At 53.7% G+C, this 536522-nt stretch overlaps 139 protein-coding genes across 139 annotated transcripts; 69 read left to right on the top strand and 70 right to left on the bottom strand.

Annotated features, from left to right (window-relative positions):
* Positions 1 to 1942: 1942 nt before the first annotated feature.
* Positions 1943 to 3218, top strand: TRIREDRAFT_55584 (uncharacterized protein; the record flags this gene model as incomplete). The annotated part of the gene is made up of 4 exons (XM_006962290.1): positions 1943 to 2005; positions 2081 to 2689; positions 2749 to 3001; positions 3073 to 3218. Coding segments are annotated over 4 exons (1071 nt in total), but the record flags the coding sequence as incomplete, so codon positions are not given.
* Positions 3219 to 3742: 524 nt separating this feature from the next.
* Positions 3743 to 4141, bottom strand: TRIREDRAFT_55276 (uncharacterized protein; the record flags this gene model as incomplete). The annotated part of the gene is made up of 1 exon (XM_006962083.1): positions 3743 to 4141. One exon carries the CDS (start codon positions 4139 to 4141, stop codon positions 3743 to 3745), a length of 399 nt encoding a protein of 132 aa, XP_006962145.1.
* Positions 4142 to 5432: 1291 nt separating this feature from the next.
* Positions 5433 to 6725, top strand: TRIREDRAFT_103703 (uncharacterized protein; the record flags this gene model as incomplete). Its single annotated transcript, XM_006962289.1, has 1 exon — positions 5433 to 6725. One exon carries the CDS (start codon positions 5433 to 5435, stop codon positions 6723 to 6725), a length of 1293 nt encoding a protein of 430 aa, XP_006962351.1.
* A 785-nt stretch (positions 6726 to 7510) lies between these two features.
* Positions 7511 to 8705, top strand: TRIREDRAFT_55886 (glycoside hydrolase family 16; the record flags this gene model as incomplete). The annotated part of the gene is made up of 4 exons (XM_006962288.1): positions 7511 to 7605; positions 7675 to 7892; positions 7992 to 8434; positions 8556 to 8705. Coding segments are annotated over 4 exons (906 nt in total), but the record flags the coding sequence as incomplete, so codon positions are not given.
* A 1666-nt stretch (positions 8706 to 10371) lies between these two features.
* Positions 10372 to 11522, bottom strand: TRIREDRAFT_120140 (uncharacterized protein; the record flags this gene model as incomplete). Its single annotated transcript, XM_006962082.1, has 3 exons — positions 10952 to 11522; positions 10810 to 10891; positions 10372 to 10743 (listed from the first exon to the last, which is right to left on the bottom strand). The coding sequence occupies exons 1-3, from the start codon at positions 11470 to 11472 to the stop codon at positions 10372 to 10374; spliced, it is 975 nt and encodes a 324-aa protein (XP_006962144.1). The 5' UTR covers positions 11473 to 11522.
* A 954-nt stretch (positions 11523 to 12476) lies between these two features.
* Positions 12477 to 14870, top strand: TRIREDRAFT_56064 (uncharacterized protein; the record flags this gene model as incomplete). Its single annotated transcript, XM_006962287.1, has 5 exons — positions 12477 to 13400; positions 13471 to 13579; positions 13652 to 14095; positions 14146 to 14689; positions 14786 to 14870. Coding segments are annotated over 5 exons (2106 nt in total), but the record flags the coding sequence as incomplete, so codon positions are not given.
* Positions 14871 to 20210: 5340 nt separating this feature from the next.
* Positions 20211 to 23280, top strand: TRIREDRAFT_55709 (uncharacterized protein; the record flags this gene model as incomplete). Its single annotated transcript, XM_006962286.1, has 5 exons — positions 20211 to 20427; positions 20571 to 21868; positions 22069 to 22159; positions 22253 to 22927; positions 22991 to 23280. 5 exons carry the CDS (start codon positions 20211 to 20213, stop codon positions 23278 to 23280), a joined length of 2571 nt encoding a protein of 856 aa, XP_006962348.1.
* A 3906-nt stretch (positions 23281 to 27186) lies between these two features.
* Positions 27187 to 28534, top strand: TRIREDRAFT_74807 (uncharacterized protein; the record flags this gene model as incomplete). The annotated part of the gene is made up of 1 exon (XM_006962285.1): positions 27187 to 28534. The coding sequence occupies exon 1, from the start codon at positions 27305 to 27307 to the stop codon at positions 28532 to 28534; it is 1230 nt and encodes a 409-aa protein (XP_006962347.1). The 5' UTR covers positions 27187 to 27304.
* Positions 28535 to 29862: 1328 nt separating this feature from the next.
* Positions 29863 to 33867, top strand: TRIREDRAFT_74804 (tubulin cofactor D; the record flags this gene model as incomplete). Its single annotated transcript, XM_006962284.1, has 4 exons — positions 29863 to 30033; positions 30106 to 32948; positions 32999 to 33026; positions 33098 to 33867. 4 exons carry the CDS (start codon positions 29863 to 29865, stop codon positions 33797 to 33799), a joined length of 3744 nt encoding a protein of 1247 aa, XP_006962346.1. The 3' UTR covers positions 33800 to 33867.
* A 924-nt stretch (positions 33868 to 34791) lies between these two features.
* TRIREDRAFT_103695 (uncharacterized protein) lies at positions 34792 to 35595 on the bottom strand (the record flags this gene model as incomplete). The annotated part of the gene is made up of 1 exon (XM_006962081.1): positions 34792 to 35595. One exon carries the CDS (start codon positions 35593 to 35595, stop codon positions 34792 to 34794), a length of 804 nt encoding a protein of 267 aa, XP_006962143.1.
* Positions 35596 to 44951: 9356 nt separating this feature from the next.
* TRIREDRAFT_103694 (GPCR protein, PTH11-type) lies at positions 44952 to 46605 on the top strand (the record flags this gene model as incomplete). Its single annotated transcript, XM_006962283.1, has 2 exons — positions 44952 to 45286; positions 45414 to 46605. 2 exons carry the CDS (start codon positions 44952 to 44954, stop codon positions 46603 to 46605), a joined length of 1527 nt encoding a protein of 508 aa, XP_006962345.1.
* A 967-nt stretch (positions 46606 to 47572) lies between these two features.
* TRIREDRAFT_55185 (uncharacterized protein) lies at positions 47573 to 48479 on the bottom strand (the record flags this gene model as incomplete). The annotated part of the gene is made up of 3 exons (XM_006962080.1): positions 47573 to 48115; positions 48212 to 48289; positions 48387 to 48479. 3 exons carry the CDS (start codon positions 48477 to 48479, stop codon positions 47573 to 47575), a joined length of 714 nt encoding a protein of 237 aa, XP_006962142.1.
* Positions 48480 to 49538: 1059 nt separating this feature from the next.
* TRIREDRAFT_74797 (uncharacterized protein) lies at positions 49539 to 51401 on the top strand (the record flags this gene model as incomplete). Its single annotated transcript, XM_006962282.1, has 4 exons — positions 49539 to 49795; positions 50047 to 50349; positions 50434 to 51201; positions 51258 to 51401. Exons 1-4 carry the CDS (start codon positions 49643 to 49645, stop codon positions 51399 to 51401), a joined length of 1368 nt encoding a protein of 455 aa, XP_006962344.1. The 5' UTR covers positions 49539 to 49642.
* A 1518-nt stretch (positions 51402 to 52919) lies between these two features.
* TRIREDRAFT_74795 (uncharacterized protein) lies at positions 52920 to 54001 on the bottom strand (the record flags this gene model as incomplete). The annotated part of the gene is made up of 2 exons (XM_006962079.1): positions 52920 to 53753; positions 53874 to 54001. The coding sequence occupies 2 exons, from the start codon at positions 53999 to 54001 to the stop codon at positions 53228 to 53230; spliced, it is 654 nt and encodes a 217-aa protein (XP_006962141.1). The 3' UTR covers positions 52920 to 53227.
* Positions 54002 to 57187: 3186 nt separating this feature from the next.
* Positions 57188 to 58807, top strand: TRIREDRAFT_37593 (GTP binding protein; the record flags this gene model as incomplete). Its single annotated transcript, XM_006961949.1, has 1 exon — positions 57188 to 58807. A coding segment is annotated over one exon (1620 nt), but the record flags the coding sequence as incomplete, so codon positions are not given.
* Positions 58808 to 59120: 313 nt separating this feature from the next.
* Positions 59121 to 61531, bottom strand: TRIREDRAFT_55981 (uncharacterized protein; the record flags this gene model as incomplete). Its single annotated transcript, XM_006962078.1, has 2 exons — positions 59121 to 61266; positions 61347 to 61531. Coding segments are annotated over 2 exons (2331 nt in total), but the record flags the coding sequence as incomplete, so codon positions are not given.
* Positions 61532 to 63031: 1500 nt separating this feature from the next.
* TRIREDRAFT_55545 (uncharacterized protein) lies at positions 63032 to 66311 on the bottom strand (the record flags this gene model as incomplete). The annotated part of the gene is made up of 3 exons (XM_006962077.1): positions 63032 to 63369; positions 63441 to 66120; positions 66204 to 66311. 3 exons carry the CDS (start codon positions 66309 to 66311, stop codon positions 63032 to 63034), a joined length of 3126 nt encoding a protein of 1041 aa, XP_006962139.1.
* Positions 66312 to 71461: 5150 nt separating this feature from the next.
* On the top strand, positions 71462 to 76550 carry TRIREDRAFT_44878 (uncharacterized protein). The gene is made up of 5 exons (XM_006961971.1): positions 71462 to 72281; positions 72338 to 72484; positions 72596 to 72617; positions 72741 to 76118; positions 76228 to 76550. The coding sequence occupies exons 1-5, from the start codon at positions 71753 to 71755 to the stop codon at positions 76460 to 76462; spliced, it is 4311 nt and encodes a 1436-aa protein (XP_006962033.1). The 5' UTR covers positions 71462 to 71752; the 3' UTR covers positions 76463 to 76550.
* Positions 76551 to 82291: 5741 nt separating this feature from the next.
* TRIREDRAFT_103683 (uncharacterized protein) lies at positions 82292 to 84022 on the bottom strand (the record flags this gene model as incomplete). Its single annotated transcript, XM_006962076.1, has 7 exons — positions 82292 to 82396; positions 82645 to 82662; positions 82949 to 83112; positions 83247 to 83394; positions 83698 to 83718; positions 83797 to 83889; positions 83960 to 84022. The coding sequence occupies 7 exons, from the start codon at positions 84020 to 84022 to the stop codon at positions 82292 to 82294; spliced, it is 612 nt and encodes a 203-aa protein (XP_006962138.1).
* Positions 84023 to 89897: 5875 nt separating this feature from the next.
* TRIREDRAFT_2322 (uncharacterized protein) lies at positions 89898 to 91040 on the bottom strand (the record flags this gene model as incomplete). Its single annotated transcript, XM_006961884.1, has 2 exons — positions 89898 to 90935; positions 91026 to 91040. 2 exons carry the CDS (start codon positions 91038 to 91040, stop codon positions 89898 to 89900), a joined length of 1053 nt encoding a protein of 350 aa, XP_006961946.1.
* Positions 91041 to 95999: 4959 nt separating this feature from the next.
* On the top strand, positions 96000 to 96731 carry TRIREDRAFT_56026 (uncharacterized protein; the record flags this gene model as incomplete). Its single annotated transcript, XM_006962281.1, has 2 exons — positions 96000 to 96403; positions 96455 to 96731. Coding segments are annotated over 2 exons (681 nt in total), but the record flags the coding sequence as incomplete, so codon positions are not given.
* Positions 96732 to 97199: 468 nt separating this feature from the next.
* Positions 97200 to 97975, bottom strand: TRIREDRAFT_55201 (uncharacterized protein; the record flags this gene model as incomplete). The annotated part of the gene is made up of 5 exons (XM_006962075.1): positions 97200 to 97328; positions 97413 to 97475; positions 97544 to 97631; positions 97796 to 97811; positions 97942 to 97975. Coding segments are annotated over 5 exons (330 nt in total), but the record flags the coding sequence as incomplete, so codon positions are not given.
* A 1256-nt stretch (positions 97976 to 99231) lies between these two features.
* TRIREDRAFT_120127 (zinc finger protein) lies at positions 99232 to 100829 on the bottom strand (the record flags this gene model as incomplete). Its single annotated transcript, XM_006962074.1, has 2 exons — positions 99232 to 100554; positions 100611 to 100829. The coding sequence occupies 2 exons, from the start codon at positions 100827 to 100829 to the stop codon at positions 99484 to 99486; spliced, it is 1290 nt and encodes a 429-aa protein (XP_006962136.1). The 3' UTR covers positions 99232 to 99483.
* Positions 100830 to 104059: 3230 nt separating this feature from the next.
* TRIREDRAFT_74782 (uncharacterized protein) lies at positions 104060 to 105602 on the top strand (the record flags this gene model as incomplete). The annotated part of the gene is made up of 4 exons (XM_006962280.1): positions 104060 to 104082; positions 104209 to 104430; positions 104511 to 105315; positions 105372 to 105602. The coding sequence occupies 4 exons, from the start codon at positions 104060 to 104062 to the stop codon at positions 105480 to 105482; spliced, it is 1161 nt and encodes a 386-aa protein (XP_006962342.1). The 3' UTR covers positions 105483 to 105602.
* A 531-nt stretch (positions 105603 to 106133) lies between these two features.
* TRIREDRAFT_2319 (uncharacterized protein) lies at positions 106134 to 107073 on the bottom strand (the record flags this gene model as incomplete). The annotated part of the gene is made up of 2 exons (XM_006961883.1): positions 106134 to 106521; positions 106634 to 107073. 2 exons carry the CDS (start codon positions 107071 to 107073, stop codon positions 106134 to 106136), a joined length of 828 nt encoding a protein of 275 aa, XP_006961945.1.
* Positions 107074 to 108478: 1405 nt separating this feature from the next.
* On the bottom strand, positions 108479 to 111814 carry TRIREDRAFT_120125 (uncharacterized protein; the record flags this gene model as incomplete). Its single annotated transcript, XM_006962073.1, has 1 exon — positions 108479 to 111814. The coding sequence occupies one exon, from the start codon at positions 111812 to 111814 to the stop codon at positions 108479 to 108481; it is 3336 nt and encodes a 1111-aa protein (XP_006962135.1).
* Positions 111815 to 113538: 1724 nt separating this feature from the next.
* TRIREDRAFT_120124 (uncharacterized protein) lies at positions 113539 to 116751 on the bottom strand. The gene is made up of 4 exons (XM_006962072.1): positions 115827 to 116751; positions 115501 to 115563; positions 114926 to 115438; positions 113539 to 114856 (listed from the first exon to the last, which is right to left on the bottom strand). The coding sequence occupies exons 1-4, from the start codon at positions 116693 to 116695 to the stop codon at positions 113620 to 113622; spliced, it is 2682 nt and encodes an 893-aa protein (XP_006962134.1). The 5' UTR covers positions 116696 to 116751; the 3' UTR covers positions 113539 to 113619.
* Positions 116752 to 119633: 2882 nt separating this feature from the next.
* Positions 119634 to 120982, bottom strand: TRIREDRAFT_55887 (uncharacterized protein; the record flags this gene model as incomplete). The annotated part of the gene is made up of 4 exons (XM_006962071.1): positions 119634 to 119975; positions 120046 to 120508; positions 120588 to 120635; positions 120753 to 120982. 4 exons carry the CDS (start codon positions 120980 to 120982, stop codon positions 119634 to 119636), a joined length of 1083 nt encoding a protein of 360 aa, XP_006962133.1.
* Positions 120983 to 122685: 1703 nt separating this feature from the next.
* On the bottom strand, positions 122686 to 125872 carry TRIREDRAFT_44868 (uncharacterized protein). The gene is made up of 3 exons (XM_006961970.1): positions 125655 to 125872; positions 122909 to 125568; positions 122686 to 122835 (listed from the first exon to the last, which is right to left on the bottom strand). The coding sequence occupies exons 1-3, from the start codon at positions 125851 to 125853 to the stop codon at positions 122770 to 122772; spliced, it is 2925 nt and encodes a 974-aa protein (XP_006962032.1). The 5' UTR covers positions 125854 to 125872; the 3' UTR covers positions 122686 to 122769.
* Positions 125873 to 127555: 1683 nt separating this feature from the next.
* On the bottom strand, positions 127556 to 128721 carry TRIREDRAFT_74774 (uncharacterized protein; the record flags this gene model as incomplete). Its single annotated transcript, XM_006962070.1, has 3 exons — positions 128573 to 128721; positions 127852 to 128488; positions 127556 to 127780 (listed from the first exon to the last, which is right to left on the bottom strand). Exons 1-3 carry the CDS (start codon positions 128599 to 128601, stop codon positions 127556 to 127558), a joined length of 891 nt encoding a protein of 296 aa, XP_006962132.1. The 5' UTR covers positions 128602 to 128721.
* Positions 128722 to 129363: 642 nt separating this feature from the next.
* On the top strand, positions 129364 to 129950 carry TRIREDRAFT_103671 (uncharacterized protein; the record flags this gene model as incomplete). Its single annotated transcript, XM_006962279.1, has 2 exons — positions 129364 to 129739; positions 129877 to 129950. The coding sequence occupies 2 exons, from the start codon at positions 129364 to 129366 to the stop codon at positions 129948 to 129950; spliced, it is 450 nt and encodes a 149-aa protein (XP_006962341.1).
* A 2929-nt stretch (positions 129951 to 132879) lies between these two features.
* On the top strand, positions 132880 to 137097 carry TRIREDRAFT_74771 (uncharacterized protein; the record flags this gene model as incomplete). Its single annotated transcript, XM_006962278.1, has 3 exons — positions 132880 to 133404; positions 133497 to 134376; positions 134437 to 137097. Exons 1-3 carry the CDS (start codon positions 133184 to 133186, stop codon positions 137095 to 137097), a joined length of 3762 nt encoding a protein of 1253 aa, XP_006962340.1. The 5' UTR covers positions 132880 to 133183.
* A 774-nt stretch (positions 137098 to 137871) lies between these two features.
* TRIREDRAFT_34277 (uncharacterized protein) lies at positions 137872 to 138244 on the top strand (the record flags this gene model as incomplete). Its single annotated transcript, XM_006961944.1, has 2 exons — positions 137872 to 138046; positions 138159 to 138244. Coding segments are annotated over 2 exons (261 nt in total), but the record flags the coding sequence as incomplete, so codon positions are not given.
* A 440-nt stretch (positions 138245 to 138684) lies between these two features.
* TRIREDRAFT_103669 (uncharacterized protein) lies at positions 138685 to 140157 on the bottom strand (the record flags this gene model as incomplete). The annotated part of the gene is made up of 2 exons (XM_006962069.1): positions 138685 to 139968; positions 140026 to 140157. The coding sequence occupies 2 exons, from the start codon at positions 140155 to 140157 to the stop codon at positions 138685 to 138687; spliced, it is 1416 nt and encodes a 471-aa protein (XP_006962131.1).
* A 2378-nt stretch (positions 140158 to 142535) lies between these two features.
* On the top strand, positions 142536 to 143330 carry TRIREDRAFT_103668 (uncharacterized protein; the record flags this gene model as incomplete). The annotated part of the gene is made up of 2 exons (XM_006962277.1): positions 142536 to 142580; positions 142686 to 143330. The coding sequence occupies 2 exons, from the start codon at positions 142536 to 142538 to the stop codon at positions 143328 to 143330; spliced, it is 690 nt and encodes a 229-aa protein (XP_006962339.1).
* A 2737-nt stretch (positions 143331 to 146067) lies between these two features.
* Positions 146068 to 146781, top strand: TRIREDRAFT_55871 (uncharacterized protein; the record flags this gene model as incomplete). Its single annotated transcript, XM_006962276.1, has 1 exon — positions 146068 to 146781. A coding segment is annotated over one exon (714 nt), but the record flags the coding sequence as incomplete, so codon positions are not given.
* A 979-nt stretch (positions 146782 to 147760) lies between these two features.
* On the top strand, positions 147761 to 148783 carry TRIREDRAFT_2316 (uncharacterized protein; the record flags this gene model as incomplete). The annotated part of the gene is made up of 5 exons (XM_006961882.1): positions 147761 to 147929; positions 147987 to 148075; positions 148128 to 148160; positions 148213 to 148576; positions 148656 to 148783. The coding sequence occupies 5 exons, from the start codon at positions 147761 to 147763 to the stop codon at positions 148781 to 148783; spliced, it is 783 nt and encodes a 260-aa protein (XP_006961944.1).
* Positions 148784 to 149444: 661 nt separating this feature from the next.
* Positions 149445 to 150743, top strand: TRIREDRAFT_55073 (sporulation protein; the record flags this gene model as incomplete). The annotated part of the gene is made up of 1 exon (XM_006962275.1): positions 149445 to 150743. The coding sequence occupies one exon, from the start codon at positions 149445 to 149447 to the stop codon at positions 150741 to 150743; it is 1299 nt and encodes a 432-aa protein (XP_006962337.1).
* A 586-nt stretch (positions 150744 to 151329) lies between these two features.
* Positions 151330 to 152161, top strand: TRIREDRAFT_120120 (uncharacterized protein; the record flags this gene model as incomplete). Its single annotated transcript, XM_006962274.1, has 1 exon — positions 151330 to 152161. Exon 1 carries the CDS (start codon positions 151493 to 151495, stop codon positions 152159 to 152161), a length of 669 nt encoding a protein of 222 aa, XP_006962336.1. The 5' UTR covers positions 151330 to 151492.
* A 575-nt stretch (positions 152162 to 152736) lies between these two features.
* TRIREDRAFT_55478 (uncharacterized protein) lies at positions 152737 to 153408 on the bottom strand (the record flags this gene model as incomplete). Its single annotated transcript, XM_006962068.1, has 1 exon — positions 152737 to 153408. A coding segment is annotated over one exon (672 nt), but the record flags the coding sequence as incomplete, so codon positions are not given.
* A 1373-nt stretch (positions 153409 to 154781) lies between these two features.
* TRIREDRAFT_55790 (uncharacterized protein) lies at positions 154782 to 156677 on the top strand (the record flags this gene model as incomplete). The annotated part of the gene is made up of 1 exon (XM_006962273.1): positions 154782 to 156677. One exon carries the CDS (start codon positions 154782 to 154784, stop codon positions 156675 to 156677), a length of 1896 nt encoding a protein of 631 aa, XP_006962335.1.
* Positions 156678 to 160398: 3721 nt separating this feature from the next.
* On the top strand, positions 160399 to 161530 carry TRIREDRAFT_103660 (uncharacterized protein; the record flags this gene model as incomplete). Its single annotated transcript, XM_006962272.1, has 4 exons — positions 160399 to 160522; positions 160718 to 160966; positions 161124 to 161179; positions 161429 to 161530. 4 exons carry the CDS (start codon positions 160399 to 160401, stop codon positions 161528 to 161530), a joined length of 531 nt encoding a protein of 176 aa, XP_006962334.1.
* A 5754-nt stretch (positions 161531 to 167284) lies between these two features.
* Positions 167285 to 170341, bottom strand: cre1 (carbon catabolite repressor protein). Its single transcript, XM_006962067.1, has one exon. It carries the CDS (start codon positions 168966 to 168968, stop codon positions 167760 to 167762), a length of 1209 nt encoding a protein of 402 aa, XP_006962129.1. The 5' UTR covers positions 168969 to 170341; the 3' UTR covers positions 167285 to 167759.
* An 8648-nt stretch (positions 170342 to 178989) lies between these two features.
* TRIREDRAFT_103655 (uncharacterized protein) lies at positions 178990 to 180611 on the top strand (the record flags this gene model as incomplete). Its single annotated transcript, XM_006962271.1, has 5 exons — positions 178990 to 179050; positions 179131 to 179338; positions 179559 to 179817; positions 179919 to 180203; positions 180279 to 180611. The coding sequence occupies 5 exons, from the start codon at positions 178990 to 178992 to the stop codon at positions 180609 to 180611; spliced, it is 1146 nt and encodes a 381-aa protein (XP_006962333.1).
* A 552-nt stretch (positions 180612 to 181163) lies between these two features.
* Positions 181164 to 182054, bottom strand: TRIREDRAFT_55422 (uncharacterized protein; the record flags this gene model as incomplete). The annotated part of the gene is made up of 1 exon (XM_006962066.1): positions 181164 to 182054. One exon carries the CDS (start codon positions 182052 to 182054, stop codon positions 181164 to 181166), a length of 891 nt encoding a protein of 296 aa, XP_006962128.1.
* Positions 182055 to 186963: 4909 nt separating this feature from the next.
* TRIREDRAFT_103653 (uncharacterized protein) lies at positions 186964 to 187710 on the bottom strand (the record flags this gene model as incomplete). Its single annotated transcript, XM_006962065.1, has 4 exons — positions 186964 to 186966; positions 187173 to 187355; positions 187561 to 187602; positions 187663 to 187710. The coding sequence occupies 4 exons, from the start codon at positions 187708 to 187710 to the stop codon at positions 186964 to 186966; spliced, it is 276 nt and encodes a 91-aa protein (XP_006962127.1).
* Positions 187711 to 188634: 924 nt separating this feature from the next.
* TRIREDRAFT_74765 (uncharacterized protein) lies at positions 188635 to 190420 on the top strand (the record flags this gene model as incomplete). Its single annotated transcript, XM_006962270.1, has 3 exons — positions 188635 to 188756; positions 188816 to 189717; positions 189779 to 190420. The coding sequence occupies 3 exons, from the start codon at positions 188635 to 188637 to the stop codon at positions 190090 to 190092; spliced, it is 1338 nt and encodes a 445-aa protein (XP_006962332.1). The 3' UTR covers positions 190093 to 190420.
* A 483-nt stretch (positions 190421 to 190903) lies between these two features.
* TRIREDRAFT_103651 (uncharacterized protein) lies at positions 190904 to 192401 on the top strand (the record flags this gene model as incomplete). The annotated part of the gene is made up of 4 exons (XM_006962269.1): positions 190904 to 190953; positions 191006 to 191565; positions 191606 to 191668; positions 191734 to 192401. 4 exons carry the CDS (start codon positions 190904 to 190906, stop codon positions 192399 to 192401), a joined length of 1341 nt encoding a protein of 446 aa, XP_006962331.1.
* Positions 192402 to 195161: 2760 nt separating this feature from the next.
* TRIREDRAFT_21468 (uncharacterized protein) lies at positions 195162 to 196174 on the top strand (the record flags this gene model as incomplete). Its single annotated transcript, XM_006961920.1, has 2 exons — positions 195162 to 195567; positions 195636 to 196174. Exons 1-2 carry the CDS (start codon positions 195288 to 195290, stop codon positions 196172 to 196174), a joined length of 819 nt encoding a protein of 272 aa, XP_006961982.1. The 5' UTR covers positions 195162 to 195287.
* A 2058-nt stretch (positions 196175 to 198232) lies between these two features.
* On the top strand, positions 198233 to 200772 carry TRIREDRAFT_120114 (uncharacterized protein; the record flags this gene model as incomplete). Its single annotated transcript, XM_006962268.1, has 5 exons — positions 198233 to 198322; positions 198402 to 198588; positions 198717 to 198911; positions 198964 to 199156; positions 199221 to 200772. 5 exons carry the CDS (start codon positions 198233 to 198235, stop codon positions 200770 to 200772), a joined length of 2217 nt encoding a protein of 738 aa, XP_006962330.1.
* Positions 200773 to 200814: 42 nt separating this feature from the next.
* TRIREDRAFT_120113 (uncharacterized protein) lies at positions 200815 to 202407 on the bottom strand (the record flags this gene model as incomplete). Its single annotated transcript, XM_006962064.1, has 1 exon — positions 200815 to 202407. One exon carries the CDS (start codon positions 202405 to 202407, stop codon positions 200893 to 200895), a length of 1515 nt encoding a protein of 504 aa, XP_006962126.1. The 3' UTR covers positions 200815 to 200892.
* Positions 202408 to 203301: 894 nt separating this feature from the next.
* TRIREDRAFT_55067 (uncharacterized protein) lies at positions 203302 to 204173 on the bottom strand (the record flags this gene model as incomplete). The annotated part of the gene is made up of 4 exons (XM_006962063.1): positions 203302 to 203493; positions 203545 to 203599; positions 203659 to 203843; positions 203907 to 204173. The coding sequence occupies 4 exons, from the start codon at positions 204171 to 204173 to the stop codon at positions 203302 to 203304; spliced, it is 699 nt and encodes a 232-aa protein (XP_006962125.1).
* A 320-nt stretch (positions 204174 to 204493) lies between these two features.
* Positions 204494 to 206562, top strand: TRIREDRAFT_44849 (uncharacterized protein). The gene is made up of 5 exons (XM_006961969.1): positions 204494 to 204684; positions 204754 to 204889; positions 204957 to 205140; positions 205194 to 205906; positions 205971 to 206562. Exons 1-5 carry the CDS (start codon positions 204613 to 204615, stop codon positions 206306 to 206308), a joined length of 1443 nt encoding a protein of 480 aa, XP_006962031.1. The 5' UTR covers positions 204494 to 204612; the 3' UTR covers positions 206309 to 206562.
* Positions 206563 to 206680: 118 nt separating this feature from the next.
* On the bottom strand, positions 206681 to 208277 carry TRIREDRAFT_120110 (uncharacterized protein). The gene is made up of 3 exons (XM_006962062.1): positions 208210 to 208277; positions 207846 to 208107; positions 206681 to 207695 (listed from the first exon to the last, which is right to left on the bottom strand). Exons 1-3 carry the CDS (start codon positions 208220 to 208222, stop codon positions 206843 to 206845), a joined length of 1128 nt encoding a protein of 375 aa, XP_006962124.1. The 5' UTR covers positions 208223 to 208277; the 3' UTR covers positions 206681 to 206842.
* A 908-nt stretch (positions 208278 to 209185) lies between these two features.
* On the top strand, positions 209186 to 210897 carry TRIREDRAFT_56002 (uncharacterized protein; the record flags this gene model as incomplete). Its single annotated transcript, XM_006962267.1, has 3 exons — positions 209186 to 209590; positions 209667 to 209875; positions 209934 to 210897. 3 exons carry the CDS (start codon positions 209186 to 209188, stop codon positions 210895 to 210897), a joined length of 1578 nt encoding a protein of 525 aa, XP_006962329.1.
* Positions 210898 to 217464: 6567 nt separating this feature from the next.
* On the bottom strand, positions 217465 to 218862 carry TRIREDRAFT_28781 (NDT80/PhoG like DNA-binding domain-containing protein; the record flags this gene model as incomplete). Its single annotated transcript, XM_006961934.1, has 1 exon — positions 217465 to 218862. A coding segment is annotated over one exon (1398 nt), but the record flags the coding sequence as incomplete, so codon positions are not given.
* A 10795-nt stretch (positions 218863 to 229657) lies between these two features.
* On the top strand, positions 229658 to 231234 carry TRIREDRAFT_74751 (uncharacterized protein; the record flags this gene model as incomplete). Its single annotated transcript, XM_006962266.1, has 2 exons — positions 229658 to 229796; positions 229913 to 231234. Exons 1-2 carry the CDS (start codon positions 229712 to 229714, stop codon positions 231232 to 231234), a joined length of 1407 nt encoding a protein of 468 aa, XP_006962328.1. The 5' UTR covers positions 229658 to 229711.
* Positions 231235 to 231452: 218 nt separating this feature from the next.
* TRIREDRAFT_55636 (uncharacterized protein) lies at positions 231453 to 237046 on the bottom strand (the record flags this gene model as incomplete). The annotated part of the gene is made up of 14 exons (XM_006962061.1): positions 231453 to 231687; positions 231771 to 232151; positions 232242 to 232947; positions 233017 to 233132; positions 233249 to 233320; positions 233384 to 233504; positions 233581 to 233940; positions 233997 to 234159; positions 234226 to 234399; positions 234499 to 235247; positions 235316 to 235532; positions 235629 to 235953; positions 236170 to 236687; positions 236822 to 237046. 14 exons carry the CDS (start codon positions 237044 to 237046, stop codon positions 231453 to 231455), a joined length of 4362 nt encoding a protein of 1453 aa, XP_006962123.1.
* Positions 237047 to 237671: 625 nt separating this feature from the next.
* TRIREDRAFT_56118 (uncharacterized protein) lies at positions 237672 to 238239 on the bottom strand (the record flags this gene model as incomplete). The annotated part of the gene is made up of 3 exons (XM_006962060.1): positions 237672 to 237815; positions 237942 to 238009; positions 238143 to 238239. 3 exons carry the CDS (start codon positions 238237 to 238239, stop codon positions 237672 to 237674), a joined length of 309 nt encoding a protein of 102 aa, XP_006962122.1.
* Positions 238240 to 238924: 685 nt separating this feature from the next.
* Positions 238925 to 240258, bottom strand: TRIREDRAFT_56074 (EH-domain-containing protein; the record flags this gene model as incomplete). Its single annotated transcript, XM_006962059.1, has 3 exons — positions 238925 to 239646; positions 239716 to 239950; positions 240022 to 240258. 3 exons carry the CDS (start codon positions 240256 to 240258, stop codon positions 238925 to 238927), a joined length of 1194 nt encoding a protein of 397 aa, XP_006962121.1.
* Positions 240259 to 241046: 788 nt separating this feature from the next.
* Positions 241047 to 242241, top strand: TRIREDRAFT_120106 (sopentenyl-diphosphate delta-isomerase-like protein). The gene is made up of 3 exons (XM_006962265.1): positions 241047 to 241313; positions 241384 to 241722; positions 241783 to 242241. Exons 1-3 carry the CDS (start codon positions 241112 to 241114, stop codon positions 242016 to 242018), a joined length of 777 nt encoding a protein of 258 aa, XP_006962327.1. The 5' UTR covers positions 241047 to 241111; the 3' UTR covers positions 242019 to 242241.
* A 3603-nt stretch (positions 242242 to 245844) lies between these two features.
* TRIREDRAFT_74745 (uncharacterized protein) lies at positions 245845 to 247184 on the top strand (the record flags this gene model as incomplete). The annotated part of the gene is made up of 3 exons (XM_006962264.1): positions 245845 to 246179; positions 246250 to 246496; positions 246561 to 247184. 3 exons carry the CDS (start codon positions 245845 to 245847, stop codon positions 246774 to 246776), a joined length of 798 nt encoding a protein of 265 aa, XP_006962326.1. The 3' UTR covers positions 246777 to 247184.
* On the bottom strand, positions 247183 to 248083 carry TRIREDRAFT_55902 (uncharacterized protein; the record flags this gene model as incomplete). The annotated part of the gene is made up of 2 exons (XM_006962058.1): positions 247183 to 247893; positions 247967 to 248083. Coding segments are annotated over 2 exons (828 nt in total), but the record flags the coding sequence as incomplete, so codon positions are not given.
* A 1160-nt stretch (positions 248084 to 249243) lies between these two features.
* Positions 249244 to 252704, top strand: TRIREDRAFT_21461 (uncharacterized protein; the record flags this gene model as incomplete). Its single annotated transcript, XM_006961919.1, has 4 exons — positions 249244 to 249712; positions 249796 to 251882; positions 252023 to 252192; positions 252481 to 252704. The coding sequence occupies 4 exons, from the start codon at positions 249244 to 249246 to the stop codon at positions 252566 to 252568; spliced, it is 2814 nt and encodes a 937-aa protein (XP_006961981.1). The 3' UTR covers positions 252569 to 252704.
* A 12825-nt stretch (positions 252705 to 265529) lies between these two features.
* TRIREDRAFT_56077 (uncharacterized protein) lies at positions 265530 to 267883 on the top strand (the record flags this gene model as incomplete). Its single annotated transcript, XM_006962263.1, has 3 exons — positions 265530 to 266131; positions 266452 to 267252; positions 267418 to 267883. The coding sequence occupies 3 exons, from the start codon at positions 265530 to 265532 to the stop codon at positions 267881 to 267883; spliced, it is 1869 nt and encodes a 622-aa protein (XP_006962325.1).
* Positions 267884 to 269304: 1421 nt separating this feature from the next.
* Positions 269305 to 271676, top strand: TRIREDRAFT_21460 (DNA mismatch repair protein; the record flags this gene model as incomplete). The annotated part of the gene is made up of 3 exons (XM_006961918.1): positions 269305 to 269397; positions 269488 to 269667; positions 269730 to 271676. The coding sequence occupies 3 exons, from the start codon at positions 269305 to 269307 to the stop codon at positions 271674 to 271676; spliced, it is 2220 nt and encodes a 739-aa protein (XP_006961980.1).
* Positions 271677 to 271864: 188 nt separating this feature from the next.
* Positions 271865 to 273970, bottom strand: TRIREDRAFT_55252 (uncharacterized protein; the record flags this gene model as incomplete). The annotated part of the gene is made up of 2 exons (XM_006962057.1): positions 271865 to 273508; positions 273581 to 273970. 2 exons carry the CDS (start codon positions 273968 to 273970, stop codon positions 271865 to 271867), a joined length of 2034 nt encoding a protein of 677 aa, XP_006962119.1.
* Positions 273971 to 274713: 743 nt separating this feature from the next.
* Positions 274714 to 277099, top strand: TRIREDRAFT_56150 (uncharacterized protein; the record flags this gene model as incomplete). Its single annotated transcript, XM_006962262.1, has 6 exons — positions 274714 to 274954; positions 275087 to 275431; positions 275505 to 275573; positions 275644 to 275829; positions 275904 to 276278; positions 276339 to 277099. The coding sequence occupies 6 exons, from the start codon at positions 274714 to 274716 to the stop codon at positions 277097 to 277099; spliced, it is 1977 nt and encodes a 658-aa protein (XP_006962324.1).
* A 371-nt stretch (positions 277100 to 277470) lies between these two features.
* TRIREDRAFT_33502 (uncharacterized protein) lies at positions 277471 to 278040 on the bottom strand (the record flags this gene model as incomplete). The annotated part of the gene is made up of 3 exons (XM_006961942.1): positions 277471 to 277532; positions 277652 to 277831; positions 277959 to 278040. Coding segments are annotated over 3 exons (324 nt in total), but the record flags the coding sequence as incomplete, so codon positions are not given.
* A 757-nt stretch (positions 278041 to 278797) lies between these two features.
* On the bottom strand, positions 278798 to 280744 carry TRIREDRAFT_55814 (uncharacterized protein; the record flags this gene model as incomplete). Its single annotated transcript, XM_006962056.1, has 1 exon — positions 278798 to 280744. One exon carries the CDS (start codon positions 280742 to 280744, stop codon positions 278798 to 278800), a length of 1947 nt encoding a protein of 648 aa, XP_006962118.1.
* Positions 280745 to 281327: 583 nt separating this feature from the next.
* Positions 281328 to 281881, top strand: TRIREDRAFT_103625 (uncharacterized protein; the record flags this gene model as incomplete). The annotated part of the gene is made up of 2 exons (XM_006962261.1): positions 281328 to 281330; positions 281429 to 281881. 2 exons carry the CDS (start codon positions 281328 to 281330, stop codon positions 281879 to 281881), a joined length of 456 nt encoding a protein of 151 aa, XP_006962323.1.
* An 851-nt stretch (positions 281882 to 282732) lies between these two features.
* TRIREDRAFT_42068 (uncharacterized protein) lies at positions 282733 to 283729 on the bottom strand (the record flags this gene model as incomplete). The annotated part of the gene is made up of 3 exons (XM_006961956.2): positions 282733 to 282890; positions 282982 to 283345; positions 283505 to 283729. Coding segments are annotated over 3 exons (747 nt in total), but the record flags the coding sequence as incomplete, so codon positions are not given.
* Positions 283730 to 287536: 3807 nt separating this feature from the next.
* On the bottom strand, positions 287537 to 290335 carry TRIREDRAFT_74731 (AP-2 adaptor complex, beta-adaptin subunit; the record flags this gene model as incomplete). Its single annotated transcript, XM_006962055.1, has 5 exons — positions 287537 to 289013; positions 289069 to 289433; positions 289490 to 289565; positions 289642 to 289826; positions 290291 to 290335. The coding sequence occupies 5 exons, from the start codon at positions 290333 to 290335 to the stop codon at positions 287537 to 287539; spliced, it is 2148 nt and encodes a 715-aa protein (XP_006962117.1).
* A 1415-nt stretch (positions 290336 to 291750) lies between these two features.
* Positions 291751 to 292228, top strand: TRIREDRAFT_55237 (uncharacterized protein; the record flags this gene model as incomplete). Its single annotated transcript, XM_006962260.1, has 2 exons — positions 291751 to 292061; positions 292156 to 292228. Coding segments are annotated over 2 exons (384 nt in total), but the record flags the coding sequence as incomplete, so codon positions are not given.
* A 389-nt stretch (positions 292229 to 292617) lies between these two features.
* On the bottom strand, positions 292618 to 293901 carry TRIREDRAFT_38341 (uncharacterized protein; the record flags this gene model as incomplete). The annotated part of the gene is made up of 1 exon (XM_006961951.1): positions 292618 to 293901. A coding segment is annotated over one exon (1284 nt), but the record flags the coding sequence as incomplete, so codon positions are not given.
* Positions 293902 to 295756: 1855 nt separating this feature from the next.
* TRIREDRAFT_103618 (t-SNARE protein) lies at positions 295757 to 296970 on the top strand (the record flags this gene model as incomplete). Its single annotated transcript, XM_006962259.1, has 3 exons — positions 295757 to 295903; positions 295975 to 296648; positions 296730 to 296970. The coding sequence occupies 3 exons, from the start codon at positions 295757 to 295759 to the stop codon at positions 296968 to 296970; spliced, it is 1062 nt and encodes a 353-aa protein (XP_006962321.1).
* Positions 296971 to 298963: 1993 nt separating this feature from the next.
* TRIREDRAFT_74725 (aspartate/other aminotransferase) lies at positions 298964 to 300773 on the top strand (the record flags this gene model as incomplete). The annotated part of the gene is made up of 3 exons (XM_006962258.1): positions 298964 to 299169; positions 299439 to 299498; positions 299703 to 300773. Exons 1-3 carry the CDS (start codon positions 299056 to 299058, stop codon positions 300771 to 300773), a joined length of 1245 nt encoding a protein of 414 aa, XP_006962320.1. The 5' UTR covers positions 298964 to 299055.
* Positions 300774 to 304076: 3303 nt separating this feature from the next.
* TRIREDRAFT_55990 (uncharacterized protein) lies at positions 304077 to 304994 on the bottom strand (the record flags this gene model as incomplete). The annotated part of the gene is made up of 1 exon (XM_006962054.1): positions 304077 to 304994. One exon carries the CDS (start codon positions 304992 to 304994, stop codon positions 304077 to 304079), a length of 918 nt encoding a protein of 305 aa, XP_006962116.1.
* Positions 304995 to 310124: 5130 nt separating this feature from the next.
* On the bottom strand, positions 310125 to 310794 carry TRIREDRAFT_103614 (uncharacterized protein; the record flags this gene model as incomplete). Its single annotated transcript, XM_006962053.1, has 2 exons — positions 310125 to 310279; positions 310665 to 310794. The coding sequence occupies 2 exons, from the start codon at positions 310792 to 310794 to the stop codon at positions 310125 to 310127; spliced, it is 285 nt and encodes a 94-aa protein (XP_006962115.1).
* A 1050-nt stretch (positions 310795 to 311844) lies between these two features.
* TRIREDRAFT_103613 (uncharacterized protein) lies at positions 311845 to 312802 on the bottom strand (the record flags this gene model as incomplete). Its single annotated transcript, XM_006962052.1, has 3 exons — positions 311845 to 312027; positions 312313 to 312339; positions 312623 to 312802. The coding sequence occupies 3 exons, from the start codon at positions 312800 to 312802 to the stop codon at positions 311845 to 311847; spliced, it is 390 nt and encodes a 129-aa protein (XP_006962114.1).
* Positions 312803 to 313544: 742 nt separating this feature from the next.
* Positions 313545 to 314726, top strand: TRIREDRAFT_44814 (uncharacterized protein). The gene is made up of 5 exons (XM_006961968.1): positions 313545 to 313778; positions 313863 to 313934; positions 314095 to 314153; positions 314213 to 314281; positions 314346 to 314726. Exons 1-5 carry the CDS (start codon positions 313759 to 313761, stop codon positions 314516 to 314518), a joined length of 393 nt encoding a protein of 130 aa, XP_006962030.1. The 5' UTR covers positions 313545 to 313758; the 3' UTR covers positions 314519 to 314726.
* A 60-nt stretch (positions 314727 to 314786) lies between these two features.
* On the bottom strand, positions 314787 to 315258 carry TRIREDRAFT_72137 (uncharacterized protein). The gene has a single exon (XM_006962051.1). The coding sequence runs from the start codon at positions 315175 to 315177 to the stop codon at positions 314878 to 314880; it is 300 nt and encodes a 99-aa protein (XP_006962113.1). The 5' UTR covers positions 315178 to 315258; the 3' UTR covers positions 314787 to 314877.
* A 977-nt stretch (positions 315259 to 316235) lies between these two features.
* On the bottom strand, positions 316236 to 318207 carry TRIREDRAFT_120088 (uncharacterized protein). Its single transcript, XM_006962050.1, has 2 exons — positions 316534 to 318207; positions 316236 to 316448 (listed from the first exon to the last, which is right to left on the bottom strand). The coding sequence occupies exons 1-2, from the start codon at positions 318111 to 318113 to the stop codon at positions 316322 to 316324; spliced, it is 1707 nt and encodes a 568-aa protein (XP_006962112.1). The 5' UTR covers positions 318114 to 318207; the 3' UTR covers positions 316236 to 316321.
* Positions 318208 to 318684: 477 nt separating this feature from the next.
* On the bottom strand, positions 318685 to 320976 carry TRIREDRAFT_21453 (uncharacterized protein; the record flags this gene model as incomplete). Its single annotated transcript, XM_006961917.1, has 1 exon — positions 318685 to 320976. The coding sequence occupies exon 1, from the start codon at positions 320947 to 320949 to the stop codon at positions 318685 to 318687; it is 2265 nt and encodes a 754-aa protein (XP_006961979.1). The 5' UTR covers positions 320950 to 320976.
* A 391-nt stretch (positions 320977 to 321367) lies between these two features.
* Positions 321368 to 323823, top strand: TRIREDRAFT_120086 (uncharacterized protein). The gene is made up of 4 exons (XM_006962257.1): positions 321368 to 321557; positions 321970 to 322066; positions 322327 to 323113; positions 323191 to 323823. Exons 1-4 carry the CDS (start codon positions 321496 to 321498, stop codon positions 323748 to 323750), a joined length of 1506 nt encoding a protein of 501 aa, XP_006962319.1. The 5' UTR covers positions 321368 to 321495; the 3' UTR covers positions 323751 to 323823.
* Positions 323824 to 326734: 2911 nt separating this feature from the next.
* Positions 326735 to 330277, top strand: TRIREDRAFT_21452 (uncharacterized protein; the record flags this gene model as incomplete). Its single annotated transcript, XM_006961916.1, has 1 exon — positions 326735 to 330277. The coding sequence occupies one exon, from the start codon at positions 326735 to 326737 to the stop codon at positions 330275 to 330277; it is 3543 nt and encodes a 1180-aa protein (XP_006961978.1).
* A 1275-nt stretch (positions 330278 to 331552) lies between these two features.
* Positions 331553 to 333363, top strand: TRIREDRAFT_74711 (uncharacterized protein; the record flags this gene model as incomplete). The annotated part of the gene is made up of 2 exons (XM_006962256.1): positions 331553 to 331824; positions 332307 to 333363. The coding sequence occupies 2 exons, from the start codon at positions 331553 to 331555 to the stop codon at positions 333361 to 333363; spliced, it is 1329 nt and encodes a 442-aa protein (XP_006962318.1).
* Positions 333364 to 336666: 3303 nt separating this feature from the next.
* Positions 336667 to 338373, bottom strand: TRIREDRAFT_21450 (uncharacterized protein; the record flags this gene model as incomplete). Its single annotated transcript, XM_006961915.1, has 3 exons — positions 336667 to 336780; positions 336976 to 337860; positions 337966 to 338373. 3 exons carry the CDS (start codon positions 338368 to 338370, stop codon positions 336667 to 336669), a joined length of 1404 nt encoding a protein of 467 aa, XP_006961977.1.
* Positions 338374 to 339057: 684 nt separating this feature from the next.
* TRIREDRAFT_103599 (uncharacterized protein) lies at positions 339058 to 340017 on the top strand (the record flags this gene model as incomplete). Its single annotated transcript, XM_006962255.1, has 1 exon — positions 339058 to 340017. The coding sequence occupies one exon, from the start codon at positions 339058 to 339060 to the stop codon at positions 340015 to 340017; it is 960 nt and encodes a 319-aa protein (XP_006962317.1).
* A 361-nt stretch (positions 340018 to 340378) lies between these two features.
* On the top strand, positions 340379 to 342128 carry TRIREDRAFT_120081 (uncharacterized protein; the record flags this gene model as incomplete). Its single annotated transcript, XM_006962254.1, has 2 exons — positions 340379 to 340518; positions 340649 to 342128. Exons 1-2 carry the CDS (start codon positions 340451 to 340453, stop codon positions 342126 to 342128), a joined length of 1548 nt encoding a protein of 515 aa, XP_006962316.1. The 5' UTR covers positions 340379 to 340450.
* Positions 342129 to 342278: 150 nt separating this feature from the next.
* TRIREDRAFT_103597 (uncharacterized protein) lies at positions 342279 to 343508 on the bottom strand (the record flags this gene model as incomplete). The annotated part of the gene is made up of 2 exons (XM_006962049.1): positions 342279 to 343277; positions 343353 to 343508. The coding sequence occupies 2 exons, from the start codon at positions 343506 to 343508 to the stop codon at positions 342279 to 342281; spliced, it is 1155 nt and encodes a 384-aa protein (XP_006962111.1).
* A 1284-nt stretch (positions 343509 to 344792) lies between these two features.
* TRIREDRAFT_74701 (uncharacterized protein) lies at positions 344793 to 347384 on the top strand. Its single transcript, XM_006962253.1, has 2 exons — positions 344793 to 344850; positions 344907 to 347384. The coding sequence occupies exons 1-2, from the start codon at positions 344814 to 344816 to the stop codon at positions 347135 to 347137; spliced, it is 2268 nt and encodes a 755-aa protein (XP_006962315.1). The 5' UTR covers positions 344793 to 344813; the 3' UTR covers positions 347138 to 347384.
* Positions 347385 to 349506: 2122 nt separating this feature from the next.
* Positions 349507 to 351011, top strand: TRIREDRAFT_38441 (uncharacterized protein; the record flags this gene model as incomplete). Its single annotated transcript, XM_006961952.2, has 3 exons — positions 349507 to 349743; positions 349818 to 350050; positions 350108 to 351011. Coding segments are annotated over 3 exons (1374 nt in total), but the record flags the coding sequence as incomplete, so codon positions are not given.
* A 1362-nt stretch (positions 351012 to 352373) lies between these two features.
* Positions 352374 to 354249, bottom strand: TRIREDRAFT_103594 (uncharacterized protein; the record flags this gene model as incomplete). The annotated part of the gene is made up of 3 exons (XM_006962048.1): positions 352374 to 353342; positions 353466 to 353769; positions 353921 to 354249. 3 exons carry the CDS (start codon positions 354247 to 354249, stop codon positions 352374 to 352376), a joined length of 1602 nt encoding a protein of 533 aa, XP_006962110.1.
* A 518-nt stretch (positions 354250 to 354767) lies between these two features.
* On the bottom strand, positions 354768 to 356141 carry TRIREDRAFT_120079 (mitochondrial acetoacetyl-CoA thiolase-like protein; the record flags this gene model as incomplete). Its single annotated transcript, XM_006962047.1, has 3 exons — positions 354768 to 355910; positions 355992 to 356033; positions 356088 to 356141. 3 exons carry the CDS (start codon positions 356139 to 356141, stop codon positions 354768 to 354770), a joined length of 1239 nt encoding a protein of 412 aa, XP_006962109.1.
* Positions 356142 to 356945: 804 nt separating this feature from the next.
* mus8 (ubiquitin-conjugating enzyme E2 2) lies at positions 356946 to 358128 on the top strand. Its single transcript, XM_006962252.1, has 4 exons — positions 356946 to 357143; positions 357200 to 357264; positions 357339 to 357563; positions 357641 to 358128. The coding sequence occupies exons 1-4, from the start codon at positions 357102 to 357104 to the stop codon at positions 357762 to 357764; spliced, it is 456 nt and encodes a 151-aa protein (XP_006962314.1). The 5' UTR covers positions 356946 to 357101; the 3' UTR covers positions 357765 to 358128.
* A 1546-nt stretch (positions 358129 to 359674) lies between these two features.
* TRIREDRAFT_55060 (kinesin) lies at positions 359675 to 362694 on the top strand (the record flags this gene model as incomplete). The annotated part of the gene is made up of 3 exons (XM_006962251.1): positions 359675 to 359791; positions 359897 to 362328; positions 362463 to 362694. 3 exons carry the CDS (start codon positions 359675 to 359677, stop codon positions 362692 to 362694), a joined length of 2781 nt encoding a protein of 926 aa, XP_006962313.1.
* Positions 362695 to 363624: 930 nt separating this feature from the next.
* TRIREDRAFT_55375 (uncharacterized protein) lies at positions 363625 to 364698 on the bottom strand (the record flags this gene model as incomplete). Its single annotated transcript, XM_006962046.1, has 2 exons — positions 363625 to 364572; positions 364633 to 364698. The coding sequence occupies 2 exons, from the start codon at positions 364696 to 364698 to the stop codon at positions 363625 to 363627; spliced, it is 1014 nt and encodes a 337-aa protein (XP_006962108.1).
* Positions 364699 to 366018: 1320 nt separating this feature from the next.
* Positions 366019 to 367391, top strand: TRIREDRAFT_74693 (uncharacterized protein; the record flags this gene model as incomplete). The annotated part of the gene is made up of 2 exons (XM_006962250.1): positions 366019 to 366283; positions 366409 to 367391. The coding sequence occupies 2 exons, from the start codon at positions 366019 to 366021 to the stop codon at positions 367227 to 367229; spliced, it is 1086 nt and encodes a 361-aa protein (XP_006962312.1). The 3' UTR covers positions 367230 to 367391.
* Positions 367392 to 368207: 816 nt separating this feature from the next.
* On the top strand, positions 368208 to 370102 carry TRIREDRAFT_44781 (RNA pol II transcription initiation factor IID, 18 kDa subunit). Its single transcript, XM_006961967.1, has 3 exons — positions 368208 to 368240; positions 368923 to 369012; positions 369094 to 370102. The coding sequence occupies exons 2-3, from the start codon at positions 368923 to 368925 to the stop codon at positions 369922 to 369924; spliced, it is 921 nt and encodes a 306-aa protein (XP_006962029.1). The 5' UTR covers positions 368208 to 368240; the 3' UTR covers positions 369925 to 370102.
* Positions 370103 to 370209: 107 nt separating this feature from the next.
* On the bottom strand, positions 370210 to 373960 carry TRIREDRAFT_55454 (uncharacterized protein; the record flags this gene model as incomplete). The annotated part of the gene is made up of 4 exons (XM_006962045.1): positions 370210 to 370327; positions 370430 to 371463; positions 371507 to 372725; positions 372819 to 373960. The coding sequence occupies 4 exons, from the start codon at positions 373958 to 373960 to the stop codon at positions 370210 to 370212; spliced, it is 3513 nt and encodes a 1170-aa protein (XP_006962107.1).
* Positions 373961 to 375255: 1295 nt separating this feature from the next.
* On the top strand, positions 375256 to 375814 carry TRIREDRAFT_55550 (adaptor protein complex AP-2 small subunit; the record flags this gene model as incomplete). Its single annotated transcript, XM_006962249.1, has 2 exons — positions 375256 to 375287; positions 375415 to 375814. 2 exons carry the CDS (start codon positions 375256 to 375258, stop codon positions 375812 to 375814), a joined length of 432 nt encoding a protein of 143 aa, XP_006962311.1.
* An 814-nt stretch (positions 375815 to 376628) lies between these two features.
* Positions 376629 to 378745, bottom strand: TRIREDRAFT_103579 (uncharacterized protein; the record flags this gene model as incomplete). Its single annotated transcript, XM_006962044.1, has 2 exons — positions 376629 to 377099; positions 377348 to 378745. 2 exons carry the CDS (start codon positions 378743 to 378745, stop codon positions 376629 to 376631), a joined length of 1869 nt encoding a protein of 622 aa, XP_006962106.1.
* Positions 378746 to 379919: 1174 nt separating this feature from the next.
* TRIREDRAFT_120070 (Hypothetical protein) lies at positions 379920 to 381143 on the bottom strand. The gene is made up of 2 exons (XM_006962043.1): positions 380976 to 381143; positions 379920 to 380855 (listed from the first exon to the last, which is right to left on the bottom strand). Exons 1-2 carry the CDS (start codon positions 381000 to 381002, stop codon positions 379932 to 379934), a joined length of 951 nt encoding a protein of 316 aa, XP_006962105.1. The 5' UTR covers positions 381003 to 381143; the 3' UTR covers positions 379920 to 379931.
* Positions 381144 to 382413: 1270 nt separating this feature from the next.
* On the bottom strand, positions 382414 to 385778 carry TRIREDRAFT_55575 (uncharacterized protein; the record flags this gene model as incomplete). The annotated part of the gene is made up of 4 exons (XM_006962042.1): positions 382414 to 382622; positions 382718 to 385015; positions 385096 to 385292; positions 385420 to 385778. 4 exons carry the CDS (start codon positions 385776 to 385778, stop codon positions 382414 to 382416), a joined length of 3063 nt encoding a protein of 1020 aa, XP_006962104.1.
* Positions 385779 to 388085: 2307 nt separating this feature from the next.
* On the bottom strand, positions 388086 to 388795 carry TRIREDRAFT_103576 (uncharacterized protein; the record flags this gene model as incomplete). The annotated part of the gene is made up of 4 exons (XM_006962041.1): positions 388086 to 388186; positions 388266 to 388370; positions 388444 to 388660; positions 388742 to 388795. 4 exons carry the CDS (start codon positions 388793 to 388795, stop codon positions 388086 to 388088), a joined length of 477 nt encoding a protein of 158 aa, XP_006962103.1.
* A 799-nt stretch (positions 388796 to 389594) lies between these two features.
* On the bottom strand, positions 389595 to 392941 carry TRIREDRAFT_21444 (uncharacterized protein; the record flags this gene model as incomplete). Its single annotated transcript, XM_006961914.1, has 5 exons — positions 392481 to 392941; positions 391627 to 392415; positions 391381 to 391577; positions 391267 to 391291; positions 389595 to 391159 (listed from the first exon to the last, which is right to left on the bottom strand). The coding sequence occupies exons 1-5, from the start codon at positions 392566 to 392568 to the stop codon at positions 389595 to 389597; spliced, it is 2664 nt and encodes an 887-aa protein (XP_006961976.1). The 5' UTR covers positions 392569 to 392941.
* Positions 392942 to 394420: 1479 nt separating this feature from the next.
* Positions 394421 to 395293, bottom strand: TRIREDRAFT_120067 (ubiquitin system component cue domain-containing protein; the record flags this gene model as incomplete). Its single annotated transcript, XM_006962040.1, has 2 exons — positions 394421 to 394910; positions 395021 to 395293. 2 exons carry the CDS (start codon positions 395291 to 395293, stop codon positions 394587 to 394589), a joined length of 597 nt encoding a protein of 198 aa, XP_006962102.1. The 3' UTR covers positions 394421 to 394586.
* Positions 395294 to 396360: 1067 nt separating this feature from the next.
* Positions 396361 to 399333, bottom strand: TRIREDRAFT_74682 (uncharacterized protein; the record flags this gene model as incomplete). The annotated part of the gene is made up of 9 exons (XM_006962039.1): positions 399057 to 399333; positions 398548 to 398652; positions 398276 to 398420; positions 397473 to 397927; positions 397253 to 397398; positions 397005 to 397174; positions 396704 to 396913; positions 396510 to 396651; positions 396361 to 396429 (listed from the first exon to the last, which is right to left on the bottom strand). Exons 1-9 carry the CDS (start codon positions 399067 to 399069, stop codon positions 396361 to 396363), a joined length of 1455 nt encoding a protein of 484 aa, XP_006962101.1. The 5' UTR covers positions 399070 to 399333.
* Positions 399334 to 399587: 254 nt separating this feature from the next.
* Positions 399588 to 401035, bottom strand: TRIREDRAFT_74681 (uncharacterized protein; the record flags this gene model as incomplete). Its single annotated transcript, XM_006962038.1, has 6 exons — positions 399588 to 399911; positions 399972 to 400470; positions 400526 to 400622; positions 400690 to 400701; positions 400782 to 400865; positions 400930 to 401035. The coding sequence occupies 6 exons, from the start codon at positions 401033 to 401035 to the stop codon at positions 399588 to 399590; spliced, it is 1122 nt and encodes a 373-aa protein (XP_006962100.1).
* A 485-nt stretch (positions 401036 to 401520) lies between these two features.
* On the top strand, positions 401521 to 402913 carry TRIREDRAFT_55592 (uncharacterized protein; the record flags this gene model as incomplete). Its single annotated transcript, XM_006962248.1, has 2 exons — positions 401521 to 401736; positions 401813 to 402913. Coding segments are annotated over 2 exons (1317 nt in total), but the record flags the coding sequence as incomplete, so codon positions are not given.
* Positions 402914 to 404172: 1259 nt separating this feature from the next.
* TRIREDRAFT_56141 (uncharacterized protein) lies at positions 404173 to 406679 on the bottom strand (the record flags this gene model as incomplete). The annotated part of the gene is made up of 6 exons (XM_006962037.1): positions 404173 to 404383; positions 404597 to 405396; positions 405462 to 405893; positions 405981 to 406123; positions 406168 to 406207; positions 406323 to 406679. The coding sequence occupies 6 exons, from the start codon at positions 406677 to 406679 to the stop codon at positions 404173 to 404175; spliced, it is 1983 nt and encodes a 660-aa protein (XP_006962099.1).
* An 8671-nt stretch (positions 406680 to 415350) lies between these two features.
* On the top strand, positions 415351 to 417367 carry TRIREDRAFT_21442 (uncharacterized protein; the record flags this gene model as incomplete). Its single annotated transcript, XM_006961913.1, has 4 exons — positions 415351 to 416250; positions 416338 to 416449; positions 416612 to 416738; positions 417130 to 417367. 4 exons carry the CDS (start codon positions 415351 to 415353, stop codon positions 417365 to 417367), a joined length of 1377 nt encoding a protein of 458 aa, XP_006961975.1.
* A 552-nt stretch (positions 417368 to 417919) lies between these two features.
* On the bottom strand, positions 417920 to 421756 carry TRIREDRAFT_2269 (uncharacterized protein; the record flags this gene model as incomplete). Its single annotated transcript, XM_006961881.1, has 5 exons — positions 417920 to 418184; positions 418305 to 421393; positions 421453 to 421573; positions 421632 to 421672; positions 421730 to 421756. 5 exons carry the CDS (start codon positions 421754 to 421756, stop codon positions 417920 to 417922), a joined length of 3543 nt encoding a protein of 1180 aa, XP_006961943.1.
* A 549-nt stretch (positions 421757 to 422305) lies between these two features.
* Positions 422306 to 426262, top strand: TRIREDRAFT_2268 (uncharacterized protein; the record flags this gene model as incomplete). The annotated part of the gene is made up of 6 exons (XM_006961880.1): positions 422306 to 422481; positions 422559 to 422649; positions 422707 to 423209; positions 423348 to 423769; positions 423998 to 425574; positions 425636 to 426262. The coding sequence occupies 6 exons, from the start codon at positions 422306 to 422308 to the stop codon at positions 426260 to 426262; spliced, it is 3396 nt and encodes a 1131-aa protein (XP_006961942.1).
* Positions 426263 to 426965: 703 nt separating this feature from the next.
* On the top strand, positions 426966 to 429094 carry TRIREDRAFT_120064 (uncharacterized protein; the record flags this gene model as incomplete). The annotated part of the gene is made up of 2 exons (XM_006962247.1): positions 426966 to 427412; positions 427516 to 429094. Exons 1-2 carry the CDS (start codon positions 427051 to 427053, stop codon positions 429092 to 429094), a joined length of 1941 nt encoding a protein of 646 aa, XP_006962309.1. The 5' UTR covers positions 426966 to 427050.
* A 653-nt stretch (positions 429095 to 429747) lies between these two features.
* On the bottom strand, positions 429748 to 431193 carry TRIREDRAFT_21441 (uncharacterized protein; the record flags this gene model as incomplete). Its single annotated transcript, XM_006961912.1, has 3 exons — positions 430832 to 431193; positions 430499 to 430724; positions 429748 to 430395 (listed from the first exon to the last, which is right to left on the bottom strand). Exons 1-3 carry the CDS (start codon positions 431002 to 431004, stop codon positions 429748 to 429750), a joined length of 1047 nt encoding a protein of 348 aa, XP_006961974.1. The 5' UTR covers positions 431005 to 431193.
* A 732-nt stretch (positions 431194 to 431925) lies between these two features.
* Positions 431926 to 433356, top strand: TRIREDRAFT_44764 (uncharacterized protein). Its single transcript, XM_006961966.1, has 2 exons — positions 431926 to 432438; positions 432536 to 433356. The coding sequence occupies exons 1-2, from the start codon at positions 431947 to 431949 to the stop codon at positions 433277 to 433279; spliced, it is 1236 nt and encodes a 411-aa protein (XP_006962028.1). The 5' UTR covers positions 431926 to 431946; the 3' UTR covers positions 433280 to 433356.
* A 377-nt stretch (positions 433357 to 433733) lies between these two features.
* On the top strand, positions 433734 to 434543 carry TRIREDRAFT_103563 (uncharacterized protein; the record flags this gene model as incomplete). The annotated part of the gene is made up of 1 exon (XM_006962246.1): positions 433734 to 434543. The coding sequence occupies one exon, from the start codon at positions 433734 to 433736 to the stop codon at positions 434541 to 434543; it is 810 nt and encodes a 269-aa protein (XP_006962308.1).
* Positions 434544 to 435338: 795 nt separating this feature from the next.
* Positions 435339 to 436292, top strand: TRIREDRAFT_55245 (ribokinase; the record flags this gene model as incomplete). The annotated part of the gene is made up of 1 exon (XM_006962245.1): positions 435339 to 436292. One exon carries the CDS (start codon positions 435339 to 435341, stop codon positions 436290 to 436292), a length of 954 nt encoding a protein of 317 aa, XP_006962307.1.
* A 210-nt stretch (positions 436293 to 436502) lies between these two features.
* TRIREDRAFT_103560 (uncharacterized protein) lies at positions 436503 to 438475 on the bottom strand (the record flags this gene model as incomplete). The annotated part of the gene is made up of 3 exons (XM_006962036.1): positions 436503 to 437394; positions 437463 to 437565; positions 437656 to 438475. The coding sequence occupies 3 exons, from the start codon at positions 438473 to 438475 to the stop codon at positions 436503 to 436505; spliced, it is 1815 nt and encodes a 604-aa protein (XP_006962098.1).
* A 1022-nt stretch (positions 438476 to 439497) lies between these two features.
* TRIREDRAFT_55263 (uncharacterized protein) lies at positions 439498 to 440841 on the bottom strand (the record flags this gene model as incomplete). The annotated part of the gene is made up of 4 exons (XM_006962035.1): positions 439498 to 439578; positions 439664 to 440478; positions 440590 to 440684; positions 440780 to 440841. The coding sequence occupies 4 exons, from the start codon at positions 440839 to 440841 to the stop codon at positions 439498 to 439500; spliced, it is 1053 nt and encodes a 350-aa protein (XP_006962097.1).
* Positions 440842 to 441473: 632 nt separating this feature from the next.
* On the bottom strand, positions 441474 to 442954 carry TRIREDRAFT_21440 (uncharacterized protein; the record flags this gene model as incomplete). The annotated part of the gene is made up of 3 exons (XM_006961911.1): positions 442688 to 442954; positions 442197 to 442439; positions 441474 to 441978 (listed from the first exon to the last, which is right to left on the bottom strand). The coding sequence occupies exons 2-3, from the start codon at positions 442349 to 442351 to the stop codon at positions 441474 to 441476; spliced, it is 660 nt and encodes a 219-aa protein (XP_006961973.1). The 5' UTR covers positions 442352 to 442439; positions 442688 to 442954.
* Positions 442955 to 459905: 16951 nt separating this feature from the next.
* On the top strand, positions 459906 to 461771 carry TRIREDRAFT_27689 (uncharacterized protein; the record flags this gene model as incomplete). Its single annotated transcript, XM_006961933.1, has 6 exons — positions 459906 to 459978; positions 460038 to 460347; positions 460407 to 460465; positions 460539 to 460578; positions 460635 to 461138; positions 461198 to 461771. Coding segments are annotated over 6 exons (1560 nt in total), but the record flags the coding sequence as incomplete, so codon positions are not given.
* A 5188-nt stretch (positions 461772 to 466959) lies between these two features.
* TRIREDRAFT_35454 (N-terminal binuclear Zn cluster-containing protein) lies at positions 466960 to 470264 on the top strand (the record flags this gene model as incomplete). The annotated part of the gene is made up of 4 exons (XM_006961946.1): positions 466960 to 467172; positions 467314 to 467495; positions 467645 to 469418; positions 469482 to 470264. Coding segments are annotated over 4 exons (2952 nt in total), but the record flags the coding sequence as incomplete, so codon positions are not given.
* A 960-nt stretch (positions 470265 to 471224) lies between these two features.
* On the bottom strand, positions 471225 to 471968 carry TRIREDRAFT_103555 (uncharacterized protein; the record flags this gene model as incomplete). The annotated part of the gene is made up of 1 exon (XM_006962034.1): positions 471225 to 471968. The coding sequence occupies one exon, from the start codon at positions 471966 to 471968 to the stop codon at positions 471225 to 471227; it is 744 nt and encodes a 247-aa protein (XP_006962096.1).
* A 1397-nt stretch (positions 471969 to 473365) lies between these two features.
* TRIREDRAFT_120060 (uncharacterized protein) lies at positions 473366 to 476161 on the bottom strand (the record flags this gene model as incomplete). Its single annotated transcript, XM_006962033.1, has 1 exon — positions 473366 to 476161. One exon carries the CDS (start codon positions 476159 to 476161, stop codon positions 473798 to 473800), a length of 2364 nt encoding a protein of 787 aa, XP_006962095.1. The 3' UTR covers positions 473366 to 473797.
* Positions 476162 to 482698: 6537 nt separating this feature from the next.
* Positions 482699 to 483290, top strand: TRIREDRAFT_120059 (uncharacterized protein; the record flags this gene model as incomplete). The annotated part of the gene is made up of 2 exons (XM_006962244.1): positions 482699 to 482760; positions 482863 to 483290. The coding sequence occupies 2 exons, from the start codon at positions 482699 to 482701 to the stop codon at positions 483242 to 483244; spliced, it is 444 nt and encodes a 147-aa protein (XP_006962306.1). The 3' UTR covers positions 483245 to 483290.
* A 479-nt stretch (positions 483291 to 483769) lies between these two features.
* TRIREDRAFT_120058 (dehydrogenase) lies at positions 483770 to 485178 on the bottom strand (the record flags this gene model as incomplete). The annotated part of the gene is made up of 2 exons (XM_006962032.1): positions 483770 to 484927; positions 485161 to 485178. The coding sequence occupies 2 exons, from the start codon at positions 485176 to 485178 to the stop codon at positions 483770 to 483772; spliced, it is 1176 nt and encodes a 391-aa protein (XP_006962094.1).
* A 952-nt stretch (positions 485179 to 486130) lies between these two features.
* Positions 486131 to 487411, bottom strand: TRIREDRAFT_120057 (uncharacterized protein; the record flags this gene model as incomplete). Its single annotated transcript, XM_006962031.1, has 3 exons — positions 486995 to 487411; positions 486618 to 486865; positions 486131 to 486555 (listed from the first exon to the last, which is right to left on the bottom strand). Coding segments are annotated over exons 1-3 (801 nt in total), but the record flags the coding sequence as incomplete, so codon positions are not given.
* Positions 487412 to 489165: 1754 nt separating this feature from the next.
* On the bottom strand, positions 489166 to 491290 carry TRIREDRAFT_56140 (uncharacterized protein; the record flags this gene model as incomplete). Its single annotated transcript, XM_006962030.1, has 3 exons — positions 489166 to 489250; positions 489362 to 491146; positions 491226 to 491290. Coding segments are annotated over 3 exons (1935 nt in total), but the record flags the coding sequence as incomplete, so codon positions are not given.
* Positions 491291 to 493439: 2149 nt separating this feature from the next.
* TRIREDRAFT_120053 (hsp70 family protein, mitochondrial precursor) lies at positions 493440 to 495755 on the top strand (the record flags this gene model as incomplete). Its single annotated transcript, XM_006962243.1, has 3 exons — positions 493440 to 493580; positions 493650 to 493854; positions 493960 to 495755. The coding sequence occupies exons 1-3, from the start codon at positions 493554 to 493556 to the stop codon at positions 495753 to 495755; spliced, it is 2028 nt and encodes a 675-aa protein (XP_006962305.1). The 5' UTR covers positions 493440 to 493553.
* Positions 495756 to 497304: 1549 nt separating this feature from the next.
* Positions 497305 to 499484, bottom strand: TRIREDRAFT_120051 (signal recognition particle, 68 kDa subunit; the record flags this gene model as incomplete). The annotated part of the gene is made up of 3 exons (XM_006962029.1): positions 499132 to 499484; positions 497899 to 499044; positions 497305 to 497827 (listed from the first exon to the last, which is right to left on the bottom strand). The coding sequence occupies exons 1-3, from the start codon at positions 499320 to 499322 to the stop codon at positions 497305 to 497307; spliced, it is 1860 nt and encodes a 619-aa protein (XP_006962091.1). The 5' UTR covers positions 499323 to 499484.
* A 4982-nt stretch (positions 499485 to 504466) lies between these two features.
* TRIREDRAFT_42752 (uncharacterized protein) lies at positions 504467 to 504742 on the top strand (the record flags this gene model as incomplete). Its single annotated transcript, XM_006961958.1, has 1 exon — positions 504467 to 504742. A coding segment is annotated over one exon (276 nt), but the record flags the coding sequence as incomplete, so codon positions are not given.
* Positions 504743 to 505316: 574 nt separating this feature from the next.
* TRIREDRAFT_44747 (uncharacterized protein) lies at positions 505317 to 508417 on the top strand. The gene has a single exon (XM_006961965.1). The coding sequence runs from the start codon at positions 505347 to 505349 to the stop codon at positions 508119 to 508121; it is 2775 nt and encodes a 924-aa protein (XP_006962027.1). The 5' UTR covers positions 505317 to 505346; the 3' UTR covers positions 508122 to 508417.
* Positions 508418 to 508751: 334 nt separating this feature from the next.
* TRIREDRAFT_21437 (Hypothetical protein) lies at positions 508752 to 512195 on the bottom strand (the record flags this gene model as incomplete). The annotated part of the gene is made up of 3 exons (XM_006961910.1): positions 508752 to 509518; positions 509629 to 511589; positions 511736 to 512195. 3 exons carry the CDS (start codon positions 512193 to 512195, stop codon positions 509105 to 509107), a joined length of 2835 nt encoding a protein of 944 aa, XP_006961972.1. The 3' UTR covers positions 508752 to 509104.
* A 993-nt stretch (positions 512196 to 513188) lies between these two features.
* On the top strand, positions 513189 to 513997 carry psa5 (non-peptidase proeosome, subunit alpha 5; the record flags this gene model as incomplete). The annotated part of the gene is made up of 2 exons (XM_006962242.1): positions 513189 to 513728; positions 513824 to 513997. Coding segments are annotated over 2 exons (714 nt in total), but the record flags the coding sequence as incomplete, so codon positions are not given.
* Positions 513998 to 514601: 604 nt separating this feature from the next.
* Positions 514602 to 517796, bottom strand: TRIREDRAFT_55274 (uncharacterized protein; the record flags this gene model as incomplete). Its single annotated transcript, XM_006962028.1, has 6 exons — positions 514602 to 514946; positions 515035 to 515683; positions 515761 to 515823; positions 515876 to 516425; positions 516573 to 517508; positions 517655 to 517796. 6 exons carry the CDS (start codon positions 517794 to 517796, stop codon positions 514602 to 514604), a joined length of 2685 nt encoding a protein of 894 aa, XP_006962090.1.
* Positions 517797 to 528532: 10736 nt separating this feature from the next.
* Positions 528533 to 530074, top strand: TRIREDRAFT_55029 (uncharacterized protein; the record flags this gene model as incomplete). The annotated part of the gene is made up of 2 exons (XM_006962241.1): positions 528533 to 528813; positions 528907 to 530074. The coding sequence occupies 2 exons, from the start codon at positions 528533 to 528535 to the stop codon at positions 530072 to 530074; spliced, it is 1449 nt and encodes a 482-aa protein (XP_006962303.1).
* Positions 530075 to 536522: the final 6448 nt, after the last annotated feature.

Genomic DNA, 536522 nt, shown 5'->3' with positions numbered 1-536522 from the left:
ATCAGCCTCGATGGCTTGCTCAAGGGGCGCAACTCTTCAGTTGCCCAATGCTCGGCATCCTGTTCTTTTTGAAGTCACCTGTCCTTCATCCAGATCCGCCCAACGACCGCTGAGGAGTTATCTCACTCTCGAAACAATGAAGCCTCCAATGCTCTTTGCAGATGTAGGTGGTTCAGCTTGGGCAGCCATATTGAAACATGGCACGCCACGGCACGGAATTGAGCCTTGACCTGGCTCCTGTGAACCTCGAGAGCAGCCACGGAATCCCGCGAGAGAGAACGGCGACCCTGGCAATGCCACGGCGGCTAAACTTTGTGCTCTAAAACCTCGAAAGCAGACAGAAGCAGGGCTATCGGGTAGCTCGAGGTTTGGCCTCCAACAACTGCGCCCCTTCTGTGCACATCCAGTCCCGCCAGCATCAGGATGGCTTCTTGGTATTTGGGTCGCTTTGGTTGAGCTGCTTCTAGTCGAGGTAGCTCTGACCAAAAGCGGAGCATCATTCTCGCTACCATCGCGCGCCATGGAGGTTTCTGGTCATGGCATAGGCACTTGCACCATGGAACTCTACCATGTTACAATGCCCTGAAAATTGCTTTTGGTCTTTATGGTCGTGGCATAGCAAGTTAGAGGCTTGTGGGACCCATGACGAGAAGAACTATTCATTGCCAGAAACCCCCATGGCGCGCGAGGGTAATTACGTACCTTTAGCCAAATGTTGCTCGCCAGATAGCTGCCCAGCCAGGACATCTCTTCAAGTTGTCGTCGCCGAGGCATTGCCTTGCTGTAAGCCAATTAGCATGTTTTGGCCAAGGACGTGCGAGCCGATCGGATACCAATCCTACCGTTGATGGCTGAGGAAATCAGAAAGGTGAGGAGATCAAATTGGATAAGTACAATCGACAAACATTTTAGCCATGCCATACCCATCATGTCCCTTTCGCCTAGAAGCCGAGGGTAGACGAGCACCAGTCCGCGACACGGATCCCTTTGTAAAAGCCTCCTGTAAAGAACAGCGCTTCAGTCAAGTTCATTTGAAGAGATTGTTTGTACTAGGTACTCTCTCAAATCATGTACCATTTTATTTCGTCAATATGGCTCTGTTTGGCCGATTTGAGCGTTGGTCGTCTTGATCGAGGATAATCGGGAGTGTCTGACGGCCAGGCCAGCTGCTGTGTCCTCACTGCTCGATTCCACCGTAACCTCAGGATGTTATCGTAATGTCTTTTTTGTTTTTCTTCTTCCTTTTTTTCTAGTCGAGGGCAAAGTTTATTCTCCCCAGCCGTAAACTGGGGAATGAGCTGCGCATGAAGCCTGCCGCTCTTGACATACAGGATCATGAGGCAAGTTCGGCCCAGAGTTCTAACGGCAGGCGCGGAGTCCAGGTGATACGAACGGAAGGCATTGCCCGTACTGTGCACATAGCTCATCAGTCCGCACGGAGTCTGATTCCGCAACAGGCTTACCACGCACCAACACGGACTGGAATTGGCCTGCTTTCCAACGCCGATAGCACTCCGCATAGTGCTAGCCATACAGTGTGTCGTCTCCGGAGATAACGACTACGGGTCACGCACCTCGGAAGCTGATATGGCATCATCACCGAAGCCGTCTCTGATTGAGAGAACCTGACGCTTCTACCCTCTGCCTCGACACTGCCAAAGCTGCCTCTTCACCAGGTAGGCAAGGCTCACGGTAACCATGGCTCATCTGACGACACTGCCAAACGAGATTCTTCACAATATCCTGCAGTGGCTGTCGCCAAGGGATCTCGGATCGCTACCCCGCGTCTGTCGGGCGCTTCACGGCTTCGTGACGGGGAACCAGAAGCTGTGCGAGGACATTTATCTGCATACTTTTGTAAGCGATTCAAGGAGTTTCTTCAGAAATACGCAAAGCTTGAGCTGATGATGGGAGCCAGGATTCGCCTCCTAATGATGAACGGCTCGATTGGGAGACTGAGCTGCATGACGTCGTCAGATTGGAGAACATCTGCCTCCGTGAAGACGTCGAGGACAAGGCAAGTTCTGATAGTGCCTGTTCGCGGAGAGGCATCTTCTAACACTTTTCTTGAACAACGCAGGAGGATGAGCTGAGTTTTGTATACGAGGTGGTCAACAGGTTGCTCAAGCACGCCTCTCCCACTGGCCATGCCGTAGAGACCTCCGACACTCAGCATGCGTCTCGCAACGCGGATTTTCTGAAGACCCTCTTTGAAGACGAGGGCAACCAGGTCGCCTTTCTCCAAAAGTCGTCTCTGTTTGAGAGAGTCTACAGAACCCAGCATCACCAATTACCCCCTACGGTCTTAAACGAGGCACAGCGCCAGCAGAGCGCAAAGCTGCACTGCTTATACGGCAGGCCAATCCTCAAGACCGGAAGACTGCGGTCTGCAAGAACTTACCCTTATGCCTGCTCCAAGGTCTATGATATTCGGGAATACACCGATGAGTCTCGATGGGGTCCCTTTATGGACGATGGGAGCGACAATGTAGACTGGGAGAAAGTCGAGGCCATCCAGATCGTTCTTGGTAACAACATTTACGTCAAGAAGCTCACTCGGCTGTTTAGCGATATCTGGGACAATCCCTTTTCTGGTTCGTGGAAAGGCAGCTTCATGTCTACTCCCAATCTCGACAAGTCATCGCTAGATGCCATGGATCCATATGGCGTGACAGGGACTTGGTATCGAGTACGTTGCCATGGTCCGGAATACACCACATGCATCTATAGGGGCTAATTTTGTCACAGATTGTTTGTTTTCTTGATTACAATGACTTCTTCAGCTACAACTTCACCAATCCCGAACGCGATGAATCCCCTCTTCATACTCTCGACGTTGGGGAAGCCACCCGTCTCATCATCATGAGGATCCACGTTACCAAGATTGAACAACCCGGGCCGGATTCGGAATATTCTTCAGAGCTGCCAATTGTACACTATGAAGGCATCTCTCGCCCACTTGACGATTCGTGGGATGACAATGCATCTTCAGATTTGCGAGGTAAGTATCCCAGTCGCCGCCCTCTTCTTCTTCCCCCCAGTATACTGAAGCTAAAGACTTTACTTCGAAAGGAACCGTTGGCTTGACTAGGGAGGGCGAGGTGAGATGGACGTCGGTGTCTATTTTCCAGGGGCAAGAGAGGTGGAAAAGTGAGGGGGTGCAGATTGGTGGGCCGCGATCTGCTCGTGGCGTGATAGGAAATTGGTTTGACAGGTGAGGCAACTGCACCTTTTCAGATCTCATTCAGACGCGAAAAGCTGACGCATCTGATCTTTTGTAGAGACTACGATCCCCATGGACCCTGTGGCCCGTCTGCCTTTTGGAAGGCCAGCGACTCGGAGACGGCACACGGCAAGCATGCAGTTCTCCCAAGGAACTTTCTTTTATGGAGCGCGTTGCTGCAAATGGAGGACTCGGACGACCCTGAGGGCGACATGGAGTATACCATGGAAAATGAAGAGGAGGATGAGGAGGACGAGACCGAGTCCGAACCGGTAGCGAACGAGCTTCCGGAGCTGCTGATGGATGCGGAACTGGAGATTATCGAAATTACGCACATGGAGGAGCCGGGGCCGTCGTCAGGAAACTGAAAGGCATTTAACTCTTCCTGGTATATACTCATTGCTTGGTGGACGGTTGATTTTCCCCATCTTTATTCTATCATATCATAAATTGTAGTGAGCTCTTATAGCAAACCTCTATATTTCTTGACCAAAAATGCACAAGACTATTCACGTCACTTTAGAGCTTGGGATCCGGGTCAACATTCGCCTTGTTATGCTCGCAAACGCAAAGTAGTTCCCCGTCACTCTTCCTCCTCATCGTCCCCCTGAGGGCACACAGCCTCTTGCCAACCTGGAGCATCTCGCACTCGATGAGGACCTCCATGCCGACGGGCGCGGGCCGCATGTACGTGACGTTGAGGGTGCGGCTGACGCCCATGGTCTGCCAGAAGCCGGGCTTGCAGACGAGGGTGAGGAGCAGGGTGGTGCAGAAGTCGAGCAGGGAGGCGGCGGCGCCTCCGTGGAGGTTGGCGAAGCCGTTTGCGTGAGAGGGGTCGACGGTGAAGGAGAAGGTGATGGTGGGGGTGGGGAGGGATGAGGCGGAGAGGATTTTGATGTGCGGTAGGAGGTGGTGCATCCAGCCCTTGGGTTTGATAGTCAGCTTTATTGTTTAAATGGGGTTTTTATAGGGGGTGTTTGTGAGATGGAGGAAGGGATGGTGATGGTGACGGTGTTGATGTTTTTGAGGTGGGATACCTACCTTTTGGTCTCGTTGGGAGAAGAGGTCGAACCAGGCTTGGACTTGTCCGAGATCGGTGTCCTCATGGGGCACTTCTTTGTCCTTGCTCATCTTGAGGGCGGGCGCGGATGGTGTGTATAAGGCGGATATGTGTGAGGGTGTGTTGTCTGATGTGGTTGAGCTGCGGTGCCTGCTGGCTCGATCTTGAGGTGCTGCAATGTGCCGGTATAGATGGGACGGGATATCTATGAAAGCACTATGATGTGTTATATCGTGTGGATTTGATAGCGCACTGCCTGGATGAGATGGCGATGTGGATTGATGCCTGGTGAGGAGGATGAAAGTGTATGTGTGAGATGAAGAGTGTCGATTTGGGTGCTGAGGCATGGGGGCTGAAGCGGACTGACGAATGAACCTCGGCTTGTTAGCGTGTTTGCGAGTACTTGTGAGCGGCATCAGCCCGTCCATACATGGATCGAATTTTACGGAAAGACTGCGAACTACATTGCACAACGTGAGTTAATGGATTATCCTGCTACACTGGGAGGAATTAGATCTCGGCAGTATCTACGATCGAGAGAAAGACGAGCGTCTTGTGTCACAACAGGAGGCATGCGCATGCCATGTTCTTAAGCTCATACTCCTACAATCAGATGGTATGATAAGGTACCCTGGAGAGCGGCAGGTAAATTGCCCATTTGCCTGCAAGCTCAACGATCTTTAGTTCATCTCGACGCTTCTGTACTCTTCCAATTTTGACTATATATACAGCTTCAGTTACTGCATTGAAGTTGCGCCTTGTCGTGTCGGTGGATTGAACCTGGGGAATCCGGGGCTGATGGCGGCACTTTTGCCGAGGCTCACTTCTTCACATGGCTCTAGCGTTCAGCCGGATTGAGATTACAGCCTCCATCCCTGCTGTGTGACCTGTTCAGCTAAGCATCTTCACCTCACCAACAACATCATCATCACCACCAACTCCTCCCCGTTGATACTACTTCACCCCTGACGGCCGAAACCCCTTCGTCCTTTGCTCTATACGACTCTCACCTCCTACGGTATCGGATACAGTTGACGATACATAGTCGTCATCGGCGGCGGCAACCATCGGGAGCCGGCTCCTATCAGCAACACAAACCAGCAGCAGGAGCAGCAGCTTCAGCAGCTTCAGCTTAGCCGGCCGCCCGCCATGGAGTTCATCACGGCGCTCAGGGGCACCTTTGACGGCCAGAAGCCGTCGCTGTTCGAGGTGCTGTCGGAGCAGCAGCTCAACAGCCTGCTGCCGCCGACGCTGCGGTACCTGCTGACCGTGGCCACGCACCGGCACCCGCGCTACCTGCTGCGCATCCTCAACTCCTTCGACGAGCTGTACGCGCTGCTGATGCTGGCCGTCGAGCGCCACTACCTGCGCACCCGCGGCGGCTCCTTCACCGAGAACTTCTACGGCCTCAAGCGCGAAAAGGCGCTGCACGGCGAGATCCCGCGCGCCAGCCTCGCCGCGCCGCACCTGGTCCGCGAGACGCTCAAGCTCACCACCAGGGACGTGTGGCAGAACCTGGCCGTCCTCGTCGGCGTGCCGTACCTCAAGCGCAAGCTCGACGAGTCGTACGACATCAACGCGCCGCGGGCGCTGCTGGGCGCCGCCTACACGCGAATGCCCGACAACCCGAGCCTGCGCGATCGCTTCATGCACTACTACCGATGGTTCCTGCGCAACGTCTATCCGCACGTCAACGCGGCCTACTGCTTCGCCATGCTGGCCTTTAACCTGGCCTACCTGTTCGACCGAACCAAATACCACAACCCGCTCATGTGGCTCATTGGCACGAGGATACGGAGGATGACCGGGGCGGATTACCAGGCCATTGAGAAGCTGTCCGAGGCCGCGAGCAACGCTGCCAAGCCCGGCCCGCGATCTCTGCTGTCGACGCCCAAGGAGCTGGCGTCCAGGGCCATGTCCAGCCTGTCGATGCTGCTGCCCCTGAGTATCTTTGCGCTCAAGTTCCTCGAGTGGTGGTACCAGTCGGACTTTGCAAAGCAGCTGTCGCGAAAGGCGGCCGAGAGCATCGAGTTGCCTCCCCCGATCGTGTCTGGAAAGGCTCCCTTGCCCAAAAAGAAGAAGAAGACGACGACGATGACAGATGACAAGGCTGGAGAAGAAGACGAACAGGACGAGGCCGTTACAGAAAAGGAGGCGCCGATTGCCACCCCGTCGATGCTGCCCATTTTCGTTGTTCGGTTTCCAGAGGACTCGTCGCTGTGTCCCATTTGCGAGGGCGAGATCGTGACGCCGACACTGTGCCAGACGGGCATCGTCTACTGCTACACGTGCATCCACCGATGGATCGAGGGCATGCACCCCAAGCAGGAGGAATTCATGGAAGATCGACAAGGCAAGTGGGAGAGTGGACAGGGCCGCTGTGCCGTCACGGGGAAACGAGTCCTCGGCGGCACAGAGGGTCTGAGAAGGATCATGGTGTAAATGGGTTCTGGTAATGGATGGTTGGATGGATGATCATAGGACAAGCATAAAGAGGTGGATAAGAACAAAGACAGCTTGGTGCCCGAGCGATCATCGGGATGTATAATTAAGGAAACAATGTACACTCAGGATTTTCAGCAAGCGGGAAGCGAATGCAGATGGATATAGTATTATTGGGATATACTAGTCGATGGGTGCATATCAAGGCGTTATTTTTGGGCGACATACCGAAGCTGAATAGACTACTACTAGAATAAATGCATTGTTTCAGTTCAAGCCTTCGCCAGGCACGCATTGAAAGCGTTGGCCTCGTGCCTGACATGAACAATGAAGAGCTGACGAAGAAATGTTGGCAAAAGTCTCACTCTCTGGAATGGCTCTCGTGAGCGATTCCGAAAGCATCGTCGTGATGGCCTGGCAACGAGGCGACTAAGACTTGTCCTTTCTAATTGCGCTCGAGACAATGCGCAGACTTTTCGAAACTCGTTGGTCTCCCGGGGAAATAATGGATGAGTCTTTAAGTGCTGGTCGTAAGGCGTGTTGATGGCTGTCCGGATCGAGGTTTCGTTAGAGTGGTGGTTTGTCTCACTTTAGACGCGGAGTTGGAGGAGACAGTCATCGAGACTCGAGATGGCATTCCAGACGCGTTTGATCTTGCTACGAATATTCGCGTGGTATATATTGTGATTTATGTCTTCTTTTTGGTACTCAACCTTTCTTTCCTATCTTATCCTTCTTCTCAGAAGCCGTCTTCTACGAAAGCTGTGGCAAACAGCGGAGTGAAGATGGCGTATCACCTAACTACATCGTATGCCGGAGAGGCTCTCCTCTCTGGCTTCAACTGGTTCAATGGAGTAGACCCATCTCATGGATTTGTTTCGTAAGTGCTTCTGACTGAGACCATATGTGTTATTGTTGCATATGACTGATGGACATGTCCTGTGTGTAGTTACCAAAGCAGACGCGATGCCGAAGCCATGGGCCTATACAGCATCGACGAGAGATCAGGCGTCGTCAGACTAGGCGTAGACAGCACCAACGAGTATTCGCTCTCTGACCGAGGCCGGCCGAGTATCCGCATCGAGAGCAAGGCGACGTATGATCACGGCCTGTTCATTGCCGACTTTCTGCACATGCCGCCCTCGCATTGCGGCTTATGGCCAGCGTGTAAGTCGACAAACTCCAACCACCACCACCTAACCTGAGCCAGTATAGCGAGCGCCCTTTTGAAGAGATACACAAAGCTGACTCTTGACATGCCCGCAGTCTGGACATATGGCGACAACTGGCCCTACGACGGCGAAATAGACATCATCGAGGGCGTCAACACCGCCCACACAAACATCCTCTCCGCCCACACCGCCGACGGCTGCACCCAGAGCCCAACCATCGACGGCCTCTATAGCGGCCAACTGATCAACACGGAATGCGCCGTCGGCGAGAACAACATTGGCTGCGGCTTTCATCCCTCGGCGGAGGACACTTCTTCGTACGGTGACGGCTTCAATGCCGCTCACGGAGGTGTGTATGCCATGGAGTGGGATTCCGTGCATATCCGCATCTGGCATTTCGCGCGGGGGGAGATTCCGCGGGATATTGAGGAGAAGAAGCCGGATCCCGAGACATGGGGGCTGCCGATTGCGGTGTTTGGGGGGGAGAGCTGTGATGTTGATGAGTATTTCAAGAGGATGAGGCTGGTGCTGAATATTGTGAGTCTATATATATCTCTCTCTCTTCCTCTTCTATATGATGAGAGGAAGACTACCAAAGAGCAGGGGAGGAAGAAGAAGAAGAAGAAGAAGAAGAAGCCATGTACTGACACTTGCACAGAACTTTTGCGGCGATTACGGTAATGCTGTTTGGGGCATCACGGATCAGTGCAATGCGTTTGCGTCGACATGTCCTGAATATGTGGCAAGTCATCCAGAGGCCTTTGCGAATGCTTACTGGGATGTCCGGTATATCGATGCCTATCAGCTTCGTATTGGTGGCCACAGACCGCATCCAGGCCACCCGAAGAACCCAGATCGCCCTCATCATTCTGATCAACCTGATCAACCTGATCAGCCAGATGAATGGAATCAGCCAGACCATCCGGATCAATGGGACCGTCCAGATCATCCAAGTGACCCGGACTCCTGGCGGAACGAACAGGTAACAACAACAACCATGACGACGCGCTGGACAGAGACCGTCACCGCATACGCCACCGGATATCACCCTCACGATCCTCAAGACGTTGACAGCAACGATGGCTGGAGAGACCATGTTCCCGCCCACACAACCGCAGCCATCGAGCCCGTCGCCACGAGAGCCCCCGTCAACCCCGTCAAGATCAACGACTACTCGTACCTCGGCTGCTTCTACTCCAGCACCGACTTCCCCTGCTTCACCGAAGTCGCCGACAGCCTAGACATGACGCTCGAGACCTGCATCGAGCTCTGCCGCCCCAGGACCTACGCCGCCGTCTTCGACTCCCACTGCTTCTGCGCAGACGACCTCGACGCCGGCACGAGGGCCGCTAAGAGAGAGGGTCTCTGCAACCGCGAGTGTCCGGGCAACAAGCTCGAGCAGTGCGGCGGCTTGATCGGGCCTCGTGATAACGATGGGCCGCGGGAGAAGTTTGTGACGGATGAGACGCCGAGGCATGCGCTGACCGTGTATGCCTTTGTGGCGGAGGAGAAGCCGGAGCAGCCGCCGGCGATGGCGCCCGGGTCGAATGGGCCGTGGAGGAACGAAGGGGATAATTGGGAGAGTGAGGATGAGGGGACGGCTACGGAGGTGGAGGAGGTGGCTGTCTTTCCGGTCTCGGAGGAGGATGATTCGAAGTGGAAGGGGGGTGACTGGGAGCATGATGGAGGAGACGGATATGCCTGGAGCGAGCAGTGGGGAGACTGGAAGGAATCTCAAACAGAGAAACAGGTCAAGCCCGACATCACAGAGGTTGTGGTTTCGGTGACGGAGACGGTGGTTGACTGCCCTGAGGGAACCCCAACGAAAGAAGCTATCGTGATACCGACGTGGCTGCCCCCTGTTGAGTCGAAGCCTTGGGTTCCTTCTGATCCTTCTGATCCCCCTTCTCCTCCTTCACCACCACCTCCTGAGCACAACGATGATGATTACTTCCACCACGATGCAGCACCGCCTCCGCATGAAGACTACGACCAGTCTCATCACGATCCTCTTCCACCACCACCACCACCGCCACCTGCACACAACGGGACCAACAACCACTTCCATCCATCGTCGACATCACCAGACTCGCCTGTCAACACGTTTGTGCTTGTTGCAGCAGCCTCGATGGTGTACGGTGAAGTGGGAAGGTACTTTGCCATTATGGGGTCAGGTATATTGGTTGTCGTCATGGGCTTGCTCTAAGAGATATATACACATATATCGCGGCAGCAATGACATGCGGAAACAGACTAAAAATTTCCTTTGTATACCAGGATACCCATTGGCATAAAGTGCGCATTGTACCAACAGGCATTAATCGGATGGTTCTCTTACCTAGGTAGTATAGAATGCAGCGTTTAGTTTGGTATAATTGGTAAATTGACACAGTTCGACACTCGGGAGCGTTTGACCCTGCAAAGGCATGAGGAAAAAATGGACATTGTATCTTTGAGGGTATATGTGGCAAGTGCTATATATCTACAACGATAGCCCTACTCTTGACCTTACCAGTGCTCCCATACATTTGCGCAGCATTCACCATCAAGCAGCCGCCCTGGTTGCTTCCCGGGCCGCCCATAATCCACTTCCACAGCACAGCATGGACACCATGCCACAGCACGTACAGATGATCCCACCATGCAGCATTCGGGACGAAATCCCAAAAGGGACCTCGCGGCGGGCGAGAGAGCAGCCGCTCGTAGGCGAGCTGCATCTCGTCAAAGAAGACGGATTCCTTGCCGTAGCCCCAGTGAACGTGGCCAAAGACGTGGAGACGAGGCTTGACGCGCCACACTTCCTGGAGCAGATGAGGGTCGCCGACACCGAGATCCATGTGATGTTTCTGACACACAAGACCACGTTAAGATTCTCAGGTCCAAAATGACAATGAGGATGAGGAGTTCCGTACCGGAGGACAATGAGTTACGAGAATATCAGTCTGCGGTGGGATTCTGCTGAACCACGGGGGATTGGTGGGCTTATACTGGAACCTATGTCCAACAAGTCAGTACTTGATGTGCGCAAAACCGAGCTCTCTCTCTTCAACTCACGCAAAGCTGTCTGGGCCACATTCCGGGACGTCGGGCACGCCAAACAGAGTCAGTTTCCGCCCCTTTACTTCCTGCACAGTCAGGCCGCTCTCGAGATAATGGAGCCCATCCAGGTTGACCGTAGCACCGGCTTTGACGTCCGAGTCAAGACGGCTTCGCGTATCGAACCAGCTGTCGTGATTTCCAGCAACGACAATCTTGACCTGATGGGGCTGGCTCTTGAGCCAGTCGATCTGCTTCTGGATGTCTGCAGCGGTTCCGGAGTTGGTCAAGTCGCCAGCGTGGATGAGAATGTCACCTGGAGGGATATCAACGAATTGGTCGTGAGTGTCGGAGATGCAGACGACGCGGATGGCTGGTCTGTTACGAGGGGGAACGAATGGGCGCCCACGGAGGAAGAGCAGGATGTGGTAGAGCTTGATGGTGATGAAGGTCAATGGCGAGAGGAGGAGCTTGTCGAGGAGGGTGAGGCGCTCCCATTGGTTCTCCCGGCGGAGGCCGAGGAACGTGAGCAGGCCCATGCTGGAGCAGGAGTGGTGATGGCTTCAGTTGGAAAAGAATCGCTACTGATTGGCCGGCATTTTGATGTGTAGATTGTATTTCAGCTGGTGTAGTGGAAGACTATCAAGATCAAGGAATTGAACAGGATCGAAAGGCTGGAGGATGACGCATATGAGCTCATGGTGTCGATGCTGCGTGCTGATTGGCGGACAGCCAGCCCTTCCCGGGAGAGGCTTAGCCCGGCTTTTTCCTGGAGGCTGTTGATCGGAAATCTGGCGGATCGTCAATGGCTTGCCAGAATGGCTTCACATGACGATGGTTATTTTCAGCTGAGAGGGTCTTTGCCTCTCTTCTCTTTGTTGTTCTCGTTCTTCCTCTTCTCTTCAATTTCTACTTCTTCTTCCCTCTCCCTCAATTGCGTTTTCTTCCATCTCGTCTTCATAACATTGAGCTGTCCTCTAAATCATCCATTGTTCTCTCCAAAGCTAAGCCTCATCAGGGCAGCTGCACGGCCAGTGACGTCTTCGCCCTTTGTTCCCCACACCAGCTCCTGAGCAATCTTGCTTCCTTACCTACCTTACCTTATCGATTGAACACGCATCTGCTGTATCTTGCCTCATTACATCCTCTTTCGCCTTCTCTCTTCAGTCCTCATACTCAACCAACTTCCTATAGCCCACCTCAAATACTACCTTACGCGCATCATCTTTTCTTTAGCACGATCAATTGCTGCAAAGCAAAGATACCGAAGCCTTCCTTGACTTCTCACCGCACGTGTCTGCCGCGTGTCCGACGTCATCACCATGTCGAGCCTGCGGGGGCTGTACGGCAAAGGAGACGAGCAGGGTGGTGAGGGCAACTTTGGGTAAGCATCTGCTTGAGATCTGCCGTCCTCACCTACGATCTCTCTACGATCTCCCTACGATCCCTGACCATCTCGCTAACAGCTCGCCAGGGTTGATTATGTGATTCACTACCGGATACCACCCAAAGGTAGGTACCTAGTCAGCTTCACCCCTTCCGAATTGTTCTGTACTCCATCGCTTACACACCTCTAGAGAAAGCCAAAGCAGAGGCTGCCTTTGTCCAGCTCATTGAAGCCCTCACAAACATCGGCCTCACTACGGCCGTTCGCAACGGCGAAAAGGACTCTCTCCTCGTCTTCACCAGGCTTGCCTCCAACGACCTTTTGGCCCAGCAGGCCTACAGCTCTCGCCTCCAGGACTGGCTGCAGGGCGTTCGCATCTCCGGTCCAGGCAACGACATTGCAAAGGCAATTCAGGACGAACCCGTGACTGAAGCCGAGAGACTCCGGCTCGTCTATCTTCTCATCTCCAACTCTCGAAATGAAGGCGGCGCAGGCATCACTCCAGGCCAAGGGCAGTGGAAGTATGTCGAGGCCATCTTCCCGCTTCACGACAACGCCTTCAACAAGGAATGGCTGCACAAGTGGAGCAAGAAGTATGTCCTGGAGCAATCCGATCTAGACGAAATTCGAGACCGGTTTGGTGAGGGCGTTGCCTTTTACTTTGCATTTCTCATGGACTACCTCCGCTTCCAGATATTCCCCGCGGCTGTGGGCTTTGCCGCATGGATGCTGATGGGCCAATTCTCCACGTTTTACGCCATCTGCAGCTGTCTCTGGTCCGTCGTCTTCTTCGAGTATTGGAAGCGTAAGGAAGCCGACTTGGCCGTCACCTGGGGTGTTCGTGGCGTTTCAAAGATACAGCACCACCGCCCAGAGTTTAAGTGGGAGTTTGAGATGGAAGATTCAGTCACGGGAGAGCCAGTAAAGGTTTATCCACCTGCCAAGCGGCTACAGACCCAGCTCCTCCAGATCCCCTTTGCGCTCGTCTGTATTGTTGTACTTGGTGGGCTGGTCGCTACGGTCAATTCTCTCGAGATTTACATCAACGAAGTGTATGGTGGTCCAGGAAAGCAGTATTTGGTGAGTTTATTGAGGACTTTGAAGTACCCATTTCATTCCTTGGGGACAAACATTGACTGTTGCGTGATAGGGTTTCCTTCCCACCATCTTGCTTGTTGTTCTGACGCCGACCTTTTCCACCATTCTCATGACAGCTGCCAAAAGGCTGACGGACATGGAAAACTATGACACTCTGGATGGTAAGCTACCTTACTTTCAAAGACAAGCCAAGCTGTCACTTTGGGCTGCAACTAATGAGAATTCTCCCCAAGCGCACCACGCTGCTCTGGTCCAGAAGCAGTTCGTACTCAACTTCATGACATCTTATATGGCCTTGATCTTCACGGCTTTTGTCTACATCCCCTTCGGCCATGTCCTGCACCCGTTGCTCAATTTCTGGGGCAAGACGGCACAGACACTCACGATGAGCGAGAAACCAATGACGACCAGCCAGTTCGAATCGAACCCTCAGCGGATTGCTAACCAGATGTACTTCACCACGGTCACCGCTCAGATCATCAATTTCCTCACCGAAGTCGTCGTGCCCTACGTCAAGCACAAGGCCACTGTCAAGGCCAAGGAACTCTCAGAGAAAGACGCGGTCAAGACCAACGATCAACCTGACGAAGCTGACTTCCTGAAACGTGTGCGCAATCAAGCTGGCTTGGAAGACTATGATGTCACTGCTGATTACCGTGAGATGATAATGCAATTTGGTGAGTTGACTGTTCTGTACTCCCAGTGAAACGCCACTAACGAGAATCAGGCTATCTGTCTCTCTTCTCTGTTTCGTGGCCTCTGACAGCCTGCTTCTTCCTCATCAACAACTGGATCGAACTTCGATCTGACGCCTTGAAGATTATTATCGGCTGTCGCAGACCCATCCCGTGGCGAGCTGACTCCATCGGACCATGGCTGACTGCTCTGGGCTTCCTGTCGTGGCTAGGTAGCATCACCAGCGCTGCCATCGTTTACCTCTGCAGCGGAGACAGGCAAGCTGGTTCCGGATCCTACATCACTGCAGGTGGAGCTCTCCTCAGCATCCTCCTGGCTGAACATCTCTATTTTGCAGCTCAACTCGCCGTGAGGACTGTCATGGGCAAGGTGGAGAGCCCCGGTCTCCAGCGAGAGCGCAAGGAGCGCTTCCAATTGAAGAAGAAGCTTCTGGAGGAGACAGTCGGTCACGTTTCGAGCGAAAAGGCTACCGTCGCTGTTCCAGGGGCTGAGAAGACGGAGCAGATCACGAGAGAGACCCTGGAGGAGGAGGCTCGGCTGGCCTCACTTCATGGGCATGGAACACCCGAAGAAAGGTAAGCAGCTTCGTATCACATCGGCGGCTTGGCTCTTGGACAGATTCGCTATACCCAGTCGAGGCGACTCTCAGTTGTGGCTGACACGGTTCACAGGTTCTGGCAGCGCCAACGGGGCATGCAGGACACAATCTTGGTCGGACGGAAATTGATCGCAGAGCAGACTAGTGGTCGGTCTTGAGGCTGATGAACCTGCATAAGGGGCATCTGCGTTAATCTAACCGGTGTGGGGGGGCTGCTTTACGTTCTGCAGCCGTCGTACAGCAGAGGAGCTACGGATCACTCATACACTGCGCTGCCGAACGGACTAATGTTCACTATTGGCTCTGAACATGGGGATATGCCCCGTTACGATACCGAGAACCCTCTCGAGCGTGGGAGCAAGGGACAATGTGGAGGCTGCTGAAGGTGGGGCCGGCGATGTCGAAGCAGCAACACGTGCTTCAGAGCTCGCGACCGATACGGAAGACGGAAGCCGGGAGGCGGGAGCCGGGGGTCAGTTGTTTGATTACGGGTGTGGTTGTTTATCTGATGGTTCGTCAAGGACTTACGGATTAGGGATCGGAAACTGAGTCTGGATAGCAGCTGAATAGATCGTTCTCGAACGGCGCAGAGTCTCCCTATGCAAGCGATGAGTCTATTTCGTAGTTCGTGCCCGACTCGTATCAGTGTAGTTGCTGTGCCATGCCATACCATGCCATGCCATGCTTTCATCGGCATGGCCTCACCTGTGGAATGACGGGATCTGATCGTGTTCTCGTTGGCGTTGGCCGCTGGACTTTGGACGATGAATGCGGTGTAAGTGAATGCACACCCTCCCTCGGCCCAAAGTGACGCCCCCTCCACCAAGGACAGTCATCAGACAAGAAGGAGGGGGGAACGGCGCGTTTAGGTCCTCTTGAACAATAGGAAGCCCGTGCGGCAAGCCATGCGCCATCTCTCTGCCCAACAAGGCGATTGGTCACGAGGCGGAGGCGGGGAAGAAAAGGTGCGCGAGCAAACAACTTTGAACCAGCATCAACATGCATTCACAGACAGATCGGATCGGCAGAGAGTGTGGACAATACGGATTAGACTACGACTGATTAGCAGAAGAATTTGAAGCAGCTAGAGGATTTGTAGGACTTGGGGATAATGGGGGGAGGCAAATATTTATATCTCTCGTCGTTTCCGCCACATTGGAGCACAGACTAGGAAGTGATCTTTTGTATAGCGATCTCTGGTGCCGGCAGACTTGGTGATTTTCATCTTGCTCTTGATGAGAAGGAAGGTGGGATTTCTTTTGATTTGAGGCGGTATATGAGGCAAGAGAATAGTTGTCACCGACTTTTTGGGTGCGTTTTGGATGCATATGTGATGCAATGGAGGTTTGATGTGATGAGATGGCGTCCGTACATATTCACATAACAATAGGTTGGATAAGGCATCCGAGCTGCATCAATCAATACACGTGGTTGGTAAGTATTGGCATACGGGATATAGATATCATCACCCAAGAAATGTAGAGCTGGATTTCGTGCTCGATGATGTCAGGAAAATCTGATCCTGGGGGATGTGTGATTCTGCAGAGGGCCTTAATTCCTTGGGAGTTTATCCACAATCCATATGTTGGAAATCTCGTGTGACGATCTCATAAAGAGCGGAGACCTCATGGTTGGATTCAGACAACGTGTACAGATACATGGTGCGCACGGGCAACCGTGACGATTGGAGATATCTACTATGTAGAGAGATGGGGAAGTGTACCTAGCAAGCCACTTTCTCCGTGTACTGAAATTGGTGACAGTTGAATGTGCTGGATGATACTGGCTTCAGTTGGGCGATTGATAAAGGACGGGAGTTACATCTGCCTTACAGATATGGGCTATGCCGAAATGTAAGTGTTCAATTGTACTTTGAAGTATGCTTCGCGACTCAGTGGAATCATACATATACTTCAGGTGACCGCATTGACTCTACCGCCGGTGTAAGTGTATCTAAATCGGTGGCTCTCGCTTCGAACCACTGCTCAAGGCTGAGAGATGGGTCGGACATGGAGATATCTTTGACATATCAGGGGAAATGATGGCTTTGGATACTTAAGCAAGTGTCGTAGTCGTCACCTGTATGAAGTTACGATAGCCTCAGTGTAGCGAGCAAGCTACCCACCTTAAGGTTCTTCGACACGTGTGTGCCTTAAGCTCCATATCATGTTCATGGAGTACACGCATTCAATTTTCCCCATTTTAGCTCATTGGAAAGCCGCCACTTCTTGCCGTTAGGAAGTCTCACTCCGAGGACAGAAGTGGTAAGGCTGCTGAACGGGAAACGAGCACTGGATCGCTGCTAAACATCACACGACGTCCAGGGCCATGAGAGGTGCATGTGCGAACAGAGTCCGGCCCGACCTCTCCGGACCCCGGCCAGCCTTTCCGATGAGACCCTGGACGCGGCCGAGAACCCTGGCTGATAATGGTGGCTAACCCGCATGAAGGAAGCGTAGCCGACTGGGTGGTGGTGTCCAGCATGCTCCCCAAGAGGTATGATCGAGACCACTTCCTGCGAACGACACACGGGTTGGTAAGACATGGGGGGGGGGCTGGACTACATGTGGGAGCATGCAAGGTACAGACTTGGAGGATCTAGTACAACTATCTACTAGGTATCCTGTGACTGTGACTGCACACGTAGGATTAGGAGGTTCGCCTCGTCGTCTTGTAGGTATGATTTGAGTTTTCCAGTGTGATGAGGCATTGGGACTCTCGGTGCATTCCCTCATGCAAAAGACCACATGGAGTGCGCAAACATTGCACATATGATCTCGGTGTAATATTTCCCCAGTTCTTACTGTGAGCATCGCGCATGAGCAACGCCTGTTCGAGCTAATGTGTAAGTAATGACTGGAATGTGACGAAACGTGCCTCCAGTCGCTCTCGGCGGTCAGGGGCAAACGGCAGAACATGGAGCAGAGAAGCAGGCCGGCCAGAGGGGAGCGCGAGCATGGTAATATGAGTTATCACTAGGTAACTATCTGTGGTCGAAACGTTACCGTTGTGTGGCGGGTTCATGGGACGGTCGTGCTCATCGTTGTGTGTGTGTGTGTGTGTGTGTGTGTGTGTGTGTGTGTGTGTGTGTGTGTGTGTGTGTGTGTGTGTGTGTGTGTGTGTTGCCTGTGCTGCGACTTCGAATGAAGCATTCACATGAATTTTTCAGATTTAGTTCATGAATTTTGGCGTCTCCAATGGTCGAATTGAGCTATGGCGAGTCAATTGGCCTCCAATCTGCCGATGGCCAAGCTCCAGGGCCTCGATTGGTGATGAAGCAGTGTCGTGTAGGGCTCATACTGATAGCTGATAGCACTTGCCCTCGGCAACAGAATCAACTTCCTTCCTTCTGTCACGTCGGGCGGGTACCTCTTGCCTTTCGCCTCTTTTTCCCAACAATGCTTTGTCAACCTACGCTTGTTTCTCTTCCCCAATCTTCACTTCACTCACGGATTCCCATCGTTAGCCTCGCCACAATCCAGGAGCCAGTCTCAGAACAAAGGGGTGGCGGTGAAAAGGACATCGCTGGACGACTTGAACGTGAAAAAAAATACAGCAGGGAACGAGCCTCGACAGAGGATATCCGACGCTCAGCGGCGCCCCTGCGGCTGATTGGGGCAGCCGCACACCCCCGTCGAGAGCTATTGAAGCCTTTGCCGTTTGCGACACCGCGCCGTTGTGCCAGATCTTCCCGATGGCATCAAAGCCAAAACGAAGATAAAGAACCGCCGACGCCACTGGAGGCTTCACATTAGACGCTAGAATACGAGCAGTCACCGAGAATGGTCTTGCGGCTTGGGCCAGCCAGTTACCGGTGAGTGGTAATGCCATGTTGGAACAGGCAACTCAGGACGGGACGAGACGAGTCGCAAACGCAGACTGTACTGTATGCACGAACCCACTGACAGTGTACATACTTCCGGCAGCTCTATCTCATCCACGCACGAACGACGAGTGCATATGGATACAGCATCCATCTCCACATGTGGTGCCATGCCTATCACTACCAGGTACTATGACTTACTGGTCCGGCTCGAACTGACGAAGAAAAGGCAGCTCCATGACCAGTCTACATATCAATGCTTCGTACGATACGGGTGGCCGCTCCAGCAAAGAAGCTCCAAAGAGGGGAAAGGGTATCCGCAATGGCTACCCCTGGTCTGCAGATGAGCGAGCTAGCAATAGTCGATGGCTCGAAAACGTGAGGCTGCCGCAGCCCCGGCTCCCCATGATGCGCGTTGTCAAGCTACCGGCGCCAGCCCACTAATCCCGAACAAGCGCCTCTTTGACAGCTCCCACCAATGCAAGCCGGCCTTTGCGCAACGTGGACAGGGCGTCCAGGGTCCCGGGCTCTGTGAACGACTCCGAGCGAACAAGGGTCCAGGCAGGATCGTGACACTAGACAGCCCTCTTCCGAATCAGCCCACCCGCGATAATTGCGAAGCCTTGTCCAATCGACGCTGCCCTCGTGCTTCTAAGCCCCCAGGGCACTTTGTCCAGGCACTCATAGGCCGGGCAGCATCCCCTGGCTGGCCCTCGGTCGATGGATTCCCTTTGCGCTTCTGCGCAGCTGCCCAGACGGAGCAACTCTCAGCAAAGGACTTGGACGTCGCCTGCTCGGCATACGAGCATGTCACCTACCAACTGTACAGTGGCGAGATGTGGTTGGACAAGAGGTCACCGTCCCATAATCGAGCCGGTTGCATGCACCATTTGGCTCCAGGCGGGTACCTGTCCATTGAGCGAATACAGCAACGGGCCCAAGTGCTGTGGATGAACCAGTACTTGCAGCCTTGAAGTGTCACAAATCTAGTAGTCCATGGGCATGGACCAAGCACCAAGGATGCTATATCGACGCCTGGGTGGCTGCAGCCAAGGCCAAGATCTGGCTCCGGAACCCTTGGCATCCATCATTCAGCCTTGAGACTAGGACTGCTCCCCAAGTGCTGCTGCTTTTCAGCTCTTTCATAATGTACATTCGCCTCTCCTCCTGGCACTCCTTCAGGCTCCAGGGATTTCTTCTTTTTCTTTCTCTTCTACCCATTGTCCCTTTCCAATCACCGCTTTCCCTTTTCCTTTCCCTCGTCCTACGTTGGATCGCATTCTCCTCATCCGTTCATTCGCTATTCCACAAAGCACCTGCACATCTCGAAGAGCAAGCCTGGGCTGTACCATTCTGATACGCTTCACTTTCAACGCTCACTGATTAGTCTCATGCGGCAAGGCTCTCGGTCCGGGACCCTGATTTATGACCGCCACGCCTAGCAACCAAGCCGACGTGGACTATCGGCTTGCTATAGCAGTTGTTATCCTCTTTTAATCTCCGCCACCTACTTTCTCGAGTCGGTTTACGCTTGGCACCGCACGTGTTGTACGGACCCGACTCCTAGCGAGTCTGCTGTGTCGAGGTTGTCGTCATCATACAAAACCCCCCCGTCACTCGCCCCGCCGGCGTATCGACACTGCTCGTCTGAGAACTCGTGCCCTGGATAGCAACCATGGAGGACATTGTCGACCTCATCCTGACCCCGTTCAAGGACATCGTTGACAAGGGGAGGACGGCTGTTCAGAATGCGGGCGACACACAGCCCATGCTCAAGGCCTCCCAGGCTCTGCTCAAAGAAGGCGAGCGAGCCCTCAAGAAGATAGAGCCGTTATGCAAGAAACACTTTGACGACTTTGGGCCAAATTTCGTCGAAGCGGTAAAAGACAATGGTAAGCTTCCCCAGTCACTTTGATGGACCCCATCCGCTTGCAGGCCGATGGAAGCTGAGATTGTACGAAACATACAGAGGCCATTGCCCAATTCAGAGTTCAGCTTACAGAGCTGTTGTGGGAGTTTGACGACTATATCGAAGCCGACGACTTCGATGCCGACAAGTTCACTGAGCTTCAAATGATGTCACGGACAGCCGCGCCCAAAATCTACGATATCCTACTGAAGATGAAGCTTGAGCCGCCGACTCATTTCAGCCAAGAGCACTTCATGTCGCAACTATCGCCCCCGTCTTCGCCGCATCCCACGCCGCCCACGCTGATGCCACCAATGCCCACGGCACCACCTTCGATCGCCGGTGCAAGCTCCGCTGGCAGAGACTCCGTGTCAAGTTCCAGGACAGACAACAGGTCTGCCATAGATACAGCGCCAGTTGAGAATGCCAACGAGCAATTGAGCGTCATGCTTGACAAGGCATTCAACAGTGAGCATAACGGCCTCAACCTGTTATCTCAGCCACCCCCAATGCCACCTCCAGACAGGGGGCTGCCTCTACCACCTCCTCGGCCGCCGGCGGCAGTGGAACAGCTCCCACCTAGGCCACCATCAACGAATCCCTGGGACATAAGGGTCAAGACTGTTGCTTCCGACGATGAACGGCCGCGCGATGCACCTCTCACACGCCGGAGACCGCCTGTAGAGCCACCACTTCTGACACCGGTCGAAGGAACCTCACCGATCAGCCCATTCACCACTTCGAGGAACTTTTCAATACCACGTCCCAACTATCCAGACACCCCTCGCAGCTCTGGACTACTACAGGAATACCCGCCCGAATCAGACGAGAAGCATTCATCTCAGAGCACCCTCAGCAGCCAGTTTTCAAATTTCAGCATGAGCCCTACGCAGTCTTTGCGACCCCGAGCACCTAGCAACCATAGTGCCACCACCTACAGCAGCAGCACCCCGACCATACCGGAAGAAATGAGGCGGACCAAGGATATGAGATCGAGGAGCTCCTCACGACAACGTCCCGCGCCCGCCATGTATTCGCCAATGCCGTACAGAGCGAAGCGTCTGCGCCAGCCATCGCAGCCCGCCTCCTCGGAGGAGAGCATGGATGATGCAAAGACAATTTGCAGGAGCAATTCAGTGAACGACGCTGTGCAGAAACCGTCAGATCGAAGAATGTCGGCAGACGCCGAGAGCTTGATTGATCCGGACCCTCTCCCAATCAGCAGCAAGGGATCCGTTACCGATAGAGGCTTCTCAGCTACCGCACAGCAACAACAGCAACCACTGCCACAGCAGCAGCAGCAGCAGCAGCAGCAGCAGCAGCAGCAGCAGCAGCAGCCTCCTCAACCAGGGCTTGAGCTTGTTCGCCACAACACAGGCCTGGCCGCCGGTATAGACAGCGGTTTGATTCCGGTAGACCCCTCCGTCCCAGGAGCTGTCCTGGCGAATCTGCCACCACAAGACCTCTCCATCGACAACTTGAGCTCCTTTTACTTGCAAAAGCAATTCTGTGCGGGTGCCACAGACGTGATCAACGGGGGAGTAGGCGTAAAGAGGCAGAAGAAACCCGTGGTTGTACTCCCTCCCTCTTGTAGCTGGATTGCTTGCTAACTCAATTGTTATAGGGTTTCTCGATGACGGCCGTTGTTGCTAAATGCACACATTGTTTGTATGAGCTCGATTTTAAGCACCTCGAATATGATATCAATAAGCAAGGTATGTCCATTACAAGCCGCGCTATCATCCGGACGAGCAGAATTGCATCAAAAGGGCAAGTTCCGATATCAAATGTCTAACTTGCGTATCTAGACGAGGGAAACTACACCAAACACGGTGTCGGCTATCGATTGCGCTTCTTGCAAAAGAGTCACTTGCACGCCAAGCGGGTTGACGATATCATGTATGCCTGCGTTTTCTGTATCCACACCAGCCAGACCTTGGACCAGAGCGACGCCACTGTCTTCACGTCGACAGCTGCGTTGTTCAGCCACTTAGCCCGGCATCCTCGGCCACTCCCAGACGTCCCTGGCATCTCCGTGGTGGACCAAACTGAGATACCGCCTCACCTAATCAACGACTACGATCTGTTCTTCATGAACCCCCCGGAACCTCATCCGGTGCGCGAAAGAGCTGCAGAGATTGCCCATCTTCCTACCGCCCATGCAAAGGAGTCAGCCCGAAGACTTTTCGGCCAGAGACTGTTACCTGACAGAACTCCAGCCTTGGAGTTTATCCAAGGCGCGAAGATCACCGGCATTACGTGGCCCGCTCGATATAACGGAGAATGGGCTTTCGGTTGGCATGACGGCGTTCACGCATCGATTCCAACTGACATCATCAAGTTGGATCGCCCTCCTTTTGGCCATATCAAGAGAAACGCTACGAGCCGCATTCGGGCCAAGGCCAAGTGGAAGTTTGCACCAAAGGAAAAGAACGAGGACTGGCTAAAGTTTGACAAGGACGAGGTTATCAGCAACATTACTTGTAAGTCGCAGTACCGTCTCCGAATAACGCAGTCTGGATCAAGGCAGCTAACAGGAGGCTCAGGGTCCTATCCTGAGTACTGGTGCTGGGCAGGCACCAATGCAAAGGGCAAATGGGGTGTCTTTCCCCAAGCGTTCCTCGACTCGAACTCGCTGCAAGAGATTGCGTCGGTCATCAGCTCGGACCGCGCCAGTATTCTCAGTAACGAAAAGAACAAGTCGACTGCCATTCTATCCAAGTTTCCCACACGCACCATGAGCGGGCGGCCAGCAAGTGTCGCCGGATCGACGAGCAGCGGCGAGAGGTCAGTTTTTGGGCACTCACGAAGCCTGCGTCGATCGCGGGAGTACTGAATGGTCGAGAACACCCAACCACTACAGCAACCACAGGTCTTATGCGATGAATCTGAAATCTTGGGCGCCAACAGAATATGGAATAATATAGCGGGCGTTGAGGGGCTTGCGACACCGACTCTCTACGAAGTCTCCTCGCTTTGTGGAACATGTATTTGATATCGCTCCGCAAAAGGGGAATATTGGGAGTACTATGGGAGGTTGTTTCTGGGCGCCGTGGGCACATTGTGGTTATGATCTTCTTCTCGTCTATTTCACTCCTGTCTATCATTTACTCTGCAACTCAGAGATGTGGAAAGTGTCCTGAGCGTTATCGCTGAAGACAATTTGTGCTATCTCGGCCGCATACTTTTTAGTCATGTCTAGGTATGGGATTTGATCTGTATATCGATTGACCGCAAGTAATGTACTACATCTCGCCAATCCTTCCTGTGCTCGAACGACAAAGAGGCAGAGATAGCATGCGCCACTCCTGTAAGATTTCGTCATTACTCGGCAGATTGCAGCTTTGTGTTGTGATGCTTTAGTCGGTATTCATCCAAGTATTGTATGCGTCTCCCACCCCCAACAGGGCATCGAGTCCGAAGACACGGCGTCTGCAGTGCTTGGCTCGTCTTCTCACCAATTTGCACAATAGAGGCAACGATTCGTTCTCCGAGCTTCAAAGGGGAGATTGGGGCCAGGCATAGTATTACATGTTCACAGCCTTTGGCCAATACTGTTATTCAGCTCTCTGCTTGGCTGGACGGACGGGCGAATTGGTGGTAGTGCATCCGTGCGTCCGTGGCATAGCTCATTAACGAGGTGCGCGAATGAACCATTGCCCTTCACGTTTATTCAAACAAAATTCTCTCGTCCAGGCGAAAGCGACAAGCATGCCCGAAAGGGATCAATAAGGACGTTAGGCGAGCAAAAAAAAAATCGACAACCGTGTCGTTGATTGGCAGGTGCAGGGGTAGGAGACGGCTGTTCCCTTGTTGCTGCCCAGTTCCTGGAAATGAAAGGACACAGGCGTCAATGCCCTGAAGATAATGGGGGGGCGCCAGCCTGGAATCTAGAAGAGCCCCTTGTTTCTTGTCTGTTGCAGGTACGAGAACGGAAGAGGAAACAAGGGGGCTAAATTTAGTCCTGTCTGGGGTTTTAGTATTTGGTCCTCCGGGGAATTTTCCATTTTTAAGCGCTGGGCTTTTTTTTCGAGATCCAGGGCAATTTTTTCAGGTGGTTGATCCACCAGTTTGGCGATTCGGTGCTGACAGATGGAGATGGGCGGCAGTGCTGGGGTAAATTGCTGTGCGTGCGTGCTCGGTGTGAAGTTGCGCACTGGAGTCGAGGGCGGCAACTGTGGGATTGTCAGCAGAGTCGTGCCGCGGCATTGCGAGTTGAGTGAGGCTTGGAGGTGGTGACGGCTGTTCGCAGCATGCTTCGATTGTTGGCTCTATGTTTTCGACAATTTTCGACAAAGAGAAGATGGCTGCCTGGTATCACCACAGCTGAAAGCAGTCATTTGGTCTCACATCTTAAGGGCGCCTGTCGGATCCGGGCGTATAACGGAAAAGGGGGCAGGAGCTCGTGTCGTGCTGCTTTGTTTCTCGTGTTCAACTGGCCATGCGTCTCTTCATGTCGTGCTCGGTTCACAGAGGGGTTGTGTTGCGCAGAAGGAAACAGGCACATAGGTGCGCACGCTTCTATATCCTACGTTTCATTCAGCGGCCAACATGCGCTGTTCATGGTTGTCAGCAGTCATTGCTTGTAGTTTTGTCTTGTTCTCTTTGACAAGTGTGGAAGCGTCGTGTGATCGACAGCAACCTGGTTTCGGCAGCTTTTCTAGAATATGGGTGTTGTGGCGGATGCCATGTGCCGCCGCATGTGGTTACGATGAGTGCCCAATTAGTATCGCAATGCCTTGGTATGAAAGGGCTGTTGACGAGTTCGAAGCTGTGTCTGCTGTTACCCTGGTGTCAAAGAAGATAGAGAGACAAAATACAAGACAAATGTGAAAGGAAATGACTGCATTCATTGTCTTTCCTCATTCAACGTTTGTACATACCTCAACCCCAAGTTTGAGACACATCAGCTTGCTCCGCCCATCGCTCTGGATTGCGTGTCCCGCAGACGGTAGTCAGACATCCAGACCCGGGCATAGGAAGGGAGAAGGGAAAAGGCACGCGAGGCCCGTGAATGAGGGGTAGGTAGTATGCGGAGATGGAGGCAAACTGCAAGTCTCGTGGCTCCGCGAGGGTGTATCATTGTATCACTGCTGGTGAGATGCGAGATGCCAATGCCAGCACCACCAACGATATCGGCGAGGTCGCGTGGGTGAATTGAAGAGGAAAGCAGATTGAGCTGGAGGGCAGCGTCATGGTCACGCAGATCAATATCGAGATGTGACAAAGTGTGGAATAATGATGAAGCTTGTATACGAGCTGATGTTGCCCGGACAAGAAGTGATCAAAGGTTGTAACCGAGGAGGAGGAGGGATAGAGGGAAAAGAACTCAATTAAATCATTGTGGTGTTTGTGACATCATGGAGTGCAGCGTCAATTACTCATACCTTACCTACAGAGCACATCACTTGTGAAGAAGCAAGCACGGTGGCCGTGACGTGACTGCCTCAAGAGAGACCGCCTTTTTCTCTCTCTTACACGGTCATACACGGCAAGACCACGCCTGTGTAGCTTCCTCAACGAGGCTCGCTCCCGCAACCTTACATAATGCATTTCCATTGCTTGATACCTTACCTTATTCTGTCTTTTCCGTCTTCAACTTCCCTTCCTCCATTCAAGCCTCATCGCGTGAGCTTCTGATACGACTCTCCTCACCGATTCGACCTTATACCGTGCGAGATGCCGATCCTCGTGATGCTCTCCCACAGCAGATCGGCGTCGATCAGCTGCCACGCAACCCCCTCAACGGACTTCCTCCTACACACCACGCACTTTGCATCGAGTGCTACCGACTAGATCCAGCTTAAATAATGGGCCACCAGCCCACAGCATATCGCCCTGATCTAATCTATGCGCCGGCCGGAGCTAAACAGCGCCTTGTCTTACATCTTACACACGGAAGAGAGGGAGACAGAGACACACCGAAAGAAAGGCAAAAAACAATCCAGTCCAATCGTGCCACTTGAGGCCTCAACTCTGTGAAAGGCTCATTCTCATTGAACCTGGTAGCGCTTATTGCCCGTCGTCTAAGAGGCTCTTGGCACCAGGCCCCGCGTTGTCTCATACGAGAGCAGCAACACCAGAAGATAGACCGCAAACGGGCAGCGGACAAAGCGCTGCACGCATAACAAGCTGCGGTTGCGGTCACGGTCACATCATCATCGAAGATGCCCCTCCGAAACGCCACTGCCGATGCTGCGGCATGGCTCGGCCGCTGTGAAGCCACCATCGGCCTGGACGCCACAGTGCCTGGCTCGCCGGGCCCTGAATCCTGTGTGCCCCTGACGCCGTCCCAGCAAATGGCAACCGCTGGCGACGGTACAGGCGGCCAACAAGCATGCTTGTACGATATCGCAATGGTTGATGAAGGGGCACATGGTGAAGCCTGAACCCATTGCTGCTGCTAACCAGTTTCATGCAGCTCTAGCTACGCGGCGGATTGCCAGGCCGAAAAGAATCGCGGCAGGCATGCCGAGCCGCCAAGCTATCACCATCGTGGATCCAAATCCGGACCCCTGCCCCCTGGCCCTTCTTCATCTGCCAGTGCAAAGCTTCGTCCGGACCCGCCACGGAGCTCCCTCGCATCCCTGATTCACAAGCTTTGCTCGGTACTCGTGTTTCTATCCATTGCCTTGTTCGTCTCCAGCCTGTTAGCATTTGCTTTATTAACAGCCCACGGCCCCGGCTTCGATGCAGCTCTTCCTGATGTTCCGGTATCCTCTTTCTCTTCTTCTCCCTCCCCTTCTTCTTCCCCCCCATTTGCTAACCCTTCCGCTCATTTCTCTTATAAGACGCAACTACCGGCTTCTCAGCTGGAACAGTCCCCTTTCTCTTCTCACGGTAACAACATTCTTTACATCATGGCCCTCCCTAGCTGGATCTGGAGGCATACTTTAGCCTACTCGGCCATCCTTTCGTCGCTCCTTCACCCCACCTATGCCGCTCCTTCTACTTCTCTCTCAGCTACAAACTATGTCGCCAACTCCGTCACGGCCATTCGGGAGCTGAACAACGCCTGGTACGATGTCGAGACTGGTCTCTGGAACGGTGCCTGGTGGAACAGCGCCAATGCCTTCACCACATTGTCTGACTTTGCTCTGCTGCGCCTGGATGAGGCCAACCAGCTCAATGTTGGCGGCTTCCTTCGCAACACCTACGCTCAGGCCCAGGTGGTGAGCGTTTCCGTTGCCAAGTTCGTCAACTCTGCGGGCCTTCCCCAGACTCTCCACTGCATCAATGGAAGAGGATGCTCAGCCTCGTTTGCGGCCACCCTGCCCACCAGCCTCTCGAAACGAGGGTTTGCCAACTTCATCGATGAATTTTATGATGATGAAGGATGGTGGGCTCTCGCCTTGCTCCATGCCCACGACGCCACCGGTGACCAGGACTACCTCAACTCGGCTATCGAAATCTTCAATGACATGCAGACCGGCCTGGGAACCCCTTGCGGCGGCATCTACTGGAGCAAGGACCGCACCTACGTCAACGCCATCGCCAACGAGCTGTACCTTTCTGTCGCCGCCTCCCTTGCCAACCGTGTGCCCTCCAATGCCACGTACCTCAACATTGCCACTGCGCAGTGGCAGTTCTTCAAGAACAGCGGCATGATCAACTCCAACAACCTCATCAACGACGGCCTCGACTCCAACTGCAAGAACAACGGCCTGACCACCTGGTCCTACAACCAGGGCGTTATCCTCGGCGGTCTCAGCGAGCTCTACAAGGCCACGGGAGACAAGTCTCTCCTGACGACTGCTTCTGCCATTGCCAACGCTGCCATCAACGCCCTGTCCGACTCTAACGGTATCCTCGTCGAGGCTGACAAGTGCGAGCTCAAGCCCGGCAACTGCGGCTTGGACGGCCAGCAGTTCAAGGGTGCCTTCATCCGCAACCTGCGTTATCTCAACGAGCTGGCCCCAAGCGACACGTTCAGAAAATTCATCCTCCGCAACGCCCAGTCCATCTGGAACAACGACCGCAATAGCCAGAACAAGCTCGGCCCTGCCTGGACCGGCCCCTACGTCGCCGCTACGGGGCCGTCCCACAGCAGTGCTCTTGACGCCCTAGTGGCGGCGATTGCTGTTTCATAGTTCTTCATCACTCCATGATTCCCCCCCGACTTGGCAATTTGGCTCCTTCTTCTTTCCTTTTTCACTCCTCATTTGCTACTCCTTTAGCTTGCGTTGAATAGGGCCGTCTGGTGACGACAAATACTTCAGGATAGGCACTTCTTGCCCCAGTCACAGTCGAGCCAGGCGTTTGCTGTGGATATGGAGTTTTCTTCAGTGGCTGTTTCTGCGCGACGAGCACGCAACCGTTTTTGGGCACCATTAATGATTAATTCATAATGTTGTGAAACATTCTCTCGTTTTCCCTTTCACCTTTGCTTGAGACGGTGCCTTATAATATGGGCCACATGGCAAACATCCCTTGTCACCCTACCGCGTTTCAGCATGGAGGGTGGCGAGGTCATGATTCGCCGGCGATAGCTAAGCAATTTTACCACTTTGCCAAGCTTAATGCGACCGAGAGCAGCAAATTGTGTGAGCCGAATTGACTCTAGCTCCTCCATCGTCGGCTACGAGCTTCGCATCAGAGTACCTCGGGTACATATATGAATGCATCTGCTGGGGGGGGTGATGAGGGCAAAGATAATGTGGATGTCGACCATTGGATGAAGTGCGGCATCGACGGAAACAGAAAAAAAAAAGAAAAATTCAAAAAAAGTCTCGAAACAAAAACAGGAAGTTTAGGCGCAGAGAAACCGGGAAATAAGCGACTTGGCGATAGACTATAGACTCGATCTAACGTAAATCATATTTAATATCCAACTTATGTATTTGACAGTCTAAACACGACAAAGTGTATTGTTGTGACGATGGTCCTTTGATCTGGCGGTGACGACCTTGGAACGCAGACTCCGATCCTACTCCGTACACCGAGGTGGACGATCATGACTGGTGCTGAAGCACTCCTGATCGATCGCAGGTGATGCAGATCTTCGGAGCGGCGGATCTTTCAGATGCAGACTGCCTACCCTGTATTTCACAGTGTATCTAACATATATACTGTAGTATACACTGTCCTCCTATCACAGCATGATGAACCACCACAGAGGAAGCACACGATATGCGATAGTATGTCCTGAAGCGGGTTCGACGTTCAGGCAGCCACCAAACATCCACCGGCTTCTCAAAGGCCAGCACGCAACGAGAAGTGTTCATCTAGAAGCCGGATCGCTGTTTTATACAGCTGCCTAGAGGCAATCAAACTCATCGTCGCCGCCTGCCTGGGTTGACAAAGTGGTGCCTAACGCTCTCTTTTTCCATATCCCCTCTCTCGGGTTGATGTAAAGGGGATGCTCACCCAGTCTTGTTTCTGGCCATACTGAACCATACGCCCGCACTCAAATCTCAAGATGGACGCCTCGGAGAATGAGATTGACGTGTATCTGCACAAGCATTCCAAAGTCCTGCTGGACGAGCTGGATCAGAGCCTCGCCACTTGTCTGCGGAAGCCGGATGGACGAGGGGGAACGCGCATACGGCGATGGGTGCGCATTAGGGAGACCTTGAAGGCTACCTGCGTTGTGAGTCTCCCAGATACTGGAGGGTAGCATTTGGTGCACAAGGTGCTGACCGAGGCTTGCTTTGCTTTGTAGGTGCTGGATCAGTTCCAAGAGCTGCCTCAGCTGCTGGATCCCCATTTGCCCAAATGGATCCCCCTGCTGGCAGAGTCATACTTGGAGTATTTGCAGACGCGACATCGAATCAAGCGGGTTCCTGAACAGACGAACCTTCTGGCTCCCCTCGACTACGCAATTTCCCGTATCCTGTACTCGTTCTGCAAGGTTCGTGGGGAAAAGGTCATTGTGCGCTTCCTCAACGTCGAAACCAAGTACCTCGAGCTCATCCTCTCTGCCGTCGAAGAAGCCGAGACTCACGCCAGCCAGGAGAAGAAGAAGGATCTCTTCACGGAACGAGCTGCTGGTCAAGGGTGGTCGTGGGAGCAGCGCTACATTGCCCTGCTTTGGCTTTCGCACCTGTTATTCGCGCCGTTTGACCTGTCGACGATTTCCTCTGCTGACCTGGATGAGGGGGGAGTCCCGCCGATTGCCGGTTTCAATTGGCCTGCGAATGTGCCGGGCCTTACGATGAGGGTCATTCCTCTGGCCATCAAGTACATTGCTTCTGCGGGCAAGGAGCGGGATGCCGCCAAGGCTCTCCTGGTGAGGCTCGCCATGAGGCGGGACATGCAGCAGATTGGAATCCTGGAAAGCCTTGTGCAGTGGTCCTTGAAGTCGCTGCGGCCGGCAAAGGAAGCGGAGATTGAGAACCCGTATTTCTACATCGGGGTGCTCTCGTTCTTGGCCGGCGTACTGCGATCTGCATCCGAGACGTCAGACATGGACAAGTATCTGTTTATGATATTCGAATCTGTGCTTGAGCTATCTACTAGCGAGGATGGCGTCTCAAAGACCATCATGTCCCAGGCATCTGCACGCAAGATGATGCTCAAGGTGATTCGCTCGCTCGTCGTTTCGCTGTTGCGCTCTTCCCGACGAGACATGAAGACCACGGTCCTGGTAGAGAATGCAATCGGATACTTCCTCGAGAGCCTTTCGGACAACGACACCCCGGTTCGCTTGTCTGCCAGCAAGTCGCTCAGCATCATCACCTTGAAGCTGGACCCGGACATGGCTTCCCAGGTCGTCGAGGCTGTCCTGGAATCCCTCAACCGCAACGTCCTCTGGAACAAGGTGCCGACCAAGTCAGGAGACAAGCGCGTCCGCGACTTGTCTGCCGTGAATCCTCTTGAATGGCACGGCTTGATGATGACCTTGTCGCACTTGCTCTACCGAAGATCGCCTCCGGCTAGCCAGCTCTCCGACATCTTTCACTCTCTCCTTTTGGGATTGACATTTGAGCAGCGCGGCATCTCGGGAGCCAGCGTGGGATCCAATGTCCGTGATGCGGCGTGCTTTGGCATCTGGGCATTGGCTCGCCGATACACAACCGACGAGCTCCTCGCCGTCTCTACCAAGTCTGTTTACGCGGCAAAGTCCCATCCTCCATCGAGCTCCATTTTGCAAGTTCTCGGCACAGAGCTGGTGACGACGGCGTCTCTCGATCCCGAAGGCAACATTCGGCGCGGGGCTTCAGCTGCGCTACAGGAACTCATCGGCCGACACCCAGATACCGTAGATCACGGCATTGGCGTCGTGCAGTGTGTCGATTATCATGCCGTAGCCCGCCGATCGCGCGCAGTCCAGGAAGTTGCTCTCGGTGCCACGAAGCTGTCTGGCCAGTACGGAGAGGCCGTCGTTGATGGCATCTTGGGCTGGCGAGGAATCGGCGACATGGACACGGCCTCGAGACGAGCCGCTGGCGCCGCCTTTGGCTCTCTTGTAGTACAATTGTCCGACACGGCGTCAGAGACGCCGTTTGCTCGCTTTGAAAATGCAATTGACGAGATAATGGATCGTTTGAGCGGTCTGCAGAAGCGACAGGTCGAAGAGCGTCATGGCTTGCTTGCGTGTTTCGCTGGGGTGGTGGACGGCTTTCCCCAGCTTGCACAGAAAGCTCAGCCAAGAACGCTTGATCAGGCCGCTGCTCGGAAGATCCTGAGCTACGTGTCTGGGATTCTCGAGGATTGCAACAAGACGGAGTATCGTCGACCTGAGCTCATCGTTGAGGGAGCGAGTCGCTTGGTTGTGGCTTCTCTACCCATGATTCAAGCTGCATCGTCGAGCGGCCTCTCCTACAACAGTCTGAAGACAGGAAGCGACACGTTGTCTATGGACGAAGAGACAAATCTTCTACATGTTGCTTCTGGATTTAGTTCCACGCGTCAGGTTCCCGAGATTGAGACATTGGCCTCGAGGCTGCGAGATGTGATCCACAACTGGCTCAGCCGAAGCGAGCAGGAAACCGCCGAGTCTGCTTCCACAGCCGGTCTGATGCTGCTCTTACTCTCCTCACAGAATGAACGTGACCAGATATTGGAGCAGTGGGCACGACTGATCGCAGCCAAACCCGGGAGCCGGTCGGCAGCCACTGGCAACGGCTACTTTCGCGTCATGGCCATGGCCCAGCCCCTTGCATCCACCTCACTGGAGAACAACGGAAGTGAAATTGTGAGCTCTGCGTTTCTCGAGCGATGGAGGGTCGACAGCGAAGTCGAGACAAGGGTTACCATCCTCCACAGCCTTCTGAGCAGCCGCATTCTCAAGGACAGGCCAACTGTCTTCCTGAATCTCCTTGCGGAGGGCTTGAACGACTACACTACAACGGCGAGGGGCGACGAGGGGTCCTTGGTGCGATTCCAGACGCTCAAGGCTATCCATGTTCTTTGGGAAGATATCGGTGACTCCACGATCCAGACTAACTGGACGGAGATGTCTGTTCGTAAGCTGATTTACAACGTTTTGCGGCTTTCTGCGGAGAAGCTGGATCGTGTGCGTCGGGTTGCCAAGGATGTTGTTGCACTACTCATGACGGAAAGGTAAGCTCTCCCTCCTTGTAGCCTCGCCCCTGTCTTCAGAAGTACTCGAGTCAAGGTTCAAATGCTAATCCGTTTCTCGTTATTCCTCATCCAGCTCTACTGATGAACCCGAAGACTCGAACCCATCACGAAAGACTTACTTTACAAAGCACCTCAGCTCCTCATCAAAGGCCTACTTTGCCCTTCTTCTCAACCTCATCCCCAAGAACGCTCTCCACCCCCATGTAATGACTATCCTGAACGGCGACGAAAACGCATGGATGGCCGGCCTCATGGCAGGCTACGTCTCCTCCGCAGACACCGGCAACGAAGATCTCGTCATCGCCAGCAGAGCCGCCCTCACGGACCACTGCGAAGAATCAGCAGACAACCTGCAGCGCGTGTGCTCAGCCCTGCTGCACAACCTCAAGACATGCCAGGGCCAAGATCGAATCATCGTGCCGACACTGGAGATGATTGCATTCCTATTCCACACGGGCCTTTTCCAGCGTTGTCCGGACATCAATTACAAGAGTCTTTGTTTGCAAACGCAAAAGGCTGGATACAAGACGGGCAACGTGCGCAAGATCACGGCTTGCATTGCCGTGTATGGCGGGATTGCTGGCTCGACGGAGAGTGGTGATGCCGGGGTGAAGGAGGCGAGGAGGAGGCTTGGGGCGCTCGTGTCGCATCCGTGGCCGAGGGTTAGGAGCGCGGTTGTTGATGAGCTTTGGGGGCTTGTCGGGGAGGAGGATGAGGAGGTTGCGGAGGGAGATGGGGGTAAGAGTGGGCATGGGTTGACGGGGGTGGATTGGGCGAGTGCGGACAAGGGTCGGATCAAGGCTCTGGTGACTGAGTTGGGGCTGGAGTAGATTTGTTCTTATATATTTTGTTGTTGATAAGAAATTGTTTTTGTCTGAGGATATGGTGAGTCATTCTGCATAGAGCAATGAGTTCTGGGCTTAGATCAGAGTAAATATTAGAGAGATAACATGATCTTTTCCCGCAACCCAAAATATAGCATAATAGTATATGTTCTTTGAGAGAGATAAAGAATTAATAAAGGCACCTTCCGCAATTAATCAACTAGGAGAAGCTGTTGTCAAGAATCTGCGTTGCAAGGGTCCACGTTGTGCCCCCCATTTCTACCCAACTTTGATCTCTCAGGAGGATGAACAGACAAGGACGCATAAGAAGTTGTTGTTGTGAGATTTGATTTCGAAAAGCTTCTGGACCGAACTTTTTTTATCTCTCTTATAGAACAATTTAATACTGATCGGTGTCTACATGACGTAACAGTCCTTGAGGCTGGGCATCTCGTCTCTCACAATACGACAGGTCACCCAGCATAGGCAAATTCACGACGATAACTTGACGTCCAATTTAATATATAGGTCTCTTGTCCGTCTGTCATGTCTCGTCAGGTACGTTGAAGAAAAAAAATGAGATCAAGCAATGGGGACGATAAGAAGAGGATCGTGACAAGGTGCAAGGGGCATCAATCTAACAGGGTGAAGGGGTCAAGAGATAGATAGCTGTACGATAGTTCCAACATCAGCTCGGAACTGGGCTGAGAGGGGAGGACTCATCTCTCTGTAGAACATGTCAGATAATCAAATCGTGACTGGCCAGTGATGTCCCTTCAGATAATGTCCCTGGTTATCATTTCATGGAGATAGAAGATATTCCTTCTAGTAGATCTAGTAGCCAGACTTCACACGAGAGGGAACAAGTATCAGAAATCAAAAATATGAATTTCTCTTCTGCAAAGCAGGAATTGACTATCTAGTAATTTCCGTCGGGCCCAATATCGCCTCCCCAATCGCACTCAAGTCTCAGATTCGCACTCATTTCCCATTCGCACTCAGGCCTTTCCGCTGGCTCCTCCGGCGCCAGCACCGCCCCCGAAATACTTGCTGGTGATGGTCTTCTCGGGAGCAGCCCTGGCCATCTTCCGGGCCAACGGGCTGGAATCGGCTGGTTCGTCCGACGTCTCCAGATTAGATTCGATGACCACGGGTGTAGCAGCGGCCGTGGTCTCCTCGGCAGCGGCACCCAGCTCTGCGCTGCCCTCGCGCTCACGTCCGGCAGTGGTGGTGGCAGCAGCGGTGGTGGTAGTCATGTCCATGGGCGTCGGCGTGGTGCCCAGCTCGATGCTGGCCTCGCGTCCTCCAACGGGGGCGGACTCTCCAGCCGCGTCGTCGCCGTTGTCGTCATTGTCGTTCGGATTGGCCTTCCAAGCCTTGTTGACATCGAAGCCCTTGAAGACAGACTCCTCGGGCGCAGCCTTGGTCTCAAAGCCGCCAACCGTGTTGTAGACTTTCTCGCTGAACTTCTTCACCATTTCGGCTCCGCCGACATGCTTGAGGAACGACTTTGTCTCTCCAACGTCGACTGGGCGGGCGTTGCCGGCGGACAGGTGCTCCAGCATGTAGACTGCGACGTACGCAATCGACGCGATCCCTGCGATGTTTTCATTGGTCTCCTCATTGACCCAACGCATATTGCCGGGGTAATTTTTCAGCGAGTTCGGGCGCTGCTCCTCCAGCTTGGCCCTTTGGGCAGGGGGCGATGTGGGCGACGAAGATGACGCCTCGGGTGCTGGGGTCTCAGCGATTTCCCGGTGGTCATCCTTCCGATGCATAGGGAGCTGGCGCTTGGGCGCCATGTTGATGGTAGTAGTTGGTCGTTGTAGGCTAGATACTTGCCCGGTCAAAGTTTGTCCAAGTAGAAGAAGTAGATTGTCGAAGCACTTACTCTGAGTTGTCACAGGCTTGGTCGTTCAAAGTTTGGGAGGTTGTCTTCTTGCGGAAGACGATGTGAGGAGGGTTGTGGAAGGAAGAGAAGAAAGGAGTGGCAGCGAGGGACGAAACGAGGAATTATATAGACGAGCCCGGACGAGAGCCAGTCTGAGTCCAAGTGAATTGTGAGTTGAATCTCAACCAGACCAGTATGCTGACCGCCTTCCCTGGATGCATAATGCCGATAACGATAGGTGCTCATGGAAGCATCTGGAGTTGGAAATCAGCATTCACTCACATTGCTCTGCGAGCACGTTGTGATTCACTCTCCTGACATACCATGAGTGAATATGGCAACACGTTATAGGACGGGAGCAGACATGGACAATGACTCACTTCCTCACAGATGTGCCCCCTTTTTCTCTTGATGGTCTTGTGGTGCATGGTCATCTCACTTCTCTTGATGACCCCTGAGAGCATTGCTTCAGATCATGCCATTTCCTCTTGCCAGTTGGACCTCGAGGATAACTCTGAGGTAGCATTTCCCTTGACTATGGAGTAGACCTATAGATTCTCAGTATAAATTCAAACAACGATTTCAATAGTAGCTTGCCAGCGTCCAGTGCCTCAACAGCTCAACGCCAAGTCTGCCATGGTGAAATGAGGCCCTCAGGGCAAGCGTAACGCCTATGTGCATATGACAATAATGATTGTCGTGGCTGTCATGCCCAGATCTACTACTGCTGCTTCCCGGATGGTGGGCGCCGAATGCATGATGCCGCTACCGTCACCGCCTGCTCCAATATGTGAGCGCGTCGAGAAGCTGACGGCCATTCACTAAAGCTGGGTGACGACTTGACGAAGCTGGCCAGAGCTCCAGTGAATTGCTGAGAACAAATTCTCTGCAGTAAGTCTCTCCTAGTCGTTGAGATCTTCTATGCGTCTATGTTGTAGTAAGATCCATGAAAGCAGGCTGGGGATACTGAACGGAAACTCGTCGGGAGAGCACAGCAAGTGAGTCGATAATGACGAGCCCAGGATCGTTTTCTCCATTGTGGGAGCAGGCATCTGCAATGCAGCTCTCCTTGCAGTGGATATCTGCCTCCAGCCCGCGGTTCTACAAGGTCAAAGAGGGCACCTTGATAATGCCGGCAAATTCCATCATGCGGGATCGCGTTCTAGGTAATTAGCATCGAGTCTGTACTCATGATATCCTCGGGATTCTTGGCCACGAGCGCGTCAATGCAATCCAGCTCTCAAGATTGTGGAGACCTATTTTCCAATTCTCAGCTCAGCAGGATCAAGAAGGTCAACAGAGGCTGGCAGTGGCACTGCCAGTAACAAGCAACCGTGCTTGGACAAACACCCAAACAACGCCAGCCCCTTTGACCCCTGATACTCACACTCGTGGCATCCAGCAAGCCACAGACTCAGCGTGGCAGGACATTGTAAATCAAGCCACCACAGAGCAGCTGCGCAAATAGAGTTTCCCATCACCTATTGAGAAAATGTCACCGAGAGCCACTCCGTCACATCACACTCATCACATCAGCTCAGTGACATTGAGAGTCCCCAAGCGATTCATGCAGCAGCTCTTGGTGGGCGTGGGATGTGTCAGTCAGTCTCATGGAAGACGTCTAGCCTGCTTCTAGCCGGAAGTGTAACTTTGCAGGGGGTTTAGCAAGAGGCCAGCCTCAGCCTGTGACATTCACCTTGATCATCGGCTACATCGTGCCATGCAAGATTGTGAAGCAGTCATGTTCCAATTCCGGAGAAGTGTACTGAAACTCGGTGGCACTTCATCGGGAGGAAGAGATCTAGATGTCAACTCTCAACTTGCAACTTGAGGAACCCAGTCAGGGTATGATACAGAAGTTTTCAATAGCTTTCCATTGAAAACACGTGGGAGTAGCCAGCCGCTGGACGTTTATTAGTAGCAACGTGTGCCGAAATCAGGAATTTGTGGAATTTGGGTGATAAATCTCACATTGCTTAGAATGTCTGGACCTTGTGGGTGCACTATTTTTCACCTGTACTATGAATGGGGGGGGCCTGCGTCCATCAGCCATGGATGAAAGAACTTCGATGGGACAAGTTCACCAGGAATGGCATCAACTCCAACGACCTGGTGAGGCTGCCGTAGGTAGTGGCGTAGCATGGAGTTGGAGCACCCTGCAAAGTGAGATCAGAAGGATCTTGAAGAAACAGTATGCAGATACTAGCTCGACCTGGCGCATAGTGCTATCATGCACGAGCTGTTGTCACGAGATGGTGAGAATGTCCCAGGCATGCGGAGTCGAACCGCAGTCTGCAATCTGCCAGCTCGTTGCAATAATCGCCTGACCGTGAAGTCTCTTGAACTGGTAATAATAGTCCAACTGTTGCCGGGAGTTAATCCAGCCACCACTTGGGAATGAGGACTGTGAATGCGGGGTGAATCTGCCACAAAACTGAGCAACGACACAATCTGATCTGGGCATCTAGGGTACGACGGTGGATCATGAGGCTCGATGTGAACTAAACGTGAACGGACATTATGGCGGCCATACTCGAAATGTCTCTCGGCATGGACTAATGAACCAAGTCGCAGTCTGATGGATGAGAATCCATAGGAAAATCCTACCACTAGTATTCCCCATCATTCACCGAGCGGAAAGTTTTTGGTTGGATTGCCAAGACGAATATCCATGGGCTTTGAGAATAAGCCGATGACGTTGAGGCGCTTTCGGTGCATGCGAGTTCCATATTGTCCCATCTTTCTGCTCAAAAGACGTCTCAAAAGAACGCCCAACACAATGATGGGCCGTTCATCACGCAATGTTGGCATGCAATCCATCTCCCATTGTGTAGATCACCACCTCAAGGGAAAGAGACCGAAAAGGATCCTGATGGATAACGGCGTGGCGTTTGTTAGCAATGTGAGATGTGGAGAGAGGCACCCGGACGCTGTGTTGGTCATTATTCCCGTAGTGTTCGAGGCGTTTTGTGAATCATTTGGATGAATGAATGAATGCAAGGCCGGCAATTCGGGCTGAGGTAGTACCCGCAAGGGCTATGAATAGCTCATGGCAATTGCTTTTTTGCATTCGTTGGTTGAAGCTCTCGAGGAGCTTTGAACGCAGACCAACAGCGGCAGCGGTAGTACAATAGTATTACCTAGCAGAGCAACAACGACAACAACCTTCCAGCTGTATGTAGGTGGTCAACAATGGCAACCTGTCAATGACAACCAGTCAATAGGAAAACCCATTGATCGAGAGGGCGCACAAAGTACTGTACTGTACCTTCATCCGGACGGACTTCAACAATGTCAACTCGCACGAGAAGCGCGTCGGTCCGCCGGATAGAAATTTCTGCTGTTGGTGGCGCCAAGGATTCGCTGCCGCTTTTGTACTGTATGTGTATGTGTACGTGTACCTGTACAGGACAGGTAAGATTGCCGTGTGAGCGCCAAGGAGGGAGTTGCTGATATCAGCGCTCTCCTCAGTCCTGCAGCATTGCCGACGGTAATTGCCGCTTCACTGGATTTGAGTGGTAACTCTAGAGCTTTAGTCAGAAACTGTGCGTCGGCCACAAGAAGCCATGTCACGTGCGCGCAACCTCAACTTCTTCCCACTGCATTCCATGTTCAAACAGTACGAAGTAATACTTGGGATGGGAAAAAACGAGGTCATCATCGAGCTCGACACAAGCTCGTAAAAGTTCATTTGCTTGCAGGCTCAAGGACTCTGTGCGCTGGATGGGTCGGCGTGGTGGTACCTTACTCGGGAAGCTCTCCGAATGAGGCTCTGGGGAAGGCAATGATTCGCTCGCGGCGTTCCTCAAGGTCGCTCTCCGGAATCACGGTTCCGACAACACATCGAAAAGGGAAGAAATCTCTGAAAAGGGAAAATAGCAAAAAAATGCCACAGTTGCTGACGACAAAAATCAAGTAAGTACCTAGTATGGAGAGTCTCCATATTACAGATCCAAAGCTACAGCAGCAGCGACAACTCTGGTAGTTAGTAGTAGTAGTAGTACTAGTAGTATCCGCCTATCGGACCGCTCCTGCTCCTGCTCCTCCTGCTCCTTGCCAGGTCTCCGCTTCTCCCGTGTCAGAAATGAGACAGGTGCAGAGAGGGTCCTTCCTCCTACGAAGTGACGAAGTACAGGTGAGCCAATCAGCGCTGTGTCGCAACGTGCATCGAGCTCTGATAGGCACGATAGGCGAACCGAGAGAGTGCAAAGGTAACTGTTCTCCCCCTATCTCTTTCCTTTGTGATCTTTGTGGCATAGGTACAACGGGACACTCGTAGGTTCGGAACTCGTACGTGAACTGTGAATTGCTTCCGACGTACCTATGTAATACCATTTCAGCTGGAAACCTGCGGACGTGTGCTATTAACAGCCGTCGGACCTGACTCCCCGGGCGACAGCGCCACAGCCACGTGATGGAGATTGCAATTGCGCTGCTACGGCACGGGAGGCGCCAACATTCTCGCGTGCCAGCTGCGGGAGCGCAGCGCCTGTGGCATGTACATACCTTACTCCAATCCGTATGCGTACAAGTACTCGTACTTCGACCTCTACAGGAAACGGGTTGAATGACAGCTGAGGTTCGAGATGGAAAGTTCCGTGTACGTACCGTCAGATACCGATGCTACTGACTTCCAGTGGGGACTTCTGCCACCGCCACCAGCCTGATCCGATCAAAGCGTTTTTAACAGGCTTTCAAGCCTACGATAAGGTAAGGTAAATAGTGCGGATGCAAGCGCAGGTGCTTGTTGATCGGCTCCTTCCAGGCTCCTCTGATCATCAAGCGCAAGTGTGCAGCCAGGAAATGTTGCTGCCTGGAGGGGCAGGAGGAAGAGGCAGGAAGCAGGAGGCACCTACTACTACCTAGTATTACTGAGGCACCAAGTACAGCTTCCAAGCTGGAAGCAAGTTTATACCGGCAATTTGGGTGACAATGGCCAAGCTTTTCTGGCACAGTGACATGTCCCCGCTTCACGGCTTACTTTGACAAATCAGATGGATGACGTATCGGGTCCGAAACAACAATTTTCTGCGCCTCCACTCTCGACCAGAACACACTCTTCTTTCGCTGGTTGAGATGACTTCAACTTGTAAGCTCAATACGACCACAAATTCTTCAATCAGGGGTACTATTACTGAGATTCTTACCCAGACGCGGATCTCCAGTCCGTGGGCAATTAGGGTATTACCATGTGAACTAGGCACCCGGCGCCCGCTGCATCCAGCCGGCTAGCTTTTGCGCTCACCGCAATTGCCTTCCCCTCCACTCATCCAGTTCTCAGGACTCAATCTTCCGTTCGTGCTGCAACAAGAGCGCGAGCGCGGGACACGGGACAAGGGACAAGGGACAAGGGACAGTCTCAAGTGCAGCAGCTGCAGGGTGGGAAGGGGTGTGCTCGTCCCCCCAAAAACTGCCCGAGGGAAGTTGGTTCGTCTCGATTTATGACACTACTAATGCAGTTGATTCTCTCAAATGTCTGTCTGTCCATATTCTGACATGTCTCTGCCTTTTTTCATAGGGCTGCCTTTATTCAGGTCCCTAATTCCATGCAGTTGGACGCGACCAAAATCGACACTTGAAGTGGAGGAGGCCGGGCTATGAACCCCATCACGATCTCATCTCAGCCAACCAGACCATTCCCCTCCCATTTGTGCTCCCTGCACCGGCTCCTAGGTTCGTGGACCGACCAGCGGGGGAGGAAAGAGAGCTTCCAGGAGCCCACTTTGAGCGACCCACGCCTCATGCTGCTCCGTGCATGATGGAGGAGCTCCATGGCCTCGGCTGCTCCCAGCGCTGTGGAACGGCCATGAAAATTGGATGCCTTTTGCAAGTTTTTGCTTGCTGGGCGAACTGAAGGGACCCATTTCAGCCCCAGAAGGCGTGCCGGGTCACACTCTGGGCGACAGCCAATCCTCAGCAGTCGAAATGTCTCTGGCGGTGGGGCTCCGACGAGACTTCACGGGTATTCCAAGACTCGTCGAAGCACATGTGCTCCGTCTGCGCCCCTGTGCCCTGTTGAACCTGCGTGCCTTGGGGCTTGGGCGAGCAGTGTCGCCGAGGGTATTCAAAGGTAGGTACCAGTTGTCCAACGTCTCGAACTGGCCGAAAAGCTGAGCTCATTGGAACGTATACGCCGCACATGTGACGCACTGTACAACTCCTTTCCACTCGGTGCTTTGCAGTACCGATCACAATATCGTCTTCAATGTGCAGCCTGACTGCGCCTGGGCAAATGCCGGCCCGAGGCCGTCTGTGGACATCACCCAAGGACGTTGAAGCTGACGATGGAAGAGGCACCGCTCAGGCCACTCTCCCGGTTCCATCGCCTCGTGGCCACGCGCCGCCAATTGAACTGTGGCCGGGGGTCAGAAGCGCAAGTACCGCAACATCAGCTCCAAGACGCAGGTACTTGCCCACTCCGCAGGCTGCACCTAGTGCACTAGGTTTCTGCACGTCAAGATCGGCGTACTCCATACATTGAGCCTCGCCCGGTTAGCTCTAGATCGAATGTCTCAGAGGGGTTACAGCGCTTGGTTGGTATGCGGAGGGCTCGCACACATCAGCCACCAGGATACCACTCGTGAGGCGAGCACTCAGCCTGATGACGGCCACTTGTTGGGTGACGGCCGTTGTACTGTACAAAGAGGTACCTGAAAACGAATCTGAGACCTTGGGGGGTCAAGCGGACAGACAGCAGCTCGTTGCAACTTTGCGACCGGAGCCAAGGATGCGAGGTACGTGAGGACGGTTCTGAGAGCAGCACATCATCCTGAACATGAGCCGCGCTCGGTAGCAATTCGCCAAACGGGCACTGACTGATCCTCGCACGCTCATTGAGATATCGGCTGATCCTAAGGTAGGCAAGCGCTCAGGCTAGACGCATCCTGTCCATACCTACAGTATGTAGTACTGCAACGGCAGCGATATGCAGCTCCGCTGTTCATTATCTCGCCCTTTTCGCGCCGTTTCTCATACAGTACGAACTGTCGTCTCCAACTGGCCGCCGTTCTTCTCCTTGCCTCTGTGGCTTTGATGGCGTTTCTCCCACAATAACGTCCAACTGTCCAGTTTCTAACCATCTCTGAGGAGGGAAAAATTGCCCTTTTGACTTACCGAGCTCCGGCCGATAGGTTGGCTGCTGGTCCCGCCAGTGTGATTGGTGACTCCGACGACCATGCATGCGTCTCTTATCCTTTCGCATCCCCTTTTTCAATCATGATACTACTAGTATCTGCAGCAGGGTTGGTGTCTGTCTGGGGAGCATGAGATAAGCCAGTCTGCCCAGCTTATCATTTGATACGAAAGGGACGAATGAGTGAGCGTCGCAATAGTCAGCGGTGGCCGATATCAAGCCATCCATCGTCAATAGACAACTGCACCTAGGCAGAAAGTCGCTTGCACTAACGCCAATTGGAGTTGCACCACAGGGCTTCCCCCTCCTTTCTCGCTCTTGGGTTCCAGGTCCTTCTCTGGCGCCGAAGGCTTGCAGCAGCTGGGAACAAGGAGGGTTGGATTCCACACGGGGCTGCAGCAAATCGTGCGTCTCCTGTGTCTCTTCACTGCCAGTCTCTCTATAACCAGGCCAATCCGAATGGCGCAGCGCCACTTGCGGTCCACAAACCCCTGCCCAGTTTACTGGATCGAGACATGCGCGGTCCTTGTGGCCACTCATGAGCTAAAGTGGCTCTTCGCTAGCAGCCAGCCCAGCAAGAAGAGAACTTCCTTGAGGATAAGAGCCCGGGATCGAGGCCTCGGGTCCGCGTTCACCAGGGCCAGGCGAAAGGATCCTGTGTGGCCTTGAGGTACGAGTTACTGCTGGGGAACAGACGCGTTCTGAGTGGTTTTGTGTGTACTACTTGGAACCCATCTTGGCATGACTGAAGCATTGATCTAGAATCATTTCACTCTTGCCAATAGTACTTACGGAGCGGCACCTCCTGCGTCTAGCAGATGGCCGGCCTATGACAAAGGAGAAGGGGGACATGGAGACATGGGAGAGACGGACAGGCACCGCGACGACAATAAGAGCCTGGCTCGAGATAATAATACCGAAGCAGCGACAGAACAATCATCCTCTTCTGCGCCTCTTGTGCTAGAACCTGCCCAAGTCGCGGCTAATTGGCGAACGTCGACTGATGCGCGGCACCAATTATCTCATCCATATCCTGGCGCAAGCCACAGAACCGGTACGACCTGGAACAGGCCTAGCCACTGCCACCCTCCTCGTGCTTGCTGTGCATCCCTCCATCGCGGCGCATCGCCAACAAGGGTGTCCAGGCTAGTGCTTGCGGTTCTGCTGGTCTGGATGCACTAGGAGTCGTCCAGCAATTTGGAGCAGCGCCTGCTCGTACTAGCTTGTACCGGTACGGGGGCTGTTGGACAGGTACAGTCTTCGCCTTCGCCTCGTCTCGCGTCTCGCCCACGATACGATGCGCCACCGCTATCCGGGGCCTGCGCTGCCCTCTCCAGGCCCTCTTGAGGTCCCATCTCCCGCTCCCAGGCTTATCATGGATTGACATCCTGCGCGCTCCTGTGAGCCTTGCCTTGCCTTGCCTTGCCATCTGACTCCGAGTCTGGCCCTCGCTTTTGTGCCTGCGAATACGTACCTACCTCACCTACTCGTTGGTGCAGCCATCCATGCACATTGGCATTGCATTATCTCTGTCGGCTTGTCTCCCTCCTGCTTCCCACATCTTCCACTGTGTCTGATCTACCCTCCGCCCCCAGACAAGGAGATTCTCCTCATTCACTTCCTTTTCCTTCTCTCACCTCCTCTTTCGCTCTCCCACTTTGACTCCCCCCTCTTTCTCCCCTCCATACTCCTTTTCATCACCTTTTTTCTTCTTCCGCGCTGTCCTGGGATCCTCCCCCGATGTAACCGCCGCTGCGGCCACTATACTTGCAGCGTTCATGCAGCAACCCCTCCGAATCCCGCTATCCGCCTCGACGCTCCCGCCTACAGCGCCAGACGCAACAGCGGCCTCATGCCCCCGGTAGTATTACTGGACAGCGACTCCCTGCCTTGTGCGATTCTTCAGCGGCGGCTCGCCCCGGACGTTCGCGACTCGACAGCAACGCCGACACCAGAAACGGCCGCATCGCGAAATCTCTAACAAGTCTACGAGGAGAAACCCTCTCCGAACCCGAAACCCGCCCTTCCTCGCTCGTCGAGCCCTCTGCGGAGGTCGACGGGCGCGGGCCCTGCAAGCGAGCAGACGAAACACAGACAGGAGCGCACCGTGAGCAGACGGCATAAGAGAGCCTGCCATGTCTATCTACTCTGAGCCGCCGTCACTGCGGCCCTTTCCGGAGGACAAGCCCTCGCTGCTCGTCTGCTGGTGGGCAACCATCTTCTGCGCCCTCATGATCCTGCTGCGCATCGTTGGCCGCTTCATCCGCACCGAGAAGCTCTTCAACGAAGACAAGGTCGTCGCTCTCGCCCTGATTCCGCTATTCTTGCGCATGGGCTGCGTCCACTTCATCCTCACAAATGGCACCAACAACTCCGACTTCACCGGGGTTGCCCTCACTTCCGAGCAGCTGCACAAGAAATCCGTTGCCAGTGGTCTCGTTCTGCTGGCTCGCATACTCTATGCCGCGACGTAAGTAATCTTTACAAACATTTTATGCTTCGCGTGCGCGGGGGTGGACAAGTGGTCAGGCAGGCCGCGACAGGCCCATGGGAAGGAATCGTGTTGGAATCGCTTACTGACTGGTTGTCAATAACAGGCTATGGATTCTGAAAGGCACCATTCTCGAATTCCTGGCGCGTATCACCGACCTGACGTGGCAGCGATCGCAGCGATACACGTTAATCGCCATCCGATGCGCCCTCGGCCTCACCTTCATCGCCGTCGTCATTAGCGATCTCGTCGAGTGCCACCCTTTTCAGCATTACTGGCAGGTCTTGCCTGACCCTGGCGGTCAATGTCGTCAAGGCTTCGTCCAGCTCATCACCTTGGCCACCTGCAACGTCCTCACCGACCTGCTGCTCGTTATATTCCCCATCCCTCTGATCATTCAGAGCCACATGACGCTTGTCCGAAAACTCCAGCTCCTTCTCCTCTTCTCTCTCAGCTTGTCAGTTGTTGGCGTGACCCTCTACCGGGTGCCACTCATCATCGACGCCCATGGCCGCCAGTCGTACCGATCGCTCCTCGCGTCCGTCGAACTCATCTTCGCCACTGCGTCTGCAAATGCCCTTGTCTTGGGCTCCTTCGTCCGAGACCGAGGCGTCAAGAAACAGAAGCCCAGGCGAACCTCCACCGCCGCCGAGTCGTTTGAACGCCCTACTGTGCGAAGGCCAACGATGCAGCGCCAGTGGGGCAGCGATGAAGACCTGGTGAGGGATCTTGGACTGGCCGTTGAGCCCGAGCTACGAGAGCAACCCGACACGCCATCTGATGACCTGTACGCGCCCATCCAACCGATGCGCTCTGTTGGACATGATCGCCAACAGCGAGAGGACAGCGCCCACGACAGCGCCCATGACAGCGGACAACAGAGCGCACAGGAGAGCGGAGACCTGTTGATTTATAGGACTGAGTCTCCGCACGAGTCCAGGAAGCTCTCGCTGTTCGATGTGGGTGGCCTTCTCGAGGACTCAGCTGGCACAAGTAGTGCAAGTTACCGCAGAGGGAGCAGCTACACTTCATCCTCCATGGACGCAAGCACCTCCCAGAACCCTCCTCAGCCGTCCAGAAAGGCCAGCGCAAGCGGCGTTCGGCGTGGCTCAACGGCGCTGCTGCAGGACCTGGGGGGTCTCTTGTCCCCTCTCAACTCAAAGTCGTCGGGTCGGTCCAAGCCGAGGACAGGCACCGAGCTGCAAACCATCCCGCAGTCTCACCAGGAACATCACACTTCAGCAGGAGAATCCTCCAACCTCGTTCTCATGGACCCTGGCGGCCTCTTACGACCGTGAAAGCGATAACGAATCCTACGGCAGCCGCACCCACCTGCCGTTTCTACTTAACGACCTAATCTACGACTGGAGTCACGAATATCTCATTCCTATTGGAGGAAACGCCTTTTCTGTCTCATATTTCACCCGCTATACCGTTATATATTCAGCCTATTCTTCTTCTTAGATGATATTCGTCAAGCATGGCGTCGACGATGGTTCTCTTTCCTGTTGTATATGCGTATACATATGGTACACCTGTTTTTTGTTTTTTTTTTTCTTAACCGGGTAGAGTACCAGGATGGAAATGGCGTCGTTTTGGTGGCTTTTGAATATCCAGTTTGGAGGGCGAGCGAGCGCCTGGCAAGCGATGAGACAAGACGGAGCTGGATGTTGCCTTTGATTTTTCTTCTTCTTCTCTTTCTGCATTGGTACTTTGATTGCATATACCCCGGTGATTAGCACCGTTTTGTTGGATGATAAGAGAGGCTTTGGAGGTCTCCGCCTCGAGTGGTTACGAAGGGACGAGGAACATGTGGTACATAGATGTGCTGAGAGAATTGACACGAAGATGAAGCGTATACAATATCGATTGAGATCCATTTTTGTTCATTTTCTCTGGTGTTGCAATGTGAACAACCACAACGATTCACTCTCGGAAAGCGCCATGTGTATTATGAATTTGATAGTAAGGTATTTATTGATTTGTTTCTTGTAATTCTAGTGATTAGACCCCGTAAACGCCAGCTTTGACACTGCAAATGCAAACAATAGATACAAACAGCATCACCACCGCTGCTGCCGCCTTCATCCAAGCAAAGTCTCGGGTTTTTTTCTCTTTTCTTTTTCCTTCTTTCGGGGACTCTTTCAGGATGCTCGATAGCTGAGTCCAAATGTTGACGCCTTCAACCTGCCATCCTCCCCAACCACCATCGGAACCACCCTCTATCCCAATCGTAACCGTAATCTCTCGATAGAGCAAAACACTCTAAACGCAAAGTCGGTAACTGGCATACCGACCCGCCGTCTCACTGACCCGGATAATCTTGACAACCTGCCCCCTCTTGAGCCCCAAATACCTCGCAACGGGATCCTTTTGCAGAATACGCGGCAGCTGCGTCTCCTTGAGCCGATACCTCTTGAGCAGGGCAATCTTCTCCTCGCGCGAAAGCAGCACGTGCCGGGGCACGAGCTCGTGGTGGGTGATGTTGACGAGCAGGTCGTCCTCGAGGAAGCACTCAATCTTGGCCAGGTTCTCGACGCTGGCGAGGGACTTGCGGGCGGCGGGGGACAGCGGCACGTGCGTCACCATGATGCCCGTCTTGTAGTTGTTGGAGATTGTGTACTTTGCAAACTGGCGGATCTGACCGACGCCAAACTGCTTGTCCGTCAGGAACTCGACCCAGATGGGGCCGCAGTCGGGGACGGGGTCCGGGTTGGAGGGGGTTGCGGGGGGTGTGTTCTTGCGGAGCATGGAGTCGCTTGGGCGGGCGGAGAATTGGAGTTTTGCGCGGCTGTTTTTTTGCGTAAGCTCATTAGTATCTCATGTCGTTTGTGGGTAAAATGTTTGGAGTCTGGAATGAGTTGATCGTTATTGGGGGGAACCGGGGGAGAGGCCGTACTTTACGGTGCCGTCGGGGTGGCAGTATTCGTCGCGGAATCGGTCGAGGGAGATGTTGACTTCGTCTTCGGCAAGCTCGTACTCCTAACGGCCGGATGATGAGTATATAGCCCGCCGCAAAGAAAGAAGCATCATTTCAACAGCAATCTCGGAAGAAATGCTGGGAGAGAGAGAAACGCACTCGGTCCGCAACCATCTCGTGAACAGTCCTCCACGCGCGCCAGAGCCGCACCACCTCCTTGGACTTGGCATCGTTGGGCAGATCGTCAATCATCGTGTCCGAGGCTGATCGCTTTATGGTATCAAAGAGGATTCGATCCGAGAAGAGAAAGAAGGATGAGGCCCGCGATGCCGTGATGCGTAGGTTAATAGCAGGCGGCTTCTCTCGTCGTCGGTTTCGGCTTTGCGCAGGGGAGGTTTGGACTTGTCAAAAAATTGTTTGGCGCGACAGCCTTGCATTGGCCGGGCCTCTTTTTTTCTGGGCTCTGGGGGCGTTGCCCATCTCTTGGCTGACTGGCTGGCTGGCTGGGCGGGCGTTGATAAGGATGGGTCACGTGAGCTGGCTGATAAGAGTCTGTGGTGTTCTTAAGAGGATACTCTACTCTGTACATGTGATTGAATGAAATAGGTACCTAGCAGAGCTTTCCGAGTAATGACGGATGGGTGAACTCGGCTACATACCTAGATTCTGGCGCAGCATATTCTTTGCCTGGACCGAGTGTTGGGCTTGAATATTGCAGCGCCTCAATCTCAACATCGCTGCAAAAGTCTTGTGGTTGAAAAAGAGGCCCCGGCAGCATTCGGCGGTGGTGCTGCGTCTCCATGTCCCCCATTGGCCGCCAATATCCACCGCCAATCCCCCAGGAACCAAAGAGGTGCTAACTAGCACTGCCAAAGTGGCCTGGAGATGGACCAAACCGCCGTAATTAAGCTGTTAGAGTTGCTCGCTAGGGACGATTTGGCACCACAGTGTCCTCAACCACCGCCCTTCAGTGGGAAGCCACAGCATCACAATCCTCAACAGGAACCGCCCAGCCTCGTAGAAAATAGACTCAATTGCTTTCTTTGGCTTTCATACAATCTGCCATCGCCAAAACTCAAATCAATCCTCAGTTTTCTGTTGAATCCGTGTGTGGGCCCTGCGCTGCCAATGTGAAAGGTGGTGCGTCCCAGGGCAATTTTTTTTTTCTGCCAGGCTCACCACCAAATTATTTGGCAGTTTGTCTGGCGGCTTCGGCTTTTTTTTTCTTCTTGCATTTCTTCTTTTCCTTCTCCTCGTTAACAGACGGCGCTCTTCTTGCCAATTCTTCCTCCTCCTCCCTCTCCCGTTTCTGCTTTCAGTCTCCGACTGGGAGATTGTGTGACGGCTTTTCCTTTGGCCTGTTTCCCTTCTTTTTGAGCAAATTTCCCTTCGCTCTGTTTCCTCTTGTCGGCACAATGACCACCGCTGCCGCCTCTCCCGCTGCCGCGGCCGATGCCGCCCCTGCTGCTTCTGCGCCTGCGACTCGCCCGACTCGCCCGGACGAGAACGCCTTTAAGGAAGCCCTCGCCAAGGCTGAGAAGGAGCACAAGGCTGCCATGGACAAGTTTGTATGTCCTGCTGTGTTGTGATTGCCGTTTTCCTGGCGTAATCCTGTCCCAATGCCTCTCTGTTCATCGGACACTTTCCCCGGTTGTTGGGGTACACCTTATCGATTCGCTCCCTTCACCCCCAACAATAGCAGCAATACCTGGCTACCTTGAGCATGCCCGGAGAGTTTCTAGAGGGTAGAGGAGAGGCATATAAAGCAACGGAACACCGCTTGAAAAGCTGACAGACCTGTGCTAACAACCATCATCAGAACGCCATCAAGGCCAAGATCGACGTTGCGCTCCCGAACAAGAACAAGGACCAGCCCAGCGCCACCCAGAAGCGCCGCCAGGAGCTCATTGCCCAGGCCAACGAGATCCGCCAGAAGCAGGCCGGTGGCAAGAATGCCCGCACGTCCAAGCTGGACCAGATCAAGCGCCTGGACGAGCAGCTCCGCAGCCGTGTCAACGAGCAGAAGGCGGCCAAGGCAAAGGTCCCCTTCAAGAGCGTCGAGGATGTCGACCGCCAGATTGAGGCCCTCGACAAGCAGGTCAACTCGGGCACCATGAAGCTCGTCGACGAGAAGAAGGCCCTGGCCGACATCTCCAACCTGCGCAAGCTGCGCAAGAACTTTGGCCAGTTCGACGAGGCCCAGAAGCAGATCGACGACCTCCGCGCCAAGATCAAGGAGATCAAGGACTCCATGGAGGACCCCGAGCAGAAGGCCCTGTCCGAGCAGTACAACAAGATCCAGGCCGAGCTCGACGTCATCAAGGCCGAGCAGGACGAGGCCTACAAGAACCTGTCCAGCCTCCGCGACGAGCGCACCAAGCTGCAGGCCGAGCAGCAGGAGAAGTTTGCCGCCATCCGCAAGCTCAAGGATGACTACTACGGCCAGAAGAAGGCTTACCAGGCCTACGAGCGCGAGGCCCGCGAGAAGCAGCGGGAGCGCCAGCGCCTGGAGCGTGAGCGCTACGTCCAGGAGCGCAAGAAGGCCGATGCCGAGCGTGTCCTCGCCGAGGCCAGTGAGCCCGCCTACCTGGACGAGATCCGCCGTGCCAACAGCCTGCTCGCCTTCCTCGATCCCTCGTTCAAGGCTGAGAAGACGCCCCTGCTTGCCAACTCGGGCTTGACCGCTCAGGCCCAGCGAACCGTTGACGAGTCTGGTCTTAAGGGCACCAAGCTCGTCCGCAAGGAGGACCGCGAGGACGAGTACCTCCCTGCCCAGTCCAAGGGCAAGAAGGGCAAGAAGGGCAAGTCCGGTGGTGCCCAGAAGGGATTCAACTGCCCCCCGTCCGTTGTTGAGGACTGCGCGTTCCTGTCTCTTGACCCTCCCATGCGCGAGGAGGACGTTCCCGAGTTGGTCGAGAAGGTCAAGGCCAAGCTTGCCCACTGGAAGGAGGATCAGGCTGCCCAGACCCAGCGTGTACGTGCTCATTTTACCTTTTATTTCGCTCAAAGAAGTGAACTAACTCGCCACAGAACATTGAGAAGGCCAAGAAGAAGCTCGAGGAGCTTGAGAAGAACGAGAAGAGCGAGAACTCCACCAACGGCGACAAGGTCGAGGAGGCCACCGCCGAACTCAAGGAGGCCTCTCTCGAGGAGAAGAAGGAGGAGTCGTCATAGTAGACCTCTCCTCAGCCTTCGCTCCATGAGCCCTACAGAAGGAAAGAGAGCATCAACAGCTGCTGATGCCCTTTTCCTAATCCTCCTTTTTCTTCTTGAAAAGCTGCGTTTATCATGTTTAGGCTGACCGCGCCGCCGCCCCTCGTTCCTCTCACACCACTGCTTCATCATTATCTTGTCTCTCTTTTACAAGCTTGCGCGCTTCTCCCAGGTCAGCATCGAGAAATGTACTTCTTGAACAGAAAAAGGAAGGAAAGGTTGTTTGTTTTGTTATCATTTATTATGCGGGAGGGAAGTAGTCGAAAAATAAGGGGGAAATGGGATGGATGGGACATGGTGGGTGAAAAGAAAAAGAGAAGTTGCTGGGCGGACAAGCGAAAAAAAGTATTGACAAATTGGGTTTCTTTCCTCCTCCCTCTTACCTGTTACCCATATCATTACGCACCAGCAAATCCTCCGCATCTTCGGGTATGCCTTTTACTGTCACCTGGGCCATTCCTCTTATGCCTTTTGTGTGCCTGTATACCCCCTTTTTTCATTTATTCGTCAGTTCTCTTCTTTGTACCGGGGTATATCATGTCTACTAGCAATCGAGCAAGAGGAGTTTTCCGGGCACGAAATACACGCATTGCGACTTCACCTATCTCATTTCACTTTACGATTTGGACAGAATTGTCGGGGAATGGCTTCCGGCATCATGCATGGGGGAACAAGGCAGCATTCTGCACAACAGTGGAACACCATGTGCTTTGCAATTTTGAAGAACAACTCCCACCTAGTAAAGCCTTGAGAAACCCCTGCCAACACCTTTTTGCGTGAGGGCTTTCTCGGTGAATGTACTGGTCCTCAATGGCCCGTCTGCTTTCAAACAAGCGTGGCTTGCAGGCGAAGCTGCATATCATCTGCATGTACGTATGCGCTCCTCAGGAGACACAAGAGAAGACAAAACATAATGCCGTGTGCAAGCCATATCACATACGACATGTGTACACTGCATTATTATTCCGCTTATTCAAAGTCCACGGCCACACTACCTACATACATACAATGTCGGAAAGAGGGGAGAACCACCAAAGTCTGTTTGTGAAGCTAAAAAGAGAACCATGTATGTATCTAGATGGGCCGTCTCATGCGGGTCGTTAGGACGGCGCATGAATCACAAGGTAAGGAGGTCATGCAGGTCTTCACCGCAAGTACTACTAACTTGGTAGATATTAGTATGCACTCGATCGTGATGACGAGGTTGATGATGTGCGTTATCGCATGATTGTATGGTTGAACGAGGTGCAGGAGGGGAACTGAGGGATTGATGTTTTGGTTGTAGACAGACAGATGCCTTAATGTCCCGTCTTGCCTTGACTACCTGGTATGAGGTAGTATGGCAACCACGAGCAATGTCACATAGTGCACAGAAATACTCGCTATAAAGGCTTAATGATGGCTTTTCAATGCTATAGGAGACAAGTTGTTCGCTTCCTTGATGCATCTTTTATACGCCAAAGCTGAATGGTATCCGAAATTCTCGTAGATGTAGCCAAGATGTATATGTATAAGTATGCGTGAGTAAGAAAGATAAATCCCAGCGTTTCGTGACTTTCGTAAGCAAGGCTACCCCAATACCATGCAATCATGCCATTTCCATTCCAGACAAATGAAACCAGAGGGTGATCGTACATGTCGTGATGTTTTTTTTGGTGCAGGATGAGATGTGAAAGAGCGAAAAATGACGTGTCGACAGCTTGTGCCCCTGGCGGGTTGGGTTTGCGTCGTAATGGTATACTGGTCCGCTTATATTGCTTATTTCTTTTCGTATTGTTATATGCTGCTTATCCAAATGGTGCATAGTATGACGAAGACGGGTGATGCTGCGGAGGCGGCGGTCTGAATGTCCTCCGGTCTCGTGGTGTGGTGGCCGGCGCGGGGGTCCGGCGCTCCATGAGGGCATCGCGGTCGTGGAAAGACGAGGGAGGGGCTATGGCGGGAGGAGGAGCGGAACCGGCGCTGGCACTGATGGAGCCGGCCCGACGACTCGGCTTTCGAGGTGGAGCAGTCAAGGGAGGGTTCTTCACGGCGGCCTCGTCGTCCGCGGGGAGGGTGAGCTCGATGAGGCTATAAAAGTATTCGAGGACTTCGGGATAACGTTGTACGCTGGCCTGCCAATCCTCGTCGATGCCTCGCTTCAGGGTCGCCTGGGCTTCGGCGATCTGGTTGGGATGTGGCGGCGCATTATAATGGTAGAAGGCGTGGGCAGTGATGTGGTCGAGGTGAGCCGAGTGGGCCGTCTTCCGTCGCTCGGCAAGTTGACGGAAATACTCGAGTATATAATCTTGAGCATGGGCCCTTACCCACGAACTATAGATGAGACAAGTCAGTCCATGCTATAGGCCATGGCATTGAAGGCGGTCAGGGCAGAGCATCGCGGAACAGTAAGATACAAGAGACAGCGGAGGGCAGGAAGATGGTAGAACCAACCGTATGTCGCCGTATATGGACCGCATCATGCGTTCCTCGGCCTGCTTAACGGCCACCTCGAGGCCCTTTGCCTCGCAGTCACAGGCCATCGAGGCCGGAGCGTGGCATATGGCGCAGTCCGGATCCATTCTGATGACGGTCTTGCGCACCTTGAGATCTCTGGTGTGCATCTTAGCAAAGGGTGTGTCTCTTGGTCAGGTGAGGAGGCGCTGTTTAGGTTGAGGTGCGATGAAGCAAGTGTTCAAGGCGAGACGGGCAGGGAACAGAATACGGGCTAGTATTACACGAAGCAGAAGGCATTCAGGCACGCGGAAGAGAAAGGGCACGGTGGGCTTGTTGGCGGGCTCAGATACGTGGTTTCGTCAACCGCAGTAGCAAGGCCTCACTCCCCCGTTGGCAGGCCCATAGACGGGCTTCATGAGGGACGCAAGTGGGAAAGCTGGGTGGTTGTGGTAGGGTGACGGATTGGAAGGTTAAGCAGGAGAGAAGAGAGGAGCAGGAGAGGAGGAGAGGAGAGGAGAGGGAAAGAGAAGGAAAGAGAGAGCAGCAGAGGGTGCGAGGGAGAGGGTAAGAAACAGAGAGACTGACCGACCGGCTGAGGAAAAAGTTAAGACAAGCAGAGGCTGCGATAGGCTCACGCCAAGCGGTAAAGGGAATGGAGGCAATGCCAACAGCACGAACGGCAACAGCAGCAGCAGTTGTGCCAAAGCAGAAGACGGGCGAGTTGGGGGATGTGTCCTGCAAGCACGCGCGCGAGCACAAGCACAAGCACGAAGCAGCAGGCTGGCGGCGTCGGACCCAGGATGAAGCTTTCCGGAGGGAACCAGAAGGAGGGCCTTTGGGAGGGACAAGATCTCAAGGTCCGGGACCAGAGACCAGAGCGTGGGGAAAGAATCCAGAGGGCAGCTGCAGCAACGACGAGCGTGTGCTTTTTGGGGTCGAATGAGGAGGCGGCAGGGGGGCGACGGGGCCAGCTGTCGTGGCTCGAATGCGGGATCGAGGAGCCTATGCAGGCTAGCCTAACGAGCAGCGAACTGGCCCAACGGAGATCGCAGATGCCCAAGCAAACTGAGAGGGCGAGGGAGAGAGGCTGCCGAGCAGGTGACGTCTCTTTGTGCCGTAGCAGAGCAGGGAGAAGACGGAGAGTGGCTGTGAAGACGTAAAAGAGCAAGTAGAGCAGAGTAATTGACGCTGTCCGTTCGAGTAATATCGCTCTCTGGCTGTAAACAGAACGATGCCCGTCTCAGGACAAGCTATACAGTACAAAGCGCAGCAGTGGCGATCCCAAAGAGGGGTGATGTCTGCCGTGGCCGAGACCAACAAGTGACAGCTCGTCGCCTGGTAGCGGTGCTTTCAAGTTGTCCCTCGTGCTGCTTCTTCGTATGTACCGTAAGTATGTCCTTGCAACGTGGAAAAGGTGGCGGTCGATAATCTCGCAGGTCTGGATATGTGGCCGACGGCGTCTCGCTGTCCGTGCAGCAATGGAGCCCGCTGGTGTCACACAAAGCAGAGACACGGCACGCACACAAGGGTCGAGCTGGCGCTGGCTTGTTGACCGTGGTGAGGAGAAGAGTCTCATGCAGCGAAAACTCAGCAGGCGGATGGAGCCGGCAGGATAGAGTGAAGGGCGGGCGACGTGCGTCTCACCAATCGGGGTCGAGCCTAGCGAGGGCAGAACCTGGCTGGCACAAGTACGCGATATTCCTGCCTGCAGCAGCCCCGTCCGTCTCCGTATGTACCAGCCGCTTTTCTCTGCTAGTAATCCCAGCAGATTTTCTTTTCCTTCTCTCGCCATTCACTACTTCACTCTTTCGTCTTGTCTGTTGCCTGCAGGCATGCTGATTTGCTGTAGCGTGCCGTTATGTATCATGTAGGTGCTTGCTGCGGGCAAACGAGTGGGAGCAGTCCGTCAGGCAGCCCAACCCTGCGGCGGAAGGTAATTTCTTTTGGTTGGCAAGCCGAAGCAATCCTGCTGCTGGTGCTGCTGCAAAGTAGGAACGCAGTACATACTGACCAGCATGTTACAGCACGAGTGCTGTAATAGTAGTACTAGTATGTGCTTCGCAGCAGCAAGAGATTTTGACCGCACTCTTCTGCATGGGCGAGCGGGCTCGAAGCCACGCAACCGTCAAATCACGCGGGGCGGGATATGCATGGACGAGGCCCGCCGTTGGCCGGACTGAACCCTTGTGGACTGAGCTCGACGAGGCTGGCGAGAAGCTAGAGGAAGCCCTAGCAGACCGGCGACGGGTCACGATGGGGGTTGATGATGCTGGAAGCTGGTGACATGGCTGCGAGATGATGTGAGGTGCTGCCGGCTGCTAGTATCGCCTTGCGTCTTTGCATCCGTGCCTTGTCTGCTCTGTCTCATCGTGAGTGCGTTGCCCATGGCCATGTCCCCAACGTTCCAAGCGACAGGTACAGGTGCACCTACCTACATACATACCATTGGCGATCTCCCCAGCCGCAGCAAATCATAGGCCGTCGAGTTCCGGGTTGTGCGTGCTTTTCTCTGCTTGCCTGTTTGCCTGTCCCATTTGTACATACATGCCCGGGTCATCTGAAAGCGACAGGGTTCAGTTGTGTTGTCTGGCTTGGGAGCGGGGGCGGGAGACGGGAAATCGAGCTGAGGGTTTCATCAGCTTTTTCGTCCGTCAATTGCCAACTCAGCAGGTCGAGCTGGCAGCAGCAGCTTCCCGCTATGCACTCAGAACGCCTTAACTGCACCACTTTCGTCACCAGCTGCGATTATTATTATCTGCAAATATTACCAAGCAACTGATTCAGAGTACCTGTGCATAATGCATGCATAATAAAGTGTCATCTCCTGTCATGTCATCTTGAAGCACGCAGATGCTTCCACTTCATGATTCAACCCAATATCATTTCAGTGAATGTGGAAGCCGCTGATCGGCCTCTTACCCCGCCACACCCGCCATCGGTCGGCGCTGGCGGGGTCCATCCCGGCGTTGTCCTCCGCTAAACTACAGGCGTCGTCGCCACCAGAACCCCTGCTGTGTTGTTTCTTATCTTATCAGCCGCATCATCGTGAATTTTCTGGCACCTCGCATTTTGCGTCCGATATCAAACCTACCTAGATTCAACAGAAGCAGACATGGACAAGCAGTTCCAACTTCTCGCATAAACTCAACAACATGCCGCCTCGGTGCCCCGGAGCGTCTCACCTGCCGCTGGCCCCGTTCCTCTACCCAGCTCTCTTCCGCCCTCGATCCGCCCATCCTGCCCTCCTCCGAACAGCTCTCAGCCGTCACTCTTCTTCGTCTTCATCTGCATCGTCCTCCTCGATATTGAACAGCCTACCCGAGTCGCGACTGAATCCCGCACCAGACGACTATGCAGCGCCAAGCTTCGCTGATAAAGCCGAGCTGACAATCTATGCCGGCCGCGGCGGCAACGGCTGCGTCTCCTTCCAGCGAGAAGCCTTCCTTCCCGACGGCCCTCCCAATGGCGGCGACGGAGGCATAGGAGGCAATGTCTATATCCAGGCCGCACACGGCGAGACTTCGTTGCATAAACTCGCCCGAAGGCGCTTCATCCGTGCTGGACGCGGAAGGCACGGGCAGGGCAGTGGGAAAGGCGGCATGCGAGGCGAAGACGTCGTCATCACCGTCCCCGTCGGCACGATTGTGCAAGAGATTGAGCGCCATGACCCAGCTGCCGAGGAAGAGATTGCTCTGAGGGCGTACCAGGCGCTGAAGAAGCAGAGGAGACGCGAGCTCTTGGCCCAGCAACAGCGCGAGCGAGAAGCCGAGCGAGAAGCAGAGCAAGACGCTGAGCTAGAAGATGAGCTAGAGGCCGAAGAGGATGCTTTAGACGAAAGACGTCGAAAGAAGAACAGCCCCGAGGACGACTACGATCCAGACGCTGATAACCCCGAGCGCGAGAAGTGGCTTCTCTACCCCGGCATGTCCAAGAGCGAGATGAAGTCCGCAGAGTTCCCCAAGCTGCCCAAGCGGACTCGCTTCTTCCAGCAGCCTCCCCCGCCAATCTATCTCGACCTCTCTAGACCGACACCGACGCCCATTCTGCTGGCCGTAGGCGGCATCAATGGCCTCGGAAACCCCCACTTCACGTCGAGAAACCACCCGCGACCCGTCTTCGCCACCAAGGGCGAGGAAGCCGTCACCATGAAAATCTCCCTCGAACTCAAGCTCCTGGCCGACGTGGGCCTCGTGGGACTTCCCAACGCCGGCAAGAGCACTCTCTTGCGAGCTCTCACAAACAGCCGCGCGCGGGTCGGCAACTGGGCCTTTACCACGCTGCAGCCCAACATCGGCACCGTAGTCCTAGACAAATACTCTGGCCGCCCCAACGTCAAAGCCCGCCGCCACCGCTACCCGTCGTCCTCTCCAGATGCCACCAGCACCGATGATTCTACCCTGGGCGATCCGCGAACCCGCTTCACCGTTGCCGACATCCCAGGTCTCATCGAGGGAGCCCATCTCGACCGCGGCCTCGGCATAGCCTTCCTCCGCCACGTCGAGCGCGCCGGTGTCCTCGCCTTCGTCATCGACCTCAGCGCCGGCAGCGCCGTCGCCGCCCTGAAGGCCCTCTGGCGCGAAGTCGGCCTCTACGCCGAGATGCGCCAGGAGGAAGAGCGCTCGCGCGAGTTCGAGGCCCGCGTCGACTGGGACCTCGTCTCGCAGGCGTCGCGCGGGCCGATCAATCTCATGGGCGCCTCGTACGGCACGCCGCTACCCATGCAAGAGGCGCAATCCAGGACCCCGACGCTGCACATTGCGGGCAAGCCGTGGTACGTAGTCGCCACCAAGGCCGATCTGCCGGAGACGAGGGAGAACTTCAAGGAGCTGGAGAGGTATCTTGAGGATGTTACGGAAGGGAGGGAGCAGCATCCGAGTGGTGTCGAGGGCGCCTGGACCAAGAGCTGTGCGGCGATTCCTGTGAGTGCGATCAAGGGGCAGGGCGTGGAGAGGATTGTTGACTGGACGGTTGGGCTTTTGGATGAGTAGGCGAATGAATCACGATGGAAGACGGAGGTTTTGTACGAATATGTATGATGGCATTTTGTATAGCACATAGACGACACTGTAAAACATCGACAAATAGGTAAATATAAACGACAAATAAGCTTGTAGATTGACTACCTCGTACCGGGTGATACTACAATTCTCTTCCACATATGGCCCATCTTACATGCTTTCACCCATCTGTCGGGGGTTTTCTTTGAAAGCAACGAAAATTCTTCCAACATCCCATGTTCACTAATTAATCATCGCCCTCAGGCGTAGGAAGATCCTCCACATCGATATCCTCCAACTCCTGTTCCTGCTCCTGCTCCTGTTCCTCCTGCTGCTGCGCCTCCTCAGCAGCCTTCTTCTCCTTCCGCTGCAGGCTAATGTTAATCAGCGGCGAAGTATCATTGAACACTCTCAACAGCATCGCCGCGCGGTCCTCCTTGGGCAGCATCAGGTTCAGCGAGTGAATGCTCTTCCACAGCGGCAACGCCATCCTCTCCTGCCACTCCGGGTCGTCGCCCTCGGGCTCGACCCGCAGCACGCAGCAGCCCATGCCGATATCGCGCACCCGCTCGCCAATTTCGTCAAAGTTCTGCCATCCGCCGTCGCTAATCTTGGGGAACATCTCAATGAGCAGCTTGTGCAGCGTCTCCTTCTTGCGCAGGTGCACGACGCGCGTCTCGCCCACGTAGCCCTGCAGGATGGGCATGCCCTCCGACTGGATGCGCCAGCGGCAGACCTCGGCCGAGGGCGCGTCCTGCTTCATGAACATGCGCACGCCGCCGTGGATGAACTTGAGGCCTCTACCCTCGTTCTCCGTCAGGATGTCGCGCGTCAGGGCGGTGGTGTAGTAGATGGCCTTGGCCGGCTCGCCCATCTCGTTCCTCACCATGTATCGGTCCGTGGGGAAGCGGCTCGACAGCTTGTAAAACTCCTTGATGTTCTGGATGGTTGGGTGAGAGGGGTCGAGGTACTTGAACGGCTCCTCCACCGGTCCGTTCTTCTTTGGCTTGCTAGGGCGCTCCTCGCGCTGAGCAACAGGTTCGGCAGCAGGGGCAGGAGTGGCGGCTGCTGAGTTTTTCTCCTCCGTCTTGGCCTTCTTGGCAGGCTGCTCCGTATCGGCATTAGCGTCGAGGGGCCTCTTGTTGTCTGTGGCAGGTTCATTCTCCTCCCCGGTTTTGGCCTCCTTGGCCTCGTTCTCGGGCTTCGCCTTAAACTCCGACTTCTTCTCCAGAACGGTGATGAAGAAGCCACCGGTATCTTGCAGATGGGGGTACACCCTCATGCACCGCTCGAGGGGCAGCTTCGTACCCTCGGGATCAGGGAACATGGACGACTGAAGTCGGCCAGGGACAACGCCGTCGTTGCTCTCCTTGGTAAACTTCTCAACCTCTTCCCAGGAGTTCCAGATCCTGCCACTCTTGTCCATGATCTTCCACGTCTTGAGGCCAGGGCGTCGTACGAGGCCAGGGAGCTGATCGCTAGCGTCGACAATCTCGACATTGTCCAAGCCACCACATCTCTCGATCGCGGCTGCAATGATGGACTCGTTCTCGACGGGGTTCATGCTGCATGTGGAGTACACGACGCGGCCGCCGACCTTGAGGAGCTGCAGGGCCCGGACCAGGATGCGAATCTGGGTGACGTGCAGTCCCAGGGCACTACCTGGCTGCCAGTCCTTCCACAGGTTCACGTTCTTTCGGGCTGTTCCGTCACCGGAGCAGGGCACATCGGCCAGGATTCTGTCAAACTTGAGATAGACAGGCTTGGTCGGTTCGGGCGAGGGCAGCTTGATGGAGGGGAACTGGGTAGCGTCGTGGTTCATAACGAGGAGATTGGGCGAAGACAGTCTCTTGAGCTGATGGACCAGGAGATGGCCGCGCTTGTAGTCGGCATCGTTGGCAATCAGGAGACCCGTCGCACGACCGGCATCAGAGGGGTCCGCCTCGAGGTCGGCCTCCGCTTCGTCCTTGGTCTCGTCGCCGAGGTCCAGGCCATCTTCCTTGGCATACTGTCGCAGCACCTTCCTCACGCGAGACTCCTCGCCAACGTGGAGCATCTCCAGCAGCTGGGCAGACTTGCTTCCAGGCGCGGCGCACATGTCCAGGACCGTCATGCCCGGTCGCAGATCCATCAGCAGAGGAGGAATCATGCTGACGACTTCCTGTCTGCTGATGTTGCCGACGCTGGTCTCGGAGACGAGGAACTTTTGGAAAGCCGCAAAGGGCGGGAACTTGCGCACGACGTTCTTGGGCGTGGTCATCCACCAGGCAAGCTCGTCGGGGTACCAGGGGACAGGCTTGGGAGGGTCGACGGGCCGGCCATCCTGATGCTCGATCTTGACGATTTCGGGAATGTATCGGGTCCGCAGGAGTCTCTCGACGGCGAGCGCATGGCTAAGTCACAGGAAATGTTAGCGACGAGCGCGCTGAAGGGGAGGAACAGGACGGCCTTTGGCGCGCAAGGCGCAACATACCCCTTGGAGCCGCAGAAGCGAAAGCTGTTGGGCAGCTCGCGCCTCAATGCATCCCAGAACTGCGTCTTCTCCTCCTCGGGCAGCTGCAGCAGCGCGTCGTAGAACTCTTGAAGCTTCGGGTTCTCCTTCTTCAGGGCAGGGTAGTCTCTCCAGCTCTGAGTGCGCTCGCCTCCGCCGCGTCCGCCGCCACCTCCACGACGGTTTTTACCCTGCAGACGACGGGTGACGAGTCAGTACTGGTCAATTGCAGTCAAGTGATCTTGTTGGTTCGGCGGGAAATCTCACTCTGAAGTTCTTCCTGCCCATCGTTGCGATTCGAGCTGCTCGGATGGTTGCGCAGTCGCGATGGTTCAATTTGGAAATTTTTACAAGATAAGGTAACCGGCAAGGTAGAAAATCCAGATGCCCCGCTATGCCGCGGGTAGGAGTGCGCTAAAGGCAGAGGATGGGTGGCGCCAAACTCACAGGCCAGAGGCGCTAAAAGCATTTGATGGTGGAGGTTCAGGTTGACTGCAGTTGGAGCATCTCGGCATCTGCATCTCAGAGGCATCTGGAGCTGTACTGTAAGCAGATCAAGGGGCATTGCAATCCATTTGATCTGCTTCCGATTGTGCAAAAGCGAAAACGTTGTTGATATACCTCATCAAAGACTCCAGCTTCTCCAGAAATATCCTCGTGAAAAGCACTTGAATCATTCTAGGCTATCCGTTTAGCATGGAGATAATAGATATTGCTTTAGTATGCAGTCTTTTGTCCCATGCCGATGCCTGCCCGTCTTAATTGCCCAGATTAAAAGACCCCCATTGGATATCTGTCGAACAGAAAGGCAATGGCTTGCCTCATGCTGCCAACAGCGGAAGCCAACATCTCCATCTTTTCCCTACATCTCCGTTGGTTGCTTTCTCTAACACTTGAGGCTACCTTATGTACATCTCTCCACGACGCCATTGAATCCATGTACCTTACTTTGTCAACAGCCAACCTCAAATCCCCCCTCCACCTCACCACCAACCAAAACGGTACACACAACCACAAGTCACCCTCACCCTCACCTCACCTTTCAAGCTCACCCTCAATTCACTCAGCCCTCCAGGCAGCAGTCACGACACACAGCAACCTGCCCAACCTCACCGCCCGCCCGCGCGCACAGACCATCACCCATGGGGTATATATTCTCTCGCTCCCTCCCCATCTTCTTTCTATCTCTTTTCTTCTTCTTTTTTCCTTTTCTTCATACTTACCTTGTTTCGCATCCCCAAGATCAAGAACCTGGGGATGCAGTGAGGAGGGCCTGCATTGCACACCCGCGGAGTCAGCTCCTCACTCCATTGTCCTTCGGGGCCATGGGAGGCACAATTTTTGATGTTGCTTCACTCTTGTTGTCGTCGTTTTTTCATTGTGCTGCTTTCCTGCTTGCGGGGGCCATGAAGAAGAACAAGACTTGCTGCGTTGATCCCCTCATCGAAGTGTTGTTGTGACGTGAGGTGATCTGACGTGGTGCCTTTCTGGCAGACGAGTGGCCGTCGCCACGTTAGGAGGAAAAGATAGCTACTACTTAGGTAGCAGTCGTCTCAGTCGACTAAAGGTTCATTCTACGATCACTTGTGATGCCCGCCTACTCAGTTATAAATATTACAATGCTTCATTTTCATCCGCTCGTCTATATAAACCACGGAATACAGCTATTACGTCCTCGGGCTTCTCAAAAAGCTCACCACGCCACTGCAATATCCAACCAAATCATCCAGCCTGTTGCATTCCTTCTCCTGATCCGTCTTCCACTCCTCAAGAGCCTTCAGCAGCGTCTTGCTCTCCATCACCATATCAAAGTGCAGCCGCAGGAACACGGTCATCCACGCCTGGGTGAGCTCGTAGTCCTTGCGCGCTCGTAGCCGTGTTGTCAGGGCTCGGATAAAGTGGAGTAGCTCGTTGGAGTCGTCGTCTTCGCCCAGAGAAAGGGAACGAAGTTCGAGATCGGCGCTTGAGGGAGACAGAGACTTGAGGTGCTCGATGAAGTCGTCGTCTAATGCCACGAGAATGTCAGTGATTGTTCAAGAATGGTAAACGTTGGGAGGAGATGATGAGAAAGCTTACAGTTGCCATTCGCCGCGCCAGCACGCAGCTTCGACGTAAATGTCTCCTCGAAGCGAGCCTTGTCAAACTTCGAGATGCGAGACTTGCTGCTGTTCTCTGCTTCCTCTGAGCCGTCCTTGAGCCCGGGCACTTGAGTGCCCGAGGTCGAGGGCAAGAAGAAGGGCGCTTTTTCGGGAAGCTTTGGCGCCTCTGTCGGCTTGTTGCGCTCCTTGATCAGATCCAGATGAAGCAGTGTCTGCCACCTACTCTTGGGCACCAAACTCAGAGTCATGAGATCGGCGCTGATCTGATCGACGGTAGGCGCAACGATACCCGAGTCCTCTTCTTCTGCCTTGTCATCCTCGAACGCAGCCTCCAGCAAGCCCTGGTTGCCCTCACCAGCTGTTGTGGGGGCAGCCACCAAGCTGATCTCCGCTTCGGATATCTGGCGAGTCGGGACATGCTTGTACAGCGTCTTGTTCGTCCAGATTGTAACGCCAGGGCTGTCCTCGAGAGCAGCAGCGAGATACTCGCCCGTGTACGACATGGCGATAGCTTTGCACGGCTTCTCCAGTCGGATAGCGTCGATGAGATGGCTGGTGGGCAGATCCCAAACTCTGATGACCGAATCGCCAGAGGCGGCAATGATCCATCGGCCGTCGTTGGAGAAGCAAAAGTCGTTGATGACATCTTTAGGGCCCCAGAACTCTCGAATAGTCTTCTTCGTCTCCAGGTCAACAACGCGAATGGACAAGTCATCGCAAGAAAAGGCCAGGAGATTGTTGGCGGGATGGTATCGGCAACCGGTCGGGAGTGTCATTGGCGCCCAGTCCAGCTGCTCCAGAAGGGTTCCCGTCAAGAAATCCCAAAACTTAATCTTTCCGTCCAGCGAACAGGACACCACCGTCTTGTTCATGGCGTCGACCACCAGGCCGGTAACAGCCTTGGTATGCTTGCCCACGCCGGCGGGATACTTTCGGTTGCCTTCGCTCTGCAGCTGAACAACATCATCCGCCTGACGGAGCTGCTGCATCTTGAGCTGACGAGCTTGTGCCGGCGTCAACTTGGAGGGAAACCGTTGGCGGTGTACACCTGACTGGAGATTGTACATGTCGATGCCGCCAGCCCCTGAGCCAACCAGCGCAAACGTCCCGCAAGGGCTAATGGCCACGGTTGTGACGTCGGTGCCATCGCCAGTCGGAAATGCCCAGCGACCTGCCCTCTTTCGGCCCCAGAACCAGGTACGGGCGAAGGCATCGCCCTTGTGAGCGGTGACTACGCTTTCCCAGCCCGTCATTCCGCTAATCTCGGCGTCCAACTTCTTCTTGGGATCCCGGCTCTTCTGCCAAATCTCCTGCTTGCCAGGCAGAGCGCCCATGCCACCGTCGCGGTTGAGCGAGGCAGCAATACACGTGATTTCGGGGGCTTTGAGGTCTTCTAGCGTAGTTGTTGGGCCATGGGCCAGAGCATTGGCAGCCAGGATACCAATCTTCTTCGCCTTCTTGCGTATGTTACCCTGGCTGAGCTCGGTGCTCTGTCCATCGCGACGCATGCTCCATCCCCACAGGCTTCGGTCCTTACCACCGCTGATGATCCACTTGTTTCCAGCTTCCGCACCGTCAAAGTCGGAAGGCAAGAATTGCAGGCAGTTGACTGGTCCAGAATGTCCACTGCGCGAGTGCAGGATCTTCGGGATGGGGGAGAAAGGTGTCTCATCAAAGATCCAGGACTTGAGTGAGTTGTCTCGGCCACTGGATACAATCACTGCCTGCCCTGACAGGAACTCTACCTTGCTGATACCGCCACGGACAGCATCGCCTTCGCCTGAGGGTGGATTGTGGGCACTGCGTAAGACTCCCATGACACGACCTCCACGGTTGAGGTCCCAAAAGGTGATGTCGCCGGATGACGGAGTGGCTGTGGCCATGACACCGTCTTTTCTACCGTCGTGTCCAGCTCCCAAACCATCTGTTCGGAACGAGATCGAGGTAACCGGGGCGTCAGGGTTTCCGGCCTCGACTTGAAGAGCGCGCTTATCGGTAAGAACATTGGTAATAACGAGGGTGCCGCTCGAATATGCGATTGCCAGCAGGGAGAGCGCCGGAGTTGGCTCAAGGCAAGTCACAGCGCCAGAATCTGGGGAAGGAGGTAGAATGGTGTAGATGAGTTTGGCAGTGCTGACGTTCCAGATCTCAACCCAGCCATCTTTGCGACCAACAAAGATCTTGTTGAGATATGTCGGCATGGTGACGACGCCGCCGGTGATTTCATGGCCACCCTTGGCGGCGGCCATGGTGTGAATAGTCGTGTAATGCTCGAGCGTTGCTGTTTTGTAGACCTCAATTCTCGTCTTTGCGCAAGCAATGAACCAGGTGCCGAATATCATGATCTGCTGGATCGGCTCCTTCAGGTCGCTTGGGAGGGCAACCTCATCGACCTTTCTTCCTCTCTGGAATACCCAGAGGCCCTGAGTCTCGCCATCCTGAGACCCTCCCCATGCTGCAAAGACCTTCTTTCCATAGGCGAACGTGGCGGTGATATCGGCGGGCGTTTGAGGCCGGGTGACGAAGACTAGGTTGAGACCGCGGAGCAGATCATAGGTTTGCAGAGATCGGCCGACCGATGTTGTGATCTGGAAGGTAGTCTTTCCTAGCGGAAAAGACGTAAAAGGTATACTCGACGGAGCGACAAGGCCGACAGTCTACATGATCAGGGTGTTAGACATTGTGGTATTGGAGGCTAAAAGCTGCCTTTGAATTGATATAGCGAAGAGGATCAACATACTCGGAACGGAGCAAAAATTCGCGAGGAATTGCTCGGCTGGGCGGCATTGGCCAAGGTTGAGACTTTCTGGCGCTTTGCCAGCGGCCCTTCGGGATCGGAATGCGGCATCTTTGCGCTGGAGTGTCGTGCAGCGTTTTCGCGATCCGTCGGCAAGAGCAAGTACTCGACGAACCAGTCCGTGGATCTGGAAATTTTTGGCGGTGATGGAATACTGCCGGTTTCTGCCGCTTACCTAATGCCCAGCTAGCGACGCCGCACCTTGTTGACGGAGACCGGTAACACCGCCACATATCACCGCCACATGAGCCTTCAATTGCATCTCTCACGAGCATCTTCAATACCTATGGAAATAGAGTAGGTAGCACACTATTTATCTATGTACCTACCAAGCGATGAGTCCTACCTACTAGTAGGTAGGTAGGTTCTTCGCCTTGGCACTCTGCTCTACTGATCTGAGATGACTAGGACTTCATCCGGAATTGGTGACCTTACTCTCATTAACCTACCCTTTCACCTATTATCTGGCGTGCACAGCTATCGCCAGCGTCAAAGTGGTCCATTCGACACCGCACGTTAAGGCCCTGATGCAATTCAGGCTGAAAAGTATTCAGCTTGCTGAAAAGTGAAATCCTAGGTTAACCTTGCCTAGCTAGGAAGGGATTATCAGCATAAAATCGCGCATAAAAGCCTAAACGCCTTAACCCTTAATTATAAGGTATTACACTAGCCAGGGCTATATAAATGCCTATAAAAAGGAAAGATACTAAGAATATTTAGTAAATTCTATTAATAGCAGGAGGTAGCAGCTAAATACTTTTTAGCTAGTAATAGGCATATTATTTTTTAGCTGCTACCTTTAAGTTTATGCTTATATTATAATTGCTTTTATAAAGCTAATTATTAGTATAGTAACCTATAAGGTAGCAGCTAATATTATCCTAGCTTATTAATAAAGGAGGCAATATTACTATAATATTTAAAACGCTGCTGCTTTATTAGCTCTTATTAGTATCCTTAATAAAGAAGGGCAGCTATAGTAATAGGGCTTATTAATATACTTAAGAGCAGTAAAAGCTAAGCTAGATAATAATAGTAAAGCTAATAATAAGGCTAATAAAGATAGTAATAATCCTTATTAGCCTATAGCTACAGCTTTACAGAGGGTATATAAGGAGATGCTTTAGGGATTAAAAAAGAGATTTAAAAAACTATTTTATATAAATAAAGCTGTATTTTAAGCCCTCTGCAGTTAGCTAAGTTATAATACTAATATATTAGTAAGCTAAAAGCAGTTACTTAAGCAGAAAGTTATAGTATTTCTTTAAATATATGTATTTAATAAGACCTAAAGGAATACTATATATTACTTTAAAATATACTAGTTAATAGTATTTTAAATTATTAAGGATATGCTTAATCTTATATAGTAATTATATATAGTATTTATAATATAGCTAGCGCTAATATATATCTTTTTAAAGGTTATTTTTAACTTTAAGGCTAAGGGCTTTAAGGGCGTAATTAGGGCTATTAATAGTATATATATTCCTGCTTTTATCCTTAAAATAAATTAGCAGAGATTCTAGTTATAGAAAAATAATATATTATAAAATATACTTATTATTATTACCTTTAATAGCCTATTTTACTATATACTAGTAAAAGGCAAGGGATTTATTAATAATATATCTCTTTTACCTTAGGCTTTAACTTAAAGCCTAAGAGTGCTGCAGCTAAAATACTATCTTACTAATACTAGCTTTAAGGTGTAAAATAGTATTATTCTACCTTATATTAAATTATATTATTATCTTAATAACTAGAGAGATGCTAGCTAGCGGCTATATAATAGCTATAAGCTATTTAACTTACAGTATGTATTTTTAAGGACTATAATTAAGTATATCTTTAACTGCTGTAAAAGGAAATAAAAGATTATATATACTAGCGCCTTAAAATATAACTTTATAAACTAGGTCCTTTTTATATATACTATTATAAGGCTTTATAATTTTATAGTCTTAAGAGGAATAACTTTAAGTAAGTGTTAATAGGAATATTAAGATGCCTTATTAAAAAAAGAATAACTAGCGCTAGCTAAAGCCTAAGATAAGGCTAATTTTATTAATAAAAGGTTATAAGCTAAGAGGTTAAGGGAGCATATAGCTTAATAATATTAAGATAGTTACTAAGAATATATTAATAAGGGTTATAAAAATAATAATCTTAACTTTAAGAGGGAAGTTTATAATATTAAGGGTCTTAATAAAAGCAGCAGTAATAGCAGCAGTATAAAGGTCTTTATTAATAATAATAATAATAATAATAATAAAGATAAGAATAAAAATAAGGATAAAAATGCTACTTTTAATAATAGTAATAATAATAAGGAAGTTAAAGCTTAATAAATAAATAAGGCTAAACACAGGCTTAATAAAGTAAATCTTTATAAAGCTAGGCTAGGCAGCAGCTTAAATAATAATAGCCCTTTAGCTAGGCTTTTTTATTATTTTAAAGCTATTTATAACTATTTAAAAAAGCCCTAGAATCCTATTCTAAGTTAGTAACTAGCTATGCCCTTTTTATATTATTAAATAGTAATAAATTCTATATTAATAAGTTTATTAAATCTTTATATATTTAATAGACTAATTTAATTAAAAAGTCTATGCCTTTATTACTAATAAAGTTAAGGCAATCTTTTATAATAATTTTAAATGCTTTAGCGCTAATAAGCAGTTATTTATATATATAAATATAAGTCTATTTTAAAGGCTTTAGGTTATATAAATTAGCTAAGGCAGCTATAAGCTTTTAAATAGCTTTTAATAATAAAAGCCCTTCTTAATATAGTAACCTTCCCTTCTTCCTTTTCTTAATATTTATTAGCGCTTTAAGCATTAATAATAACTGCCTAGGCGCTAGTAATACTAGCTATAGTATTAATAAAAAAAGCTGCTGCTATAGCAGCACTAATAAAGCTAATAATCTAGGCATTAGCTATAGTATTAATACTAGCTGCAGCATTAATACTAGCTGTAATATATCTAGCTATATAGCTAAAATAACCTTATTATTATTATTATCTTAATTAAAGGCAATTAGTGCCTTTACTAGTGGCTTTATAAATGCTTTAAGATTATCCTCTAGTGCTTTAAGCATATCCTTAACTTTTTTTATAAAATGCTAGCTAACTTAGGTACCTTTTAAATTACTATTTTACCTAGCTAAAGCAAACCCTTTAGCATTACCTGCTTTTTAAATATTTTATTTAGCTAGCTAGTCTTTAATAAAGATCTCCTACTAGATATTAATACTAATGCTATTACTAATAAGAAGGCTGTTTTAAACCACTTTCTAGCTAAAGTAGGAGTATTATAAGATTATTAGTTATTAATTTTAAAGGCTTATGCTTAGCATCCTTATCTTTAAGTTATATATTATCCTTAATAGCTATTCTGCTTTATAAAATACCCTTTAGAACTTCTTTAAATAATTATACTTATTTTTAAGCGTTTTAATAGTTTAATTCTAGCTAAAATACTGCTCCTTTAGCAGCTTAATTATTATCTTAAGGCTTTACTGCAGGTATATCACTTTAGTTAATTTTATAAGGCTATTACTAGTAGCCTTATAAATTAATAAAAGGAAGGATAATATCTAGTTATTTAACTATTTAATTTTACTAGCCTATAATAGCCTTATAGTAGGTTAAGACATCTTATATTAGCAGTTAGGTTATTATAACTTATTTTATAGTAATAATTAAGTGGCATAGAAGGTATATTTAAACACAGGCTCTTTAATAATGTTAAATTCCACTGGATTAATATTTAAGAGCGGTAAGAAAATTTAGTATTATTACGGCCTAGTGTTATAACATGGCTTTATAGGGCTGGAAGGAAGGTATAAGTGTTGCCCCTTACTTAGTGTGTTTTTTAGATGTTATACTTTTTAGCAAGCTGAATACTTTTCAGCCTGAATTGCATTAGGGCCTGAACCTCGAGTCTGCAAGCACTTGACACCCTGCTTTGCGCACTCTGGGCATTGTTAGGGTGTGTCGTAGTATTTCACTTTGGCATGACCCTTTGAGGCGTAGTCTCCAGCCCTATGACCATTCCGATGTTGCATCAAGCACTACCTTACGTGCGGTTGTACAAGCCAGACGGCATCTGCTGTCAAGATGCGATGCCATCTGCGACAAGTGGATATGTTGGCCTACAGACAAAGAACTCCCTCTTGCCACGATACATAGGTCGTCGACGACTTCACCGCCAAGTGGGCTTGAAGCACCTTGAAGCCCGCCCAGGTCAGAATATCTGGCTGCTTTCACCCAGTCCTGTCTTCTTGCAGCCATCAATTGAATAGGTAGGTATGCATGGGCAGCTTCCACTTGCCGATTCAAGCTCCTGCCCCTCCATTGCAGCCTGATCCTTTTCTCTTTTCTTCTTGGTGTCAAGCATATCCTTGTCTTTGCACGCTGCCAGCTCCCGGATTGCCCCGCGTTAGCCAACGGCGCATCTTGGGTTCGCCCAATCATTTCTCAGCAATCATCACCAGGGGTCGCCCAGAAGCCCAGAGAAGCAAGCTCAAGAAAAAATTGTTCAAGCTAGCCGCCACACAAATCAGTCTCCATAGTGACTACTTACCGTGAGCCAGTTACGAGACCAACGATCAGGCTCGACACGGACACACATACATACCATCGCTGCTGACAGCCATTGTCGTATACTTATACTCTAGAAGCTCTGGTGCGATGTCATAGACCTTTTGTCTCTGATTTATTCGGCTCGTCTTGTCCGTCTCTTCATCTGAAGCCATTCCAGCATTCCATGTGTTTCCTCCGCAACCGCATTCGTATGATGTCACCGCCTGCAGCTGCCACTGCACGATAATCTTGTACTAGTAGAAGTAGCAGCTACGACCGGCCATTTCTTGACCACACAGAGTGGGTTCCTCCTTCCTGGAGTCTGTTCGGCGAGAGACTCCATTCTTTCCTCGTTCCAGGCTCCTCTGCTCCTCACCTGGCTCCAGACCGTTCGTTACCTATTAATGAACCATCACGGCCAGAGTCTTGCCTGAACTGCATTGCCAGCCTCCAGCCCGGTAGAGGGTTTCTTGGGTATCCTACCTACTATACCCATCATTTCTGGCAGACCATGGACTCCACGATGCCCAGCTCTGGAGGTGCTGCCACGGCCAACGAAGAAGCGCCGCTGCCACCGCCATCGCCCGCCTCGTACGACGCCAGCGCCGCCAATTCGTCGCCCTCCACCCTGCCGTCCAGGCAATCCCGCAGCGTCTCCGTCTCGTCCTTCACGGGCTCCGTCAGCAGCAAGAGCCGCTATGCCGAGCCGGGCACCTCCGAGGTCCACGCCGAGCGATCTAGCTTCTCCAGCAGCCCTCACTCCTCCAACCCTTTCAAAGGCGCTCGACCGACCTGGAACAGCGGCCGACGACAATCAACCGCATCCGAAGTCTTGACCGAGGAGCTCTATCTGGGAGAGTCGCAGCAGAATCCGGTCTTCGTCGACGGCGACACCCCACGAATGCGTCCCATTTCAGATGCTCCCGCAAGCCACACGGCAGCCCCCGAAGCAGCCCTGCCCTCGAGGTCATCGTTCTCAGACTCCCATTCGATTCGATCCAAACGCCTGTCGGGGACATCGCTGTACTCGCTGGCTTCGGCTCGTGGTGTCATCAGCCCGCCGCAGTCCAACCCGGTGTCTGATCAGAATCCCCCTCCGCGATCGGTACCAAGCCTGATGTCCTCTGGGAAAGGGCCATCCTCGGCCCAGTCGGACACTGCATTATCCGGCGTCACCGTGACCACTTCTTCTGGTAATCAGTCGGGACACGGGTCTTCTAACAACCATAGCCTTGCGGCAAGAGAGACGCAGTCGCCGCATCACGATCTCGTCCGGCGAAACCAACGGTCCGAAACAACAGCTCCCATGCGAAGCAGCCAGCCCGATCGCTCTCGGAGTAGAGCTAAACGACGTTTCAGCGGAAGCACTGCGTACAGCAGCCAGAGTCCGAGTAGCGAACGAGGACCTCACCATCGGGAGAAGGAAGAAGGTACGGCAGATTCTCCGTATTCGATCGTCATGCGGTATCTGACAGCTTCATTCTAGCCAAACCCGCGCCTCTGGGCGTCATTGGTATCTGCGCTCTCGACATCAAAGCCCGAAGCAAGCCGAGTCGAAACATCTTGAATCGTCTGATTGCGAACCGCGAGTTTGATGTCGTGGTGTTCGGTGACAAGACCATTCTTGACGAAGGTATGTCAACTTTAGGCTCTTTCACCCCGGCATGAGAAGGAGAGAAGAACAACTCGTTCGAGAGTATTTCGAGATGGATGGTGGCGCTGACTTTGAACTTTTTGCGGACAGAGGTTGAAAACTGGCCTATGTGGTAAGTTGAGCTGTCCTCGGTATACGTAGAGCATAGTGACATGGCCTCCTTGACGATCAACTAGATGGCACAAGATATGCAGACCGTAGAACATGCGACATTTGCTAACATCTTCTCATCTAGTGACTATCTGATATCGTTCTACTCTGATGGATTTCCCTTGGACAAGGCTATTGCTTATATCAAAACGAGAAAACCCTTCTGCGTCAACGATGTGCCAATGCAAAAGATCCTCTGGGACAGGCGTGCATGCCTGCGTCTACTTGACAAGATTCAAGTTCGCACGCCCAAGCGCCTTGAAGTGACACGGGACGGCGGGCCAAAGGTCCTTACTCCGGAGATGACGAAATACATCAAGGAGGTTTCCGGAGTGACGCTGGAACCGACCGATCCCGAAAAGAATCCGCCGCCCAAAAAGGTCGAGCTCTTAGAAGACGGCGATGTTCTCAGCGTCGATGGAGCACTACTCAAGAAGCCTTTTGTCGAAAAACCAATCAGCGGCGAGGACCACAACATCATCATTTACTTCCCAAAGAGTTCCGGAGGAGGTGCACGCAAACTGTTCCGAAAAGTTGGAAACAAGAGCTCCGAGTACGTCCCGGACCTCAATATCCCCCGGGCCATTACCGAGCCCGAGAGCAGCTACATATATGAGAGCTTCATGGAGGTGGACAATGCCGAAGATGTCAAGGCCTACACTGTCGGGCCTTCGTATTGCCACGCCGAAACCCGCAAGTCGCCCGTTGTCGATGGTATCGTTAGGCGGAACACGCACGGCAAGGAGCTGCGCTACGTGACGAGCCTCGGTGCTGAGGAACGAGAAATTGCCCGCAAGATCTCGACCGCCTTCGGACAACGAGTCTGTGGGTTTGACTTGCTCAGGGCTTCGGGGAAGAGCTATGTCATCGATGTCAACGGCTGGAGCTTCGTCAAGGACAACGAGGACTATTACGAGCATTGCGCCAAGATTCTGAAGGAAGTCTTCATCAAGGAAAGACTTCGCCGTGGTGGTAGCATAACATCACCGCCCCAAGCTCCTTCTCCCGCCCCTTCTTCGGAGGTCGACCCCATTGCCAAGGCAGGACAGTCGATGACCGAACGCGAGCAAGGAGGGGCTGCAGACACCACGGGCGCCACTGCCAGCGTGCCCATTCCTGTGGCCAAGCAAAACAACCGCTCGACGCAAGCTGAGCATGCCGGCCAAGTTGAGTCTGGGCCAGGCGCCCCTAGCGGTACGGCATCGCCTACAATCGAGAGCAACCGGACGTCGGTTGGCCAAAGCACATCAGGGAGCCCCTTACTACCGCAGCCGCTGCTGCCGCCTACAGATGTCGTGTCGCCCAGCGTCTTCTCGTCCACACCCAGGTCTAGCAAGGATTCGTCACAGTCTCCTACCGCCTTAGCGCCCCAGGAGGAAGCAGAGGCCGAACCCACGCCTCCCCCTCCTCCTCCCCCCAAACACTCGTGGAAGTTGAAGGGCATGGTTTCGGTCATCAGGCATGCTGACAGAACTCCGAAGCAAAAGTACAAGTTTACCTTCCATACCGAACCATTCATCGACCTGCTCAAAGGTCATCAGGAAGAGGTGCTCCTTATTGGGGAGCCTGCCCTAGCGAGCGTGATACAGGCAGTGGATGTTGCCTACCTACAAGGCGTCGAGGACCGAGAAAAGCTCAGAGCTCTCCGGAATGTACTTGTGAAGAAGGGAAGCTGGGCCGGTACCAAAGTACAGATCAAGCCCATGTTCCGCAAGAAGAAGCAGGATCCCGCGCCGGAAGAAGCTGAGGAAACCTCTCAACCAGGTGAACAGACTGGCGAAGACACGCCGATAGCCCCCGGAAACGACACAGGCAAACGTGAGGGGCGATCCCCGAAGCGACATGATTCTATTTCAGAAGTCACCATGTCGAAGTTTACCGCTGCTGAAGAGAGCCTTGTGCTCGACAAGCTCCAGCTCATCGTCAAATGGGGTGGCGAGCCGACCCATTCGGCGCGGTATCAGTCGCAGGAGCTGGGCGAGAACATGCGCAACGATTTGATGCTGCTGAACAGGGACATTCTCGACGAGGTCCATGTCTACAGCAGCTCTGAGAGGCGGGTCACCGCCAGTGCACAGATCTGGGCATGTTCCTTTTTGGGCCAAAAGGAGCTGCCGGAGGACTTCATCACCATCCGCAAGGACCTCTTGGATGATTCAAACGCCGCCAAGGACGAGACGGACAAGGTGAAGAAGAAGCTCAAGGGCCTACTACGCGAGGGCAACGAACGCCCGGCGCAATTCGCGTGGCCCGAGAATATGCCCGAGCCGTCAGAGGTGCAAAACAGGGTCGTGCAGCTGATGAACTTCCACCGCCGGGTACTACAGTACAACTACGGCAAGCTGCACAGCAGCAACGCCGCCACGGCTCTCAACGCCATCTCGAACCCGAGCTCCGAGAAGCTCAACGGGGAGGGATCGAGTTCGTCGCTTTCGTCAGCGCTATCGCAGGCTAATGCCGTCAACAACATCCAGCCCAGATGGTGCTGCGGGGAAGATGCGGAGCTCTTCCGCGAGAGGTGGGAGAAGCTTTTTGCCGAGTTTTGTGACGCAGAGAAGGTGGACCCTAGCAAGATCTCTGAGCTCTACGACACGATGAAGTTCGATGCTCTTCACAACCGGCAATTCCTGGAATGGGTCTTCACCCCGCCGAGGAGCATGCTTGAGGAAGAATACGGCGTCAAAGATGGCAAGGCCAAGGACGGCGAGGATGTCAAGGGGGGAGCGACCGCGGCAGTGGACGACAAGGCCGCAGGGGCCTCTTCTGACAATTCTGACAAGAATGAGGGTTCCAACCGCTCAGCAACTGTTCGGAAGCTCTTCCGGCGACGGTCCTTCCTCAACGGCCTCCGCCACATGAATGACGAGGCGCCCCCCGAGCAGTACTTTAGGCTATACAAGAGCAACAGTGGCGTGGGAGAGAAGACGGATCCACGGAACGAGCCGCTTCAGGAGCTCTACCGGCTGGCCAAGGTTCTCTTCGACTTCATCTGCCCGCAAGAGTACGGCATCTCGGATAGCGAAAAACTGGAAATCGGTCTCCTGACGTCCCTGCCGCTCCTCAAGGAGATTGTGCAGGATCTGGAGGAGATGCAGGCCTCCAATGACGCAAAGTCCTTCTTCTACTTCACCAAGGAGTCGCACATCTACACTCTTCTAAACTGCATCATTGAGGGCGGCATCGAGACTAAAATTAGTCGCAGCACTATCCCTGAGCTGGACTATCTCTCACAGATTTGCTTCGAGCTGTACGAGTCGGAAGTGAACCCGCCGCCGGAGGAGGGCGACGAGCCCGCATTTGCCTACAGCATTCGCATCACCATTAGTCCTGGTTGCCATGTTTTTGACCCCTTGCACGTCCAGCTCGATAGCAGGCATTGCATCGGATGCGCGCCACGACGCAGTCTCACGCCACATTTGGATTGGTTGCAAGTGATCAAGACGCTGCGTGCCAAGTTCAACCAGTACGTTGTCCCCTTTCAGCCTCCCTTTCGCACCCTGTGTTGTTTTGTTCTGTATTCGCGAAAGCATGTCGTTTAGGCACTGTGATGGCTAACATGTTTGTGCGCACAGGGTCAAGTTGCCAAAGACCTTCCTGGCCATCAACCTGTCGGACGCCTTTACCTTCGAAGAGCACGACAAACAGGGGAGCGACCAGGAGGGGGGCCTAGAGATGAAGTCAGTCATCGCTAAGAACATGGCACCCGCTGGTGCTGGCATTGGCGAAAGCACCATCAGCAATGCGCTTGCCGCCGATGCAGCTGCTTCTATCGCCGATCCCAAGGATACAACTATCGATCCGGCTTGATGTGCGTGAAGGACTCTCGTGCAGTAGCCGTAGCCCTACAAGGCGGCTGGACACACTGACCATGCTGAGTGACAGCGATGCCCTGGCTTTCGAATAACCTTGATTCTTCTTCCTTTTTTCTTCACTTTCACTCGTTCCCGCCAAGGGTGAGCGGGCGTCTCCCATCATTGCCCAGGGTATCCTTACATGACACAACACGTCATGGTCATGGCCATCGGGGCCTTCTTCACGTCGGAACCTATTTCTTTACGACGATTGCTGTTGGTTTTGAAGCATGTTGAATCAGGCGATGCGTGCCGGTTGACCTTTGCTTGCTGGCACAGCCGCCCTCAATAGGTTGATGCGGCAACGGTTCGTCGTCGTCATGTGCCGTGTACTGTGTTCTGATTCAGCCTCCATTATGACATGTCAGAAACGCACGAGTGGTGACCCAGCGGCCCAGGGGTCGGACTTTGGTAGTAGTATATGGACGATGGATCGATAGTCCATGGAGATGACGCGCGCTCGCCCACGTCAATCGGGATCGATGTGGGAGGAACGCCATGCCATGCGTCGAGGTGGGATGATGTGCCGGGCGGTGCATAACGGGCATAAGCAGCATGATAGAATCGGCGGCCTTGTTGCCTCTTGTCTCTTGTCACTTGTGTTGTCTCTTTTTCCTTGACTGGGATGGTAGAAATGGGCGCGTTAGGTTGGAAGGGTGGAGGCCTCTTTGTCCGTAGATCGAAATGCTTCTTAGACTCAACTTTCCTGTCTTTCCCTCACTTTGAAAAAAAAACGCCCGCTCTCTTTCTGACACCCTGTCGGACAAGTTTCAGGGGTATCAGTAACGGACGATGCCGTATGACCTCATAACGCTTCTTGGCTTGATCGTGTCAGCAAACACATCTAAGATCGTAAAATGGCAGTATCAGACAATCTGTCTATCGTTCATCCGGCACAGTAAGCAATTCTCTCTCAAAGCTCATCATGAGGATGTAGGTAGCTCCTCGATACAACCGATGCGGACAATGCGTCAAAATCGTGACAGCCGCAGCAGCACTTCGTACAACGTATCCTTACAACAGTATGCCAATTATAGCCGCTACTACGCCCTTGGCAGTAGTAGTCAGCAGTAATGCGTTAAAGCCAACAAGAAACGAAGCATCCTTGTCAAATGTCGTCAGAGATGCCCAGCCCCGAGCCTCGGCTTCGAAACGCTGAAATTGGCCTGTTCATCTGCCCACCCTCTCATGCGGGAAAGCCGTGTGTTTTAGACCGATCACGGTTAGCCGGGAGGCTTCCAGCCGTGCAGCGGCCTCGAAGGCGCGCTCGGTAGAGCACCCTAGAGGATGAACACTGTCTCACGCTCAGAGATGACAGGAAGCCACACACCCTTTCGTCAAGCAAGGAGCAGACCCAGGAACTTGGGGCACGGGAGAAGCTGCATTAGCGCTGGTTCAGGGGCTTGTCTAGCGTGCCGGCGCAGCGGTGCTAGCATCACGGCCAAGCCAGGAGTTGGTTGTCCGTGATGCCGTACAGGAATCCGGAGCTGCCGCTTGGGGGGGTGTGGCATGAAAAAGGCCAGTAGGCTGCGGGTTTTCCGGAGAGGCAGTGGAATTATCAACTCTGCTACTAGCAGCAGCATCACATCCCGTCCTCGAGGAGCCTCAAAGTGGGTGTTGCCATGGCCGGCGCACGTGGGCTTCGGCACTTCTCGCATTGTCACTGGCATGTACGTGTCAGCGGGAGAAATGCATCAACTGTATGGGCTGTAACTTCAAGCTGTACTTGTGTGCACTCGTATGTTCAAGGAGGCGTGACTCTTGCTGTTCCCGTACACCATGAGTACTAGTAAGCACTACATTCCCGTCGGCCTTATTTGGATGCTGGACAGTGTCGTATTGGCAATCGGCCTGCGAGTCGAAATACATAGGTAACAGGTAAGGTAGCTGCTGCTTTGTTCAGGATGAACGCCGGCCACTTGGCACAAGGAACAACGGAAGTCGGCGAGCAACAAGTCTTGAGTCAGCCGGGTTCCGTGTCCACGGCCCGGCTTCTAGAACGCCATTCTGCGCCATGATCGTCAGTACGTAATGTATACAGCCAATAGTAATTCGTACTGCGACCTGTCGAAGAACGGGGCTTCTTGAAGCCGTCCAAACGATATCAAGATGCCCAAGACAGGTCCGTATCAAAATTTGAAGCAGCTTGATACGTTGCGGATACTGGCCGCGCGTGCTGATCGCAGAATACCTGGTCGAGTACGAGCTCAATATGGTCGAGAATTGGTGCAGAACCCGCCGCTCCAGAGTCGCAATGTGTATAGCAGGTAACAGGGCACGCCTCGCGCAGACTTCCACGGCCGTCAACCATGCTATGACATCCGTAATGAGTATTTGTCAGGACTCAAGGCATCCCATCGGCCAACGTCTCGGGCTTCCAACTTGCTGCTAAAGCTGGACTATGCGCCGGCGTCGGATGAAAGCCTCATTACGGCAGCGGCCATCCTCATCAAGTCGAACCAACGTTGTGGGGCAAATCGACAGGGAATATTGCTGCTGGCTGATGTTCGAGTCTCAGATGTGCATCCTCTCATCAGAAGCAGGGAATGCCTTCATGTATGGTGGTTCTGTAACATGTTTGAATGACTCGATCATGAGCTCCAGCCGGGAGTATGGAGTGTCCAAAACTATAAGCAGATGGCCCATGTCCCACAGCAATGCTCACATGATGGGCGGGCAGTGCGGGTAAGAATGAGAACAGAAAAGCAGCAATAGCATGGACAGCCAGACCGAAGGACTTGTCTTGCCATGTCATCCAGTGTGACCTCGTCCGGCAATAGAGCACGCAGCGCTCTGTGCTTGGTACTGCAAGTACTCAAACAGCAGCCAAGGCAGACCCATGCCCTGTCAGCCGATAGCCGGGCTGGTTTCGACGGAAAGCGTGCTCATATAAGAGACCAGGATGTGAGAGAATGCGAGCCAACCGGATTCGGGTGCCCGTGTTTTGATGGCTAGATTACCGGGTAGAAGACAACTAGGTACCTACCTTCAACGACTCATCACCATTCCCAGGTATAGTACCACTTCCTCCGCAGAGGGCGCCAGTACGTGCCGAGCAACAATTCGGGGCAAACTGTACAGCTCGACATCCAATGATTGGTCCAGCGGCATCGCAAGAAGAATCTGGCTCAAGACTCGACGTTTTTGTGCGACTATGAGTCCGATGGCCATGCCCGCAGGTAGAGACGTACTGACCAGTGCAATGCCGGGTGGTATGCTCCGTACCAAAAATGGCTTCGTAAGCTGCGGACAGGACCAAACAGATGTGGCGAGAGCGTAGCAGTCGGAAGAGAGCCCGTACCAGTGTGGTCGAGCTGCCGTTGTTCTCTGCCGTTGCATTCTGTCGCTGCTACATGCCGATTGCTTCTCCCTCCATCTCGGCTAGGGTTGCTGTATCTGGCAGAACTAAAAGCAGTGGGCTACGTGTCTCAATCACGTACAAGTATCGTGCAGCATTCATTTGCGAATGTCCATACAAGTATGTACGATTGATGGATGGCTGTACGTCTGCGGCGAGACATGGCAGGTCAGCGGTCAAAGAGGCGAATGAGATGTTGATCAACGTCGCCCTGCAGCTTGAGTTGGTGCCAATGAACAGATTTCTGATGCCAGAGCAACCACTCGTTTCAATTGATTCGAGTGATGGGTCTCGGCGATGCAACACTTGTGCTGCCGGGATGTGTTCCGGTCATGCCGCCCATACGAGGCCCACGGTGGTGATGGTGTGAACGCTTTGCAGTTGGCTGGCCCGCTTGCTACCTTGCCTCTGACGGATCAGTCATGTTTGGGAGTGTTTCGAAGGCGAAAACGACATGTCGCTCTCTCAGCATGGCGTGGTGCTCGGGACATAGATTAGCTGGGCTGCGTGGCCGCAATGGTTTCCTCGGATGCGGCACCCAAAGAACAAGCCAACCGGGCGCTTCATATAGAGGATTGCAGGACTTCCCAAGGAAGAGAAATCAAGAGAGCAGTCATATCTCAGCCGCGGCAATAGCTCAAGCATCCTGCATGCAAGGCCAACAATAGGTCCGGTTTCGAGTGATTGAGACTTCGTGTCGTGTGGACGAAGGGGTTTGGAGAGAGTCAAACTCCAGAGCCAGGTGCTGGCCTCTGCAGCGCGACGACATTGCGTGCTTGTATGAAGCACCAAAGAGATGCTGACTCGGATTGTCGCAGATCTCATCGCACAACTGGTTTCGCATTGCCTAATGCGTCAGAGTCGAAATTCCAGCGCAGAATAAGTGCCCGTCGTGTAACTGTAGAGGAAATTTGCAGGGCTGAGCATCGATGTCTATGTATGCATGTATTTCATCTGTGATTGACGTGGTCGACGTGACAAAGCGCTGTCAAGGATTTCGCTAGCCTTAGGCCACGGGTACCTAGGGCAAAGGTGGCGTACAAATCGTAGATCGGCTTGGGTGGGCAGCAAGCAGGTGCCACATGTGTGTGCCTGTATCGTATGTACATGTATCAGCACGATCCTGTTGTACACTTCGAGATGAGTTCATGTGGCTTAGGGCGTGAACCAGGGCAGGGCCTCTCTCTGTTGGCTGCTGCACCCTCGTGCTGGGGCGTCGGAGAGGAGACAGACTGACAGACGGGCAGGACGGTTCTGCGTACCCTTGCGGACATGTCCAAGCATGTATGTACGTGCGAGTACATATTGCTTTGTACAACCGCAGTGCTGCACATCAGCCATGCCTGGCAATTCTTGCACGCCCTGACAATGACTGGGTAGAGCGGCTGCATCGACAGGGGTTCCGGAGTGTTTGTCCACGACCCAAGCTATGCGGGGTTCTAGGAAGAGGCCAGATGAGAAAAGATGGGTGCGGAAATGATTGGCCGTCTCGCCGGGGTGGAAAAGGGCCAAAGATGATATTTGACGAGATGGCGAGATGGCGAATGGCGGCTGGAGGCGCACGTATCAGAATGAGACCAAGATGATAAGGAGGGAGAGGAGCAAGAAGGAGGAGAAGCAGAAGGCGAGAAAAGACAGGTGGTGGTGGCAGTGACAAGTCGAGAGGAGAAGCATGCCATTGGCAGTTGGTGGATGCACCTGCAAGAAGATGCAGCGCCTCGCACGTAACCACGTATTCTTTCATGTGCAGAATCTGGTTTTTCTCCTTCCCCTCCAATTGTACTCGTCACTTGTCACATACTCCGATCTCTTCCCTGTATTCCTTGTTTCCTCCTTCCCCAACCTTTGTCGGCTCTTGCTCTTTCCTTTTTCCAAAGCCCTGCCTTTGGGGAACTTTGGCGGCGAACCAAAAGCAGCAGTTTCCGAGGGAAGCAACGAGAGGAGGAGCTATGGAAGGAGCCTAGCAGCAGTCCGCTGACGTACTCGTACGAAGTTCAGAATACATACGTAGGTACCTAGGTAGGGAAACAGCCCCCCTGCTGTTCAAATGAGGAAGAGGAGGTACGAACGCAATCGAAGCACCCTCTCATGACCTCGAATGCTCTTCGCAACGAGACGGCACCTGTGCGATACGAAGATGCCAGTGTTGGGCGTCCCAGGAACAGTAACCTTTAGCCCGAAGACCAGCGCATGCAAGTAATTGCATGCACGCACGGCGCTTCATCCGCTGGCACTCTCACGGCCTGCTCGCTAAGGCACGGGTTCTACCCCTGTTGAGCTGAGGTTAATTTGAGTACAGGCCAGGTGGTAGACCTGTGAGGCCTCGGGTGTCATCCATCTGACGAGACACGCTTCACTCAGCTGGGCACTGCCTAGGTAGGGAGTGGGCATCCGCTTTGTGAAGAGCTCGCCCTGCCTTGCCTCACCTTACTCGAGCCAGTAATGCTTCAAGTACACAAGAGTCCACAGAGTCCACATCGAGGCCTGTCCGCAGTTCTGAACCACACTCCCCACCATGACCAGAGCTCGATACTACTACTAGTAGTAGTAGACACCTGTCCTGGTCCATCGATTCCCCCGATGTCTGACCGGCCGCGGGACCTGACGCGAAATTCCGGACAGCCATAATCGTAGCAGTCTCGTCCTCGTTGCTGGACAAGCATTGCAAGTGGCCTGGTCCCTCAAACGGCTCTTCTCACACGCAATCATGCGCCCATGTCTCGTAAAAGGGCAAGCGTGGTAAAGTGGCGAGCATGGTGAGGAAACGTCAGGCAACTTACGACATGCCATGGGTTGTGCTAAAAGGTAAAAAGCCTGCCAAGAGTGATGCCCGTACGTGTTGAAGGGGGCAAAGGCAGCAGTCTGAGACACCACCACCCTGAGACACAAGACCGCTGTCCTGCGCACGAAGCAGGCGGTTGCCGTGTTGGGCATTCAGAAACCCGCGCGGGAAGCAAGGTCTGGCTCGGGATAACCAACACTTGCGCAGACCTGGGCCGAGACTGGACCAATGCCTATTAGTCAGGTAGCCCAATCGATCCTCTCCCGGCATGCAGAAAAGATGCGAAAGAGGTGATAGCTTACATGTAGGCAAGTACTTATAAGGAAGCAAATTGTAATGCCATTGGGTGTGTCGGTGCACGACCTGCTGCGGACGGCACCAAAAGCGGCATCCTCTGCATGTTGGCGTGTACGCACCTTGCATGCTTGAGCTGGCTCGCTTGTTGGTGCCGGCTCCAAGGCCTGGCCTAGACAGGGAGAGCAGATGCGGGTGGCGCTTCTGCAAGACGCGCGCAAGCTCTGGACGACGGCCTACCTTAGTATCCCCAGCTGGATGAGAAAACAACAGCGCCAGCGTATCACGTCTTGCTCTTGTGCTCACACTGCAGGTCGGTGAGCGCGGATCCAGCAGCTTCTGCATTGCTGCAGAAGCCCGTTGGTGGCAATCGAGGCGGGATCGTCCCATGCTCTAGCCTGGTGCTCTGTACCGCTCTGTCATGGTTGAGACGCTGGGGTACGATTCGAAGTACCTGGCATGCGGCCATAGTCTGTGAGATTCCTATTGGTCAATTGGGTTGTCGAATTACTCTCTTGAGCACTTTGCCAGGAGCCTAGCCGATGTGCCTGGGGCGGTACTTCGACCAGGGCCAGCCAGCTCAAGCCAACCGATAATGGCCTGGAGTACTTCGTATTATTGAACCGGCGGACCTGGGACGAGGAGAGAAGAGAAAACAATCATAGTATTCACTTCGCATCAATCCTCCTCCGCTTCGCACCTACAGCTGGTGGATCTGTAAGTATGTACTGCCTTGCTCGATATGGAGTAGTCCTACCTGTTTCCATCCATGCTGCTGCTGCATACATACCTTAGCAGTAGTACCTAGTCAGGAAGAGCATGCGAGATGTTACCTTGGAAGAGGGCGCCTTCGTACCCAACTGCTACCTGCATGCACCGAGAAGGCAAGGCACGGAGTACGCGCTTGTACATGCATGAAAGCAGCTGGCATCGTATGAGTAGCCTTGTCCTAAATAGCAGCAGCAGATCATCAGCCTCGACACATCCCGGCGACTTGGACTTGTAATAGTAAGACTTACTGTTGTTGCTGAGCACCTTGCTGCCACACCTTGTCTCCATTTCATCTCCTTCTGGCAAAGCATAATTACCTCATGGGCATTCGCAAAACACACCGCCTTCAAAGGCGCCGCGAATGATCCAACGAGACTGATTCAGTCAACAAATTGGCTTGCTTCATCCTCCTCCGTGTTTCCGGACCTGTTCCAAGGGTCGGCCGTCATTCTCCATCCAATTCAGGCTTCGGCGCTGTGCCAGCTTCAAACGGCGCCGAGGTACACGAAGGCATGCCTGCAAGCCCCCACCCGAGGAGCCCTAAATAAACAGCATCCGACATGAGGCGCTGTCAACGGTCCACGCCGGGCCGGTGCTGCATCCTGGCTGCGAGGGAAGAGACAAGAGGGAGCCACAAGGCATCGTGGTCGGCAGATGTGAGGTCACTGCTCCCCCGGAACAAGCAAGCGGTCATACAAGCAGGCAGGTTGTCACCAACCCGTCTCACCTTCACTCTCGCTTTCGGCGCATCTTGACCCCATCTTGGACAAGTGTGTCGGAGCCGTCAACACGGGGAATGGTTTGGGAACTTTTCTCATTGGGATCCGTCTCATCGCGGGGCTAGGTAGCTGGTAGGGCTACATGCGGCGGCGTATTCGAGATGAGTCGTGCGTCCGTGCTTGTAGCACCTCGAATTCTACAAGCACGAGGATCCGCGTACTGGTCTAAGGTAGAGTAAGTATCATGTCTGATTGCCAGGGTATCCAGCAGCGCCACGATGAGATGCTTGCCTGCCCAGGTAGCAAGGTGTGTCCTGCTGTTGTAGGTATAAGCCGCACGTTTCCCTGGTACGTGCGTCTTATCGAGCGCACATTCGGGCAGCCTATTGCAAGCATGAATGAATCTCGTCTCGAGACGTGGCTGCCATACAGCTTCAGGCCGAGCCACTTGCCCACATTCACCAATTGCCAACTCAGCATCACACGGTGTCGTGCTTTGTGCAACTGGCCAGCAAAAGCGCACTTTTGGATTCCTGTTGAGAGTCAGAGCTTGTCTCCCCAACATCACGAGTGGGCGCAGCTTAGCTTCTTGCTACTACTTGTGGTGGCTCTCATTCCAGTAGCCCGCGGTGCCTTTGGTACACTCATCAGCCTACTAGGTAGTGCCAGCAGTCCAGGGGTGAGTTGCCCGCTCTCCCGCGTCCCTGGGCAGTCAGATTCTTCCAGACACCCATCCAAGCCATCCTCACGGGAGACTTGAGCGGCGCTTGCGGATCAGCTCGGAGAGGGGGCATCTGGGGGGGTGTGCCTTCTGCTGTATACACGCCGAGTTAAAGTAGTGATGACGAAGGGCTTGATCTTTTTCCCCCCCTTCTGCCGCCTAGCTCTCAATTGACAAACGGGGTCTGTCAATGGACCGTTTTGGTAACGTCCAGGAGACTAATGCCCTGGCGTCTGCGGCTCTGTCGTCTACTCGCCTGCCCCGGTAGCCCGGTCAATCGCCCGCAGGCCAGGGAGTTGGGAGCGTGACCAGCATAAGTTAGCGATCGTTCCGGTTGAAACGGAGAGTTGTGTCCGCGCATGAGCTTTGTGTGCTTTAGACGCATCTCCTTCGAGTCGTCAACTGCTCCAGGACCAGTGACCCAGAGTCAAGAGGGATATGCGCGAGAAGCTGATCACCCTTCCATTCCGCCGGGCCGTCGAGCTGCAGGTCCGAAGAGTAGGGCATGCCACGATGGTTGTAGTTGCGCGGTCCAGAGAAAATAGCAGAGCAGTTATTCAACACAACAGAGAGTTGGCATGACAGCCGTAGAGAGTAATGCAGTGAGAGCGATGCAGCATGTTAGAAGCTGAGGTCATCGATCAAGTGATGGAATTAAAAAAAGGCATTCGCTTTTCCTGCCTCAGGATCGAGATGTTGGGCTGCAGAGCACCTTCCTTGTCTCGCGCGTCTTTGGGCAAGGTGCCTCGAGGTGCGCACTGGACGCAGAGTACACCGCAGTACTTGCGCCAAGTACAGTACCTCTGCTGCTTCTCAGGTACCTCGCCCTGCGGGCTGCATGTACATCGTATATTTTATATTAACTGTAACTTTGAGGTTGTGCATGTGCATGATGCTGCATCCTCAAGGTACCTTCCATTGAGTAAGGTAGAGCTCAACCGGGGATGCGCCTTCCTTCTCTATTCACCCCGACTTCATCCCTTGCTCCGTCTTCAGGCACGCCCCCCTTCCAGGTTCCTTTTCGTCCTCGCTCTTTGTCTTCTCTTTTCTTTACTTTGTCTGCCATTTCTCCCTTGTTCCATCTCTTCAACATCCTCGTCCTTGTCATCAAACCTTCTTCCCTCCACGTGCCCAATTCCCATACTTTGCCGTTTGCACCTTGGCCGTCAACCTTAGCAGTTGACCGGAAGTTACGATTGAGAACCCAGAACGACATAGTATCCTTGGCCGAGCTCTGTCAGGCTGCTGGAGGCTCCAGTTGAGCTTCTCTTCGTCTAAAGCCAACCACGCCATCAAACGCACTTCCGCATCGTCGCCTTCTAGAAACAATCTCGGCACTTCTCTACCGCCGGAACTGCCTCCGGCGTTGCATCAATCGGCATCCGCTCCCGCATAGCCGTCTTCTTCCCGACCCTGGGAAGTTCAAACAAACGTTGTCTGGTTTGGTGCTATTTTTGAAATCCTGGACACAGTCTGTCAGTCACTTGGTCGCAACCGCCACACAGGGAGGCTTCTCATCGTCATCCTGCTCGTCATCTTGCCTCCGGACTGACAACCCACACCCGTCTTTCCGGGGGCTTATCGACAATCGAAGACAGACCCCTCCCTTGCTACTTGGCCCCATGCCCTACGCTTCGCCTCGTCTCAAGTGGTCAATCCATTGTCTACCGGCATATGGGTGCTCTCCGTTCCGTGCCATCCCAGCTTCCAATCCCTGAATATCCACCAGCTTCTGCTTTCTAGCTACTGGCATCTTTATGCAAACACTCACGGTTAGAGTTCACGATTACTACACCTCGTCACGGACGCCGACTGACGACTCCGAAGAACATATAAGCTTGTGGCTCGCAACCTTCAAGTCGATCTCCACAACACCCAATACTCGAAACCAGTCCTCTTTCTTAAAGACGCAGTCTTGATATCTCCCTCAAGATATTTGCTCCATACCCAACAGACATTTGTTTCTAGAGCTCTCCTTCATCGTTGGAAACCTTAAAGAGACGCCTTCGTCTCTGTAAGCAGCCACGGTCTGACAACCACCATACCAAGTCTTTATATTTCCCGTCTCTCTCATCAGTCATCTCAGGCCAAGTCACTTGGCTTCCTACTATTTGGGTTCTTATTTCCCTTTGTCAGAAGCATCCAAAGTGTCACCTTCTTTCAGGCACTTCCATTCTTGACAAATCGTCAACCACATCCTCCCGGCTCAACCCATATTCCCTACGATCACGACTCAACAACAAGCTCCCATGACAATGGCCGTCTCTTGCGCTCACTCCTTTGTCATGATCAAGTCTGACAATACGCTCGTTCAGTGGATTTGCCAGCACTGTCGCTCGGGACCTCACTGGGCCATCTATGAATGCACCTACTGCAAGCTTCATCTATGCCGCCCTTGTACCCAGGCGGCCTAAGCTGGTGAGCTCTGCAATGGATAGTATTGCATATGGGCGGATCGATTCCCCTCCATGGCAGGCTCTTTGGGGGATATCCCTCTTCTTCTCTCTCGACGACCGCGCGTATTCATTGCGCACTCCCATCAAGATGGAACGGGAAAACACTGAATGCGGCCTACTGCACCTACTTTGATGATACATTCACCCTCGGCGAACCAGTTGCGTTATAACGAGCACCTGACTGATACGCTTCTACGAATAATGACCTCTTTTTGTACCGTTTGCTCCTCTTTCTTCTACCACTACAAATGCACATCTCGCCTACCAACAGTTTGCTCCTCGGCGCCCGTTGTCGTTCTCGTTTTGGGCAAACTAAATCACAGCCACGGGCATGCAACTCGCTCGCAGATGCGGTGGCACCTGTCCCTTGGTCGACCTCAACTTTTCCAAATCGTTCTTTTCACTCTCGTCTGTCTTGCGTTCTGATTTTGCAGCTGGCTGCAGGTCCCACGTGGGCGATTCTTCCAGCACACCCTTTTCGGCGTCGTGCATCATGGCCAGGACAAGGGCCCCTGCAGGGTGTTTCCCTTTTATGTGGACACTCCGGCTAAGGCTTATGGAATACTTCTCGGAGGCATCGAGGTGCGATTCGGCGAAGAGCTGTGGCCGCAGCCGGGCAGCCCTCCATATCTCAGCTTACAGCCCCTTGGGCACTTGTTGGCCATTTTCATTTGTCAACACTCCTATTCAAATGGAAGGGGCAAGCGCAAGCGCAAGGCACTGAAGGCGGCTGCTTGGCCATTTGCTCATGATTCGGAGCCGGTTCGGTTCCACTAAGAGTGTGCTGTGTCACGACAGCCTGCAATTTGCCTCCCTTGCCGGCTGCAACCTGGGGGCTTGTTTCCCACATTCATTTTCGGACCCCGTTCTTTTGTTTCTTCTTTGTCATCGAATGCTTCTCGTTAGTGAATGGAGTTATGCTGTCTCCGTTGTGGTCGAGGCTTCGGTTTGCTTCTAGGCCTGTTCTTGGTTTTGCTTTTCCACCAGTTAGACGATACAGTTCTCTTCACCACATCCTGGCGCTACTGGGAATTACCTACTGGATGGAAGGGGCTGGTTCACATGAGTGAAATTGTGTATAGATTGGTTGTCGTAAGACAAAGGGGCTTGAACCTGAGCATGTGAGCATGACACTATAGAGACTAGACAGACCTGGCGTCTAATGACTTTATATATCAACCATCTTCGTCGATGATTCTTGAGTGTCCGACGACTCTGGGAGCGTGCAAGTTCACGACTGGTAGCTACCATACCTACGGCCTCATATGCGACGCTCCTGATTAGAAAATGCCTTTATGCTCAGCATAGTATATTGAGACAACGTATGTCACTATGTTCTTGAGCCCATCAATCGCCTTTACTGTACGCCAAAGGTCCTCTGCATTATGGAGAATTGGTACGAGGGCCTCACCGTACACTGTTGATCAACACTTCATGGAGTCTCATCGGGACTCTTTAACATTGAATGGGTTGGGAGACTACAAGTCAAGGAGTAATTGAATCCCTCAGAGTGTAAATTGGAAGAACTTGAGGACAGGATGACCTTGAATTAGTCTGATCACCTCAAATCATGGGGGCAGAATGCGCTTGAAAGCGAATATCTTGCCTCCTCAACGTCATGTTCAGACAAGAACTCGACGTTCATTACCCATAGGCCCTCTTTTCAGGGAAAGTACCTTCAAGAGAAGGTAGACCGGATTGAATGAGGGAACGCAGGCTATACGAAGAGCAAGAAGGAAGGGGAGTATATTGAAGCTACCAAGGGGAAGCGATTGTCAATTACTTTGCTATTCTTCTGTTGTTTTACTCTACCTGGGGCTACAAAGGGCCGATGTGAGGCGTTGTATGTGCTTTTGAGGAGGGTGCAGTTTGGTTCATCTTTCTCCGCCATGTTGACTGTCTCGTGTTCTCTCTCTCTCTCTCTCTCTCTCTCTCTCTTATGGTCTATTTGCGTCATCGGACGACAATGTGGTACCAAGCGGAAAGAGGAACTGCGGCTTCGTCATACAGAGATTGCCGGGTGCGAGATGATCGTTTTCTGTGCACAGGTGGCACAACGGGGGTCTTTCCCGTGTCGATGAAGAATGTGACCCTAAGAACAGAGCAGAATAGCAAATAGACGCATGACTCGATGGAGAAACATTTGAAGGTTGCTTTGCTCCCATTCAAGTCAATGTGGCCAAAAGTTCCATCTCTGAATGCCAGTGAGAGACGTAGCAGTTTGTTTTACAGGCAAGGAAGCCCCTTGCTCACCAGAACAATGGGGGTAATAAACAAACTCCGATCTGCTCTATGTATAGCGATAGAAGCGAGCAATGCTCTCATCCTTATACTGCCAATCCGACACCGGCCTCTCACTCGTCCTCTTCGTCACAGCAACCTCATCCCCAACCGCGACATCAAGCCCATCCAGCCCATCCACCAAGAACCCGTACTTTCCAAACACGGGCGTCCACTTGGACCCCTTGTCCACCCTCCGATCAGACATGAGCTTCTTCAGCACCATGCCCTTCTCGCCCTCCCCGAAGCGCCCCGTCTCGTAGTCGACGTTGAGAGAGGTGCACCGGTTACACATCTTGGTCATGGCGAGCGCAGGCCGACTGCGGATGGACAGCTCCGCCCAGAAATCCTCGTCGAATTCGCCCTCGCCTTCGCCGTCGACGACGATGTTGGGGCGGAACCGGACAATGTCGACGGGCCCGCTGCTGAGCCGTGCGTTGACGTTGCTGAGCGACTTTTCGCTCGCAACGAGGTAGGCTGCCATGTCGGAAAAGGTCAACCAGTCTGGCTCGGGCTCGGACTGCGGCTTCTGCGCTCCCCATATGTAGCTAAAGAGATATGAGAGCCAGCCCTGTTGGGTGGGAACTGCAACGGGCTGAGCTCTGGGCGAAAAGGTGCCCAATACTGGGCGGCGCTCATCACCAATATAGACCAGGACAACCCGAAAGCCAAAGCAAGCTGTGAACCACTCGTCGTAAGCTGATCCCATACGGTAGCCATTGACCATTCCCTGGTGAAGGTTGAGGACTTGTCTTTCGAGCCGTGAAACGTCTGGATCCAATGGCACGCGCAACACGACGCTCTGCTCCGGACTTGGTGGCACCAAGGGGTCGCTCGGAGGCTGATATCGCACATGGATTTCGTCGCCTACAATCTCCTGGACGAAGCGACTGCACTGGGGATATCGATCGAGCTGTATCTTGGACAGCCCGCCGTCCTCGCCGACCCTCCAGAGCATGAACCGCCGGTCATACTTGATTCCCTGAGGCCCTAGATGGGCGTTGTGGAGTGAGATGCCGCGGAGGGCCTTGATAGGATAGACCCAGATCTGGGGTGACAAGAAGGCATAGAATCGTTAGCTAATCGTGATAATAAGACATTGATATCTCGTCCGAGCCATGGCCGGCAGACTGCTTACCGCCGTTACTTTCATGGCTGAGGTGCTTATCAGTTTGTGTGCTCGACTATCTCGAGTGTTTGAACCAGATAGTGCGTTTTGCTATTCCTTCTTATTCCTTGACATTAATTGAGATCTGTAAAGCACGTTGGATAGATGTAGTTGGGCCGCTATTATCAGCCAAGACCGGATTTTCGATCTTATACTAACTAACTGGATCAGTCATCATGCCGCCGGTCTGGCGCGCCCTTCAACGGCAAATCAGCTGCTGACATGCATTAAAGCCCGCTGTTGGGCATTCGGTGCAAAAGGTCTGGAATGAAAGCATCCTCCGCATCTTCTCAGCAAAGTTGACCGCTAAGATTTCGTTGTCTTTAGGTAATAGTCATATCGTTTGTTGGTGGCAGGGCGTTGATGATTGGCGATTACTTGGTTGTTAGTTGGCCTGTGTCAATCAACGGGATAGCGAGAACTAGCGAGGGCAGTGAGTCCATCGATATAAAATCTACAGATTGGGGTCGCCTTCTGTATCAGTTAGAGGAAGAAATTCCAGAGACACTTCCTCGCTTTCATGGTGTTGGGCTAATGTAAGAGGTGCAGAACCATCGGATAGTCCGTTAGGTTGGCATCAGTCCACCTAGACGCCATGAGAATGTTAAGAAATCCAAGAACATATCTCTCGACACACGGGTCACTTTGAGTGAGGGAAGAAAGAGTAGCGAAATGTCTTGAGATCTGCAGCCGAGACGGGGACGACATTGTAGCAACTGATCATAGTGCCTGATTTGACCTGTCTTGGAAGCGATAGGGGGCCATTGCTCTTCCGAGTTGGGTCCCTCTTTGTATCCTCTTCATCAAATCAAGCTGTCGTGATATACGGTTTTGACAGTCACAAAGGTACCATCAACATCCAGCAGCATGTATCTATATAGTATACATACTTGATGAGATGAGTATCGAATTCGGGGAGCGGGGAAGTGTCAGACCTTGTTCAACGGATACTACGCGTACTGTGAAAAGCTGGAGATGCCCCCACCAGTCAGACGCCGATTGATACTGCCGGCATGATAAAGATCTGACGAGTGGACAGGGCTCGTATCGTTCCTCGCCAACGAAATCAAAGCGACTCCTTCGTCCGTCAAGAGAGGGGTGTTGACTGACATCCTGACAATGATCATGTACGTATAGCATTCGCTCGGGCCATGTGCTTCTTTGTAACCTCCCACCCGCTGTCGGCCCTCGCGGAGGTTCTGCCCCAAACATTGCACTCAAACGTCATCACGGCACTCCGTTCAGACCGTCTCGGCGAGCAAACGGAGCGGCTTCAGCTGTTCAAATACGCAAACAAACCACCGACAAGTGTTCGGACGCGTATGCCCTGTACGTCAGCAGTGGATCAGTCACCCTTGTTCTCCCTGGGGAGAGGACCCGTTTACGAGAACCGCTGTCAAGCAGAAGAGGGTCGATGCTAGCTTGGTAGCTTAAGTGGCCGTGTAACCGAAAGCTTGATTGACTGACTGATCGATAGTTGACGATGCCTGCAGCTGGTTGACTCTCTTTGAATCACATGGCAGCTCAGAGCCACTGGGACCATCTTTATCCGTACGCCGTATCGGTGACAGAAACGCAGTCGTAGTATTAGTGATGATTAGCCACGGAAACCCACGTTTTCGGAACAGGGCATGTGGTGTTTGTGATACATCAACTGATAGAGTTATCCTTGGGGAGTGCCCGGTTCGTCTGCTGATTCGCTCAGTCTGGTTATCTTTGTGATGTTGTGGTTGTATCGAGGAGGGATGGTGCCCATGGCCGATAGAGTCCGCGGGATGAGGCAACTAAAACACGGGAGGGGGAGAGGAAAGGCCGAGTTCTAGGGCCGATATGATCCTTGGGGCTTGCATGTCGGCTCCTTTGGCTCCTTTACTGTAACAGGATATGGACTCTGAGCAAAGCATCAACCTTCATATTTTGATCCTTGACGCCTTCGGGTTGATAAAAGGTAACGGGAAGAGGGGAAAAGATAGTCGGCCACGGTCACTGTTGCATGCACCTATGAGCGTGATGCTGTGACAAGTGAGCTCATGCGCGCACGGGGAGATGGAGTCCATCCGGTGGTTTGCTTTATCTCCATCCATCGCTCAATCATCAGCCGTTTTTGCGCAATTTGAACCCCGACAGCCGTATTTCGCTTGGCGGTCGTCGAAAAGACTTGCGCCTTCTGCTTCACTCCTGCGGTGCTCGAGAACAAGAAGCCAATCGAGAGCAGCGTCTTCAAACGGTGGCGCTGCAGTTGGTTGACGCCTCGTCCAAGCTATTGGATGACTTGCTCCCTTGCCCGCCTTATCGCGTGCCCTCCAGCTCGTCTTTGGCCAACCGGGGGAGGCCCAGACCGTTGTCGAGGAGCAGAAAAGTTGTGTGGCGCTTGGGAATTGCTAGCCTGGTTGGGTTCGAGGTGGAGGAGCGCGGCGGTTTCGCAAACCCCAGGTTTGTCTGAGCTTCGGGGGCCCAGCAAGGGTTGTGTTAGTCTGATGGGGTCGAAGGGCACACGAGATGGTAAAAAATCGACGGGGTTCCGAGGTCTGACAAAGAGTGATGAAGATGACGGGAAAGGAGAGAAAAGACTTTGAAAAGAGGCTCATGAGATTTGGATTTGATACCCAGTAGGTGGGTACTTGCCTCAAACCTTTAGAGGGGCTTGGTGGTTGAACAACGAAGAAGGAGCGAAGAAGCGTTGGGCGCTGTTGCTACGAGTACTTGCACCAGAACGAAGCAGGTGCTCCTCCCGTCGCTCCTGCAGCGTGCATTTGCCGCTGTTTGATCGTCCACAACGAAAATACCTACAGGACAGTAGCGAAACCTCCACTCATGCTCGTCTCCCACCATCTCCACACACAAACGCTCACACACACACACACACACACACACACACACACACTGGCGCTATTACGCCCTCTTTTCCGCCTGTTATCTGCTCCCACTTCCAAGTAGTAGTACTACTGCCTGGTCAAGTGAACAAATGACACTTACAGCTAGCAGGTCATGGACAAAACAGCCCTCAGCTCTCCCTTGTTTGCCAATAACGAGCAACACCGCGAGTGGAGATGGCAAGACAGATGCTATAGACAGAGCCCCGAAGCATCACCGGGCCAGCCACCGCCCGCTTTATACATGCACTATCACAACGCGGACAGTTCAACGGGATAAGCCGCTTCGCGTCGACTCCCTTCACTACGTCGTTGAAGATCTAGTAGTTGCTGTTGGGGCTCGACGCCGGTTGTGTGATTTGTGCTAGCGAGTCGGTGCATTACGGTTTGCAAGCGGAGCAAGAGCAAGCAAAAGACAATGATTGCATGGACCCAAAGAGAAGAGAAGCCAGGGGCCTTGTCGTGTCTCGCCTCGCCTTGACTCGCCCGGTCGTCTGCGCCAGTGCATGTACAAGGTTTTGCCCGTCTCTTACATGAGCGAAAAACGCCATGTGTTGGTTCGTTGGGATTACTTTTTGCTAATCACTCACAAGGTAGGGAACCAGGACCAGCTAGGTTGATGGATTTTGACAGCCGTCCCGTTGCTTTCTAGTGCATGTACGGAGAAGTGGTTTGATGCAGATCTTGCAGATTAGACAGAGAAGAAGGGCTGTCCCTTTTATCTATCCCACCAGACCCCCTTCCGGCTCGTGCTGCTCCTACTCTTTGATTTTTCTACTGCCCGTCTTTGTTCTCTCTCTCTCCTCGCTTCCCGTCGCTCGTCTGACGCTCTTGTCGGCGTTTGGGATTTCTGAAACGACCAGGCTGCATTTCTTAACCTTGTTGATCTCCTTGTATCACCTCCTTGAGCCACATACATATTACATGCGATATCCAGCATAGACGCCCGTCACATCTTTTGTGCACCGTCTGCTCCGTTGCTCCAAAATCTCAGCGTTGATTCCATTACACAAGACAATCTGCTCTGAGGATATTTCACCCATACCTCTCCCGCACTTCTCCAGGACCCTTGAAGGCTTGGAGCCCCGATCTTCACTCAATCCCCATAATTTCTACAATTTCCCCTTCCCAATCACTCTTCCTTCAATACTATATTACTCCCTTGCTTATACCAAGCTTCTGTTCCCTCTCTTTGCATCTATAGGTCGTCAAACTGCGGCTAGGTCAGAACGCTGCCGCGCTTCTAAAGGACCCTTTGCCGCGGTTAGTATCATTTACAGTTTCTTTTCTCCGAAGGCGCCATCCGACCACCTTCACTTCATCACCCAACCGATTTAGAGGCAGCTGTTTATCCTGGATTAGGGAGGTGGAAACGCTGCTGCATGACACCATGGAGGAAGCTCAGCGGCTCGCGGGCATTCGCGAGCTGGATCTCGCCAACTACGGATCAGTTTCTGTGGTGGACAGAGTCAACGTCGTTCAAGGCTTGAGAACCAGCGCTGGTAAGTCTTTTGCCATTTTCCAAACTCCGCCTATTGTTCCTTTTCCTTTTTTTTTTCTATTTGTCTTTACTCCCTTCTGCTTCCTTTTCCATTGCATCATCGTCAGCCAAGATCAAGATGCATCGATGCCTCAGCAACAAGCGCAAAGACAATTTTCAATTGTGCTCCTCCAAAAATTTTCTCCCATCCCCGCCATTGTTGGACCAGCTGCCTGTATAATCGAGCTCGGAGCTACAAGCTCCAAGCTATGACCTCCCTAGTGCTTTCGACAACCATCAACCTCCTTTCTTGAACCGCCATTTCCAAGTTTTCCAATCTCCTCCACGGCCTTCTCACTGACATTGACAGCCTTCTTCACATTTCTACGGGCCAATCTCGCCCTCAGCGCAACTTCGCCATCGACACCTGTCTCCTCCCACGCGCCAACTCCGTACCTCGAGCCTTACTCGCACCACCAATTCCCCATCCCGCCGTCTCCTTCGCCTCTTAGCGCTTCAACTTCCTTCTCAGACCCGCGATCCTCCTCCAACGCCTATGCTTCGACTCCTCTCGACCCCATTGACGATGTTCCGCCTCTATCCTTGGAGCCGTTGCTCACTTACGACGACAAGGTCGCCGGTCTGAATCTCATTGCCGATTCGATAGCGCAGATGAAACAGCGGGCCGCTCACTCCATGGTCTTCCACCCCCTGTGCATCACCCTCCTGTTCCTTACATGGGCGGCCATCTATCGCTGGGCCTACGAGCCAGCGACCGCCGACCCCAGCATGGCCCTCCTGCTCTCCTGCGGTGTAACCATGACGTATCTCACGGCAATACGCTACTTCACAGACGGCTATGTGAGCCTCGCTGAGAATCTGCGATGGTCATGGCTCGAGGGGCCCGGCAGTGTCGAGGGAGACTTCATCATCGGTGCACGATACGGCGGAGCCCTGATTGGTGTCTTGGTGCTCAGGCTGGAGCCTCGATTCTCGTCTCTGTCATCGGGCAGCGGCAGACGCAAGAACAGGAGCAGGAGCATGAGCTTCCGGGGCGGCAAGGGCGTCATCCGGGCGTGGACAACGCGCCTCCGGTACCGTGGTAAAGGCATCGGCCGGGATCTTCTCGACGGCGCCATCCGCATTGTCAAGGACCGCTGCGGCAAGGACGCTGAGGTCGGGTTCGCGCAGGAGCATGCCAACAGCACCATGATACTGCCAGCCATGTTCAACGGGGTATTTCGTCGGGACGAGGTGAGAGCGGCCAAGGTATTGGAGAAGGCACTCGAGGAATGGGAGGCGAGCAAGAGGAAGAAGAGGTAATGGAACATCAGCCAGTTCCCGGAGGAGAATGGAGCTGAAGGTTCAAGGGACTGGATTTAGCATGTTTTTGAATTTTTCTGTTGCTGCGAGATTCCTTCATTTGAGATACCCCTATAGGAACTTGTTTTAGTCTTCCTCGTTGTTATTTCTTTGTTTGTTTACAGATACATCAACGCTTACTACTCCTAGGAGATTTTGTTGATATCGTAACATTGAAAAGGTGAATTCTGGCTTCAATCATGCTGACTCCTTACGTCGTGACGCAAACTTCATGCTATATTCACATCATTCATATCAACTCGAATACAATCAGAATACCCCCGAGCACGCTAAACAACCCTTGGAAGAACCGGGAATCAAGGGGGTGGATAGAGTGATATAGCAGACGAATGATGAAGACAAAAGAAACGCAAAGCGCGAACATAATGAAGCGGAAAGGGGCGTTGGCCATCACCGGATCGGTGAGATCTAGTAGATCCTGTCCGCCCTGAAGGGCCTCTTCCTGCCGTCTTGACGACGCTGAGGTTTTTGCTCTGACCAGGTGTCCTGGTCGAAGCCGTACAGGGTTCTTCCTCTGCGTCGGAGGCTGTGCAAGACCTGCATACAAAGGAGTCAGTGCCAAAAGAGATAAAGACATCGAGGAGGAAGCGATGCAAAAGAAGAATAGGGGGAAACACGTACATCTTCCACTGTGACAGTTTTGGCGTTGCGATACTCAACATACGTACATGCGTCCCGCAGCACCTATGAAGAAGATGAATCTGTCAGGAACAGAAGTGAAAGAGGACTCTTGCAATCCGAGGTGTTCTCACATCTTCCAGGAAAATCTTGAGCACCTTGCGCATCTCATCGTATATGGTGGCTGAGATACGCTTGACACCACCCCGACGTGCCAGGCGACTGGAAACAAATCAAGAGAAGCAACGTTCAGCAGAGCTCTCCTATGAAAATTCATCGTGTTTAGATTTTCTTGAGGGTTTGCAATTCCCCTTTTGGTGTTGTCCCCTCTGTGGGGGAAAGCGAGCATCTGGTCTTGTTCATGCAGGAAGGAGGCCTCGACTCACCGGATCGCCGGTTTCGCTATATTCACACGTTAGCCAGGAATTTCATGCGGAGTCGTTATTGACCAGCATCATTCTCTCGATACGTTCATCAAGAAAAGCTAAGAGAACGAAAGAAGAGTGGGAGATAAGGGAAGGAGAGCACGTACTGATACCCTGAATGGTGTCCCTCAGTATTTTTCTAGATTCAATCAACACCACGCGTCAGCAAGTCAACTTTTCCCGTTCGTTTTCCCCGTCAAGGCACTCAGCCCTTTCCTCCAAATAAGATTGCCGATCGACAGAAAACAAACAGAAAAAAGAAGACAAAAAAGGAACTTAGCTAAGAAAGAACATACCGGTGACGGTTGTGTCGCGCAGTGCTCATAGGAGTCTTGCCGCTAAGGGTCGGCCTTCCTCTCTGGCTTGAGGCCGGACCACCCCGCGTCGTCGTGCTTGGCGGCATCTCGTCGTTCTCACTTTGTTCTCGAACCAATGAAACCAACAAATGGAATGATAGATCAACAAGTCGACGGCCTTCCTAACAATAAAGGCCGACAGTATGAATGTGCGAGCGCTCGTGCTGGGTATATAGACGCAAAGAAGAGATAGAAGAGATAGAAAAGGAAGAAGAGAAGGAGGAGGAGAAAAAACAAAAATCCTTCACGAAAGTTGGTTGTTGGAAGAGGAAAGAAAGAGTTGACAAGAAGCTCGTCCCGCGCGCTTCATGAAACTCTAGATTCGCTTGTTGGTCGCGACTTCCAAAGTCATCAAGGTGAATTGATCCTGGGGAAGGAGGCACGGTACTGCCGCCCAAAATGCTGCGGGGCACGTGACTTGCTGTGTCAATGGCCGTTGAATCACGGGCTCAGTGCTTCGAAGGTTGAGTTTCTCCTCGAGGGTAAAGTAAGGTAGGTAGGTAGTTATTCCTGCAAGTAGAGTACCTACTGTCAAAATAGTGAATCGCGCTCTACAGCTGACACTGGAAGGCCGGTGCATCGTCAGGTTGGGAGCAGCTATCAAGGTGGCGGTACATGTGGCGCATCGCCTTGAGAAACCTCACGATACAGGTACAGCAAAGACGACAAGGCTCGACACAACACGACATAATCGAGACACGGGCTGGCAAAGCATCGCAGCGCAAAATTGGCTCTTACAAGATAGATCATGTATTTGTTGGCATTAAAATAAAAGTCAACTTTTTTTGTTTGTTTTCGACACCAGCCTCGGCCCCCTTTTTTTGTTCTTTTCCAGACGCCGCAAGGCTCCTTGTTTCTCCCTTTCCGTCATTCATAGAAAACCTTCGTACTGCAATCTGCATCGTCGTGCAGCTTCAGAAACCAAACGAGGGTATATCACTATTCACCAACTCTCACACCCGCCTCACCGACCGTGTTCGCCCACTTGAAAACCATTCCGGGTCATCTATTAAAAGTATTGTAGGAAAATTGGGAGTATAGGTCGCACAAGGCGACAACAAAGAAAAGAATACCGTCAAACGCCAAAACTTTTTGCTTTCGTCGTTCCGGCACCGCGAAAGAGTGAGTATATCTGATGCAGCTGGCACCAGATCGAGTTTCGTACAAGGGTATTAAAATGAGCAAGATTCGTCAACATTCAGTGCACATCCATCGTTGCCACGGCCTGGGGCAAAGAGGAGAAAAGAAATGATCGAGTCGGCAAGCATGCGTTAAGAGAAAATCAGAAAGCATTTACGCAACGACTTCGGCGGGAGCCGCAGCACCCTCCAGTTCGGGTGCAGCCTCGTCTGCGTCCGCTGCGGCGGCTTCATGAGCCTCTGGGGCCGATTCAGCCTCTGGTTCGGCAGGGGGCTCAACAGTGGTCTCAGCGGCCACGTCGGTGGGCGCATCTTCAGTCGTCTCCAAGACCTGCTCTGCAGTTGGCTCGACAGCGGACTGGGCTGCCTCTTCCGTCGCGATTTCGGCGGAGGCTTCGAGATGTGCTCCTTCAACTGGTTCCGCAGATGCCTCTACAGCACCATCCATAGATAGGCCAGACGGTGCCTCGATGGGTTCGGCGACGTTTTCTTCGGCAGCCACCTCTGCCATGTGAGCATCCATCATGAGCTCCGGGGCGACGGCAACTGCGACTGCAGCCAAGGCATCAGCCGCTTCTGCCTTGACGGCCTCCTCAGAGTCGATAGTGCGAGGTTTCTTGTAGGGGCGCGAGTCTGCTTCTGTCAGGGCATCCTTAACGGCCCGCAGCTCAAGCTCCAGTTCGTCGAGCCGTCGCTTGAGGTTGTTTTCTCTTCGGTGGCTGTCTTCCAGCTGAGCTCGAAGTTGGTTCTCAACCTCCTTACTTGCGTCCAGCTGAGCTCGCAGCTGGGTGTGCTCAACACCAGCAACTTCCTGGCCCCTGAGCGCCGCAGACGCAGCCGCCTCCTGCTGTTCGAGTTGGCTGAGTCGGCCCCGGAAGAGCTCGTTGATAAACTCAAGTTCTCTAACCCTCGTCTTGAGGCTTGAATTGTTGGCGATGAGCTGCTCCTGCGTCTGGGGAGACTCGAGCCCGCGGTCCCCATTCATGGGTGACCCAGCGCGTCCCTCTCCATTGAAGCCGGCAACGCCTGCCTGGGACGGGTCATCGACCATGAAAGAGGGCATTGAATGATTGTACATGGAGGGAGTCCCAGTCCGCGAAATGGGCGACTCGGGGCCCTCGCCATTCATCTTCTGCGCTCTGCGAACCGCCTGTGCCGCAGTGTTCTCGGCGCTATTGGGGTCTGTCGCGAGGGGGAATCCGTGCTGTTGCTGCTGTGGTAGGCGCTACCGGTCAGGCACAGAAGCTCATGAGCAGGAAATGCGTCAAACGCGTTACTCACCTTTCTCTTGGGAGCAAGATCCGGCCGCATCGTCTTGACGCGGTTTCGGCTCTTGATCACGTCCGTCTTTAGCGAAATCGGTCGTGGTCGTCCATGAAGCTTGAGGAAAAGTCCGCACGCATTGCACAGGACAGATCCGAACTCGTCGCGACGCCATAGCGGCGTTGTCGATGTTCCGCAGTTTTGGCAGACGGGCTGCGCAGAAGCATTAGTTGCCATCATGATGCCGGTGCTAGTACTGGATGATTTGGGGAATGCGATAGGAAATCGATTAGGGAGAATGGCCGATAAATATTATCATGATCGATAAGGATGACGGAACAGAGGAAAAAAAACTTGGCCCCGGTCGACCGATAAGGCCAAGATAGACCTGAGCACCAGCTGGTGGGGCATGCCCGTTTTAGGCTTAGAGGGGAAGATTCTGGCGATAAGGCACGTGATGTGCGATTATGATATGAGATAAGATGTAAAAGTTGGAATATGCCGGCTCTCATTGGCCCGCCGCCGCATCGGCAGTTCTGGTGTTGGAGGCGCAACAAGAGCAGCGACAACTTGGTCGACCGAAAACAGAGGAAGGGGGTGGAACAAAGGACGATAGAAAACCGAACATGGACTCACCATATTGCCGTTTGTGCCGCCACTGGTGGCTGCAGGAGAGACGCCATGATACATTTGCTGTGGCTGAGGCATTGGAGGTGGCCTAGGTAGTGGACGCGAACAGTCAGTCCCAATGTGCTTGTGATCCGGAGCTCGAGATGCCAATCCAGCCACCAACGTGTCACAACAACAGAGGGCATCGTCTGGACGCATGCTCTCAAGATCGGATGCAGGTGCAATACCTTTGCTGTGGAGCTTCAGCCGTCGCGTTGCTTGCTGCAAGGGAGGCAATGCCGGGCAGCTGCTGCACATTGGCAGATGCAGAAGTAGACGTCGAGCTCGGTCGAGAGATGGGCTCGTTCGGTGGTGGCGGCAGCACTTGAGCTTCTTCCATCTTAGCTAGGGATTCGGCAGGGCTTGCGGGAGCGCAGATGAGGGCCAACGAGGCAGTGGGCGAGTTTGAACGGTCGCCAGCGTGAAGAGCGTTGATCGAGGCCGGGATTGAACTTGATCCCTTTGGTTGCCCAAGGGTGGTTGCTGTTTTTTTCAGGAGAGATCGAGCACCAGCCACAAGATCGCGGGATCGCAGATTTCGTCTCGCGCTATGATGATGTAAGGATAAGGCGCTGGGCGTGGCGGAGTTGCGGCAGATTGAGGCTAGACCGCGGCACGGGAAGCGTGGGGGAAATGAGAAGAGGGAAAGGCGAAAAAAGAGGGAAAAGCGAAAAGGGCCTGGAGGCGTATCGCGATGTAATTATTGTTCCCCCTTGGGAAGTGCAAGTGGGAGGTACGGAGTACAGAGTACATACACGCAGCAGGAAGTCCGGATACGACTGGTAAAAATCCTGGGAAGGCACGCGCTCGAGGGAGGGGCTTGGTAGGACCAACTGGAACCCGACTGCCAGAGGGAGCAAGTACTACGCCAGAAGGTACCTTTAACCTCGCCCGATGCGACGAGAGCCGTGCTAGTACCTGTACTTATAGCGCGCGCTGAGCCCGCCAGGCTGAGGCCTCTTTTAGCTGTCAGGCGTGGCGTGTGCGCTGTACAGTGACTGAGCTGTGCTGGCTGGAGCCCGAATTCACGCTGAGGTGATGCCTGGCTGCAGCCGCGGCAGGCGCTGATTGGCCGGGACGGGCATGAAGAACCGCAGACTTAATCTAAGCAAGACTCACCAGCAGCCTTATGAGTCCTCGTCAGCCTGAGGGTTGTATCCCAATCTTGATCTGTGTCCCACAACAAGGTTGACTTGTTGTACTCCGTAGATGACAAGATGACAGCAAGTCCAGGGTGAATGACCACGAGCTCGTCCACGACCCTGACAGCAAGCACGACAACAATGTTGACATGGACCACGGTACTGACAACGAAAGCGGTGTTGACAACGACAACGACAACGGCGACAGCATCGACAGCATCGACAGCATCGACCACGACCGCGTCCATCTGGGATCGTGATTCGGCCGATGCTCTCGCCCTTCTGCCAGATATCTAGCCGTGCCACGATAGAGCACGCACGTCGCAGAGAGGGGAGCCAGGAGAGGGGTCGGCCTGATTGAGAGGCAGACACGGCGCCGGCGAGCCTGTCGCATCGCCAAACTCGATGTAGGTACGTCTGATGAGTGTCGCTGCATGCAGATGACAGTCGTGGATGCATGTCATTGGCACTTGATCAGCTCCATATTTGCCAGTGCCCCTCCAACGGCGGCAAGCGAGAGTGAGGGGTTTGCTGTTGCTCTTTGGTGAAGCTCTCGTCTTGAGGGTCGCGGGGCAGCCGAAGTCTTACGAGGCCCGAGACGGGAAGATTGGCATTTGATGGAGGAGGAGTTTTGTTGTCTAACGAAGCTTCATAATGACATTGATGAGGTGAGCCTGTGCCGGCTAGGCGATAAGAGCTGCGTTTGATAACGCATGTCTGCCCACTGCCAGTACTAGCAGTGATCGTAGCACAACACTGGATCTTGATACTATGGAGATGCTACCTACCTACTTACCTATGGCCTTGGGTTAGTAGACGTGGTTCGTCATTAGCTGGCAGCAATCTAGCCAAGACGGCGTGCATGTTGTTCGCTTGCTGGGCTGCAACTGCCGACGGAATTGGAACCCGATGCAATCACGTCCTTCCATCGCATGTCCTTCCATCGCATATCAACATTTAGAAAATTACAGAATTCATTGTAGCGCTGCCCAGATGCCAGTTGGACGTCTGCGGGTTCATGTGCCAATGACAACGCCCGGCAGCTGCGATTAGGCAGAACTAAGGCTCCGATCTGGCCTTCTCGTGTTCATTGGCTGAAATGAACCAGCGTATCATGTCTCTCTTGTACAGCAACAGGCCTCCTATTCGTCTTTTCATGGCTTCTCTTTCAAAAGTCCAAATTCGAGTCGAAGTGAGGGTGTACGAAGTACTTCCAGTTACCTCACAAGTGGCCATCAAGCCACAACCCCTTTGCCATCGACCCACCCGGTAATTTCTGCTTAGCGCCCAAGCCACAGGCCTTCTTCAGCGTCATTGGTACCTCATCGTCAGTGTGCTCCAGCACTGCTTCCCCTCCAGCTTCAGCGGTGTGCGCCCTGTAAACGCCCAACTGCACCGCACCATCGCAGTGCCGGCCTCTACAGGTACCTAACTAGGTTGGAACCTTGAAGGTTGTGGCCACTTTCAGTTGGGTGACCTGACCTGGAGCTCGAATTTAGCACCTTAGCACGGCATGTACCTCGCAACCGTTCGGCAACGCGGGATCACTTCTTCATCTTCCATCTCAACCTCCAACGTCTCTTCTCTCTCGGCCTTCAACGACGCCGCCCGTTATCTTCCAAATCCGATTGCCGTCTGATACTCGTTTCCGCCAAGATGTTCAACTGGGCAAAGCAGCAGTAAGAACCCAACCATCTCATCCACAACATACAAGCCCCGCCATTCCTCCCCCTTGTCCGCCCCTCCAAGGGTTTGCCCAAAAAATCGAACGACGGCATTGCTAACAGAAAGCCGTGATGCTTTAGGCTGGCCAACGTCGCCGGCACCCAAGAGCCCATCTATGGCCCGACTGCTATCAAGTCTGTGGCCCAAGAGGCCAAGGAGACGGGCACCCCTTACACCGAGCTGACCAGAGCCGACCACAAGTGGCTGGCGATGGACTCGACATGTGTTGAGAACCAGGTTTTTTACTTCTTCGCCGAGGATGGCACCATTGCCTTTTGCCAGGTCATCTATAGCAACGTTGCGTATGTGATCTTCATCTGCAGCACAATTACACGACTTCCGATGCTCGTTCTAGCTGCTGACTCTCTTCTTTGGGTTCCAGCGGCCTCAAGGTAACCTGCCAGTTCAACACCAAGATCTTCTCCCGCGATCCGGCGAAGCCGCACCTGTGGTGCTCGAACCCCCTCAGCAACGTCGCCTTCAGCGAGGACAAGACATCCTTCTACGCCGATGACTGCGCCGTCGAGCTGTCCGAGGACGGCAACTCATACACGATCAAGAGCATGAACGACGAGCGAGCGCTTGTCAACCTCAAGATCACCAAGACGGCGCCCGGCTTCCAGGCCGGCAAGACGGGCACCTCGCTGTATGGCACAGATCTCAAGAACCCTTGGGGCTCGATGCGCCACGCATTCTGGCCCCGCTGTGCGGCTGAGGGCACCATCACCACCAAGGACGGGCCCGTGGACTTCAAGGGCCGGGCCATCTACATCTACGCTCTGCAGGGCATGAAGCCGCACCACGCTGCCGCGCGGTGGAACTTTGCCAACTTCCAGGGCCCCAACCACACCGCCATCATGATGGAGTTTACCACTCCTCCTTCCTACGGCAACACCACGGTCAACGTCGGCGCCCTCGTCAAGGACGGAGAGCTTATTGGCGTCAGCACCGAGGGCAACAAGGTCACGCACAAGGCCACCAAGAAGGACACCACCAGCGACTGGCCCGAGCCCACCCAGGTGCAGTTCGACTGGTCTGCTACCAGCAAGGACGGCAAGCCTGTGACGGCCGTCATCGACGTCGCCCTGGGCGAGCGTGTCGACCGGGTTGACGTCATGGCCGAGGTGCCCGGATTCGTCAAGACGATTGTGGCAGCGGCCGCCGGAACCAAGCCGTACATTTACCAGGTGTGTATTCCTTATCAATCTAGCTAGCTATTGGCAAAGCTAATTCTCTTCCGCAGTACGCCCCCAAGGCTACCTTGAAGCTCAAGGTCGGCGACGAGGAGATCACCGAGGACGGCCCGCTCTTCACAGAGGCCACTTTCATCTCTGACCTCGCTGCTTCTGGCTAAGCATGATGCATTGTTATTGATTTGGAAAGATTATGGGTATTTTGCAAAGAACAAGAGTGTGGATTATTGAGACACGTTTGGCTACAACCTAATCTAAACAGGCGTTGGAGAGGGCTTCAATACAACTAGTACTAATCGCTCGCTTTTCTTCTTCTTACTTTGTAGTGCGCTTATCACTTTATGATGCGTAAATGACTGGAGTACAGTTTGACTTGTCGGCGGAGAAGGGCATATTTGTTGGTAATCCAGTCGACAAGTCCAGGTTGGTCAATCCATTGGCAGACTTCCAAGGTTGCCTTGGGACAGGCAACGCGACCGCAACTCTCCAGTACGATATAAGTAAGTTGCAGAGATGTAAAGTAGGGTGTATAATTTGATGGCGTATCTCGCTCGCGCGTATATGTGCCCCAGTATGTAAGACTCGAGACGAGAACATGTCGTTACGCGGTTTTGTATAGCCAACCTCTCCCGCTGCCTGTCTATTCCGAACCCGTGTATATGCGCAGCCTCCTCTGCTCCTTTCGGTATGTAGACGTGAAACCAATCCATTTCATCATAAAAGCCCGCCCATTTTTGTGTTGATATCATTGACTCATCAGCATTATAATGTTTTTTTTTTCCTTCTCCGTCAAACTCCCCCTCTTCTTCAGTTTATGACTGCTTATCCTTGTCCTTCTTCTCCTGCTCCTCCTCTACAGCCGTCGTCTTGTCGGCCTGTTGCGCCTGTTGCTCCTCGTCCTTCCCCAACGCCCTCTCAACCTGCCATATCGCCCTCTCGAGCTCAATTTCTACGGCGGGCAGGTCGAGTGTCGCGGAGAAATCGCGGATCTGCTTCTGGGTAATGAGCATCTGCTCCTTGCCCGAGGGCTCAAAGTCCGGGTCTTGGCCGTCGCGGGTGTAGAGCTGGTCGAGCTCCTTGGAGGGGGCGAGCTGGAGGAGCTTGTTCTGGAGGAGCCACTGGATGTGTTTGCCGCCGTTGATGGCGCGCCAGTGGGACCAGGCGCGGTAGACGAGATAGAAGAAGGGTATGTTTGGGACTCTATGTTTTTTTTTTTTTGCGCGCTCTTTGTTAGCTCTTGGTCTCTCGTCTCTCTCTCTTTCTCTCTCATATTCTTCTAGCTGCTCTCGCTCTCATGGTGTTCATGACTTACAGAGGAACCAGCCCCAGCGGCGCCGTGATGGGCATCCCCACGAAGCACCACAGCAGCCTCTGCCGATGCAGCGCCTGCCTCTCCGTCGCCAGCCGCCTGACCACGCCCTCGGCCTTGTGCTCGGGGATGGCGGCGGGCGGGAAGACGAGCTGGACGGGGTCGCGGCCGCGCAGCTCGTCCTCGCGGCGGCGGGCCGACAGCGGCGGGACGGACTTGAGCCCCCATTCCTCAAAGGGGATGCGCCGGAAGGCCTGGTTGCCGTAGTCGACGACCTTGCGCTGCCAGCCGCGCTCCATCTTCTCCCATTGCGCCCACTTGCGCGCGGCGAAGGCGGCGCCGCGGTCGATGAGGGAGCCGTCGTGGGCGGTGCCGCCGGTGTTGACGCGGTGGGCGTAGAGGAGGGTGCGCCGCGTGGAGACGGGGAGGAGGTAGAGCCTCATTGTTTGGTTCGGAAGGGAAGTGGGATTCTTGGGTGAGAGAGGGCTGTAGTATAGTGGAGGATGGTGGTCGAGGAGGAGGAGGAAGAAGAAGAAGAAGTGGTATCAAAGAGTCGCCTCTGAAGATTGGGAGGCAGCTGGAACTTGGATCTTGCTGCTAGTAGGTAGGTAGCTGAAGACGTCACAAGCGGGTCAAATCACTGCGCCGCAAGGGACCATCAAGCCCATTGACTCGTTCAAGAGGATGGGGGAAATGATTGCACAAGATACAAAGACAGGGAATCAGCCTAGAGACGAGATTATTGAAGGGACTGGATAAAGGCGAAGCAACTGGACAAGAACAGAAGAGCAGAAATGTTGAGATGGTCTTCTGTAAGTCGCTATGATGAGAGAATCTGGTACAGGGAAAAAAACTAGGTACAAGAAGCTAGGCTCGATTCGGGGAGCTTAAAGTCCCGGGAGGGAAACAGACAGCAGAGGCCAAACAGTGACGCACATGGGCTATCATGGGATAAGTTAGAAAGAATGCATTGGCTGGTTGGAGGGTAGAATTTCTGGTCAAGGTTGATTGATTCTGTCATCGATAAGGAAGGTCGCTCTGGGGGTCGTGGAAGCTGATGGGGCTCAATGGCAGACGGAATCTGCTGGCATCTTGTCATGTATGTTCCTGAGACTGCCACCAGCCAAGGTAAACTCGACAAGTTCAAGGACAAGAGAGAAGTAACTCACCACAACACAATATGAACCTGCCGATCCCTTCTTCTTCTCACAATGACTTCAAAACAGGATTTCAGATTGGATACATTAGCGCCTACACACATACGCCCCTTACTGTTCGTCCACTTCTTCCACCCTTCAACGCAATCCTCCAGAACCGCCTACCCTATCTCAACTCGCAATCATGCCTCGCCCGTTCCACCTGCCAGAATCTTCATGTATCCAGCTTGCGCAATTTCCTGCATCAGTAAATGGGCGGATGGTTTAGTGGTATAATTTTCCCTTAGCATAGTGCAACCAATCAGTTGCCACTACTCGCATGGGAAAGGTCCGGGGTTCGATTCCCCGTTCGTCCATACTGTTCTTTTTTTGTCCATCGTGTCACCATGTTGACCCTAACATTTACCACACGACAAGACTTCAGAAGACACTGAACGATAGACTGACTCTCTTTTTGTTCACTCCTCATAACCACTGTAGTGGAATAGATGTTCAGGGGCATCTCTTCTTTTAGTGCTGCCTACCTATGGAATCTCTACCGTCTACTATACCCGCACAACCCATAGTATACTCCAGATGTATGCCATGTGTATCAAATCTCAGAGGAAGGTAACATTTCGCTTGTAACCCGCAACGCTCACACACTCGTACGATGAAACTCCTTGAAAGCAAACAGACCCGTCACCCACATTCAAGCAGTCCCTCCTGGTCCCATTGCTGTCGGCGTCGTAGGCGTCGTCGGTGTCGTCGGACTCTTGCTTCTCGACTTCATGGCTCCCTTGCCCACAATCTTCTCCGTCCAGTTCCACGACGAAGGACTCAATCTCCCCCCACTCTCCTTTGCCTTCTCGAGCTTCTTGTCGCCAGCTACATCGTTGACATAATCAAGGTCATCCTCGTTCTCACTGCTCGCCCAGTCGCGTTCGCTCCACGACATCGAATCGCCCCTATCTCCCTGATGGCTATGAGTATGTGTCGAAGACCGATCGGTCTCTTGCGCCTTTGGCAAATCAGGCACCTCGTCGAGTGCCTCCCGCGCCTCACTCGCATTCGTCGGCTCCGGCATAAGACCGCGGGCTTGCTGCGTGGACACAGACTTGGTCTCTCGGCCATCTGCCCCGGGTGGTTGGTTCATGTCCAAAGCCCGCTCGCCCATGTGCTCGTCCTCGGTGCGCAGCCGGGAAACAGCCGAGTCACTGAAGTGAGCATCAACCAAGTGCTTGATGACTGGCCAGCCGTAAGCGTTGGGGAACATGCGCCGGACGAAGATGTTGTTGTGGGCATCCGGCTCCAGCTTGACAAGCACCTTTCGCCACGATAAATCCTTGTGGTATCCGCGCGAAATCTTCTCCTCGACACGCATGGCCGAGCCGTCAACAATCTCATTGGGCTGCTTCTCAGGGCCCGTGTTGGCAGTGTCGTCGTAATCCTTCACCGAGGCGGCCATCGAATCCTCATGGTTGATTTCTGCATGCGGCGTCGAAACAGTGCTACCGTTTGGCGAAGGTAATGACGAGGATGAAGACTTGATTCTCATCTTACTCAGTGTGGAGGTCCGCTTCTTCAGGGGTGGTGGGGGGATGTCTGATGGATGATACACTCGATCATGAAAAATTGTTCGTGCCCGCTTCGACGGGTCAATTAGCCACTCGACATCCGGAATCTTGGGATTCAGAAGGTCACCCGCAGACTCGAAGAATGTCGTCTTGGGTGGTGCCCTCAGACCGTCCGGATCGTTCTCGAGCTCAAGTCCCGCCGTAGCCTTGCCCGAGCGCGTGCCCGTATCCGACGAGTTGGAGCTACCAGGCGTGCTGGAGGCGTCCCCGCTGTTTTTGAGGGTCTGACTCCTACGCAGTATTCGCTTCTGCTTTTCTGTCACGGCATGCTCTTTCGGGGGATCGTTGCTCCTAAAGAGGTTAAAGAATCCGGTGAGGGGAGTGTGAAGCAGATTGTTCTCGCCCGGGCTTTCCAGTGGCGGCTCTTCCGTGTATACCGCTGAGGCTGAGCGGAGACTAGCACGGTCATCTTCAGCGATGGCATCATTGGAAGGCTGTGGTACTTGGTGGCTGTTGCTGTTGCTGCCCTCGCCATTAGGAGTGGTCGTTCCCGAGTCTGTCTCGAGGTCGTCCGGGGGAATCTGCAGTTTTGACCGAGACGATACCATGTTGGCCCCCGTGAGCTCCGCCCATCCAAAGCCCACCACTGTCTCAACCAGACCAGCATCTCTCCTCGCCTTGTTGACACGTCCCAGTCCTTGCCAGTCCAGGAATAGCAAGCAGCTCGTGCGGAGCGGAACGATGCCATCATTGACCACGTTGGAGTAGACCGTTCGGTTCCGGAACTTTTTGAGTGCAATGTGCGCCGGCCCCGTAGGCAAGATGCGCAACAGGGGCTTGGACTCGGGCTGCGATTCTCCATAGACTTTCTTGTGAGCAGACTCGCCAAGATTGCTTACAATGGCACCCCAGCCACTGCGTGCAAGCGTCGGAGCTCTCCATGTGAGACCCAGATCCTGCCCGGTCCTTCCAACGAGGCCAAAATCGAGCGCAAACTTGACGTAGAGCGGGTTCTCGTTGCTCAGGCCTAGAAAGGGCGTGGCCAGAGCGATGAAGTTGATGGGCCGTATGAGATCAAAGAATTTGGGCGAGTGTTTTTGTATGTAGGCAATGGCGTAGGTCTGGACCAGTCCGCCCAACGAATGTGCGACGAAGCTGATGCTCGTGACCTTGTAAGGCCTCCGGATCTTGGGGTGGTCGTGGGCCGCCCCCGAGTCGGCCGCCTTCATGATGGTGCTATTCTTATGGGCCTGCACCAGCTCGTGCGCGCCCTGATCGCCGAGCCCGTGAGTAAACCCTTCAAACGCGCCTTTTCCTCCTATCGGCAGAAAGGGCTGATCCGGATATGTCATGGAGAGCACGTATCTCGCCAGCCTCTTGCCCAGATACTTGATCCCCTTTTCCGTTTTGGTGGCGTTCCCGGAGTATCCTCGCACAATAACCTCCTCATCGTCCTCTTCGTCATCATCTTCGCTCCTGGCTGATGAAGACGAGCCGTCTCCCGTCTTGCTGCCATCTTCATTGTTGGCTTCGGCTTCTGCACGCTGTTTTGCCCGTCTTGCCTTTGCATCAATCTTTGCCTGCTTCGCAGCGGCATCGATGCTCTCTTTCATGAATAACATGTCGGCGCCCAAATTACTATGCAGGCCATGTGTTAGGATGACGAGGTGGATCTTCTTCTGCTTCCGTAGGTTAGCTGGCCTCTCCTCGCTCTCGGGCTCGCCCGTCTTGACCATGCTCTCGACGGGCTTGTCGGCGCCGGAGGCCTCGTCAACTCTTTTGTCGCCAGCATCGTCCCATGCTGGCAGCCGGGGCGTGTTCCACAGCGTCCCCGTGTCCTCCACTTTGACGTGCATCGCCCGCGAAAAGACCCCGCGAGGCTGGCCCGGATGGTGCCCGTCTTTGGACCCGATGCTCTGCTGATGGTCGACCAGCTTCCCCGGCTGCGGCACCTGGGCCTGGCCACCAACAACGGGCAACGATGAGCCCAGGCTCAGCGACTTCTGATCTCTCGCCACCAGGAGCTCGTACCCCACGGCCGCGGATGTCGAGAAGATGACCTGCGACGAGATCTCGATGATCCAGCTGACGTTTTCAGAATCGTGCTCCGGCCCCTTGCCAAAGGTCCCTTGGCTGCTCGTGCCCGCAGACTGCCGAATGTCGTCGGGCACAATCAGCTCGCACTCCCACGTCCCGCCGGCCTTGAGCATGGGCTCGAACTCGGGCACGCCATAGCGGCGCGGGCTGGGGAACTTCTCGTTGGGATTGAACTTTGCGGGATACGCCGCCACGCTCAGCGTATAGGGCCCGTGGACAAACGCCGCTCGCAGGGCAATGTTGGACGTGTTGCGGATGCGCACAAACAGCTGCTCCGGCGACGGCAGGATGCGGTCCTGCGAGGGCGTGTACGTCACTGTGTAGCGCACAACCTCGCCAATCTTGACGCTGCCCGTCTGGTGGAGGAGGAGCATCTTGTCGTTTGCTCTGCCGTTCCTTCGCTATGCCGCCGCCTCTGTAGCCCCGCCGAATCTGTTGCGGGTGCTCTCGGTCAGCACCTTAAGGTGTGTTGCGTTCGTTCGGCTCGATTCGTCCGTTCGTTCGTGGGGTCTCGATTGTCAGTGCAGCGATGATAGATTTGAGGATAGGAGACGTTTTCGAATGACCACCCAAATGTCCAGCGAAAGGGTTGGAGAAGATATGGATGTGAAGAAAAGGAGAGGGCAGGCTCTAGTAGCAGCCCCAACGACAGGGACCGGAGAACTGTAGGTAGGTAGATCTTCGAATCAAGGACGCATTCGACGTCTGCGTTATCCTCTAGCCCGACACCCGATGCGAACCGATATGTTCATGCACAGGCATAGGCAGGCAGAGACGGGCCGCACGCTCATTTCAAGGTTAATTTTAAAAAGACGAGCATGGGGTCGAGAGGGTTGAAGAAGGGGGTTTCTAGGAAGAAAGGAAGAAGAGAAATGGGAATTGGTTTGTAGGACGGTGGTGGGTTTGGTTTGGTTTAGTTTCCAAGGTTGTAGCAGCAAGACTGGACTTGGACTGGTGGCGTAACTCGAGTCGGTACTTTGCATTGAAGGTTTGCTGAAGAGAAATTGGCCTGTTGCGGCAGGGGACCACATGTACTTCCGGGGGGGTTAAACAAGGTGCGCAATACCTAAACCCGCCACTCCCTGAATAAACTTAGGTATTCTAGAGCCAACAAATCCGCTGCTGTTCGCAATGCGAACTTCAGAGGCCACGCAAATTCATCTAGTCCCGTTCTTTTTCCTTGTATGTACCAGACGCTGATCAACATCGAATCCATCCCCACGGATCTGTCGGGAAGCCCCCATTCTGTCATCTTGCAAGGCTCCGAATCATGACGCTACGTTTCCTGTAAGACGGCGCCGTGGAGCTCTCTACCTATGACAAGGCATCTGCAATACGCTTCTGCCGTCATCGTAATACACAGTCTGACATCCATTCAACATTTCATGTAGTACGCATACGCAACAATACCTACCTAATCGTATCGAATCTCTCTGTATCTAAGGGTTGCTAGAAAACGCCTCTCCTCCTTTGTTTCCTTCTAGCCACTCACGCCCTAGAGGCAACCGGAGCAAGCCATGCACTGGCACCGTCTCTCGCTTGGTTCTCCAACTGTTGAGTCCCCTTTTGGGCGGTGTGTGGCGTCACGCGACCTGACCTTTCTGGGTTCAATTTTGACATGTGAAATGGGCAAGATACCTACCTACTAACCTAACATAAGGCAGGTAGCTTAAGTAAGTAGGTAGGAACGCGACTGAAGGCGCGGTTTTCTGTAGTGACTTCCACCTCATGCGGTTTCGTATATCAAACCAAAGCTTTCCAACAAGGTCACTGGATGAGCGCTGTTGCTTCTAATCCAGATCTACCTTGATTCCAGGACAGGTACATACCTACCTAGTTGAAGGTCTCCGCTGTGCTCTTCCATTTCCCCACATTGCCTTGGTGTGTGTCCCACCCCTTCGTCATCGTCAGTAAAAAGCATGAGGCGGATCGCCTGAAACATTTACACGAGGAGGCAAACGGAAAGGTACTGACTCTACCTTACAGTTCTTGTCTCTGACAGGCCATCGGCAAGAAGTAGTGGTGGGGAGACAAGCATTGGATCAATAATGACAGCCTGTACACTCTTCATTGTTCACGGGCAATGGCCCAGCGATTTAGCAACTAAATTGTCATTCATACATTCTTGGAACATTGGCAAACGCCATACCTAGTACCTAACCAGACACACGCACTCCACTCACTCGTCAGGGACTCCTGGTTCAACAAAGTTCCTCCATTCGGATACACGGTGCGCCCCTCGCCCATATCCAGTCAATCCCGCCAAGGTCGACGACTTGGGCCTCTCGCGCTCTTCACCACTGCGTCGCGATCTGCGCCGGGGAGATGGACGTTCAGTCTCGGCAGGTTCCATGCCTCCGTAGTAATACGGCTCATGGACCGACCTTGGCGCTGTCGTGTACGCATTTTCGTAGTACGCATCTCCTCCGAAAGGATTGGGTCTCATCAATCCGGGTGAGGGCATCGGCGGCCCGGGACCATAGACTGGCGGTGGCGGCATCGAGCCCCTGCCCATGGCGCCCAATGCCATCCCGATTCCCATGTCTGTGGTGTGCCCAAGAGTGGCGTCTCTCGTATGCAGCACATGGGGCCGCATGGCCGGCGCGGGGGGAGGAGAAGGGCCTCTCGACCGGCGGCCTGAGCGGTTCTCTGATAGCCTATCGGCCAGACGTTGCTCCATTGATCCGCTACGCTGCGGTCCCCTGGCACGACTGACTTCGGAAACGTAGCTACTGTAAGGCTGCTGCTGTGCGGCGAGGCCTGCAGTAGGTAGAGTTGGCATACTTGTCCGTCTATAGTCGTCCATCGGGTGATGTTTGCCGCCGGCAAGGCCGTAGTCCATTTCGTCTTCTTCAATGTCTGGTGAGATTGGCGCAAAGGGGTTTTCTCGTTCACGCTCGCGTTCACGATCTCGCTCCCGCTTTCGGTTTCGGTCACGGTCACGGTCTCGGTCACGGTCACGGTCACGGTCTCGGTCTTGTTTACGATCACGATCACGGTCGCGGTCGCGGTCACGTTCGTGGTGGTCGTGATCGTCATCATGGTCGTGGTCGTGGTCTGGATCGGATGCATCTTCGTGATCATGATCGTAATCATCAGAGACTTGTAGTCTTCTTGAGAAAGCCGCATCCCTCTTTTCTTGAAGCTGGCGAAGGATCGTTTCCTCGTCATACTCCTGGGCCCTTGGCCGTGCTGCTGCGGGCATCGAGGAAGTCGGCCTTGCGTAGGATCGCAGCTCCTCCATTGAGTTCGGCCTGCTTTTGCGAAGAATGTTCCTCAGGTCTTCCGTGGGGATATTCAGGTCCCGTATTGGGTTATTCTCCCACGGATTGTTTCCATTCTCATAGTTGAACCATGGGCAGCTACATCCCTTCCACTTGGTACCGCAAATCATACAGAATTCGGCCCCGCATCGGCTGGAAAGCGCAGTGTTAGTAGGAAGGGGGAGTGTATGTGGTGATCAGTGAGGAGACAGGCCAACTTACCAGGTCATATGATTGCATCCTTCCTTGAGCTCCACCATAGACTTGCACTTATAACATCTCTTCCAGCCCTCTTCCTTTGCTTGATCGAGGAACTTGTTCGTCCCTTCGTCACGAGGACACTCGGTGGAGCTGTGCCATTTTGAACTGCATCTTGGGCAGACCTTAGTCTTGCAGCGACTGCAGCGGGCGATTCTCCTACCATCTTCACCTCGATAGAAGCTTGTGGGTTTGATCCATTCACCGCACCGCTTTGATGGGCAGTACACTCGGTTGCTAGTCGAGTATTCGGCAAACTTGCGGTTCCACGTCATCTTGAAAGCATTGTCAAACAGCTTATCAACATGCTTGAGCGGGATGTGAGTGTTTGTGCAGCAGCGCGGGGGCATGTGCTGCGGGTCATGGATAGACATTTCAAAACTGCGCTTCATGCAAGCATTGCACATTCGATGGCCGCACTTCAGGTCCGCTCCCTGTGAAGACGGAGTATCCTCCCGACACATGACGCATTCGATCCTGTTCGTAGTTAGTCTTCAATAAGTCGTCTGCATTTTGATGATTGTCTGGCAAGATCTTACCCCTTTTTCTTTTCCCTCTTGACCTCTTTCTCAACCTTGAAGAACTTGTCTGGGGATGAAGGCCTGGAAGCGGCATTGCCAAAAATATTGCCCAAGATACGGGCAGGCCCAGAAGTCGAGCCATTGAGGCTGCGAGCTGATCGCATGGTAAACGACCTTCGAGGGTCTCGGTCCTCATAGGCCGATTCTGCAGACCTATAGCCACCTCCGTCTCGTCCCTTTGATGTTGCTCGCCCTGCCGATGTTGCCCGCCTAGTCAATTTGTTATTGGAGCTACGATTGTCAGTCCAAGCTCCAAGAATGCTGGGCGTGGGGATAGGACCGACCTTTTTCTGGACGCCACAGGTGGCCGCGAGCCCTCAATAACGTGCGTCAACTGATAACGTTGAGCCTTGTGGCGCGACTCGCTCCTCGAGCGGACCCTGGAAGACTCTCGCGTATGTGAAGTAGACGGCGCTTCGCTCCCTGAAAGCGGACCATCAGAGTCATTGTCGTTGTCTGAATAATACCGTCGCGTGAATCGCTTTCGATAGCGGCGGTTTCTATCGCTCGATGAATCGAAGTACTCGTCCTGGCTAGAAAGCCGCTGTCTACTATGACGGGACGAGCCGACCTCCTCGACTTCGAAACCGTGGTCATCTTCCTCTTCGTCACCGCCATACGACGAAACGCTTGCTGATCTGTGTGTCGAGGGTTCCGAATACGCCCCCGGCATGAGTCTGCGACGAGGGTAATTTGGAGGCGAAGAGTTCCTCCTCATACGGCGCGGATCCTGTTGCTCGTTGGCGGACTCATCCTCTCCGTCGTACGAGTCCATCAACGTGCCGCTCGGGCGGCGGTAGGCATCCGAGGCCGCCCTGGTCAGCCCTGGTTGCCACGGTGGACGCTTAGAGCGGCCACCGCTTGCAACAGCGGCGGCCACCGCAGCGGCAGACGTCGCAGGCACGGGAGCGGATGCAGTGGTATCCATAGCCTTGTGGTTGTTGTGCTCCCGTCTGCGCATCGTCAGCTGCGGAGGAGCAGGTGCTGTCGCCGCGTCTATTCGCCGCTGTATCTGGACTGTACCACGAGGATGAGGCTGCGGAGCTGCATCATCGGCTCTCTGGTTCCAGTCGGTCGGTTCTCCCGGTCTAAGCTTTCGTCGTCCAGATCGGACAGTGGCAGCACCGGGATCTCGACTTGAATCCAGCCTCATGTCGTCTTCTTGGGTACAAGTTGACAATCAGTCACGATAAGGTAGCTTGGCTGCCGTGATGTTTGGCATGCAAATAAGACCTGGGTGTCGCTTCAGTGTCTTCAGCCAGGAACTTGTATCTTCTCTGCTTATCGCAGCGACCAGGAGCGTTGATGGTTGTTTCGGTTACCGTGCGCACAGAATGGCGGAGAGAATCGGGCGTAAGCCCAGGCACGCAAGTACACGTTCGTGAAGAGCACGAAGAAAGGGTGCCCAATCCGTACGGGATCAGTCCTTTTCGCCTTTCGAGTCTCGTTTCGAGAAACGGAATACGAGAGGGGGTAGAAGAAGGAGAGAGAAGACAGATGGTGCAGCTGAGTTATGCAGGAGCAATCGCAACCTCGTGGGCCAGTCAGGAACGTCCACGCTGCAGCAACTATTGCATCCCACAATACTCTATTTGGCGTTGAGGGGTCGCAACGTGCATGCCCACTTATGCGTTGACGCTGTCGACAAGACGCCAAAGAGGCACAAGAGAGGGGAAGAGAGAGAGTGAAGAGAGAGACGGATGGGGTAATGGAGATGCCAGTCCTAGAGAGGTCGGACACCAAGCAAACAAGAATGTTTGAATGGAAGAGGGGGTGTAGAAGGGAAGGCAGAAGGAAGAAAAAGCCGCGGCAAGGGGAATGCTGCCTTGCGTCGTAGTAGGAGCCGCAGGTTGGGCTGCTACGAGTTTGGGTGTGCGTTTCACCGGCCTTTTGTCGCCCTCACAGCTGCTGCAGGGCGAGGGACGCTTGTTGGGAGGATTCGCCTTAGCAAGAGGAGTCGATAAGCCGGCGCTGAAGCTTGAGATCAATCAAGGGGTTGAGGCGCAAATCTCTGTCTGGCTACAAACAGAGACACGAAATCTGCGTTTGCGGAACACAAGCCAAAGCAGAGGTGCAGCAGAGCTAAAGCCAGCGCTTGCTGCGCAAAAGAGGGGAGAAGATCCTAGGACGGAGGTGGGATGAAGTGACAAGTTGGGGCCCTTGGGGGAAAGGCTGGAATTTGAGGTCGATGTCTCGACTGAGAGGGACAACGCTGTGCAGCACGGATCAGACAGGACGGAATGAGAGTAAATAGGCGGGATAATATGGAAGAAGCTGTTCCTGGAGAGATCGAGAGAGGATGAAGATGGTCAAATGGTTGGCATCGAATCACAGTTGTAACGCTACCTCGAAACAAACATCACGTGTGGGGTTGGAGGGGAAAGGCGATGCTGGGAAGGTGCTGCCTGCCGCTCGATTGCGTGCGTAGTTGCCCGTCGAGAGTCTACTAGGGAATTGCTCTCGGTGATCAATAAGTCGGAAGGCGCAAGCGCAGGATGAGAGAAACTTCTAATCTAGTGCCTGGATAAACCTCCTACCACTGGTGCCTGGCTTCGTGTCCTCTCTCCCTCCATCATCACCATCATCTCGAGCTGCACGCGATGAAAGCGCACACTTCACCTTGCATGAAGCGCTAACAGACTGGCGGAAGCGAGTGAGAAGTGCGGCACCACAAGCGACGTGCATGAGCATGAACACACTGTGCTGCTGTCTCTCTCCTACCTACCTACTCTGTATCTTTACAAGGGACTTCTTGTCTGCATGTCGACTGCATTGCGACTGCATATGCTCGTCCGCCTCTCCTCGAATCAGTTCCCCGCCAGGCGGCTCGTGACTCTCTAGGCTGTGCCGGCAACCTCCTCCCTGTCCGTCGAGGCGCGAGAGCGGCTGCATGACCTGACTCTGCGCCCCTGTCAGTATGTCTGCCCTCCCACCAAGTCTCTGCCCTCAGGCTGCCTCTGACTCCTCCCTGCAGCTCCTCATGAGACACACTCCGGCCCTCACGTGGGGATTGGGTCGTCGAATCATCGGTCTTTAGGCTAGTCTGCGGCTCGGGCCCCTTGCGGCGTCGCTCGTCCGGCCCGTGGCCTCCACCGGCGCCTGTGAAAGATGTACTTGCGCGGCCTGATATTGCACCCGTGGCCGAGCCTACGGCATGGCGATGATGGCGAAGTTGAATCCTCAGAATCAAGGTCTCCAATGAGAAGAACATAGGGATAACTTCTGGGACTTGGTCTACTCTGCGAGCTACTGTCCGCTCAATGGCTTGACCAGTTTGAGCGTCCATTCACAAACGGCCAAAAGCTGCAATGTGACAGAGGTGGCATTGGAGGTAGCATTGCCAAGGTACACCTCGAACCATACATTTCCAGATATGGCAAAATCCAAAACGCCACCAGGCACCCTTCTCAACGACCCTAAAGCCGATGACGGTTCCGACTCGTCTGAACCGTCACGAAACGCAACGAACCAATTCACCATTGGCCTCAAGAATCACGTTTGCAACGACGACATTTGGTGGGTCAGACCGTCTCACACTCTTTTGTCGCCATAGTCACTCACAAAGAAGGAATCTACAGACGTACCACCCATCTCGTCCATATACCTTATACCTACTGATGCGCACTTACAGTACTATACCCGCCGTGCATGCACTTGTGCCTGTCCGTCTACGCAGATGCAGTAGTGCTTCGGACGCCTACAGGCAAACGTCATTTCACGGCTGATGCAGATGCGCTTGCGCATTCCCAAAAGGACGTTGCAGTGTAACCACTTGCATCATTCAGATACCACAGGATATTACCGGCATCGTGACTGATACCAGCTTAGATATCTCTTAGCGAGATATTGGATTTAAGCGCCAGATCGATGCAATCGGATCTCTTGAGGCAACATATACATGCGATTTGGGTGTGAGACGTTGTTCCAGAGCAATACTTGGTAAAAAGCTCTGAGAAGTAGGATAATCCCTCCTTGAGAATACTAGCACACCATTGATGGTTGGAATATTCGTCATATATACAGAATTATACAAAAGTATAATCACAGGCTTCCAAGTCACTGACGAAGCCCAGACTCGGCATTGACCTTTTCTATTTCTGATCAAAGATGGCCGCGGTGATCTGGCCCTCGATATCCGCGTATGCAACAAAGCCACCAAGAAGGCCAGTCTCAGGGCAACGATCAACAAAGACGACCCGACCATCATTTTGCAGACCGACAGCGAGCAGGTTGCCCTCCTTGTTGATGGAAAATTGGCGTGGAAATTGGCCACCGGCCGGGACAACCTGCAGAAGCTGGAGCTGGCCAGTTGTAGGGTTGATCTTGAAGTTGATCAGAGGGTCCGATGGGATGATGCGGGAAGGGTCGTCAAAATCGGGGATGGAGGTGCTGTTTTCGGCACGCGAGGAGACAATGAGGTAGTTTGTGTCGGGCTGGCATCCAGATGTCAGCTTCCAGCCTTGGAAAGACGTGAGTATTTCACGTGGACGCCATTCAACTTACAGAAACGACAACCTCAGAAGCGGCGTAGCTGCTGGGCTCAGCCGGGCCCGCGCCGTGGCTGGGAATGTTGAAGATCTCAGTCAACTTGATCTGGCCGTTAGGATACGTCACGTCGTATCCGATAATGGTGTTGCCCAGCTCAGTGACGAGATAGGCAAAGGTTTTGCTACCCTTGACCACAAATGTAATGTGTCGAGGGCCCGAACCGGGCTTGACGCTGAGCGGCGTGATATCCTTGAGAGCCAAAGTGTTTGGGTCGAAGGAGTAGAGGTGGATGAGGTCCATGCCCAAGTCAGGGACGAGCAGGAACTTGCCCGTGGGATCAAGAACGGCCTCGTGAGGGTGAGGCGCATCTTGACGGTCGGGGCGAGAGGGAGGACCAGTCAGCTTGAAGGTCTTGGTCTGGAGGAGCTTGAGGCTGTTGGGATTGGAGACGTCCCAGGTGGTGAAAGCGGAGCCGCCACTACAGTTCAAGAAGACATGGTCAGACTTCTTCATTCAATCACCCAATTTTACCGAGGCCATGGCACTGATGCACTTACTAGTGAGCCACGGCCAAACCATGGCGGTTGTTGCCGAACACAACGCCGCTCACAGGGCCATTGGGCGTGCTGCTCTGACCCAGCTGCTGCAGAGAACCACTGGCACTCGTCTTGAAGGCAGTGAGCGAGCCATTGGGCGTGTTCAATCCCTCATTGATGCAGTACAGAATTGAGTCGGGGGCGTCGAGAGTGAGCCATGAAGGGTTGTCAGAGCAGCCCTGAGACACGGCCACAGGGTTCAACTTCTGGATACCTGTGTTTTGGCCATGGGTGTAGTTGAGTGTCGTCACCGTCTGAGAGTATGAAGAGACGTAGACAAGGCTGGCAGATGCGAGATTGCCGGCGCAGAGGAGGGTTGAGACGAGGCTCTTCTGGAGGTTGCGGCGGCTAGGCATTGTGCAAAGACGACGCTGTGATGGCACGACGAGGGCAATGAATCAGTTGGTGTTGGGGAGAAAAGAGGCCGTCAATTGCGCTCGCAGGAGAAGAAGGGGGAAGACATAAAGTAAGTCAGACACGTTTCAGGCAATATCCAAGGTATTTATTGAGAGATCGGCATCCGAGCTTCTCCAACGACCAAAACAGGGCGATGAGGATACCGCACATCAATCCACCAATTGCTGGGCGGCTTTTACCCCAATAACCGTGAGACCTTTCACCGCAGATCTTGTCCCTGGCAGTATGAACAAGCTCCCTGCATGCGACGGGCGACTGCAGCGCAGGTATGTAGGTAGTATCATCGGAACATCCGCAAGGCCAGTTTCGAAAAGGAAGCAAGCAAGCTTTGCGATGACGAGTGCTAACATTAGGTAAACCGACACGAAGGCATTGCTACAGTGACATCGCCTGCCTACTTGGGAAGGAGGAAACAATCAGCTTGTGTTTTGTCCGGCTTGATTTCAGTTGAACCCTTGAAGCTGCTGACAAGGTGGGGGCAAGGTATTTGGGGGTCTGAAGCGACCCTTTGGCTTTTTCCTTCCCGAACAAGATGCCAAACTAACAATGGGCTGGCTACAGATTCCAGAGGTGCTTTTGGCGTTGAGACGTCGTGCTACGTAGCAGTCTGAACCGTCTTACAAGAACTTGGAAGTTTTGGCTGGAACAGGGCTACAAACGTCAGTCCGTCGCAGAGAACGGACTTTCAGTTCGATGTTGACAGCTGGACAAAAGTCGACTGTCAGCTCGGCTTCTGTGGCTACCTCAAACAGCAAGGATCATATCCTATTGGACTGAGATACAACTGTCTAGGATTTTGATGCTTTGACTACCTAGGTATATACGGTGATATCTAGATGTGGTAAGGTAGGCCTGCTAGGTAAGTGTCACACTCACGGGCAACAATCGACAGGAGCCGTAGACACAGATCTCCCATATCTTTCAACAACCACAATATCATCTTGTATCGACATCTCCCAACATATCCCAACGAGATATAGAGCAAAGACAATGGCACATGCCACCAATCTGGCCCGTCACCGCCGCCGCCGGTCCCGCATCCCGCAATCCCGCATTCGGGCCTTGTCCTCAGCACTAATACCGCCCGCCTCATTCCCCCCTTCCTTCCCCCCAGCGCTCCCGTCCAGATCTCGTTTATCACATAAAGCGATCGAGGCAGACTAACTACAGATTTACAAATCGAGCATCAAGGCCGCATGATTCACGGCAAGAGACTCTCCATCATTCCCGTCCGACGTCTCAGCTCAAATCCGTTCATCTCATTGTTCCCCAAGTGGCATCTGTATGAGCTTGTAAGGTCACTTGCATCCATAAGCCGTCGTTACACAGATCTCGTCCCAGTTGGAAAGACATCTTGAGGCCAGGCCACTGACCCCCACCGAACTCATTGTCAACCATCGCCTCGGCCAAAGCCTTCCGAGTAGCCGTCCTCATGCAAGGCACCGTTCTGTGGGGGAGCGGTAACAGCTGGCATGCCCTTCGATACTAACTTGTTGCCAGAAAACTCCCACCAATCTTTAGTCTTCATTGCTGGCTCAGCTCCCATCAGCACATGATGAACATGCATCCTAGTCATGGGGTATCAAACAGATTATATTGACATCTATCTCTCACCCAGACACATATCCTGGACGCCTTCCTTGGTATCATAACTTTTTGACCATCTTGCGCCACCTCTATCTTTATATCCTGTCATTAAGGACATGAACATGCAAGAAATCCATCATCATTTCGACATTTCTTCGTTTGCTGGCGTCGCGGTACCCTTCGAGTGGGACATGCTGTACGGTGCCTAGAGAACACGAATTATGTTAGTTGGTTCCTAGCGGCAATCGATCCCTGACAAGGCGAGCAGAGTGACTTACCAGAACCTCCTTGGCGTTGCAGATTCTCCACGCTAGCTTCCTCACGCTGCGGTCCGCAAGAACAACAGCTGGTGCAAACTCCACACCAAACATCTCCCGGATGGCATAGACAATTCTCTTAGCGTACTTGCCATCTCGCTCCACGTGGCTGCCGAAGGATTCATCCACAGTGCTTGGCGCAATGTCATCGTCGCGGTCCAAGCAGTTTTGGACAATGGGTAGCAGAGCCGATTCGACAGCCTTGGCAAGCACGGCCTTGGTACGGACATCAGCATCAACGTCATCTTCGGTAAACTTGCTGATGCGAATCTCAAACGGCTCCGAGATGCTCATGACAGTGTGGCGTCCATCATGGTGATATCTGAACTCAAAGACACCTTGCGTCCACCACAGCTTGTCTCCCTGGAAAACAACCTCGCCCTCCACCATGTCAGGGTCTGAAGGATCGGCCTTGGGCACTGGATGTTCCGGAACAGTAATGCTAGTCTCCGCTGTCGAGGCATCGTAGGCGCCAGTGCATGTGGGCGTCCATCTACCGAGAGAGGAGACTTCCGTCGTTTCTCGAGAGCGATTGTCCGTGACCATGTACAGGCCAATCCAGTCTTCCTTGCTGTGGTTTGCGGGGGCTCGCCACTTGACTCGGAGCGGTGCGCCGTATTCAAAAGTCTTGGTCTTAATAGACTTGGGGAAGCGGCCCGAAAAGCTCTCTTTGCCGGTGGCCCTCTCGTCGAGAGCCGACTGCAGAGACTGCGTTCCCTCAATGGTGAGCGAGTAGTGCTTAGGATCCAGTCCTGCGAGGTCGGGGGCGATTCTCGTAATCGTGAGGCGGGCGGGCGCTACGTTGAAAAGAGCCGTGGTATCTCGAACAATGGTCTTGACGCCAGAACTGAACTTGGGGCGGGCGCTGTCCAGAAATTCCTCGACAAAGTGCGTCGTGTCATCCAGGACTTTGTCGACGCTTTCCTGCCATACCTTGACTGGCGGTGGCAATGATCGCTTAATGAACTTGGTAAGGCCGGCCTCCTGGCGAATGCTTCTTCCGTAGATCTTCTGCATGTGGGGTCGCTCGACAAATGCAATCACCATGACATTGAGAATCTGCGTGACCAGGGCAATGATGAAGATGGCTCGGCTCCAAGTGATGAGAGCAGCACCCCAAATGCCAGCGGTTCCAAAAACTCTTTCAGGGTTGTTGAGGAATCGATAGATGGAAGTGTAGGTCAGCTTGGCTTCGTGATCAAAGAAGAAGTCGCCGCAGAACCAGCCAAATTCGCCAAGAGACTCATAGACACTGAAAGCCGTCCATAGCTGCAAAGCAATCAGCCCAGCGCCCAGCACGTGCTTGAAGAGAGCAAAGCCGTAGCCCCAGTCTTCAGGCACATTGTACATCTTCCAGCAAGCTGCGATGAAGGATGTGTTGCACATGACCATGCTGATGTGGTACATGCCTTTCCACTGGCGCCATGCCTCGCCAGCACTCTCGCCGTATTTAAGGAAATGGCGAGTCCACATCTTTGACTTGGACTGTTGATCCAGCAAGAAGCCGAGGCCAGCGTGGTACCATATCCGCCACGCAAGGGCATGGGCGACAAAGATTGCCTTCCACGTGGATGTTGCAGGTGTGGCGAAAACCAGGGCCGCAACGTAGATTGGGAGAATGACGACCACGCAGTCGGGCACTCGGAAGAGATCAATGTTGCTGAGACCGACAAGGTTGTGTACAGGCTCTGGCAGATCCTTCTGTGATATGGCTGTTGATCCGGAGTAAGGAGCCTCGGCAGACAAATCAAAGGCCACAGTGGAATCGACTGGGCTTCGGGGCCTAGATTTTTCTCTCGGAGCCGGAGGGTTGTAAATCTTGTCAATGTGAGGGTTCTCCACCGTCACAAGGAACGCAAATTGGGCAAGGTGGGCAAGGATGGAGATGAAGAGCACCTCGTAGCTTGCCGCCATCATTGATATACCGTAATAGCCAGCATAACCGATCGAGTACATGGGATGGGGAGCCATCTCGAAGACACCGTCGAAAGTGAGATCCTGGTCGATGAGGTAGAAGAAGTCGCCCCAATACCACGCGAAATCCTTGACAACACGATGAGCATCCAACTTGACCCAGAGGTTGAATCCGACCAGCGCAATGCCGAGAAGCCAGCGCGAGCATCCAATGAGCAAACTCTCGCCTTTTGGCGTGTGGCCACAGACGATGGCGAACAGACAGTATGAAACGAAATCACACATCAGGATTAGGTCGACGACCCTCCGGAAAACCAGCCATGTGTTGTACTCGATGGGTGCTTTCTCGAACTCATAGTCCTGGGGAATCTTGGCCTCGAGCTCCCGCTTGAGCAGCTTGTACAACCATGGGCGAGGATTGTTCCCAGTGCTCGGGTTCTCGAAAAGTTTCCATCGCTTGGCCCAGGTAATGAGGCGCCGGTGGTGAGACTGTACGTGCAGCAGGTATCCAATGCCAACATTGTAAGACGCTCTCCAAAAGAGGAAGAGGGCCGCGAACACAGGTCGCTTGTACCCAGCCGGCAAGACATATGCTGCTAAAATGTGCAATGCTAGGATAGCTAGCACAACAGCGTCCGAAAGGTTCTTTGGCTGTCGCGGGTCAAGGAGCTGCGAAACCATGTCGTGCGTAGTCGGCACAACGAATACTGTTTCCCAGAGGCACTGTGGTCAGCTTCATGCCGGGCTTATGTGAGCCCAAACGGGGAATGCGGATCTCGAGGGCATCACTCACCTGTGCCATCCGGTGTACGGCCAAAGGTCTTCTTTGGCTTATCAATGCCTCCATCTTGGGCATCCTGGGTAGCCGTAGGCGATTCAATTGGCACCGCAGAACTGGGGTTGGTGTTGCCCCTTGCGTCTGGTGATTGCTCGTGAGCATGGCGGTGCCGCAGCTCAGCGTCTCCGGCCGAGACGTCGGCGGCTGAACTCATGCTGGACGGAGTTGAGGATCGTCCGAGTCAAGCCGGGGTTGGCAGGAAGTTGTAGGACAGTGACAGTAGGAGGGTTCAATGAGTGTGAAGAAACAGAAGAGCGCAAGTTGCGAGCCTGCGGCTATTTAGCTGGGCCGGCCCTTTCTCTGCGTCAACTCGGAAAGACCCAATCACGAGCGGGAGAACCGTTTGTTGAGAAGCAGCTGCAGGCAGGGCTCTGTTCGGGTTTCGTTGATTGCAGGGCGGAGCCACCAATGCGCAGGTCTAGAAGCGAGCTGATCTCGGGGCTAATCTCGAGCCGCGGAAGAGGGATGTCCTGGCTAAGGTAGCAGCAGCAGTGACAGCAGAATCTCACGGGATCCGCAGTTGTCGCCTGGATGAGAGCGGTTGGTGCTGTTGGTACGACGAGCGGTTGACGCTCTGTCTCTGTGGGAACGACTTGAGCGGCGTTGTTGAAGGCCGTTGTTCGCTGCGATGTTTGCTGTCAGACTGATGGAGGAGAAGCAAAAGAAAGATGAGGTGAGAAAGCTTTGAGCTGGTTCCTTCTGCTTCTCTGGGGGTCTTGTGACTTCTGCCCAGCTCTGGGAAGGGGCGCCGCAGCTACCGGCGCAACATGCCAGTGTGGAGAGACACAGCACCTAAACATCACTAGAATGGCCGTCCAGTCTCTGTCAGTAGTGGGGGGGGGGAAAACCCACTGGAACGGTTGGTAGAGCCCCCCGAAGACCCCCTGACGCAAACGCTGGGCTATTATCCATCGGCTAAAGCAGGCACAGTAACCGGGAACCTGGGGGAGGGGAAGCAACTGGATGCTGCGACATTTCATCAATGTATTCGATACTATCAAAGGGGGTTGATTGACTGGAATTGATGTGTCGTAAGTAAGGTAGGCATATGAAGGCGTGCGCATTCTCAAATATTCCTCATACATAAGGTAGTCTCCCGTTAGCATCGAAGCCATTGAACGCAATAACGTGATGCCCACGCGCTGCCAAGTGTCGGGCCAAACCAGAACCATGAGCCCACTTCTCCAGCAAAAATGACGAATGCTGCTAAACATCATCAGGGTCAAAAGTTCAGACATGTGAAAGTCGTGACCCTGGCTCGCAATGTTCACGATGATTGGTTTGGTATCCCCCACATTGACCCAACAGATGGATGCTCCACTACAGATTGCTTGAGAGGGCTTCGTACCACACCAAGCGAGATTTAGCTGTGTGTACATGGAGGCAATTGGACAGGTATGCTAGATGATGAGCTCGGTCTCTTTCGGAATTCTTACCTGCGCTCGACCAAAAGAAGCTCAAGCTTGTAGTTACTGAACTTATCAACGAGCCTTATCTTCTGTTGAGATTGCCCAGAGTTGTAATTCTCTATCTTGATCCTTTCGGGTCACAACCTCGTATGAGCGTTCCATTGCACATACACGCCAGCCACAGACAAGAGACTCATCCCAGAAACCTTCTTCCAAACGCCGACCAACTCGAGACTGTTTACAAACATCTCCACAGCAACTCTACGTCGAAGATGAACCATTCAGCAGAGGCATAAGTTTAAAGAAAAAAAAAAAAAAAACATTCATAGGGCGATCACAAGGCAACAAAGGTGACAAGTTCAGCTGTTCGACAAATAGTCATAGCATATGCATTACCAAATCTCCCTAACCATCCCGCAACAAGATAAACCAAGGACTTTTGTTCCTTTACTGAGCCTTCTTGGCAAACTCCACCCTGAGAATGAGATGCTTGAAACCAAATCCGTCCATCTTCTGGCATGCCGTGACGGCATCGCTGTGGTCTGCGAAGCTGATGAAGGCGAAGCCCTTGGCCATGCCGGTTTCCCGGTCCTTGGCGAGGAAGACTCTGGTGACACGACCGAAACGCTCGAACATATCGCGCAGCTCTTGTTCTTCCGCCATCTCTGAGACCTGTTTGAGAAGCAAAAACCGTTAGCAAGCCAACTCCGTCCCTGACCAGAATATTCAAAGGGTGAACATACGTTGGTAACACGCAGTGTCGCAAAGTCGTCCCTCTCGCCGTACTTTGATCCACCCATGCGCTCTCCGGCTCCGCGGTCGCCACGCAGAGCAGGCGGCACGTAGGAACCCTTCTTGCCAGCCCCGGCAGCGCCAGCAGCGGCACCGAGATCGTCTGCCAGACCAGCGGGCGCCTCGGCGGCGGTCGTCTCTCCAACAGGGGCCATGGTGTCCTTGTAAGGACATCTGGCTGTAAAGTGCTCGCCGTTGCAGATACGGCACTTGACCTTCTTGTCCTTGAGCTTGTCCTTCATGGCCTGAGCGTTGGCGTCGGCGCCCTCCTCCTTGGCATCCTTGCGCCACGAGACGCTGGGGCGGAAGATGATGTTCTCGCCGACGGAGGTGGTGTCGGGGGCAGGGCCCGGGGGGTCCTTTGCGCTCAGGCCGAACTTGGGCCACGTTTTCCGGGCGGCGACGCGGGGGTTGACTGTCTCGGTTTGGGTGATGTAGCGGACCCGGCGAGTCGTCTTGACCTTCTGGCCCTGGTCGTTGTATCGGTATGTGATGATCGTCTTGGTGCCATCCTTGTTAGAGATGGTCTGGGGAGGCGGCAGCTCGGAGGAGGTCTCCTCGATGTCGTCGTCGTCGGCCCAATCGTGCCTTTTGAAATTTGCAATGGTGGGGTTAGCGAGCTATGCAGGCGACGAGGTGAAGTCTTGGGAGTGTGGTGATGGGTCAGCTCACTTGGCCTTGGGCGGCGCAGTGGTAGCCATGGTTGCTGGTAGCACTTGATCGCTCGATTCAAAAAAGTCCCGGATCTGCCCTGCAGTGATTATCGACGTGCGCTGCGTCGCGAGAGCGATTGTACAAGGGGCGATGGCGAGCGTGGGGTTTTCCACTCGAAGCAATCCAGCGAATTTCTCAACTTTGGTGCGGTTTGCAATTTCTGGTGGAGCAGCCACATGTGGCGGTGGCTCCAATCACGTGACACTATCTTATCGCTCCAGGCGCCTCTTTTGGCTCTCAAATTCATCCATATACGATTACTCGTACCCTAAAATGCAGCGCCTTCAAACCAAACGCCTTCGAAATCCTCTGTACACGTACCTGAATAGAGAGGCCTGAGGAGCTTGTGGCTTGATGGCGGTGCAGGGAGAGCTATCACTACTAACGTGGGCCTAGGTATGCTTGAATTCCTCGTCTTAGGTAGGCAAGCTTTAATAGATGCGCCGCTCTCCGAAAGGTGACCCTCCGTCTACGCCGAACACCCGAAGGCTTGTCGTAATCGACTGTGGCGTTCTGTCGTCTGCGTGCGTAAGTGCTTGGAAGGTGGCCATGACGAGAGCTTAAACTTCGCCCCAATGTCCTCTGGCGTTGGTCATGCGCTGCTCGGTTTCCTTTTCCCATTCCCCTCACTGCCTCTCCTTTACCTTCGCTGAAAATACCTCTTAAACTGTCGTGTCCACTTCGTTCCTTTTGACCGGCTTTCTCTCGTTGTCTCTGGCCATTCGCAACAGCGTCCAGACGGTAGAATCATGGCACCAAAAAATAACAACAGAGGGGAGAATCCCCCAGCCTACGGAGAGCCTCCTCAAGTTCCCGAGGCCGCGTACGGAGGTTATGCGGGCTACCAACAACAGGGCCAGCCCAGCAACTATCAACAAGGCTTCCAGAGTCCGCAGGGCCAACAGCAAGCCTATTACCAGCCGGGACCACAGATGGGATACTATAACCAACAGCAAGGCTACTACCAAGGCCAGTATCCCGGCGGCTACAACCAGTGGCCTCAAGGCCAATACGCGCAGGGTCAATATGCTCAAGGCCAATACGGCCAGTATCCTCCTCAGGGGTATTATGGGGACAGGCGTCCCGGTGGAACGACGAGCGGTCTCCTCGGTGGCCTGGCTCTCGGTACAGCATGCTGTTGCTGTCTGGACTGCTTACTTTGTTAATGGTCGACAAACAATTATTCAGCAAGATGCTCTCGTTTCTCTTGGCTTCACGACAATTATCGGACCTATGCAAAACCTATGCTTCTCGCAATACAGGGATAGGCATGCCCATCACACGGGTGATCCTATCTGAGTCCGATATCGAAAGGAGCATTCGTTACGGAACATGAGGTCGGCAGTTAGGGTCATGGGCGTTCTGGTGCAAAGGGGAATATGCTTTATTTGACGCATTCATCTCGCTAAGGTACTTACCTACTTGGTTCTCTTGGCTTTCATTTGTTCTACGTCTGGGATGCGGTATTTCGAGTATCAGGAAGAGCCTTTAATGGGGAGTCACGGGATACCAAAGTCGTTCTTTGCGTACACAACACAATGAATGTGAATACTATCTTCATCAAGAAGCGGTTGGTATGACGATGCGGCAACAATGAGTTGGAATCTTCAAGTTTAGTGACCAACGATGTTTGCACAATTGATGGTACCGGGTGTCGCCGTGGGAGTAAAGCAAGAGGTCTATGTATACCTAGGGTGAAGACATTCGTAGCCAATGGTGCAGTTGGGCGAGGAGTGACGCTATGAGACAGGATTCTACATGTACCTATGTTCAATACACTTAACCCCCTAGATCTCACTGAGTGGCTCGCTCATAGATGTGCAGGAAATGATTGAGCGTCAGTAAGTCTGCAAATTGTGTGGCATCAATAGCTAAACAGGCCACTGGTTGCCATCAACCATGGAACCCTTCATAAACATACCTACCTAACTTCCTCTGTGCATGCCGAAGCCACACATGACCAGTGTACAGACAGCATCATACCCGCCCCCTTAGCACAGTATGACTGAACTTGTGCTCCAACTACATCGGACCCGGTTGGGGCCGTTGGCATTCAACAGAAGATGGTGATGAATAAGTGAACCTCGAGATCTGCCTGTAATGGACTGGGTTCCTACATTGACGAGAGAGCTTTCGACAGATTTACGGCTACACCTTGCTAAAGCCTGTCAAGGAGCTCAAGCGCAAGGAGAATAATTTGCTCTCCTTTCAAGCAGTCTTCTCAAAAGTCCCATTCAAATGGAGAGGGATATGCACTCTCGCCAGAGAGGCAAGGTGATCAAGCATTTAGGAACAACTGGCCTTCGTGATGTCGGGCCCATCAAAAATACCACATCTAGAAAGAAATGGAAAGGATGTTTATGATGAGAGAGGACAATCTTCAAATGTTGCGATATTGCTCCCGAACAGGAAGCAAGAGGCACAGGGAATTCCGAATGCCCAGCGCCCTCCCAGAGCCAACAACTGGCGCGATTACGTCAACGAGTAGACAGGTGAGACGAAGGGACGTCAGGCAATGCAATATCACAAACCCTTCCTGATTCATTCGAAAGAGAGGATACGGAAAATTCTGGAAACAAAGCTGTTCGAACGGTAGAAGAGGATTGGAAGAATGACTGTCAGTATTCCCAAGATACCTACCTCCCAGACTCGGAGTTGATTATTGAAGTGTGTTCTCCCTCTGTGACTGACTGTAAGCAGCGGGGAACCGTATTCGGCATGTACCGAAGCCTTGAAGTGATGGAAGCGTATAAAGGTACCTACTAAACATAGCATCAGTTCAATAGAGAGGGAAAGTGGTGGGAAACAACTTGAGCTGTGCTGCATCAGACGTTGAGGTAATAGTCAGTGCCAGCGTAGTGCGCCCAACACATCTCGATTGCCTGTTGGTCATGACATTGGTGGCCTCCCAAGTGCGACGTTGTGCGTCGTATTGCATGGGTGCATGTGAATGTCCTTTTGAGGATCGACTCCAGGATTTCTGGTATTCAGGCCCAATCCAGGGGAACACTGCTGCTGACTGACGGCCCGTTGACTGCAACTTCGGCCGATTTGCTAATGTCGCCACCTCACAAGGCCGATTCCCCCCCATCTCGCCCTGCTTAACGTGTGTCTCAAGTGTCTCCTACCTACTGTAAGTATATGGTCACCTTATATGAAGAGAGACATTGTCCTGTTTGCGGACTCTTAGCGCAGTCCTGCCTGCGCTATGCCTTTACGTCAGTGAAGGCTGGAGATGCTCTCCCGAGGTCTTCGATTCTCGTCCACCTGCAGTCTTCCTTCTGCACTACCCCGGAGTACCTGCTCCACGTTACGCCACAACGCCAAGCGCAGGACGGAGAAGAGCGAATCCACTTTCATTCACGCTGATGAGGCCCATACCGCTGTTTGCTCGCTGGCCCCCTTTTGCTGATGGCCCTACATACTACGCACATGTATCCATGTTGATTCAGTGAACCTGCGTCTGTATGAAGCACCGCATGCTCATTCCTCACACAACATTACGCGTAATTTGTTGCCGCCGATAGCAGCAGAGCAGACCCAAAGTATGTACATGCGCAGTCCCAAGCCGACGGCAGCCAGTGAGAGGCCCTGAGCCACTGGAGGGCGGGTGGGGCGCTGCAGCTGAGGCAGTGGGAAGCCAACAGCGCATCTGCCCCAATGAAACCCCCCCAAGCATCCTCCGATCCCGCTGAGAGACGTCTGCGGACGTTCTGTGCGAATCAAGGTGCTCACTGAGGCTTGCATTTGGCGCCTGTACCCGCGCTGATCCATGCCGCACCCGCTGTTTAGCGACAGGGCCTGGAGGGGCGCTTTGAGCGCCTCTGATGTCACCGGCGCTCAAAAGAACATCCTTGTTTTTTTTCTCTCTCCGTGCTCTCTCTCAATCTCTTCGATGGCGACAATGTCTCTCGTGGGCCGTCCTGGACATGCGCGCTTCGCAACCACCAGCCGCCAATCACGGCCGCGGATGACGTCCAGGACGAAAGGCCCAGAAACAAGGATCTGACAGGGCAGGGGATTGCACCATGACCTTATCGTGTAACCTCGCCGTCGGTAAAATAGTGCAATTGATCCGTTCTCACGAATTCCTTGTCCTCCTTCGTGTGCTGCTGTGTCCGTATGTATGTACTTGGCAAACCCGTCCAAGCTTCGTGCTACTATCAAAGCAGGTGTGGGAAAAATCTTCTCCACCAGACGGCTTGCTGCTTGCCTCCACCGCTTCACTGAACAACAGACAACAAACACTGCCACTGTCACACCTGGCCGGCCTCGCCTTCTCCTTTTCCCCTCGTCATCCTCCCCTTTGATCGCGAAGCACGGCCGTCTTCTTTTGTCTCCCCTTCAACCCTCCTCGAGCGCATTCCCTTCGAAGCCCCCCGAGGGGCGCAACCAGTCGCACCAACGCCCTACAAAGCTCGACTTCCCCAGATCGATCGTCTTCATGCAGATGCTATTGCTGTCCCTCCATTTCCAGCATTGACTACGTCCTAATCTTAACCTCGAGTTGGGCGATCAACTCCTTTCCGCTCCGCTCACGGCGAGCATCCTTCTTTCCTGACTCCAGCTATGGAGACAATCCCATCAGGTGGCGATCAGCCATGGGCTCAAAGGGTCATCTTGGCGACCGCGTCTCTGGCGCGAAGAGATACGCAGACGGCAGGCGACGGCCAAAAGAGCGAAGGTATCGGCATTGTGTCCTTCCTGACGGCCATCCTGGTCTCCGTGATCATTTTCTTCGTCCAGCTCCTATTATTCATTCTTTTGAGAAACAAGCTAGCAAGAGTCTTGTAAGTACCTATAGGCCATATATCTCCCAGGTCTCGAGCCACTGTCGCGCTGCCTCAGTGTCATCCATACTGACGACAAACTTGACTTGTAGCAAGCCAAAGACGTATCTTGTTCCCGAGCGCGAGCGAACCGAATCCCCTCCAAACAACTTCTTTCTGCTGATTAGGGCCCTGATTAAGTACAATGACCGAGAGGTCATCAACAAGTGCGGGCTGGATGCTTACTTCTTCCTCCGCTACCTGAAGACGCTCCTCATCATCTTCATCCCCATCTGCGCCATCGTGGTGCCCATATTGGTCCCTCTCAACTACGTCGGTGGTCGCGGTAAAAATATCGATTTCCGCAACAGCACCGACTCAGATTCGAGCAGCAACAGCAACAGCAGCACTGACAGCACCGATCCCGCCTTTGTGCCCACAGGTCTGGACACCCTGGCCTGGGGAAATGTCAAGGCGACGGAGACGAGTCGCTACGGTGCGCACCTGCTGATGGCGCTCCTCGTCATCATTTGGGTCTGCAGTGTCTTCTTCTTCGAGATGCGCGCCTACATCAAGGTTCGCCAAGACTATCTGACCAGCGCAGAGCACCGGCTCAGGGCCTCCGCCACCACGGTGCTGGTCAACTCCATTCCCTCCAAGTGGCTGAGCGAGGACGCGCTGTCCGGCTTGTTCGACGTCTTTCCTGGCGGCATTCGGAATATCTGGATCAACCGTGATCTGACGAGTCTCCTGGACAAGGTCAACCTCCGAACTGAGATCCACGCACAGCTCGAAGCCGCCGAGACTGAACTCATTCGGGCGGCCAAGAAAGTTCAGCTGAAGAGGCGAAATGCCGAGGAAAAGAAGCAACGCAAAGGACTGTCAAAGAAGGAAAAAGCCACTCGACAGGCCGAAGAGGATGCTGAGGCCAAGCGAATGGCCAACAGCGGCGAAGGGACCAACGACGGCAAGCAGCACCACGTCCCTCATACAGTTGACGAGAGCGTTCGAGAGTCGCGGATCGAGGACAAGCACAAGCGGAAGCTACGCAAGCTCACCAACGTCCGCGAGGAATCCGACTCGTCCTCTTCCAGCTCCTCAGACTCTGACGACGATGACCGGAAGTCCCACATGTCCGATGATAGTAGCGTGGCGGTACTGAAGAACATCAAGGGAGCCTTCAACAAGGCTGGCGACCAGATGGACGAGTTTGGCACCAACAATGGCTTCATGAGTCTGGCACGCAAGTCTGCTGTCCCTGGAGAAGACGGAGGCTCTCAACCCCACGGTTACCCTTCATTTGCGGCCCATCGCGCGCAGACACATTCGCGGGGACCGTCTTCGGCCTCGGCCGGATCCACCAAAGCCATCCGCGGCAACGGCCCAGTCACGGTAGAGGGAAACACTGTCCGGAAGCTCGACAACATCAACGACATGTATAACATGGAGGAGCCCAAGTTTTGGCAGTTTTGGAAGACACCCGCCGGCGGCTACGCTTCTCCAGTACCTCAACAGAACGAGGGCGACGATTACGTGGGTAAGCAGGGCACCGAGGAGAGGACGCTGTGGCAAAACATCAAGGGGCTTCTGCCCTTCACCGGCGAGAAGGCGACAGAGACGGGCGACTATCCGGCTGTCTACTTCAACGAGGACTACAAGGTGGAAGAGGAAGAGACCGAGGCCGAGTGGGCAAAGTATCTTAAGAAGAAAGACCGGCCCACTCACCGACTGTCTCCCTGGGGAATCTCATGGCTGCCTGGTCTGCCCTTGATTAGCCAAAAGGTTGATACCATTTACTGGTGCAGAAAGGAGCTGGCTCGACTGAATATGGAAATCGAGGAAGACCAGAAGCACCCCGAACGGTTCCCCCTTATGAACTCTGCTTTTATCCAGTTCAACCACCAGGTGGCAGCGCACATGGCGTGCCAAAGCATCATCCACCACGTTCCCAGACAGATGGCGCCACGTGTCAACGAGATCTCGCCTCGGGACGTCATCTGGGGCAACATGGCTCTCTCGTGGTGGCAGGAGTGGGTTCGCACCGGTGCGGTTACTCTGATGGTGCTGGCCATGATCTTCCTGTGGGCTATTCCTGTTGCTTGGACGGCAGCCTTGGGTCAGCTAGACCAGCTTATCCAGCAGACGTCTTGGCTCGGCTTCCTGAGGGATAGCAAGGCTCTGGAGAATGCGGCCAAGGCTGTTGCAGGTGTTTTGCCCGCTGCTGTGCTCGCTCTGCTCCTCTTCCTTGTGCCGAGGATTCTCAGTATCCTGGGCGAAATTAAGGGTGCCAAGACGGGAGCGCAAAAGTCAGAGTTCGTGCAGGTCTTTTACTTTGCCTTCCTCTTCGTCCAAGTCTTCCTCATTGTGTCCATTGCCTCGTTCTTTGCCGCATCCATCGACAAGCTGGTGGACAACATTACTGAGCTCGACTCGGTCAAGGCTGTGCTGGATCTCCTGGCGACAAACCTCCCGAAAGCCGCCAACTACTTCTTCTCCTACATGATTCTCCAGGCCATGTCCACCAGTTCCGGTACTCTGCTCCAGATTGGAGCCCTCTTTGTATGGTTCATCTTGGCTCGCATCTTTGACAACACTGCGCGTAGCAAGTGGGCTCGCAACACGAACCTGAGCGACGTGAACTGGGGCACCTTTTTCCCCGTCTACACCAACTTTGCCTGCATTGCCATCATCTATAGCGTTGTTGCGCCGCTGATTTCCATCTTTGCCGTCATCACCTTTGGGCTTCTCTGGGTCGCCCAGCGGTACTCCATGCTCTACGTTACTCGGTTCGAGGTCGACACCGGCGGCGTCTTGTATCCTCGAGCGCTCAACCAGACGTTTACGGGCATATATGTCATGGAGCTGTGTTTGGCCGGATTGTTTTTTATTGTGGTCGACGACTCAGGCACTCACACCTGCACGCCACACGGCATTGTCATGATTGTCTCCTTGATCCTGACCATTCTCTACCAGATTCTCCTTAACAAGTCCTTTTCGCCTCTTTTCCGATATCTGCCCATCACCTTTGAAGACGAGGCTGTGTTACGAGACGAAGCGTTCCAACGGGCTCAAGATCGCCGCTTTGGACTTACCGCTGACTCTGACAACGAGGACAACGAGGGTCCTGGAGAGGCTGGAAGGGACAGGCACGCAGCTGAAAAGCCTTCCACATCGATGGAGAGCAGGGACGACATTGAGTTGAGCAACATCCAGCCTGAAAAGTCCAAGGGGGGTGTTGCGCGCATCGCGAACCCTGTGAAGAAGGTGGGATCCTGGGCCAAGGGAGGCGGAAAGCAGGTTGGATCTTGGGCCAAAGATGGGGGCAACCAGCTGCGAAAGCTGGCCTTGATGGATAACGACTCTCGAGCCGCCGAGTACCGACGAAAGCAGCGAAGCAAGGATCTCGAAGCGCAGCGCGCCATAGGAGAAGCTCTGTACGGAGGAATCCACGACGAAATCGAGGACCTTACCCCTGAGGAGAGGGATGTCCTGGTTCGCCATGCCTTTTTGCACTCTGCCTTGCGAGCGCGCCGGCCCGTTGTCTGGATTCCCCGAGATGATTTGGGCATCAGCGACGACGAAGTGCGCCGAACCCGCAGCTATAGTGAGCACATCTGGATCAGCAACGAGGGCACTGCGCTGGACAGCAAGGTGCGCGTGGTGTACGGCAGATACCCGCCGGATTTCTCAGAGATAGACCTGATTAACCTGTGATGGAACGGAATTGATGGCGGCTTGGCGTTTTTTGTCTTGTTGTTTTTTTCATATACACAAGAAGAAGAAGAGAATACGAAGCAAGAAGACGGGACAGAGAAAGAGACAAGGGAATCATTTTTGCGTGGCGTTGACGAGACTTGATACGAGACCTACCGCGTTCCTTGCACAGAAGCGATTACATTGGTCATAGATGGATTGATATTACTTGGAAGGACTCTGTGCCCTACCTTGGATAATGCATAGCAAGCAGACGCTTTGTGTAATGGTAGATAATTGATGAGAATTGTTAGTCACACATGTTCCATTCTTATAAGGTCGCACAAGTACCAACCTAGTAAGTATGCCTCATGACATATAGCTGATTGCGTATACTACCTAGGGTATAAAGGAAACAATTCAGCAAGAATAAGGGGTCTTGCATCTGGATTGGTCTGATTTGGAATCTCTCCAGATCTGGGTGGCTTGGATGACGAAAGGGGAGAGATGCTTGACCCCGCAGCTGACGGGATGTTGGAATAGTTGGAGTCTATTAGAAATCATGCCTCCTCAGCCACATGTTCGTTGGTTCTCATACCTAAGGTATATAAGTCAACTTCCTATATACATACGAACATCCAGCCTCGTTCCCAACATCTCTCCATCACAGCACAATCAACTTCCTTCTTCAAAACTCAAGGAACAAAAGGAAGAAGACAAACCGCCACAATTGCGTCCCTCAAGAACCTCCTATTCAAAATGGTGGGCAAATCCATCACCTCGCGCACGGGGCACGCAACAGCACGCATCAACGGCACCGTCATTGCGGAGGCGACGTCCTGGCGGGAGACGGAGGGCAACGTGTATTTCCCGCCGGAGAGCGTGAACAAGGATGTTTTGAGGGGATCGAGCTTGAGTACTTGGTGTCCTTGGAAGGGGGATGCTAGCTATTATACGCTTGAAGTTGACGGTACGTTGATCTTTTCCATCTTCTTTTATAGAATTATGGGATCCTGAGAGGAGTGATTTTTCCATGGGAGAAGTGGTTGGGTGAGTGAGGCGGAACTGATGAGATTTTGTAGGCCAAAAGTTGGAGAATGCGGCGTGGTATTATAAGGAGCCGCTTGAGGGGGCGCTCGATTTGAAGGACCATGTTGCTTTTTGTGAGTCTATATAAAACTATATATCTTGCTGTGATGGTGTTTCGGGATGGAAAAAGCTAATGAGTGTGTGGGATAGACAAGAACAAGGTTGAGGTTACAGTGGCTTAGTAGATATCATGGAACGAATGGAAGGCCACCGTAATCTGATGCTATATTGCAAGTCTTCACAACGTATTTTATTATATCGCGGACTGAGTGCTTGTGATGTGATTGTAATGGCTATCAAACATCTATTAAGCCGCTCTATCAACGTCTCATATAATCAACGGAGTAATATATGCCAACATCATGCCCTTCAAATGTCAAAAAACACCTGTCAGTAACCACCATCTTGTCCATGTCCACCCCCATCGCTTCAACGCCGTATATCCTGTGATAGCTCCTCGCTCTATGCAAACATGTATATCCCAAACAAGCAGAACAGATGATAAACCAAAAAGAAAATCTAGGACGACTCCGCTCGCTTGCGCTTCTCCATCTCCTTGACATCCTCCATCTCCTTCCTCATAATGTTGTTGAAAAACTCGGCATTGTCAAGATACAGGTGGTGGCCCGCCTTGGGGATGATGACAACCTTGCAGCTCCCGTTTTCGTTAGCCTTGTCCTCCTCTGTGCCGGTGCGCATGATGTTGGCCTTGACCTGCTTCAGCTTCTCCTCGGCAGCAAGTCCACCGGCAACGTCCATCCAGTCGTTCTCGCCGTACATGAAGACGATGGGAATGCCCGTCTCCTTGCCGACAACCTCGCCATTCGGGCCTTTGATGGGCTGGCGACCGACATCCTGGATGCGGTTGATCACCGGTCGACGGGCAAAGGCACCCGGCGCTAGGATATAGGCCAAGGCATACTCGCCACTGCCCTTCTGCTTGAAGATGGAAAAGGAGTAGTCGTGCAGGGTCTGGGCTTCCTCGGCCGGGAGGTGGTTGAACCGTCGCGAAGTCCAACCCGAAACGAATCGAGGGCCGAGGGGACCAGCCATCCGGACAATGCTAAAGGGCGACACGTTGGCGTCCCAGAGCCAGACAAGCCAGCTAGGGTAGGGACGTCTAGGCGGCACGGCAGCTCCGTTCTTGGTGGACGTTGTGGTTTGCTGGTCGACAGTGAACTCATTCTGCATCGTGGACTCGCTAGGCTCGGGCAAGGCGGAGTTGACGGCGTAGGGGTCCTCTGGGATGCCGACGGGCGACGCAAGGATAAGCTTCTTCAGGTGGCCCGGATACTTGAGGGCGTACGAGACGGCCAGGTAGCCGCCCAGAGAGTGGCCCAGCAGGGTGAAGCGCTCAATCTTGCGCGCCTTGCGCCACTCCTCGAGGGCGTCGATGAACCAGTTCTCTGCCTCAATCACCTTGCCCTCCCTGTCCTTTGCATGTATCTTGAACGATGGCCTGGAGGAATTGCCCATGCCCAGCATGTCGAGGGCATACAGCTTCAGGCCAGGAATGCGGGATATGGGCTCAAAGTTCTTGTAGAAGAAGCCGAGGCCGGCGCCGTAGCCGTGAAGCATGACCAACGTCTCTTCGGTTTCCTCGCCGACTCGCTCGATGGAGAATTCGTTGAGCGCGCGGTTCTTGCCGGAGAGCTGGACCATGGACCGCCGCCAGATTCTGTTGCCGTAGGGGTCGCCCACGTCGGTATTGGAAAGGCTGCCCATGCTGGCGGTGGCCTCTTTCAGAAAGGGAATGTGCTTGAGGACGCTGCGCTCGGCCATGGACGGCGTGACACCGCACCACTAACAAAGACTGTTAGCAAGAGTAAGACCTAATTTGTTAACTGAGAGACCACATACCCATTGGTAGGCAGCCTCCTTGTATCCCAGCGGAAAGTATGCGCCCGAAGGCTGCTGAGGCCGCTGCTGGCGCAGCTCCTCGGGCGCCTCGCGCGGCGGGTGAGCGCGGATGGCATTTTCGGTGGTGGACATGCTGGATGTGGTGGCGGGCAGAGGCGAGGACGAAGTGGTGATGGGGAAGCTGAGGCGCGATCGGTGCAGTATCGCTGAGACGGTCTGCGTCTTGAGCATTGCCTGGGAGCGGGCGGGCGTCTGGGCAGTGCGCAGGCTTTTATCGGGAAGACAGAAGACACCTAATGCACGAGGCACCAGGCACCAAACAGATTCCGTATGACAAAGGCAGCGCTCGAATCCCTTTGTGGTGCGGCCACGCAACTCGTTGGTGAGGCGGCCGGGTTTGGGCGGCGGAGGGTCGGACGGAGTTTAGACGCAAGGCCTGGGAGTGGCTCGGGGTTTGGGCGATCCGGATTCCGAGAGGATTGGACGGGATAATAGGTAGGTAGTGCAGAGGTGGCGCAATGCGAGCGGTAGCGAATGCAAGGTGCGGTGCGTCCAATGCAGACGGATGACGCTGACGATGACAATGACGACTGTATGTGAGATGGGGAGGAAGACGGGATTCGTGGTGGTGAGCGATGTGTAAGGAGGAAGGAAAACAGACTGGAAGCAGCTTCGAGTCGAGATCGAGTGGTCATGGACTATACATGTCGATACCCAGTCTTTTAGTGTGCCTGCCAAGGGGCGACTCGATATAGGGGCATTTTTGTTGAGCTCAGCGGGCGGGTGACCTGCAGAGGGGCCCTGGAGAGCGTCGTGCCCCAGTGGGCAGGGCTACATGATGTTTGCTGGCATGTACCTACAGGTAGACTTGGTGGGAGCAGATTGATGGCATTCATCACCATGTTCAACCGTGAATCTCGTAAACACATTTACCAACCTTGCCATCTCTCCGGAATGCTACTACATAGTACCTTATCAATTTCTCTAGACTACCTAATACAGATGTCGTCACCATCAACGGCACTGTTCGGAGTCACCAATCAACCATTTGCCCCGGACTCCGTGCCGCTGCATCTTCAACGCCCTCGCATCCTCGTCGCTGATTGGCTCCTGTCAGCTCGCCGCCGCCGGGTGCCGCTTTGCTAAATATGGATCAAGACGATGGACAAGAGAGGAAGCTGAGAGACAGGTTAAGTTCGGCCCAGGCAGAGGCTACTTTTACATGTGGTATCTACTGCAAGCCAAAGAGAACCACAGTGAAGCAATACCGAGAAATTCTACAAATAATCTTCGTCTCCAGTCTGACAATCCCACCGCAACAAACTCCGCAAGGCACAAAGGGATAGCGATGATTACGCTTATCGAGAGCCAAGAGATTGGACCCTGTCCCTTTCCCGATCGCTGACGCATCTCAATCTCCACCACTTCTGAGCCAAATCTCCGCCAGCCCAAGGGAGATCGACCGCCAGAGTGACTATCATGTCACTAACAGAATCGCTGGCAGTTCAAAGGCGGTTCTGTTAGGACATTTCGATAACACCAACTTGAATGCTCCAGGGAAATCCTTGGCCCAGAGATTGCATCAGGGAGATCAACGGGACAGTGACGCTCCATTGGGCAGTCCACAACTCTGTTGACGCAGTGGCTAAGGTATAAGCGACACTTGTAGCCTAGTACCTACCTAGTAGTTGTCTTATCTCCACACAATCGCACGGAAGAACACCCAGACAGTGAACCTCAACAAGCCCACGGAAACATTGTCCGAGGATCTAAGCTTAATCTGAGTTTATTCTTGTCGCCTTCTCCGGCTAAGTTGTGACACAGCAACGCCGGCGGTGGCTACATCTTGGACACATTTGGTATACCCAGCAAGATAGCCTCCAGCCATCCTGAACATGCTCGGGTATCCAGTGCCAATGCCATGAAAACAGCCACGAGAAGACGCCATGAGGTAATCGAGGAAGATAACAGAGAAGCACAAACGTCTGAGGCGAGGCATCGTGATGCCTTGGGATCTCTTGCCGGAAGTAAACCATAGACTCAAGACAGTCAACGTCAACCACCAGTTCCAATCTTTCAGCCAGTTAAACTTGAGCTCAACGCCATGAGGCAAGCCGGCAGGCTCACTGGCAGTGAGGCATAGGCAAAGACCAATCCGACTTTGAAGCATCAGGGAGTGGCGTTGAACATACTTTCGGTACTGCCTCTTACTCTCGTCAGGGTCTAATCCTTTCAGAGACCTAGCTCATACTAGTCTTCAAACCTACAAGATTCAAGCCAACCCAGGTTGGATATTTGTGGCTGAGAGGATGTAATAAAATGTCTTGAGTCCCCAACGCATATAAACACACTCTTGCCGGGACTCTTCATCCGTAATATTCTTCAAATTCAAATCAAAATCAACATTTCGAACTGATCCTTTGCTCTCGACCCAACTCATATCCACAACTGCAATCAACAGTGCCAATATCGACTCGAAAAACAAACATCAGCTTGGCTCACTTATCAAAATGCCTTACAACAGCCGTCCTCACATTCACATTGCCCGGTCTGCGGTGCCTGCAACAGGCCAGTGAAGAGGAAGCAAATCCTCGTCACAAGCAAGAAACTGAAGAACCCTTTCTTACAACATTGTATATCTATGGCGTACCGGCTGACAGCTTATTATAGCTCGCCACGAGTCTTTCAACGCGTTCGAGGGGAAAATATACAAGGTACCCCCCTTTCAGAAGGACAAGCTCCTTAAAAAGACCGACAGCGCCGTCTTGTGCAAACCAAAAGACTGCAAAGACTGCACCCGCAATCCCTGGGGAAAGTCAATCTACCACGCCGACTGCTTCATGCTGTTTAACAAGTTTTGTCTTTCCGAAGACAAATTCTGCCGTCTCTTTATGGCGGCCCGACGAACTTCTGCCGTTGAGGGCGTGGAGCAGCTGGGTGAGCTCTACGACCCCGTCGCCTCTCAGCAGCCCAACATCGTCTTTGAGCTCCTTGGTCTTGCTCGGCTGCCTCTGACGGTGTGTCGCAAGATCTGGTCACTCAACCCTACCTCGAAGCACATTGTCGCTAGATTCTGCACCGTCTTGCAGCTTGCCGACGAGCTCAACTCGGCCCCGCTGGTTCCGAGCAACTGCCCCCTCTCTGAAGTGCGCCTCTTCAAGCGTGGCCAGGACATCAAGGTCGACAAGAACATGGGAGCCGAGCGCCCCTACGTCCGGGTCATTGAAGACTCTCGGGGTATCAAGAGGATTGAGAGGGTCACGACCCAGAAGAAGTCCAAGCTCCAGGCTGAAACGAGCGCCTAAATTGGAGAGCGCCTGTTTTTCTTGATGTCTATCTACTTTCGCGTAAGTAACAGGAGCTCGATTATCCCCAGTGTTTTGACATGCTTTGCTGACCTGTTCACGTAGTTTGGCTTGTGCCTCCTTCAGGGCAACGATAGAGCCGCAAATTTCTGTGCGAATTGGGGAGGATGACTTCATGTGCAATATTCGCGACTGAGCGTCTGAAGGCGATCTCCATCATTTAGCATGTTAGCGAGAAGTGAAGATTTGGAGGTGATGGAAAGCGTTGGAAATCATGTCGATAATATGGAGGATCAGCGACGGCGTCTATGGTATTTGGCGGAGCAGAGGAACTATGGGTAAAGGTACTAGACAGCGTGGTAAATTTGAGTATGTCATTCCACATTGATCTTTTCATCAGTCTCCGTTTGTGACATGTTGTGAGAATCTCTGAGGGATCGCGGAATGACGTCTCGCACCAGATAGAGGTACCTAGTATGCCTTCATTTCCAAGTTGCTTAACTCCGCGAGCATGGCCGGTACCCCACAGGTAGATCCAGGGCGTATTTACTGCCATTTCCAACTGCCGGGACACTTGTCAGATACATCAGGGGCTAGCAATCCCCGAACCGTAAGCACCTCGAGGGCCTTTCTCGTAAGCACCATTTGATCAGTTATAGCTCAACATCACCTCCATCACGCTTCTATCGAACACGACTTGTTGACTATACCCTCTTTTACAGCTATCCTACCTACCTGACCTCATCTTTCATCGTTAGTGAACGAATTTGTGCTACGTAATCAATTTTCGATCATCACCTGAGATTGAACATCTCGTCCAGGGCCATACCGAGTACGCGTTGCTGCTGGAGAGGCCTCAGCCATGACAAGCGGGAGCAACTCAGTTCCACAGCCAGCTGGCGATGCGACCAATGCTTCAAAGCCATCTTCACAAAAGAGCTCAGGGCCGAGATTGCGACGGCGTCTCAACAAGCCAATCACTGCTGAGCGGCGATTACAGAATTGCAGGGCTCAGAGAGCATATCGTCAGCGCAAGAGAGAGCGGCTGAGAGAGCTGGAGGCCAAAGTTGCCTCCCTTGGTCATGGAATTGGCTCTGAGTTCGCTTCTGGCCAGAATACAGTGACGCCTGTAGCAAGTGCAATTCCGGATCTCCCGAGAATCCATGAAGACGGCCCGCCGTCTCTGAATCCGTCTACTGCCGATCCCTCATCACAGTCGTACGGGGATGCATGGAACTACGATGGCGGCAATGCATGGCTCGAGCATCTGCCTTCAACTCCATTTGCGATGGAAATGATGGGCTTGCCTGATATCATGATCAATGAGAGTCAGCCAATGGTGGCAGAAAGCACCTCACAGGAGAGCTTCTCTTCCTTGCTTCATACTGCCGAGACAGAGGCGTCGACATCAACTCCGGCCAAAGAGTCACATACGAGTACTTTCACGGCGTCCTCGTCCCTTTCTCTACGCTCTTCAAATACACCGGCGTCCATGTACTTAGCCCCTACTTCGCATACCAACAAAGAAATACAGATCTACCGCCCCAGCAGCAGACCCCTTTCCCGCAGACCGCAGCTTATCCGCAAGTGGTTCCAGCTTCTTCCCCAATCAACAAGGCGGCGTCTCTCCCAGCTGGCCAAGGAAGGCGACTTCAGCTTCATAGACATGATCTCGTCATCACTATTACTGGCTGACACAAGCTCGACCAACCAAACTGGTCAAGGCTTTGGAAGCAGCGAGCACAAAACCACCGAGCGGCGGCTGTCAGAGCTGCAATTCGTCACGTCTCCGATGGTGTCCTCCTATTCACCCTACCGCAACTCCCTCCGCATTGCCAGATTCTCCTACTTTTCCGCTTTATTCACCAACTTCAGCTCGCTGGGCTTTGACTTCGGGCTGTTTCTAGATGAGCGTAGTGTATCTCCTTTCTGCACAAGCAGCACCACAGAAGGCGGCAGCACGGACACTTCAACAATTCTTCCAACTCATGATGTTCCGCCGAACCTACGCCCAATTTCTTCGCAGTATAAAGTACCCCATCATCCCTATATCGACTCACTGCCCTTCCCAACGTTCCGGCGACGGGCATTGGCAGCTCTGGCAGCGGATCCGCCTCTACTAGATGAAGACGACCTATGTCTTGATCTGATGCTGCATGATGGGCTCGTGTGCTGGGGCTCCGCGAGCCAGAATGGGATGGATCATGGCACGCCGTGGGACAGCCACAGCTGGGAAGCCAAAGAGTGGTTCCTTAGAAAGTGGAAGTGGCTTGTTGGAGGAAAGGAGGGTGAGCTGTGGCATAGCTCGCGGTGGTGGGCGGCTCAGAGAGGTGAAATCATATCAATTTGAGCTTGATGGTTGATATACTGTAAGTTTCTCGGCCTTGGTCTCATTATGCGGACTTATTGGGCGGAAGGCATTGTTGATCATGGATTGCGGTGTTGCTTACGCTGGTGGTGGTGGTAGCGTCAGCACCCATGAGGGACCGCATAGTGACTGACCAAGATTTCAGATATAAAAGCAGAATCTATCCTCTAGTAGTTTCTAAGATCAAACCACAGCAAGAGTATCCATTTATATAGATCATTAGAAATATTCACCATGGCTCAATTTGGATTCCACACCACCTCTGATGAGGCTGCCACAGCCCTCAAGGACGCCATCACCGGAAAGACAAGTTGAGTCACTCTGATCCATTCATCTCCGAGATGTCCTCTAGATGTTAACCTTGAGCATCTAGTTCTCATTACCGGCGTCAGCCCCAACTCTCTCGGCTCCGACACAGCTCGAGCCATCGTCGCCCAAAAGCCAGCCAAACTCCTCCTCGCCAGCCGCTCGGCGGACAAGCTTCAAGAGGTCATTACCTCCCTCGATGTCCCTCAGCAGACTACCGTCCAACCCATTGTGCTTGATCTCTCCTCTCTGGAAGCCACTCGCGAAGCCGCCGAGGAAATCCGCGACTCTGTATCCGTCCTGGACGCCGTCATCTGCACTGCCGGCGTCATGGCCACGCCTTCATATGAGACCTCGAAAGATGGCGTCGAGATGCAATTCGCCGTCAACCACCTCGGGCACTTTCTCCTCGTCAATATGTTGATTGACAAGCTGCTTGCTTCTGAGCATGGCACTGTCGTAATGTACACGAGCGAAGCGCAGTCACGCGCCAACTTGGCGTTTTTGGACGATTTGTCGTACAATGAGGGTAAAGCGTACGAGAAGTGGACGGCCTATAGCAATTCCAAGGCTTGCAATGTGCTCTTTTCGGTGGGATTGGCGAAGCGCTTTGGAGAGGCTGGACTGCGCTCTTTCAGCGTTGATCCGGGTGTCATTGTTTCCACGGGGCTGACGAGGAGTGTGCCGATGGAGGACTTCAAGACGCTTGGTATGTCTCTTATACTTCTCAGTCACGGCTTATGGGATGCTGATAAGCGTGTCATTAGGCTGGATTGATGATAATGGTAACCTCAACTCCGCCATCAAGGCAAAGAGCTTAGCGGAGGGTTCGTCGACTGGGATCATTGCTGCTTTCGACCATCGCCTCACCAGTACGTTTCCCCTCTTAACGTTTTCACTGATTACTGTTTACATATCGCCGTGACGATGAATCGATGCTGACGTTGTCTGGTAGACAAGGACGGCTATTATCTAGCCGACGGAGTATTGACGCAAGAGGGCGTGCTGCCTGAAGCTCTCGACCCTGTGGTTGCAGAGAAGCTGTGGAAGATTAGTGAAGCTCTGATCAAGCAGGCGGTTTGAGTCGGCATCATGCGAGTCCTTGTGAGTAACTGCAGCTTAGAATCGCCACGAGTTCGAGTCTTTCGACCTATGTTGCCTGCCATTGAATACAGAAGGCTGTCCTGCTCCAGACGAAGTTCTACTGAACTGGTCGTCATGAAGACCATCGTGGTTGATAAATGCAGATCGGATCTTAGATACACACATATTAATTAGCCAGTCACATCAATTGCATTTCCATGTCTGTGCATGAGGTGGATAATCTTAGGTTTATTTAAATCATCACATGCCAATTGAATTTCATTCAAAGGTCAGCCATCACGGGGTTGTACAATCTCATACAAAATCAGCGGGTGCGAGACATGTAAATTCCCGCCATGACGTCGGGATGATCGTCAGCCTCAATTGGCCATTGTCCAAGCTTCACCAGCTCTACTAGGCGACTACCCGCGACACCCCCGGGAATGAACTCACGATGTCGTCATATGCCAATTCAAGGCCGCTTTCGTCCACGCTTCACACATAATCTTGCGTTGCATGTGAATTTGCTTAAAAGCAGTGTAAATCACACCAAGAGGAAGCTCATCACCTACAATTTGTCAATTGACTTTCTACTTTTCTCCTGCAACATTACAGCAACAACTTCGGCGATAATCCCACTCTCCAGTTTCGAACCTCAACTCGAAAAGTCACAATGGATTACAAGGCAGCACTGGTGAACGGAGTTGGTCCGGATCCGGACTCCGAGAAAGATTCCAATTCTCGCTCAGATGGCGTCACCAGCTATATCCGACAAGTCCCAGTCACAGTCCAGCGAAAACCGTTCCTTCAGCCAGAAGACGATGTGAGGTTGCCGCATGCTGGTATGATCTCGATTTGATAACACGCGTCAAAGAAATTTAGCTAACAGATGTGAAAAGGAACACCCAGAGCGAATGTAGCTGCGACGTATGAGCAGCCGCAAGGCTCGCAAGCAGGCAATTGGGCAAAGGAGCACCAGAACCAGACTGTGAGATTTCCTCTACGTGACCTGAGCCGTTCCCATTCTAACCCATCAACAGGTTCTTCAGCAGCACTGCGACTACTTTGATCAAGTAAGAACCCCCCAAACCTCCAGTTGTGTATCAGCATCCTAACGAAACATAGGACAAAGATGGCATCATCTGGCCTCTCGACACATTCAAAGGCTTCCGCGGCCTAGGCTGGAACCTCCTCCTCAGCCTCCTCGCCACCTTCATCATCCACATCCCCTTTTCCTACCCGACCGTCAACGGCTACCTCCCCGACCCCTTCTTCCGCATCTACCTCAAGAACATCCACAAGACGAAGCACGGCAGCGACACGGGAACCTACGACAGCGAGGGCCGTTTCGTGCCCCAAAAGTTCGAGGACATGTTCTCCAAGTACGCTGATGACAAGGACTTTGTCACGCTGCGGGACGTGTGGAACCTGCTCAAGGGGCAGAGGGTGGTGGCCGATCCGTTTGGTTACACGGCGGCGGCGCTTGAGTGTACGTTAAATTCTTTTTGACCAGTCTTGTCACTTGGGAGTGAGAGAAACTTGACGCTGACTTTGACTATTTCCTGCAGGGCTTGCGACATATATCCTCCTGTGGCCGGGAGATGGACGTATGAAGAAGGAGGAGATTCGGAAGCTCTACGACGGAAGTATCTTCTATGAGATTGCCAAGGAGAAGAAGCACTCGGGCAAGCGATAGAAGAATTTCATATAAAACAACATGTGCTCAAGGACAGCTTGAGCATAGCAAGCAAAAGTGTCGTTGGCAGTAATGCATATGGATGCTTTTCAATAGTAATCAATAATACAGCCAGTAATTAAGCACATCATCTCCTAGATTCTGAGCATCTCGCGCAGTAGGGTGAATCCCTCCACCCCTTGCGCAATTTGGCACAGGTCGGCACATTGCAATAAGCACCCGACAACTTACATACCTAGACTTGCATCCCTCATGTGGTTGTAGGACTCCAGCTGGACACTGGGTTGATAAGCTCGCAAACCGAGGAAGCTGCTCACCAGCTATTAGTCGGCTACTGACAGCCTTGCGATGACTTCCCGCTTGCAGGATGCGAGCCAACCAATAAGAGCTCCGCAATGGCGAGATCGAAAGTGCCCCAGCCCCACAGAGCAATGTACGAGTACGAGGTACCTTGCTATCGGCCAATCATCCCACCACCCACGCAACTCTCCCAGCGAGGCTGACACAAAGCTTCGGTCTCCATCTTCGCATTTCATCCATTACTTCATGACTTTCCCTCCCAGAACAAGGCGATTCTCCTGCGAACCCCGAGCCGCTCTGACGAGCCCCTGAGCCGCCAGCCCCCCTCTCCGAGCCCGAGCCGGCGGCTGCCCGCATAATCATGGCCGAAGACCTCGACTCGATCGTCAAGGGAGCCCCGACTGCCGCTTCCGCTGCCACAGCCGCCAGCGATGCCAAACCCGGCTCTGGCACAGGCCCGTTTCCGCCGGCGAGCAAGCCTGGCGATCCGCTGCATCACACGCCGAGCTCCCCGTCCATGATCTACCTCAACCTCTTGATCCTCGAAGCCTCGCTGCGCGCCCAGTTCCTCGAGTTGCGCGCTCGCAAGCGGCACCACACCTTCTTCCTCGCCATCCTGACGCTCTGGGTCGCATTCTTTGGGTACAAGCTCTACTTTGCGCCGCGCGAGGACGGCCGCGGCGTAGGAGGGTCTATCTACTGGGCCGTCGAGGGCGCGCAAAAGGTGTGCTTCATGGGCGGCATCATCACCGCCGCTCTCGTCTGGGCAACGGGCATCTGGGATCGCGGCATCCGGTGGCCGCGCCGCTGGTTCGCCATCTCCAACCGAGGTCTGCGCGGCTTCAACTGCAAGCTCGTCATCATCAGGCAGACGTGGTGGGCCGAGGCGCTCTCGACCATTGGTTTCTTCCTCACGTACGGCCTCTTCTCGCATACCGCCAGTTCGTCGTACCGCCTTGTCGAGCCGCAACTGTTGCGCCAAGTCGAGAAGGAGCTGCAGCTCTCGAGCGATAACCACCCGACGCTTGTTCTTCCACCCGACGACGACGAGCTGGGCGGTCACGAGGAGGATCTGGCGCCTGGCGGGGATTACGTCAAGCTACTGCTCCTACCCAAGCCGTTCTCGCCTACATTCCGCGAAAACTGGGAGCTCTACCGCACCGAGTACTGGGAGAGGGAGAATGAGCGCCGGCGGCTTCTCCGGCAGAAAGTCAAGGAGCACGACAGGAAGGTCGCAAAGGAGCAATACGGCTGGCTGTGGTGGCTGCCTTGGCGCCAGCATTCGCAGCCTCGCGCTCGTCGCGACCCGCCAAAGCTGCCGCATCACCGACTGGCGAGCGCAGATCGCAAGCGTAGGAACAGCAGTGTGCGCCGCTCGTCGGTGAGCTCCTCGAGGAGCCAGACGCCAATGGTTTTTGACAGCGATGGCCAAACGCCGCGCAAGCAGCCTGCCTCTGCGGAGAAGCGCCGGAAGGCAGCGTCGTCAATGTCCAAGGTGAAGAGGCCGGGCACCGACTCTCGATCCGTGACGCCCGATATCCCATCACGGCTGTCCAGGGAGAGCAGCCCGACGGCGGATGCGGAGGCGGACGGCAGCGGTGGACGCACACTACGGAGCACGGCTAAGAGAGCTAGCCCAGCGCCTTTGTCGGCGGATTGATAGATGGAGTGAGTGATTTTGTTGATAGATTGACGATGTCAAGATTATACGAAGGGCATTAACCTGCAATGGGACATTTGGTGTACGGCTTTTCTTTGAGCGTGATGGAAGCATGCCTCTACTTACTACTTACTCCAGATGATGGAATTCTACAAATCTGTGTAATCTATCCGCGATGCTTTTCTTGGATTTTACCTCTTATAATAAACTAAACAACATCTTTAGCCCTAATCCCATCATCGCGATATAATACCATGATATCCTATAATGAGAGCTCCAAGCCAGGGTGGTTGCGTCTAGTGACTCATTGAGACGTTCTTTTTATCCACGAGTAATTGCCCGTTTTGGCAGTCGACGCTCGAAGCGAGGCGAACTTTTGAAGAGTGCCATCTCTCTGACTCAACATGCAGGACAATAACGTACCGCCTCGAGGGATTCTGGGTGGTATTATTTCCGGGACTGGTGGATTGATTGCCATTAGCTGCATGAGGAGCAAGTGAGGAAATGCCCGAAGGATTCAACACTCCGTTTTATAGGCGTTATCTTGATCTTCAACCCCTCAAGCATATGAGACTGTCGACGTGCTATAAAACAAGCCTCACCAACCCAGATCCTACGAGGTATATTACCACTCTACATTCAAGACAACTCCCAGTCACCATCCCATCTCTCTCACCTTTACTCATTCAGCCACTCACTCAAATAGCAACAACAAGCAACAACAAGCAACAGCAACAACAGCAACAACAATGTCCCGCCAAATCTCCCACCTCGACACAACCATCCCCTCCCCCACAAACCCGCTCCTCACCCTCCGCACAATCCTCCCCTCCGACGCCCCCTCCCTCTCGCACATCCTCTCCGCACCCTCAAACAAGACCGACCCCAACGCCAAAGACATCGATGTCGCAACTGCGGGCGCAGTCATCGGTCGCATGCGCGAAGCAGCAAGCCAGCCCACCGTCCTCGACGACCAGGGAAATGTGGTTTCTGGACCGAGCCGCGTAAACATGATGCTCGTGCTCAAGACGGAGGACGAAAACGGCCAGCCCGTTGAAAAGGTCATTGGTATTGGAGGGTTTGGGGCAATCAAGGACTGGGAGCGAGATGGACGCAAGGTCCGCGCTGGAGACGTGGGCGTCATGCTGGATCCTGCGTACAAGCGACAAGGCTACGGCGTTGAGGCTATGAAGATGGCAATCAATTGGGCATTCACGCCTGCAAGCGAGGGAGGTCCTCAGCTTGATCTGGTCACCATCACCACGCTGGAAGATAATGATCCAATGGTCAAGCTTCTGCATAAGAAACTTGGACTCGAGGGCAAGGGGGTCGTGAGTCCGGCCGAGTTTGACAAGGACAAGAACGAGATATACTACGAACTCACCAAGGAGGATTGGAGAAGTATCAGCACCGAGTAAGATGCAAATCAATACATGCAAATGGGATTCTTAATCAACTCTATAACGTTCTGTTCTAAGGCGACTGTAGCCAAGGTCACTGCAAGGTCATTACATGGTCACTCACTTATCCCCAAGAACAAACACGGCACAGAGGGGATACAGATGCTATTCGATAAACTATCTGCACAAAAGATCGCACCATCAATTACCTCTAACGACGATTCCCGTCGGAGAAACATGCCAAAAATGCTCGCCATCCGTGTACGCAAAGCAGTCCCCAGCCCCTTAGCGCCAGATCAAACAACAACGCAGAGAGACAAAGTCCGTGGCCATCGTCTGTGCACTTCCATTAGGGACCCCTGATCTGGTCCAAGTATTCCCTCTACATGAGGGCGACAACATGTTTGCTGCAAAATGGTAGCGATGATGTGAGTCGCAAAAGCGCGCCGTAAATGATATGAGCCGTTTCACTCATCTTGGAAAGATGGATGTGGTAAATGTCGAACACAATCTGGATTGGGAGGAATGTCGAAATATCGAAAGCAACTGCCTGCTGGAGTCGGCCGCGGCGCATATGAACAACTCGTCTGCCATTATCTTCCACTGGCCACGCTGGCAGTGCCATCTCCGCCACCAATTGTCAGAGTCACAGGCTTCGACATGGCCGGGGCACCAGCTTGCATCAAAGCACCGGACCGTTGGCCTGCCTGCTGGGCAATTCGAGACATGTAGTTGGCTGGCAGGTTCGCAGATACCGTCGCCTTGGCGTCTTGGTAAAGGTCGAAACACTCGGCAAGAATCTGGTCAGCGGCCTGGTCCGCAGGGGCAATCCCGGAGTCGAGAATCTCTTTGATGTGGTCCTCCAGGGCCTCGAACTCGGACTTGTCATAGCGATATCGATCAGGCAGTCCGCTGTTCTGGAGAAAGGCAAGGAGTCCGGCGATGACGGTGTTGGCAGCGCCCAGAATGGTGATGGGCGTGCCTTGGGTGAAGGACATGGAGCCGAGGGCTGTCAGCGTCGCTCCGATGAAGAGCTGCAACAACATCAAAATCCACCTGATGCCACTAGACGCATGGTAGCAATAGAAAAACTTGGTCCGCTGAGTCACGGTGTCCTTGTACAGGCCGCGAGGCATGCCCTTGGGGGGCCAGAGCCAGCTGGTTGGGTGGATTGGTGCCTGCTGTTCCCGGTCCCGGATGCCGCCTATGCCGTGGGCAACGATTGCCCATTCATGAGGTGAAAGAAACCTGTGACGTGGCGTCTGGTGATGCTGATGATCCTCTTGGGCCTTGGGAGGTCTGGGTGCCGGAGGGGCATTGGGAGGTCCGTTGGGAGCCGGAGCTTGCTTGGGAGCATGATCATGAGAACCTGCAGGTGGCACGGGATAATTGTTGTTGCTGTTGTTGCCGTTGTTGCCGTTGTTGCCGTTGTTGTTGTTGTTGTTCTTCCCGACAGAAAAAGGAGGGAGAGTGGGAGCTTCGGTGTTGGGAATGCCCTTTGCTGGCTTGGACATGATGGGCGATGGAGGATGAAGACGAGGAGAAACAGGGGCAGTGATTGGGAGCTGCGGACCAACAAACTGGAGATGGAAGGGTGACCAAAAGGCTACGGGCAGTTCACCAGCGTCTGCTCGCGAGGTGAAGACAAGAAGCAAAAATGAAGAGAAAGGTGAAATATCGTGGTTCAGAGAGAGAAGAAACAGACATCGGTGGCATCGGTTATTTTTTTCTTATCCTACTATGGAAGAAGGAGCCAGAGAACATGTTCTGCTTCAACATCACGCAAGCTCTTACCCGCGATTGAGGTCGTGGCAAGGAGTGCCTGCGCATGGAGATGCTCAAGCACATGGCCAACCGAGAATACGCGAAGACATCAGGGGAGTCTTTCGTTGGGCAACCGGGCACGATCAATGCAAGCTCTTGTGAGAAGTAGCAGAGATGAGCAGCTGGGGATGGCTGGAAGGACGGATCGTCTGTGCGAGTGTGTGCTGATGGCTTTGGAGAATGAGCGTCTCTTCTGCACGGAAAGGAGCATACTGATAGCATGTTGTGTCCTACGGGAGCAGTCGTTGTTGCGGCCCTGCATACTGGGAATAACACATCAAGTTGCGCCAAGTTACATTGTGAGGTCGTCTCTCTTTGCTTGTAAGCCAGAAGACCTCGGAGCAACCAGGTCTTTCTCTATGACCCGGCTTTTCTCGTTCACGGAGTTATATATCCCTGAGCACTACATGTTCCAAGCACAGCCTTCAACAGAATATTGTCGTAGGCATGAAAGAGTACGGCTTGGAGATGATGCCATTGGCGATAATGTGATGCATAGAGATGGAGCAGCTCTTGGAGGTCGATGATGGTGGGGCCATCAGATTTCACCGCCTTTGTAGCAAGCGGCAGAATATCGAAAAAATTGTGGGTTTGGAGCTTCCCGACTCGAAGCTTTTTCAGACGTCGTCCTTCTACCAAACAATTGAATCTCGAAACGGCAACTTGATATTGCATGTTGCGCGGTGCTTTTGCCCTGAAGCACTTGTTGCGCCTCACAGGAACGCTGAGACAGGCCAGTTCCTGCGGCAAAATCGCCCCAATTGTCAACACGCGATCCATCGTCGGAAGGAATTACTCTTCTACAGTTGCGCCAATGGCAGGCACCGTTGAACTCGAGACCGTGGAGAAGGATGGAAAGCAGTTTCGCGTGGTGAAGGAAGGTAAGGCGACCATCTTGGTGCCTCAGGGTGCCAAGATTGGAGAGGACAAGGGAGAAGTGCAACAGGTGTTCTACAATCCGATCCAGCAGTACAACCGAGATCTGTCGGTCCTTGCCATCAAGACATACGGGGAGGAAATCCTGGCGAAGAGAAAGGAGAAGATCCTGGCAAGATCGAACAAGCAGGGAAAGAAGAGGAAGCGGGATGAGAAAGATGACGGCAAGCCCTCGGACGAGCCAGAGGCGACTGCGAAGCTGGTGTCAGAGCCTGCCCCTGAACTCTCAGAAGAACAGAAAGCCCACAAGTCGAGCTTCAGGATACTAGACGCCTTATCGGCATCCGGGCTACGAGCGCTGCGATACGGACATGAATTGCCTTTTGTTACTTCTATAAACGCAAACGATCTCTCCAAATCAGCTGCCGAGTCTATCAAGCTGAACGTGAACCACAACGGCCTCGACGATGTCATCACGGTGACGAACGAGGATGCCCTTGCACACATGTATCGCGCAATCGCCGACGACCTTTCGAAGAGAGACCGCCACGGCAATCCGACCAAGTCTCACAAGTTTGACGTTATCGACCTGGATCCATACGGCACCGCAGCACCGTTTTTCGACGCAGCGCTGCAGTCAGTCAGGGATGACGGTGGCCTGCTCTGCATCACATGCACTGATAGTGCAGTCTGGGCGGGACACAGCTACTGCGAAAAGACGTTTGCGCTCTACGGCGGCACACCTATCAAAGGCATGCACTCTCACGAGGCAGGGTTGCGGCTGATCCTGAATGCCATTGCGACGTCTGGCGCCCGATATGGTCTGGCCATTGAACCTTTACTGTCTCTATCCATCGATTTCTACACCAAAGTCTTTGTCAAGGTCACCAGGTCACCGCAAGCCGTCAAGTTCCTGGGTTCGAAAACCATGATTGTGTACAGCTGCGATCACGGCTGTTCGGCATTCGAGACCCAGTATCTCCTGCGAAGCAAGCCGACCCCCAACAAGAAGGGCAGTGGGTCGTTCTATAAGCACGGCATGGCAGCTGGACCGACGGTGGATAGACACTGCCAACATTGCGGCCACAAGATGCATGTCAACGGACCCATGTATGGAGGCCGCATCCATTCGGCAGATTTCATCCAGAGGCTTCTCAATCAGATCCCCAACGCCTCGCCAGAGGTCTACGGAACTCTTCCCAGGCTGGAGGGCATGCTTCGGACGGCCTTGGAAGAGATTATCCCGGGGCCAGAGGTTGATTCCTCAGTCGATCCTAAGGATGCTCAGCACGCAGAGATTGACAACTGCCCCTTCTTCGTGATTCCCTCCAAGCTGGCAACTGTGGTATCTTGCGCTGCTCCAAGCGATGACATGTTTCGTGGCGCTTTGATACATCTGGGCTACCAAGTCGGACGAAGTCACTGTCGGCCAGGAAGCGTGAAGACAGATGCACCTTGGTCCACTATTTGGTGGATTATCACGGAATGGATTCGACAAAAGTCGCCTATCAAGGCATCCAAGTTCACACCGCTGATGCCCGGTTGGAAGATTCTATACGATGCCGGGCTAGTTGGTCGAGAAGATGGAGCCGCGAAGGAGGCCGATAGCCAAATGGAAGACGTTGCGGCGGAGGGAGGGCAACAAGGCGACGAGAAGGCGGATGAACCGAGCGAGCAGGTTTCCAGCCCCAATGAGTCCGAGTTGCGGAAAACCCTGGTATTCGATGACGATCTCGCTCGACTGGGCCGCCTGCGGGATGCGCAGAAACTTGTTCGATATCAAATGAACCCTCGACCAGACTGGGGGCCGTTGTCAAAAGCCAAGGCCCAGTGAACGAAGAAGCAACATGATAATTGAGCGCCGCGAATAGCCAGAACTCTCCCGAGAAGGGACCAAAAAGATACACACAAGTTTACATTCCACAGTGACGACAATGATTGAACCGAGCCTTATTACGTGAAAGACGAAGGATGAAAGCTCCACGTGTGCTGAGGATCGACCATCCCGCGTTCATTGTCCATGTGAAAGGATGCCGGATTCAATTTCCCCATAGTACGTGTCACATCGTCTCCTCCCCCTTATTGTCAATACGACCACCATATGCGTCTCTCTATCGGTTGTCGGCCCTTTCTACACAAAGTGCCGTTCCACTTCCTTCTGATGCCCTTTTTTGTACTCCCGACCTTGCATCCCTAACCTGGGTGGTGCTTTATACACGTTTTCATTTTCGACACGCTGGGCATCAATGCGGCAAACACCATTGATCCTCCATCTGCAAGGACGACAGAACCTGGGGCCCCACGGGCAACTAACCCATCCGCCTCCTCAACCCCTCCCTGTCCATATCTCATGCAATCTGCGCCGCAGGCCAATCAAAACAGGCAATCTCAATGGTCTGTGTGTCTCGCCTTTCGTTTCGAGATGCACTGAAACCCTGCAAACGACGAGATGCGTCGAAAACACAGGCCTTATGTGGGGTCGATTCTTCTTTTTCTTTGCATGTCACCATGCAGGTGGGTTGGCTGCAGCAGCAGCAGGGAGATATAGAGCCTGATATTGGAACGCACATCTGTCTGAAGAATTAGCCATGCACATGTATGCTTATCTCGAAGATTGGCCCCTCCTCCGACTTCATCCCCCCTCCACCCTCCCCCTTTTCTCCCTCCTCATGCAGAAAGGAGCCGAGAGTGTGTGGCTCGCGATCGAGCATTCCGGATGGGGAAGCCTATACGCAACATGAACGCGAGCTGGAAGGCAACTCTGGCCGTTACTTTGCGAAAGAGGACTGCATAGAACGAGACGAAAGTTCCAATAAAGGCGATATCTCAGCCTAAGTAGGCAGCTCCTCTTGCCAGCCCCTTTAATGTTTGCGATCCCGTCTCGATGTCATTTTGCTGCTTTGGAGAGGTTGCTACAGCCCTTGTTCATCTCTTACTAACTTACCGCATGGTCACAGACGATGCGACAACGGGCAAAGCTCTCCGCTTGCACCTGTCAAGGTAGTTCCAAGGTACAACCATCCGAGGAGAAGCAAGTACACTACACTCACCCTCCCATCTGTATGCGATGGAATCGCCCGGGAGCAAAGGAGAGGATAGCCGTCGTCAGGGGATCCCTGAAACCCCGCTGCTTCGGGTAGTGAGGTCTGTGATGGACTGCTTCCAGGTTCTCAGGCGTGAGCTTACCCAGCTGCATGCCTTTTGGAGGCGCTACAATTACAGGTACAAGGCACAACGAAGAGCCGAGAAGTCTGTTCAATGGCTTTCAGACAGCTCGAAACAGTTCCCTATGGCCGAACAGCGTCTCGTATAAGGCAGAGATCGGTTTGGCCCCCGACTTCAACTGATTGATAGATCAGCGGCGCCAGAGTTATCTCACATGCTGCTGATGCTCATAGAGCACGCAACTGACGTGATTCGGGTTTTGGAGACGGGCCAAAGACAATTTGCATGGTGGGTTCTTCACATGATTGTTTCCGTTTTCTCCTTGGAGAGCAGTGTCAGCTATTGCCTCATGTTGTCAGCATAAGGTTATGCAAGCGCAAGCCCCAGACTTCCTTGGATACTAGTAGGTAGTTGCCGCTGAGAGGCCTATCTTTAGGATCGGAAACAATCGGGTTGGACGTTCAGCTGGCTACGGCTCATTCCCTTATCTACCGAATACTCCGTACATACACAGAGGGTGGATGTTCCGCCAATTGATATCACAAAGATGGAGAACGGTGCTGGCGAGATTCGATATTTCCGGGGGGCCTTCATTCGCAATTGCCTACGGATCTACTGCACCTCTGCTTGTCAAGTGAATGTGGGATATCGCTGCCGCAACTCACGAACACCAGGACGACCAAGAGAAGAGCCGCCCACATACCCGAGGCGTACGGACTTGGACAGCAGCATGTAATCAACGTCGCCAACCCGGAATCGTCGTGATCAGAAGTCTCGATCTCCGAGCTGATACGGTCAACAAACAGGTTTCCGTTCACTTCGAACACCTGAACTCCCCAACCCTCTCGGCCCGATGGCACTTCTCCAGCTATTCTCCCCGCCCTCTTCTATATGCACGGCGTATCGCTGTCAAGTAATAGCCATCTTCAACCGAAAGCCATAGAGAAACAAGCCTCAATCTACACCACCAAGCCTCGAATCTACGTCTCGTTCAATCGGCTGGGCGGAAGGCATCTCGGCACTACTACTACCTTTTGTGCCGAACATTGCCCTGCTTATGTCAAGATTGAGTTACCGAGATGCCAAGTGATAGCTACCCAAGGTAGTGCTGCTTCTCTTTCACATGCTTCAGATAGTGGATAGCTTGAGCTCTCTCTCGCTCGGTAGATTATCCGAGAGCTGGTGATGTGGTATTGTCTAGCTTACGAGCTAGACATCTTTCGAGTTTAGGTCGATGGCAGCTTGGAGCTTCTAGTACATTGAACTTGCAAGGACAGGCAGGCTATCACGGTATACTGATGAGCTTGCAGGATGAAATTTGTCGTTACTACTACATGCTGTAGCTTTGGGCTTTGGGCACGCCCATTGCCAACAAGTGTTGTTCGATGCTACTCCAGACTTTCAGACTCCGTGCTCTTGCAGCTGCTACTAGTAGTACGTGTAGTAGTACTCATCCCTGAACAGCCGGGGGAGACGAGGGGTTGTGGGGGCATGAAGCGATTCAGGTTTCTTGCTGCGGACTGAATCGAGGGGAGCGGGATTTATCACCGAGGGGGAACTTCATCAGATACTACCCCACCGGTCCGATGCAGCTTGCAGTCCGCCTCCAACGAAGCAGGCAGACAAATAAGGTCGTTCTATAAACTACAAAGTACGCAGAATTACTACCCATTGCGCAGTCATGGGTGTACGAGGACTCTCGGAGCAACTACTGGGTGTTTGCTTCGCTCCTATGGCCCTTGCCCGCGTTGCAAGACGGCTGAGGCTCGTTCATCAGTAGTCAATCGCCTGGAGCCGCCCCACGATGGCTCGATTTCGGCACATTGGAGATGTGGCATGCCATCTCCCCTTCCCCTGTCCATCACTTTTTGAGCGTTTTCCACGGAGCCATTCCACAGACGCAGAGAGCCCCCCGGGCGGAACAGCAAAAGCAAGGCAAAGCAAGGAAGCGGTGGAGCGGGCAAGCAGGCAGAGGAAGACAGAGAGGGAGAGAGAGAGACCATGCCCGCACACGGTCGTGCATATGTACGCAGCACGGAGTACATATGCAAGGCGCGTGGCAGCATTTGCCCAGGGGCCAATCATGGCCATATTGCAAACCCTCGTTCCTTGAAAGGTACATGGAAGCCGACAAGGTACACACATGCCCTTTCGTGCTGCAGCCGAACGGAACGGAAACCGACCTGGGACTTAATATATTGTGCATGCGGCGTGAGATGATCATATATATGTGGATCGCTATCATCCGATCGTGCTGGCAGTGTGCCGATACACACACCACGTAGCCCGGCAGGCCGGGCAAATCAAAGGGCGGCATTGACGACGGGGTTGTATTCGGATCAATTTGCGTTTGCTGCATGTGTTGTATGATGGCAAGCCCATGATCTGATATGGTGGTGGCTCCCGCCGCCGGGCGTGTTCGCTTGCGGCTGTTTCATCTGGGCTGGACCGTATTTGTTGGGGGCGAAAAGGCCGAGCAGCAGTTTGCGTTGCCGCGAGCTGCCAGCGGATCTCGTACGATGAAGCTCCCATCGCATTGTACATACATGGAGAAGGTGCCCGGGGCCCCATACTCACCTGTACATGTGGTACTACTACTAGTACTCCAAAACATGCGTGCTTGATAAACGGAGATGGAGGAGAAAAGGCGAAATTGCGGTGTCTGTCGCGGGGCTTCCTCTGCGGTGCCTTGCATGACATTGGGACCAGGCCCCAGTGCCGCAGCGACCCTCCCCGAGTCATTCGTCCGGCATCCAGGCCCGACCGAGTACGACCAAGTGATTGAGTTGCGGATACTAGTAGACGGAGCACAGGCAGCAAGCAACAAGCCGGCATCGAGGAGCAGCAAGCAGCTGCATGCGGTCTCCGAGTCGAGCAGACATGCGCATGTCCGGGCCAAACAGCTGGCGGTTATGTGCTGGCACGACAAAAAGGGACATGGATACGGACCTTTGCATGGTAGGTAGAGGACTGTCAGTGCTCGTAGAGCAGCACTGTCGGATTCGCTCTCCTGACCCACGTCAGTCCAACCCAAGCATCAATCCTCCGTAGTCTTACTACCGCCAAACACGGCTGGAACTTTGAAGCTCAACTGCGTAGAACTGGTACCAAGCAGCCAGCCACGATACCTTCAACATCGCAGTTGAACCTATCGAACCCCTGCTCGCAGAGGTATGAGTCGCCCGTCTGCAGACACAGAACAGGACGGTATCAGAACAGGCAGGGGGGCCATGGGGGTGTCTGGATTGATGCGTTGACGCCTTTTGCAGGTCGGGCGACTGATTGGCGGGTGCGGCAAGCCTTGTCTGGAAATCCGCTCGCGACTCCGGATACGTCTCCTTGGCCCTGGACTGCGCTCTTGAAGGCGATGAAGATTTTTTTTTTTGCTAAGTTGCTTATCTTGCTTGGATTTGTGGCCAGCTTGGCGTTGCGACGCTCCAAGTCATCGATGACCAGAACAGGGTGGACGTCTTGCCATTATGCAGTACAGTTCGCATTGCGTTGCCATCTCCATTCCAGTAGGATCAGGACTTGAGCGTCGATTGTCAAAGTATCGAAGCTGTTCCTGGAGAACGAGTGCATGTGGGGTTGCAGGAAAATCTGGAGATGAGCCTCAATAGCCGTAGTAGTAGCGAGAGAACCCACGTCCCTGGAGTCATCAAGGTGCTTCCAAGCTGCAGCAAGCACTTCGTATCTTGAGCGTGTGGGCAAAGGAACTCGTCTCATCAAATCACGAAAAGTCCGCAAAAGGTTCAGAGACAATCTTGTCTCACATTGCCAACTTGGCGCCGCAAGCGCTTCCTGCTTGGTTCGATCCACCCGCAGCATCGGCGATGGCAATGGGTCTGTCTGTCTCGCCCGTACAAGTAATAACGCTGCGGTCCGGTTCGACGACTTTGTGATGCTACCTGCGCTCCATGTTCAGCTGACAAGATAGGCGCTACTTGTCCGGCCAGGGTCCTGAGCATCGCCCATCTGGCCGGCCAGCTGTCTGACGGGGTCGGGGAGCCTCGATGGAATTTTTTTCTGCTCTGACAAGTTATTGTCGTGTAGTAGTAGTAGTACAGACCTACCGCTAAATCACCCCACCAGGCGATCCCAGCGAAAGAGAGGATCTCCGGCGATGCATTGGCACGTCCAGAGTCAAGGGTTTTCGTGGGGGTTGCAATTTCATCATCGACTCGAGCGTCTGCTCTAGCACCGACTAGAGACCAAAGCTGGGGCCATAGAGCGTGCCGTCTCGCCGCCGTCGCCCGAGCCGAGTAAAAAGTCGTTGATAATGGGCTTCACTTGGCGCGGGCATGCATGAGTCGAGCCCTCGGTGACGCTTTTTGCCGACGTGTGGTTCGGACTGGGAAGCCGAAAAGGCGAGACCGAGGGGGGCGTGATGGCAGGTTTCTCAGCTTGTCGCTGTCTTTTTCTGCGTAGGTAGGTAATGTAGCTGTGCCCTAAATTATCCCGCGAGTATCGCCGGTATCGTCAGAGGGCGAGATAAGGGACGCAGAGGCGAGCTTGCGGCCAGAGGAGGGACGAGAGTGAGGACCCCGGAAGATGTCGAATCATGGATGGCAAGGATCAAGTTGGCCAGCAAGCTGCGTTGCCTCGCTTTGGTTATCGGCAAGATAGACGCGAGATAGGCAGAATGGGATGGGTTTGTATTTCCCCGCCTTCCATGTTTTCCCCAGCTCTTTGGGTCCAATCTTTTGATCCGGTGCTAGTAACAATCGAAAGGAGTCAGATGCACATGGACTCTCATGCAGAGGATATGCGATATCTTGGGGTTTCGAATCTTTGCGCTTGCTCTATTGGAGGCTCAGCACATGGACGCAGAAGAAATGCTCCTATCTATGCCTGCGGGCCATGCCAATCCGGTTGTCTGCTGCAACCTTTGGTGTAGATACCGCAGATTAAGATGCATCCGATACCCGACGGCTGGTTAAGAAAAAATTAAAAAGAGAAATGAATGCCGCGTGCCGCCTTGTCCAAATAGCCTGTAATCACTCGCAGACACTCGCTCGACAGCTGTTGAAACTCACCCGTGGAAGCGTCTTGTCGCGATCTCGGGCTTCCATCACGACAGCCCAGTCTGCTGACGCCTCCCCTTCTATGTACATACAAACCTGGTTGTTGCTTTGCTGTGCCGTTCCATCTTAAACCCCACCCCCACACTCGCTGAGATGGCTAAAATCCGCAATTTGATGTAATCTGACTGACTGGCTGGCAGACGGCATGTTCAAAGCAGTTGGTTGAGCCCATTCGTTGCCAAGAGAGGCACGAAGGATGTTGGCTACTTCCATCTTCCATTCATTCAGAGAGGCAGAAGAGAGTGTTGGCATTAGCATCAGTAAATCGCATTAGCAATGATCCAGAGGATCAAAGTGCCAATTACGCGGCCACGTCAAAGGGCCCTGCAGATCCCCAAAATCTTCAGTTCACATGCCGTCTTGTTCCCACACGCCATGTGCCAAACTTAGACACGAAGCGAAAATAACCCCAGGATGTGTTCCTCTCAGTTACCTCACGTGGATGCATGTTTCAGACGAGAAATGGACAAACACCAGCCAAGAAGAAGGCACTCTTGCCGAAGAATCGGTCATCGGTAGTTCTCATCGGCATAGAGTGCATGTTACATGTAGACAGTAAACACAAGACGACGAGCGCTTCATCAAGGAAAAAGAGACTTCAGGGGGAGAGCCAAACCTTCGTCCCCCACCACATCTCCCCTCTCCTGATCTTCTCACTGACCTCTAAATGCTCTGGGCATTACACCATCTCAACGGCCAAAGTAGTAGGTTGGCAAAGTTTTGGGGCGCTGCGGGTAAAACCAGGCACACTTGACAAAGCCTCGCGCGTATTGGTGCGCTCAACTCACTCGCACTCACTCACAACACACAAGGACACACACACACACACACACACACACACACACAACATTCCCACTAGGCGAACTCATGTGTGTGTGTGTGAGTGTCCGTGTCTTGTGTGACTCAGAGGCCATCTAATTCGTCAGACCTTTCGAAGCGGTGAAGAAATCATCATGCATATACAGAACATTCAATCGAGAAGAAAAATACGATGAAAAGAATTAGGAAAAAAGAGAGGATCCTTCTGCGGCTCAGCGTGCAGGCGTCTGTAACAGCACCGAAAGCCTCATGCAAGCCACATCACCCCCTCCTAGCTCGCCATTTCCTTCACTTCTGCGTATCACACGGCAGGATGGGCAGAAGGCACTGCATTAGGTTGTTTTGGTCTCATTTACCGTACGTAAAAGGGTGCAGGATGCGCATGCATTTCCCCTTTATTACTTGCTTTGCTTGCGTGTCGTGTGCATTTACCATGGCTTCGTCAGTGTTGTTCAAAGCGAAAGGCGAGGCAGCATTCCTGACGTGGCCGATCTCGGATCAAGAGACATCACCACTACGTTGACCACTGGACATCTTGACGGACGTTTGACACTCCCGTTGATCTCAAGACAGTATCAACAGTATCTAGAACTACTACGAGTACGTGCTCGGTAGGGGGGTAAACGTAAGGTAAGTAGCACCGCTGTCGTCTGTTGATCACATCACCCGCCATCAAGTCCAGCTTCATAGGGCAACGCGCGTGCTCTGCAGAGCGGAACACGTCATGTCCACAACCTGTTAATAATTGCAACCAAATATGAATCAGTATTTTCTCATCTCCTTGTTTAGCAGTTGTCCGGAACAGTAGCTACCTATTCCTAGCCTCGCAAGGGTCGCTGACGTGATCTCGATCCCGTCCATCAGGTCTTTTGTTTGTCCCTTGGCTTCCTTGGCTTGGTTCTTATGCGGCGCAGGCAAACTTGGAAGTTCCCCAATATCTACCTACTCAACAAACGCCTCCTTGGGGCTTACCGATTCGGATTCCAGCCGTGGTTGGTTACTCAATGGGAGGCTGAGGCTGTTGCGCACTCCTCATACCACGCATGAACAGGTCATGCCATGCCGAATACCCTGAAAAAAAAAAAAAAAAAAAAAAAAATCAACAGACGAGGACAAGGAAGGAGTTTGTACCACAAATGACGGGCGTCGTCGTCGTTTTATGTGGGGGACAACGGCTCCAGACCGGGGCAGGAAACTGTCCACATGCGCAAGAGATGGGTGTCAGATTCGTGTGAAGAAAACGTGAGAAAAGGATGAAACACCCGACACTGCGGCGGTTAAACCTTGCGGCAGAAACGGACAACACCATGTTGACGAACAAGCGTATACAGTTTATATGTGTCCAGGACAAGGACACCTGTGGGTTATGGAAGCAATCGTGTACTCGATCCTTCACGTCTCGGTGATTGCTGTTGTTAGTATTAGTACGCAATTTATTACGCTGCATGGCCCCGTCTCACACAGGCCCGTACGGGGTCCCCAGATTTCTTGTTGGCGAGGAACCCCCAAAGGATCAACAGAGCGTCTTTCCAGATCGCTATTCATAGAATTTTTGTGTAACGGGGAGCTGATGCCACTCCTCCTCATGTCATCAAGCGAGTGCATCACACGCGAAAAAAAATGCCCCCATCTTCCTCGTATCATAAAGGGCCGTCATGCCTCTATTCATCGGCCCATTTTCCATCAAGCAATCAGGTGCAGATATCACAAGGGAAAGGAAATAAAGAAGCCCCCCTTCATGTGGCCTACCCTCTATCGTAGCAATAGAGCCACAGTCAAGGTTACAGCACCAGGGATAACAGCCTCGTATCAAAGTGAAGATCCCCCGGCACATCATCAACGGAATTTTCCCCATGAGGTATCTCGAAAGAAAGGGACCACACAAGATTGTGTTACCTCACCAATCCCACCAATGCTCCATGGGTCAACCTACCACTGTACAGTGACAATACAGTGTTGCCTCTCGCTCTTCCATAGCATTCCATCCAAGCGAGCCAAACGGACGCCATCCCCCAGATCAACTCACACACTCTCTCTCTCACACACACACACCGGGGAAGAAGAAAAAGAGGCAATCTAGCCTGATTCCAAGGTTGACCCTCCCCCCTCCATTTTTGCCACCCCCAGAGGGGAGATACGTAAAAACGCATCTTAGCGCTGAGGAGCCGCCGCCCTACGAACAAGAAAAAAAAAGTCTTGTCTAGACAGACATCATCATCGGGATCAGCGCACATGCAATCTGCAACTGCTAGATCAGTTAACCCTTACTACTTACCTACATTGGCAGGTAAATTAGAAAAAAAAGCAGGTAATGGAGGTGCGTACATGAAGAAGATGGTTGGGCTTCGCTCACCCCCAAGCCAAGCTTCTACCACTAAAGCATCTAAAGTAGGTACCTATCTATGACCCCATCTGCTCTCCATCTTGTCTTTATCTCACCATCATTATCTCCCCTAGCACATCAAACACCGCGTCTTACGATATGTGAGCACAGATACAGAAACTTACTAACATTTAGAAGCTCTCTCTCTCTCCCCTCCCCCGGATAAAGACATCTTACCTAGGGCAAAAATCCCCCGCAATCTCGCTCATTTCGCTTTTTGGGCCCAAAAGTGCGCGATTGCGTGTACCCAAGTACCCCTTCTTTGTGACGTTCCCCCTCCCCCTTCTTCCTCCGTACCACAGCAATCAGCCCCCCTCCCCCAGACGTCGAACCATTATCATCAGGAGATAACGGCGGGAAACGTCGGAGAAGGCTTGGGGCTCCGAAGGCCTCCTACAACTGCGAAGTCAGAAAGGACACAGAAAGTAGAAATAAAACAAAAAAGGAATCCTGCCATTCATACTTTTTATCTATCCATTAAAACATTATTCTCTCTGAGAGAGGCATATCCGAGTAAGCGCCGCAAGCCATCTCGCAGTGTATCCTCATATTCATACCACAACCCGAAAGAACAGGACAAACCCCAGAGGAGAGAGAAACACATAATCTATGAAGTCATGACCCTCGTCCAAAAGAACCCACGGGTCCCACGGATGCACCGCCTGCCCCCGTGGTCAGTCCTCTCATCCCCCCTTCTTCCCCCCCCTCCATTACCCTTTTCCCATCCGAAACCCCCTGAACAGCGCTGCCGCGCCCCCCAGACTGCATAAGGATTCCCCATATTTTGTAACACCAGGCATGTTTTGGTTCATTCCCCAGAGAGGGAAAAAGGAAAGGGAACCTGCCCATCCCGCTGCGGTGCCGAACCTCGCAGAGGCCAAGTGCCGAGTCCAGCTTTTTCTAGCGATGTGTGTAACGCAAGTGACGGACCAGCGAGCAGCGCAACTTAGGAGACAAAAAACAGGCATATTAGTCTGTGTGCATATAAATCAAAACTAAGCGGGGAGTGCATGCTTTGTATCATGGTCTCTTTTGGCTGGCCTCTTTTGGTTTTGCGTTGCAAGTACAACAGGCAGCCGCTGAATCTAAGTAGTCCTCCGCTGTAGTCGTACCAGGTAGAAGGGCTCAAAAACAACAAAGCATGGGACCAAAGCTGTACGGAACAGCAGATAATAGTCCGTTGGGGAAAGTGGTGATGTCTATATTTCCTGGGCCATCCATATTGTGTAGGGGTCCATCCAAGCGTACAAGAAGAAAAAAATTGAATAAAAAAAGCACACGAAAAAAGGAACAAGAAGGAGAAACCAAAATAGCCCGTGTCAAGTCCTGCGGGGGACGACTCTGTCCATTTCCATTTCCGTATCCATTTCCCTTGCCATTTCCAAACCATTAACGCCAACTCTTTCTATCCATCTATAGCCCAAAGTCGTAAGTCATTCGATGCGCGCCATGAGTACCGGACATTCTACATCCGATCCATGAGGTCGCCACCGGCAAGACTGCCCGTGGTGGAACTTCTGCCGCTGTTGGGGAAGACGCCGTCGGAGAGAAGGTCCTGAACCGCCACCTTGGGGACCTGAGGGACAGGCAGTTTCCTCTGACTGCCGTCGGGGCGGCTAATGATGTCGGTAAGTGACATGCCGGGGCTGCGGGTGGTGTTTGCCTGCAGCTGAGGGTGGAACTGCGGAGCGTCCAGGTGAGGCTCCATGGGGGCCAGCGCCGGAGTCGTATTGTGCTGCAGGGACAGGTTTCTCAGACTCGGCAGCTCGTAGCCCGAAAAGGGACGGAGACGGGGGGAGTGAGCGGGAGTTGCGATGGGAGTGTGATCCGGGGTGGGGGACAGAGAGTCGTGCGAAAAGGTGGGAGAAGAAGGAGCCGTAGAGTTGGGCGAGTTGGGCCTTGACCTCTTGGCGTGCCTCAAGCTGCCATGGTAGTGGTCATCCTCGTCGTTGGAGTGAGCTCTCGCCATGTGGTACGAAGAAAGCGAGGGGTGGCCTCGAGAACCCGGAACACCCTGGCCAAAGTAAGGGTGGTGCCTCGAGTTGTGGTTGGACGGCCCGCCAGAAAGCGTCTCGCGCTCAATCTGATTTGCCGCCTTGGCAAGCATCGTAATGTCGTTGCCACGGCCATAGTGAGAAATGGGACCGTGAGGCATGACAAAGGACGAGTAGGAGTGCGGAGGCGAGACGTTGGGAGAGACGAGGGTCGAAGGGGGCGCAGAGCGGATGGCCTTTGGCGCGGCGGGAGGGTGCATCAAGCCATCGACGTGCATGGGGTGAGGCATGCCCTGGTGGTGAAGCTGGTGCTGCTGCTGGCCCTTGTTGCCGCGCCTTGAGTTGGGGTTGCTGTGTATCCTCGAGTGCCTCGTCAGCTCATCGGAGCGGGAGAACTTCTTGCTGCAGCCAGGGAACTGGCAGGCATGGGGCTTCTCGCCCGTGTGGGTGCGAATGTGCCTGGTCTGGTGCTCCAGGCGGTGGAAAGCCTTGTCGCAAAGAGGGCACTTGTAGGGACGAGGCAGCTCGTTGGCAGTCTCGGTCGACTGTGTTCCTGGAATGGGCCCATTGGGCTTGATGACGGTGACCGCGGCGGTAGACATGGCGCCGCTGTCCTGTCCTGCTGCCGACGTTGGATTCAGGAGGTTGGAAAAATCCACGGCAGACTGTGCTCGTTGCATGTGATCGAGCGGCAGTCAAAAAGCAAGTACGCGACGTTGAGGCGACAACTTGGTCTTTGGTTACAAGAGAGCCCAGAGAAGCGAGTGTGGGTTTTTGGCGGGAGCAGGCTCTGCTAGTATGCGGTGGTCCTCGTTTGCGGGGAGGAGAGACTGCTGATCTATACAGATATCTGCTGGGCGGTGGGTAGCGCTGGTGATAACGATTCTTCTCTGGTCAAATGAGCGAGGCTCTTGTCGTCGGTAGTTGCAGGATCGAGATGCGATGTGAGGGTGTGTGAGTGAGTGTGGTTCTGGTGGTTGTTTTTTCTTCGTTCATCGAGGGAGAACGAACTTTTTTTTTTTTTTCCTCCGGGAGAAGGAGGGGACGGGGGGGAGGCAATCGCTTTAATAAGGGCGGGCTCGGCCGGGTCGGTACTTCGATTCGTAGCATGGGCGCCAGGGAGGGCAAGTGCGGGAGTACGTGGTGTGCGTACCGTGCTGTACCTGGGAGGGCGGTACTTGTGGGCAAGTACCCCGACCGCACCACCGCGAAGCACATGCTGCGGTCGCTACACGGGGCGGTAAATCAGGGGCGTCACGCAGGGCTTAGGCAGCGACATTTGGGGGTGCAACAGCGCTGCATGCCACCGTCCAGTGGCTCGATGGCGCGATGGGGCGCTGGAAGGACGAGGGGGGCAGAGGGACGGGACACGTCGCCAGGGCTCAGAGACGGCCAGAAAGGGGGCACGGGGTACTTGTCGGCTCTCAGACGGTTGTACCTCGCGCCCCAGCATTTCAGAGCCCCCCCAGCCCTTGGCCTCAGTTGCAGTGGGAGCCCCAGCTGGGGCGAAAGGGCAGGGCCACAGGGAAGGAGCCAGTGGGAGTGGGCGCGAGGGGGTGGGGTGTGCAGATGGCGGGGCGTGCCCCAAGCAGATAGTGCCAAGTATTGCCTAGCAGCCTTGCACCCCAGCAGATGGTGGGTGAGATAGACAGGGCTCACCAAGTGAGATGGCCGATGCCAGCTCGGCCCACGGGAGATGCTCAGCGAGGGCCAAAGTACTCGCGGACGGAGGGTACTTGGACACGACTAGCGTGCTCCAATGGCTTCCATTTCTCCCCTGCTCTTTCTCAGATGCAAGCGCTGCTACAAGGCACCAAACAGAGCGTTTTGCCGCTATTGGGACGCCCCCCTCGGCCGCGACCACGGTGGAAACCACGGTCGGACGGTGAGGGAAGGAGGAGAAGGTTTTTTTTTTTTTTTTTTGCAGTAGGTACCTACATCGTACCCGCCTCTCCTACACGTACGAGTACGCCGTGTCCTCTTTTCTACTCACTACTACCTTACCTGAATTTTTCTTCTCGTCACCTCCACGCTTCTCACCGAGTCTGGATCCACTGTCCGCTCAAGCATCCTTCACCTTCAAGATTACACACACGTCTGCACTCAATGCGCCGCCATCAGCTAAACCAGCCGTGCCCACGTCAACCCCGGCTGCCACTGGAACGGTATCGGCCAGAATGAGGCGCAGCGCCTGTCGTGCTCGACTGATTGGCCGCCGTTCCCCGGAAAAGCTATTTGCGTGGCTTTGAGGGCACGGAGGACCATTCGAGCCGCAAGGTACCAAACAAAGCGAGCAAGTACCACGCGCGACTTGGAGTACCTAACTTGGAGACGGAACCAAAATCAGGACAGGAGAAACATCGGCCTAGGACCGTTTTGAGCAGCATGGCGCTGCGTGCGGCCGTCGAAATCCCGAGAAGATGTCTCTTATGAAATGGATACTTTTTCCCCTTTGGCCGCAGCGCCTGGGGAAGGTCTCAACTCTATGCTTATTCTTCGCGAGCTGCCCACACATGGGAACGCACGCAATACATTTTGGTGTGGCCGGCTTCGTCGAGAGTCGGCGCACGCAAGAGGCCGGCTAGGTGCTAGAAGCGAAAGTCGTTTGACGCACCGATGATCGTCCGGCGACTCTTTGCCAGCGATGAAGCCATTACTCTATCGATTCAACTTGGACGCTGGCTTTTGCTTCTGGGCACGACTCAATTTCCCGTGTCGTGGGGCCGAACGCTAACCGCTACGAGACCAAGGTGCCCTGGTGCCAAACTTGCTTGCTTCACGCACACACTTACAGCATGCTAACCATTGTTTAGATATGCTTATAGCACTAGAATGCTCCGTGTCGTGCACTCCTCCGGCTAGTGGTGGATGATGCGATTGCCAGGGTGAAATTCTACACTCAGGCGAGCATTCTGACAAGATCAGAAAGAGGAAGAAGATGGCAACAGAAGATCAAGTCCCCGAGAAACAGAAAAGAAAGAAAGGAGGCAGAAGGAAGAGAAGGGGAAAAAAAAAAAAAAACAGAGGCAAAGAAGAGGAAAAGAATGGCCATCAGCAAGAGATGGACGAGCGAGAATATTGCTCAAAATCGCACGTGAGCAGACAACTTGCCGCTGCAACCTCTTTATGCTGAGTCTTGGCTCAGCTTTGCTCGCATGTTCAGTCAGCTGGCTTCGTCTCGCTATCTTCAAAGCGCCCGTCTCATGCTCCCATCCCCGGTCGCAAGGTCATCGGGACGCTGTATCCCACTCTTTGGGGGCCAAAGTGACAACCAACTCATACGCCTCGTATCACTGCCTGCGACTGATATTGAGTGCATACGTACGAATACATGTTCATTGCCCATAGTGGGGGGGTTGTCAAGTGTCACAACCACCAACAATGTCCAGGACCTGGATCAGGCTATCGCCTCCTAGTACCTACTCTGTTGGCCACTGATGTCTGGGGAAACCAAGTCCGTCTTTGTTATCGTGGCGTGGCAGACCCCATGGAGTATTATGTGGTCACGCCTCCCCGGAAGCTGTCAATCACTTGATCTCTACTTGGACATTACTCGGCTAGGTATGAAGGTCTGTCTGCTGGCTCGCGATCCGCGCGCTTAGCCGGTGCAGAATAGAGAATTCAGCCTCTTTACGTTCCATTCTCTCCGCTCGTCTCCCTTGAACCAACAGACTGTTGCCCAATCCACAACCTGGATGGCAGTCACCTCCTACGAACTGGCAGTAGGATCAGGATACGGCCTCTGACAACACAAATGATTCCTCCGCGGACGACACAGCCGTGTCTCGGCTATTTAACAACCCCCTTCGGCTCTACTGCCTGCCTCCTCCCTTGCCGTGGTCTGATTGCCATTGGTAATGGTTGGACTTAGTGAGGCTGCTGTAGCGTTCGCATATTGGTCTCCAGCAATCTCTCAAAGTCAATCTTGCCTCACCTGAAGTATGAATGGTATCAGTGGACGAATGCGACCTGCCTTGACGATGCTAGGTCAGCGATGATCAATTTCAACACTGTACATGTTTGATCGCCAGGCCCATGTTGCTTCCCCGCTAGCTGGATGCTCTTGGAAGTGGGCAATGCTACGACGACGTACCAGTGCCATTGCCGAGCGCGTCCTTATTCGAGCTGGTCCATCTTGTTTCCTCGCAGGGCGATGGCGATGGCCCGTGAGACATGGGTGCGAATACACAGCGCTCCTCGGAGGTTGAACCCCCGGAGGATGCTTCCCCCAGACTCTCAATCACTTTCTCGCTCATTATTCCACTCGTCAGGGATGGGGTCCATCATTCCAAGTGCGCCCTTGAACTTCAGAACTGCACCATCGTGGTCCAGGTACGAATGACGGCACGAAGTAGGCACCCCTTACCTATGCTCGAGTCGCTGGGCATGACTCTCGGTCTTCCTTATCCTCGGCGCGACAATGTCTTGGGAGGACCCTGTCAATTTGGATGCCTCCATCTCCCCCAGCCGGGGACCCCAGAAACACCCTGGCTCCCTCCCTACGACAGAATGTGGGGGTTCGTGTGTCTTGTTATCTCGCGCCGCATATCCCCTGCAATTGGTGCAGCACAAAGAGATCGCTAGTCTGGCACAGGCGCCACCTCCCCATTGAAGGGGTGATTCTTATCAATGAGGCGCGTGCTCTGGGCTTCAGCAGCACTGATCCCGCCATGGGGTCAGGTCCCCCAGACGGAGGTTCTAGGCACCCGTCGACGGATTCGCCATTGGCTCTAGCGCGCCTCTCTCTCTCTCTCTCTCGTCAACTTTCTACTCCCGAATCCGGCTTCTGATGCTAATGGTCTGGATCCCCATCAGTTGGTTGTACCGCCCTGTATCAGCCGCTCGGCCAAACAGCTACTCGTGTGAGCCCCTCGCAAACTGGTGCTCAAACATGTATGTACAACTGCTCGGGCTCGGGCATGTCCAGTCAACCCTTGCGCCACTAAGCCGCTTCAGGAAATCCGGGGGTCAATGATCTTAGATCTCCTGAAGGCGCTGCTCCCCTTGTCACCGAGACAAACCGCCACGTAACTGTTCTCGGAACGGGGAAGACCGGCCGACACCCCGGGCACGGAAGTCTACAGCCTGCACGAGCTGCCCAATGCATTGAAGCAATGCGACCTGCTTGGTGCATGCAGCGCTGAAACAGAGGTTACAGAGCCTGTGCTTCTGTTTCAACGCGAGAGAGAAGCCCACAAGAATTTATTCCGCCAATACGGGGTAACACGCGACAAGACAAAATGGATGGTTGCGGCCGGTAGCCTTACTGGATACGACCTGACCAAAGGGGTATCAGTCAATACCGTTACCTCTGGAGATTAGTGCGGCGCTTCATACGGACTGCATGGCGGTCGATCACAAGGAGCTTCTTTCGCAGCGGGTACGAGTAAGTGATTACTGGTACTACTCGTACTAGTAATATCGTACTACACGAGAAGGCTGGAATCTACGCAGTGCCGACGCTGATGGGACCATATTGAACTAATACCCATTGCTCCTCGGATTCTAGTTTACACGCAGGGCATGTATATACTGTCCTGACGGCACCCTTGGCAAAGCCTCCACCAGCGCAGAGCAGTGCCCGCTGGGCAATCCACGCCTGGGAGATGAAAGGCAATACTAGGCATGTGCGAGGAGGACTTCATGCAAATGGCGTGAGGCATGTTTGATCCAACGATTGTCTTCCCGGCATTCGGCCCATCTACAGATTTGGGTCCTTTGTGTCAGACGCCTTGAAGCACATGTCTTCCACCCGGATCAATGCTCGGCACAAACAAGACACTGCGTATATTTGGGTCCAACCAGCAGGTAGGTAAAAGGTTATGTCTGACCATGGGGACAAGAGGGTAGCGCTCCCCAACTGCAACCGAAGCAGCTACAGCTGGAGAGAGTGCGCATAACATGAGGGCGAGAAGCAGCGCTAGCACCGAGTATCTCGATAATATCTGGCCACAACAGTGCGGCTCCGTACGTTGAGCCGAGATACCGGTCTATCATGGATCTCCCCGCCGAGAGGAAGGGGGACACATGTCCAGAGCTGGGGAGTGTTGGACGGGCATATTCGGCTGAATTACGGAGGAGACAGGGTCCAACTTTGCGCAATGGACACGGTGAATGGGGTCAGCCGGGTCCCGGAAAATATCACGACAAAATGGATGCTGGATGCTGACTGTGAAATGAATCGATTCGGGGAGCTTGCGGCCATTGCTCTTTCACGTGGATTTCGGGTAAAGGCAGGGACGGAAGCAGTCGTCGCCTGTTGATCGACTCTCGATCGCCTCGATTGCCTTTTCCTACTCAGCAGCGGCGCATGAGGTGGATGTGGATTGACCGAGCCAAAGCAGCAGACCTCGCCATCGCCCACGTGCTTATCGTGACTTTCTGCCCCCCAACTTCCTAATTTCCTCAGCGGAGGCGGGGCGCAGCTCGGTATCCGGGACCACGGAGGCTTTTGCCATATTCGACTCTGCTCTCATACGAAGTACCATGAGAGAACCATGAGAGAAACTTACATGAGCGAAGTGCAAATAGCTCAAGCATCAGTCCGGACATACAAGTACGAAGCGACGTTCCCCACGCGATAGCCGGAGCCATCGCCTCGGCATCAACCCATTATTGGTGGGCAAGTGTGCTTGGCTGGAAATTGCAAGTACTGTTGCGAGATATCACCGCACGTCTCCGGTGAGCGACTTGCGGTTGCTCCCCGATAAGAAGAGGAGGACGACGCTGGCGGCTAATGGGACAGAATGGTTCACGATCACTCACGCCCGAGGGGGTACAGAGACGACGGCTAAAGTCCTGGTGAAAGCTGACGGTCAGCGCCCGGCCCGACCGCCTTCAACCCATCTTTGTTATCTATCAATCAATTGTGATCTCACATTGGTGCGGATGGATTAACACCTCAACGAGCTAGTATTACCTATGCATACTTGCTCCGTTCAGTGTGCTCGTATCTACAGATATCTCTTCCTCCATTTCTCGCGCCCGGATCTAGACGTGGAGAAGGCAGAGCTCTGTGCGGGGTCCCCGGCTTTTCTCTTTTCTGTTTCTTGATAACGGAGAGCAGGATTTGCAGACTACCTAGGTAGTAACAGCATGGCCCGAGAGAGACCGAGCCTCTTGGCAGTTGGGGGCCGCTCAGGAAGAAGGGGGTGGGAGACAAACAGAAACCAATTACTAGGGGCCGACATTGCATCATCAACCTCAAGCTCGGGCTGGGACATGGTGCTTTTGCTTGCCCATTCTCAGTTCCTTGCGATGCAACGTGTTACGCCTCTATGGGGGGGGGGGGGGGGGGGGGGGGGGAGGTGTTGCACTAAAAAGGAACTTTGGAATTCATCGTTGCTTCACCATGGATCTTCTGTTTGTCAGGCGAAAAAGTGCCGGCACTCGCAAGTGATTATATTACCCAATAGTTTGGCCCCTTCTGCTGTCTCTCGCGAGCACTACTTCGGTTCTCGTCATCTGCGTCCTGACAGTTCCTACTCAAGCGGTGCTCGTGGCTTCTTGGGTAAGGTATGGATGTGGTAAGCTCTAGGACGCCCGGAAACCTTCTTTGGCCCGGCGGGTGATTCTTGATGGCCGCTTCACAGCATCTAGATGTACAATCAGCCCTGTATCAGGCTGAAGAAAAGATCACGCTCACTTGATTGTTGTGGCCCCCCTTTTCTGCCCAGCCCGGTTGATGCAGGAACGGCCAGCACGTACGATTGATGAAGATTGGAGGGGTTTCACACACAGACGCACAGAAACACGCACACAGGCACGCATACGACCAGAGGGGCTTGAGGGGGGAGAATCGGGAAGGAGGGAAATCAGAAGGGGGTTTCATCCACCCCACGGGGGAGGAGACGAGACGAGTTGCGATAGGTGTTACGGTATGGGGGGCCAAGGGGGGATCTGGAATGTTCGGTCCTCCCAGATCCTGCCGTGGGACATGTTTCGGCGCTGCTGTTTGTCTGGTCTGGTTTGGCAGGCCATTGGCTCGCTGCGAACTGTCTGTTGTCATACGAGTACAGGCTGCGACGACGACTGGCACCACGTATTATGAGAAGTAACCAACATCGTTATGCGAAGCACAATGACGAGGGGCCCCAGGGGAGGGGAGGCAGGGGAGGGCAGGGAGGCCGCGCCAGGAGAAACCCAAGGCAAGCGATTCGCCAAGCAGCATTTCGAAAACGAAGCATCCACAGCCTATTACCATTGCCAACAGACTGGGGGACACACGGCTTCGGCTTCGGCGTCGTCACAGTGGTCGACTCGTCACGTCGCACCGCCCTTGCAGCTGGCTGCCGCAGGCCGTGGCGGTTCCAATAAGGCTCTCAGTCTTTAGGCCCGCCCAATGCCCAGCTGTCGGGCTCGGGAGGTTCTTCGGCGTCGCCGCGCAGATAAAACGACTCGTCAGTCATGGAAGGCGGGAAGAAGGTCCATTGAGCCGAAAAGAAGGAGTAAAAAGGGACCCTGTGTGTGTGGCGCTCTGGAGACCCCACACGCAAACAAGCCATGGCGGAGCAACTTTTTGCGGGCGTCAGAAGTGTGTGCATGTTTCATATCGTGATGTCCGTGTGCTGTGCCTTTGCCGGCGTTTGTGTGCGCAAGGACCTGCAGAACAAGGCCGCCCGGCACGACAGCTGAATGAATACTAGTACTTACATACATGGGCACGGCGTACGCCGGCTGAAGGAGTGCTCGAAACAATACACCCGTTCGGGGCTGTGAGGCGAGGCTCTCGGGTTTACAGTATCTCTTGGCGGCTGAGTGCATCATTGCGTACACGCACGTTTGCTTGCTCTGTTTGATGCTCGGTGCGGTTTGCGATCTAGCTTACACTATGGCGACAAACTAAGGAGATTGCGCAGTCCCTTGGATACTCCCTCAGGTGGTATCGTGAGCTGATGGTATTAAGGCCGCTTCCCCAGATCTAGAGTGGACAGATTCTGGATAAGCTACTGGCCTTATATCAACCACCGGCCCGTGGCTTGAGTCCGGAGGACAGGCGATCCTGCACCCCCGACGTGTGTGGCTTGTTCGGATCTTGTCGGCTCAGGATTGATGCTAGTATTGCATACTGTCACTGAGAGGACCCTCGGGATTTGGCAACTGAATTGGTATAGATGAGCGACGCCTTTCCCCATATGTATCTCGTTGCTTGGTTCATCTTTCTTGGTTGCCCGTGGCTGAGGAGGGTTTCTATTCCTAGATCCCGGAAAGTTGTCGTCTGAGATGACGTCAAACGGCGCCCTCATGAAAGCCGTCGTGTATGGAGTCCACGACTTCATGTATCTTGCCTCGGCTTCGGCCTGTGTTGTCACTGTCCGTTTCTCGGTGCCCAGCCGGTGAATGAGCAACATTGTGGATGCTCTTGATTGTAATTGGATGTGCAGTGAATGTTTGGTAGCCGCGAGAATCGCGAGTATCGTCGAGTTGTTCTATGAGGTCCAACAAGAGTAGATATATAGCAGATCTCAAGCCCTATGAAAACGAGTGCGAAGCTGGTATTGGTGTTATAGAGTATCACAGACATCAGACTATTACATTGCAGGCCTCGAAGAAAACAACTGCCACTATGCCCCTCCAGACAGCGACCCTCCGCATCGCCCGGCCGTCCGACAACATTGACGCCCTAATCCCCTTCTACGTCGACGGCTTGGGTTTCGAAGTGCTCTACCGGTTTAGCCAACACGAAGGGTTTGACGGAATCATGTTGGGCCACAAAGGTGCAAACTACCACCTCGAGTTTACATCAAAGCAGGGACATAGTGTTGGGCGTGCGCCTACGCAAGATAACTTGCTGGTCTTCTATTTGCCGGAGGGAAATGACTTTGAGGGTGCTGTGGAGAGGATGGAAAGGGCTGGCTTTGAGGCTGTGAAAAGTTTCAATCCGTATTGGGATCGGTGCGGGAAGACGTTTGAGGATGGAGATGGCTATCGGGTGGTTTTGGTGAGCAGTGAGTCGCCGTTTTGAAGGGGTGAGCTCTGTGGATACTTCCTGTGCAGATATCACATGTATGAGCATTATTACACTAATACCGAGAAACAGTGCAGTGCATTGTAGAAGACGTTTTACATTGATGAAGAATGACTAGGTAACAAGTGTTTCGCTCACCGAGGCTCAAAAGGGGATACGGAGCAATACTCGGCCTTACGTCCTCTTACCATGCGAACCCCCCCTTCAATATCTTATAGCAGTATCCGCTCGTTGTCTGAGGTTCATGACTAAGGGACTGAGCTATTGGGGCCTCGATTCTTATGCCTCGTGAGGAGTGTGAAAGGGCTCGTGCGGCAGCATGGGGCCCCATACGAGTAGGTACAAACCCTGGGACGCTGGCAAGCCCTGGTAGCTGAGATTCGCCGAAGGCCGCAATTTCTCCGCACCCCTTGACCGAGGGGTAGTAATGAGGTTATCACGAAACTTTGCACATGTGTAGAGTGTGATGCTGGTTGCAATGACAATGAGAGCATCATGTTTCCTGTAGAATGAAAGTTTGGGTTAAGAAACTGGCAATTCTGTAGTTCTTTGTAGGTGATAGAGGTGGAAAGTGTGTCTTAAATCGTCAGTTTCGGAGACTCCGATCCGGCGACTCAATGTCACGTGCCTTCGCGATTTACCGCGCGCGCTGCAACTCGCAGCCTCAACACGTCAACCATATCACACGGCCTTCTTGGTAGCCTCGGCCACCCGCAGGGGCAACGCTATGGATCATGGATTACCATGCCATCCATGGCTACGACATTGCCAGTTTTGACACATCGGAATCAACGCGTGGGTGCTTTCAATCCCCTTCATCAGCAGCCTCGTCAGGGTAAAATAGGAGGAGGGCTGACCTTGATGCTTTCTCTCAGATCGCCTTCCAACGGTGCCGGCTTCACAGGCCTGGGAAGAGCTAAAGGCTAGCCCGGCAACTCACATCTCAACGGGACTTGACGCTCTTGATCGTGCACTGCTGGGGGACGCGGCGGATTCACAGGATGCCGCGGTCAAGGGCGGCGTCAAGCGAGGCCAGGTGACTGAGATCTGGGGACCCCCTGGCTGCGGCAAGACTGCCCTCGGGTAAGAGATGGATGGGATGCTGTTTCTGGGGGGGATGACGTATTGGATGCTGATGAGAGATGAAGGATTCAACTGGCCGCCAATGCCCTGAGTGATGGTAACGGCGTGGTCTGGGTAGGTCGGTTTGACGACTTCACAGGCTTTTCTCACCACCATTACTTCGGTCACTAATGCGGAACCCTCACAACGCAGACTGCTTTCAGAACCTACAATCACAGAGACTAGCAAGCGTGCTGAAAAGCGTTCGAGATTCGCGGGTCTTGGCGGGCTCGGGGGAGATTCAAGATGTAGACCCAAGCAAGCTGGTTCACTACTCTTGCATGACGTTGCCGCATCTGCTGGCCTTCATCACACGACCAACGACGACGTCTATTCCTCCGAATGCCTCGCTCATCGTTATAAGCTCCCCGACAGCTTTGATCAATTCCTTTTTGCCGAGATCTCTCGAAGGGAAAGGGAACCCCAAGCAAGCAAAGGGTGTGTGTGAACCTGGAACGAGCTTCAACCCTGTTCTAACTGTCCTCTCATCGCGTGCTTCCTAGGTCCTACTGCGTCTTCAAAACGCCTGCAAGGCCTACAGTTCATCATGACCACTCTGCAAAAGCTTGCCGCAACTAAGGATTGCGCCGTCGTCTTATTGTCGCAATGCGCAACCAAGATGAGAAGCGAGCAGAGGGCCACGCTGATCCCGTCCATCAACACCACGCTCTGGGAGCAAGGCGTATCAACAAGGCTAGTACTGTTTCGGGACTGGGCGTGGCATGGCAACAAGTCGTCAAGCGTCTTCCTGGCAGGCGTCCAAAAAATTGATGGTAGAGCCGTCCAGGACGCCGTCGACTACGTATCCGCGTTCAAAGTCGAAGCTGTAGGTTACATCGATTGGCCGGCATACACCCTTCCAAGCGTCGGCATTTGGCCATGCTAACCTCGACTTGGATAGGCCGGTATATCGAGTGTCCACTACGATGCCAGCGATCCGGGCATGGAGGTGGCGGTCGTGGCACGGCGACCAAAGCGGAAACTGGGGCAGACGGAGCTTGAGGTGCCGGACAGCGAAGACGACGAGGACTACGGCTGGGCAGACGAGGACGAGGACGCATTGCCGCCGCCGCCGTCACAGTGGCAAGGCAGCGAGGACCTGATCCTGGGCAAGGACGCGGGTCTAAGCGAGGACGAGCAGGAGCCCGACGACGGGATCCAGGAGTACTACTTTGAAGACGACGTCGACGAGGCCGGGGAGGGCGACCGAAGTAACAACGAGACGATGGACTGACGGACGGATTTCACCTGCGCTTGGGCTGAGCTGGGAATAAACCGGGGGTTGGCTTAAGCGCCGGCAAAACGCCGAAAGGACCTTTTCGCCGTGCGCGCACACGCTGGCAAGGAGATATTCCCGGCTTGGGAGCACAGAGAGAGAGAGTGTGTGAAATGGAGCCGCTTCTCCACCGGGCGGCCGTGTCATGACTTTTTTGAGACAGGCCTAAGTTGAAGGGGAAGAGTTTTGCTGGCGCTCCAGACCGAGTGGCGCACCGGCCGGGAAGCTGTTTACGGTTAGAGGCATTGGACCATTGGGTTTGTATATTCACGAGTTTGATATCACATCTCAGCTGTCTCAATACGAGCTGTACCAATGGCATTATCTGCTCTTGGAATAGATGCTGCAGCGTAGGCTCAGCATCATCTCCCATTGCGTTTTGTCGAGCATCTCCCTTATCAATCTGGGCTGGACAAGGCTCCGCCAGCGTGCTGTGTCCCCAATGTCCCTTCTGCAGCAAGTCCTCGGACCCATTCCCCAAGTTTTGCGGGGTCTGGTGGACGGTGGGATTCATTCATCGCCCCAGAACAACGTGTCCAAAGGCCGTGAAGGTTCTGTAGGCACATGGCGGTTCATCATCAATGTCCGTGGCGCCGGCCGGAAGACCTGCACAGGATCTGCAGGCCGAGTCCAATAATCATGACAAAAATCGCTGCACTCGTGGTTGCTGAAGAAGGAGTCAATCCCGTCGGGCCCTAGGTCCGTGACACCAAACTCTCGGCGTCGGGACAGGATGACTGGATCGGAGAGGACGATTTCGTGTTGGTAGACACCACCTTGGAGGTCGCAGAGGACGTAGAAGCCACCGGTTGCGTGGTAGCTGAAGTGGCTGAGGGCCTGCATCGCCTTGCCCCAGGCTGTGGACTCGTTGTTCCAGCCGGTGTTGCTGTTGAACTTTTGGTAGTTTTGGATGTAGGGCTCGACGAGCGCCTTCTGGCCTACCCACTCCTCCTCGCAGTCGTCGTTGAACGTCCACACGCAGGGTACATTGATCTTGACGTCCTTGTCGATGACGCCCAGCTGATTGAACCGGTTTACAATTTCGAGCGCCTTGTCAACGGCCACTATGTCGTACTTGAAGTAGTCGTCCGAGAAGACGGCTCCCGCCTTGAACCACTTGGCCACGCAGGCCTGTTTCCGGCGAGGACCGGACGTGTAGCTCCCCTTGGCCACCAGTCGAAAGGATCCTTCGGCAATGGGGTTCCTGAGCGCGTAGTACGAGAGCCTGGCGTCGCTGGAGGAGTTGTATCTGCCCGCGTCCGACTCCTCGACGGGGAGGTCTGGGAAGCCCTGGACGCAGTGGAAGCAACGGGACAGGCCGACGCCCTTGGACCATTGGTGGCCTGTGTAGGAGGAGCGCGGGAGGTAGCGGTTGCAGGCTAGGCAGGCGCGGCGAGGCATTGGACGAGGTCAATTGGAGTCAATTTGGGATCAAGCTGGATTGCAGGTTGATTCTACGTAAGTAGGTAGGTATGTACCATAGTAGTATGTAGACGCGGGTTGCGATGGATGTCTTGGGCGTGCCTGAGGCAGCTGCGACGGCCAGCGGGAGCACTAGCAGGCACTAGGTACCTGGTAACTTTGATGCCTTCCCCCCATGTTACCTTGCTCTTCTTTTCTTCTTCTCTCTACAGACTGTCTGCTCGCCAACGGACAATGGAACTCAACGATGAAGCATCACTGGCAAGCATTTGGAGTATCAAGAAAGATATACAACTAACGAGTAATCACAGGCTCAGGACGATCAAGGCCCAGCTGCACGTGCTGCAAGCGTCCCCAGCTTCGGCTCGGAGACAGCTCGTAGCTCCTACGAACCCCGTTCCCGTGCCTGACCTACCTTGATGGCCGCTGGTCCTATTTCGGCCACACTCTGTTCTCGACTCTTTTGACGTTTCGCCACCTTCAGTCCCTTTCGAGCTGTCACGGCCGACACCGTCAAGCCACGATGCCTCGGATCTCTTGTGCGTTCCTGGCTTGAAATCGCCAAGAGCAGAGAGGCTCTTCATTGTCTACCCAGTGACAACAGCACGTCTCTTCGATCCTGGGGCTTTTCGCTCCATCTCCAACCCTGCATTGTCACGGCCAGTTGTACGGCAACGCTCCATGCCAGCCTGGGCAGAGCAGAGCGAGGTCGCCAATATCAACCACCCAAGCTGACACGGAATTCGGAGTTCCAGAGCTCCCTCACCAGCTCGAATGCCTCCGGTGCTTCTGGTCCATGCATTTGCCCACATGCTTCTGGAAGCCGAGTCACAGGCAAAGAAAAATTCTCCTAATTGCATCATGGCGAAACGGAAGCGCTCCCACCCCCACCGTTATCTCGCCTTTCTCTCCTCTTCTCTTCTCATCCCACGCCAGAAAACACGCCGGTTGAGAAATTTTGACGATCCACACCCGGTAGGCCCTCAAAGAGGCTGCCTTGTACCTGTGGGGAAAGAGTACATGGCTGGAAATCCCCCGATCTGACTCCACGTTTTTGTAGAGACACGCCTCTTCAACATTTTTTTTTCTCTCTCCCGCCCCAAGCAACCATTTTTCCTCGTTTCTTTTCTTTGGCGTTTATTGCGCCCACTTTAATTTTTTTTTCTTTAGGCTTCACGGAGCAGGGGGAGGGAGCAGCAGGCAGCCTTATTTCTCCTTGTGCCTTATGCACAAGTGTGGACTCGGCTCGAACTGGCCGCGGCCATGTCATCATCGACTGTGGCGAATGCAGACAACGCAGAGCGGGCGCAAGCAGGATGAAGTCAGTGCTGCAGAAGGGCATCCGAGAGACGGGTTCTAGCTGGCTTCTGGACGCAATCCTCGAGCTCTGCTGTGTGCGTCCTTACTCGCGCCCAACACACAAACCTCGCTAAGCAGCGCATTGAGCTGTTCCAAGGCCGTGGTGTCTTGGCTGACCCCAAGCTGAGACGTTCAAGCCTCTTTGTGGAGTCTGTGAGCTTCTGGGGTCTGCATGGGGTGATGGTTCGAGAGGGACAAAAAGCGCTCACGACCACCGTGCGCAATCTGGCCGATACAACCCCTACGAGCACTGGAGCATGAGCATGGGGGCAAAGGTCCAGACGATACGGAGTACTACTAGTAGTACTCGTACACACAGCAGCGGCCGACAATAATACGATTACGCCTGAAACCTGCTGGCCTGTTTGTGGCATTGCATTAGGTCTTGATGATTTAATCATTGCCCTGGCAATCGAAAAGCTTACGAGTACAGACTGATTCATGGCACGATCAAGTCCATTGTTGACGACTTGGCCCAATATATGACGCAGCTGATTAGCACATCCAAATCACCAAGCTGTCTCCCGAACACCAATGAGGGAAGTGCGGAAGGGCATTCCCCGTTGCTCGCCCGTTATCAGAGTTACCAAGTGCTGAGTGAGATAGGGACTGCAAAGTTGCGCCGAATTTCCCCATGCTTGTCTCTAATAACACGGCGCATCCCGTCCACACAACCGTCAACGTGGTCCCCCATGCCAGATCGACGGCTAGCACTCACAAGTGTGCTGCGGAGATAACAGACCTCTGGCGACTAAGCACGGGGAGACAAGCAGCAGACTGGTATTATGGCTGATGAGGCTGGCGTTGCACGTCTTACGGTGCAGAGGTTCAGGCATGTGAAGCTTGTCTAGCGAGTGCCGTGAGTGCTGGACGTCAACAGGCAAGTTACGTAGCATCGTCATTCTTCGGAACGCTTCTTCCCTCTCGGACGTTCGCGGGCATACTTGATCCTTGCAGCGTTTCAATTGGCCCTTTTGTCGTTGCCCAAACAAGACTGACAGCACCCAACCTACATCCGAAAACATGGGTGAAATACGCCACTGTCGGAACGCCCCGATTGGATTGATGAGGCCCCATTGTTCGACGTCTCGATCCGCGATACATTGCGGCGATTGATATAGAGCACCGCCTGCATTGACTGCTCACATCGTCCGCCAATAGCCATCGTTCAGCTGGCCGCAGTGGTTCCGATGGTCCGAGAATGGACCTTTGATAGCACCATTGAGTGGTACGACGTACGGAGACTGTACAAACGACACAGGTCAAAGCCAAGCTGCAACATATTCTCAGCCAAAGCCAGGGATCTTGTATGCTTGTACATTCTGTACATGCTTGTACATTCCCCATAATCATGCAGTCTACGACGGGAGCCTGCATTCGGATGCGCATCTTCCGCATCCGTGGGGTTGCAGCATTGGCCTGGGCCAAAGGGGGAGAGGGTGAACTCAAGCACGGATAGTCCCACGGAGATCGCCATTGGTCCGCTATTAGCCACAGGTTTGCGATAGGCGCAATGGCACCAACTTCAAGACCAAGAGAGTCTGGGGTTGGTTACATGGTCGTTGCATTTGTGGTGTGGGCAAGCCAACGTCTATTGGCACCGATAGACGATGGCGACGCTGGACGTCGCCTTTCGGAATCATGGGTCGTGCTCTTGACCGGTGAGACGTGATTCCGTTGGGTGAGGCTCATGGAGAACCATGTGCCGGCTAAATTGTGATGACTTTGGCTCTGCTTTAGCCGCAGTAATCAGTTGTTGGGCTTTTTGTGTCCCTTCGTATGGGAGAATAGGCATCTTGGGCCGGATAATGCGTGCTATCAACGGCGAGCGGGAGGTGCCAGTCAGGCGATATTCACCAAAGAGATTGCTATTTTTCCGATGACGGGAGGACGACTCTCGATCCCGATAGATTAGGATAGAGTATGCCTGTTCCGTGCTCCATGTGGTAGTATGTCTGTGCACACCTGTGGTGTTATCTGCTCCCGGGTCGGTCTGGTTTGGCCCAAGTAACTGCCGGCATTGCTCCAAGGCTTGACTATATGGATGAATACTAGAGGAGGAAGATGGGCCGCTTGGATATATTGATTCATGGGGCGTTGGTCGCGTGGTTTCAGGAAACGAGGAGTGCTTCCTGATTTAGTCTCTTCGGCGAGAAACTCCTATAGTACGGGACTGCTATAGCCTTTATTCGACCTTGTTCATGGCTATTTCTTGGTACTACTGCTCTAGTGAGCTTGACAGGATAACTGGGCTATCCGTGAGGATCGCACTCGATTGACTAGATGACATTGTTATTACCCGGGTACATGGATTATCTACAAGTAGACACCCAGCCTCCGTGTCCGAGCAATAACGCGAGGTATGGGAGCTTTGACTCCGAGGTGCACAGTAATTGGAGAACTATCCCAACATGTTCCTCAACATTATCTTGTGAGGAGTACTAGGTAGTAGGTGTAGGGAGCTCATAGTCTCTGGGGTATTCTGTCACGGGCTTGCTCTCAGAGCTATATTGTTCGAGTACACGCTCGGGACAGACCTGGATCCCATCTCAATCAATTGTGTATGCCCGTTAGTTAGGTATATTCATCGTCATGATACTTCGTCACCTGACGACGATGATCGTCGGCAGAAGATGAGATACCATAGCAAGCGGTTATTTGTCATGCCAGTAGCTTTGTGCCTACCAGTTTGCCAAGCACATTTCTCGCTGCTGACAATATGGCCTTGATGGGCTGGAGGTCCTGTCCTATCTGAAACGTGAGAGCTACTCTCTACAACATGAATTTAGCCTATTATTCTTTCACTCGGTGTGTATCTTGCTGAATTAACATCTTGTGCTAGCCACAGTCGCTTGCTCTTGACAATGGCTCTCAAGCTTGGGGCTTTTTACTTGGAGATTAGTCGCCTGTTTGTTGGATCAGAGGCCGTTCTTTTGACGACAGTCATAGGCATCTTTACCTGTAAAGATGGATAAGATGGATACAGTGATGAACTTGACCTTTTTCCATCCAAGTAGCACATGAAGTAAACATTAAGCATGTTTCTTTAATTTTGTAGGGGTCAATGCCTGAAGATTATTACTTAAAATGCTTCACATGCTCGAGCAATTCAATGCCCGACTCGGATTACATCTTACGCAAGACGGCCGGGACGCCCACGTCGCCCCTATTCCCGCCGTAGGATATGAGGAGCATGAAGTTCCTAGGCAACAGCAACACGCATGCCCAAGCTGAACATGGTAAGCGAGATGACGGCGCAGATGAGCCGGTTAAGCCAGGCATACATACATCTGTCATATGTTGAATCATGGAGAAGATTCTGCTTGCCACGGCCTTCTCATGATGACCGAGCAGAACGAATCAGGCCGCGGCGAGAATTCTCATAAGGCGAGAATCAGGTGCTTCCATTATGAGCTTAGATATCAGCACTGATTATATGACAGATTGCCATCACACTAGAGTCTGCAAGGTTGGAATGGTGATTCGCAAATCATGGATCGTTTCCATCGAAAGTAGATAAAATGAACCTTTACTATGCAATAGTAAAGGTACTATGCAATAGTAAAGGTACTATGCAATAGTAAAGGTACTATGCAATAGTAAAGGAAGGTGGTGGAATAGAAGGGGGAAATACCATGCCAACAAGAGCAAAAAGACGGACAGCAGCGGTTGTCGAATCAACGTCCTTCACCGGCCACCAGCCTCGGATCGAAGATTACGATATACCGCTATACTTACCGGCCAGCTGTCCGCCTTCCGGTGAACAGTTCTGGACTTTTGGTATATATATCTTGTGCCGTGGTTTGGGGCTGGCTGGCGGGTGGTGGCAGCTGTAGGCAGGCCAGGGGTTTGGCGGTTAGGTGGAGTGGCAGTCGGACTGGCAGATGGCGCGGAATGGTGGAGCTTATGAGAGCTTGGGAGCTGTTTCTGAGTACCGAGTCGGTTCTATGTTCTGAATGTAGGATGTTTTGGTTCTCTTGAGTTTCACTTTGGCTTTCATGGGTGGGTATGAATCATGATTCTTTGGGCTTCTTTCTACATGATGGGTTTGTTAGGCTGTGTGTTCTGGAAGGGCAACATGAGTCTGTTCAAGAGAGCTTGATGAGATATCTGTTGTATCACTCACTTGCCCATCAAGCTTGAAAGTGATCATGATATCGTAAAGTTCCTATGATCTTCAAGTTCAGGGGTGACATGACATGATCAGTTGAACGAGTGTCATACATACTGACAAAACCCAATTGTGAATCAGCAAATAACAGAGAGTTGAGTGCATTTTTTTGCTCTGTGAGCATGACATTGTTGTGGGATGGGATATAAACATGAGTTGGGGGCACAGCAGGGTTTGAACTGGAGTGTTGTGAGGGACGGCGACTTATCACCATCAAGACTGGCGCAACGTTTGACGGCAAATTGTACAAAACATCAGCCCCGATTTTTACAAGTCAATTTAAATCTACCCCAGGACTCACTCTTGATCAGATAATTCTTTGAAAATACTGGATAGACAGCAATTTCAGCCTCGGAGTAAGATGACGTTTTGGACCTCCATGAAAACGAGATACAGATATACAGGGTAAGTAGTTGCTCCCTCCTAATACAGCTCTTACATAAGCCAGAACACACAACATCAAGCCACAAACGCGCCACAAAGCTGATGCTTCAGCTCGGGAAAGTCGCCTCGTCGTCTGAACCTGCCAATTTCCTCAGTCCGCCGGAAAAAGCCAAGACTCACGACTGTCAAACTTTGAACGACAAATTGCACCTCCACTGAATCAATTCTTCTTCTTCCGACATGCAAGATTGAATCTGCGTGTCGTTTGAGTTCTTCTGCATCAATTGCCGCGCAATTCAGAGGTCCGGAATCGATAAGAAAGAAAGAACCTCTTACGAGATTGCTTTTGACGGGTGAGTTTGCCAATCGTCACATTATCCTGGTCTTTCATCTGTTCTCTGGCTACAGACCCTGTCGCACTTAAAAGCCTGAGGAAACTCATATATTTGGGATACTCTCATCGCTTTGACATGGCAGCATCGTCAATGGCATGATCAATCCCGTCATTCATGAGAGATGATTCGCCCGTTTGCATCTCCATGTACCAGCCACTCCTGGCCAATTGCACATCATGCCATCCAATCTGATCACTCCTTTGAGACACGGTCAAGTGCTGACAGACCTTCATCCAGGCAATAATTCACAATGACTTCTGAAGCCCCCTCTCAAGACGTCGCCGCCCCAGAAGGCACTCCCAATGCCGCGACAAACGGCGCCGCAAACGGAACCGCATCGGAGAAGAAAGAGAGGAAACCATTCTCATGGGCGTAGGTTGATACACGACAAACCCAACACCATCTTCAAGGTGCTAACACAATCTGTCAAGTCAACCGCATCCCATCTTCGTCATCGTCCTAGTAGGGCCCGATGAGGAGCCCTTTGGCCTCCAGAAGGACTTCCTCTGTGACCGCTCCGAATTCTACCGCAAGTATTTCGAGGAAAATGTCACAGAAAAGGCTCTGGAGCATATTGTGAAACTCCCAGATAGCACGACCGAAGTATTTGGCCTCGTACAAAGCTTCCTTTACACCGGCAAGATCAATGGCGAAAACTCCAGCGTCACTTCCTACGAATGCCTGGTTGGTCTCTGGAACCTGGGTCACAAACTCGGCATCAAGGGGCTATGCGAGCATACACTAGAGGCCATGGTGGAGTGCCGACGAACCACGGGCCGGATCCCAGCGACGCCGCTTCTCATCCAGGTCTGGCGAGACACGCCCGAGGGATCGTCTATTAGAGTCCTCTTGCTGTCTTGGGCTGCTGAGTACATGAGGTCTTCAGACGCACGGGCGGAGTTTGCCAAGTCTCTACCGCAGGAGGTGCTCAGCGAACTCGTGGTGACGATGAGCTCTTTTGAGACGACTATACTCCCAGCTCCGGCTCCTACTGCACCTGGAACTGTCACTGGGGCCGCCGCCCCTGGGCTCCCTTCAAGTGCTATCAGGTCGACTCCTGACTCTCTTTCGGCAGGGCCAAGGAAGAATGTCCATTACCTAGACGAGCAGCCTGACGAAGAAGCCCTGGGCGCAAAGAAGAATAGACGATCCATTGGCTTTGCAAGCGAACCGAGCTCGGCCCGCAAGTCGCACCGCAAGCCTGGCTCTTCCCCGCCATTCAAACCACAGAAGCGACGCTCGAGCGCAGCCATGTTGGAGGGTAGGACCTTTTCAACTCAGCAGAAGCTAGACTTTTGTGCCGATCTGCTGAACAGGATGCTCTCTGGGCCCGGTAAGCTCCCCGATGCTCTTTGCCTTTATCCCCTGTACATCAGTCAACTGACTCAACATAGGCTTCTGGACGCGGCTCGTTGGCCCTTTTCGATCGCCAGTCGACCCCGCGGAAGACGGCGTGCCGGACTACTTTGAAAAGGTCAAGAGACCAATGGACCTCAGCACAGTGAAGATGAAGATGGATCAGAAGGAGTACGCGACCGAGGAACAGTTCCTTGGCGACGTGCGGCAGATTTTTGAAAACTGCTTTACGTACTGGAAGAAGGGCGATCCGATGTGGGCGGCCGGCGAGAGGCTGCAGCGCACGTTTGAAGAGAAGTACTCGCACATGAACAAATGGATCGCCAAGCTGGGAGGCGAAGAGGGCGAGTAGGATACCACTGACGCCGATCCTCGCGGGGCAAAGGGATGAGAGTCGCCTGCAAGTCCGAAGCCGTCTGTGAGAAGGCTTGACGGGCCTTGGCAGGGGACTGGGGTGGTGTCTATACAGGCCGCCCGAAGCTCAAAGGATCCGAGTTCTGTTCTGTTAATCTGTCTTTGGAAGGTTTTCTTATCACAGAGCCCCGGCTGTTAACGCTTGGAGGCTTGTTATGTTGTGGGAGCAAATGTAATAATATGGGACGTCTCAGAGCCATGGGCGAAGGAGAAAGGTGTAAGATTAGGATTGTATCATTAATGCAATAAAGTGGCTTGATACCTAGAATCTTGGCTTGTTGACTGACTTGCAGATGAAAATTTGATGCGGATGGCGATGGTACAAGTGAGATCTTGATGAGAGAACGGCTTCTTCACGCACATCACAAGCAGCACATTCACAAGGTCTTCTTCTTGTTGTGATGCCAAGACTGAATGGCCCATGACTGCGCACGAGTGATGCTAAACTTCTACTTCGGGGCACTTGAAGCATCTGCTAGTTGACACACTGCTTATTGCGTTGTTTCATTTTCATTGTGGAATACATTGAGCCTGTTTTGGGATGTTGGCCTACAGGTGACGCGTGCGTTGAACTCCATCCGATCCACTGTTCTCAACACACTGATCTCAAGAGTAAGGTCGTTGTTCTACGGAGAAACAGTGACAAATTATGAAGCCAAGTGATGAGAACATTATCCTTCAAGCTTTGAGCAAGGCCGCTCGAGGATATCTGATTCAAAGCTCTCCTCTTTGCCATTACCCAGTGCATCATGTCAAACCGACAGCCATGGAGCCAGTCAGCCACCCTCAGCTCACCAACGTGAGCAGCGTGATAGACGAGGACCGCCACATACCATATCACCTATCTCCAGCGACTCTCAGCCCAGTCCACATCAAGTCCAGCTCAATAGGGCTGATCCTGACATTCGCGCGGCGAAGGTCCAATTCAACTTGCCTGGCTGTCCCAAGAGAGTCCTCCTCGACGTTCAATGGCACCCAACAAGCAGAAGCGGTGCGTTTAGATTACGGACAAGGTCCTCTTCGACCATTAACAATCTCGAGAAAGCCATCTTTATCTTAATCTTCTCGGACAAGGTTCAGCATCTTTCGCTGCACCCGATTTCCGACCCTGTCCAAGGAGGCCACACTCATGTCCTGCATTTCGACTTCAAGTCACCCCCGACCTTCGTCTCCCCAACCAAGAAACTGGACGGCGTGTACCCCGATTCCAACGAGACCATCAACTTGGAAGTTCTTCTCGAACTTGGCCAACCTCCCAACATTGGATCTCCCACTTTATCTGGCGACGGCCGCTACGGCTTCCACCACCAAGACGAACTTGACCGTGCTGGAGGACATGTGCAAAGCCTTCGAGGATGCCAACGGCATGCATTCAATTCTGTCCTGCCTCATGATCTCGACACTTTACAATGTGAAAGGCGGTTTCCCTACTACACCAACCCAGTTTCCAGATGCTAACCCGCCCGACTATGCCTCGTCGCGGAAACGTCCTGCTTCGCATCCCACTGCATCGCGTAAGTGCTATCGACCTTCATTGTCATCCTTCCTTCTCCGTATGGCATTACAAACGGTAACCCAGAACCAGGCCCGAGACAGCGTCCTCGCCTCGATAGCCAAGCCAATTCGCCTCGTTTCCACGCCGACCAACACCAAACAGGCCTCGACCGGTTCGAGGAACTGAGTCGGCGCATTGACACCGTGGCTGAGCAAATGGAATCGTCCCGCGCTTCCACGGATGCTCGTCTGCGATCCTTGATAGAGAGCCGTACGGACATTCAGTCACAACGGCACCGGACATTGACCGATGAAGTCGACGCTCAACGAGCTCGGTTTGACGTTGTGCTAGCCAGGTCCGATACCCGTCTCCGATCGCTGACGGGTCAGGTCGACTCCATGCGAGCGCTTGCAGAAACTCGGGCGTTGCACCTCCAAGCCTTGAATGAGGGACTGCGTTCCGACCTTTCGAGGCGACTCGACTTTCTGACGGGGCAAATACAAAGCCAAAATGCCGACTTTACACGCCTGATCGATTCCTTGGCGGAACGAGTAAGCTATCTCGAGGAGGACGTCCGGTCGACCAGCGATCTCGTCCGCCTCAACCAGCGTCGTCTCCACAGCGTAGAGGCCGAACTTGGTAGTATTCTCAACCGTATAGGGCGTGGCGACATTTTTATTGGAGAGGATCTGAATCGACATTCGAGAAAGAGGATCCGTCGAAGCCCAGACGCCTCTCACGACGGAATTTGAGGCAAGATCGTGTGTCATATTGCAAACATTTCGGAGTTGATATAACGGCAGTAACAGCGGCGAGATGACTGGCATTGGATAGATTGGCTTTGTGTTTTCAGGCCTGTAGAGAGGGATGCTAACGAAGCAAATGTAGGTTCCGTTGATATTGTTATCTGTGTCTAAAATTATTGAACTTGTCCATTGTTTGCCACAAGCTTCTGAAGGCAGCTGTCCTCTTGTTAGGGGTCAAAGACGGGACATGTCTGATAGTGCCCTGCCTAGGCCTCTTGCTGGAAATGTAGTAACTGCTTAAAGCTTTGGTGAACACCAGGTATGGTTGTGCCCCCTCAAAGCAATCAAAACTTGCATGATTCGAAGACATCTCTAGATGAGGAGGTCTTGATACTGCTACTTTTGTGCAAACAGCGCAGTAGAAGGGATTCGGTTGAGGCTGTATTAGTATGGCTCAACAGGATCAGCATCTGCGGACTAGCATCTCAATCGCTGTTTCTGAGCAGATGCCGTAATGATGATGTAGGATTGTGAGGCATGCGACAGGCGTGACTCGAGTTGACGGTGAGAGGCTGGAAAAAGAAGGATTGAAATATGTATCAGCTCGGTATCATGGATGCTTTGGCCGATCTCTTACAATGGCCGAGATCGATAACTGAGACTTTGATGGCGCAAACCGTCAGCCCTGTGCTGCGAGTGCTGTAGCAAAGAAGCTTACAAGTACAAGCAGAGGATTAAGTGACGTAGCAGTTGGTGCTTCAAGGCGTGTCCTCCCATATCACATTCCAAACACCACGTTGGTTCCTCCGTGCTTTGGGATAGCAACCCGATGGATGACCACGTGTCCGTGAGATGAGGAATGCGCCGTCTGTCATGTAACGCTGCTTCTTGTGCCTCAAGGCTAAGTATAGGGTATTAAAGGCTCATCTATATCGCATGTGACATGCGAATATAGGCTCCCTTCATAGTTTGTACCATATGTATTCCCTTCAGACTTCTCAAACGAGCTTCTTCTTTTCTCTCTCCCTGGTCTGGGCACGCGTGCTTTGTCAGAGATTGACTGACTGGGGTAATGTATGTATTGGGCATAGTGAGACAACACGTGAAGCGGATGGGAAGCAAGCATGAGTTTGGTGTGATGAGAGCGAGATGCGGCAATGTAATGTCGGATGTGGCGCTGATCTGGAATCTTCACCGGACGACAGCCCTGCAAGACGTATGACGAGTCTTTCGGCAGCGGCCACGAGAGATGATTCTTTTCCTCACAATCGCTACTACGAGTAATACTATTACATACCTCGTGGGAGCAAACAACCTTATTTTTCCTCTGCTCGTCGTGCATGACATGGATGAGGCGTTTAGGTTCACGGGCGGCTCCCCCGTTGACGCTGGTGAAACCACGAGCCGGGCGCCATGACAATGGACGATGGAAACGGGCAAGCAGCGCGGACGATGGGCTCCGGATAAATGAGACACCGGGATCCAATGTCGTTTGCCCTGGATTGTGCGAGGTGATGCTTGGACAAGCAGAATGAGCAAAGAGAAAGGCGAATGCCCCGACTCGGCAGTTCTCCGCAAAATGACCGATGTCGCTTAAGCAACCCTCGAGGGTGTCTCATCACCGCGATCTCGACGGCTGCGAGAAGCACTCGAAGAAGCAAAGAGGCCTTTCGTCACCGACAAGTCGAGCAACGCACGCGCCAGAGAGCGCCCCCTTTCCAGTACTACTGCATCCGCTTGCTCCAGAGAGAGAAGCCCACAAAGAGGAGCTTGAGAGTCGAGCAAGACAGAGACAGAGGGTGAGAGAGAGAGAGAGAGAGAGTGAGTGAGTGAGTGAGAGAGTCAGTCAGCCCGTCTTGAGCCCATCCAGAGGTGGAGTCTCACAAGGCCAGGGCGGGAAATTAGCAGCCAAGGGCCAAGCAGACCAATCCGTTGCGTCCATTTGCGCTGGCGCTTGCTGAGTCTGGAGCGGGTTGAGGCGGCTTGGGGTGGCTTGACTCTTGTGCCTGGGACCTTGCAGATTCGGGCATGGGTGGGCAGGGGTTCTGCTGGACCTTTTTAGCCTTGGGTCTGTTGATTTATGTACTACAAGGGTGTTGGTGACGGGGCTGGAGGAGCTGAGCGGCGACGGGCGGATTGAGGCGCGAGTAAGTGCGGACGAGTCGAGAGTTGGTGATGCCCTCTTTTTCTGCGGTCTTCCGTGGCGGAGAGCACAAGGTATCAACTCCTTAGTATGCAGGTCGAGCAGGTCGAGAATCGCAGTAACCGAGGATGAAAATAGTAGACGAAATCACAATACAATGCCTCAGGTAGCCTTGCCTCGTTTCGTCTCGTTTCGTCTGCGTCTTTGCCCGTGTCTGCAGCGTCGCCTTTTGTGCTTGTTCCTAAGCCTACCTTACCTATTCCTTTGCTTGGCTTCTCCCCCTGGGAAATGAGCGATTAGAGAGCCAGACAAGCAGAAAAGGAGTCGCCGGGGGGGCTCCATGTCGAGCCCGCTAGGCCCAGGCAGCACAGACCGCTCCCCGTGCCTAACAGATGCGACCTGACCGCGGTCCCCTGGCCAGCAGCTTGGCGGCAATTGGCCTGTTTGCGCCGCCCAGGGATCCCCCCCTGCTGCCCTTGTTTGTCTCTCGCTTCCCTCCGCATCTCGAAAAGCTTTTTCTTCTCTTCTCTTCCCGTCCCCGTCCTTCGCGTCGTCTCTTGCAGCTTCTTCCCTCAACGCTCCTTGAACCATCGTAATTCCCAAGAGTATTCTTCAATACTTGTTCCGCTCTTTATCGAGATCGCCTTGCCTTTGCGCAGCTCTTGCCCTCCTTTTCCGCACCTCGCACGCACTCTCGCGATAATAATCAACACACAGACGCACAACGCGACAAAACAAAATCCGTCAAGATGCTCTTCAAGACCACCGCCTCTGTTGCCCTCCTGGCCTGCGCCGCCCATGTCGCCGCCGAGCCCAAGCCCTACCGCCTGGCCATGATGCCCGTCCTGGGCCAGAGCCTCGCGCGCCGCAACACCAACGGCTACCAGCCCGAGCTGTCCCAGTGCAACGACGGCAGCACCTGCTCCGAGGCCTGCGGTAGCGGCTATGCCGAGTGCCCTTCCAGCGGCAAGGAGACGCACTGCTACAACCCTGGCGCGAACCAGAACTGCTGCGCTGACGGCTCTGGCAGTATGTGAAGCCCCGGGACGCGCGATGTTGTGCCATGTACGATGACTGACCAGTGCTTGCTCTGTTAGACTCCTGCGACGCCGGCTACTACTGCACCCACGACCACGCCCTCAAGACCTGGTGCTGCCCGGAGAACATGGACCTCGCTGCTTGCGCCGCTGCTTATAGTGTAGTCGGTGGCCTCGAGAGCGCCACTCCCACCTCGACCAGCACCTCGAGCGCCCCGACCAGCACCAGCACGACTGCCGTCACCACGACTGCTGCCGCCACCACGACCAGCACCACGGAGGCTCCCACCACCACGGCTGCTCCTACGACGACCGCTGCTCCCACCACCACGGAGGCTGCTACCACCACCGAGGTCGAGGAGACGACGGCTGCTCCCGCCACCAGCGCCGGCTTCACCAGCGCCTGGGCCGGCCACAACAGCACCATCACTGCTGCCGTCCCCAGCAAGCCTCACCAGAGCAACACGCCCATCCCCCCTGTTGCCTCCGTCGGCACCGGCGCTCCTCAGCCTCCCCAGCCTTCCACCATCAGCGGTGCTGCCACCACCAGTGCCAGCGCCCTGCTGCTGCTCGCCGCTGGTGTCATTGCTCTTCTGTAAATGTTTCGTGACAAGAGTAGAGACGTGGTATCAATACGTCGGGTAGCCAAAGGGACCGTCAAAAGTCCCCTTGCTGAGCTCAGCGCAGCCACGAGGTTACGAGTCTTACGAATAGCGTCAAACATACGGGGTGGGCTGTCTTTTTTCTATTTCCGCGTTCTGGAGAAAGGGGAGAATTTTGTGGTTTGTCTTTTTTTCAGGGGGCATCTTCCTCGGGTTCATCTCCTTTTTTATTTTCTTGTCATAATGCATCTTGTGGTTTTTCTAATCTTGTTTTCAAAAGTGCGATGATTCCCCTTCGATAGTTGTTGCAATCTCCATTTACACTTTTCTGGAGTTGCGACATTTTTTTGTGGTATTGTGTTCAGGAGGGTTAATATAGTCTGGTGAACAGAGGAAACAAGGCTTTCGAAATATGTGTGACTGCGCTGGTGAGAGTTGCTTGAAATGCCCATACCCCTATTGCTCATATACTCTGCTCTTTATTTACTTGGGTCTGGTAGTAGTAGTTTTTTTCTCCCAAGGAGAGTATTTCCTTTGTATTCCATCTATGCAGTCCCCTTTATTGTCTGTTTCGCTCGTGGTTTTGTTGTGAAGCACCAGTTCTGACTGACTAGTCACCTACCTAATAGAGCACCCAATGTGTCGTCATCTCTGTGCCTCACATGTCGCCGAGATCTGTCGTCGAAATAGAGAACTCGATATGATATCATACTGAAGACGATCCATGTCCCTTCGTATTCCCACGAGCGCGCACGCACAGATGCAGATGTGGCTGCAGCAGATCCGGGCGCGCGCGAAGATCGTGGGGAAGAAAAAAATAGGGGGCGAGCCAGCGACCAGGGTGGGAACACGAAAACACCAACCGCCACGCCGAACGCAGGGGAAGCTGTGCAGATTTTTGGAGATGTGAGATGCAGCTCACACAGCCACCTCCGCATTCTTCTTTTTCTGGTTTTGCTTGTCTTGGGTGTTTTACTTGCGTATTGATTGGTTGTCACTTGCTGATTAGGGAAGATGCAGGGCGTGGAGGCACAGTATGGGACTTGTTCGCCTGCGTGGGGAGGATGCACTGTGCTGTGCTATGAGGACAGGTGGGGAGAGAGAGGTGCGAGGGGGAGATGTGCAGATGGGAGGCGGTTGTGTGCTTGGGGCCAGAGGGGGAGGGGGGGGTAGAAGGTACATGGAGGGCTAGTCGAGAGGCTTGCTTCAAGGTGTCTTTTGAATTTGCTGGAAGGTCACTTCGACCTACGAGCACAAGCCCGCCGGCAGCGTCGATGGGAAGGAAGGCTTGCTTCGAACTTGCTGTGGTACTGGGTGCAGAGTCGGGAGGGAAGGTGTGTGGTGGTGGGTGGTGGCGTGGCAAGCTCTCCGTATCAGGGGGAGGGAGAGGTGGGTTCGGGTACATATCTCACTGTACCTCTGCAGGTAGGTGCTGCATGGCTTTGGGCATTCTTCATTGAGAGGAAAGGCGAGTTTATCATGCTGCAGGTCTTGCATCTTGAGCGGCGAGGAGTCATTGCAGAGTCATCCATATAAGAACGTTCGACCAAAGGCTGTCGCAGCCTCTCCCGCTCTGTGGCTTCGGAACAGCGGCACTAGAACGTTCTTGCATGGCTAGTGTGAGTCACTGGCCGACACAACCATTGCTCTGAATTGACAGTGCAATTCGGTTTGGTTGGTTCAATGACTTGCAGTGGCGCCTTGGATCTGAGCTGGCCAGATGGGGCCTCACTTTGAGAGCCAGTGCCTGGCTGCTGGAGAGAGAGTCAAGTGTACCTGGAATGAGGGGCATTCTGGATCTGGGAACTTGCCGTGGGAGGCTTTTCGGTTACATCATCTCGAGATTGGGATTCTTCTTCCACCTTTGCAAGGCTAAGACTGTCTGGCATAAAGGGCCAGTTGATGCCCCCTTTGGGTTCAAGCTCTTGCAGATATAACTCGAACCGTATTGGCTTAGTGGCATCATTATCATCACCACCCAATCGGTCTCTTTTCACATCACATTCGCCCAGCGCCTTGTCCCCATCACGAATCGTTCCAACTCTCATCGCCAGAATGACTTCAATGGCAGCCGAGTCCGTGGCCACGATTCTCTGCACGGCAAAGCAGACTCGTTTCAACATTGATAGCTCCAACTACCGCGAAGTTCGTCAAGTCCAACCCTCAATTATTCCTACGATCCTCTATTTCCACAATGGCTGAAACAAAGAGTTGAGGAACATAGCTCGACATTGATGGCCTCAACATCGTCGTCACTTCTGGCGAGAAGGCGTCCAAATCCGAAAAGTCATCTAGCAAATCAAAAGGCAAAGCGAAATCAGATGGCTTGGAGATTCTTTCGAATGCCAAACTGCGGCTGAAGGAGGGTCAGCGGTATGCCCTTGTTGGGCGGAATGGCACGGGAAAGTCGAGTAAGGAGCCGCGACCCCTGCACATGACTGTCGAGAAGAGCATTGTTACACTTTTTTTTTGATTTTTTTCCCTTTTCCGATTGGATTGCGGCGAGACTGACTGGGTGTGAATCCGACTTTGAATGTAGCGCTGCTCAAGGCTATCGCGCAGAAGCTCATCCCAGGAATCCCAGAAGACTCTAGGATTGCGCTGCTGCAGCAGACGAAGCTTACCGAGTCCGAGGACGATAGGACGACAGAGGAGAGCAGTGGCAAAGGCAGTGTACTGCAGGAGGTCATTGAGCGTGCCACGGCACGGAGCGTGGTTGAGCAGGAAATCAAAGGTAAATCGCTTCAACTCGCCTCTGCTGAAAGGGTCTTGCTGACAGATCCTAGTTCTCTCAGAAGCTGTCAACGCTTCGGATCCCTACGCCCCTGTTCGAGCTCTGAGAAACCTGAAGCACGGAAAGCTTCAGCAACGCCTCTTTCTCGTCGACAAAGAGGCCAGACTTCGAAGCGGTGCCCGGGGACTTCAGGCCAGGAAAGCTCTGGTGGCCTTTGAAAAGATTGTTGCAGATTCGCAAGCCCTGTAAGTTTGACAAGAATAATAGTCGCTCACCCATCTCGAGATTCTGATGGCAATTTGTATACAGACTAGATCAACCAGACGATGAAGTCTCCGCCGAAGCCCTCCAAGCAGAGACCCAGGAGGCAGCCGACATGCTCGCAGATCTGCAAAGCCAGATCGAACCGTCACGGCTCGCTCAGATCGAAATACAAGCTCGGAACATTCTCACAGGTCTTGGTTTTACAGAGGCATACTGGGAGAAGCCTCTGTCCAGCCTCTCCGGTGGCTGGCACATGCGGACTGCACTGGCCTCGGCTCTGCTTCAAGAGGCTGATATCATGATCCTCGACGAACCGACCAACTTTCTAGATTTACTGGGAATCGTCTGGCTGCAGCGATATCTCCTCTCGTTAGCCGACAAAGAGAAGCCCCCTACACTGATCCTCGTCTCTCACGACCGCGACTTTATCTCCCTCTGCACTGATCTCATCATTCTCAAGGACAAGCAGCTCACGTACTTCCACGGCGACATCCAGACCTACGAACGCTCCCAATCCGAACGTCGTCAATGGCTCACCAAGATGAAAGAAGCCCAAGACAAACAAAGAGCTCACATCGAAAAGACTATAGCTCAGAACCTCAAAGCCGGCAAGGCAAATGACGACCAGAATAAGATCCGACAAGCCAAGTCCCGGCAAAAGAAGCTCGACGACCGCTGGGGCATGCAGGTCAGCGCCAAGGGCACCCGCTTCAAGCTGAATCGGGATCTCGTGGGCTTTTTCCTGACGAGTCGCGAGGGAATTGATATTCCGCCCGAGCAGAGACCCGTTGTGATTTCACTGCCAGAACCGCCTGAGCTGAGGTTTCCAGGGTCGCTCATTTCACTGGAGAAGGCTTCGTATCGGTACTCTCCCAAGGCGCCCCTGATTCTGCAGGATGTTACGCTTACTGTTGGGATGGGCGACCGGATCGGCATTCTGGGTTTGAACGGGGCGGGCAAATCGACGCTCATCAAGCTGCTCGTCGGAGAGTCCGCGCCGACATCTGGTACTCTGACGACGCATCCTCGTCTAAGGATGGGATACTACTCGCAGCATGCAGTAGAAGAGCTCAAGAACATTGGCCGTTCCGAGCAGGGCATTACTTCACTGGCCCTGTTTACAAAGGAGGTGGAGGGGGCACTGAATGAAGGTGAGATACGTGGTTTATTGGGGACCCTGGGACTGCCTGGCCGGCTCGCATCGGACGTTCCCATTTCCAAGCTTTCTGGTGGTCAACTGGTGCGGTGCCAGCTGGCGAGGCTGTTCTGGAAACATCCGCAGTGTCTGATCCTCGATGAAGTCACCACGCATCTCGACTATGAGACGGTGACGGCTCTACGGGAGGCACTGAACGAATGGGAGGGCGCCGTGGTGCTTGTGAGTCACGACAGGTGGTTCATGCGAGGGGCCATTGAAGGACAAGTAGAGGATGACGGCGATGACGACGACGAAGATGACGACGAGGAGGAGGAAGCGAAGCGGAGAAGAATCGTCTATCGGCTGAAAGGGGGAGCATTGACTGAGCTCAAGGATGGCGTGGAAGGATTCTCACGCATTGTCGAGAAGAGGGTCAAGAACTTGTTAGAAGGTCTATAAAAGGTCTGTGAAGACATGGTGAAAAGGGGGGGAACTGCATATCAAACCATATACCCTCATCTATTCCAACGGCTAACTGAACCTGCTGTATTCCAAAATCTCTATCAATCTCCGAACGTATTACTCCAACTTGCTCGGCAGCACCCGTTGATCAACTAGAATCTTGAATCCGCTCTCCTCCTCCTTTCGAACAGCCAACTCCCCCCCCTTTGGAATGTCCACAATCGTCCCATCTATACAAACCTTGCGCCACCTCTCGTCGTCTTCAAAGACTGTGACCCTCAACTCATCCACCTCCTCGTACCGCAGCTCGTGCCCATCATCCCACTTGGCACCAACATGCTTCCCCCCATCATACGCCTTCATCATCAACTCCAGCGTCCTCTCCCCTCCCACGGGGCCAAAGTGCACCAGCCGGAGCTTGCCATCCAACGGCTTGCTCGCGGGCGAAATCGTAAACGTGCGCTCCAAGTTGGAGAGCGGCGTCACGAGGACATACGCGTGCTCGACGCCGTCGAACCTCTCCCATTTCGCAGCAGAGGGGTAGCGAACTGAGACCTGTGCGCTGTAAGGGTGGGATTCGCGGAGGAGCTCTTGGGCGACCATGCCGAAGCGCTTGTCGCCGTGGACGCGGTACTCGGGGGTGTCGCTCTCGTAGACGATGCTGGAGTGGAAGCCGTAGCTTGCGACCACTGCGCCGAAGAGATGCGAGACTTGGGTTTCCTGTTTGGTGAGGTGCAGGGCTTTGCTGGCGTCATTGTCGTCCTTGGCGTTGTCGTCGTTTGCTAGGGATTCCTCTGTGGTCGTAGGGGTGAACTTTACGATGCGGGATCCGGGGGAGAAGGATGCGCGGAAGAGAGGCAGGTTTGCGGACACGCCGTTGAAGAGCGTTCTGAGACCCAGCACCAGGGGCAACGCATCTTCCGTCTTGCTGCCGCCCTCGGATGCCCAGAGGGGCTTGTGGAGGGAGTGGAAGAGGGCGTTGCCTGTGCCCAGGGGGAGAAGAGCTAGGAGTAGTTGTCGCTGCTCAGACGAGGAGGACGAGGCGTCGTGGGGGACGCTGTTGATGAGATCTACGATGCCGCCGTCTCCGCTCAAGAGGACAATTGTCCTGAATTGATTGCTGCCATCAGAGCCGCCGATTCTTCGCGCAAAATTCCGGACACTGTCGGCATTTTGAGTGATGAGGATGTTTGGTGATTCTCGGCTTGGTTCTTCAGGAGAGTGTTCCTCAATCACATCCCAAAGAGGCCGCAGCACATCCTCCCAGAATTTCAGCGACAAACCAACACCTGATTTTGTCGACACGACGATGTCAACGTCTTGTTTCCCCTTTACAGGTCGTAGGTGGTCAGGCAGGCCTCTGAGGTGGTACGGCCGGAGGTCATTGGGGACGGCATCCGCTGACAGGAGGAGCAGCCGGAAGGGATTCTTTGTATTCTGGGCGTCTTCCACCAGGAGCGCTATTATGTAGCCCGGTTTGGGGCTGCGAGATTTTGAGAGATCGAGGACAAAGACTATGTTTTGGTATTTTGCTTCGTCTTTGCCATTAGAAGTAGTCCAGGAGATGACGCCGTCTGAGGCGGAGACGGAGGCGGCATTTGTTAACCCCGCCTGGGGCGTTGAGGAGCTCATCAAGATCGCTAAAGACAAGATAATCAAGGCAAATGAAAGATATGAACAGACTATACAAAAGGTTGAAGACAGGCGTTATCCGACCAAGATGAGTTTTGAGGGTGTAAGACAGCAGTGGCCTTTAAGCAGATGCGCGAAGGAGCTCGATTATAAATACCTGTGGTACGGGTTCAACGCCGTGATGGCTTGTCACACTTTTGGCAGCTTATTTCACGGCTCGGCTGGCGCAGCGCCATCGCACGCGATCCTTTGCTGGTTCTGCGTGATTCGTCACTGATCCTTTTGGTGGGGTTTGGTCGATGCTACGATGCCTTGTAAGTCATAGTCTTGGGTTGATTTGGTGAGATGGGGTTGAGCAACACTCCAAGTGGGCACGATGCCGAGCGTATCATCATGAGCGTATTGACCAAATTCGTCTTTGACATGACTTGATATACAGAGTGTCCATGATCACACGATTCTTGCCCTTGTTCCTGTGAACTTTGTGGTCCGCCACATTGCTTTACATCCGCGGTCGGCTTCGTATTTGGTCTATATGCTTTGACTACCATCAAAAGATACAAATAGAGCCAATACAGCTTGTAGTGTTGAAGTACGATTCTGTGTAAGTTGACTTTCACCAACTCATCGTTAATGCGTGAGCTATCTGTAAGGACGGCAGCAGCTGTGTCAGCTGCCCAGTTGCCACCAAGTTCTGTTTGCTCCCCTTTTTTTTCTTCAGACAGCATAAGTCAGTTGCTCAATACGACGGGAAAACGCTGCTTCATCTTCCGATTGTATGCATCAATCATCTTTTACCGGCGTAACGATATGTTCGACCGTCTTCCACCACTTCATCCACCAATTCGCGAAAACGTCGCATAAGAGGCTACCAAGTACAGCCCAGAACACCCATCATCCCCATTTCACGCCGAAAAAGGTCACAGGCTTCTTCCCTGACCGTGCGGCGGCCGTGTCTGCATTCTCCAGGTAAATCCTCTCGTGGCCCTTTACGTCCACAAACAGGTATTTGTACTCGTAATCGCTCTGACCGGGATGCTTGACCATGTGGCATTGCACCACTCCGTTCGCCAATGGACCCTCAACCTGAGAAATATAAGTATGTATATGCCAAGGCCACGGCTCGGAAAGACTTACGTAGAAGTGCATCTTGAGATGCTGGTTGCCCTGAGCGTCCATCGTTTCAGTAGACCTGTGGAAGCCGGGTAAGTGGAACGTCGTGCCGGTTAGGGTATACTCGAAATCGCCTACGTGATGGGTCGTGCCCTCCTCCACTTGTTAAACGTCTCGTCTCCATGGGCCTGTATCTTGTTGGCATCACCAAGAAGCTCGAGGCATCTGTAGTCCTTCTTGATCATGTTGACAGCTCTGTTGAACTGATTCGTCTTGCTCTCGGGAGAGAAGACGTCAGTCCACAAAAAGTACGCAACGCCTCCCTATTCATCAAACAATCAGCCCTGCAGCCACATACTGATCCAATCCACCACCTTCAGACGTACCGTACAGACGAGGCCGACAATCACCATGCCAAAGTTGTAAGACTGCTGCGTCGCCCTCGCCGCCTTTTCAGCGCCGGACAGCTCGCTCCATGGCACAAAGCCGGTATCGTTGAACGGCGTCACGCTCCTCCGTTTCGCCTTTGGCGTCGCCGTGGTTCCCAGGCCGGTCGGAGCCGCAAAGCTGCGCGCAAAGACAGGCCGGGCGGTTCGTGCGAGTGCGGATTTCGTGAGGGTTCGGATCGCGGGGACGGAAGTTGTTGGTTTCATCATGGCGGCTCAACGGCTTCCATCTTCCCGAGAAGCTCGTCAGGATGGAACAGATCGGGCAGAGAACAGAGAAATCGCAAAAGCAGTTCCTCAACCCCTCGAACAAATAGTTAATCTTCAACAAGGCAGACCGAAGCTTCCCGTGCCAGCAATATTTCGGCATTCTTGCGCGACACCGCCCGCGGCAGAATTCGAGGTGGGGAGCGGCGCCAGGCCACAACAGGCCTAGCGGATCCGTTATGCCACTTTACCGCATCGCCAATGCCTGGAGGAGCGTCTCCTTAATAATTATCCCAACATTACCTCGGATTGTGCCGCGATCTCTCATTCCTCGCTTGACACGGTCACTGCATAACCGGGCAGACACGAGACAGCGATCCCCAGGGAAGTCGGAAGGTGTCGTTGGAATCGCGTCAAGCCGCCAGCACCGCCCGCCACGATGAGCGCCCTCGCGTCCAAGCAGCAGTCGCTCAAGATCTTTGAGAAGCTGAAGACGAAGCCAGCGAACAAGGTGCGCAACCACGATCGCGATGATCTCCTCTGGATCCCTGAAACTGACGCGCGCCCATTGGCTTTCTAGATCTGCTTCGACTGCGGACAGAAGAACCCGACCTGGACGTCCGTTCCCTTTGGCATCTACCTGTGCCTCGACTGCTCCTCCAACCACCGTAACCTCGGTGTTCACATTTCCTTTGTGCGGTCGACGAACCTCGATCGTATGTGCCCAGCAAGATGACACTCTGCGCTAGAATCTCGATCCAGGTCTAACACATCCATATCTAGAGTGGCAATGGGATCAACTCCGAGTAATGAAGGTGGGCGGTAACGAATCCGCAACCAAGTTCTTCCAGCAGAACGGAGGCACCGCGGCCCTGAACAGCAAGGATCCCAAGACCAAATACCAGTCCAACGCAGCCACCAAGTACAAGGAGGAGCTGAAGCGACGCGCCGCCCGCGATGCCCTCGAGTATGCAGATCCCGAACCATTCCGATGGCAACCTCTCTAACCTCGGATGCTAGATACCCCGATGAAGTCGTGATTGAAGCTGTCGAGGGAGATGGTAGCTTCACTCCCGCCGGAGAGCCAGACGACGATTTCTTCTCATCCTGGGACAAGCCCACAATCAAGAAGCCGACGCCTCCCGTATCACGGAATGCGACACCCCCCGTCGTCGGCCGCACACCCTCTCCGTTCCTCAACGCCGGCAACAAGGACGTGCCCCGTGCGGCGTCACCTCTATCCAAGACCGACTCCACCGAGACGAAGCCTGCGGCCAGCAGAATTACCACATCTGCTGCCCTGCGCAAAACGACTACGACGGGCGGTGCCAAGAAGACCAACATTCTCGGTGCGAAGAAGGTGCAGAAGCTGGGCGTCAAGAAGGTCACCGGCGACTTCATCGACTTTGACGAGGCAGAGAAGAAGGCCAAGGAGGAGGCTGAGCGGATCGCCAAGCTCGGTTATGATCCCGAAGCTGAGGAAGAGCCGGCGGCAAAGGCCAGCGCCAGTTCGTCTGCCGCCGCCATCATTTCCCCAACCCCCATCAGCCCGGCACCCAGCTCTCACACACGGCAAAAGTCGAATGCCGAGATGGAGCGGCTGGGAATGGGCATTGGACGGCTGGGGTTCGGCCAGATTGGTGGTGCCAAGGCCGCTGCTTCTTCTGCTGCTTCGGCCAAGAAGAATGCCGGTGGCTTTGGCTCCGTGGGACCCGTGAAAGCGACTGCCGCTGGTGAGTAGTGCTTTGACGCGCCTTGACAGGATTTTGGTTTCATGAAGCTAACAATTGTCTGTAGACGACTCTGAATCGTTTGCCCGCAGCAAGTTTGGCTCTCAAAAGGCCATCTCCTCCGACGAGTACTTTGGCAAGGGCGCCTACGACCCCAATGCTCAGGCCGAAGCCAAGACGCGACTCCAGGGCTTCGAGGGAGCCACGGCCATTTCCTCAAACGCCTACTTTGGACGGGAGGAGGAAGAGGAGGTCGAGGACTATGGCGACCTCGAGTCGGCTGCCAAGGACTTTGTCCGCAAGTTTGGAATCACGGCTGCTGATGATTTGGAAAACCTGACCAATGTGATTGGTGAGGGTGCTAGCAAGCTGCAGAGCGCCATCCGGGCGTATCTCGACAACTAGAAGAACTGCTCAGCAGGTGTTGTCTTGGCGGGTAGCGGCTTTTGGGACATTGGGTCGACAGCTTGCGGTTTTGGATGGCAAAAGGTAACACTGTCGGTCAGTGGCATGACGGAAGAGGTGACGGGAGGCGGAATGCTTCTGGGAGGGATTCACACGGGTGGTAACGGAGTACTCTGAGATGATTGGAAGGGGAATTCTTATATGAGAATGGCGCAAATTGTAATGTGAAAAGTGACTGGCATGGATAGACGGGAGACTTGCCTCTGCCCTTTTCCTCGTTCTTATTCTTTTCTGTTGGCAATAAATGAGATATATTCTTCAACCCTTTTCCTGGTTATTGCAAGTAACACCGTTAGGCACGACACTCTGCTTGATCGATGCGTGGTACTCAATAGGTTGCATGTATATCAACATTTATATGCTATAGTCTACATGACATGACGGACATGGAAATCTTACACAAAACAACCGGGCTTCAATGATCCAAAAAAGAAGCCAAACAATAGAAAAAGACGCACTCATAATACTAAATTCTTACAGCTTAGACGAAGGACCAACAAGCATGCTGTTGCCCTTCCTCAACCAGGCAACGGCATCAGAGACAAACTCGTCCACCACCGCCTTGGCGGGCTTCTGCTCGTTGACGACGGCAGCGGCCTTGCCCATCAAGAAGGGGCGGAACTGCTCGAGGGGATCATCGTCATCGTCGTCGTTGGCGCTCGTCTGGATGCCCTCAATCTTGGGCTTCTCGCCGCCGTTGAGGACCTTGTCCAGGTCGGCCTCGTAGGGGATGACGCCCTTTGCGGCGAGCTCCTTCATCTCCTGCTGGCGGTTGGTCTCCCAGTCGTTGATGTAGGCGTTGTTGCGGACGCGCATGGGGCGGCCGGTGAAGATGATGGTGCGGATGTTGTCATCGTGGCCGGCGGTGCGGACGGCCTCCTTGTGCGACTTGGGGGCGCCGGCCTCGTCCGTCAGGATGAAGCGGGTGCCGACCCAGACGGCGCTGGCGCCCATCATGAGCGCGGCAGCCAGCAGCTGGCCGTTGTGGATGCCGCCGGCGGCAATGACCTGGACGGGCCCGCCGGTCAGGGGCGACTTGTGCTTGCTGCAGATCTCGACGACGGCGGGGATGAGGACCGTCGTGGGGATGTCGCCCGTGTGGCCGCCGCCCTCGCCGCCCTGGGCGCAGATGATGTCGACGCCGACGTCGATGCACTTCTGGACGTGCTTGACGTGGCCAATCATGTTCATGTACAGGATGCCGGCCTTGTGCAGCTTCTCGACAATGGCCTTGGGCGGCACGCCGACGGCGGAGACGAACAGCTTGGCGCCGGACTCGATGATGATGTCGGTGAGCTCGTTGAGCTTGCCCTTGGTGTAGTCGTAGCTGGGAAAGGAAAAAAGGCCCAAAACGTCAGCTTTTCTTGTTCAATATTGCCTGTGATTATTCTCGGGTTCGCCTCGGGTAGCGTGTGTGTCATCGCGAGGAGCATGTGATTTACTACTCTTCTTCTTTCTGCGGAGGGGCTCGGCTTACTTGGTCTTACGGGCGCTGCCACCGACCTGGGGGATAAGCAGGTCGACGCCAAAGGGGGCGTTCTTGTCGTTGAGGTAGCTCTTGAGCTCGGCAATCTGCTCCTTGAGCATCTCGGGGGTGTAGCCGACACCGCCAATGACGCCCATGCCGCCGGCGTTGGTGACGGCCGCGGCCAGCTTGGGGCCGGCGGCGACGTTCATGCCGGCCAGCAGGATGGGGTGGTTGATCTTGAAAAGATCGGTGATGGGCGTTCGGATCTGCTCTGTTGTGCATTGTTAGCCATCTCTCCGAGTTTGATCCAGGCTTCGGAGGTCGCGTAACACAAGATTTTTGGACGCGACAATCACGGACAGGGAAAACTTACGAGGGGAAGCCATTGTGACGGTGGTGATTCTGCAGCAACAGGATTCGGGTATCAAAGGAGGAGACGGGCTGCAGCGATAGGACAAGGAGGAGAAGAAGAAGAAGAAGAGGAGAGGAGTGGTATGGAGAAAAGGGAGGAGAGAGGAGGAAAGGGCAGCAGACGACGCAGGTTAATAATGAGAATTTAGCATCTGATGAGCCGAGAGGGGAGCGTCGGAGGCAGATGCATTTTCCAAACATGGCCGTCAGTTGACCCTGACGAGCCGAGGCTTGCGTGAGCCGCTACGGCCGGAGAGGGCTTAGCGCCGCGATGGTCGGCTGTGGAGTTCTGGGGAAAGATGCCGAGGTGTCGGGCTTAGTCAGCGTGAATCTGGAGAGTCTCGAGGATGAGAATGAGGATGAGGTGAAGATGCTGCTGGCAGGTCATCATACATGTGTTGATTCGTTCTCGTCGAGGCCCAAGATTTGGTAAGATGGGTGGTGTCATTGCGAGTGAGCACATGTGAAATATCGACTATTATTATGACCGCAGCTTCACATCACATACTTACGCACGTCTCAGTGCTGACAAGCCTCATGTCGCGGCTCAGCATGATGTGATCAGCAACAAGCAGCCGCCGTGAAAGCCGAATTGACTGCGGGAGACCGGAGAAATTTCATCTGCAATTTACCCCCAGATTTGCGGAGATGGTTGATTCGATAGTCGGCATCTACTAAATGGCCAGCCGAGGCAACCCTTCATCCAGATGCTTGCCTGGCGTCTTTCTGTGCCTCTTTCTAGAAGCGCAGAAATACAGTACTAGTAGGATGCATGAAGATAGTGTGACCCACTTTGCAGGGTAGTCGTAGATTGATCTGATAATCGGAAAAACCTCGACCTCAAGAGGATCGATATCGTAAGCTTCAGCTTCGGAAGATTCCCCCCAACAACTTCCATTGAGCCTCTTGTATGATCTGATCGGCTGCATATTGAAGAGATGAGGTTCTCTTTGCATCATGGCCACATAAAACAGGGCCTGCGCAGCTCTGGGGCGCGCAACTTCCACTCATCGTCACGATGCTTCCCGTCCACTCAGTCCCTCTTCACCACCATCCTGCATCGACCGCGATCTCGGGCCTCGCACGAGAGCTCATCGTTACACGCATGCGGAACCACACCTTCTCGGTCTCACTCAGGATGTGGTTGCCGCCCGGCCGCAAGCCAAACGAAGACCGCCTACATCGCTCTCGGGAGCAACCTCGGAGACCGCATATCCGAGATCGAAAAGGCGTGCAATGAGATGAACAGGCGGGGCATCCGCGTTAAGCGGACAAGCAGTCTCTGGGAAACCGAGCCCATGTATGTGACGGACCAGGACCGCTTCCTCAATGGTGCTTGCGAGGTGGGCAATCTGTGACTTCTCATGCCACTAAACGACGACTTGCTTACAACGTGTGATGTGGCTCATACATACATAGGTTGAGACTGAACTGGAACCCCTAAAGCTGCTGGATGAGCTACAAGCCATTGAGCGGGATATGGGCCGAAAGAAACTCATTGACAAAGGCCCGCGGAACATTGACCTGGATATCTTGATCTATGGGGATGAAAAGGTTGAGAACGAGAGACTCAACGTGCCTCACATCGGCATACCCGAGCGCGAGTTTGTTCTGAGGCCCCTAGCAGAGTGAGGCTCAAGATTTTCCTGAAGATCTATTGCAAATCACTGACTTTTAATATGTTAGATTGATCCCGTCAAAACCTCTTTATGCATCGCAACCGTGGAAGCTCGTTCAAGACTATCTCAATGACCTTACTCCTGGCGAACCTCTAGCATCCATTACTCCGATATCATCCACACTACCACCACTTACGCCTCTCGTACACAACAGAAAGACCAATGTCATGGGAATTCTAAACATGACGCCTGATTCATTCTCCGACGGTGGACGTCACAGCATGGAAAGCCTGTCAAACACCGTCAAAGACCTGGTCCGCAACGGAGCCTCCATCATCGATGTGGGCGGACAGTCGACGGCCCCTGGCCGCCCCGAGGTCTCGGCAGAAGAAGAAGTTGCTCGAGTGGTGCCCGCCATCGAGCTCATACGGTCTCTGCCAGAAACTCGCCATGTTGCCATCAGCGTCGACACCTATCGCGCCTCAGTCGCCGAACAGGCCATTGCCGTGGGAGCCGACATTGTCAACGACGTCTCCGCCGGACTGCTAGACGCCGACATGCTACCGACCGTCGGAAGGCTGGGCAAGACGATTTGCCTGATGCACATGCGCGGCAACCCGCAGACCATGACGAAGCTCACCTCGTATCCAGACGGCCTGGTGCCGACCGTTGCCGCCGAGCTTCTCGCGCGGGTGGCCGCAGCTGAAGCAGCAGGCATCCGAAGATGGCGCATCATCCTCGATCCAGGCATCGGATTCGCCAAGACGGGCGCTCAAAACTTGGAGCTGCTGCGGCGACTGGAGGAGCTCCGGGCTTGGCCTGGCTTGCAGGGCCTGCCGTGGCTCGTTGGGACGAGTCGCAAGAGCTTCATTGGCAAGATTACGGGCGTGGAAGAGGCCTCGCAGAGGGCTTGGGGCACGGCGGCAACGGTGGCGGCGGCGGTTCAGGGGGGAGCGGATGTCATACGTGTTCACGATGTTCGCGAAATGGCCTTGGTGGCTACCATGTCTGATGCCATATGGAGGGCTTGAGCCTGAGACGGGGTCTCGACCGATTACGGGACGGAGCCTTCGATCCTCACCACTTCTTGGCTCATTGACATCTTGCGTCCATCTCTCCCTTTCCACCTCTGTCGCCGGTTGTCGTTGTTCCGCCTCATTCAACACCCCCCTCCATCATTCCTACATCCTTTTACTGCCCACCGGCCCCTTCGGTCAGATACGAACTGAAAAGGCAAATTGAAAATGACGCAAGGAGGACACCAAGCCAGCTGAGCACGCCTTCATGGCTTCATGGCTGGGCAGCAGCAGCAGCAGGCTGCAGAGAATGCTCCCGAATCATCTAAACCTGGGCTATCTCGCATCCATCTCCACTGGCCTCTAGACGCGGCCTCATTTTCTCTTCTATTTATGTTTCCAACGGGCAAAATACCTGACCTGCCTCACCGAACAGTCCGCAAACTTTCCCAGTCGCGTCCTTTTCGGACACTTTTTTGCGAAACCGAAATCCTTTCCCTCTCTCTTCCTCTCCCCGGGGGTGGCCACCTTTGATCCCTAGCCTGTGTGACAACACAGCAGAGAAGGCAACTTGCAAGAAAAGAAAAAAAACCTCCCTTCTTCTTGCCTGCCTGCATTCAAAGATGCACCGTCGATCACCGGTGTAGGCTTGCAGTTTGTGCCACCCCAGATACGAGAGCTTATTAGCTGGGACACAGGTTTTTTTTTTCTTTCTTTCGGAAGCCGTGTTGTTCTCTGTCGGGGCCCATGGGCGGTATCACTTAGATTTGGTGTCACCTTCGCGTTGGGCCGGAATCGTATGCCGGTCATGTCTCGACGCGTGCGTTGTTTCTCCTCGGCTTCCTCTCCGTTATCGTCCTCTTCCTTCCTTTTGCTTGTTTGTAGTAGTAGTATGTGGATGGACGAGCCAGACATTTCGAATGGCGCCATCTCTTAGGAGCAACCACACCTCTCACGGCGTACAAGATTCGCTTTGAAAGCAGAGGAGGAGAAAAAAACAAAAGGAACCACAAAAAACCCCAGCACAGCCATCAAGCGAAAACAGCCCCCCTTGTCAAGACCGGTCTCTGTACAGCTACCACACCATCACCGGGCAGCTACAAGAATGATACTTGCTGAGAGACAGAGACCCCTTTCCGACCTTGTCTCCTCTGCCTTCACGCCCATCCTTCACCCAGCGGAACATGCACGGTTGTGCATGCAGGGTCGCAACACGTGGATTCGGGTTACCCAACGGTAGGGTTGCACCAAGCGAGTCATGCTATATGATACTACAGGTGTGTGTATCTTTTTTCGGATGAGAAACGTCAAGCGGACCGAGTACCGAAGAGGAGATTCCATGTACTGGGAACAGAAAAGCGTGTAATGTAGGAGAAGAGGGAGGGGAGTGAAGCGAGTTTTCTTGCAGGACGCATAGGCGATGGTGGACATAACTACTAATGAGGAGTCAACGCACCGCCGCAAAGGCAAAGCGCAGTATGTTTTACTGATATGACAGCTCGTTCCCTGTTGTTCGGCTGCTCTTGTGTTTCTGTCCATCAGTTTTTGCTTGCCTGTGATCCTTACCACACCATAGATGCCCTCCCCCCATCAGCTCTGAAATCTCCGTAGATCAACTGCTGTGAAACTTGAATTCGCGGGCAGACGTAACAACAGCAGAGAGCTTACTGTACTCGTAGGGCTGATCAATCAAGAATCACAAAACCTTGTTTAGCGGCTTAGGATAAAAGAAAACAGGAACATGAGATGAGATGAGGGATTCCTTGAGTTGTTGGCGTCAGCGCAGACAAAGATCTTTACCGGCACTTAAAGGGGCTGGGCTGTGGGCGGCTCTCAGGGCCCATGAAACATGGGAACAGACGGACGTCTGATTGATTTTTAGGTGGCCTTGCTTACCCCCTACCGAGTATCTATTACATCGTTCGACACCGTGAACACGGCGTAATTCTGGACCTTGAGGCGCTCGGGGGGTCGGGTGTGCAGGGCACGGTCCTCATGACATAGAATCGAGCCCGAAAATGACCCTTCTTCAGCCGCCATTCAACGACCTAGCCGCCGCTATACATTGATTGTATTCTGTACGGACGAATACATCACTACAACTACTACCTATTCCATGTTTCAATCCCTCATTCCTGTACTTGCTTGTCCTCACTGCTGACGTTGCAATCGCTCCACGCCCACATTCACGCTCTCGTCTCTCTCTCTCTCTCCTATTTTTCATCTCGGATCCCGGCCTCAACTCCCCCGGATTGGTCTTCCGCGGGACCCCGGTTTGGCCGTGGACCCCTGAAATGTCACTCCGTGCGCAAAGTGGACATGATGCGCGAATGGAGTCAGCCAGGTTGAGCATGCAAGCATGGATGGATATGTATGTATGTATGTATGTAAGTGTATATATCTGTATGTAAATGTACGTGAGTGTGTGAATTTCATGTATATACATTTCTCGTAATGGGGGCTTTTGGCAACCATGCTGCTGCTGCTGCTGCGTGGCTGTCATCATGGTTGTTGCTGAGCGGGCCACTTCTTGCAGGATTCTAGATCAGCCTCTTTCTGCCTCATGTACACTTGTTCCTATCTCCTCATTTGTTTTCTCCCAGCCGGGGAGGGGGTGTGTCCTAAACATACGCCTTCATGTATCAACAGCTCCAAGGTGACGCCACCGGCGTGGGGGTTCTCACCAAATCGAGCTCGGCCTGAAGCTCCCCGTAGGCAGGGAGGAAATGGGCTGAAAGGGGGGGGGGGGGGGGGGGGGGGGGGGTTTGGCATATACACGCAGCAACACGGAGGGTACAAAAGCTACATAGATATTCAAGACGCTGAGGCCTATGGTACCTTGCACTTCACGGCCTACTTCACGGCCAGGAAGCCCTCGAAAAGCCCATCATCAGTGCATTGCACGCCCCCTTTTGTATTCACATAGACACGAACCACATTGACCGGAGAGTTTCTTTCTCCTTGAGGCCAAGTATATGGACTCCAGCATCGGTCGAACCTCTTCTGGTAACACCGATCGCGCCGGAAAGCTGCAACCTGCCGTATCGGTACTCTTGGGAGGTGGGAAGGGGATGATTCTTTGAATGAGGTCGATGTGACCGTCTTATTGCCACGACCACAACATTGCAGCGCACAACCGCCGAGCTGAAGCACAGCGTGAACTGAAAGGCACTCCTCAATCGCGAGTGAAGAAAAAAAAAAACACCCTCATTTTTGTTCTCTCTTTTCTCTCAGCAGCCCCATCGCGTGGCATCGTATGCGCTCCATTCCCCCTTATCGCCAGAGTCCTGTCCTAGTCCTTTGACGGGATTCTTCCCAAATCTCACAAGGAGACTGACCGGAATATGCATCCAGGGGGGGGGGGGGGCGAGATCATGTTGTGCAGCATCAGCTCAAGGTCGTGTCACTCATGTTTTGTCCGAGTCCACGGCCTGTTGCTGCGGCCTCACACCGCGCGCTTGGCGGCAACTCTGCTTCCACCAAGCTTGTGATCGCAGCTCAACCTCCTTTTCCTGTGCGTCTCGTCCGTGAAACAGAAAGAAAGGAGCCGTCGAGGGATCTCTTTCGCCGTAATCGCTGGAAACTTGGACTGCATGGCCGATGGGACCGTTCCTAACATGACGTCTTCTCCTGCGTCAGAGGGGAATCAAAAACGCTCAATCATCCGATATGCGCAATGGCCAACTTGCAGTCTTGAAAAGCGCCTTTGCGTCAGAAGCGGATAATGATCATGTTGCGGACGGCGAGATCATGGCCAAATTCCACCTCGTACCTGTAGTAGCTTCGGGCGTTTAAGCAGTGTCTCGCCAAAGTATCATGGGCCGCTGACCGGTGTATACGCGCCGCAGCAAACAACTCACGCATGAGTTTTGAGGCGCAAAGAAAGGAGAAAAGAAGAGAAGAGAACGAGAGGGAGCGCCGGAGATGGCTCGATTGATTGCAAGGGCCCTCTCCTCGACTGCGCGCGTACAACTAACTACATGAGGCAAGGCGAGTGAGTTGTCCAGCGCTTAAAAACAAACAAAACAGACAGGCAGATAGATCAAGAGAGATATTCGATATGGAGGGAGGACGCAGCACCACTGAGTGTCTCCGTTGAGGCGACAACTTCTCTGACCGGGTACGGTATTGCAAGCGAGATGGGTGTCTAATGCTCGCCTCGCTGCACAGGCTCTCTCTCCCTCCTTCAGCTGCATATTCTATCCACCGCGTGGCTTCGCAGGAAGATGGTACTCATCGTCCCAAGTAGTATCAGAGCCTGCCAAAGACACGCCGTGATCTGGCCCAATCCTACGCATCTTGCGATCCCTGCATCCTATCAGATACAGTATGTTTCCGAGTTACCAATCTGTCTGGTAGTAAAGTCTCCGAGGGAATAGGAGAGAAGGGGGGGAGAAACACGCAAGGCGCCTGGAGCCACGGACGCCACGTTTATAGTGCTGGCAGCAAGCAAAGAAGCAAACTGCAGCAGAGTAGGTGGCATCTTCCTTGTCCAGTGGTAATCTTGTTGACGCCATTCTTCCTCGCCAGTAGGATGCAGATACGTTTGCAAAGGGACCCTCCCGCAGCCTCGCTCTCGCCGTGAGTCTTTGTGGACAAATCGTTCTCAGATTTCGTTGACCCGGAACGAATAGCGCATCGCCAGGTCTCGGCCATGGGTACCGTAGCATCGAATATCAACCTGACAATGTGTGTAAAGAATGCCACGGCTCGGGGAGAACCCCCCCAGTGTCTTTTATTCCCGCCTGCAGAAGAATATATCAAAAGCGACTAAGCGTGTAAAAGACGTCTCGTCTCGTTGTTTCAGAAAAGTACACATCATGGGCGGCCGACAACATGTCGCTTCTGCGTCGGCATCGTCACCATGCATGCGCCGCAAGTCAAAAGAAGGGGGTCAAGCCCCCGCCCCGCGGCTCTTTCTTGCTGTCTGACCGGTCCTGTCTGACCGGTCAAGGGCATTTGTCGCTCGCTTGCGGCTTCGGCTGATGGGACCGCGGCAGACGCCATGCTTGCATCTCTGCATCAATAGCGTGTAGCTTTGGCGAGAATCACGGAACAGCCACGAGGAAGCCTCGCGCTTGGCCAGTTGTGGACTGCGTCTGCATGTTTATGCTGCGTTAGCATGATGTATGTCATTATACATGGCCCACCCCTTTTCCTGTGCTTCTCTCGTGGCCCCATAGTCGAGCTCGTTGTAACTGCTGCGAGCACTGTCATTCTCCTGTGTATGAAAAGGAAAGGCACCAGAATCTCACCGATAGATGGAACCTCCATTTCAGTGAGAGTGAGAGACCCGGCTGTAGCAAGATCGTTTCAAGATGGGGTGGCACAATGATTCCTCCTCCCAAGCCTCCTGAGCAGCCGTCATCCAAAAGACACATCGGGATCATGATCGAATTCATATTGCATGTCCAAGAAAATATCATTAACCTGTCTGGAAATAAAATCCCATGCGAGAGCGTAAGGGAAGCGCAGTTCGGCCGTGTGTGGCACACAGATATGGAGCGTTCCTTGGCCAATGCGAAGCCCTGCTTCTGCCAGTATGCATGGCCCCCTCCTCTGATTTCCATCAGACCCTGGTACCCGGTGTAACCAAAGTCTGCAGGATCTCACAGCAAGCCGCAATGTCGGCGGAACTCTCCCTAGTGCAGGAAGCAGCAGTATGTGTAGGACGGTATAACGCCGAGCAAGCAGCAACATTCGACGTTCAAGGGAGACAGTAAAGCAGACGAGTCCAAACGAGAAGTATAGTCAAGTAGAGAAGACAAAGCAGGAGAAAACGAAGAGTGCCTTAGCCGACAGTCTTGTAGCTCTGGTACTCTTTGGGTCCTCTCGAAATAAGAAGACAAGCAACGGCCGTTCACAGAAAACGAAGACAAACGAAAGGAGGGCCAAAAGCAGGTATAAGCAGATTAATCAAAGCAGCCAAGAATTACATGGGAAAACAACCATAGTAGTAGATGATAGCAAAAGAAAGAGGGAAGACAAAAACAAATGAAAATACAGATTTGGGGGGTGCGTCGTGAAACCTCGAATCCTCGAACATTGTCGTTCCTAGTCCTGCTTGTCCCAAGCGTTGCCGTTTTCTCAGCCCAATGATCACCGCGAGATGCTAGAGAGCATGACTCTATTTTCCAAGGGAAAAAAGGGAAATAAAAGAACAAAAATGGAAAGGGGGAGGGGGGGGGGGGGGGGGGGGGGGGGGTGGGTTGACAACAAAAGAAAATGAACATGCAATTCTTCTTTTCCACAGGCCGTAGCATTCATTTATGTGTCCTGGATTGCCGCAGCCATGCAGCTATCGACATGAGCCCTGCGGCCTGTCCAGTCACGTATAGTTCCGTATGAACTCCCGTATTGTTCCCGAAATCGTTCCCAAATCAAGTGCCGCTTTTTATTGCCTGATTTCTAAACCATCCTTTTGCAAGCAATTTCTTTCCGTAAGTTTTTTTTGCCGAGGAGATGCGTTCTGTCTGTTTTTCTCCCTTGGGTTTCCCATCACTTCTTGGGCCATATTTGCCCCTGATCCGTGCAGAGCAAGTCCAGGCGCTTCGCCTATCGCCAAGATCACAATGTCAAGCTTGTGCTGGGAGAGGACAGGATGGTAGGGTAGTAACCTCCCGAGGTAGTTCTAGCTTCAAACGGTGCCGGTGGACGACGACTCTCTCCCAGCGGCGGCTGGAAGACGCGAGGCGTTATATCATACTCGCTCTTCACCTTCGTGTCGGTTGACGATTGCGCCGGCGGGGTCTCATGATCATTGCGCGAGGCAAACATATCGAGGGGCCGAGACTGTGAGCCGTCGTACATGGATCCAGGGTAGTATAAGTAGCCCTTGTTGTGGCCAAGCGACTTATCATCCTCGGAAGCCATGTTGCTTTCGGCAGGAACGTCATGGCTCCTGGGTGTCCCGTACACCGAGCCTCTCGGATCGTAGGAACCGTTGTACGTGCTGCTCCCCCCAAGCAGACCCGAGTGAGAAAAATCCGAGATTCCCAGGGCCCCGTAGCTTCCAAGAGTCCCCGAGGATCCTCCTGGACCACCACTGTGGCTGCGTCGCTTTTCGCTCTGATAATGGCCAGGGGAGCGGCCACGGACAATCATCTTCTCCGACTTTCTGTACGCAATCTTGACGAACTTGTCGGCGCTGGACGAGCCCAGGTCAGCCCACAGCTCAACCATGAGGTGATAGTACTGCTGCGCAGCCCTCCGTTTGCCATTGTTCTGAGTAGCCTGCTTGAACTGGATGCGCTCAAACGTATGCTCAGTCGGGGGTTGGCCGCCTCCTTGGCCGCCGTAGCCATCTTGGTACACTGCCCTGGCACCGGATGCGCTCGTATTGTCGTTGTACATGCCAACATGGTGCGACGGCACCGAGTTCTTGGGCAGCAGCAGAACCTTCTCAGGTTTGGAGGTGGGACCCTTGTCCCTCTTGGGGGTGTGCTGGACAAGCTCGATGGTCTGCTGGTCATTGTCTGCCACGACGGCAGATATTGACATGTAGAGCCCGTAGACTTGATAGGGTTGGGAAGACCCTTGGGGAATAAAATGCACGATAGTGCCCGGGTAGTGTGGTTGGAGCGAGTATGAGCACGCGCAGGTCATGTAGTTGCGGCGGTAGCAAGTCCACTCGCCCTCGGCTAGGAAGAACCCCTTGTCGACTGTGCCGGTGATATCAATCTTGATGGGCGTCCCAGTTTCATACTGGAGAGAGCCGGAAGTCTGGACAGACATGAGGGGAGGCACTGCAGTTGCGGAGGGTCTGTTTTGGAACTGGCCAGCTTCCATCCTCCCGGCCGGAGCGACATAGGAGTTGAGTGGGCTATGGTCTGGCGACAGTGGCACGCGGCGCACATGCACGCCCGGAAATGACGGAGACCTGACAGGATGCTCCGAAGCCCTTCGAAATGAGGGAGTGGTGGTAGAGTATTGCTCTCTGGTGCTTACTTGAGCTGCCAGATGCGGCAATACAGTGTTGCGGTGCTGCTGATGAGCCTGCGCCATACCAGTTGAGGGCGCGGTGCTGTTGTAACTGCATCAACTGTTAAAAAATTGGTCATGTATACTTCGTATAATAATACGATTTATCCCCGACAGCAATCCTTTTGCACGCAACAACGCTGCCGCTACCAATGTCACGCACTATGGGTCCCTGGAATCACTTACTTGGAGTTCAGGCGAGACCTGACATCTAATCCCTGGAATACTTGAGATACCGGCTGGTAGAAGGCACCGTTGTCTTGAGGGTACTGTGTGGTTGCGGCGAGAGCCGTAGGGTAGAGACTGAGAAGTGCTGGGGGTTGCGAAGGCTCTATTGCCAGAGCCGACGTATTGGCTTCTTGCGTGTACCTAGACGTTGGCCGTTAGGGACACAATGCTTGACGACAATATTTGGAATAGAAGAGGGCGAAGAGAAGGAGGAAGGGGGTTTCTCCTCTGAGCATATGGTGAAATGATCAAAGGTTATTGACAAAGGGCACATGGGCAGAAAGGGCAAAACAACAAGTAATGAAAAAGAAGAGGCCAATTTGATGGACCAGCATGTCGAGTAGTACAACCAAGCCGGAAGGTCTGGTTATACCTGCTGCCAGCATGGATGGTGGCACAGGCCCAATGCACGACTCCATATTGCGGCCAGCGGCAAAGGACCTGTGTGAGCACAAGTTCAAGGTGCAACCTCAAGTGCCAGAGAAGAGGCCTGCGGGCTCCATCGCAGGTAAATTAAGTAAGGACAGAATTTTCCGGATGGGCAGCAGTCCTCAAGCCGGGGGAATATGGGTGGACCAACAAGCGTGATGGAAAAGTTTTGGTTGTGTGGTAGGCAAGACTCACCTCATGTCGCCTGGCTGGGAGTGTATATCGAGATAGTCCAGCTCCGCGCAAGCTGGTGGCGAAGAGTCGTAGTCCTAGAGTAGGAAGACACATTAGTATTCAAGTCCTGATCAGACATCTAGATGTATGCATATATATAGACGTTTTTGTTTTCGAAGCATGATGCGAGCGGGTAAGAGGGGGAAAGCTCCGGGCCAGGCTTCGAAGTTTGCTTCTGATACGATGCCGCATTTCCATCAGCCACAAGCAAAGCGTCCTCGAAAACACAATAAGACCCTCTTGAGTAGAGGCCTAGATGCGATAGAGACAATACATTAGTACCTATGTTGTTGCTCTTGGCGTTGAAACGAGGACATTAGATCATGGGGGGGGGGGGGGTGCGTTGATGGCACCGCGTTTGGAGCATGAGGTACGGGTACGCTATCGGTACTTTGAGATACTTCTCGGTTTCCGTGCAGTACTCGGAAGCAGTACGATGACAGTAAAAACATCGGAAGCAGAATGTCAGGCAGTGCTGGGGGGGGGGGGGGGGGGGACGTGGATGGAGGGTCCTGCTGGTTACACAGAAACAAAAAACCAGTCGTGGGAGGGAGGGGGGGTCTGCATCCGACTTGTGTCTTGTGCATACGGTAAGGTGCTGAATTCGCCCATGGCAAAGATCTTACGACAACTGATAGCGATGTCGAGGATCCCTTTGCACACCCCTCCTCTTTACATCCTTGAATAGCTTGACAAGGGTGCGCAAAATGCGGCGCCGCACATGTGTGTGTGTGAAATAGCAGCGACTCTGACAGGGGAGCGAGTGCGAGTCTATGACAAAAGAACTGCATGCCCAGTTGAACGTACCTCGTCATGAAATAAGCTGCCAGATCGGCTCGTGTACGGTGCTGATAGAACATCCATTTCTCTTGGAAATGGCAAATCGCCAGCATTTGAAGCTCGGCTTTGCCACTTCCTCACTCTGATTTGCTGCTTGGGGCACGAAGGGCTTTGTGCAAGGAAAGTAAAAGGGAGAGTGAGAAGGGGAGAGGGGGGGAGGGGGGGATAAATCGAGAGCGAGAGACTGGGGATACCTTCTGCTGCTGAGAATGCATACGTTGATATTCCCGGCGGAAATGGATCACCGCGAACCAGGTCCGAAATTCGGCTAAGAAGGCTGAAGGAATGTGGAAGCCGTCGTGATCGAGGCGCGATTGAAATAGCGACAGCCGGGCAGCCTGAGCTCCTCGAGACTATTGCCGCTAGAACAGAACCAAATGGAATCGTATCCGTATCGGAAGGCTTCAGTCTCAATCCTTCGTGTATGTTGTCGGCGAGCCTCAGAAGTTCGATTCTTCGGTTTATATGATTCTCGATATGGCTTCAGAGATGATCAGCAACATAGCTCCACGAAATTCAGGGACATGCTGTATTCTGCAAGGCAGATCGGCGGATCGTGAACAATGAGGAGCACTCACCAGCTAGCAACCAGATGATAGCAAAAGACAAGCAGGAGAAAGGGCTTGTCGAAAGCACGACTCGGGAGGGGAACTGCTACGGTGATTAGCCTCTTGAGCCAATGGAATCAGACTTCTGCCCGTGAGTTCGCCGTAGTAGCCGTGTATAAGTAGAAGAAGCCCGACACATTAGGTGTAGTTACAGCTTCACGAGCGTTGTGAGCCCATTCAGTTGGACGGTGCTGTGATTGTCATGCAGCCATTGCAGAAGAACGAAAACGAGGGTGAAGGGAGAAGACTCACCGGGTATTAGCTTTGATTACCTGGGGTCCTCAATGGTCGAGGCAAATTCGTTGTCTATCTCTGCTTCTTGAAGAATAGAGGTACACTATTCGCCCAAGAAGTTGTATGAATGGCGGCAACGGCGTGGGAACTGGTCGGGTGTGGATGATGGACAGCAACTTTGGGGGTGACAGTGCCCCGACGTGGTCGAGATGGGGGGGTCGCCAGGTGATTCGACGAAAGTGAATCCAAGACGAGAGACGATGTGAAGGTCAGCCGTTGTGAGGTAGTTGACAATTGCCACAAGATGAAAAGAAAGAGGAAGGGGAGACGAGTCAGGATGAGCGTTTACAAGGTTTTATAAACGCAGCTGGGAAGGGGTCAAATAGAGAGTCCGAGTTTGGAGACTGGATCAGGCTGGGTAGCTTAAAGTAGGCGTCTATCGTGTGGCTGCTAAGACATGGTGTAAGGGCTCAACTGATAATGGTGTGGAGAGCTCGAGAAAACAAGACCTCTCTCCTCACATTCTTTCCCCTCGGCTCTGTCAAGGCGTCTATATCAGAATGCCGACTTGGCTTGGACGAGGCAAGTCGTGTATGTACAAGCTGTGGGCCGTAAGGAAGCATATGACTGGCTCTTGTGGGAATGAATGTCCTTGAAAGAGCTCACTGGCTGCGTGAAGCTAAGGGGTTCCTCAGTTACAGGACGAAGCAAGAAGCCGCCTGAGTCGGAGAGCCATGCCCGAAGAGCTTCAAGCACCTCGCGACCCCAGCCAAACAGAGACTCTGGATTTCGTCGCGGAACCGGGGAAGCGACCCGTTCCTACTACAGTGAGCATGACCTGGGCATCGACCTCATTTGCGATCAGGTCATGTAGGAGATTTGATGCGTGCTACACAATCCCGGAAGCCCAAGCAACTCGCTTCCATGGCTTGAGAACAGGCGGTTGATCTTGAGCAGAAGGTCCGAAGCGCGCTCTCCAGCTGGCCTCCATTGCGTCAAGGTTGTCAAGTTTGTTTTCCCGGCCCCAGTTCACCTGGAATATGTTGCCTGCTGAGTTGTTCGCGCACACCCCTCCCCCCTTCCAGGGAACTAGACATGCAAGCATCCAGACACCCATGTCTCCGCCTACAATGCGCTCTTGAGTGGACCTCTTGTTGAGAAGGAGATCTTGGCTGGAGGCGTCGACGCCAAGAAACGGGTGAGTGCATGCGATTGCAATTGCATTGACGGAGAGAAGTCGGATCAGCCTCCAACCAGTCAGAGCAATGGCACAAGCCAAGCTCAAGATACACCAAAGCCCCCACGATATGGCCCATGGCTCAAGGTACACAGCTGCTCCCAGTAGTGGTAAACCTGCGACAGCCATCAACTGCCTGGCACACGGCGGTTCCTTGTTATTGTGGAGGACTATCGAGATCGTATATTTAGCCCAGCATCCCGTTTACTTGCATTGTGCCACGTAGTCGGCCTGGCCCAGTCGTCCTAGGGGTCGGCAGATGAACGGAGAGTGTCTCCTCTTTCACATTTGGCGTGGCTTTGGGCCTTGGCTTGCGCCTTGTCTTCGAGTACGAGGTAGATGTACTTGTCTTGTCACTGAACCAGGTACCACAGCTTGGATAGCCATCGCTGTCGAGGTCATGTTGCAGACACGAGAGTCTGAGCACCGCGAATATCATGCCTCCCATATTGCAGATCAAGCAGTTGGCTATCATCAGGCAATCCATATACTGGCACACTTTGAGAGGCTCATGGAGAGGAAGGATGATGACGATGTTGTGTGAGGACCAAAGACCGCAAATTCTTGGCTCGGAAGCCGTGGCCACTACAAACTTTGGGAAAAGGGGCCAGCTTGTCCGCGAAGCGATTGTTTTTAGCACACCAATGGCCACGCATCGGTGGTAATGACCAATGGCGAGACGATCTATCCGAGCAAGTTAGGCTTTGCCGTCTCTGATCAGCCGATCCGAGAACGGAGAGAAGGGAGATGGAGAGGCAAGCAAGGCCTCAGGCTGTAGGCCATCAGGTTCTCTCCAATGGGAGTGTTTTGGCAGCCACGCAGGCACTATTTGTCCGTGTAACTTTCCAATAGACCAGGGAACCGACAGTATATGGGAACGAAGTCGTTGCGCCCTGCAGAACTGATCAAATGCTTGAAGGAGGGAAGGGATCTAGGCACATAGATGGTGCGCTTAGATGAGAGCAGGGCGCGGCATGATGCCACAAGGCCAGGCTGTGAGATCAAACAAAGCACCAATAGTTGAAACTCAGTCAGAAAATGCCAATGGGGGGCGCTTATAGCTTGGTCGGATCGGCCCGTTGCTGAGAATGATGCAGCAGCTCCAGGGAAACAAGCTATTTGGCGAGGCAAACAGCGCAGCAGACGTGCCAGAAACTTGGGAGCCTTGGGTTGAGCGCCTCTCCAAGGGCAGTTGTAGTGTCCAGTAGAGGACTTCAAATGCCACGGCCATGATGAAGGTGGCCAGACCAGGGCACACGAGAGAGAGATCAGACAGATCTTTGTACGAGGTGACCAATCGCAACTGTGATTCCGCATTTTCCATCTCGATATGTACGGAGCGTGCCAGCCCTTGGTATGGCACTTGGACTGAACAGCTCGTGTGATATCGTTTCCGAGCACAACGCAGCACGCAAAGCCCGTGAATGTTTTGCATTGTTCGCGCCACCCCTTCAGGCCGTGTGAGCCAAAGGCAGCAGCTGTGTGACACAGGATTGGGGGCCGCCTCTGCTTCAACATTGTTGCCAGTCGGGAGGAGGCAACGAGTCACAAACTTCGTACTGCTGCTGTTGTTCTTGCTGCTGATGTTGCTACTGCTGCTGCCGCCGCCGCTATATCGCGTGCTAGAGGCCACAACGCGGAGAGGGTCCCGGCCGTGGCTCAGACCCCAGGTCCCCCATGTCTTGTCACTGCAGCTTCCGTCCACGACCGCGTCCTCGACCGCGTTCTCATTTTCGTCCCTGTCATAATCCCCGTTCCCTGTCGGCCACTCCAGCGAGGCCATCCCAGAGCCAGGCCTAAATCCGGCGAGATTGGAGAGGCCATCCAGGCCCCAGAGCTGCCGGCTGAGAATGCTTGTCTCACGCTCGGGCTTGTGGCGGTTGCTTGAAGCTGTCGCGGCGATTGCTTGCATGCTCATCGGCTGTTCCATATCTCAACCCCAGGCGCTGATTCGCCCGCTTGTCTGTTGTCGCCTCCATCACGCCCAGAGCGCCATATCGTGCTTGCAACCGGTGAGCAGGGGGAAGCTGCGAGAGTGTCCAGAAACTCCAGAGCAGCCAGCAGGGGCTCGGAGCAGAGGCCGACGACCCACGGTGCGCTCCAGGTACCCGGAAGGTGGTCGTTGCAGAGGGGAAGGCAAGGTCACGGAGGTATTCTAGCCTGAGAGACCGTTGTTGAGCCTTGTCCGCCTCATTGGCCACTGCGCGTTTGATGGATTACTCTTCCTGGGGAGTTTCCGTCCTATCCAATGGAGTCGCACGCGATGGACGGGCCCCCATGTCGCTGGATCTAGCCCTGAAAAAGAGCTCGCAGGGCTCCAGCTTCGACGTTGGAAGGGAGCAGATGAGGCTAGCGCTTTGTTGCAGCGCTTCAGCAGGTGAGATGCTCAATGGAACTTGAAGCTGTGTAAAAGTGCACAAGGACGGGACCTGAAGGGCTCTGGCCACAGAGGTCAAAGAGCCGACAGGGGTTCGGGTTGTTGGTATAGGGAGGGGGAGGGAGGACATCTGGAGAAGAGGGGCAGTTGGTTGATCATGGACGGAGAGATGAGGTGTGAGGCATCACCTTGTGGATGCAGTGGGCAGGGCAGGCGCCAGGCGCTCACCGAGATTGGCAGGCACTCGGTGGTACCAGATGATAAGCAGCGCGTGCGGCGAGCTACACCGGGTCGCCTTCGATCTAGACGGGAACGCGAGGTACCCTACACGCAGTCGATGCTGTGCATCATGTACCTGTACCTAGACCAGAGCTCCGAGGTTAAGGTATCGAGACTTCTACCTACTACTAGTAGGTAGGTACCTACCTTACACGTTCCGCAGAGGCAGGAACCATGAAACCATGTTACCTACCTACTTACCAACTACCTACTTATCGACCTGAATTCAAGGCAGGCACCACCTGGGGATTCGTACGTGTACCAGCATACCTCCCGTCTTCATTGAGCCTGCAATGAGTTCTCTTCTACAGTACAGCTGCATCACATAAAAGAATGCACAGCCTCAAGTCATGCAGATATCCAGCATTCGTAGCTACCATCTGCTCAACAGGGACGGCGGCAATGACGAGAACTCAAATCTACGCCCGTAGCAGCACTTCATGATTCGCATCTCGACAAGACGCACTCGCCGCTGCAGCTCGACTCACATTCCTAGAAGGGAGGCAAAGGTCTCGCGATGGCCTCTGGGAGCTGGGCATGGCAAGGTCGGAGAAGCCTCAAGCCTCATGCCTCACGCCCCTGTGTCCAGGCCACCCAACGCAGGCTTCATCAGGAGATAGGAGCTAGTGATGCCATCATCCATGCTCCATGCTCCCGCGGTCGCACACAGACTCGTCGGCCGACATTATCAACGCTGCTCGCTCAGCCTGCTGGTGTGGCCACAGATCCGATCCATGACAAAGTGCCTCTTTCTGGTGATTGCAAGTGAGACAATTTGTTGTAACACCGTATGGTTCTAACATTGGTGCGCCCAACCAGTTTCCTTGACTCCAGTCACCCGGATGCGCTCTCCGGCGGACTACGCACAATTGTGTGCCAGCAGAGACAAGCTGACGCACAACACCCGCACCCGCTCTTCATTTCTGATCCGACCTCGGTTACTTGCTGCCTCTACCGTCCTTCACTGCCTCCTTTCAGCTCCGTCCTTCGGCTCACAGGTGCTGGCAAATGCCGAGCTCTGCCTGACGTCCCAAGTGAAATTGGGCCAAGGCCAGCAGACAGAGGCATCTCTCTGGCAGCCGGTGATGAGTAAGTGACTCCTCATGCCGAAGAATGGCTGCTTAAAGGCCGTCTACTCGGCCACGTTTAATGTTTTCAAGTCTGTCTGCCTTGCTCTCGTGCCGGTTGCTACGTCAGCACCTCAAAGGATCGAGGCCATCCCTCCACAACTTTCCTCCGCCTCCCGGCTACGCACATGATATGATGTGGCCCCCTTTGCAGGGTGGTCCAGGTCGGCAACGTGTTTGGAAAGCATAGGCTATGCCGAGTGATGTTCTTTTCTTATCTTCTTCTAACCCCCCAATGGCCTCCATTGACTACTTTCAGCTACTTCATCTACTGCAGTAACGTAAGGCCCACGATAGCAGGTTAGCAACTCCTACGGCCCCGACTGCACGTGGACACGATTCAAGCATCATTACTGATGAGCAAGTTTCCCATGCCGGGGATATACCCCCCATTCACACACCTTCTAACGCTCAAAGTATGGCTAAGCTGTTATAGGTTACAGGCACCAACCGTTCTTCACTCGCGGGGATCATGCAGCCTGAGAGCAATCCCCTCTTGACGATAGAGTGCCCTGCGGCCAATAGTCCCCTGAAACAAGCCTCCTCACAGATTGTGCCAAGACCAAGCACTCATTGCTCTTCATTTAGCTGCGAGAACCTCGCTGTTCCTGGAGGACGACGGTCGTATTCCATATTGCGACTTGAATCCTTGATAAGGAGGTCACAGTTGATTTGTGGAAAGGAAGACATCCTGATCACAGCCAAGAGTTCCGAAAACGCTTTCTCAGAGGCTCTGGCATTGCAAATGTACAGCAGTGGTCTGCTACCTTGATGTATGCCGTCACTTTCGAAGTGTCATATCATGAAGTTGCTGTATAACGAGCGACTCATGTTCGAAGTCTCGGCTATCACAATATTACCATGTGCTTAAGTTGCTGACTTTGTTTTCACTACTGACCAACAAAGCTAATAATGCTACATGTCCGGCTGGACAAAATCAGACATTCCAAGCTGAAGCGAGGTCGCCTCTTTCTTCTCCCACCTTGCTGCCGGTGGCGCAATTTCTGGCCGCTGTATGTTGGCGCTATGTCGCACATCACTGTCGACAATGCGACAACTTACCCCTTTTCTACATATACACCCGGGGAGGGGCTAAGTCAAAGAAGCTTGGTCGACCAAGACAGCTATATTGCTGCTAGTGTTTGGCTCCTGCGAGGAGATGCCGGGTACGGCGGTGGCGATGCTGTATGGATGCCCTGAAGGGAGAGAACATGGCGATAGCCAGCTGGCGACGGCCGAAGTTTCAAAGATTGCTGTCGGCTATGCCGATCGGTTTTCTGACCATGCCGCAACATGGACACTTTTCATCATACTCATATGTCGAGACATCATTTGACAGCTGGAACATTTCCAGAGCCATTCACGTCACTCAAATCCGTTGATCATCTCCTGACTCCCATGTTTGCTCGCTTCGCGTTACCACATCGGGCTACTTGGCCTCACGGTTCCACGTAGCCGATGAGGCAAGTAATACGATGACCAGCGTTTTACCCCGGGAGTGACGGGACAACTGCCTTCTGGCGTGAGCTGGACCCGGCTCAAGTATACGTTCCCTGCTCCGACTCGACCCTACAGTAAGGCACTCAGCGTCAGGCGTCCATCAAAGTGTTGAGGGGCAAGGTGGTAGCACACGACTAAATTGGCTCACAATGCCCTCCATTCCTGATAGTTCAGCGTTATTTGCTGTCGTCTTTCAAGCAAGGGGAGTGAAGGCAAAAGTACTAGGCGGTGAAGCAGCACCTCAGTGGCCAAGGGCTCAAGGGGAGTGTGCTAAAGGACTGGCTGCTTTCCTCAGCTTCATCATATCGTCATCGAGGCCTCCAGGACAATATGTCGGCTGGCCATCAACGTCAGGATACAGCATTCGGCAGGCAAAGGCACGGCTCCTCTCGACCGGCTTGATAGAATGAAAGGCATCCAAGCCCCTCAAGCCAATTCTACGGAAAGTATATGCCACCCTCCGGGCCTGAGAAGCTCTGTGGTACTTGCCCAAACAGCCAAAGCTTTGAGATGACGCGCAGGTGCTGCAAACTTTACGTTGGACAACTTGGAGCCGTGTTTGCTTGGGCATTATCGGTAGGCAGTCACTATAGCTGAGCCCATTGCAACATCGACAGGCCTCATAATCTCTTCTGGTGGCTGTTCCAGACCAAAGATGCCGATGGAGTGCGCATATATTGGCGTATACTACATCGACGAAGGTTGATACTCGGCCCCAGTCGACGAACGGTACCGGAAAAGAAGGAAGCTGTATAAGATACACGGCATGATAGGGAGGTCGAGTGGCGGTTTGGGGGCTCAAACGCGGCTGTTGATAGAATCAACATCCAGACTTGCTCGGATATCTGCAAGAAACTGGGCACAGAGTGGTGGAAGCCGTGAGAGCAGCCAAGAAGCACAAGAGTCTTGGATGCATAATCTCCTCCTTTGATACCAGGGCAGCTTGTGGGATCGAAATCGCCACGTTGCAGCTGGAGGCTGACTCCACAGAGAATACGGAGCGAACATGCGTGGTTCCTTGTTGCCAAGGTCCGAAGAGCAGATGCGGGAAGCGCGGGAAGCAGCTGTGGCTTTGTTCTCATGACTTGTGAATCCGAGGGGCCCTTGGCTGCTGAAGCAATGCCACTCAGTCTTGAGATTCCGCACGCGTCGACGAGGGCTATCCCGGCCAGGGCTGAGAGGTAGAAGCGACAACACATGGCATCGTGGGAGGTAAAGCAGCCGTACGGCAACCCGTCATGTACAGGGATGAGCAGCACGGCCTTGAGAAGACACAACCACTTAGGACAGGATTTCTGTTGGACTTCTAGACCCGTGGTGGCGCATGCAGGCAGCCGGGCTTGCTTCATGAAGAGCAAGCAGCAGCCGGTCAGTCTTTGCACGCGGAGGAGGCGAGAATGGTTGCCCGTCTCCTCGTTTCCCCCCTTTCCCTCCATCGGAGTGTCGTCCGTTTAAGACGAAGACACCTACTACTTTGGTGCTGCTACTAGTTGCAGTATCTTACCTCATGATGGAGGTGGCGGAACAGGGGGGGCCAAAGCGCATTGGACGAAGCGGGCCTAGCCCGGCCTTGTGGCTCACTCAAGGCTTCGGCCAGCGGGGCTTTGCCAGGTTTCAAACGACGGCTGGAGCCTGGAGTCGAGTCATCGTTGTTGGTAAAGGGCACTGAATAGTGAGTATATGAGCGGTTCGCAACTCGCGACCTGGTTCCTGCAAGCTTCCGGTAACACAAACACGTTGCCCTGGCTTTCCTGGCATGCCTAAGAAAAGGCAGCATCTCAAGCCTTTCAAGCCAGCGTCGACGGCATCTCCGACGTCCGGGTCTTCGTCCAACGCAGCTGGTGAGTTTGTGTCGGCTGCCCTCATGCCCCAAGCCTCATGTGCTCTCGATCCGAGTGCCCGCTGAGCTCTATGCCGGGCTGTTGACGGATACGGATACTGACCGCCGTTTTCACAGGCAAGGCTCCGAGAAGCGTCAACGAGCTTCTGGCCAGCTTGCGGCACGCCTCTCTGGATCCATCTGCACCGCGACAACTGCCCCCCGTAACACCGTCTGTGCCGCCAGCCCTCAGGGAGATACTGCAGATCCCAGACACTCCAGTCCCCGCACCCAGGCGGCAGCACAGGCAGAGGCTGGACAACAATGGCCGCCGCCTTCCAGCTGGCCCCCCTCCCCCGCGAAGCTGGGTTGCTTCCAGGAGCGGTGCTACACATCCTCAGGGTCAACCGTCGCGGTCGACCGTGAACCGGTGTGGTCTTGTTGACTCGGCCTTGCCAGGCACCTACCTGCCCGCTTCGCGGAGTCTTATCGACATTATCCTAAGGCGAATTGCTGTCGACTGGGACATCCACCGCGTGTATCACCAGCACTATCTGTTTTATATACCTGCGCATCTGAAATCTGCCCTCATTCGATGGATTGGCATTGCGAGCCCGGGAGGCTTGTCGGCAGAAGACCTCAGACTAATATTGCTCCCCTCTCCAGACGACCTGGAGGAAGCGGAAGATGATGAACTGTCCGAGTACCACTCCGAGAATCAGATCGCCGTCAACCCAGAGGTCAATTACCTGGACTTGTCGGGTGCTCTGGGCCGTTCTCTGACCCTCAAGGAGGTATCCGACCTCCTGTTTCCATCAAAGAAGCAAGATAATGCGAGTGAGCCGCAGGAATCCTGGGAAGAGAGCGAGAGCATCCCTAGCCCTCCGCGCGCGCTTTTACCCAACCTGACGCATTTGTCGCTCGCTCTCGACCCCCAGCTAGCCTCGGAAGCCTCGTGGAGGCAGCTGCTGTCCCTGTCGTCGAAGCTCACTACCGTCACTCACTTGAGCCTCGCCTACTGGCCCGATCCGACCCTTACGCCACGAGCCCGCCGCTCCACTGTGGCCACGCCGCAGGGCCAGAGTATTGCGTACGGAGGGACAAGTTACTATTCTCACTCCATCGATCATGATTGGAGCGAGGCTCTCTTGGTGCTCAAGATGCTCAGCAGGAACCTCTACGCGCTAGAATTTCTTGATCTCACTGGATGCGCTCCGTGGTTCAAGGCCCTGATGCTGCAATCGGACCATGATCATGTGGACTGGGTCGGAGCATGGGGCAAAGTGACGCTTCTCCGGATACTCACTGGGTGGACACCCGGAGAGGACGCTCTTCCTTCTGAGCTAATGGCTTACCGAGAGGCTATAGATGTGGCCGCTAGTGTTGAGAAGTATATCAGGGTTATGCGGGCAGGAAAAGGGAGGATCATCACGGTGGAAAGGAACAGGCTGGATACATGAAAAGTGCTGTAATTATACGTAGACATAGGCATCGCGTGCTTCCACCTTGTCTATTTCTTGTCTCTACCAGGTTGAGCTAGTAGAGCGAGCAGCATGAGATCACACTTTTTATGAGTATGGCGGCATATCTCTTCGTATATCAAGGTCGAAAGCCGTCCCGATAACAGACTATAGCTTAAAAACGTCTTCTTCGCCTGGGACAAACACAGTTTGTTTCTTCACTTAAGCCCTCCGCGGCCATTGGCCTCCCAAAGAGCCTTGAACTTGCCATTGCCAGCTGACTGCAGCAGTTCTCGTGGCGATCCAACCTCGACAACGCGACCCTTGTCCATGACCACGACGCGATCAAAATCGAGGATGGTGTCCAAATGATGGGCGATCGAAATGACGGTATGGGATTGGAAGTGGGTGTTGACTATCGTACGGACCATTTGCTCTGTTTCTTGATCCAAACTGTCCATTTCTCTCTCATTAGCGACATGGCATTCGGGCATGGTATTTGTATAGTATTGTGGTGGAGATTCTGTGTGCTTTACCTGCTGCTGGCTTCGTCCAAGAGCACGACTTTCCCACAACTTTTCTTCAAGACGGCTCTCGCGAGGAAGAACAACTGTTTCTGTCCATGGCTCAGCATGTCCTCTTCGAAAGTAGCGTTGAGACCGCCCCTGGAGTCGATGGCGGTCCAGAGCTTGACTGCATGGAGAGCAGCGATGATGGCTTCCTCGGTGTAGGAGTCTGATGGATCGATGTTTTGGCGGATGGTTCCCGGGAGCACGAATTGGTCTTGAGTAACGGTGATGAGGCGAGAGCGAATGGTTTCGCGGGAGATGGTATCCAGTGGGATGGAGTCGATGGTGAGTGTTCCGGAGGATGGGTTGAGCAGACGGAGGAGGGCTAGCAGGAGAGATGACTTGCCACTAGAAAACAAGATGCATATATCAATGATTAGACGCAGAGCTCACGCGTTGAATCAAACATTGAAGGGAGGTCAAAAAATCGAGACTTACCTGCCTGTGCGCCCGCAAATGCCGACTTTTTCGCCGGGCTTCAAGTCCAGGGTAACGCCATCCAGAGCCTTGATGCCACCACTCTCGTCATACGATGCCTCCAGATCCCGAATGACAATGTGTCCGTTATCCGGCCAATGAGCAGGAACATCTCGATCCTCGCCCGGAAGACTCTCGTCGGGAGTTTCCTCAGCGAACTGCTTGATGCGAGCCACAGCCCCAATTGAAGTCTCAATCGAAGTCCAAAACTGAATAAGCATATTCAGCGTCTCGCTCATGGAAATAAGTTGAACGAGCGACACGCCTGTAAGTCCCACCGACACAGAACCCCGGAGCTTGACGGAAAACCCGACAATAAGAAGCGCCAACGCGGTAGTGGTGAGGTCCAAGACGAGGACGAGCCATCGCTGGACCATGATGAGCAGGTAAAACGGCTTCTGCGACCGGTCGACGAGCTGGTGGTTCTTGAGAACGGCCTGCTTCTGCCATCCGAACGCGCGGATGGTGGAAATTCCCGCCAGCGTCTCCATGAATTGCGTGTATACGGGGGCTTTTTCCTCGAGATCGAGGAGACGGAGCTGGCGCGAGGTGCGGAGGTAGCCGCGCTGAAGGAAGTAGTATAGGGCGGCGAGGAAGGGGAAGCTGATGGCGACGTAGTAGGATGAGGCGGCGAGGAGGCCTGCTCTGGCGAGGACACCGAAGAAGCCTGTACTCGATGAATCCCCGAGTTAGCCTAGTAGACAGGAGGAGAAGGTGTAAGTGAATGGGTACTGACTTGCTATTGTGACCACGAGGGCGAGAGGGAGGTTTCTGTCCAGAATACCAATGTCTTGAGAGAACCTGGGGCATATGTGAGTGAGCAGGAGCTTATAAAAGGGGGGTAATCTGCTGCTTGCCTTGTGGTGATGGCTCCTAGATCGGTTGTTGTGAAAAGAGACAGTGGTGCACTAGAGTCAATGAGTACGAGGTGTACAAGTACACGTATGTGGCATTGGAGGTGTCCTCACTTGACAACGGCTGATAATAATCTTTGGTGAAGGGATATTCCAGACTTTGCTGCGACAATGACGAGAACGAACCTGTTTCTGTCAGCATCAAAAGCATATCTCGACTGGATCACAAAGGAGAAATGCTTCACTTACCAAATAAGCAGAGCAAACCAGAGGACGCCCATAATCTGTAAAGCAGCATAAACTCCCAAATAGTAACCTGAGTTGTCATTTCCTTGGCCGTTTGATTCTGTCCAGAACTTGAGCCAAACAGCTGCTCAGTGCGTTAGTTTATCAACTGATCTAAGGGAAAACGCAACTATATGAGCTGAGCCGAGATCTGAACTTACTCGGAAAGCTCTGGAGAAAAGCCCAAACAATCTCGATACCGAGCAGGATGACAAGAAAGACCTTTCCAATGCTGCCAAAGTAATACTTGTAGACTGTCGAGTCTCCGAGTTGTCTGCGCTTGTCCTCCTTGATCTCGACCTGTTTGGCCTTGTATTCCACTTTCGGTGCGGTATCACTGTCTCTAGATTCCGAGGAGATCTCATCTTGGCCTGCGTCGGAATTTTCGACAAGGGTTTTACTGGCTACTAGAGTCTGAATGTATCCGCCCGCGGCTTGTAACTGTGCGAGGGATCCTTGCTCCGTGATTTTCCCATCATGGCCCAGGGCTATGATGAGATCTGCTGACGCAAGGAACTCGACTTGACCAAAGTGTTAGTATATTCTATAGGTGGCTTTGCGGCAAGGAGAAACATACCAGTCTGGGTAGCAAGAACAATCGTGGTTTCCCATTGTCTGAACAGTCCCGTTGAGGAGAATAGGTTCTTGAAGACTCGCTGTGAGGTGGCATTATCCAGTCCGCTGAAGATGTCATCAAACAAGGCGATACGCGGTTGAGAGTACACAGCCCTCGCCAGAGCCTACCCATAGAATGAGATGCAATTAGCTGCTCTGATTCGATGTATGCGAGGAATGGAAAGACTCACAACACGCTGCTTCTGGCCACCGCTGAGAGCGAGCCCCTTGCTGCCAACGACAGTCAAGTCGCCTTGAGGGAGCTGCCTCAAATCTTCCTCAAGTTCACACGCTTTGACTGTTTGGTCGTACAAGGCCTGGTTAAAGTGAGAGTATCCGATAATGTTGTCCCGAATTGATTGGTTCTAAGTAATAGACTCAGCTTACACTAACCTTCCATGTAAAGGGAAAATAAAGGGGAAGGAAAAAAAAAACAAATGGAAGACAACAAATTCAGCACTCACTAGTATCCAAGGGGTCTGCTCACACCAGGAAAGACGGCTGCTGGACAAGTACACCTTTCCACTGGAGTGAGGAACTTCTCCCAAGAGGCCTTTGAGCAACGTCGTCTTGCCAGATGCCACGGGCCCAATGAGGAGCGCAAATTGGCCGCGGCTGAGAGAGAAGCTAATGTTGCTCAAAGTCTGAAGCTCTGGTGACCAGGAAAACGTAGCGTTCTCAAGGTCAATGGCAGCGGTATCAGTATGCGCAATACTCGGGGAAGAAGAAGCGCGAGTGCTGAGAGGTCTCAGAGTCTGGAGCTCTATCAAACCAGCTTCTCCCCCAGGAGCAGCAGACGGGCCGAGCACATCAGTCCCTTCCACAGTCCGATACTCTTCTCTCGTACCCTTGACGAGAAAGGCCTGGATACGACCAAACGCACCAAACGCAGCACTCAGGTCAAGCACCACCTCAAATACCCAAAACAACGGCTGCGCAAGCAGCGTAATCAGCGAAAGCGCAGCAAACATTCGCGTAGCATCCAGCACTTGGCCCGTCGCCGCCGTGATGCCCTGGAACATGGCAAAGGCCAAGACTGGGGAGAGTAGCAGCGGTATCTGGGCCACGGACGAGGTTACTGCTCCCACGACGCGGAAGGGCTTGGAGGCGGAGATTTCTTGGGCTCGTAGAGAGGCAATGGTTGCGGAGAGGTGCTTTGAGAGACCGGACATTTTGATGCTTTTGATGTGGCCGATCATGGCAGAGGTTATTCCTTGTATATGATGAGCTGGGCTTGAGATATAAAGGGGGGGAGTGAGAATGACAGCATGTATGACTTACCGACTCGCTTCTGTGTCTTCTCAAGCCAACCAACCTGATACTTGCCCGCCAGCGGCGAAACAAATAGGGTGGCTAACAGTGAAAGAACAGAGACAATGATGGGTCCCGCGGCGGCATATCCAATCTGCTTGCTCAGGAGCCATGTCGCAACGCCAATCTGGAGGATATTTGCCCAAAACTCGTGGATTTCTCTCATAGCACGGCCAATGACATCCACCTATAGGACGACAGGATGAGTCATATGTCAGTAAAGCATCTTGAAGGGGTATAAGGAGAAAGAAGAGGAGAGAGTATGTGTAGGGACTCGACTTACATCAGAAGACATAAGAGTCAACGCAGCAGAATCATCAGCCGCAACAACGCTCACATCCGTAACTCTCGCAAACACAGCCGAAACAAGAACACCCCTGAGCATTGTCACGCACCGCCCATTCTGATGCCAGTAGAGCGCCTGCGTCGCCGCAATGCCCAGGTACACGAGGCCATAGGCCCCGACGAGCCCGTAGCCAATGTTGACCGGCTGCGTCTCGTCGTTGAGGAAGCCGAGGAAGCGCGTCAGAACCAGGGGCTGGCAGATGGTAAAGGCAAGGAGGGCCAGCCGCGGTACAATGACGGAGATGAGAGCAGAGCGGAGGGTGCTGATGCAGCAGAGGATGAGGCGATGTTTGCTCGCCTGGGTAGAGGGAGATGCTGGATAGAAGATGGGAAATGTACAAGTTAGTAAAGGCGTAACCGACGAGGCTCGACAAGTTACAGCTCGATGAGCTTTCTACAAGGTTTTAATTTATGTCTTATGGTTGGTATTGTATTTGCTTTTACGACTATCTAATAAGGGGGTTTGAAGGGGGAAGCACCAACCTTTTTGCCAGTGCCACCAGAACCTCTCGTTCAGTCCTGAAGCGCCCATCTTCTCGTCCAGAGGAAACAAGTCGGACGGCTGAAGCAAACGCTTGAATCCGGTCCGAAGCAGCGGAGCCACCCAAGCGAAGACGGCGCGGTTATATAGACCGGACGTCTCCTCAGGAGCCAAAGCCTGCCGGCCTGCAACATGGCCCGACTTTTCTCTCGCCTCGAGCACGAGCAGCGCCATCTTGAGACCAAAGGAAGCCGTGAGAACAGCTTGGATGGCCGTGCTGACGGCTGCCCTGGAGAGGGAGAGCCACACGGTTCGTAAGACGGCAGCATCGAGCAGGAGGGATACGAGCAGAAAGACATTCAGCAGCGACGAGGGGCCGAGGGACCGGGCATGTTCATGATACGAGAGGGCACAGGACATGAGACTTGAGGCAAAGGAGACACTTGCAGCAGCGACAGAGACGCCGTTCAGACGCGCTGGACCATCGTGAGTTGCCCAGAGGGCGATCAAGGCCAGCTGAAGAGCTGCGAGGCAAGCTGTGACAGACTGTGATCATAAGGGGAGAAGATGGTGGTTTGTCAATTCTCATGTTTTGGGCCCTTGATTATGGTGGCCGTTTGCATGGGCGGGAGCCAAGGAGAACAGCTTACCAATTTGATCGCACGCGATACATTGTCAGTGACCTTGACCGACGCCTTTCGCAGCTTCAAGAGTCGCAGCGGTGCCACGAGGAGGAGCAGTGACGCGGGAAGAAGGACAAAGATGGACTGCTCGAAGAGCAGGGTAAAGTCGAAGCCATCACGGCAGGCCGCATCGACAACAGGGCCGAACGACGCGTCTGCAGTGGCAGCACAAAGGGGGGCTGATATGTTCATGACGTGCAAACAACTATCTGATACGAGGATGAAGCAACTCAGACCAAGTGAAGAGGAGAGGGGTGGAAGCAAGGGAGACGGGAGAGGATGAGAGACGACTTATGTATGAGGAGCGGTTTAGGCTCCTAAGGGGGGACCGAAGGATTTGCTGGCTAATATTGCATAACGTTGGTCCTGCTCCTACTCCGCATGGGGAAGGAGGCAGGACCTTTTGTCGAGGCATGCTTTACTATCCCTGCCATTGGCGATGGCTTCAGTCCTCGGTCAGAAGAAGCCTATCACATGTTGATTTTACGTATATCCCCTCGGTAGGCGTATAGCAGAAGCCATCAGAAGTGTTTATACCCCAACCTTACACTTACTGCAATAGAACCGCAGCAATAGCAGGACCAAAGCTCTCGACAGTAGCCTCAGCAAGGCCATCATACATCATCACAGACCCGTTCAAAGGCAAGACAAATCTTCTCTTTGATAGTTTGTTTGTTTGTGTATTCATCGTCATGCTGTACGGCATTCTATGCCAGGCAAAGCATCTCTAGGTAGGCAACAACATGTATAACCCCCCTCTTGCAAGCAGCACAAACTGCCTCCGACGTCTACCTCAGGTATATATAGATGGCCCCATTTACTCGGGAGTCTTGTTGGGGTCAAACTCGTACTTGGTCTTGAGCTCCTCGACGAGCTCGACGTACTTTTGCTGCGCAACGGCGGGCTCGGTAATGCCCTCCTCCTCGTAGGCGGCCTCCCAGGCCTTCCACTTGGCGCGGGCCTATAGCGGACAGATTAACGTCAGCGTCGTGGACAGCGATAGACAAAGGGTCGCGAAGGATGATAAGGGAGGGGAGGGGTCAAGAAAAGGAGGATCCTGGCGCTTAGAATCGACGTGATTGCGTACCTCGAAAGAGAATCGTGAAGGCTCGTCAGACTTCTTGAACTCGAAGCCCTTGCCAATCTTGAAGAGAGCTACAACAGACAAGTATCAGCATCTTTCGCGCATTCTCAATTTAGCTTGTCAAGAGCACCGAGCCTGCTCTTCAACCTCTCCCACCCAGAGCACGTCGTCATTGCTTCCCAGGAGAAAAGGGCCGTCGCATACCGTAGAGGCGCAGAAGCTCCTCGTTGTTGGGCTTCTTGGTCAACTGCTTGACCTCAACCAGCGCCTTGCTGAACTCGGGAGACTCGGGGGCGGACATGATGACTTGTCGATGTTGTTCTGAATATGTCAGGTATTTAGGTAGGTATGGTAGAAGAAAGGGAGGAGGGAAAGAAAAGCTTCATACCTACAAGTACTACAAACTGCCTAGTAATAAGCTCGCTGGTCTCGGCCGGCGGGGTAACGCCTAAAGCTGAAGCTAAGTCGGGGCAATAGCAACTGGACTTGGTTTACCACTGGCTACCTACTTTTAGGTACTAAAGGGGGGGGCAAGTCAAAGGCCGAAAAGGAGGGGCAAATGACGAACATGAACGCTTTGTTGGGATCGTGCGATTGGCTTGTTGAGGGTCACGTACAGGAGGTCACAATCACATGTTGGAGGCAGATGCCGAGTAGGGTATCTCTCTATTCTGTCCTTCATACAGCTTGACGCAACGTTGTCAAACAGGCAGTAATGTTATAGTCTATCAGGTTCAATATTCAGGATCAAAAGAAAAAGACAAAGCACCATGAGGCAAAGAGACGGCCAATCCGAATATGTCAGCCGTCAGCCTCCCTCCCCCCCCCTCGTAAGCAGTGACATGGGACCAACTTCACCTCCATTACAACTTCATCTATCAATAAGTGTACAATTTATATACCGAAAACCACCATCAACCCAATCTTGCATCTGATTCAAGCGTGAAAAAGTCACCCAAGATTCCCTCCTAGATCCCCACCACTGCTCAGCTCCGCTTCTCCTCCTCAATCTCCCTCCGCAGCTGCTCCAGAACCTGTTCTCGGGACCTCAAGTGCGCCTCCAGGCCGTCCACCTGTTCACGGACAGTCTCCAAGTCGGCCGATATGCTCTTCAAGTTACCGCCAACGGCACTCTTGCCCTTGCCCTCTTCCAAGTCCCTCAACTCCCGTCTCTTGTAGTCCAGAAGCTGATCCAGCTCCCTCTTGACGAGTGCCGGCTTGGAATCGCGCTTCCCGCCCTTCTTCCTCTCGGCAATCTCCTCAACCTTTCTAATTTTCTCTTCCAAATCCTGCAGCTGGCGCTTAAGCCGGACCTCCTCCCAATCCTCCGTCTTCTCCGTCGAAAAGTCGGTGCCCGCTGTCTTGAAGCCGCTGCGCCCCAGTCGTGTCAGGTATTGATCGCCAAACTTTGCCTTGCGGCCCGTCGATGTAGTGTCATCCGCCTTGGTTGCCCACCGTGACGACACACCACCCCTTTGGTTGTCAACCTGGTAATCGATCTGGTTGCGCTCGAAGCTTGATCGTAAGGAGGCAGGAACTGTTCGGGGGATCCGGTAGCCTTCATGTCGGTTGTTGAGAATGTGAAGGAACGCAAGACATGCGTCTTTGTTGATGCTTGGTGAGGCCGATGGGTTAATCAGGTTCCAGGCAGATCGGATGTCCGTGTCGGGGACGTCCAGCGACTCGTAAAGGTCCTCGAGGGCCGAGACTATTTGCATGGTCAGCGTCTACCGGCCATCTCAATTGAAAGTCCGAACAGGGCAAGAGGGAGTCTAACATGATACTTCTCCCCGCATGTCCCGGCTCTCCTGATAGATCTGCTCGTACTTGGCCTTGTCCTCAGGCTTCATATACCACTCAAATCCATCCTTCAAGCCGGGCGTGTCGTCCTCATCCTCGACTTGCTCGAACTGTGGCTGCTTCCCTGTGATGGCTTTGGTCGCCTGCACCAGATGGGCTTTGGACTCGGGGATCATCCAGTCAGGGAGCGTCTTCGGTACGTCGGCAAACTCCTGGCGCGCGCGAACAAGGCCGTCAGTAACTGGTGACGCGTCTGCTGTTACCTGCAGCATTTGTAGCTTACCCCGTTGAGAATGTCAAAGATGAGTCGCATGGCGACGCAAAACTCCTCAAAGTCGAGGTTTCCATCATTGTCCACATCGGCCAGATCCCAGACCTTCTCTAGCTGATCATCGCGAAGACCACTGTTCTTGAGGACGGGCGCGGCTTGGTCGCCAGTCAGGAACTGTCCGCCGCCTGTCCTGTCCACAAAGATATTCCAGTATGTTTCGATTTCCTTCTGCTCGATTTTGGGAGGCATCGTTGACAGAGCTCGGCTTGTGCGGCTTCGGGGTCGGGAGAGATTGATTCGTCAACGGGGGGGGGTTCAGCCCAGGGGAACCAAGGTATCGTTTGGTCGCAAATGAGAGGCGAAAAGACAATCGCAGGCTCCTCAACACCACGCAAGAAGATCGCGAATCGCAAAGACGGCCGCAAGAGACGGAAGGGAGCAAACGGGGTGTCAGGACAAGGAGTGACGAAGCTCTGGTGCTGCTAACGAGTGCTAGAGGGAATGCAGTGCAGCCAAGGCGCTGGAGATGCCAAGAGGGTACGGAGACCAATGTACAAGTACTTTGTACCTGAACGGGGCGCATGTGCCTGAGCCCGAATTGGCGGAGTCTAGCGCCCCGCTTGAGCGATATGATTCTGAGTGCCATACATGCATTATATCGAATATGCCTTTTCAATCATGGGAGCAATGAAAACGTACTTCACACAAGGAATGGAACTCGGACGAGTCTCGTAGCTCAGTGGTTACTGTACTTAGCAAGCTGAGAACTTGAAGCGGATATTAACCAGAGGAAACAATATCATCGTCCCGTGCCCAACAACAAGACGCAGTTCGACTTGAGGCTTAGCGTTATAACGAGCAATTCCAATCGAGCCAATCGTATTCGCTCACCACAGCCGGCCCCACAAGGTGCCAAGGGGTCCCGATAGAGGGTCTTTTCCCAGCTGGGCCATAATTTCATCGCATATTTAAACCTTGATGCCCATCGCCACCGACAAAAAGGCTGAAGCACTCATTTTCCTTTCCAATTGCGAGGCGTTCTGATTAGCTGGTCGGAGTCATTCTTTGCATTTTTCCAACCTCGTAACACAAAGGAGCAGCCATGTCGACGACGACGGTGACCGCAACCACCACTCAGGCGCAGCCGATCACGGCCGAGACCATCCTCCGCCTCTTCCCCGACATCGACACCACCAGCGAGGCGCTGTCTGGCCACGATGAGGAGCAGATCCGCCTGATGGACGAGGTGTGCATTGTCACGGACGAGAACGATGCGCCAATTGGCACTGCCAGCAAGAAGATTTGTACGGAGCCTTCTCCCTTCCTGATGACTGTCCATCCTGTCCTTTGTCGGAACTAACAGATCCCGCGTAGGCCACCTGATGACCAACATCGACAAGGGCCTCCTGCACCGCGCCTTTTCAGTCTTCCTCTTCAACGACAAGAACGAGCTGCTCCTCCAGCAGCGCGCCTCGGAAAAGATCACCTTCCCCGACATGTGGACCAACACCTGCTGCTCCCACCCTCTGAGCATTCCCACCGAGACCGGCGCCAACCTGGTTGACTCCATTGCTGGAGCGAAGCGAGCGGCTCAGCGCAAGTTGGAACACGAGCTGGGCATCAAGCCGGAGCAGGTTCCCTTTGAAGACTTTCACTTCCTGACTCGAATCCACTACAAGGCTCCCAGCGACGGCAAATGGGGCGAGCATGAGAGTATGATTCATCCACCAGGCTTTCATGGGTGTTATTTTTGAGCTAATCTTGGGAAAATAGTCGACTACATCCTCTTCATCAAGGCCAACGTCGACGTCAACCCCAACCCCAACGAAGTCCAGGCCACCCAGTACGTTACCGCCGACGGCCTGAAGAAGCTCTTTGAGGACCCCAGCCTCAAGTTCACTCCCTGGTTCAAGCTCATTTGCAACTCAATGCTCTTTGAGTGGTGGGGGAGCCTTGATTCCGGCCTGGAAAAGTACACAAACGAGCAGGAGATTCGACGAATGCTGTAATTGGGGCTCTATACGAATACGACGGGATGTAATACGAATAAGCGGGCGAAATAGACAACTCCTTTGCGAGGGCTATATAATGATGGGAGATGCTGCATGTCAGGCCGCCGAGGCTGCACAGCCGATGTGACGGCCATTTTTTCCGCAAGTTACGATGATTGTTAGATGTCCTAGAAGAAGAGTAGAATTTAGATACCAAAATGCGATGATCAAGATGCTATGGAACCGGCATAATGTCACTCTCATTCTCGGAACTCGCGTACTCCATTGTCTGGAGCTATCAGCAACAGATAGTCTGCCCAGAATTGAAATGGATTCTGCTTCCGATTCTAGACGGGACATTGTCGACGTCAAATTTCTTACGGCATACCTCAAATCGATTAGGTTGCCGAGCAATCCTTCATGTATCCATGCACTCTAGTAGCTGTCTAATGGTTAGAAGCTCAACGCACGGGACAATGTGCAACGTGAACCATGTATCATATATGAAAGAAGGCAGAAATATGGCGCTTAGGAGAGGAATAGCATTTTCTGCTCACTGCATGAGAGAAACAACATCGGACGAAATGTGTTGGACGTGCTCGCAGTTGGGGTCGTACTCGTATACGGATTCGCATAGTATACTGAACAGCGAAAGGAGTGAATTGTCTTGCAGCTCTGGTCGTAAAAATTTGAGGCTTCGAGGAAAGGAAGAATCAATGCCAAAATCGACAAAAGGCAGATGAAATGATGCTGGATTGTGAGCATACGTAGTGAGGTGTCAAGTAATGAATGTTTTGTCGCCTTATACACGTACCTTCAGGTATCCAGTATCCATGAGCGACATCCGCTTACATCGCCGTGCTACCTATTTCGTACTAGAAGCCGAGATGAGTGCGCAATGAAGGAGATCAAGTTCATCCCCTTTGCCTTAAGAATTAGGAACAACAGAGCTCTTCCCAAGTCATGTAATCAAAGCTTTCCTTTTTACGATCATCATACTTTCACGCGACTGTATACAACTTCTAGTGACGCACACTTTCGGCGAAGAGTGAGGGGCGCATGCAAATATCTATAAGTAAACTCATTCACATGCTGATCGCCTTGAAGCATCACATCTCACCTTGCAGCAACCATACCCTCCATCGGCCATTCCCGCAACACTAATTAATAACAGAAACACCATTGATTGCTTGCCCTCTCTCACCTATTATGCACGCTTTACGACTACCTAGGTAATACATAGAGGATATAAATTCGAACAACGTAAGTACAGTATGTATATATTGTATGGAAGCTGCCGGTCACGAACCCTCAACCCTCCCTTGGAGCCTCGACCCTTCATCCCCCGCGCAAGGGAGAGCACCCTGTCTTATCACTTGTCACTTGGCGAATGGCCAATATTGCCCACTGTTGACTGCACATGCACGAAGGCGTTGCACATGATGATAATGGAGAGATAAGGGAAACGTGATCCGAGTTGCACCCGTCAGCCTCTCGGCTTATGCCACGTTTTTTTCCCCCTCGCTCGGAGGCGCCCAGTCGTTTGTAGATGGCAGCCCAACCAGGCCATTTCCATCCATGTGTCTTCCCCCACGTTTTGACGAGTCTATGAGGCTTTGCGGAATACTGTTTCTGGACTCTTTATTTTACTTGACCATTATTCAGTAAACACTACAATCAATTCTTGAATCGACATGATCATAGCGACTGTGTGTTTCCTCGAGGCAGGCTATCAAACATTGACGATACCGGCCCGCGCCATCAGCCTCAGCGTTCTCCATCTCCAACCTCCAACGGCATCAGTCATCAGTCAACCGGGGCGCCCTCCATGAATCAATCAGTCCTAGTGGGCCATATTTCCTGGGGGAGGCTCCAGGTCGAGCGCCCTTGGCGCCGGGACCCGCCGGTTCATCCGCTGGATGGGCAAAAAAAAGGGTCCCAGTTCTGGGTCTGGTGTCACTAAGAAGCTGACGTTGATTCTGCAGAGAAGTTCGTATCAGAGGCTGCATGGGGGGAGAGAGCACTCTCCGCATCTTGGCTATCAATGAGATGGAGTGCAAGATAGCAGCCTCTTGCGGTTAGCCCTGGGGAAGGATCTAGATAACCAGGCCGTCTGATGATGCTAGTAGGTCTTACAGTACACTGCATAGTGAGGATGGTGATGAGTACCTGGTGGTATTGTCAGTTGGTTTCACCACTTGGATATTATCGTGTCTGGGCATTTCAGTATCCTACTGCGTTGCCGTTGCCAAATACAAGACACATCATGTTGGCAGCCATTACCATTAGCTCACCGTACTACGCAAGCCATCAATCAGAGACAGCCACTTAGAAAACAACAAAAACCAACTGAGACCTCCGAGTAATAGATCATCCCACGACACGTTTCCCCCCCTCCCCCAACTCCAGCCAGGGCGGCGTATCATCTGACCATTGGCCTCGGCCGCCCGCCCAATCACGGATCGCCCCTCACTCTCCCAACCTCCAAGCTTCTGTTGCCTGCTCGTTCGTACATACAGACAGACACCCATTCAGCCGGGCCAAGCCGGTGGGCACCGCTCACTATCAGTGTTCCGTGCTCTACGTCTGTTATCTTGTTAGTGGACACTACCCCGGCTTCTCGGTGGCGTCCGGGCTTCCGCTTGCCAGAGATCCCCTATCCTTAGGTAGTAGTAAACTTGGATGCCGGTGTCATTGATGCTCTGTATGCACCGTACTGTATTATCCTGCTGCAAGAGAGGAAGTGTGTGTGTCCCGTGTTACTTCGTGTGTAGGTACTAGGTAGGTAATCTGCCCAGGATTAAATACCCGGCTGCCGATCCGTGTTGAATCTCCATTTCATTTGCTCTGCCCCTACAAGAACCCAGTCCTCAATCACCCTTCTTCCTCATCACTCTACTTGGCCATCTCTCTTCTTGTTCCATCTGATCTGATCTAATCTGATCTCTTTCGGCAAGCAAGTATCGGGGACTATTTCCCACCCATACCGATCCATCTATCGTAACTCTACATACACCCATTCTGCCGCCGCATACTTGACCTCAACAGATCGAGACGAGAGACACGCACGGGGAAGGGATAGAAAAGGAGACTCGGAACTAAGCCTCCTAGGTTATACAAACTCTGAAGAGCTTGGCAAAGAGGCCATCCTGTTTGTATCCCGCTCTGCTGGCTGCTGTTTAAGCGTTCATCGCTTCATACCTTACCTACCTACCTATCTACTACTTGTTATCGTCTTCTGACTTCTTCCATTGTCGTCTTCCACGTCGCAACCAAACATACCTCATCCTCGTCCCACTGTGGTCCCGTCTCTATCTTCACCCTCTCTGCATAGACGATATCCTTCCCGGGTCGTCGTCAGTGAAGTGATTGATTGCTTGACCGGTGATTCATACCGAACCCGCTTCCATCAAATACATACCAACAAGCCTACCTTCGTCCTTGTCGGGTTGTCTTTTCACACATTCCCACCAAATCTCCCTCTTTCTCTCTATAACCCCCGAATTTCCATCATTGAACGGTCCTGAGGCCCTAAACACCACATTGATGTCGGTTGACCTACGCGATTGCCTCAATTGCCTGCAGCACCCCTCCAGGTTTATGCCCGTGTCGAGATCTCAACTCTCAAGAGTCCATACGGGTGATAGCGCACAGAATAGTATACGTGAGTACCTTTTGCGTGTGAGAGAGTCTCCCCATCATGAATCCAAAATACTGAAACTGGGCGCGCCTCTGCTTGCGTATTCCCCCTTATACAGGCAGTATCATTGAGTGAAGGAGTCAAGCCATTGAACCTCAAAGAAACCACAAGAACTCGACAAGATCCAACGCAAGTTAGCCCAGCATGGCGCACGTCATCAGTAAAACGAACATCACCACCTCCTCCTCCACCGTCACCGTCGTGGACCACCACCGCCGCTCTCTCGTGCCCCAGGCCTGGGAGAAGTCGGTCCGCAAGATCGGGCTGGCCGAGTGCGAGCAGGCGGGCATCTCCCTCGCCCACGCCTTCGCCGCCGACGCCCTGAGCCTGTACCTGCTCGACGGCGGCGAGGCGGACCGCTACTCGGACGAGGCCAAGTGGAAGCTTCACGTGCGCATCATGACCTATCTTGTCTCGGCCCATTGCTACAGCGGCGTCGTCACGACCATTGGCCCGGACTATGACGCAGTGGCCTTGTGGTGAGTCTCGGGATATCTTTCTTCTACAACAACTGTAGTAGGCATATGGGACCGACTGACTCTTCTCTAGGATGCCCCCTGGGGCGCACATGGACGACTGGTGGACCATCTTCCGAAGCGGCATGTGGCGCCTCTACTACCAGCTCGGTTCAGAGGGCCGCAAGCGCTACTACGAAGATGTCTTGCCTCTCCTGCACGAGACCATGGACGAGGTCATGGGAGATCGCGAGTACTACTATCTTGCGTACATTGGCACCAAGCCCAGCGCTCGAGGCAAGGGCTATGCGAAGAAGCTCATCATGGACATGGCTGCGAAGGTAACAACAAGACTTTTGAATATGTATCAAACAGTTGAGATGATGAAAACTGATCAATGACCAGGCTGATGCCGAGAACCGCGCCATGTACCTCGAGTCCAGCTCTCGCGAAAACATCACCTACTACGAGCGCTTCGGCTTCCAGTACCGCAAGGAAATCTCCTTCAAGCGCGGCCCGGTGCCTGTTCCACTCTTCATCATGGTGCGCGAGCCCGTCGCCGTCAAGGCGGCCGAGGAAGCCGTGCCGACAATGGACCAGATTGAGATTGTCAAGGTGTAAGTCGCTAGACTCGTTGACAAGCCTTAAGCGGCGATATGTCGTGTAAGTCTATGTTGAATACTTGGATGATGAAGTGAGCTACAATCCTGATTTGTGCTTGGCTTGCTTCTTCACCCCCCCTTTTCGTTCTGACTCTCCTTCGATCAACCTTTTCGAGATGCATGTTGCAGGGAATCAACTGTTTCCTTGCGTTCTGAACGTTTTGCAGGATGATGTTTTTGCCTGGTTGTTTCTGCTATATCTTTTTGCTGATTTCAAGTTCGTACGCTCATTATATTTTTCTTGCTGCTGCTGCTGCTTTGCTTTTTGCAACTGCATGGAAGGCCTTGTTCTCACAGTGGCCAAATCCAGTCTCTACCGTACAATACATATATCATGAACAGAAAATGCAGTGTGCTAGTGTCTCCTAATATTCCAAAACCGCCCACGTCTCCTCGTCAATGGTGGTATATATCAACCCCTGCCCCATGAGCTCGTCCGCCGCCTCCATCACATCGCGCAGCCCCAGCCCCAGCTCCGCCGTGAGCTTATTCAGATGCACCCCGTCAGCGCCGTCTCCCGACGACTTCTTGAGGTACATGTACATGCTCTTCGCCTTGTTGCTGCACCCGGAGAGCTTGCTGGCCGTCTGGCCTGCCAGGGCTCCGGCATTGTACCCGTCGCCGCCGTCGACAAACATGCTGTCTCCGTTGGCGTCTCCTCCCGCGTTGGCCCCCCCGGCGGCGCCGCGAGTGTAGAACAGGTGTACGTATGTCGCCTCGAGCATGTGGTAGTTGACCTCGTTAAAGTCCGTCACCGGCCGGATGACGTGGGCGCCGACGTGCCGCTTGTTGGAGAAGGACTTGAGGCGGCCCCAGACGCGGATGTGCGAGTCAATCTCGAAGCCGGGCTCTGCGTCGCTCTGCTTGTCGACGTCGATCCACTTCTTGACGTCGATCTGGCCGGTGCCGTCGTCGACCTTGATTGTGAGGTTCGTCTGTTGCGGGTTTATGCTGCGGACCTGGCCGACGAATGTGATTTGCGTGATGGGGGCGCCGTCGACCTTGAAGTCGGCGCCCGAGTATGGCTCCTCCGCGTCGAGGATCTGCTTGATGGTCAAGGGCCGTAATGATTCGTCCTGGTATGACTATTTGCCACGCATGTCAGCTTGGTGATTTGTCGTCTGCAGGATCGGCCAGGCTTCCACTGACCTTGCCGCCGCCCTGGCTGCCCTGCTGTGAACCCCCTCCGGCAAAAAAGCCGCCAGAGTCGTCGCCTCCTTGGGCGCCGTAGCTGGTCTTTGAGTATCCGCCGTATGCAGCTGTCCGAGAGAGCTGAGTGTTAGCATGATTGTTTAGGCGAGAGTCAGCAAGGCAGCCTTACACATTATGTCAAGATCAGATGTGGTGATGATTCTTGGATTTTCTCAACAGAAGGCGACGCGTCTGAAGCGCGACTCGAGTTTAATGGATTTCGCCCCGCGACAGGCTACAGCGACAAAGTGGGCTTCTACTAGAGAGCTGGGTCGCGGGAGAGGCGCTGACTCAGCAGCGAAGCACAGCTTCGAGACCATCCAAGATGGTGGTGGCTCATTGGATACCTACCGTATCACTGAGGTAGCTGTGGCTGGTGTTGTATCAAGGCACATGCAACTTCACGTCGTCTTGTCGACTCTGATTCTCTATCCAGATGAAAGCTCGAAAGCTCGAAATAGGTGGTTGTTGCCATTGGATGACTATTGAATTGTTTCTCATCTACAACATGGTCCGTCTTTCGGTTCCCTCAGTAATAATCGATACCTAGGTAGGTAGGTAGGTAGGTAGGTACCATACTGTAGATGCATGTGGTCTCGAGCCATTCGACACGTAAATCCACACTCAGGCAAGACCAACCGCCACAGCTCAGACACGTAAACTCGGATATGGAATGCCGGACTGCCATCTCCAGCCATCGCATATTCTCTCCCGTCCACTATCGACCAATCCAATCCAATTACTACCACCATCATCATCATCACCATTACCATCACCAGCATCACCAGCATCACCATCACGAGAGAGCGGCATCTTACCTCCCCCGCCGGCCAATAGGCGCTCTCCACCATCAGCCTCGGCAACATTGAACCAGGCCGGGGTCGCATAGACGGAACTGACTCGAAGCTGCCACTAGGTAAGGTCGAGCCAACGGACCGCTGCCGCTACCTACGTTATCCAATGCCATAAGCCGGGGGCCTTGACATCAACAACAGCTCAACGCTTCTTCTGCCCAAATGCTTCCACCGCGTTCCGCCCTCCTGCGAAGCATCACCATCTGATACCCCCGAATCGTCGTCCTTGCTTCGCCGTCTTCCCATCCATAGCCATTGCCGTTTCCGTTTGTTCCAGCGTATCGCTTCTTCTTCTTCCTCTGCTTTGCGCTCCAGCCTCTTGTTTCCTCGCGCTCCGTCCCAACCACCTCGAACGAACCACCCGACAGCAGCCGCATCGCCATGGGGAGATCCCAGTCCGCGACACTTCCGCTGATCCCCCTCCCGCGCGGAACGGTCCTGCTTCCAGGCCTCGCCTACCGCATCACTGTCAACTCCAGCCGGCCCGACATCCCGGCCCTCCTCGCCCACGTCTACGAGCTCGCCGCATCAAAGGGCCCCGATGGCCGCATCGACACCATCCCGATAGCATGCGTCCCGGTCTCGTCGCCGCTGGTCGGTCCCGACGGCCAGTTGCTCATCACCAATGGCGAGGACATTGACAGCAGTCGCATCGATGCCGTCAACCCCGGCACCGCCAAGAAGGACGACCTGTTTGGCTTCGGAGTCGCGGCCAAGATTGTCGGCATTGATGGTCGCGGGTCTGGCGAGTTTGCGCTGCGTGTCGAGGGCTCAAGCAGAGTGAGGGTAGACTCGGTCACTCGCGAGCGGCCCTTTTTCGAGGCCACGGTCTCATACTATGAAGACGAGAGTATGTCTCTATATCGTTCTGTTCATACCACCCATATAAGCTTGCTTCTGGACCTGGCTTTTTCTAACATCATTGTGCTATAGTCGACGTCACCGACAAGCAGTTGCAAGACTTGTTTAGTCTGCTCAAGCTGCGCTCAAGAGAGCTCGTCACAATCCTTCGCATCTCCTCTCTCCTGCCTCGCACAGGCGGCCCCTCCCTATCACCCGCAGTCACAAAGAGACTAGAGATGCTCATCATCAGGAGAGAACTCAAGGAGGCTGGAATGCTCGCCGACTTCATGGCCAACCTTCTGGATGCAACTCACGAAGAGAAGCTCGGTATCCTAGCCGCTCTCGATCCCAAGGTTCGGCTCACTAAGGTCATTGAGTTGTTGGAACGTCAGGTCGGCGGCATCAAGAATAACTTCAAGATCACTACCTTTACCACCGTTCCTGTTCAGATTATTGATCGGTTGAACGAGAACCCATCCAGAAGGCCGAATCCCAACATGATGCCTCCGATGGCCGGCATGGGGCTTTTGCCACCCCCTGGAGGACATGACCAAGGCGAAGACCAGGATGCCAGTGAGCTCGATGAGCTGAAGAAGAAGCTGCAGGCAGCAAAACTCCCGCAAGATGCTGCCAAGGCCGTAGACAGGGAGCTGCGGCGGCTGCAGAGGATGCCGCCCATGAACCAGGAGTACCAGGTGACAAGGAACTGGCTCGAGACGATAGCTGAAATCCCTTGGACAACCACTACGAATGACCGGCTGGGACCCGATACGTTGATAAAGGCCCGGCAACAGCTCGACCACGACCACTACGGCCTAGACAAGGTCAAGAGGAGGCTCATTGAGTACCTGGCAGTTCTGAGGCTGAAGCAATCCATCAACGACGATCTGGAGGAGCAAATCCGGAAGGCGGAAGCAGATGCCGCTGCCGCCGACAAGACTCTCACGGACGGTACCATCAAAGACAATAAGCCAGAGGAGGAGGTCGAGAACAACGTCAGTCGCAAGGAGGCGTCAGAATCTGAGCTCACCAAGCTCCAGGTGCTCAAATCGAAGCGCGCCGTCGACAAGTCTCCCATCATGCTACTCATTGGCCCTCCTGGCGTCGGCAAGACAAGCCTGGCCAAGTCGGTTGCGACTGCTCTGGGCCGCAAGTTCCACCGCATCTCCCTAGGCGGCGTCCGTGACGAGGCGGAAATCCGCGGTCACAGGCGGACCTATGTCGCGGCCATGCCAGGGCTCATCGTACAGGGCCTGAGAAAGGTCGGCGTGGCGAACCCCGTCTTCCTGCTCGACGAGATCGACAAGATTGGCTCGGCAAGCGTCCACGGTGACCCGTCGGCCGCCATGCTCGAGGTTCTGGACCCCGAGCAGAACCACAGCTTCCAGGATCACTACGTGGGCATGCCCGTCGACCTGTCCAAGGTCCTCTTCATCGCCACCGCCAACAGCCTCGACACCATCCCAGGCCCCCTGCTGGACCGCATGGAGATGATTTATCTCCCCGGCTACACCACGCTTGAGAAGCGCCACATTGCCATCCAGCACCTGATCCCGAAGCAGCTCAGGGCCAACGGATTGGCCGAGGACCAGGTCGAGTTCACCCCGGAGGTGGTGTCCAAAATCATCGAGTCGTACACCCGTGAGTCAGGGGTTCGCAATCTGGAACGTGAAATTGGCTCTGTATGTCGCGCCAAGGCTGTTGAGTACGCTGAGGCGAGAGACAATGGCACCCTCGACAAGTACCGGCGCCAGGTCACCGTCGACGACCTCGAGAGCATCCTCGGCATCGAGAAGTACGAGGAGGAAATTGCCGAGAAGACGAGTCGTCCGGGCATCGTCACGGGGCTCGTCGCCTACAGCACCGGCGGCAACGGCAGCATCCTCTTCATCGAGGTAGCCGACATGCCCGGCAACGGACGCGTCCAGCTCACCGGCAAGCTGGGCGATGTCCTCAAAGAGAGCGTTGAGGTTGCTCTCACCTGGGTCAAGGCGCATGCGTACGAGCTGGGCCTCACGTCCGACCCGCACGTGGACATTATGAAGGACCGCAGCATTCACGTCCACTGTCCATCGGGAGCAATTCCCAAGGACGGACCCAGCAGTGGCATCGGGCAGGCCATTGCCCTGATTTCGCTCTTCTCTGGCAAGCCAGTGCCACCTACAATGGCCATGACGGTACGTCTTCACTGCCGAACCTTGAGTTTTGCCGTGTTACACCATGCAATTTTTTTGTTTTGTCTCTCTCTCACTATCCATCGTCTCAATGAAGAATAAAAAATTGTTGACCGGCGTAACTAATGTGACATGTAATACAGGGCGAGATATCCCTCCGCGGCCGGGTCACCGCTGTCGGAGGTATCAAGGAAAAACTCATCGGTGCCCTCCGAGCGGGGGTTAAGACGGTGCTACTGCCAGCGCAGAACCGCAAGGACGTCAAGGACCTACCTCAGGAGGTCAAGGACGGGTTGGAGATTTTGTATGTTAGGTGAGTATCATTCTCTCCCCCTTTCCCTTCTGCTACCTACCTATCTTGCCCTTGGCCTCTACCTACTCATTCTGCCTTTACACCCCTGGCCCCTCTTTTCTCACCTACACCTATCTTCATCTTCATCTCTATCTCGATCCCCCCCCCCGCCGGCAAGATGCAGTAACGCCCTTGCGGCTACGCACCTTGCCTAGCTCATCCCAACCAAAGAACAAAGAGAAGAGAGTGGAACGGAAACCGAGGAACAAAGAAACATAGGCAGTGTTACTGACTGTGGTGCTCATATAGCCATATTTGGGATGCGATCCGACTGGTCTGGCCAGATTCCCACTGGGCCGAGGACCACCAATTCGCCGGCATCGAAAGCCGTCTGTAAGGGATGGATGTGCTCACACTGCCAATACTCACTCCTCACTGTCATATCAACATTATCATCTATCACACATCTACCGTCGGCGGCCCGGAGGTTATGCCCCCGTCTGTGTATTGTGTCTTGCATATCACATCAGATTTCGCTTTGTGATTACTACTAGTTACCAACCGCCCTAGAGCATCTAGGTAGCCAACCAATCAAGCAATCAAGCCGTGATCATGTACGGACGCAAGGGAGAGCTGGTGAATAAGCCTCAGTCTTGGCATAGACCACTCCTGTGGCTGGTAAAATGGAGTGAATCTGAGACAATATGCCATCAGACCCTTTGGGAGGGGGGCCCAGTTTCCACGCGAAATCTAGCCTAGCCAAGCTGAGCTGCGCGCACATCCTCTCTGGACTTATCACGCCTCCCTTCACACAATGGTGAAAAGACAAATTTGCCGTAGCATATGTTCTCCATTACAAATCATAGGATATCCCTGACATGGTTCTGCACCACCGTTGTCATGTATCACGGAGTAGGTAGTGCCTTGGTATCAGTCGGTGTCAAACCGCGTTCATAGGGGGGTGGGCGTGTCGTCGTCCAAACTCTGCCCATCGTCAAAGGCCGAGCATGTGTTTCCTTTACTCACCGTACTCTCCGAAGCGACCTCTCTTGTCTCGTGTCATCATGTCACCGCATCACCGGCGCCACAGGAAGCGAGTTGCATCCTACGGCTCGCATTCTTTGTGTCCAATGACTTAGGTATCCCATATCCCTTGAAGCCTCCAGGGCTACTGGATGATGTTTTTTTTTTTTTTTTTTTCCCAAAAAGGGACCGCTCTGCTTTGCGTGCGAGAGATTACTCATGTCCCTGGGCTCCAATACCCGCCTCTGTCCTCTGCTATACGCGCATACATGCACTTCAAGGACAACCATGTGCTGCGGCGGTAAAGACACATGGACAAAATGGCGTGAGAGTAAGACAGGGGCACAAAAACTTGGCTCCGTTGCCACATCTAGTGATTCATAGTAAGACACCAAGGAGACTAGGGAGAAGGGGGAAAGGAAAGGAGACAAAAGAGGAGAGAAAAAGTTGATGCTGTGTCAGTACCTAAGGTACGAGCAATGATAATAGCCGAGTGGCAGGGAGTCATAGAAGGCAGTCCTTACCGTGATATCGCCTCGAGAGAGTATACTCCGCGAATTAGGCAACACGGTCCGTGCTGGTCCATCAGCTGCCTATAGCGAGTCAACTGATTCACATGCATGTCTTGACTGTGTCAGTGGTCGCCTTGCATCTCAGCTCTCAAATGAGACACAGATGCGAGACTAGCCAGCCTGTGTTGTCAAAACGCACCTTGGTGTCATAACGTGCGTACCTCGTACGCAGGGGCGTTTGTGTGAGCGGCTGTGCTGTGTACCTTTGTTCAGCTGGACATGGATGGACGAAGGAGAAGAAGGAACGAGAACGAAACTGAACAAGCTTCTAGCCAGCCCGGCTCAATGACAGGCCTCTGCCCTTCTCAGAATTGCTGGGCAGACGACTGCAAAATAAACATCCCTCCAGCTGCTTCTTCTGTGGCTTCTTCTTGTCCTCCATCTGGACTACCCGCTCCTCTGTTGCCAGCAGTTGATCTCTCTCTTCCTTTACCTCAATAGCATAGCTTTCAAGATTCCATGCCAGAGTGTGGAAGAGTGTCTCGTCACGCCCACCCCGAGTCACCAGCTGGAAAGGCAAGGGCCCTCAGTGGGCTATCGCTTGTGTGGCTTCCTGCTGCGGCGCATGCCAATCATTAGCCTGCTGGCTTGCCCCAGAGGTTAGGTGACCAATCTGATGGAGGCGAGGCCGAACACCATCTGCGGAGTACTTTGTAGTTGTATGCATGTTAGGCGCTGGATCATGGAGCCAGGGCCTCAAGAGAATGTGTCCGAATACCACCATATCGATCTTGGCCTTGGCTGACGCCACGATGCAACTTGCTGCTTCCCTCTCGTAGATGCTCAAGCTGCTGCCCTTAATCTTTCCAGGATACCGCCGGTGAAGAGCCGACGAAACAACCCAACAAAAGGTTCGGCATTATAGCGCTACGTGCAAGCTTGGGATGTTGATCATGTAGAGACATTTTGACGCTTCCGGGCAGTAGTTTCGGGCCGCAAATTTAGCAGTGAGGAGTCGTCTCAACACTCCTCGATGTAACGATCCTATACCAGCGCAATTCCGTATGATGGAAAATGTGCTGCTCGTCCTTTGGGGTCCCAGTCCGTGTCTCCAAGGCCACAGGGTATGCCAGTTCGCAGTGAAGAGACCAATAGTATCTGCCAGAAAAGCTCCGACGGCCTCTTTTGAGAGGTTCCTGCCAATAGGGGCTGCATCATCCCAGTATGATGCCCCGGCATTGAGGGCTTTGCTTCAGGACAGATAGAGCAGAACGCTTCCTATCTGACATGACCCTGGTGGACGAAGTGTATGCTAACAAACCCTCAACCACGAAGAGGATGGAGGCGTTCTTTCATGTTCACATTTCTTAACGCGGAGCCAGCAATTTGACAGCGAGGTCGTCTCACGCTGACTCCAAGTGAGGGCGTGGCATCAAGGCAACCTTTTCGTAGCGGCAATATCTCAAAGCTGCAACTATAGGGGCGAGTCTGCGATACGTCTGCCTATTCTTGGCGAAAAAGTGCGTACCGCAGCCGAAACAATGCATTTATTCCCGTAGATTCGACGCAAGAGCCATGCTTTGCACTCAGACTCTGTACTCGCGTTCCGAGTGTAGTCGGATACCAGGTATTGGGTGTGTGCTCAGTCCTTGTGTTTGGGAACCGTCACACACCCACAAGACTCCTCACACTTCATCGAGACCCTTTCAGCGTAGAACATCCGTGTTCCTCCCTCCCCGGCCACATCAATGTGGCACATGTACCGGTACACGTCCTTCGTAGTAAAGTGGATGTGGACGCAAGAGAAGTAAGGGAGGACCCTGATACTTTGATCCGATTGAACAGCTAAACTCCGAGTGTGACGCACACGCAGCGATTTCCTCGTCAGGTATGAAGGTGAGAGTCTGGGCATGCGTTTGAATCCCGTAGTTGATAGCAAGATGGCCAGTGTTGGTCATGTCAACGAGTGGCATGACAAGTGAGGACACGGCTGCACACGAACTGAAAGGTTCCAGGGCAGAAAACGCCGCCGAAAGACTGCCCAGGTAGACCCGATAAACCATACCGCAGCATGCCCCTGTCTGAAATACATGTCTGTACTTGGCACGGGTTCGTCCACCGCATGTATGTAAGATTGAACAATGTAGGAGAATGTCACGGTGGGCTCATCAGAAGGGGCCACACAGCCCCTTCTATAACCCCTCCCCCACTCAAATCGACGAGATGTGATGACATGCTAATACTACTAGGGGGGTCTCAAAAACGACCACAGTCCCCGTGATAGCTCCACTATCACGGGGGGGTCATTGATTTGCAAAAGGGTCGTTGATTCGCAAAAAAAAGATACATAGATCTTAGTGAGCTGACCACACAGATCGAGGTACCGAGAAAACTAAGAACTACAGTCCTGATAATACAATAATGCAAATATGCTCTCCAGTAATTATACAATTGTAATTAAAGCCATATTAGCTTGTCAGAATAAAAAAATAAAGCGATTAAAAAAAGGTACTTCTATTTGTATAGGATGCGCACGGTAGATGAAGTATTTTGCGAATCAATGACCCTTTTGCAAATCAATGACCCCCCCGTGATAGTGGAGCTATCACGGGGACTGTGGTCGTTTTTGAGACCCCCCTAGTAGACGCTTGTCAGAAAATTTCCGTCTGGATTCCTTGCCGACTGTGGAATAGTGGGATGGCCGCTAGGGGCACTGCCTTCAGGTTCCCGTTTCCGGCTGCTGCTTATCTTGGTGATTCTCTCTAGGAGTGGTAGGGCCAGGGAGAAGGTTTCCCAAGTTGTGCGTTGTTGGATGCCGAGCCTCCCCGGGATGATACTCGGAACAAGTGAAGATCGTATTGCAAACTCCCCAGATATCCACCGGCCAGGGTGTACAGTATCTCGTATGTCGGCTGAATCTGGACTCTGATATGGGACCCAGGAGGTTGAAGACTTCGTCAAGCACGAAGCAAATCAGATTGTCGGGAGAACTTTGGTACCATATACTAGTAGTACTTCGTAATCCAAACTCTTGACGCCGTAGTCACAGCCTAAGGCTCGCTAGCCGAAATATGCACCTTCCTACCGGAACCAGACTAAATGCATCAGACCCCTTGTTGAGACCGCTAGGTCCAAGCACGCAACTCAATGTCTGGAGCCTCTGGTCTTCTCGGCCTTTGTTGCATCTCTACCGGTACTCGACTGTCTGAAAAACTGTCTGGCAGCAATGATTACCGGTGATGGAAGTAGCGGTGCGAGATTTTCCCCCCATTCGAGAATAGACAGTTGTGGCGAGCTGCTGGACTCCAAAGGCTGTGTCTTTCGGAAATCCATGACTTGCTCCCCCAGGTTTGTTCGGAGGCTTATCCCTGTCCCCCCGGGAAATTTAGCTCTTCAATAGTCCCACGACCATCAGGAAGAAATGGGGTTCCGGCGGGGTGTTGAAGACGCCGTGGAAAAGCAAGGGCCTGGGCCTTCCGAAGCACAGGTGCCCAGCCGGCCCCAGTAGCCTCGTCACTTTGAACGATATGCTCATCCGCAATGCATCTTGCAATGAAAACCCCTGGTCAAACTCTGACCGGAGGCAGTGTGCCAGGTGTGGGTGCGGGATATCACCTGCTGGATACGGGAGACAAGATTTGCAGTCGGCCCATACCCATTCGTTCGGCTGTTGTAGAGGGAATCAGAAAGTATATCAGTTGATCTTGGGTAGAATTTCGTATCAGGCACCTGCTTGTACGGGGACCAAAGAATACCTTGCCTTAGTCTTGGAGGTGGCAGAGAGACGAATTCCCAAGTCTTTTTAGAGTGGCATGTTTGTTCCGCCCGTCACAGTAGGTACTTGTGACAGCCTCCTGCTGCTTGGCTGGCGTCTTCGTGGAGGGGGAAAAAATTGCTCTCATAATAAGCGACGCTTTGCATAACGAGCGACTCGTCGATTTCTGCTCGCCGTTCGTTGGGTTTGTGCAGCGGGAGAGATGGAGCTGCTCCGTCGTATGTAGGAATGGAGGAAAGACTAAGGTACCAAAGGGGGGCCGATGAGGAGAAAGATACTCGCACGGAGAATTTCGATTGAGGTTGAGAGGAGGGGAAAGCCAAGGGAAGGCCACCTCCTGGCGGCAAATTAAAGTACAGCAAGCGTGGGAAAAGGTTCTGTCCTGGAAGCTACCTACTAGGTAGTACTTTACCAAGTAAGGTACCTGCTTAGGAGGTTTTTATCGGCTGCTCCTACCTCAAGAATAGGGAGGTACCAGCTTTGATTGAAGTTCTCAGATAAATGGAAAGTAGTTGGTACCTCGTACCTGGCAAATTGGGCGCCAGGACGCCCAACGGCAAGAAAAGAAGCCGCGATTGCCATTCACTGCATATCACCAGACCTGGGGCTTCGGTTAAAACAAAATCCCGTGCCTGCGTCAGCCAATGCTGGCTTTGGAGCGACATTCAACGTGCGTTGCCGACATCAACGGCAGCTTTGGCTTGGGCTACTATCAGCATCGAGTCTCCGCCCATACGACGGCCTGAACTCTGCTCTGCGCCTAAAGCAGATATTGCTGCAGGCCCGTCTGGTGCCTGACCTCGCCGGCACAGGGCCGATGATGGGTACCTTGTGTTCTACTGCTAGCTATGAGTTGCCAAGGCACTTCTGCCAAAGAGGCAACAACGTGCTGACGACATGCAGCTAGACAGAGGGGCCACCAAACGCCGGCGCTCGTCGAAGCCGGAGTATTGTCTGGTTCCAAGAGCAGTGCTTTGTGCAGCTACTACTACTACTAGTGCTCGATTACGAAGTGCCAAGTAGTGGCAGTTTGTTGCTTTCGCGGTTGGACGAGGGGCGAGCTGCGAGACAGGCTGTGCAGAGAACCCATCAAGCTTCGCGCTCGGTGCCTCTTCTTCAGGTACCAAGCAGTCAGTCTACATTCTGAGTAAGTTATGACCAAGTATTGAGCGATCAAGGGGTGCTCCTTGCTCGGCACTTTCTCGACCTAACGCAATCATGACCTTAGAGATTACATAGTCCGTCTATCAGTCGCTGAGCTTGCATCTCGATGGTCACTTTATTGCACGGAGCGGTTGCTTTTCCTTACGCTACCTACGGAGCGCCTGCCCAAGTATGTACGAGTACTTTTGACTGTCGACACCCAACCGCGCAAAGGGTCTCGAAAATCTTCGACACCTGGTGAGGTACAGGTGCCCAGGAAACTTTCTCTGGCCAACCAGCCGTGGGCTTCGGGGAATCAAGGCATGCCCGGCTACCGGGGATCCCAACAAGACACCACCAACTGTTAGTATGCGTCGTCGTCGGCCGGGGCTCTTTGGCAAGTTCAAGGCTCACTAGCCTCCGCACTACGGGATCGAAGAATTTGAGAACTGTCATCCAGAGATGCCTCGTGTCGGGAGCAAAAGCAGAAAGAGCATGTATCACTGGGAGCACCTGGTCGTACCGACACCTGAATTGTGTGTCCCATGTATCGTGCTCGATAGGTACTCATGCTTTGCGTTGCCGAAGCAAGAGACAGCCGCTGCAACGCTCATACATAAGGTACCATACGTGTTACGCAATACGAAGTAAGCCTCCTATAGCGAGGATGGAGGGGTACAAGTATGAACAGCTGCTGTTCTCAAATGCTGGAGCAGCTGCGAGGCGCGATAAGCGTGGTGAAACCCTCAGGCTCGATATTCGTCACTAAAACTTTCCGGATCTAATAAGATTCCCATGGCATATCAACGTCGTCAGTCGAGCCGATCCGGTCGTCTGGAGAGTGTTGCCTCAGACTGTCGGTGGCAGCACGATATTGCTCAAAAAGCCTCTTCGAAAGGAGTATAGTTTTCCCACATCAGCTAAAGTGGAATATGTGCATTCCTGCCACTCGCCGGCCTCTACATGAAATAGGGCTCTCTCTCAAATAGGAAGCCCACCATTGGCGCTCACGGAATAGATGCTCGTCGCCGGTGGGCACGAGTTTGTGCCCTTTGCTCGACGACAGGGGACCGAGGGGCGACAGCCGTGAATGGCGCCAACTAAACAACGTGTTGTCGGGCTCGGGGGATTTAGCCATGCAGAGATCACCGCTCCGTTGATTAGGCTTGGCCTTGGATGACGCATTCGGAAAGGAAACCGAATCAGAACTGCGGAGCCAGCAAGCGACGCATCATTCTCGTCAGTTTCGAATGAGAAGGGAAGAAAAGAAGTTCAGCAAAGGGACAAAGAGACCAGGACGACGACGATTGTGAAGACGTTGAGAGCAGGGAAAAAAGGCCGGGAGGCGCAATGCCCGGTGCTCAGCGGTGCTTTCCACGGCGATTCAAAGGTACGCCCTCTTCACGAGAGACGAGACCGTGGACCTCAACCTGTGGGTGTTCTGCCAGGTGTTGCTTTCGACAAGGGTGAGGTTACCAACAAGTGAGGTTACGCCTTCTGTGGCAACCACACAGGCCACGTCGTGACTGGTCCAGAGCCCGAGCCATCGGGTCAGCGACAGCGCTACCGCGGTACACGCAGCCTCCTGCAAGGGTTCATGCAGCTGTTCAGTGGCTTATCTGGGGAGGATTGGGCGCCTGACTGGCATTGGAGCATCGTCGACGACATCGAAGCGGGTCTCCTCGCAACCTGCAAGCTACAGCAACGCTACCTAGCGACCTCGGAAAGGGTCGCCACATCAACTTGGCCCCCAGCCTTCAGATTTGTTCCCGGGTTCTCTAGGTCCATTCGTGCCATTCAGGTCGTCAATTCTTACGGAGCTCAGTTTCCAGTCTCCGGGGCAGCTTGTACAACTACTTTCACACAAGCATCTAACAAGGCGGCCGTAGGTGAGGGATTACCAGAACATGCTTGCAAGATGAATCTGAAATTCTGACGAGGGAGTTGCGTTCTGGAATGAAAGGCCCTGACATATACTCAAGCGAGCAAGCATCTGCTTCAGGTTACAAACACCAAACGCTGCCTTTTCCCCCCGACTGATATCAACAAGGGCATCGACATTCACGTTGTGTTCGCTAATTGGAGGGACGGGAGCAAGGATGAGTCCGTCGGGTGAATTATCAGAATCATGTGTCAATATCTGGTTTCGGGATGGCACGGTCGCACTGCTGCACGGGCTTCCTTGCAAGTACATACGATACATGTACTTCTCGCGCTGACAGTCATATCTCAGTGCGCGCAATGCTTGTTCGATCTGCCACGGCCTTCCTTTACCTTCTTCTTCCGTTCTTCCCCTTCTTCGATACTTGGCGAAACCCTTTTTCATCTCTCATGCCAGGGCCTTTCCCAGCGGCACTGGAGAACCTGGTCTGGGATTGGTGGAGGACACCAAAGCATACCATTCAAGAAGAGGGACAAAGGTTGGGTGACAGCAAAGCTTTGTGTCGTTGATAGATGGCATCTGGTATGTGACCATTTGTCTAGCGTCTTCCGTCTTCAGCTGCCTCGAAATCGAAAGCGCGTTTTCTTACCGGGACCGGTTCCTCTCATCGGAGGGGCATATTCTCGTTTGTCTTTGCTGGAAATGCTGCTTTACAAGCATTTACAGGACATGAGTATCCTATGCTCCCGGCGCAAAGATGGACCAGGGGGGCCTAGTGTATTCACTCACGGCCGAGTGCAAGTACAATGCACGGAGCAACTGATGTCTTGTGGAGAGTCCTGGAATCTACCTAAGCCGGGGGCCATTCTGCTGGTGCATTCGTTGCCTTTCTCACACGCACGCTTAGGCTGGCCAGGCCAACCATGTTAGTGTTTTACACGAGGACTTACCTCCGTACTCGCACGTCGATGCGAGATGTTGATTTGGGTACGGAGTACCTCATAAGCAGATGGCTTCGGACGGTTCCGCGCTAGCCTCAGGCCTGCTCACGGATGGACCAGGTTCGCTTTTGGCAATGAGTAGGTATCAATGGATGGACCGAAGGAATCGCAAGGATCGCAATCTCTTTTTTTTTTTTTTTTTGCTTTCCGGGTCTCCCCTCTCTTCCAAGGCTTGTGTTGCTCAGCAGACATTGCCAACGCCTACACCAACGGGGTCGAGTCGGTTCTCAAGAAGCCTCTGTTCTCCTGTACAAAGTGCTTGTTCGTTGAAAGACTGAGGCAGAGGATCGGCTTGGCCTAAATCGGCACCTACTCAAGTACCCGTTACATTGTCAGGAACGAGCTACTTTTTGACATGATGGAGATACTAATCTCGGAAATCTTGGGTCATACCAACCGGCAAGCTGCCACGCATTTGACAAGGGGAGGCGCCGTTCCCAACGCTAAATGGCACACCCTCCCATTTATCCGCGGACCGCATGCTGGCCCGTTCGCTTTCCACCAGAATCTGCAACTTGGAGCACTCGGCCGGATCTTAGAACGACAGGCGGATTTGGGGGGGGGACACCCCAAGCCGAGCCTTGGGGCCGCGCCGGCGAGACCTGGTTTCACCCTGAGGATTCGACGAGAACGAAGGATGCCAGCCCTTTCTTCGAGGGCCATGCCTGGTCCTTGTACTGGCACCTGTATCCAAGTCATCATCGGACAGGGCGCGTTCTCTGGCCTCGAGAGGCTTCACACATGCCACGCGTTCGTTGTGCAATGCAGGCAGGAGAAGGAAACGAACCACCAAAGGCAGAAGGGTTGCCATCATCTGTTATGATAGCTGAGAATATCTGGGGGAGGCAAGTTCTCCGTCGCGAAAAGACCAACAATGCCAGTACAACCATGGAGTGCACAGGAGCGTCGGGACAGGCTCGGTATTCTTACTACCGGCGGAGTGCATGATCCTAACATCCGCACAGACGGACACGGGGTGGGATCGGTGACGCCGGGCAAGCATAGTCTCAGTGTCTGGCTCCTTGTGCTGCCCTGAACTCAGCAGCAGGCTTGCGCTCTGATTCCAGTACCGTTGTACAAAGACTGGTCATTCGTCGGCCAGTGTCTGAACAGGTTTGGGATCTGGTCTGCATGCTCAAGATCTCCAACTCCCACACATCAACAAGGCCTCAGCAGACTACGCAATGTAAGGGAGTACGGAACACCAGCCCTTTGCCTCCTCCCCTTGCCTTTCTGGGCAGTCTGCAATCGTCGATGCGACTTCAAGCCGATGCAGTTGCAGCAACCTTTATTTCCGTGGTGGTAATACTACCTGCACACGTACCTGGTACTAAATGTCGCTTGAACAGGTACAGGTACGCGAAGCATTTCATTTGATAGCTCATGAGCCTATACATGACACAACAGCGCCTTCGCAGAGACGCTGATTCTCGCCGACCATCTCAGGCCTCGTTCTCACTGCTAGACATTCAGTCGCCGCGTGCCCGCACTGCCCACGGCGCAGAGCAGCCAAATGGTCGGACGGAGTCTTTTCCGCTCATCCATACGACAGCCAGGTAGGCATGACCTCCCACGAAGTCAACGCAGCCTTGCCGCCGAGCCCACGGCTGTGGGCGCCGGCCAACAGGAAGATAAAAGAGGGTGCTGTGAGCAACACATGGACAGTACTGTACCCATGTTTGGCAAAGCAGCACCTAGGCGCAGGGTCCGGCACGGTCCCTAAATAAGCGTCCAGCTCGTGTCATCTCCACCATGGCCTCCGCCATGATGCCACTTCGATTGTTTAGCCTGATGGGTGCGTCGTAGAAATCTGGCACTCAGCCGGCCCGCTTAAGCAAAGGCGCCCCGTGGACACCCTCCTGCTGGTATCTATGTAGGCCTGCTCGGTGGTGGCCCATCCGTGATTCACGAAGCCATCCCTCCAATCCGTCATCGACGCCGCGCCATTTAGCCAGGCCACTACTGCCCTAATCCCAGCTTTGCTAGCTCCCCGACTCCCATGCACGCTCCCTGTCTCTCAAGCGGTTTGGGGCAACGCGAGCTTCTCCAAACTCCTTGAAGGTACCACCGCTGCAAGCCTTGGCTCTTGCGTCTGGTGCCCCCCCGATTGGGGGAGTATCTACTTACAGACAAAAAGTACAGTACCGGTACGAGTCCACGGGGTTGGCACCAGACGTCGTTCGGGCCCTTCTAAATGTGCCGAGGGCTCCAAAATCTTCCTGGCCCTGGTCACATTTTTCTTCTCACCTACTCTGACTGATTGGGTCATCTCTCCAAGCAGCCCGTTGGCTCATCACTCAGGGATTGCAGAAGTCGCTCACCCTCGTACAGCCCCTGAAGACGGAGAGGATTGTCTTCCACGGTATAACACAGCTTGGTTCACATTTCTAGAACACCAGGCCCATCCCGGCATCTGAAAAGGCTTGGAAGAGGATACGGAGTTGAATGACAGGCGACATCGACCTGATCCCCTGCGACACCACCCACCCATCCCCCTTCTTGAACCAACGAGGAGGGGAGAGATATCACCCAGCCAACTGCACTTTGCCGTCTCCCGGCCACGGCTCAGGGCTCCGGGACTGCGTCCTAGTCCTTTTCAGCTGAATCTTACCTCTTACTCGCATGGCGCCTCTCCACCATCGTTGTAGAACGGCGACTAGTTATCTGGTCCCCCGTCCTGTCCATATCTACGGCTACCGTCTAGATTCTCGCCGCCGGCCTTGACTAAACCTTCTGCTTGATACCGAGCTCAACCCAAGCTAGCAGCAGCAGCACGCCCTGGAGGACAAGAAACACGCCCCTTCCCACCCAACCTCCACAGCTCTCTGCTTGTTTCCCGCCTTTCCCTTCCAAGTCTGCCCCAATCATAGCCGTCTCCAGTGTCTTATTACGCTTGTGAAATCTCACACGCAAGGTGGTCGTCTCTCCTTCCCCCCCTCGAGACAAGCCGGCGGAGAATTGTCAGATAGGATTGACCGGGCAGGGGATCGCCATGGAAGTCGTCTCTGATTAACTCATTGCAATAAGAACATTATTAGTCCAGGAACTCGGTCCGTGGACCCCCCCGTCTCCTCAACGCTTCCTACCACCACTTGGCCACCTACACTGCTACTACTACACTGCTATTACTTGGTAGCTCTTGGGCTTGCAGGCTCTTCGGCGGATAACCCCATGTTCTTTGGTCCGACTATCTTGCATCTGGCGACTGGGTCCCATTGATTAGGCCCAAAAGTCGCACAAAAACCGACTGTAAGCCGCCAATCAGCCTCTCTCGGGGCTGGTCCCCGTTATGCCCTTTTCTCTGCCTCGGTCGTTTGAGCCCGCGACTCAAGTCGGGTGCCAGCAACTTCAGCTTCGCCAGAACCCGTCACCCAGGTCGTGGAACTCTGCGATTTGCTGCGGGCTGCCGTTCCATCTCGATAACCACCGACGACACGACCGCATGCTGTATCACGAAAGCTTCTAACATCTCTGGGCATCAGGTATCACACCGTTCCAGCGGCGTCTGTTTCACGTCGGTTCTCCTCCGCCTAGCCGGACCTTGGTTCCATTCTTGTTTCGAAGCCGCTGGCCTGGCATAGCTTCTCGGTGCCGTGACCATACCCTGCGTTCAACAAACGACCTGCTTTTCTTTTCTCTTCCCCTTCTGCTCGTCCTGAGACCAGCTGCCGAGTTCTGTGTCTTACTTGGGGAGACGAGAGCACGGAAAGGCACGAGGTTTTATACGCTCGTTTAATTACTTCTTGCGGATATTTCTTCCGTTGAAGGGGAAATTTCGACGACTCTTCTGCGACTGCCAGGAGCTCCCACCGCGATCTTACTACACAATATTCCAGGCTGCTCCTAATCTTCGATTTCACAGTATTGTTCGACTGGAACAACATCTTTCCCTTCCAATTCATTCCGATCTGTTCACACTCTTGTTCGGTATACATGTACGAAACCTGAAGTCTGCTGTTGCTGGGAATTGGACCTGCGGCTCCGGAGAGTAGCCATCTCGAGTCCTGCCTGAATCATCCTCCATGACATCAATAACGCATCCCTCTAATCCGACGCCGCCCCTCCTTCCTGGGCATCATCGAGCTTACCCCAACCCGGCCCGCTGTGCCTTTGACCTCAGCTGGGGCCGTAAAGAGCCCAGCACAGAGGAGTCAGCTGGACGGAGTAGGGCATATCCGTCGCCTCCTATGTCCGGTTCTCCGCCCCTACCTCTGAGATCAGCTCATGAGGCTGGTAGTAGAGGTGAAGCCCCGAGTTATTATGCTCCCCGGCTCTTGGATGGCCTTCGCGGCGGCCCAGCGCAGGCGCCTCCCACGAGCAATCGAGACCAGACTTCGCCAATAACGAGATCCTATCCGCCCGAGCCAGCAACGAGGTCGCCATATTCGTACCCCAGACCCGAAGACGCAGGAAGGATTTACGTCTACCCCCCTCAGCACCATCATGGAATGCCCCAGGGAGCTTCAGCAGCGCCGTATCTGAACTCAGCATCCTCGGAACCGTATCCTGCGCCTGACCGATCACAGGCAGCCGACACCCAGTCCTTGACATCTCCGAAATCACAGAGAAAGACGAAAGGCCACGTTGCTTCGGCTTGCGTACCCTGCAAGAAAGCTCATCTTCGGTAAGTTCCCCAGCGGTTGGTGAGATGCGTGATTACGAGGTTCAGGGGTAGTACTAAATAGCTAACGCTCCTTTTTCCTAGATGCGACGGTACGTTGTGATTATCATGAACTTTGATCTTCTGAAGCAAAGCTGGCATTGTTGAGCTGCTGGCCCTTTCTCTCGGGCAAAACGCATCCATTAGAAGCCGCAGGTGCCCAAGGTCCAGCAGGCGAGAGTTGTGGACGTCCTGGCGGAAGTCGGTTAAGACGCAAGAGTCAACGGATCGTGATGGAGACAAGGGGTCGCCAGGAATAGAAGAAAATTTCGAACGAACCGAAGAGCTAACAATCAATATATAGCACAACGGCCCTGTTCCCGATGTATCGGCAATGGGAAGGAGGAGTCTTGCGTGGACGTTCAGCATAAGAAAAGGGGCCGACCGCGATTACGAGACGAAAGAGACGCAAGGTTCGAACCTACCAGGTACTCGCACCACCAAGATGCGTCTCTCAGGAGACCACTGAGTATATTTCCATCTGGAGCTAGTATGGTATCGCCGTACGAAGATTCGCTCCGACGAAACTCGTCATTCAGGTCCCTTGACGCCCCAGCTACCGATGCCGGCTCGCGCTCGTACCAGGAGAGAGCCACGGCGCCTGAGCCAGTGCACTACAATTCTTCCTACCCGCGCAGTCCGCATGCCATGGAACCCCTGGCGTACTTGAGCATGGACTTTAGCATTGTCAAAGCATCGCCCATGTTCATGGAAATCGTCCACGCATCGAACCCACTGGGGAACAAATTGAGCGACATCGTCACGCCACATCAGGCGAGTTTCCTTAACAACCTCCAGAACCAGCTCATCGAAGAGCAACGACTGCACGAGCCCAATTATCTGCCTCCCATGCTGGGCCGACTGGATCTTGCCATCAAAGAGTTTGGGTTTACGAGTCAAGATGCTGCGAAATTTCGCCTCAACCATCTCGAATATTTTGGCTTTGTTGGATACGACGGTTACACGAGGACCTTTCCGCTTCGTTTTGGGCTTGCAAAGGAGGGTTCGTTTTATTTCGTTGTGTTCTTGTTGAGTCTTCAGCATCACCCGCCGCTACCGCCGCCCTTGCCATCACAGCAACATGCGTCCCAGACACAACAGCAACGGACTCAGCAACATCAACATCAACAGCATTCACAGTCTCGGGAGCCCCATCAGCAGACACAACAACAACAGCAGCAGCAGCAACAACAACAACAACAACAACAGACTCAGCAGCGCCAGCAATATCCGCAGCATTTGCATCAGAGACAACTTTCGCAGCCAGCTCCATACACGCAGCTGCCGCAGCACTCACCGGTTACGCACCATACACGGGAACCTACTGCCGCCTCCTATCATCTTCCGCCGCCCCCGCATCAACCGGCATACGGAGATCGGTCGAGCAATCCCTCAGCAGATCCTTTTCGTCATCGCCTCAGCGAAGGATCTATCCGGCCGCCACACAATCCGGCTGCCTCGAGTGCCGGTACAAGCTCAAGCCTCCAGTCTTATTCACAGTCACACTACTCCCGGCCAAATTACCAGGCGTCGCAGAACGAACATGTCTCTACTAGCCGGCCTGCAACTCAGCCCTCCTATCAGCTACCCCCTATTCGGGCGCCGCCTGAACACCGGCCTGCGTCCCGAGAGGTCGGTTGGCCCAATGGCGAGCGATCAAGACGAGTCGATATCGGTGGCTTGATAGAACAGCCTGGGGATTCCACCAGGAGATGAAGGCAGCCAGTCGATTCTTCTTGGAAACACTCATCTCCAACCTTGGCGGCCTTTTTTAGCCCTCGAAGGTGTACGCCGTACATCTTGTTCAGTGGTTGATCTTTGGCGCAGGCGCTCAGGTTTATTCGGAAATTTGGGTTGAAATTACAACCCTATGCAACAGAAGAGCGATGTTTCTTGGGTTTCCTTTGCATCAACGGTTTGTGAAAGGGCCCGAACAGTACAGTCATATGTTGTCGGCAGGAGCCGGATCTGAATTTGCGCAATTTGGTGGCATTTGAGTCAACTTCACTATTGCTTGATATGACTCATTTTCCCCTCAAATCTTCATTTTTGTTTGTTTGTCTATTTCCTTGATATGGTCTATCAGCTGACCTTGATTTCTCCTTTTGGTTATTAGACAAGAAGGGGCGGCCAGCGAGCGGTATCATGTTTCAAAGAGGTTGGCGGAGGCCAAATTGATCGAATCAAGCGTTTTCTTATCAATGATATCTTTGACTGGGATCAAAGGAATCTGCATACATCAAATCATGTTTTTGTTTCCCATTCGGTATTCTTCTTGCTTCTTCTGGCTGTCTCTGTCTTTTTTGTTGGGAATGGCTTCGCGAAGCTTGAGCGGTGATGGCGGCAGCCCATGGTATAGGGTGGCAGTTTGGTTTATACAATTGTTTTGTCTATTGTTTGTTGAGCAAATCTTGGGGTTGGAGATTGGGAGGATTTGTGCTTGACAGAGATATGACTACCTAGATATTAGCGACCTGTATAGCGTATAGCGATTTGTTTTTATGGTTCTGATATTTAAGATACAATGATCTGAAGAGTATCCCCCCCCTGATTATGATTTGGTAACACTTTGACGCTTGGAAGGCTTTGCGTCCTGATCTACAGCTATGCGGAACGCAGAATCTCCGAAGACTCAACCATGAGCGGCGACACCCATGCGTTAGTCTAGCCCTGGAACCATGATTGTGTTTGTCTTTCTAAAAGGTATACTCTCTTTTGCTCTCTTTTGTTGCCTCACCAAACAGTTACCGATCCTTTTCTCGCAATAGGAGCTTTTGGGTTCAACCTGTGCTGTTACCGGGTGGTGTATCAGGTACCGTCTCAGTCACGTGCAGACGTGGGATGTTCGCGTAAGCATGCAAGTCCTCAGCTCTTTCCTCCCACCGCCGTCACTTTCTGTTTCCTGAAACTCATGCAATGAGAAACCCTCGGACCTCGTCATTTTACTCTTCTCTTGCATTTCGATCGTTGCGTTATACTTCTGGCTGTTGTGCGACGGGTTGACCTTCTATTGGCGTTGTTTGATGATGGTCGGTGACTCGGGAGTGCACATGTTTTACGTGGTGTCTGAGTGCGATCTATTACTGCGTTGATCGACCGGATAGAATTGATTTCGTTGCCAAAAGAAAAAAACAAAAATGGATGGGATGGACATTGACAGCGCCCCGAGCGGGACGAAGAGGAAGGCTGTGGATGAGATTGAGTCTCCAAAGCCAGCACGAAGGATCAGGGTATGGCATCTCTACGTGCTTCTCTCATCCTTATACCGCTTGTGAAGTGGCGTGGAGGGTCAATCTTACTAACTCAGTCCCTGCAATCAGGCCCTCGATCCCGATGTTGTCAACAAGATCGCTGCTGGAGAGATCATTGTTGCGCCGGTCCATGCGCTCAAGGAACTCATTGAGAACGCAGTGGATGCAGGGTCGACGTCACTGGAGATCCTCGTCAAAGACGGAGGTCTGAAGTTGCTTCAGATTACGGACAACGGCGGCGGCATCGAGGTACTTTGCTTTTACCTAGGTACAATCTCCCACTATCAACACAGCGACTGACACTCTTGAAGAAAGACGACTTGGAAATCTTGTGCGTGCGGCATACGACGTCCAAAATTTCCACGTTCGAAGACCTATCGTCTATTGCCACATATGGATTCCGAGGCGAGGCGCTGGCAAGCATCAGCCACATCGCCCATTTGACCGTCACTACAAAGACCAAAGAATCATCCGTCGCCTGGCGTGCGCATTATCTGGACGGAAAGTTAGCTCCTGCGAAGCCAGGACAGTCCGCGGAGCCCAAGGCCGTTGCCGGGCGGCAGGGAACTCAAATCACAGTGGAAGATCTCTTCTTCAATGTGCCGACTCGTCGAAGGGCGTTCCGGTCTTACGCAGATGAGTTCAACAAGATCATCGACATGGCGGGACGCTATGCGATTCACTGCAGAGGCGTAGGCTTCACTTGCAAGAAGGCTGGTGAAGCTACCAATACGCTCTCCATACAAGCGCAAGCGACGGTAATAGACCGCATTCGACAGATTCATGGCAGCAATGTTGCCAATGAGCTGATAGAGATCTCGGCCTCAGATGACCGGTGGGGGTTCTCTGCCCATGGGTATGTCACGAACGCCAACTACCACATCAAAAAGACAACGCTGCTATTGTTCATCAATCACCGCTGTGTTGAGTCGACATCCATGAAGAAGGCGCTCGAACAGACATACTCCAGCTTCTTACCCAAGGGCGGCCACCCGTTCATCTACCTCAGCCTCGAGATTGATCCGGCTCGAGTGGATGTCAACGTTCACCCTACGAAGCGGGAAGTCCACTTCCTCAACGAAGAGGAGATCCTGCAAGTCATCTGTCAGAGCATTGAGACCGAGCTTGCCAAAGTGGATGCGAGTCGAACATTCATGACACAGACGCTGTTGCCGGGGGCCAAGCCAGTCGAGCCTCTGGATGAAGATGACAGCGACGCGGCCTACAAATTTACCACGCCGGCCCTCAGAAAGGTGAGACGGAACTCGAATGACCTCGTCCGGACAGACACATCTCAGGGCAAAATCACAGCCATGTTTGCGCCGGCGGGCCCTTCCAAACCAGCAGGTTCTCCGGCCAAGGGGACCATTGAAGATGAAGCATGGGCTGTTCCAGAGCCGGTGGAGTACACCACAATAGACCGCGATCAGGTGCAATGCCGCCTCGGTAGCGTCAAGCAGCTGCGTCAAGAGGTCCGAGATGAGATTCACCACGAGCTGACGGAAATCATCGCCTCGCATACATTCGTCGGCATTGTCGATGAGGAGCGACGGCTTGCCGCCATTCAAGGGGGCGTGAAATTGTATCTGATTGACTACGGGCACGCTTGCTTCGAGTACTTCTACCAGCTTGGGCTGACTGACTTTGGCAATTTCGGAACCATCAATTTCAACCCGCCGCTGGACCTCAGAGAGTTGCTGCAGTTAGGGGCCGAAGGTGAAAAGGAGGCCATGGGCGTTTCTGGCGAGGAGCTTGATGTCGATGTCATTGTCGAAAAGGTGGCGAATCAACTTATCGAACGCAGGGAGATGCTCCTCGAATACTTTTCGCTTGAGATTACTCCTACGGGGGAGCTGATCTCTATCCCGCTCCTTGTAAAGGGATACACGCCGTCTATCGGAAAGTTGCCTCGGTTTCTCATTCGTCTCGGACCCCATGTCGACTGGAACGACGAAAAGTCGTGCTTTCATACATTCCTCACGGAATTAGCGACGTTTTACGTACCTGAACCATTGCCGACGTCTCCCTCTGGAAAGTTTGAAGAGGAGGAGGGTAGTTTAAAGGACGAGCAGAAAGAGGAGGAGGAGGAGGCTCTCGAGGAGCTGCGAGCGAGAAGGCAGCATGTACGTTGGGCTGTGGAGCACATCTTCTTCCCCACATTCAAGTCGCGGCTGGTTGCTACAAAGAAGCTCATGGAGGGCGCTGTGTTGGAGGTTGCGAGCTTGAAGGGATTGTACAGGGTCTTTGAACGGTGTTGATCATGGGGCACGGCGGAATCCAGATGTGATGGGCTATAACGGAGTATCAAAATGTTGTTTATTTATTTATTTACAATGTCATGGGCGTCCAATGTTTACGTTACTACCCAAATATGCTAGATTATGCGATCAAATGCGAGCAAGATGATGCTGTTGCATTGCTTGCTATCCCCACCACGTCCTGTCTCTTACCTCAGCGTCACCTCCACCGGCTTATGTTTCTTCTTATACGCCAAGAATCTCGTCAGATTCATGACGACCTCGTCCGCTCTGTGTCTCAACTCAGGCTGGGCGCTCTTGTTGATGCTCTTGGCCATGGCCTTTGCTTTTATCACCACTCCATCGAGGTGCTTCAGGAAGCCGCCCTTCCAGAAAACCTCCGCGTCATAGGGATACTCTTCGTTGCCGTAAATGTCAAAGACCTGGTTGAACGCCTCGACGGCATCCGCAGCCGGCGTATCTGGAAGGCCCGCAATGACAGTAACGAGGAACGTGCCAATCTCGCGGTTGAGGTCCGTCGGGCAAGGATGGAGAGCAAGCTGTCCCAGGACGCCGATGCACTTGACGCCGAGGGCCTGGAAGGGGTCCTCCGGGTCGAGGCGGGCGGGGGCGCCCTTTGTCGCCTGGTAGAGGGAGATGAACTTGCGGTGCTCGTTGGGCTGGAGGGGCGTCTCGCCGTGGAGGACGCGGGCGACGGCCCAGGCGAGGCTGGTGATTTGCGTGGCGAGGTCGACGTCGGCGGTGTCGGAGGCGAGGGTCGGGGAGATGATTTGCTGCCACAGGGCGCGGCTGACGGGGGTCCAGGCGCGCTTGATGCCGGCGTTGGAGTCGTCGGACAGATCGAACAGGGAGACGGACCAGGCGATGTTGTTGAGGGCCGAGAGGGCGTGGGCCTGCATCTTGAGCGCGAGGTCGTCGGACGGCTGGATGGTGGCGATGCGGATGAGCTCGGGGAGGGCGAGCTGGATGAGGGCCTTGAGGGTGGGGAGCTCGTCGATGTTTTCGTCGCCGTGGTCGCCGCCCGTGACCATGTCCATGTCGGCCTCTATTTCGTCCTCGTCCATGTCGTCGTCCTCATCGCGGTCTTCTTCTTCGTCGTCGTCGTCTTGACCCTCCTTGTCGGACAGCACTTCGTCCATGTTCTCGTCATCGTCACCATCCCCGGCGTCTTCCTCCTTTTCGGCCCCAGCGGCGCCCAAGTCTTTCCGGGAGGAAGATTGGGGGCCGCCCATTGCCGAGACGAGGCTTGTGCCGATGGACGCGAGCGTCTCAAGGGCTAGCTGCTGATATTCGGAAGGACTGGACCAGCTGCTGCCGTTGGCGACGGTCTCCCCAGGGACGTAGCCGGCGATGGCTTTTGTCAGGGTCGGTACAAGGTCTGAGTCGTCCGCAACGTCGGTTTTGGGCGAAACCTTTTTCAGTCCGAGGAGAGAGGCGTAGATGTTGTGAAGAATGGCACAAGCCAGGACGCCATCTCCGCTGACGTCGTTCCTCAGGGGTACCAGCGCCTCGTAGCAGGCGGTGCTGCCGGTGCAGGTGAGCTTCTGAGCGAGATCTGCATTGTCTTCGGACAGAATCATGAGACAAGCCATGGCGTCTCCGCGGATGTCTGCTATGGGATCTTGTTCATCTTGGGGCGTGTATGTGATGAGTGTGAATAGTACGTTGGTGATGGTCGAGTTTTTGCAGATGGCCTCCAAAATCTCGTCGCTGGCCTCGGCCAGGGCTGTTAACAGTGAGACTATAGATGCAGCGATACTTGAGATGAAGCCCTTTTCAGCCTTGGGCAGTTTTGCAAAGGGGGTTTCTTTTGAGGTAATCTTGTCATGAATCTGTGTTGATGGATGGTTGATTAGAGAGATATTGGCCTGGATCATCATGAGTTCTGAGGATTGCTTGCTTACCAGCTTCGAGGCAAACTCAATCGCCGTCAAAACATCTTGTCTAAACAAGTGGACACAGAAATCAGCCTCTTCCTCCTGAGCAAGAACCTGCAAGATGCCCCAGCCGGCAGCCCGGCTCTCAAGAGCAGCATCCGTCAGCGTCTGGGTGAGAACAGTGTAGACAATCTGTTCCCGCAGCAGCAGCTTGCGGCATTTGGTGTCCTGGATGATGCTGGAGATGAGCGAGGCGGCGGTGGAGCGAGATTTCGGGTCGGCGCTTTTGAGGTCGTTGATGATGGGCAGGATCTTGCTTTCTCTCAGAGCGGCGAGCTCGGGGTCTGAGGGAGGCTTGACGGTTTTGGCGACGGGATCGCTGCGGTAGCCGCCTTTGGACTTCTTTGATTTTCCCATTTTTGTGACGTATTACAATCAAAAGTGTGAGAGTGAGAGTGATGGCAGTCAGAAGATGTAATAATAAATAATGAAGGACGGGGGTAATGGCATGAGTCTGTCTGTCTGTCTGTGTTGCTGAAGCTGCTGTTTACATGGATGAAATCTTTTTCTTCCTCCTGGCACTAAGATCGTTGCTCGTACCCCACCACCAAATAGGCTGCCCCTCCACTCAACTACCTAGGTAGTACTCAGGCGGATAACAGCCACAGCAGTCTTCAGTGAACCATCAGCGCCGATGGTCAGTTGCTCCAGTTAGGTGTTGCTAGAGCTCGACGCCCTGTATTTCCAGCGATTGGCTATGCCACCACGAACCACGAACCACGAACCAGAGACGCCGATTCATGTCGGGCGCCAGCCACGAGAGCCATCAGCCACTGAACCAATGTCGGCAAGTAAAGCTCCCCACAAACTGCGCCACAGTTGCTATCTAATCGTCTCCGTTGTGTAATAAGGCAGGAGAGCAGTAATAGAGGTAGCTGCTATAAAGCTGCCACAACACCCAGATTCATCTCTATCAACACCACTCACCACCGCTCGGATCTCGCCCGGCACGGCCCTTCAAAATCAAAGCAACAGGCACAATCCGGGGCTGAAGCTGCATCGCCATGTAACAGCCCGGCGTCAGATTCATCATACACCCACCCTGTCGCAATTCGCATATGTACAAGTGGCAAGGCTGAAGCGCCTCACCAACAAACGACATGGCGCCTCCGGCAACCCGCGGCTGGTCTCTGTCGCAACTCTGGCGCGACGACGACGAAGAAATGGCCAACAAAAAGGACGATGACATTGGCCTGCCTCGGCACTCCAGGCACTCCGACCATTGGCAAGCCGCCCCCAAATCGTCTCTGCACTGGACCGCGGTGCTTCGGCTCATCGTGTATGCTGGTGCTCTCTTCATGCTGGCATATGGGCTGTTCAGAATCATTGGACCTGCTCCGGGTGCCTCCTCTCTTGATCCGGCAAATCTGATGCCCTTGTATGACACGCAACGGCCTCCTCCCAGATACGATGCGCCTCGCATGGAGGAAGAGGGCCCCTCGATCAAGTCGGCGCAGACGTCAAAGAAACAAGAGCACCAGGCTGGGTCAAAGGGCAGCAGCGGTAGCCAACAAGCTGTAAGCAAAGCCGCGGCAGAAACCTCCAGGACGTACAACGGGCCGTTGAAGCTCCCGCATCTGGGCAAGTCGCTGCAAGCCATCATGTCGGAGACGTCCGGGCGGCTTCAGAAGAATCGCAACGTCTTGTTCGCAGCTGCGAGCCTCCAGAGTGCGGCACTTTTGCTTCCAATGGCCTGCCAGATGGCCATGGAGCGCCAAAACTACGTGCATTTTGCCTTGATGAGTAGGAGTGACGTGCCCATGAAGGAATTGCTGGCTGTCAATGGCCTCGACAAGGGATGCCCCTTGATTGTTCATGGTAAGGCCTCTTATAAGTCGCTCGTGTGCCGAGCTGATATTGTTCGACGATGCTGATGAAATTGACTATATAGATGCTCGCCCCGACCATTCGACGACAGCAACCGAGTCGCGAATGGCGCTTTCTGTAGCCCGAGCTTTCTGTAAGTGAAATAGGAGACTGAAACCGACACCTTACTCTCAGACGCAGTCCTGACCGGTAGCCTTTTCTAGACTTTATGGGCGCTTACATGCACCCCCAAGCCATCATCATAGACTCATCGAGTACCGAGGAGAAATACTTTCTCTCTGGCGTTCGCGATGAAATCCAAGCCATGCAAGCTGCATTGATTGAGCTCCCAGAAAGGCCCGGGAATCGATTTTCCTGGTTGTCAAAGCTCGATGCCTCTGCCCTGGCAGGTAAGGCCGCAATCCTCCCTCGGACTGCTCTGTCGTTTCTGGTAACGCGATGCTAACAATAAGTCCAACCACAGCCTGGAACGAGGTCAGCTTTGACATTCTCATTCACGCCCCTCACCACGGCACAGGCAACCTCAAGCGGCTGCTGAGATCTTTGGCTCGGGCTGATCTTGCTGGCGTGTCTCCGCCTCACCTGACCATTGAACTCCCAACCATCATAGAAGGAGACCTGAGCAGCTTCCTGGGTGGGTATCAATGGCCCCCAAAGGTTCCTGCTGGAGCTCCGAGACCACGGCTGCTCTCGCTACGGCACCGAATCCCTCGACAGAAACTGAGTGAAGAGGAGAGCTCTGTCCGGTTCCTGGAGTCCTTTTGGCCGATCAAACCATCTCATTCTCATGTCTTGGTTCTTTCGCCTCACACCGAAGTCACCCCTCAATTCTTCCATTGTAAGCACATTCTTCCTCTGTGGTAGTAGGATTTGATTGGTTATACTGACTCCAAACCAGATGTCAAGTATTCGCTGCTGCAGCGACGATACTCAGAGATTGCCACTCGACAGGACTGGCAGACCAAACTGTTTGGCATCAGCTTCTCGGCCCCGACAACATATCTCGACGGCAACCGCGAGTTTGTGCCTCCCAAACCACTCGAAGGACAGGAGTCGGGCGCAAAGGATACTCCCTTCCTTTGGCAGGCCCCCAGCAGCGATGCGATCCTCATCATGGGCGACAAATGGGTAGAGCTTCACGGCTACGTGTCTCAGCTTCTGGATAAGCGGCACGCTTGGTCGACCACGCCGGATCTCCTCGCCAAGAAGGAGGTTAGTAAGAAATACCCTGCTTGGCTGGAATACACGCTTCAGCTGTCACGGCTGCGAGGATATGTCACTCTCTACCCTACCCAGCAGACCGCCGACAGCGTTGTCGGCATTCACAACGACCTGCACGACGTGCCGGAGGAATATGAGGATGAAGCGACTTCCGGACAAGACTCGGCCAACCTTTTCGCGGATGTATTTGATCCAGCATCTCAGGTGGATATGCTGGCGACGCTTCCGCATGGGGGCGAGTTGCCGCTCCTATACCGCATGCCTTGGCTGACATGGGATGGTCAAGAGACACAAGATAGCAGCATCCGGGAAGCTGCTGCCAAGTACAAGGAGGCGTTCCGCAGCCAGGTTGGGCAGTGCAAGGATGAAGGCCCGGAGGCTTTCCAAGCTCCGGATCCTTATGCGAGGGATCTGTTTTGTTTTGCAAAGGGTGTGTAATTTGGTGAAACAAGGCGTACGATGGAGTCATGGGGTATTTTGCATGACGACAATATTGATTATTCTTCTATGGGTTTTTGTATCAATGGGAAAATGTACATACAATATTTGCAATGTATGAATGGGCAATATACATACAGATCTTGCAGGAGAGAAAGTGAGTTATCAACCGAAGAGGCAAGGAGAACAGGTGTGCAAGAGTGGCAATAGATCGAATAGCTACATAAGCTCATCTTTGGCGTACTTTGTCTATCACAAGGAGTATGATGCACGTTCCAATGATTGAAGCGGCTATGATGCCCAACACCTGTGACAACAGCGGAGTCAGCACGCACTGCACGCTCCTGCTCTAGAAAACAAGGTAGACTTACAATTTGTGTCTTCCAGCCAGACTGCACAATGGCCGCTCTACGACCATATAGATTGACAGTCCCTACGACACACGACGAATTCTGATCAGCCTCACTCATCCAAATCGTTCACAGACAAAATAGCAGCAAAGAATGAATTATCAAATGGAGAGGAATGGAGGATTGATGAAAGCAAACTCACTTATATAGTTCCCTGCCCCCACAGCAAGCGTCACAACGGACAGGACCCAGAAGACGGCCCCCAGCGGCTTGGCCACCTGGCGCTCGAGCTCGCTGGGCGTGCGGTAGATGTGGAACGAGACGGTGATTGCGACGGAGACGATGGCCATGTATATGGACAGGCGGAGGTACGAGAGGAAGGCTGCCATTGATGTTTTAGCCACAATCACCCACAAGACGTTGTTGAAGATCGAGTGTTGGAGGGGGGGAGGAGATAAAGTAGAGATCGTGGAGGCAATGAGGGAAGCTTTTTGGGGGATGAGATTTACTTCTTTCGTTGGCGCAGTGGTCTCGCGCATCGCTGCTTTCGTTGATGAAGAGGAGGGGGGCTGGGAGAGGCCATTGAAAGAAGGCGTTTGATTCATTCGAGCTGGAGTGTTTGTTAGCATTTTTTGTTTCTTCTCATACTTGAAGTGTGATGTCTCCCATAGATTTGATGACAGGATGAGAATTAAAGGAAAGAATGAAAAGTAGAGGGCTGACGTGCCGTAGTTCGCTGACTTCAATGGGTTTATTGAGTGTCATGAGCGGCGCGCAGCATGCCGTCGTGAGCGTCTCTTCGTCGGACATGGTGCCAGGTTTTCATGTATTTTCCCTCTATAGGCACCTCTTACAAACCAAACAGACAAGCGAAGCCCTCTCTGTAGGTATGAGGTGATGTGCACAGATAAGCGGTGAGGCGGGATCTGTGACTTGGTAAATGGCGGAGGGAAGGTGGTTCTGGCGAGGTTTCGAGAACCGAAGTCGGGTAGGTTGGAAAAGTTGAGATGACGTCGGGAAGAGAGGCGCGCGCTGCAGGGCATGGGCCTCACGTGCGCTACCTTACCCTGTGCCTGTCTTGCGACAACATCACAAGACTCTTCCATATGCATCACAACAACCATTTTCTCAGACAATTACTACCAGATGGATATGCCCTATTCTTGATATGGCATTTCAGATAATTCGATAAGTTTCATTCCAAGGTGCCAACATCCATTCATTTCTCCAAGTCATATCGACTTCTCGGTCAGTTCATGTAAACCCGCTTCCGACAAACAAACACTCAACACCAACAACGATCTACATACACGAGGCCTCACCTACCTACAACTCCAACAAAAACCATCTAAAAACCCCAAATCTCATTCCATCTGCCCTCCTCTTCCCTCAGCGCACCATTCAGCCTCCCAAACCTCGCAGGCAGTCCCGTATTCGCCTCCGGCAAGCAAATCCACTCCCTCACACAGTCCGGCACCTCCTCCTTGATGTGCGCAATGCAAATGAGCGCCTGCTGGTCAGACAAGCCCTTCACCTTGACTGTACCGTCCTTGGCCTGCTGGCTCTCGACAATCTCCTCGCCCACGTACGTCTTGGCCTCTCCCTCGGTGAGAAACAGCGTGCATTTGTCGCGGACGGCATCGTCCATGCCGCTAAACGACTCATCCAAGACGACGATATCAGGCCCCTTGATCATGGATCGAATAAACAGCGCCACGCGCTGAGCACTAAACGAAATCTCGCCAAACATATACTCGTCGGCCCATTTCAGGCCCTCGCTGCCAGCGGCGCTGTTGGGCTTCAGCTCGGGCTCAAACCACCTGAGGGCCGCCTCGACCTTGGCACTCGCTTCGGCATTCAGCTTTGGTTTCGCGCCAAACGTCTCCGCCCAGGCGTTCTCAATCACCTGTCTGATGGTGTGGCTCCTCGGCATGTGCTGGTGGACTTCGGGGCTGGAGTGGCCGATGCGAGACTGAATGTCCCAGAACGTGAGCGGCAGCTGTCCCGAGCCTGGTTCGGGAAGACGGCTGCGTCCAAAGAGCTTGATGGGCAACGAGTATGTCTGCGGGTGATCTGATCCAAGCAGAGAGACAATGGTCGTCTTGCCGGAGCCATTGGGACCGAACACGCCCCAGCGCTCGCCACGTCGAACCGTCCATATCAGTCCGGGCTTGTCGCCTTGAGGTGTCTTCTGTGACCAGTTCCCTAGTGCAATCTTGTCGCCGTAACGGACTTGGCAACCGTCCATCTCAACCAGGGGTTCGGCGTTGGGGTTGATGGGCTTCTGTTCGTGAGATGATGATGATGACGAAGTCGCCGAGTTGGCTGTCAAAGAGTCCTTGGACAAGACTCGGCCAATATCGGCCAACGTGTGAACAGGCAGCTTCTCATCCTCTGTGATCCCGCCCACCCTCACACCATGCACATACTTCTTCAATCCATCCAGCACCACCTCCTTGGGGCCCATTGACTCGATCTGACAGTCCATTCTCAGATACACCAAGTGCGTGATCCACTCTGGCAGAGGGTCCTGAGGCCTTGCGCTCAACACCAGTCGCGGGTTTGCCTTTTCAGAAAGAGATTCCAGCAAGGGACTCAGTCCCGTAACCGTAGGAGGATCGAGGCCCATGAAAGGCTCATCAAGAAGCAAGACCTCAGGCCTCGTCAGCAGTGCGCGGGCTATCCTTGCCCTCCTGCCTTGGCCATTGCTGAGGAATGTCACGGGCAGATCAAGCAGATGCTCCAGCCTGAGGTCCTTGACGACTCGTTTCAGCAGCTCGTCCGATATGCCGCCCTCCTCTTCGCCTTCCTGACCCGGTGTTTTGGCAGGATTCAGCTCCGTGTTGCCCAACAAAAAGTCCCGCAACGAAAAGTCGGTAATCTCTCTTCGAGATTCATATCGTGCAGAGAGGTACGCCGATGTTGTGACGGCACCGCCCAATCCTCCCGCCCCCTGCTCAGCGTCGAACCCGACATACTGAATAGCTTTGCTCGGCGTCCTCAGCCTTGATGGCACAGCATCTGACGACAGATACGGATACGATCTCGCCGTAGGGGGCTCGCATATCAATCTTCCTCTCAGCACCTGAAGGAATGTCGTCTTTCCGGACAGTGAAGGCCCCACAACGCACCAATTGTGCGGCTGGGATGTCGATGAGGGTAGCTCAAAGCTGAGATTCTTGAACAGGGCCGGATTGGCATGTGCTGAATGGGAGTTTGGGTGGTGCCGGTAGAATGTGCCGTTGGCGATGCGAATGATGGGCGCTCGCGCTGAAGGCGGGATATTCCTAATCATGGTCGATGCTGTTGATGAGAGACCTTTGCTAGGTATGGCTGATTCGTGTTATTAAGACCAAGAGCGTGGTTGGAGAGATACAGAAGGTTTACACCACAATTGGAGTCCCATCGGCCAGAGGCCCAGTAAAGCAGCAGAAAAAGTAAAAGTAAATCTTCAACTCAAGTAAAAGACCAGCTTACTCAGTCCGCACTTCATTAGAGTGTGACCTTTTATTCCCACAGACTGAGTGTCAACATCGACTTTCTCCGCGATCGGGCCCAGTTCGAGGATACAGCTCTGGATTACCCCTTCGGGTTAGCCGGGCAGATGATGACATAAAAGATACGTACCCCTCCTTCGCAAAGGGCATGTGGGGACCTCGAGCTGGGACGCGAGGCTGTTGGCAGCCTGTCAAGGCCATTGAAGCAGCAACACCATCAAATCATCGAATCGCTAATCGACGACAGCTTCACCCGGAAACTCCTTTCTCCCTCTTCTGCTCTTCCTCCAGCAAGCCACTCAATAACCACAAGGGCTCATCTTTTACAGCAACTGCACCTCTTCTCTTTCTCGTCCCCCCCAAATCATCCTCACAGCCATCATGGTAAGGCCATCCATCCATACATATCCATCCTCATCATCATCTCCTCTCTCCTCTGTCTCGCCAGCTAACTCATCAACCCCTCCCCCCTCTTCTCACAGTCCCTCCGAATCGTCCCCGCCGCCAACGGCCCATCGACCTTCTCCCACACAGACCACACCTCCTCCGCGCCCTCCGCCCCGGGCATCCACGACACCCTCCGCCACGGCGTCGGCCTCTCCCCCTTCGACGCCGCCGCCAACAAGCCCGTCTCCACGCACCCGCTCGAGGCCCGCCTCAAGTCCTGGGAGGCCACCCAGGAGGCCGTCCGCATGGAGTCCCTCCGCCGCACCTTTGGCATCGCCGAGCCCGTCCGCCGCGGCATGGAGCTCAAGATTGTCCGCGACGGCGAGTGGCGGCCCATGGCCCTCGGCGGCGGGCTGCCCAGCGTCCACGAGGACATCCTCAAGGGCCGCGAGGACACCATCACCTGGGACGACGTCTTTACCGGCAGCGAGACGAGGGCTGTGGCTGGCTTCCACGAGGAGATGGAGAAGAAGCTTAAGATTCACTGAAGGAGGACATGTTTGGGAATGAGGAACATCAGAAACGGGGAAGCTTATGGACCACCATTTCTGTCGGGTAGACAGGCTCGTTTTGGGAGACGATGGCATACCTCCATGTCTTATTCACATGACATAGATCTCGCAGCTTCACATAAGACAAACAAAAAAAAAGAAAGAAAAATTTGAAAGCAAAAGCAAAGACACAGCCTGCTGCCGGCGGAATTGCCAATTAGTACTTTGCTTGGCTGCGGCACGACATATACACTATGTTCAGCATTTCTATCCTGCAATAGCAATAATCACCTCCCGCTATGGGGACTTAGTCCATCGACATTATGAAGAAAAAGGAGCGTATGAAAATCGAAGCAGATGCTACAATTGTACAAAAAAACAAATGATATGATAATGCGCCGGTGATGACTCCCTATTTTCCCAATTCTTCCGCGTCTTAGATACCCATCGCGCTGCTTCCCTGCATGGCTAAACGAAAAGGGCAAACTCAAGCAGCGCAAATAAAAGCACAAACAAAGGGGGGGGCAAACACATATGAAAAAAAAAAAAAAAACAAGGCAGGGCAGCATGAAGATGCTACCTAGAAACAAATCTGGTTAGGAGACAATGGGCCTTTCTCGCGCGTAGATAGCTCTGAACTGTTTGAGTGCTTTCACGCACAAGTCAGTGGATTTCAGAAGCCCACTTGGGCGCCAATCCAGGTGCCAGTCTCGGAGGACAAAGGTCTATGCAAGCAAATACATCCATGTAGAGTCCTGCCATGTGTAATTGCCACCAGAGATTATCAACAAGAGAAAGCATGCGAGAGCGCAACAGCGACCGCTGCTCATACCACACGCTGAGAATGCTTATAAAATAACACAGCAGCGCCCCTCTCGTACGCGGTCCCCGTCTGCGGCGCCAGCAGGGAGGCTCTTGCTCCCGGTCTTGGGTTCCTCCTCATCAAGATCCTGGGGCCGGATGCTCATGTGAACCACATTGGGGCTGTCGTGGCTAAACTGGTATTCTGCCGCCAGTGTAAGTAGACGATTCAAACAGTAAGAAGATTGGGGGGGAAACGGGTGCAAAGAGGATCGAGAAGATGAGGCTATACATACTCTTGAGCTGCTCCTTATCATCCAGCAATTTGCCAAAATGAATGAGCCGTATGCTGGTCGGGCTGGCAGGTTTGGCCTCCCAGTCAGACCTCCACTCGCGCAGAATCAGCTCCTTGAGTGTGTAGATGCTGATGCTGAAAGGATCGGGCTTGCCGTTCTCGTCCTCGTCCGGCATGGCGACATGCCTCTTGCTCAAATATTTCGCGTCAATCTTGTACGGATGTCGGCTGCCAGAGGCGAGCAGCAGGGTAATGTTGCAGACTGGGCCGCTGTCGGTGCCGGATCCAGCAGGCTTGATGTCCTCGTCCGCTGGACCGATGGCCATGGCCGAATCCTCCTGCTTTTCCTCCTTGGACTTTTCGTCCTTGGGTGACACGTCCTTGAGGGCGCGCTCTTGCTCCTTGGGGGGTTCCTGCTGAGTGACCACCTGCTGAGCGGTCTCGGGCTCGGTGGTCTCGTCTTTGCGATCGTCCTTCGCCTTGGAAGCTGCTGGTTCGGCCAAAGGCTCAGAAGAAGTGTCTACCTCCTTGCCTTTTGATGAGGGCGCAGCGGGTGCCTCGCTGTGGTCGGTGGATGCAGGGCCGGCCGATGCCGCCGCGTCAACCGGAGCATTCTTGGCCGCATCGTCTGTCGCCTCGTCGCTGGATTTCTCATTTACCTCGGATGTCTGAGGGATATTCTTCATCTGCACAGCACCGCTGGGTTGCTCGAGGCCCGAGTCGTGACCAGCAGCGGCACTGCCACCGGTCGTGGTCGAATCCGCAGCAGCCGACATGTTTCAGTAGGGAGTCGGCGCGGCGAAGCGTGAGGAATGCGGGATCGGTGCAGCACCACCAAAGGGGTTGGCGACGTCGGCAAAGGAGCGTAACAAACGGCTCAATTCATCAACGGGGAAGAGTACGCGTAGGAAAATAAGAGTGTATGTCGCTGGAGTTGTAAACGAGCGTTTCCAATGCAGTAGGGTGGGCTTGACCGTCTCGGCTGGAGACTGGCTGCGCAGGGCGTTTAAGGATAGATGGGATGTCAAAGGGAGAAAGGGAAAAAAGGCGCCGCTGGGACAGAGCCAGTCAGGTCAGTCAACGACTTGGCAGATCAAATCAACGAACCAGCGGCAGGCTCAGCGACCAGCCCAGGTTCAACTTCCGGGGACACGGGGTGTGGGGGGAGGAGGAAACGATGGGCGGGACTCTGGCTAGAATGCAAAGAACGAGCGACGAATGCGCTAGCGAAATCCAAGCGCTGGCCAGGTCAAGAATGCTGTTTCTGTCGACTATGCCTGACGCAGGCGGAAAAGTGCCCGCCTCGCAAGGTAGTAGGTGAGCAGAAGGAGAGGAAGTGGTGCGAACTAAGTGGGCGCCCGGGTTCGGTGAGCGTCGCCTTTCGTTTTGTTCTTTGTCGTTTCCTAGAGGTATTCCTGCAGACTTAGGTAGGTACATATAGAGGCAGTGGTCAGGGAATAATGAGCAGCCGACAGGACCAACGGGTGGAGAGGTCTGAGAGCGAGGACTTCGTACTTTTTACGGTGGGATCGCTATCGTCCTCAGCACGAAGCGGACTCCGTATTCCCAGGCAGGTAATCAATCACAACGCAGCGGCCGAGCCGACCCCTGTCAGTGTAGCGCCGACCGGACACGACACTGGCCGCATATGGACACACGACGAAGGCAGTGGCGCGGGGAACAAGAGGCAGATGGCCCGGGCCTGTGCAATGTAACAAAGAACGAAAGGTTTGCTGGTTTCTTTGCTGATCAGGACCGCTGCAGGTGGTGATGTTTCAAGATGGGAGGCCATTCGCTGTGTCGCCTTGAACTGAAGCAGCCGCTTTTTCTTTTCTGCCGCCTAGGTGGTGAGAACCGCAGACAAATTAAGCACCTAGGTAGCACTTTCCCGCTTGATGCCATGGATGACGGTGAATTGCGATTGCTAAACGAAGGGAAGGCGCGCAGCACTACAAGGCACTTCCCATCTTACTTGAGGCGGTATAAACTCAATTCGTCACCAGCCTGCCCTACAACTTCAAGCTCAGACTCTGCCCTTGATTCTCTCCATCTCGAAAGAAAAAATCTCCTTGAGCAGCCAGCAGATCACATACTGAGGTCAGTACCTATCGCGGGCAAGCACCAGGCGCACCACGCCGTAATCTCTCAGCCTCAAATGAGACACAGCTACCTAGCTGACAACACCGCCCGACCTGAGCCGAATCGAATCGAGTCTCGGATCAAGGCCACTACAACGCACCATCGTGCCGTGGCTTACGCTGCTCCAGTTCAGATATGGCAAACTTTGTGCAGTTTCTGCCACTGTGCTAAGCAGAGTATGCAAAGCAAACCACGAACCCCTTTGCCGGTGGCGCACCAAAAGCACCAAGCTCGCATGTCGGCTTCATGATGCGCACTAACATGCCAATCTCTGCTATACACCCTCCAGACCATAGCGCCACTCGTGGCTGCCGGACAGCCCATTGGGCGATTAAGTCTTTCGCAGTCATTAGTCGCGGTGCTGAGATGGCCAGCGGCAGGGAAGTGACTTCGCCCTGCAGTGCATCCTTTGTCCTGGCGCACCGCTTCTCTGTGAGTCCTCATCTCACTCGCATCGGCTCCTTCATGCATAATGGAGCCCCTGTCCCAACCAACCATCTGCCGCTCATAACCTTCCCCCCCGGGAAGGCGATGCCGTTTGCAAGCCATCGTCAAACGCCAGCACCGAGGCAACGCTGCACGCTTCCATCTCAGGTCAGTCAAAACAAGCATGAGTACCCTGTACGAAGTAACCAAAGTCAGTCGAAACGGGCTGAATCCATCCCGCTCAGGCATTCTTCCTGGTAATTAGGACTTTGTTTGATATGAATCCTTCTTATCGGCGCTGCGCTGGTTTGCCACGGATTTACCGCCCATGACGGCATGTGGTGAGAAGTGCTCGCTGCACTATCATATGCCTGGACTTTAGTGCGGCTGCATCATGACTCTTGACGTCGGTTATTCGGAATATCGATGAAGTCAACCAGAGGCCGTCTGTTGGTTATAATCTCCACACCTATCGCCGACCAAACCACGACGTTGCTTGGTATTATCGATCAACAGTCTGACCTGAACTAGCAGGACGGCACTTGACATTTCCTCGTGCTCTCGGTACTATCTTGCCCCTGTTAGCTACTTGAGAGGCCTTTCACTGGTTTGCACCATGACCATGTAGCCGGCTGGCGCCATGAAGTCTCCTTACACCATACCAGGAACATCGCCAGTCTAACGACGCCTCTCATATCCCAACCTCACACTCGTCTGACAGGCACACGAAACCTTAAAACACATCACTGACCAGGGGGGCCAGAATACGGGCAGTTCCATTCCATCACTGCAGCGGAAAGTGAAGTCAAACTCCGAGTCTACGATAGCACTCTCTGAACCTCGTTTCAAGACGCCTTGCAAGTACGTGTGAGCTCCGCTTGCTGCCGCCGTTCCCGGCCACAATGCCCCCCACAAGGCTCACACCTAACATGCGCGCAAAGGGCTTGCGTTGTGGATGGCACAGGGATGGGCTGCGAGAACAAAGCACGGCAACGAAGAGAGACGCCAACCGTGCTGTGATCTTTTCTCTCATGCAGAAATGGTGACGAGACTCAACTCGCACAAAGGCCGCGTATTATTGTTCTGAGACTGAGCGCAAGCCACAACAGAGATTGCCGTCTTGCATTATTTGTTTCCAGCGCTGCATGTTCCTTGTAAGCTGACGAGGGACAACTCTCATACCTCCGCTTGAGAGTGGCATATTCCCTGCTACCGAGGTTGCATGAAGTCGAGCAAACATGGGACGAAGCTCGCCGAATGGTGGATCAAAGACGCCGATGTGATTACTTTGCGAACTACGAAATATAACTGTGGGAAATGCCTCCCTTGAGCTACTGTTGTATCGTATGCTTCAAGGTAATAAGGCCCAACGACGCAAGGCACCACGTCAGTGTTGAATTAATCTCACCATCCCGAGGATGCCTGCAAAATGCTACGGCAACCTCCTCCACCTGGCAGCCCATCGTCCCGCAAATGAACCCAGGCCAAATCACGCCAATCTCCCAAAGACCCTCTCGCTTCTCCACAACATGCAGAATGCCGTGCTGCGCGTTCCCGGCTCCACAAGGCGTTTGATGCCCGTGCTCTGAGGAGACGCAAGCAATGCAACGATATTAATGGAGCGGCTTCTTTTCGATGTTTCCGACGGAGCTGTGACTGATTGTGTGACGAGACGTGCTTTGTTCACTTCCGAGTTTCGAAAACATCATGCACGAGAATAAACTACTTATACGATAAACAATGCTTGATATATTCTCTTCATACTGCTACAAGGTATATCAGGTCTGTCTTTCAACTTTAAGGTATGTGTGGATATACATCAAATTATTTCCAGTTGATAAGGCGGCATTCTCAATCGAATCGTACACGCTTCCTCCAGCGGCCAAGGTAAGTAAACTCGTTGCAATAAATAACAAATATCGGTTCATCCCGCAATTCGGCATCTCTTCATCTTAAGGCATCGCCATATGCCCCTTTTTGCCTCGTCCCGTTTACAAGACCAGCAAATCGCCATTGCTTCCCTCGCCATGTGCCGGCTGCAACACAGCCTGTGGCGCCAGGGCATTCACCACATAGCCGGTGACGTTGCCTCCTCCTCCACCGTATCCATCGTCTCCGCCGTCTATTCTCATGGCGGCCATCTGCTGCGTCCCAATGCTGGAGAAGTAGGCGTCTGCATCATTGACCGCCTGCGCTAGGTTTCCACCGTTGGCAGCTGGTGTGGCGGCCGCGTTGCGCGTCCGGAGATCGATGTTGGTAGGCTGGCTTCCGTTGCCAAACATGCTCAAGCTCTTCTGGTTGTCAAGGTCGTTGGACGCATATTGCTTCTGCAATGCCGGAGATGGAATCAACTTTCGCGGCCTCGCGGATCGGAACACGGATTGCACGGGCTTGAGGTACACCGTCGCCAGGGTGCCGACGTTGAGACACATTTCCTCGAGCGTCGACGATTCCAGGCGTTCCGACTCGGCTGTGATGGGAGGCTTCTCTCCCATGACGATGCTCTTTGCAGCGTTCATATCGGTCGATAGCAGTCGCCAATACATGTAGGCGCGGTCACGCAGATCAGGGTTGTCTGTTTCTTCGGTGGCCCACTTGAGGACCTTTGGTACCAGCTCCTGGCCCTTGGTTGGCCTCTGAATGAAGAGCTTGACCGTCGCGGTGAGAAGCGCCAGCTGCACCTCGACAGGTTCTTCCTGGAACGAGTAGAGGAAGTCCTCCAGCAGCGCGTCGCTGTTTTCTATGCGGTCTGCATATTGGCCAATGACCCAGACCATGGCAGCCTTGGCCTCTGGTTCATCGAGCGAGTCGAGATGTTCACACAAGGTGCCGATGATGGACTCGTACTGGTTTGGATACTTGCGGAAGATGTTTCGGATCACCACGGTAGCTTCCTGCACGATGTACGTGACCTTGGTGGCAACCAGCTCCAGCAGCAGATCAATGCATCGTCGGGCAGCGGGCTCAATCTTGATGGCGAGCTTGCCGATGGCGCGGACAGCCTTTCGCACGAAGTGGACGTCGATTTCCGTGGCGTACTCCCTCAGCTCGGTGAGAACCTCGTCGATGTTCTTCTCGTTGGCCAGCATGAAGATAAGCTCCAGCTTGGTGACCTTGACGTAGATTGGGTCGTTGTATTTGCAGAAAAAGACTCGGATATCGTTTCGCAGCACCTCGGGCCGTCGTTGCAGAATAAGCAGTGCGTTTCTGAGTGCGAGATATTGGACCTCGGGGCCCTTGGCCAGCAGCGTCACCAGGGGTGGAGAGAGCTTCTTGCAGAGCGCCGAAATCTGCTTCTGGTCTGCAATGTAGTTCATCAGGTACAGAATCACCCGGATGCAGGTTAGTACAACTGAAGAGTTGGAGTGTGAGAGTCGGGGGGCTATTCGCTCGGCTAGCAGTGACGCTTCTCCTGATTCCTGGGGGACATAGGACATGAGCGCCTCGAGGATGTACGTCTGACCCCATCTTGACTGGTGGTTAACAAAGTTCATTTGAGGAGATATTCACAGCGTCAACTTACTCGGAGCAGTCAGGTAGGATGGCCACCATCTTGGAGGCATTGGTGTAATCGATGGTCAGCTTGATGGCGTCGCTCCTCTCCCAAATGTCCATCAGTCCGGCCAGTGCGCTGGCAACGACGGTGGGGTTGTCGTCCCTGAGCAGGGAGTTGAGTCGATCAATCAGGTCCGACTGCTCGACCATGTGCCTGTCGTGATCGTAGAGCTTTGCGACGCAGAATGCGGCCGTCTTCCGTACGTAGGGGTCCGGGTCTCTCAACATGTGCTTGACGAGGGGAACGGTGGCTGCCACGAACTCGCGCACATGAATGTATGACATGGTTCGCAAAGCGAGCGCTCGCACGAGGGGGTTCGAGTCTTGCATGTCCTGGCATCGTTTAGTATCACCAGCTCTGACCCTTTCAATTGTTGTCGTTCACTTACTTGTTCCAGGATGGGAATCGCATTGACCGCAATCTCTGGGCGAACTCGCGCATAGTTGACCAAGTACAAAAAGCACCTGTTAATGACCTCGTCCATCAGCACTGGCTCGTATACACTTCAAAGGGCATGAGGCAGAGAAATGACCGGCCTACATCTTCTTGATCTCCAAGCTGGAGATGTGCATGCACTGGATAATGTCGGGGAACAGCGCGACCATGTCGTTGTTGCTCATCGTCATGTTGGCCACGATGCGCTTGAGCGCAATCTTCTTGGTCGCATAGTTCTTGTCCTTCTTGCCGCCGCTGTTGAGCTCGAGGCGCAGCTCTGCGACTTTGCCCTGCGTTGATCTTAGCTTATCGAGCGAAAGGGCTGGCATGTAGATGAAGCCGAGCGGGAGAGCCATCGTTGCATCAGTGTGCGCGATCGTGCTTCAGTGAGGGGAGTGTCATTGTCGGGATAGGTAGAAAGATGCTGAGGGGGATTGCGCAACGACAAAATGCAGTGCAGTCTTGTGAAAAGCGCGTCAAGGCAATACTGTCGTCGTCGTCGTCGTCGTCGTCGTCGTCGTCGTCGTCGTCGATGATGTCGCCGCAGAATGCGACTGGTGACGATTCCCAATACAGGCGACGAATAACAGAGATCCGACCAACGTTGCGCGCAGGTGGGAAACAGACAAGATGGGGAGAGTGTGGTGACAAGACACAAGACACCCGGATATATCAAATCGAACGGAGGAGAAAGTCACATCACAGGGGGGGTAGGCAAAGGACAGTAAGGTCGGTAGGGAAAAAGATGGCTTACCCGAGCGAAGAGCTTGGAGTCCCCTCCACCTCCGTTGTTAGACATGGTGGTGACGGCAGGCTATCAATCAGATGCGTCCTCCTCCCCCGCAAAACTCGATGCGCCGCAAGACCTGGGCGTGGTTCCGGTCTGCAACGGGCTTGTCTTGGCTGTGAAGTGGTGGTCTGGCCTGGTCGGGTGTGAATAGTTGCTCCGTAACCGAACGACTACTACTAGTAGTCGAAACGTCGTCACGCGGCCGCTGTCACCCCTTGATAGCGACAACTCTCTGGCAGCTCCCAGTAGTATGGCAACCCAAGCACCAGCAGCGCTCTTAGCCTATAGACTCCCAGGCAATAGACGAAGACAGAAAAAGGCCTTGTCGATTGCGCTGGGCCAGGGCAACAATGGCGCCTAAATTCGTGAAATCTGGTGGCGTATGTGACAAGCTGCAACGCCTTTGCAACCTTGACACCACCAACAAGAGGCTTCACAATGCTGCCAAACGGCGATGGACAGCGGAATGGCACAGTGTTTTTTCTCTATCGTGCGGGCCCCGGTTCGTGGTAGTGGCTGTTGTTCAGACAAGACTGTACTTGGTTCCGTTGACGATTCTTGGTGGTTGTATCGAGGCGAGGCCTGGCCAATCGGTATCGACACGCGCGCCTCTTTGGTTTCGGGAGCTCGTTGCTCGACGGCGTCGCAGTTTCGCAACCAGTAATTATGTTATGTAATCCGGGGAATTCGACTGCACTTCTGAAAGGGAAGACTTCGGGTTTCGGTTCGAGTCGAGGACATCAAGAGAAAGAGTCGAAAAAAAAAAAGGAATCCCGCTCCGAATGGTTTCGCGCAGCCCCGTCGGGAGGTATTAAGGGAAAAAAGGAGTGGAAGCGCGCGCCGGCAGGGTCGGCGATATGCAGGCCCAAAAGGACCGGGTGCGAGTCCCTCCCCCAATTTGATTCGGCCGGGGCTATCGATAAGCTGCCTGAAGGAGCTCAGAAGGTGTGCTTGGCGACCGACCCACTGGCTGGCCTTCGGGACAAGGACAGCAGTGACAAGAGGGAATCGGCACATAAGCTCTCGTCAAGCTAAATCCCACCTTTTGCATCATCCACTGCGGGCGAACAAACAATCGACGACACGACCGCCGGCAACGACCAAGAGACCCGACAAACGACCGGCATTCAACTCCCACAATCACTACCCAATTGATTACGAACCTCATCTTCTAGCAACATGGCTTCCTCTCCGGTCGTTGCCGCGCCGTACTGGGCCGCCCAGCTCGACTTCCCCCCCATCGCAAAGTCCAAAGTCCCCGGCATCATCGACCCTCCAGGCTTCTCCAGCGCTCCCAGCGGCCCCAAGGTAATTCTTCTTTTCTCTCTTCTCTGTTCACCTAAAACAAGGGCTAGCTACTAACATCCCCTATCCAGAAAGGCAAAGACGTCGCCAAGGCCCCCCAACCCCGAAAACCACCCTCCCCCGAAGAGCGCGACACCCTCAAGCTCAAGAAGGCGTGGGAGGTCGCCCTCGCCCCCGTAAAGGGCCTCCCCATGACCGCCATCATGATGTACATGTCCGGCAACTCGCTCCAAATCTTCAGCATCATGATGGTCTTCATGGCCTTCAAGAACCCCATCGTCGGCCTCATGGCCACCAACCAGGCCTTTGAGCGCTTCCAGACCGACAGCAACGCCGGCCAGATTTTGCAGACCAAGCTCGTCTACGTCGCCATGCAGTTTTTGGCGCTGGCGGTGGGCGTTTGGAAAATTAACTCCATGGGCTTGTTGCCGTATGTTTCTTGAACCCCCCCCCCCCCCCCTCCTTTGAGCTACCGTGGATATTCTACATCCGATATATGGCGAGTTACTAATGACACGCTACAGGACAACACGATCTGACTGGTTGATGTGGGAGCCTTTGAGGGAACCTGTAGAGCATGCAATCCTGGCTCTGTGAAATCCAAAGGCAATTTTCTGTAAATCAATAGTATACTAATAACGACGTTCATGAGACCCAATCAACGCTTAGAACGACTCAACTCTCCAATTATCAGCGCTGCCGCCATGAAAATTCAGACGCCATGATGCAACGCGATATCTTTCAGCAGGTAGGACATGAGATGAAACGGGGAAGAAACAAGCAGTATGAACGAACCCGAGAGGGGCATATTCAAAATAAGGCTTCATAACATCATCAAGGTCATTGCTTCATTCTGTTTCTGTCGCGTCAGTACTGTTCTTCCTCTTCACTTTCTCCGCCCTCCAACGAGGACCGCGCTTTTCGATAAACCTCAGCCAAGGCAGGCATGCCACCATGAACAGTGCCAGGAACGTAAAGCACCAGCCCCGGCCCATGGCTGCAATCATGTAATCCACAACGGCAGTGGCCGCGGCTCCAAACAAGCAGCGAACCAGATTGTTGGCCGCCGCTGCCGTAGCCGGCGACCCGGGATACAAATCAACAATGAGCGTGTTGAGTATACTAAAAGTGCTGGGGACGAGCATGCCGATGGCGAAGACAAGAACAAGCGGCACGGCCACGCTCGTCTCCGCCTGCAAAGCCCAGCCATAGCCGATGACAGCGGCAGCACCTGCAAGCAGACAAGGGTATATGGGCTGGATGCGCGCTGACTCGATGGGAAAGTCTCCAATCTCGTTTCGTCGCCCATGGCTCGCATCAACGCCCAGCTTCTTTGCAATGCGGCGGTAGTTCCAGTCCACCACATATCCCTGCAACACCACGGTCAAGCAGCACCCGAAGCCGTACGGCAAGAAGCACAAGCCGACTTCCAGTTCACCGTAGTGATATATCTCCGTGAAGAGCGGGGACAGCGTGGCCGCCACCAGAATGAAGTTGCAGTAGATGATTGCCGCAATGAGCAAGATCTGGCTCATCTGCTTGTCAAACGTAATGACGAGAGTGCCCAATGGGTTCGGAAATCGCAGCTTTCTCTTTGGTCCAGGGTCTAGTTTCTCGCCCCCCTTCCTCCTCCTTAGCAACTCGATGACAGTATAGTTCCAGGATTGAGGCGGTATTGAGCCGTTTCCAACAACGTTTCGACACATTTCGGGAACGGTGACAACCCATGGAACCAACCACACCGCGACGAAGATGGCACAGAACCAGAATATGGACGGCCATCCGAGATATTGGCTCAACAAGCCTCCTATCACCGGACCAATCGTGGGCCCAATATTGATTCCAACACTGACAAAGCCCATGTATCTCCCCCTCTCAGCGGTCGGCGTGATGTCTGCAATGACGGCGTACGAGAGTGCCAGAGTGCCGCTGCTGCCAGCTGACTGGAGACAGCGCAACACGAGGAGCGCGGCGTAGTTTCGTTGCAAGGCAAGGCCAATGTTGGCACAGATGTAGATGACAAAGGCCACGATGAAAGCGGGTCGACGGCCAGCCATGTCACCAAAGTCTCCAAAGATGGTCGGGGATATGCCCTGGAAGATCATGTAGGAGGTCAGGGTCAGGTTGATGAGCGAGATGGAGACGTTGAGCTCCTCGGCCAAGGCGTCCAATGCCGGGAAGTAGACGTGGGCGGTCATGGGGGAGACGGCGCTTGCAATGGTCGCCATGACGGTGATCCATATCTTCATGCGCCGGGAGAAGACGCTGTAAGGCTCGTTGACGGCGTGTCTATTGCCCAGCTCAAGATTGTCAACAGTTGTCTCGCCCAGTTCGTGAATCCCCGGCAGCTCAGCGGTGTCCTGGTCGACAAGCTTGGCTTCCGGATGCCGGTAAAGCGCGTGCTCCCCGGAGGCCTCGATGTCCGACTCGACCTCTACCGGGAGAGGGCTCTCGCATGCCCCTTCAATGGACGGCTGTATCGCTTCATCTTGCTTCATGGCGACACATTCGGCAATAGTCGCGTCTTCAACAGCAGAGGGTGACGTACGCGGCGGCAGCACAGGACGATGAAGGGATCAAAAAGCCAGAGACGAGGAAGAAGAGAAAAGGGCGATATACCCTGAGCCTCGAATCAGATTAGGTATCAGCGGAGTCCATCTGTGTGTGGACGATCGAAGTTCGCTTTCCCCACAGATTCGGTCGATGCCCGTTATCAGCCCCCCCGAAAACCTGGTTTTCTCCTCCAGCTTCGTCCGGTCCAGGGTTAAAGGGGGTAAGAGATCTTGACTCAATATGGGGCAGAATGAACCGTCAGATGCCTTGCATCGCAGATACGATGAATGCAAGTAGAGTCTCAGTATTTACGGGGCACCATGACTCGGATGCCGAGAGTCGAGACCGGCTTCCAGGTCGCTGTCAGCTATCAAACCGAAGACAGATGCGTTCCTTGATGATGACTACCTTGGTTGTCGTCTACAGGTAGGTAGTCAGACAGAACCCGGGAATAATCAGCCAGGAGAAGAAGGAGCACAAGGTCATTGGAAGCAAAAAGGAACAAAGACCCTGCCATAATTAGCATCACTTAGCATCACTTAGCACCCCTTAGCACGCGTCCCCGTTCCCCTTCCTCCTCGGTCGACGCCCGAGCCACGAAAGAAGGGAAGAAAGCACCATAAGATCTCTGTCTGCATCCACGAATCAAACCGGTCTGTAGCCGTTAGCTCCCGCCCCAGTGTTGCTTCAGCGTTAGTGTCGATGTTCTCCGGTGGCGCATCGTGGGTTTCCGCATCTATTCATCCAGCCATTGCCAACAGTTCTTTTGTGGATGGAGCGTCGAATATGAACTTGACCCCAGGTCACATCATGCTGGATAATACTTATCTGCTTCGTGTGTCCAGCGTAGAAGTAGCAGCAATACAATTTTGTGGCAATCTTCTTGAACAATGACGGAGCAACGCCCAGCAGAATGCAAATTGACGTCGAACTTGTATAAAGTAAACCAGGCTTTCTGCAGGCTCGTTAGCTGGACATGCTTATGCCGGCTCCGAGATCCGAGATGGAAATGAAAGCGGTAACCGTGCCGGGCCGATGAGGGAGGCTTGCGTAGTATCAATCATCATATTGGCTAGAACCGGTATCAACAACACCTGCAGTCCCGCATGGCAAACTCGTACTGTAAGATTTTTCCAGCAATCCGGAATCGAGGGTCAGAACGAGCGTTCTTCGTGGACGGATCAACCAACCCTAACGTCACTTTCTCAGCTGATGGACCATTCGCTCAGCACTTGCAACAAGATAAATCCACTCCCTGAGTCGTAAAAGAGGCAAACCGACGTCGAGGAATGGCGGAAATAGGCCGGGCCACAGTCAATTGTGGACCATTGGTCGTGTGCAGTAGTAATTATAGCAGCAGCAATTCGATGGAGGGATGAATCCCGAAAGTTGGAATTGTGCGTCTGCGGGTAGCATTTGCGTTGATGACTAAGCACTGTCGCAACTCTGCCGACGTGCTGTTACACCATACGTAGCTCCATCAAGCTGGTGATTGTCGATGACGTGCATGCGACAACTTTGGTAACAGGGCCTTGCTGCGGAATTGACTGTCGCCTCATGACAATTGGCAGGATGGACGGCTCAAGCTTTGCGATCCCGGCAGATGTTAACATCACAGCGCAGTTCAACGAGCTGCTTCGGCAACATCAGGCGCCGCCGGTCGTCAAGAAGGTCTCCCTGGAGGACATTGATAGCTTCTTGAAGGAGGCATACCGAATTGTCAGTCATTCTACATTGTGAATACAACTTCAGATCTCAGATCGAGTCTAGAAACTGACTGCTTCTGTCAGAATTCGCACATTACCAACCTACACCAACAACTGCAAGATGTACGGCAAGCCTATCTCTCAACGGCGCAACCCCGCCGCGCACAGGTTCGGCTGGCCCAGAACCAGCCACGAGTCCTCTCCGACCGAGAACGAGAAGAAATCGACGCCAACGCGAAGCAGATGATTCGGGAGCTCAACGCCAGCATACGATCGCTGGACGAAGCCGAACAGCTCCGTCGAGAGACCGAGTCGGCCATTATCCGCAAGAAGTATACAAAGGGACTGGGCGCCCTCGGTTCGTGGGCATCCGGCGGCCTCGCCAGCAGCAAATCGCCGGAACATGTCGCAGCCGAGGCGCAGGCTCTACAGCTGGGAGGCTATCGGGATGGCGTGCTGTGGTTCTTGCGGCAGCGGCTGGAGCTGTGCTGTCGCACGCAGCAGGACATGATGGAGACGAGGTTGCGCAGAGAGCTGGAGAAGAGCCGAAGCATGTTGCCAATGGGGGATCTGGCAGAATTTGCCCCAACGGCTTACAGACCGCAACGGCAGACGACGCCGGGAGACGCTTTGAGCCATGGGGGTGAGCAATCATCTGCTCCAATGCCAGAGGGTTTGACGGATGAGCAGGTCCAGATGTTTGAGGAGGGTAACCAAAGCATGATGGAGCACTACGAAAGCACATTGGACAAAGTGAGGTAGGTTACGACCGCTTGGATTTTGCTCAGACAATTCAGACGCCTTTGCAGATGAGAAAAAACTGACAGCAGCCGTCACAGGACCGCGGAAAAATCGCTGCTTGAGATTTCGGAGCTCCAGACGCTCTTGGTCAACAACCTCACGGCGCAGTCCGAAAACATCGAACTGCTCGTGGCCGATTCGGCATCAATGGCGGACAACGTTGGCGGGGGAAACAAGCAGCTGAAAAAGGCCACCCAGCGGCCAAGCACAGCACGATACACCTTTTTTGCGGCGAGCGGGCTGTGTGCATTCCTGATACTGTGGGATCTAATCATATGAAGAGGAGTTGGAATTTTTTTGTTTACCGTGTCAGCATACCTAGTATCAAAGAATTCAATATCGGCACCAGCAGACATGCCTTGGGTTCATGCATTTGTAAACAGGAGAATCTAGTCTGGAGCCGTGCAATGAATGACCCATGGGGCCGGGTCAATTAGGGGAAGGGACGGCGGCATGTGAAAACGAGGTGGGCTTTAGAACGAGCCGCCATTATGCGGGGATTCAATGGAGTTTTTCTGTCCACGAGGCTTGATGGGGCGTTTCCAGGCTCGGTACCTGACTCTTTAAACCAGGAGAGCCGAGAAGCTAAATGTCAAACGGGGTATCTGCAGAGAGTGACGATGGGCCATTATGTGTCATCCGACGAAAAGGAGAGGCTCTGGGGTTCCGTGGCTTGTGGTCAGTGTGTCCAATCGGGTGGAGTAGGGTCGCCTTTGAAATCCGGGGTTCGAAAAAGTATCGGCTGGGTTTACGTATGTTTTAACCTTAGTCGGGTTACGCTTTGTGAAAAGATTTGAGGACTTGTGATGTTATTCGTTCGTCTCGCATGAGGAATGACAATGAATATTCGGGTATGGGGTTGCGAGGAGAAATAGGAGAGAACACTGAGGGGTCTCATGATGCAAGTTTCGGATCATCAGCCTGCCTCTAAGCGTACCTAGAAACAGGGGTCTATAAGGTAGACGATATTGTACCTACCTAATAGTACTCGTGGGATCGTCACTACCTAAATCCAGCAGATTTAGGATGCCTATTTGCTCGTACCGTCTACGGTTCTCAAAAGTACAGAGACCGGGCCGGCTCAGCAGCCCGTGCAAGCCGAAGGCCTCGGCCAACCCACTCACAAGCCGTGGACTTGCACATGGCATGACGACAGATAAAAAGCGGCTCGTCTGCCTCGAGATGCATGGGGCCAGCGTCTCAATGCGTCTGACCATAGGAGTTGTTCCTTCAAACTCGCTGCTACTTGGGATAGATTGCCTCTATAGGTAGCATCCAAAAGGTACCTTTTACGAACTTCATACGGGGCTTTTTGTCTGTCGCATCGCCGCACTCGTCCGATCCTTTTGGCCGTTTTCGTAACGCATTTCGCTTGGCCGTCTTGAGGCCTGTCTAAGCATCCAGGTATGTATGACTCTGCATGAATGGCCAGATGATCGCTTCCCATCATCCGGTCCGTTCCACCGGTTTCAACGTCTCGAAGCGGCATTGAACAGAGAGGGGAGGGGATCTGGAACAGGCTTGCTGACTGCATCACTGCCCAAGGGTCTCTTAAACGAAGCTCCTGAATATCAGCACCTGCAAATCAACGAGCTTCAACTGGCTATCACAAGCCAGGCAGCACCAAGCAGGACAACGCACAACGCACAACGCACCCCTTTCAGGGCCTCCGGCGATAACAAAGCCTAGCTTCCCGTCCCGGCCGTCTCCATCTTGGAACCTCCGTGCAGCTCGCATCGGATTGATCCCGTGGCCATTCCCCTGATCTCGTCAGCTCGAGGCTTTTGCTCCGTCTGATTAGGCTCGTCCGGGCGTCGGAACGAATTACCCAAGCTTCGAGGTCTGGTGACGTGCAGGCACCAGCAGGATTAGCGGGCACCACAGGGGACCCGACTGCTCCAGCGCCCTCTCCACCGTCTCCAGGGCGCTTCTCCAGCGGCAACTCAGCCCCAACCCGCTCCGGTTCCAGTTGAGTTCCAAGGTTCCCATCCTACCTAGGTAGCCCTACAGGGTTCTGCCAGGACCGTCGCACTTTAGCCGTGTCCAACCCCACCATCGAACCACTGGAAGCGCGCGTATTGTGTCGAGTCACTCTCGCTCGTGCCTGCAACGGTTGACTCCGTCCGCTGGTCGTTCCATCCATTTCAAGTCCGAGTTGCCTTACATATTAGACGACATCCCACCAGGAAACCGCCACCAATGGCTCCTCCATCATCATCATCGTCGTCGTCGTCGTCTTCGCCCTCTCAATCCTCTTCTCTACAAACCTCTTCTCAACCTCAGTCTCAACTTCAATCCTCATCGTCTGCCTCGTCTCCTCCTCTGGCCCGCCTCCACAACATTGCGAGCCACATCTCTCCCGCAATGGCTTCCACCACCAGCTTCCCGCCAGAAACGGTGCCCCAGGCACCTGAGGATCCCCTCTTTGGCCTCGCGCGCGCCTACAAGGCTGACACCAGCCCGATCAAGGTCGACTTGGTATGTTGCAAGCTCCTATTGCTATTGATTCCCTCTTCTTTTCCTTTCTATCCCTCTGTCCCTTCACATTGTCCCATTCATTGCTTCCCCCCTCATTCTCCTCATCATGCCCCTCGTTGCCCCGCGGCCGCCTTTCGGCTCGACTCTTGTGTCGCAATCACGGCTGCGACGTCGGAGGCAACAAAAGCCCACAAATCGACCCAAAGCTTGACTAATAGCTTTCGCCTCAAAATAACGGACTGACTGACTGATCCGTCTGCTTACTATAGGGAATTGGTGCCTACCGAGATAACAACGCGAAGCCCTGGGTTTTGCCAGTGGTAAAAAAGGTACGGTGTCTTCTTCTTGCTCCTGTCCCATCCTGAGAGCTAGGGCGCTGTGATGCGATCCATCGATGCATGCTAGCTCCTCATGCTTGTGATGCTAGTCATAAGCTCAATCGGCGCAACCATCATTGGTCCGCTTGCAGCTCTTCATCTAATCTCGCACATTATGGCTTTGAGTCGCTGACCCACTGCTCGCTGCAACCACAGGCGGATGACATTCTCCGAAACAACCCCGAGTTGAACCACGAATATGCCCCGATCGCCGGTCTTGAGAGCTTCACCAGCAAGGCCGCGGAGCTCATGCTCGGCGCCGATTCGCCTGCCATCGCGGACCGCCGCGTGACGTCTGTGCAGACCATCTCGGGCACCGGCGCCGTCCACCTGGGCGCCCTGTTTCTCGCCAAGTTCTACAAGGGCAACCGCACCGTCTATGTGTCAAATCCGACATGGGCGAACCACCACCAGATCTTCTCCAATGTCGGCATCACCGTCGCTCAGTATCCCTACTTCAATAAGGAGACGCGCGGACTGGACTTTGAGGGCATGACGGCAGCCATTTCAGCGGCCCCCGAACGCTCCATTATCCTGCTCCACCCCTGCGCGCACAACCCAACCGGTGTCGACCCAACACTAGATCAGTGGAAGCAGTTGGCCGTCATTATCCGCGAGAAGAAACACTTTCCCTTCTTCGACTGCGCCTACCAGGGGTTTGCCTCTGGCGACCTTGCACGCGATGCCAGCGCTGTGCGGTACTTTATCGAGCAGGGCTTCGAGCTCGTAGTTGCTCAGAGCTTCGCCAAGAACTTTGGTCTCTACGGAGAGCGAGCTGGTTGCTTCCACTTCGTGGGCGCTCCCGCCGCCGACGCCGCCGAAACTGTCACCCGAATCGCATCTCAGCTCGCCATCCTGCAGCGATCAGAAATTTCCAACCCTCCCCTGTACGGCGCAAGGATAGCCAGCACCGTGCTGAACGATCCCCAGCTCTTTTCCGAGTGGGAGGAGAACCTCAGGACCATGTCGGGCCGCATCATTGATATGCGCAAAGCCCTTCGATCCAAGCTTGAGGAGCTTGAGACGCCAGGCACCTGGAATCACATCACAGACCAGATTGGCATGTTCAGCTTCACCGGTCTGACAGAACCTCAGGTCAAGAAGCTCCGTGAGGAGTATCACATCTACATGACCAAGAATGGGCGAATTAGCATGGCTGGCCTGAACACCCACAACATTGACCATGTGGCTCAGGCTATTCGAAAGGTTGTTGGCGAGACGCAGTAATTGTATGATGGTATAATAGATGGGCTCTCAGACATGTGGCATCATGATGCCTGCCGCGGCTTGGGAGCAGGATTGCTTTAAAAGGGTGCTTTTTATTTCGTTTGTTCTAACGCCATGACAGTGGGTATAGATGCAGCTATGAAATGGCATACACGGCCTTATATGGCCTTGAGTTTTCGTTGTTTCTCAACGGGCAACACACATATTCGTGTATTCATCGTCTTGACTCGTGATGTTCGTGATGGAGAAGCAAGACCCGCTTCCCCGGATTCCCGCAGATGCGATTTCGATCGGAACTGGGTTCCGGTGCATGGCCTGTGGGACACCTGATGGAGCATTGTGCTCGATGCCATCTTGATGGGAAACACTGCATAGTCTTGCGTTGGACTGCCTTGACGAATGGTGACTTCGGAATGCAGTTGACAAGAATGACCCAAGAGACCCTTGAGCTACCATACAAGTCTTGGGATTGTTTCTCACAATTGAGTCCAGACAGTGGTGGGTTGTGAAGACAGAATGCTATGAAGCAACACCATTTCCAATCAATGAGATCAACGCCCGCAGCTTCTATATCTTTACCTGACATACACACCTCGGATGAGAGAGTTGATGGAAACCCGCTCGCCAGATGGAAGTCGACCATTGTAACTCCTGGGTTATCGGGTAGTGACATGACGAAATACCGGCATCCTTCTACCACGGGGTCCCACGAATTCAATCATCATGAAAGCTGCTACATGCTTCTCTGACTTCTATCGAAGCAGAGGCTTACAGTTCGGTCAAGATTACCTATATGTAGACGATATCCAAGGCTCACCTTGTGGAAAAGAAGGAGCGCTCAAGGGTAAGCTCGAGGTTTTTGCTTTGTATTGAGGTAGGCAATCACCCAAGCACAAGCATAACTAAATGTACATACAATAGGTACAATATGGATGATTTTATGTCTACTAGTATGTATAACAAGACGTCTGCTTGCATTGAGAGATATCCTCTGAGCACATTTTCAGTGTTTCCATATGCCCCTTGCCTTGTGCTAAGCATACAATCCAAGCCAATTCGCCAGACTACGAAATCCGACCAGCTCGACATGACGAGTTCTGACATTCCACGTCTCCTTCTACAAACGATCTCCCAACGTAATATATTCAGGGCCAATCATGACATTTGAAGAAATAATAATACTACGCTACTCGAGATGTCATACTAAGATCTCTCTCCCGCCGTCCCGCATCCGAGAACCAGGCTTTCCGAGATCTATCGAAATAAACCAAGTCACCCCACGGCACAGTGCAATCTCCTTGATGTCTCCCATACGAACTTTGTGAGCATACAGACGCAAACCCTGAAATTTCCATGATCTGGGAATGACGAGGAGAAAACTTCGAATGTATGTTGCATGACGTGAATGCAGAGCATCGGCTCTATCCACTCCAAACGCCGATTCAAGAAACACGAAGGATTTACAAGTCAGAGACAAGTTGCGTGTTGTCTCAGAGCAATGCAAAGACGTAATTCAGCGTGAGCTCCCATAGTATAGGTAGCAGAATATGAGTCAATCATCACAGCTGTATCCCGAGAGAACAAGGAATCGATATGCCACTCTTACAAAACAACGCAACGAATCAAATGCATGAGGTACGTACCCACAGGCCTCAGATTCCTATAGCCTCCTGTCCTTGGATAGGTACCTTACTTGGCACATGAATCCTCAAAAGACATCCCCCTGTGCGGCTGATTCGAGCCTGATAACCAGGCTTGACGCACGCACTGCATGTGTCCATGTCCATGTCCATGTGCATGCACTTACACCACACACCCTCCCCCCCGGTCATCATCAACAAGCCACCAAATCTCAGGCGTCTCAGCCTGATTTTTTTATTTTAATTCTAACAAACTTGCATCTCCTGTACGCACAGGCATATAATGAACGCCACGCAATATCCAGCTCAAGACCAAATATAGTTCTTCCTCATCGAAGCGGTGTACGAAGTAGTAGATACATACCTCATGCATGCCCTCAAGCCATCATGCAAGCCTCAATCTGCAAAGAGGCGCGCCATGACAGCACATGAGTATGTACTCATCTGCCTACCTTATCCTCCCCCCTTGTCAATCTCAGAACCATGAATGGCACACAGAAACGTGACGAATCATGGCTTTTGAGAAAAAGCCTCCGCGACATTCAGATGAACAGATATGTCTTGCCAATGGCTGCATGTACACCAGCCGGACGATGATTACATGTCATGTCAGGATGGGGGCTGAGACGCCGCAGGCAATAGTATCATGCAATGTACGAAAAAGACACTTCTACTAGCCTCGGACACAAATGCAAAGGAAGAAGAGGAAGATATCGATTGCCACGCATAGTTGGGGGCGATGGGAGGTGAAGAGAGTATCGGCACGCCCATGATATAGAAGGGCGTATATGTAACCGATGGTTGGGATAGTTGTCCATCCCCCTCAACAGGTATCAGAAGGATTGACCTTGAGAACGTTCACAACTTAAGCCACTGGGCCTTGTTGGGTAGAAAGAACAGAGAGTGTAGAGGTAAATGATGTCCGTAGGAGCCGTGCTTCGTTGAGAGGAGTGGCATGAAGGCCACGCCTACCGGTACTAGAACTCACCATTGGACGAGGCTCCATAACGACATCGTCAACGGAATATCCGTCTAGAATCGTGGAGGAAAACGGCGTGGCCGTAGGTATTGAGTGTCCTTAACAACTGATTATGCTGAAAGAAGTACGGCGAATCAGTCTACACATCATGTCCATACATCGCTGAAAGCCCTACAATCGTAATGACCACGAGCACCATGGGACATATTTCAGGAGAGGCAACAATCTATGCGGGTAAAACAAGTCCGTAAATTTCAACAACTATGGAAGAACATGCGGCGAGATTTGCCATGCTATAATAAACTTTGTCACACAAATGAAATCTAGGTAAATATTTCAATATTCCAACGAGCAACAACCAATGCCGACCTGGGAAACGACGCACCACAGCTCCGATGCAGCGCTGGCATCAGGAAATCTTAAATGGTGTTAGTTTAAGAGATGAGCACAAATGAAAAGTCCGTAGGGGCAAGGATATACATGAAATGTAAAAAAGACGGTATACAGCTGGTGTGTGCTTCTGGGAGTGAGTAACCAGTAATATAGGGGTTATATAACGGTCAATGGCTTCAAATAAAGGAATTTTGAGGGGGGGGGGGGGATAAGACAAATTCAAATAAAATAAGGATGGAAATCAGATGCTTAGAACGGATGTTGTGCAGACAGACCACAAGCCCGCAAAGTTCAGCCTTGGAACTCAACAACGCTGTCCACATAACGGGGCCATTCATTCGGAAGCTGCTCAATGGCGGAACAAATGTTGGCGAAATGCGCCGGCATCCAGGTGTCGTAGAGGTTCCTGGTAAAGCGGTACGCAGCCCACCGGTCGCACTCGGGATCGGAAAAGTCAAACGAGTGGATCTTCTTTCGATGAAAGTTTGTAACGTCCCCGTAGATCACCGGGTAATGCACCGATATTTCTGCTCGGCGATGGTTGTGTGCGATAGACCATCCCAGGATCTGGCGGTGCAGCTCGGCCTCACGCTTGACACCGCGGAAGAGCTCAACGACGCCGCGCATGCCAATTGTCATGCTGTGTACGTTCTGGCACTCGCCCAGGGAGATGGGCCCGATTTCCAACGAGAAACAGGGGAAGAACATATCGGGGGTGACCTTCATAGGAGATGTCTCCGCCGCATAGAGGTCGTCGAAGAAGTCCGTAGCCTTGCCAAATTGCTCTTCCGAGAACGCCTCAGACGAGAAGCCGACGGCATAGGTGGGCTGCGGCTGAATGTGGACGACGGGGTGAGCGGTTGACCACACCTCGTCCGTGGATTCGCACAGGAAACCCAGATGCGGATGGTCGGTAGCAAGAAGCGCAACTGACGGTGCAAGCAAAGGAGTGATGTCGCGAAATAGTGTCGTCTCATTCTTGAACCTGACCCTCTCGCAAGTTTCGCCAATTACGTCGTCATCAAACAAGGATTTCTGGGGAAGCGGCTGCTCTTTTCCAAGCAATTCCTTGTAGAGTGCCGTAGCCTCTGAGCGAAGGCCGCGTGGATGTTCGCTCACATACGTTCCACAACGATTGAATTCGTATAGCCACGAGGGATCTCTAAAAGGGACACTCTTGTGCTCCTTGGGACACATGGACCTAGGCATTGCGTAGCATTCGCTATCTGCCCCGGAGTTGGGGAGCACAAAGGGTTCCCGTCTGCTCCTGCTGAGCAAGGCCTCCCAGTCAGCAAAGGTTTCGAAGTGTGACCGAGGAACATCGTTCTCCTTATTGTCTGCCTCCGCTGCGGCTCCAGGGCTGGTAGAGCGAAGAGACGTCTGAAGTGTGCTTGGCTGGCCATTGCTTGCATCAAGGGCGCTCGTCTCCGTGGAAACTGCATTCCAGGTGCTTGCACCATCACGACTGGCTTCAATAGTGCTCCTTTCTTCGTCATCCTCTGCTGCAGCAGCTGCAGCTGCAGTATCATCTTGAACACTTTGGATATGGAGGGCCTGTATCCCGCAATTCGTGTAACGCTGCATGGCCTCAGCAGCCGACCTTCTCTCTTCTTTGCTGGGGCAGTCGGCCGTATCATCAACCCGTTCGGCAATTATGGTAGCAGTTTTGTCGACGAAGATGATGCGAGTGGCAATCCTGTTCTTAGCCGTATTGGCAGTCGCGTTGCCAGTCGTATCGGCGACGACCTCGACGTCGAAACGAGCATTTGAAGTCTGCCGCCTCTTCGCAACGTGATTCTCATCGGAGCTGCCGCAGCTGGCGTCTGAACTCTCACGAGATCGCTTCATGGTGCGCTTGGGCCCGGTATCAGCTTCTTGGAGGGTCAGGGAGAGCGGCTGTGCGGAATAGCCTTGACCAACAAGATGCTGCTTTTGCTATCACTGTTGCTTTTGAGGCGAAGTCTCTTCCACTGTTGCGATGGCAATAGGTACTGGAATATGATGGAGAACTCGATTGACTATTGTTGTTGTAAAAATTCGAAGCCGTGGTACTGGACGAAGAAAGTCACAATAATGATATTTGAAGAAAAAGACGAAAGTTCAATCGATGGGAAAAGTCGTATTATAAAGACAGATCTGATGCAATCTGTGTCTACGCCCGAATCAAATGAAAGGGAGAAAAAGTCTCACAGATGGCTCACGGAAGCACAGGAGCCTTGCCTGTCGTGTCTCCGAGATACGGATCATCTGTCGTGTTTCTCTTGCTCTTGTCTTTCTCTCTCTCCATGTCTCTCATTCTCGAGCCTCGCTCCATCAGCGAACAAACCCAATAGCAGTCAGGCTCCTGTCTCTGCCCTCATGGCGCCTTCCTCCCTTTCGCTGCCAAGGCATTGTGCCGTCTTTACCTAGCCTCGGTCATATTAGAGCCGTACAAGTTACTTGACCTCATAGGTACAGTAGGTACCTTTTCGCGACACCTCACCAATGTGTTGGCCGGTCTCAGGAATCCAAGTACCTGGGACCAGGGTAAAAAAGGCGAATGATCGACCGCCGGCTGGGCAGACAGGTGCGGCTGGGCAAAAGGAGTGAATCAACGCAGGGAGGCTGCTATGCGGGTAGGAGCGACAGCGGCCCGGCGATGATTGGTCCTGGGTGGGGCCGGAATCTGGAATCCTGTGCCGCGCCCGGGGGATCCACTCCGTCGCCCTTTCCCTTCCGTTCTGGGTACCTGGTATCTAATACGCCAGACATGTGCCAGCACACAAGCAGGATTTTTTTTCCCCAGGCTCGTACGCCTCTTGAAAAGCGACTAGAGCAAAAGAGACGAGATCTGCTCAATTCTGATTCGCTTTTTGCTATCCCTTGCTTCGAGGCAGCGGCGGCAAAGTGCGGGCTTTGACGTCGGAGCGAGAGAGCCAGGGGGGAGAGGGGGAGGGGGGGCGTGTTATTGCGGAAAGACCTCTCAAGAGGCAACACCCACGGTCCACCTTGCCTCCTCTCTCTCTTCTCTCCCTTGCGTTGCCTTTCACCTTCAAACCAAGAAAAAGACTCAAAGTTCTTGCCTCTTTCACACCGATCACACGGGCAGGCACGAGGCGCGGCAGCCTGCATTAGCTTGCCCCATCCTGAAGGTCCTCACAGCGCCAAAGCGGAGTACTTACCTTACTCCAGTTGTTGCTGTAACAGTAGGTACCTTACAAGGTACCTCTTCAGGTTGCGGAAGTTCCCTCAGCTCATCTGCATACACGGCACGCCTACCTTGCCTGGCAATTCGCGGATATCGGCCATGGATGTCATTGACTCGCTCTATGAAGGACAAGGGCGCTAAAGCTGAGACCTCGCCCCCTACCGTGTCTCGCATGAAGCCAATTTGGTCGTCTTCCGGCGACTTACATGGAAAGCACTGGATCAGGCCTAAGCCTGTCTATCCGACGAGACTCAAAGGCGTCTATTTGCTTGACCTGGGCGTGTCATCTCAAGCCATGTACGTAGGTTGATTCAGGTTCAAGTTGTTTTCTCCTTCGCACTCGAGTAATACGATACCTCCACTTACGGATGGCTTAACTTGTGTTACGTTGGGTCCTCTTCTCTTTCTCTTTCTCCTCTGAATAAAGGGCAGCTTGTGCAAGTCCATCAAGTTTCAACTTATGCAAGGCGCACATACCTTTCATAGTGGAATCAATGGATTGAATACGTCTATCATAGTAATGAACGAACTATCTGTGAGGAAATCCCCGCAACCAGATACACAAAACTCACTTCAGGCGTATAACCAATACTGCCTGTTACCCAGGAAGCATACTAGCTTCCCGCCGATTCTATTCTAATAGGATCTGTGTGATGTACCCGGCTGGCTTCCTTAACAATCTGTGTGCCTAGCCGATGTCTTCTGGAATCGTTGCGCCCTAGCCATGGAAACACAAAGGAAAATAAGCAAGAAGACATATACTCTTCTGTAGAAGCGTACACTCAAGACGCCTCGCCAAATTCAGGCAATTGCTCAATATCTCCTTCTGAGCGGGAAAACGTCAAGTTAGCTTTGATCAGGAGACGCTGTAGACCACTGAAGCTGTGAATCCGGGCACTTACCAGAGTTGACGACCCACTCCTTGATTCTGTCCAGCGACAGCTCCGACAAACGCACCGGTTCCTTGAGCTTCTCCTTCTTCTCCGAATCCATGGAGAGGTGTGCATCCATCTCGACCCACGCATGAGAGTAAATGTGCTTACCAGAGGGATCCATCTCTGTTGCAGCCCATCGAAACATGTCGCCAACGGCTCTCTTTGATGCCCCGTAATCCATTTCGGGATCGGGCTCTCCTACGCCGTAAGGTGGCGTGTAATCGAGCGAATCAGCCTCAAACTGTTTCCAAGAGGTCGTCAAGACACGAGGCTCGTGGGTCAGCTCGATCCGGTTACGCATCGTCCAAGTGAATCCCGAGTACACCCACTCGTGTCTCTGGCAGTGGAGATGGCCTCGCACCATGAGCTCGACCTCCTCGACGTCCACAGCGCCAAAGGGGCGGAAGGGGGTGCTGGGCAGATTGCGGAAGTGAATGCCGCCCTTCCAAGCGTTCCAGTACTCATGTCGAAGCCGCCACAAGTCTGCTCGCGAGACCTTGTTTCCCTGCACGTACGGACCAGAGCCAGGGAGATCCATGAAGGACTGAGGAGAACCGGTCCAGACAGCAACCTCCGGCATGAACTTGGTCGGCACATGAGTGTACAATTTCTCCAGGAAGGGGACAATGGCCGAGACGGTGTCTGTGGTACCACAGGCAAGCAGGCCATACCACAGAGGGGCAACGCTAGGCCTTCGCTGAGCAAGCACGTGGCCGAGCGTCTCCAGGTCCTCACTTTCAATCAGAGGTTGAAGCTCTTGAATGATTGGGGTGCACCAAGAGCTGGCTAGGTTGCACTCAATCGCGGGCTCCCAAAAGACAGACCACAGAGCGGAGCCAATGAAGGTAGGGTTGGAGCTGAGAACCATGTAGTAAGACAGGAGGCGGAATTCTTTGTCAATGAGCGAAGAGGGTGGAGGAGCATCCTCCAGCTTGACAAGGTGCGGCTTTGGAAGCTTGATCGTTGACATCATCTTGTCATGAAGGGGAATGGTCAGTGCCATTGCAAGTGCCAGTCTTGCCTGGCCCTCCAGGTTGTACATGGCGGCAAATCGACCAAGGAAGGCAACTGCTTGCTTGCTGGAGGGAGGCACGATATCAGGCGACAAAGGCTCGGTGCGTGGGTTCTTGATGGAAAACTTGACGTTGCCTGTGTACTTGACAGCCCACACCGGCTGCTTGGCGCTGGAAGCCTTCCACCCTTGACCCGGAGAAAGGAGGGCTGACCACCAGCGATATTCTTCATCGCTGGCGTCACCGAGGTCAACCGTGTACTCGCCGGCTGCTGACAACTCAGGGCCAGAAGAAGCATCTGCCTCCTCGTAGACGAAGGAGGCTTTCTGCTCTTCAAGCAAGAAGACACTGAGGATATAAGACCAAGCAAGGAACATGATGGCAAGGCCATTAGACTCGCTGTCCGAGAAGCCGAAGCTGCTGCGGTCCGACACCTCACACTCTGTGAGATCATGCTTCATCAGGTCCCATCGTCGTTTGATGCCAAGGCGCACAGGGTGAGACACGTTGCTAGGGCCCGCTGGCTTTGGGGCCTCTGCGGGATGCCATTTGGCATATCCCGCGAGCTCAGTGGTTCCCTCCATATCATCGGGCATCTTGGGGCCATGCTTGGCCAGGCCCATCAGATCAAGCGTATCATGGCTCAGCGACATGGAGCGAGCAGTTTCGACGAGCCCCTGCCAGTGAGTTCTGCTGAACTCAGAGGCAGAGGCACTCTGGTCTGCCGTGGGCACAACTTTGTCGAGGTGGACGTTGGCCGAGTCGATGCTGGTGATGGGGGTAAGCGGCACGCTGCCCGAGGAAGACATTGTGGCAGCAGGTGGTTTCTTGTAGTAGTTCTCGGAGATTCTGGAAGCCGAAGATGTAGGAAGGTTGCGAAGCAGGTGTGAGTGACACGAAAAAGTTCTCGGGGTATTGCAAAGCGTGTAGTGTGCGATGTTGCAAAGACTTTGTAGACTTGAGAAAGCTTGAGACGGAAACTCGAGAGATTTGGGAGTTTGAAGCTGGATATCCAGAGTGTGGCCCAGTTCCTTAAGTACCTGAGCTCACATACCAGTTCATGAGGTTTTGCCATTCTGCCGCCGAACCAAGTACATGGATCAAGCAAGTACTCCGTACGTGTGTGCCGGCCACTGCCCTGCCATGCAGTTAATTAATGTACGCCACGAGTCTCATTGTCACAGGCCGATTGACGTGGCACAAATCACATGGCCCTTGCCTTGGCAACCCAGCTGAAACGATCAGCATGCAGAGAGTGGTCTAGGTCCTGTCCTCGACTTCCGGGCTGTGAATCTGCCTCCCACTGGAGCTCGCTTCTGCATTCCTGGTCGAGATGCTTCCCCGCTGTTCGTACTGTGCCTATCTTTGGTCGTTTTCTTACTAAGATGTTGAGAATCGTGGGGTGTGTGTGATATCTGTTGGGTGACAGGGGGGGTTGGAGGGGGATTTACCTGGTGGGATGCTCATGGTTGTCAAGCAAGCAACAGTAGCCGTACAAGCGTGATGCCCCTGGTCCACCAACCCATGTCATCCTTGAGAAGCAGAGGTATCGAGCTGAATGCCTCCCTCTTTCCTCTTCCTCTTCTCGTTCAGCTGACAAGTACCAAATACGCCACCAAATTGTGCCGTGTTTGCTGCCGTAGTAGCCTCTCGTAACAGGAGAGGTCTAGAATTGGGATTCCTGCGAGAGGTGCACCTTACATGGGCTGAGAAAATACCCCAACGACGAACAGGGAGAGCATACCTTGCATGGATGTGTACTTGTAGGTAGTAATTGCACACTCCAGATGCATCTGTAAGTGCTCCATACTAGCAGGCTCGTCTCGTACACGAGGTGCTTCGCGCCCCGCGTCCGCACTCGTACGGCATGCCATCTTGTACATGTAATACCACCTTGAAGCACGTGTCGTCCTTTGACCAGGCTAGGCACCGAGCCGCACTAGGTCTGGTTCGTACACAAAGGCCGAGATCAGCGACCGCAAAACCCTTGACTGCAATAAACAGTGAACATACCATTGGATATCTCTTGCCGTAGTTCCCTGGACCCCATACTCCGTTCAGAAGAGTACGCTGGTCCGGGAGATGCCATCTCTTAGGGGATTTATGCAGCCTTGGCGGAGCACTCACTTGTGCTGGTCCTCATACGCCCCCTACTTCGTAGATGCACGCCACTCTCCCCAGAGTCCATCCACACATCCTAGTGCAACACACCGAACAGTGCAGCAGATAATAGTATGGCATCGAGTACGCCATGCACTTCGGTTGTATGCGATTCCTCCCTTCCATCGTGCGAGTATCCATCAGCCTGCTTGGGCTCGTTCCCTAGCCGATGGAGGTCAGACGGAGACAGACTGTTCCCCGTTCTAGTGCCGCGGGAGCTGCCGTACACAGCATCTCCTGACGTGAATATTAGCTTCGAACCGAAGATAGATCCCCCTAACCAGAATACATCGTGGTGTACCCACTGATCTGCCCACGAGACGATCGGCTTTAAAAAACCTAAGAGGAGATTCCCGGCATTCAAGCGCCTCCACCACAGGGCCGCCCAGAAAAGCACACCTAGTACCAAACGGGAACAACAGGCATGAGACCATCTTTTCAACGACTTATCCCAGGCCGCTAAGAGATAGCACAAGGTGTGCTTCTCGCGTACATAGGTTGGAGGGCGAACCGACTAATGCCGGGGGCGTCGGATTGGAGCGACTAAGGATGTGTGGACGCTGGGGGAGGGTCCCCGGTGAGGGCAACTGCATTTCTCTCCGGTCTCAAATCCTGGTCGGTCCTTTGGTCGGTCCTTTGGCAGTAGAGGCTGCGTCCTACTGAGTTTGTTTTTATTTTCGTCTTGCCCGCTCAGAATGGTATATGCGTGGCTGGGAGAAGTTCGAGCTGCAGGGGGACACTTCTTGAAGGATATCTCTTGCAAATCAGCACGCGGGTACAGAAACACTCTGAGGGGTTCCGGGCCATTTCGTGATGACTTCGGACACGTGGAATGCTACCCGCCCTTCCGAACCGAGCAGGGTGCATCCCATGAGCAGCTCGGTTGCGTTCGAAAGCCAAAAGCCAGCAGCGAGCAGCATGATTGGAAAGAGGGTGCCGCTGGGAGCCTGGACTCACCGCTATGCTATGCGGCTGTAAAGTTTCCATCCGTGGCTGTTCGCCCGAGCTCATCTCCACCCTATTCATGCAGTTTCATGCAGAGCCTTTGTGATAAGGCTTCGAATAGGCCATGTAAGCGGCTCGGTCAAGGAGGACACGAGGACCACTGCTGCAGGGAGAGTCGAATCCTCCAAGAAGCCGTCGCATACGGTAATGGCTGAGGACTAGCTCGTGTACTTTTGTGCTGGCCTTGCTCGAATCGCCGATGATTTGACAGATGAATAGCAACACACCTGCTTTTCCTTGCCTCGACGATGTGACTGTCGCTATTCATAGGTAGACGCTCACAATCCCTGTTCGTCTGCCGCCTTGCTTGCTTTTTTTTGCGGAGAGCTAGTGCCTTCGGCCACCACTTCAACCGGGTTTTGTCCCTGGCCTGTCTCAGTCGAGCATTTCCCACCAACTCGCATCCTTTGCTCTAGAAGAACTTGCTTCCTCTCTGCTGCCAACGTCAAGTGACGTGGTGCTTCTCGTGTGTGTGTGAGAGCCATCGCAAACGGTGCGTGACAGCCATCTGTGACACTGTGATGAAATCGAACTTACGTCTACCAGAGCATGAAGGGAATGCCTGCGTCGATGAAGATGCCCGTAGTCTCGCTTCTTATGGCAACCACGCCTCTCACTGTATGGTGTGGGTTGGAACGAGCTGACATGAATATTGGTGATAAGACGGAGCTGGGCTGAGGCGTTGTACATCGTACTTTGTCCGTGAATGCACTTCATGATGGCAATATGATAGCTCATTTGCTCGGCTCAGAGCCACCGGCAATGACAACCCATCACCACGCATCGAAGTGGGATTGGATACTTGGTGGTAGTTGCGTACCAACGCGCTCTGACTCGCATAAGCTTCCTGGGCGAGTGTCCAATCGATGTCTGGTCCCCAAGGTTGGCTGCTTCGTCTCATGTATGTCGTCCGTCTTTCCCCGTCTTTGTGGTGAATCGAGAGTCCCATGTTTTCCATCAATGAACGGCCTGGTTTCCTCGCTCTGCACTTGCAGCCCGACTAATAAAAGCCTTTCGGCACTGGTCGTCCCGCATCTCTGCCGTTTTTCGAAGCTTGCAGAGAGATTCACACTTGTGTAAGATCAGAAGAGAGCCCAACTTAGTTGCTTGATGAGGTTCAGATCGACTACGCCGGGAGAAGATCACGATGGTGGTAGACTTGGCCAACAACTTCCTTCCAGTGGTTGGGCACTTGCAGCTTCCTCTTCAATTTCCCGAGTTGATAAGGTACATGCCTTACCTAATCAAGGATGTGTCTTATTGTTTGGTACCTTGATAGCTTGAGGAGCAATGGAATAGCCGAAGTTTTCACGGAGTTTTCGCGACTCCCGAGCCAAGTACGTCACCGCACAGCCACAGCCTTGTGCCTCTCCAGGGCATCTGCCTGCTGCTTAGATAGGTAGCTGTTTGCAGAAGCATTGCGCAAGCTTCAACCTCACCAACCCAGACCTTGTGATCCGTCTCCCTTGAATCGACAATAGAACGACGTCCCCAATTCATCAAGTGCCTCTTCTCTTCGACTTTTGTTACCAGACAGAGCTGCTTTCCTAGAGCGCACGCGCGACGATCCCCTCTTTGGCGAGACTCGAAATCCACGCATTTGCGACAACTCCCGTCTTCCTTGATATTGGCTCTTGGGTCGTTTAACAATATCAGTCCCTCAATATATAGCCATGGAACTTTCCGACATCTTGTATGCCGCCGATGCAAGAGCGCGATTCGTTGCGCGAACCAATTGAGCTATTTTTGCTGACATTTGCGCCTCGGTGCGCTGCAGCCGCATTGTTAACCTGGCCGTGGCCGGTATCACGGTTTTGGGAGGTGTTTTCCACATCTTTCCCGTTGGCTTGTAGGTTTTTCTCTATCTCGGGGGGATTGTGCGATTCGAAGCTTGCTCGCTGGATGCGACTGGAAGCGCTGCTTAGCCGCAACACTGCAGCATTGCTGGAGCTTGCTTGTTGGGGTTACTCTCATCACGACCGACGATGCTGATCGTTTCTCTGCTATAGCCAGAACCTAATCCTCGGCATCTACATGATTGTCTTTGGCCTTGCTATTGCCCTGCTAGGTATGAACTTTCCTTGATTTCGTCCGTGTCGAAATTGTGTTATACTAACCCAGCTGCAGAATTCCAAATCCCCCCTCAGGTCTCGAGATATGCCAACTTCCTCTTTTCCTTCATCGGCCGTGGTATCTGTACGTTGTCAAATACCCCTCTTGGTAATTTGGAGTGACCGAATATCCTGACAAGGCCTTATAGTCTACATCCTCATTGGAGGCCTTCTCCTCGGCAGCCATGCTATTAGTAAGATTGCAGGTGGTGCTGTTGGCATTATTGGCATCAGCTACGTCGCCCTCGAGTTCATCCCCTCGATCGAACCCCCGAGCAACATGCGAGAGGCCGAGGTCGGCTGGGGCGCCGAGCAGGTCTAAGCAGACAATTGCCAGCTTGAACGGGGTCAGACGGTATACAGCTCTATTGGGATAGCGTTCTTCTTTCCTCGCGGCGTAGGAACACGAGGTCCAGATGAAATTGCAAGGTTGGCATTACGGTGGAAATCTCGCAATGGGCGGGGAACGGAGAGTTACACGGGAGTCATGTGTATTATGAGGGTTATTGCGTTCGGCTGGAAACGGTGGATTGCGTGGGATAAGTTTACGGAACCTGTTGCCAAACTTCATAAGAGACAATACATGATATGACAATACTTTGATCAAATTCGTGACTGACTCATCATAATAATACAGTTGGGCATGCAAGCCCTTTCATTTAAGCCTCCCCCTATCCTTCCTTACTGCTTCTTCCACTGCCCAGCATCCTCCACCCCCTTGGAAACACTGCCCAGTCCGCTCTCCAACCCCGTTCCAATCGAGCCCACGGCATCTCCAACAGGCCGGCCAGCGTCGCCGGTGACACTCGACACTGTGTCCCCTATGCCCCGGGTTGCCGCGCCGGCGACTCCTCCGACAGTGCGGCCCAGGCCGCCGACTGTGTTGCCCAGCACGCTTGTGGCGAATTGCGCGGTGCCGGTGACCTGGTCGGTGACGTTGCCGGAGTTGGCCTTCTTGGTGGTGTCGTCGTTTGAGGACATGTTGTATGTTTTGTGTTGTGTTGTTGTGTAGGTAGTTGTGATGTGTTGCTTTGGTGTCAATAGTAACAAGCTGACTTTCCAAGATTGTTGTATCTTGTTCTGAGATGATTGTAGCAGTTCGAAAAGAAGAGCTTCGAGAAGGAAAGGGTCCTCAAATATAAATACATCTCATTCCCCCCCTTGAGCTTACCTACATTATGCTGGTGATCGGCATCGTGGCGCATGACGTCAAGCCAACGTGCAAAGAACGATCCTCCCATAAGCATTTTACGTACGCGAGCACGACCTGCTGTGGTTCATGACGTTTTAGTGTGTCTGCGATCAAGATTTCGAGAATCATGTCGACGGCTGCTTATTGGATGCGTGAGGTTGGGGGTTCTGATTGTTGGGGTGCCTGGAAGGCGTGCCTAGGTTGAACTAAAGTTGCTGTTGATGGAACGGCAAAGCGGTGTTCTATGTATATGGCGATGCTAGATATTAATACTGAGGATCGCATATGGAGAATCTGCTTGTACTTGCTTGCACGCTCCAGTTTCAAAAGAATCTTCAGCTGTCATCTCCCTCCCCCTAAGCATTAAACATATCGTTACCTGCTCCTCAAGTAAGGAACAATCTGATAACAACAGCCATCGAAAATATTGAACCAGATGCTCTAATTCGCATGTGAAAGATCAATAGCATCTGCATGTGAATGTGGCAACATATCTGCAGACAGTATCGTCAACTTAGCTGCCCACACTATTCAACAATCAATCTTCGCCCCAGCTAAGATTATATCATCTGACAGGCTTCGACTTCAGGATTTGTTTATTTGACATGTGATGGACCTGATTTACACTCATCAATGTGTTGAACCCACATTGTGTCCTGCATGTGCGTTCTGCAGACCCCGATCTACGGTACGATCATCAGGGCAGTCGCTTGAAGAAGGGTTCATCACCAACTTGCAGAGGGCTCAATTCAACCCAGGCTATCAAGTGGCAAATCACATGCTTCCTTGCTTCCTTCATCTCCTCATTCACATGCCGTGACGCATCAAAGACTTGGGTCTTGTGATTGTTTGGCCCAAACGCCAGGTTCATCTTTCATTCATATATCCTCATAACTACTAGTAAACATCATTGTCTAAGTCTCGATTTAGTCTCTAAGGCTTGCAACGGTGCATGTAACGGGGATACAGGCAGCAATCTCTAACGGTGTGCTGCTTGCAAAGCCAGGCCAGGAATCGCTCCAGGCCCAGGCCGTAGCCTCCGTGAGGAGAGCTTCCATACCTGATTAGAGGGGAGGGGGAGGAGACATGTTAGCCGATGAACTTGCTAAATGCTACACGAATTTTGCGGCATCGTAGTGACTTACTTTCGCTGGTCAGTGTACCAGTAGTAGGCCTCGGGCTCGATGCCCTCGCGCTTGTACGCGGCCATCAACTCCTCATAGTCGTCCATTCTCATCGATCCACCGACGATTTCGCCGACGCCAGGCATCAAGCAGTCGACGCTCTCGGTAACGCGGGGGTCGCTCTTGTCCTTCGACATGTAGAAGGACTTGATCTCAGCCGGGAAGTGGGTCAAGAAGATGGGCTTGTTGATAATGTCCGTCATACGACGCTCCGCGGCCTCGGCGATGTCGTCTCCAAAAGCATGGGGCTTGCCCTCCTCGTTGGGAATGTCATGCTCGACGAGCCAGTCAATGGCCTCGGAGTACTTCATTCGCATGAATGGCCGCTCGGGGAGCTTGAACTCTGGGTTCATGGTCTTGATCTTGTCAGCGATGACAGGGTCAGCCATGACCAGCTCGAGCACACGGCACATGATGTGCTCAATGTGGGACAGAAGGTCGTCAAAGGTGATAAAGTCAAGCTCAGCCTCGACGTGAGTGAACTCGGACAAGTGTCGTCGGGTCAGGGACTTTTCGGCTCGGAATGACTTCTCGATGCAGTAGACGTGGCCCATTGAAGGCAAGCACGTCTCCAGGTACAGCTGCGAAGACTGTGTGAGGTAGGCATCCTCGCCATAGTAGTCAAACTTGAACAGCGTCGCACCACCTTCGACCTGAGTCTGGACGAGGGCAGGAGGGCTGACTTTGCGGAACCTCAGCTCCTTGTAGGCCTGGTTGAAGGCGTACTCGACGGCGTCGCGGACAATCATGACGCCCGAGGCGACCTCACCACGAAGGGTAAGGTGTCGTTGATCAAGAAGCATGGCCTGCTCGGCGTCTGCCTGGACTCGGTTGGTGATGGCATCATCACCGCCGGGTGCCTTCCAGTGCTTGGGGATCTTGAAGAAGTCGGCGTGCAGCTCGCGGTTGAGGGGAGCTCGGGCACCGGCGGGGACTTCGCGCATCTCTCCCAGGATTTCCATCGACGTCTCACGGGTGAGAGTCACGGCATCGTACGTCTTGGCCAGCTGGCCAGAGATGACCACCTGCATGAAGCCATAGCCGTCTCGCAGGGTGACAAACATGACGTCCTTCTGCTTGCGCTCGCGGTGCACGCGACCAAAGACGCGCACGCGGGTGCCCTTGCTCTCGGGGTCATCCACCTTGCGCAGCTTGATGTGATCGCCGACCTCGTCGAGCCCAATCCGAACAGCAGCAGGAAGGCTAGGGTCCTCGGTGATGACAATCGCCTTGGCCGCCTCGAGAGCCTTGGCCCGCTCCTCCTCCTCCTTCTTGCGCCTGACGACCAGCTCCTGCTCCTTAGCCGCCTTCTTCTTCTGAACCTCGAAGAAGTTGACGGCCTTCTTCAGGGCAGCCTTGGCGACGGGCTTCCACTCCTTGGCGGCCACATCCTCGGTGTTCTGCGACTTGCGGGTCAGATACTGGCCCTCGGCGGGACGCTGGAGATAGGCGAATTGCAGCGTCTTGTAGGGCGACTCTTCGGTGCCGGTCTGGGTGACCTCGTCCTTGCCGACGTCCTCGTCAATGTAGATTGTCGCCATCTTGAGCAGACCACGCGCGATCGTCCGTGATCCTGACGCCTTTGGAGGTTTTGCTTGCAAGAATCAAAGCCCGAAAGATGCGGGGCGGCCGATGCGATATTGCGGTTGAGTCACAAAGAAAATGGCAGCAAAGGCCAGTTGGACCCTTATCTTTTCTTATCACCCCGCCGGAAGTCGCTGGCCGGCTGTTTTGTTATCGCCGACGTTGACCCGGAGACCCTCATCTGAAAGGAGAAGGTTGATATCGCTTTCGACAGCACGATGTTTTAATCTGGACTCTTGATCAGGGAGGTGAGATGAGTCCCGATATGAGATATCTCTTTGTCAGTGTATATGCCAATTATTAAAGAAACCTTTATCTGGATCAAACGCAAGGATGCCGTTCGTGGTCATCCTCAAAGCGCACAGTACGTATCTCTGCGGACTAGAACACCATACTTTAGACGAAGTAAGTGCCCGGTGCTTCCAGATGTTGAGCAGTAACACGAGACGGACATTATTAAGGTAGTATTCATGTTTTGAGCCCAGCGTATTCTAAGTGAAAGCAAAAGACGACAGATCCCAAACATCGCTATCCAATGTTAAACTCGCTAGCACCACTCATGAGCATCCTACTCTTACGCATGAGCATAGCCCTCGCCGGCTTCGTAGGCTCCTGCTTATCGCTGTCATCGCTGTCATCATCATCCTTCTTAGTCGCGGCCTTGGCCCCCTTCGCAGCCCTCTTTCCTGAGTCTTTGCTGCCCTTCTGTGCCTTGCGGTCTATACCAGCGCCAATACCTCCTGGCGGGTCACGTAATCCATAGGCTTTCGCGACATGTCCCAAGTGTAACTGAGTAATGTCGAAGTGAACACGCTCTTCCCGAGTATGTGTCGCATATGCTCTGATGTGGGACTTGAATCCGTTCCTCGCCATTTCGAGTCGTTTGCTATCGATGAGGAGCCGCTGCTCCAAGTGAAGTTGTAAGGTTTCAGCTTTCTGGTGATAATTCTGCCCATCCTCAGGCTTAGCCGTGGTCTCAACTGGAAACTCCAGCTTAGACATCAGGCCTTTTTGTAGCACCGATTCGTATGACAGCGGTGACGGTGTTCCGGAGGCCTTGAGGAGCTCGATATAGCCCTCTTCTGTGCCGGGGAGGAGGAAGATAACTGCATCACCTGAGCGTCCGGCTCGCGCTGTTCGTCCGATTCGATGGATGTGATCGGCAAAGCTGAAAGCAGGATCATATTCAATGACCAGATCAACTGAAGGAATATCCAGACCACGAGACGACACGTCTGTGGTAATGAGAAGAGAAGGGGACTTGCAAGCCGAGAACGATCGCAGCGTCGCCGTGCGGACTGGCTGTGAGAGAGACCCATGCATTCTGTGAAGCACTACCTCGGGGCTTGCCAGGGAGGTGATGTATGCCGCCTTTGCAACAGTCTTGGACGTATTCTCTGCGTCCTTGGATGCTGGTGGAGGTACATCACCGCTGTCGGGGATCTTGAGGAGTTCGTAATGGAAGTCGACGGTGTCGGCACAGGACATGAAAATGATGGCCTTCATCGTTTGCCCACGGCGAGAAAATACAGACTTCAGATACGCTATGAGCGTTACCAGCCTCAGCTTCGCAGGCACAATGATATGCGACTGGTGCAATTGCGCTGGAGCTTTGTGAACAGCCTGTTCATCCTTCTGTTCGGCGGCGGTCTCATCGCCCTTTTCCGCAGCCAAGAACGTAGCATCAGCAAGACTCATCTCGCCGAGCTTCTGTACATTCATCTTCATCGTGGCAGAACACAAGACGGTAACTCTTCGATCCGGAAGTGGGTCGAGAGATACGCCGGAAGACAGAGTCTTTGAAAGCTGCACTTGCTTGAGAGCATTGATGGCTTTCTTCAAATCCTCTTCGAACCCCAGGTCCATCAGCCGATCTCCTTCGTCAAGAATGAGCCATCTGACAGTGCCCAAGTTGAGAGCCTTGGTATTATCAATGTGATCGGCCAATCGTCCGGGCGTTGCCACCAAGAAGTTGACTCCCTTCCGCAAACGGGCTTTCTCCGCCTTCTTGGACTCTCCTCCGGTAATGGCCGTGGAGACCAGCCATGGGAACGGTCTTATCAACTGCTCTAGCACCGTATGTGTTTGTTTGGCAAGCTCGCGAGTCGGCGCAACAATAATGGCGAAGATACCCGAGTCTCGGTGAATCCGCCGATCGCCGCTCCCGCTGAGTTGGAGAACTCGATGCAGTATGGGAAGAAGGTAGGCGAATGTCTTTCCTGAGCCCGTCTCGGCCTGTACAAAGGCGTCTGAGCTGCTTGACAGCATGTGTGGGATCACTTTCTGTTGAATCGCTGTTGGGCGCTCGAGGTTCATCTTGGCAAGCGCGTCCACGAGTCGAGAGGATATCGTCAACGACCCAAAGTTGGCCACTGTCAGCAGTGGCGCATTAGTCGGCTCTGGTTCCTTCCACTCGGGCTCGTCTTCGAAAGTTGTCTTCTGCTCCGGGTTGAAGGAAAACAGGCGTGAGACGACCTGGCGGGACCCTGACCCGGGGCCTTTCTTCTGTCCGGGGGCGTGGCCATGTTCTGCCGTCTTCTTTCGTGCAAAGTCTGCGCCGCGTTCCGAATCTCCTTCGGCGTTTCTTCCGGGTCCGTGACCGTCCACTCTCTGCCGCTTTGCCGATCGCTGGTCTTCGTCCTGCCCTGCTCTCTCGACTGTCGGACGTGAGCCAAGCTTTGCGCTCTTCTGCGCCCGCTTCCGATCTCTCCAGCTTCCACCTGTGAACTTGACTTGCGGTTTGAGCGGACCACCTCCCAGCTCAAAGTTCATAAGCATTCCATCGTCAGCCATTGTGGGAGTGGCCTTGTCGCTATGACGGTTGATCAAGTTGGAACTCGAGCTTTGAGTGGTCCGGACCCCATCGAAGTGCAATTGGTTTTTTCGCTTCAGAGAGAAAACTTTATCGATAAGATAAAATCGATAAAGCGGGTAGATATCGGCGATAAGTGCGGGTCGATGCGAAGAAGCTCCACTCATACTAGGTGCTGCCTAAGCAGTCGGTTGGCCTCCCTCATTGGCCAAAAATGCTGATCACATCTCTGACGTGTCTCAGTATCCCGTGACCTAAGCAAGCAGAAAGCGAGCTCCTTAATACCTTATCTAGCGCCTGCTGACCATTCTTCTTCTCTTCTCCTCTTCTGTTCCCATCTCACACTACCCACTCATATCCGTTTGGCGTTCCCACGCCCACGCCACACTCATTCTTCCATCGCCAGTTGCGCCATGCACTAACGCGTTGTATTCCGGTCTTTCTTCCTTTATCGCTTGACTTCAATCATCCAGTTTATTTTCCCTCTTTCTTTGCGATCCCTTCCGCGAGTGCCGATTGACGATACGATGACACGCATCCCCGACACAGATCCCGACGATGAAGCGACCCAGCCTTTTTCTTCGCCTGGGTCAGTGCAACAGTTCCTGTCCGCCCAGCCGGGATCATTGAGGTGTATCGCGAGACTCTGTTGAGGTTTAGATCTCTGTTATCGTCAAGCACGCCGACACTCTCTACGAGGTGGCAGCGATGAGGCTTGACCGGATGGAACTGTTCACTCCCAACTGAGAGCCCCCTTGACCCCCCTTTCCCTTCGACTACACTTCACCCAGTGCAACAGTTCTTGTCATATCCATCCGGATATGCGGTACCTCTCGACTCAGTGGAGTTTTATAGACTGGCTGTCTCTGTCAAACAAGACCGGAAAAATTATCCTTTACATACTTAACACGCTTGTGTACCTTATCCTGCATTGGGTACATGAAGCCTGTTAAAATGGGAGGGGTCTTGTGGAAGTAGACCTTGTCTATTTCCGTTGGCAGTGGCGGTAGTCTATGGGATGGCGGCCATGTGGTTGAGTGGATGGAACTGTTTACTGCTTTCCCCTCCAGTGCAACAATTCTTGTCATATCCAGCCGGGTATGCGGTACCACTCTACTAGTGGAGTTCCATAGACTGGCTGTCTCTGTCGGCAAGAATGGGAACTCTCCTTCATTTATTCAACAAGCTTGTTACAATATAACCTGTTGAAATGGTGAAGTAGATTCCATCTCTGTTGACAGCGGCGCTAAGTCATGGGATGGCGGCCATGAGGTGGAGTGGATGGAATTGTTCATTGGCTTCGTCTTCCCCTTATATTTATATCATGTTCACACGCCTCGCATCACTAAGCTGTGTAGTCACTGACCTTTGATAGCCCAAGCCACTACTATCAGCCTTCAGATCATGACGCTCCCCCTTCGCATGACTCACGCAATGCCGCTGATGTCGGCGATGACAATGCCATGATCTCCGCCAGACCTGAAGAAAAGACGCAGGCTTCAGAGATCAACATATCCTGCTTGAAGAACAAAGTGACGTGGAGGGATGTGGACGACCGAGCGCAACACAGCGATCACGTCAACCTTGATATGTACTCGGATGCTTCGACCAACACGGCGATGTTCAAATTGCACTGCGACGTCCGTTTCAAAGGCACCAAAGGCAACAAAAGCAACAAAATCCATACTGTTTATTTGTTTATATACCCTGAGACAATTCGGACTCTCACGTTGAAGTCCAACGTTGATTTGCTTGCTCCCTCCTATTCCCTTCAGTTCTCTTTGACGCGACCTCCGTCTCTGATCGTACCAGCCAACAACGTCCTACAATGTAAGCCGCAGATCAAAGGTCTGTTTGGTTTGATGCACTCTCTGGCCGAAGTCACCGCTTTCACCATCCAGTTGAATCACTCGCTCATGACTATGCCAATACTACCACCCTTGGAGCGAATCGTCCATCTCTTCTCAGCTCCTACAGATCGTCCGCGCTCAAATGTGAGATATGCCAGCATTGCCACCTTGTACGGTGGCAGGGGAGGCAAGATCCTTGACGTCAAGGCGGCTGCCGCCAGGTCAGGAGAAGCAGACGAAGCAGAAGACACATGCTTGCCTGCATATACTGCATCGGCAAGTAGCCAAGCGTCTCGTAAGTGTCATCACAGCCTGCTTCAATCACATCAGACGTTTGTGCCTTTTTCAAAGCCTAACCGACGAAACCTTCAGTAAAACGCCAGCGCAAGGATTCCAGTCCCAGCAGGCCGCGCTCTCCTGCACCACATGAACGCATGCTACTTCTTCTCGAATCCATGTACACAAGCATCAGCAGAATGGAGAGCCGGCTAGATAGCATGGAAGGCCGGTTAGACAGTATGGAAGGCCGACTGCACGGTATGGTAGGCCACTTTGGACAGTTGGACAACCGATTAGACGGTATGGAAAGCCGCTTCGAAGAGTTGGAAAGCAACGTGTTGGGTGCAATCGAGTCCAACTATAGCCCTTGTCGCTTCGGCACAGAAGAGAGAACGGAGATCTTTGAGGAGATACACGAGCAGATTGAGGACTGCACACTGGGCATGAAATTCGACTGTGAGGAGAAGCTGAAGGAAGTCGAGTTGGATGCCGAAAGAGCACTAGAGGAATTGCAAGAGGAGGTAAAGGAGACGTTGGAGCAGCTGGAGGAGAGCGTAGAAGAAAACACCGAGCGGCTGGTCCAGCAGGGTTTACGGACCAAGCTTGAAAATGCAAGCTTGCGGTTCGATGGCACTGTATTTCTCGACACTTAGAAGGCGAAGAGGAGACTACGCCTGAAGCAGATGAATGAGCTATGCCATAGACTATGAAGCAGACGTACTCGGCTATTGATGAGAAGGTCCGGGGGTGAGGCAAACCCGTTTCTAAGACGAAGCTTCAATTTTACTCTGGAGGCTGTACTATGCTCGTAACAGGTCACGGAAATAACGAACAGAGTAACGGAGAGGTTGGCCAGTGATACACAGATAATATGCCGAGCGGCTCGGAGATGCAAGTCCTTTGTCCGTGGCATCCGAGCCGTGAGCTACCTTACAGCAGCCATCAATTTGTACTGTACGGGTGCTGACGGGACGGTTTTTTCGTCGAGACCCGGCCATGTGACGGGGCACATTTTCTAGGCGGATCGCAAAGGACCTTGAAAAGGGATCCACGTTACGGGACGGGATTCAGTTTAGGGTTCGCGACCAAGAGGGAAATCAAGTTGCTATGGCGAAAAGCCTCCTTCTAGAAAGGTGCTTGACTGTGGGGATGAGAGAGGTGGCTTGTTAGTATGACAGAATAAAACGAATGAGGCGTTCTCTAAACCTATCGCCACCGATAGTAGACGGTAGTGGAAGTGGCACAGACCGATGGCAAAGACTGCAATTCACCTGAGGTAATCGTGTGAGACGGTGCGCACCGCCTTGAATACACATACGAAGTACCGTTAGCTCCTACCTACCAGAGGCAATCTCCTTGTGATGGTAACAATGTATGATGCCCCGACTCCCGTAGGGGGGGCTCGATGCTTGGTGGATGAACCGCCATCATCGCTAATAACACAACACACCCACAAACCGCTGGTGTCGGGTTCTTGAGTTGTCCGACACTGCGTCTCTGCATACTATTCGGGACAGCTAGCCGTGCCTCGAGATCCGGAGACTAATACTGATTGATATGAAGAGCGTCGCAGCCAGCCCGCATGTGCGTAATCGTTGCGGGCTGCCTATCACGGATATAGTCCTCGTGTGTCTTTTGACTACTGCGACGCACATGAAGAGGACTATCTCGCACACTCCAGAGGTCGAAGCCCACGTAATCCTGCTGCATCAATTGTTTGGGAGGATGCGGCTGAGGGAATTAAACCATCCGTGTTGCCTGGTTGTGGTAGTGGTTGTCAGAAACCTGCATGTTGAATGCCAGTGATGATATCAGAAAGACGACGCCGGATCAATCCTTTGCAGATACCCGTGTTGGCGATGCGACTCCATGATGAAGCCTGAGCCACAAGCCCGCCTCGGACGGAGACACAGGAAAGCCGTCCCGGGCTGAAGGGCTTCAGCCTCTCGGCCTACTGGAGCAATGGAGGCCCCCATCTCGCGCCTTGAGCAGCCGGACCCTAACATTGAACCTACCTGAGCCCTTGCAAGCCTAAGGAGCATCTCCAGGGACCGCCGACGGTTCCGGCTTCTCCCTTGGATCCCCACGGCTCGGACAAGGAGTCCCAGCGAATGGGAGCCGGTTTGTTCTCGCCGCGGCCAATCAAGACGCAGGCGTCAGCTTCAATTTTCAACTTTTGCTCATCTCTCGACTTTTTTACTTGCTGGTGGGACGCGCATGCCTTTTGCCGCCTAGGTACCTAGTAGAGGTAGTATGTGCATACAGAGAGAAATGTTACGGTTCTCGGTTCTTTTTTCCTTCCTCTGAGTGGGCGGGATGAGGCAGATTTGGGTAAGGCTCCGCTCGGCTCTTGAGGTGTCGTGTGTGAAGTTGCAGACCCCAGACTTCTGAGAAGATGCGTGCACTGTATTAGATGGCATTTGGCTATGACGCACGCGATGACTCGAGGGGACACGGATAGGAAATGAAGGCTTCCGTTGCGTTCTAGCTGATGCTATTTGCCGTCGTCTCGGTCTGAATTTGCCCTGATGGAGTAAGGGAAATGAGAAGTACCATACAGACAAGACGAGAGGCAATGCACGTCCTTTCATTGACTTGGGTTGTGAAATCCTTCATCTGTCCAACCGCGATAGCTCGTAAAGACGTTGCAGCAGTAGCGGCATCTGCAGGCCAAGTCCAAGTACAAGGTACTGCATGATATGCCATCACATCGCATTGGCTTGAAGACAGGCCTGCATTACCAAGCATGCAGCAACAAGAACGAAAACCACTCACAGCTCAAACAAAAGAAGAAGAAAAAAGAAAAAACTTGATATCGGCACCGCCTGTCATTCAGCCTGAGTCATCTTCTCGTGCCTCCCGATCCCACCCATAGCATCGAATCCCGAAGTCGTCGACAGAGTGTCCAGTTCCCAGCGCGCTAGTCCGCCTTAGCACAGCACTGCACTGCACCTGTGGCAGCCCTCACCTTCTAGGCGGCCTTCAACGCCTCCACCCGCTGTTTACGTAGCTGTCGCTGGTCCCGTTTAGCGGCCTCCTTCTGCTCCAAGCCACCGGACGGCTTCCTTCAGCGCCTGGGCCGAGACAATAAGGCCGGCGCGGACCCCCGCCAATTTTTTTCTCTCCCGGCTCTATTTCTTCCCTCTCTCTGGTTTTTTTCCTACCTCTCCAGTCAGCGCACACAAACGACACGAAGAAAATACACAAGATAGTCGAGGCCGGTTCCTTTCTTTTCGTTCCGGTTCTCGATTTTTGGGATCTTTTTCTTTCTTTTCTTTCCCATTCTTCCTGTTCTCTTTACCCAACCATTCTTCCCTTCAAACAGCGCGTTTGTTTGACGGCTTCCTCGGCTGTCAAATGAACCTGCAATCGCCCACTATCTTTTTCCTCCCCGTAAGTCCGGTCCCAACATAGCCCTCCACCTAGGCTTGTTTGCTTGTGCGCACAACGGCGACTTGACCATTGTCGCATGGCTTGTTTCTCCGTCTGGTGAAGCTTGTCGTCGAGATGTGTCTTTACTGCAGTGCCAGAGACAGCCTTGGCGACCCGACTCATCGTCGTCTTGGGCAGTTCATTACTATGCGACATTGACCACTAACACGTCCGTCTCGTATAGTCTCATCCTCCCGCCTTCTAAATGCCCATCTACTCCTCGCTGTACTCGAATTTTATCCGTCAAGGATCTACATTCGCCAAATCCGTTACCGCCCACGGCTACGCGCAATCCGTCGTAGCTGCTACTCATCCTCACGTTCTCAACTCGCAGAACCGCCCCGTCTTTCGCCGACTCTCGAACCGGTCCACTCGTGCCTCGGCTTTCCCTCTTTATTCCGCTTTACAGAGCGAAAAGGCATCAGCCGGGCTCCCGGTCGACCACCGCCATGTCTCGAATCATGGAGGCTTAGATGCCTACTTCGAGGCTCTGCAGAAGCAGCAGGCCACCGGGGAGGAGGAAGAGAAGGAATGGACACAGTTCGACTTTCCCAAGCGCATTGAGTGGAAGCCCAATGCGTCGTCAGTCCTCGCTGGCGAAAATGGAGTCGAGGCCAGCGCAGAGGCCGCCGAGCAGAGCGCTGCTCCGGCAATGGAGACTATCCAAGAGGTTGAGGAATCTCAACATCTGATGACTCCGGAGGAGGAAGCAGCGCTTGCACACATCGACGCGGCACTCGAAAAGGAGATCCAAGCGCGGAACCTCCAGGCGGCTGTAGAAGAAGCTGCCGCTAGAGGGCTGTCTCTCTCTGCCCCTCCCTCGCGTGCGCGCACACCTGTACCTGCGATCGAAACATCGCAAGTCACAGATGAAGACGCCCGCACTGGTTCGCCGTCCATCCAGGCCCAGTCTCAGTCGTATGCCGACCACTTGGAGAAGCTGTCCGACGCTTCTCGGTATGCGGAGATTCCGGCCGTTTTCGAGGCCATGCTGGCCACGGGCGTCCAGCCCATTGCCAGTGCCTACAACGCTCTGCTGCTGGCCGCAATTCACCTTCCTACCCAGAGAACCGAGGTCGTCTCCAAGGCACTGGATGTTTATGCCGACATGATGCGCCGCAGGGTGTCTCCTGATGGCCAGACTTACAACATCCTCGTCAACCTTCTTTCTACGCGGTCCCTGGAAGTCTCAGAAATGAAGTCACTTCTCGAGGACAAGCGTCTGCGGTTTGGCGGAATGGATGAACCCGGCAAGTTCATGTTTGCCTCCCACGAGCTGGAGCACGCCATCTTGTGCGAGGATGAACGTCTCGACCTGGCCGTCAAGCTGTTTGACATGTCCTATGACGCAGGCATGATTTCTTATTCAGCCGAGACCTACCGACAACTGATTGCTGCCTGTGCTCAGGTTGGCCGAGTGTCGGACATGCTGCGATTTTATGAGCATATGGAGCTCAGTGAGATTGTGCCCTCTGCCGACGTCTTTCCTACCATGATCACTGCGTATGCCAAGTCTGGAAACCTCATCAGCGCTGTGGAGTGCTACAACGAGTACCGCAGCCTCGCCATCTCTCACGACGCTGGGAGCTCGACCCTTGAAGACCGACTCGATGCCCAGGTATATGCTTCGGTCATCAACGCCTATGTCATCTCCGACAAGATTGAGGGTGCCATGAAGTTCTTCAAGAAGATTGTGGACGAATATGGCGTCTCCGTCACCGACATGAAGGATGCCCTGGTTGACCTCGGATTCATCAAGGGCTTCATCGCGCGAGGCGTCTACCAGGAGGCGCTCCAGTGGGCTCAATCCCTCAATACCAGCACCCGCGATGCGGCCATGATGAAGATTGCCACGGTGGCTGCCGACAACAACGATGCCCCCACGGCGCTCGAGGCCTATGCTAACATCCAGGCAGCGGACCTTCAGGACCTTGCTAACCCTTCGATTGCTCTCCTGGCCATGAGTGTGCGGCTCGGCGATGTTGCTTCGGCTTCCAAGTATTGGCACGTCCTCTCAAACCCCGAGATGCGCGCCACGGCTGCCTTCATCGAGCCCACTGCCATGTACGCGGTTTCCCTTATTGGTTCCGGTCAGGTTGCCGAGGGTTTGGCTCAGTCGGAGATGATGTTCCAGAGGATCCGAGCTTCTGAGTCTGAGGCACGCGCTCAGCTTCTCGAAGAGATTGACGAAGGTTCCGACTTCATCGCCCGCTATATGGAATCCCGTGGCATCGTTGATCCGCGTGAGATGGCCTCTCCAATGTCAACAATCCCCTCACAGGCTCGCAGCAGCTCTCCCTATGTGTCCACCCCTACGGTTTCCAGCTACGAAGACAACTATGACCCGTACGCCCACAACACCGACTTCAAGGGCTCCTCTTTGATCGCCGATGACCTGGAGGGCAGCCATGGTCGCAAGGGTCCTCGTCTCAATGAAGCTCTCAACCGATTCCGAAACATGCGACGTGCCGGCCGACACCCCCGATACATTACGTATGCGAAGCTGATTTCCGCCGCTGCTCGCGAGAGCAAGATGGACCTCTGCCAAGATATTCTCGCCATGGCTCGCTCTGATGTGCCCCCGATTGCTCACAACGCCGTCGTACGCTATGGCTGGTCTTCAATCCTCGACGCGATGGTTGGTGCTTGCCTGACGCTGGGCAACCGTGGACGAGCTGAGCAGTATCACCAAGAGCTGCTGGAAATGGGCGCCGCCCCTTCTGCCAACACCTTTGGACTGTACATCACCACGTTGAAGGATTCGACCAAGACGTTCGACGAAGCCTCGGAAGCCGTTCGCATCTTCCTCCGCGCCAAGGCCGAGGGTGTTGAGCCCAGCTCTTTCTTGTACAATGCGCTGATCGGTAAGCTGGGCAAGGCTCGCCGCATCGATGACTGCCTCTTCTACTTTGCTGAGATGAGAGCGCTTGGCATCAAGCCGACTTCGGTAACGTACGGCACCATTGTCAACGCGCTGTGCCGTGTCAGTGACGAGAAATTTGCGGAAGAGCTCTTCGATGAGATGGAGTCCATGCCCAACTACAAGGCCAGGCCGGCGCCGTACAACAGCATGATGCAGTTCTTCCTGACGACAAAGCGAGACAAGTCCAAGGTTCTTGCCTACTACGACCGTATGATGTCCAAGGGCATCGCCCCGACTTCTCACACCTACAAGCTCCTGATTGACACACACGCTACGCTGGAGACTGTCGATCTTGAAGCCGCTGAGAAGGTTCTGGAGGAGATGCGCGCGGCTGGTCAGCAACCTGAGTCGGTCCACTACGCTTCGCTCATCCACGCCAGAGGCTGCGTCCTGCACGACATGGACGGTGCGCGAAAGGTCTTTGACTCGGTCGTAGAAGAGTCTTTGGTTCCTGTCAATGCCAGCATCTATCAGGCCCTGTTTGAGGCCATGGTGGCTAACCACCGAGTTGCCGAAACACAGCCAATCTTGGCGGAAATGCGAAGCAGGCATGTGGAGCTTACTCCATACATTGCCAACACGCTGATCCATGGCTGGGCTGCTGAAAAGAAGATTGAGAACGCTCGGGCGATTTACGATGCCGTGGCTCGTGAGAAGCGCGAACCCAGCACGTACGAGGCCATGACACGAGCGTTCCTCGCCCTTGAGATGAGGGGCGAGGCAAAGGCAGTGGTGGGAGAGATGCTCACTCGCGGTTACCCCAGTGCCGTGGTCAACAAGGTCCTCGAGCTTCTCGGTGGAGGCCAAGAGGTCAGCCTGGAGTGATTCTCAATCCTCCATCCACTCTGCTTTCATTTTCAACTTTTCTGTGAAGCGATTGTTTTCTGTCCTCGCTTTCTTTTTCTCATTTGTTTGTTCCTCTGTTCTTTTTCATTCTCATTCTACTTGAAAGCCTCGACGTGTTTTGATACCCCTTTGGCATGCAGGTTGGACGGTGTTTCTATCGGGGTGTCGTCCTAATATTCGAGGCTCTGCGTGGTGTTTCTGCGTTTGTTCTCATTCTGTTATATCCTGTTTAGCACACAGCCCTTTGTCTACGGCTACAGGATGGCATGGCGTTCTCGGGGATGGCAATGGAGTCTATGAATGCATTTTGCACATACAAAAAAAGAAAGCAATTTTTTTGGTTTCTGGATCAGGGGGGGGAGGAAGAAAGGACGGATGGGTTGCGGACTCTGAGAGCCGCTGATAGACAAATCTCCACTCGGCATAGGCCAACAGCCACGGCCACAAACGGTAGTAGCAGAATTTTGGGTGTTCATCTGGGATCGCATGACGGTCAGGTACATAAAGGATCGGAGGGAATTGTGCCTTTATCACATCTGGACTGGTCTGGGTTTTCTGCTACCGTGTATCATATCAAGAAGCTGGGACGCATATAAAGGAGGAAACAATAGGGCAGCAAATCTATGAAAGAGATGCCCCTTGAACAGAAAGCGACTTGTGCCATGGTGATATTGATGACGAAGCAATGAGAGCAGTTGTAGATGTCACAACTAGCAAGGTACTAGTAATTACCTTATTACCACACCGACAGAGATACTGATACAGTGTCTGTACTGTACATATACAGTAACTTGCACTGTGAAGACTTGCCGCATACCGAGATCGCCCCGCTCCACATTTCCGACGTCCAAGATGCAAGTTGGTCACTCAACCAGCCTCAACCCTCGACTTTTACGAACACGAACAAGAGACGAGGCTGGGCAGTGATTCTCAACCGACCTTCTCTGGCTGTTCTTGTATATCTGAATCCTGCAGTCTACATTGTTATATACCCTTTACGGGCTGGTGCTATTCAATTGAGCGCGTTCTTTTGCCTGTTGTCAACTCGGCAGCCTTGCTTCAACCTCTCTCCTTTTGATAGGTAGCTGGAGCCTCATCTTATATCTCATATCAACATCCCATATCATTCTTCGAAATAATCACCATCTCCTGAGCCTCCCATCACATATACGCCTCTTATCAACTTTCGGCTCACAAGCATTGGCATACATACATCGTCATCAACACAAGAGAAAAAAAAAACAGACAAGAAAAATGCCCACCGCAAACGCCTCCGTCGCCGTCTCCGCCCCCGGCAAAGTCCTCCTGGCCGGCGGCTACCTCGTCCTGGACCGCGCCTACACGGGCCTCGTGCTGGGCCTGAGCGCGCGCATCAACGTGGTCGCGGGCGAGATCCTGGCGACTGCCGAGGGCGTCGAGCTCAGGGAGATTGTCGTCGACAGCCCGCAGTTCCTGGACGCGCAGTGGCGGTACGGGTACCATCTTGCGCCGGAGAAGGGGGGGATCAAGGTTACTCAGCTGCAGGTGTGAGTTGGACCCCTTTTATTGTTCTTTTTTATTGTCTCTTTCATGTGTGACTTGTTGGTCTCTGTTGTTGTTTTTGTTGCTTTGTTGTTTTTTGCTATATATGGATTTGACCGCGTTTGAGAGGGTGGGAGATGGAGACGGGGCGGAGACGCCGAAGACCCTGTTTGTCTCTGCTTTCCAAGAATGAAACCATTTGTTACGTCTTCAGGGAGTGCGAGACACAAGTTGACAAAAGCAAGAGAAAAAAAAAAAAAAAAGAGAGAGAGAGAGAGCGAGAGAGGAGAGACCCTTGAAATTCCACTGCCTTGAGTTTCCCTCACCTCAATGAGACAAGTGTCTCTCAACTCAATTTACGCGAGCTTTTCTTGCCTTGTCCTTCAAGGCATGCATTCTTCGGAGTTCTTCATCTCTTTCTTGCTTCTTTTTGATTTGACGCAGCCCTGTTTACTAACACCTGCCGTGTCTTGGTACCTCATCTCAGCGGTCCCACCATCTCGGCCAACCCTTTCGTCGAGACCACGCTGAGCTACGCCCTGACCTACATCGACGCCCTCGTGTCGTCCACGCGCTCCCGCAATGCCATCAAATCTTCACGTCTCATCATCCTTGCCGACAACGACTACTATTCCCACTCTCACGCGTCCTCCTCCGGCCGCTTCGCCAAGTTCCCCGTCACCCTCCAGGGCGCCAACAAGACGGGCCTCGGCTCCTCAGCCGCACTCGTCACCTCCTTAACCGCCTCCTTGCTCACCCACTACCTGCCCTCCAGCGTCTTCGACCTCTCCTCCGCCAAGGGCAAGAGGACGCTTCACAACCTCGCCCAGGCCGCGCACTGCGCCGCCCAGGGCAAGGTCGGCTCGGGCTTCGATGTCGCGGCCGCCGTGTACGGGTCCTGCACGTACCGCAGGTTCTCCCCCGGCATCCTGAGCGCGCTGCCTGAGCCCGGCGCCCCCGGCTTCAGCGACAAGCTCCTCGCCGTCGTCGATGGCGATCAGTGGGACGTCGAGGTCCAAGACGACGGCGTCAGCCTGCCACCGGGCGTCGTCCTGCGCATGTGCGACGTCGACTGCGGCAGCCAGACCGTCAGCATGGTGAAGAAAGTCCTCTCCTGGCGCGCCCAGGACGAGCAGCACTCGACCGCCCTCTGGAACGACCTCCAGGCCAGGAACGACGCCCTGGCAGCCACCCTCAAGGCCGGCGACCTCGACCAGCTCCCCGACAAGCTGCGCCAGGTCCGCGAGCTGATCCGCCAGATGGGACGCGAGGCCGACGTCCCCATCGAGCCGGACTCCCAGACCGAGCTCCTCGACGCCATCAGCGCCCTCGACGGCGTCTACGGCGGCGTGGTGCCCGGCGCCGGCGGCTTCGACGCGCTGGCCCTGCTGATGCGCGACGACGACGAGACGCTGGCCCGCGTGCAGGACTTCCTCGCCGCCTGGAGCCGCGAAAAGGACGCAAAAGTGAAGCTCTTGGGGGTCAAGGGGGAGATGGAGGGGGTTCGCCAGGAGAGCTTGGACGTGTACGACGGGTGGCTGTAGCTTTTCTTTTTTCGCTCTTTCTTCTTCTTTTCTTCTTCTTCTTCTACATTTTTTCCTTTCCCGGCTTTTGCTTCGGATCGGCGGGGTGGTCTAATATCCCCTGGCAAAGGCTTGCTTGGAGGTCATTTCAATTGTCCGTCCGTGCCCCCCAAAGGTATCAAAGAAGGAGAAGAGATTACTACTTTCTAACACAAAATAGCAGATTAATACATAGACTTATTATTCCATCCAGAATACATCATACATTTTTTTTTTCCAAGTCGGCCAGGAATTTCTTAATGATACGTTGTCGTATTCACGTTAAGCGACTCAATTCGGCTTGCATCACCTTGTCATAAGCGAAGCATCATCTCATTACAGAAAAACGAAAAAGAAAAGAAGCCAACGTGCCACTTCCAGAACCCCCCAAGAGAAAAAACCACAGCGAAATGAAACGCTCGCACAAACGGGAGCTAACGATATCCTCGGTTACACGCAGTACCAAGAATCCACAAGGTAATCAACAGTGCATAGAATCACAGTCAAAACATCCAGAACCACACGACTCATTCCAATGTAGGTGGGTAGAGAATGCCTCAGAGTGCTCTTCTCCTGCATCAATTTGCATCAATTCTAGTAGCTACCTAGTGTAAGGTCGTAGTAAAAGCGAATTCCGCCTTGACTCCCGCTGTTTCCCCCCTTTCCCGCCGCCCGAACCCCCTTTGCATCCATCATTACCGAATTAAGTCTGTTTGTGTTTCCCTGTTGTTGTTTTCCTCGTCGCGAGCAAACGGGATCGCCATTGTAATAGTAAGTGTCTATGTTTTCCCGTTAATCCCTCGCCGGTCCTGTCCAATCTATCCTGTAGTAATCCATATTAAGCGTCCGTTCCAGGTCCCAACCAGTCCGTACCATCTAGCCAGTCTGTTTCGCCCCTTATTCACCGCGCCAAAAAAGCAAAGCCGAGAGAAAGGAAAAGTAAAAGTAGAAGAAAAGGGCGAAATTAAAGAGCAAAGAGTGAAGGAAAAGCATCAGTAATAAAAAGATAGTAATAATAATATCCGTTCAGTCCTCAGTCATGGATATGGTGATATTGTGGTGTCGTTCATGAGATTTGCGTCCAGTAATTCGGTCAATTGGACTGTTGCTCCTTGGCAGAGGCAATGGAGAAAGGCGAAGGGCTTCGGTAAGGGGATCGGGAACGGAGTGATCGCGGCAGGCTGGCCGTTGGGTCGATATACATGGAATCCTCAGCAATACCGATCTGACTAGCGGCAGCCTTCTCTCGAAGTATGCTCAGTCTATGTCGAGCAAATCGTTAGCATGCAGTGCAGATACGTAAGATCATCTTGGGCTAACTCACTCTTCCTGAGAGATTCCAGGAAGCAGAACAGGTTCCTTCTTGAGCCCAAAAGGGGAAGACTACAGGAACAGACGTTAGTCAGAAGCTCGCTCGTAAGGTGAGGCATAGGTCACATAGAACGTACAATCTCTAACCCGCGTCTCGGCTTCCGCCTGCCATGGCGTAAAGCCTGCTGCATGCGTTCATACAGAGTCCGGACGTTGTTCCTGAGCCGCATGTCGGAGGTTGCGTGTGTCGTGTTGGAATAGCCACTGATGCTCTCGGTGTCCAGGTTGAGCAGCGAAACACTTCTCGGCAACTGCGCCATTGGTTGAAGGAAAGACGAAGTTGCTGACTAGATGGAGGAACGAAACTGAAACGACGGAGAAGAAATGATTATGATAACCGAAGATGAACGCTAGACCGACTGAAGAGTAATTTTTGGTGGATGTAGATCAATGACAAGAAAAGGAAGGCTGAGAATAAAGAGAGGATAAGAAGACGTCGACAGGAGTGGCTGTTTGTGTAATTGAATAGGCACAAGTTTGCTTCACAACTTGTCGCCGTAATTACAATGATAAAAATAGAAAAAGGAAAATAGATGAGAGAAAAAGTGCGTGTGCGGTGGCTCCGTATTCCTCTCTTTTGCTCTACCGGATGTTGTTGGTTCAGTGTTGTTGTTGGTGCAAGGAGGAACCAGTTCGATGAAGATCCGAGCGATTGGGTCGAGACGAAGTGGGCTTTTTCAATTAGAACAGAAGGAGAGAGAGGACTGAGAGAAGAACTGCGAGAATACAAGCAAGACACACAAGAACGAACAAACAATTAAATGCGGCTGTCGCTGCACACTGCCGAAGGAAAGACAAGGGGAGCAAAGGGACGAGAGAAGGAATGACAGGGGGTGAATGAGTGTGTGGGCTGGTGCGTATGAGGCTCCGAGCGGCCTGGATGCAGAATGAATGGAGGTGACGGGCTTGAGAATCACAAACCCAGCACGTTGCCGACGGATGCGGCGCTGGCCAGATATATATCCATCACCTCGCATCGGCATCTATGCGTGTCTCAGCACCATGATTCGACAGCCCTTCGGTCGGTGCCGCTCATGGGCCTCTGTCGACACGGGGTCTCATTAGACACACTCACACACGCTCGCACGCGGCCGCGCAGAGTGCAACAACACTAGGGCAGCAGGAGAGCAACAGATGCCTGCCTGCAGATTTGCTGTCTCACATGCCGGCTAGAGGCAAAACCTGTGCATTCGCTCACGGCTCCGGGTGGAATGCGTGAGGCCTGAATTGGCATTCCAGATGTCGGCACCCTGCCGCAGCACCCCGTATGCCGTGGCATTCTCCAGATTAATGAGCTGTCGGTAGGCGAGCGCGGCGACAACGACATGAGGCCGTCATGTCACGGGCGGAGCAACGGGCGGAGCAGCGAGAGGACGTGCACGGCCTTTGTTTGCTTCCTTTCCCGCAAAGAACGAATGGGGTCGACCGGCGGCTTGGCCGATCCGCCAGCCTCACAGCCTCCTTGCCTTGACGACGATTTTTGTTTCATATCAACACGGCTTCCCGTTCGTCTCTGGCTGGGACCTGGGCTTCGATTTGCAGGCCGCGGTGGGGAAAATCGCCCGCGTCTGCATGCACATGCATGCACAACGTGAGATGCTGCCGTGTTCCCTCGCCAGGAATCGAAATCGAACCTTGGAGCCATGAAACATGGGAAACCCTTGTCTGATATAAGGTAGTGAAGTCTAATATCCTCGCGTTATTCGTCGCGCGGGCGAGCCAATCACAGACCCAACGCTTCGACGCTCAAAGGAGCCCAAAGGGAGATCTCTCGCTAATCTTTGGGGCTGGTGCGGAGGCACAGCTGGCACTAGATTCAATTCGGTGATGGGAACGGTCTTTGCTTTTCAAGGTTCTTTCTTCATGTACCTGATTTAAATTAAACATCAGAGCCACAGGGCGCTCGTCTGACGCTTATTTGGGATAGTCCTTGATGTGAAAGCTCTTGGACTTGACGAAAGCATCGAAGCCAAATCTGCCAAGAGTCTGACCTCTGCCCGAGTTCTTCCATCCTGTCCATGCGAGGTCCTATCGGTTGGTGGTACAGTTAGCACATGGGTCGTATGCGATTGAATGATTGAACAATAATGGCTCCCGACGGGGCGAACGACTCCCAAAGCCGCTGGCTGGGCGGGCGCGATGTGACCACGGGCCAACTAAGGGAGAGGAAGAGGGGAGGGATGCGATGTTATTAACGGGGTGCACGCGTCGTCGTTGACTTACCGGGCTGGGGTAATCGCAGCGGTTGACAAAGACGGTGCCGGCGTCAACCTGCTCACATAGCTCGTAGCCTCGATCAACGTCCTTGGTCCAGATACTAGCCGTGAGTCCAAACTCGCTGTCGTTCATCAGCTTCACGGCTTCGTCGTCGCCCTTTACCTTCATCACTGGAATCACAGGCCCAAATGTCTCTTCCGTCATAACCGTCATTGTGTGATCCACACCCGTCAATAGGGTTGGTTTCACAAAGTTGCCCTTGGGTGGAGGGTTTTGGAAGCTTTCATTTTCCGGCGTCACATCCTTGGCTCCCTTTTTCAGAGCGTCCTGAATGTGTGACTCTATTGTTTCCTTGGAGCGCTTTGAAACGACTGGTCCAATATGGGTCGACTTGTCGAAGGGGTCTCCCAGCTTGTATCCCTTCAGCACCTTCTGAACGGCCGCGACGAAGTCATCGTGCACCTTTTCATGTACATAGACTCGTTCAATGGAGCAGCAGCTTTGGCCAGAGTTGAAGATGGCGCCGTCGACAATCTCTTCGGCGGCCCAGTCGATGTCTACATCGTCTCTGATGTATGCGGGATCCTTGCCGCCTAGTTCGAGGGTCACGTTGACGATCCTGTCTGCGGCGGCTTGTTGCACGGCTAAGCCGCCAGCGACGGATCCCGTGAAACAGATGAGCGAAACCCTGGGGTCTCGAACAATAGTCTCCATGAGACTAGGGGATCCGCAGTGAAAATATTGCAGAACGCCGTTGGGCAGGCCGGCCTCTGAGAAGAGCTTGGCCACTTGTTCTACAACAGTTGGCGTCTGCGGCGATGGCTTCAGAATCACACTGTTTCCGGCCAAGATCGCTGGAATCAGTGCGTTGACGAGGATCAAATAAGGATACTTTGAGACATAGATGGGTTAATAAGAGGAAATTAAGAGAGAGAGAGACAAAGAGAGATAGCACGCGTGTAGCAGTGGCTGGCACAGGGCAGTGGTTCTGCTTACATTCCAGGCAAAGATGATGAGAACAGGGCCGACGGGTGCTCTCCGGATGAAACGCTTGAATCCTTTCTCGGGTTCACCTTCGACATCCTGTAAGACCTCGTTGCTGAGTTTCAGGAGATACTCCGCCCTTTTGATGGCCGTTGCGACTTCTTTCGCCGTATAAGCGATGGGGCGGCCCATCTGAGTGGTCAGTTCCAGGGCGAGGTCGTCCTTGTGCTTGTCCAATGCGTCGAGGAACCTGCGGACAATGTCTTGCCTATCCTTGAGCGTCGTTTTGCGGAATTCCAGAAAGGCTTCGGTGGCGACCTTGGGGAGCAGCTCCAGGTCGGCAGCCGAGGCGCCATTGCGAGTGATGACCACCTCGTTGGTGTTTGGGGAGATGGTCTTGATCACCTCGACAGACATCTTTGCGTGTGCTTCTTGATTTGACCGTGATTCTATTTGCTTGAACGATATTTCGAGGGTTCAAATTACGAAGAGAGGAGAATGAAGGATGTGAAACCTGAAAGGAGAGGAGAGGGAGAGGGGAAGTTGTAATACCGGTCTCAAGGCCGCTCTTGCCCGATCATCACTTGCCCCACGTCACCGATATCGTTGCCCCGCCATATCCATCTCAGTTACGCCAGAGACGTTTTGTTACTGGATAGGTAGTGCGCGCCTGTCTTCAAAAGCTAAGGTACCTACCCGGTAATTGGATATACAATAAAGAGTGTCCGTAAATAAAAGATGAACTTGGCACGTTCGATGAGGCAAATGATGAGTAAAGCCTCGTTGAACTGGACCAGATCAAATGTAGGAGTGGTCTCTGAAAGAGGCTCAAAACCAATAGCGTTTCCTTTCCACCTGAGCGGTTGATCCATCTAATGGCTTTAGGCTTATTGGTACATAACCAGATAGGCTCGCTCAGCCCACCAGTGGTTGGCCCATCTCCCTGTTTGAGCCATATACCCCGATAAATGCAATACACCAATGCTCTATCGATAAGGAACTTTTTCTTCTCGCTGCAGCCACCTGCTGAGCTCTGAGCCGAGTTGCGCCCATACTGTAGTATCAAGTTGGTGGCAATTCTTCACGAAAAAGCGACACAACACAATGGCTGCCACAAAGGCCAACGATTTCTTGGATGCGTCCGACAGCGAAGACGAGCGTTTGAACACCTACGACTCGGATGACGAAGTGAAGAAGGGTGGCCGCGGTCCTAAGAGACGGAAGATTAGCAGCGACGATGAGGACGACGATGCTGAATTGAGCGACAAGGAACAAGACGACAGCGATGATGAGAAGGAGGCCTCAGAAAAACCGAAGGAAGATGGAGAGTCCACAAGAGGCGAAGGAGATAGCGGCAAGAAGAAGGCAAAGAAGCTGAGGGCCAAAGACTTGCCTGGTGTTGCCCGGCCGTTGACGAAGAAAAACCTTGTCGCGACAGACGAAGCAATCAGGAAATCCGGCGTCGTATACATCTCGCGCGTGCCGCCATTCATGAAACCGAACAAGCTGCGCTCTCTCCTCTCTCCTTATGGAGCCATCAACAGAATATTCCTCGCTCCCGAAGACCCAATCGCACGAGCGCGGCGTGTCAAGGGAGGCGGCAACAAGAAGAAGACATTTACCGAGGGCTGGGTGGAGTTTGTCAAGAAAAAGGACGCAAAGGCTGTGTGCGAGCTTCTGAACGCGCGGCCAATCGGAGGCAAGAAGGGGAGCTACTACCACGACGATATATGGAACCTGCTCTATCTCAAGGGCTTCAAATGGCACAACTTGACGGAGCAGATTGCCGCCGAGGATGCCGAGAGATCAAGTCGCATGAGGGCCGAAATCAGCAAGACGACACGGGAGAACAAGCTCTTCGTCCGGAACGTCGAGAAGGCCAAGATGCTGAACGGTATCGAAGCGAAGGCGAAGGCGAAGAAGAGGAAGGCGAGCGACGCGGCGGAGGGCGAGGAGCCGAAGGCAAGCGTGCGGACCTTCAAACAGATACCCAAGATCACCAAGGGCGAGGATACCACCGCGGAACCGGAGCGGGTGAGCAGAGTGCTGAGCAAGATCTTTTAGCTGTTGGATTCAATCAGGGTAACCGTCTTTTGTTCTCGTTCCTTGCATCGGGTGTATGTACATATAGAACTTTTTGAATCATACAAAGCCAAGCATAATAGTTGTCAAGCCCAAATGTATTTCGAAATTAACCGTTGAAAAGCGATGCTGTTGTCCGATATCTGCCTTCTATCCCTCCATGAAACCTGAATGCTGTAGAAATGCCCACGCTAGGTACTGACTCACTGCTGTAAGCCCACTATGACAGATCCGGCAACAAGCGTTGCAGGCAAAATTGCCAGCGATAAGCCCAACCAGGTCGCTTATCAAGCAGCGGGGCAAAATATTTTTCGAACTTTCTTCGTCCATAATTGTATCAGCGGCGAGTCCGCCTGGTTAATCCATCTCCATACCAAAAACACACACCATATCGCCATTGGCCTCATCAAACAAGATGTCTATGGACCTGGATGATGCCATTTCCATTGCGCCAGTGTCGCAGCAGATGCACACGGCAGCAACGTAAGTTATTTCCTGCAGTTCCCCACGGCTTGTCTGCCGACGAACTTCGTCGCTTCGTCGTCTTCTTGCGACAGACAGCCCCTCCATGATATCCGGTGAAAGATACGATGCTGAGACTCGTTGTCCACAGAATTCTCTGCCACAACTGCGGTGCTCCGATCGATGGAACAACAGCCACGGGCGCTGCCTGCTATGACTGCATCAAGTTGACCAACGACATCTCCCAGGGAATCCAGCGAGAGGCTACCATCCAGCAATGCAGAGACTGTGAGAGATGGCTGTTGCCACCCTCAAGTTGGATCTCTGCCATGCCCGAATCCCGCGAACTCCTGGCGCTCTGCCTCAAAAAGCTGAGGGGCCTGAACAAAGTGCGAATCGTCGATGCGAGCTTCATCTGGACGGAGCCTCACTCCCGGAGAGTAAAGGTCAAGTTGACCGTCCAAGACGCCGTCCAGCAGGGTGTCCTGCTGCAGCAGAGCTTCGAGGTCGTATACGTTGTGGCGCATCAGCAGTGCCCTGAGTGCGCAAAGAGTTTCACCCCTAACCACTGGAGGGCCTGCGTCCAAGTCCGACAGAAGGTCCTCCACAAGAGGACGTTCCACTTCCTGGAGCAGCTCGTCCTGAAACATGGTGCGCACAGAGAGACGCTCAACATCAAGGAAGCCAAGGACGGCATCGACTTCTTCTTCTCCGTGCGAAACCAGGCAGAGAAGTTTGTCGACTTCCTCAACTCGGTTGTTCCCGTCAAAGTCAAGTCCTCACAAGAACTGATCTCCATGGATACACACACCTCGAAAAAATCATACAAATTCACCTTCTCCGCCGAACTCGTCCCCGTATGCAGAGATGACCTGGTTGCGCTGCCGATAAAGCTTGCGAAACAGAGTGGCAACATCTCCCCCCTCGTCCTCTGCCACAAGATTGGCACAGCAGTCTACCTCATGGACCCGCAGACTCTCCAAACGGCGGAAGTCAGCTCGTCCATCTACTGGCGCGCCCCCTTCACAGCCCTCGCCGACGCCATGGAGTTGGTTGAGTTCATCATCATGGACATTGAGCCCACTCCCACTCGAAAGGGCAAGTGGGTGCTCGCCGAGGCAACCGTTGCCCGTGCTTCTGATCTAGGTGTCAACGACAAGACATACTTTACCAGGACACATCTTGGAAACCTGCTGCAGCCGGGAGACTCAGCAATGGGCTACATGCTGAGCGGCACCAACTTCAACAACCCGGAATTTGATGCCATAGAAGAGTCCAACACATATTCATCGACCGTTCCGGATGTGGTGCTGGTGAAGAAACACTACCCCAACCGCAGGAGGAACCGTCGCCGCAACTGGAAGCTCAAGCGCATGAACAAGGACGAGGGCGACCTTCTACCAAAGAAGGCAGACCAGGAGCGTATGGATAAGGAATACGAGATGTTCTTGCGTGACGTTGAGGAAGATGAGGAACTTCGTGCGGCTTTGGCGCTGTACAAGAACCCCAAGAAGACAAATGATGAGGAGATGAGCATAGCCGAGACGGAGGACGACGAAGAAGATGGCGTTCCTGGAGTGAATATGGATGAGCTGCTAGACGACTTTGATGAGCTCACGATGGAGGATTAGAGGAGTTCATGACTACTCACTTCGATGAATATAACGACGTCATGTTTGGCTGCCACCAGCAATGCACATATGCCTTGGAGCATCAAATCAGTTCTCGTGATACGTCATAATAATAATCATTCCGCATGTGGTCAAGCTCCCAGTAGACGTCTATAAGAATGAAGGGATGGAGGTAAGGTCGACGGTCTTCGATTCATCCTTGATGTCCCGTTTGGCGCTCGGTCGGTTGAACTGCTCTCGGGATTTCTTTCTGCTCATCCTACGCTCGTGCAAGCCAAAGAGATCATCGTCGTCATCGTCCAGAATGTGGACTCTTGGTCGCTGTTCGGGAATCTTGCGCTCTGTTGGAGGCGTTTCCTTCGAGACCGTGGCCGGTGAAGACGTGTCTTGGGCATTTGAATTTGAACCGCGAGGATGCTGTGACGTGCTTCTGTTTGGCGCAGAGGCTGAGCGTGAACTCGGGGGTTGTTCGAGTTTGACCCTCTTTGCTGACGACGGTAGTGGTGGCAGCGATGGCGACGGCTCTCGGCTTCGAGAGTCCTGGCGTGGCAATGCCTTGCTTGAGTATCCCGCAGCCGCTCTCGTCCTAGACGAAGCAAACGAGGCGCTCATAGCCGGCATGACAGACCTACCCTCATGCCTCGGCGCCTCCATCAGTCCTCGTAAACCTGTTGCCGCCACCAGCGACTTTGCTCCATCGTCTTTCGCTTTGCGGTCTTCCTCGCCGCGGCCAGCCGCTGCCAACGCCTTGCGCTGCTTCAGAGCCCGCTGGCGCGACGCACTCCTTTGCCGTGTCCTGGCTGTCGGCACCGTATCCGGCACGATTGGGCGCTCAATCTCGCGGATGGTGTCCGCGTTTTGCGCCTTGGCGAGGGCCTTGAGACGATCGTATTCTGCGCGGTGGAGATGCGCTGTGAAGCGCTGGGCGATGTGCAGAAACTCGTCTTCGACCATTCTGTATCTGTCATCGTTGAGCACCCCTGGGATCATGAATCTATGAGAGATAGCAACAGTTAGTTGAGAGTTCGTGAGAGGCAGCCGCATATTGAACTGGGCAACTGTCATCGACGGCAGTATCTCAGATGGTGTGTATGTACTCTTCATGAGGTTTCTCCGGTGGAGGCGAAGTAGATGGACTTCGGACGGGATCTTTGCATCGTATTAGTTTGTAATTTAATCACAATTCTTGTTCAATTCTAAGATGCAGGTTCGAAGCCTTCATACCAGAATCCAAGACGCGGTGAATGTGCCTACGCGATACAGGCGTTCGCACGGCATGCCGACGCTCAGGTTGCGCCGCTGGTAGCGAAGCAGATGATGCAGGGCTTTGAGCCGCTGTGGTTCTCGCGCTGCTGCTTGGAGAGGACCCTGAATCTCCATTTTGCCTTTTCCAGGGCAATTTTCTTGCCATGGCTGTGTGAGATTCTGGTCGTGGATGGTCGTTATTTTGGAGGTTGAGTTTTGCCTTGGAGGCTCAACTGTAACGGTGGAAGACTTTAGTGCGCAGGCTCTATGAGGTAACTTTACCTTGTAATCTGCACAGTACAAGTCAGGCACCAGGTCGGCATCCAACATCTTTCAAGAGAACAGAAGTTAAAAAAATGTGTGATATGTCATGACTTCTTTATTCGACTCATAATCAAAGGGTGCACGCTTCAACCTCTGATGGGGACATTTCTCGTCTTCATGGGACGTACTGTTATGACTGCATCCTGTATTTCCTATCACGACAATTCAAGTTGTTCCTTAACCCATTAATCTGACAACGAGATCGAACGATCCTGGCGCATCCTGAAATAGAAGAATTGCAGCATAAATCATAAAGTACAATAGAGAGTCTTTTAGACCCCCTTCAGGCCATTTTATCTTCCATCTCTTGCGGCACCGAGGTGTACCACCGAAAGCTCCTTGTTCCCTAACCTAGACCTGATGCTGCTCATCCTTCGGCTTTCAATGTTTCATACCTAGTGCCACCCACAATTGAGAATTTGTCGCTCGTGGTGCGTTTCGACACAAAACACACGGGCTTCAGTTCTCCATGTTGTCTCTGCAACAAGTAAAACCGTTACTGTTACTCTATGGTAAGTGATTGACATATTATATATATGATGAAGCTCGTTGAAGCATAACACCGGATATAGACATATTTTGGGGTAAAGAGATGTCTGTAAAGCTCCAGGCCCCGCTATGTAAGGTGGAAGGAACTGCTTGATACCTCAGGTATCACCAATAGCATTCCAAGCCGAGCTTCACGCTCTCCCAAACTTAAAACTGCCCTTCAAAACACCTTACAATCTGTTCTCGCCTTCACAATCGAGTGCTGAGTGCATATTTCTGATGATTCTGCGGTGTAGCCGCTATTACTGCCAATTCTCGCAGGGCGTCTCCTCCAGATCGGGCTCGCCATGATTGCTGTGGCTCTCCTTCGCCGAGCCTCACTGAGCAGACAATGCGGCCTCGTCACGCGGTCGGTCAACAGGGCCGTGGCGGATTCGCTTCCTACAAAGTGGCCTCTGTACGGCAATGCTGTTTGCAGGAGACACATTAGCTCACTGCTTGAGAATACTCGAAACATCGGCATCATTGCTCACGTTGACGCTGTAAGCTTTGCACCTGCATGTGCCTCAGCCATCCTGACCTTGATGCTTACCCATCGTGTAGGGCAAAACAACAACAACTGAACGCATGCTCTACTATAGCGGCGTAACACAACGAGTGGGAGGTTTGCAGCCGAGGTTCTCATGCTCATACTCAGAACAGCCCAGCTGACAGTCTTAGATGTGGACTCTGGCAACACCGTTACCGACTTTCTGGAGCTCGAGCGGGAGCGTGGAATTACCATCCAGTCGGCGGCCATCACATTTCACTGGCCGTTACAACAAGACTGCCCGCCTGGAACATCACCAAAGACCATAAACCTCATAGATACTCCCGGTCATCAGGACTTCAGGTTCGAGGTCGACAGATGCCTACCAATTCTCGACGGAGCTGTCTGCATCATCGACTCTGTCAAGGGCGTGGAAGCACACACAGAACGAGTCTGGGCCTCTGCACAAGAGTTCAAGATACCGCGAATTGTTTATTGCAACAAGCTGGATCGTGAGGGTGCATCTTTTAGAAAATCCGTCTTGGAAATCGGCTCTCGACTCAAAGGATGGCCATTGGTCTGTCAAATCCCGTGGTGGGAAAAGGAGGACTTTGTCGGTGTGATTGACGTTATCGATGGCGTAGGATATCGCTGGAAGAGCGAAAGACAGAAAGCTCGGTACGAGCCGGCTGAACTCAAAGAGTTACTGTCAACCTCAAACCAGTCGCTATTGACGGAGATGCAAGTGGCGCGCCAACGCTTGGTCGAGGGCCTGGCGGATTTTGATGAGGCTGTGATGGACGAATTTCTGGCCGAAAATGAGAATATCCCTGCCCCCTTGCTGAAGCAGGCCATCAGGAGAAGCATACAACTTGGCGATGGCCGTGTCATACCGGTATTCGCAGGCTCCAGCTTTCGTCACATTGGCGTTGAGCCGCTCATGGATGCTATTGCTGATTATCTTCCCAATCCGGCTGAACGGCCCGACGTGGAGGTCAGGATCGGGAGTACCAAGAGTGAGCTTCGCGAAGCTCTCAAAGGGAAAGGCAAAAAGGCTGTTGATCCGAACGTCACTTCGGTGGCGTCTGTTTTCAAAGTATTTGACCATCCAAAAGAGGGCGTCATCAGCTTTGTGAGAGTCTACCATGGCACCTTGACTCGCAATGCGCCGAGCTTCAACACCCATATGCTTATTCAAGAACGTCCGATGGGAATCTTGCAGATATCAGCGTCCAAGACTGAAGATATTCAGGAGCTTTCGGTTGGCCAAATTGGAGCTTTGAGGGGCCTCAAGAAGGCGCGCACTGGAGATACCCTGATCACCATGGCAAGCGGCAAAGCAGTTCCGGAGCACTTGCGGCACATACAAATACGGCCTCCGGAAATCCCACCACCGGTTGCTTTCCTGCAAGTTGACCCGTATGGCAATGTGGCAGCCCAGCAGTTAGAGGCCGCCCTGGAGAGTGCTTCGCGAGAAGATCCTAGCCTTCGGTGGAGTAGAAACCCAAAGACTGATCAGTTCACCATCCAGGGTATGGGAAAGCTTCACCTGGATGTATCTCTATACAACATGCGACAGAAGCACAAGATAGATGCCGAGTTTGGTCCTATCGAAGTTGACTACAAGGAGTGTGTCACTGCTGAGACCTCTCCTCAAAAAGCAATCTTCGACCGCCCAGTGGCTGGTAAATCTGGCAAGGTTACCTGCACGGTCACCCTCAGGCCGATAGAGGAAGGGGAACATGACAGTTTGATGGAAACCGGTCTTGAGAAGGATGGGAATATCGTTCAGGTCGACATTCCCATGCACGGCGAAGCCAGCGCCGTGCTGGTTGATGCCGATGAGGCGCGTCAACAGCTGTTCAATGGAGCTATAGCTGGGTTGGCAAGAGGGCCTCGCCGTGCGTCGCCCATCCACGGTTGCCATGTCCACATCACACTCGATACATCTCGCGATGCGCTAGAATCACCTACGGGGGGGCATTTCAGTGGTGCGGCCAAGACCGCCGTCCAAGCTGCTCTTCGGGAGGCATTCGACAAAAGTCAAATTGGTGTCTTAGAACCCATCATGTTGACGCACATCGTCTGCCCCGAGGCAGCCGCCGGAACAGTGCAGCATGACATAACAGCCGGCGCAGGCGGCCACGTGCTCGAAGTCAACGATCGTTCTGCAGAGTCTGCCAGCGAGGAGCTGATTGATGTCTCCAAGATATATGCGCCACCCGACCCCTATGACTCTATCACTTCCCTGAGAGGCAAGAAGTCAACTGCTCGGATGGTCGAGATCATTGCAAAGGTTCCTTACAAGGAGATGCTCAACTATGATGAGCATTTACGAAGCAAAACTGCAGGTCGCCATTCCATGACGATGTCGTTTGACTCGTTCGCAAGAGTGGTTGGCCATCGGGAAAAGGATATTTGAACGCACTTGGAGCAAGCACGCCACTGCACCGAGCATGAAGGTCACTGAAGCATAGCTCACAGAGAGTATATTACTCACCAGTGACAGGAAAAGCCAGGCAGAGTCTTGCAGGGTGTGAGTCAGGTTACTTGTCTTGGCTACGGATCGGGCATTCGGTCCACGAGATCTATCTTCGAATTGACGGATCACCTCACTGCCAAGGCGGCACGCAATTTGATATTAAGCCATGGGGACAAGATCAGATGAAGTCTCGCATGGTGCCAGTTATTTCAGTCGAGACCAGGTAACGCAAATATGCAAGACAAGAGAAGATATCACATGTCATTATTGTTCCCTGCCTGAACATAGCCATCAGCGGCGGCACTGGCGGAGCTCATGATCTCGCGACGATGGGTGGCCGAGATTTGAAGAATTGATGGAGCACACAAGGCAGAGCGCACTGAGATGGAGAAAAGATGGAGCTGAGACGGCTTTCTCTTCCAGAACTCGCCAAGTTCTTGCTGGCAGCATTACGTGCAAATACCACCTTGCCCAACAAGCACTCCTTGTTGTGTGCAGAAGCACAGACGTCGTCGCCAGGGTCGGCGCCAGGCAACACTCTGCTGCTTGGGGTTGGATTGAGCCTAGCCTTTTCATGCCTGGCCTTCTCCGTACAAATGCAGGAACAGAGGGACTTTGGTTCAGCCGGTGGATGACAAGCTCGTGGGCGTTCATGCTCGTGTTGAGTGGAGCATGTCGGTTACGCAAAATTTCTCTCCCTGCACCCCCGTGCGGAAAAAAAGGAGTCCCCCATGTCCGATCCCAGCTAGTTTCGTTTCCAGGGAGAACAGCTCGACCGCCACATGTTCTATGGCAACGGCAGATGGACAGATGCTGATGAGCAAGACTTGTCTCATCAGATTCGCTTCGAGTGTCGCAAGATGCCAGTTTGGCGAGGATTACCATGACATTCTCAGGAACAAGCGACGGGTGGCTTAGTGGATGGTGTTGTGGCAAGGCACCGTTGAACCCCTCAATGCTAATTCGAATTCTATTTATGATCGCGGGGTGACACCTCAGCCTCAGCTGTGCTAAACGGTGAAGTTGGTTGGGGGATCAGCAAGACGCGGCGATTCGGGGCGTTCCGCCAAATCTCGTCTTTTGGTGTTGCCGATCAATTCTTTCTTCTCGCTCTCGACGTTGTCATTTCAAGACGGTGATGTGCTTGTAGGAGCACCATGTCCGAAAGATTGCTTCTCGTCCAAGCCGGTAGGATTATGGCGAAGGGCCCCCTTGTGGTGCGACAGATGGCAAACATGTCGATATCAGGGGGTCACCAATGTCCTTCTCTACTAGTTGCTATTGGAAAACGCCGCGCCGCCAACAAACAAGAAGTCGAGCTTGATGCTACTGCCACTACGACCGATTCGAGGACTTGCTCCGTACTTGTACTGTTGGCGATTCCCACCACAATATACATTCAACCACAACCAGTTGGCTCCTCGTCTGGCCAGGAGCTGCTTCGTCTACAGCATCAAGAAAGCGCCGCACGCACTGACAGTGCCTCGACACCGAGCCCCCGTCTGGCTGCTGAGGTGGATCTGGGATTTGTTCCCTTTGCAGTTAATGCAGTCTTCGATGCGTCTCTCAGACTAGGAGGGCCTTAATTTCCCTTGGCCCTGCTTGAGTGGCTGGATTGGACAACGGTTTCCCAGGGGGGAACAGGGCCGCCTGCTGATTGGCTCCCGTCTGTTTAATTTCGACGCGCTCATCCCATGAGCTCCACAGAGCGAGGCAAGCATCACAGCCCATCTTCAGCAGAGCGGTCGAGGCATTATTATTACCAGCCATGAGCGTGCGGCGCGGTGTTGCAGCAAGCATTTGGACCTCGTCCCTTGCGAGCAGCCTCTTGAACTAACTTCAGTCAATCCCTTCCTTTACTAGCCTGTTGTCGCCCTGCTCACCGCGGGTCCATCTCACTCTTTTCATAGATCCTCGACCGTCACCGCCGTCTCTCTCTCTCTCTTCCCTTTCTTTTCCCGTTTTGCGCTGTGTCGTTTCGTGTCGTGTCCGTGTTGTATAGACGAGCTTTTCGTCGCTCCTGTCGCTCCTTGGTTGCTTGTTCGCCGTGACACGACCCTCGCTTTGTTCTATTTGTTCGGATCCCGAAACACGAGTGTTGCACTCGTCCTGGTCGAGCAACCTCACTCGCTCTCTCTATATCGCAAATACCACTAATACCACTCACACTCTCGTTTTCACGCGGCGCCATGAAGGTTACAGACGTCCAGGCCGCCCTCGCGTCGGCGGTTGTGCTTCTCTCTCTGCCAGCCGGCTCAGTTGCCTCGTCGCACAAGAGGTTTCACCAGCTTCCTAACAAGAAGCACACTCACCTGCGCTCCCACACAGTCGAGAGCCCCAACTCCATCGTCAAGCGAGGAACATGCGCGTTCCCGACCGACGATCCCAACCTGGTTGCTGTCACGCCCGATGCTGAGAATGCTGGTTGGGCTATGAGCCCTGACCAGCCTTGCAAGCCGGGCCACTACTGCCCCATTGCCTGCAAGCCCGGCATGGTGATGGCTCAATGGAGTCCCGATTCTTCATATTCCTACCCGTCTTCCATGGTAAGTAACTGGTGCAGTTATGGAGAAGATAGATGCACACCCTCTCTCCAAGTTTCAGCTGCTAACAGTGCCAGGACGGAGGATTGTACTGCGATGAGGATGGCGAGGTGCACAAGCCGTTCCCCAATAAGCCCTACTGTGTTGAAGGCACTGGCGCTGTCGTAGCTGTCAACAAGTGCGGTGAACCAATGTCGTGGTGCCAGACCGTGCTGCCTGGCAACGAGGCAATGCTTATCCCGACTCTTGTCGAAGACCAGGCCACGATTGCTGTTCCGGATACAAGCTACTGGTGTGAAACCGCAGCTCAGTAAGAGGCTCCCAGTAAACTCACCCGTCACTTACACAGCTGACCTTATCTGTGTAGCTACTACATCAATCCTCCTGGAAGCTCTGTCGCCGATTGTGTCTGGGGTGTCTCATCTAAGCCCGTCGGCAACTGGAGCCCCTATGTTGCTGGCGCCAACACCGATGGCGATGGCAACACGTTCGTCAAGCTGGGCTGGAACCCTATCTGGCAGGATTCTGCGCTGAAGAGCACCTTGCCCAGTTTTGGTGTCAAGATTGAGTGCCCCGACGGCGGCTGCAACGGTTTGCCCTGCGAGATCTCGCCCAACTCTGACGGCAGCGTCGATAGCAAGGAGTCTGCGGTTGGCGCCGGTAATGCTGCCTTCTGCGTTGTCACGGTTCCCAAGGGCGGCGTTGCCAACATTGTCGCCTACAACGTTGACGGCAGCTCCGGCGGCTCTGACTCCGACTCCGACTCCGACTCTGGATCTTCCTCGTCAGCAGCACCCAGCTCCACTGCCCACGGACTCAAGGCTGGTGGCTTTGCTGCCCTGGCCGAGAAGCCTACTTCGACCACGGCCGCGCCATCATCTACGGAAGTGTCCACCACTGCCGCTGCGTCCACGACCGAAGTCGCATCAACCACTGCCGCTGCCGAGTCGACCACCACAGCTGCCGAGTCAACAGCCGCCGAGACGACCGACGCATCGGCCACGGCCACGACCAAGGCTGCCCACTCCACCACCGGCGGCAAGGCTTCATCAACGGCCCGCGCCCGCCCATCTGTGAACCCCGGAATGTTCCACGAGAACGGCACATCGCCTCATCAGACGACCGCAGCACCCTCAGGACCCTCTGCCACCCAGGCCGACTCTGCTCCCGTCACCACGACTACGAAGAAGGGCGAGGCTGGTCGCCAGCAAGGCAGCACAGCCTTTGCCGGCCTTATTGTCGCCTTTGTTGCTGCGGCTTGTTTCCTTTGAGAAAGAAGATGATGATGATGATGGCGAGCGGCCCCGTTGATTGTATCTCTGGCAGACCTTGTATTCTCACGTCTACTTCAGTGTCTATGTCACCTCTTGTCAGCTGCAGCTTACATATTCTTGTTCATATGCTGCTCTAGGCTTTATATCACTTGACGCGGTTTCTGTCACTGTCGCTCTCGCTCTTTCCGCTTCGCATACACGGGCTGTCCTACCCTGGCCGCTCCCTCCCTTCGCCTCGCCGCACCCTTTTCTCTTCGACCTGATATTCTATGCTGCCGTATCTGTATATGGCTATACTTTTATCTACATAACGCTTATTATATGCTTTACATATCAGCCAAGATGCCCTGTCGGCGATAGTGTTTATTGTCTTTGGAGGTTTCTGGAAGTTGTATGTGTCTTGGACACGAGGCTCTCTTGCGGCTTCAACACCTTTCGTCCCCTCCTTTCTACTTTCCCTTCTTGGATTACAATCATGTCAGAACACGGGTGGCATTCCTTTTCATCTTTTACTATGATTTTTATTATTTGTTTGTCTTATACCTTTTTTTTGTTTCATTTTTTGTTGGCCTTTCTCTGTCGTCGATACCCCTCTCAAGCGGTAAGAGAAAGCTTTTCACGAAAAAAACACAGCGAGTCGGGACTTTAAACGCAACATCAAAGGGGAGGGAGTGGAACGGAAAAGAGCGAGCGAAACTCTTCTGGCTTTACATATTTCATTTTAGCAGACCTATTTTACGATGTATGTCCAATAAGGAGGGGTGGGAATGGAACGAATAATTGTTTAATTGTTTGCAGTGCCTGTTTGTGTTGGCTATTGACCTTTTTGCTTTGCCTGATGTGATGTGCATCTATGCTGATTTTAAGATGCGGAAGATTACCATTTACTGCACTCTTCGACCAAAACAGCCCATGAGTCACATGCACACGGTGAGACAGAGAGAAAGAGAGAGAAAGCTTAGAAGGAAATGGATGAGACAGCTTAGCGCGAGTTATGGATTCTACGTGAGTGTATAATCCTAAGAGAAATCTAAGGTCTGTCATTTTATATCTCCCAGAGTTTCCAAACATGTGTGTTACCGCAGTTAGCGATATTTGGTTTCAGGGGGCCCATCATTTCGGTTTCTTCCAAAGAGTAATTAGCTTTCCTGATATTAGACGAAAGCCGTGCCGTGGAGTGATTCTAGCGCCGGTAGTTCAAGCCGACTTTTGCCTCCAGGATGTGTTTGCCCTCATCTTCTTTCTTATCCAATGTTGCATTTTCATCGTAATTAACCAATATCATGCGTGCTTGGTATGCATCCACTAACTCCAAACTTCCCCTTCTGAGCCTGTGCTTGCCTCACTCTTCTCTCTCTCTCATAGGGTCACCCAGCCGGGAACTTGGTCGATATCAAAGTCGTCTTCGTGCCTCCTCTCTCTAATGGTCTGCCAGACGTTCGGCCAGCCCGCCAGTACGGGACTGCCCTTTGCCTTTGCTCCGATGATGGCGAACCGGCCCTGGCTATGGGCGATGAATCCATGCATGAAGCCCTGCTGGACGAGGGTGGCAACGGTCATCTCGATGTCTTCGTAGCTGACCAGGGCGTTACCCCATATGAGGCCCTCGTTGGGGCGGAGCTTCTTGGGGCCGCCCGGGGGAGGGGCGAGCGTCGTTTCGGCAGAGGGCTGGACGTTGTTGCGAAGGGCCTGCATGAGGAGCGGGTTGGCCTGCGACGACGGCCGGTGGAGGGCGGTCGGGTTGCCGGGCAGCCAGCCCTCGAGGCGGCGCTGGATGTAGGTCGCCACGGTGAGGAGGTGGGCGAGGTCGAGCGTTGCTGCTTTGCGGGAGGAGGCGTCCTGCGGGGGCACGTACGTGAGGAGGAAGGTCTTGCGGGCGAGGCTCCGCCAGAGGAGCGGCCGGAGGCGGTTGGAGAGCGATAGGAGGAGGCCCTTTTCAAAGAGCCAGTCCTCGTGCGCGGCGAGGTGGGACTGGAACTGGATGAAGTTGCCGGAGCGGATGGCCATGCACATGGGAAGAAAGATGGGCTTGAGTGATTGCGCCTCGGGCCGTGACAGGAGCGTTTCCGAGGGGAATTTCCCGAGAAGAAGGTTTGAGGGGATGAGGTAGGTGAGGATGTTGCTGCGGTGAGAGACGAGTTGAGGGGGAGTCTGGAGGTATGCCTCCTGCAAACAGAGGGCGGCGCGGTTGTAGTGGTGGTTGGAGAAGTTGAAGCGGCCGAGGTAGTAGAGAAAGGTGACGCGCTGGGCGGCGGGATAGAGTGAGAGCGGAGGTGATATAGATTCGATGTTGACAAATATCATCTTGGCAAGTTGGGTTCTTCGGCACTAGGGAGTGAAGTTGTAATTAGAGATACGATGATGATATAAGTTGTAACACATAACACGATAAGTTGCTGCTCCTTGAAAGTATGGGAAAGCAGAGAGCGAGTGAAGCAAGGAGAGACATACGGCAAAGAGAAGTTTGAGCACGAGGTTGGCAAACATGTATACGCCGACTCGCTTCCCCTCCGGCTTACTCGTCCGGGTGCCCGTCCGGTCGGTCAGGCACGTCGTGAAGATCTTCTGGATGATCTCGGCCGAGGACTCGGCCACAGACTTGCGGTTGTCGTCGTCGACGACGCGCAGCCGCCGGGTGAGGTCGGGCCGGCGGTTGAGGTTCATGGTGAGGCGAGCCAGAGTCTCGGACAGGGACATGCTGACCTGGAGGAGCATGGAGCCGTAGGTGGGATGGGCGAATGCAGTGGAACAAGAGCTGGTAACGCGAATGGTTTAACATGGAAATACTAATGCAGAGATGGGTGGTTTTATCTGTTGTTGACCCAGGCTGTAGACTGTTTGTTGAAACTACGTCTTTCTACAGTGTCTCGATATCGGACGAAAAAAAAAGAAAAAAAGAAACTCACTTGACAAGCCCGCTGAGAAGCTGGTGTGCCCCCAGCAAATCCGTAAAGTCGACATCCCGCCAATACGTCAAGTAATCCTTCACGAAGGCCAACAGTCCGGGCCAAGAGGTTGCCTGGCCCTCTGGCAAGTCGTCCGCCTGTGGCAGTGCATCTTCGACCACCTTGTCAATGGCGTCCTGGCGGCTGTATCTGGCGCGCAGCTCGGCGGCCAGGTCGTGATACTGCTTTGGTGATTCTGGCTCTACTTGGAGCCATGACCGGAGGAGATTGCCTTGCTGGTTGCAGACTTGCTGATGGATTTGGGAGAGAAACTGGGTGACGAGAGACATGATATATAGTGAGTGAAAGAAGAAAATATGAATGAAAAAAAGAACAAAAAAACAAAAAAAAGTTTTCACCGTCTGGCGGCGAATGAACTCTTTGGAGAGACCTGGGTAGTGAGACAAGGAGAAAATGAGAGTGAATGACAAGTCGCGTTGGATGAGCGAGGCTGGTTGTTGAAGACGCGTGTGGCGCAGGTTTGGATGTGGCGGCGATTGTGTGGCGCGTGTCTGGTACCTTTACCAAGCTTGCGACTTGATCCTTGACAGTTGAAACTCTTCCTCTCCTTCAAAGTCGGGTCTTTTATCTCGAATCTCTAATTGTGGTGTTATTTCTGGCCAGTGCAAGATTGTTCGTGTTACTGGACATAAGTCAATACCATCATGAACATAGGATCAATGTCGAAAGGCTCATATTTCGTTACTCTAAAATACATGGCAAAGCTACTGGAACGCAGCTACATATTGCTTCATTTCGCTATATATACAAATATGGTTTGATTGTCCCATACTTACTTCCTTTGAATTTATACAGACTCGATTCTCTGCACAACCATGGCCGTGGCAGCACCTCCGCCGTTGCAGATAGCCGCCACACCATACTCACCAGGCTTCAGCTGGTGCAGAAGCGTTGTGAGGATTCGAGATCCGGAGCTACCCAGGGCGTGGCCGAGAGAGATGCCGCCGCCCAGAGGGTTGACGCGGGCGTTCTCGATGCCGAGGATCTTCTTGTTGGCCAGAACAACGCCCGCAAAGGCCTCGTTGATCTCCCAAATTGCGACCTGATCCTTGGTGATTCCTGCGCGCTCGAGGGCAAGGGGAATGGCCTTGGCGGGAGCAACGGGGAAGTCGACGGGGTCGACGGCAGCGTCGGCGTGAGAGACCACTCTAGCCAGGACGCGAGAGCTGGATCCGTACTGCTGTGCGATGGCCCTGTTGCCCAAGACCAGAGCGCTGGCACCGTCGTTGAGCGTCGAGGCGTTGGCGGCGGTCACGGTCCCCGTTCCGTCGCGGACAAAGGCAGGCTTCAAGGTAGGGATCTTGTCGAATTTGACGTCGAGGTAGCCCTCGTCCGCTTCGATGACGATGTCCCCCTTCTTGGTCTTGACGGTCACGGGGGTGATCTCGTCGGCGAATGCCTTGTCAGCCCACGCCTTTTGCGCGTTCTTGTACGACTGAATGGCGTATTCGTCCTGCTGCTCTCGCGTGATGTTGTGAACTTTGGCTGTGTTCTCGGCGCAGTTGCCCATGTGGAACTTGTTGTAGACGTCGGTCAGACCATCCTTGATCAATCCGTCCTCAAAGGTCACGTTGCCGAATGCAGGCAGGCCGCTGGCGCGGGGCAGATAGTAAGGCACTCGGGTCATGCTCTCCATGCCACCGGCGATCTGAGCCTCGGCTAGGCCGAGCTGGATGTTTTGCGCCGCAAAAGCAACGGCCTTGAGGCCGGAAGCGCAGACCTTGTTGATGGTGATGGCCTCGACGGACGTGGGAAGACCGGCGAAGATGGCGGCCTGGCGGGCCGGAGCCTGACCAATGGATCCTCCGAGAACATTGCCCATGTACACATCGGAGATCTTTTCTACCGGGACTTTTGATCTCTCGAGAGCGGCCTTGATGGCGGTGGCGCCAAGCTGGGGAGCGGGAACGGTGGTGAAGGAGCCGTTGAACTGGACAGAGACGCAGAGTGTGTTAGCAACGTATGCACACCAGAGTGGTGAGGCCTAGGCCGAAAGATGGAGTAGGTGTACCTTTGCTGTGGGTGTTCTGGCAGCACTGAGAATATAAGCGTCCTGGATCTCTTTTCTCATCGCGGCGCTGGTCGAGAAGTGGCGAGCCGTTCTCACATGGCTGGCCAACTGGCCGAGTCGCCTGGCGGTTCTGAGCTGAGCCTCGGACATTGTGACGAGAAGGATGGCGAGGTCAAGAAAGAAAGGCGACTGCAATCAGGGGTATCGAAGAGGACCAAAAGCCAGAAAGAAGACTCAGAATATTCAGACGCAACGCATGGGCTGTGATTGTAGGTATTTTATACAGACAGTCGGCAGGAGAGGTGCACTGGAAGAGGAGCGTATGGGCCGTTTCGGTACGCTTCGGCTTGGAGCGGGAGGAGAATCAGCCGAGCCGTTTAAGCCGATAGTATTATGGCCTGCGATGCTCTTTGCGGGGGAGATGGAAGAAGCGGCGGAAAAGCTGTCATACCTCTGGGAAGTTAACAGGCTACATACAAGATTATTCTGTGAAGACTTTGCTTTTGGTGTCAATTCCTTCATCAGAGCTTCGTAACCCCAGACTTCTACAGTAAACTTATATCTTCTGTTCCTCTTTCTCAGTGAAGGTATGTAACTCGCAACTCACGTCATCATGCCGAGGCTACGGCAGCGATTGAGGCGGGAGCCGTCTGACGAATCATGTTCCCCCAAACGCGTCCAGCTTGTGGCGTCACCCCACCCAATGGCCGCCACGAGTCTTATCCGCCACGCCTCTGCGCGATGCTGGTGCGGTATCACATGACCATGACTAATTAGCGAATTCTCGCCCCGTCATTGGCCCGTGCCCTGGCGCCGATTCGCCCGTACCGGCTGGCTATCAAACGCTGCCATTTGGCTGCTAGTGCGGGCATCACTCTCTTGGCTCGTGAGCAGGTTCCGATCTTGTCTTTGAACTTCTATACAGCATCCTGAAAAGAGTAGAACAGCAGACCTGGTTTGCACCTATATTGCCAGCTTTCCCTCCTACTATCATACTCTACTCAGCGAACCGATACATCCGACCGAAGAACAGCAAGCCCCTGAGGCCCCTTACACGCTGCTGCCGTGCCCAACTCGATCCTCGTACGATCCCGTCCCCCGACTATCACCATGTCAACGGCTGCCCGTCGTCGTTTGATGCGCGACTTCAAGGTATGTCTGCATCGTCCGTCTCGTCTCTCTTTTGCACCGTCTAACAGATATCCTAGCGTATGCAAACTGATCCTCCCGCTGGAGTCTCAGCATCTCCCATCCCCGACAACGTCATGACCTGGTTGGTTTAGCCCCTCACGCCTCCACCACTGCGACTTCGCATGCTTACCATGTCTTGTCTTCCTCCCTTCACAGGAATGCCGTCATCATAGGACCAGCCGATACGCCTTTTGAAGATGGAACGTTTCGGCTCGTCATGCAATTCGAAGAGCAATACCCCAACAAGCCGCCCCAGGTCAAGTTCATCAGCCAGATGTTCCACCCCAACGTCTACGCCACCGGCGAGCTGTGCCTGGACATTCTCCAAAATCGATGGAGTCCTACGTATGATGTCGCTGCTGTGCTGACCAGCATTCAGAGGTATGGAAGCTTGACATTGGATGACATTGCTTTACCGTCATGGTGCATCTGCTGACGCCGTCTGTTCTCTACTGCAGTCTACTCAACGACCCCAACACCGGCTCGCCAGCGAACGTGGAAGCCTCGAACCTCTACAAGGACAACCGGAAGGAGTATACGAAGCGCGTCCGAGAGACCGTTGAGAGGAGCTGGGAAGACTGAACAAGAGAAGAAACTCGCGTTCACTGCATATATGGACAAGACAGGTGTTTAGGCGACGCATCTAGGGCTGCCACTTCTTCCCGTCAGGATACTGAGGCGGAATCAGGACGCTGCCAGCGACATCTTGGTGCTCTGTCTACGGAAATGGGATCCGGCCATCTGCCGGAATGGATTCATTGCAGGCGTTTTGGTGCACGAGATTGAACTGGCTATACCAAGGACGGGAGTCATGATATTCTGCTTTTCCTTCTTTCTTCCTGCTTTGTCCTCTTCGCCCTACAGCAGCTGCGTCGATTTTATGGTTTCACCACCACCCTGAAGGAGGACCTGCCCGACGGGACGACAGATACTTTTAGGTAGCGATTTACTAGGTAGTAGCTGCAAATGACTTTGATGTTCTGCTCATCTGCGTTGGTCATCGCTATTCAGTGCAGTGCTTGATTTGACGGTGATGCAAGGCACGGTCCCCGCCTTTGGTGGGTGGTACCCAATGCAAGTACCTTGCGATGCAACTGCCGGTGATACACCGCCTTTGTCGTCAGTCCAAACTGCCCACTTTCCAACGACTGTATTATACAAAGAAGTCGTGCGTGTACACGACTTACATGGACACTGTAGAAGACGTGCTCAGTGACGAGCGAGGCCAGTGAGAGAGATGGTGTATTTAGCAATCAAACGTCCGCTGTTCCGGTGAATGTCCATCCCCTCTCATGCCCAGTTGAGGGACCTTGTTGAGCCAGCATCCAATCCACTGCCGGCGTCAGCAATTATTATCTACATATCCCGAGCACTACCTACTACAGTATGTGAGACTGAATTCTGCCAAGGGGGATTGCGACTTTTGGGCTCAAAACCAAGAGAGCAAAGAGACGCCACATACCCACCTCATGGCACTGCATCCAACCTGATTATGTTTCCATGGCCGTATATAAATCAGGACAGAAGGCGGGATAGGACTCCATATGCAGTAATCCAGTTACCCCTGGCGTGGCGAGTCTCGGCGATATTTTTGCCTCTACTTAGACCAAAAACGATTTGTCAAGTAAGGCAGAAGAATGAAACAGAGTCAACGAGTAAGACCCAAACGACAGAGGAGCACCGACCAAGATCAATACTAGCAGCATACAGCAGCAGAGTCATTATGACCTGCATCACCAGTCGTTCCAAACAAAAGTGCCTGCTTTCTCTTGTGGCTTGACCTAGGTAGGTAGCAGAGCATCAAAGGAGCTCTACCGTTTAGTCGAAGCCCGAGCTCAAGCTCACCCAACCCTCTAGTCAGGAGTTCTTAGGGGGCCACCGACGCACGTCCAGCGTGGCCACTGCGCTGTAACCTCCCTCCTTCAGCGGGTAGAGGCGCCTGATCTCCAGTCCCCCCTCCCCTCCAGTCCCCTCCAAGTGGCCTCTGGGTGGCCTCTAGCGCCTAGCCTCCAGGGCCCTTCCCACCACCCACGCGGCGGCTGCTTTTAGCGCGCTTGTCACCTCCAAAACATTGGATTCAACTTTTTGGGGTCCCTCCCCCGCCAGCCCTTGCCAGACCGCCGTTCCTTTTGCATCCCTAGAACCTCTCTCCGTCTTGTTCTTGGATTTTCTTTTCCTTCGCCTCTGTTTCCCTTTTCTTTTTCCCTCCCTTCCCCCCCTTCTCCTTGCAACCGAGCCTGCGGCGGGGTTTCGTCTTCTTTCGCATCTCTCCCAGCTACGGCTTGGATCGACCGTCTGTTTGGCTTCGTTTCTCCTCTTCTGCCCCTCACCACTCTTCTTCGCTCCTGGTAGGGCGATATATCGGAGCCCGCCTTTTGGGTGAAGAGAAGAGGCACCTCCCCTCGAGATACCGCCGTGTCTCAGCAGAGGCCCAACCAAACGGCCGCTTCTCTTGTTCCCCATAATCGGAGTCCTCACGCCGTCTGCCCGCCATGTCCAACAACAGCATCAAGGTCGTCGCCCGGTTCCGGCCTCAGAACCGGGTCGAGATCGAGTCGGGCGGCAAGCCAATTGTCCGCTTCGACTCGGAAGACACTTGTACTCTTGACGTATGACACTCTCCCTCCGCCCTTGCCCGTGCTCGCTACAGAGCTCATACAGATACGCGAAAGGCCCGATGCTGACCATTGCCGTGTTTGGTTTTATTGTTATAGTCCAAAGAGGCGCAAGGCACCTTCACGTTTGACCGAATCTTTGACATGTCATGTAAACAACAAGACATCTTCGACTACTCCATCCGCCCGACCGTCGACGATATTCTCAACGGCTACAACGGCACCGTCTTTGCCTATGGCCAGACCGGTGCCGGTAAATCATACACCATGATGGGAAGCAACATTGACGATCCCGAGCAGAGGGGTGTTATTCCGCGCATTGTCGAGCAGATCTTTGCTAGCATCATGTCCAGCCCCAGCACCATCGAGTACACCGTCCGCGTCAGCTACATGGAGATTTACATGGAGAAGATTCGTGATCTGTTGGCTCCGCAGAACGACAACCTCCCCATCCACGAGGAGAAGAATCGCGGAATCTACGTCAAGGGTCTCTTGGAAATCTACGTCTCCAGCGTCCAGGAGGTGTACGAAGTCATGCGGAGGGGAGGAAGTGCTCGAATGGTCTCTGCCACCAACATGAACGCAGAGTCGTCGCGATCCCACTCCATCTTCGTCGTCACCATCACCCAGAAGAACATCGAGTCCGGTTCGGCCAAGAGCGGTCAGCTGTTCTTGGTCGATTTGGCCGGTAGTGAAAAGGTTGGCAAGACTGGCGCCAGCGGCCAGACGCTCGAGGAGGCCAAGAAGATCAACAAGAGTTTGAGCGCCTTGGGCATGGTCATCAACGCCCTGACAGATGGCAAATCTCACTACGTCCCTTACCGAGACTCCAAGTTAACCCGTATCCTGCAAGAGTCCCTGGGTGGTAACAGTCGGACCACTCTCATCATCAACTGCTCGCCGAGTAGCTACAACGATGCTGAAACCCTGGGCACGCTGAGATTCGGTACCAGAGCAAAGTCCATCAAGAACAAGGCGAAGGTCAACGCCGAGCTCAGCCCTGCAGAGCTCAAGGCTTTGCTCAAGAAGGTCCAGGGCCAGGTCACCAACTTCGAAAGTTACATCTCGAACCTCGAGGGCGAGGTGCAGCTGTGGCGTTCTGGAGAGTCTGTCCCCAAGGAGAAGTGGGTTCAGCCCGTCACGGATGGAGTTGCCGCAGCCAAGGCCGAAGCAAGAGCACCACGGCCATCAACTCCCTCACGGCTTACAGAGTCCCGCTCAGAGACTCCCATTGCTTCTGACCGCGCCGGAACTCCCAGCATCACGCTGGAGAAGGACGAGCGGGAAGAATTCCTCCGCCGCGAAAATGAGCTACAGGATCAAATTGCCGAGAAAGAGTCTCAGGCTTCCGCAGCCGAGAAGCTGTTGCGCGAGACCAAGGAGGAGCTTGCCTACTTGAAGGAACACGACAGCAAGATGGGCAAGGAAAACGAGAGGCTCATCACTGAGGTGAATGAGTTCAAGATGCAGCTGGAGAGGCTTAACTTTGAGGGCAAGGAGGCGCAAATCACCATGGATGCCCTCAAGGAGGCCAACGCAGAACTCACTGCCGAACTGGACGACATGAAGCAGCAGCTGCTTGACGCCAAGATGAGCGCCAAGGAGACGGGCGCAGCTCTCGACGAGAAGGAGAGGAAGAAGGCAGAGAAGATGGCCAAGATGATGGCCGGCTTCGAGCTCGGAACCGACGTGTTCAGCGACAACGAGAGGTCCATTGCCGAGACCATCAAGCACATTGATGCCCTGCTCGAGCAGAGCACTATTGGCGACCACATTGCGCCAGACGAGTTCAAGGCTCTCCGAGCGAAGATGGTCGAGACCCAGGGCATCGTGAGGCAGGCAGAGCTGTCCATGTACAGCGGGCCATCCAATGACTTGGATGCTCGACGGAGACAGGAGCTCGAGGCCAGGCTCGAGTCGTTGCAGCAAGAGTATGAAGAGGTGCTGACCCGCAACCTGAGCGAGGCCGATGTCGAGGAGGTCAAGGCACGTCTCGAGGCCGTCTATGCCAAGCGCGAGAAGTCCGAGGTGCAGCTCGTCGAGGAGCTCAAGGCCGATCTGGCCCAAAAGGCCTCGGAGAACGCGAGGATGAAGACCCTGATTGAGGAGCTTCAGCAGCGCGTCAAGGCCGGCGGCGCCGGTGCCATGGCCAACGGCAAGACCGTCCAGCAGCAGATTGCCGAGTTCGACGTCATGAAGAAGAGCCTCATGCGAGACCTGCAGAACCGCTGCGAGCGCGTCGTCGAGCTGGAGATTTCGCTCGACGAGACCCGCGAGCAGTATAACAACGTGCTGCGGTCGTCCAACAACCGCGCTCAGCAGAAGAAGATGGCCTTCCTTGAGCGCAACCTGGAGCAGCTCACTCAGGTCCAGCGCCAGCTGGTGGAGCAGAACTCCTCTCTGAAGAAGGAGGTTGCCATTGCAGAGCGCAAGCTGATTGCGAGAAATGAGCGCATCCAGAGCCTCGAGAGTCTGCTGCAAGACAGCCAGGAGAAGATGGCTACTGCCAACCACAAGTATGTATCCCCCCTGTCCCCTTTCCTCCTTTCATTGCCCACGACTGCACCTCAACAAAGTGGTGTCATCCGTCATCGACGTGACACCACGCATAATACAAACGAGAAACCATATAATCTTGGTGCTGACCTAGACTCCTTCTACCTAGGTTCGAGGTCCAGCTTGCTTCCGTCAAGGAGCGCCTTGAGGCTGCCAAAGCTGGCAGCACCCGCGGCCTGGGCGGTGCCGGCGGCGGCTTCAGCTTTACCAGCGCTGGCAGCCGAATCGCCAAGCCTCTCCGTGGCGGCGGCGGTGACACCCCTGCGACTCCCACGATCCAAGGCGGTGACGGGACTCCCACCAGCAGCAAGCGCGGTAGTTGGTTCTTCAATAAGTCGTAGATTTGCTGCGCGCTTTTGCTTTCTCCGGGCGGCGTTTTGAGTACACTAGACGCGGTTTTACAACACTTTTTGGAACCTACATACCCCCTCCCCTCTCTCCCCCGTCTTTCTCTCCATGTCTCTCTCTTCTCGTTTTCTGCTACAGTCCTCTCCTCTTCTCTTTCATGTTCCTCTTCCTTTCCATGCATATGCCCTGCTGACTTGCTGGTTAAGGCTTTATCCGTTCTTGGTTTCCTCCTTTGCCTTGTATCTTTTTATATGTTTTGCTCTGACTGCTTCATCCTCTCCGCTGTCTGCATTCTGAAAGGAAGAAGAACCCAAGAAAAAGAAACAAAAAGAGGGGGCAGAAAAAAAAAACCAAAGAACAGAATTGGAACGACGAGGATGAGGAGAAGGAGAAGAAGTGCGTGCGTTTCGCGCGTGCAATATGCATTGTGGCGAGCTCAAGAGCGACGAATGATGATTGTTGGATCCTGATTTTACGACTTTTGATGGTTTGTGTATTCGAGCAAAAAGGAGGGAGAGGGGGAGACGGGAGAGAGACGCGGGAGAGAGACTTGACACACAAGGCGACGAACGAGCAATTAAAAGACAAAGGTGGGGATGAGTCAAGAACGAACAAGGGAAATGGGCCGTTGGGCAGGAAGCAGGATTTCTACAGTTGGAGTTACGCGGCCGGGGAGGGATATATATGATATAAAGACGTCACGCATGAAAGAGTAAAGAGTCAAGACTTTAAGATATATGAGATACAACAACAGAATCTTGTTTGTAACGAGTATCGATGCTATGAAGAAAGTGGTGAACTTTCAGACAATCTCTCAGTGGCTGGCGACGATGCTTCAGCTGTAGAATCACAGCATCAGTCGTCAGTGGACATAATTCGTGATTCTCGAGGAGAATTTGATCGTTTTGCTGGTGGGCAAGCAATTAGTTGCTCTTGGTGCCGGCCTTAATGATGGCAAAGCAAGTGGGAAGCAGAATGGCCCACGACAGGATAGACACGGCCACAAAGATGGCCACAATCTTGGCGTAGAGGATCACCACCCGACGCCAGGCGGCCTTTGAAAAGGTGGACCAAGCGTCGCTGATGGTTGCATAGCCGAGACCGCCAACAATTGCGGGCTCGACCTTGCCAGTAAAAGATCGGTCAAAGGGGATGATGGGGTCCTCGTCCTCGGGGAGGAGCGAGGCCTGAATGCGGATGACGACGACGCGGGCAGGAATGATGACGACGACCCACAGCATTGTGCTGAGGAGGATGTAGACGGTAGCTTTGATCAGATACACAATGTCGCCGTCGCGAATAGCGTCCGAGGCGCCGCCCGACGTCAAGTTGGCCATGGTCGGGGCATCGAAGCCAATAAGCTCCGCCAGCAAGAGGGGAACCCACTGGTGCACCTGGGTCGCAGCCCAGTAGAGCACGATGGCCTTCCAAGTGGCATCGAAGGCGCGCTTGAAAGGAGGCAGGCGGCGCCAGAACCTCCGAGGAGAGGGCTGCGAAATGACAATGTGAACCCAGGCAGCTCCAAACTGAACCATGACCAGCGAGGCCAGCAGCTCGGCAAAGGGCCGGACAGGTCCCCACGAGAAGATGGAGGCGACGATGCTGATGAGCACGGACTGGGTGAGAGCGCACATGAATCCACGGAAGTTGGCTCGGAATCCACCGTACGAGGTCAGAAGACGGTTAATGGAGCGAAGAGAGGAGGTCACTGTCCGGCCGGCGCCATCGGTAGGCTTCGCGGTAGAACCAGCGGCCGCCTCCTCATCAAGACCATCTCCGTTGGCGGGCATGGCGAGGGGCTCGTAGGCAGGAGGGTTCTCATCTTCAATGATGGCGAAGACAGGATAAATGTGGAACAGGGTGTAGTTGACCTGTAAATCAGCGTTAGCAGACACGACATCGACCTGTCAATGGAAGAAGCGACTCCTTACGAGAAGAGAAATGGGAAGCAGGATGATGGCGTTCAGGAGCACGAGAGGCCAGCCCCATGCGGGCATATGGAACTCGGCAGGGTCGCCATCTTGAAAGACGGTCCAAGTCATGGTGATAGAACCCGACGGATCGCTCGGGTTACGTGCGAAGGGGAAGTTTCCAAACTAGAGGCGGATGCGATGAAAGAAGGCTTGTTCCGAGGACCAGCTGTTTGCTTGCTTTGCAAATGGCCAAAGGCAGAGAAGGTCGCGATAGAGTATACAAGTGAGCGAGGCTAAAGAAACATCAAGCCCGGCTGATAGATTGGGGGAGGGCGAGACGCTTATAAGGCAAACACGAGCAGGATTCTCGGTGGGTTGTCGAGGCGAAGGGGCCACCCCAGCTCAAACAGCCTAGGCAGCACTGCCCTCCTCCGCGGCGGAAGCCCGTCTAGTTTGCACTTTGTCAGCCCGAACGATTAGCAGAGGCGGCAAAAAGCTCTCGCTGCTCTTCTCGGCCACTTCTTCTTTGGGACAGCAAGCTGGACTGGATCTCGGGTTGAAGAATCTTTTCCCGAAGCAGCGCGGTTGGATTGAATCTGTCCAGCGCACGCGAATCACGTCACTTGCCCAGAGCGATGCTTGCGTGTAGCTGCATAAGGAGTGCATTGCAACGAATGTGGTGTGGACGAGGCACATTGCGGATCCATTGTTGTTCTCGTGAACATGCCATGGAACCAAACTTTGTTCCGCATCTGCTGCAGCGCCCCAGAAGTGCCTTTCATTATCCATGCGTGCTTCGGAATTCTATGCAGTGTTTGTATCGTGAGTAGGTAGAAGCTTTCGCGAGTCAGCATCTTGTCGTGTTTCGGGCTCCGGGTAGCCGCTGCCTGTATAAGTGGATATACATGTCAAAGATTAAGAAGGCAAAACCCGGCAGTGACAGCGAACCAATTTTCCAGAGACTGGTCAAAGCCAAGGCTCGGCAGACAAGGAGACCAGAATGAAGAGAAGAAGAGAGAGAGAGAGAGAGAGAGAGAGAGAGAGAGAGAAAACTGTAGGGGAATAGATAAAGAAGCATTTTGGACATGTCATGCGTGACTCCTTCCTTTCTCCGGTACCTGAATGTTGGCACGCGGCAGGCGCTGGCCAGATGCCCCGCGGCTTCTTGCAATGCAGCAGCGGAAGGTGGGGCAACATTCGCCGACTTTCGTACGGTTTGTACTTTTGCTCTGGATCCAAAGTGATGAGATACTTCTGCCCTTGACATGCCCATTTGATCATCGCTTTATACTCAAGAATCCAGACCTCTTATTCTCTTTTACCTTATTTGATCTCGCATCCTCATCAAAGTCTCAGCCTGCAAAAAGCACCTCGAAATGCGATAAAGGCCCTTGATCCAAAGCAATGTCAGCGCCGTCCATCCCCAACCTTCTCTCTCTCCGGGGCAGAGGCGGTCGGGGCCGAGGCCGAGGCCGGGGACGCGGAGGCTCTGAGCCCGGCTCCAAAGCTGCTGCTTCCCACGATTCCATCATCCAGGGAACCGATACGGATGCCGCCGTGTCCAGGCTGAGTGCTGTCGACCTGGGGTACCTGAGCGACCCGTATGCGCGGTATTTTGTATCTGCGATCGATGGTCCGCCTGCAAGAAGGTTTCCCATCATCAACCGAGGTTCGTGTCTCACTGAACGGAAGCAACCTTATGCCTGCTACCACTTATCGCTCCTGTATATACAAAGGTGATGGGTGGGTGGTGAGGCTGCTGCACTCTTCTCACGCGGCTCACAACTACTGCAGGAACATACACACGCACAACAGCCATAGATACCCTGGTGCACTCGTTCCTTGCGGGAGCTCAGGGTGAAGGTTCAAGACAAGGAGTCACGAAACAGATAGTGTCCTTGGGTGCCGGCACCGACACGAGGCCATTTCGGCTATTTACCCAGCAGGGCTATCCACAGCTCATCTACCATGAGATTGACTTCCCGGTCACAAGCGCCAAGAAGCTCAAGACGGTCGAAGCAGTGCCGCCCTTGGCCAACATCTTGACCAACCGCTCAAGAGGAGACACCGATGTGGACTGGTCGAGCCAGCCATCCAACGGTCAGTACTTTTGCCATGGGCTAGATATTCGCCGCCTGTCGCCTGCCGCTCAGGAAAATCTGCCTGGTCTTCGCACCGACGTTCCTACCCTCGTCTTATCAGAGTGCTGCCTCTGCTACCTCTCTCAAGAAGAGTCGGATGGCGTGCTCGCGTATTTCTCTTCCCGAATACCCAACATTGCTGCCGTCATCTATGAGCCAGTTCATCTGGGAGATCCTTTCAGCGAGACAATGATATCAAACCTGGCGGCAAGGAACATTCATATGCCTAGCCTCGAACGGCGCAGAGACGAAGGAGATGAGGCAGCTCGGCTGAAGCGGTTGGGCTATGAGACAACCCGCCAGCTGAGCATCGACCGCTTGTGGAGTAAATGGGTCAACGAGGAAGAGAAAGAGAGGGTTGACAGGCTTGAGGGACTCGACGAGGTTGAGGAGTGGCAGCTGCTTGCTGGACACTACGTTGTTGTCTGGAGTTTTACGGGGGACGGGTTCGAGGGATGGAGGGGCCTTGGATAGGCCAACTGCATGCAACACTGGTAAAAAAGTGCCTGTTGCAATGGAAATCGATGGCTTGTGCATATGTCAGGGACCGTCGCCTTTCACTCATGACTGGATGCCCGAGCCTGACCCATGTTTGCTTTTAGGTACCGCCTGCAGCCACAATGTTTGCATGCATACAATCAGGGCCTCCGATTTCCACTCCACCAAACCTCCGTGAAGCAGATCTGCAGCGGCATAGAGATCTTGACGATCTGCTTGTATCAAAGACGCGATTCGAAGTGATAACTCTCAATGTCATTTGAGCAGTGAGACACTGTCACTTCTCTCGAGCGTGTCTCTCTGTACCAAGGTAGAACAACTCACGTGATTCCGGATAAGTAAGGCGTGCATCTAGTGACCCAACAGCGCTCCCTTAGGGGGTGTGCTTAGCATACTTTGTTGCTAAACGACATCCCAAACCGACTTCTGTGTCGCGTTCAAGCCTCACCCTCTTTTTGTGTCTCTCCTCGGTGAAAAAAAAAAGACACACTTGTCATTCTCCATCCTTCTCTTCCTTGCTTCTTTTTGGGAATCATCTTTGCTCGAATTATTGCTTCTGTGATTATCGCTTCCTCCGCTTTCTCTTGTATACGTCTCTTTCGGCGTCAAAGAAGGTCCCCCTTTGTAAGAGGGACGTTTTCGGTGTCCTTTTTCTTTGGAGATTCGTCGGCTTCTGTATCGCCATTCATACGCTGCGAGATCTACGACAGCGACTCATTGTCGAACGAACATCCGTACTTTTGCATACTCACACGCCTTGGCTACTCGATAAACCCGCTTCGCAAAGGGGGAGGTGCTTCTCTGGGGGCCTACACGGCTGGGGCGTCATCGTCGCATTCGAAGGGAGACAAAGGCGGTTGGACGCGCGCTGTCCGGCCATTCAGAAAGAGGAGGATTCGTTGATTTTTTATTTCTTGGAATAAGGGCGCCGCAAAGATGGCCGACTCAACCGTCAAGACGTATAAATATCGGCAGGAGATTAGCCAGGTAAGAGACCAATTTTCATTCTACCTTTGGCCGGTCCGATTCGAGGAGCGATGCGCCCTCCGGGTGTCATGGGTTCTCAGAAGTCTGCGGAGCTTCATGAAGAGCTGTTCTTGAGGACTTACAATGCATCGCCTTGCACTCCTCTGTGTCTTTTCCATTACACTTCCCCACGAGCTACCCATTCGCCTCTCATGAGCCTACAGCTCAGTGAGCCTGATGGATGATGTCGAGGTTTGAACATTCCAAAGAAAGGGGAGCGAGTTGTTTCGAAAAGTTCTCCTATTAGCAGCACACTCAGTTCATATATCGCTTTCTCACATCAAAACAAGCCTCTGGCCCAGCACTTACATCATAATCCTCATGGAGAATTCTTTACCCCCCGACACCTGGCAATGCCAGCCCCCAGCGTCATCAGACCGCTGCCAAGTGGCAAGGCATTCAACCAATCTGAGATTCAGCTGATAGTCTCACAATCCTGTTGGGATTTTCCCTCTCATTCTACATTTCAAGAATCTCCACCTACTCTTCACTTCCCTCGTTCCGCCCAGGGCGCTCGCCTTGCCCTTCCCCAGTCATGAACTCGGATCAGCACATCTACCTGAATGGCCAAAGATATCGAATGAAAGCCGGATACATGTCTCGCCTTTCCCGACGCGCAATAACCATTGACTCTTTCCGACAGATGATGTACGTCTCTGGCGAAACTGCTGAGCCATCCGTCGAGACAACCGGTATCATAGAGGATATCGTCCGCCAGCAGGTCATTGAACTGGTAGGTTTGCCCCCCCCTTCTGTACGCTCTTAAGTGGTCGTGCAAATGAGATAGCTTCCTGACACTTTCTCCCTCCAATAGCTGCGCAACTGCACTGAACTTGCCGCCCGGCGCGGCTCAAAATCCATCAGCACAAACGACCTCATCTTCCAGATCCGCCATGATCACGCCAAAGTCTCTCGCCTCCGCACATTCCTCTCCTGGAAGGACGTTCGAAAAAACGTCAAGGACTCAGACGACAAGGGCGCAGACGCAGACATTGCTGCCGGCGATGACGCTGTCGGCGGTGTCGTGCCAGGAGGCCCCGTAGATGAAGCCGCCAAGAAGAACAAAAAGGCCAAGGTCGGCCTCCCGTGGGACCCCTCGTCCTTTTACTCCGTCGAGGTCCCCGAGCGCGACGATGAGGAGGACGAAGAGGAAGAGGAGATGAACTACATCACGCTCCAGCGTCTGCGCAAGGCCGACGAGCGCACAAAAGCCATGACCCGAGAGGAGTATGTGACCTGGTCCGAATACCGCCAGGCATCCTTCACCTGGCGCAAGGGCAAGCGCTTCCGCGAGTGGGCCGGCTTCGGCGTTGTTACGGACAGCAAGCCGTCGGACGATATTGTCGATATCCTCGGCTTCCTAACCTTTGAGATGGTCCAGACGCTGACGGAGGTCGCCCTCAAGGTCAAGGAGCAGGAGGACATCTGGCGCGCCCAGACGGGTGCCTCCTCAGGCGACTCTGGGACGAGCAAGAAGCGCAAACACCAGCAGGGGCTCTTCGACCCGCCCAGCGAGGGTCGTTCGCCAATTGAGCCGAGACACGTCCAGGAGGCCTTCCGACGGTTCCAACAAAGGCCCAAGAAGACGCGCGCAATGCTCAACGGGACAAGGCTGGCGCAGCATACGTCCCTCAACATAATTTAAGCCCGTCTTCTCTTCCCAGCTTCCATTCCACCATCTTATCTTGTAATAATTTCGGTTTATGCTCTTTCTTCCTCTTCCTATAGGGTTTGTCTTTTTCTTTTTTATAATTCGCATAGTGCTGCTCCCGTCTTCTATACTGGAACAGCAGACGCTTGATTAATTGTACCATCACATTATCAAACTTTTGCCGGAATTGAGATTCAGAGACCGAGGTGCTTGTAACTCTCAAATTCATATGTTTTGATATTCAGTGTGTAGATTCCCATGGCTTATATGATTCAAACATCACCGCATGTTGGGACCTGTCTGTGATCCTCTTCGGGCAGCTTCGTTGCCTTGCCACAGTCTCGAGTTAACCCTCCGCAAACTGATGGGTACTTCCTCCGCATCGCCCTCATATATGCTCGGTTTTCTGCGGCTGTGCCGCGTGTCTGTGTATCTCCGCGATCTCTGATACGAAAGCTGTGGTTGAACGGCAGCCGTCTGCGATCGGGCCAGCTCAGACTCTAGCATCTCCTCCGGTTCCTCTTGTATAGCAACGCTGCTTTGGTGCGCCGTCGATGAGCTGCCAGTTGTGTTTGAGTAAGCCGTGGTCAAGGACTCTTGTTGAGGATCCTTCATCTGCACATAACGCGTATAATTGGGCTTCTCCAGCATTCCCGAACGGAATGCATTGACGCCCACCAACATCTTGACCAGCTCGACCAGCTCTTCGAGGTACTCAATAATCTCCATGTGGCCAGCAGCGCTGGCATTCCAGGAGAGAAAGTTATGCTTGGTAATCAGGCGAGCAATCTTCTCATTCGCCTGATCTTCGTACTCGCTCGTGCTGCTGCAATGACTGGCATGGCTCACTGTAGGCGTGACAGGAGCCGAGGTGGAAGCTTGCGACGTGATAATTTCCCGAACCCGATGGATCAGCCGGAGATGCGCTACACGAGCCGAGGGAAGGAACTGCGGGAGTGGGAGCCAGGTTGTCAAGGCCTCGTTGACGGCGAACAGCATGAGGGTGCAACTGGCCGCCATACTCCGCCGATACATGTATGCTTGCGGGTTGAGGGTTTCCAGAACAGAGGAGCCATAAGCCTTGCGGAGTTGCACGACGTTGTCCATCCGATCGATGATTTGATGAAGCACGTACACAATCTCAGCATATATAGGCGCGAGCTTCTTAAAGCTGCCTTTTAGGCGCGGTTCCGACGAACAGAACGGCAGAAACGTCTCGGCTGCTGCAAGTGAGGCTTGGGCTTTATCTCGCCAGCGATCAAAATTGCGATGCAGCTTTGGAGACCGGACATCAAGGACGTCGGGTCCATCCAGCCCGACGGCCATGGCGCCCTGCATGCTTTGGATATGCTGCACACAGGCGGATAGAGATTCCACCAACCGATCCCTAGCACGCACGGGGTAAACCGCAAGTTCCACGAAAGCCGCTGTAATGCCTCCGGCCAGGAAGGCTACGAGGCGCTGATAGTAAACCTGTTGTGGCCGTTCGGTATTGACATTTTCAGAGGCTGATTGCACCCAAGTCAGATAATTCTGATCGTAAGATTGTAGACAAAGAATAGAAGGGAGGTGTAACTGTACCTATGGCAACGACATTCATCGATATGATGGCTGCCGCACCAGCCTTGACGTATTTCGTTGCAACATGGAAATATGCAGCGGGCAGCAGTGTAAAGGCCAGAACCACAACGAGGATGGCCCTGCTGCCCCCGGCAATGACGAACGAGACGTACCCAGCTGTGCAGCCGAGCACTAGCCCAACAAGTCGAATGATGAAGGATACCACGGACGTGCCAATGGCCACCTCGAATATGAAGATCAACTGAAGTGGCGCCCAGCTGCCGTGGACACTCGCATACCATGCGTTCCAAGAAGGCACAAAGGCTGGCCAGCTAACAAGGAAAACGGCAAAGGATAGCTTCAGAGCGTAGAAAAGATCATCAGAGTCTTGAGCCCATTCGAAAACATCTGCCACTGTTCCTCGAATCTTCAGAGCCCAACTGGCGGGACGTTTCGTTCTATCTTTTCCCCTAGACTGTAGGCGCTCCTCTTTTCCCTCCTTTCTCTTCTGGCGGTTAGATATCCTCTTTCTGATTACGCTCTCTGATCGAGGGACGACTGTAGGGCCCGCTTCTTCATCCATTGCACCCCCTCTCGGTTGCTTTTCGCGATCAAGAACGCCGGCGGATTCCTTCGATTCGTCTTTCGGCGGGTTGTCTCCGGCCAATTCTCCACGGCGAGCAGCTTTTCTCGCGCCTTCAGGGAGCACCATTGAATCAAGCTCGCCAGTAGTACGTAGCCACCAGCGGAGACTTGAATATTGGGGCATCCAGATGCGTGTTTTATCATGGCGACGCTGTCTCTGTTCTACCAGTTGGCGAGCATGACGAAGCATCTTGAGGATGTGTGTCGAAGACTGGCGAAATGCCAAGAGGAACGACGAGATGAGGAAAGACTCCATACGCGGCATAAAATCGAGCGATTGGCCCGTCTCCTGCATGGCAATCAGCTTGAGTTGCTCGGCGCATTGCTCATCAAATAATGCCAACGCATCAGTGAAGATGTCAATCCGCAGATCAATCTCCTCCAATCGGATGCCCCGAGGTGTCCTGGCGCCAGAAGGGAGAGTGGGAACATCGTAGCAATATGCCAAACATGATATAAGCACAAGCACTGCTTCGTTGGTAGAGGTCTGAAACTCTTGTACAGGAGCCCGTATGCGCATGACGATTGACTCCAGGAGCTTGGCGCTGCTCAGCCGAATCTGCCGATTCAACTTGATATAGTCGACCCTGCTAGAGTGGGTAACAGAGTTTCCAGCTCGGGATCTGGACGCCGTACCAGAGTTGAGGTTGAGATTGATGTTCGCTTCTGGCACACTGGAGGACGGCGTGGCAATATCCAGAGCATTCAGACACTTAGGTGATTGCCAGATATCATCGTCTTCCGTTGCTAAGTCGCTATCATCCATGTCATCCTCGTCAAGAACGATGAATTTGTTCTCACAAGCGCCAATCAGTGTTATGACGCTCTGGGACAGACGGCTCATGAGGTCAACACTGATAGGCTTCATGTCAGCCGGAGCAAGGGGTGAGATGGAAATTTCAAAGTTGACCTCATTCTGAGCTTTTTTGCACGCGGCAAGTTTAGTCCGGATCGGGGGCTTCCTCTCCGTCAGAAAAGCAAGTGTAGTCGCATGCAACGGCGGCTTGGCTGCCCTGGCGCTGGCCTTGGCCGACGGAAAGGGGTTTGGAAGTACAGCACAAAGATTGTGCCAGTAACGGATAATGAGCTGCTGGCCACGCTTCATCTGGGGCTGCTGTTGTTTGACGCCCTGATCTTCGATCACAGGGGTGCCCAGGAAGCTTCCCATCCTGTGGGACTCGACACGGTCGCCTCCGGGGGTAACGAACCAGTGGGTGGCTCGTTCAAGTGTGTCGACCATTTCTGATAGAGCACTGATGGTAGAAGTGCCCAAGTAGCTGCCTGAAAACTCTGGAAATATGCTGACGTTGACGAAGAGGATGACGCCGACGCCAATGAGAATTGGCACATAGATTGTCGTGTACAAGGTGGGTGTGGCCTCGGTCGGTACATTGAGCACGCTGACGGCGGGCAGGATCAGCGACAAGACAAAGAGGAACAAGCGAGGACTTGAAGACCTCAGATAGCCATGAAGCAAGATGCATGCCAGATAGAAGAAGGCCCGAATCGTAAAGGCACCAGCATTGTTGGAGTTGTAGACCAGGCTCCCCAGGTATAAGCCCAGCATATTCCAGGACAAGCCAATGCCGGAGCCGAATATGATCATGATGATGTTCTCGATAACGACACCCATTCGCTGTCCTGGGTGTGAGAAGGCAATCACCATTGGCGTCAGGTAGGATGACCAGCTTCGAATCTGGGGGAGAACGGCAATAGTGGTTGCAATGACACAGGCTATGAAGTCTTTGAGAATGCGCTGCCAGAGGGCCTTGGGGCCGCAATCGCCCCAAACCGAGGTGACGAGCCTGCGTAGGAGCTTTGCCATTGCCGTAACGAGTAGAGAGGCTTCCGTAACCACATTATCCTTGGCTAAAGAGTCCAGGACTTGTTTCGAGCTGTTGCTAAGCACCTCTCGACGAGAACAACCTCGGGGCAGATTCGGGATGTCGACGTATCATGGAAAGCCTTCCTGATCTGACGATGCCGTAGGAGGACTCAAGGGCCAACTCTTCCGCAATTGTCTGGAGCGTCCAATTGAGTTCCGAGCTGCTCAGTTGAGAACTGAAAGAGAAATATGACCCGGGCGGAGAGCAAAGAAGGCGCCGAATAGTGAATCTTATGAGGTCATTGATGGACAATCCATTTGATGAAGATGCGAAGAAGGGGAAGTTGAAGTCAAAAAGATCGACAACCAGTACTTGTAAGTAGGTAGGTACCTACATGTAAGGTGTCAGGCCATGCTTCTTTCCCCATGCAGGGAAGAGGAGTTGTCGGTCTCGTGAGGCAGGAAAGGAAAGAGGTGGAAGACCGGATCGAATCAGGTCGCAGCTTGGTTTTGACAGGAGGCTTGAGGTTGGATACAGTGGGGTCGAAGCGCTGCAAGGCGCTACAAGGGCGCTAGAATAGCGCAACAGCTCGTCCGGCCTTGGACCGTGTGAGGAACGCGGATTGCACCCCATTATGTCAGTCAGCCATCATATACCTAAGTTGTACTTTACCTGGTATCGAGGTTGAGAGCATCTGTTTGTTGCTCTATAGCATGTACACCAGAGCGCATCAGATAATCGAAATTGGAACCACAATGGCTCTTCAGAGAAATAGTATTACATCTGTCCTTCTCTACTAAGAAACTCCCTATGTAACCAACACCATCTCTTCGAGCACAATCCATCATCAGCAGCGGCTAACCCTTGATGCTGGTACCAAGACCGCACTGGTCCAGACGACACTTCACCGGAAAACCAACCAGCTTCTCTTTCTCTTATGCGCATTGTAACAATATCAATAGCTACAGTCAAGTTCAATCACTATCGACTCTGCCCACTTATGTCCTTTCAAGTCCCACAAACTTGTTCGGCTCCGTCCGTCCATCACCATCCGTGCGCTCCGGCCCCGCGATTCAGCCAAGGGACATGCGCTGTAACGCTCTGAACCCGCCCTGGAAGCACCCGGCATAGAACCTCCGACCAACAACACCAACCTAAACCCAATTACCTATTCATCACCAGCTTGACCCTTATTCCACCACCATCACCACCACCACCACCACCAGCAACTCTCCCTCCTCCCCAGACAAAGCCGCCACAACAAATCGCATCCACCTCCCCCCAAATCGCAACCATGCTCTCCTTTATCCTCATCCAAAACAGACAGTAAGTCCCTCTACCTCTTTCCACCTCCCCATTACTCCCCCGGCGCAAACGCGCATCCCCAAACTCGCGACCAAAACCCCCCAACAAAAGCTCACCACCATTCTCCTTGTCTCTCCACTGTCCACAGGGGCAAAACCCGCCTCGCGAAATGGTACGCCCCCTACAGCGACGACGAAAAGATCAAGCTCAAGGGCGAGGTCCACCGCCTCGTCGCCCCCCGCGACCAAAAGTACCAGTCCAACTTTGTCGAGTTCCGCAACAACAAGATCGTCTACCGCCGCTACGCCGGCCTCTTCTTCTGCGCCTGCGTCGACACCAATGACAACGAGCTCGCCTTCCTCGAGGCCATCCACTTCTTCGTCGAGGTCCTCGACGCCTTCTTCGGCAACGTCTGCGAGCTCGACCTCGTCTTCAACTTTTACAAGGTCTACGCCATCCTTGACGAGGTCTTTCTCGCCGGCGAGATTGAGGAGACGAGCAAGCAGGTCGTTTTGACGCGGTTGGAACACTTGGATAAGCTGGAGTAACCCTGGACGACGCGTCTTTCTTTCTTTTTTTCTATTCCTGCTCTTCCTGGTTCCTGGTGTCGCAAGTGTCTCGTCTCTGGGGTTCTCGGAGAGAGTAAGCTCAGGGAGGGGGGTGCAGCGATTACCGATTGTACATTGCGTGTATATTTTCGCCTTTTCTGGGTCGGAGTCAGGTATGAAAGGGGACTCTTGATTGGGGATCGATCTTCTGCTCTCTTATTGTCATATCGCCATCCTATAGCCCGCGCATTCTTTTTTTTTTTTTTCGCGTTGCCTGCCTTTGTCGAAAAGGATGCATATAGCACTGGCGTTTTGGGCGTTTTGGAGACTGCGCATTGGAGCGCTGGGGATACATCTTAATACCTAACCATCGTTGGACTACCTACCATGAACTTCCGGGCTTCTAACATTGTGCTTGTATGGCGACTTTCATCAACCTCTGCTATGGTTTTAACCCCCCTTCAATGATGCCCAGTTGCCCCCCTACGACACCGTATTACGACACCGTATTAAAGTGGTCAACACATACATTGTTATTGTCACATCGTTGAGTAGACTGTCATCTTATTCAGTTCCGCAGATCTGTATCCTGGTCTACCCTTGCTTTCCCGCAGCTCAAGAGACTACCTTCGTCGAGATCAATCGTTCCCTGCAAATTCAATGTCCTCCACTTCCATCAAACAGACAAAGTATACCATGAACCAACGTCAACTTTAAAGAAAACGGGAACCGTCATCATCTTGAGACCCACGAATGGCAGTTACTACCGCCCACGTTCTTTGAAAGAGAGACTCGCTGCGCGTAATCGTGTCGGTTACGATTGCTGATTACCATCCTTCGAGCCTGAGCTTTCAGCGGCATCCCACATGTCGAGAGCAGTGGGACGCTTCACTCGCTGGACCCAGACGTTGTCTCGGTCGCGAAACAAGTCGTGGACCAAAGGGTGGTATGGGGGATCCCTGCGCAGCGGCTTGATGCAACCAATTTGAATGTCCGACGTGAGTCCCGAAGGAAGACTCTGCACGTCACTCTTCTGGGGAGAGCCGTCAAGCAGAGAGACTTCCATGGCGGACTCCTCGTACATCCCTTCTTCATCGTAAGACTCGCCTTCGACTTGCAGTGCTGTAACCGAACTCTGCTCTCCCCGCTCTAGAGAAGCTTCGAGATCTGCCAAGAAACGATCAACTTCGGCCATTGCAATGCCATCGTCATCGAGGCAGATCAGGTCAGATGAGGATGCACTCTCCGTGCCCTTACTCGTCTTTCCCTTGTTGCCGTCATGTTCCTATGTGCGATTATCCGCACTCATTAGCACATCTGTTACCTAGCGGAAGTCGAAGGTGGCATGAAACCTACATCTTCCTAAGCTGACAGACGACACTCGACATGGCCTGCCACTCCAGACGCAGGGTCGTCATCATGAAGATTGCCAGCATCATTGTTGTGATGAGCAACTTCGATCTCATCATCACTAGAGCTGCTAGAGAATATGATTAGATTCGGATTGGTGGCACTCTGCTTTCCCTTTCCCACCGGATGTGACACTTGCGGTTGTTTGCGTCCGAATACGAGGGGCTTCGGATCCTGTGTTCTTTCGTCCTCGGAGTCGGTCTCGGCGAAGAAAGGATCGCGATGTCGCTTGGCGAGGCGGTCAAGCTTGGCCAACAAGTCCGCTCGCTCCGCGTCATTGGCCTTTCCTTCATTCTTTTTGACAGGGCGACCTAGTGCATCGACGTTTGAGTCAGGGACATCAGCGCCCTCCTTGGGTATATGAGACAGCCAACCTTTGACGTGACAAGTTTTGCAAACGCAGCCTTGGAGTCGAGTGACGCATCTTTCGGACTGGTCCGGTTGAGAGCCCCAGGAGCTAGCGCATCCGAGATCGTAAGGGGGGCAGTGTCCAATGGGTGCTCTGTCGCCATAGGAGACATCACCATTGCGATGGCCGGGGGCCGGTTGCTGGTCCTTGTGAAGTTGCTCGAGACCTGCCTGGAAGCCAAGGTCATACTCATCCGTGGAAAGCCGGACAAGGTCGTGGTTGTAGGCAGGATAGGGCAGTTGTCCGTCCTTGGCCCTTTGCTTACCCTCTTTCGCGGCAGGGAAGTGACCCGATGCTCCGGTGGCAGCAACGTTCTCATGCGGAGTCTGCTCTGGACCAGCACCCTCCAAAAGCCACAGGTACCAGTGATCGTATATATGGTCGACGACGGCACGGAAACTCGTCAACGTGACATGGCCAACTCGCAGCGCAACCTTGTCGGTGTGGCTCGGGTCGACCTCCTGGAAGGCTTCCCACAAGATCTGGCAACACATGTCTCGCGAGCAGTCCTTGCTATCGAGGAAGAGGCAGAGGTCCTTCAGCGAGGGCGGCGCCATGGTCGGGTTAGAGTAGACGCGGCCAATCTTCTCGCGGAGCCAGACGGCACAGAGAGAGACGATGCCGTTGAGGACAATCCTCTTGCCCGCGGCGTTGATTCTCCTCTCTATCGTGTCCTGACGCATGAAGCCAATACTAAAGAGGTCTCGCAGGCCGTTGCATCCCAGAGTGACCTGGGCGTGGTAGAGGACGCGTTTGTCGCTGTCCATGGCGAATTTGGACGCAGACATGTTGACGAAGGGGAGGTTGTCACCACCGCAGGAACGGTAGAGAAACTGTTGAGAGGTGAAGAGGCGATCAGTGTCTTGCTGCTCTACGGGATGACGATAGAGCTGCTCGTCATCCCCCGGTCCGTCGTGCTGGTCGGGCAGAGACCCCAGGGGGGAAAGAAGAAACTTGACGATTCTGCGCTTGTAGGCCTCAAGGGAGTCGGCGAGACGTGAGACAAAGGTGAAGAGGGCAAAGCAGAAGAAGAAGAAGAGGAGAGGGGCAGGAAGGGTCTCTTGCTCCTGCCCATTGTTTTGATCTGCTCGCACGAACACGTGAGGCGGCATGTTGGCGGCTGGCAGCTGGCAGCTGGCAGGAGCCAAACTTGCACCTGCTGATTTTTTTCGGTCAGGGGAAGACGGAGGCAGCCAGCTGGCAGACCGATAGATACCTAAATATCGCAGTGCCTTGTGAAGACGAAGAGCTGATAGACGGGGTTGAGGGACCAAGTACCGCTCAAGCAATATGAGGAGCAGGAAGGTACTTTGGTATAACAAAGTGAGAAAACTCTCTCAGCAGTGAATCAAAGCATCACCAATCGGAGGAGAAGCAAAACAAATCAACAGCCCGGAGCAACACAATCAGTATAACATCGATCTTCCTGTTCAGATAGAGGAAAACACACAGGCCGAGGCAAAAGGACGCCGAGAGAAGACAATAACAACAACAATAACAACAAATAACAACAAAAAGGAAGCTGAAAAGGGAAAGCAGAAAAAAGGGAACAGGAACCCGGCGGGAGCTCGCACCACCAGGCCACCACCTTAAATACTAGTACAATGCCGAGCCAAAGAGGGCAAATATGCTGTGTAACAAGAGCCAGTCCTCGTGACTGGCCGACTTCGCGGCCGAAGCAACAGCTCGACGGGCACGACAAGCAGTAGCCCGGCATGGTTTGATTGCTTCAAGGAGGAGGAGGATTTGGCACGCCCGCCCGCACGCACACATACCTACCTACCTTACCTACTGCATACATACTACCTACTACACGCAGATAGACAGGGAATGGGGAGCAGAGTGACTGCAGGAAATTGGGTCGGACGCCCGCTGGCACTCGGTGGCTCTTTTTTTTTTTCCCCTGTGCTCGAGTCGAGAGGGACTGCCGGACAAAGGCAGCCTGCAATTAGCCACCAATGGGGAATAGCTGGGCAACGACAGCACGGCATGAGGTGGCATGGTTGAGGTAAGGTGAGGTGGTACAAGATGTGACTTGGAAGCTGTGTTAAAAGGTACGGTGCGGTAGGTAGGTAAGGTAGGTAAGCCGGCCGGGTGGTAGCAGCAGGAGGTCGGTTCGTGGCATTAGAGCATGCTGCAAGCACACGCATACACACAAGTCTAACAATGTGTGCTCTTGGTTGCAATTTTCGCTCGGCTTCTGGTTAATATCAATGATCGCCACGGCTCCCGACTTGTCTGCTTGTTGAAACCATCATCACGCCACACGTACATAACCGCATGTCTCGTCGTCGTCCCTCACCTCTTCTTCAGCGCTGCAAACCTCCTCTCCAGATCCCCAATATCCGGTATTGATCCTTCTGGTTCCGCCTTCTTCTTCCTTGTCTCCTCTACATCGTCCTTCTTGCTCTTCAGCTCCACAGACCCCATCATCACCTTGGGGTGGACATTGTCCGTCGTCATCCGCGGCGGTGTCACCATCAGCGGGCTCTTGGGCTCCCCGAGCTTCGCGCTCGGCGGCGTGGCCCGGTCCATTTGCTGCTCGCTCAGTGAAAGCTTCCTCTCTGCTGCCGTCAATGCTCTGTTGGACCCATTCTTGTGTGCCTGTCCTCCTCCTCCTCCTCCTCCTCCCGAGTGATCGCCGCCGTCCTTGTCGTCTTCCAAATCATCCCCATCTATCAAATCCGGGGGCGGCGGCGAAGACATCACCCTCTCCCTCTTGGGCCAGTCCACGCCATACGCCTTGGCAATCTCCTCCAGATACCCCTGCACCAGCTCCTTCCGCGGCGCCTCCACGCTCAGCTTCTTGACCACCTTCTCGTTCACCTTGCCGTCCGCATTCTCCATGGCGGCCAGCACAAACTCCTTGCCGTACTTCTCCGCCAGCAGCGTCCGCACCGTCATGAGCTCCTTAATCTCCGTCTTGGGCGCCGCGTACAGGATGCTCTTGATGGCCTCCTCCAGCCCCGGGTCGCAGATGGGGCCCTCCATCAGCCCGGCCCGCGCGAGCAGCAGCTCGCAGTAGAGCTCCAGCAGCTCGTGCAGCTCGCTCGTGATGTCGGCGCGGATGATGTTCTCGACGCGGATCGTGGCCGAGTCGACCTTGCCGGCCTCGAGGAGCTGCGCCATGGCCCGGCGCTGCGTCTTGCCCAGCTGCTCATCCCGCTGCTGCACCATGCGCAGGCGCGCGATGGCGAGCTTCAGCTGGACCTTGAGCTTGGTCTATGACACGTATACCGATGTCTTCATGTCAGCTCAGCTCGGCGTCTCGCGAGTTGCGTCACCGAAGCTGGCGGGGTCCCATCGTCAGATGCAGAGAGAGTGAAATGAACGTCGACTTACCAGCCAGGTAGCTGAGGCGGGGGGCATCGCAAGGATTCAGATATGTAACTCTCGGTATCGGCAAAGGAGAAGCAACAAGTTGGGCGGCAGGGAACAGAAGAACGACAGGGTTTGTGGTCGCAAGCCAATGATTTATGCAGTGGGAATGGTGAGGCAGCAGTTTGGAACCGTAGATGCCTACGGTAGAGGTACGATGGAAGTTGTAGGCAGACACGAAACCGGGAGCTTCCAAGGCTGAAGCGTCCCCGAGACACAAACGTCACTGACGGCCCGCAGCTATTTCGAGGTACAGATACTTTGTCCCTTCCGGGGTCCTTCAGAACCTCGGGGGACTTTAGCGCCTGTCTAGCCCATTTCTGGTTGATGCGGGGCCTCAGCTTCGGCTTCAGGATTGCAATCGATTGCATGAGCTGAGGTACCGCGACATTCAGACTACCAGACTCTTAGCACGCACCATTGCTCGTCAATTCTCATGTACATTGTCTTCTGTGTAAACTCACACCAATGTTCTCGCTATCTGCCTGCACCTTCAACGTCAGTCATACAAGTCAAGAATCTGCATCATCCATCCTCTGCATAGAGCAGCTCGCAGCACGCAGCCTCTTCCTTCGTACGTGGTGCCCCGTGATAGGTTTAGCCCAACTGCAGCTGGTGGTCTGAGACGCTGCCGGTCGGCCGATGCAATGCATGTCTCTCTTCAACTGCGTTGCCTCTCTCATGTAGGGGTATGCGAGTTGAGGTTAGGGTTCTTCTGTACGAAGGAGTTGTCTGCAAAGCCGAAGACCACTACCTACTATCCAATGCTAATAGCAATATTGATAACCTAGGTATGGGTACCAAACAGCTTCTGTACATGTAACATACTGTATCAGGTACGAAAGTCTTCCCGTTTGGCTGCCTGAATGCCGACATGAGGGGAGTTCGACAATGTCTCCTTCTCCCACACCTCTACCAACAATCCAATGATTAAGTAGTATTCATAGTACCTACGTTATGCAGTTGGCCGGATCACGCCGTCGCGTTGCCGAAGGCGGCGCTGCTGTTGCTGTTCTGTCGACTGCCGAGTGTCGAGGGGACCTCATTCCATCCATACCCAACCCATCCCATCCTCTGTCTAGGCTGCCACGGATTCCATCAATTGCAAACGAAGGGTCAGAAAAGGGGGAAAAAGAAGAGAGTAAGTAGTATAGGTGAAGAAGGTAAAGATGATGATGAAAACAGCTCAAGAAAACTCCATTGTGAAATCCTTCATAGCCGTTGAACGCCCCTAGTTGTTCCGTATGCCCATCCATGTGTGTAAAGTGTGTGTAGTTTGTGCCAGTGTGTGAATGTTGTTGTTGTTGTTTTTTTACAATCCGTCGTCGATGCATGCCCTTACTCCAACTACTTTCATCAGCCAGTCAACAGCCTGTCAACAACGCACCAACAAAGTGCGAGCTTAGTCCATCTCGGAGTTGCCTGCGACCGGTGGGATTCCGTCAGTCGCTTCTCCTTCAAAGACCTGGTTGCCCTCGTATGTGACACGCCGCCAACCACAGGGCTCGTTGCTGTCCTTGATCCATTCCATGGTGGGGAAGTAATGATCGTTCTTCTTCATTGTAATCACCCAGGGCACAGAGTCGAAGGTGACTGCCTTGAGGCGGAAATCTGTTGTCGAAAAGTCAGTTCAAAGGTCTCTTGCAGTAGTAATAGCTAGCACCGAGGGCAGAAGAGGGCAGAAGAAGAAGAAGAAGAAAACGTACAAGTGTTGTCGGGGATTTTCCGCGTCGCCGCAATAAATGTATCCAGATCTGGCGTCGGCTCGCCGTTGACGTGGGTGATGAAGTTGGTCGGGGCAACGCCGTACTGGTACGCCGGCGAGCCGCGAATCCTACTCGAGACATAGACTTCGCTATGAAGCTTGCTAATCTGCTGGCGCACGGCCAGATGCGGGCGGTGGAAGATGGCTCCGCAGAACGACACAGCGTGGTGCGTCTCCATGTCGTCGGCCGTGACGGTCGGCAGCTGGAGATGCAGCTCCTCGCAGTTGCGCACAATGACGGCGTCCAGCACCTCGTTGGAGTACATCACGTCAAAGTCGGAAATGGTGGTGCAGATTTTGCCGTTGAGCGTCAGCACCACGTCGCCCTCGATCAGCGAGACCGGCTGGTTCACCCGCTCAAATGTCCGCTTGCTCACCATGAACAGCTGGTGGTGAGACCGGTTGGCCTGTGTAACCTTGTTGATCCACTCGTCCGAGACGCCCATGACGCGTGCCTGCGACATGTGGATGGATCGGAACTCTACCGAGAGCATATGCAGCTTCGGTATCTCTCCTCGCTGAATGGCTGAGATGACGGGCAGCAGAGTCGGCGTGCCCAATCCCAAGTGGTACTCCTCGTCCCTCTGAGTGCTTGGATTACGCTCTCCGAGATACTGCAGCCAAAGAGCCTGCACTGTACCATCCTCCGCAACGAGCACGCCACTGCCACACGACGCCCCGAGGTTGCTGTCAATCGTAATGGCGTCGACGTTGACGGCGCGGTATCGTGGCGCCCCTGAGTTGGCCGGGATGGCCACCGCCGTGATTTCCGTGACGTTGGTAGACCCATGCACGACTCTTCCGATCCTGTTGTAGCCCAGGAAGTACGTCTTGGCGCCCTGGGTGAGGTGTTGGTCGCTAAGGCGGGCGCTGAGGACGGGCGCGTCCACCAGGGCGGGATCGTACTTGATAATGGTGTAGTTTTGCAGTGGGTGCAGGAAGACGACCTTGCCCTCGACGATGATGGAGTCGGCAATCGTAACGGTAATATCGCACAAGTCGTACGGCACCACGGCTCGCGAAATGAGAACCAGGCCCTTATCGGCATCGATGACGAGGCCCATCCCCCATCGCCGATTCTTCGGGAAGCCGTCGAGCTTGACGGGCAGAGTGCAGTTGATGTGCACAAAGCTGCGGATCAGGGCGGCAATGCCAGGGTGCGGCATGTGGTCCAGCTCAATGAAGGCAGCCGACCGCCGAACAGGGGGCACCGGCGGCAGGGGGTCGCCGAGGTCGGAAAAGTCCCAGAGGCCAGTGACATCGTTGCGGACGGCCAGCTTCATCTTCGCCGACCAGTGTCTGTCGATGTAGATGACGGTCGTGATGAGCGTGTGCAGGTCGCGCAAGTGCTTGTAAGTGACCACCACCCGTGCCTTGTCAGGAATCCCCTTGAGCACTTCGATGAACGTGTCCAGGTCGGGCACCTTCTTCTGGTCTACAGACTGAACGATGAACCCATTGTCGGTATTGTCAAAGCGGAAAGATCCCGCGGCCTCGCAGATGTAGACTCCCTTGACTGCCACGCCGTAGAGCCGGGCCTGCTGGTACGAGATATTGTGGAAGCTTGCTCCGGCAACAGTCACAAATCGGTCCGGCGTAATCTTGTGAAGATCGCCGACCTCAATGTCAACCTCGATGTCTTGGCCTCCGCGCTGCAGGTGGAACTTGATGGTGTTGCCCACGTTCGAGTCCAGGATGTCGTCGAGGCGGATGAATTGCGTAATAAGCTCGCCGTTGACCTTGATGAGAACATCTCCCTCCTCAATCTTACCGTCGGAGGGTCCGGAGGGCAGGACAATCTCAGCGACCAGCATATTGGTCTCCTCGGGGAAAGCCTTTCTCATCGCAGACTCCCACTTCGGGCTAAGCCCAAGCCTGCGGCACTCGTCAAAGGGCTTGAGCAGGAACTGGCACTGAACATCGCCGCGGACGACGGGCTTGCCCTGCTGGATGCACTGAAGGGCGCGCAGGGGTCGATCCAGAGGTAGGAAGTAGTCGGTCGAGGCACCATCGGAGCGGCCGCCGGCCTGGAGCGCAACGGCGCAACCATCCTTGTTCACGACAGGACTGCCGGAACTTCCACCGCTGGCGGCAGCGTTGGCCTGATAGTAGCACGTGTTGAAGTCGCTGTATCCATCGCCGTACTCGGGCGCATTTCGATCCAGGCGACTGATGACACCCGAGAGAATACTCAGCTTCTCGCCAGCGTCGTTTCCGACGACACGAATCTCGGTGCCCACTAAAGTTACCAAAAGGTCAGCAATCGCATGGTCCTTGATGTCTAGATCTTCTCCGTTTTCCGCTCAACTCTCAACGCACCTTTTGCCAGGTCGGGGCTCAGGGTGAGGCCATCCACATGCATGTACTTGATCGCCTTGGGGTCGTATCGAAGAATGCCAAAGTCGTGAACGGGGTCGCGATAGACGGGGTAGCAGTCGACCTCCTCGTGATTGTCGAACACGCAATGGCCCCAGAAGGGACCAGATCCGACAACGTGACGGTTCGTCATGATGTAACTAAACGGCATGGCGCGAGAGCAACAGCGGTCAGCGAAGTGCGCTCCGGAAGGGATGACTGGCATAATCAGGGGTTGGGTGGGCAAACACAGAAAAAAGCACCTAAGCAGAACGCCAGAGCACATACCCTCTCTCCGAGTCAACGACAAAGCCCGTGGCCTCGCTCGTCAAGGCAGGATCCGTGTCGAATGCGCACGTCTGGCAGAATCGGATCGCGACGACATTGCGGACGACCTTTTGGATGGTGTCCTGCCACTCACCGAGGCTGCCGGGAGTGCCGATGTAGTGGGCGTGGGGATGGATGTCGCTGGCGGCATCGGATTCCTCGTCGTAGCTCACCTCGTCGATGGAGATGTCGGGCACGCTCATGTCGATGTCGACGTCGGGTTTGCTGCTGCCGTTGACGGGTCGCTTGGCTGGGGGCGTCGTCTGAGGCGACTCGTGAGCTTTCCGCTTGCCCCCCGCTGACGTCGTTGTCCTGTTCATCGCGTTTGCTTCGGTGGCCGCCTGTCGTTGTTCTTGCTCGTGTCTTGTTGCTTCAGCACCTGACGCTCAGATGGTGGCTTGCCGCGCAGTCTGTAGAAGAATGCTCGTCCCTTGTCTATATGTTTTATACAGGGTCTTTCTCAGCCTCTTGATCGTCGCCTTTGGCTGGCTCCGCTGTTTGGGGTAAACCGCGTTTCGGCGGTTGGACGCAAGAAGGAGCCGGGAAAAAAAAGCGAGCGACGGGCTGATTCAAGGCTCAGAAGGTCGGCACGCGCCTCGCCTTATATACAAATGTTTCTGTGATCAAGGCAGCAAGCAGCGCCTATCGCGCATCGACAGCCTGTGCTGGTGCTGGTGCTGGCGGTCGACCGCGGGGTGGAAGCGACTTGGCGACGGCGCTTGTTCTCGCAGGGCTCGCGGGCGTGTCGCGTAGGGTCGCAGCGCATCAACGACGCGGGCAGAGGCAATGGAGCGCGTGATGTCGTAGAGACGGCGCGAGGAGAGGCAGTGAGGCGGGAGGCAAAGATGGTGGTGGAGGCAGCAATTGGCAGCAGAGCAAGCAGCCCATGTGATGTCGGTTCGTCCTGGACAAAATTCGTTATGCAGCCTTTTTGGAGTCGTGGAGAAAAAAAAGGTGGATCAGCAGGCAGGCTGCTGTGGGTACGCAGTACGTAGGCGGTACGGCTAGCAAGGTACAGGTGCATTGGTGCACTAACGTACCTAGGTATGTACCTCTGCGTGAGTCTCTCAAGGTGCACACACGCACCAGCAGGTCAAGGGCAGATTGACCCCAAGGAGACCGACCACTCAGACTCTCTGGCCAGCCCATCGTGTGAATAGCCGCTGCATGGTCAAGAAGCCGCTAGAGTGGCCAACGCGATCCATTCTGGCCCTTAGTATTACTAGTACTAGGGATCTCCTGTAGGAGCTTTCTTGCCCCTGATTCCTCGTCCTGGCCTGTCCTTGTAACTGCACTCCAGGTTGAACTAAGGCAAGGTAGACGCGACTAGAGGCGACTTGACGCTCTTGGGTATGTCAGGTACACTCGAAGTACGCAGTACCAGCCAAAGGACAATGATGACCTAATTTCACATTGGACACCCGGCCTTGATATCATAGTCCAGGGTAAGTCGTACACTTGAACAACTCGGAAGGTCACAGCAGGCCAACCCCCCTTTCTTCCCCCTTCTTCTTGATCCTACCTAATACATATTTGTGCTTCCATCCAGCAACCTCTGCAGCAGAGACAGGTACAAGTGATCAAAACATCCAACCTCCACTCATTCACACCATCTTTCCTTGCCCCCTAGGTACCCTCCGACAAGCTCCCATCCTAGTCCAACAAGCCCTTTTCCCCACCATCGTCATACAAGCACCACCATTTCTCCAGCCATCTTCACTGCCTTCGTCGTCATTGCTTGCCTTCTCTCCATGTTTGTGTCCCTTTGCGTCCTCCTTTCATCACCGGTGATACAAATGAACCAGATGAGCCATGTACTCCATACTTTCATCACACTCCATCTTTCAGGGGGGCAAATAGCTCGGGAATCACTGCACCTGGATCTCACACATCGTCACTCCCATCTGTTTGCATATATACCACCATGCAACACCCTCTTCTTCCACTACATGTACCTATAAACAGCCTTACACTCGCACACACACCGTAACCGCAGCGTCTCCGCCCCGTCTGCCCTTGCAAACGAGTCACAACACCAAGCCTGCATATCGCCGAAAGGGGGGGGGGGCAAAAACCTCCTACTACCTTACCTACTACCTTACTTACATACTATACATACACTTCTGTTGCTACTAAAACACGGCCCGGTGCCCTCCGCTAAGAAAGTCCTCGTGTGCACGTAATAACCGGCAAGACTTTAGATAGTCCATCGAGCAGGATTCCGACCAGCTGATCTGCGGGAAAAAGTGGGAGATCGCTCACCTACATGCATACTTTACCTTACACCTAGCTACATACAGTTACTTGGACACAACCGCAGCGTTACATTCACTACGACGAGAGCCACGCCCTTCTGAGCATCGCTCGTCAAATTTGATCGTGTGATTGCGCCTCGTTCATCATGGAAGAATATCAAACATGTTCGTGGGCGGGACAATATCTGAAGTATTGCTGTGTAAGAACTACATGTAACCCGTGAGGCAGAGATGCTTCATTCCTCCAAGCTCATCCATCGTCTTAATATCATTCATCCATATAGCTCACAAGTTCATGTGCCATGCTTTCCCTTACAGTCCCCTCATCCATCTTCACTGAAGAGCTCCAGGACGGAGGACTTTGCAAGTCTCTCAGACCTGCTCATTCTTGAACCGAACGGCATCGTTAGCCATGGCCTCAGACTTGACCTTGGGTCTCTTCTTGCCCGCTCCTCGTTTCTCGTCATTGGCGTCTGATTCCCGTCGCATCGTGTCAGTAACGTAACTCTACGTGATCCAGACTTGCTCAAATTTATCATAGTCCTCACATACCTTCAGCGCCGCGCTTCTTCAAAAGCATCGGCTTAACATCAAGCCCCTCATCATCAACACCCTCATCGACCACGCCAACATCCTTATCCAAGCTCTTCTTGCTAGCTGGGCAACACAAACCGTTAGCATCAATCAATATCCGAAGATGGAAAGAAAGTAGCAGAAGAGCATCACTCACGACGTCCCCTCTTGCGCGGCTGAACAGGCACAGCCGCGGCCGCGCCCTCGCCACTGCTCTCGCGTGCTTCAAAGTCGCTAATCTGCTTGTTGATCTTCGTCCACATGTTTTGCAGACTCTTGACGGTACGGCCGGGGATGTTAATCTTCTCCCACTTGATGCTCGTGCCGCGGCCGTCGCCCTTGAGCTGGGCGACGATGCGCAGGAGGAACTGGAACTGTAGAGGTAACGAACCAGGTCAGCATATCGAGCACCTGTCGTGACAGAAAGACAAATCTAGGGCCAGAGCGCTGCATACCTTTGCCTCTTCAGTCCAGGCGAGGGCGCCCTTTTCTTGGCCTGCCGCATCCATGATTGTCAACTCGGTTGTTTGTTGCTTTTAGAGGTTGATGGAGAATTTCTGTTAGACTCTGTCTGGCTGTTGTCGAAGAATAGAGAAGTTGGAAGACAAGAATGATACAGAGTTCGACTGTTGTGGATTTAAAAAAAAAAAAGAAGGTCTGAGAAAAAGGACTATCAAGGTAAATGTGAACAGGAGGCAAAGTGAATGACATTCCGCTCAGATTATGAGCACATTTGGACGGAGTCACTTTCCCGCAACGTCTCATGTGAGGGTCGAATTTGGCTGCCAGTCACAATCTGCAGCAGAGGAAGTGAAGGGCAACTTGAGAAAGTGAGTTTCTCTCAGGTAAACGAAAGCTCATGATGAACATACAGGTCGCTTTACCACAGCGCAGAGTGACTTCTCCTATGTTGAATTTCGCAGACTCCAACATCCTATTTTCAACAATGTCTTGCTAGTATACACCTAAGACCGGTAAACACCCTGGCAGCTCAAATCATAGCTGCTCCGAGAAATCAGAAAGATCGTCTAGTACCAAGTTAACCGCTCACGCCACTTTCCTCCACCAAGAACGAACAAGAACCATGTAGTCCACTCGAAAAAGAAAAGAAATTAGAAAGCCCTACGCTGAACAATCCATAGATAAGCTTCAGCCAATGCCATGGGTATCGCACTCGTTACCAGAAAAATCAACTCAAGCGGATATATCGTGAACATGAAAGGGATTCGGCCGTTGCGTGGTACTCATGGAAAATGTTGACCAGAATCCTGATCAAAGCAAGAACGCAATGGACGTTCGCTGCCCCAGTTATGTCGTCGACTTCATCTTTTCCCTGAACGCCATGAATTCTCTGAACCGTACTTCGTGCTCTTCGCAAGCTGCCAACCACCTTCGGCGGACTCCGTTATCCTGCTCCACCCAGTTATGGTACTCCATAACGTCGGCATCACCCCTTGCAGCTAGGAATGAATAGCCCTTTGAGGCTCTTGTGTGCAAGATGTTGGATTTCCGCGTGGCGAAGTGATCGACCACCTGTGAGTTGAACATGTCCCAAAGACGTAAGTATCCCTCAAACTCTTCGAGATATTTGCTCCATGATGCAACGTTCGGCTTCACGCCGTCAACTGCCACGGTGGGCGGCAGTCTAGGAGCAACTGGAGGCTCAGGGAACACCAGCGGATGTGCCTGAGGAACGTCGAGGTGCAGTTCGCTTGACGCCTTGCTCTCAAATGGTAGGCTATCTTTCAAATCGGTGAATGACTTGAGGCCGGTCTTGGGCGGAGCAAACGGCGCCACGTTCTTGAGATCTTCAAATGTCGCTCGAAACTCTTCGCTATCTTCGGACCCTTGCAAGTTGACAGGTATGTGCTTCCTTTCCTCGGCCTGTTCAAACGCCTGGCCTAGTCCCGTCACGTTTCCAGGCCGCCATTCCGGCCGTGACGGCTCGACAGGAATATTCCTGGCAACCGTGGGATGAGCATGAGGATGAGGCTGGGGATGAGGCTGAGTAGCAGGAGGAGTTGCAGAGAAGGTCGTGGCGGGAGTTGCCGCAGACGAAGCTGCACCGGGAGGCGGCGGAGTAGGGGTGTGAACCGCAGCTGGAGAGGCAGTCAACGGTGGATCGATATCCATTGCCTGGGGGCTATCAACCGTTGCAGGCTTTGGATCTTTCTTGCGGCCGGTCCAGACATAGCGTTCTTCTTCTTCGCTATATTCCTCAACAATGGCGGCGTTGCCGGCCAAGGGCCTCGTAGTTCTTGTTGTCTTTCGCGTCGTTGATCGGCCTTGTCGCGTGGGCGACACTGATGTTTTGGGAGTGGCTGGCGGCGGAGCAAACGTCTGGGGCCCAAACATGGAGTTCCAACTTTCCGCGTCAAATCCGTTTTGAGGCGCTTGAGCTCCGGAATCGGGAACAGTTGAGCTGGGAACCGGTCGGCGTTTGATGGGTGAGCGGCGACCTGCCCTGCTGTCTGACTGAGAACGGTTGAGAGGAGGGGGGTTGTTATCCCCACTCCCAGCACTGAACTGCCACGTTGCAGAAGACTCGTCCTCGACGAAAGTCGTGTTGATCCCGTCAGCGCTCGTGCTCTTTCTGAATTTGGATGTCCTTGGAGGGCTGGGGGTAAAGGCTTCTTCGTCCAAGTTAAAGCTGAAGCTATTCGGCAAGACACTGTTAGCGCTCGATTTCTCTACGGCAGGTTTCTCATGGTAAGGGGTGCTGTGGAGTGATTCTTTTCTTGGTGTCAAGGCAGGTAAATCTCTGTTCTTGATGAGCAGCTTCAAGATCTGATACTGCTCCTGCTCAAAGGGGGAGAGATTGTGAACTGCATGGCTTTTTCCACTTGGACCGCATAGTTTAGATTTGGGACCGACTTCGGCCATGTTGTGTTTTGGTGTAGTCCTTTGGGGTGACTCGACAGATTGAATCTTTGGGCACGATGAAGCGCCATATGGAAATGGTTTCACGGGTGTTGCGTACATTGTGGGCTCCCCTGTCTCCTTGACTGGTGTCTGGCGGTTGTTGAAAGCTGAGGTGAAGAGGTCAGCCGTGGCTCCTGGAACAAGTGAAGTCCAGTAAATTAGTAACACTCACGTGTAGTCGGTTCGTTGGTTGTGGAAGGGTTGGTTGTTTGATTAGTAGTAAACACATTGCCATTTGGTGCGGCAGTAGTAGTGGTGGTGGTGGATGTCGCCGCCTCTGTCTGGGGCTTGAAGGATGCGCCAGGCCGCGAGCTTGGGGGAACAGGTACGACACGAGGCCTGCCCTCAACTCCGGGTCCATCTGGCTTTCTCTGAGATCCATCGGCAGTCTCCTTTCGCGCTATATCAGGGCTACGACGCTTGGGTGCTGTTGATGGGCCCGCTGACTCTGACGGCTCTTTGGTGCTTCTTGCTCGACTCGACGCGGTACTGCCAAAGGGGTTGGTCCTCTCGCCTCCACTGTTGATGTTCGATGCATTCTTGGCGGCGTTCCTGGCGGCCTCTTCATTGCCGCTCCATTGCCTGAACTGCGCCAAGGGATCGGCCACAGGTTCGGGGTTGGGTGCGGGCGCTGTCCGCGCAGAATTGGTGCGAGACGAATAGTTGTTGTTGGTGACGGGGGGCTCATCGCCAGGAGTATTCGACCGCGGATAGTAGCCTGCCTTCTTGGCCCCGAAGGATGCCTCGGCTCTCTTTTTGGCAGCCTCCGTTCGGGGAGGAGGCGTTGGAGGGTTGCGAGGCGGCGGAGGGGGAGGAGCTCGGTCTTGCGGGCGGCCCTTAGCACCGCCTTTCCGCATGCTTTCGAAAGCTCGCGCAGCCGTTGCCGCCGATGCCTGCTGCTGCTGCTTGGCGGTGGGCGGCACACCGGCCGAGAATCTTTCATTCCATCTTTGTGGCCCCGAAGTGGTTGTTCGCGGCGCGTTTCGTCGCGGTGGCACAGGGAATTGCTGGCTGACGTTTGACCATGGGTTTCCTCTTACACCCGAGGCGGTCGGGTATCGGCTGGAAGCGGACCGCAAAAGGGTAGCATCGTACTTTGCTTTAGCCTCGGGGTCGCTGAGTATCTCGTGGGCAGCTTGAATGACCTGAAACTGCGAGTTGACTTCTTGTTCTCGGCCAGGGTTACGATCGGGATGGTATTTCAGAGCTGTTCTCAACAGTTAGACGAGTTGATTCCAGGGACGTTCGAGATGGAAAAATATTGCTACACACCTAGCTTTCGAAACTGCTTCTTGATTTCCACGATATCTGCCGATGGAGTCAGGCCCAAATCAGCGTAATAGTCCCGCTGGGGCGCCATCGCAGCTCTGGATAGGCAGCTCCTTGCTGGCTCCCAGCTCTGGAATGGGCTATGAGTCTAGATTCAGGCTCGATATCACAACCACCATATCAGAGCGTTCTCGAGCTTCGTCTGGGAAATCTGCTCTCGGCTCAGGGCTCGCCAATACTGCCCAGGGTGGGAGCGATTGAGCCAAGGTGGTGTAGGAGGGAGACGTTGGGTGCAGTGTCGACTTTCTCGGCTCTGATTATGGTTAGATCAAGGGCGTATCGGATTTGGAACGAGGCGGTCGCAGGTTTGCGCAATTTCTAAACGTTTGGTATCGTCGGACGCTGGGCGAATAAAGGCTTCAATCTGTGGAAGACGATGCTAATCGCACGGGGTGATTAGCAGTGGTGAGGAAGAAACCACGAGCACCCAGATGAAACAAAATGGCGCGGCAGCAGAAGAAGAAGAAGAAGAAGAAGAGAAGAAGAGAAGAGAAGACAGAAGAGGACAGAAGGACGGAACAAGAGAGGTTCATGCAGACCACCTGGGCAAGATTTATTGGATCTTGACAAGGGCCGCAGGGCTGCCAATCAGGACCGGCTTTCAGCCTGATGATGCTGATGCGCCTGACAACAAAGCAGCAGCTCGCCAGACTGCACGCTCGTTACGCGGCGGGGCACAACAGGCCAGCGAAGCAATGAAGAAGCCGAGCAAGAGTGAGAATATCTGACTGGTACTCGCTCGCCCAGACTCTGTCCCGAGGCGAGGTGATGACGAACATGTGCAGCTCAAGGGAGATCGGATCGCACCTGGGTACAACGGTAGGGTACCCTGTCCAACTTACCTGTAATGACGCCAGTGCTTGTGATGCCCTCTGCGAAATGGAAGACTGTCGTGCAAGGGAGGGAAGAATGCCGTAATCAAGCGGCTCAGGTCGCTTCTAGAACATCCAGGCCATACAGATTGAAGGGAGAAGATACAGAAGAAACAGAAGTTGACAGCCTCCGTATGCGATGCGATGTTTGAGACTGGGCAATGAACGCGGTTGCTCTCGCAAAGAAAGGTGGGAGAGCTTTCACGTCGCGCTGCGTGAGGAAAATCCAAGGATGAGTAAAGGTAAGATGCTGAGACAGGGACTTCGGTGCTTGAATAAAGCAGAGCCACCGTAAAACAGGATGAAGAATGTCAAGAGGTCAATGGTAAGACAGAAGCGTGAAGAAGAGCTGAGACACCAGCTGTGGTGGTTCCTGTTTCTCTTTTTCTGCCCTCTTACTACCTAGTAGCACCTTACCTTGCTGTATTTTGTTTCGTTGTACCTGATAATGTGCCTGGTCCCCGCGGTGACGCAGCGCCTTGGATAAGGCAGCAGATACCTAGCCGCTGTGGCTGAGCAGCCCGTCCACATCATGCCTGTGGCCGTGGCTTGGGGCTGATCGCATCTCGTGCCCAGCCAAACAGGTGCTGTCGTCTGCCGCTGATTGTCACGAGCTGGGGTTTTGGGGGTTCTTGGGGAGCTTACAAAACCATAGAACATGTCTTACATTACAGTACATCAGATGTTCTGATAGGTGATTCACTGATAGACTAGTGACTGGCAGAAATGCACAATAGATAGTCATGCCAATACGGCCAATGATGCTGGGTACATACCTACCTACCTTGAAAAGGGAGATCCCTTTGACGTCAAGCCTCTGGCCCATGCAAGCGCGGGGCTCATCGATATCAGAAGACAACCGAGAAAGGCCTCCAAGCGGCTTCTATTGTCAAATATCGACTGGACGGCTTGATTAGTGCGAAAGTGAGCACTTTGATCTGTGCTGGTTGATGATCACTAAGGAGAAACGAATTGAACATCATGTGGCAGCCTCCACAATGTTTCTCTTGTAGCATCTTCAAGCAATCCATTATCCTACACTGCTTTTTCTTCTACAGCCATTAAAACGCCATTGCTTGCAAGCCTCACCATAACAATGCAGCCGTGAAACCAGAAAGAGGAGCTTGCCTCGAATTACCCCTGCACAGTGTCTTTCCCCTTCTCTTTCCTTTCCCATTCACGATGACCCCTGGGCAGCCTTCTCCGCCGCAAGCTTGGCCTCCATCTTCCGTCTCGCCGCCAGAATCATCTCGTCCCTTCGTCGTTGCAAGGCAGCCTGTCGCTCTTCTCGGTTGGAGCTCCAACCCTTGCCCTTCTTGTCATGCTCACCCTGCGCTCCCCCGTCTTCCGCAGCCGGCGCCTCGGTAACTTTACTCTTCAGGTTGTATCGCGTGATCAAATCAGGTTGAGCAGGCTTCTCGGGCTGCTTCGCCGCAGGGCCGGAGCTCCCACTCGGCGGAGATTGGGTTCGAAGCGGAGGTGGTTGGAAAGTGATGGGAGGCTATCAACACATTTCGTTAGCTCCGTCAAGCAAATCGAGCAAATTCACGCAAGCAAAAAGGGCGCACGGAATCCTGTGAAACAAATGAGGAACACAAAAGGGTGTCATACCGTTTCCAGACGGCCTGCCAGAATCCGCTCCGTGGTGCTCTGGATGTTGCCGCCGTTGCGCTGAAGGTCCCACAGGATGCTCCGTCGCTCGACCTGCGGAAACATCTGCTGTATCCTCTGCACTGCAACCTCTCTTGACCTGATCAACTGCTCGGCCGTCCTGATGGGTGGTCGTTCGGGGCGCGGACCCGAGAAGAAGAGGTATCGCACTATCAGCCCCGACACAAGCAGGACAATGGCGAAGAATGGTAGCGAGATCTGTTCGTCCGACATGGCGACTTTTTGGCGACCGCAATTGCGGCGTCGCTTGACGAGTGTAGATTCCGAGCTAGAATCGCAAGACTTGATGAGTGTTGATGAGCGTTGGAGTTTTGAATTCGTGAGTAGCGATTGCGCGGCTTGTGAAGAGACGGCGAGCAGCAGTCGGTGAGGCGTCGGAGCGTAGCCAAGACCAAAGCTTCAGAATGACGCAAACACAAATGAAGGTCAGTAGAGAGCAAACATGAACAGTCCAGATGCGCGTCGCCAGAGCGCCCGTAAATTCGAATCCTGAGAACAGCCGATCTTTAGCCCGTTGGCGGGTGGGTGTTGGATGTCTTCATGCGAGGGTTTGTGACAAGGCAAGGTAGAACACGCATAATATCCCGTCAGGTCACTCCGACCAAGAGACTCGAGCAAATGAGCGAATAGGTACGCCACCCATGTCCGTCATGGTGGAACCTCGGCTAATTTGCCCGCCGTCAGTCAACATACTGATGCACTTTGTGCATGTCTTGCCTCGTTACTAAGCAAGTTGCCGTGAACAGAAAGCCAAGACCTCACGAGACAATGAGAGAAGCAGATGAGCAAGATGAATGGCCTCAGACATGCTTGAGTGTAATTCAATAATCGAAGTAGCCCTCCAGATTGAGAAGTTCCGAAACTGCATAGAGGAAGGAGGGGGTAAAAGAAAGGCAAGGGAAAGGAAATTGAAAGCAAAAAGAGGCAAAGGGAGAAACATGCACTCAGCCAGACACACAACCGCAAGATATGACCAGGTAAAATATCCGCCAGCACTGAGCAGCGCTCTTCTTCTGGCCAGTCTTCCTCTCAATTGATGCATGATTGGCAAGCTAAGAATATCGGCCTGCCGTTGAAAACCGACTCTGCATTCCAGGACCGTCATGATACCGAACCCATTCCTTTAAAAGCAAGATGAAAAAGAAATCCTCAGTCCTTGCCCTAGTGGCTGAACGCCAAAACGATGAAGCAGCTCGACCAAGCTTCCATGTCTCTGGTCAGCAGGTAATCCCTCTCCAGGCTCAAAGGAGCACCCCCCCTAAATCCGTTCCCACAGCCCCTTATGACAGAACTGGCGGTGGCTGTCCCAGGGACGTGTCCAGATCTCCATAGTGCAGCGTGAACTCTCTCTGTATCGCGCGCAAGGAGGGGTAGTCGTCAGCTTCTGCTAATTGAAGTAAAATAGCCAAGGTTCGAATGTAAAACTTACTCGATCCTTTCGCCAAGTGGCGGTATCCCACACAATGTAGTATCCTCGCTCGTGGTTTGGACTCAGAATTTGAGGCGTCATGTGCTCGTCCTTTGTTAGCCAGACTTGCAGTTTCTTGTGCCATCGCCAGTTCCGAGAATGCCTGGTGCGCATTAGTGGTTATGTCAAAACGAACGACAGTCGGTCAGACTCACAGCTCTACTGCAGCCATCTGCTGCTTCGCATCCAAGGGACAGCTGTAGAAGATCCAGAACAGAGTCTCTTCGTTGAAGCTCTGTATCTTGGTGTCTATCGGCTGCACATTTGTCACGCTGTAGCACTCGGGCAGTCGAAACTTGTTAAGGTTCACTGTCGGCTTTGGAGGAGCGTCGTCAAATAATGAGTAGACTTGGGTTGAAATCAGTCTAGCATCATCTGGTTAGCAAGAGTATCGCTTGCGTCGCGGCATCGCGGCGTCGAATCACCAACGCGCCGCCTCGAGAATTCGTCACTTACTCGGGGGAGCTCAGATCGAGGCCAATGGTGCTGGGATCCATCCCTATAATCATGGCGTGATAATCGGGGTAGGTGTTCATCAGTGTCCGCAGTCCCTTGATGCCCCATTTGTCAACCGCAGGCATACCAGCTAGTGGGTCTACGACCTCTGCAGACTGGCTGTCCTTGCGCTCGGTCGATCGCCCATTCGGACCCTCGCTGCCAATAACACCAAGAGATCCCCGCCCCTCGCCGGCTGGCGAGGCTACTTCTGACGCCTTTGCCGAGTCGTCTTCCCGAACCGTTGCCGCCTTCTGCTTACTATCGTGCTGTTGCTGCTGTGCCTGTGGCTGCGGCTGAGCCTGGGTCGGAGGCTGTGGCGGCTGTTGTTGTTGTTGCTGCTGTCTACCAGGACCTGGGCCATGTCAATAGGCGGCTCGAATGGACGAGGGGGGAGGGGGGGATGAAGAGAGTAAAAACCTTTCTTACCGTTTGCCGTGCCTATGGCAGGCGACGATCGTGCTTCGTTTGCCCGGTTTGTCGCCGTCAGAGCGTTCAGCAGGCCGTTTCCACCGTTGTTCTGCATAGGCCCTGAGGAGCCAGGGTTCTGCGGGTTGAAGCCCAGAGAGGACATCAAGTTGGCTCCACGTTCTGAGCCTATCTCTCCGTTGGAAGTCCGGTTCAACGGAGGGAAATCGTCGACACTATTAGGCTGGACTTGCGTCGGCTGTGGCCCGAAGCGAAAGGGGCCCTGGTTTGACTGCTGCAGCCGCGACGACGGGGGACCAAAGAGGTCATCTTGGCCGCCCTGCTGGGAAGGGCCTGGCGCCGGCTGATTCCGCTGGATTGGCCCGCTGATGGTTCGCGAAGAGCCCGCCGTAGACCACATCGATCCCTGGGTAGTGCTGGGGATCTGAGAGTTGTTCGACAGAGAAGGAAATTCCCTGTGAGCGTTCGTTAGTGCCTGCGACAGTAGAGAGCGCCGCCGATCATCTCCATCAACATGCCCGAGAAACGAAGGAGAATCCGCCGCCAGATTCGCAGGGCCCGAAGCGGGGGGAAGCTTGAGAACGTCGGAATAGGCCAGGCCAGAGACGGAATGCGACTCCGGCTCCGCGCTCGACGAATCCCGAGGCTTGTTGACCTGCTTTTGCTTGCTCTTCTTGTACGTGTAGCGTATCATGATGAAGCAGGATGGGATTTGGGAGTCGTGGCGATGAGATGACGAGATGAAGTGTGGCGGAGGAAGTTGGGAGGAGATTCAGAGTTGGAGTGAATGGGAAGAAACGTACGAAAGGTCGAGCGGTGTTGCAGGCTGTGACCCGCTCAAGCTCTGCGCAAAGCTGACATTGCCGCCCAGCTGGCGAGCCTGGTTCTGAAAGGCAGCACCGCCCATGGGAACAGCTGCGTTGAACGCCCAGCCTGAGGTATTGTTCGCTATATCGATCGCATCGAGCCAGCTGTTAGCACCTGGCAACCCATATTCGCCAATCCCAACGCCCGAGCCAAAAGCCCTCTCCGCCTATAAGTACGGCCAGCTCGGTGCGGGTCGAGGGTCAAATACCTAGTTTACCATTCGGTAATCGAGTTGACACAGATCGGCCTTGCTGTGGTTGCTGTTGGCCTCCGAAAGCGCCAGGCATTCCGCGCAACGACTGCGGCACCGCTCCTGTCATGAAGAATGAAGCCATTAGCATCCGAGTGTCAACAAGTATCCGTCCCCTCGTATTGATTGATCTTTGAAGAATCCAACGTCGAATGACAAAGCTCCGGCGCTCAATCAAACCAATGACCATGCTCAGATCAGAACCGCCCTCTGCATCCAACATAATTGTTCGTAGGCGGGGCATTGACGACGTTGACCGAGTCGAGATACGTTTCTCCTTCGAGAAGCAACCGGCCGTGATTCGTCTCACTCCGTCTCTTGCAGCATCAAACCCATGTCCCGTCAACACCCCCATCCTTTGTCGGCCTTGCTGCGCATCATAGGGCGGCCCGTCACGAGCGAGCTTGGGTCAAGAGGCCGTCGAGCCGAAGTCGTCGAGGGGGGAAAGCCGTGTGGACTTGTCCTACCTGGTCGATTCATGATTGCTCGAGACTGCGCAAAGGCACCGATACGAGGCTGCAGATTGTGTGTCGCGAATGTGTCCGGACCGTGATTCGAGGTTCAATTCCGTCGTTGCTGGTCGTCTCGACTGACTATCGTCTGCTTGAACTCTTTTTCATATGGCGTCGTCCTGGAAGGCTGGGCTCTGGCGCGGAGCATGCTGGCCGGATTCAAGTGGGTCCGTGCCGAATCTGCCTTCCCAGCCAATCAGGCTGCTCCAAACGAGTGCGAGGCTGGCCGATGACAGTTCCAACGTCCGCACCGGTTCCGGACAAAGAAGTTCTCGTCAGCGAGAGTGAGGTCGAAGAAGAAAGAAAAGGTATGGATTGCAAGAATCATTGCGCGCTTATGGTGGGATATCGCTATAAATGAGAAATGGCCAGAAAAATTGGTAACCGAGTGTACTGGCAAGCCACCAGCCAAGGCAGTATGGCCTGCACTCTCTTATCAAACAATAAGATTCGCCCCAAGTTCTCCTCAACCAATCGCTCCTCTTCTCATGTTATCAATCGTCTAAGATTCGACTCAAAGTCTACATCCTTCACTCCTCTGCCAATCAAAATGATTTTACCCTCCGTCGATGAAACGTCTGCGCCATCAGGAGCCTCAATGAGCTCGAATATCTCCCTCACGCCCTGCAGAAGCTTCACGTCACCGTTGTCAAATACGAGTCGGCCCTTTGACCGGTGGATCTCGAATTCAGCAGCAGTCTCGGTATCTGGTAGCTTGTGGTCCCAAAGCACCGTCCGGAGCCATCGATCGACGTCCTGCAGCTGCTCCGGGCGAAGCGCTGGTACCGGAATGGCAACAGTGGATATTGTCTGCAGGTTTGGGTTGTCAGTCTCTTCGTAATCTCGACGGCGTGACCTCCTAGTACTTACAGGATCCAAATGGCTGTGGCCTTTGCTTTTGGCCTCAGCAACGTTGAACTGGTCATATGCATGAAGGTCTAGGAGAAACCCCTCAAGCTGGGGAACGACGCTCCTTTCCGTCACATGAATTCTTGCGGCTCCATTGATAGACTCGATCCGTTCCCTGACTATCCTCAGATGATCCTCGCTAACCAAGTCGGCCTTGTTGAGGACAATGACATCTGCGTGCGATATCTGTACGTGAGCCGTCGTCATCAATGGGCCATGATGATCATGCTCGTTATGATCTTCGATCTTGCCTTTTGGGTCGTCAAGGCTTTGGAGGATATTCTTCGCATCCACCAGAGTAACCACTCCGTCGAGATAAATTGTACTGCCAAGGCCGTCGTCGACCCAGAACAGAGGAGCAATGTTCCCAGGGTCTGCTAGCCCAGTTGTTTCGAGCAGAATGTAGTCAAATGCCCCCTTCTTTTCCATGAGGCTTTCGATGGCATTCACGCCAGTATCTCTACTCTCCGTCAGCATCTGCAGAGGCCGAGAGCAAGCGGTGAAGGGGACTTTACTTGACAGAACAGCATAGGCAGCCGTTCCCGACCTCAAGCCACTCTTCTACCCTGTTGTCGCCTTGGCTGACCGTGAGAGACTTTTCAATGTCGACAGCTGCACAAATGGAGATGTTAGAAGCCTGCTGTCGACGAGAGGGGTTTTCAGAGAGGTATCTTCATACAATCTCCAAACTCTTTGAATTGAATGAATAAAGTTAGTACAAATGAGTTTACATAGAAACACTAGAGAGAAAAAAGAGTAGGGACCACTCACCGTTCATGATGACGGCAATCTTCTTGCCATGCTGTGCCGTAAGGATATAATTGAGTAACGTCGTCTTTCCGGCACCGAGATAGCCTGGTTTGGCTTGTCAATCTCAGGCATTCAAAGTCGTCTTTACCTGAACCATCTATAGCCTCACCTGTGACAATGGTGATGGGCACTTTCACATTGGGGCCCTCATCTGAATCCTTTATCCCACCACTAACCTCCACCAACTCCGGAGGGGCATCGTCGTCAAGATCCATGACGTCTGGCTTAGGCTATTATGTGGGTGTCCAAGAGGCAAGGCCAAAGACAAGATAAGAACACAGGCTGGTTGGTGATGATCGGTATTGAGAGTCGGATATATCCAGACTCATCAGAGACAGGCTCGGTTACATAAGGCTCTACCAAGGAGTGTATGCACGATGATGTACTGGGCTCCGTCCGTGCCATCCTGCCTGCTGAGGAAACCGATGCCCCGCTATACGGCTCTGTAATTGTTTAAGCCAATCAAGGATGCCTGTATGGGGTTTATGCTGTTACCAAGCTCTCTCGAGGCAGTATGCACCTAAGCCGTATGCCATAGCTCCAAACTTGAACCACACACCCCAATTGGTCGATAGCCAGGCTGTCAACAGCATCGCGACTGTACATATCAAGGCTGTTTCTGGGTTTCTTTTCTTCCTTCTTCTGTCTGTTTCCCCTGCATTCGCCACCAAGCCGTCGCGTCAGGCCTGCAACCTTCACCATGTCTCTGGCGCCGAGCTCCCCTCGTCTGCCCAGCCCCCCGCCGCCAGCAGAGATCCAGATAGCGCCAAACTCGCCGTCGGGAGGCCCTGCAGCGACTCTGGCGAACACGGAGATGGAGCAGTCGCATTTGGACGCCAGTTCCTCTCGGCGGATTCATCCGGGGACAAAGGCTGCAGACATGGCCGCCGGCCCTCCATTGGTGCCGCTGAGCGAGGTATGACCGCTCTCCTGTGTCGCGAGCCGCGCGCACAAGACTCCAAGGGGCTAACATGGGAGACGGGGAAATCCAGCTAGATTCGCCATTCCAACTCCAGGAGCACCTCGCTGCCCTGCACTATCACAGCACCGCCTCCGGCACGCAGCCGCTGACGCGCGCCTCGGCCCTCCAGCTCGCCCAGCCTCCCCACGGCATCGACCGCACGCTCTGGCTCTACGAGCTGTGCCGCTTCCTCATCTCGCAGTGCAACTCCCTCATTGTCGGCTTCCTCTTCGACACGCCGCCATGCAGCGCCAGCACGTGCCCCGAGATGCGCGCGTCGGAGTGGCAGTTCCTCTGCGCCGTACACGAGGCACCTAAGAGCTGCTGTGCCATCGACTACTGCTGCCACACCCTCGACTGGGCCGCCAACGTCGTCTCCGACCAGAAGATCTTCCCCAGCCGCTTCGTCGTGGTCAGCGACATCCATAGCAAGAACGTCGGTGTCAAGAGCTTGGTCAACGTCTTCCGCCGGCTGCACCGCATCTTCGCGCACGCCTGGTTCCAGCACCGCAGCGTCTTTTGGTCTGTCGAAGGACAGACGGGGCTCTACGTCTTCTTCAAGACGGTTTGCGACCTGTACGACCTGTTGCCGGCCGAGAACTACAAGCTTCCCCCTGAGGCAGAAGGCCTCGAAGCTCCGCCGGAATTCGACGCCGCGGCCAACAGAGCGCCTGCGCCCCAGATCCTGAGGCCCTCAGCCGCTGCCGCCGCCTCGCATCCCGGGGCAGGCGAGCTCGAGGATGACGGCTCTCACAGCTCGGTCAGTCGCACAAATACTCGCAGGCACATCAGGAGCAGCCCGTCCACCGGCAGCTCTGTAACAACCGTCTTGGAGGCGGAAGAGGAAGATGCCGATGGCGTCTCGCGGAGGCTCAGAAACATGCACCTGGCAGCACCCGACCTCCTGGAGGAAGAGCCTGAAGTCGCCGAAGTACCCGTCATCGTCGAGCAATCAGTACTGGGCGGTCCACCGCCTCCCCTTCTTTCACCGTCCTCAACAACAGAACCCCGGCTGAGCGAAGCCAACACCGCATCTGACTTGTCAGATGCCGGTCCAGCAGGGGTGTCCGCAAGCGTTGTGGAGATTACAGATGAAGATGACATTACTAGCGTTATCGACACTTCCGATAATACAGCCACTGAGCAGCCGGGCGAGAGGACGGCCGCAGCAGCAGACGACGACTACGACAACAACAATAACAACAACAACAACAACAACAACAACGATGACGACACGCGCGATAACACTCGTGAAGTCCCAGAGGCCGCTGCATCTGAGGAAACATCTCCACCTGTACATGTCGAAGAACCGTCTGCGGAAGAAGATAAAGAAGCAGAGCCGCATCAACCAGAGTCTAACACAGCAGACCCAGCGCCGGCGGCAGATGCCGCCGAAAAAGAAGGGGCCACAGAGGAACAAAAGTAGACGTCTCGGATGTCGTTCTCTGCTCCTGGCTTGAGTGGACAACACAAGGCAAAAAGAGAGCAGTCGAAGAAATCAAAGGAATATGAGATCAAGGACTACATAGTTTTAATACCCGGGCCTGGATAGCCCGTTTTGACTTTCTCCACGGTGGACTTCATAGGTAGTGTATAGGGTCGCAATATGTATAGGTAGTTTGGGCGAGATAAAGCAGGCGGACGAGTCAATTGTATAGCGTCTTGATTAAGAAAATCAACACATATTACTGCAGAGGGAGAAGAAGAAGAAGAGGAAGAAGAAAAAAAAAACCAAGACTATTGGTTTGACCGCCAAAACTGTCATCATGCCTTACGACAAGAGAAGCTCTGCAGACTGCGGTGATTACCTATGCGTACCTACCTAGTAGGTAGTAATAATAGAACAGGGAGGTGTGTCTATGGAAGTCTCTTCCAAGCCAGTAAAACCACAACGCCAAGATGCCTAGCCAGTCTTACTCTTCGCTTGCTTGAACAATTATCTCCTCCTGCCAGAGCGGTTTTGCTTCCCAGCAACGCCAAACCCTCCCGTTCGTGACGCCTCCATGAGATTTGCTGCCATGTTTCCGTGGGTCCTTAGGGAGACTGCCATCTCTTCCCATGCCAGGCAAGGCGAAACGAGGCACCTCGAGTTCAAAGTCCTCGAGTGCCCAATTTCGTTTCCTTGATGGCTCAGCAGCCCCGTAACTTGTGGCAAACATCCATTGGCCAAAAAATCAAACATTAGCATTATGATAACCCCTCATATCATCCCCTCATTAGCACCAATCCCCGAACATCTTTCGACAGGATGGCCTCTGATTAAGATGTAATCACATCGAGACCGAAATCTTGCCAAGTGTATCTTGCCAAATGTGGAACATTTGGCGACAACCCTTGCCTCCTGAGTCTGACCATTTTCAGACGCTTACTTCAACTCTTTAGCCATTGCCATTAAAGGGAGAGTTTATCAAAGAGGTGTTTGACGTCGCGTATTGACTGCTGCCGCATGTTCAGCACCTTGGCGTTTCGTTCGTCTGCAAAGGCTCTGATACTCTGAAGGATCGGCGTAAAGAACTCGTCGTTGGGCAACCACCACCGGACGCACGAGGGATCCCTGAAGACCTGGGCCATCTTTTCACGGCGAGATACGGGATTGATATGCCTGTGTGCCTCCAAGTTAGAACAGCGTCAGGACGAGTCAACGGATCGTTATTGCACATGATAAGAACCCATAATCTCCAACGTGGGGGTTAGGGCGGTTGGGTGACGACTGTAAATGACCAGCTACATACTGCTGGTCGTATGGGCCAGGGAGGGCAAAGGTTGGGCAGCGCTGGATAATAAAGTAGGGGGGAAAGGCGTCTGTTAGACTTACCCCTGAGTTTCTAAAAGGGCAAACTTCCGCCTCAACCACATGTTATGACTCGGGTCATGCGGCAAAAAAAGCGCTGCAATCGCCAAACATGGCTGCACTGCTATCAACGCTCCAGGTGGCAGATCTGGCCAGAATTCCAAACACTCAAAGAGCTCGCACACGGCAAACGCATGACTTGAAACCTCCGTGAATAGCTCCTCCTTGGAGAGTTCGGGAGACTGAGTTTTGTGCATGATGAGAATGCTATGCCATTCCATTGTGATGACGGTGTTGTTGAATAGGGGATGGTCGTAGAGCAAGCCGGGACGGTATGGATCGACTATGTCATCCGAGTTGAGCGGTAGTCGCCAGTTGAAGTCGGTAACGAGAAACTGTTCATCGCAAAGTGCCGGGTCCCAGGTTGCCTTCCATTCCTCAAGTTGCGCGGTCAGATAGCTGTGCTGGTTGGCGTAATCAGACTTTGAAATTTGTTTTGCGCTCCCACGCGCGTATAGGATAGACATGTCCCAAGAGATGAGGCGCAGTCGAGCGGAGCGATCTTCGATTCTCCAACGCAAATCCTCGGGGTTACATGCAATCTGATTTTGATAATACGTGATCATGGACGTGAACCATACGCGGGGTATCTCGGTGGGGATTCGACCCATGAGAGCAACAATGTTATCAAATCGGGCGTACCAGCTGAAACACATTCGGCCGATCGACGTCTCCATCACCGTCAGCGGGGTGTAGATTTGGGTAAGAACTTCGTATGCGGCCTTCTGGTGCCCCATGAGATTCACCCAGTCTCCGAGATACTCCTATGACGATGTTAACTGGCGCCTTTCCAAACCTTTGCGTCTCTTGAACCTTTTCCTAAACCTACCTCAATAGTTGCCAGCTGCAATATCGTCAACAGCACCATCACGTTGCATTCCCCCTTTGCCAAAAGCTTCAGCAACTCAGTCACACCCCGGTTGTAATACTGGAGGAAGTCTTTGAGCTCTCCATTTGGATTTCGCAAGGTGACGTGGTACGCGGCAAACCCAACGAGGGCATTGAGCAGTGGCTCGCATTGCAGGGCCACCTTCGGGAGCTCAGTACTGAAAAAGTCGTCTTCGTCAACTGCCAAACCGTAGTGGTAGTTTGTCATATTCTCCTCGAAGTACTGGAGATAATTTTGAAGATCTTGCGGCAGATTTGGCAAAGACGAATATCCGCTTCCCGCCAGAATAGCTTCCGCTCCTTGGTGGCCAGCAGGCGTCCAGCTCCCTGTCGTTGCGGTAGAGGTCGAAGGTGATGCGCTCTTGTAGCCCTCCTGTGAAAGCGATTCGGAGGTCTGACAGGTACTCCCAAATGCCATGTTGGGCGATGTCGCACTTGCTCTTCGGGGTTGCGGTAGGACGGACATCGAGGTCCGCCTGGGTGGCTTATCGGGTTCATCGTCATCAGGAATGGTCCCAAGCTTTGCTTCTGGCTCCGTATCTTCCTCTTCTGCGTCATTGGAAGATGCGGGGCTTCTATGCTGGGCGGACGACCCTTCCTTCGCTCTTGTAGCAGTTGAATGGGCCGAGGGCCCTTTGGATCCTGACGGGTCGGGCCAAGTGCAATCTCGGCTTCCTTTCCTGCAGCCTGCAAGTCATTAGTTTGAGATGGAAGAGACGAGCCATCGACGAGGCGGTTCTCGAATGCTTACGGTGACAGATCGGTCGAGTTTCGTCGCACTTCAAAGTGTCAGCCACAGAACCAAAGTTGCATGTCCAGTCTCTGCGTTTTGACTTGCCTTGACTCGGCGTGTCCGGCACGTAAAGCAGCCGGATCGTGTCCTGCGGTGCTTGACCTGGTCTGCGTTCCCGCCCTGGCTTGCAGCTGAGCGCCGCCGGCTCTTGTTTGCCTTGGACACATTATTGTGCCCATTGATAAAAGCAGGATCCACGTATCCCGAGAAGAATCCAGGGCTGGTAGAAAACGGAGAACGTAGTGGAGGGGTTGATAATGGTAGGGAAACTCCGGGCACGAAGACCGGATTCGCCTCATCGGGGCTCGTAGGCAGATAGCCTTCTCCCGACACCGTAGTCAGAAACTGATGATAGTAGTCGCCCATGGTGATGGTGATGTAGGGAAATCAAGGTGGCCAAGAGTACGCAACTGTTGCTTGGGGGATGCCCGGTAGATAAAGGATGGCTGTAACGTGAATATGTATCATGTGCTTCGGTACGTAGACTGTAAAGACTGCGTGTGAAGCAGCAGCCCGGACAGCCTTCGGCCAGAGGGGGACGGACAGTCGATGTTCAGGAGTAGAAGTTGTGTTTGGCGTAAGAGGCGCACAAAACGTGATCGTACTGAGATTTCGTTCTTGGCTATGGGAGCAGCACTGAACCTTGAGCAGGCGAATGGAGATGCCTGCTTGCGAATGTGTTGGGATGTGGAACGCCTCTTGCGAGCCACCCCCCCTTTTTACCCGTTCCTTCTCTCTCCCTCTCAAGCCAAGAGGAACCCGACAATGACAAGAACACGCAAGGCCGCAGCCACGCCGGAGAATTTGAATTTGACAAGATTAGATCTTTGGAAGGAGGATCAACCAGACGAATCACCTGCATCAGTGCTCGGACGACACCATTTGAGCTTGTGAATTCCGAAAGTGAAGCAATGCCTGGTCCACAGCGGAGACGACTGGTGGGAACCGGTCCAGCACATTCCCACAGGGCACACTCCGTCGTCGATGGAGGATCCCGCAAGGGGAGAAAAAATTGGGAACTGGACCAGGAGCAAGATGAAGCTCTGGCAACGGAGCAGAGGCGCGGGGCAGAAGAAAGACGGTTAGACGGCTCCCCCTGGGCGGCAATACGCATGGGTCTTGCCGGGTGTTTGGCTCCAACAAGACGCGAATCTATCGATGAGCACCCGCCATCAACAGGGCGACTCGACAGAGAACAAGCCCGGGAGGAGAGAGACTTGCCAGTTCCGCAACTGGGGCAGGCGTGTATTCAGCGGAGCGGTGATCGAGGGTGGTGGTGGGAGTATGTAGGAGTGCTGGCGGGCTGGATCTGGGAGTGATAACTTATGGGGTGACATTGAAGCCGCAGCCACCGCCGCTGCTTGCTAGATCCAGGCCAGGTGTATCTTTTCCTCAGCCATCCACTTAAGCATATGCGCGCCGTCAGTGGGAAGTACAATTGGGGCAATCCATGGACCCCAGGCAAGAAGAAGGTTGTTCATGCTCCAGTGACAAGGCGTTCCGTGGCGGTATTTGATCGCGAGGACAGGCATTGTACTTACAGTACTCCCGCCCTGCCGTTCTTTGGTACCGTTTCCAAAGGTAGTAAGGTGACCAGGGCCAGTTCGACGAATAAGTACGAGTCCACAGTGATGCTATGTACTAGGTCGTAGTGGTGTCACTTTGTTGATGCAATTGCGGACAACGAATAACGTTTCGAAGGGGGGGGGGGTGGGCAGCAGGCACCAAGACCCAGAGAACAAAGCCAAGGCTGCATATGCCTCCCCCCTACCCCTCGTAAACTGTAGAATCAGAATCGAGTCTCCGAATGAGGGCCTCCACAAGGTCTGAGCAAGCCAGGTGGCGGCGGCCAGCCCAGCAAAATGACGGGGAGCAGAAGCCAGGGTTGCTGCAACGGGTTTGGAGCACCCCACGCCAACCTCCGGTCTCCTCCTCCTCCTGCTAGCAGCGGCACTAGCAGCTCTGCCAGGAGATGGCTCCTCTGATTCTGAGAGGTACGAGTACCAACCACTGCTTGATGGCGAGAGGAATCCGTACCTTAGCACGTAGAGAGAGAAAGTTGCTTCAAGATGGCGATACTGTGCGCTTCCGCGATGTGTTCGACATCCTTCGTTGGCTCGAGAGATGCTGGCCCAGAGCAGGCCTGACACACAAGGGTCATTGACGTGAGAGGTGCACAACACGCACCCATGCCGCTGGCAGTTTTGGAACCCCTAAGAAGCACCTTGGCCCATTTGAGCGGACAAGCAATGATATGTCCCGTCCATGCTGGTCGGTACGTCGCGACCTGTAACATGTACCCTGTACTCGTACACTTGATGTGGTGGAGAGGCTCATGGACCCAGGTAGGACCTGAGAACGGCATGGCTTCGTAATAAGGTAATAGGAGGGAAAAAGCAACACGGTGGTTAACAACACCAAGCCATTCGAGCAGCTCTGTGCCGCCCATGGCCGCAGCCAGAGATCCGTGCCTTTCCTCATCCCTCGCTCTCCTCCTTCTCGTCATTCGTCTTGACTTCCGTCTCCTCGTCTCGACTGCCCCAGCTGCAGTTCGTTGGGACAAGCGAAGCTGGCTGGCCGGACACTCTCCGTAACTCCCGTCCTCGTCCCCTTGCAACGCAAGTCGGCGATAATAACGGCACAGAGTGACGGTCCCGGTACCTGTACTCGGGGCCGCACATGCCAGTGCTAAGGCAGGCACAGCAGCAGCGGTAAAGGAGAAGCCATTGGGCGATCGCGATCCATCCGGACAGGTACTCGTACATGCACCCCAACCAGCAGCCAGATGGCCATACCTCTTGTACCGTTGAGCCCTTTGCCATCCAGAGCTGGCTGCACAGTTTTCTCGGAGGAGCTGCCGGGTCATGGACCGGACTGGTAGCGTGGGGTTCGACGATGTTTAGTCTCCGGCCCGTCCAGGCGCTGCTCCGTACGGTGCGAAAGTCTCTTGCAAGCCTCGTCCAAGCCCCCAGGAGCGCGTCCAGGCTGAGCTCCAGTCTGCGATTCGTCTGATGCCACGATGGCGTTCAAACGGCGGCCTGGCGGTGGGAGGTAAAAGTTAGCACAAACACGTAAGGTAGGTACCTGCTAGTAGGTAAGTCAGCAATCGCAGGTACAGGCGCGGGGCGGTACCGGTACGTGCGATGGAGCGGTGGAAGTCGCCAGGAATGGGGTCACTCCTACAACGTCGTACTAGCACACGGAATTGGGGCTGCTAGCTCGAAGCTTGACGATTCCGCGTTTCGCGGCCAGAGCAGGAGCATGGGGCGCTCGGCACTAACTTCTGCACGAGCAGGAGCTACTGCTGCAACTCGCTGGCCCTGGCCTGCCCTACAACTTCCATTCACTTCACCGCGACGACTGCGACTGGTCAGTAGCCAGGCACCTTGCTTTCCAATGGAAGGCTGTCAAGTGCACACGGAGTACGCTGGAAGGCAGTACCGCGACAAACCTCCATCAGCAGCAGCCATGTATGTACAAGCAGCGGCTCTGCAGCGTTGGAGGTACGAAAGTACCGGGTACGACTGCCTCCCATGCAGTCCCTCCCTCCTTCCTCTCGAGAGAGCCGGAGCCTGGCCTGCAGAAAGTCATTGGAGTTGCTCCTTCCTCAAGCTCCTTGATGCTGCAAGTCGGTGCTTATGTAATACGCGCTGACGCGCCCAAAGCCGCGTTATGCCGGGCCGCGCAGCAGGCAGCAGATTCCTCCTCAATCCAGCATCAGTCGTCCTCCACCATCACCACTACCATACTTTGCCCTTCCAACGCAGAATCACGGCCGTCACCTTGCCATTCACCCTTCAGTCACAGTCCTGATCCAGCCCGAGCCCAGCAGCCCAGATTGACGTTTTCTGTTCACGGTGAGAGACCAGAAGAGCGTGTGGAGCCTTGCTGGCAGCAGGGACCGGCGCCACTCAATTTACAGCACACCACCAGCCAGCCGTGCACAGACCACGAATATCCCAGAAGAAGCCTCGCACAGATGGGCTTGCAGCGAGAGGCATGAATCGCCAGGCCCGTGATGCAGCTAGACGTGCATTTTCAACTTATCGAGCTAGATGCGCGTGTGGGCTGGAGACTGCGCGCTTGGTTGGCCATTTCCCCGGCCTGTTGCATGGGGTCAGCAGCGTCAACCGGATCCGCAGTTCTCCAAATCTTTTTTCGCCGATGGACACGATGCCATTCGTTCATCTTGCTCTCCTTCACGTACGGACTCGGGATTGCAACAAGCACGGCGGTTTGTACAAGCACAATTGCGGGCATCGGGCACTGCAACGCAACGGAGACCGCTCCCCTCCCTCCAGCCTGGCATATGCGCCGCGCCGTTGCTCGTTCGATGTGTCTAATACTGAGTACTTCCTCACCTCTTTGTGTTGTCGAACCACGATACTCCTTGTATATTGGCAGCGCGGGAGCGGCTCGGCAGAGGCATGGGTATGGGTATGACCGTTTGACTCTCCAAGTAGGCGCGAGCCAAGATCCAGGCCCCGGGCATTATTCTCCATCTGGCATTCAAGTTCACTCTTATTCGAATAATGCTCCGTAATATTGCTCAAGCTAACCTACTTGTGTAATACCTCTGGTCGCACATCCAACCTCGACCTCTGGAAACGCACATCGAGCCATTCACGGCGTACCGCCGCCTGCACTGTCCATCGCCAGCGAAAGTATGCACGCAATGCGCTTCGTCCGGAGCCCGGGGCCCCTTCGGATTGCCTGCCCGGCCAAAGATACGGCTGTCGGGCCTCCAGGCACGGTGCCAAGCGCTACTAGTATGTAGTATCATATACTGGATTGCAGTTCTCTCCCTATGGAGGGTCATCACTGTCTTCGGCCAATGAAAGCCTCGTTTTTCGAGCAGTTCGCGCGCTGGCACGACCTACCGTATTCTGGCCTCGTCGGAGGATTCAGGCACTTCTAGGGAACTCCTCCGCATACCTACCTGAGACTCATCAAAGTATACGGTACTTGCACCTTGTGCAACCAGAGACGACCAGTCCATGTCTTTTAATCTCAGTGACTGGAAATTTGCATGTGTTGCTCAATAATGCCTCACAGGCAAATCGACCGCCAAAAGGTCCAAACCCCATGCCGTGCAACGGATATGTGCACCAATTTCTCATTTCCAATTGCTCCGCCGTGACCGAGCAAATGGCGCCAACCTCACAATTTCGGGGACTCTGCAGTCGCACGCACAAGGTCGAAGCAGGTGGTCATACGGCGTGCTGCGAGGTAAAGACTCGACATGTCTGGGTTATGACGAGAACAAACCGGGGGAAACATAGTGGGCAAAAGCTTTGAACGGGGCATACCGATGGTATATAGCGTATCTGCTTCTTGAGGATGGCCTCAGGTTCACGACTGACAGGGAGAGGCAAGCAGATTGTTCATATCGCAAGCAACAAATTGAGCAAGCCTGGCTTTGGCTTTCCGAAGATTAGGTCTGAGGCCTGATAATATCCACCGCGAAGCGTTCGAGGGGTCCAGACTCCGTGCTACTACCTAGTAGTACCCAGACTCTGAGCCCTCTCAAGACCCGTGGCCGGGGTTCTAGAAGGGAGACGCGCAAGACAACGTCGTCCACGACGACAAACTGTGACGGGTATCGAGGTGGTCCTCGACATCCACAAGCTGGAATACTGCACATACGGAGTACATGCTAGCTCGACGCCATCTCTGGCCAACGACACTAGAGCTGCAGGCTTTGATTTCCGGGAAAGGATCCTCCCAACACACCACTTGAGAGCTGGGAGCCCACTTACGCAGTTTGGATCAACCTGCATCGATACCAGGGGCAGGGGTGCTGCAGCTCGCTGATCAAATTCGGTAAATACTAGGCACCTTCAATGCTTGCCCCAACGCACCATCCGAAGACTTTCGAAATCTCCAGTGAGGCCACGCCAGCCTGGCATGGCCATATTGCCATGGTCCCGAGACGAGTCAAAACAACGGAATTCAGCTTGACCAGATCTCCAGGAATAACGGCGCTGACGGTGGCGTCTCGGTTCACCTCGTTTTGGGATAATAACTTTAAAAATGCTCGTACCGGCCAGAGTTCACCGCGGCAGCTACGACGGAGACTCGACGTTCACGCTGCACGGACATCCATCATGCTGTACTTTTATCGTACAACTTCACTCAGACCGGGCAGATAAGCGCGCACATGGGGGCACCTTCTGGAGAAGCCAAGCTTGCCAAGTCACTGCATGCAGCCGGGCAGCTTTGACATGTTTGTACTACGGCCCCATGCCTGGTACCAGACGACGATGGAAATAATCCAAGGTACTTGTCTGCGACAACGCTTTTCTCGAAGCCTTGTGCTATGTCGTCTGAAGCACGCTTCGTGCGGAACAGGTAGACCAGCATTCCCTGGTCAATTTGTCGCAGGCCAGGAATGTAAATCCGACTGCCGACGACATACGCAGTAGGTTCACAGAGCACGCATCCCCTAGTCGCTGTCAATTACAACTCCATGGTGCACAATACAAGGAATGTCTGACCGGGAATCATAGCTGCATGCCTCGGTCCTGAGAAGGACCTGGCCTTGCTGATTGCAATTTCCGTCTTGCATAAGCAATATCATGCACCGAGCGAAGATCGGGAAAACGTCCGCCTACTCAAGGGGAATCATACAAGTCCTCCTGTAGGGGCAGGCGGCGAGCTCGTACCAAAGACTCTGCCTACTGTGCTATATCAACAAAGACAAGAGGGAGGCGAAGATGGCCGTACGGTGGCCTAACGCTACACTGGCGTGTCGGTACGTCCAGGTGCAAGTCTCTTTGGAAAAGCGAAGAGTGAAAAGTTGCATATGAAAGGGAGAGCCTGGCGACTGGCTATCACATGGGATTCGCCAGCTACCTTCGTGGTCGACTTGGAGCCTGTGAATTGCTCATCTAGGAAGATACTAACTACTACCATCAAGTCTATCGCAGGGGTGATCCAATGTAGGTCCGTTTTGCGCGACCTCAAATTGCCCTGCCAGCAGAAGCATTGATATTACTAATTTCTTCTCATTTCAACAATGGCCAAGTAATATCCTTTTCAGCAAAACGCAAGCTTGCACATGTCTATTCAGCCATTGTTACGCCGAGCACCTTCGATTTAGCTGTGGCCCGTGCCTCGAACCAAGAATGATATTGAATACTACAGCGCGCAATCCTCCCCCTTATACTACCTACGGAGTATGAAATGCGACCTTGATGCATGTAACATCGACCTGATCCGCTGACCTAGGTATGGTGACAATTGTCCGTTATTACCTTAGGTGTCTTGTACGAGGAGTAAGTTCGGGCCGGTGTAGGTCATGGAAGACAAGAGGCTCAGGCGGGAGAGGATGACACCCCCAGCAGCAATATGGGGATGACGAGCCAACGAGATCTCCAGATCATATGTCACAATGCCAGGGGGGAAGAGGAGGGGGGGATAGCCCGCACCACGACATTGAGTGGTCCAGGTTTACGCTCAATGAACCCGTGAGGGCGAGCAATCGTCGATTCGTTGCATCGACGGCGCGGCCAGCAATCAATGTCTTTGGATTGGCCCATGGGAACACGTTCTGTCGTTTGTCGGGCCAATCCAGTGCCCGCCGCTGTAAATTCGCCTTCCAGATTATCCATACTTTTCTCCGAGGACTCAGATGAGCTGAGAGGCTTGACAGCCAGCTTTACCAGGGTTCCTCATGAGCACCAAGCACTGGACCAGTCGCGCTGGTTCCGTCGCCTGAAGGGCCGACACATCTATCGAGGTGATGATTTGCCATAAGGGTTGGCGACTTCGATGTATTCTCCTTTCTTCCCTCTTCTGTGCCCTCGTACATAAAGGTATGCAGTTCACAGAAGTGCGAAGGAATGATTTTCTGACCCCCTAACCTGGGGCAGTCCAGTCTGTGACTCGCCGGGAGGGGAATTCAACATGAACCGCAAGTCGATGTCGACAACAGTTTCTGCCTTCTCGACCTCTGCTACACTATTGACTTCAAGAGAGGCCAAAAGCGTAGGTATGCACTGGCATCATCAACAACAAGAGAGAGGGCACGGCTGCTGGAAACCCCCCAAATACCTGGTCCACCCTACTCGTACGAGCTGTCTCCTAACGAAGACAATGGCGCCCCCCTTCATACCCCTTTCACCCCCCACCCTACTGCCTCAGCTTCCGGGGCCACTGGAACCATGCAAGCTACGGCTGGAAGTGTTCATCAGAGATCATCTCATCAGTGGTGCCTATGATTACGAGTAATGCGCCAAGTGTTGGAAGTGTCCCCTGGCAGGGGTCGTGCTCCGTCAGAGGCAAGGCTGGCACTTGAAGACCAGAAATTTCTGTGTCTGGTCTGTCTCTGCAGCTAACTAGGTTGAACGACTTTACGCATGTATTTCGGACACTGCTTAGGTACTGGTTGCCAGCTGCGCCAGATTGACCGCACTCAGTCCTACATACGTAGCAGTAGCACCAGTCTTGGACTGGTGCGGCTGATGCGGCCGACCTACCCTAGAGGACATGCGAAATCAGCCGCTTTTGCGAAACACTTCAAGAAACGGACAACCTGACACAACCGCCGTTCTCCTGCCCCGCAGGCTGTGACACGGCTCTCCCCAAGATGAGGGCATTCATAGGCCGCAGTCTTGCGACACAGCCTGGCCTGGCTTTGCTTCTCGTTTGAAGCCTCCGTGGCATCAAACATAGAGCACTAGATATGGAGCTATCGTTCTATCAGATGGCTTTGATAGTATCTGCGCTTGCTCACGTAAGATACATGTCTAAGGAGGCACGGTCGTGCTTCTTCCTCCTCCTCCGTGGCAGCATCAAACTCTGAGCAGCCCGTAAAGCCGTAGTCCGCCGGAACTGCCAACGCCTCCCCCAACGAGAAATGAGGAACTACCTGAACACATCTTTCAACGCTGCTGTTGTGTGCTGCTGAGGCATTTGCGGCGACAGCAGGCGCAAATCGGCCATCAGGACACCATTCGCGTTTGTCAAGCGCGAGCAAACACAAAGCACGAACCCCTCGCTCTCAGGGCTGGCCCCTGACGCCCAAACTGCTGCAATGCCGTCCGCTGCCCAAATCGTCGAGCTGTTTGACCCCGTCGCCGTCATTCTCCTGCTCACAACCGTGGTCGTCTTCGCGATCCCCGTGTTCATCCTCTTCCCGCCGATTCCAGTAGAGCGCAGTGATGCGCTGCAGCAGACGCACACCAAGGTCGGCATCGCGCCATCCCACAGCAACCTCCGGGCTCAGACATCGCCGGATCATAACCACCAGCCGGGGAAGGCTGCCAGGATACAAAGCTTGTTCATCTATCCGGTCAAGTCGTGCCGGGGCATCGAGGTTGACCGCAGCAGAGTGTTGCCCAAGGGGCTCGAGTTTGACCGGTTGTTTGCGTTCGCACGGCAGAAGCCCGAGGCAGGAAGAGATGCTGCCGTGCTGTCTGGAGAAGAGGGAGAAGAGGGAGCACGGCGGGCGGCGCAATGGGAGGTTCTCACCCTGAGGCAAGTGCCGCTGCTCGCCAATGTCCAGGTTGACTTATGGCTGCCGGATGCGGGCAAGACGAGTCGCCAGTTGGGCAGAGTTGGCGGCCGTTTCGTCGTCATCAGGTTCCCCTGGAGGGACTCTGGTCTGCGAGGAGTGGCCCAATGGATCTCTGCCAAGCTCAGCCGTGGCCTCGGCGGTATCCCAGAGAGGGAGTTTATGCTATCCATCGATTTCCCTTCCCCAGAGGAGATCAAAGCGGCGGGCTACTGCTACGGTGATGCACGGCTGTTCAACAAGACCATCCACGCACTCAACTTGAGGAACGAGGTGCCGCCGGAGCTGGCTCTGTACCTGGGAGTTGCTGCGCCTGTGACCATCTTCATGATAGACCCGGCCCGACGGAGGGAAGTAATGAGAAACGCGCCGCGCAAAGAAGATGCTGGCTACCAGCCTGTCATTGACTTTCAAGACGCAGTAAGTTCAAGGCCTACTACCCCCCTGCTTGCCCTCCCCCCTTCTCTCCCCTTGCGTCGACTCTTTCCATCTAACAAGATCCTGTAGTATCCACTGCATCTTCTCAACCTGACAAGTGTCCGCGCCCTGGAGTCAAAAGTGCAAAAGGACCAAGATCTGGAGTTCCTGGACGCGCGCCGCTTTCGCCCGAATATCATCGGTATGTTTCTCGGACTTCTCTTTTTTTTTTTTTTTGCCTCTCCGCATCTTTCTCACCATCCCCCCTACCCTCTCTCTCTAATATCAGATTGAACCTACTTAGAGTTTTCCCCCACATCCGTGGCAGCCGTAAGGTACCCTCCAGCTAACTTGATGCGACTAGTATCTGGCCTCAAGGCGTACGACGAGGACGACTGGCGAAGCATCGAGTTCTCCCGGCCTTTCCAGGGCGATGCCGCCAAGGGCTCGGAGTCACCGTCGCGGTTCGACGTCTCTTGTCGCACAGTTCGGTAAGTTTTCTGTTGTTCTTCGGACCGGTTTGCGCTTCTTCTCCCGCGGAAAACCTTATTCCCTCCCCTCTTCCTCGCCTCAAACCCCTTTCACATACGCAACAAAGAGGATTCGAAAAGAACAAAGGCGCCAGTCACGCTACCACTGTGTTCGCCCTGTCCCGGCAGCAAAAGAGAATTCCGCCCAACCGTCGGGAGAGGCGGTTTGCAATACCACACAAGCCACACTGCCTTTACTTCACCAACTTCTGAGTCACCTTCTGCCACATCCTGCCCCCCCCCCCCCCCCGACCCAACACTCTCTACCTCAATCTACCTTATACTACCTACCTACTTTACGTGAGTCGCGTGCTAAACTGACACCCACCCTCTTTTCTCCCCTTCGCCACAGGTGCAAGTTGCCCAACGTCGACCCAGCCACGGGAATCAAACACAAGGCGGAGCCCGACCGTTCGCTGAGGAAGTTTCGAAACATTGACGAGGGCGCTCCCAAGAGCGGCTGCTTTGGCATGCAGCTCTGTCCCATCTTCCCCGAGACGAGCGGTCCGGACGAGGGGGACTTGGCTTTGTCGCTCGAGGTGGGTATGGATCTTAAGGTTCTCCAACGGGGGCCACATCTGGCTCTGTAAGGGGCCCGTTCCATAAGCTCGGGTGGTTGAAAAGCTTGTATGTAATAGGTTGCCAATGTTGCTCAACTGTTGATGTTCGTGGTGGCAAATCGGAGTAAGGTAGAATAATCAAAAAAAGGAAAAAGGGGAAAAGGGAACAGGAAGAATGGAGAAAGGAAACAACACAAAGAAGTTGGAGGGAGCGTAGCAAGCGTGATACGCAGATGCCCTCGGGTAAAGATGCTTCCATTATGCTCAATCCAGTATCACAAAACAATGGCGTCTTTTGACGCAGTATACTCCAACCAACTTTGCAGGCGCAAAAAAGGCAAAACGGCTCCTAACATATCCCCCCCCCCTTGCTGTTTCTCGTCCTTTACTTCAACCCATTGACAGATCAGATTCCACCGGCCCGGCAAACCCATTCATGCGTCTCGTCACTTCGTATCACATAGCCCTAGTATCAAATAACCAACATATACGAAACTGTTCTTTTTCTTTGCCTTTTTTTTTTCTTTTCTTTTGCTTTGTGCGTCTTATGCGTGTCCTTCAACCGTCTTCTCGCCGCCTCGATTACTTCAGATCCGCGGGCGTGAGCGCCTGGACCATACTTGTACCCTCACTGAAGCGTGTCCGGAAGATTCGGTTGGCGTTTTGGAACATGCCGTCCTTCAAACTCACAACGATAAATTGCGAGCCCTTGAAGCGCGTCTTGATCAGACGTCCAATGTTTTGTGTATGAGAAAGATCGAGGGCGGCATCGACCTCGTCGAGAATGTACATTGGCGCAGGCTTGAACTGCAACAGAGCCATGATGAGCGAGAGCGCAACCAGTGACCTGAGATTCATTGTCAGTAAAAGTGCACGATGAGAGCGGTTACAGAGAGATAGGAATTAAATAGACGGGCACAAAAACAAAAGAAAGAAATGAGAAGAAATGAAAAGCAAAGTCGCGTACCTCTGCCCACCACTGAGTTCCGTCAGGCTCTGCTTCCACACTTTGCCCAAGCACACCTTGACCTCGAGGCCATCGCTGATAGTCTTGCCCTCGGGAGGATCCAGCTTCGCAAAACTGCCTCCGGGGAGCAGCTCGGAGAAGATCTGGCCAAAGTCTCCATTCACCTTCTCCCACGTCTCCTGAAGCGCCTTCTTCTTGTACTCGTCCAAGCTGACAATGGTCTCCTCAATCTTGCGCTTGTCTCGGATAACCGTCTTGATCATCTGCTTGAGGGACACCTCCTTCTTCTCAACGCTGTCAATCATGTTCATTACCTTGGGGTTGATCTTCTTCTTCATGCCCTGGAACCGCTCTGTCAGGTTCCGCAGGGTGGCCTTGCACTCTCCAATGTTCTGCCGCTGGAAGTCGTAGGGCGTGCCGCTGCGGCCGAACATTTCCTGCTCGTCGTGAATCCACTCGTACTCGGCTTCGAGCCGAGCAACATTGTCCGCCGCGGATTGCTGCTCCTTGTGGAACTTTTCGATCTGGTGGCCAAGCTTTTGCATCTCCAGGCCTTCTTCCGTGATTCGTGCATTCTTTGAGCGCGTGGCATCCTCCAAGGCGCGAAGCTCGTCGTCAAACTGGTGCAACTTGGCTCTCTCTTCGTCGAGTTCGGCCTGCACGGCGGCGTGAGAGTCCGCCACCTTTGCCTGCTGCTTTGCCAACTCTTCAACATCTCGCTGCTGAGCCTTGATGTTGACTTCCACCTCCTGCAGCTGTTCCCGTGCAGCTGACAGGTCACCCCCGACTTGCTCCAGATCGAGCTGAGCACCCTGTAGCGTCTTTTGCAGGGTCTTGACGGCCGCTGAATTTCTCTCGAGGCTCACCCTCAGCTTGTCCAGGGACTTTTGCAGTTCCACCAGCTTGGCATCCTTGTTGTTGTCGAAATCCTTCATATCCTTCTCAATGCGCTTGATGTCGGCATTGGCCTCAGTCTGGCGTGCTTTGGCGTCGGATATGCTTGCCTGTAGCTCAGCAATGGTCGCCTTCATTTTTTCGACGTCTTGGATGATGGAAGACGATGAGTTGCCGCCAATTTGGTCTTCGGCAAGCTTGATCTCGTGTCTTTTCAAGTCCAACTCTTGCTGCACCTGACGGGCTTGATCCAGCTTGGACTTCTCCCTGGCAATGTTGATCTGCAGTTCTTTCAACGATCTTTCAGTTTCGGTCAGCTGAAGGGTGAGGTGGTTGAGCTTTTGTAATGTGACCAAGACGCCGCTGGAGTTTGGAGAGCTGCCACCCGAGAGCGTCCCGGAGGGATCGTACGAGTCTCCTTCCAGCGTAATACTCCTCATTCGAACATTGGGGTCGAACGTAACCTTCTTCGCCGTTTCGGCATCCGCGCAGATCAGAGTGTTGCCAAAGACATATTCCATTGCAGAGGCCACCTCGTCGTCATAGCCAACCAAGGATAGAGCGAGATCGACCTTGCCGGGCGCAAGTCTCTGTGCCGTCGCGATGGTCTGTGCAGATGCCTTGAATGCGGCGATCTTGTTCAACGGAATAATCGTCACTCGCTTTCTCAGTTTTCCCCTTTGGAGAAGCTGCGTGCCCGTGACTTCCGAGTCCACAACGACATTGTACAGTCGCCCACCAGCACAGATCTCCAGTGCCGTTCCGGCTGGGGCCTTTCCTTCGTCAATCGTGAACAGCTGCGCGACTAGACCTTTGACCTTTGACCTGTCAAAGTTGGGTACTGGATCCGAGTAGGTGAAGTCGATGTTGGCGACTTTTCTTTTCAGAAAATCGCATTCCTGCCGTAGACTTCGGACAGTCTGCTGCAGGCTAGACTCTTGCTTGTACATGGCTTCTTCCTGGCCAGGCTCGAGGCCGAACCTACTCAGCTCCTTTTCCAGCCTCTGCTCCTGTGATTTCAAACCGTCCAAGTCGCGCAGCAGGTGGGCATTCTGCTCCTTGGCTTTCCGAGCCCGAGGCTCCTCCTCCTTGATGCGGCTCTGCAAATGTGCAATTTTGATCCTCGCCTGTTCCTGTACGGTTGCAGCAGCAGTGGCGCGGTTCTTTGCTTCTTGGAGTTGCCCTTGGTATCCGTTTTCTTGTCCTTCTCTTGAAGCGACTCCCGTCTGTAGCGTCTGTAGTAGCTCTTCTTTGGACTCGGCCTCTTTGCTCTGCTTTGCTAGGTCATCTTTTGCCTTCTCGTACTTTGCTTGGACGTCCTCGAATGTTGCCGTTTTCTCCATCAGAGCAGTTTCCAACTCCGACACCGCTCTCTCGGCAGCGGCCTTTTTCTCTTGTTCCTCCCTCAAGCTCGAATTCTTCAGGTCCATGACTGTTGTGAGACGCACCAGCTCGTTGGCGTGCTTTTTCACCTTGTCTTCGAGGTCTTGAGCCTTGCCGCCTTTTCTGAGCTCCTTATCTCGCTGTGCCCGCACCTTGTTGGCGTCTTCCTCAAGGTTCGAAATCTCATTACGAAGACGCGCGACTGAGCTTTCCAGCTCCTTTTGCCGCTGCTTCTTGGCTTCCAGATCAGCTGCGGACTGTTTGAGCTTCTCCTGACACTTGGTATAATCATATGCCACCACAACGCGGGAGAGCCGCTCCAAATCATTCTGCGTTTGCTGAAAGTCCAGAAACGCTCTCTTCTCCCCTCGGAGTTTCTCCAGCTTGGGCTCTATCTCATCTCTCAGGAGCTCACTGAGTTCCTGAAGCTTTGTCTCCTTCTTCGCCATCGTCTTCAGAGCCTTGTCTCTCCTGTCCTCGAACATTCTTGTTCCCGCAGCCTCCTCGATCATGGCCAGAATCTCGACGGGTTTCATGTTGAGGACCTTGGTGATTCGTCCCTGCATGATGAGGAAATTGGGATTGTTGATGTTCAGCTGGACAGATTGGAAGAGGTTCTGAACCGTCTGCTGCTGTGCACGGTGGCCATTGATGAGGTACTTGGATGTGCCGCCCAGGACGATCTGGCGCGTCACGCTGATGGTGGCATATTCTTCGAATCCGATCGGCGATTTCTTCTTGTCCCTGTTATCAAACACAATCGTGACGCTGGCCTTCGTGACGCCCGCTTGGCCTCGTTTGTATATCAAATCCTGCATCCCATGTTACTATTCGGTCGCGTGCTGGCCCGGGCAGTGTTGGGCCGGCATACCTGGAGGTTCTGCGCCCGGACAGTGGACATGTTTGTGATTCCGAGGACGAAACATATTGCGTCGAGGATGTTTGACTTTCCGCTGCCGTTGAGACCGGTGATTGAATTGAAACTCTCGTCCCTGGGCTGGTCAGCGATGTTGAACGGTAGACATTCTTTATCGTGGAATGGAAACCTACCATCCCGAGATCACAGTCCGCACGGCGTAGGACTTGAAGCCCTATAGAAGGGGGTTAAACAGAGTAGATAATTGCGAGGCGCAGCCAGGAGCACTTACGTCAATGATCACTTCTATCACCCTCATTGTGACAGCGCCAACGAAGCCGCAATGCAGATGCTGGATCAGCTGTAATCCAAACTTGGTCCCTCTAATGCACAATCAACTCCACCATGAACCAGGGACGCGCGACCCCCGAGCAAAGTAAACAGTCTCCAAAGGGCCCCTCCGTGTTTGCTTTCTGATAAGCCGTATCTCCACGTGATATTATGACGTTATCACGTGCGACTAAGATGATACCTCCCGTTACCTTATGCAGACTGGACTTGCTGGAGAAGACGCGAGGGAAGGAGGTACTAAGGAAGGTTAGAGCTAGCAGCAGGGGCGCTAACCCGATCTGGAGTGCATCAAAACATTGCAACCTTGGAATGGAGTTTCAGGCCCGGCCTATTATTCACATTGTACATTTCACCACTATACCAACCATCATCAACACCGCCCTACACACCTCGCCGACAGCAGACTTCACGCTGAACTATACCATCGCCAATGCTGTGACAAGATACAGAGCCGATCCTTCATCAGCCAGCACTGGAAAACACGACGTTGCGCCTCTAGCTGCTCGCGCGCGACACCATGACTGCAGTGCGAGGCCCGCGTCTCCAGGTCGGGTCCGCGGCGTGGGTTGGCGAAGAGCGGGCGTCTGCACTGCAGATTGTGAAGTCGGAAGTCGAGGAGTTCTCATACTCTGCCCACAATGAGATCGAGTGGCTTAACGAGCACATGGCTGCGATTTTGAACGAGGGCGAAGTGTTTGTTTCCCTATCCACCACTCACTGTCCACCGTTGCGACTGGCGATGGGTGGCCCATGCTGACTCCCCTTTCCAGAAATATCACAGAAGTTTTCAAGACCCCAGGCAAACTTCGGGGCAAGACACCCCATACAGCTCGAAAGGGTAACGCAGCAGAGGCGCGAATGGTGAGTTCCGTTCCCAGGTGCCGTGTCGGATGTCACTCTGATGTGCAACAACTTTAGCCCTTATCCGATGTATTCGCAGCGTCATCTACCGATTCGAGCAGCCAGCACTCGGACCAATCCAGCCATTCCCAGCCTCGTCAACTGCATCAGGTCGCTCTAAAGGCGGTACCGTTGGTCACCAAGCCTGTTTCTCCCCAGCGACATGTGTTCTCGCCGTCACGATCACGCCCCCATCGAGGCATGCAGGATTCTGGCTATTATGGGAGCCAGGATCACATCGCCACCGATCCGAGCGAGAGTGTCGAGCCCGAAGATTTCGCAAACCCTTACAGCGACATAGTGCTACCACCCGGCGGCTCGTCCGTGAGGAGAAGCCCAGTTCGAAAAATTGTGCCGGTGTCTCCATCCAAGACCTTTCAACCACCGAAAGACGGCCCGACGACACGTACTCTACCAAAAGATGTATCATCCGGCATGGCACCGGATGAGCCAGAAACATCAGCTAAAGAATTTGATTCGGACGAAGCATATTCCGACGCGCCCGTGATATCACCAGTTCGGTCTCCCAAGTTACCTCCCGTTTCTGCAGAGCATTCCAACGAGTCCTCGGACGACGAGCAATCAGCGTCTGAAGGATCAAGCCCCATCAGGCCCCTTGTTCGGAAAAGCAGCTTGAACTTTGCTTCCCTGCCGGCCAGGGAACCACTCAATTCGGGCAAGAGCCTCGGTGCGAGACAGTCAAGGAACAGCCATTTCGACACCGGCAATAGCAGCAGAACCAGCTACTACCAGAGACATACTGGCGGCAAAAGCCTTGGAAACCTCGCTAAGCGCGACTCTTTGCACGAGGAAAACGAGGGTGAATCGAGACACAACGCAGAGGGCGTTTCCCCTGCCCAGGAAATCGCCGAGAGTGACCGGCCGGGCGTTAACCATACAAAGACATATACGCAAAGATTACAAGACCAGATCAGCATGCTGAGCAAACCTCAAAGTGGCTTTGCGCAAACCAAAACAACCACCAATGCAGCAGCGCTTCAGCAAGAGGTCATCCAAGCACAGTCTATCACGAGCCCGAAGCCAGCTCCTCTGGAGAAGGAGCCAGCTACTACGACGCCGCGTGCATCCCCCGAAGATGATGACGCCGATTGGATTGAATCGCCAAACACAGCCAAAAAGGCGAGAGAATCGAGACCTCTTTTCACAAAAAGCCATACGACAGACATCATGGAAGGCATCCAGGACCAAGACGACGGCTATCCACATCAAGCCGTTGAACATGCATCTCACAGCCTTTCCAATCATTTCAAAGCATCATCCTTATCAACAATGCCTACTGACCCATCAGCACTGGCAAAAGACACTGCTACTGCATCAAACGCCCTTCCCATTTCCTTCACCAACTTGGCGGCCTTGCAAGATGACTTGACTGACAACCCCTTTAAATCACCTCCTCGGCGGGAAAGCCCTCTCAAACAAGTCAAGAGCAAGTTATCGTCTATTCTGAAGAGCTCTCGCGGCCTACTTGCCAGCAATGCTGCTGTGAATGTTGACGGAAAGGCTCTGATGTCCCCCTCCACCACTCGTCTAGCCTTGCATGCCGGAGCTTCTACGGATTCCATCGCCCTAAAGGCTCAGGAATTTGAGCCTCAACCAACGGAACCCACGAGCCCCTCGAAGCCGATAGCTCGTCGTACCAGGGCATCTACAGAGCGCGAGAAGGAGCAAAAGCGCCGAGAGAATGAAGTCAAGCGCATGGAAGAGCAAATGGACAAGCTTGACAAGGCACGTGAAAAGGAGCGCGAAAGGGCTCGGGCTTTCACTCAAGAGCAGGAGAAGGTGGCTACCATGGAACAGGAGGTTGCCACCAAGAGACAAGACGAGAGACTGGCATTCAAGGCAACTCCCAACCCCCCCAAGGCGGGCCCGTCCAGTCCCCGCAAGCCGAGAGCCGATGAGGAAACGCAATCCAGACAGGTTGACCGTGATGTCGACATGTCTGATGCGCAGCCTCCCATGCCTCCGCCTTCTTCTACCAAGTCTACTCTACCCGGCCCAGTGGCACGGGGCAAGGACAGCAAGCGACCGGTGAAGCCGATCAAGGATTCGGCTTCCAAAATCAAGGCTCCCCCTACCGTCATCAGGGTCAATACTGGCTCACAGCATTCGCAGTACCAGCCTGCTGGCAGCCGCGTCTCCACCGCGTCTCATGATACCTTGAATTCTAACCATTCGACGGCTTCCTCAAAGTCCGGCAAGTCCATTTATCAGGCCAAATCATCGGCACCGAACGTGAAAGCCCCTCCCTCTGCTGGTCGATCAAAGGCGGCAGAAATGGCGGCCAGGAAAAAGGAGCAGGACGAAAGGGAATCGCAGCGGCGACGCGAAGCCAAGGCGGAAATGGAAAGAAAGCGAATAGCAGCTCAAGAGGAGCAACGAAAGCAAGACCAGCAACGCCGCCTTGAAATAGAGCGGCAGCGGCAGCAGGAAGAAGAGAAGAAGAGTGCTCAGAGGCAGGCTGCCATAGAGAAGGCCAAGCAGACGAGAGCTCCGCCTCCGGCAGTACGATCACAGCAAAACGGCACGGCCGAGTCAGCATTACCTCAGCCGAAGTCAGCATCTTCCAGAGCCGACGGCCAGCCTGCTCGGCCGCCTTCTCGGTTAGCGAGTATGCGCGACGATCTGGGCAGGCCGGTCAATACAGTTCTGTCAAACGCCGCCAAAGCAGGTGCCAAACGTACCTTTGGGCCGGAGACAAGCGATGACACGTATTCGAGGCCCCCGCCTACCCGAGGTGGGCCGGCATACCAGACGAAGGATTCTAAGCGGCGCCGGACCAGTGAGCACAACGATGAGGTGTCGGAGGTGGACAGTGCCCCTAAGATCAAGGGTCCGCCAGTGAGGCCGTCGACGGGGTTCAAGAAGGTACGTATTTACACCGAAGTATGCTATTGTTGATGGATCGTTCAGAACTAACGAGGAGCAGGATTTGCCAACGAAATCTGCCTTCCAGAATGGATATGCGGCTGCACCTCACAGCGCCTCCCGAGACTTGTTCAAGGCTGCCGTCACATCTCAACATCACAGCCATGCTAAAGCGGCTCATCCTCTTGATATGGCGCAGATCTCTAAGGGCCCGATTCCGTTTGCGCCCAGCTCCAGTGCCGCTGGTTCTTCTCACAAGACGCCGGCTCGTCCAGGACAGCTGGCCAGTGCCAAGGGGAGTGTGAGGAAGGCTTCGCCGCGGTTCCAAAACGGCGACTCGATTGAACTACCCGAAATCCAGACGGATGATGATGAAGACGACGACGACGAGGGCGGAGGCATGACCGTGGCTGCGTGGGCTGACTCTCCTGACTTGCGTCGGGCTCTCATGAGGCAAGAGTCAATGGATCCGACACAGATCTTTGGTCCACCGGCGCCCTTGATCATGGAGGAAGTTTTCAACAAGAGCAAAGACAAGTGGCACAAGTTCCGTCAGAGGACGTCCAGCGCCAACTGGAGTGGCCTGGATCGTTTGACTGAGGATGACATCAGAAAAGATATGGCGGCTCGTGACAAGCTGCGGCGAGATGGTGGCTGGTCTTATGAGATGAGCAAGGATATGCTATAAAACGGATGAGGGATGCATGTACATTACATTGTGGGCACGGTTTGGTCTGTCAACGGGCTTGTGAGCGTTGCGACTCTCAAAGGCCCGAGCGTCTGGAACATGGAGTTGGGAATCAGTCACAAGTATAAAGGGGGGAACAATCACATTGCATAATCGGAAGGCGGTTGGCATTATGCGGACACGGTTCCTGGCGTTTTGGGAAGGACATGAATTGTTACATTGACGGAGAAGCGTTTGTTTAGACTATCAAGTTTAGTATCAAGTGTCGGGTTGAGGCAATAGTAGCTTCTTAAGTACTGAGTGCACCTGATCTGGATTGTGATGTGGGCAGCACATTCTGTGGCATCTTATTAGGTACAAAGTGTGATTGCTTCTCGACTTCGGTTTGGTAGGTACTTTGTACTTTGAACTACCTACCTTACCTACTAGGTATGTAGGAGGTTGTTTTCCGGTGAAGTTGAAGCCCAGATGAGGCTAGGCTTGCTGTGGCCTAGCGGTGCCGTTATCTTATCGATATCTTTTCCCAACTAGGAACAGCAGCTGGAGGGGTCGAACTTTTTCTCTGATAAGTGGGCTCATGCTGGAAAAAAAGTAGAAGAAAAAAAAGTCCCTGCAAACTTCGGCGGCAAACTTGGAGAGAACATACACGCGACCTTTTCCGTCGATTCTTTACTGAACTCCTTCAATCCGAAGGGCACTTGAGTGTGTCGTCGGCTTTTATATCCTCTACTCTATCAGCGATATTGATTGGGTTTTTTCATAAAGAAACAGACTTTACAGAATCCGCCATGTTTCGAACCGGGATTCGACGATGCGGCGCCTTGGCCCGCGTTGCGACTTCAAGCACCAAGCTGCTGAGCGCCCGCGCAGCCTTTCCGGCATCCTTCTCCGGAGCCGCATCTGTCTCTCGCTCAGTTGCGCCCCTCAAGAGCTTTGCGCAGTTCAACCGACTCTACAGCGCTGATGCTGCTGTCGCGGAGGAGAAGACGCCCGAAAATGCTGCCGTCGGCGAGATCACGGCGTTCCGGGACCTCGAGGCGATTGGCGTCCATCGCAACCTGCTCGACGCAATCACGCAGGATATGCGATATGAGTCCATGACTCCCGTCCAGGCTAAGACGATTAACCCTGCGCTCAAGGGAACAGACATGTAAGTTCAGCAGAAGGTTTCTCCTTCCTTCCCGGTCATGTATCGTCGAGAGTGGCGAACGCGCTTGTCAAAGAATCTTTTCTTTACTGACCGTTCCATCAAGTGTTGCTCAAGCCAAAACCGGAACAGGAAAGACGATTGCCTTCCTGCTCCCTCTCCTCCAACGCATGATCGAAGAAGACCCAACACTGGCCACGCGAAAGGCCGCCCGGAGCGCTAGATCGGACGACATTCGCGGCATCGTGCTGTCGCCGACCCGCGAGCTTGCCGAGCAGATCGCCACCGAGGCGAAGCGACTTTGCAGACGCACCGGCTTGGTCGTGCAGTCTGCCGTCGGCGGCACTCAGAAGTCTGCCATGCTTCGCCAGACACAGCGCCAGGGATGCCATCTCCTGGTGGCCACCCCGGGCCGCTTGAACGACCTCCTCGAGGACCCCAACAGCGGCATCGACGCCCCTAAGCTGGCAGCGCTGGTGCTGGACGAGGCGGACCGAATGCTTGATGTCGGTTTCGAGAAGGAGCTTAACGCTATCCAGAGCTACCTGCCCAAGGACAAGGTCCGACAGACGATGCTGGTCTCTGCCACCATCCCCGATAATGTCATCCAGCTTGCCCGCAAGATGGTTCGCCCCCACGACTTCGAGTTCGTCCAGACGATTCCTGAGCACGACACCCTCACCCACGACAGGATTCCCCAGCACGTCGTCACCGTCTCAAGCTGGGCCAATGTCTTCCCTTCCCTGTTCGAGCTGGTTGACCGTGAGGTTGCGGCCGCCAAGGAGGACCCTTCCCTGCCCCCTTTCAAGGCCATCGTCTACTTCAACACAACCTCCATGGTGGAGCTTGCCGGTGAGCTGGGCTACCAGCGCAGGCAGAGTGGCCAGCTGAGAATTCCCACATTCGCCATCCAGTCTCAGCTCAGCCAGTTCCAGCGAACAAAGGCCGCCGACATGTTCAGGAACTCCAGGACCGGTATCCTCTTCTCCTCAGATGTCACAGCTCGTGGCATGGACTTCCCCAACGTCACCCATGTTATCCAGGTTGATGCTCCCAGGGAGCGCGAATCCTACATCCACAGACTTGGTCGTACCGGTCGACAGGACAAGGGTGGCGAGGGCTGGCTTTTCGTCCCCCCAATGTCCGCAAACTCTGCTCGCAAGCTGCTGCGGGGTCTTCCCCTGAAGCCCAACAAGACCCTCGAGAGTGCCGAGGTCGATCTCAACGCGGTGGAGGAGCTTCCCGCGTATCACGAGGAGACCAAGAACCTCATCCAGGCCCTTCCCAGGAAGTTGATGGCTGGCGCATACACCTCACTATTTGGTGGCCAGCTCACGGACAGAGAGCAGCTTGTTGAGGACTTGAACGACTGGGCTGTCAAGGGCTGGGGCTGGCCCGAGCCTCCTGCGGTTTCACACAGCTGGGCCAGGAACCAGGGCCTTTTGAACGCCGGACTGAACATCCAGGACGGCCACAGCGAGCGGATGCACCGGGATGAGAGGCGAGGCGACCGCTTCGGCGGAGACCGTCGCGGAGACCGTCGTGGTGGTGGCCGCTTCGAGCGCCGTGCGTCCCAAGATCCATTCGCGGAGATGGGACGCCGTGCACGACGTGATGGGCCGCCGCAGCAGCGCTCCAGGGGTGGCCGACGAGGCGGAAGCGGAGGCTTCGAGTCCTCATGGTAAACAAAAGTGATTTTCTTTCCCTTATAATTTCAACAGGACGCTTGGAGGAGGAAACGTCCAAGACTGCATTGATTGGCATGACGACAACAAAAAGAAAAAGCAGCGCAACTCTCCTTTTATTCTCAACGTTTTTGATGCTCGGTATCTAGATGTTCAAGGGGGGGTGGATGCTCTGCTGGATCAGGCGTGGTATTTTACGGCTGCATGTTTTCAAAACTCCTCGATTATATAGACGGCTTTGTACATTATCAGTTTATTTTACCTACGGTGTTTATGGGTTTTGGGAGGAGGCGGGATGGGATCAGCACAAAAATCGCAATCAGAACAATCTCCTCGATGAAAAGAGAAAAATGTAAATTTTATCTTGACGCAGCATCTCTCTATACCTAGGCGTGACTTGTGATGGCTTGCACATATATAAAGATATGAATCGGATGCTTGCCAAGGTAATGAAGCAGGCGAAGGGGACATATGTGCTGCATGGGTGTATATCCAATCATTGGCAGCTCCATGACATGGCGCTCTACATAAAGGCCACCATTACTGTCCTCTGCCATCATGGTCCGTTGATACACGCTCCTGTGACCCTGCAGGAGAAACACACTTCTGGAGATGCAATCATCACCGCTCTTCTTTAATGCAGACCCCCCTGCTCACCGTGGACGCATCAAGAGATTAGCATCCCACAGCAGAACCCTCTCGTCCCAACCGGCCGAGGCCACCCAGCCGCCAGCGCCAAACAAACACCAGTCCACACCCGTGACGAACTCTGTATGCCTATTCATGATGCCCATCTGCGCGCCGGGCTGGGCCGTAGGAACAGGGCCCTGAGGCTGGTTCGAGGCGTCGTTCCACAACCGCACCGTCATGTCGTAGCTGGCGCTGATCAGGACGTCGCTCGCATGAGGGCTCCACGCCAGCCTGCGCACAGCATACTCGTGGCCGTGCATGACGGACAGCGGCCCGCCATTGGGGTTGCGAATGTCAAAGGTTCGAATCAGCCGGTCGACGCCGCCGGTGGCAATGACGGTGTCCCGGTACTTGTTCCAGTCGTGGGTGAGGATCTCGGAGGGCGGGCCGCCGGCGGGCATGGCGCCGGGGTGGCTGGGCGGCGCGTGCACGGGGACGGCGGCGGCGAGGTGGTATTTCGCGGACGAGGGCATTCGCAGGTCGAATATCCGCAGGTGGGAGTCGGACGAGGCGGCTGAGATGAGGGCGGGATTGGATGGGCAGAAGGATGCGCTGTAGGTGCAACTGCCGATGGGCAGGGTCTTGATGGAGAAGGGGCGAGTAGGCGACCACTATTGAGCGGACAGGACATGCATTGTAAGTATAGGTAGGTAGGTAAATGGGTAGCAGACACAAGAACGGGAGAGCACCGCAGGTGGTGGTGTTTCAACGCACAATCTTGACCGTTCCGTCCCAGGAGCTGGAGATGAAGGTATCTTTCGTGACAGGGTTCCAAGCGGCAGCAAAAGCTTCGCGGTTATGCTCATGGAAGATCATGACGGGAAATTCCTTCGCCCCAATGTCGAAGAGCTTGAGGGAGCCGTCACCGCATGCAACAACGAGCTGGTTCTCGTTGATCTCGGACCAGGCCAAGTCATATATCGCATCGTTGGTATCGAAGCTGCGCTCAAGTCCTCTCGTTAGCACCCAAGCAAATCATTCAAGTCCCGGAGACGCGCTCATGAACGCGCCAAGAGAAAGTGTGATATGTAAAGAGGCCAAACACACGTCTTCTCAACTTGAATGCCCTGCGCCGTCAGCGCAAGCGCAAAGAGTCTTCCGTTGCCGACGATGCCAAAGTTGGCGGCGGTTCCGACGGCGATGCGGGAGTCGTGGTATGGCGAGTATTTGACCGCATAGGGATTGAACCCTTGGGTCCGAAACTCGAGCATCGCGGCCATTGTCGCTGGCTATGTTCTGCGACGGAGATGAAGAGAAGATGGGAGTGCGGAAGAAAGAGGAGGGGAGGAGAGCGCCTCAGAGGCGCATCCGGGCGGGAGAACAGGCTTGAAGAGCTGCAAATAAAGAAGACTATATAAAGAAGACTATATAAAGATTTAAATAGAGGGTTGTATAATAGTGAACGTGCCGCCGTCAGCTGCTCGTGCTGCTAGTTGCGAGCTCTTGTTTGGTATGGCTCTGCATGATGAAGCTTGGCTTGTGTCGCTGCGGTCCGCTTAATCTGACATGTGCCTCGGTCTGGAATCTGCCGCCGCATTTGGTTCCCCATATTCTGACCCCGTATGAAACTAGACCTAAAAGGGTAGAACCTGGGTGCTCAGGAATTTGCAGATCTCTTCAGGTCTCTTCGCTTCACGGACCTTTTGAGTGCTTCATGCCGATTTTGACATGTCATCTCAAGAGGGACGTCAAGAATTTGACGATGGGTTTAGAAAGCAAACGATGCCATGCGTGCCACAATGAAGCTACCTTAGGTAGTAGTACTATGCAGAATTGATAGTATCTTATATCGAGGTTATCTAATATTCTTGCCTCATCTGGACAAGATTGATCACGTGGGTTCGTGTTGCTCTGGATGTCACGCTTTCACGCCTCGCGCCTGCCGTGAATCGCCGTTGACTGATGGCGTATCTCTGTCAATACGCCTCTTTCTCTCTCTGCTCTACCTTTTTCCAAAGATAATCACAGTTCTTTCTGCTGGTCACTTCATTTTCCCTCTTCGCCTTCTGTTGACAAATTGCCTCACAGACTCGCAGCTCTTGGCTGACCTCATGGAGGCCTTTCTCACCCGTCCAAAGCGAAAATCGGCTCATGTTAACCCTACACCAGAACCGGGGCCGTCCTTGGAAGAGGGCGAAGATTCGACAGAAATCAAGCTCGCTATGTTATCCTCACTACACCCTCTTATAGAACAGGAAACTCTCCTTGATGTACTCCTGGCGCACGACGGCTCCGTCAGCCATGCTTCAGAGTCACTCAAGTCATTTCGCCCTGCGGCGAGAAAAAGTGCCGTCATAGGACACCAAAGATCCCTAAGACAGTACACAAACTCCGCTACCACAAACACTGATGGATCGTCACTACCACCCAAGAAGAAGGCAAAATCAAAAAAGGGAAGCACGTTGCATTTGTATGACCCAGAAGACGTGGCAGACCACACTCCATGTACCATTATGCACAACTTCCTCCCAGCTGAACTGGCGGATGAGCTCCTAAGAGAACTATTACACGAGGCCGAATCATTCGAGAAAATCACCTTCAAACTGTTTGACAACATCGTTACTAGCCCGCATACATCGTGCTTGTTTCTCGAGTCGTACGAAAAAATCCAGGAGCAAAGACATGACTACTACTACAACGGAGGCATGCTAGATGTGAGTCTTGCTTTCCCTCAGCCCGCTAAGCTGCAAAACAGATGAAACTTCTCGTATGCGCTTCGTATAGTCGCAAAGCTGACGGCTCTATACTAAGGATGTACGCAAGCTCACGCCGACGCTCGCCAAGGTGAAGCCCATCGTCCAGGAGACAGTCAACGAGCAAATCCAAAGCCGCATCAAAACTCGGTATCCTGGGGGCATGAAATTGAAACATCAGCCATCCAAGCCATGGGTGCCCAATGCTGCATTTGTCAATTGCTACGCCGGAGCCCAACAGAGCGTGGGGTGGCACAGCGATCATCTCACATACCTGGGCCCCCGAGCCGTCATCGGGTCCATCTCCCTAGGCGTCGCAAGGGAGTTTCGTGTGCGCAAGATTCTACCGCGAGATGCAGACACGAAACGTTCAGATGATCCAGACGGCGAAGGCCAGATATCCATCCACTTACCCCATAACTCCCTCCTCGTCATGCACGCGGAGATGCAAGAGGAGTGGAAGCATTCCATCTCACCGGCCTTGTCCATTGATCCGCATCCAATTTCTGGGAACAAGCGCATCAACATCACCTACCGAGATTATCGCCCGGAGATGCATCCGTCCCTGACTCCAAGATGCCAGTGCAATATTCCTTGCGTGCTTCGTGTTGTGCAAAGAAAGAAGGAAAATTACGGGAAATACTTTTGGATGTGCTATTCGAACGCGATACCCGACAAAGATGGGTGTTCTTTCTTTCAATGGGCTGAATTTGACGACGAGGGAATTCCGTTGCCGGGGACGAAGGCGTCGATGGCGACGACGACGGCGACGACGACGACGACGACGACAACGGTCCCTTGACAAAACCTGGTCTAACGAGGACTTAAACACCATGATATCACTGTAGGTAGAGACTGGCATCTGGCCAAGTCTCCTTTTCATTCATCTGCTGGACAGGAAGGATACTCTTCATATACAAAGACATGACCAGAGCTTTCCCCTGCTATTGCTGTCATTGCTACCATTGCAAAATTCCTTGCCTCGAGGCTTCAGACATCGCTCCTGATGAATGTAATGGAGGCGCCGTGAGAGACAGTCGTGAGAGTCGGATAGAGCGTTGGCCCCACTCGGCGCTTACAACAAAACTCATGCTTCACGCAAAAGACTCGGGCATCAGGACTAGCACCTCCAAGTCTCCTCCATCTCCAACCTCCACCTTATCAGCGCACTTTGGGCCTAGCTTTAGCTGCTTCTTTGAATCTCGACGTCGAATTTTCTTCCTTCATTTCTCTGTTTCGGCAGCTTCAATCACAGCATGCCTGAGCAACTCACTTTTCCCGCCGAGTCGGTGGCTGTCCTGGAACCCCGCCTGCCTCCCAAGCTGGAACTGCAGGATGCTCCGAGATCGCGCCCGTTTGTCACATTGACCTTTGCAACCTCACTCGACTCCAGCCTTTCACTGGCGCCTGGAGTCCGCACTCGCCTTTCTGGTCCGGGTTCCAAAGCGATGACGCACTACCTACGAACCCGGCATGCAGCTATTCTTGTCGGTGTCTCTACCGTGTTGGCAGATGATCCGGCTCTCAACTGCCGGATTGCAGGATCCTCACACCAGCCACGGCCAATCATCATTGATGCCAACCTCCGATGGACGCCGCGGCGCTCGGACAAGGTCTTTGAAGTGTGCCGGAACGGTGCCGGGCTCGCTCCCTTTATCCTCACTGGCGCAGATGCTTCCGACCTGCCTGCTGCGAGCGTGGAGCTACTCCACGAACATGGAGGCAAATATATCCGAGTCCCCAGCGCGCGGTCTGAGGCGACTGGTCGTCTACGCTTCAGTTGGGACGACATCCTTTCTGCGCTCCAGGCGGAACATTTAACCAGCGTCATGGTGGAGGGCGGCGGCCAGATCATCAATTCGCTCCTTGACCCTGCTTACCACAAGCTGATTGACTCGGTCATTGTGACCATCGCGCCGACATGGCTGGGGCAGGGCGGCGTCGTTGTGTCTCCAGAGCGAGTCACCGACTCTGCGGGAGTCCCATTACCGGTTGCAAGGCTATCGCAAGTATCATGGCACCCCTTTGGCGACGACGTCGTCCTGTGCGGCACGCTTCGGGTGTAGACAAGAAGAGCGAGACTACATATCAGCTGGACGGGCAAAGTCTCAACTCCGACATGGCGCAGGATGTAGATATGCGAACAGGACCCTTGCATCTGTGGCTTGCTATATCGGGAACGTGGACTATGATAGGGCGAAATGTGTTCAAGAATGGTGGTTAAAACTCAGACATACACAAACTCTCGAATCACGGATGGCGGCCAAGTTCGGCTCTCTCCGGTCAGCTTGCCGCTCCGCTTATACTCGGACCCGGCCGCTAAGGAGCAAAGCTCGTGCGCGACCACGGACACACGAGAAAATTGGCTGCCAAATGGGAATGTAAAGGCCTCCATGACTTTCTCCGAGCACCCGCCATAACGCTTGGTATGTATTAGCAGATGGAAACCGGGGTGCTGGAAGAGCTGCATGACTCGGCAGCGGCCGAAAGAGTTCTAGAAGCTGGGGCTTCTCTTGGAGGGTGTGGAGGGGCAGCTGCTGGATTATTCGCATGCGGGCACCCCACCATCTTTCGACCAAGAAATATTTCGTCTCAACTCGTGTCAAGCGAAAAGAGGGCCATCGCGGGGAGCTCACCATCTTCCCCAGACTTGCCCATTTCATATCACATCCTCTACATCATCTACATCCTCTCCTCCAAAGTACTGGCTTGCAGCTCGACAAGCCTCAACCGTCATTTGAAAGTACAGTCACTCGCATCGCTGTCAACAACTGACCTCGCTTTATCTGATCTTTCGACTCCGCACACTGTCATCATACAGTCAATCAGAGCTCAGTTCAAGCCACTCAACCTCCGCAACCATGGCTCGGCCTAGAATCACCGTCCTCGGCTCCCTCAACATCGATCTCGTCTCCTATGTCCCCCACCACCCTCTGCCAGGCGAGACGTTGACCGCCAATCACTTCAACACCTCTCCCGGCGGCAAAGGCGCCAATCAAGCCGTCGCTTGCGGCAAGCTCTCTCGCTCCTCCGACCTTTCCAACCCAGCTGCCGACGTTTCCATGATTGGCGCCGTTGGCTCCGACACATACGGCCAGCAGCTTATTTCCAGTCTGACCTCCTATGGCGTCGACACATCAGCAGTGGCAGTCCGTCAAGACGGCAAGACGGGCATCGCCATCATCATCGTTGACGAGCCCTCTGGCCAAAACCGCATTATCCTCTCCGCAGAGGCAAACCACACCCTTCTGCCGGAACACTTCTCCACTCTTCCCGGCCCCCGTCCGGATCTGCTCATCATGCAGCTTGAAATCCCCTTTGACACCGTCCTGCAGGCCCTACGCACCGCCAACGCCTCTGGAATCCCCGTCCTTCTGAACCCGGCGCCCGCAAAGACACTCCCCGACGAGGCTTACCAGAACCTTGCTCACCTTGTCGTCAACGAGACGGAAGCTGCCATCCTTTCAGGCTGCCAAGAATCCGATCTCGACGATGTCTCCGGCTTGGAGCGGGTCAGTGCCCTCTTCATCCAACGGGGCGTTGGCAACGTCATCATCACTCTTGGCGGCCGGGGCGTCTACTATGCCACCAAAGATGGGAAGTCGGCCCTGGTGCCTGCTCTCAAGGCTGAAGTCGTCGACACCACCGCCGCCGGCGATACATTTGTCGGATCCTACGCCTTGGCCGTCGTCAGCGCTGGATCGGGCGCCTTCGATATTGACACCGCTATTAGAGCCGCCAACCGGGCCGCAGCCATTACCGTCTCTCGCAAGGGGGCCCAAGTCTCTATCCCTTGGAAAGATGAGCTGAACTAACTGGGTGCTATGATGACCATGAAATGAAGAATAAAAACTAGAGATTCGAGAGAAGAATTAGGAATAAAAAGTGAATAGTTGAACATTTTCAGGACAAGCAGGCAAAGTCTGAATTTCTCTAGCCATACATGTGCATGTTACTTGCTAACTGCACATCTTGATTCTTCTCTCTGCTGACGGTTGGCAATTTGAATGCGGCCAGAAAGAGGTTCAAAACCATGATGCCCAAGTCCAGAGGCCAGACTTTCTCTTTCCTCCATCGTTCCCAGTGGCTCCCTGCTTCCTATTGTCCTTCTTCTTAGCGCCATTATCATGCTCACTGTCCTGGTTCCGCTCACCGCCGCTACTGTTTGCGAAACTCGGAGTTGGATTCCTTGAGACAATGGGCGTCACTGGGCGTCTGCGGCGTACAGTGGCTTGTTGCTCCTGCACGCCTTCACAATGCTGGTCTTCTCCTGCTGTGACAGACACTTCTCCCCTCGATACTCCTCGCATGCCGATCCCCGAGTCACACGAGAGCCTCATGACTGGTGACGATCTCGCCGTAGTGTGTGCCTCTGTTGTCATCTGCAGTGTGCCTTGAAGGCTGGTTCGTCTCGTAGACATGGCTGGGGAGTCAGCGGGATCCGAATGACGCTGGGCCATACTATATGAAAGTCTCTCGGACAGTCCGCCAGTGTGCACCGGACTTGACACAGAGCGTTGCTCCACCATCTGTTCCATCACTTCGGATGCTCGTTGTGCCCCCCAGTGACGCCTCATTAAGGGCAACAGTCGACCTTTGGCCATCACTGGTTGAGGCGACCATGGAGAGAGAGCATTGTGTAGCTTGACAGTTGCTTCTGCAGTTGTCCTGAGTTTGGTGTGAATAGAAGACATCTCAGCTCCTGCCGAGGCCAAGTGGCAAGGGAACGCAGAGTGTGAATAAGTCACCTGGATATTCAGGAATGGTATGAAGATGTCTCCCAATTGCATCTCGAGATCCTCCATTAGCTCTTCCGACCTTTGCCTTAGGTGTTTGTGCCGGGGCGAAGAAGAAGCTACTCCGGGGCGGCACAATACATGAACAAGAAGAAGCATGCTCGATCCGACAAACATAGTACTATATATGAAATTGACTTGCGTTAGTTCAAGTCTAAGCGCTGTGTGAAGCCTAGCAAGTGAACGTACGCTGGAGAATCTTGCTGGCGTATGATCTGAAGAATCAATGATTGTGGCATGGGCAGTGCGTCGACAATGACATCGTAGAGGTAGCCGAACTTGGAAGCGGTATCTATTCCATTCATCAGAATTTGTGACACAGAAACAATACCCATCAATCACAGCGTCTAGCCAGAGTGGAAAATAAATGGTCATGGCTTACCTCCCTCGGAGCAAGCCACCATCTCGGGGCCCAGCTCTGGTCCGTCACCTGCCTGAGAAAGCCTGCCACTGACTTCAACAGCAGCCCAAATGTGCTGCTGACCGAAAGATATGCCAACCGTTTCCGGGACGACACGTATATGCGGAGACAGGACAACAGAGCTTTCCTTTGATGGCGTAGCGTTGGATAGGATTGGGAAGTTCGTCGAGTGACATGCGTCTTTTAGTTCGTAATTGGTACATCGAGAGCTTGCTCGAGATGATACATCTAACCATATGTTGCGCTCCGAAGGAAGGGTACATGCTGAAAAGTTACGGTCTTCCCCCTTTATCCCAAGGCTACTTGAAACGCTATGGCGTTTCTGGCGGAATCGTTTGAATCGTGAAGCAGAGTGCCTAAAAAGGGATGCGTTTCGAGGCTTGCAGTCCTGTCTGGGAATGACATCGTCGTCATCCTTGCTCATAGAGCAGCTGCCAAAGCTCAACTTCTGTGACGGCCGTCCCAGGCCCGTTGATGTTTCAATTCTGTAGCCATTGTCCCATCCGGACACACCTTTTGGTCGTCGTCTTGGGAGCTTCAGAGTTGGCGGGAATTCGGATCGTATGAACAAAGGCTCGGAGGGGCTGCCGTTCGGATCAACGACTGCGTAGTTGCTTTTGTATGTTCTCGCATCATATTGGCCATTGCTGTGACGTCTCTTGATGATTCGAAGTGGACTCGGCTTGTCCTTCGTAAAGACTTGCTCTCTCGAGCTTGAGGGTTCGAAACCCCACGAAGGCTCGTCCTCAAAGGGATCCATGCTAAACATGACAAAGGGCATTTAGCACCACGACAAAAAGACGGGTAAGAGAGGCGGCAGTGATCTCTCAGCTTTTGATCATCATGGAAATACCTTAGGCGTCATTCAACGAGCACGACTGGCTGGTCTTCGAGTTGCCGATGCTGTTCGAGACTGGAGGCACGTCGTCGATCCCACTTTTGCCGCAAGAAATAGATTATACGGGTATCCAGTCCATAAGAAACCGGTGACAGACATGCATTGGATATAACGGCCGCGACAAGAATGAATATGGAGAGAATGATGGCGACGAGTGCAATGGCTGAGGTTGGGTGCTGCCAGATGATCCAGGGATTCTCGTATTCGGGGAGGACAGCAGCTGCAGCAGAGCTGTTTTGCATCCTTGACGAAGGAACTATCAACGACTTTGAGGAGGAGCAAAGAACTCGTGGCGGCAGGAACAAGACAGAATTGACTGCCTTCAATGCGACAAGCACGCAAGGCAGAACCTAGCAGAAAAGGTGTGAGTCTGTAGAAAGAAGCCCTGGTCAAGGTCGATGGAGTAATCAGTCGTGGGAAATCAACAGCAAGAGCATGATCGTCGCAGCTGCGATTCATGAGATAACGTGACATGAGTGGTATCGATAGGCACCTTGAGGTCGGAGGTATGTAGGTAGGTACTTCATTAATGGAAAGCACACATGTAGGTAGGTATATAAGGAGGTACGTAGTAACTACCTAAGGAAGGTAGATAAGGTATTGATCATGTTCTATAGAAGCAATGACATGCATCAACTTCTACTAAAGTGTATGTAAGACGCCCAAAATTGGTGGAATTGAGTGAAAATAGGTATATGCTTAGGCCCGAGAACAAGTAAACAGTTTCTCTAATGGCGACGTGAGGGCCAGCCCTTCTCCGTACTATGGTGCGAGAAATTAGAGCTCGTATGTATGAAGGTCTCGAAAAAATGCGCGAGGAACGAGTTTGGTCGATGGCAAACGCTGAAGGGTAGCAGGGCGAAGGAGTCAGGATGTGTAGAAAAAAGCACAAATCAACGATCTGATCAGGCTGAGGCATCCAGTGTTCGGCGAAGATTGCCTTTGACCGCCTCGATAGTCCCCTCTTCCAGCGCCAGGAAATGAATCTGTGAAGAAATCGCAAGGTTAGCGCGGCAATGTACAAAGGCGAAAGAGGAGCACATTCGCAACTTGACAGTCGAAACAACGTACCATGTCATCAGATATTCCAGAGGCGCCGTATAGCACCGACTCGGTCAGGGTAGACGCCACACCCTTCTTCACCCTGTCTTCCCAGACACCGTCCCAGTTCCAATCTCCGGGCTCGCGAGTGGTGGACTGAGAGGCTATACTCTTGGCATCAGACGCTGCGGCATCGCCCTGCTCGCTGCTAGGGAACTTGGGCAGCCCATCAATGATACTGAGCCTGCTCAGCCTGCTCAATCTGTGACCTTTCTTCTCCTCAAAAACCTTTCCTTCCTTGCGTCGATGCGTACGCCACGCATGCCAAGCACCTGGGTTGCCTGCAGCGGAAAGAGGGACGGCGTCGAGGACCTCGGCCTTGTCAAACGTGCTTCGGATATACTTTAACAGCGAGTATGTCGAAATGGTCTTTCGGTCTGTCTGCATGTACGGCGGGACTTCCTTGGGCGGAACATCCTTGGGGGGTACATCCTTCGGCGGCACCGCTGGCGACTTGTCGCTCGTAGATGGCGCTGACGTCGTAGACGCTGCCGACGGCGAGGCGCCTCTTCGCTCACGACTGCTTTGACGGCTTCCGCCCGCGCGCCTTCGAGAGCCGCCGAACCACTCCGGGAAGCCGTGCTCTAAGCTGAAGCCGCCAGGAGGTAGCTTCGGCCTCTCGGTAGTGCTCCCATCGTTCTCACCGCTCGTGGGATACATGTGTGTCGTCAGGGGCGTGATGAGGGGGTGGAAGATGTCGGTTGAAAAGGTAACCAGCGGCGGCGCTCGAGGATAGGCATCGGGAAACAAAATTTGGAATCGAAGAACCGCTGGCGCATACGGGCCTAAGTGGCAAATCAAGGTCAGCTGAGTGCAGATGCTCGAAAGCGAAGAATGCACGGCGCTCCGCAGGGCAGGCCAGCTTCCCGAGAGATAAGGGGCAGTCGTTAACTCACCATGGCGGACGAAGAGCACGGCCGACCACAAGGACGGATCGCCAGGAGTCAAGCTGACGAATACTCCTTCGGGGCAGGCTTGCTTCAGACCGGCACTGCAGTAAGAAAGAGGCTTGGTTAGCCTGGACGATGGTCGAGCGTGGTGTTGTCTTGGTGCCTCTCAGTGTCTCCCAGCCCGTGCACTACTCACAATTCCGACAGCAGGTGCTGTCGCCACAGCGAGGGAAGATGGCCCAAGTCGAGAGAAGTCATGTCGGCCAGCGAGTGTTTCGTTATCTACTATCGCACGGGTGCAATCGGAGAAGCGCATGCATCATCCGTCCACCGACACGACTCGAGGCGGGAGTCTGGGGACAAGCAGGCGGCCGGGATGAGGAGGCGGTGAGGGAAAGCGCCGGGCGGTGAATATTTCTGCCGGACAGATCGGCAGAATGATGAAAAGTTGAAGAAGCTGCCGCGGGGTTGGGAGAGACGTCACTGATCGGACGGGAAGCCATCCAGAGCTTCCAAGATTCGCTACTAGCCAAGGTACGCGGAAGAACATTGGTGAATAGCCCACGATTGGGGGTTTTAGTTGGAAATTATACAGGAGACTTTAATTTGGTCTGATTATCAAGGCCCTTACAAAGCAACAGCATCTTGTGCTTTTGGTTGAGAGCTACCTTTTTTGTTGTTGTTGTTGTTGTTGTTGTTGTTGTTGTTGTTGTTGTTGTTGTTGTTGTTGTTGTTGTTGTTGTTGTTTATTTGGTTCGAACCTTTTCACCAAGATTCAAGGTGTAACCAACGGGTCTAAGTGCTGTAGCCATTTTGTATTCATTGAAATGTGTGTTTTTACTGTCTTTGTGTTTCCAAAAGTGCTCGAGTGAGGATGGTTGCAGCGACATCTAGTGTCCCAGTCTCTTCTCAATCTTGTTTAGCTCCTGAGATTTGATGTCCTTAATCTCGTCCCGAGATGCGTTGTATGAGGCAGTGACCTGGTTAAAGGGATTTTCGGGGCTCTTGTCAAATTCCTTCCTGATCCTCTGCTTGCGCTGCTCCAGTCGAAGCCCCGTGCCGCTGCCGTCGGCCTTCATCTCGGCAAGCCTCCGTTCCTCGTATCGGTGGTATGCAGCAGCGAATCGCCTCTCCGGGTGTTGGTCGATCTTGGAATCATCGCCACCAGCCGTCAGGGAAAGGGCATCCAGAGCATTGTCGATGCCCGAGGCACTGATGGCGCCCAGCTTGTCGCCCTCCAGCTGCGACAGGTCCAGCCCCCGAGACTTCTTGACTGCTGTTTTGGACTTCTTAGGCTCTGCACGGGCACTTAGGCTAGCCTCTTCCTCCTTCATCAATGCCTCCTTCTCAGCTTTCTTCGCCGCGGCCTCGGCCTTCTTGGCGGCCTCTGCTTCCCTGAAAAGAACAAGTCAGTATCAGCTAATGCGGACTGGCGCAGAGTGCCAGAGGCGGTGGGCACGGGACAAAGGGAGCGGCATGATTGTGTGGACCATGGTCAGAGGGGGCAGCGGAAACGGGCTCCTGGGACACGTAGCCAACCAGGCGAGGCGAGCACGGAACAGGCATGCGAAGCGATGCCATGCAATGCGCCATCGTGCCACGTACGTACGTACTTTTTCGATGTATTCTTGCTTCCCTGTTGCCACTTCTCGCTCTCGGCCGTCTCGCGCGCGGCGTCTGCAGCTGCGCTCTTCTTTGCGGCGCTTTCTGCCTTGCGCGCGTTGCCCGCCGCCTTCTTGCTGTTGTCCACGCCCTTCTTACCCGCCATTATGACGTTTTCGCGTTCTTGCGTCTGATGAGTCGAGGCTGAAGCGGGTCTCGCAGTTCCTGGCTGGGCGTCGTCGTTGATGATTCGTCTGCGTCAAGCCGTATGAGCCAAAGTCAAGGCGGGAAAAACCAGGAAGGGAAATTAAGGGAAGAGTCAGAGGGAGAAGGGGAGGGGGGAAGGGGAGGGGAAAGGGGAGGGGGCGTGTGCGTTCGCGGCGGCCTCTCTCTCTCTCTCTCTCTCTCTCTGTCTTTTCCTCTCTCTCTTTGTCTCTCGAGGGCTCTCCTGCCGCCTCCTGCACCAGCTCGCCCGTCGAGGAGCTTGCAAGGTATGACTGACCGATGGACCGGTGTGCGTCTGGCTGCAGTTTGTTTGCTGTACGAAGCAGGACTTGTCGCCTTCCGCGGCGCCACCTATCCGTCTGGGCTAGACCAAACCAGCTTGCGACGGCAGCGATCTCGTCCGATGCGTGTTCCGGTGCTTTTTCTTGTTTTTTTCCTTTCTGTCTCGCCTTGTTCTGGCTCCTCGGTGCCGACGGCTCTGATTCTCGTTGATGACGCTTGCCCTGGAGCTCGTCTGATGCCAGTCCCGGAGGCTGCAAATCGTAGTCTATCTGCGAATTTTGCGTAGAGTTGCAGGATGCAGGTTGAATGTGGATGCGGCGCGGATAAGCCGACAAATGGCGTCCATGTACGCCTGCCAAGTGCGTCTGGGCGGTCGTGGTACCACGAGCTAGTAGTGACATGGTGCGATTGGCAGCCATCGGCTAACGGATGGAAGGCAATCACCCGGGCTGCCCACTTTCTGTCCCATTTCCCGCTCAGCTTCCTTCTACTCGTGCCTCGAGCACCTGGACTTCCATGATCTTGGCTTGTTTGTTACACTTGCGTTCATCCTCGCTTCGCCTTGCTTGTCCTCTAGCAGATCGCCGCCGACTCTCAGCTGCCGTTGTTCAGTTGTGGCTCTGGCGCTCCTCGGAGATGCGGCTCCCTCGACTGTGCTGGGCGGTTGGCGGGCCATTCGTGGCTCTAGACCTTAGCTGTAGCAGGGCATGGCATCGACTCTCGTCGAGCCGCTGCTCTCTGCCGTTCAGGGCCAGATGCATCTGCGTGAGGCTCCGTACATGTAACCTGCAGGCGGTGGCGGTACGATAGCAGCAGCATAGGTACTGACAACTGCTTGCATCCTAGGTGCCGAGTACGAGGAAGCCATGGCACGCATGCGAGTGCGTCATGACTATCGTACCTACCTACCTACCTACCTCACCTAGGTACCTCACATACCAACATACCTCCTCACGCTCGTACAAGCATGAGACGTGAGCATAGGATTTGATCCAGGTAGAGCGGCCGACTGCTCAGCTCAGCCCATCCTCCAGCCCATTGAAAGCGGCTGGACTCCCAACCCGTCCTGGCTTGGCCTGGCGAGCCGGTCCGCAGAGACTCGAGAGACAAAAGGCCCAGGCCATGCTGCGATCCTGCGCCCTCCACGCCATGGCCGTGTACCCAAAGGTTTTCACCTGCTGCATGCGTTTTACCTTGGTTTCTCTCGCTCAGATGTCGCTTGCATCCAGAGCTCTCCGCTTGATCGTCCACTTTGGACGGGGCTTCTTGGGAATCCTCAACCCGGGCCGCGCTATGGATCCCCAGCAGCTCACAATGGCTCAGTCGACGAAGTACAAGTACAGTAGGCACGAAGCGCCAGCCCGTCGCGGCAACACTCGCAATCAATTTACCTTGATTTGGCCTGGCCTGGCCTGGCCTGGCCTGGCCTGGCCTGGTCTGGTCTGGTCTGGTTTGGTCCCTCGTTGTGCCTCTCCAGCCGCTTCTCATGACAATGGCCCCCCATGAAAGAATGAGATCTGGTCGCCTGACGCCGCCTACGTCACGCCGGCGCCGCAGATAGCCAGCCGCCTAGGGCCAACAGGGCCAAAAGCGCATCTTCAGATGGCCGAGTAGAGCGAACCCCTAGACCCCAAATCGCACATCTCAAAATCTCACATGGCAGCACGCCCTAGGGTCCGATTGGTCCCTTTTCTTTCTCCCGCTACCCTAGCCTGGAGGGGAGCTACAAATGCCAGTAGCAAGTGTGATTCGACTGCCTGGACCGATGCGTGGGGAAGCTGGTTCAAGGCTGTCAGAGCGGGAGGCGCTTACTGGTCTCCCGTACGGGCGCGATACTCCCTTGACCGTATCATCTGGTCGTGTTACACATCGGAGACTATTGAGAGCGAGTGCTACTCTACCATTGCTGCTACGGCACACGGGCGATACGGGGCCTGTCCCTAGGCTACACACGAACTCCAGCTCTCCCAGCTCCGGGCCATCATCGTCATTATCACACCAGCTCAGTAGCCGCTGCTGCCGGGGTGTGTGTCTAGGCATACTCTGTCTAGTTGTGTCCATACTACTACCATGGGGTCAGCCCTCATTGCATCGTGTAACAGAGACACGCGCGCACACACACACACATACACACGCACCTTGACACTCGAGGCCCCCCTCACGAGTATCAACCACAACGTGCTCCGCACATCCGTTCCTCGGTTTTCTCACGGTTGCGTGGCTGTTCTCAACTTGTCCATATCTGGTCCTGGCTCAAGCGCTATGAGCCACGGCCCGTTCCCACCAGGCGATGCCTACCGCGCTGTCGGGATCGGAGAGTGTGCCAGTCCAAAAAGAGTTCCCGCTCTATCACGACTCATGCTCAGAGTTCCGATTGCTACAAGCCGCCCACACTCTGGACACTACCGTTTATGTCGGTCTAGCTCCGTATCCGAGATCAGACACAGTCTAGGAACGGCCGAACTCGCCGTCGACACAGTGAAAAGTACCACTCGATGGCCCTGGAGAAAGTTGCTTCAATGCCTTAGAAGCCATCCTGCCATGGCTTCCCGACCTCATGTCGTGTGACTACAGCAGGTCTAGCGGCTTACACCCACCGCAAACTCGCGTAAACGTCAAAATGTGAAGGGGATTGTTTTCTTACGCCATGGCGGGAGCTCTGCCTCATCCTACTTCCCGAAAAAGAGAAAGACAGAAGTACGAAAGGAAGCAAACGAGTGAGCCCTGAGCGGGGATCTCACCCAAGCCCCTCATGGCAGTTCCTCTTTGCAGCTGTGTGCCAATGCAACAGGCTAGGGCTGCAGCCTGTCGTCGTCCCGTCCCTTTGACTTCTATGAGTTGGGCAACGCGCGCCCGTCATGTCATGCAAGACAACCAACTTGGTCGTTTCCTCCGATGTCCATGGACCCCATCTTCTACCTGCGCGCATGCCTGTATAACGTGCCCCTACGGAGCACACTAGGGGATGAGCGCAGCTGATATCGGTTCTCGAACGGCGAGGCTTCAAATGATGAGCTCGATATCGCATCCGCTACAGGCTTGGCTCTGCGTCTTGTTCCTCTGAGTCACCCCATTCCGTCGTACCTCTCAAGGATGGTAGTAAAACAGAGTACGTGGCTGTACTTGCCTACATGTGCAGCACGACGGCGATGGAGCTAGCAGCTGTACAAGTATGTGATGTGTGATGGGCGACGGGCGACGGGGCCAAAGGGTGATGGGTGATGGGTGATGGACGGGGTGCGGGTGCGGGTGCATCAGGGTACTCTTACCCCAACCACAGCTGAGCAGGGATGTACGAGACCAGTCAATCCCACGGCGATTCTCATCGGGCAGGGAGTTCCCCGTAAGGATTGTGCGCCTGAGTCTCCGGCTTGGTTGAGGGAGAAAACCAGCAGGCTAGAGACTCCGTTTATGGGCATCCTGTACGGCTCAGCACGTCTTGGCGACGCATGATGAGGTCGATCATCACCAGACTCATTCGCAAAACGGTCGCAGCGCCCCTCTCCTTCATGCAAGACGAACAAGTACATACCAGGACCTATCGCGGGCAGGCAGGGCATCGTCTCCAGACATCCATTTACCCACTCCTCGCCGAATGAGTGGCCAGCTTAGCGAGGCGCTGAAGCTGCGAACAGCTGCATGAGCCCCGGAGTACGCTCCGTGCAAAGCCCATTATTGGGTGATATGGAATGGAGATCGTTCCCGGTGCCGTCAAACCCGCAACAACAACAACCACAACACCATACACAGCAACAACACGCAGCAGACACAAGCCAACGCACACACACACACGCACGCACACACACGCACGCGCACACACACACAATGCACGGGGTGCAGAGTATTTGGATAGGATACGCCGAATTGCTCTCATGTGCGATTGCATTCAACCCCTTGCTGGAGGTTACAGCCGTTGACTACATGTTCTTGTACAAACTGCGGGTTGAGCCTGATTATGGTATGGGTATGCAAGTCGTTGACTCGAGAGCAACTTGTTGCTTAGGCTATATGCTGAAAGTGCACACTACCTGTCTTCGGGGTCCTGACCAGGAATCTCAGGCCGGGACAACTGGAGCACAGAAGCCCCAGCTCGTACGTTGAGCTGCAGCGCTGGCGAGGGAGGCGCAATATGCATGAACAGCCAACAAAGAGGCGGAAATTGGGACGAGGAGGGCGTCGAACCCAGTACGTTCATATCGCAACGCTCGCCAGAAGCAATCTCACTCTGCCAGAAGCTGAACTCGCTTACCAGGCATTTTCACAGCAAATTGGTATTAATGCAGTCGGCCAAGGCAAGGAATACTTTTCGAACAGCATCTCTTGACCGATTACGGAGTAAATACTTCTGTCCATACCTATGCGTCTAAAGCAGTCACTTGTCGACTTTCCACGCAAAATGACACATCAGGCTCACAAGCCTCGTCTCACTTTTGGCAATGCTACTTCGCACCGAAAGCGTAATACGTGCCAGAAGCAAGACTCGGCTGACAGAAGTTGCAACCATGGCAAATGGCCACCTGTCTGTCGCTCAGCATCTTCATTCGGGGACATGCTTGCCAACACCTTGTCCGTATGGAGTGGCGAGCGGGGCATCCCTATGATGCAGAGCAAATGTCTATTCAAGGCTCCTACGGAGGGACATACGAACGAGTACTTACGAATACCATGAACAGCGACCCCAGCACCACGATCCTCGTCACAGATCCCAGGACTTTGCGCATGCTCCAGGACCGCAGCCAGGAGCCCGCACAAGGTACCGTACAAGGACTGTATCAAGGCCGAGTACAGGGCATAATACATGTAGCATGCATGGGGCTGCTGATGTCCATGCCTGGTCATTCGTAGGCGCCGTGAACGCCTTTTCCGCCAAATTGTTCACCTACCTGCTTGTACGACGTACACGTCAGTATACGTAGGGGTTCACGCTCTGCTTGAAATTTCCGGTTCTTACGTCGTGGCTATCGCTATGCGGCTGGACCAATTCGGAAATCACAGGTGCTTCAAGCTGGGCATGGCTTTCGATGGGAGCGCTCTCTCTGTGCGCATCAACTCGTTGAGTTCTGGACGCTCAGCTTGGTGGTCGATACAGTGCGGGCGGAGAGATGGGATGGCTCTAAACGATCCCGGCTGCAGTTCGCCCGGTTGCATTCCTGCAGAAGAACAAGCGAGCTACTCTCATCATTGTTGGTTCTCAGCCGATGCAGAATCTTCAGTCATCACTCCCTGGTACAAGTGCTGCTCTACCATGTACTCCTACCGGCATGCTGCCGCCTTCGAGGGGTTGAAAGGGGACAAGGAGAATGAACCAGCCTTGTGACCGCTTATGATCACGAGGCGACGAGGTCCAAACCGCACAGGTGCAAGGGCCGGGTTCGTATCAGTCTATTGCGCGGCCCCCCCTGCCCCCGGTTGACAAGGGCTTCACCTCTACATACGCCCGCGTCTAGCCATAGGGTGCATTGGCGGTCGATCTTGAACGAAATGTTGCTGAAAATGGCGTCTGCGAAGGGGGGCTTGCAGACTGTACCGCATTGGCATCCGCTTTGGCAGTTATCACAAACGACGGGTTGATACGAAAGCACGCCGGACAAATCCTTCGCGACTTCTGGGCAAGCATGCACGTACTTGTACGTACTCGTACATGTACAGCCACGAGCAGGGGTCCTTGAACAGCAGCACGATACCTACGTGGTAGCAGTATGAGAAAGTCGCCCAAGTGGCTTGTCCTGACCAAGCTGGCCGAGCTGACTGTGGACCTCGAATCCTGAGCAAGCAAGCAAGCAGAGGCATGATCCTGTACGAAGCATCCGGGTTCACCATCCAACGCGTGGGCGAAGTCGGTATACCTTGCACGGAATACTGCTGCTGCTAATTATACATACCTACTTACTTGTGTGCCATTGGCAGCGCTCGAGCTATGTAGGCACCCCGTCGTACGATGTTCATCATTTCGCCCGCACTCCCTCCGTCTAAACAAGTACAGCACTCGCGTGTGTCACTACCTGTGCATGGCCGCGCATTTGCCTGCCTACCTATGACACCAGACTCATGATTGCAGATCGCATCAGCAGCTGTGACGATGGAACTTCAACCGGCATGCCGCCTCCAACCCACCGGACGCCCGAGGGGCGGACATGTACCCCTCGACATCAGGGCTCTGCTGTACCTATTGTTCAATCGTCGGTGCGACGGCAACGTATTACTTTGTGCGTGTCTGTCTGTGCAATTGCTTCCCACCCCGCGGAACTGCTTCCGGAGCCATTTGACCTGGCCGCTGCCGCCAGCCGGCCGGCCACCTCGAACCAGCGTGCTAGCCGAAAGTCGATCGACCGTAAGGCTGACCCTAGAGGAGCAGAACACGGTCCATCAAGAAGAGCCTCGTGTCTTGTATGGCCTTCGCAACTTCGAACCATATCCCACTCGTTCCCGACGTCTCCACGTATCAAGGACCTATCTGCATGAGTCCCCAACGAGCCATTGACGTACGGTGTCAAGTGATATCTCGCGTCCAGATCACCCGGCATGATGCAGAGTGCAATCACACGCAAGGTTCGTGCCCAACACCATGCCGACCGCAATTGCTCCCGTCTAGAGGGCCGTTGTCTTGGCTTGGGTCTCCTTGCAGTTGCTGAACCGAATCAACCAATATCGCTTCGCTACAGCTGCCACCTACGCCGATGCAACTGCGTGTTTTGGTAGCACAAGGAGGGCCATGTGACGCGTAGAGAGGCATGAAGGAGGCCCTCTTCAGGTGTACATGCTCTCCATACATGTACACACAAGCCCTTTCAGGCATCCATACAAGCAGAGTACATGCCCAGGACGATGACACCGCGATACATCTGGCAACACACCATCAGCCATTACAGTGCCAGGCTCGACGATCTCAACTCCAAGCCACCGCTCGGGAAGCCAAGTTAGTTAGTTGGTGGCCTTGCAGCCGTATCGGCCGACGCCTAGCGCCAATAAAAGCGATTCTCGACCCAACTTCTCATTTGCCCGGAGCCCAGCGGCTTCGTTCCCCGGAGTGGGCTGGCCGGCTAGAGCGCTTCGATTCTTGCTAGCGTTTTCAGCCCAAACGGAAACCGGAGTTGCGCCCTAGAGCCAGTTCCAGCCAAGGGAGCCCACTGTCGAATGTTTCGAGAACAAAACAAACGTTGGAAGAGAGGTCAGACAAGTCGGACCCACGTGCCTGGACCGGGGGGTGTGAGGCAAACGGGCGGCCGGAAAAGGAGCTTGAAGCTGAAGGTCGTACGTACTCGTACGTCGAGCACAGCATGACAAGTAAATGCTTGTAGCTTCAGGGTACCTTGCCTGCTGCTTCACCTCAAATGGTGTATCCATGCCGTTTGATGATGATGCCAGACCAAACGGATCTCACGGAGTACGGATCACAAGCGACAAAACGGGTTCCGCATAATGCGACCGAGCAAAATGATCACGAAGCAGAGCAAAAGCATTGCTCAGCCGCACCACATCGATTGATCTTATCCGACTTAACCGCCTAGCAGTCTGACAGCCTGGCAGGTATGGAAAGCCTCTCCCCGCCGCCTCAAGGTATTAGTATGGGCAATTTCGCCGTTGGTGCGGAGTAGGTGCATGGACTCACCATCACTGTATGTTTGTGCTCCCTTACTTGAGCCATCGGAAGCAAAGAAGTGAGAAAAACTTGCCATGTACTACTGATAATAGTCTCCTTTGACAACCCCCTTTTTTAACTAGCTGTGCGAGTATGCGCGGCATTGTTCCGAGTCCCTTGGAACGGATGCCAGGATGGCGGTAATCAATCTGGGACTGGATAGAGCGCACTGCATGGGGTGTTGTGTACGAGGACATAACCGTTTTGACGGAACAGCACATGAGCGTCGTGCTACAAGGAGCAATCAGTCGTCAGAACCTTGGAATCGCTACCCAGACTGGAGCGTGGCGAATGAGGCGGCTGGCAAGTAATACTGGAGAAAAGCTCTGATAACAGGACTAGTCCTTAGGAGGGGCCCGCGTCCCGGCTTGCTGGGCAAGCGATTCTGAAACAACCGGATTTCGAGGTGACATGCTGGGCCAGAGATCAGGAATCCGGTCCGCCGGGTCGATAGATTCGTCCTGGGCTGTCCCCCCCCCCCCTTTCTCAGTCCTTTACCCCTGGACTTGTCCAATCAGAGCCTCGCAAGCCCAAGCCTACCGAGCTTTTGCCATCTTCCGCGAGAGGGGGCGCCATGCGGCGCTACGGCTAAGTGATGGCATATTGTGAGGAGCACTTTGATTAAGATTTCTGCCGCCCACAGAATGGGAGCAGGCGTTCCGATGGCGCTCACCATTGCGCAGCGCCAGCGGAGACGGGCTGGCCCAACCGGGCGTGTGGTCTGTGCCGGCAGGACGGGAGGGCTCCCCGAAGTGCGATACCCTGGGCGTCGGTGATATGCGTCGAGCCATTGGGCAGCGGTCCCTGGCGCTAACTCTGGCCATGACGACACTGTCTGAGGCCAGACACGAAGAAAATCTGGCGGCGGGCGGGCCAAGGGCCAGGGCTCAGGGCCGACAGATGTGATCTGCTCAATCAGTCGATGAGGAGGATCACGAGGGAGGGGCGGGCGAGGCAAGGCAAGCGATTTGGCGGTGAGCTTCCGGACCCCCGAATAGGGAAGAAGAGAAGGGAGAGGAGAAAATTTTCAGGAAAAGGAACGAAAGAGAAAGCCCAACAGAGAAACAAAGATACTCGGAGGGGCAGTGGGTTCCAGAGAGACGCATACATGCATGACAGAGCATCGTACACGCCGTTTGGCACTGTTTTGTCTGCTCACAGCTGCCCAATGCTGGCGGCAATAGCGAGCTTGGATCCTGGGCGGTGCAATGCGTCTCGGGTGACAGAAGGCCGCGCTGCTGTCGTGGTGAGGCGTCTTGGCTGACCCTTCACAACAGCGCTGACAATCAATATAGCCGGGGCTTCGAATCACACAATGATGTTGATCCAGTGGCCCACGCATGACAATTACCTCTGGCGGCCCTTGCATGCCACCTCAAGAGGGGGCAAAGACGGAGGAAGCAGGGCAACAGAGGCAAGAAAAAGAAGAAAGAAAAAGGGAAAAGGAAAAGGAAAAGTTGGAAGTATGTTGCTGCCGTTGCCTTGAAGAGTTTTCTTCTCTTCTGACTCATTTCCTCATGTCCTTTGGTTGAAGACAATGCTTCGTGGTTTTAATCTCGTTGATTTCTGGGCGCTTCCTGCGCGACAGATATGGTTGGGCTTCTGGCTTGCCTTGCTTCCCCAACTGCTGCATGACATGCATGCGGCCACATGAGGAAAAAAAAAAAAAAAAAAAAAAAAAAGGGCGTCCGGTAGGGCCAGAGTAGACCCCCATGAGTAGTTTCGCGGGTCCAGCACCTGTCTTGTATCCGTCGACAGTCTTCTGCCCAATGGTGCCCCATATCTCAGGTCTCGTCTCCAGCAAGGCAAAAGGGGGGTACGTTGTTGAGGCTCCCCCTTACGGAGTGCCTTGCCCTTCCCAAGAGGCCCAAGCTCTGCTAGCACCTACGTACTACCGTTAGCCAGCAGAGGATTCTTCGCGGAGGCGACAGCTGTGACGTCCGCATAATGACAGCCCAAGCTTTTCTGTACTCGCGCTAGTGATACGAAACCTCGGACGCCTGTAAAAGGAAATGAGATGGAACAATGGAAGAAGGGGGGGAAGAAGACACCAATGCTGATGAGGAACGGCTCTCTTCTGGCTGCCAACCAGCGATTCGTGCGTACCGTCCCGGCCGCCACGTAATTGCGTGAGTAGTCGTAGTACTCGTACAAACATGAACGAAAGTTGATATGCGTCCCATAATAGCACCACAATCACGGACGGCTCTCTCGTTGCCTTTTGCTTCGGTGAGAAGCCAGAAATAGACACAATGGCTCCAAATGCGCGGCGGAGTCAGCGGCATGTCGCATGGTGGCCAATGAACACCAGCAGAAACTGTAGGGTATGATTTGTTTGCCTGTAAGTATGCCTTCCCATGCAGCCGGTCAAGTTTGCGGCAGGTATCTTGGCTTCCAGGTGAGCGCGCAATGACGCTCGAGTTGTCCCGCGACTATGGCTGTTCATCCCGGCCATCACCCTCGCTCGCTCTCTTATCTCGCCGCCAGCGAATCACTCCGTTTGGCGGATAGACATGCCGCGCAAAGACGGCGAATGGCGAAGGCCACACCGGCGACGAATACTGTACGCAGACAAATCATCAACGCCGAAGCCACCTTCAAGTACCTAGACTGCCGGACCGCATGCCCGGGTCAGTAATCTTGGGGGCTAGGCAGAGTAAACACGGGTGACAACAAGTGGCGCCAGGAACTTGGAAGGGGAGCACAGGTACTGAGGAGGTACATACTCTGGAGCTTGCAGGTCCGACATTCTGGACCCCCAATGTCAAGAGGTGCCGGAAGAGGTACCGACTCCACAGCCTGAGCCCTCCCAAGCTCTGTTTCCAGGGGGGTCCCGGCCTTCCAACGAAATGGACGCTTCACACCTTCTTCCGTTTGAGACGGACACCCCCCTTCGGGCTGCTGCTAGACCCTCGTTCCTTGCCCTGGCGTCCATTGTCACAGAAGCTCCAAGCTCGTTGACCGGATTCTCATGGGTGGATTAATAGCACTGGTGTCGGCATTGCTTGACGCATGGTAGCCTTTCGCCGATTGGGACGGGCTCGTACTTTGGACGCAGTCAAAGCGGCTCGGTCATTTCGTTGCAAGACCATCACCGCCATTCCCCTTCACTCGGTTGCTGGCTATAGGACGAAGTATAAGCTCTGAGACTCGCATCAGTGAGGTATGTACTCGTATGCACCTTCAAGAGTCACCAGCATCCGGATCCCAGGCTAGAGCCAAAGTGCTTAGTACAAAATACATACGTTGGCGGATCGTGGACAGCCTTGTGCCCTCTTCTTCCTGCACTTTGGCACATGAAGAGACTTGTCGTCACTGGTTGACGTGCTTTCTGATACCTCGTTCCTGCTCGCTCAAATAGTTATATTGTGTTCGATATCGGGCTCCAGCTGCTCTTTCCAGGCTGCTTCGAGATTCAGTCGTGTCTGGGCCATTCAAAATTGACGACAGCGCAAGCCTTCAAACAGCGTAAAGCGTGGCTGGAAGCCCGCGAGAAGAAGCCCTCCCCTATTCCGTCCGCATGGACTTCCAGACCCTTCTCTGTTGACCGACCGGAGAGAGCGTAGCGCTAAGGACTCTCTGATGGAGCCCTCAACCCCTCGTATATCACCTACTACTAGTAGAGAGTAGTATAGGCTGTTCACATAGCACTTGCAAGTGGTACTGGTAGTGCTAGGTCATGTCATAGTATCACCGCGCTTTGTACGGAGTACTTGAGGAAAGGATTCGAGCCGTCTGTAGACAGGTCTTGGCGGTCGTGGAAGAAAGGTGTGGGGATGATGACCTCCTACTCTTCTGAGACCTGAGGTAGAGCGGTAGTTGGACAATTCTAAACCTCTCCGTTTTTTTTTTTTTTTTTTTTTTTTACCCGCCCGCTCTTGACAACGAGGTAAACAATTTCTTTTTGTGAAGCATCCCCACGCATTCGGAGTCTTCTCACCACGTGGCCTGCGCGTTGTTCGTAATGGCTGGCATATCGGGAATATCTGTCATCGCTGATCTTGAATCCCCCCCCGACCTCTTCTCACCTCCTCATTCTCTTCTTCACCGATTTTTGTCGCCCAAGCACTGGCTGTTTTATCCGGAACGGAAGACGTTGCATGCCCTGAACGCAAGTGCCCGCAGAGTTGGCTTCGAAGCCGGCCGAATTCCAGTTACACAAGCATCCCCTGGCAAGGCAGGTAGTTGGACATTATGGCACCACTCGTATACGACAGGCCCGGACCTGCGCTTCTATGGACTTGCAGAATGGTTGAGACCATTCAAAGTGAGAGGCAGGACAAGGTTGGGCGCAGGCTCGGGCACGAAACGGAAAACTCCAGATGGACTGACGCAGCCTGTTGCTGTCGCAGACTTTCGTTGGTCAGTCTCGTCGATTCGAAAAGAGGTTTTCTGCGCGCATGGCCATAGCAACATCCCGGTAATTTCCACAATGACATCAACTCCCCAGTCGCTTCTTTCAAGCGGCATGACCGAACAGCCTTCTCCCTCGCAATCATGTCGTGGAACCATTGCTCCGGGATAGGTTTTCCTCGAGTGCAATTGGGCCGCACTGCGACATGGCAAGCGCCGTTGTATAGGTAGCGATTCGTGTCTGAAGGTCTCTTCTTTGCCAAATGCCCATCCTCTGATTCTCTCCGCCTTTCTGAGTTACTCTCTTCACCTTCTCCCACCCATTTCGATGTCGGAGGAGCTCCGAACCTTTATTTTTATCCGCCTTCCGCGGGCGAGATGCAGCAGTACTGTCAGCTGACCTCAGTCGCTTCACGAAGTGCTAAAGTACTCGTCGCAGGACATGGAGCCTGCGGCTGGGATGGGTGACACCCCCAATGTGCTTTCTAAGTGCGCAGGATATAGTGAGGGAATATTCAGGCCGTCCTGCCGCCGTCGGTAGGCCGTCTTGGCGTTGCTCCATTGATGCCATGATGTCGCAGCAGCGAAGCCAGATCACGAGCTCGGTGTGTGTGACGACCTGGGTATGGGGCAGAATTGCCGGGCGTGTCATTTCTGTTGTAGGGGGCGGGGGAAATAGCATGTACTTCGTACATGCGCAATCCTCTCGAGGAGCTCATGCCTGCAGTGGCAGAACACGACACAGATAGGCCCACAGCGAGACGGCCAGGGTGATTGCTGTGAAGAGGGTGATAAAGGAAGGCTGACACTCCGTGACAAGCAGCTTGCTGCTTCTGATACTCGTACACACATATGCACCGTGGCATCATGTGCTCCGTCGGCGATTGAGCATGCCGAGTTGCTACCGCTTGTCGACCAGGCTTCCACTCAAAGATACGCGCGATATGCTTCTCTGATGACCAGGAGGCGCTGTGTGGCTTGAGGGAAACAGAAGTGGAAGATACGGTTGGTTGGTGCTGTGTAATGGCTTGTATGTAGCCCACATTGGCTGGTTGATCAAGCAGCTGGTCCTGGTCAAGAGCGCCCAGGCGTCCTCTCCCAAGCGCCGCGGCAGCCCGCCGTAGAGCAAACGGACCGCAGCCCGCTCAAGTTTCCCAGTGGCCAGAGGGCGAGCAGAATCCTCCATGTCAGTTGGGGCGCAGTGTCATGCCACCACCGCTTGCTTCTGCCGACTCTGGGCTCTTACTCCCAGTTGACAATCATTTGCCGTTTGCTTTTCTTCCTCTGTCTCCTAGAAGTCTCGTTGACGAGGCACGTCTGTGACGAGACATGCAGCTTCACCGGCCCCGCACATGTGGATGAGCCTCGACCAAGCCGCGATTCTGTGTTGTCGTACATCGTGCCACTACGTCGTAGATGCTGAAAGAATCGACGTGCTAGCGATGAATGGGTCTACCTGTACATGTACAGCAGATGGGTACTGCGATTAGCATATCCACCTGGAGAGAGGGAAGAGTAAGTAGGTACTCGTTATACCTACGTCACACGCCAGATGCGTCCACCTATCTGGGTAGTATGTCCATAAATGGCCGACATGAGCATCCATAGGCATTGACTTACACGCACCATGTCGCTGCACACCGATCGCCTGTCAAATCGAAGGTCAGTTGAACGAGCTGCTGCTGTTCTATAGCACTGCAGCAGGACAAGTAGTGCCTGGGGACAGGCGAGATTCCCTGAGAGCCACCGTTGTTGTCCCAGGTTGGGCAAATAGCTGGCTCGCAAGCCGTCCAGAAGGCCAAGCCAACGCATACCTAGCTGCCTCGCACACCGCGCTCATCAGCCATTCGCGTGGCAGACCGTTACAACCGCGAGAGAAAGCTAGAGGGGCTGGACATGTCTGGGGTTTCACAGTGGTTGTCAACAGGTCTTGCGGTGACAGGGATTGGCCAAGCCTGGTGGTTCTCTGCTATTTTGCCTGTACTGACGTACCAGCTTGCGAGAAAGCATTGTCCATCACCGGAGGTTCAAACGGAGAGCGATGATAGCCAGCTGGCAGTCATGTGTCCGTGTCTGCGAAAACTGACAGAGGGGTATTCTTTCAGAGTGGTGCCCACTAGGATGTATAGCAGTAAAGGTGATGAGCCCAGTGCCTGCTCCGTGCCGTGCCACCGTTAGCTTGCAGGTTGATGGTGCGCACGCACACAACGGACATATCTCCTCCGTACTCACATGCGACATGCAGGCAGAGCATATCAGATGCTGGCACAATATCTGCAGACGAGGCAGGCAAAAGCGGCACTTCTGTAGCAGTCTGCATCGTGTTGGTACGGTGTAGGGGATCTTCCCCATGCTTCCCGCCCTTCCTCTACACCAGACTATCGTGAATCGTAAACGATTGCTGGGTGTAGGGAGCAGCGAACGAGGTCGGTTGATCCACCTGTTTGGAAGCGGACGTTCAGAGAGATGATACAAGTCAGGGCTGGTAGGTACGGACATGTATCCGCAATGGCACACGCGAGCGCATGCTACGCCCACTCCCGTCCAGAGAGCTCGGGTGCCGTGGTTGAATAGGTATATGTGCGTACATTGTCCTGTATCGGAGCGTTCGAGCCGTAAGAGTGCGTCTATCTTGGGACCTCCCAACATCGAATCGCTCTCGGGGCGATCAGAAATTCGTCCCCGAAGGCAACCCCAGCTTTTGATGCGTTCCTAGGCTCGGCACAACAATATCTCGAGCGCTCCGTACCACACCGTAAAAACATGCAATACCGAAGCGGCTACCAGCAGCAGGCCGTACGACCTCTGTAAAAATTCGTGCAGTTTGTCACCAGAGGCAGCACGGTGGCCCTGTCCAACGACAGCAGTGCAACTTCTGTCCTAACGTTTTGAAAGAGCTTGACGCCGCCTCTTGTCGAAGCAAGCAGCAAAGGGAATCACCATGGGCAAACCTGGGGGCCGAACCAAAGCACGCCGTCAAGAGTACAGTGCATATAGATAGGTAGGTGGTGATGACTAGGTAGGTAGAAGGGGAAGCGAAGGTGACGTTGTTCGTTGGGCGCAACAAACCGTCAACTGGCACGAAGGGGCCCGGCTGGGTGGCTTCATTGCTGCTTGCTATTCTTGTCAATCAGTTTATGCTCGTACCTGAGGCAAACCGTGCTACTACAACTACAAGCATACAACCACTCTCACCTTGCTTCTCCTGCCCTGCCGCTCCACTCCTCCCCCCCTTATTGCTCGTCTTCCCACCCCTCTCCCAGATTGGGGGCTTAAGGTGCTAAAAGAGGCCAGAAACCGAAGCGAAGCCACCATCACCATCACCATCGCAACCGCAACCGCGACCGCAACTGCAACGGCAACCACAGACAGGCCGGCTTAACCTGGCGAGAGCGGCCCAAGTCGTCGCTACACTCGGGCCTGGCGATGGGCTGCAGCAAGAGACAGGTAGACGAGACTCGTGCGTGAGGATGCTGGCCGGATGATCGCCATCGCGATGTCTTCGAGCTGCAGAGGCTCGGATTCATGGTCAGGTCATGTTGCTTCAGTTTGGGGTTGCACAAGCTGTGCACCGGAAAATACGGTGTACGGATACGGCGAACCAGCTTGCGGCAGTTGCGCGCACCGCGCCGCACTGCACTGCACCTGCCCAGATACGTCGCCGCTGAAAGAAGCGTCGTGTCCTGTCGCCAACCGCTCCTGCCGGGGTTGAGTTTTGTTGTAGGTAAGGTAGGCAGGCAGGATGTAGGCACGCATGTACATGTATTTATCTTTTTATCTCGATTTTATTCTATTTCGTACCATTTTGGGACTTTTTGTCCCCCAACTCGATGCTCTGCCGGCCCTGTCTTCCTCACCACTTCATCGTTCATCATCATCACCCACTCACTGACTTGTCCAGCAGTCCTGAACTGTCATCTCTGCTTCTTCCCTGTGTTTCTTTCTCGTTATCCCATCCCTTTTTTGTTCTTCAATTACTTCGAGAGCAACCTTTGGCACTCGTCTCTCGCCTTCCTGCATGCTGCTGCTGCTGCTCCTTCTGCTGCCATATTTGGATCACGCAGCAAGTACAGTACCAACTTACCTACCTTGCCGTTGCTACGACCTTATATCATCGTCATCGTCGCCGCCATCATCATCCTTTCTGCTCCTCCTCTCCACCATCTGACCCCTTGCCTGACTTCTCTTTCGGTTGGGTCCAAACGACATCCTGGCCCTGGCAAAATGCTGTTGCCCTGTCGCACTAGCAAGGTCAAGCTGTACCCCTTCGCGCACCCCCTCACTCCAGCTATGCTCACCCCTACCAGGTTCTACCCAGCAGGAGAGCAGGCTTGCCAAGTAGGTACCTGGCGTGTACCTGACGGACCTCGCTCTTCTCCCACTCGCTGTGCTGACTCGGGAGCCAGCCTCAGGCTAGGTGGATGAGTGCCCTGACCGGCCGGAACGCTAAGGGCGTGTGGCCCATGTCCTCTCGCAGGGCCTTCGAGGACGCCCCGAAAGCCCCACGGATGGATCCAAATCGCCCTGGCGCTCGACTTCGCCGCATTAATTCCTGTGCCAGGTGAAGGAGATCAACTTTGTTTTGGCCCGTTGCTTCTGCCCTCATGTCACCGCCCAACTCTAAGCTTGTGCCACCATGCCCGTCATGATTTCAGCTTATACCCCAGATGGCCGTCGCCGTCTTGTATTCCGGTACGTACTTCATAACTTCGTCTGCCACTACATATATCATCACTCTCCCACTCTCACCAGACGGCTCCTCCTCTCCTCTCTCCCAAGTCCTCTTACAAGACTGCCTCTCCCACCCAACCCTGTTCTCTTCTCTGATTTGTTTGGGGTTGCTTCATCTGTTCTTGTCCTACACTGGAGGATACACATATCACACATACCTGCTTGACCATATCCAATTCATATATCCTGTTCCCGTCGTCGCCTACTTGCCCAGCCAAAGAGACTGACCAGCGGCAACTATCTGCTTTTTCTTGAAGCAGCAATCAGCTCTTGCTCTGCAACTCGAGGCCCTGAGTCCGTCATTTCCCGTCGGATTGGTCTTTAGTAGACCTGCGCGTCTGATACGAGCTTCGTAAACCTTGTTGCTCGGCTGTTAGCTTTTCAGCAGCTTATTCCGTTTGTCCCGGCTTGACCAACGCACCCACCTTTCGACATCTTCCGAAGCTCAGGATCCGCCAATATGCGGAGGTCAACTTCCGTCCCTCGCCCTCGGCGTCGCGGCTCTGCTGCCCAACGCAAGGAGCCGCTGCCGCCCTTTCCAGTCCAGCAGATGTTTGTGCTAGGTAAGCATCTATCACTTTGACCCTGGATGCACGTGGTGGCTAATTCAGTGGCGACGTAGCATGCTGCAGATTGTGTGAACCCATTGCTTTCATGTCCATCTTCCCCTACATTTATTACATGATCGAGGACTTCAAGATTACCGATGATCCGACCAAGATTTCCGTTTACGCTGGCATGGTGACTTCTGCATTTACTCTGGCCGAGTTTGCAACTGGTGTGATGTGGGGAAAGCTCAGCGACAAGATCGGACGGAAGCCTGTGCTTCTCAGCGGCCTCATTGGTACAGCCATCAGTGTTCTCATCTTCGGTTTCGCTCCTAGCTTGCCCGTTGCCCTCTTTGCCAGGGCAATGGGCGGCCTTCTCAATGGGTATGAGCTTCTCCTTCTCGCCATAGGCTTGTTACGCTCATTGCTAACTCCGCAATTAGAAACATCGGCGTATTGCAAACGACCGTGGCCGAGCTCGTGACGGTCAAGGAGCACCAGCGTATGCCTCTGCCTCTCCCCCCTCAGTGTGTCATTGACGAACTCGGGCCCATGCTAACGAGACCTTCCGATAGCTCGCGCGTATACCATTATGCCCATGGTTTGGTGCATTGGGTGAGTGCCTTCAGCCATACCATATGGAGATGCTATATCCTGACCGTTCTCTCTAGCTCCATCATTGGCCCCATGATTGGCGGCGCTCTTGCTCGACCCTGCATCAGCTATCCCGACTACTTTCCCCGCGGTTCCATCTGGGACCAGTACCCCTATCTTCTGCCCAATCTGTTCAGCGCGGTGACTGTTCTCTTTGGCGTTGTTGTGGGCATCCTCTTTCTGGAGGAGACTCATCTCGGCAAGAAGGGAGAGAAGGATCGCGGCCGTGAGATTGGTGACCGAATTTCTGCACTGTTCAATCGGGCCACATACGGCCGAGCCGATAAGCCTGAAAAGCAAAGCCTTCTCGGCGACTGCGAACAAGCTGGGTACAACACCCTTCCCGATCCTGCCGATACAGATGCGAAGAAGCTTTCCTCGCCTCAAAGTGCGTCACAGGGCAACACGGAGCCCCGAGCTGTGTCCAGCACGGAGTCTTCTGAGGCGCAACCCAATGAGCCCACTGTGATCTTCACCAAGCCGGTCTTGATGAACATCATCTCGTACGGCATCCTTGCATTGTAAGTCGATTTCCTGGTGACAGTGCTCACGGCATGCCTGCATACTGACCAGTCTCAAGCCACACCATCACCTATGACCAACTCTTCCCGGTATTCTTGAGCACCGCCCCTCCCAAGGAGCCTATTCTGGAGCTTCCTTTCAAGTTTGTCAACGGATTCGGGCTCGAGACAAAGGCCATTGGCGTCATCATCTCTATTCAGGGCTTCTATTCTTTGCTGTCTAACTATCTGATTGTGACGCCCATGACCCGCCGACTGGGACCTCTGCGCCTGTTTCGCCTCATTACATTCTCCTACTTCGCCCTCTATCTCGTCACGCCATATGTGGTACTTCTCCCAGAGAGCCTGAGGATGCCGGCCATCTACCTTTTGGTCATCTGGAAGTGTACCTTTTCGACAATGGCATATCCTAGCAACGCAATCTTGTTGGCGAACTCGGCCCCGAGCAAGCAAGTTCTCGGCACGATCAACGGCGTCGCGGCGTCCACGGCCAGCTTGTGCAGAGCCCTCGGACCTACCCTTTCCGGATTCCTCTATGCCATGGGCTTGCAGTCTGGCTATTCGGGCCTCGCTTGGTGGTTTAGCGGACTGATCACCATTGTGGGTGCCTATCTCAGCACTCAGATTACCGAAGGAACCCAGGCTCCAGTTTCGGGAGACATGATCGAGACTGACGAATCCCTCATGAACGATTACGACGACGATGAAAGCGTTTAAGGCTCCACATCGCCGACACGACACTGCACTGGCTTTCACGGCGCCAATCTTATCAGCGAAATCTCTCACTACTTTGCAGCGACACCTAGTATATTTGCACCCTTTTCTCTCTGGTTTTATTTATTTTTGTTCTATCTCTTTGCTTTTCCTACTCTGTCAGATTGGCGCAACCCGCAGCCTTGCAGCGACTTTAAGCGAGCTTTGTTGAGTCAACAAAATGGTTGACTTCCTTCGTGCACGACGTCACCCTGAGAGACGATGTTCTCTCCATTTCGTCGTTTGCTCTCCTCTTTTATTCACAGTTGTACCTGATTTCGAGTTTTGATATTTGCATGTTTGGCCTACAGAATTGGACGTTTAGAAGGATACCGGAGCTCGGGATAAACAAGGAATGGAGCACTTTCTTTTTTTCGGATCTTGTCGATATCTTGGATTTTTTATTCGGGGGGTTTTTCCCTTCCCGCCCTCTTTTGCTTTCTATTTTTTTTTTCTTCTTCTCTGCGTGGATAGCAAGGCACAACCCATGGTTCTGCAGCGTCGTGGATCGGAAGACTCGGACACAGGCCGGTGAGGAAAGGGAGAATCATGATATTGGATGGGGCTTATGGGTTATCATTGGTATACTGCACAGGGCACAACAGGGCACCGGAACTGGACAATGGGCGCTGGACACAAGGAAGCGGGATACTGGACACGGGGAACAAGACATGGATTGCAGGCTCTAGCATTTGGAATTTAGGAACTTGAAGGCTGGTTGGCCTCTTATGATTGGGTGGAGATGGCTTGGATTGGGACAAGACACGACGGGGTAGGGTAAGAAGGACTCCACGAAATGTTATTGATGAAGGATCTTTTTTATTCATTTTTTTTTCTCCCTCTCCCATGTGGCTGGTTTGGAACCTACATTATGAATACCTAGTACTGCTTCTACTTGTAGAGCATAGCTGGGTTAGGTGGCATTGGGCTTAGCCATTGAGAGGTCGGCGGATACGGAATCCTGGCGGTGGCAATATACAGGGACCTAGCTTGACTTGCTGTGTGCTCTTTGCGGTGAAGGTGAGCTTTTCGGTATCTGGTAAGCTTGGTAAGCTGGCCGCCAGTTTCATGCCAAGGTCGAGGGGGGTGCAAGGAGACGTGGGGGGAGAGGAATTCGAAGTCCAAGTCGAAGAAGCCGAAGAAGAAGATAGTACTAGCGGGGAAGCGAAACGACGAGGTGCAGGTGGCATGGCTTCATGGGTTCTGCAGTAGTTCTGAAACAGAAGAAAGAAGCCTGATCCTGGTGCCTGACTAGGAGGGAGACGCGAGATGGCGTCTACAGCAATGGCATGGGAATAGCAAGGATACGGCACACTGGAGAGAGAAGACGGGTTGGAAGAATTTCTGGGGCCAATCGGGGCTGGATGTAGTAAGCCAAAGGCAGCAGATTGGGCTGACATTTGGCTTAAACGACGACGAAGGCCGTTGGGAGGGAGGTGCATGTGGTGTGTGTAGCGTGGAGCCCGTTGGCATTTGTGTGCTCGCGCGCGCTAATGTGAGGTGTGGGATCATAGGGCATGGCACGGGCATGGCATGGGCATGGTGTGTGAATGGTATTATCCGCGGATCGATGGGCATCTCCGTGTGTGGAGGTTTGAGAGGAAGAATGCGTTAGTGTGTAGGGGCGAGGGGAGAGCGTTGAAGCTAAGGTAGGTAGGTAGTAGGCACAAGTAGGCGGTTTATGTGATGCTGCTACTAGTAGTAGTATCTCAGTATGGGTCCTGGCAGCACTGGTGTTGAAAGCAGTGCGCTGGTGGCTGTAAGCTGATTTGTTGAAGAGTCCTGTATGGAGAGATCTATTCGTCACGAGGAGTGACGTGTTAGTTTAGGTGGCCTTTGCGAATCGAGAGAGCGAGAGAGACAACCGGGACCTAGCTATCTGAAGGGTTGGAAGGGAAGGGCCTCAGCCTGGAAAGTTCTTGAACGGAAGCATTGGGCGGTGAGTCGGAAAAGAATGAGGAATAAATCGAACAAGAACGAGACAGAGACAGAGACAGCCAAACAGAGACAGGGTGGGCGGGACAGAGCCCTGGGCATACGGAGCCATGCGTGTGTGGTGTTGCCATCCTTACCCCGGATCTGCTGCGTAGCTGGTGATTGGGTGGGCTCAGGTAATGCAGATGGAGTTTGGGTAGGAAGATTTCCAAGGTAAGGTAGGATGGGGTGGTAGTATTGCATTTTTTTTTTTTTTTTTTTTTTTTTTGGCTCACATCAAGGTACTTTGAATCAGTGGGAGGAGGAGACGGCAAAGCGAAGGTACCTGTAGTTTTTTTTTTTTTTTTTTTTTTTTTGGCGGCGGTGGGGAGAAGGCGATATATGATCAGGCCGGCCCCGTGGGTGTGTGCATTGGAGCCTGCTGCGCTCGACTGCATGTAACTGGTAAGTATGTGACAGAAGATTGCGGAAATGCTCTCACTGGAGAAGAGTGGATGTTTCTGTGCAGATAGTTGGCATCTTACGGTGGTATGTCATTCGCGGACAAAACTGGGACGGGAGGCATGATGGCATCAGACATGTACAAGAAAGACTACTACGACGTAGTAGTATGAGGCAGTTGAGACGCCGTCCACTCGGCCTTTTCTGTTTGTTACAGGTAAGAAAAAGCGCTCTGCATCTCGCCAGAACAGGTGGGGAGTGGACAGCAGCATCCATAGCTCTCTGTTGACACAGTTGGGGTTCTCCTCGATACATCCAATGAACCTCAAAGTTGTTGGATACCTACCTGACTCGGAGAGCTCAGGGTGATGATACCTAGTGCTGGTAGGGTAGGGTTGGGAAGCGAATGGAAGTTGCGGAGGGTACAGCATGCGTTTGTTGTAGATGAGCCGAAGACTACCTACCTAGGTAGGCACCTGCTACCTGCAATGCATGGGTACCAAGGCAAGCCTGACTCTCCGGGTAGTACTACCTACCTACCTATGCAGAGACGACTTGTGTGGTTGCCCATCACTTGTTATACCCGATGATATAGTAGGTAGATACCTTAGCTGGGAACATGACAAGAGGTTCGACCTTTGCGCTCTTACTTCTGTAAAGAGAAGGTGGGTATATCGATAACAGCGTATTACCAATGCGGGGACCGGAGGACGAAATCAAGCGACTTTCGCTGGAGTCTTGCCTTTTTTTCTCTCGGTCAGATAGATAGATCCTCCGGTACCAACCTACTGTAGGCATTTCTTCACCTTCCGGTGCCTCGTCGACTTGGCCTCATCAACTCGCTATTACCTTATGCGGGCACATTAGCAACCCGCTGCTTGCACCAAGACAGCAAGGCGCGGGGCGCTAATCTGTGTCAAGTGTCAGTAGCACATGGGGCCGCCGCCACGAACATGGCCGCCGCGTTAGCAGGTACCAGCCACCCACGCGCCGGGCGCCGCCATTGGCAGGTACCGCTTGATCCCGGGCCCCATGGTCAGCCCCGAGCAGCGAGGTCGTGCTGCTAACGAGATAGTGATAAGGTAGTGCTGGAGACAAGAGAGCCCGAGCCTCGCTGCTCGTGGGGTTCGGGTGCAATCACATCTATCGCGGCTGCCCACCATCCAGCTGCTCTGATTTGATCCTTCCTTGTTCCCTCATTCCCAGACCCCCGCCAGCCTCGGACCTCTGAACCTCAACTCCTCCAGCTCTGCCGTCCCTACAAGCCGCAGCTTTGCCTGGGTAATAGGTAGTATATTCGACTCGAATCGACCCGACTCGACTCGACTCATACCGCATATCTATCCTGCATTGCTGCACGATTGCAGCAGCATTGCGTCCCCCTACGCCGCTCTCCATCCTCTTGCGCGGTGCTACTGCTGCATCCCTACCTTATACCTGACATCTACATCATCCTGTCGAACGACAACCTCCGCCTGGCTTCTTGCTGCCTACCTACCTACACACCAATCTTCCTTACCTTGGGTACCGCTGCTACTTGCTGCCCACTCGTTGACTTGCATTGCCGACTTTGCGTCGTCGCGCAGCTTCCGCCGAGTTGATCGCATATCAATCGCAGCCGGGGAAGCTCTCCGACCCGTCTCTCTGCGCATCGGCGCTGTGGTGCTTCTGTTCCGCACCTGTCATATCTCACGCTCAAAGCCTTCGTTTATGCGCTGCGGCCAGACTCGTCTCGTGCATGGTTGACGCCACGCTTGCGACCGCCTTCTGCTCTGTTCTCTGCCGACGGGTCGTCGTCCGTGTGCCTGGCGAGCTTCTGAGGCGTCGACGGCTTGTGCCTCTGCTTCTTGACGCCCCTCAAACAACCACCGCTGTGTCCTGGCCGATATTCGGCCTCTGTCATTCTGGACGATGGGATAGCGGAATAAGGGAAGCCGAGCATTGATTGGCCACTTGTCACGATACATACATTTCCCCACACATAATACTTATATGTGCATATACGCGAGACGAGATACCAAGGAGAACGCATCAAAAGAACGCGGACGAGGAGGAGAGCCAAGGAAGGACAAGGAAAGCATTGCCTCTAGACGGAGTCTGTGGACGGGGGCTTCCTTCACTGCGCAAAGCCACAGGAAGCAGCAGGTGAGTTGGCCGAACGGAATCGCATCGAGTCGCCGTGCTTTGCATGCATGGTGTCCCACCACTTCCCCCGCTGGCTTAACTGCGATCTGACCTTGTAGGTGGCTGTCCGATTTGTCAGTCTAGACCGAGAACCGTTCCCCTTGTCCTTGTCATCATCACCGCCCGCCTGCGTCTCTGTGGCGTGTGTGCGTGTACGTCTGCATCAGCGACGGCGAGAAGAGAGGAAGTGGTAACGAGAGTGTGTAGAAGGAGACGGAGAGAAGAGAAAGGCAAGGGATCAGAGTCGACGGGCGACCGAAAGAAAAAGACCGGAGACGACAGGGATCTGTGGATGCACGGTGTCGGTAATATCTGTATCTCTGCATGCACGCTGCCGTGGCCTTCTGTCCTTTCTCAGACGCTCCTCAGACTCTGCTCTTCTCTTCCCCCCCAGAGAGTCTAACGCAGACACCCCTCCCGACCCCCGACCTCGCAAAGCTCGCTCGCTGGGCGAAACTGGCCAGCCTAACACAAGAAATCCCAGCGTTGCCTTAATTCTCCTAAAACCATGCCCACGCATGGCCCGCCATCCCCGATCCTCCAGAAAAGCGTCAAGCGTCAGCGGCAGGACTCGTACGACGGCACGTCATCGCGCAACGACTTCTCAAGCCCTGAGCGGCAGGCTGGCGATGCGAAGCCCGGAGGAGGGGTCATCGCAGGCAACGGCATCAGCAGCGCCCGCGCTGCGGCCGCTGCCTCGGCTGCCTACCCTGGCATCCCTGTCGCTTCTGGCACTGGCACCGGTCCTGACAATGGCACCGGTCCTGGTCTTGGTTCCCGTCTCAGTGCCAGTGCCATCGACGTTGCGAATGCAGGTGCTGCCGCAGACACCACCAACACCGCCAGCACTGCCGACTCCGAGGTAGCTGCGTCGGCTGGCAAGCCTGGGCAGAGCAGCAACTTTCGCAATGTCAGCGCGTGCAACCGCTGCCGTCTGCGTAAGAACCGCTGCGATCAGAAGCTCCCCAGCTGCGCGAGCTGCAACAAGGTCGGCGTTTCTTGCGTCGGCTATGACCCCATAACGAAGAAGGAGATTCCTAGAAGGTGAGCCAATGCGGTTGCCCAAGAGGAATAGAATAAACCGAGACCATCCGCTTGTTCTTATTCTGAAAGCACATCTAGCCATCTTTATCTTACTCTTTGCTGCCCCCCTATCGAAGTTGTGGCGTCGCTAACCTCTGGCTCCTACCTAGTTATGTCTTCTATCTTGAAACTCGTGTGGAGGTGCTGGAGAAGCTCCTTGCATCCAACAACATAACCTTTCCACCAGCTGAAGATCTGGATGTATGCTCCCGTCCTGGTTCCGAGGGCAGCTTTCCAGCCGTACGCGAAAGGGGTTACTCAGGACAATCCGACGTTGCGGGCTCTCGCATATCGCGACCTCACAGCCATCGTAGTCAGGCGCTGGACAATGCGCTGTTGCCGGAAAAGAAGCAGGGCAACCAGAGCCCGGCCATGCTCAACATTGTCAGCCCGACCAAGCCGCGATCCCTCGCGTCTGCATCCGGAGTTTCCTTTGCTCGTGTTGTGTTCGCCGCAGTGCAGTATTCGGTATCAGACCAAAACAGCGGGCCGGACAAAACCGCGACCTCCAAGACGTCAATGCGCGACTCCTTCTTCGGCTTGCATACACGACCAACTATCCAGCCGGCCACATTCCCCAGCAGAGATGTGGCCATGCGCTTGGTCACGCTGTACTTTGAGCATGCAAATCCACAAATCCCCATCCTGCACCGCGGCGAGTTCATGCGCATGTTTGAGAAAGCGTATGCTAACGAGGGCCGGGGCCTCAGTGCGAGAGAGTTATATATGCTGAACATGGTCTTTGCAATTGGCTGCGGCGTCATCGTGGGCGAGCCAGTCAAGGCGGAAGCTTCTGGAGGCTCAAGGTTATCGTTCCAACAGAGCCGAGGTCAGTGCCAGCCCGAAGAATATCACGCAAGTGCAATCGTCCATCTCGAGGAATGCCTCAGCAGCAGCGGTGGTGGGCTCGAGGTACTACAGGCCGTGCTTCTGCTTGCCAACTTTGCGCTCCTGCGGCCTGTTCCGCCGGGCCTTTGGTATATCACCGGCGTGGCGGTGCGTCTTGCTGTTGACCTTGGTCTCCATCACGAGGATACAGCTGACATAGATGATGCTGGACCGCAACACTCAAATGGCGATGGCGCAGACCGAGGGAGGCGCCTCTGGATCCGAGACATGAGGCGTAGGCTGTGGTGGTGCACCTATTCCTTTGACAGGCTGGTGAGCACTTGTGTTGGTCGGCCTTTTGGCATTAGCGACCAAGTCATCACGACCGAATTCCCCTCGCTACTGGACGATGCCTACATCACCCCCAATGGCTTCATAGAACCGCCTGCCGGTCAGGATCAGCCGAGCTACAAGCGTGTTGCCCATCACTACTTCAAGCTACGCATGCTGCAGTCTGAGATACTCCAGGTCCTGCAATATAACCAAGCACAAGTCGCCAGGACCACAGGGGCTCAGGCTCGATCGTTTGTTCCGGAATGGTCTAGACAGCTGCCATCACCTTATCTTGTTCATTTTGACTCGTACAGGTCATGGCGGATAGATATCGACCGGAGACTTCGTGAATGGAAGGACAGTGCGCCTTCAAAGCAGGAGACTGGTGTGGCTTTTTCGACCGAGTTCCTCGACCTCAACTACTGGCAGGCCATCGTTCTGCTGTATAAACAGAGCCTGAGCATCCCTGCAATGTTTGAGGGAGAGTACAATCCCTCCAATGAGGTCAACAGTCCCACAGCCTTCACTGCTGAGCTGCGCGAAGACGAGGAACGCATATATCTCAAAGTCGCCGAAGCGGGACAGAAGATTCTCCGCATATATAGACAGCTACACCTGAGCAGCCTCGTAAGCTATACTTATTTGTCCACTCACCATCTGTTCATGGCCGGCATCTCGTATCTTTACGCCATCTGGCACTCACCTACTGTGAGAAGCCGCCTAGTAAGTGAATTCCTGCGAGGCCACTATGAGAACACGTGTCGCTAATGAGTCGACGTGCAACAGACAATGGACGAAGTCGACTTTACAGTACTGGCAGCAAAGTCAGTATTTACTGACATGATTGACAAGTGCCCGCCGGCAGAGACCTGCCGCGACGCTTTTGATCGAACAGCCAAGGCCACCATACAGATGGCCACATCAAAAGGAGGCTTCGGCTTGCCTGTACAGCAAACTCGCCAACCTCTGACCAGAAGGGAAACGACCAACTGGGCCCCTACTCCCGTGGACATGGCCCCTAAGAAGCCAGGACCTCGACATGCTCAACACCACCATCACCACCACCCATCTGAACAGCAGCAGCAGTTTCAGTTTGACTTGGCAATGGGCGATAGCCTGTCGTCGCCCAGCCTATCGACAGCAGGAGATAGAGCCACTCCGCCAGTTACGATGGCGCATTCTCACCCTCACAGCCACGGACAGCCAAGCCCCATGCGGCGGACAGGTAGCTATGACGACGGTCACTCTGCTGTGGACCAGTCAATGATTGCATCTCCCTCTCTCCCACGAAGCCAGACCACGCCTGGCAGTGCCAGCGGCGGAAACCCTTTTTTGGGCCAGAGGAACCAGCAGTTTGGCATCCAGGGGCACATGGAGTATCCGGATGCGCAGACGATGGAGCTCCTGCAGACGTTTGGGACCGGATCCCACAGTGGCTTCGGAGCCATGGATCAAAATCATATGGACTTTGGCCTTGGCATGAACTGGGAGGGCATGCATAATGATTATGCGGAAGCGCAGCCTATAAACCCCTTTGATACGTTTTTCTTTGGCGGGCCTCAGGGAGGGAATTCCGGATTTGGTGCGTCTCATGACGCGGGCGGCCACTCGGAAGACAATGACATATGATGATGATGCGCGAAATCAGACGACGATGACCATGGCCGGGAAGACGACGAATGATTCTTGGATGGGATACGTTATGGGAGGCTTGCATGAATGCCTGAAAGCCGTTCTTGCTCTTTTCTTCTTCTTTTACACATTGCATACATACCCATTTCTTCTTGTTTACTCTCCTGGATTGACTCGTTCCTTGCACTGTCATGTCTCGCCTTTGTCGTTTCTTGCATACATGGAGGCTCTTTGGCTTTGCTGATACAACAGGGGTTTGACTGAAGTACATGATCGGCGGACAGAGGCAGCTACATTTGGAAACGGAATTTCACCCTCCGGAACGAGATAATGCCTACCTTACCCAGATGGAGGGCATGCAGTGTTTAGAACGGCTATATATAGGTATATGTACTCTTACAGACGCCTGTTAGATATAACAGTCTTCATGTCTGTGTGCGTGCTCTGGAGTGTGCGAGCATGCCGTATATCGACCAATAAATCGGAGGAAAACAAAAACATGACGTTGCGCTATTCATTATTGTTCATTCTTCGTCGTCAGTGCGCCAACGGTATTAAACATGAGGAGTCTAGAAAGGTCAAGTCAAAATGAGATTCCAGCAAAGATGAAAACGCCTGAAATGACAACATTATACATTGCTCGTTCCCGCCCATTTGCTTCTTTCTTTCCATGCTGCAGTGAGCGGATACCTTGTCCAGACTCTTGTTCCTCGTCGCATAAGTCAACATACGCCCGGGCAACGAACGTGGTGTCTTGCAAGTGAAACCAGTGGCAGAAGCAAGGATCGGCGGCGCAGACAGTAGAAGTCGGGAATTGTGAGGACGGTAAGGGGGCTTGTGGAGGGGAAGCAAGAAGAGGTAAGAGACCAATCGGCTGCTTGATTCCTAGCATTAAGCTTAGCGACGGTATCTCCTGTCGTCATACTCGCTGTAACTGGATCGCCGGCTGCTCGATCTCCTTCCCCGGCCCTCTCCGCCCCTTGACGGACCGGCTCTCCGGCTGTGCCGCCTTGAAGACGGCGTGGTTTCTTCAATGACAACCACCTCGTTCTCCTCGTCGTAGTCCGAGGGCAGGGGATCCTCCCTAGGCGCCGGACCGCGCCCTCCCGAAGACGAGGAAATTGTCGTCAGCGGCGACCGCTCTCTCGTCTTCCGCATGGGCTCAACCACGACTGGAGACTTGCCCCTCCTTTCACTCCTGTGCTTGGACGTCCTCGTAGTGCGTTCACGGCGCATCGAGAGCACCCTAGCGCCGCGTGTCGAAGGGACCTTCTTCTTCGGCTTCTCGCTTTTGCGGAGCGAGCTTAGCATGCTGCGCGAGACGTATGACTTGGACTCGGTCACATCTGACGTGCGGACGAGCGAGGAAACAGGACCGAAGCCCAAAATTGTGTAGATGACGAGCAGCAGCAAGATGAAGCCGATGACCGAGGCAATGACGATGCCGACTATGGCGCCCGGCTGGAGGGAATCGTGGAGGTCGCCGTACGTCTCAGGGATGACAACGAAGGTGGTAGTCGCGGAGTCGCGCTGTCGAACCACGAGAGAAGCAGCATCGCCATGTATCGTTTTTGTCGAGACCAGGGGGGCTTTGGCGAGCCCGTCTATTAGCTGCCGCGGAAGAGGCGGTAGAACCGGCATTCTGGTGGCTTGTTCTGTGTGTGAGTGTGTCTGTTTTCCTCTGTTTCCCCTGGATGGAGACGTCGATGCGTGAATGGCAGCTGATTGGACGAGATATGAACCGCTCTCCGGTTGGTCGCGAGGAGTAGAGCAGCAGAGGGAAGAGGAAAGGAAGAAGAACCCGGGAGAAAGCAGCAGAGGAGACAAAAAGGTGGCTCCGCTTTCTTTTGCTGTTCGACGGAAGGACTCTTGGAAGCTGAAAGACGAGCACCAGAGCCAAATCGGATACGGTGTAGAAGCCGGAGATGGGACAGACAAATAGCCAGCGAGGACGACAGAAGGCAATGCAATGCACGAGGGCCCTCAGTAGGATGACAACGGCGTGGGCATCCAATGCATCGTGTCGCGTCCAGGGGTTGCCCAAATGATTTTTCTCTTTTTGTCTGGTTGCCTCGAGAGACTGCCTCTGGTTGGAATGGACGTGGGAGAGGATGTGAGATCACAAAGTAAGAGAGAAAAAAGGGGAGACAGTTGTGCTACCTGCCTCTACCTCTTGTCGTCTTTCTTTTCTCAGCTGTGCTGTGGTGATTTGTCCGGTTTGTTGGTTCGTAATGAGAATTGGCCGGGCATATGTGATAAGCCAAACATTGGCCCAGGTTCAGGCACAATGTGGGCTGGATGGGCGGCAACGAACCGAGCCTAGGAGAAAAAAAAAATAGATCATTTGGTGAGAGCGCAGAGGAGAGGGGGAAATGGTCCCCAGCCACCGGCCATGTTCGTTCCTTATGGCGTTCCCAGCCACATCATTTCCAGTGGAACCTGGAATACGGAGCTGCGAATGGAGACAAACAGGTTGGTTGCTTTGGATTGGACTTGTGCTTTGGAGACATAAGGAGGAAGGTCAAGAGCAAAGCGGTCAATGAATGAAGCAATGACAACAGAAAAAGAAAAATATTATCTTGGGTAAGGCAGAGAGACTTTTTTGGAGTTGATGACAAAAGGAAGGGTTGAGAAGCTGCTCCTTCCCTTGGTCAAAGTGGATGACGAGTGTGACGAACCTGGGAAGTTGCATTTGTGTGTGTGTGTGTGTTGGTACGGATCGCACTTGACGATTCCATGTCACCCCGCCCCGCACTGGAAGAGCATCGTTCCTCGTCGTTCCTCGTTGTCTTATTATAATCGATAGCGAATGAATGACTAAGGGAACGAGGGAAGATGGTGCCGAACGTCAAGCGAGGAGCTTCCATAAATAAAGGCGCCATGCAGTATTCTTGACGAAAGCTCACAGCAGCATCACACATTCATTGAGTCATCGAACCCTCTAGGTATGTGTAGTATTGTAATGCAGCTTTTATCTCGGGCTCCAAAAGTTTGGCTCGATCTGCCCTCAGTCAATACTCAGAGAGAACTAGTACCCCGATAACTTTTGTTTTCTATCATGCTTTAGCCAACCCCCAGGATTCAGCCTCATCGGAGCGCTTTTTTCGTCATCAACAATGGATATATGCAGTTTCATTATGCATCAAACAAGCCAGGCGTGACCATGCCCATTTCCTTCCGCACCAGCGCCCAACTCAAAGAAAAGAAACCCCCCAAGAAGAAGAACAAAAGAAAAAGAAACAAATAAACTCAAGATGAGGCCCAGAATCGACTCACGGAACATGAAAGATGTCCGTAAGTCTTGACCGGCCTATGTGACTCGCAATGCAACGCCCATCGCAGATGTACATGACCACGACCAAGCGTTGCAGCAGATCACTCTGCTCGAACGTACCCAGCGAAGATGGCCAAGAGAAAAGATGCAGAAAGAAAAGGCAATCATCAAGGCCGGCTGGCACAACTTTCCCCCTTCATACCCGAGCAGTTGGCTTCTGTGGGATGGGTGGCAGGGCACATGTAGGTGGGGGTGCTGGAGGAGGCATTGCCATCATTGGGATGCTCTTCTTGCGGCCCATGGTACGGCCATAGTTACTGGAAGAAGACGACGGCCGGGTAGGGGTAGGCGGCAGCGGCCCAGTTGGCGGCGGCGAAAGCTGGGGAAGTGTCTCAGCAATGGTATCGATTGGCCTCAGATCTCCTATCGTCGACCATTCAGAGTAGGCGGACGCGATGCTGGCTCGTTTGGGCTTGCTACTCCAAGAGAAGCCCAAGGAAAAGCTTCGCATGGTTTCGCCGTCAATCTCTCTCGAGTTTCGATGCCTCTTGATCTTGTCTGCCCAGGAAGCTGCGAGAGGGGCGGGCATAGTTGCATACGACCGCTCAGACGTTGGTGACGCCAGAGGGCTATCGTCTTCAAACACCGACTGACCCGTCACGTCTTGATGCCTCTCCGGTGTGCTATCAGTTTGAAGCTTAGGAAGAGCCCCAGGGCCTGGGCTAGCAACTCGAGCCTCTCGCTTAGGCAGCAGACTAAGACGCCGTGCGCCCGTTGGTAGCTTCCCAAACATCTGAGGCACATTTGACACAGATATGAGGCGCCCACGAGAGAGCTTGGGCACGTCGGGGACGTGTGTGGGCAATGCTTGCGATCGAAGCTCGCCATTATGGCTCGTCACTGGCCGTTCCGGCATGGTGTTTTCCTTCGGAGAGGGCTGGTCTTCCACTGTGGACAGGGGCCTGCCTGTGCGAATATTGGCAAGCCTGCGCAGCGAGCTGCGAGGAGCTACAGTGACTGGCGACCGAGGAGGCCCCCCCGATTCTTGGGCAGAGGCAGCCTTGCCGTAAAGGAACCGATGCCCAGTCTGTTGCAGCGGGGGGAGGATAAAGCGGCGCGTGCCACGGGGCTCAGAAGGAGACGGCGTCGCAGTGTTGACCCAGAGCTGGGAGGCTATGTGGCTCGGTTCCGCCGCGCCGTCACCGACCTCTTCGACGAACGGCCCCATGGTCTGCGCAGAAACACGGCGACTCATGATGACGCCGGCGTTGGGTCTGGGTTGGGCGGTCTCCGGGATGGTAGTAATCTCCAGCGGCAGAGGGAATCTGTCGCGTATTGGGGAGTCGGCGGGCGAAGATGTGGTCGACGTGAGCATTGTTCGCTGGCCAGAGGACAAGAGCGACAGCCTATGGGCGCTGTCGCGGAGGTTGTCCAGCTGACGACCGTCGTGAGAGGCGACGCTGTTTGTTGTCGACTTGTCGTCGCTGGTCAAGTCTTGGCCTATGGAGTCAAAGTCGATGACCGGTATGGAATAATCACAAGCTCTCCGTCCGTAGTCTTGCTGGAGCATGGGCGGCGGGCTTGCAGGAGTGCCCCGTGGCGATCGCATGGCGTCTCTGTCAATAAGCGACCCCTGGCTCTTCCTTTCGCGAAGATAGAGGGCAGCAATATCCTCCTTGGATTCGGACTCCTTGACCTCGAAATCCTTGACCTCCACCTCTTGAGGCAGCCCAACCTCGGAGAGTTTCCTTCTGCCGCCGAGCTGCTCAATCATGGCTCGTAGACTGGTCATCCAGTCGTCCATATCCTCAGCGCTGTCAAAGACCATGACCATATGTTGCGTGTAGCGCTTCTCGGAGGATCGAAAGGACAGCTTCGACAGGAGCGATCGAGAGTCGGTTGTAGACGCCCCGTCGTCCTCTGTGCTGGCAGAAACTTGCAGTACCCAATGGCGACCAGGGATCATGTCGGTTGCAAAGGCGGCTGACGACTTGCCCAGCCGCAGCACCTTTTCGGGCATCCGATCAATGACCCCATCACCGCTGTATTGAAGCAGATAGCCAGCGGTCACAAGAATGTAGATCTTGGTCGTCCACGGGAGGTTGGTGGTCGACAGAGAATCTCCGCGGTTTCTTCTCCTGAACAGGTCTCCAGAACTAGTGCCAGCGCCACCAACGCCGCCGCTGACATTGGCTTCCGTCTGTGAAAGAGGTGCTATCATCTCGGCAACGCTAGTCTTCTCGCTCAGCTTCATAAGAGCTTCCGTGGGCAGGGCAACGGCAGCAAGTGTCTGCTGCTTAAGTGCCTGTTGGTAGGCTCGAAACAGAGACGGCAATGACCAGGTGGCAAGAGTCGGACGAGGTTGCTTCGCGATGGACATGCCCGGCGTGCGCTTCCCTGAGGAAGCAGCAACACCGGCGCCGGCGACATTGGCAGGACTGCGAGATCGTGCATCTTGGCCGTCTTCTGGCTTCTCGATGGGTGAGTCCCACGGGTAGTCCGTCGTGGGGAGGGCGAGCTCAGACTTGACTTGCTGCTGCCCGTAAGGCCAGTAGTTCATGTCTGCAAGAGACGCTCGAAAGCCACCAGATCGAGGAGAGGCCTTGGGCGAGGTTGAGTTGAGGGAGCTGAATGAACTGGGAGAGCGCAGGGTTTCTTCAACCTTCTGCCCTTTGTTGGATCGTGTGAAGATGGTTCGAAGGCCAAGCCTGGATTCCCGACGCCCTAACTTGGAACCTTTTGATGAAGTTGGTCTCCCACTTTCAGCTGAGGGGTCGACTATCGGTACGTGATTCCGTCGGGGAAAGGAATTGCTGCCTTCGAGGACATCATGCCTGCCGATGGAGGCCATGCCGGAGCCGAGTCGGGCGTTGGAGAGGCCTGGACACGATCGACAGGGGGGCTGCACGAGGCGAGGGACGATAAGCCGAGAACGTGGTGGTTTGCGTCTGCGTGTAAGTGAGGGGGATGCTGATCCTCGGGGTCAATGCTTGGATAACCCATAAAACTTGGGCAAGAGAAGCGGCTTGCTGTGGATGAGTGACTGTGTCCAAGAGATCGACACAAGCTCGGGGGTGTAAATGAGTGTATGGGTATACGAAGGCGTATGATGCTGGAACTCCCGCCGATGCTGTGCACAGACGGGCAGGCAGAGCGCAGACGATGGGTGGATTGTAGTTCTCTTCGGCCACAGATCTTGAGAGGCTCGTGTAACAAGAGGCGAAGGCGATATGACGAAAGAATCAGATGAAATCGATATGGACTGCAGAGCAAGGCTTGTAAAAGGACCCGTGGAAGCAATGGCAGCAGACGATGCGGAGGGAATGTGGTGCTACTGCGAAAGAGGCAGAGAGAACAGACAAACGGCACAGGGCACTGAGCAAAGGGCACAAGAAAGGATTGAGTGGTTTGGCCTCCCTCAAGACGGCATTGTGACGAGGAAGAAGTTCCAAGGGAGCAACGGCTCCAGTCATGAGAGGTGGGACAGTGGGCTACTCATATGCACCTCATGGTTCGAGTTTGCACCTGGGCTGCCATCGCCGGTGCAAGTACGGCGGCGGTACATGACTGGCAGGTACTCCGAGGCTTAGCTCGGCTCTCGAGGCCGAATCACAGCCCGCGAGCAAACGATAAAAGGAAAAGAGAGAACAAGTCGCGGTTCCTGTGGCCCTTGGGCCGGATGTCAAGGCAAGGTATCCACCGGCCGGTGCAGCGGTCGTCAAAAAAGCTTTCACAAGCGTTGCCAGGGGTCAGGGGTCTTGGGCTGGAGGCATTATTGCAAGGTCGAGGTCGAACTGGACCTGAGTTGAAGGGGTGTGGGCCGGACAGGGCACTGGGACAGTGCGGTGACAGGCGGGGGGCCACTGGCAGCTAGCGGGTGCCCTGTAGCGGCTCAGCGGGCAGAGAGAGAGAGAGAGAGAGAGAGATTCAGCAGATGGATTGACGCTGGACGCGACGGAAGGGAGCTGGAGACGCCTGAATCTTGGACGGGAGTCTAGGGCTGTGAAGGTAGGTAGGTAGGTACCGGTACGGGCATGGCCAGGGTTCAGACCCAGGTGGCCCAGGACCACAAGAGTCCACTATGAGGCACCTCACACACACACTACAGCTGCTCCAGGCCCTGCTGCGGAGGGCGATTCCGTCAAACTCGTGGCAGCTCTGGCAGCCAGGCATCTGCTCCTGACCGGAGCATGACGGCATTGTCCCATGGTGCCGGCGCATCGCCCATGTACCAGTACATACAGGATGGAAACCTGCCTGGGCTGGACTCGCTTTGTTTAATTTGTTTACGTCGAGGTTCGACTTGGACGCTCGGCTTGGCAGGAAATACCAAGGCATCATCTGGGTTTGAACCTGGAGGTATTACCCGATCCAGATTGTCAGACGGAGTATTTCGTCCTGTACCTGTAAGGCAGAATCTTACTTTGTGATGTGTAGTAATCCCTTGATCCGTGGCAGCTGAGATCACTGAGGTAAGGTACTAGTATCTTAGTACCTAGTAGATGTAACCTGATAGGCAGGTCAAGTACCTTACCTAGGTAGGTACTCAGGAAAAAGAAAATGGAATAAGAAAAAAAAAAAAAAGAAAAAAAAAGCAAAGGGAAAGAAAGCTCGAGTGCGGCTCGCATGTGCTTGCCCACGACGGACCCCTCGCAACTTCCGACTTACAGAGTCTGCACTTGCAGATTGGAAATCTCGCCAAACTCTCAGCACACACACTGCGCAAAAAGAAAGTGCGGGGGGTCCCGTCCTTCCCAGCCCCAAGTCCAACCACGTGTGAGACAAAGAAAATTGGTCATGTTATTGATCACATTCTCTGGACGCTCTTTTTGCCTCTTGCTTCTTATTTGACTTTTGATTAGCTGGAAACTTGTCCCTCACCTTTGCTTCTTTTGTTCAGGCTTCGAGCAAGAGCGGGCAAAGCCATGGGCAGATACGACACCAACATTGACCAAGATCGCGCGCAGCGCGGCTCGACTTACGACAGAGACAGTCTTGATGGTTGCGCCCTGATATCGAGCTCGCAAATTCAAAGTTGCGCCAACATGACGTTCTCGCATGACTTTCACTCGGGGGTCCTTTGACGAGCAGCAAATCACGGCCCAGGAACACGCAGATGCGCCTCACGTGAAGCAACAGATTTCCTCTCCCCGCCACGGGAAAAAAGGAAAGCATGTCTCAAACTAGGTCCGCAAAGCGCCCAAAAGCCGTTACGGCTGAGGCACTATCACCGACCACCTTGCCTGGAGACGAGGGAGCCAAAGGTCCTGATGAGACCCGGATATGACCTGGCCCCTACCAAACTTCAAGCCTTTCAAGCCGATATCACAGATCAGGATGGGCCATCGTCAATTTCAGTGCCGGCAGCGCCAGCTCCCAGTCCCTTGGGTCCCCCTTTGATCGCCGTTGCTATAATTACATCCTGCCAGTAGGAAGCACCAGAGATGAGCGAGGATACGAGAGCCGGCAAGTTGTCCTGTACATACATACAGTACGAAGTTTTGCAGGGCTTCTCATCGGGCTCCGGTGCTTTGGGATGGCCCTGCTAGTGCATCACTTTTGACTAGGATCATGATCTAATAGCTTTGCTGACCCACGAGCTACCAGTAGGTCGACGGCGATCCGCGAGACACGCAGGACAAATAACCAGCTTTTGCTGTGGTCCGAGCCCTCGTCCCTCTTCCAAATTGGCGCGGACCTTGAGGCAGGTGGGCAAAGAGATAACAAGAAAGGGTGTGAGCGTGTGGGATAGTAGTGTGGAAAAGTGGAAGAGATCGTGGTAGGGCCGAGGCCTCACAACACCTGAGTGGATGAAAAGTAAAAAAAAAGGACGAGCCCTGCCGGGGGGGAAAGGCTCGTTCCCGATTCGACGATTTGTGAGTTCGTCACCTGCGAGCGCCCAAAAATATGCTGCAAGACCAACAATAGTGCGAACCTTTTCCCTGCCGCTCCGAGGGCATGAGCACGCGTTGCCTCGCATATTACTTTGCAGGCAACCATCTCTTGAAGCTGTTCGCTTGCTTGCTTGAGATCAGAAGCACCAGCAGACAAAGTTTTCCCTCCTCTTCCCCCCTTCCGTCGGACCGTCCACGATCGGGAAAAGGTTTCTTCTTTGCCCCAAAGGTGGGTAATGAAACGGCAATCGTGGAGCTCCAGATCCATGGCTCCAGCGATGGCTCGGCTTCTTCAGGTTCTTCATACGCAACGATCCCATCGTCCAATTGCAAGGCTCAGATTGAAAAGACTCCGCGCTGCCAGGCCCGAATTACCAGTTGGTTTTTCAACTGCTGCCTGTCTAACGAAGTGAGACCGCCGTCCGACAACCTACACGCTGTCTGCACAGCTCGTCACAGTGCAGATACGAACGAGCCTCTGGCAAGCTGTTGGCCTAGTGCTGCTCCCTGCAGTTATGCAGGGTTGAACAGCGTAAATGACGCGGGAGATGAAAACTGTTCACAGCTTCGGCCGCGGGCTGTGTTGGTACGAGAATGTAGCAAGCTACAATTGTGCCACAAGTACTACGAATTACACACGAGATGCTTCTGACGCCAACCTGCCGGACCCAACGGGCTAACTCGTATGCGCGCTGCAGATCAACGGCCGCTTCGTGATGCACGTCGTCTCACGCAAGGTCTGCCATCCAACTTTCCTGCTCTTACTATGTATTACACAGACTAATACGAGATGCTGCAAGGGGGCGATCGATGCGCTAAAGGCAAAGCGTCATGACCGCGATGTTCGACGACGCGCAACATGGTTCCCACCAGTAACTGACGCGGTTTGTTGTCTCCAGAGACAGACAGAAGAATCCACCGACAGACCCTCTGATGTTGCTGGTGACTCACAGCTGAGTAGCAATGACTGCGTCGTACGAACCGCTTCAGCGTGGGCGGTCAACGTTCCTGCAGTAGCGCGTGATACGATGCCTTCTCAATGTGCTTGCAGCTTGCAGCTTGCATATGTAGGATGCAACAGTTTTTTGCGCTTTTGTTGGGGCTGAGCCCAGCATCTCGGCAGCTCCAACGATATGCTGCGAAGGGCGGAGAAGGATCTGGTAAGCAAGTGGCAAGCAGCCAGGCTTTCAGCCCCCTTGCTGCCCAAGCCGCAGAGAACGAGTACCCGGAGCAAGCGACGTAAGGTATCGCAGCAAGATGCTATTGGTTATTATCTCGAGCGGAACGATGAACAGGTCTCGACAGACTCAAGGATCTACTTGTACGACATGCAGATGCGACGACCTGTCATGTGGCCATGAAGTGGAGCCTGGAAGGGAGACCAGGCGACAGGGAGGGCAGTCAGATCGAGTCCTTGACGTTTGTCTACTCAGACCCCCTACCACTGGTTAGAGACGGTGAATGCTCGATTCACTAACGCAAAATTTCAGGTTGAAACTCGAACTCCAGGGTTAGTATGATGCTGCATGGCTTGGAACACACGAACCCTGTCCACCGCTTAACGCTATGGCCGCCATTGATGAGACGAGAGGCTGCTCAGCGGCAGCATAGGCAGAGTGCCTTGTTGCCACGATGAAACATCAATGATGGCTTCATGTGAATCGACCTTGCTTTGTACATACGGCGGACGGGGCGCGGCACGGCCCCCAGTGTCGTCCAGTCGCCAACCTGACCTCCTTCTTCTCCTTCTTCCCAATCGCGGACTCTCCCGGCAGCAGTATGTCTTAGCCACCAACCCACGGGCCGCACTTGGCAGCCGCTCAGCCGCTCAGCCGCTGTCCGGGCCTCTCAGAGCTGGCTGCCTGCTGCTTCATCAGCTAAATGCGGCCATGAGCGCGGCCACGCTCGAGTGCCACACAGCATACGGAGTGCTTCATCTCATCTGGGGTCGGGAGGCCTGCCTGCACGGGCCGCAGAAGAAACAGGGCTCCGAGATATGAAACAAGATATCCGGAAAGACAAAAGTGCTGTGACTTTCCATGTTGTTGAAAGCCCCGGCAGCACGGTGTATCACTCTTCAATCCCCTCTTGAGTCTTGAGTGGATAAGGTGCCATTACCATGATATATGCCGAGTCTTTGGAAGTGGGAATTACAAAGGCATCTCACGAGCGACGTGCTCTGGCTGGCCACCCGTGGCGATGAATTGTACTCGTAAGCTCTTTTTGTTGTTTGCTTTTTATCTCCTTCACCAATAGTATTCACCCGATGCGTGTATACATACAGTTGGTTCCGGAGCTAGTATTTCAGCTGAAGCGGATCTGGGGAGGCAATCTCGGGAAGCTGAGTAGCTTAGTATGTTGTGCCTCTGCAGGCCGAGGCAAGAAGAGTGGCGTTTCAGAAGAGTGGCGTTTCAGAACAGTGACATTCGATGCCCGGTACCATTGATGCTATTATTAGGTATGCATACAGGCAGATCGGTTGCCTCTGTCCTTGTGAAAGCGATGTTGTTGATTGCTTCGAAGTCTAGACTCGGTAGTACATGTCATCGCGTCTTCTCTGTGTTGGCACGCATCACCCATATCTGGTCATTGTCACTCAACAGATACAGTTCAATATTCACATCTGTTGTATTATCGACTATGACTTTGTTTGATTCACGACTCTCTAAGCCCAACAGCACAATTCCGTCTGGGTCCCTGGAATTGTTGGGCTAATGGGTGGGTGGCGGCTGGGAGCACATAGCCGGATAGCCTACCTGACATGCCCCAAATGCGGCATTCAAGGCATTGGCCACGGCCTGACAGCGTCCCAAGGTTCCGAGAGCCGGACGCCAATAATCCAGCTCGAAGCAAAGCAATGAACATGACAGCCTGGATCAGTCCGTCATGAGGCTTGCGGAGATGCAAAATCTTCCCCCCACCTCGACTTTGGGGGGGGGGAATTGAAGTGTCGACAGCGGATATCCGGTTTACGTATATTGGACTGCCGAAGAGAATGTCTAGCAAACTCAGTGCCTTGCTGCGCCTTTCAAGCCCGGGCATTGAGTTTCGTTGAGTCTGATGAGATTTGATGACTTCCGAAACGGTAAGGCAAGATATGATATATATAGCACCAATCTGACGAAGTGGCAGCTTCAGCCGCTCGAATACTTGGCATCCAAGGCTACCTCGCTCTTTATCAAGAAACGACCCTCATCTGAATAATGGCAACCATATATCAGCCCCAGGAATACCAGGCCGTTGACGACGTGCCTTATCAGCGCGGGTAAGGCCCCTTTCCAATGCCCAAGAGCATCTGCAGTACAGATACTCTTCGAGCAAGATTCCAGCGGACTAACAACAAAGCGCCATGCAAATCGAATCACAGCCGTCCCCTCCCAACCGTCACGCCCGTCTTCCAAAACAAGCTGCCCAACTCGCCCGGCAAGACGGCCGTCGGCCTGCTCGTCGACTTCCCACCCAACGCCTCGACGCCCCCTCACACGCACGGCGGCGCCGCCATCTCGGCCTTCGTCATCAAGGGCACCGTGCTCAACAAGATGAACGACGGTCCGACGCGCGTGATCCCCGCGGGCGGCTCCTGGTTCGAGGCCCCCGGCTGCCATCACCGGACCAGCGACAACTACAGCACCACCGAGCCCGCGCAGATCCTGGCGACCATGGTGGTGGACACGAAGGTGGTTGAGGAGGGCGGCATGGCTGCTCTCGTTGTGTTAGATCCTGAGTATGCGGATATCAGACTTGGTTGAGCTGGACCATGTGACCACGAAAGGGGAAGAATTGGAATAGAGGAACAACTGGGAGATTCCCAGTATCGCTAATTAGGAAACCTTTCCTGGCAACTGCTCCATAATATATTCTTCCCTTTGATATCTGAGATATCTCGATCGAAAAGATAACCTGGCTTTATGATATAAGCTTGTGATATAACAGTTTCCAAACAAACATCTAGCGAGTGACTGGATTCACGTATCAGATTCCAGAAGTGAAAAGGTCCATTTGAAAATGTCGAGAAAGGCCGTAGAATCGTCGGCAATAGGCTAAAGCACAAGATTAATGGCGTTGAAGGCAATATAAAAAGGCGGTGCTGCCAGCATAATAATCTATGACTAGTATCCAAATAGTCGAGCACAGGTTTGCTCTGGGAGAAGTGTATAGAACATGTTGAATATGGCAAGAAACTGAATGTTGATGATGAGCTCTGTCGAATGGCCCCCTGTCGCTCTAACAAGGGTAGTTGTGATGAAAGAATATGCCAGGCCTTGTCAAGCCTTCTATGAGCTGGTCGCTTGGCCATATAACAGCCGTTGCACCATTTCGGCAATGGCAAGACTGCTTGTCAACCCAGGGCTCTCAATACCCAGGAGATTGACCCATCCTTCGTATCCGTCCTCCTTCTTGATGTAAAAGTCCTGAAAGCTCTTGTCCGTTGCCGACGCCGCTCCCTTGGGGGCAAGCTTAGGCCGCATGCCAGCGTAATCCGGCACCAGGGCTTCAGGATCGACAGTCGGGAGGTACTTTTGAATCTCGGCAACAGCCTCCGGAAGCCGCGAGGCATTCACAGTGAGGTCGTTCGGATCGTCCACCCACTCGACGTCCGGACCGAAGCGGATCCGTCCGGCCAGGTCAAGCGTCAGGTGAGTCCCGAGACCACTGGCGCCGGGCTCAGGAGCCGGGTATATCAGCCGGGAGATCTTGGGGCGAGAGGCCGCGTAGGTGAAGTAGTTGCCCTTTGCGTAGTAGAGCCGTCTGTGCCGCGGAGGGGGCACAATCATGTTGTGGACGGCTACGGCGCCGAGGCCAGCGGTGTTGACAAGCGTCTCGGCCGTAATGGTGGACACGTCGCCGCCAGGGCCGTCCGAGACGTCAACCTCCCAGCCCGCGCTGCCGGGCAGCGAAGACGCTCCCCCAGACAGAGGTCGGATGTCCGTCACTGGTGAGTTCAAGGCGACAACGCCGCCAGCTTCTTCAAAGAGGCCCCTGAGGCAAAGCATGAGGCCGTGCGAGTCGATAATGCCCGTCGTCGGGCTCTCCAGGGCGCCGGCCTCGGCCCTGACGCCCTCGCCGCGCTCGTCCACCTCCTTGCGCGACACCCACCTCACAGGCACCCCAATCTCGTCTTTGCATAGTGCGTGGATCCTCTCCAGGGCCTCTCTCTGCGCAGGATTCTGCGCCACGAGCCACTTGCCCGTCCTCCGGTAGGCAACGCCGTGCCTGTCGCAGAGGGCGTACAGCAGGTCCTTGCCGCGGCGGCACAGCGTCGCCTTGAGGGTGTCATGGCCGTAGTAGATGCCGGCGTGAATGACCTCGCTGTTGCGCGAGCTGGTCTCCGTGCCGACGGCCGGGTGGCGCTCGATGAGCACGGTGGAGGAGCCCGGCTGGAGGGAGAGCTGGCGGGCGATGGCGAGGCCGACGACGCCGCCGCCAACGACCTGAAGTGCAATCTGTTAGCATTGCTTGATAATCAGAAAGCGTTGATCCTGGTTTGGGCATCAGGCGGATGCCGTTGGGTCAAATTGTGGGAGTTGTGCGCTGGTGAAGTGGTTGGTGATGAGGGAGCGAGCCAACTTGCCGCGTGTGTAAAGTCTGCTCTCACGGCCGCCGTAGAGCTAAAGTGCAAGGCCTGGGCATGACAAATTTGGCTGGACGAGCGCGTTAGTCCTACTGCCCTCCTTGCCAGCATTTTGCCTCCCGATCTCGAAGCCGCAGTTGGCAGCTTTTCAGTTGCGGATGTTGGATCTAGGGTAGGATGAGGCCTCATATGAGGGGTGGAGAGCCTGGTGAAGCTTGGGAGGGAAGGAGCTGACGATGCCCCACATTGATTGATATTGAACTGGTGACGATCAAAGCATCAAATGATGGGCATGAAATGACAAGTATTTGATACTACAATCAATATTACAGTTGACTTGATAGCGCGATATGAGTCCTCATTTTTCTGGAAATGATCAAAGTCCAGCAACTTTTGTCCCCTTCGTGAACGGCTCCAATGACTTTCTAGATGCCATCTCAGGGCTGTAGTAGACCACGGCTGCATCGCCCATGTTGCGGTCCGCCACCGCCCAGCTTGTAGAGAGTATCTAGATGTCACGATGACGATAAAACGCCCCATCTAGCGAAGGAGGAAGTAGAAGAAGACAAGACCGTTGATATTACAACCTTTTGTTTCATTACCCAGACGCCAGCCGAAGGCGCCCTGCTACCCAGTTGCAAAGACTTGCTCAGTCAACAAGCACGCGGCTCAACGTGTATCTGCCGCTGCCAATTCCAGCCTAGACAGTTTCCGCAAAGGAATCGTGCTCATCATCACCAATGAAGAAGAAGGAAATTGATGGACTCTCTGATATCGCTAGCTGCATAGAGTCCGTCGCTCATGCGATTCCTCCTCTGGTGATATGTAATCAAGCGTGAGGATACATCATACATCTACGCTCTCCCAGACGCCGCCTCACTGTCATCGGCCGAGGTCGATGACCGGGTAAGGTTCGAAGGGACTGACGGCTCATTCGGAACCGGGGAGCTCGTCGACAACTCGGCGACTTGTTTCTCTATCCATGTATGTCAGTGGGTTGCATACAGCATGAATCGGTCTTCAATTGTGCGAGTGTAGGCGCACAGAAGAATGAACAAACTTACCCAATTCACGGATCCGATGCCGGAGCATCTGATTCTCGCGGGTCAGCATTTGCGTCTCGGCCTGGTAAAACGCGCTTTCATCCCGGAACAGAGACCAGTCCCCGCTCTCGGCACTGATAGAAGTCGCCCGCAGTCGAGGCGAGGCGTTTCGGCTCGGCGTTCTAGACCGGCGCTGGATGTCGGCACGCGCCATCTCCATAGAGTTGCGATGATGAGGAAAGATGGGTGATCGAGAGAAAGAGGAGCCCGAAACGGATGCGCCAGGGTTCCCGGTTGGCGACTGCGTCGAGATGGGGACAGGAAGTGAGCGCTGCGGCCGCTCGGGGGTGGCAGCACTATCCTCTGCGGCGGATGCGTTCGGGTTGCTTGCTTGGAGGCGCTGAAGCTCTAGCTGTTGTTGTCGGATCATATTCAATAGTCGATTCTGAAGGGAAAATTCAGCTTGAGTCCCTCCAACATTAAACGTCAGCATTGCATGCTGCTTACAACTTGGCCCTCCTGCTCTGCCTCGAGCTCTTGGTGAAGCTCGCCCAAGCTCGGCGTTCTGATATGGCGGTTCGACTCTGGCGGTGCGCCGCCGCCATAGGGCTGCGGGCTCGCCCTCATGGGGTCGTGAAACATCTCGCCGGGAGCCGGCACAGCGGGGTCGTTGAGCTGGAGGTTCATGAGGATGGCTGATCGTCGACGGCTGGACGGAGATGCGAGGCTGCGCGCTAGAGAGCTGTTGGATGATCCTGAGAGGAGCTTAGTTAGATGGAACGGCGAATGCAGGTGGAGGGAGGTGAATAGCAACGGCGCAAGGCACACACAGTTGGGCGAGTCTGTTTAAAAGCCGAAAGCAGAATGAATCGGTGCCGACTTACTGCGTGAAGGTTCTCTTTGTAGGCCGGCATTCAAGGCGGCGGCGGCATGTAAGGAAATGGACGCGGAACGAGGCGATCCAGTGGGGGACTCGGAGCGGGGCACGGAGGAGACGTCACCGTTGGCCGCCATAATTGGGGTTTGGCTGGGGTCGATTGATTCGGTAGGTAGGTATGAGAACAAACAGCTGATGAGCTCGGAGAATTGCTCTGGTGAATACGCGGAATTGAGCGGCGAATGGAGATAGAGAGAGAAGAGAGAGGAGGAAGTAGAGGTATTGAAGGGGGGAGAAAGAGGATGGCGTGTAGCTGGTGACGTTTGTTTCGCTTGTTTTCAGTTTGCAACTCTGTATTCCCAGCGTTTCTTCAGAGGCTTGGTCGTCGATTGTCTAGTCTCGAAGACGGAAAGCGTATCGTCAGGTGGTTTCTGAAGGCCGCCGAAGTAGATACTGTAGAGGACGCCGCATCGGTGAGACAGAACAGAGCGGAATCAGCGGAAGCGTCTGGCTCTCTTGTGACGATGGCGAAGCTAGCCTTGCAACACGGCAACGAGTCAAGAGTAGGTAGGTATCGTCGGTTGGATGATGACGAATAGGAAACACCTTGCCCTGATGGATTGGCAAAAGGCAAAAGGGAAGGGCTGCGTCCAGTATTTCAGATCAAACACCTTTGGTCAAAATAGTAGACAGGATTCGATCGATTCGATGCGGGTGGAAGGTAATAAGTGGTAACATGCATGCGTTGCCGGCGCACAAGCTTCAACTCCAACTGCGTGATGTGCTGCTGATCGCGGCTGGACGACAGCGAGAAGGGGCGAAAAGGTCGAACCACTTCCAGCGAGTCTACCGCAGTCCAGTGACTCGCACTGGTCATCAGATCACCGCTCGACAGTGGGCGCCGGCCGCTAAACCGAGAGCGGGAGGCGCTGGACAGGACGCCTGAAGCCCGCTGGGGCGCTGAGTTTCGGGGGCACACGGGGGTCGGGTATCAGCCCTGCAGCATTGGATTTAATGGCTGATTGTGACGCCACCGGCGAGAACCTGCACAATCTAATCCCACATGCATGTTGTGACAGTCCAGTTCTTTTACATTTACAATTCTCCTCCCCGTCGGCCTTGCCTAAACCAGGCATCAACGTCAGTACGAGCGGCAATTGTACAAAAGTCCGTCATCACGAGGACAATCATATCTGGGCGGTTCGTTGTGCACATGTGTCCGTGTTGTTTTTGGCACTACTTTCGACGCCTTTGGATGGACTGTTCACGATCCATGATTGTTTGACAAAGCCCTCCTCACAAAGCCCAATTCCTATCAACATCGTTGACCATCCTCGAGACGCCAAGTGGGAAAAGGAATGCCCATAGTTCCTGGTATATGAGTATTTCTCATGCTGAAGAGACGGGCCGTCCCGCCAAGTCAGGCTCAAAAACACATCGCCATACGCCAGGCATCCTGCTGTACTTCCTTGGCCGCTGACCGTGGCCTCTTTCTCCCTTCCAACAAAGGCAATTAAGCGGCTCACTACTGGAAAGAGAGTTGTAAAATAAGCCTGCAATTCCATATTTAGACCGGATATCATACAAATTCAAGAACCGAACCCTGCAGCAAGTCTGCAGCGACAGGCGGTGGACTGGATCCATCCAGAATTTTGGCCCCCCAAGGCATCACAAGAGAAGAATCGTCGTGTTAATGTGCAAATCCCAACCCTGTGCAGATCCAGCATTCCATGCCAAAAGAGAAGAAGCAAAAGAAATGAATGCGGACATAAGAAACGAAGAAGAAACGGAGAAGAATGCGCAACACCTAGCTCGGTTCCATGTCGTAAACCATCATTGCGGAAACCATTAAAGAGTGTAGAAGAGAGGTATGGAAGCAGAAGAAACTTCGGAGGACAGAGAAGGAGGAGAAATGGCAGAGGCAACACACGGGAAAAGATGGAGTTGAAGGCGAAGAAAAGAAGGGAAGAAAGAAAACCAAAGGCCTCAGATGCGCGAAGAGAGTCTTAGAACTTTTTGCTGGGTTGCCAAAGCGGGCAACTTGTTGTGAACGCCATCCAATTCCTGCTATATTTGCCAAACTCAAGGATTTCCTGGGAAATCTTGCGATTTTCCCTTGTGGAATATTTCCCCTTCCTCCATCTGTGGAAGGAGATGCTGCTTTTTTTTTTTCTTTTCTTATCGCAGCGTGATGCTGTTGTGAAATTGCCTGGCGGCAAGGTCGACGCGCAATTGGTAGATACCATTCTGAGCGCCAATGAAGCTGTGCAAGAAGCATTTAGGTTAGCATCGAATGACGAACATGTAGGCATATCTATGACGATAGGGGAGGGAAAAGCCATCAAGGACTTAAGAGAGGACGAATGATACTCACAGTACGGTGCCATCCTGGCTCCAAGATAGGCCCGACGTGTTGTCAGGCGAGGGGGGAACCTCAAAGACACCATGGTCCGGCGCCAACACCCCTCGAATGGTGCTCTCCTCCCAGCGGGTGGCCGCTTGGTTGACAACAGGCGGGATGAACGGGCGATCGTCCACGGCGGAGGAGCTGTCACCCGAGGCCCGTTCCCTAGCCTGGAGAATCTCAAGAACCGAGAGATACGACGAGTCCTGTCTATCACGCTGATCCCGCAAGGCTGCCATCGTCTCGTTAATGCGATCGATCCAACGCTGCTCGGCCCGCGTTCCGGCGCCAGGACCGCTTTCGCGCAAAAGCTGACGGGCGTTGCGCACGCGCTCCTGGGCCCGTTCCCGATGGTCTCTGTACACGTTGAGCAGCTCGTTGGGGATCTGGTTGGTGTTTTGACGGGCCCGGGTCGTAAACGAGGACGTTGCCGTCGGCGTGGCGCCGGTTCCTCCTATCCATCCCGTTGCTCCTCCACTACCCCGTTCATCGCCAAATTGACCGTTTGGTCTGTCCCTACGCCGCCGTTCGGTCTGGATGGCTTCGAGAACCCTCGTCTCGGCTGGCGTGAGCGGCTGGTGTAACATCTGCGAATTGAAGAGACTGGCCGCGGAGAGAGGCGGGTTCAAGGCCTCTCCCCTCGTCATCCGGGTCTCCAGCAGTCGCGGGTCGATGGTCTGGGTGTCAAAAATGTTGATGTGCTCATACTCGGACTCTTTGTTGAGATCAATAATCTGCCGAACCATGAAGTTGTGGCGCACGTCGGCGATGCCAACGCGACCGCGATCCTCGGTCCACGCCAAAAGGTCGTACGGCCCTGGGCAGAACGCCATGTCTCGGACGGCTCCCGGCCCGCTGTTGGGCCGCGACGACTGGAACGTGGTGATGAGCGGATCAAGCGTCTCGTCTGTCAACTGCGTCGCGTTGAAGATGGATATGGTGCCGTGCTGAGTTCCGACGGCAAGGTAGCTGCCGGAGGTGGAGAAGGACGCCGCGAAGCTTCCGCGGCTGTCCGTCTTGTCATCCTTCTTCTGGCTCTTGAGAAGGATCCTCTGCTTGAGCTCCCACTTGCCCGGGAAAGGTCCAGCTCGCTGATGGACGTAAAGATACGGATCGTCCAAGATGGCGATCAGCAGGCGCCCGTCAGGCGAAATGACGGCTCTGTTAACAAAGTCGGGATAGTGCACGACCTCCAGGGGCTCGGTCACCTCCTTTTGATCAAAGTCATTGAGGCTGACGAGCGTCACGGTTCGATCATTGTTGGCAAGAACGGCAACAGGTTCCGAGTAAGCGCGGCCGTCAACCGGCAAACCCTGGTCACCGGGAGGAGGAAACCAGAGAGTGATGCAGTTGACCCGCTCTTTGGCGAGCTTCATGCTCTTTGCCGTGACCTTGGCCGACTGCTGAGCGGCGGCCGTAAGCATGTTGAGCGCAGCCTCCTCGGGCGACATTGTGGAGTCTTCACTGGACGGCCCGGCTTCAGAATCCGAGCCAGACGAAGGGTTCTGGGGGTTCTCTATTGCACGGCCTCCCTCTCCCTCGAGCCTAATCGCCACAAACTCGCCCGTCTCGCTCCCGCAGCAAAGCCAGCCATTCTCGGCGACTAGGCACCGTGGAGCAAAGGTCAGGTGCTTGATCGTTTCGCAACTGCGGGCTAGAGTGTTGAGCCGCTGAACTTGACGGCTCCCGACCCCACCGGGGTAGAAGAGGTTATGTTTGTTCTCGGCGCTTATGAGGGAACGCAGCTGCCAATGCCTGACAAGAAGATGGAAGACCTTAGTTAGCAGATGTCGACCAGAATGGTGGCAGAAGCGACATTTTATAGAGGACATACTGTGAGCGAACAGGAACCCGAAAGTGCGTTCGCTGGATTCGGGAGATGAGGCGATCGGAGGCATAGTAGCTGCGTAGCCGTCCGGCATCGACATGGTCAGCAACGGCAACGCAGCAGCAGCAGCAGCGGCGGCGGCGGCAAAACAAGGGGGGGCTGCTCACGAAGCATCGTCTTTGCGAGCCATAATAGCGTCGTCGGCGGGTTATTTGTCGCTGCAGTGAGTCGGGGCTCAATGGCCGAGAGGGCTAGCTGCGACGCAGCACCCAAAGGGGGCAGCCAGGCACAGTCTCAGGACAAGGACACGCCTTGGGTGGTGATGATGCGGGTTTCGACGGGCTGCGTGTGCCTCCGGCTGGGTCGGTGAGACGGGTCAATGCAATAAAGAAACTGCGTATGATCTTCTGCGATGGAATCGTGCGGATGCTGATGCGAGAGTGCGTTGGAAGAGACACGGGCGGGCGAGAAGGGTGATGGCGGGAGGAGAAGGTCGTGATGGGATTGGGTTCCTAGTTCTGAGGAAGAAGCCGAAATGCAGCATCGGCGGGCTAAGATGCGAGGTGGCGGGCTTATTCCATCAGTGAGCGAACCTACTACCTAAGCAACTACTAGTAAGGTAGGTAGAGAGTGCATGTAGCGCAGTCAGAGTGCAGCTTGATGCTGGACCTACTGTAAGAGCGCGGATTCCAGGGCTTGAAGCTCTGTGGAGGCACAGCGCCTGACGAGTATCCAGTACCTTTAGGCAGCGTCGCGCGTGATTGTCCAAGCAACGCTGCGGGAGTACTCAGTACTTGTGCTTTGGAGTTCGAGGCGCCAACGAACAGCGCTACTGTATAGCGGCTGAGCGGCTCCCCGGATAGACACACGAGGGCGAGGTGGGTAGATGACGTCGCGCAGGGAAACCAGAAATTGCCTTTTCGAAGTTTCTCCCAACCAGGGGACGAGTAAAGGCGTTGACTGTGAATCAACAGGAGCTACCAGATCATGGTGAGAGGCACTTTTTATAATCTAGACTCTGGAGTATTCTGCCGTTTATTGGGTTGTATTCTAGGATGATCGAATTTGCGGTCTGCACTGTACTGTAGCTGCATCTCATCTGTGCTTGTACTTTGATACTGCAAGTACCTTAGGTGGTTGTGGATCCACTCATACCTTAGGTACTTGTACGTTACGATATTGGTTCTGAGACCCTGATCGCCACTCGACTCGACTGCGGGAAGAAAACTTGAGAAGCATTGATCCATGAAAGCTTCATCGCCCTGCATACCTACCTAGTACTATTGCTAGGACGCTGATAATGGAGGGCCTCGACCTTTGGGACCCTTGCCAAGCATTACCTTGGAAATGGCAGAGCTGCGTCAAGCACAACATTGCGAAGAACCACTGGTCATCACCAGAAGGTGCTCGCAAAGGTGGTACAAAGTTGCGGAAGCGCCCACCAAGTAGGTGCTAGGTAATAAAACATGCATCAATAGACTGGAAAGTTATGTGCCAGCAAAGGAGTGGCACTGCATCTAGGCAAGGGGGCGGGCGAGGAAAAAGCAAAGACACCAAGGAGGGAGAGAGGAGAACAAAAAACCAGGCAGCGGCAGGGTCTTCGGACGCGGCAGCTTTCCAGTGATGTTTGCTTTTGGCGCCTCTCTGGCGGTATGGGGCGTTTCTTTGGCTGAACTGATGATGCTTGGAGTTGCTTGAGGTACCGAGAATATGCCGACGCCTAATGTCATATCGAAGCCTTTCGGGACCTGCAAGTTGCTCGACACTGAAATCAAGTGTCCATCTCTATAGAAGCTCCCCTGAGCCAAACCTGCCTGCAGAAGTAGTAGAGGCAGTGAACAAATACTAGAGTAGTTCCGTTGCTCGATCAAAGACAACCAAGCATGGGAATATCCTTGCGTTTACGATATGAGGTGAGATTTGCCCATTGAGCCGATCGTAGCCTCGTCGTCCGCGTTCTCTTCCTGCCGCGGCCCGCGATTATGACGGTGAACTCCATTTGCCTGCAAGCATTCTCCAGATGTTCGCCGCCGGATAAACACCTATTCCGCCATCGCCGGCGCGGCGGGTGGGACCGGGACTGCGGGACTGCGCTGTTGCCTCTTTCTCTCGGCTTCTATGGCCGACCGTCGCTGCGCCGAGCGGTTTTTCCAGGCTAGGAAGAAAAAAAAATTCACTTCTCTCCACCATTTTCTTCTTTTCAGCCTTTCCATCTCATTCCTCTCTCCATATCTAAAACCTCCCATCTTCTCCTCCCAGATTGCGAGTCTCGTTCTCCTCTCTGTTCCTCGTCTTCCTTTCTTCACCCATTGTATACCCTCAATTCCATTCATCATGCTGGCTGCGCGATTCTCCCGAGCTGTAAGTGACGCAATGCCGAGCTGCCTCGTGTGTGTCGATTGCTTTGCTAACATGCCCTCCTCTGAATAGCTTCCCCGAGCCTCTCCCCTCGCCGCTCGCTCGGCTGCCTTTGCCAGAACCCCTGCAGTCTCCAAGTTTGCTCGCTATGAGTCAACAGCTGCTGAAGGCAACGGCAAGGTCCAGGGCGCCGTCATCGGTATCGACCTGGGAACCACCAACTCTGCCGTCGCCATCATGGAGGGCAAGACACCCCGCATCATTGAGAACGCAGAAGGTTAGTACTAGCTGCCCTTTGCTTGGCGCAAGCCCACGCGACGCAAAGCCAATGCCTCATTTTCCTCGTGGCATCTTCCTCATACTGACCCATTCCCTTCCTCAGGTGCCCGCACCACTCCCTCAGTAGTTGCTTTCGCCGAGGATGGCGAGCGACTGGTCGGTGTTGCTGCCAAGCGACAGGCCGTCGTTAACCCAGAGAACACTCTCTTCGCCACCAAGCGTTTAATAGGTCGCAAGTTCAGCGACGCCGAGGTCCAGCGTGACATCAAGGAGGTTCCCTACAAGATCGTCCAGCACACCAACGGCGACGCCTGGGTCTCTGCCCGAGGCCAGAACTACTCTCCCTCTCAGATTGGTGGATTCATCCTCCAGAAGATGAAGGAGACCGCCGAGGCCTACCTGGCCAAGCCCGTCAAGAACGCCGTCGTCACTGTTCCCGCTTACTTCAACGATGCCCAGCGCCAGAGCACCAAGGACGCCGGTCAGATCGCTGGTCTCAACGTTCTCCGTGTCGTCAACGAGCCCACTGCTGCCGCTCTTGCCTATGGTTTGGAGAAGGAGGCTGACCGCGTGGTCGCCGTCTACGATCTTGGTGGTGGTACTTTCGATATCTCTATCCTGGAGATCCAGAACGGTGTCTTCGAGGTCAAGTCTACCAACGGTGACACCCACCTTGGTGGTGAGGATTTCGACATCCACCTGGTTCGCCACATGGTTTCCGAGTTCAAGAAGACTTCCGGCATTGACCTCTCTGGCGACCGCATGGCTATCCAGCGTATCCGTGAGGCTGCTGAGAAGGCCAAGATTGAGCTGTCCTCGTCTCTCCAGACCGACATCAACCTGCCCTTCATCACCGCCGATGCTTCCGGCCCTAAGCACATCAACCTGAAGCTCACCCGTTCCCAGCTCGAGAAGATGGTTGAGCCCCTTATCAACCGAACCATCGAGCCCGTCCGCAAGGCCCTCAAGGACGCCAACCTCCAGGCCAAGGACATCCAGGAGGTCATCCTGGTTGGTGGTATGACCCGTATGCCCAAGGTCGCCGAGTCTGTCAAGTCCATCTTCGGCCGTGACCCCGCCAAGTCCGTCAACCCCGACGAGGCTGTCGCCATGGGTGCCGCCATTCAGGGTGCAGTTCTTTCCGGTGAGGTCAAGGATCTCCTCCTCCTCGACGTCACCCCTCTGTCTCTGGGTATCGAGACCCTGGGCGGTGTCTTCACCCGTCTGATCAACCGAAACACCACCATCCCCACCAAGAAGTCCCAGGTCTTCTCCACTGCCGCCGACTCCCAGACTGCCGTCGAGATCAAGGTCTACCAGGGTGAGCGTGAGCTTGTCCGCGACAACAAGCTGCTCGGAAACTTCCAGCTCGTTGGCATTCCCCCTGCTCGCCGCGGTGTTCCTCAGATCGAGGTCACCTTCGACATTGACGCCGACTCCATCGTCCACGTCCACGCCAAGGACAAGTCCACCAACATGGACCAGTCCATCACCATTGCCTCCGGATCCGGTCTCTCCGACAACGAGATCCAGCAGATGGTTGAGGAGTCCGAGAAGTACGCCGAGTCTGACAAGGAGCGCAAGGCCGCTATCGAGTCCAGCAACCGCGCTGACAGCGTCCTGAACGACACTGAGCGTGCCCTTGATGAGTACGCCGACAAGCTCGACAAGGCCGAGGTCGACAGCCTGCGTGAGAAGATTGCCTCCCTCCGCGAGTTCGTCACCAAGATCCAGTCTGGCGACAGCACCGCCACTGCCGCTGAGATCAAGGAGAAGACCGACGAGCTCCAGGTCGCCTCCCTCAACCTCTTCGACAAGATGCACAAGGCCCGCAGCGAGAACGCCGAGCAGGCTCAGCAGTCCACCGAGGGCGACAAGAAGGACGAGACCAAGCCTTAAGATGGCCTCTTTTGTAATGGCTAGCGACGAGCGAGTCTAACAAAAGTTCATCTGGGGTACCAAGAAGGAAAAAAGAAGAACAGCACCAACAAAAACACAAAAACAAGAATATCCTGTATCAAAACCACATCTATTGTTTCGAATATTTCCAAAGGAGCGTGGGCTGGGCATAGATCCCTCTTCTTGCTGTATTTATGATGTACTCATATCCAGCCTAAGCTGCTATGCACTTGCCCTGTTTGTTTTCTTACCCATGTTGTTAATACCTTTGGCTGGCGGAACAGGCGTTGGAGCATCAAAAAAAACCATCTAGGAGATGTTTTTTTTTTCTGACTGATACTATTTTCTGATACTTGGTTTATGAATGTACGGTCGTATTGGGCGGTTTGGGCGAAGAGGTAACACGACAAAAAGAGAAAAAAACAGACATTAGGTAGTTAGATGATAATGATTTTCTCCCCTCTTTAAGTTCTATCCATTTGACTGAGTGATTGTGCCGAAGAAAGTTGCCGGTAGTGATGCTATCGCAATGACACAGCAACTTCAATTTCCGCTTCTAAGCCATCCACCCCCACGATGTGTTCAATGCGTTGGTCCCATGCCAACTGTTATTGAACCCTTTCTCGTGCATATCTTCTTTCTGTGCAGCCAATTCAATGATGCTTCCATCCCCCCTCCATGGACTGCCATGTCCGTCTGCAGGCAGCCCAGGTTGCTGCATGCCACCACTCTCTACACCACAGCCCTCTTCGCGGAGGAGAACATGGCGGATATCTGTAGCGCTTTGAGGAACCCTTCCCGAGCGCACAACAAACGGCTTCATTATAGCGGCTTCATCGAAAACCATGTCTGGCGGTGAGCCTACGGTGCCGTCTATAGGGATGTGTTGCTGCCCACGAAGGCTTGTGCGCTCTGCCGCAGCGCGGAAGGTGATGGCTACGATGCAGCTGATGATGGATATGCAGAGAAGAACGGCGAGGAATGGGAGTATGGCTGCTGTGTGATGATGATCATGGTTCGTTTTGGGAGAAGAAAGATGGTCAAACGGCGACCTGTAGCCCGGTGCCATGGCTGGGAAAGAGTGCTTCAATTCAAGTAGATCACCATGAGAGCGAGAAGATGCTTGGACCATACTTCGTGAGAGGGCTGTCATAAAGACACGGCTTGTTACTCTGGATCGAGATTCACAATGCACCATGCTTCCCGCCTGTTCCTGTCGGCGCAGGAAGGTTTTGACTGCTTCCCCCTCTTGAAATGCAACTCCATTCCAGAGGATATTTTGAGAGCATGTTGATGCTTTCGTGAGCGTGACTGAGTTGTGAGACACGCTCGTGACAGGATCTACTAGGTGCACAATGCTACTACATACCATTGTTTGCGCGAGCAGACAAGAGTCGACAGTCATTTAGGTAGGTAATAGTCATCAGTAGATGAAGATATGGCAAGCATGCCTGCCGTAAGACTAAGCTCATTGCAATCAGGGGTTCTTTTCTTCTTCTGGCTCCATTCTGTTGCAGTGTGCAACTCATGCGGATGAATTGACACTATTCTACCTCCCAAAGCCGAACCAGCTTCTCTTAGCCTTTTGAGCAGGTTTCTCGGCCTCATGGGCAACCTCGCCCGCCTGATGGCTGCCCGCCTGAACCTCCTTGCCGGGGTAGTGGATGTAGTTCCAGGCCACATCGAGGAAGATGGGCTTGATGGGGATCACTGCCTCTCGCGGGGGGAATTCCACGATGCGGTTGAGATCAGCCCCACCGACAGGATACTCTTGCAGCTTCTCCACGAGGGGAAGGTCGCTTTCGTATTCGACAGCCTCGGACTGCCTCTTGCGCAAGTTGTCGACGTGGACAATGGCGCGGTGGCGCTGCAGCTCGCCATCAATCACTCGTTCAACGAATTCAAGGGAGGCAGGGGAGATATCGAGGCTCAGGGGGAGCTCATCGGAAATGGGCTGCTGGTTCGGCAGCTTTTCCACGGCTTGTAGGCTGAGCTCCAGGGCTCGGCTGATGAGGGCCAATGCATTGGCAGAGTTGCCGATGATGGCGTGTGACCGAGCGATGGCAAGGTGCCTATGCGTGCTTGTTAGTCATTGGCCCTTCCCGTTTACTCCTCCCAACGTTGAGAAAGAGGTGGTACTTACTTGAGCGCAACAAAGTAATTCTCGTAAGATTCGATCCGGGCGGCAAGTTCCTCATCGGCGGCAACTCCGGGAAGCTCCTTGATGGACTCCAAGTTCTGGAGGATACCATCGTACAGCGCAGCCTTCTCCTTGAGCTTTACAAGCTTCTTTCCAGAGGGCAATTCCCTTTCTTTTCTTGCTTCGGCAGAGGCCGCATCCTTCTTCTTGCCCCTTCTTGATGAGCCGTACTCCTCCGTAGCACCATCGTGGGGGCCTGTAAGAACCCGGTTTCGACCGATTCTCCAGCTAATCATCTCGTAGTTAACGGCAGTGCGAGTAATCTGCAGCCGCTGCATCCTGGGATCACTTTGAGCAACACCGTCGCCTTTAAGCTCGTCAATGGCCTTTTTTGTGGCATCAACCGCATCCTGGGTGGTCAACAGGATCTCATCATAGGCAGCAGCCACCTCATGCGGCCTCTTGTCCTGGGAATTGGCAATGGTCTGGGAGAGCCGCTCCTTAGCCTCACCGACAACCGTCCAAGAAGTGGCTATCTGGGCATCTTCGATCTGGACTTCGTGGGCTCGCCAAGTGAGGGTCTGAGGGGCAGTGTCCCCGACCGCAATGCCGTCTCCAGCGCCCGTGCTTGCCTCGGCAAGAATGGACGCATCGATCCGGTTGATTTCTTGAACCAATGCCTCATCCGACTGTGGGAAGGCCTTCTTTGCCAGAGTAGCGACGGAAACCGTTCGGGGCGTCTTGAGCTGGTAGGCAGCGAAACGAATTGACGGCTCGACGGTCTCGGACAGCAAGTCCTTGAAGATATCGCTCTTGGTCGCTGTAGCAAGGGCGGTGTAAACGACGTACGTCACGGCGTAGCTTCGCAGGCAAGGTTCCCAGCTCTGCTTCTCGAATAGCATGGCGCCTCGGATGAGGGATGCATAAGCCCGCGCCTCGAGAAGGTCGGTGGCATTGGCGCCAGATACATCGGTCTGCGATAGAACGGTAACAAGCTGCTCGGCGCTTCGAGCGGCCTTCTCGAGCCGGGAGACGATGTGAGACCGGGCGCGGCCGACGACGCCCCTTTGGTCGTTGGCATGGGCCGCCTTGATGCTCATCGCCTGGGCCCAGGCGCGCTCGCTGGTGAGGAGGAGGAGATGGACATGTCTGACAGCGCAACATGTGATCAGTCAACTCGGTCAGTTCCTGCTCCTCCGCTTGGCGAGGAGAGTGGCGAGGCGGGTGATATCATACTCAATGTTTGCCTGGACATCTTCGGCGGTGACCTGCTCCGGCTTGCGGAACTTGCCGCGGTTCTTGGTCACGATGCCCAGCTTCTTGCGCGAGTTGAGCAGGCGCTTGGACAGCTGGCCATGGTATGTCGAGAAGTCGCCGTACAGCAGAGCCTTGTCTCGGCCCTGGACGATGAAGCTGGTGATGTCCATTTGTGCGATGGGAGGCGCCGCCTGTTTGGACTCTGGACGTCAAAGTGATGCTCAGGCCAGCCTGTTCTGCTGCCAGCTAGTAGGTAGGTGATGGCAATCCCAGCAGCCTTCTCTTTTCTTGGACTGGGATTGGCGGGGATGGCGGGGCATGTCTTTTTTCCGCTGGACAAGGCACGAGGCGCTCAACGACGTGAGGCTGGAAATTCGAAACTCAAGGCCTCGTGCGAGGCTGCTTATGTAATATACCATCAGAGCATTGATACCTACCTTAGGTACGGAAGGTACCTTACTCACAGGACCTTGGACTGAAAACATGAAGGCATGTACGGAGTACCTAAGGTAGGTACTAGGCAGTACTTGGATTTTGGAAAGTGGTGCACATTCACGGTCCAAGCTCTTGAAACCGCCTTTTTACAAATTACCTACTATCTGTAATCTATTTGACGGAGACTGACTCTAACAGTAGAGCTGGACGTGAACGTAGTCTCTAGTAGACTGAACAGCATCTACTGAGCATCTACCGAGCTCCATGAGAGGCTCTTGGGCTGCAGTCCTCTCCCCCTTGAGCCAAGTGCGCAACTTGATCCATTCATCAGACGGCTAGTAAGTATCTGAGTGCTTGTTGCGCCGCTGCTTCCAAGTTGCTTGTTATTGAAGCGGTTCGTAGATACATAATACCTACCTACCAAAGCACCAAGCACTGTGTCCGCATGGAGACGGTCAGACGTACATGTCGGTTGCATGTACTCTGTAAGGTGATCAGATCAAGGGCAAGTGAAGTCGTCCTCGTCAAATCAAGCATCTTGGCACATCAAGCAGGGAACGAAGCAATTCCACTCGAGTTGCTGCGTTAGTTGGATTATGCTATAGCAGCCGGCCGATCGTGTACTTCCAACAAAGTAATCCCGAATTTGCTTCTCGAGCTCGATTACGCTGGTTATGATATATGACATGTCGTCGACCGCCAATCACTGGGCAGAGCGCGGCTTATCGATCCGCAAGGCGAGACAAAAGACAACGCAGACATGAGTGAAACATGTCCTAAAACATCACGCCCAGTCGTGTTGATGTTGTGCGCTTGGCCCTTGCCAGCGAGACCTTGATGAGCTGTCCTTCAAGCTGTCTGGCTCGATCGATGCCACCCGTGCAGGTTGTCTGGATCGAATCCACTGGCGAGCAGCACGGCAAGCCAGGTGTCTCGAAGTGCGTCTCGAGAATCGAGAGTCATTGACATCGAGCTGCTTCCACTGCGCAGGGAAGGCTTGAGTCCTTGCAACATTGCCTTGGTCCTCGTTGCGGCACAACTTCGAAGGACAGAATGGCATCGCACCATCTGGCCACTCAACGTCAGCCCTCGTCAATAGTTGCTGCATCGACATGGGTAAAACCTGGCATTCGCTCACTACGCAGACAAGCAAACACGGCTCGGAAACTTTTCTGCTGCACCCCCTGCAGCTCCCATCATTTTTCAGCTTGGATGGTCTGAAGCTAGTAGCCCTGTGATGACCCAGCTTTGCGACGAGCAACCAATACTGCCGTCTGCCTTGACGTCGACTTGGACGCGGTTGACATGAGTCGCTGTGTTATTGGCCACATCACGGCTAGCAAGCTCCTCGCACCCTCTCGCCCCCGGACAAGTTCGATCCCGGGAGGAGCTCAGTGCATGATAACGTGTCACTTGTCTCTGCATCCCCTCTTTGTGCCGTCCTTGGCTTTGGGCAAAGTGCTGGCTAGTCTTCCATTGCAGGATTTGGCAGCAGTAGTGGACGTCGGCGTCGATAAAGTAAGGCAAGGGAGAGCACACGTAGGGCATACTTTGCCCAGCACATCAGCCAGTACCCGACGACGAGCATGCAGCCAGGCCGTGTGTCTCGAGGCCTCATGCTCACGAGCGACGGCCATTGGCAGCAGCGGTCGCTGGTGGCTGCGTCGACCATTGCCTGGCGCCAAAAGCTGGCTGCGACTCGTGTCAGCCATGCATATTGTGCGGGCGAAGTTGTTGGGAGGATTCTGGGATGATTTGACAGGAGAAACTCAGGCCATCAGCCGTGGCGGCAGTCAACAGTATCAGACAACTGACATGGTGCTGCCCAATACTCGTACGCGCCGCCCGGCGGTCGGCAATCGTCGATATCGCTTGGGGGGGGGGGGGGGGGGGGGGGGTTTTGGAGTGCACTTTCAGGGATCACGACAGCAGGGTGGTGGGTGACTTTGCAGGACGAGATACTGGGCGCTTGCATCACGTGGCCACCTTGTCCGGGGAAGACCCCCATCCAGAGCCCCAAAGCTCCAGAGGAAACCCCAGGGCAATTGAGGGGCTGCCTTCTGGCTGTCGAGGCCGCTGTCCAGGGCTTCTGGCAGCGTTCTGGCGGGCTCCTCCGGGGGATCGGGGGAGCCCAGCAGCAGTGGGCAGCGATGCGGGCGAGATGGACCAGTCCACTGAGACGGGGCCTGATGGAGGGCGCACGGACGGGACCAGCGCTGGACGATCCCTGTCGCTGCAAACGGTGCTGTGCAGGTGACCTACTTGGCTGCAGTAGCCGCAAGCGCTTTTTTTGGGGCTGGGCTGGTTTTGCTTCGAAAGTAGGTAGGTACTAGTAGTAGTATGTATCAACAGACTGGAGTCTGAAGCATCTGGCGATGGTGTGCGCAGCGGTAGCAGCGGCACTGACAAGTGGAGGGCAGGAGAAGTAGTACTATTACTTTCGGGAAACCTACCTAGATAGAAAGGATGCTCTACTCACTGTGTCGTTTGGATTGAGGACGATGGATTTACGGCTCTAGGCGGGACGAAGACAGAGGGCAGAATATCGATGATGCCAGAGAAGACCGAGCCTGCACCCAAAGTAAGACATTATGAGGCTTGGATGGCGTCAAGTGTACTCGGGCGCTGCACTGATCTGAGATCCAAGTACAAGTGCAGCCCAGGTAGCATCGGCACGATGAGTGGTGTCGGAAACCTGGTGCATGTTCCGTGAGGGTCGCTGACAAGCTGCTGCGGCTCAGCTGCAAGGGAGGACGGCTGCTCCGAAGAGTTGCGTGTGCTCCCGTATTGCTGCGGCTGATGGATCGATTGCCTTCCAGGCTGCTGCCAACAGTGCCGCCTCCAGTCCTCTGCAATCACATGCTTCCCCGTCTTCTTGTTGCGGGCTGGAGTCGCGGAAACGGCATCAAGGTTTGCATCAGATATACCTACCTGTAAGGTATCGTACCCCAAGAGGTACTCCTTCCTGTAGAAAACCGCCTTTCCTACCTATCATGCCGGGCAGTCAGGTGATGCCTTCACCTGCAGTCAAGACAGATTGAAGATGGATATCACGGGTACCTCTTGATACAGCACGAACATGGCATGGAGGCGATCAGCAAGAGTCGAGCGGTAAGGTAATAGCAGATCATGGAGCACTTTCCACCATCCCGTCCCCAGGTGGAGGTGCCTCGCCGTGCTCGCGAATGTACCTTTAGGTATTCCGTACCGTAGAGCCACTTCCAGGCCCTCCAGCGCCCCGCTCTTCCAGCTCCTTCCCACTGCTGCAGCCATTCAGCATCGCCCGATACTGCTCGTTAGCACCTGCCGCCAGCCTCCATCCGAGGAGGTAGGTGCCTACTACCTTAAGTACCTAAGGTACCTACCTACCTAGTAGTAATAGTATTACTGTACTGTACAAGCAGGAGCTGCTATCCCGCCAGCCCACTTTTTTCTCTTCCACTGCCGCTGCGACCTGCCTAGAGGCAGAACATCCAATGATCCTACAAGAGAGACTTCACTCACTCTCGCATCTCCAATAACAACCGCAAGACCGGGCCTCTCTCTCCTCTCTCCGGCTACACTCCCTGCCGCTGGTGTGCCGCCTCTCGTTGGTCCTGCCCTCCACTCCGGCTGTTGTCTCTGCTTCGCCCCCCGTCACAAGCCGCCTCAAGACGGAGTCCTCCGCGAAAGCAGGGAGAAAAGCGCGTTGCTGCTCCAAGACAACATCTGCATCATCACGACAACCGGGATCGCGGCTTTCCTGCAGCCGCTCTGTGCACTCGCCAGCTGGTGTTTATGCTGCTATATAGCCATAGCTATACCTTGGGCCTTCAGCAGTACTTTTTTCGCAGCCGGTTTTGTTTTACTTTCACCTCCTCCTTTGGCTTTTTCTATTCTCACATTTCAACTTTTCCTCACGCTTCCCTAGGTATTCGCCTCCCACCTCTTTTTTTTCCCGCCTATTGGAAACGCCATCTATGCACTCACCTCTGGCTCTCAACACCTTCCAATAGGTCGCCTCTTTCCTCACATGACTTTCACCTTTCTTCTGCCTTAGACCTTGGGCAACCTTTTCTTTCTCTCTCTGTTTCCCTGTCAATCTTCTACAACGCAATCTCTGGCTCTCGACCAACTTGCAGTGCCCTCACGTACCAAGTATCGACTCGGTCTGTGAGCCACACTTCGCGCTCGCCGCCACCGCATGAAGAGAGAGGGAGAGAACGCAGACCCGATTCATAGACCTCACAATACCTCGTCTGCCCCCGTTCGTCCTTGTTCGCAAAGCCGTCTGTGTGATGACGATTTAAGCTTCGTTATACATGCGGTAAAACGCTCCATCTGTTTCTCTGCCCCTTCTACGTCCCCCTCTGGCTCCTGCTTCTGCATTCTAGAGGCTCTCTGTGTAGCATTCGGCGCTACTCATTATTGCAAATGGCTACAAACGGTAAGCCCTATTTCTCTATCTACCTCTCTTCATCTCCGACCTGGCATGTCGAAGCAGTCACCGCAGCTGCCTATCAGGATAGGGGTGAGGATCGATGGTGGCTTGCCTCCATGGTATCTGGCTTGCCTAACCTCCCACTCGTCCATATGCCTTGCACTCTTCCTGCTTTCCTCAAGTGGCTTTGTTGGGCTCTACTGATATTCTTCTAGGTGGGCCGTCGCAGCCTCCAGGTCCCCATCTGAATATGCCGTGGATCCCGGCTTCGCATTCTCATCCAAAGCGCCCGTATCAAGAGTATAACGACTTTAATGTTCGACAAAACGGGCCGGGCCAGTTTGCCAACATGTGGCAGCCGATGCCCAACATAGGCCAGCATGCGGACACCACTTCTTTCACTGCGTTGCTCAACAGCCCTCTCGAACCATCCGCCACGAGCTCGCCCATGACAGGCTCGCCAATGATGAGCCAGCCGGTGATGAGCCCGCAGATGGTGAGCCCGCAGATGTTGAGCCCGCAGATGTTGAGCCCACAAATGGTGAACCAGCAGATGGTGAGCCCACAGATGATGAGCCAGCAGATGGTGAGCCAGCAGATGGTGAGCCCGCGGATGGTGAGCCCACAGATGATGAGCCAGCAGATGGTGAGCCCGCGGATGGTGAGCCCACAGATGATGAGCCAGCAGATGGTGAGCCCACATATGGTGAGCTCGCAGGTGTTGAGCTCGCAGATGGTCAGCTCGCCGATGGTCAGCTCGCAGATGGCCAGCTCGCCGATGGTCAGCTCGCCGATGGTGAGTCCGCCGATGGTGAGTCCGCCGATGAGCCGACCAATCATGAGTCGACCGATCATGAGTCAACCCATAATGAGTCGGCCGATGATGAATCCGCCGGCGATGAGCCCTCCGGGCGAGGATGCCCAGGCACAAACTGCTCGACTTCCCCAAGTCCACGCCTTCATGCGCCCAAATGAGAATGCACAACTCCAGAGTCATGCCGCCCCCTTTCATCGGCCTAGCATGCCTCCTATGCCCTCTCCTACCGATGGACACGAGCAACTCCCCAAACGCCAGCGAGGGAGGCGCCCAGGGCCGCCTCGTCTGCCTCTTTTTATGAGGGAGATGCAAGCTGACCACGCGAAGATGGCGGCTGAGCGTGAAGCTGCTGCTGCTGCGGCGGCTAACCCTGGATCATCCACCGTTGACTTGACGAAAGGTATGAGGAGCCTCCGTGACTTACGATGAAGCTGCTGTTGTATGCTTTTGCTTACCAATTACTGTCCAGTCAACGACCCTCCGAAGCGCGTTGAACCCAAAGAAGAAGAGGTCTGTTACGGCATGGTCAAGACCCGCGTAAACTGCACACAAATTCCTGCGCCGAAGCCGGGCGCAGACAGCATGTGGGGGCCCAGATATCAGCCCAGCATCAAGCTCATGCTCAAAAGAGCGGCCGATGATCATTCCTTGCGAATTCCTGTGTGTGACCACACCAGAGATATTGTCGGACAAGTCGATGTGTCCGCTAGCAGAGCATTGGCGCCTTTGCTGGACTTCAATATCCGCATCAGGACCGACTGTCGCATCCCCCCGCAGCCCGCTACCCCGGGCGAAGAACCTGGTCAGCCTGTGTCGCGCTCCTACCGATTTGAAATCATCTTGTATGGGCCTTTCAAGTACGCAAAGAATGTCGGAGCCATCCTCGAGCGGTTTCATTTCCGACTCCACAAGCCTTTCATGCTTCCGAAAGGCATGAAGTTCTGCAATCCTCACGCTCCTGATTATGCGCGCATCGCGAAGAAACAGTTGTCAAAAGCGATTGCAAAACGTGAGGCAGACCGCTCTCGGAGCTCAAACTTCACCCCGAGAACTGTGGAGGAAGTCCGCTCGGAGGTCATGGGGGTCTTCGATTCACTGACCAGGAGTGACGAGCTACCAACCATGACTCCCCCAAGATCCATTGTAACGCCTCTGCTTACCCATCAGAAACAGGGGCTTTACTTCATGGTGTCAAGAGAAAATCCTCGCGAGATGCAGCTGAAACAGAAGGGCATGGTGTCGTTCTGGCGGACCAAGATCAACCTGGATAGGCAAATCGTCTATCACAATGTCATCACGGGCGAGAGCCAGCTCGCTCCACCTTTGGATACCCGCGGCGGCATACTGGCTGACATGATGGGTCTCGGCAAAACACTCAGCATCTTGTCGCTCGTAGCAACCACCATGAATGAGGCACGACAGTTCCAGTACCTCCCGCCTGAGCAGCCGTCCGCGCCGGAACCCAGGCAGGCAAACCGTGACCTAAACGCGGCGCAGGCAACACTGGGCCTTACGCCCCTGACCCGCAACACCAAGTCGACCCTGATCATATGCCCTCTTAGCACAATCACCAACTGGGAGGAGCAGATCAAACAGCACACAGCCACTGGTCAACTTTCCTACCATATCTACCACGGTCCCAACCGTATCAAAGATGTGGCGCGGCTGACTCAGTTCGACATCGTCATCACAACCTACGGCTCCGTCTCTAACGAGCTCAGTTCTCGCCGCAAGGCCAAGACGGGCAGCTTTCCCCTTGAAGAACTCGGCTGGTTCCGCATCGTGCTAGACGAAGCACACATGATTCGGGAGCAGTCGACAATGCAATTCAAGGCTATAGTCCGGCTTCAGGCCCAGAGGCGATGGGCGGTAACTGGCACTCCGGTCCAAAACCGACTTGATGATTTTGCCGCCCTCTTATCGTTCCTTCGCTTGGAGCCCTTCCACCACAAAGCTAAATTTGTTCGTCATATCGTGGAGCCCTTCAAGGCTTGCAACCCCGACATCGTGCCCAAGCTCCGCATCCTTGTCGACACAGTCACACTTCGCCGCCTCAAAGACAAGATTGACCTGCCTTCACGGGAGGACCTTATTGTGAAACTCGACTTCAGCCCAGAGGAGCGTGTCATATATGACCTATTTGCTCGCAACGCCCAGGACAGAGTCAAGGTTCTGGCCGGAAACCCCACCTCTGGGGCTCTTGGCGGCAACACGTACATCCATATTCTCAAAGCCATCCTTCGCCTGCGCCTCCTCTGTGCACATGGAAAAGACTTGCTGAACAAAGAAGACTTGGCTGCCCTGAGAGGCATGTCCGCAGATTTGGCCATCGACATTGATGAGGACGATGACCACGCCGAAGGCGCGCCGTTGTCCCATCAGACAGCTCACGAGATGTTCACGCTGATGCAAGATACTAACAATGACGCGTGCATACAATGCAACAAGAAGATTTCCCAGGAGCAAAACTCAATGGACGCCGAGAAAGAGGACGATACGCTAGGCTACATGACGCCTTGCTTCCACGTGGTATGTCAATCGTGCATCAGGAGCTTCAAGCAGCGAGCCAAGGCTGCCCTTCCGCCCGGTCAGCTTGCCGGCCCCTGCATCGTTTGCAACGCCCATGTCCGGTTCGGGTTTGTCAACATCCGCCGTTCGGATGTAGAGGGTGAACATGACGGTATTCTCAAACCCACCAGCAAATCGGAGGAAGCTGCAGCAGACTTGGACAAGTATGATGGACCTCACACCAAGACCAAGGCCCTCCTTGATGATCTTCTCAAGTCCAAAGCCGCCAGCGATGCCAATCCCCAAGAACCCCCCTTCAAGTCTGTTGTTTTCTCAGGCTGGACGTCTCATCTAGACCTGATCGAGCTGGCGCTCAAGGAAGCAAATATCAAGTTCACCAGGCTTGATGGCAGCATGACACGACAGGCGCGTACTGCCGCTATGGACACCTTCCGCGAAGATCGCAACATTCACGTCATTCTTGTCTCCATCACGGCTGGTGGGCTGGGCCTGAACTTAACCGCCGGCAACAACGTGTATGTTATGGAGCCACAGTACAACCCAGCGGCTGAAGCTCAAGCGGTCGATCGTGTGCACCGCCTGGGTCAGAAACGCCCCGTGCGCACGATCCGGTACATTATGCGCAACAGCTTTGAAGAGAAGATGCTCGAGCTGCAAGACAAGAAGGTGAAGTTGGCGAGCCTCAGCATGGACGGACAAAACAAAGCGCTGGACAAGGCTGAGGCTGCGAGACAGAAGCTCATGGATCTCCGCAGTCTTTTTAAATAAGACTGCCTGTTACAAAGGCCGTACTACTATCACGCAACGAAGTCACGATTTTCACACGGCGTCTCTGCCGTTTCTGCGATTTTCATTCTTATACACGATATATTTGACATATTCAGTTGCAACACACTCGCGGGCTTTCCATTCAGCATCGCCCCCCTCACCTTTGATCTGGCCTATGCACTTACCTGGGAAGCATCATCCAACCACTGATTCGTATGCAACAGCTTTCTCTTTCCGTGGGTTTGTTCCTACAATGCACCAGCGCCTCTCAAGGCTTGGGGCGGGGGGGGGGGGGGGGGGGGGGGGGAGGGAACCGTGGAACCCCCCCTTTTGTTTCTCTTATTATTCCCCTGCAACCTTCGCCAGATCACCTTGCCTGGGTGCGGGACAAGAATGGCGTGCAATTCAATTCACACGGGAGCGGCATACTCTGGTTCCGCAGCATTCTTATACCGAAGCTCTCGCGAGCCACTCTTGATCTTAGTGGCGCCTAGGATCTGGTGGTATCTGCCTCTACGTTCCTTTCTTTTCTTTTCTTGTCTTTTCTTTTTTTCTTTATTCTTACAGGCTTGGGCAGGATGAGGGCTTGGAGGACTCGGGTAAAAACGATTAGCATCTGGGAAATTTCTTATATACCGATTGATCTATATTTCGCTCTGAAAAACATGAACGTCTGCTTGCTTGCGGGGAATGGTAGTCTCCGCCCTTTCCGTGACCGTTTCCCCTCTTCACCAAGCTTATCTGTCCATGACAATCTACTGTATGAGTACAACCTAGCGGATGCCGATACTGAAGACCCCCTTTGGCGTGATGAGTTCAAGATATACCCACTTCTGCTTTCCAGACTCTTGACATGTCCAACGCCATTACACCAAAAGATCAACCATCATTAAGCAAACACTCAAAGGTTCCGAAAGCTGTCGTGAAAGGGCCTGTAGCCCGAACCCCTCCGTCATTAGTCTCCATTTCTGGATTGGACCTGTTTACGGCTGGTCATCATCCTCTATCCCAATGGCAGCCCACTCAGTGCCCTGGTTCACTGAGCTCAGCCTGGCGCAGAGACTCAGCAGAACGACCGTCTCGGTTGCGGCGTAGTGATTCAGCGAGTCCGAGAGGATCTTCATGTGGCGACCAAAGTTGCTCTCCCACTTGCGGACGAAGTCCGAGAGGTGCGTCACGCGAGCCTCGGCGTCCTCCTGGCTCAACGTGTCCTGCTGCGTTGATGTCGAACGGGAGGGGGCCGCTTTGGCGGATTGGAATCGCTGCCATTGATCATTCGTCATGTTGTCGGGTTTGGTGCCGCTCGAGAGGTCGGGATCAATCTTTTCGAGCTCGCGAGTGAGGAACCCGGTGTACTGGGAGAAGATGGCGCAGGTTTGCATAAGCTTCGAGTTGACCTGACCAATTCAAGCATGTTAGCGGGAGGCGACTGAGGAGCAGATCAAGAGAAGAAGACGGCTACGGGATGGGGATTCGAGCAAAAGCATCTTCGTGGGGGGAGCATTACCTTCAACAGCTTGCTGTTCGTCAACATGCATTCCTTCAGGCACGTGTCCAGAAAGTCTACATGGTCCTGCATCAGCTCGTCCACAGTCCGGTTGAAGCTGGATTTTCTATCCGACGTCTCGTCCTTGGCTTTCAGCCGAGACATAAACTTTGTCCAGTTTGGCTCGATGACCTCAGAGGTGCAGAAATACAGCACCTGCTGCACATATACGAGCATTCTCCCTCGCAAGGTCCAGGCACGCCTCTTCAACGTCTCGAGCTCCTGATTTGGACTCTTGTGAGACCAGGTCACGGCTCGGGTGTGTGCTTGCCACGTTGACGATAGCTGAGACTCTAGGTAGCGTAGATGTAACAGAAAGCGGAAAAGCGCCTGGTAACGCCAGACTGTCTTGCGGCTGATTACCAGCGAGACAGGGAAGGGGACTGAATAGTCCAGCTGCAGTGATGTGAAGCCTGTTGCATTCTTGTCTGGTTCAATGGGCTGTTGGTTAATTACGGGCTGCATCACTTGGCCCGACTCTATGCCCGTGATATTTACAACTCGCTGGAGGTTGTTGATCAGGGTGATCTCGTTCATCTCCACCTTGACATCCTCCTTGAAGGGGTCAAGTGAGGAAACAGTTCCGGGTTGGCGCAGGACGAGATCCAGAAGCGACTGAAGCTTGCTCGTGTTGACATTCTTGGCCGGCTTCCTCAGTTCGGAGGAACCCAGCTCGAGGAAGTAGGAGAAAGAATCGGATGGGTCGAGGAAGAAGTAGAGCTTGAGCGAACGTAGTCGTAGTGGGAGCTCGTGCGTTGTGAGAAGGAGCTGCATCAGGGACTCGTTGGCATGAGCGTAGGCGTTGTTGACGTTCTCAATAAATCGTTTATCGTCGAAGGAGGTTGGCAGTTCGGTAACGATTTTGCTCACATCTACTCCACCACATTCGCGAACGACGTTGAGATACTTGCCGGCCAGCAGCACTTTCTCCTTGACGCCTTCCAGCTGGGGTGGTACATCCTGGTCCCTGATCGTATACCTCCTCTCCCAATATTCATCGATATAATCCCTTTCGAGCCTCTCTCGCCCGATGCTCTTCTGTTCCCTGATCATGAATTCAGAATGAGGGTCGTGTATGCTGCCATGGTGGAGCCACTCATTCAACATCTTCATATACGGCCGGCTCGCATCCCGGAGTAATGAGGTCAGCAGGGATCGAGCAGCCGGGTCACCACCCATCGATTCCAGCCTTGAGGCCAAGAGACCCAAAACACCTCCGCCCTTGCAGACTTTCAGGGCCTTGGAACTTCCAGGAACTAAGTCCCCTCCTTCAGCGAGCCTCTCAAGAACCTTATCGTAGTCGTCCACTTCATCATCCTCTTCCTCGTCGCTTTCGTCATCTAGTAGGGCATTCTTCTTCAGGAGCTCTTGTGCCAACGAATAGAGATGGGACAGCATCTGACATGTAGGTAGAGTGTGAATGTTGAGAACATGGACAGTAAAGGATTCGCTCGTCAGAAACTGTGTCTCGAGCTGGGCAATCATGACTAGGTAGTCTTGCAAGCACTTTCTCACTGACGCACACAACGCATGGTTCACGGCGCCAAACTCTTCGCGGCTCTGCACGTCGACGAACGCTTCCAGGGCCGAGTAGTAGGTTGCCATTTTCAGCATCGACTTGGTCAGATCGTGTAGGCTGGGGTCTAGGCCGGGCAGGATACGAAAGGGCGGCCCGGACAGTCGGTCCCTCTCCTCTGTGGGACTGTAACCTCGAGCATATCGAATGTACTGTCCCTCGTAGCCCATGAAAACATACAACAGGTCTTCGACGATGGCTGCCTCCTGAGCTTCCAGCGTCAGTTCGTGCAGGGGCTTTGGCTGTGGCGCTTGCGGGATTGTGAACGCAATCGGAGGAATCGAAATTCGCGAGGCAAGGGCGGCAGATGTGTGCGGGAGCAACGTCGCCTCCGGGTTCCATGAACCTATGGGTGTTCAGATGGCAACAGTTAGGTTTCGATCGAAAAGGCCAGAAAGAGAACTAGATCACACTCTTCGTCTTGCCGCTCGGCTGCTCTAAGAGCCTATGCGCCAGGTAGAAGAACTGATAAGGGAAGGAGTATGACCATACCTGGCGGGGTCTCTGCTCGAATATCTCTCTGCCGCAGGTCCGTCGACGACTTTTGTCTGCGCATCTCGGCCGGTCTCTTGTCTGTCTGCTGCTGCTGCTGCTGCTGCTGTTGTTGTTGCTGTTGCTGCTGTTGTTGCTGTTGCTGCTGCGAACGCCGTTGCTGCTCCTGCTTGGCTGGACTGGCTGTCCGCGGTGTGCCTCGCTCCACATGAGCTTCAAAGGTCCGCTCGATGACTCTGCGCTCATCGTAGCGCCTATCGTCCCTGGCCTTGCCCACGCGGCTTGCATTGCTTGGTGATGGCCGCTTATGTGATTCGCTGTCTACCAACTGGGGCGCCTCTGCATTTCTCGCATCCGCTGTGCCACTTCGAAAGCTTCCATTGGCTCCAGAGATCCGGGATCGCTCGTCGGCAAAGGCATTGGCGCGGCTAGATGCCCTCGTTCGTACGCCAGACGACATGCCGGCGAGCTACATCCGAAGATGTAGACGACTATAGATGCAGAGACAAGTCGTCCTGGATCAAGAGCTGAAGGAGAACGCCCCTCACCCTGTGGCTGTCATGGAGGTGCTGTTCTTTTGTTCGCGATTGCTTTTTTTCGGCCTGTTCCTCCGTCTCCCCTTGCTCGTCTTCCCGTAACAATCGTGGTGCTTGAGAAGGTTTGTGTCGATGCTGAGGGTATAAAATGCAGTTCATTGGTTTATGAGCTGCATGCGCCGCAGTCACAATGTCATAACAGGCACGCAGGCTCCTTCCTCCGTAGCTACTATGGAGCACCTGCTCTATGTACATAGCCCATGGTGGGGTGAAACACGACCATCAGTCGCGTCGCGGTTGCCATTCCGTGCGCCGGATAAACCACGCTTCCGCTGAGAGACCCGACTCGGAGTTGTAGCTGTACCTGCACTGTCGGCTTGAAAGGCAGCTACTAGCTCCCTGTGGCGCCAACTGTGTGGCTGTGGCCAAGCGCTTCTGCGTCTCTGGCCCCCCCACCAGACAGACCAGGTAGGTACTAGTACGTATTCGATTACTGGGGATCTGGAGCATGGAAGCTGCCACTGGATGCGTAGGCCTAGTGTTTGCCTGATAGCAGTACAGCTTCATCCTTCTCTCAGCCTTTCCTTGCAGCCTCACATTCGCCGTTCGCCTTCCACTCTCACTCTCTGCCAGCGACTATCTTGCTCTGTCCAAGCATCAACTGGCATCTCTAGGCCAACTACAACCGCACAATCAGTCAAGATGTTTATGGCAAGATCTGAATACGGCAAGCAGCTTCCCCTCCTTCATCCTCTCTCCCCTCCCCAAGCTTCCTCTCTGTGTGCTCCCTCATTCACGAGGGCGTTTCAGAGGAGGCGCACGCACTGAGTGAAGAGCTTCATATCTCTTTTCTTTGGAGACCCCACCATAAAGAGCAACAGACAAGAATTTATGCTGACAGTTCCCTCTCACTTCCAGACCGGGGAATCAACACCTTCTCCCCCGAGGGTCGTCTTTTCCAGGTGGAATACTCACTCGAGGCTATCAAGCTCGGGTCGACCGCCATTGGAATTGCCACATCCGAGGGCGTCATCCTCGGCGTCGAGAAGCGCGTCACATCCTCCCTCCTCGAAACCTCCTCCGTCGAAAAGATTGTCGAAATCGACCGCCACATCGGCTGCGCCATGTCCGGCCTTCAGGCCGATGCCAGGTCCATGATCGAGCACGCCCGTGTCGAGTGCCAGAGCCACGCCTTCAACTACAACGAGTCCCTCAGCGTCGAGAGCTGCACTCAGGCCATCTGCGATCTGGCCCTGCGCTTCGGAGAGGGTGCCGACGGAGAGGAGACCATCATGAGCCGGCCCTTTGGTGTCGCGCTCCTCATCGCCGGTTTCGACGAGAACGGCCCTCAGCTGTTTCACGCAGAGCCCAGCGGCACCTTCTATCGATTCGACGCCAAGGCTATTGGCTCAGGCTCGGAGGGAGCGCAAGCAGAGCTGCAAAACGAATACCACAAGGTCAGCATCCTTTTCTCCCCCGTTCGCAGTTACCTTCATTCGTCTTCGAATTAGCACTGCCTTCCTCCCGCGACATCCACTGACGAGCATGACAGTCCTTAACGATCGCGGATGCGGAGACGCTGGTTCTCAAAACTCTGAAACAAGTCATGGAGGAGAAGCTAGACTCGAAGAACGTTCAGCTGGCCAGTGTCACCAAGGAAAAGGGCTTCAGAATATACTCAGACGACGAGATGGCGGCTGTCGTCGATCGACTACCATCAAACTAATGAGCTATGCTACGCGTAACGAGAATAGAAACCAACTGCAATGCTTGCATTCCCTTTTTATTGCTTTCAAATAAGTGACCAAGCAAGTGACTACAACAGCACTCGATCATGCACCCCTTGTGGTATCACTACTACATCCACGAGAGACTACCATCTCCGGTAGGTAAGATATACGGTACGAGAATCTCAACACACAAAGCGGAATTGCCGCAATCAAACTTCATTTTCCTTGATATCAGATCTCTCATAACATGCCCCTCACTCCTCTCCTATTTCCCGATCCCAGGTTCCCATTACTCCCCTCATAGATGCGGTCACAATTGCTCACCAAAAAACAATGAAAAGAGATATCATGCCTTGACTGCAACTCGATAGCCATTTGTGACTGCGAGCTTGTTTGCGTTTCAATCAACTTGAGCCTTGTGTTTGTTCCTGTTCTTCTCTCTCTTGCCTCTTTTCTTTTCACCTTCCTTGTTCTCATCTCTCTCCCCTTGATATCCTTGTCTTTCTTTAGTGCTTCGTTTCTTCTTCTTCATTTCCCGTGCATTTGTGCTCTCTATGATATGCGTACCCTTCTAGAACATCACACATTCTATATCGCTTGTTAGTTTAAATCGTCTCGTAGTTCGAGCCTCGCGAGTTCTGTTTCGATTGCTAGTATCCCGATTGCGTAATGTGTTCTTTCAGCCTTGGCCAGTACTAACCGCCGTTCCTCGCTCGAGTCTAGTTCGTCGATTTTCTTGTCGATGCGGCGAGGATTTTTCCAAATGGTAGAAGAAATGTCGTTGATGATTGTTGGTCGTGCATACTCCGGTCCTCCCATCTGGCAAGCCTTGATCCATGCCGACTCACAGCCACAGGCAATCTGCATCGCCGATTGCCAACCAGTGAGACGCGCAACGTCATGCATCCTCTGGATGACCCAATGTCTTTGCGCAGTGTCATTATACTGAGAGGCTGTCAGCATGCTTCACTGTAGAGAGGCAATATCCGACAAAAGAGGAGCAAGGCGGCCGTTGAAATGGGGCTGTACGAACCTGTATACCTGCAACAAATACGCAGAAAGAACTTTCAATGAGGGCAGCGCCAAGATAGGTGTTGATTTCAGTGTACTCTGAACAGTCGGCAGCAAGTCCTGAGGCAATTTGCCCAATCTTGAGCGCGAAAGCAGCCGTCTTCTTCGCCGTCATGCCCGCTGCCCTCATCGCAACCGGTGGCATCGAGGGGTGGCTTCGATATAGATGGATGAACCCCATGTAGTAGTTCATCCATATGCCGGCAATTGAATATGTTCGGAAGTAGATAGGGTCTCCAAAAGGTGTCTTTGTCCTCGTCTGACCGTCAAGCTCGTCACCGAGGGGCTGGAATTCGGGTCCGAGACGGCTCTTGAAGACCTCAAAGGAGTGATAAATGGCATTCCATTCCTGCAACGCAGCTTCGTAGCTGGCTTCTGGGTCAAGGTCTTCCTGCGAATCACTGTGTGGCGTGCCGTCTCGTGGAGGACTGAATCCCATAGGCGCCTGCACTTTTCCGAACATGGGGAACATGCCTGGAAACATAGGGGGCGAGCCAGTTCCAGCACCGCCGCATTGAGCGTCTATGACCTTCTGTTTCCGGGACAAATCCTTTGACACAAAGTCTGAGAGGCGGCCGAGCAGGAGTATCAAGTGATCATAGGTGCCATATCTGAAGTGGAGATGTCAGCCTCACAGGTCATCGCTCGAAGTCCTAATGAAAGGAGCATGAGAGTGCTGCACACGTACGCGGATGAATATGTCGAAAAGGGAGCCCTTGGAGGGATTTGAGTCCAGTGCTCGTATTCCATGCTGATCCTCGTTTAGCGATGCATATTCAGCGCATGGACGTGATGGAACTTACAATAACCTGGTTCCACCCAAGATGCTCTGGTACACATCCATCTTGCAGTACCACCAAAACAAGTCGCAGATGATGTCGTATCTCTCAATTTCTTTGTCGCTCACTGGAGAACGCCTCTCATCAGAAGGTTGATGCTCTGCATCACCGTAGTCTTCGGGAGACACGGCGAGTCCCGTAATGGCATTCAAGAAGCCATAGTCGAGAGAGCGCTGCCCGCTCTGGGCTGGCGCTGCGTGGGCATGCGAATGGTAAAAGTAGGAGCTTACATGTCCCAGTTGATAGCCTCCAGCTTCCCGTCGTTGCCTCATGCGCTTCGCTGGGAAACAAGCCCGAGTCATGTCTCCCAAAGACATTTCGCGGAACAAGATCCTGGCACCAAACAGATGGTTGCACCACTTGGTGTGATCAGATGACCAAACCTCAAAATATCCGAGCAGCAGAGTAGCAGCTAGGGTCGCGGGCTGTGTCCTCCGGGATGGTGACTTCACATTCTTGGCTATACGACGTATGGCACGATGGTAATGCCTCAGAGCTGCCGTCGGGGGATTATCTCGAAGCTTCGCCAGTTGAAGGCTTGCCAATGCAAGCATTGCATGAAATAGGCCCAGATGTTGAAGAGCCAGTGAGGGGATGGCGTCTGTCGAAACTTGTCAGAGCGGCTTCTACCTTTGTATCTGAGATATTTCGGTCAACTTACAGCTCCATAAGCTCTGCCCAGTACCAGCTGCGGTGCTGCTCCTGGCTCTCTGCGAAGCGCAAGAAATATCTCCTTCAAAGATTGAGATTCCAGGACCAGTCACATTGATGAAATGCATGAAGATCGTGTTTAGGCCACTAGCCCAGAATTCAGAAGAATACGGTGTCTCCATGTGTGCCAGAACATCGTCGTTCTGGGCAAAGGCGGAAAAGACGTTGGCATCCACAGCACTCATGGTCCAACGCTCTGGCACCATGCTCTTAATTGGCAGCAAGTTGCCTCGAACGTCCGGTAAATCATCATCAGAATCGGGTAACGATGCTTCGTCATCCAGCATGTCTAGTCCCCACCGATCATTCAGGGGCTGTGTCATGGCGGCTCCTGTGTGGACATTGAGAGCGTGATCGCTGGTCAGACGACGGAAATCGCCAAGCATATCTCTGGCAGGGCCGCCATCTTGGATAGAGAAGAATTGTGCCTCGGGGGGAGCATGGGTATAGTGAGCATGTCCTCCGTCGACCTCTGTCGCAAGCAGGGGGTTGGGAAACTGTGCGTTGTAAGGTGCCTGTAGCAACTGGCCGGGTCCCATATTGTAAGCTGAAGAGCCTTGTACCAACGGTTCATGGTGGTATTGCTGCTGATACGGCGCGGCACTTGACTGCAGAGGCAAACCATGGTGACGCTGGTCAAAGGTCGGGGGTCTCGGCGCGATGGCTGGAAAGAGTCCCCTTGAAGACTGACGGTGCGTAGCCAAAGACTCGTCAACGATACTTGGCGGGCCAGGATATATTGCCTGGTTGAAAGGGGACGAGAAAGATCCAAGAGGTTCCTTAAATATGACCCTCTGGCTATATCCTTCGCACTCTCGTCTCGATTTGATGCAGTTGTGGCAAATCGGCCTGCCTTCGTCGCATTTGATGCGTCTCCTACGACAGGCTAATGATGAAAGCTTATGTTAGATCGCCTTGAGGTAAAGGGGGGAGCTGTGTGTGTCGGCGTTGGGCGTAAAGGGCAGTACAAGTGGAAGCAAGAAGGGAAGGGACAGGAGATCCAAAAAATCACGAGGTTCAGCTGTGACTTACTGAGACAGCCAGTTTTGGTTCGCTTCCTTGTTCCCGTCTTCTTGCGATTCGCCTCATCTTTTCCTCCGTCATTCTGCTGAGATGAGCTCCCTTGGGGTTCTGGCAAGCTGGCGTTCGTGGTTGTAACAGCTGGTTCCTCCATGATACGATTCTTTGCTGCGGGAGAGAGAGGGAGCTGGATATCACACCGCTAACAGTTGCCCACTCTCGTGATGTCTTTCCGTGCTGTGAAGAACCAGACACCGGTTGATGAAACCGTTTCAACAGTGATGACGCGAACCTAGGCAGCTCCAAGACAGCTTGTGTGTTGGGGAGGAAGTATATATCACCCTGGACCGCTCGGTGGGATATTTTGCCGGAGGGAGAAAGAGAAGATCAGCATGTGAGGGGACGGGGCAGGGTGGACGACGGCCTCGAAAGCCGCAGGCGGTGCGGCGGAAGAGAAGAAAGATGACACCACCTGCTGCTGTGCTCAGCCACTAGGGGTGAAGAGGATGGTATTAGCACAACTGGCCGACAGTACGAAAGCATCAAGTAGTGGATGGACAAGAGGAGAAGAGTAGCGGCAAGTGGAACATGGCTGGTGTAACTCGAGCGCAGCGCAGGCCCAGGATGAGGCGTCGAAGACGAGTTCCAACTGAGGTCATGTAACAGTGACGTTGGTAGCGAGGCGAGACACGATCAAGAGAAAGGAATGGAGATCGGGGGGGGAACGAGTCAACGCTTAACAAGGGAGCTAGCTGAAGGTGGAAGAAGCGAGGAGAAGAGTCAGGTAAAGGAGATGGCTTGCAGTGCTGAAGGGACAGTTCGAGGTGAACAGGCGAGTGGAGGAGAAGAGAGAAGCAGAAGCGCGCGGAAGGCAGAAGGGGAGAGAGCAAGCGCACATGCGAGTGAGAGAGATAAGCAAGTACCACTTGGTCAAACTTCCGTGGGGTTTTGCTGTCCAAAGTACGAACCTGGGTAAACAGATAATGAGTAACTACCTGTAGCACCAGAACATCTCGAGATCTGTGACAAGGTGTTGAGGGTGTGGCGGAGAAGGGGGAGGGGTGGAGCAAAGAGACGCTCGAGAAAATGGAATGCTGCGGTCGCTCAAGCCAGGGCAGGTACTCCCCACCACTTTCCTGAGCGGCGTTCCTGGGCCCAACTGCCTGCCACCTGCTACCTGGGCCTGGGGTAGCTCTCGATGCCTCGAGTTAGTGCTTGAGGTATCGTGCGGGCGGGGGGCGTAGGTGAAGCTACTCTCTGCGGCACTGCAAAGTAAAAAGAAGGTACTACCTACTGAGGTAAGGTAGTTCAAGAAGCGCAGCAAAACATGCCAGATGCCAAGTACCTACCCAGCAGTAGCAATCGGGAGGTTCGACAGAGAGGAAGGATCAAAGATTGAAGGAAAGAACAGATGCTGCAATGTGGTGGGTAAATTCATCAACGGCAGGAGCTCAAAAGCAGTACCTTACCTACTTCCTACTAGTAGTAGTAGGTATGAGTATTCAACCCACAGTAAAGTAAGGTATGATAGACGTAACTTGAAATCAGCCGAAAACCCACAACACTGATCCTACCTTGCCTCTTCCTAAGCCCACGATGGCGAGCCGCTTCTGACAGAGACGAGTTGACTGACAGCAAACGAACTCCGACTCGAAACTCGTTCGACAGAATGTAGGTGCATGTACATATACAGGCTGTTGCGTCGGCGGCAGGCAGTGGAATCGGTAGACGCAAATACCGCCTTTTTTTCTCTTGTCCTGTCTCGTCTTAGAGCAACCGGAGCCAGACGGCTAACAAGATGCGCAGACAGAAAGGGGATCAGACTGTACCTCGATTAAAAGATCTTGGTGCCTCAGGGAGTCGGCAAACCCCCCACAAGAGGTACCTTCCCTTCCGATTGAGGCCCGGCCAGAAGAAGCAAATCGATCCCTCAGTTTGGAGCCGTACCAGCGACCACAGATGCAGCTCTGTCTCTCTGTCCCGCAGCGGGAGTTCGCAGGAAGGTCGCAGCACAGAGGGGAAGCGGGAAGGGGGCGTGGACCACAAAGAAGGTCACGGTGTATCTAGGATGCCGGGATGTCAAAGGCGCCAAGCTGAGCGGATGATACCGCTGTTGGTCAACACAGAGTCTAGAGCGAGACGGACGGGCTGACGGACTGAACACAGCTCCTCACGACGCGCCTGGTCGAGAAATGAACCTCATGCGCAACCATAGAGTTAATGCAGATGGCGGAGATCAGGGTATCGAGTGAGTTGAGGCAGACTTTCCCGGGGGGCGGTGGTGGTTGCTCTCTCGATTCTTCCCCTCCTTTATCTCATCACTTTATCTGTTCAGGTGGGTGGTATCACCAACAGTATTGGTCATCCGAATCTGCAAGAGAGTAAAAGAGGAATACAGTCACTTATTTTTTTCCCCTCAGATGCCGGAACCGAAGAGCGAGCAAGAGGACTATCCTATATAAGCAAGAGATGGCGTCCGTTACCTTGTTCATGGCAGACAAAGAGGGCCCCCTACTAATCTCGCAACTCTGACCGGCCATCAGCCCCGGCATTAGCCTAGATGGCTAGCTATGCATGTTGGACGCCCGACCTTCATCTTCGCTGTGCCAGCTTTTACCCATGCGGAGTCGACTCCCGCTGCTCCCCATGGTGTTGAATCTTCGGTGGGCACAGGCCAGCTTGTGAACAGGAATTGGAGTCTGCTTCGAGAGCTGACAGCGCCGTCGTGGATATGCGTCCATTGTCCGATACGAAGTGTCTTATTCTAAAGCTGGCCCAGTGGGACGACTTTTTGCTCCTCTGTTTCTTTGCTGCACTTTTCCTTCTACGGCGACGTAGATGCCTGTTAAGTATTCTCAATGGAAGAAAGCAACAGAGTGGCCGCAATTGGATTATCTCCAACCACAGGAACGGAGACAGAACAGCAAGTGAGCAGATATGAGAGGAGAGGGGGGATATCGAGTGCAAAGAGACGGGTGTGGGAGTGAGAGATTGGATGAGACCTGAAGAAAACAGCAGTGGCCGATCCGCATTGGTGAGTAGCCGCACATAGAGGCCAATGGATACCCCAGACCGTAAGGAAAAAGCTGAGATCTGACGGTTGGTGTAATTACTGCTAACTGGCATTCAATACTGCGGATTCACGGCACGCAGCCTCGCGCAAGGTTCGAAGTCGACGCCAGACCGCTTGGCATTATATTCGACCATCCGGCTCTCGTTGTTGCATCTGAGCAGCCACCGGCAAGCAAAACAGAGCAAAGCATGCTGGCCTCGATCCATGTGACAGCCAAGACTCAACCGGTCCGTTCGATGGGCAGATCTGCCAGCCAGTCTTGCTGCCATGCTATGGTATGTGGTATGCTTGCATTGCCGAATCTCGATAGCTCCCTGTCACCCATATCACCCTCGACCTTGGTCCCAGCGCGTCGGGCTTTCTCAGGCATCCGGAGTGAAGCTCCACATCTCCCAAACAGTCTGTGCCAACAATGGCCTCAATGTAAGCATCAACGCGACAAGTAGCGCCACGGCGACACGCTGCGTCGCACAGCCAATGCTCAGTGACCTCGGAAGTTCGTTCGAGGTTGCAAATGCCAGTCCGCGCCAGCCACCCGGGCCAGACAACAATTACCGCTCGGACTCTGCCCTGTTGTTAGTGGATCTTCACAATTACCTAATAAGGCCACTAACCGTAGCCTCGCGGGCTGCGGGAGCGGCTGCTCCGTAACGTTTCGAAGCTGAGTGGAGACTTCGGGATCCGGGATCGAGGCGGGACAGGAACGGCAGAGGGACACGGAGACAGGAACCACGCAAGTACCAGGCAGTCCCTATCCCTTCACAGGGAGCACGTGGAGCACATATCCGAGGTACCAGCCACATTCAAGACGGAGTACAGCTCTGGTCTGCTTGCTGCACAATGCTCGTTGTTTTACGGAAGATGCGAGAGCAATAACAGGGGCTGAACGCGGCTCCGAGGCCCGGCTGGTGTTCACGTCTCAATCACATCGAGAACCATCACCACCCTCGAGTCCTCCTTAGGCGCTCTACTGATGACCCTCACTTATGTACTGCCATCCATTCAGCCGCAAGATTCATGGCTGCTTCTCATGAAGTGCCCCGGCCTGCGAGACATCGTCACTCTAGATCATGCACCTCATAGCTGATCCGCCGCCGCTTATGCCGGTCGAATGATGTCTCTGTGGTACACAAACTTGTTGCCACGTGCTACCCAAAGGCTCTGGACTCACAGTCCCTCTGGCATGACCTTTACCGCTTTGCTCTCGTGGATGGAGCCGGAGCCGGCGGCAGCACTGCAGGTACGACAATTTTATTGTCGTTATCGTCGCGATGGACGGACAAGATACGCCACTTCTTCGTAGCGGCTTCCTGCGTCATCTCCAGGACCACAAACCTCACATGGAAGGATGCTCAACAGGCAAGGGGTGTAGGAACGAGTCCATGTCAAGCCAGAAGCCAAGGCACCCGGAGATCTAAGTATTGCCATGCCTGCAGATCCAACGTTTGGAAAGCACTTGCTCGCTCGCAACGAATCATGGTCAAGACTCTCAAAGCGCCATAAGGATTTCCTACCTCTTTATTCCGGGATAGTACGAGACTACAGCTCAACGACACTGCCAGGAACTTGCTTTTTCCTCCCGTCTACAATGACCGCGGACATGTCTGAGACCGCCGCTTCCACACGGCCGTGGTTCCCTGCCATGGCCATATGTGTAAGCTCTTCGCTCCATCTCTGTACGCGTGCAACGACAGGGGATCGGGGGCCGACCAGATCTGCTGTTGTGGACGAAATCTCTGTAGTACCTCGCCGGTGTGTCGGGAGCGGGCGAGAGAATATCCATGCCACCATTGCGCTAGGGTAGTTCATTACCGCTCTGTGGCCCTGGCCAAGAGCGCAACGCAGGTTACGCTGTGCCGTGGCTCGCGTTTGGGGACCACAGCTCGCCATGCAAATACCCTCATTGTCTGTCTCATGCTCTGCCGTCTGGACTCGATCTACTGGGAACATATGTGGGTGCAATGACCTTCATATCTACAGCAAGAATGGTGGATAGATCGTTGGATTTGTGACTGCGGATATGAACTCGGCCTTGCTTTCGGATTCATCTTCATCTACAGGAGAGTTCCATGGCCTTGGTATGCATGTCAACCTGCGAACTTTATTACCGCTGGTGATGCTGGGAAGCCCTTGAGCGCATGAGTTGCGCATCCTTGATCTGGACCTGTCTCCAAACCCCGACGGTGAGGAGGCAGCATCTTCTTTGGTAAGTCTCTTTACCCCAGCATGCGATCTCGTTGACATCCTCTCCTCTCATCGCCATAGTGCCCACAATCTCCGTCTGAAAACCGGACGCAGCTTGCGCAAAGGCAGTATAATATTGGACAGAGTCGGTCCCTCCCGTCGGCGGCTAGCCATGGCGTATTTGTCCTTTGCAATCACTCGCATCTCGCATCACTTTCCCACAATAGCTCTGACTCGACCCTATACGCCTATAGGATGCAATGCGAGTTACGGTGAGCAGAAAAGTAAGACAGGGAGGGTTTGGGGGGTGAGGTGCCTGTAGCTGCCGTTCGTTGAGGTCATCGTATCCCCTCCCCTCTGTCCTCCCCCCCCTCTCCCCTATTGTGAGTCGATACGTACATTCGTAGCTGGTTACCTACGAGCATGCACCTACACCGCCAGAGTTTTGTGACCCATCTCGACGGTTGATGTGATCCGTACACTTTTGCTCTCACCTACAGATGAGGGTTGAAAAGAATTCCAATCTGGGAAAACTCAGAACGACTCCACATTGCCTGAATCATCCACGCCTTCTAGAAGCCCGTCGTCTTAGGGCTGAGGGATGATGACGGTAAGCTTCACATTCGACCACTCGACTATGCCACTTTCTCTCTAGAATCACAGCTTATTCCAAGAGAGATTTCCACCTTAAGCTTGCCCTAGCATGTATGGAGTTAAACCCGATCTCCGATCATGCAACTAGGGCAGCGCTTTAAACAAACGTCCCATCACTTTCACGACATTGGAAGTTTCTCAAACCAAGGAACACCGGAACATAGAGATGCATGTAGGTCATCAAACAGAGTCAAACAATTTTCGAGCTACAATGACCGTCAAGAACGCCAGAAGAACCCACATATGCCGATGCAGCTCCAGTCCATCGCTATTCCACCTGCAATACCTTCACACCATTATGGCGCCTCAAAATGTGGCTCACTGGTTCTTGAGGACTCCCGTCAAGGTAATCGGCCAACTCGGTAAAGTACCACACGAGCGGCTACATTCTGCGTCAGCACAAGAGTACAAAGAGCAGTCTCTACTATCGTCGCCTTGTGGGAGCATATACTTACCGGCTGCGACGCGCAAGTCTTGAACTCGACGACTCTGTCACCATTGGGTATCGTGTACGATTCACTGCAGTCCTTGTACTGGAAGTTTTCGATATCCTCGGGGATTTCGGGGTAATCATGCGGTACTACTTTGGCGGCAATATTGACAATATATTCATATTGACCACCAGGTTTACCCTCCCCAGGCAACCTGCGTCTCAATTGGAAAGCGATTCGAGCGAGCCGGCCGTCGGTCTCGGCATCGTAGATGATCCTGGCGTTTTTGGTCAAAAAGTCATCCCACAGGCCGAGTGTGTCAGTAGTCCCGTCGTGGTGCTGGATCCAAAGACCACACCAGCGCAATCCCCTTTGGGGATCCGAGGTATCAACGTCTCTGTGGAGAATCCTCAGCTGTTTGATGTTCAAGAGCTGGGCTCTGGTGAAGACCGTGTCAGTTTTGGTAGGCGGCTTTTGCAATACATTCGGGAGAGGTAGTCGAATGACTTGCAGTCCGGACCAGGAGTTCACTGTCTCGTCCATGTCGGCAGTGACTTCGGTTGGCTTGCAGCAAACTCCGAGTGTTTTGAAGCTCCCTTTCATCATTGCCAGCTGGTCCACAATCAGGCCTGTAACCACACATTCTCCCTTCATTTGGTCTGGCATCAAGGACACCCATCTCGCTGATGGCTCTGAGAGCGATGATGGTGGTCCGAAATAGGCGATTCTATTCTGATTCGTCTTGATCTGGAGTATCAGATCACGGGCCCAGGGGTCAGTAATCTGTCATCACATCGAGGAGAACGAGGACTGCTCACCAGCAGAAAAGGACCGTATTGGAAATTAGTTTGGCCGGTAGTCACCAGGCCAAGCGTTACTATTTTCTCTCCTTCACGGAAATAGAAGGTTGTCGGGAGCCCTCTTTTGTGTGGCGTCGACACCGCCTGATGTGCATCGTCCCTATGTACAACAATGCAGCTGATGCCGAAGCAGGTTGTGTAAGCTGTTATTCCTCGGGCATACTGACCGTCAACCTGTAGCGGCATGTGTCTACACATTGGCCGCCCAGGGAAACAACTAGATCGTTCAGCAAGCTGATGTCTGAAGAATTGAGCCACAAATGGTACCCCATGTTTCGATGGACTCCAGGAAGAATCCCACAAGACTGGGAGGGGCGCATTTTCGGGACGTCGAGCAGAGAGTTCAGCAAAGCGGTCGACAATAGCTCTTTGGCCCTGTTTTATCTCTCGAATAAGCCAACGTTGGGGAAAGAAGTTGTATCTTCCTTACAATTGGGAGAGGGCTCTTACATGTCTTGGGAAAAAGATGTCACTGCGAGTGACTTCAATTGGCTTACTTCGCCAGCCTCTTCTGGCATCCCCCAGCCAATTCGAAACAGACCCGTCGTAAAAGTAGAACCTGATGGCCGATATGCCGTGCATTCCAGTGATGAACTCGACTCGCCGAACAGCATTGATCCTGATTTCGAGGCACTTCTGGTGAGCCGCGTCACCATGACCCCCCTTGTGGAAAATCTCGAGTGAATCCAGATACGACCAGCCGAATACCGTGACAAAGGAGGCGCAGACGTGGGCTACGTCGACATAATCTGCAGGTAGGAGGCTTCTGACGCTTGGGTGACTGGGCATTGAGGCTAGAGAGCGACAATGGGTGGCGGTAGAAGTGTGAAGAGCCGTCATCAACGCGGACGCAAGACTGGTCCCCTGCATGTATTTCAAGATGTGATTCTGCATTTCATAGGGCAGTTTTGCACACTTCAACAGGCAAGAACCGAGGCTTGTGTTCTGGGCGTCGACGATGCCAGTCTCAACGGCACCCGCAAGCGAGGCGAGATGCCATGGACGCTCCTGTCCCCAGCAATCCTTGGGCAGTAGCTCAGATGTCTGCACGGCCAGATTGTAGAGCTCACGGCACGCAAGCCTGCGCCGAAGCAACGCCACAACTTTGCAGCATGCCTGATGGGCGAAGTAGGCGGGGCGGTATTTGCTCCGTGGGCGCTCGTGGACAACAGCAATGGTGATCCTCCCGCCGTGAGAGGGGAGAGTGAATGTCGGATTGATGATGAACTGAGGATCGCTGAGGTCAACCTTGAAAGTGAAGACTATCGCGCCCTGAGAAGGATCGACGGAAGTGTCGATGACTGGGTATAACACGTGTGAGCAAATATACCAAAGGTAAAGTAGGAACCAAGATGGACGGTTTGTTGATGGGGTTGTGTCGCTCTTGATGTCTGCCTGCGGTTTCACTTACAGCCAAGCACATGCATCTCCCACGTCATGGGCTGCCTAGCGGCAGGGCTGACTCCCGCAAAGAAAGGGAGGTTGTTGCGGCAGAGGAAGCAATTCCTCTCCGCGAGAAAGAAGAGCATCTGGTCGTTGGCCATGGTTCTGACGAGGCAGAAGGAAGGTTGTCGAGGTCAAGAGATGTCTGTTCGGGCAAGGACAAGGCACCGACCTGGCGTGATATTTATAAGGCACAGGTACTGAGGGAGCATCAACCTGAAGGCCAGGGGAGGTACTAGGTAAGGTATTGGGTAGTAGGTAGGTAGGCAATAGTGCCTTGACTGATAGACATGCCCGAAGCAAACAGTCAGGTTTCTCTTCCACTACTACCTTAGATGCCTACCTGCCTGATAGCCCGCAGCCACTGCCAGCTGAAACTGCTCGTTTATACTTGTAGGTACGTTACCTGATCCATTAATACTACTGTACCTCCTTAGTAAGTACCTGGCAGAGGGGGGGGTCGGGCTCCGCACCTGAAAAGCGACCCCCTACATGAATCCAATGCAATGCACCTCAACATACAGGCATATGAACGAAGCACATAGGCCTTGACTGCATGCAAGTGGCTGCCACAGCCGGTGAGAATAATACCTACTAGCCAGGTAGAGCAGCCTTTTTCGCGTTCATCGAATGTCATTAGGTAGGTGGGCTGCAGTTGTTACCTTAGGCCTCAATACAGATGTTGGCACACACCTTCTCTGATACCTACCTTGCCACACGTTGCGTTTGGCTTCGAATGGAGAGGGTGGTGGAGCCTCGATAGCAGCGAGACTTTGAGCTTCAACCGCCTGTGTATGCACGCCGGTTGCATTCACCTGTGCATCAAGACCAAAAGTATGCCGCAGTTCGGGCATACACGATGCATGTTATGCCTCGCTGGTCATGAGACGTGGCGTTGCTGGCCTCCCTGCTTTCAGTCTCCCATGTCCACTGTCCAAGGCAGTCTACGAATCAGTCTGGTCCTTCTGTCGATGCACAGGATGGGCGGCTGAAGCAATAGATCGAGATTGCGTCCAGCATCGCGTATGGCCTTGGCTTGCCTCGAGAGAAGAGGTCGTCACCCTCGATGCTACCATGCTGCTGAGGTGGCAACACGGGGCGATCTCTGGTAGGCGAGAGTATCCTCAGTGTGCTTGGTCGGGCTTTATCTTCCGAGTCGAGACTTGGGCCATGGACTCTCGGCTTTCCTGTGCTCACGTACCGATACTGTAACAGTCAAGATCCCACAACCTCTCTAGGAGAGTCAGAGTCAACACATGAATATCTGCGTGACAGCGCTGAGCAAAAAGTGAGGAGTCCCAGGCCTTATGACGCCATGGCCCCAGGGCCCTCATGGCCACGATTTTGACCAATGTAATTCGTGTACCTTTAAGGCTTAGAGGGTGCGTAGCTCACAGCAAAAGCGACACCAAACATTGATGTTCTGATATTCAGGCTCGTGAGCACACAATTGTCCACCAAGACGACGGTGTTGTCGCGCGCCAAAGCCACGCCCGATAGTGCTGCAAACCTGGCATGGCCGAGCACAAACACAGGCACAAGCACAAGACCCAGGGTCTGCGAACCTGGCGTTGTGGTATGGGCCACAGATGCTCATCCCATCCTGGAGAGGGGTGCTCATCGGGAACCCGGGAGGACATCCGATACTAATTTCGGAAATTGGGCATAGATTGCCAGCTTCTTCTGATTCGTGCCCGCCGGAGGGACATTGCTATTGACTCCGGATCAGCATGATAGATGATCAAAGTGCTTGTGGTTGTACCTGTGCGTGGATTGTGCAGGTGAACGAGGGGTTAGGTAGGCATGCACGAAGGACATGCACGAAGGACATGTACGACTTTGTACAAGTACCTAGGCTCCTACTTCCGAGTTCCATGATGGACAAGTGGTGATTTGGCGCAATGGAGCCTTGCGACAAAAGCCCAGGAGAGCTTCATGATGAGTGAAATCAGATGCCAGAGATGAGTATTCTCTAGGTAGGTAGTAGGTTATTACACAGACAAGGTAAATGCGAGAAAAGCTGGTGAGTTGGATGCACCTGTGCTTTTGAGTTGGGACGCCCGCACTAAAACTGGAGTTACACCTACCTAAGGCAAGTGTCGAGCGATTGATCGATTTCCCGCTTATCCTTATCGATAAAAGGCAACTGAAAAAAAGTCCATTGAAGCGCCCCAGCACCATCACCAGCACCAGCAGACCACACCCATCAACTCAGCAAAGCAAATATACCTTCGGTCGAGGCAAAATGTTCGCAGTTCCAGGCTGGTCAGTGTCCTCCGAGGCGCTCAAGCCCGAAAAGCCGGCGGCCGCAGCCGGTGGCGCCTCTGGGGCCAAGTCCAGGAAGCGGAAGAGGACGACCAAGGAGGAGCCGGTGACGGCCGCCAACGTCGCTGATCTGTGGGAGACGGTCGTCGAGGGGAAGAAGCCCAGCAATGACAAAGCTGTTCAGGAGTCAAAAAGGCAGAAGAAAGGATCCGACGACAAGGCCAAGGGTGACGGCGAGAAGACGGGCGACGGCGACTCCAAGTCACAAGGCAGCGAGAAGCAAGGCAAAAAGAATAAGAAGGACAAGAAGGATAAGTCCAAACTCACGAGCCAACCTGAGAGTCTAGAACAGAGCAAGCAACCGAAAAACGAGGGCGACAGTGAAATCGCAGCAGCCGACTCATCCAAGACCAAGACCAAGTCAAAGGCCAAGTCCAAGTCCACATCAGACGCAGTGACCAAATCCGAGCTTGCAACGGTTCTGCCCCCGGCACCGCCCAAGCTGACGCCTCTACAAGCCTCGATGAGGGAGAAGCTGATTTCGGCGCGATTCCGACACCTCAACGAGACCCTCTACACGCGGCCCTCTGAGGAGGCCTTCAAGCTGTTCCAAGAATCGCCCGAGATGTTTGACGAGTATCACGAGGGCTTCCGGCGCCAGGTCAAGGTGTGGCCTGAAAACCCCGTCGACAGCTTCCTGCGCGACATCCGCACACGAGCCAAGATCAGGACGCCCGGCAAGGGTAGGCCCAATGCGCCGCAGCTTCAGCTCAGCGCCACCTGTCTGCCCAGGACGGCCGGCACATGCACCATTGCCGACCTGGGGTGCGGCGACGCCCGGCTGGCCGAGTCGCTGCAGGCGGACAAGGCCAAGCTCCATCTCGACGTCCGGAGCTTCGACCTCCAGAGCCCCAGCCCGCTCGTGACCAAGGCCGACATTGCCAACATCCCGATGGAGGACGGCTCCGTCAACGTGGCCATCTTCTGCCTCGCCCTCATGGGCACCAACTGGCTCGACTTCGTCGACGAGGCCTACCGCCTGCTGCACTGGAAGGGCGAGCTCTGGGTCGCCGAGATCAAGAGCCGCTTCGGCCCCGTCCGCAACAAGCACGCGCCCGTGGCGCACAGCGTCGGCAACCGGCGCAAGCCCTCCAAGAAGGAGCTCCAGGCCAAGGAGGCCGAGGCTGCCGGCCGCTTCGACAAGGATCTCGCCGTCGAGGTGGACGGCCAGGACGACCAGCGCCGCGAGACGGACGTGTCGGCCTTTGTCGAGGCGCTGCGCAAGCGCGGCTTCGTCCTGCACGGCGACCGCCAAGAGGCCGTCGATCTGTCAAACAGGATGTTTGTCAAGATGCGCTTCATCAAGGGCGCCGCGCCCACAAAGGGCAAGAATGTCCGGCCGGATGATGCCGGCCCCAAGAAGAAGAAGATGTTTGGTCGCGCGCAAGACGAAGATGCGGATGAGCTGGACGACGCAACCGAGGGTGCCATTCTCAAGCCCTGTGTTTACAAGATTCGATGAGCCTCATAGCGAGATCAAAACAAAACACATGCATGTGGCATTTTCGGGACGCTTAGAGGCAAACCTTTGTGAGGGATTGTTTGGCAGGAGTTTCGGGAGCGCAGATACATATATATCACTCTTAATGATCGAAATTTTGGCAGAGTATTGCATGACGACGTATTTGAGTGGCTTCTATTCCGTTTTTGTCTCCCCTTGTCTGTACCTCTTCTATTACTTCCATGGCGGCGGCTCTCCAAACGCCTCTAGATTTTTTTTTCCACGCTCCCAGGCATCATCACCATCCAATGGATGTTGCGAACTCTCCTCTTGACTTTGATGGAAGAAAGAGGGGGGGGGGGGCCAGAACTGCAGAAACAGATTCAAGAGAAGCAGATAGTACAAAGAAGGAAGAAGCAAAAATCCATGAATCCCATTTCATTAACCCTTGCCATAACGACACCAATCCCTCATCGCGGGGATATGCTGATTTACTCGTGCTCTCATTAGAAAAAGCCTGAAGGACGCTCGTTGTTCAGAAGAAGATCAGGCTGGCCGCCATATCAACGTTATCCTCGGCAGCCTGGAGTGCCTGGATGGCCTGTTCCCTCGTAGCACCCATGGCGACGAGGCTCTCAATGTGAGCTGGCGTGACGTTGGCCCCTGGGGCCGGGGGCCGAGACTGCGCCGAGGGCTGCTGTGCCTGCGGCGGTGCGCCGGCGGCGGGCTGCGAACCCGATTGCGAGGGTGCAGCTTCAGCAGGCATAACAGCTCCGGATCTCTGGCCAATGGCAGTTCCCGCCGGTCCTGGAATCGTTGGCTCTTGAACAATCGTCTCCTCCTCCTTTGGAATCTCGGCTTCTCCCAGGAACGGGATCTCCTCGCCTTGGATGATGAGCTTGTCCTTTGCCAGGTCGATGTGAGCCTGGTATCTCTTGAGCATGTCCAGTCCCAGGAGCAGCTCAACAGACTTTCCCTCCATGACGGTGAAGCTGCATGGCAGAAACAGGTTTCCAATCTTGATCTGGGCCGAATGGACCCGGCCGATGATGGTAGCCGTTCCGACGCCGCGAGCCACGCCCGCGAACCGCTTGTCGACGAGGCGCATGATGCCGCACGCCTCCGCGCACGACGGCGACATGATGGTCGCCTGCGCGCCCGAGTCGACGAGGGCCTTGACCTTGTGGCCGTTGACCTCCACATTGGCGTAGAGCAGGTGGACGCGGCCAAACACTGGTACAGACAGTTAGTAGTATGAACGCGGCAGAGTCAGCTCCCCGCATCTCACAGGGGTCATGGGACGTCATCGTACATGCCTTCGGGGTTGTGCTCCATGGCATTTTGCAGATTCTCCATGACACGCTCCTGGCGGATCATCTCCTCGATTCTCCTCTGGTTCTCAACGTTGAACGGGTCCTCGTTGAGGCGCTCGATCTCGCGCTGCCGCGCCTCTCGCTCCCTCCGCTCTCTGTCCTGGCTGTCGAGGAATATTCTTCGAAACTGCGCAGGGTCTTCGACGGACGCGGCAAGCTCCGGGTGCTGCCTGGACAGCTGCTGTCTGATGGCGGGGTCGCCCAGAATCTGGAGGCGAAGCATCTCGGTGTCGTTTGCAGCTCCGGCTGCAGCCGCCGCGGCAGCACTGGGCTGTTGGCGAGCGGCAGGTTGAGGTCGGCTTGCCGGCTCCGGAGGCCCGGTGCTGCCTCTCATGTCCCGGACGTGGACGGCCAGCATGTCGCCATCGCCAATCTGCAGCTGCTCCATGGTCTTGGCATCGTCCGAGATGAGTCGGCCGTTGTGGTAGATGTGTTGCGACGTGAGCGGGATGCCGGCCTCGGCCTGGACGGACTCGCGCAGGGTTGCGACAGTCATGTCGGGGAAGACCTCGAGGGTCACCAGGCTGTCCTGGTCTCCTCCATGAGGATTGAAGACGTTGAGCGTGATGCGCCTAACAAAGAAAGCTTCGCGTTAGCCCCCCCCCCTCTCCTCCTTTCCCTTCAACAAACAGCTCCCATCTCCAGCTCGAGCAAGACGTACATGTTTGGCTTTGGTCGACTTTGGTGTTTACCGCGAGAGAAACGGGACGGAAAGAAGGTGGAAAGAAGAAGACAAGATAAAGTGTTGCCAGCGGCGTTTGATGTTGAGGTGGAATCGCAAAGAAGGACGGCGAAGGACGGAGACGACGATGTTTAGTAAGTGTAAGAAAGCAAGGCCCGGGTCAGAGTAACGGCACGATGGATCGATGGCAACGTCGGCTGGTGAAGCTTCCAGGGACAGGAATTACGAATCAGGTGTTTGCTGGTCAGGTTGTGCGTAGCATTCGTACCAGACAAACACGCGAGCAGGCGAGTTTATGCAAGTCAGCGTCTCGGCCAGCTGCTTGGAATGGCCGGATCCAACAATTGCAGATGCGGGAAGCCTACCACTTAGGGGGGGGGAGCTGATGAGGGGCAGAGCTGGAGGGGCAGAAAAGCTAGATTCGATGCTTGTTTGGGTTGTTGCAATGCTGGCTGGAAGCTCCGTCTGGGGCGTCATCACTCCTCGATGCAGGCAAGCCTGGCGGTGACGACAGCGGATTGGCAGCCCCGTTTGGCCGGGACAATGCGTTTGGAGGGGCACTGGCGGGGGGGGGCCTTGGTGGATTGAGGGGCCTGGGTCGGAGTTACAGGGGGGGCTGTTCGGGAGATTTGCAGCTGGAGGCGCTGGTGTCTTTCAGGTTTATAGTGCTCCAGGGCTCACTAGGGCCGTTCTGGGCTCCATGGTTTTTATGTAACTTGAAACTCGAGCTGGCGGGCTGAGTACCTACCTCTAGGATGAGTGGTGATCCAGTTGCTGCACGTTTCTGGCACCCGACACCCCAATGGGCAATTTAGGGGAGGCTGGAGAGGTTGTTGCCTCAATGTTTACAGGTCTGGATTTGATGCTACGAAACCTGAAAAGGCATATTGTATCCGATACGACTCATCTTCATATTACGTGTACCTATGAGGTAAATGTTCAGTGTCTTGGACAGAGGGAGAGCTCAGATTGGATATCATCACCTGAGCTCGCTTTTTGGTATGCTTCTTCGAGCTGCCAACAGACCCAGAAGGACCACAAACAGCTACGGAAACACGTATCATTCGTATCAAGAAAACGTACGAGTAATATTATGTGACAGCTTGACTCTTACGATTTCAGATGAATATCATTATCGACGACGAACAGATAACATTGAATGACATGCATTCAAACTATGCGTCTGCAGACCAGGTCCCTCTTTTAGCTAAGCCGCTGATGCAGTCACATCGAGCTCAAGCAACATTTACTTGACACGTATTCCGCCTGCGTCTATCTTCTCCCGAGTCAGGCATATGTGAGTATTGCCGTGGCTTGATACCTGTACGAATAGCTTAGAAGCCGATTCAGACGGCAGGTAGATGTATTGCATACATAATGACTGCATCAATGTGGCCCATCTAAGATGCAGTCTTTTGTCCAGGTCAATCAAATGACACGTCCAAGGCTTACTCTGATATCAAGACTCGGTGCCAGTCTGACAGCCATTAATATCCGTGCATGCGATACATCGATTCTAAACAATTGTACAATACGAGGTGACTGTTGATAAAAATACAGAGAATACTAAATCAAGAATCGATTCTCATAAGATGCACATGCGTACATCAAGCATGCTAGGAGCGTGTGGGAGTATTGCCATGTCATGGCGACCTCGTATAGGGTAAAGTGTACCTCCATGTTGACAGCATAGGGTATCATACGGCTAATATCTCATGCCGCCCAGGAGAGAGTACTCCTTTCGAGCAACTGCACCTGTAGACATCATATTGGGCAAAGTCTCTTGACGCCGCGCGTACGAGCCTGGTCAAAGTGAGGCATCTGCTCTCCGTGGTCCCTGCCTGGTACGACAACAACCTCCCCTCCCCTCCCCACCACACCTGCCTAAGGTACCTCCTGCAGACATCAGCCCGTACGAAAAATTGTCAGTCTGCACTTCAACCATCGCCCATTTGATGCCACCCACATAAAACCCGCCCGCGTCTCCCTGCTTCTGCTTCTCTCCGCGCCTTCTGAGCATCGCAGCCACTCACACGCACATAAGCCGACGCGCCATTTTCCTTCACCAATGGCATCCAGTCGAGCTTTCACCGGTGCGGAGAAGCCGCCTCTGCGCTATTGTCTGTCTTTGCCTGTCTTTGCCTGTCTTTGCCTGTCTCTGAGCTGCCTTGACTGCTCATGCTAACCGCCCTTCGCAGGATCAGCACCAGACGCAGCTGCGACAGTGCCATCGAGAACCTCGTCGAAGCCGGTCGAAGTCCTGAGACACGTCTCTGGACGCTGCTGCCTCCGGGGATGGCAGAGCTTGCATGCCGTGATGCTACTAGCTCGCCATCTGTGTGCAGACGTGCATCCGACCAGTCAGTGGCAGGCACCGCCACATCTCCTGAGACCAAGAGTCCCGGCTCTCTAGAAACCACAACGAAGTTGGAGCTGGTGTGTCTGCTCCTCGTCGTGCTTCCCAAGCGGTGGCCTTGAAGCCTCCTTGCTGCTGCATCCGAACCGGCAATTCGAATTGCCGTCTCGACCAACCCCCCAGGCGGTTGGGATATGCCCCCCCCCCCGAATGGGCTTAACTAGCGGAACGCAACCCAACTATCTGCTCACATCAAAGCCCAGAAGCCATTGGCCATGGTCACTTCCGCATTTGTCTCGTTCAAGGCGCCCAGGGTCTCTTCTTCACTTCGGCCAATGCAGTTGTACCTATCTGAGTCCAACACCATGAAGAGCTGTAACGGCTTAATGAACCCGGTGTCTCTCCTCCTTTTCTGAGCGAACGCCAATGCCACCACGACCACGAGTGCCTGGGGATGGTTTCCACTTGGAATATCGTACACAACCAGCCTGTCAACATTACTGCTGTTTCTTTTCTTTTCTTTCTGTCAGCGCTATTCAGACCCCTGGCTGGTCGTCCATCGCCTATCTGGCTCCATTCTCCTGGGTTGAGTTTCCAGCCCTGTCAGGGTCGTGAAGGGGTCAAGCGTCTGTGGAAAAAGTCGCCGTCCATGACATGTGAGACAAAAGGCCGGTCAATGTGGCCTCAGGGTCACTCGCGGCTGCAGTTCGCGATGTGATACTGGTCCGCGACACCCCCGGAGTCTTGAGTGCATTGCATGGTAGACAGCGTACTTGTATGCGGCACGCTGCAGGGTATATCAAGCAACACGGCTACATGCTCACTTCCCCTCAGCCTCATGCATCCCAACCAGGGAGGTCAACGTGCCAACACCAGCCTCTTTCCTTTCTACTCGCCTACACCTTCCTCTGATCTTTCGGTTTGCTTTTTCAGTTTGGGCGCGTGAGTGTGTAACCCTCGCACGCAGTAAAATCTCCTCCGAGATCTCTCGCAGAGCATCACCCCATATCCTGGGGCACAATACTCAGGTCGATATCAGGTGGCAAGCCCGCCAGTCGGTCACCGTGACACTGTATCCAATGGCAGGAAAGCTCTCCCTGCTTGAGGGCTGATAGTAGCCTAGGTGCTCCGGTTTGGTTACCGCCAGTTCATCACGCAATGCTCTCCGCCCCCCGTGAGTCTTCTGAACTGCCGGCTCGGGGTATGATGCGATATGATTGGCAATACGGTGCACTTCCCCGCCCACGAATGCCCTCCCTTACTCTGATTTCCGTTCAGATTGGCGATTTCGGAGCTCTCCCTCACTATACCATGCAGCCGTATAACTCTGTGAGCTGGCGGATACCGTGCGAAATTGCGCCTCCAACTCTCATCGCTGAACACGCGTGTCGCTGATTTTTACCAGGTATAGCAGAGCCAGCTTCTTGCCTACACTCAGGGGCAAGATGAGCATCGGATGGGTGGACCAGTGCTCATAGGGCTGCTGCCTGTCCTTGAGCCTAGGAGCACGCCTTGGGTTCAGAGATACTGAAGTCAACGCATCAACTGACAAGTCACATTCGCCCTCACCAGCCCAGCCTGGACTGCCGCAACCAGGGCCGAGGCAACCAGGGCCAAGGCTATCCATTGTACTTCGTACGCCGCCCTCGCAGATGCTTGTCAATCCACCCAGCTGAAAGCGAAGCCTGGATCCATGCCCTCACTCCGTTAGAAGACATGCCTGCTCTTCTGCTAGTATTGCAATGCAGTAGCGCCTATTTCTTACACTAATAACGAACTGACCCAACTTCAAGAGATCGAGAGTCAAGGTGCCAACGGTTTGGCGACGCTCTGTGATTTGCCCACGTGCCTGTCCGTCTCAACCCTGTCCAGGGGCTACGACGCCCACAGGCTGAATACCTATGCAATGTACGGACACCACGGCGAGCGACCTCAACAACTTTGGTCTCATTTGTTCCCCGCACAAGCTCAGGGGAGGAGCTGTCACAGCGATGCTCATGAACTCAGCATACTCGCACGAGTATTTGTATCCTTTACTGTCTCTTCACAGCCATCAGT

The sequence above is a fragment of the Trichoderma reesei genome (assembly GCF_000167675.1).
Source record: "Trichoderma reesei QM6a unplaced genomic scaffold TRIREscaffold_2, whole genome shotgun sequence".
Lineage (NCBI taxonomy): Eukaryota > Fungi > Ascomycota > Sordariomycetes > Hypocreales > Hypocreaceae > Trichoderma > Trichoderma reesei.
This window is presented reverse-complemented; position numbering and strand designations above follow the sequence as displayed.

What these genes read in the sequence shown, in the direction of transcription:
- TRIREDRAFT_120086 (XM_006962257.1), top strand. Translation starts at nt 321,496, where the DNA reads ATGACACGCATCCCCGACACAGATCCCGACGATGAAGCGACCCAGCCT. An exon ending in TTCTTGTCATATCCAGCCGG is followed by an intron (nt 322,067 to 322,326) that starts GTATGCGGTACC and finishes TAAGCTGTGTAG; the next exon opens with TCACTGACCTTTGATAGCCC. An exon ending in GGCAAGTAGCCAAGCGTCTC is followed by an intron (nt 323,114 to 323,190) that starts GTAAGTGTCATC and finishes CGAAACCTTCAG; the next exon opens with TAAAACGCCAGCGCAAGGAT.
- TRIREDRAFT_72137 (XM_006962051.1), bottom strand. Translation starts at nt 315,177, where the DNA reads ATGTCCTCAAACGACGACACCACCAAGAAGGCCAACTCCGGCAACGTC.
- TRIREDRAFT_120070 (XM_006962043.1), bottom strand. Translation starts at nt 381,002, where the DNA reads ATGCCCCCCGCCTCAGCTACCTGGCTG. An exon ending in CCGCCTCAGCTACCTGGCTG is followed by an intron (nt 380,856 to 380,975) that starts GTAAGTCGACGT and finishes TACGTGTCATAG; the next exon opens with ACCAAGCTCAAGGTCCAGCT.
- cre1 (XM_006962067.1), bottom strand. Translation starts at nt 168,968, where the DNA reads ATGCAACGAGCACAGTCTGCCGTGGATTTTTCCAACCTCCTGAATCCA.
- TRIREDRAFT_44747 (XM_006961965.1), top strand. Translation starts at nt 505,347, where the DNA reads ATGGTCAAGACCCGCGTAAACTGCACACAAATTCCTGCGCCGAAGCCG.
- mus8 (XM_006962252.1), top strand. Translation starts at nt 357,102, where the DNA reads ATGTCAACGGCTGCCCGTCGTCGTTTGATGCGCGACTTCAAG. An exon ending in GTTTGATGCGCGACTTCAAG is followed by an intron (nt 357,144 to 357,199) that starts GTATGTCTGCAT and finishes CAGATATCCTAG; the next exon opens with CGTATGCAAACTGATCCTCC. An exon ending in GTGCTGACCAGCATTCAGAG is followed by an intron (nt 357,564 to 357,640) that starts GTATGGAAGCTT and finishes TCTCTACTGCAG; the next exon opens with TCTACTCAACGACCCCAACA.
- TRIREDRAFT_44868 (XM_006961970.1), bottom strand. Translation starts at nt 125,853, where the DNA reads ATGAGTTCAGCCGCCGACGTCTCGGCCGGAGACGCTGAGCTGCGGCAC. An exon ending in CCGTACACCGGATGGCACAG is followed by an intron (nt 125,569 to 125,654) that starts GTGAGTGATGCC and finishes TCTGGGAAACAG; the next exon opens with TATTCGTTGTGCCGACTACG. An exon ending in GCAACGCCAAGGAGGTTCTG is followed by an intron (nt 122,836 to 122,908) that starts GTAAGTCACTCT and finishes CGTGTTCTCTAG; the next exon opens with GCACCGTACAGCATGTCCCA.
- TRIREDRAFT_120106 (XM_006962265.1), top strand. Translation starts at nt 241,112, where the DNA reads ATGTCGACGACGACGGTGACCGCAACCACCACTCAGGCGCAGCCGATC. An exon ending in CACTGCCAGCAAGAAGATTT is followed by an intron (nt 241,314 to 241,383) that starts GTACGGAGCCTT and finishes GATCCCGCGTAG; the next exon opens with GCCACCTGATGACCAACATC. An exon ending in CAAATGGGGCGAGCATGAGA is followed by an intron (nt 241,723 to 241,782) that starts GTATGATTCATC and finishes TTGGGAAAATAG; the next exon opens with TCGACTACATCCTCTTCATC.
- TRIREDRAFT_120110 (XM_006962062.1), bottom strand. An exon ending in GGCAGCGCCCGTAAGACCAA is followed by an intron (nt 207,696 to 207,845) that starts GTAAGCCGAGCC and finishes TTCCTTTCCCAG; the next exon opens with CTACGACTACACCAAGGGCA.
- TRIREDRAFT_120088 (XM_006962050.1), bottom strand. Translation starts at nt 318,113, where the DNA reads ATGGCGACAATCTACATTGACGAGGACGTCGGCAAGGACGAGGTCACC. An exon ending in TGGTACACTGACCAGCGAAA is followed by an intron (nt 316,449 to 316,533) that starts GTAAGTCACTAC and finishes CCCTCTAATCAG; the next exon opens with GTATGGAAGCTCTCCTCACG.
- TRIREDRAFT_74701 (XM_006962253.1), top strand. Translation starts at nt 344,814, where the DNA reads ATGCTCTACTATAGCGGCGTAACACAACGAGTGGGAG. An exon ending in CGTAACACAACGAGTGGGAG is followed by an intron (nt 344,851 to 344,906) that starts GTTTGCAGCCGA and finishes TGACAGTCTTAG; the next exon opens with ATGTGGACTCTGGCAACACC.
- TRIREDRAFT_44814 (XM_006961968.1), top strand. Translation starts at nt 313,759, where the DNA reads ATGGAACTTTCCGACATCTT. An exon ending in ATGGAACTTTCCGACATCTT is followed by an intron (nt 313,779 to 313,862) that starts GTATGCCGCCGA and finishes GGTGCGCTGCAG; the next exon opens with CCGCATTGTTAACCTGGCCG. An exon ending in CTTCATCGGCCGTGGTATCT is followed by an intron (nt 314,282 to 314,345) that starts GTACGTTGTCAA and finishes AAGGCCTTATAG; the next exon opens with TCTACATCCTCATTGGAGGC.
- TRIREDRAFT_44764 (XM_006961966.1), top strand. Translation starts at nt 431,947, where the DNA reads ATGTTATCCTCACTACACCCTCTTATAGAACAGGAAACTCTCCTTGAT. An exon ending in ACAACGGAGGCATGCTAGAT is followed by an intron (nt 432,439 to 432,535) that starts GTGAGTCTTGCT and finishes CTCTATACTAAG; the next exon opens with GATGTACGCAAGCTCACGCC.
- TRIREDRAFT_120124 (XM_006962072.1), bottom strand. Translation starts at nt 116,695, where the DNA reads ATGAGGCTGGATTCAAGTCGAGATCCCGGTGCTGCCACTGTCCGATCT. An exon ending in CCTGTGGCGTCCAGAAAAAG is followed by an intron (nt 115,564 to 115,826) that starts GTCGGTCCTATC and finishes TGCCGCTTCCAG; the next exon opens with GCCTTCATCCCCAGACAAGT. An exon ending in GGATGCAATCATATGACCTG is followed by an intron (nt 114,857 to 114,925) that starts GTAAGTTGGCCT and finishes TGCGCTTTCCAG; the next exon opens with CCGATGCGGGGCCGAATTCT.
- TRIREDRAFT_44849 (XM_006961969.1), top strand. Translation starts at nt 204,613, where the DNA reads ATGAGCGCCCTCGCGTCCAAGCAGCAGTCGCTCAAGATCTTTGAGAAG. An exon ending in GCGGTCGACGAACCTCGATC is followed by an intron (nt 204,890 to 204,956) that starts GTATGTGCCCAG and finishes ATCCATATCTAG; the next exon opens with AGTGGCAATGGGATCAACTC. An exon ending in CGTGAAAGCGACTGCCGCTG is followed by an intron (nt 205,907 to 205,970) that starts GTGAGTAGTGCT and finishes AATTGTCTGTAG; the next exon opens with ACGACTCTGAATCGTTTGCC.
- TRIREDRAFT_44781 (XM_006961967.1), top strand. Translation starts at nt 368,923, where the DNA reads ATGATGTACGTCTCTGGCGAAACTGCTGAGCCATCCGTCGAGACAACC. An exon ending in GCCAGCAGGTCATTGAACTG is followed by an intron (nt 369,013 to 369,093) that starts GTAGGTTTGCCC and finishes TCCCTCCAATAG; the next exon opens with CTGCGCAACTGCACTGAACT.
- TRIREDRAFT_44878 (XM_006961971.1), top strand. Translation starts at nt 71,753, where the DNA reads ATGCGTCCCATTTCAGATGCTCCCGCAAGCCACACGGCAGCCCCCGAA. An exon ending in CAAGACCATTCTTGACGAAG is followed by an intron (nt 72,485 to 72,595) that starts GTATGTCAACTT and finishes TTTTGCGGACAG; the next exon opens with AGGTTGAAAACTGGCCTATG. An exon ending in CTGCGTGCCAAGTTCAACCA is followed by an intron (nt 76,119 to 76,227) that starts GTACGTTGTCCC and finishes TTGTGCGCACAG; the next exon opens with GGTCAAGTTGCCAAAGACCT.